Source organism: Moschus berezovskii, chromosome 16, assembly GCF_049115385.1.
Source record: "Moschus berezovskii isolate FMDL1 chromosome 16, NW_MosBer_1.0, whole genome shotgun sequence".
Lineage (NCBI taxonomy): Eukaryota > Metazoa > Chordata > Mammalia > Artiodactyla > Moschidae > Moschus > Moschus berezovskii.
Window position 1 is genome coordinate 21,556,173 of NC_142475.1, and position 576,716 is coordinate 22,132,888.

At 39.7% G+C, this 576,716-nt stretch overlaps 2 protein-coding genes, 1 long non-coding RNA gene and 1 other non-coding gene across 6 annotated transcripts; 3 read left to right on the plus strand and 1 right to left on the minus strand.

Moving 5' to 3' along the window:
- Positions 1–449: 449 nt before the first annotated feature.
- LRP12 (LDL receptor related protein 12) lies at positions 450–92,087 on the minus strand. Of its 3 annotated transcripts, XM_055431696.2 has the most exons (7): positions 91,870–92,087; positions 53,088–53,144; positions 25,125–25,260; positions 15,115–15,317; positions 12,723–13,827; positions 11,050–11,182; positions 450–5,557 (listed from the first exon to the last, which is right to left on the minus strand). In XM_055431696.2, the coding sequence occupies exons 1-7, from the start codon at positions 91,946–91,948 to the stop codon at positions 4,691–4,693; spliced, it is 2,580 nt and encodes an 859-aa protein (XP_055287671.2). In that variant the 5' UTR covers positions 91,949–92,087; the 3' UTR covers positions 450–4,690. The 3 variants fall into 3 exon arrangements, with proteins under 3 accessions (XP_055287671.2, XP_055287672.2, XP_055287673.2); XM_055431697.2 differs by lacking the exon at positions 53,088–53,144; XM_055431698.2 differs by lacking the exons at positions 53,088–53,144; positions 91,870–92,087 and adding an exon at positions 29,581–30,929.
- On the plus strand, positions 91,930–250,754 carry LOC148775230 (uncharacterized). The gene is made up of 4 exons (XM_088844751.1): positions 91,930–92,470; positions 249,161–249,286; positions 249,827–250,012; positions 250,131–250,754. Exons 1-3 carry the CDS (start codon positions 91,960–91,962, stop codon positions 249,841–249,843), a joined length of 654 nt encoding a protein of 217 aa, XP_088700877.1. The 5' UTR covers positions 91,930–91,959; the 3' UTR covers positions 249,844–250,012; positions 250,131–250,754.
- Positions 93,269–229,672, plus strand: LOC148775231 (uncharacterized). Its single transcript, XR_016039341.1, has 3 exons — positions 93,269–93,463; positions 227,763–228,122; positions 229,265–229,672. It is a non-coding gene; the product is annotated as an uncharacterized LOC148775231 (long non-coding RNA).
- On the plus strand, positions 183,406–183,531 carry LOC129560586 (U6atac minor spliceosomal RNA). Its single transcript, XR_008686815.1, has one exon. It is a non-coding gene; the product is annotated as a U6atac minor spliceosomal RNA (small nuclear RNA).
- Positions 250,755–576,716: the final 325,962 nt, after the last annotated feature.

The following is a 576,716-nucleotide window of genomic DNA, read 5'->3' on the forward strand; positions in this document are numbered from 1 at the left end:
GGCCAAGCAACTTGAGTGGCGAGCAGCAGGCAGGTCACCGCAGTATCGCTGGGTCTGTGTAGAGACTCAATGAACACCTAGTGAATTCAGTCTGCTCTTTTCCCTTTACTCTAAACATCGTATGCATTTATTTCCAGCCTCACTGTGGATGATAGCGGTAAGCAGTAGGAGTGGCTGAAACCCCAACGCCGGAAGACTCCCCTCATCACGGGCTTATGTTCAGTCCTAGCAAGTGACAGGAGCTGAGGCAGGGCTGCAACCTCTGAGTCCGTATGACACAGCCCCGTGGCTGCCCCTCTTCATTCATACCAACACTGGAGCTCTGACGGACAGACTGATAAGACAGAGTACAGGGGAGAAGATCTAATGGTACATGATAAACTGAGTAATATCTAATAAAATCTACATCCTGTAAACAAGGAATATACTTCAAAAAAATGACCCTGGATATTAAAAATTAAGGAAAGATAATAAACTCTCCACAGTAAATATAATACACATTATTGATGCTTTTGAACTGTGGTGTTGGAGAAGACTCTTGAGAGTCCCTTGGACTGCAAGGAGATCCAACCAGTCCATTCTAAAGATCAGTCCTGGGTGTTCATTGGAAGGACTGATGCTGAAGCTGGAACTCCAATATTTTGGCTACCTGATGTGAAGAGCTGACTCATTTGAAAAGACCCTGATGTTGGGAAAGATTGAAGGCAGGAGAAGGGGACGACAGATGAGATGGTTGGATGGCATCACTGACTCAACGGACATAAGTTTGGGTAAACTCTGGGAGTTGGTGATGGACAGGGAGGCCTGGCATGCTGTGATTCATGGGGTCGCGGGGAGTCGGACATGACTGAGTGGCTGAACAGAATTAAATCTCATACTAATAATTAAGAAAAAATAAAAATGATTTAATTGAATGCTAACAAGGAGTTCAAAATAAACTAAGGAAAACAAAAAAGTAGGACATTTATTTAAGGAAATCAATTAATTGGAAAACAGAAAAATAATAAAAGAGACACTCAAAGCATACCACTTGGGGGAAACAAGCACACAAAAACAGCAAATTAGGTCAACTACCAGCTATCTTAATTAAGAAACTGGAAGGAGCAAGCGTAATACATACTAAGGGGAAAGAGCCATACATACAAAAGAGGAAGGGGTAACTTTGCTCACCACTGGGAAATTAACTTGAAAACCTGGACAATATGGATGGCTGATGGTCTTAGCTAAGACACAGAAACTACACACACCAGTTACCATAAATACCAAAAGAACTGTTAAAGAGCTATTTGCCAAACACTGACCATCACCAGATAATTTCACTGAAATCTTAAGGAAAATTCCAATGTTATGCAAACTGTTCCAGAACTCAGGAGAAAGAAAAATATTTCCAATTTACCAGCATAAAATCAATAACAAAGCTTCTTAAAGGTAGTGCACAAGGGTGCATACACACACACACATATGACTAATTGCACTGATGAATACAGATGCAAATCTAAATAAAATATAACCTGGAAATACATTGAAAGAATAATACATATGGTCAAGTAGAGTTTATTTCAGGAATTTAAGGATGGTACAAAATATATTAATAAAATTCATATTAAAAGGTCAAAGGAGAAAAATCATATGATCATCTCCATAGAAAATAAAAAGGCATGTGATAAAATTGAACATGCAATCCTAATTTTTTTTAAAAATAGGGGTCAACAGATACTCCTTAATATGATTAATTAAATGTATATATCTCAACCCAGTTCATTATAACCAATATATTTTAACATTATTCTAGAAATACTAGACAATGCAAGCAAGACATAAAAAGAGGTATGCAGATTGGAAGACATGACTGTATAACTGGAAAACACAAAAATATTACCACGAGAAAATCAAAGTCTGGTAGCTGACTAGAAAACATTTTACCTTTTGTATATACTAAAATAAGTCTAAATTATAAATCGAAAGGGCTTCCTTAATAATGGTAACAAAAATAATAAAATTTCTTAGAACTCTTGAAGAACATTACAAAATCTCAGTGAAGTAAAGTGTGAAGCATCTTCAAAGGAAACAACAAAAAGACTTGAACAAATGGGAGCCATTTTTGGATGGTTTAGAGAGAATTTTTAACATGATAATGATGTCAAATTTCCCCAAGTTGATCAATAAAACTGTCAAAAAAAAAGAAAAGCTCTATGGGTTTGTTTGGTGGAACACAAGGATTGGTTCTAAAGTTCAACTGGAAAAATAAGCAAGAATATTTGAACACTTAAAAATTAGTTATTAAAACAGTAGAAGACTGGTACAAAAAAAGAAAGGCAGGTCAACTGAAGAGAATGGAATGGGAGTCTAGAAACATATCTACACAATATGAAAATCTGCAATATGATAAAAGGGTCACTTGCAAAAGTGAGGAAAGGATAGATTTAATAAACAGTCTTACAGTAACTAGGTAGTTACCTAGAAAAAAAAAAAGTGGAGCCTTAAATTCAGGACAGATCAAATGTCTAAATGTGAAAAGTCAAAAAACAGAAATACCCAACTTTACTTTTAACATTCAAACAGTAATAGATACACCCTGCCTTTGAAAAGAAGTGCAGAAAAGAATGCATAGTATGTTACAATTTGTATTGTATCATATAGCATTTATACACATGGATACATCTATGTATGTATATGGTATTTCTGGGGGGTATGCAAGAATGTAGTGTTTGTACCTTTTTCTTTGAAAGGGAACTAAAAGATGAGTGTCAGGAGTAGGAGACAGACTTGGTTTTTTTAATGTTTAAACCAAGAAGATGTATTAGTTAATTTAAACAAAGAAATAAAAAACACATGCCAGAAAACAAAAGCAAAAAACCTATTCATAATAGTATATAATTAGTAGGACCCAAACAAGGTTAATTTGGTAACCCAAATTCTGACAGTAAAATATTGCATAGGAGTTTAAAATGTCTGAAAATAATATAAAAAGAGAACTGCTAGAGTTACTGACTCTTCTGCTGCTGCTGCTAAGTCGCTTCAGTCGTGTCCGACTCTGTGCGACCCCATAGACGGCAATTTTTTCAAAGGCAAAAGAATATTCAGATCCTTAGGGATTTTTACCCTTGAGAATTGGTATAAGCTACTACTTTATGATAAGGGAGTTAAGAAAGACTATCTCCCTTTAATTTTTCTTCTAGACACACTGAATATTTCATGGCCTGAATTTGTATATACACCAAATGAACAAAAATAAAGAGCAACTTCGAGTTAAAAAGTACCTCAAGGCAATACAAAAAAAGTAATTTTAATTTTTGATACATATTAAAACATTTCAGTCAGTTCTTCCTGACAGCATAACACGACAAATACACAAGACCTCAAACATGCTTTAAAATGACATTCAGCAAAGTATTTAAAATTCAATAAATAGCAATAATCACACACAAATACATTTTTCATACTCAATCATTAAGCTACTAAAACAGACAGCTAAAGAATAAATAAATGGAAACTGACAATAAAAAAATATGCGGAGTTTTGCAATTCACTTTACTTTAAAAAGGGAGGTGATCTGAATGACTTCTTAATTTGCTTTTCATGTAGCATGATCCTCCCCTCGTGAATAAAATATATTGAAAAAAATCACTTTCTTACAAGAATGCAGTCTTTAAATACAACAAATAAATATGAAACCAGCAAAGCAACCTCAAGTTGTAATAAAAATGCCCCCTCACCCCACCCCCAAAAAGCTATGGAAATATAGTCATCATGATAGCAAATAATAGTATTTAAAGTGATAGTGCTTCTGCACTAAACTCATCTGAGACCTTAATATGATTTTAGTGCAAATCCCTAGGGTCCAATACAAGCATAACCCTGTATCAGGGAAAGACATTATCAGCTGGAACTTATCTTGTACAGTTTTTGTACACATAAAGTTCAAGATTTAATGCATAGTAGAATATCTTCATCTGTTTAATTTTGTCCTTAAATGGAGATGAAAAAGAAATGACTTGGGATTTTTACCATTTGGTTTGTACCATATTAGAGTATTAAAGTCAACATTAGAAAACCTATAAAAGAGTTTTGTTTTTTGCCATTAATTTATCTATCTAAATTTCACATCATTGCATGTCAAACATAAGAGAAAAAATTTTAGACACAGGTTTTTTTTTCCCTTTGACAAGCTCATGTTATGATGAAATCCAATAATGCTTAGACAAATGTTATATAAATAAAAATAGATGAGTATAAGGAATTTTTACTTTTATATTAACAACCTTAACATCTAGTATATTAACTTACAAGATGTGTTGGCAAAAGCATAAAGGGTTTAATTAAAAGAAGGTATTATTCTGAACAAAGAAATATTTTAACATAGGATAGATAAACTGACAGTCAAATGAGTTTCAGCAGCCATCTCTCTACTGCTAACCACAGTACCGGAATGAGAACATAGAAACAAACGGAAAAACTTTACTGAACAATCTGAATACATAATGCGTTTTTAGCTGCTAAAATAGTAAACTCTAAAGTTCATAGAGTTACAGTTGTTTAATTTAACCATGCAGGCTAACATATGATAATAAGAAATCGCCCTGCATCTTTTTTTTTCTTTTTAAATGAAAACTAGTTTAATTGTAAAGTTACAAAACAATGAATAGATATTGCTCCAACTTGGATCCAAGCTCCCTGATGGGATCCGTACCTAACAAAGTAACAAAGCTTCATCATCACTCGTTTCAGTTTTCAGCGTTGCTTCTAAGCAAGAGTCCGGGATCTGGGCAGTGTGGACGATACCACAGCGCTCACAAGGGCCGTCACGACTACTTGGCCTCACTCCAGGGTTTGTTCCACTATATGGTTGTCTGAACCCTTGCCCTTGATCAGAGGCAAGATCAAGAAGTGGTCTGGAGCAGTCATTCACATCAAAGTCTGAAGCTCCTTCAGAAACTGGAATTAGCATTTCGACATCATCATCTTCTTCTCTTCCATTTACCCCATTATCAAGTTGTCTCAAAGGGCTCTGGTTCTGATTCACGGAGCTTGATCGCCCTAATGTAAAACGTACCCAACGTAGCCCCTGAGTCATTCGACTTAGCGCACTTGTGAGCTGGTGCCGTGCTGGACTCACACTGGGGGGTTCCACGCTGGTCACATCCCGTCCGGTCTCTGTGTGACCCCCCCGGGTGCTCTGAGTGGAGGAACTTCCACCTGCTCCCACCGTTGCTTCTACAGCTGTTGTGGGAGGGACTTTTTGGGGCAAAGGAGCTGCAACCCCACCCGATGCTCCTGCCGTATCTCTTCTCTCATTTTCCGTGTCTGTGTCATCAGACTCCACGGAAAACAGATTTCTGTGAGCATGATTTCTTTCAGGTTCTCTGCTGGTACTCTGGCTAGGGACAACTTCATCTCCATCTGCTGAGACCAGAGCCAATGACCCTGAATGGCGTGACCTTGCAAAATTAAAAATACGGTTCCAGATGTTGCTGGATCTGCCTGCCATAGGAAGCCTAATGGAAGTAAATCCAAGCTGAGACCGTACAGCCAGCCTCAGGTTTTCCAAAACAGATGCCTGCAAAAGAAAAAAATCTTAAGACAGCTGAAAACAAGGTATTTAAACTGTGCTGTGGATAAAAATTCTATTACTCATTGTTAGGGTCTATGAAATTTAAATTAAATTCTCTCATTGATACAGGTTCATCCCACTCCAGAAACTAACCTATAATTCACTGTGTTTAAGATTTTCTTGATACTTTATATATGAACTTTAAAATGACTTAATATCAATCACAACAGTAATTTTGTTTTAAAACTTCACACAGTAATCCAATCGTAGAAATGTACCAAAGATGAAAATGAAATTATTTGATATTTCTTTAGCTAGGAGCATAGAATAATCTCTACCATAATTCTCTAAATGACTTACAGGAGTGTGAAAACCAGGCTGTTTATCTGTTTGTTTAGAACAGAACAAATCAGACTTGATTTACAACGTCAAAACCAATAATTTGTTGAATGAGTAGATACTGATAATTTATTTATATTAACATAAACAGAAGGATTATTATATTTGTAAAGCAGCACAGAAAACAGAGTCAAAGAAAATAATTTGTTTATAGCACTATTCAATGGTATCTGAGACAGTTAGGTTTCTTCTCAATCTTAAAGATTTAAGCCTTATTGTCATGTTAAACATAAATTATAACCTTATTCTTTGAAAACTGATGATTTTTGACCAGTGCATTTGGGAGGTGACCATATTGCTCAACTGAAAGAAAAACCTACTCTTTTATTTGTAGATGAATGACTATCAGAATTATTAAAAAAAAAAAAAAAAAACAACCCAACAAGCTACTGTTACAAAAATAGTCTTTAAGCTCCATCTAGTGGTTATAAAAAGGAGTAATCAAACTTGGAACAAACACAGCTTTCATCAATCTGGCATTGAGTATTTCAGTGAGTTCAGTTCAGTTCAGTTCAGTCGCTCAGTCGTGTCCGACTCTTTGCGACCCCATGAATCACAGCACGCCAAGCCTCCCTGTCCATCACCAACTCCCGGAGTTCACTCAAACTCAGGTCCACAGAGTCGGTGATGCCATCCAGCCATCTCATTCTCGGTCGTCCCCTTCTCCTCCCGCCGCCAACCTTTCCTAGCATCAGAGTCTTTTACAGTGAGTCAACTCGTCACATGAGGTGGCCAAAAAGTATTGCAGTTTCAGCTTTAGCGTGAGTCCTTCCAGTGAACACCCAGGACTGATCTCCTTTTAAAACACAGTATTTCCAAGAAACAACGGTAAGTTGATATACTCCCTTTCAAATGAAGACACAGCTTCTATCTGCCAAAATGAATGACTCTTGCTCCTCCTCCTCACAGAAGAAAAGAAGGGAAGAGAATAAGAAAATGTGACAGTATGTTCTCCATCTCTCTGTGTGACTGGTACTGCATTTACTTGTGATTTCCATATAGACTTTTTGAACATAATCCCTGAAATATAATTCACAGAAAGCTAAGAAGCTACTATCACAGGAATATCTCATGCTGCTGCTGCTAAGTCACTTCAGTCGTGTCCGACTCTGTGTGACCCCATAGACGGAAGCCCACCAGGCTCCCCCGTCCCTGGGATTCTCCCGGCAAGAACACTGGAGTGGGTTGCCATTTCCTTCTCCAATGTGTGAAAGTGAAAAGTGAAAGTGAAGTCGCTCAGTCGTGTCCGATCCTTAGCGACCCCACGGACTGCAGCCTACCAGGCTCCTCCATCCATGGGATTTTCTAGGCAAGAGTACTGGAGTGGCTTGCCATTGCCTTCTCCAGGAATATCTCATAGTCTGGCCTTAATAAAGAACAGATTGTCAATAAGAAATCTGAATATCAGCATATATAAATTTACTATGCCAGTAAGATTTTTCACCAATTAAGAATATAAACTAAAAGTGGTTCACATCCCTATGAACTCCACAGATATAGTTCTCCTCATCTGGCATTCAAGTTCTAAGGCTTTGCATGAGCACTGTCATTAAATCCAGCAAGGAATACAGGCTCCTCAGCTATCCTCCCCTCTTAGGCAGCTGCGATCCACAATGCCTTCAGCACACTTCAAAGCTGACTTTAACAGTACAGTCTGCCACAGTGAGATGGAGTTCTCTACTTGTTTCAAAGTCTGTTTAATTAAATGACTACCAATTCAATTCTACAAGGGGATCTCATGATTGTTTTAGGAATAATTTCATATACTTCTTCAGTTTATGAAGAAGAAGAAAGAAAACATGCCTAACAAAAAGGATCGCAATTTTGAATGAGATGGTAATTCAGAAAATAATTCTTTTTAGAAACTAATATAGATATTTGATAATTTATTAACAAAAGTTTCAAACTTGAGAGTTTAATCTCATTAACTGAATAAAATCTAGTTTACAAACATGTTTTATTTTAAAACTTTTTTGAATCAAAATTCTCTCAGGGTAAATTATAACCCAAGAGGAAAGCTGTTATGGGGAGTTAATGAATCTTTACCCAAAGTGAAGTCTGACCTTTGTCCCTTACTTCTGGGAAGAGATCTCAATCCCTGGAATGTCATCTCTGATGGAAGTGTCATTGCGTGGAGCCTTGGGCCAGCCAGAGTAACAGTGTGTTTTAGGTGGAGGCTCTGAGCCACACAAACATGATGCAGGGTGAAGGCTTTCAATCAGCAGAATCAGTCAGTCTCTGAAGGGCTAGAGACCGGGATCAGTCACATATGCGATGAATTGTGCCTATGTGATGGAGCTCCTATAAAAACCTTGGACACCAAGTTTGGGTGAGCTTCCCTAGATGGCAATGTTTCACGCATACTGTCATTCACTGGTGTTGAGAGAGTTACACTGTCCTGACATTATGGGGAAAAGACAATTGGAAGGGTTGTGTTTGGTACTCTCCTGAACTCTGTTCTATATGTCTCTTACTTTGGCTGATTTAATCTGGGTCCTTTCCCAGCAATAAAAGTTACACCATGGTATATAACAGCTTTCAATGAGCTCTGAGGCTTTCTAGTGAATTATCGAACTGGAGGATGGTTTTGGGAGCCCCTGAACTTACAATTATAACTGGTGTTAGAAGTGAGGGCTGTCATATGTGGACTATGCTCCACGTAACTCAGTTGACTAAATTCTTGAAGGTACCCTCAAGGTATACTGGTGGTGGGTGACAGATGGTGGCGGGGGGGAGTGCATGGAATTAACCATCCTCTGATTTCTACCCAAAAAGAACCTTTCCCCATGGCAGGACCAACAATATATTATGAAAAAGCCACAGTGTAGGTTCTTCCTATGTTGCACACAAAATTTTAACCAGTGGAAATTCCGAATTATTTACTTAGCAAATTATATCCAGAGAAATGTTTTAAAACTATAAATTCTCACAAAGATTTCCTAAAAAGATTCAAATAAGGTGACAGATTGCAATCAGAAATCTCATTTACCAAAAAGGAAATGGACTTTCATTTTGAACGGAATTAATCACTGGGCTTCCCTGGTGGCTCAGCTGGGAAAGAAGTGGCCTGCAAAGCAGGAGACCTGGGTTCGATCCCTGGGTTGGGAAGATCCCCTGGAGAAGGAAATAGCTACCCAATCCAGTATTCTGGCCTGAAGAATTCCACGGACTATCCATGGAGTCGCAAAGAGTCAGACATGACTGTGTGACTTTCACTTTCAATCACTGGGAAAACAATGTCTAACAATTTTTAATTCTGATACTAGGAACAATTTTTAGAATTATTTCATGATGAATTTACATTTTAAACGTATAAACCTTTATGGCCTTATGAACCCTGGCACAACTTTAAGAATTGAAAAAAAATTTAAAAAGAAATTGCCAGGAACTATATTCAACATCTTGTAATTACAGAAAAAAATATGAAAAAGAACGTATATAAGTATGTATATAACTGAATCACTTTGCTGTATACCGGAAACTAAGACAACACTGTAAATAAACTACACTTCAATTTTAAAAACTGCTAACAAAGATTTAAAGAATTCAGCAACATTAATAAAGAATGACTATATAGGAGGGGAGTTTGGGGGAGAATGGATGCATAAATATATATGGTTGAATCCCTTTGCCGTCCACCTGAAACTTCCATAACATTGTTAACTGGCTATATGCCAAGTAAACTAAAACAATAAAAAAACAGAATGAGTCACTATTTGAAGAAAATGACATGGATTTTTAAGCACTGTAAAATCCAGCTGTGAAGAGGTTTTCTCTCAAGGCAGGTGGAAATATTAACTTCATTTCAATGACTTATTTTAATCTTGCATGTTACTAATGTATTTCTAAGTATATCAACTTTAGTATTTATTCTTAGATCTTCGAAATAGTTCAAGTAAAAATAAGTTGTCAGACTTTACTTTTGAATTTCAATGTACTGCTGCTGCTAAGTCACTTCAGTCGTGTCCGACTCTGTGTGACCCCATAGAAGGCAGCCCACCAGGCTCCCCCGTCCCTGGGATTCTCCAGGCAAGAACACTGGAGTGGGTTGCCATTTCCTTCTCCAATGTATGAAAGTGAAAAGTGAAAAGTGAAAGTGAAGTCGCTCAGTCGTGTCCGACTCTTCGCGGCCCCATGGACTGCAGCCTATCAGGCTCCTCCGTCCATGGGATTTTCTAGGCAAGAGTACTGGAGTGGCTTCAATGTACTAAATTATTCTAAAACATTAGGGCTTCCCAGGTGGCGCTAGTAGTAAAGAACCCACTTGCCAATGCAGGAAACAGGGTTTGATCCCTGGGTGGGGAAGATCTCCTGGAGGAGGGTATGGCAACCCACTCCAATATTCTTGCCTGGAGAACCCCATGGACAGAGAAGCCTGGTGGGTTACAGTCTACGGGGTCACAAAGAGTTGGACAAGACTGAGTGACTAAGCACGTCCTAAACATTAAAATGCTTAAGAATCACGTAACCAAGTAAGAAGGAAAGAATGAAATGTATACTTTTGAATTTGTAAAAATATAAGGAAACAACTAGAGTAGACCCTTGAGCAACATGGGCTTGCCCAGGTGCACTTATTTACAGATTTTTTTTTTCAATGGCAAATACTACAGCACCACATCATCTATGGTTGGTTGGATTTGTGGATGCTGAACCCCAGACAGAAGCCTGACTATAAGGTTGTTGTTTAGTTGCTCAGTCATGTCCGAATCTTGTGACACCATGGATTGTAGAGCCACCAGGCTCCTCTGTCCATGGGATTTCCCAGGCAAGAATACTGGAGTGGGTTGCCATTTCCTTCTCCAGGGGATCTTCCCAACCCAGGGATCGAACTGCATCTCCTACATTGGCAGGTGGATTCTTTACCACTGGGCCACCCAGGAAGCTCAACTATAAAGTTACATGTGAATTTTTACCTGCATGGCACATTGACGCCCCTAACCCCCATATTGTTCAGGAGCAACTGTATAATTTCAAATCTTCCATTTATTTAATTCTTGACAGTAAAATTCTGATAACAATCAAGGGTCCTTCACCACTACATGTAAGTACAGACTTCATTTTAAGAGGTACTGAAACAGAAATCATAAATTGTAACATACCTGATTAGGTGAACAAACAGGAAAATCTTCAACTGGTGGAATTAAACCCTGAGCAATTAATTGTCCATAAGAGGGAGGAGCTTCTCTTCTTAACAATTCTGCTTCCACTCTGGACAACTGTGTTTCAAATGATCTTTGAGAGAAACGGGGATGAAAGGAGTTTAAAAAAAAAAAAAAAAAAGGGCAAGCCAAAACAGTAATTTTTAAATTATCAACAATAAAAACAATCTGAATTTTAATATATTTGTTCATTTGTAAAGCAAAGAGTCGGACTCGACTGAGCGACTGAACTGAACTGAAAGCAGAATCAGCCAACATTTGGTATCTATACTACGCTACACTGAGAACACAGAGATGAAGCGGACAGTCCAGCCTCATGTGGTTTTACACTAGAGGCCTGGATCACTAAGTTTTAATAAATTAAATATCCCTCTAAAAGATAAAAGTACTAGATCTTTAACCTTCTGAGATCATAGGGGCTTGAGACTTGAGTTAAATATTCTTAGAAGATACTTTTTCATCAAGTCTAACACATTTACTTTTCAGGTAAGGAAAACAGTGAAATGAGTTCCCAAAACCCATTCTGGAGTAACTTGTTCTTAAACTCAAGACCTCTGGTCTTCATTGTGCTCTTATGTCATGTGCGTGTATGTGCTAAGTCCCTTCAGTCATGTCCAACTCTTTGCGACTCTATGGACTGTAATCCTCCAGGCTCCTCGGTCCATGGGGCTTCTCCAGGCAAGAATACTGGAGTGGGCTGCCATGCCCTCCTCCAGGGCATCTTCCCTACCCAGGGTTCAAACCCATGTCTCTCACATGTCCTGCATTGCAGGTGGGTTCTTTATCACTCTTTATATTGCTTACGTGCTTTTATGTTGCAATGTAGTAAAACATTTCCGGCCACTTATGCTCACTTATGCCAAGTAAGAAGCATATGGTTGTTTTGATACTGTGCATCTGTTCTCGGCTGTCTGGTATGTGACTTCTTTGTTGTATGTATTACTTGCAACTCTCCTAGGGCTGATGGTCATGGTCTCCACAGGAGCTTTCTAGAAGACCTCTCTGCCATCAACTTCTCCAGGTCTCTCCTCTGCCATGTGGAAGACGGCTCTCCCTGAGGGCCACCCTTTTACGCTGAACCATTTCTTACTTAACTGAGATCCTGACTTTTATACCACTTTATTTTATAGCTCTTACAGCATTTATATGTTTTGTCATTTAATCCTGCCCACCAGTTCCTTCCTTCTAACTGTAAACTGCCTGTGAGATTACTCCTACCCATTGCTCTATTCATCCGTATACTGCTCTGAACATAGAAGGCTCTCAAATGTCTGGAACTGTTGAATTAATATTTATAAAAACTCAGATTAAAGCACTACGACCAAGAATTACAGCTTGCAAAACTCCTATAAAACACGTTAATCTTAAAACAGTACAGACTGCTTTTTCTCACCTCATTAACTCTTAAGTGTTTGTTTTTTAATGCACTTATTAACCTTTCAAGTCATATGCTTTTCATGGTAATTTTATAAATCACAGACAATATGTAGCTCTGTCTCCAATAGTGTAACAAAAATATATTGCTCATCTCCTTAAAAAATGTGTTGTAAATATCTGGGCCATGTTTTTTACTGTACAGAGCACCAACACCATAGATCTGTCTTGATACTGACCTTCGTTCAAACATTCTCAGAGAATAAAGCTTACAGGTGCACCCCAAGGCAATGACCAGCAGCAGGCCACAGATGAGGCTCCCTATGACGGCTGCGGTGATGACCCGGGTTGGCACGATCACTGGGCAGTTCTCCTCGTCGCTGCCGTCGCCACAGTCGTCCTGAGAGTCACACACCCAGCTTTCAAACACACACCGGTTGTTTTTACAATGAAAGTTTCCTGGCTGGCAAAAAAAGCAGTTTTTTTCATCGGAGCCATTTGGGCAGTGGTTCTGGTAGTTGCAGCGGTCGGAGCGAGGGTAGCAGACGCCGTTCCGGGAACATGGGAACTCCTCCTTCTGGCATACAGTACAGTTGATCTCGTCCCTCCCGTTTGGGCAATGCCAGTAGCCATCACAGCGCTGCTGCTCGGTGTAGCAGCCCCAGTTCCCTCCGCAAGGGATCTCCCACGGCAGACAGAAGCCATCTACCTGGTAAGTAGCATTAAAGCCCCGGGCCGCGTTGACTTTATCGGCACAGAAATGGACCCTTATCTGTCCAGAAGAAGACACGACAGTGAGAGGAGCGTGAGAATCAAAAGCGGTCAGCACACGCAGAAGCTTGTGCGGATTCTCCTCTAATCCATCATATATTTTGACATAATCACCATAACCAGTACCATCAAGTTTAAAGTCTGTGAAGCGTAAGATGACTTTGCGGTGATCACCAGTGTCTATTAACCAGGTGCAATTGCTTCCGGGAGGATAAAAGTCTGGATAATTGGGAGAATTAAAAGTACCATAAAAATATTTTAACCACTGCCCACAAGTGGGCACATCACAGTCGATCTCATCTCCGAGATCAAGGCAGTCAATGTTGCCGTCGCATTTTAAAGACTCGGGAAGGCAGGTGTAGACTTTGGTAAAACGAGACAGACACTGGAACTGGTTGTAAGCACAGGGCTGGAAGGAGGCAGATGTTGGAGGATTCGCTTCTCTGGCACAGATCTCTTCATCAGAACTGTCTCCACATTCATCCATGTTGTTGCATTTCCAGGCTGCTGGTATACACTTTCCATTTCCACAGCGAAACTGGTCACAAGCACAGTTTGGTTCTTCAGATTTCCCTGGGAGGTCAGTGGGAGGAGGGAGATGGAGAGGTAAGGAGGGAAAAAAAACATATTCTTTAAAGAATATGTAACAGCAAGTGGTATTTTTATCATAAATGTTAATTAGCTCAGGTGACAGTTGGGTTTAAGCAAAAAATTTAATTAATATTGGCTTACTGATTACTCAAAACTTTAATTAAATAATACTTATGATTTGTTCCATGAAGATCTCTACAGCTGATCTAAAGATAAAGGGCCCATTCTGTTTTTGCAGAAGCTGCTTTGCTACAGAACATTTAGTAAAGTGATGTAAGATATATGAGCCAGTAGGATATACTGCCTAAGAATTTTAAATACTCTGAATAAACATTTTGAAATGAAAAACTCCTCCATAATAATCACCTTTTCAAATCCATTTTAACATTCTTTTCTAGTTATTTATATATATTTATGTATATATATGCAATATCTTGCAAGTCCATTACCTAGACTCAAGAGTAGGGGGAAGGAGAGAGAAAAGAACTGAAATGTTCATAGAATTCTAACTGTTTAGTAGACTATCCTAAATATATATGAAGAATGAGATAGGGAAAGAAAACTAAACATTAGCATCCTAAAAGTCCACACTGATGATGTCAGCCAAAGGCTCTCCTCTTCATCAACAACTTATTTACTGGCAAATAGGTGACAGAAAATGCTTCAGAATCTAATAATTATTACAAAGATGTGCTTTTAATAAAAAAGAGAAAAAGTAGCATATGTTGCTAAAGGTGACCATGTTAATTTCAGAAAAATATAAAATTATTTTCAGCAACAATTTACGGGACTCTAATGCTCTGAGTTCTTCATATTTTCATGATCTGGTCACACTATTCGGATAAAGTTTAAGAACTAGCAAAAGAAGACTTCTGATCTACAAACTATGAAAGTAAAATTGATTGTGTCTTTTCTTTGAAGGTGTAAAGATAATGGTAACATACACAAAAATACCTTCTGTAGTGACATGCAGGATACGGGTGAACACTTGAGGGGAAAAAAGTTCCTTTTAAAATAAATATATTCAAAATATTTAAAAAGACTGACTTTAGTGTATAAAATTAACCATTTTATTAGGATTATACAAAATGCCTTTTGAGACCTAACTCTAGGGCACCTGAACCTTTCACCTCAAATTCCTCAATCTCAGCTGCCTTGGTATTTAGTCACAATAAAATGGACATTGTTTAGAAGGCAAGTCCTGAAGTGACTGAGGAGTTAATATGATAGAATTCTGTTCCATACCTTTCTTCTTATATAAAAACACACCTGAAAAGTATGCCAGCCTGAAACCCTTCCTAGAGATACTGTCATCAGAATGGAACCTGATCCAGACGTGGTCTTGGGAAGAAATGTATGGCGGTGGGATTGTGGAACCACAGGCTCTGTAGCTTTCAATATTCTTGTATGTTTCTATCGTCAACCAGTCCAAACTGCATCTTCTGGACCCTTGAATATCAAAATCCTGAAAACTACAAATAAAAAGTCAGAAAAGGCTGTTAAAGAAATTTTGGAAAAAAAATTTCATTAAAAAAAAATAACTGAGAACTTTATTATAAGCCTCTCAATATTCACTGATTCTCCTGGCTCTTCTTAGTACACAACTGTATCATCAAAAAATAATAACAATAATACTTCAGTTCAGTTCAGTCGCTCAGTCGTGTCCGACTCTCCGCGACCCCATGAATCACAGCACGCCAGGCCTCCCTGTCCATCACCAACTCCCGGAGTACACTCAAACTCACGTCCACAGAGTCGGTGATGCCATCCAGCCATCTCATTCTCGGTCGTCCCTTTCTCCTCCCGCCCCCAACCTTTCCCAGCATCAGAGTCTTTTCCTGTGAGTCAACTCGTCGCATGAGGTGGCCAAAGTATTGGAGTTTCAGCTTTAGCATCAGTTCTTGCAATGAACACCCAGGATCGATCTCCCTTAGAATGGACTGGTTGGATCTCCTTGCGGTACAAGGGACTCTCAAGAGTCTTCTCCAACACCACAGTTCAAAAGCATCAATTCTTTGGCGATCAGCTTTCTTCACAGTCCAACTCTCACATCCATACATGACCACGGGAAAAACCATAGCCTTGACTAGACGGACCTTTGTTGGCAAAGTAATGTCTCTGCTTTTTAATATATTATCAAGGTTGGTCATAACTTTCCTTCCAAGGAGTAAGCGTCTTTTAATTTCATGGCTGTAATCAGCATTTGTGTTACTTATGAAGAAGTTATTATTCTGGAATCTGGGAAAGAGATATAAATATTAGGAAACAATAATACTTATGTGTCCTAATATTTATATCTCTTTCCCAGATTCCAGAATAATAACTTCTTCATAAGTAACACAAAGTTCAAAAATAATGCTAAAAAAACAGGAGATAGCTGGCATGGCACCTTTTTATTCTCCCTGTATATCTTTAGGAAAGACCACTTCTAATTTCTAATACTCTAAATTGTTCTCTGTTTGGACCAGAAACACCACTCCATAATTCAATGAACTGAAGGACACAGAGGAAGTCAGCCTTCCCCTAGATTAGACTGGTTCATCTGCTTGACTAGTGAAAAGTTTATAGCTTACATCTTCAGGAGAGCAAACAGCACAAACCTGAGCCAAGTAAAGAAGTTAAAAATGAACAAACAAAAAACTTCAGTGAAAAGTCCCTGAGTTTGGGAATACTTTGCTACATAAATGATTTATAGCCAAATGTTATCTTATAGTTTGTAAAACACAGGCACAGATAAAGGACAGAAAGGGCTTCCCAAGTGGCTCTGTGGTAAAGAATCCACCTGCCAATGCTGGAGATGCTAGAGACGTGGGTTAGATTCCTGGGTTGGGAAGATCCTCTGAAGGAGGAAATGGCAACCCAGTCCACTATTCTTGCCTGGGAAGAATGGACAGAGAAGCCTGATGGGCTATAGTCCATGGGGTCACAAAAAGTCAGACATGGCTGAGGAACCGAGCATGTACACAAAGGACAAAACAGTCAAATAAGAAGCACATACAAAATTAGCCAAAAAGTGAGATTCCTTGCCTTTGACTTAAGCCAAGTGATGATAAAGTTAATTATCCAAGGATTATTACACCAAGCTATTTCCTCTTTAAATATTCTGAGTAACTAGAACAAAGGCTGACACTTTGACTGCTTCCAGTTTTTCACTATTATGAACAATGCTTTAAGGAATTCTCATACATGTTCTCTCCATACACAAATGAGCAAGTATTTCTGTAGGACTGATTTTTCTAGAAGTAGAATTGTTAGATCCAAGCATACAATTCCACTTTAAAGTTGATGGTGGCATTCCACCGAATGTGTGTGAAAAAGTACCTTATACCCTACAACTCTGGCAAAAGGAAACATTTTATTTCTGAAGATTTGCTGCCAATTAGATGCATAACATAAATTTATCATTGTTCTAGTCTCCATTTCCTTATTTACTGAGATTGAAACACTTTTCCTATGTTTATTAGCTATTTCTATTTCTTTTCCTGTGAATCGCATTGTTATATCCTTCGTACATTGAAATGTATTGTTATTCAGGAGCTCTTTATAAACATCTGGGGCTTCCCTGGTGGCTTGGCAGAATCTGCCTGCAATGCAGGAGACTCAGTTTCAATCCCTGGAAGATTCCCTAGAGAAGGTAATGACTACTCACTCCAGTATTCTTACCTGGAGAATTCCATGGATGCAGGAGCCTGGCGGGCTACAATCCATGGCGTCACGAAGAGTTGGACAGAACTGATCAACCATCACTTTCACTTTTAAACATGTACCTTTTTGAGGCATGTATGTTACACGAGATATATATGTACAACCACTCACACCCACACTCTCCAGTAGTCAGTGCTACCTGTGGTGCTAAATTTGATGCTAAATTTAGTTGGTGCTAAAAGTATTTTGAATTTCAGCCACTACTGGGCATGAAATAGCATCTCTCATAGTTGTTTTATGTGCATTTCCTGAAAGACTAATGATATTGAACATCTTTTCATATGCTTATTGGCCATTCTTATATCTTCTTTGAAGTGTCTGTTCAAGTCTCCTGTCCTTTTAAAAAAATTTGAGCTATAAAAATTCTTTGTGTATTCTGGATCCAAGTACTTTATTAGATATGTGTACTGCTAATAGTTTCTCTATCCATGGGTTGTTTTTTCACTTTCTTAATGGTATCTGTTAATGAGACAGGTTTTTTTTGAAGTATGGTTGACTTACAAATTATATTAGTTTCAGGGATACAACACAGTAACTTGATATTTTTATAGCTTATACTCCATATAAAATTATTATTACATATTGGCTATATTCTTCTGTGCTGTACATTACATCCTTGGGGCAATGGCACCCCACTCCAGTACTCTTGCCTGGAAAATCCCATGGACGGAGGAGCCTGGTAGGCTGCAGTCCATGGGGTCACTATGAGTCGGACACAACTGAGCGACTTCACTTTCACTTTTCACTTTCATGCATTGGAGAAGGAAATGGCAGCCCACTCCAGTGTTCTTGCCTGGAGAATCCCAGGGATGGGGGAGCCTGGTGGGCTGCCCTCTATGGGGTCACAGAGTTGGACACGACTGAAGTGACTTAGCAGCAGCAGCAGCAACTTTATTTTACACATAGTAGCTTGTACCTCCATAGCCCTCCACTTATCTCATCCCTCTCCACTGGTAACCACTAGTTTGTTCTCTGTATTTGTGAGTCTGTTTCTGTTTTGTTATATTCACTAATGTGTTTTATTTTCAGATTCCACATAAACTAAAAATATACAGTATTTGTCTTTCTCTGTCTGACTTATTTCACTAAGCATAATATCCTGTAGGTCTATCCACACTGTTGGAAATGGCAAAATTTCATTCTTCTTTATGGCTGAGAAATATTCCACCACCTTACACACACCCCCACTCATTTTTATCCATTTATCTGTATTTCATGTCTTAGCTACTATAAATAATGTTGCTATGAACACTGGGATGCATTTATCTTTTCAAAATATTTTTTTTCATTTTCTTTGGGTATGAAGAGTGGAACTGCAGGGTCATGTGGTAGTTCTATTTTTCATTTTTTGAGGAACTTATGTGCTATTTTCCACAGTGGCTGTGCTGAATGGGAGAAGATATTTGCAAACGACATGTCCAATAAGGGGTTAATTAGCCAAAATACACAAAGAACTCCTACAACTCAGTATCAAAAAAACAACCCAATTAAAGTATGAGCAGAGGATCTGAACAGACATTTTTCCAAAGGAGACATACAGATGGCCAACAGGCACATGAAAAGATGCTCAACATTTCTAATCATCAAGGAAATGCAACACAAAACCACAATGAGATACCGCCTCATGTCTGTCAGAGTGGTTATTGTCAAAGCTGTATTGGTCAGGATGTGGAAAAAAGGGAACCACCTTTGTGCACTGTTGGTGGAACCACATGGAAAACAGTATGGAGGTTCCTCAAAAAATTAAAAATAGAACTACCATATGATCCAGCAATTCCACTCCTAGGTATTTATGGAGGAAAACAAAACATTAATTAGAAAAGATATATGTACCCCTAATGTTTATGCTGGCTTGTGGAATCTCAGTTCCCTGACCAGGGATTGAACCTGGGTCATGGCAGGGAAAGCCTGGAATGCTAACCACTAAGCCACCAGGGAACTCCCAACTTTTAACCAACTAAAATGTTTAAGATTCATGAAATAAGGAACCTGATCCAGAACAAAAGAAATAATCAGCAGTTGTCTCTTCATGTACACACTACTGAGGATTTGGTTTTCCAATATTCATTTAGGGTGCTTAAAACACATTTATAAGTAGAAACAGTTTTCAGTTTTTCTTTTTTTATGCTTTGTAATAGTTTATGTAACAGATTGTTTACAAATCTGTGCCTTGTGCTCCTTCATAGTACAGACGACTTAGGGTAGGGCTTTTCAATTTCTTCATGCTTTTTGGTTTAATCAGCTTTTCCTAAACTTTCAATAAGTCAATTTTGATAATTTAGATTTTCTTAGAAGTCATTTGCCCTTGAAAGTAAAATTTATCACAGCAAAGCTTTACCTAGTACTTTCACACAACTGTTTAAATTTTCATATCTATGGTCTTTAATTTGTTTGGGTTTTCTTTGTAGGTAAGTATAATACTGGCAAATAAGAGTTTTATCTCTTCCTTTTCATTTTTTAATATCACTAATCTCTATTTGTTGGAGTGCTGTATTGATTGAGGGTTCATGTACAAGCAGTGAAAGTATGTATCCTTGTTTTGGTCCTTTGTGTTAAATAACTTCAATATTAAGTTTGATTTTTAAAATTTTTGAACAGATACCTTTTATCAAGTTAAGAAAATTTCTTTCTCTATTCATTTGGTATTGCCTGTAAAATTATCTGGTGGTAGAATCTTTGACTGTTGATTTAATTTCTTTAATGGTTATTGCATTAGTTAGTTTTCTAATTCTTCTTGAATCAATTTGGTAACACACATTCAGAAAATGATTCACTTCATATAATTTATAAAAGTATCAATATAAACCGTTCACGATATTCCTTTGTGACTTTTAAAATCTCTATTATTGTATTTATAACTATAGACATTTTTGTTCTTGCTTTTGTATCTTTTTTTTTCCTTCACTCTTGCCTTGAGATCTGTCTTTATTTTCCTCAGGTTTTCAAAAACCAGTTTTTGGTTTTTTTCTGTTTAATTATCTTCTGATAAACAAAGATTTTTTTTGTTTAATTTTAATTCATTTTTTCTGTTTAATTATCTTCTGGTAAATAAAGATTTACCCTGTAATTTTTATTCTAAACTCCTGAGAAAATGCTGAGCTAATATATTTTCCACTTTACTTTCCATGCATTACTTTTAATTCAATGCATTAAAGTTGTAAATTTTTCAGTAACTGCTGTTTCAAAGTAGTTCAACAGTTTTAATATCTAATATTTTCATTACAGCTATTTTAAAATATTTTGAATTCCACTGTGCCTTCCATCTTTGGTGCAGTTGTTATTTAGGAATATGTTTCTGAACATATGGGCTTTTTAATTGTTGCTTTCCAATTTAATTGTGTTATGGTCAGAGGACACAATCTGAATGATGTAGTCTGGGAATACATTGAGAATTCCTTTGTTATTTAATGTATAATCAATTTTTAAATAAATGTTCCACATGTCATTAAAAGGAAATGTGCATTCTCTATCCACTGAGATAGGTATAAAAATCACACACATACATCATATATGTGTCTACTGGATCAGTATCAAAATTTCTCTATTTTTACTTACTGTTTTCCTATTTAAATTCAGATAACAAATATGTTCACAAACTTCCACTGTAATTGTGGACCAGTAAAACTTGGTCAGATTTGCTTGGTTTCAGGCTGCGTGATTAGGTACAGAACATCTAACCATGATTATATCTTCTATTTGTTATTAATGTTTTGCTTTGAAGTCAATTACAACTGATGTTAACCCTTCTACACTAGCTATCTTCTGATCAGTATTTCATAGCTTATCTTTTCCTATCTTCATTATTTAGATTTTCTGTATTGGTACTCTTTTAGGTATGTTCCTGTAAGCCCATTAGAGAAGGATCATACCAGTTAACTGATCAATAAACCTGACTGGATAGTCTATCTTCTAAATGTTAAGTGAGATTTGTTGTTTTTTTTTTTTAATTCTCTTTGGGGTGGGGATAGGGTTTTCTCATTTTCCTCTTTTCCTGTATTCTCCTATATTAATAGGTTTTTAAAAAAAGTTTCTTTCCCTCTGCTTAGGTCTTTGTTGTTGTTCTTTAGTTGCGAAGTCATGTCCCATTCTTTTACAACTCCATGGACTGTAGCCTGCCAGGCTTCTCTGTCTGTGGGATTTCCCAGGCAAGAATACTGTAACAGGTTGCTAGTCCCTTCTCCAGAGGATCTTTCTGACCCAGGGATCAAACCCACGTCTCCTGCATTGGTAGGTCTTGGATTCTTTACCACAGAGCCACCAGGGATGCTCTGGTCTAATAAAGTCCAACTACAAGTATTCAGTGTTTCTAATCCCCTCTCAAATTCTCAAATTCAGTAGAAAAATCGACAATTTTATTTCCACCCATCTGTAACTGAAATTTAACATTTCATTAACATTACTTCACTTGTGAAAATAAACATACTATGAATAGTTTTTATAATGCTTCTCACACTGTCACCAGTAGAAATCATAGAAAATTTCATATTACATTTCAGTTTTAGTAGATATTTAGAGTAACTATTTACACTCAAAACCACTTTGAAATTATAGTAACTGTTAAAAGCATGGCTTGCTAATTGTTAATAAACATATATGTATTTGTAAAAATATCTAATAGCCATGTTTCAGGAATAACTGGTTTCTTTTGTAATGCTATGTGTTTTATAAATGTTAGTATAAATGTTTATAACATTTAAAAATGTTCTGGGAATGGATTTATAGGTTTCACCAAACTACCAAAGTGCTCATGGCATAACGAAGGTTAAGAAAAAAAAAACTCCAGTATATTAAATTGTATAACGTCTGGAGTAAATCTGTGTTCCAACTTGCTTCCCTGGTGGCTGAGATGGCAAAGAATCTGCCAGCAATGCAGGAGATGCAGGTTCGATCCCTGTGAGAAAGGAACGGCTACCCACCCCAGTATTCTGGCCTGGAGAATTCCATGGACAGAGGAGCCTGGCGGGCTACAGTCCAGAGGGGCACAAAGAGTCAGACATGATTGAGTGACTAACAGTTTGATTTTGTTGGCTGTTTTGGTTTATATTAAATTTTTTCATACATTCTAGAAATTTTGGGGTTGCAAGCTTCCGAGGAGGATTTTTGGTGCTGTTTTTAATTTTTTTTCTCCCTATATTCCCCCATAGCATCTGCTCTGTAACTTCCTCCATTTAGTCTCCTTTCTAAAACCAGCCCTAACGTGGCAGTTCAGAGCAGTATTACAATCGTGTCACAGAATCAGTAAGGAACTTAGTAAAATTCCCATTTATTATGGTATGTCATCCTATCTTTCTAAGCTCTCAGCTCCATGAGAGTTCAAGCAGTGGTTAGTAGAAGTCTTCTTCAGCATCCTTTCTTAAGCAAAATATACTGACTCTAGTCCTTGGCTTCAAGCAGGGAACCAGAATCCAATCCTCTGTGGATAAAGTGGACAGAGGATAAGGTGGCCTTTGTGAATTTTAGCAGATTTCCAGGGAAAGGATAAAAATGCTTATAAACTAGTTAAACAGTTTAACCAGTTTTACAAGAAGAGTTCTAAGTATTATTTGTTCAAAGCATGTAATTTTAGTTTATTTTATCTATATTTTAATTATTTTAAACTCAGGAATGCATGTTGATTTTCATTTTACTGAAAAGTTTTAAAACCTGTATCTAGATAATCATACACCTTTTCTCTGACTGAATATGGTAAATTAATTTAAATGTTTCCTAATATTGACTAATTTGTGTGTTTAAATGAACTGCATTTGATTATGGTATAAATTTCCTTTGAACAATTTTTTTAAGATATTGCACCAATATTCACAAGTGAAACTTGACTTTCTTTGCATATTATGTCAGTATGTCATCTTTTAAAAGTTTGTTATTACCATGATAATGGTTTCAGTAAGAACTAGGACAATTACTAAAATTACTTTCTGATTTTATGAGACTGGCTGTGTAAATGCAAATTTGTTAACTCAGTTCAGAATTTAGGAAATCTTCCCTTAGGTGTGTCGGGCTCATCTCCAATACTCTGCATTTCAATACTGTGCTTGATTTTCAGTGTAGCTTTGTGACATCTCAAGGATCCTACACATGATCAGAACCAGATGGCAGTATTCCATGTCATCTCCTTTGTGCTGGCAAGAATTGCCAAGTTTTACATAACTGAGCTGGTAGGCTGCAAATTTAATTTGGGGTTGAAATTTTAGGTTAAAAGAAAAAAAATCTAAAAATGCTAGTTTTATGTTTAAAAAATATTTGGAACCCCTATAGTAAAATGTTACCTTGTAAACACATTTGTACTTAAGTCATACTGTAAGTAGCAGAAAACAGGCATATTGTTCAGATTCCAATGTTGGTACAGTTGCAGAAGGCTAACTTTCATGGCACATCCCACCCATGCCATCAGGCAAGGGAATCGTACTTCTCACAGAGGAGTGTTACTGCTTCCACAGATGCTCAGCTTCAGTGTTCCAGAAGATATGGCTCAGGGCAGAGAGGAATCAAAGGAAAACATACCATATGCTGGCTTCCATAGAAAAAGGGGATACACAACAACTGTGTTCCTCAAGTGACTGGTCCTCTCATTAGTTAAATATAAAAATGGAAGATGGAAACATTCAAACATAGGCTGAATTTAGAATCCCACTTTTTTGAAAATGTAAAAATGAAGGGATATGTGTCTATGATCTATGAGGTCTCTTTTAAATGTAACGTTCCGTGATTCTTATCCATAAAAATGTAAATAATGAAAGAATGTCAAAGATGCCTTTGTAATATCTCTGTGATAGAAACAGCATTCTTAACTGTGTTATAGTTCTCTGTTTAGGTATACTTTTTTCTCCCCTTCAGGTAAATTTTTTCCCCTAATAACCCCAATATAATTTCCTTAAGCAAGCAATAATTGGTTCTACTGGGTATTTCCTCCTTAGAATCTTATTCCCACAGTTTTTCTCTGCAATTTTAAATGTCTTTAAAATACTCTTAATCTTCTTTATTTATATCTTATTTAATCTTAGGATTTTAAATTTACGATTATTGTCCCTAGGATTATTTCATTTTGTAATGATCTATTGTCTCACTGTTATGAAAAATGAGCTTTTTCTAGACACAGTATTTATCCATCATCAGTTTACTTCAAGTTTTATACACACATAAAATATACACAGGTATAGTCTACAATTATGTTTTAATTCATTAAGGTAGAGGACTCTACTTTCAAGACTAAGTACAGGCTATTTCTCCAAGTGGATTAGTAAGTCTATTTATTTGTCTCATTGCCAAAGATTACACTCTTGATTCTAATAAACTATTCTGCAGATGTTTAGCTTTTGTTAAAAAATTGCCTAGAAGAATATGGATGGCTCAGCACAAATTCATTATCACCATTAGAAAATATTCAAAACACATGCCCTAATAGAAGGAGAAGAATGGGCCGTAATTCCTCCCCTCAAGATGGTAATGATAAATACAATTTATTTTCTAAAAATCATCTTTTTATACTATTGCATGTTGAGCGATGATACTTGGAAAGTGGATTTATATTTTGTAATAAAATATCATACAATAATACACGGAGGTATCAGAATTACCTTATAGTAATAATTTCCCCTGGGTTTGCCCTTATGAACCAGCTACAGTTGATTCTGGCAGGATATTCGGAAGGCCAGCCTGGGCTCGTGATTATCCCACTCGGTGCTCGAATCTGTTCCGGAGTTTCTCCACAGGCTGGAAGATAATCAAAGCAATCTTAGAAAATTGTTGTATTTTAAATAAAGCATTAAGTAAATCAGTATTTAATAAAAAGAAACACGTCAGATGTCAAAGCATATACAATAAATACGGTATGGCCAACCTTAAAAACTTTCATTATTCTAATTAGATTGTCTTCTTTCCTTTTAGTCAAATTATCTTATCCTAATTAAGTATAAAGTTTTGGGGAGGTGTGGAAGTTTTCAATTTGGATATCTGAATACAATTTAAGAGTCAAGACTAGCTAGCTTTAGCCATGGAGATCAACTGGTACATTCATCCATCCATCTTTTTTTCCAAGATTCACCTTTTAAATTTATTTATTGTAACTACCTAAAAATCAACTTTACTGAACTACTTTTTGGATACTTAAAAAAAAATCATATAATCTTCTGAACAAAATAATGAAAGGAAAGCACATATAAACACAACAGTAAGATGCTGAGTTGTTAAGAAGTGGGTAGATGATTAGATAAAAGCAGAAAAACTTTACTTCAAAGTAGTTCTTTAATTCACTCCAGGAACACTTCCAAACTTTACTACAAAGTCATAAATGATTCCTAAATTATTTTAAAAATAAAGGCTTGAAATAGTCAGTGATTAAATAGTCAGTTATCATTATGTGGTTAGATATCTAAGTATCTTAGAAGAAACGGAGAATAACTTCAAACTACTACCAGCACTTTGCCTGTATTACACTGTCAACCTGCTTATTTAACTTCTATGCAGAGTACATCATACAAAATGCCGGGCTGGATGAAGCACAAGCTGGAATCAAGACTGCTGGGAGAAATATCAATAACCACAGATAGGCAGATGACACCACACTTATGGCAAAAAGCAAAGAAGAACTAAAGAGCCTCTTGATGAAAGTGAAAAAGGAGAGTGAAAAAGTTGGCTTAAAACCCAACATTCAGAAAACTAAGATCATGGCATCAAGTCCCATCACTTCATGGCAAACAGATGGGGAAACAATGGAAACAGTGACACACTTTATTTTCTTGGGCTCCAAAATCACCGTAGATGGTGACTGCATCCATGAAATTGAAAGATGCTTACTCCTCAGAAGAAAAGTTTTGACCAACCTAGACAGCATATTAAAAAGCAGAAACATTACTTTGCCAACAAAGGTCTGTCTAGTCAAAGCTATGGTTTTTCCAGTAGCCATGTATGGATTGTGAGATTTGGACTATAAAGAAAGCTGAGTGAATAAGAATTGATGCTTTTGAACTGTAGTGTTGGAGAAGACTCTTGAGAGATCCTTGGACTGCAAGGAGATCCAACCACTCCATCCTAAAGGAAATGAGTCCAGAATATTTTTTGGAAGGACTGATGCTGAAGTTGAAACTCCAATACTTTGGCCACCTGATGAGAAGAGCTGACTCATCTGAAAAGACCCTGATGCTGGGAAAGATTGAAGGCAGGAGAGAAGGGGACGGCAGAGGATGAGATGGTTGGATGACATCACCGACATGATGGATATGACTTTGAGCAAGCTCCAGGAGTTGATGATGGACAAGGAAGCCTGGTGTGCTGCAGTCCACAGGGTCGCAAAGTACTGGACACGACTAAGCGACTGAACTGAAGTGATTCTCCCTTCATTATCTTGAACTCTCACAGTTCACATTTTAACAATCCAGAATTCAGCTAATAATCCCAGAATTTAGTCTCCCTCAAGAGTCACAGGCTTAAAAAAAAAAAATGTAATGAATGTTTAAACCTTCAATAAAATTTAAAATCTTGGAATCTCTTATTTGATACAACTCTGACAGACTGGACTATCTAATTTTTAAAGTAAGAGCAGATAAAAAGGAGCAAGTTACAAGTGGGGAAAGTAGCTGCCAAAATGACCATTTTCTTGGTGTGTCTATGTAATAGAGGTCATGGTCTGTTCAATTTAGGTTAAGAATGCTTGCTAGGGAGTAATTTTACCAAGTTTTTATCCATAATGGTCAACATATGGCAAACTATATTGCTCAGAGTCAATCCTTATTTCTATAGAATTAGCCATTCCCTGCAGAAAACATGTAATCAAGGTTTTAAACCTCTGCAGGTTCATGCCTAAAATGCATCTAGTTAGAAATTAGGGTATACTGCCAAAGGGATTTTATTTTTAATCACTTTTCAAACACCGAGATTCATGGCATGAAAATACAGGTATATAATACACTGAGTCTGCTGCTGCTGCTGCTAAGTCACTTCAGTCGTATCCGACTCTGTGTGACCCCATAGACGGAAGCCCACCAGGCTCCCCCATCCCTGGGATTCTCCAGGCAAGAACACTGGAGTGGGTTGCCACTTCTTTCTCCAATGTGTGAAAGTGAAAAGTGAAAGTAAACTCGCTCAGTCGTGTCCGACCCTTAGCGACCCCACGGACTGCAGCCTACCAGGCTCCTCCATCCATGGGATTTTCCAGGCAAGAGTACTCAAGTGGCTTGCCATTGCCTTCTCCAACATTGAGTCTAGCATACATCTTATTGCCCACACACAAGGTTTCCACTTGTTTTTGCTTTCCCCTTACCAAAAAAATACTTTGATATTTTACAAAAAGACTATATTTATCCAAATGTGATTCTGTTTGGGGCTTATTAACACTGAAGTATTAATAAAGCAAGGCAAACCATTCAATATCATAGTAATCCAAGTCTTATGCCCCAACCAGTAATGCTGAAGAAGCTGAAGTTGAATGGTTCTATGAAGACCTACAAGACCTTCTAGAGCTAACACCCAAAAAAGATGTCCTTTTCATTATAGGGGGACTAGAATGCAAAAGCAGGAAGTCAAGAGATACCTGGAGTAACAGGCAAATTTGGCCTTGGAGTACAAAATGAAGCAGGGCAAAGGATATAACAGAGTTTTGCCAAGAGAACACACTGGTCATAGCAAACACCTTCCAACAATACAAGAAAAGACTCTACACATGGACATCACCAGATGGTCAATACCAAAATCAGACTGATTATATTCTTTGCAGCCAAAGATGGAGAAGCTCTCTATAGTCGGCAAAAACAAAACTGGGAGCTGATTGTGGCTCAGATCATGAACTCTTTATCGCCAAATTCAGACTAAATTGAAGAAAGTAGGGAAAACCACTAGACCATTCAGGTATGACCTAAATCAAATCCCTTATGATTATACAGTGGAAGTGAGAAACAGATTTGAAGGATTAGATTTGATAGACAGAGTGCCTGAAGAACTATGCATGGAGGTTCGTGACATTGTACAGGAGGCAATGATCAAGATCACCCCCAAGAAAAAGAAACACAAAAAGGCAAAATGGTTGTCTGAGGAGGCCTTACAAACAGCTGAGAAAAGAAGAGAAGTAAAAAGCAAAGGCAAAAAGGAAAGGTATATCCATTTAAATGCAGAGTTCCAAAGAATAGCAAGGAGAGATCAGAAAACCTTCCTCCGTGATCAATGCAAAGAAATAGAGGAAAACGACTTAATGGAAAAGACTACTGGTCTCTTCAAGAAAATTAAAGATACCAAGGGAACATTTTATGCAAAGACGGGAACAATAAAGGACAGAAATGGTATGGACCTAACAGAAGCAGAAGATATTAAGAAGAGGTGGTAAGAATACACAGAACTATACAGAAAAGATCTTCACGACCCAGATAATCATGATGCTGTGATCACTTACCTAGGGCCAGACATCCTGGAATGTGAAGTCAAGTGGGCTTTAGGAAGCATCACTGTGAACAAAGCTAGTGGAGGTGATGGAATTCCAGTTGAGCTATTTCAAATCCTGAAAGATGATGCTGTGAAAGTGCTTCACTCAATATGCCAGCAAATTTGGAAAACTCAGCAGTGGCCACAGGACTGGAAAAGGTCAGTTTTCATTCCAATCCCAAAGAAAGGCAATGCCAAAGAACGTTCAAACTACTGCACAACTGCACTCATCTCACACGCTAGCAAAGTCATGCTCAAAATTCTCCAAGCCAGGCTTCAACAGTATGTGAACCGTGAACTTCCAGATGTTTAAGCTGGTTTTAGAAAAGGCTGAGGAACCAGAGATCAAATTGCCAACATCCACTGGATCATTGAAAAAGCAAGAGAGTTTCAGAAAAACATCTGCTTTATTGACTATGCCAAAGCCTTTGACTGTGTGGACCACAACAAACTGGAAAATTCTGAAAGAGATGGGAATACCAGGCCACCTGACCTGCCTCCTGAGAAATCTGTGTGCAGGTCAAGAAGCAACAGTTAGAACTGGACATGGAACAACAGACTGGCTCCAAATAGGGAAAGGAGTACGTCAAGGCTGTATATTGTCACACTGCTTACTTAACTTACATGCAGAGTACGTCATGAGAAATGCTGGGCTGGAGGAAGCACAAGCTGGAATCAAGATTGCCTGGAGAAATATAAATAACCTCAGATATGCAGAGATGACACTACCCTTATGGCAGAAAGTGAAGCAGAACAAAAGAGTCTCTTGATGAAACTGAAAGAAGAAAGTGAAAAAGCAGGCTTTAAACTAACATTCAAAAAACTAAGATCATGGCATCTGGTCCCATCACTTCATGGCAAACAGACGGGGAAACAATGGAAACAGTGACAGACTTTATTTGGGGGGGCTCCCAAATCACCACAGATGGTGACTGCAGCCATGAAATTAAAAGATGCTTACTCCTTGGAAGGAAAGTTATTACCAACCTAGACAGCATATTAAAAAAGCAGAGACATTACTTTGCCAACAAAGGTCCATCTAGTCAAAGCTATGGTTTTTCCAGTGGTCATGTATGGATTGTGAGAGTTGGACTATAAAGAAAGCTGAGCGCCCAAGAATTGATGCTTTTTAACTGTGGTGTTGGACAGGACTCTTGAGAGTCCCTTGCACTGCAGGGAGATCCAACCAGTCCATCCTAAGGGAAATCAGTGCAGAATATTCATTGGAATGACTGATGCTGAAACTCCAATACTTTGGCCACTTGATGTGAAGAACTGACTCCTTGGAAAAGACCGTGATGCTGGCAAAGACTGAAGGTGGGAGAAGGGGACGACAGAGAATGAGATATGGTTGGATGGCATGAGCGACTCAATGGACGTTGAGTTTGAGCAAGGTCTGGGAGTCGATGATGGACAGCAAAGCCTGGTGTGCTGCAGTCCATGGGGTCACAAAGAGTTGGACATGACTGAGCAACTGAACTGAGTGAATACTGAAGTGCCAGAATTTTGTTTCCATCCTTGTTCTACTGAGTTATCATCTCAGTAATTAATGAAAAGATGCCCTAAGTCATTTATAAGCCCTTTTTCCTTTCTTCACTCTCTTGCCAAAGCATTTTGTAGCAGTACTGGGACACATCCAAAAACCAGGCGGGAATAACCTATTTTAAAGCAAATAACTCTTAACCTTTAAATAAACTGAGCTGGAGAGACTAGTTGTAGAGCAAAACAGGGAAGAATTTTATTACATTTTTGTTTTATTAGATTACGGTTAAAAAGTTTTCCCTCAAATACCTGAGAAACCCATAGGTGGTGCTCTTATACCAAAAACTAAAGAAATTATGATCTGGCATGGATGCTCAAAAATTTGTGAATATTTTATTTTCATACAACTGACAAAGGATAGACACACCATTCATAAATAAGAGCAGTTATTTTAATATTCAGTATTTAACATTCTAATTCACTTAATACTTCTATAACATTATTTAATGATTCTCAGTTCAGTTCAGTCGCTCAGTTGTGTCCGACTCTCTGCGACCCCACGAATCACAGCACGCCAGGCCTCCCTGTCCATCACCAACTCCCGGAGTTCACTCAAACTCATGTCCACAGAGTCGGTGATGCCATCCAGCCATCTCATTCTCGGTCGTCCCCTTCTCCTCCCGCCCCCAACCTTTCCCAGCATAATCAAAATATATATTCATAGCCAATTAAGAGAGAAAATTTAATTTGTGATCAGGTAGAATTTCTCTCTTAATTGGCTATGAATATATATTTTGATTAAATTTTGCAACACGACTTGAGTCCGGCATTTTGTTTTAAATTCAGCCAGTGGCTTTTTACCAACATCTTTATACATATAATACACTGGACATGTAGATTAATAATATATGATTTATCCCTTTCTATATGTGAGGAAGAACACATTCAAATGCTCAAATAATACAACAAACATTAGAAATCAAAAGAAAATTCCCCTCCCTTTTGAGCTTAGACTTTGCCTATAAATACTGGTAGGTTTGGAATCAGAAGACTTAGGTGCCATCTGTTCTATCTGCCACTATGGGCTTTGCCATAGTATAAACTACTAAACCTTTTAAAGACTTGGTTTCCTCATATGTTAAAATAGCAGTTGCTGTTTGAATAATCTCTAAGGCCTATTTTAGCCCTAAATCATGCCCTTCTTTCATCATAATATATTTCTACTATATTTCTAATACTTATCAGGATGCATTGGTAAATTTTTTGTTTCATCACTTTGTAATTGTCTCTTTGACCCACTGAGATCACATTTTCATATTCTTACCTTAACCCCATCAAAAATGTGTTAGCAAGCAAAGGCCACCACCAAATCAAATGTCCCCTCACTCTCCACGGTACTTGATCTCTTTAGGCCACCTGACAGTGATCTTTTTCCTCTTGGTCCCGTACTACCTTGACTTTGCTGACATCACTCTTTTAGTTCTCCTAATTCAGACTCTTCTGGGGCTGTTCTCAGACTGGATCCTGCTTCCTCAGCCAGCTCCTGATATACCGATGTCATGGTTCATTCCCAAGTTTTATGCTCTTCTCTCTATGGGACATCTCATTCATACCTGCATCTCCACTTACGATCTATAGTTGATGAGTTAAAAAATCTCTAACCCAGAGACTCTGCATAATCAAAGGTCCACTGGACATTACAAATTCAATATGATCAGAACCGTGCACTTCTCAAATCCTTCTCTTTATTTTAAATTCTGAATTGTTAGTATCGTAGACATTGTATTTGGGAAAAACAATAGTCACTTCACCTAATTCAAGTAAAAAGTAGACTTATTTTAAGAATATCACAGGCAATCTCAGTGACTTCAGTGTAGGAAATAAAACTCACAGCAACTAAAACTAGAAACTGGACATGGAACAACAGACTGGTTCCAAATAGGAAAAGGAGAACGTCGAGGTTGTATATTGTCACCCTGCTTATTTAACTTATATGCAGAGTACATCATGAGGAACGCTGGGCTGAAAGAAGCACACATTGGAATCAAGATTGCCGGGAGAAATATCAATAACCTCAGATATGCAGATGACACTACCCTTATGGCAGAAAGTTAAGAGGAACTAAAAAGCCTCTTGATGAAAGTGAAAGAGGAGAGTGAAAAGGCTGGCTTGAAGCTCAACATTCAGAAAACAAAGATCATGGCATCTGGTCCCATCACTTCATGGGAAATGGGGAAACAGTGGAAACAGTGTCAGACTTTATTTTTGGGGGCTCCAAAATCACTGCGGATGCTGATTGCAGCCATGAAATTAAAAGACGCTTACTCCTTGGAAGGAAAGTTATGACCAACCTCGATAGTATATTAAAAAGCAGAGACATTACTTTGCGAACAAAGGTCCGTCTAGTCAAGGCTATGGTTTTTCCAGTGGTCATGTATGAATGTGAGAGTTGGTCTGTGAAGAAAGCTGATCACCAAAGAATTGATGCTTTTGAACTGTGGTGCTGGAGAAGACTCTTGAGAGTCCCTTGGACTGCAAGGAGATCCAACCAGCCCATTTTGCTGCTGCTGCTGCTAAGTCACTTCAGTCTTGTCCGACTCTGTGTGACCCCATAGACGGCAGCCCACCAGGCTCCCCCGTCCCTGGGATTCTCCAGGCAAGAACACTGGAGTGGGTTGCTATTTCCTTCTCCAATGCATGATCGTGAAAAGTGAAAGTAAAGTCGCTCAGTCGTGTCCGACTCTTCACGACTCCCTGGACTGCAGCCTACCAGGCTCCTCCATCCATGGGATTTTCCAGCCAAGAAGACTGGAGTGGGTTGCCATTGCCTTCTCCGCCAGTCCATCCTAAAGGAGATCAATCCTGGGTGTTCATTGGAAGGACTGATGCTAAAGCTGAAACTCCAGTACTTTGGCCACCTCATGAGACGAGTTGACTCACTGGAAAAGACTCTGATGCTGGGAGTGATTGGGGGCGGGAGGAGAAGGGGACGACAGAGAATGAGATGGCTGGATGGCATCACCGACTTGATGGACATGAGTTTGAGTGAACTCCGGGAGTTGGTGATGGACAGGGAGGCCTGGCGTGCTGTGATTCATGGGGTCGCAAAGAGTCGGACACGATGGAGCGACTGAACTGAACTGAAAACTAGAAATCTCAAAGTCACAACCTCAGGCTGACTTCATCACCTCTTAAAAGGCCTGTTTTGTCTCCTATATGTCTGTCCCAATCTTCTAACTGGCTTTCAGAGTCTTCTACTTTTCTATTATTTTTCAGTATCTTATAATGACTTCTCATTCCCAACTTATCATAACACGTCAGTTTAAGTATCTACCATCAACTGTAATCTCACTGTTTTCTTATTTTGCTACATTTATACTATTGTTCATTTTATATTTTACCCTTTTATATAAAGGATTTGCGGTGATTTACTATCTCAATCAATTTGAGCATCTACTTTTTAGCATCTACTTCCTGACTTGTAAATGGGGATTAAAACACTACCTACCACATAACAGTGCTGCAAGAATTAAACACAACTATCTTGGTAAAGAGATTAGCCCACTGTTTGGATTACAGCAACCTGTTGATACATAACATCACATGACAGACCAGAGCAGACTGGTTGGCAGTAAAATGCCATACTGAGATGATTATTAAGGCAGTGGCCAGACTAAATGTGAAAGAGGGCAGTGATTGTTCATTTAATACATGCTGGGCACTATCGTGTTCTGGAAAGAATGTAAAATTATGCCATAATTAACTGGTTATCTGAGATTATATACACTCACAAAATGTTGCTTTAGGGAATGAATTTTTGTTTTAAACTAAATCTGTACATGGTTCTGCTAGTTTAAACATCTTTCTAGATTTTTTACTATACTCCAATCTACAGTGTACCAAACCTAATCTTTTACTTCCATTTTTTCTACCCATATCATCCCTATTGTTTACACAGTTATTTTAGCTATTCTCTGATTATTTCTTCAATAGAGTTAGTTTATATATAACTGGCAAACAGAGGAATCTCATCAATATAATGCAAAGTTGTGAAAGATCTTATTCCCAGCATGTGAATGATGTGAAGTAACCAGGAGCAGGAGAAAACCCCTAAGAAGTAACTTCTTTCATTGCAAGAAGGGCTTACTTTTACTGGTTTAAAGAACTGCTAGACTTTCCTCTGTATTAAGCCATCTTGGGAGGCTGCAAGTATAGATGGAGATGTGAACACCTTTCCCCACTATCAAAATGAAACAGAACACCTTAATTGATGAAGGGTATCTCTGAATTATGTTTTTAGTTTTGATTAAACTGGTCTCCATTAGAAGAAGCATGTATCTTCAAAGAGGAATTCTGAACTTCAGAGTATGTGGCTGCAAAGAATGGACTGAGTCTAGGTGTAACCGTCAGGAGATATTTTCCTGGCCTTTGGATCACCATTTTATTTGTTAGGGCTGTACTTACAGAGTTACATAGTTGTAAGCAATCTGTACTAAAACTACCTTTCTCATAAGCCCTGTTAGTTTAGTGTTCAGTTTCGGAGAATATGAGATTTTCCAGGAACACACACATGGCTTTATGGCAAGAATGACTATATTTTAGCCTTTGTTCATTTTGCTTTCTTAATATATCTCTTAATAATCAGTATCAACTTTTTGTTCTCAGAACACAAATACCTACAAAAAATATCTATTTAATTTACTTCAGTCAGTATCTTTAGATATAAACAAATATTCAAGTATTCTGGGTGATGATAATACATATCTCTACTTTCAATAGATTTCCCATAACTCAGAAATAGAGGCTCCCAAATTAAGAGTTCCAAATGTTCATTCAAAAAAGTTAGCAACTTTCAACTCTTCTTCATAGAATGCAGTGATTAGAGTAAGTGTTAGGCGCTCAGTTGTGTCCAGCTCTTTGTGACCCCCATGGACTGTAGTCCGCCAAGGTCCCCTGTTCATGGAATTTTCCAGGCAAGAATACTGGAGTGAATTGCCATTTCCTTCTCCAGGAATTGAACCCAGGTCTCCTGCATCACAGGCAGACTCTTTACCGTCTGAGCCGCCAGGGAAGCCTCTGGCTATCTGATTAGCTCCCCTAAAGCCTATTCCATTTGGACATTTGGAATGAAAAAATAAAATAGCATTATTACAATGCTAGTGGTTAAAATGCACTAAAGGCTAAACTAAATAATACACTTTTTAATTGATCACATATGTTCTCAATTAAGAAATGGAGAATTAACTGAAAAGTAAATAGGTAGAGATTCTTTGACGGCATTCTTAACAAAATTTTGATTATTTCCAGGTTTAAAATACAAAGATCTCACTGTAGAGTTGAGAAAACAGGGCAAAACTAGCTGAGAAACACTCAAGACTTCTTCATGCTTATTCTGATACTAGTTCAATAATCCCACAGAAAAAGCAGGTAACTATGATTTCAAAATTAGATTTGTACACCATACCTATTATCTTTATTTTTATTTATTTTTTAAAATTTATTTAATTGGAGGCTAATTACTTTACATTATTGTATTGGTTTTGCTTAGTAACGATTTAAAGAATAGAAACTGTGCAAACAACCTCTATTTTAGAGGCTACATGGGAGAGAAGAGGACGATTTCAAAATATTTCACAGTTTTTAAGACCTGAAAGAGAGACACGGAAAGAAACTTACAGTTCCACTTGTAAAGGAAAAAGTACAATTTCCTGTTCCACAGATGAAGAATGGGGTTTCTTTTCAAAACTAACAAGAGTTTTTGGCACTTTGTGACTAAAGGTGATATGAAATCTTTGTGCCTTTGGTTTTAACAAATCACAAAGCTGAAATGCAAGTAAAAATCAGCTGTGCTTACTGGCCACCTTAAGTACATGAGATACATACGAAAAGCACAAAAGAACATGAAGAAAATTACTGTTCTCATGGACATTGAAGCTTTGTAAAAATGAATTATGCTTATTAACTGAATCCAAGAAACACATCAATAGTTATGAGAACCTACAAGACATATTTCTGTTGAGTTGCTCTGTCCTGTTCAACTCTTTGAGACCCCATGAACTGTTGCCTGCCAGGCCCCTTTGTCCATGGGATTTCCCAGGCAAGAACACTGGAGTGCATTGCCATTTCCTTCTCCAGGGGATCTTCTTGACCCAGGGATCGAACCCACTTTTCCTGCATCGGCAGGTGGATTCTTTACCACTGAGCCACCTGGGAAGATCTCACATACAAGACAGTATAGTCCCACATGACATACTGTGTATTTATAAACAATGTGTCATAAGGCATAGGGTATTATTAAACAGAAACAAAGGGCCACTTTGGGCCTTATGTAAGTCAAGTTTGACTGTTAACAAAGGGTTTCTTTCACTGTACAGAAGTGAGAAGAATCAGAGTAAAGAGCGCATTCCAAATTAGAAGAATTTAGTGACTCAATTCTATAGATACTAGCTAAGGCAAGGTACGCTACTGCTAAAAGAAGTGATATGATACAAATACTGTATAAACATTACCTTGCTGTACACAACCTGTGGGAAGGCAAACTGGTGCAGCAAAGAGATCAGCTAAAAAGCAAGTACAGAAACTCTTCTACTTGTAAAATTTTACTTGATCAAGTTTCAGAATGAAACAAAAGCATGCTCACTCTGTTTCAAAGCATTTATAGTCAACGGTTGTCACTATCATTTGGCCATCTCATTTTTTCAGTGTATAGAGTGCTCCATAAATATTAACTCCACTGTGGCTGTTGAATACAAAAGCAATTCCACATGTTTAAAATACAAATAAAAAGGGTTTGATTCCAATGAAACAAATGAACTTAAAAAAATACCATCTCCAAAGTAAAAAAATTTGCAAGCAAATGGTGACTGTTGAATGGTCATGTGTGATGAAACTATGAATGATCCTGCGGGTAATAAGTGAATCATGCAAAACATGGAAAACATTATGCCTATACAAGCAATGGAAGACATGGAAAATTAAAGTGTATAGTTAGATGATTAGCCTGGAAACCAAATGCCAACTGGTCCACTGTTAATTTAAAAGGGCACCAGTTTGAAAAGTTACAGTATGGTGAAAATTGCTAAAGATGAGATTTTTGTCACTAATCAGAAACTTATGGTTCATAAATTCAAGATCTGTGAATATACTCAAAATGAGGAGTGTGTGGTCAGGTCTGTAGGTCCCCTGGCTAATGATAATGTTACTGCCCATCAGGTACTTCTTTTTCTCATGTCTTTTCACATTTAATTATTATTATTATTATTAGCCCTATTTAACCAATGACTATAAAATGGAGGTACAGAGAAATTAAGTAATTTTCCTAAAGTCACAAAAAATTAAATGTCACAGACAGTAGGCTTTAGAGTGGCACTCTTTTCTAATATTTATTTATTTTGCTGCACCAGGTATTAGTAGCAGCATGTGGGATTTTTGGAGGTACAGAGAAATTAAGTAATTTTTCTAAAGTCACAAAAAATTAACTGTCCAGGCAGTAGGCTTTAGAGCGGCACTCTTTTTTTAAAAAAAAATATTTACTTTGCTGCACCAGGTATTAGTAGCAGCATATGAAATTTTTGGTTGCCAGGACATGCTACTGCCTGTACTCAATTCTACCAAGGCCTCATCCCCCCCATCCCCTGATAATATTTCCAGGTGTCATAGGGAAACCTGGAAATATTATCCTATGACACCTGGAAATATTATCAGGGGATGGGGGGGGAAGAGGCCTCAATAGAATTTCAATAAAGATAAAAGTGGTCTCATTTGGTAAAAAATATGTCTTGGTCCTATATTTACATGGAAAGAAAAGGTACAGAATCTATGATGGCATAGATAAAGAGGGTATACTTAAAGTTTCTAAAGACGGATTCCTATTGGCTACAAATCTATACAGGGACTACAGGCACGACAAAACTGCTTCCTAGTCTCTCTGGAATTAAACAGGATTCTAGAAGTTCTTTTAATAGTAGTATGTACATATATACGTTAACTCCAGGTAAGCTGATTAGGATATGGGGCAGAACAGAAGCAGTAAGGGTGGGCAGTGAATGCTGAGGGAGGTATTTCAAAGGAAAGAGAAGTAGAGAAGAGGAAACCAGAGAAGGCTGGATGACTAACGGAAAGTGGTTGTGTTCTTACAGATTCTTCATATTGGACAAATAGGCAGAGTTTAGAAAGCAAGCATGTCGACCGTGAAGACCATGAATTGCTGAGAACACAGGGCAAGTACCACGTTGAGTGTCAGAATTTGCAAGATGAATGACATGTAAGTACAAGATGGCCCTTTGGCAGGATGCCCCCTGGTAGGACACAGCTCAGCTTTGCAATTAAACAGGGAACACAGAAGCCCTGGTCAGGAAGAAACTCAGTTTGGAAGTCCACTTCTGCAACTTGACTGGGTTTGTTGCTCACACTTAGCATTTTGATTTTTTCCACCTTTGTTGTCCAGACTCCTTTAATACCTGATCTCTGTCATAATGAAACTGTCAGAAGAGTCAACATTCTGAGGATGGACTGAGCTGGAAGGAGACAGGTTGGATATAAGTAGTACCCTTTAGAATTACTTCTATTTCATTCTAATTTTTTCGAGAGGTAAAAGGAAATAATTACTAGCACTCTAAGAGCAATGTTTACTAGTCTAACGTGGGAAAGCTTTTAATTAGCATTTAAAATGTAAGAATCAGTATAAGCAGAAAACTTTATATTAATCTATCACTCACACTTAGGATACTCTCTCATTACTCTTAGACTTGGGAATCACACATATCTATGAAAGCAGGAACTCCTATACCCAGGATATCCTATATCAAGAATGAATAATAACTGGATATTCATTCCTCTACATTAGAGCAGATACTTAAGAATGGATACAGCAATAAACTTATTCCTGTAATTCTTAATGATTTTTTCAAGGACCAAAATATTCACTTGGTCATTAGCTCTATTCAAGGCAATAACTTCTTGGCTTCTTAAAGGTCACTACTGTCCAGGGCTTCCCAGGTGACTCAGTGATAAAGAATCTGCCTGCAATACGGGAGACCCAGGTTTGATCCCTGAGTCAGGAAAATCCCCTGAAGGGAATGTCAACCCACTCCAGTCTTCTTGCCTGGGAAATCTCATGGACAGAGGAGCCTGGCAGGCTATAGTCCACGGGATCGCAAAAGACTTAGCGACTAAACAATACTGACAACGATGTCCAGAACAAACAAATAATCATCAGGGGCTACATGGCAGTAAAATACAATACATTTTAAAGAGTCAAAATAGGTACAAACTGTGGAAAAACACAGTAGGAAAAATTTTTAAAAAGATACAGTCTTCTTAGTTCTAATAGGGTTATAGCACTAGGGTTATAGCACAATATGAATATAAGATCAGCAGAGTACTCTTAATGGAACTACCTAACTAGTTTTATCCTAAAATTTCTGAGGGCAAGAATAATTTTAAATTTTGCTGGCAAAGCCAAGATAAAATGAATACAGAAGATTCAACCTTTTATACCTTTTTTAAAAGGCCGTAAAAGGGCAATTTTTTCCTGGAAGGGTATAAAAACTATTGATACGTTACTCGCATTTTCTAAATTTAAGCACTCTAGATGAATAAAATGCTAAGCAAGCTACTACTTCTATTTCCAGAATGGGAAAAACTACTAATTTTTGAAGTTTACTGTGATTCTTGCTGGAAATATAGAAGAAATGCAGGAATTAGCACCAGAGCAAAGATAAACTGGCCTTGCAGTTCACAATTTCATAAGTCATTTCTATCAGCCTTCATACAGTTATTAGTATAACACATCTCCTGAGAGTATTCCAGTCCTGGTGTCCTGTGTCAAGGGTGACATCCAGAAATAAACCTAACATTCAGATTATGTTTAAGGGAGGAGTAAAGAGTTTGAAGGACTATGTTCTGGGTATTATATTTCTATCACTGCAGCTTACGATTAAATCACCCCTGAATTTGTAGCAATCTGTTTGTTGTTGTTTAGTTGCTAAGTCATATCCGACTCTTGCGACCCCACAAACTGCAGCCAGCCAGGATCCTTTGTCCATGGGATTTCCCAGGGAAGAATACTGGAGTAGGTTGCCATTTTTTTCTCTTTCTGACCCAGGGATCAAAACTGTGTCTCTTTTACTGGCAGTGGATTCTTTACCACTGTGCCATCAGGGAAGTACCATATGGGTCTGTTAATTAACGCTGTTCATCTGCTAAGTGACTGACTGGCTTTTGCACAACAGATGCACAGTATCTTCAAATCCATGCCTTAGCAAAAGTACAAATAATTAACGTGATCTCAGGTCTCTAAAATCCCTGAGGATGGTGACTGCACCCATAAAATTAAAAGATGCTTGCTCCTTGGAAGGAAAGCTATGACAAACCTAGAGAGCTTATTAAAAAGTAGAGACATCGCTTTGCTGACAAAGGTTTGTAGAGTCAAAGCTATGGCTTTTCCAGTATTCATGTAAGGATGTGAGAGTTGGACAATAAAGAAGGTTGAAAGCCAAAGAATTGATGCTTTCAAATTGTGGTGCTGAAGGAGACTCTTGAGAGTTCCTTGGACCGCATGAGATCAAATCAGTCAATCTTACAGGAAATCAACCCTGACTATATTCAGTGGAAGGACTGATGCTGAAGCTCCAATACTTTGGCCACCTGATACAAAGAGCTGACTCACTGGAAAAGACCCTGATACTGGGAAAGATTGAAGGCAAAAGGAGAAGGAGGCAAATGATGTGATGGTCAGCAGCAACACTAACTCAATGGACATGAATCTGAGCAAACTCTGGGAGAGACTGGTGGACAGCGAAGCCTGGAGTGCAGCAGTCCAAGAGGTCACCAAGAATCAGACATGACTTAATGAACAACAACAACACACTGAATAATTAATGCCAAAGTTTAAAAAAAATTATTCTCAAAGTTAACAGAGTAGAAAAGAAAATGCCAAATGTTTGAATGCAACTTGTTTTTTACCTTCAGCCGAGAGCAGATGATCACTTCTGCCATCTACACACTGCACACTTCTGTCACATTACACCCTGTTCTGTTTATGGTACTGCTACATTTAGTGTTCTGCTGACTTTATTTATTAAAAACATACAATTATAAGATATAATAATCTTGCTATAAACATAATTGTTCAGTAAACATTTGATATTTATAACACATGAAATGTTATGATTAGGTAAATGCTTCACATAAAATATATTATTGTATAAAATGTTATAGTAGATTTAATTTTGTAGCATATAATATATATATAAGAGTATAATATATAAACATTATAATACTACCATTATTTCTTTGCTAAAATTAACAGAGAATGCTCTATTCCAAAAGCTTAAGTGTTTCAAAAATAAACTCTCGGAAGGCAGGCAATGTTTGTATAGTCACTGTTTATAAACTAATGTGGTATTTTTTTGTTTTTGAAATGTACTCTGTCTTGTATTCTCCACTTACTCTCTTCATCTGAAGCACAATTCCTTGTGTTCATACTAAGTTCTGTTTTTATATTTTGAAATCCTGAAAACTAATGTGGTGTTGTTTCCTGAACTAATTTTTTTTTACTGTACTGTCTTGTATTCTCCACTCACTTTCTTCATTTGAAGGACAGTTCCTTGGGTTCACACAAAGTTCTATTTTTATATTTTAAAATCCTAAAAATGATAAAATTCATAAACTTTCCTTCCCCCCTGCCATTTGCAACATGAATAAAAGATACTGTATTGGTCAAAAGATCTGGTGAAATTCTTTTTCATAAGTTTAGCAAGAGGTCCAGGTATTTAACTGAATAATTGAAAATAACATTAAAATAACAGGAAAGGTACAAAGAACCACTTGTACCTGCTGCTTTATTCATGCAACTTTTCTATATTTAAAAAACAACTATGAACTGCTATCAAATAATTATAGTTTAAGCTTTACTTCCTTTCAGACTTTTTTTTGTAAGATCTGAAAATTCTAGGACAATAAAAGTATTACTAGACCAAGATGTTCTTCCAGGGAAACTTCAATATACCATATTATAGTATTCAAGCTTAAACTGGATAAAACTAAAGCTATTTTACTACAGTGCTTCATGCTATTGTAAAATGTTGCTCAATAATCTGTAAGCAAATAATTGCAACTTAGAAATATCTCCTAGGGACTTTCCTGGCAGTTCAGTGATTAAGATTTCACCTTCCAAGACAGGGGCCATGGGTTCAATCCCTGGTCAGAGAGCTAAGATCCCAAATGCCTTGCAACCAAAAAATCAAAACATAAGCAATATGTAACAAATTCAATACAGACTTTAAAAATGGTCCACATTTTAATTTTTTTAAAAAAATTAAAAAAAGAAAATATCTCCTACTTTAAAAGGCTCACAACTAAATTATTAGTTTTAAAAGACTTATAGGATCAGTAGCATGCTAGGCCATTGAGGACAAGAATAGGAACTATAAAATGAAAAAACACGAAAACAAGAAAGGGTGATGATTTTAATAAAATAAAAATTCTGACAGAATATGGGAAGAATAACAGGTAACAACTACTATTTTCTATACTCTGGTAATTCAATTAATATGAACACGTATTAAGAAAGAAACTTCCTAAGCAGATAACTCTCTTTCTCTGCTCTCTGAAACGTCAACCTTGCCTGACAAAGATTTGAAGTCAAATATGAAGAAGATTCAAGATTGGGATAACCTGAGAGCTTTTAGCTACAGATGTTATAAGGCAGGAACATTCAGCAGCTGTATCATTGGTGAACTGGGAATAACTTATTAAAGTTCACAAATAAAAACTTTCTAGCTCAGAAAGCACTTGTTCCAACATCTGCACCTATTAGCAACCAGAAAGTCTTAAATTTCAGGGTAGTTTCTGCTTAACCATTAAAGAAAGCCAATCTCATTCTTTTATTGTTTGCAGTGTCACAACTCTGAGCCATGAATCTGAAAAGAAGTAAACAGTTACATTTCTGAATAGTCTGGGGAAAATAAAAGGTTGGGACTTTAATAGAAACAAAGTAAGAAACAAGTTAAACAGGAAAAACATGATTACATGCAGTCTTAAGTGCTGGGGTAGCTCTGTAAATTAGTACAATCCTTCCTGAAAGCAATCTGTCAAAAGGTTTTCAGAGTCATTAAATTCTTTATGACCTTTGATACAGTAATTCCAATTCTAGAAATCCACGCCAAAGAAATAATCTCAGAAATTTTAAAAAGGGCTAAATATATTGTTTCAACATAATCCAGACTAGGGAGAGCCCACTGGGAAAAAACCCAATGATATGTTTAAGAACATTACAATATAGCCACAGGATGGTATTAAAATAACAACTATGAAAAAAATGTATTCTACACAACGTTAAATAGAAAAGGCAGGAGACAAAATTAGTTATAATCCAAATGCATATACAATTATTTTTAAAGGTATACACAGAGTACAAATGAAATAAATTATATTATTAGTTACTAATAATGCAAGGTTAGTGGGTGATTTTTGTAATCTTTTTGCTCTTTTTCCAATTTTTATAAATATTTAATGTAACATATAATGTACAAACAGAATTTGTGAAAACAAAAAAATGATTTGGAAGTAATTAAGAGCAATGAGGACATAATCAAATTACATCTAGAAATATTCTTTAAAAACTTGAAGTACAGTTGATTTATGATGTTAAGTTTCAGGTGTCCCGCAAAGTGATTCAGTTATATATGTATATGTGTGTGTGTGTATAGATATATATACACATATATATATTCTTTTTTAGATTCTTTTCCATTATAGGTGAGTGCAGCTAGAATTATTCTGATTCAAACATAGACTATATAGTAAAATTCAAAGTATATACATAATAAAAATAAAATATATTTGTTTAATGTGTATAAGTCAATCTGATCTAAAAAATGTTTCATTCTATGTAGCAGATGAACAATAAGCTATTTTACAAACTTAGACATTCAAAAGAGAACAGGAGGTATTTAACTTAGGCATTTTTAAAAAAGAATATTAAAATAGCCTTCCTACTTTCTTATATGCAATTAAATTACTTACAATTTCTATGATATAATTTCATGATTTATGTATGAAATCCTGTAAAAAATCTGAAAATCATTAACAGTTCTAAAGAAAGCAAGCATACAAAAAATAACACTTTATCCAATCATCCTTTTCCATTATACAACCACTAGATATATACTTTTTACTAACTCCCATTTTCTTGTGACAATTCCTATAGCATAAGAACCAGCAAAAGGATAAAAACATATCTCTTAGCAAAGATTTGAGGAAGAGGAAGATGAAAATGACCAGAATGCTAGAAATAGAAATAAATTACCTGGGGCCTAAGAACCCAAGCTATATTATTAATCATAAATTACTAATTCCCATGAAAATTCATATGAATAAACAAAACTCAGTACTTAGTACTACTCACAACTAAGTAAAGAAAAATATTAAATCATTTACTACACACCAGACATTGTAACTAGGCCTTTTATAAATTCATGATCAACCTTAACATGGTCATTATTTACCACAGGACTTATTACATTAAGAACATACTACAGGTGTACTTTTCACATGTCTATCTTCTCAATTCTATGATAAGTTCTTTGAGACAGGAATATTTTTAAAATTAATTTTTATTAGAGTATAGTTGTTGTACAATGTTGTGTTAGTTTCTGCTGTATAGCAAAATGAATCATATATATATACATATAATGAATCAGCTATATATATATATGTGACACCACAGAGCATTGAGTTCTATGTGCTATACAGTAGGATCTCATTAGTTATGATTTATACATATTAGTGTATATGTCAGTCCCATTTTCCTAATTCACCCTACCCCTCCTTTCCTGTCCATATGTCCGTATGTATCCATATATCCATTCTCTACTTCTGCATCTCTATTTCTGCTTTACACATAAGTTCACCTGTATCGTTTTTCTATATTCCACATATAAACGGTATTATACGATAATTGTTGTTCATGTTCCGATTTACTTCACTCTATAAGACAGTCTCTAGGTCTCTCCACATCTCTGCAAACTGCATAATTTCATCCCTTTTTATGACTGAGTAATATTCAGTAGTATATATGTACCACACCTTTATACATTCTTCTGTGGCTGGACATTTAGGTTGCTTCCATGTCCTGGCTATTGTAAACAGGCTGCAGTGAACACTAAGGTGCATGTATCTTTTGGAATTATGGTTTTCTCCAGGTATATGCCTAGGAGTGGGATTGCTGGGTCACATGGTAGTTCTACTTTTTAGTTTAAGGACCCTCCATACTGCTCTCCATAGTGGCTGTATCAATTTACATTCCCACCAACAGTGTTAAGAGGGTTCCCTTTCCTCTACACCATCTCCAGCATTTACTGTTTGTGAATTTTTTGATGGCGGTCATTCTAAATGGTGTGAGGTGATACATCACTATACTTTTGATTTACATTTCTCTAATAATTGGTGATGCTGAACGCCTTTTCATGTGTTTATTGGCCATCTGCATGTCTTCTTTGAAGAAGTATCTATTTAGGTCTTCTCATTTTTGATTGGGTTTTTCTTTTATATCAAGCTGCAAGAGCTGTTAGATTAATCCTTTGTCTGTTGCTTCATCTGCAAATATTTTCTCCCATTCTGAGGGTTGTCTTTTCATTTTGTTTACGGTTTCTCCTGCTGTGCAAAAGCTTCTAAGTTTCATTAAATCCAAACTGTTTCTCTTTTAGGAGGTGGGTCAAAAAAGATCTTGCTGTGATTTATCTCATAGCGTGTTCTATGTTTTTTTCTAAGAATTTTTTAATATCTAGCCTTACATATAGATCTTTAATCCATTTTGAACTTATTTTTGTGTATGGTGTTGGAGAATGTTCTAATTTCATTCTTTTACATGTACCTGTCCAGTTTCCCAGTACCACTTATTGAAGAGACTATCTTTTCTCCATTGCATATTCTTGCCTCCTTTGTCACAGATTCAGTTCAGTTCAGTTGCTCAGTCGTGTCCGACTCTTTGTGACCCCATGAATCACAACACGCCAGGCCTCCCTGTCCATCACCAACTCCCAGAGTTCACTCATACTCATGTTCATTGAGTCGGTGATGCCATCCAGCCATCTCATTCTCTGTCGTCCCCTTCTCCTCCTGCCCCCAATCCCTCCCAGCATCAGTCTTTTCCAGTGAGTCAACTCTTCGCATGAGGTGGCCAAAGTATTGGAGCTTCAGCTTTAGCATCAGTCCCTCCAATGAACACCCAGGACTGATCTCCTTTAGAATAGACTGGTTGGCTCTCCCTGCAGTCCAAGGGATTCTCAAGAGTCTTCTCCAACACCACAGTTCAAAAGTATCAATTCTTTAGCAATCAGCTTTCTTCACAGTCCAACTCTCACATCCATACATGACCACTGGAAAAACCATAGCCTTGATAGATTAGGTGACCATAGATATGTGGGTTATTTCTGAGCTTTTGATCTTGTTCCACTGATCTATATTTCTGCTTTTGTGCTAGTAGCATGCTGCTTAATTACTGTAGCTTTGTAGTATAGTATAACGTCAGGGGGCCTGATTGCTCCAGCTCTGTTTTACTTTCTCAAGACTGCTTCAGCCAGGCTTCCCTGATGGTCTAGTGGTTAAGAATCCACCTTACAATGAAAGGAATACCACCAGTTTGGTCCCTGATCCAGGAAGATCCAATATGCTGCTGAGCAACTAAGCCCATCTGCCACAGCTACTGAGCCTGTGTACTGCAACTACTGAAGCTTGTGTGCCTAGAGCCTGTGCTCCACAGCAAGCAAAGCCACAACAGTGAGAAGCCCAAACACTGCCACAAATAGTTCCTGTTGGCAGCAACTAGACAAAGTCCAAGTGCAGCAACAAGGACCCACCACAGCCAAAATATAAAATAAATCTTAAAAAAAAAGGACAGTTTGGCTATTTGAGGTCTTTCGTGTTTCTATGCAAACTGTAAAATTTTTTGTCCTAATTCTGTGAAAAACGTCCTTGGTAATTTGACAGGGGTTCATTGGAAGGACTGATGCTAAAGCTGAAACTGCAATACTTTGGCCACCTCATGCGACAAGTTGACTCACTGGAAAAGACTCTGATGCTGGGAAAGGTTGGGGGCGGGAGGAGAAGGGGACGACAGAGAATGAGATGGCTGGATGGCATCACTGACTCTGTGGACATGAGTTTGAGTGAACTCCGGGAGTTGGTGATGGACAGGGAGGCCTGGCGTGCTGTGATTCATGGGGTCGCGGAGAGTCGGACAAGACGGAGCGACTGAACTGAACTGAACACTGAATCTGTACACTGCTTTGGGTAGTATAGTCAATGTCACAATCCAATTCTTCCGATCCAAAAACATGGTATATTTCTCCATCTGCTTGTGTCATCTTTGATTTCTTTCATGAGTAGCTTAGTCTTTTGAAAGTGAAAGTTGTTCAGTCGTGTCCAACTCTTTGAAGATAGCTCTTTTGCCTCCTTAGGTAGGTTTCCTCCTAGGTATTTTACTCTTTTTCTGTTGCATGGTAAATGGTATAGTTTCCTTAATTTCTCTTTCTGATCTTTCATTGTTAGTGTATAAGAATGTAAGAGATTTATGAGTATTAATTTTGTATCCTGCAACTTTACCAAATTTAATGATGAGCTCTAGTATTCTTCTATTGGCATCTTTAGGACTTTTTATGTATAGTATCAGGTCATCTGCAAAAAGTGAGAGTTTTACTTCTTTTCCAACCTGGATTCCTTTTTTCTTCTCCAATTGCTGTTGCTACAAATTCCACAACTATGTTGAATAAAAGTAGTGAGACTGGATATACTTTTCTTGCTCCTGATCTTAGAGGAAATGCTTTCAGTTTTTAACCACTGAGAATGATGTCTGCTGTGGTTTTGTCATATATGCCCTTTATTATACTGAAGTAGGTTCCCTATACGCTCACTTTCTGGAGAGTTTTTATCATAAATGGTGATGAATTCTGTCAAAAGCTTTTTCTGCATCTATTGAGAAGAACATATGTTTTTATTCAATTTGTTAATATGGTGTATCACATTGATTCGTTTGCATACACTGAATAATCCTTGCACTCCTGGGATAAATCCCACTTGATCATTGTTATGATCCTTTTAACATATTGTTAGGTTTGGTTTTCTAGTGTTTTGTTGAGGGTTTTTGCATCTATGTTTATCAGTGATATTGCCTCGTAATTTTCTTTTTTTGTGATATCTTCGTCTGGTTTTGGTACCAGGGTGATGGTGGTCTCATACAATGAGGTTGGGAGTGTTTATCCCTCTGCAATTTTTTGGAATTGTTTGAGAAGGATAGGTGTCAGCTCGTTTCTAAATGTTTGACAGAATTCACCTATAAAGCCATCTGGTTCTGAACTTTTGTTTCCTGGAAGATTTTTAATCACAGGTTCAATTCCATTACTTGTGACTGCCTGTGCCTGTGTGTGTGCTCTGTTGTGTAGAGTCTTTGTGGCCCCATGGACTGCAGCCCACAAGGCTCTTTTGTCCATGGGATTTTTCAGGCAAGTACAATGGAGCAGGTTGACATTTCCTCCTCCAGGGGATCTTCCTGACCCAGGGATTGAATTCGGGTCTCTTATGTCTCTTGAATTGGCAGGCAGATTCTTTACCACTAACATCACCTGGGAAGCCCCTATTTGTTTTTCGTCTGTTCAGATTTTTCCATCCCTTCATGTTGTCTCTGCACAGCCAACAGCAGTCCTCTTCCTAGATTTTTTTCTGACCCCATGTTTTAGCATTCGGCCCCCACCAGCATTGGCAGCTTCTGCTCTCATGCTGGGGTGCCCAGGGCAGATTCTGGAAGAGGCTTTGGCATGGACGGGCCACATGGGCCCCACGTGTGGTCAAAGGAGGCTTTGGTGGTGGTGGCACTCAGGACCCTGGAACCTGCAAGGGTGGGCAAAGGAGGCCTTGGCTTGAGCAGCAGATGAGCCTGCTCAGTTGGGAAGGAATATTTTTACTTAATGCTTACTCCCATCCTTCTCGGCACAAGGTACACATCAGGTGTTTAACACAAACATTACAGTTAGGGTGACTGTACATTCCAAATTGTCTAGGACAGTTCTGGTTTGCTTGTGGCATCAGCATATTGAAAACAGTATACCCTTTTGCCTTCAAAGTGTCCTGATCTGGGTAATAAATTACCTGAAAATATTACAGCACATAAGTTAAAATTCTTCAAAAATGTCATTAAAATTTCCAGAACGTAAAGAATGAACAAGCTAAGGCACTAAAAACTGTCAAATAAAGCAGCAGAGGTGAAAAAAGCAGGTGAAGAGCAGAAGCAGGCAGCTCCACAGAACACTGAGCCACCTCATCACTTTTGCTGCTTGCTGGTCCCAAGAAAGAGCAAGTCCTACATTTTGAGGTTCTTCCAAAAGCTAATTTCCCATTTATAAGAGCACTGAAAGGGCTCTCATTTCAACTAGGGATACAAGGAATTCAGAAGGCTTATACTATACCAAGCATTACACCTTTTATAGCTCCATACTGCCTAAAGAAAAACTGCAATGAATCAGTACATCCAAAATCACGTTTTAAGAGAGCATCCATTTATATTTTTAATGATATGATTGGGATAGACTTCATCTTAATCTTCTCTTTCCACAAAAGAAAGACTTTATAAGGCAAACTTTCAGGAAAAACAATAAGCCATTAATAAGGTTTCACTGGGCTCTGAAATTAATTTATTGATATATAAATACATTTAATTAAAACACTCATTTTGTTACAGACTGAACTGTGTCACCCCTAAGATTCCTATGTTAAAGTCTGAACTGCCAGTACCTCAGAATGTGGCTGAATTTTGAGACAAGATCTTTAAAGAGGCAACTAAATTAAAATGAAGTCACATGGGTGGGCCCTATCTAATGTGATGGGTGTCTCAATAAGGAGAGATCAGGACACAGATACACAGAGTCAGGATCGTGAGAAGATACAGATGAAAGATAGCCATCTACAAACCAAAGAAAGGGGCCTCAGAAGAAACCAACTCTACTAACACCTTGTTTTTGGATTTTTAGCCTTCCGAACTATGAGAAAATAAACCTATGTTATAAATGCACATAACTCAGTCAACCAATATTTTCAAATATCTAATTCATATTACAAAATCATGTATGGTGGAAAAAAAACCCCTTCAAAGGGCAAGAATGGTCACTGGATAAAACAGGGAACAAAAGTTCACTGATGTGTTCTCAGATCCCATTTGCAACTAACCTTTAAGAAACCACCACTTATTGAGTTCTGGCATTATATCAAAGAAGAATCTTTACAATTATCTGAAAAAAGTTGTGGAAATACTCTTCTCCTTTCAAATTACACACTGGTTTACTGCTAGATTGTCTTCATATTGTCAAGCAAAGCAACATGTTAAAAAATGTTGAGTGCATAGATGTCAGAATCCAGGTACCCCTTTAAAAGCCAATGTTTAAAAATTTGCAAAACTGTAAAGCAATACCATTCTTCTTACTGATGTTCTTGTTTTGGAAAATGCATTTTTAATAAAATTATGTTATTGACGTAAAGATGCCATGGATTTAATACTTTCATATGCAAGTAAATGAAGAAGTTTAAACAATTTCTCAGTTTTAATTTCTAATACAGTAAATATCAGTAGCTATAGCCTATATAAACATAAGCTCTTTGAAGTCCTTGTTATGGGCTGAATTGCATCCTTTCCAAACTCATTTGCTGAAGTCCTAACCCTCAAATGTGACTATATTTGGAAGCCAGGCTGTAACTCATAAGGATGGGACCCTAATCCTATAGGACTGGGGTCCTTATAAAGAAGAGGAAGAGACACCAGAGTATCTCACTTTCTCCCAGAGCACACATAGGAAATGTCATGTGAGGACACAGTAAGAAGGCACCATCGGCAAGTCAGAAAGGTTTCATCAGAAAACAACCCCACCAGCCCCCTGACCTTGGACTTCTAGCCTCTAGACTGTGAGAAACTAAGTATCTATTTTTTAAACCACTCAGCCTATGGTATTTTGTTATGATAACTGCCTGAGTAGACTAATACAGTCCCTGATATTGTTAAAAGTTTACAAGGGGTCCTGAGACCAAAAAATTTGAAAATCACTGAATTAGATAATAATCACTTGGCTGTGTAAATTAAATGTTTGTAAACAATTTCTTACTTCATAGTGACAACTTGGAAAAGTCATCCCAATTCTCAGTAGATATCCAAAGTAGAAAAAGGGAGAAAATTAAGGTCAACCTAAATAAACCTTTTTTAACTTGATATACACAACTGTATAATATTTGAAAGCATATGAAAATGGGGAAACACACTGTAGAAGAATTAACATAGGCGGCAAAGGCACCTATTTTTCACTTTCAGGAAACCAGACCTGTCGATCTGTTTGGCCTGGCACAGGCTAACTCCTAGACTACTTGTTAAGTCTATTAACTTTCTAAATATAAAATCATATATAAAACAAAAGCGGAAACCTTCAGTTTTGCTTAATGAGAAAAAAACCCCACAAAATTGTAAGAAAATATGAAGAAATCAAACAGTAAACTGACAAACACACCAAGTGCAATTTTTTTAACTACACAAAACTCATTAAGAATATAGGGAATAACAGTAAGAAGCTCTATTTCTGTATATGTGAAAATCAAAGATTTTGCTCTCCAAGTAATGGTACTTGATAAGGTAAAAATGGTATAAAAGTTGTAGAAATCACCTAAGAATTAAAAAAAATTAATTGAATTATAGTTGATTTACAATGCTGTGTTAATTTTAGGTGATAGATTCTTTTCTATTAGTTTATTAGAAGACACTGAATATAGTTCTTTGCCCTTATTATTTATTTTGTATATTTAAGAATGAACATTTTAATAGTTCAGTTCAGTCGCTCAGTCGTGTCCGACTCTCCGCGACCCCATGAATCACAGCACGCACGCCAGGCCTCCCTGTCAATCACCAACTCACGGAGTACACTCAAACTCATGTCCACAGAGTCGGTGATGCCATCCAGCCATCTCATTCTCCGTCGTCCCCTTCTCCTCCCGCCCCCAACCTTTCCCAGCATCAGAGTCTTTTCCAGTGAGTCAACTCGTCTCATGAGGTGGCCAAAGTATTGCAGCTTCAGTACTTATTAATTAATAAAAGCATTTAAATGGGTGGAAAAATGCATTTACCTTAGCAAGTTTCTGAATCTCATAGATGCAAATATGTTGCTGGGGTGCTTTTTAGTAACATATAAATTGTGAATGCAAGTACTACATTTTTATGTACAGTAGCATTTCATCTAAAATGTCAGGCAAAAATGCTAATTTCTAAGGCTCCAATGCTATGAACAGCATTCAAAATTACATTTTAATAAATTTCATTACATGTAACTTTGTATGGAAAGAAAACACAAATTCAACTTGAGCTAACTTTTCTCTTGGTTCAATGTTTGTACAGAAAAATAATTATGCAGTCCGTCTGGAAAAGTATAATCAATCCACTGGCATGCAAGTATCAATTTTATCTTGTGAGAATTTCTCCATGTTCCAGTTCTTTCCTTATTACATGCTGCAAAAAGCAGTAATAATTTTTATAGCCAAATATCACTTCATAAGATACCAGGTGGTTTTCAATATTTACCATATAAGTCATGCATGAAATTTAAACATTACAAAAAATGACTTACCAGTTGACACTCCTGAAATATGCACATTTTCAGAATGTTCTGCAAGAGCACCATTTCCTAAAATTAAACATAATGAATAAACTAATTTCCAAGATAAAAATTTTTAAAAATTTCAGATTCTCCCTCTAACAGAAAAACAGGTACTTAGAGCTACTTACAATATTCAGAAACTAAAGTCTCATAATAATCTTCAAAACGATACTATAAAGCCCCAAATCATAATCTTAGTAAGAACAACAAAATGTTTTGGAAATCACAATAAGGTAGTGTAATATAAAGGCCAAATATATAGATGTGATTAATACCAGAAAGAATTTTCTATCAAGTGAACAGTCAAGAGAGAACTTAGTACTATTACTAGAAAAGGGACAATCATAAACTTTTTAAAACAGCATTTCTCTAAAAGCAAGCTTAATCAATCCACAATGTGCTCATTGCTACAGTCATACATGCTGGTACTTAAAAAAAGGTCTTGAATTGCACTGTCTTCTAAATCTGTCAACATTTTCTTATCAACAACTCAAATAATCTTTAGGGGCTTCCCCTGTGGCTCAAATGGTAAAGAATCTGCCTGCAATGCAGGAGACCTGGGTTTGATCCCTGGGTTGGGAAGATCCCCTGGACAAGTGAAAGGCTACCCACTCCAGTATTCTGCCCTGGAGAATTCCATGGACTGTATAATCCATGGGTCACAAAGAGTCGGACACGACTGAGCGACTTTCAATCACTCAATCAATTGTCTTTAGAGTAGAGATATAATTATATCCTATTTTGGTCAGTTCAGTTCAGTTCAGTTGCTCAGTCGTGTCCGACTCTCCGCGACCCCATGAATCACAGCACGCCAGGCCTCCCTGTCCATCACCAACTCCCGGAGTACACTCAAACTCATGTCCACAGAGTCGGTGATGCCATCCAGCCATCTCATTCTCCGTCGTCCCCTTCTCCTCCCGCCCCCAACCTTTCCCAGCATCAGAGTCTTTTCCAGTGAGATTTTCTATACCTCCTACCACAAAGTGGGCACATGGAAGCATTCAAGTAACTGAAACTACTTACCAAGTGTCAGCTAGAAAAATAGTGTTTAAAAAAGACTCCTTTTAAAGTAGAAACTGCTGCTGCTGCTGCTGCTAAGTCGCATCAGTCGTGTCCGACTCTGTGCGACCCCATAGACGGCAGCCCACCAGGCTCCGCCGTCCCTGGGATTCTCCAGGCAAGAACACTGGAGTGGGTTGCCAAAAACTATTTACTCCTTTAAATGAGTAAACAGTGTCCCTCAGGCATTATTCTTAAAAATTTAATTTAGCTGTATTATGAATGATTTCCATCTACCTCTACAAGCTGCTTATGTTTATTTCTAAAGTTTTGTCTCTGTCTACGCATTAGATCAATTTCCAGCTGATAAAGCATTCTCCCTAGTGCAGGGCAGGTTCAGAGGAAGCTAGGTGGGAGAAACATCAATGGCAAAAGCAGAATTCTCTTTGACGGTTCAAAGGATGAAGATAATAGCAAATATTATAATTAACAGTTTATCTTTTAAACCACTACATTTCTATGATTGCTTGATTACTGTTTAGCATCCCCCAAGGCACTAAGGGGCATCTTCACAATTCAGATAATCACGATGGTGTGATCACTCACCTAGAGCCAGATATCCTGGAATGTGAAGTCAAGTAGGTCTTGGGAAGCATCACTACAAACAAAGCTAGTGCAGGTGGTGGAATTCCAGTTGAGCTATTTCAAATCCTGGAAGATGATGCTGTGAAAGTGCTGCACTCAATATGCCAGCAAATTTGGAAAACTCAGCAGTGGCCACAGAACTGGAAAAGGTCAGTTTTTATTCCAATCCCATAGAAAGGCAATGGCAAAGAATGCTCAAACTACCACACAATTGCACTCATCTCACATGCTAGTAAAGTCATGCTCAAAATTCTCCAAGCCAGGCTTCAACAGTACGTGAACTGTGAACTTCCAGATGTTCAAGCTCGTTTTAGAAAAGGCAGAGGAGCCAGAGATCAAACTGCCAACATCTGCTGGATGATGGAAAAAGCAAGAGAGTTCCAGAAAAACATCTATTTCTGCTTTATTGACTATGCCAAAGCCTTTGACTATGTGGATCAAAACAAACTGTGGAAAATTCTGAAAGAGATGGGAATACCAGACCACCTGACCTGCCTCTTGAGAAACCTGTATGCAGGTCAGGAAGCAACAGTTAGAACTGGACATGGAACAACAGACTGGTTCCAAACAGGAAAAGGAGTATGTCAAGGCTGTATACTGTCACCCTGCTTATTTAACTTATATGCAGAGTACATCATGAGAAATTCTGGGCTGGAGGAAGCACAAGCTGGAATCAAGATTGCCAGGAGAAATACCAATAACCTCAGATATGCAGATGACACCACCCTTATGGCAGAAAGTGAAGACGACCTAAAGAGTCTCTTGATGAAAGTGAAAGAGGAGAGTGAAAAAGTTGGCTTAAGGCTCAACATTCAGAAAACTAAGATCATGGCATCTGGTCCCATCACTTCATGGGAAATAGATGGGGAAACAGTGGAAACGGTGTCAGACTTTATTTTTCTGGGCTCCAAAATCACTGCTGATGGTGACTGCAGTCATGAGACTAAAAGATGCTTACTCCTTGGAAGGAAAGTTATGACCAACCTAGATAGTAAATTAAAAAGCAGAAACATTACTTTGCCAACCAAGGTCCGTCTAGTCAAGGCTATGGTTTTTCCAGTGGTCATGTATGGATGTGAAACTTGGGCTATAAAGAAAGCTCATCACCGAAGAATTGATGCTTTTGAATTGTGATGTTGGAGAAGACTCTTGAGAGTCCCTTGGACTGCAAGGAGATCCAACCAGTCCATTCTAAAGGAGATCAGTTCTGGGTGTCCACTGGAAGGACTGATGTTGAAGATGAAACTCCAATACTTTGGCCACCTGATAAGAAGAGCTGCCTCATTTGAAAAGACCCTGATGCTGGGAAAGATTGAAGGCAGGAGGAGAAGGGGACGACAGAGGATGAGATGGTTGGATGGCATCATCGACTCAATGGACAATGGTTTGGGTGGACTCTGGGAGTTGGTGATGGACAGGGAGGCTTGGTGTGCTGTGGTTCATGGGGTCGCAAAGAGTCGGACACGACTGAGCGACTGAACTGAACTGAACTGAAGGCACTAAGGAAGCAGAACCCGTGTTCGCCTGCCTCACCACTGTATGCACAGTTCCCAGAAAAGAGCAGGGGCTCAAAGAGCTAATGAATGAAGGGAGGCCATGGGAGGGACAAGACAATGAAATGAAATCATGCCAATTAAGCACCTGATACACAGGACTGGAAAAGGTCAGTTTTCATTCCAAGCCCAAAGAAGTGCAATGCCAAAGAATGTTCACACTACTGTACCACTACACTCATTTCACATGCTAGTAAGGTTATTGGGGGCAGGAGGAGAAGGGGATGACAGAGAATGAGATGGCTGGATGGCATCACTGACTCGATGGACATGAGTTTGAGTGAACTCCAGGAGTTGATGATAGACAGGGAGGCCTGGCGTGCTGTGATTCATGCGGTCGCAAAGAGTCGGTCACGACTGACTGAACTGAAAAATCCTTCAAGCTAGGCCTCAGCAGTACATGAACTGAGAATTTTCAGATATACAAGCTGGGTTTCAAAGAGGCAGAAGAACCAGAGATCAAATTGCCAACATTCATTGGATCATGGAGAAAGCAACAGAGTTTTCAGAAAAACATCACTTCTGCCTCATTGACTACACTAACACCTTTGACTGCGTGGATCACAACCAACTGTGGAGAATTCTTAAAGAGTTGGGAGTAACAGACCACCTTACCTGCCTCCTGAGAAATCTGTAAGCAGGTCAAGAAGCAAGTTAGAACCAGACAAGGAACAACGGACTGCTAACAAATTGGGAAAGGAGTACATCGAGGCTGTAGATTGTCACCCTGTTTATTTAATTTATATACAGAGTACATCGAATTGCTAGGCTAGACAATCACAAGCTGGAATCAAGACTGTTGGGAGAAATATCAACAATCTCAGATATGCAGATGACACCACTCTAATGGGAGAAAGTGCAGACAAACTCAATAGCCTCTTAATGAAGGTGAAAGAGAGTGAAAAAGCTGGCTTAAAACTCAACACTCAAAAAACTAAGATCATGACATCCAATTCCATCATTTCATGGCAAATATAAAGGGGAAAAAGTGGCAGCAGTGACAGATTTTTCTTGGGCTCCCTCACTGCAGATGGTGAATACAGTCAAGAAATTAAAAGATGTTTGTTCCTTGGAAGGAAAGCTATGACAAACCTAGACAGCATATTAAAAAGCACAGACATCATTTTGCTAACAAAGGTCCAAATAGTCAAAGCTATGGTTTTTCCAGTAGTCATGTATGGATGTGAGAATTGGATCATATATATGGCTGAGTGCCGAAGAACTGATGCCTTCGAATTGTGGTGCTGGAGAAGACTCTTGAGAGTCCCGTGGACTGCAAAGAGATCAAACCAGTCAATTCTAAAGGAAATCAACCCTGAATATTCATTGGAAGGACTGATGCTAAAGGCCCAGTACTTTGGCCATTTGATGCAAAGAGCTGACTCATTGGAAAAGACCCTGATGCTGGGAAAGACTGAAGGCAAAAAGAGAAGGGGGAGCAGATAATTAGATGGTTAGACAGCATCACCAACTCAACGGATATGAGCTTGAGCAAACTCCAGGAGACAGTGAGGACAGAGCCTGGTGTGCTATACTCCATGGGGTTGCAAAGAGTGAGACGTGATTTAGCAAATGAACAACAGTGCCAGGCACATAGCACTGAACAGAAATTCATTTTATAGCTATGTAAAATATATTTTAATTATTATTGAAGAATAATAGTGATAAAACAACTTTCTTAGTTCAACTACAACTACAGCCTTCAAAATGAAAAGAGATGTTACATTTCCCTCCATTAAAAATGATCCAGTGGAAATGGTGGCATAGGTATGTAAGTTGTATTTAGTACACAAATAAATCGGATCAGTTATTTATATAAGTACTGAACATTAGTACCACAGAAGCCACATTTTCCCCAGCAATATTAAATGATACAGACACAGAAATGAAACTACTAGAAAGCTCCTACATTATTTAATGTGTACAACTTATGAAAATTGGTAGCATAAACAAAACAGTAAATAAGAAATAGATTCAATAAACAACTAACAAGATTTGCTAAAAGTCAGTATAAACTGCCTAAATCTTTGCTATTTACAAGAAGATCAGCAGTACTGGCATTACAGGGAACTTATTATTAGAAAGGCAGAGTCTCAGGCCCTACCCGAGATTACTGAATTAGAATTTACATTTTAACAAGATCATTCCCCTGCTCCCAGTGATTTGAAGGCACATTAACATTTGAGAGATAAGGGTTTAAACCTTCTACTTCTAAAGTAGTTACAACTCCAAATTAAAGCTGTGTAATCTGTGACCCTAAGATTCAAATATCCTTAAGGCAGCATACTAAATTATCCTCCGGAGAGTTTTAATATTAGATATATTTTATACATTAAATTTTTATTCTAATTCAGTAAACAGAATAAAGACAAGCAGAAGGAAAACAGTAACAATGTAGTATTCAAGACTGTGGGTTCTGGACTAGATTGCCAGGATTCTAACACCAGGTCCAGTATTTACTTGCTGTGTAATTTAGGGCAAGTTATGTAACCTCTTTGTGTCTTAATTTAATCTTTAAAACAGAGCAGATAATACCTATCTTGGGCTTCCCTGGTGGCTCAGAGGTTAAAGCGTCTGCCTCCAATGCGGGAGACCTGGGTTCGATCCCTGGGTCGGGAAGATCCCCTGGAGAAGGAAATGGTAACCCACTCCAGTATTCTTGCCTGGAGAATCCCATGGACAGAGAAGCCTGGTAAGCTACAGTCCACGGGGTCGCAAAGAGTCGGACACGACTGAGCAACTGAACGGAACGGAATGGAACGGATGGGGTTTAGGAGAATTCTTTTAGTAGAAAAAAAAACAGAATTTAATCTATATCCCCATTAGCATGTAAATGAACAAATTAAAAATAGCCTTACAATAAAATATTCAATAAACCAAATTAATTCTATACGTGGTGGTGGTTCAGCCTCTAAGTCATGTCCAACTCTTGCGACTCCATGGACAGTAGCCTGCCAGGCTCTTCTGTCCATGGGATTCTCCAGGCAAGAATATTGGAGTGGGTTGCCATCTCCTACTCCAGGGAATCTTCCAAAGCAGGAATCGAACCTGGGTCTCCTGCATTGCAAGCAAATTCTTTACCAACTGAGCTACAAGGGAAGCATAATTCTATATGTACTCACATGAAAAGATATACATACTAAGTTAAATATGCTTCAGAATAACATTAGAATATGATCTAATTTTAATTTTTAAATGATGCATATATAGCTAATGCATGTTTATATAAGCATAAGATATATGAATGCAAGTGTGTGTATATATATATATACATATACATATATATGTGTGTATGTCTAAGGGTATACACAAACTGAAATTAAAGAGGAAGACCTGCTTTGTGTACTTCAGCATTGACCAAATTCACTACAACAGGCACAGATTCCTTTTAAAAGAATTTACTCATATTATAAAAAAAATAGAAGAGAATACATATAGTTCATTTCCCATCATTCTAAATAAACAAGTCTTATAAATGTTGTATGAAATATTATAATTTCAGAAGTATTATTGATTTTCAAAACCAACATAACAATACTTTAAGTCATAAAACATGATACTACTAACTTCCCATAAATTTAATTTAAAAACAATCCTATTTAAAAGCTAAAAAAAAATGATAATCTCTGATAACATCAAATAACTAAAATAACTATCCCTTTTTTGAGGATTACATTATACTAGATATTTCCTACTCTAAGTATCACATGAAATAAGTGGTCTGCTTAATTGAGGTATACTTGCCATTTTTACAAAAATGCCACTTACAAAACACACGTTATAAGCTGAGAGCACTGCCCCAAATTGCTTTGTTAATACAAAGTTCATTATATTTCCCCCAATGCCCAGCCCCCAACACCCAAGGGAAGAAAAGCCCATACATATGGGAGGTTGTACACACACCACCTCCTCATTGCAACTACAGTGCGACTATGCAAGATATCCTCACATAAGTCACCCTTTAAAGTCGCTATATACTGGAATAATACAGTCTGATAAAACATTACTCCTATAACCAAACACTGTAGGTGTATGTGTGCACATGCTCAGTCATGTCCAACTCTTTGTGACCCCATGGACTATAGCCTGCCAGTCTCCTCTGTCCATGGAATTTCCCAGGGAAGAATAGTGGAGTGGGTTGCCATTTCCTCCTCCAGGGGCTCTTCCTGACCCACCGATCGAACTGGTGTCTCTTGCACCTTCTGCATTGGCAGGTGGATTCTTTATTACTGGGCCACCTAGCAACTGACTAATTAGTTAGTGGGCCAGCCAATTCACTTCGAGAAAACAAGAAAAAGTTTTATTATCACTAAAATGAAATAATTTTTAAGACTTAATTTTTTTTCATTCCTATTGACCAAATTCCAAAGATAATTGGTCCCATTTATAATTCTTCTTGCCAAGCTAAAATATGGTTCTGTAATTTCTGCACTACAAGAGAGTATCTTCTAAAAGAGATATGCACTGTTTTAGGAAAAGAGACCACAGTGTGATGAATTTGAGCTCTGGAACCAGACTCTGTGGAATCAAACCTTAGCTTTACTATTTATTTTATTCATGAACCTTAATTAAACAATTTCTCCTAAGATTTACTCACCTGCATAAACAGAATATCATCATTTAGAGAATGTCTTAATTTATGATCCATGTTGCTTTATATCTTTCTTCCTGTCTATTCTTATTCTTTTAAGAACTGAAGTTCTTAAAAAAATAGCTAATAAATACTGCTAAGATATGATAGATACATGCCAGACACACCTTAAGTGCCTCACAAGGCTTCCCTCAACTTATCCTTAAAAAAGCAGTTCATTTTAAGGCAAGAAAACCAGCTTATAGCAATTTTTAATTTTTTTCAAAAAGCAAGTAATTGGATGGATTAAAAATTCAAATTCACAGTCATTAAAAAGTTTGTGCTCCTTACTTAAAAAAAAAGAATGCAGACATGAATATACCTACTTGCAAAAGAAACAGTACTTAACTTCTTAACTTTCAGAGTTAAAACCCACCTGCCACAGCTACTCCAATTTGTATAGGGGAAGATCACTGGTTTAAAAGTTAATGAGCAGCAGTCACAAGTCACTTATATGATCAGCATCCTACAATCCTGTTTTCACTGTGCAGTGAGAAGTATCAAACATCAAAATATGTACATACATATACATATACCTCCAAAGCAAACATTGTTTCTATTCTACTTTACTTAAAGAAAAATTTCAAAATTGTAAATAGGGCTTACCAAACTCTCCAAAGTATGAGCCTTCCCAATTACTCCAAAGTTTCCTTTATTATGATTCACTTTTCCAGTCCATTTCTTCTTTCCAGAAATATTAGATTTCACTTAGAAAAGAGTCAGTTGTGTCTTTTGCCTTTGGACTTTAACATATTATTTTTTTAGGAAAGTATCTCCTGATTCCCTCATACAAGGTTAGGTCATTCTGTTAACAAGCTCCTATAGTACTGTCACTTTCTGAAAACTTACCAAACTTGTATTATCTGTTAATGTCTAATGTGTGACCTTAATCTAGGCAGGGGAAGGTGGGTGGGTGCTGGGACATAGCTGGGTTTGCTGTTTTGTAACCCAGTGACTAGCACAGAACCCAACACACAATTTTGTTTCGTTTCGTCGCTCAGTCGTGTCCAACTCTATGCGACCCCGTGGACTGTAGCCTCCCAGGCTTCTCCGTCCATGGGATTCTCCAGGCAAGAATACTGGAGTGGGTTACCGTTTCCTTCTCCAGGGGATCTTCCCTACCCAGGGATCGAACCCGGGTCTCCCGCATTGGAGGCAGACCCTTTAACCTCTGAGCCACCAGGGAAGCCCAAGGAAATACTTAGTTCAAATCCGATCAAATAAACGAATGAACAGTAGGTTGATGATATGTAAGTAAAAGGCATAGTCTTTGCCACCAAAGAGTTGATTATCTACTGAACAGAAGCAAACAATATAAAACCAAAATAAAATCAGCAAGCTTCTTACTCAGGTAGGAAGCTCTGGAGGCTTTTCTACTAAAGATGGGAATGGAAGATAGGAGTACCAACCATATTAGCCATGATATTAACCCAGTGTAATTACACAAAAGAAGACAATTATAGGCATAAGGACTGGGAAAGAAGAGGTAAAATGACATTTATCTGTATCTGATATGATTGTATATGTACTTGAAAAACCCAAGACAGTCAAGAGCAAAGTTATAAAAAATATGATAAATTAGTAAAGTAGTAAGATATACAAAAATAAACATCTTTATAGAAACAAGCAACACCCAGTCAGAAGATAGAGAAGATACAATTTTTAATACAACAAAGAAAGATTTTTAAAACCTCAAACACAAAACTCCTGCTGCTGGTCCTGATGAAGCAATGGATAACGGACCAGCTTTCTCCAAGTAGAAAGCTAATGCAATAAAATAACTCTTTTTAATTTGTTTCCCAGAGATCTTTATTTCTCAGAGATCACAGTTTTATACTGCCTGCTGTCCCATGTCTGAAAAAGTTGGAAAAAAAATAACAAAAGTTCAGAAATGAGACAATAGGCAGTGCTAACCAGCAAAAAAAGAAAGAAATCCAAAGTGGACTTACTAATACCATTTTGTTGACTGTTTTCTAGTTTTTTCAATAATTCCTTTGTTCCTTTTTTCTTCTCTTACTTTCTTCTTTGTGATCTGATGATCTTCTGTGGTGATCTGATAAGCTTTCTTTTGTGTATCTACCATAGGTTTTTGCATTGTGGTTCTTATGAGGCTTAAATATCTTATGTTTGTAACAGTTTATTTTAAGCTTTTAACTTTGAATGCACACCCAGGCTCTACATTTTTACTTCCCCCATTTTATATTTTTGATGTCACAATTTATATCTATTCACCCTGAGTATTCATGATAAATTATTTCAGTCACAGTTACTTTTAATACTTTTGCTTTTAAACCTTCATACTAGAGTTATAAGTGATTTACTAACCACCAATACAACATTTGAGTATTCTGAACTTAACTATATATTTACCTTTACCAGTGAGATTTATACTTTTATCTTTTCTTGTTCCTAATTAGCATCCTTTCATTTCAACTTGGAGAAGTTCCTTTTAACATTCTTGTGAGGTGGAACAGTGGTGAAGTCCTTCAGCTTTTGTTTCTCTGGAAAACTCTTTATCCCTCCTTTAATTCTGAAGAACAACTTTGCCAGGTAAACTATTCGTGGTTGGCAGTTGCTTTTTTTTCTTTCAGCACTCTGAATATAGCATGCTACTCCCTTTTGGCCTGCAGTTTCTGCTGATAGTCTTATGAGAATTTGCTTGCATGTAACAAGTTTTGTCTTGCTGCTTTTAAGATTCTTTCTCTTTTCACAATTTAATAATGCATATATCAGTCTGCTTGATGCTGTCCATAAGTCTCTTAAACTATCTTCACTCCTTTTCATTAAAATTCCTTTTTTGTGTGTGTTATTCACTAAAGGATGCAAAAAGCCAACCGTAAAAATTTAAAAGTAGTTGTTCCTAGTTAGGATGATTATTTTATTAGATGTTGTTCTAGTACCCAGATGAACTTTTTCTAAATTGTGCAAAGGGTATAAGAGAATTTGTTATGCCTTTGTAGAAGTGAGTAACACTTGCCTCTGACATTTCTACTACCAATCTGTTAAGAAAATAAGGTTCTGATAACACTGTTCTAACCAAATTCATGTGGCTTGTAGATTTCTTTTCCCAGATGTTCTTTTATTTTCTATGATCTTCCAGAGAGCTATCATCAGTAACTGCTGGTTTGCAGAACTCTCATCCTTCTTACCCCATTTTGGAAAATCAAAACTGCATTTCTGTTTTCCAATCATCGGATCTTTCTTCCCTTCTCTCATTCCCTGGGAAGTATTTTACCACCTAAGTCAGAACTCGTTAAGTCATTTAGAGTCTCTGGATGAACTATAATCTTTGTACCTGTGTCCTTCAAGAAGACTCTCAGACACCATTACTCTTACCCTTTCAGTGTGAAGAGTAGTATATTTAACAGAGGGGACATAAACATCACCAGTATTACACCATCTGTCAAAGTAACAGACTTATATTATTTTCTGTTATTCTTTATTCTACAAAACAATGTTTAAAAGGCTGCTTTGTTATCCTTGGTATTTTTGCTGAATTCAATCTTGTGTTTTCTCTGTATTACTAATAGTAATGCTTTTATTTTTTGTTATTAAATATCCTTTTTATCTTGGGAACATGTTCTTAATTAGTCAAGTCATTGAGGAATCACTTAATTTCCTCAGCTTTTTCTGCCATTCATTCCTTTTTGGGAGTTTGTGATTTCAATAACCAGAAATTTTTGAGATCTTAATAATCTCCCCAGACTTTCTTTCCAGATAGATTTTCATGTTGTGGAGGCACTTTTTTTTGGGGGGGGTCTAAATTATTTTAGAATATTTAGGTCTTAAGCTCTGATTCTGCCCAATCTTAATTTTTTTTTAATTTGTTTATTTTAATTGGAAGCTAATTACATTATTGTATTGGTTTTGTATGGCTGCCCTGGGTCTTCACTGCTGCATGTGGGCTTTCTCTAGTTGTGGTGAGTGGGGGCTACTCTTTGTTTTGGGGTGTGGGCTTCTCACTGCGGTGGCTTCTCTTATTGCAGAGCATGCACTCTAGGATGTGTGGGCTCTAGGGCACAGGCTCAGCAGTGGTGGTGCATGGGCTTAGTTGTCCCATGGCATGCGAGATCTTCCCAGAGCAGGGGTTAAATCCATGTCCCCTGCATTGGCAGGTGGATTCATAACCATTGGACCACCAGGGAAGTCTTCCAATCTCATTCTTTTTAGTTATTTTAATACAGTTATTTCTACCTGGTCAAATAAGGCATAGAGAAGTACACTGTTACGGACTGAAATGTGCCACTCAAAATTAATATGTTGAAGCCCAAACACCCAATGTGACTATATTTTGAGATATGGCCTTCAAGGGGATAATTAAGGTTAAAGGAAGTCACAAGGGTAGAGACCTAATCTGATAAGACTTTCTTTAAAAAGAGATATCAGATATCTCTTTCTTTGTGCAAAGAGAACAGACCATGTGAGGACACAGTGAGATGGACACTGCAAGCCAGGAAGAGGAACCTCATCAGAAACCAACCCTGACAGCACCTTGACCTTGGAATTCTAGCGTCCAGAACTGTAAGAAAATAAATTTATGTTGTTTAAGCTACCCAGTCTCTGGTATTTTGATAAGGCAGTCCAAGCAGACTAATAAACACACTTTTCCCAGGTCATGGCTAAACAAAGATGTTTGTGAATGCCTTAAAAATGTATAAAAAATTCAGAACATTCTTTTGAAAGCAGGCTCCATAGTGTCTAACAAATATCTCTAATGAGACATTTTGTGCAAAAAAAGGTTAAGAAATCCCTTGGAGACAGAGATGATTTTCCTGCTTTATTTAATTACTGGTATTCTAAAACTATTATATCTATAGCTTTTTAATTGTAGGCATTCATTATGGATTTAATAGACTTTTATGAACTGGCCTGAACCTACCTGCTACTTAAAATAATAATAATGATCATTTACAACATTATTTTTTATGGAAATAAACATTCTAATTTTCAAGGCACATTAAAAGACATTTGGGAATTCATTGTTTTTATGTTTAGGCTTCCGATATTATGTTAGTATGATTTTATGCTGGAAATATCTTCAAGTAAGGGCATGATGACAATGAACTATTAGTCAAAGAACAAATACTAAACAAACACAAGTTACCTGTATTCAGAGGATGAATCATATCCCTGAAAGAACATGCAAGATAGTTATGAATCCCACTGCTGAGTACCTCAGTGACCATGTTCACGCAGATGGAAATAATCTTCATTGTAAAACAGCTTGAAGCATTGATGTAAGAACTCACAAAACAAACTAGAAAGGGACTCAGTTAAAGACTATATGGGTTCAAAGGTTCCTACCTGTGACTTCCGTGTTTCAGAAGAGTAAATATGAAGGTTTGAATGGATTCAGAAATCCAGGAAAAATGAGAATTATACACCTATATTTCCAATGAGATTTACTGACATATACTTCACACATTTAATTCATTGTTTAAAGTGTACCATCCGTGGTTTTTTAAATTATATTCAAAAAGTTGTGCAACCATCACTACTATCTCATACCTGAATGTTTCCATCAACCCCAAAGAAAAAGCATACCTATTAATAGTTATTCCTCTTTTTGTTTTCTTCCAGCCCCTACATTAACTAATCTAGTTTTTGTCTCTATGGGGTTTTCCTATTCCAAACATTTCATATAAATGGAACTGTACAATATGTGATCTTATGTGTCTGGTTTCTTTCATCATGCATAACGTTTTCATGGGTAATCCATGTTGTGCCACAAATCAGTAGCTCATTCTTTTTTATGGCCCAATAGTATTCCATTATATGGATAAATCACATTTGGCTAATCCATTCATCAGCTGATAGACATCTGGGTTGTTTCCACTTTTTGTGAATACTGCTATGGATATATATACAAGCTTGTGTGCAGACATGTTTTCAACTCTCTTGAGTATATTCACAGAGTGGAATTGCTGGGTCTTTTTGAAAACTCTATCCTTATCTTTCTGAGGAAATGCCGAACTTTTTTCCAAATGGCTGTGCAGTTTTACATTCCCAACAGCCATGTGTAAGGGCCCCAATTTCCCCATATCCTCAATAATACTTTTTTATTGTCTTTTTATTACAGTTATTCTGGTGAGTGTGAAGTGATATCTCACTGTGGTTTCACTTACATTTCCCTAATGAGTAATGATGTTGAGGTTCTTTTCATGTGTTTATTGGGGATGTAAATATATTCTTTGGAGAAACATCTATTCAAACATCTATTCAAATCCTTTGCCCATTTCTTAATTAGCTGAATTGTCTTTTTGTTTTTGTTGAGTTGTGAGAGTTTTTACATATTGTGCATATTAATCCCTTATCAGATATGTGATTCACAAATATTTTCTCCCATTCTGTAGTTTAATTTTCCACTTTCCTGATGTAAAGATGTTTTCTGATGTTGAAATAAGTGTTTGAAGTATAGGTATTTTCTGATTTTGAGACAATCCAATTAGTCTATTTTTGTTGTTGTTGCTAGTGTTTTGGAGTCCTATCCAAGAATCCATTTTGTAATTCAAGATCACAAAGATTTACTCCTGTTTATTTCTAAGCGTGTCACAGTTTTAGCACTTATATTTGGTCTCTGGTACATTTTGAGTTAACTGTTGTGTACAGTGTAAAAAAAGGGTCACATTCATTCTTTTGCATGTGGATAACCAGCTGTCTCACAACTGGATGAAAATATTATTTTCCCCCACTGAATTATCCTGGCACTTGTGTTGAACATCAACTGGCTATAAATATCATTATTTACTGCTGGATTTTCAATTCTATACCATTGATCTAAAATGATCTAAAATACATATCCTTATGCTAGTACCACACACTTTTCATTACTGTAGCTTGATACTGTATTGATACTGTAGCTTCTGAAATTGGGAAGTATGAGTATTCTAATTTTGTTCTTTTTTGAGATTTTTGGCTATCTGAATCACTTGAATATCTAAATCAATTTATCAATAATTTAATTAATTTATTTGGCCATGACATACAGTTTGTAGAATCTTAGTTCCCCAACCAGGAATTGAACCCAGCCCTCAGCAATGAAAGTGCAGAGTCCCAACCACTGGACCACCAGGTAATTTCCTCTAAATTAATTTTAAAATCGGCTTCTCAATTCTGCAAAGACAGTTGAAATTTTAGTATAGATTATGTTGAATCTGTAGATCAACTTGGGGAGTATAAAGAATACTAATTCCTAACAATATTAATTCTTCAGATACATAAATATGATGGATGTCTTTCCATGCACTTGTTGTTGTTCAATCACTCAGTCACCTTCAATTCGTTGTGACCCCATGGACTGCAGCACACCAGGCTTCCCAGTCCTTCACCATCTCCTGGAGCTTGCTCAAACTCAAGTCATTGAGTCGGGGATGCTAGGCAACCATCTCATCCTCTGTCATCCCCTTCTCCTCCTGACTTCAATCTTTCCCGGTAAAAGAGTCATTTCCAGTGAGTTGGCTCTTCATAGCAGGTGGTTTTGGAGCTTCAGCATCAGTCCTTCCAGTGAATATTCAGGACTGATTTCCTTTAGGATGGCATGGTTGGATACCCTTGCAGTCCAAGGAGCTCTCAAGAGTCTTCTTCAAGACCACGGTTCAAAGGCATCAATTCTTGAGTGCTCAGTCTTCTTTACGGTATGGTTAATACCTTTGACTATACAGACCTTTGTCAGCAAAGTGATGTCTCTGCTTTTTAATATGCTGTCTAGGTTTGTCATTTCATCCAAGGAGCAAGCGTCTTTTAATTTCACAGCTACAGTCACTGTCCATGTGATTTTGGAGTCCAAGAAAATAAAGTCTGTCAGTGTTCCCATTGTTTCCCCATCTATTTGCCATGAAGTGATGGGACCAGATGCCATGATCTTCGTCTTTTGAATGTTGAATTGGAAGCCAGCTTTTTCACTCTCCTCTTTCACCTTCATCTAAAGGCTCTTTAGTTCCTCTTTGCTTTCTGCCATAAGGGTGGTGTCATCTGCATATCTGAGGTTATTGATATTTTTCCTGGTAATCTTGGTTCCAGTTTGTGCTTTATCCAGCCCAGTATTTTGCATGATGAATTCTGCATATAAGTTAAATAAGCAGGGTGACAATATACAGCCTTGACATACTGTTTTCCCCATTCTGAACCAGTCCATTGTTCCATGTCCACTTCCAACTGTTGCTTCTTGATCTGCACACAGATTTCTCAGGAGGCAGGTACGCTGGTGTGGTATTCCCATCTCTTTAAGAATTTTCCAGTTTGCTGTGATCCACATAGTCAAAGGCTTTAGCATAGTCAGTGAAGCAGAAGTAGATATTTTTCTGGAATTCTCTTGCTTTTTCTATGCTCCAAAGGATGTTGGCAATTCGATCTCTGGTTCCTTTGCCTTTTCTAAATCCAGCTTGAACATCTGGCTGTTCTTGGTTCATGTACTGTTGAAGACTAGCTTAGAGAATTTTGAGCATTACTTTGCTAGCATGTGAAATGAGTCCAATTATGCAGTAGCTTGAACATTCTTTGGCATTCCCCTTCCTTGGGACTGGAGTGAAAAGTGACCTTTTCCACTTACTAGATATTCTTTAATTTTTCCCACAATATTTGGTAGTTTCTGAATGTTAGTTTTACATTTTGTTATTCTGAAGTATTTTATTCTTATCTATTGCTAATCAAATTTTCTTAACTTGATTTTCAGTTGTTCATTGCTAGTGTATAAGAAGCATTTTTCTTATATTGTGCAATCTTGCTGAATTTATTAGCTCTCATGGGCATTTATGAATTCCTTAGGATTTTTACACAAAGTATGTCACATCTATAAACAGAGATAGCTTTACTTCTTCCCTTCTAATTAAGATGCCTTTTTCCCTTGCCTGTTTCTCCTGCCTAGAACCTCCAATACAATGATGAATAGAAGTAGTGAGAGCAGATGGACATCCTTGTCTTGCTCCTGGTCTTAGAAAATTTCAGTCTTTTACTGTTAAGTACAATGTTAGCTGTGGGTTTTTCATAAACGCTGTTTTTTAGGCTGAGAAAGTTCCTTTTTATTCCTAATTTTTTTAGTATTTTTATTATAAAATGGTATTGGTTACTGTCAGTTGCTTGTGTCTACTGAGATGACTCTGTGATTTTTGGCCTTTATTCTATCAACATGATATATCGCATGGATCATCCTATGTTGAACCTCATATTCCTGGGAAGAATTCATTTGGTCACAGTTTACAATCCTATTTATATATTGCTGGATTTGGTTCACCAGCACTTTGTTAAGAGGATTTTTGCATCTATATAAGTAAGGAAAGTCGTTTCCTTTTTCTATAGTTTCCTTTTTTTCTTTTTCTGTAGTTTCCTTTTTTTCTTTTTCTGTAGTTTCCCTTTTATGGTATCATGGTAGTATTGGCCTCAAAGAATGACTTGGGATGAGTTTTTAAAGGATATATACATGTTCACATACACACTGTGTGCTGCTACTTATGTATTTTACTCTCATTTAAGGAAACAACAAGTATATTGCTTTTGCTTCTAATTTTTCTTCTTGGTTTATTAAACTTCATATTTTATTACGGAACTATGCAGTTTGTTGATTACATTATAATGCTTCTGCAAAGTGCCTAGTGGTTTGTTTTACTCAAATGATGTATCAGACACAGTACCCAGACAGATAAATCCAGTACATGGTCACCTTAGTACAGGAATAAAGTGCAACAAATAAAGGTGCTTTTTCTTTCTTTCTTCCTGATTTTCCAACAGGAAAAATCTTTTGCAATGTGGGGATGGCCTGCGACTGGGGTTGGGAAGGGACAGTAGGAGAAGCCAGGTAATAAAAATGTTGGATTTTTGATGTCAACTCTATTTTAATAGTTACTGAAGTTGAAGTATAGACAGAAGGAAAAGGCAGTTATATTTTTAAAAGCAACTTTGTTGAGCAAAATTTACACACAAAAGATTCACTAATTCCAAAGTATACAGTTTGATGAGTTCTAACAAGTATATATGGTATTGCAATGACTACCACAATCAAGACACACATCTTCATTACCCCAATAGGCTCTCTGGTGAATCCCTTTTCTACACTCTACACTCAGACAATGTATGGTCACAGGCATTTATAAGGTCATCATTTGTAAGTATTAGGCATTGCACTGAACCCAATACACTATTTAATCTTCCTCCTAAAACTTTAAGGATACTGTTATCCCCATATTACGGATGAGGAAACTGACTCAGATCAGGTAAACTGTGCAAGTTTCTTTAAACTAGTAGATGGTAGAGATAGACTCAAAGCCAGGACTACCTAATTCCAATGTTAAAAATAGAGTTTTAATTAAAATATATTGAATTTTTTGACTTCCCTTGAAAAAAAATTTGTTACTGTCTACAAGTATTCATGCAACAAATCTACTGAGCTTGTTTCCTTCAGTAGAAGTGTGCATTTTTTTTTTTATGATACCCAACAGCCCCGTTACTTTCTATTGCTATCTGCCACTGATCCCACACTGTCTAAGTTAACGTGTGTTATTTTCCTGGTCTTTGTCAACACTTGAAACTGTGACCTCTGGTGCATTTTGTGAGTCCAAGTTACATGCCTAGAAAAATATATGTTAAGATACAAAGAAAACCTACTAACAATGATTACTCTACTCCCTTAACCGCAGCCCCAGAGTAGAAAGAAGGGGGAACAGAGACGATTGGCTTTCATTCTTGACACATTTCTATAATGTTTGACTTATTAAAGCATATATTACTTTTGTATTTTAACTCGTGTACTGATGCTATGAACTAAAATGTTACCTTCTGAAAAAAATTAATACAATATAAAATTCTACAGCTATGGCTTCAAGTTTTTTCTTCATAAAAATAATGAAAAACAATTACAGATGATATATTTTTTCTTAATATTATTGACAAACAGTACAAGAACTACCACTTAATACACACACTGAAATATATTCATTGTTCTTTCATAGAACGGGTCACTTTGAAAAATGTTCTTATATATGAGATTCCATAATGAGAAGACAGATATGTGGCTGCAAGTTTCTTATTCTTGCTGACGTCACTAACAGCTGCTGCTGCTAAGTCGCTTCAGTCGTGTTCAACTCTGTGACCCCACAGACGGCAGCCGACCAGGCTCCGCCGTCCCTGGGATTCTCCACTATGGCATTTATGCACAGACCCTTGTACTGCAAGGAGATCCAACCAGTCCATTCTAAAGGAGATCAATCCTGGGTGTTCATTGGAAGGACTGATGCTAAAGCTGAAACTGCAATACTTTGGCCACCTCATGTGATGAGCTGACTCACTGGAAAAGACTCTGATGCTGGGAAAGGTTGGGGGAGGGAGGAGAAGGGGATGACAAAGAATGAGATGGCTGGATGGCATCACCGACTCTGTGGACATGAGTTTGAGTGAACTCCGGGAGTTGGTGATGGACAGGGAGGCCCGGCGTGCTGTGATTCATGGGGTCGCAGAGAGTCGGACACGACTGAGCGACTGAACTGAACTGAAAGCAGACTGAACTGAACTGAAAGCAAACAAATAGAAACAGTGTTGCTTCTGCAATAATAGCAAAGATAAATGATTCTTAATGTATTTGTATTAGACCGCAGGAAAAGAGCCTTTTAAAGGAGAATTATACAAGAAGCAGAATTTTAAAACCAGCAACCATCTAAATTTTTAAAGTATACTTTTAACAACATTTATAAGAAATCACTAAATTGTTAAAGTCATTGGGGATACTATTTGTAGACTTAGGTTTTTCTTGACATTCACCAGCTGTTTTTTTGACATAGTATCCTCTCTTTTTCTAGAAATTCTTCAGCATATATGTTTAAAGGTTTGAGTCCTCCACATTGCTATCTCTCAAAATTTTACCCATAATAAGAATCATTTTCTTGAGGTGAAAATTCTTACTTGACACCAACCTCCCGCAACATTCACTGGACACTTACTGCCAGTCACTGTGGTTGCTGCTTTTCATATACTATTACTGATCTTTACAGCATCAATGTAAAATAGACACTATGCCATTTTACATGCAGAGAAATTTAGATTCAAAAGAGGTTAAAAGCCACACAACTGGTTAGTGGCACTACCAGGATTTAGGCAGGTTTGTCTAGCTCAAAGCCCTTACTCTTAAAATAAAAACAGCAGCAACTAATGAGTTTGGAATATGTGCCAGATGATGGTCTAAGCAATTTCCATGCTTCAGCACATTTAATCTTCATAACCACCCTATGAAGGAGCTGCTATTATTATTTCCATCCTAAAAGTTGTCTTTTAACTTCCCACTAAACAGGAATTCAGTACTACCTTAATATTACCTAATTATCTCAAACTCACTATGTCTGAGATGGAACTCTTTTTTCATCTGCCTTCAATCTTCTTCTCCTTTGGTATTCCTTCACCAAATCCGTCTTTCCCTTTGCACTATATAGTCAGTTCTCATGATTCCTTCCTTTGTGTCACTGATATTTCTTTCTAGTTTCAGTGCATTAAATCTAAGCTCCACAAGGACAGAAGTGCAGAATAATGCCTGGCTCACAGCAGACATTTGATAAATATTTGCTGAATGTATGAATAAATGAATTAGCTTGCAAGCTTTGTACTTCTGGTCTTGCAGCCTCTGATCCATTCTTCATAGTGCTACTAGAGATCTTTGGAAAAGGCATATCTAACATGAATCTTCAGCTTATAAATCTGTAACTGGTTCAACTCCTTGTGTGTATTAAACAGCCTCTGAGGCCCACTATCATCTGGCTCTTCTGTTTCTCTTCACCCTTTTTAATACCCCTGGTCTGCTTTTACTTCATACATATAAATTCTGGTTTCGACACAGCTTAAATATATACAGCTTCAAAAACTGACGTTTTTTAACATGATGCGTTCTCTGCCTGCAACAGTCCAGAACACTGCCACCAGCACACATCAACAGTTTCACTGAAGATTCATATCAGATATGACTTTTCCAAAGGTATTATGGGCTCCTTCAACTCCATTCTGGAAACAGAACTCCATCCATCTCAGGTGAGTTAGAAGTCCTTCTTGATGTTTTCACAGGACATCATCTTGACATTGAGCTATGAGCACATCTTACACCCCAAATCACCCCAAATTTTGAGTGTCCTGAGGCGAAGAAAGTCTTATCCCTCCTTTCTTTCTTCTTTTTCTTTTGTTTTCCCTCTCTTTCTCCCTGCCTTCCTATTTCCCAAAACCTATCTCTTTGTTTCTGACAGAGTGAAATTTCAGTAGCTGTTCGTTTAAAGAATCAAAATTCCACATTTTGAAATTAAGCATGGAACACCCCTTGTACAAATAGCCCTTTGGTTTTCATGTTGTAGTTTGCTCAGAGAGTAAGAGTAAAGAAGGAAAAGGACAAAGAAATACAGTGGAAGACAGGCATTTTTTTTCATTAGTGAATGAAGTTAGAAAGAGATGAAGGGAAAGAGAGATTTTGGATGTAACTGTCCACTTGGACGACAGGCTTTAGAAAGCTATTTCTTATAACTGTACTTCAAAATGGAAAATATTAGCAAATGACTACTCAAACCTCTTGAGCAGCTTCTGTCTTTAGATTGTAAGGGACTCTATTAGCATTAGCAACTTGCAGGTCGGCAAGAGAGGACATCAAGTCAAAAGCATGATGCTTTTACCATTTTTGATCTTCAATGACTCCTGAGTTCTTAACAGCTTAGAGACCATCAATCTAATAGATATATTTAAAGAATTCTCTTTCTTCCTCTGAGCAAGTGGCTAGCTTCTCACCCACATCTACCAGAGCTTATCTCATAACTTACCTATTCTTTCACAGAATCTTAAAACAGTAACTTGCAGTTTATCCTGTCAACTAGGCATTTTCCCATAGAAGTATCATATATGAATTAGAAGATTATTCTTTTCACATATCTTTAAACAATTATGCAATGTAAATATATCTAGTCTTGTTCCTCGGTTACTGATGTCTATAGATATAATGGAACAGGAGAAAATCAAGTTGCACTTATATTGACAAGGATTCCAAGAGATGAGGGAATTTAGAAAAAGATAGGTCAGTAGTTGTTAAAAGCAACCCAGAAGACCATATATTAAAATCTATTATAGAAAGTATATTATAGCATGATGATACGGAAGAAAGTATATGAGTTTTGATATCATAGAGTCTTGAGTTTGAGTCTGCTTTTGGTACTTCCTTTCTTCTTTTTGGGAAGTATGTTAAAATATATTCCACATATCATTTCACCTCTATATACATCAATATGCATTTCTAAAAATATAAACATTCTCTTACCAACTACCATGCTCTTATTTTAACAAAATTAATAATAATTCTTGGTATCACTGAACACAGCCAGGTAATAATCAGGTTTTCCTGGCTGTCTCATAAATGTCTTCTTACTGCTGGCTTATTTCGAGCAGGATCCAAAGATCTCCACATTTCATTTGTGAGTGTGTTTCAGTCTTAACCCACAGTGATACTCCCTTACTTTCCATGCCACTGACTTGTCACAGAAACCGGATCAGGTGTCCTGCTACAGGTTCATATTCTATGGTGTCACTTAACTTTGTTCACCTACCTCAAGGGCCAGACAACTTCTTCTGTAAAAGGCGAGATAACAAATATTTCTAGGCTCTGTGGCCATACGGTCTCTGTCACAACTACTCAACTCTGTCACTACAGCATTAAAGAGCCAAAGACAGGACTTAAATGCATCAGAGTGGCAGTATTTCAATAAAACATGAAAAAAACAAAAAACACGCAGTGGGCTGGATTTGACTCAAAGGCCATAATTTGCTAACCCCTGCTACAGAAGCCTGATTTCACGCTGGTTCAACATTTTGGCTGGAATTCTCCTTCAGAGAGGGTGCTGTTTGCGTTATATGTACCCCTGCGGCACACTGTCTGCCAGCAGGCTTCCCATCAGTCTGAGATTAATCCACAGGTCCAGGTAGGGCAGCCTGATGCTTCCACTGTAACGTTCCCACATGACGTTTGTCTAATAGTTTCATTTACTGATGATCACAGCCTGAATAAATCATTTCATTAGGGTGGAAAAACGATTTTCTAATCCTGCCATTCTTTATACATTCATAAGCTAAATTTTTGTAAAGAACTTTCCCTCAACAAATGTTATTCGCTTACCCTGAAACACAGTTCATACAGAAAAAAAGGGAGGACGAATGAGGAAAAGAGGGAGGACGAACGCTTAATTCTTTCCTTATAATTGCTTATTTTCAGAGTATGGAGTTAATGCCCTATTTGTTACCTCTGGTATCTGGTAACTTGTATAGGTGTGTGTCTTATTACAAGTCTGTTGTTATGAACCAAGGTGTTTTCTATATTCAATCAGCTGTCTTTATTACTCTTCTTGATACTTAAGTTCTCTCATCGTTGGTCAACGGGAGTCTCTTTACATTGGGCCCTGTGTCCTTTTGGCATGAACCACTAACAAGTCTTTGAGAGTTTCCTTGCTTTTTTGATATACAGAATGTCCCAGGCTCATCTCTTGGCATTTTCTGCCCCAGGATGAAATCAGCCATTCTTCCATAATCCCTGGATCCTTTCAGCTAGGAATGATATTTACTATGATAGAGTTCTAGTTGTAGTCAATGCTACTGTGCTGTTATCACAACATTTCACTGATAATAAAAAAATATAATCTTGAATTCATGGGCAGAAGCTTAAAGTAGTATACTATTTCTGGGAAACAAACCCTACCTCTAATTGTGTGACTTTAAGAAATTATTTAATTCCTCTATGGTTGAGTTTTCTACAAAACGGAGTTAAAATAGGGTCCATCTTATAGTATTAGTATAAAGATTAAATAATTTTACATCTATGGCATTAAAAGCCATGGTTCAGTCAGTCAGTCAGTTCAGTCACTCAGCTGTGAACAATTCTTTGCGACCCCATGAATCACAGCACGCCAGGCCTCCCTGTCCATCACCAACTCCTGGAGTTTACTCAAACTCATGCCCATGGAGTCGGTAATGCCATCCAACCATCTCATCCTCTGTCGTCCCCTTCTCCTCCTGACTTCAATCTTTCCCAGCATCAGGGTCTTTTCAAATGAGTCAGCTCTTCTTATCAGGTGGCCAAAGTATGGAGCTTCAGCTTCAACATCTGTTCTTCCAATGAATATTCAGGACTGATTTCCTTTAGGATGGACTGGTTGGATCTCTTTGCAGTGCAAGGGACTCTCAAGAGTCTTCTCCAACACCACAGTTCAGAAGCATCAATTCTTCAGTGCTCAGCCATGGTTCAGCCATGGTTAGCATATGGTAAAAACTCAGTAACAATCAGGTACTATTTTTAATGAGAACTTTGAAAATACTACAACCTTTGACCCAATAATTCAACTTTTATGGCTTAACCATTAAGAAAATAATTTAAAAATTAAGATAAATTTAAACCATGTCAATTACAGTATTTATAAATGTGAACAAAACTGTAAACAACCTAACATTCAACATTAGGGAAATAGTTCATGAAGAAAAAGTGATGTGGAAAAGCCCATGATATATGTCAAGTGATACTAATAAACCCATCGGCCAAAGATACTACTTCTGCTAGTCAAGTATGAATGCTCATTTCCTTGCACCCTAACCACATTTTGATATTTATGTCTTGAACATTTGAACAGTTATGTTTTGAACATTTTGAACACTTAACAGAACACTCTGACTTTTACATATTTACTAAATTAGCATGTGGTATTTATTTGTACTTCTCTGTGAAGTTAATTTTTATTTCTAATTTTAATAGCCACCCAATTACTATTTCTATAAATTATCTCTTGTCCATCTACTGAGGAAGAAATAAAATTAATATTGTATATAGAAAGTATTTGCATAAGTTATTTAATATGCTCACAACAAACCTTGAGGGTATGCGGCATAAAATCCAATAATCCAACATCTTGCCATTTAGAGATCTCAATTAATAGCAAATCTAAATTAATTCAGAAAACACTAATGATCTGGCATCTGTGGCTCATCTATAAGCATCACAAACAGATGAGTTCTAGTAATAAATTTAAAAAAGCAAATATATCAGAAAATTAATCAGTTTGTATATAAACTGCATTAGATTTAGGGAAGTCTCAGAGTAAAACTACAAAGCAGCAGCATAGTGTAAAGGTTAACCATCAACTCTTGAGCCATACCACCTGGGTTCAAATCCAAGCTCTTCTACCTATTAATTATGTCATCGTGTTAAAATACTTCCCTGTGTCTCTGGTTCCTTATACGTGAAATGCAAATAATAATAGCATCTAGGCTGACAGGGTTGTTATGAGAAGTGAGTGAGTGTATGTGTATACATCACAAACATACAGTGATTAGAATACTGCCCGGTATGCAGAAACTGCTGTATGTTAGCTATCGTTACAAGCAAATAGAGAATTTATAAATCTTTCCCTCCTTGTCTCCTACTAGTTCATACAGCAGAGCTTGCTATTCAAACACTGGACTTTTTCAAAATGCTCCTACTTTAATTAAATATGTACAATTTAGTTAATCAAGGTACAATTCTTTTTAAAGTACTTCTGATGACATGCCAGACACTATATCTAAAAGAAAAAAGAAAACTCTAAAGCAATCTTCAGAAAGAAGAACAAAGCTGGAGGCATCACATTCCCTGATTTCAAACCATATTACAAAGCTATCATAACTAAAAGAGACACATGGATCAATGGAATGAAATAGAGCCTAGAAATAAACCCATGCATGTACAATCAATTAATTTACAACATAAGAGCCAAGAATATACAATGGGAAAAGGATAGTCTCTTCAAAAAAGGTGTTGCGAAAAGTGAACAGCCACATGCAAAAAAAAAAAAATGAAAATGGACCTCTATCCTTACACTATATGCAAAAATTAATTCAAAATTAATTAAAGATCTGAACCTAAGACCTGAAACTATGAAACTCCTAGAAGAAAATACAGGCACTAAGCTCCTTGACACATCTTGGTGACAGTTTTTTTAATCTGGCACCAAAAGGAAAAGTAACAAAAGCAAAAATAAAGAAGTAGGACCATATCAAACTAAAAGCTTCTGCACAGGAAAGGAAATCATCAATAAAATGAAAAAGGAACCTACTGAATGGGAGAAAATATTTGCAAATCACATATTTGATAAGGCACTAATATCCGAAATACATAAAAAGCTCAAACACTCAACAGCAACAACAAAAACTCCAAACACTCAGATTACAAAATGGGCAGAGAATTTGAGTAGATATTTTATACAAATGGCCAACAGGTACCTGACAAGATACTTAACCTCATTAATAATCAGAGAAATGCAAATAAAAAACCACAGTGAGATATACCTCATACCCATCAGCATTATTATTATCAAAAAGACTAGAAATAACACATGTTGGTGAGAAAGTGGAGAAAGGAATCTCTAGTGTGCTGTTGGTAGAAATGAAATTTAGTGCAGCCACTATGGAAAACAGTATGGAGGTTCCTCAAAAAATTAAAATTAAAACTACCATATGATCTATTCAATTCCATTTCTGGGCATTTACCTGAAAAAAGTGAAAACACTAACTCTAAAATATATATGAATTACTATGTTCACTGCAGCATCTACAATATTCAAGCTATGGAAACATCTAAATATCTATCAATAAATAAATGGATAAAGAAATTGTGATATATATGATAGAATATTATTCAGCAACAAAAAATGAAATCTTGCTTTTAATGAAACATGGGCGGCATTATGTTAAGTGAAAGAGGTCAGACAAAGACAAACACCATATGATATCTCTCATAAGTGGAATCTAGATACATGTGTGTGTGTGTGTGTGCGCATGTATTTCCAAGCTCACAGATATCAAGAATAAAACCATCAATACAGATCACATCACAACACTACAGAAGTCTCTAATCTCCTGCAACAGTGCTTCTCAAACCTGAATATGAAAGAAATCACCTGGGGATCTGGTTAAAATGGAGAGTCTAATTCAGTATCTAGGGCAGGGCCTGAGGTTCTGCATTTATAACAAGATTCTTAGATGGTACCAATGCAGCTGGTTCAAGAACAATGCTATTGGGGGTCATGAACAAGCTTTAAAGAGTTCTGGAATCACATAATATCACATACAACATTTTCTATGAATGTGTATATGTGGATTAGTTTCTAAGAAAAGGACCTATGTACAGTTCTTACCATCTTCTCAGGAGCAGGGGTGCAAGTAGGAAAAGGGGAAAAAGGTAGACAGTAAAAAGTCTCTACCTTTTGTGGGAGAGGTGAAAAGGCAAAAATCAGTTTCACAGCTAACTGAAAAAAAATCATCATGTTATAAACAGGAAAGATGATTTGTAAAGGCAACTATTTTACATCTTTATGACAGACAATTATAACTTTTATAATTGAGGAATTAGACAATTCTAAACAACTATACTGTAGAAAGTTACAACTGAGAAGACTAAATTGAAGAATCTTTCAATTCTAGAATAAAAAGACAAAGATAAAAAACTAAGGGACAAAAAAGAAAGCCAGAACACATGTAGAAAATATTTTTGAGAGCACATTACTTATAATTTTAAAGCAAATATGGAAGTAGAGTTGAAATTATAATATTCTGGGAAAATATGACCTAGTATTTTTAACAAAATTGACTCAAAGAGGTAGAAATTGAAAAGATATTCTCCAGAAGTACCATGTCCTTATAGTTGCAGGGTACAGTTCTAAAAAGAACTTATTTAAAAAAACATAACTTCTATTATTTTAAATTCTGTTGTAGTTAGCCCCCTACTTAGGTCAGGGAAACAAAAGAATAATTTTTTAAAAAATAAAATAAATCAAAAGTGGGAATAAATTATGTATCTTAATTTGAATTCTCTGTAACGCACCCACATACTTCAATCAAATCAAGCACTCAGTTCCTTGTTGTAATGCAGTGGGAAAAGTGATATGGAGCTGAATCCTCTTCAGACTGAATTTATGCAATTTTACCTACACTCACTCACATTTTTCATATGGCCTCTAAATGCAACCATTTCATCCTGTGCTCAAAAAACTTCTGTACCAGTGCCAGAGAGAAAACTGGATGTTTTGCACTTAAGGATAGTATGCTATTCAGCACTGAATATTGTAAAACATGTATACTATACCTGAAGATGATTTCACGGAGTTTTAAAAGACCTACACTTTAGCCTTACTCGCTGACATTAGAACCTAAAGTCTGTGAAGTGATTCTACTAGAGCAGCACAAACAGTAGGTTCTCATTCCATCTGCCACCCTCGGTACCAGCGTGGATACTCTCACGTACAAGTAATCATGTGAGGGACACCACAAGGTCATGGCTCACACAGTTCTGGGGCCACATTTTGGTTAATTCTATGGCTGTTACCTTCTGAGCAAATAAGTCTGGTCTTAAAGTATAATCATCCCCAACAGACTATAAGTGCCCCTCTGGCAGAACACAGTGGTCCTACCCTTGGATTTGAGCTCAGTCTTCATTCAGCATCTCCATTTTACTCCACAGACCCCACCTTCGGGTGGAATTCTTCTTGTGGAACCAGTCCATCTCCACCGAAGTATCTTACTTGCTTCTTTGGTCATAAGGCTCACTCATAAGAAGATGCTGACCTCTCACAGGCTCATCTCTATTATCTTGCTCAGTGAAACAGAAGTCTACCTGCACTAGGAATGAAAACATTTCTCCTGTCAGCAGAACACGGTTGTTCATTTTTGCTTTCTTATTATAACTGTAGCCATACAGGTCCTAAACTCTTATTCTTCCACCCTAATTGCAACTGAAACACTACACTGTTTCTGACAGCTGAAATCAATTTTAAAACGTATAATCTGTTATAAGTGAATCTAAAAGAATAGATTAACAGATGTGAAAAAATGAAAAAAAGGCCAGAGGAGAGAGAAAGTCAGCTTACAGGAGAAAGAAAAGGGGTGGAGGGAGTTAGAAAGTTGGCAAGTAACTATAAACTTACTTCATAGATACAAACACAAAGCCTTAAAAAATTAGTAAGTGTATTCCAGCAGATTAAAAGATGGTATCATTACCAACTTGTCCTAGTCTATTTCATAAGTGCAAAAGGAGTTCAGCATTGAACTACTTGAACCTCAGTAGTTCACATCAATGTAATTTACTTCATTCATGGATAAACAAATTCATTTATTCAACAGGTACTGTCCTGTATTATGTTAGGTATAATTTCTGGCCCTCATAAATAACTTATGATCATTTCAGAAATAGCAACTCAAGTGTCAAAATTAAATGTCTATTTCCAGAAACTTATTTTATATAGGAACTCATGTAGTAGCTCCAATCTGATTTAAGAGTTTATCAGAAACCTTTAGCAAACATCACACTTAACATTTTGGGGAAAAAAAAGGTGGGGGATGGGAACCATTAACACTAAAGACTGAACAGACCTCAACCACAGAGTAAGGACCTTATTTGGATCCTGATTCAAACGGTTTCTGAAACGTTATGTTTATATTACAACTAGAGCAATATATATATATGGCTACACGTGTGTGTGTATGCTCAATTGCTTCAGTCGTGTCCGACTCTTTGTGACACTATGGACTATATCCTGCTAGGCTCCTCTGTCCATGAGGATTCTCCAGGCAGAATACTGGAGTGGGCTGCTATCACCTCCTCCAGGGGGTCTTCCCAACCCAGGGATCGAACCAAGTCTCTTATGTCTCCGGAACTGGCAGGCAGGTTCTTTACCACTAGCACCACCTGGGAAGCCCGTATGGCTAGATATGTACTGACAGGAATTGTGAACTTTTTAGTTAGTGGTATTGGGCTTAAGATTTTTACTGTTTTTTGTTTTTGGAAGCCTCCACATCTTAAGAGATACATACTGAAATATTATTAAGACTAGATATTTGGGATCTGCTTCAAAATCATTTGGGTATAGGGAGTAGGTGGAGGAGGGCATAAAACAAGACTGGCCATATAATGATCATTTGTTGAAGCTGGATGTTGGGTATATCAGGTTAATTATACTAGTGTTCTACTTTTGAATATAGATGAAATTTTTCAGAGTTTCAAAATTGTTTTTAATTATCAAACACAATGGGGGGAAAATCAAACAAAAAAGAACAAAAACTAAATGCAAACACTAAAGAGAATCTACCCTACCAGAAAATCTTCTATGGATATTATTATATAGCATTACTCTATTTTTTAATATATTACTTAATAATTTTTATTTGAAATATACATACAAAAATGTACTAATTTCAAGTTTATAGTTCCATGAGTTATGACCTAAAAAAACCTGCATCTGTGTAAACCACCACTTAGGTCAAGAAATAAATTTAGGCAGCACCCCAGAGGCTTCCTTGGTACCCATCTCAATCACTACCCACCTCTGACCCACTCCAAGAGGCAACTACTCTCATACATTAGTCTAACTTCTAACATAGCAATCATACAGGAGCCATAATCATGTGCTTAACTTCTTTTAATCAACATGCGAAATTAACCCATCCTTCCTGCAGCAGTGGTTTGGTTCATTTCCTTCTTTTTAAAACTTTGTTCTTTTCTATTTGTTCTTGTAATGAGAGCAAGCTGTTCTCAAAGTGCGGTCAGTGGACTCCTGGAAATTTTTAAGACCCTTTCAGAGTTTAACAGAATACAGAGAGTTCACTAATTTGATTTCAGATTCCACATTGCAACTAAACTTTAAAAAGTTACTACTTCTCAAGTCTTGGTGCAGCATCAAAGAATATTCACATTTATCTGAAAAAGCTACTAAAATTCTTCTCACACAGTTATCTATGTGAAGCCAGCTATTCTTCCTATACCTCAAGCAAAACATGTCACAACAGACTGACTGCAGAGGCAGACATGAGAAATCGGCTGTCTTCTATTAAGCCAGACATTATAGTGATTTGCAAAAATGTATAGCAACGCCATTCTTCTTATTTAACTTTTTTTGGGGAAATTTTAGTTGTCATTTTACATATTTTTAAATCGTATGCCACTTAAGGTCACACGTAACGGGGTTTCTTTTTCAACTTTATCATATTATTTAAAAACATCTATTTCTGTCATATAAAAAACATTCTTTGAGTCCCTCAGCAATTGTGGAACCCTCAGGTGGGAGTGGGAGTCAAGAGCAGCAGCAGCAGCAGCATCACTCCTGCCTACCTATGTAAAAAAAATAAAATAATTGTGGAGCCCCAAGTCCCAAAAGTTTAAACTGCTGGTGTACAGTTTTCCCTTATGTGAATATACTGCATACCATAATTTATTCATCCATTCTATTGCTGATGGACATATGGGCTGTTTCTAGTCTGGAATTAAAACAAGTAAGGATGCTATGAATATCCTCGTACATGTCTTCTGATGCACGTGACATCCTTGCATCTATTGAGTCTATATCAGGAGCAGAACTGCTGGATCACAGGGCTTGTATATAACAGATACTGTTTTCAAAGTGGCTACTAAGCATTTGAATGTGGTTGTGGACATGAGTTTGGGTGAAATCCGGGAGTTGGTGATGGACAGGGAGGCCTGGCGTGCTGTGATTCATGGGGTCGCGGAGAGTCGGACACGACTGAGCGACTGAACTGAACTGAATCTAATTGAGATGAACTATAAGAATAAAATTTACACTAGATTGTAAAGATTTAGTATGAAAAACATAACGCAGAATATCTCATTAATAATTTTATATCAATTACACATCAAAATATTTTAGATCTATTAAATACATTATTAACATTAATCTCACCTTTTTTGTTGTTGTTGATACTAGAAAGTTTAAAACCATGTGTATGACTTACACTTGAAGCTCACATGATATATGTTAGGCAGTGCTGCTCCAGGGGGACATACAGAGAAGTAAAACAGGAAAATACCAAATTTGCATATATTAAGAACAATCTGAGAAGTTTAGGTAACGGGCACCTAGTTTGGGGCAACCAGGAAAGATCTCCCAAAGGAGATAACATCAAAAAGCAAGCCGAAGGATGGCAGTAGTCCACATAGAGAAGAAAGTGGTGGAGGAAGGCGGATAAAACCAGGCAAAGAGCAGTGTGTGCAAAGGCCAGGAGACAGAGAACCGTGTTCAGTGTGTGCTCAGTATAGTGTAGCAGGAACACCATGGTGGGGAGAGGCATGGTGGAGGAAGTGACAGAGACAAGAAAGGTAGAATCCGCTAGATCCTGAAGGGCCTAGTGATGCTTCTATTTTAAGAAAAGGGAACTACTAGTAGGTTTTAAGCAAGAAAGTTACGTAATCATATCCTCACTTTAGAAGAGTCCCTCTGTGGCTGCTCTGTGTGATATGAGTGAATCAGGATAAGACTCAAGACTAGCTGGGACTGTTACAGTAATGGAGATTAAAAGATAATGTGAAGAAAACAGCAGTAAAGAGATGTGAACCTTAGGCAAAATCACTGTTCTCAAAGCTTCAGTTTCTTCTAATAATACCCACCTCAGAGTTATTTTGAGGATTTAAAGGAGGCATCTTTTTGCAAAGGACTTCTGTATTCTAATTCTCTGTGAAAGGTTTTGGTGTCATTGGAACAGACAATAATAAATCCAAGAATCTGAATTCTATTTTAGAATATGCCAGACAAAAAGATTCATGTCTTCTCCAACTTACTAAAACCTAAAAGACAGCTTAACAATCAATGAAATTAAGTCAGATAATTACATCTGAATGGTACTTTCCAACTATGACACATTCTACTGTGCTCCATTTAACATGAAAAGATTGGCACCATGTCCCAGCTCTAAAAACTGAAATGGAAGTGTGTTCAAGGTAAATATCAAGTTACTTTTACGCAGTGGTAAAAACATGAATGCACAAAATTTCATGTCTTCACCAAAGTAATACTAGCAGGGAAATGAGTTATCAAATATTCAAGAAGAAGAAAACTATTTGGTCTCAGTTATCAAATATTCAAGAACTAAAAAACTATTCAGTAGGTTTCATTTATTTTGAAGTTGTGGGATCTTCTAAAGTTATATCTTCTGTAAATAAACTATTCAGTCTAGGGCGGGGAAGGTAAAAGGTAATTTTATTTTTCCAAAAACTCTGAAGTTATCTGATCCACCAATGTATTCTGACTCTCCTAAGACAAACAACAATCTTTAACTGATCACTTGGTAGAAAGTGTTTAACTTGGGCAAAAAGACCCTTAAATCTAACATTTGTTCTACACTTTATTTTCTGCCTGAAACACTTTTAAAACACTGTAGGAAGTTTTGTTCTGCACTTACTTCATCAACAAAAATGACACTCCTTAGAACTGAGTTCTCCATAGAAGACTTCTTAAGCCTCTCCCCTTTTTAACTTTAAGCCCACTCCCAGGGTCTGTGTTGCACAACTATTCACAATATACCTTCCTGAACTGGATGTTTTTAGCCTTCTCTTTTCTAGATTAAAAAACAGAAACTTAACTTCCTAGGGTCTACACTGATTTACTGAATTATGGAAACAGAAATGACCCTCAACCTCTCAGCTCTTTTCTTTACTCTCACAGGATGATCTCATGTTCTGTTATTTCTCCATCATCCTACCTCCAAACCTATGGACCCCTTCCCTCTTTTGGCAAGAGAGAAAGTATCCCTTTCTTCCATATCAAAAGGCAATCCATACTCTTCCTTCTATCCACCACTCCTACCTCAGTCCAAGCTCCTGTGTCTCTCAGCCAAAACCTATCATCCCACCTCTGCCCTTGCCTACTTCTCAACAATTCGCACAGTGGCAAAAGCAACTGTTTCAAAACAGAAATCACATTATGTCACTTAAACTGTGTCAATTAAGTTACACTTAAAACAAGCCCAAACTATGTTGGTTTCCAACACCCTGAGCTCCTGCCTGAGAGTCTAGACTGACCTCATCACTCTTATGACCATTGTGATCCAGCTGCTGATTTTATTTCTTTACTTGCAACACACCAGCTCTTCCACATCAGCTCTTTTCCAAGTCTGGATCTTCCATGGGTTGTTTCCATGTGCAAAGCTCTCCTATCCCAACCATAACATGGCTAGCTATCCTTCAGGTCTCCTGTTTTCCTCTACAATGAAGCCTTCCTCTAACTACTCTGTCTGTTACTGTCTCTGACCCTTGTTTGTTTTTGTTAGAGCACAGAAGTTACTCGCTAGACTATAAACTCTATGAGGGCAGAAACCATATTCACTAGGTTGTTGTGTCTTACATACTGCAAGTAAGTACTCCACGAATATTTGCTCGATGAATGAGTGAGTGAAGAGAGAGACAGGATTGAGCTTCAGTCTTGGTTCTATTGTATCCTAGTGGTATGAGCTTAGACTCTCTGAGATTCTATTTTAAAAAAAAAAAAAGAAATAATACCTTGTAGGATTTCTAAATGAGACCTAATGAAGATTAACGGGCACTGAATGAAGACCACGCACAGTATCTGAACTTAATTTAGTAAATGTTAGTTCCTTCCCTTCCTTCTATAGTTTAGAGAATAAGAATTCCCTAAGCTAATTCTGTATTGAAACTAAAGAGACAGACAGACAAACCTGTCTATCTACATATACATCTACTGTTGCACCTGCTTAAAAAGACTAATGACATGCATTTGAACAGATAGACTGGTAACTTGTATTTGTAGGATCTAGTCTTGCACCTTAGAAAATGAGGAGTAAGTAGGATACATCTTACTCACCCCTGTCACAAAGGACAGGGTGGGGTGAGGAGAAAATGAAGAGAAATTAAGGAACTGGAAGGAAAAGTAATCTGAGAAATTAGAAATCATTAATTCAACCTCAACTTCTAAGCTTAGAAAAACTTTCAATTACCTACAAAGACTTGCAGCTGGAACAGGATTAGAACTCATTCTAAAATAAAACATTTTCTATTTAAATCTATATAATTCTCATCTATATTAAATCTTTACCTTTCATTTCGTTTTTACCTTCCATTCTTTTAACATGACAAAAGAATAAACAACAAAGAAACGCCAAATACAAAAACACTTCAGATCAGAGAAACAAAAACAGTATTAAGCAATTAATTTAGTTTTATTCAACATTTTATGTAATCAAGCTTGACTTTCTTAGAAGTAACTGGAATCCAGTTTAGATTTTTTTTCTTATGTTCTAGTTATTTCTACAATCTTTCTAAAATTGGAACTTCTCATCTATCCTTCAACTGGAAATTTATAAAATGCTGCAGAAAGTTTCATAAAATTCATTGGGAAAGACTCACCCATTAGACATAAACTGCAAGATATGTTCCCACAACATCTAGAACAGCAGTGCATACAGAAAGAACTTTTGACTAAAATGAGCTGAAAACCAGTTTAAAGATAACATTTTGTCACAAGTCAGTCAGTATACATCAGGAAGAGTTCTCACTGCTCTCAAACGTTCTAGGAGCAAGTAACTGAAGACTGAACCACCTACAACTCTTCAAGGCTACTGTAAAATGATATACAAATACAACAAACACTTTAAGTTACATTTTAAGGCTTCACCTATGGCAGAATTTTACAAACTAAGAATTGTATTCTGTAAGTGGGTCCAAGCCAGTAAATGAAGAAAGGAAGCCAGGACAGAAGGAATGAATGAAGAAGCAGGACAGAAGTGAGCATCTCAGGTGGTACCAACAAGTATTATTTCATGAACTTTGTTTTGTTCTGGGAGTAATAAAAAAATGCAATATTTTAGGTATTTTATGGTTTTATTTTTATTTTAGGTTTTGGGTGGGGGGGAAGATTAGAAAACATTGACCTGGGAGACAAACAGAAGTGGAAAAGGGAAAGTAAAGGAACTGTCACAGTTACCAAATTATGGTTAGCTTGTTACTGACCAGGAGACAGTCAGGGAAACCTCCATGCATTCTAACAGTCAGATGTCCCCATGTGAGATATGGAAAAAACACCTTCTCCCCTTACAGCCAGCCTAACACAGTAAAAAGCCGACTCACTGGAAAAGACTCTGAAGCTGGGAAAGATAGAAAGTAGAAGAAGAGGGCGACAGAGGATTAGACGGTTGGATGGCATCACCAATTCAATGCACATGAGTTTGAGCAAATCTGGGAGATAGTAAAGGACAGGGAAGCCTGGCATGCTGCAGTCCATGGGGTTGCAAAGAGTCGGACATGACTGATCGACTGAACAACACCACAGTGCCCAGTAAAGCTCACAGCTGCCCTCACTGTTCTTATTCCTACAAACTTCCAACGGCAGAGGTCAACCTTTACCTTCTCCTGCTAGGAACATTCAGTGCAGTTAAGATACAGCACCTCGTGAAGATAATTATCGGTCTTTGAACAACTACTCCTATAAAACATTAACTGTATTCCACATCATAATCAAGACTTTCAAATGAGGCGCGGGCATTCAGAAAAGTAACTTGGAAGGAAAACAGTCACACTATTCCACTAAAACAGTCACATTTAATAGTCACAGGGTCCATGAAATTGGTCATGTGAAGAGAATAAACATCAAAATACAGATTATTTTTTAAGGCATTTGAAATGTTTCAAGATTCATGGCACAACCTGGAGCCATTTACAACTACATTTTAACAGACAAGAAAGAGTCACTCTGTGAAGCTAGTATTGGAACTGCCCCAATAGCCAATCTACCTGTATTTCCTCCCCCGCACTGGGTCTAAGTTAAGCATTGCTCCAAATATTCAGTTGCATTAACAGAGGTTAAACACATGTTTTGATGTAAACAAGGGACAGCTCCATAAACTACAGGGTGTATTTGTTCCATAGGCTCAGAACAGGTACTTCTCAGGATACATCCACTACTCATCACAACTATTGGACACACAAGTAAAATCTCACTACCAAATGAATGCACACCCCTTCCCACACTTCTGTTCCAGCTTTTTTCCTCTAATACAAATCCACAGAGGACTGAAGAGACAGAAGAGGACAAAAAGTGCAGCAATAAAGAGATTTTCCCCAATTGCAATGAAGGAGTGAAGGGCTCCTTTAATCTCTGCTCACAGTTTAATGTTCCGCTTGGCTCACTACCTCCTTTTTCTTCATACTTTGAAACTTGCTGTGTAGCTTGAGATATCAACCCTTCGCATAATCACTCGCTAGTTTTATAACCTGATGCCACATTGTTGGAAAAAGGAGCTTCAGTCTTTGCCTACTAACAATTTCTCACTAAACACAAATTCCCCAAACATAAATATCTGATAAGCACCTACTAGAAAGTCAATACTTGTGCACCAAGACAAAATTATGGGGTTCACAGCCTTTTATCCCTAGAGGCCAAAAGACTTTAGTTCAAACACTAATGGCATAGCTTTTAATGAAAGCAGAGCTAAGAGAACCTGTTTGTTTATCCATTCTGATCAGACAACACTGACTCAATTCTGACTACAGTAGAGAACAAAGCTGGACACTCTTAATCACACTAAAGATGCCTCTCTCTTTCTTCTCTCTCCTGGACCATTACACCAAACCTAGTGCAGAACTACACCCACCTTCAGGCTAGAAGAAACACATAATAGCTTATTGATCTCTGGTGTAGACCCAAACCCACAAGTCACCAGGCAAGTAGGGATCACAGCCACTCGATGCAACTAACAATCAAAAGTTTTGCACTGGGTTTTCTGGTCACAAATAAGCACACCATTGGCAATGACCACATCAAATGTGGACCAACTCCCCCCAAACAAAAATAATAATATATTAATCAGCTCAGGGAGCAGCGATGCATTGTGAATCGTACAGAAGAACTACAATTTCTTGGTTGTCAGTAAAGGTCCGTTTCAGTTCACTAAATTCTTCATTTCCTGTAATTTCTCAGGTTTTTTAAAGTTACGGTCACATTCAATCCCATAGACAAGTGCTTTCAAACGAGATAATGCTCCCTTGTAAATTACGTGGGTGGAATTAAGCGTTTGTGGCAATTTTTAGAAGTAAAATTTACCTAAGAAGGGCAACTTCCAATTATTTCCCTCTTAAGACATCAAACCACAACTCCCAAAAGTAAAGGATAACGGTGTTCTCTGAAACAACGATTCAGTGTTTTTCAACTGAAGGAACTAAGAACAGTCAAGTGAGAAGTGGAACTCAAAGTCTCTCAAGCAATGAATGTTCTTTCCAGTGAATTCCATGTAGCTCTTGTTCTGATCCCTGTGTAATACATAAAGCTTGGTCCTCGCTCATAGCCTCAGCCTTCTCTTAACCTCAAAGGCATATATACGTAATAACAACCCACCGACTGCAATAAAGCAACAGTGACAACGCTGGATGAGACGACAAACGAACCGGGAGTCAGCACAGACACGTACGCCCCAGGAAGGAGAGACGGAGATAGGGCTGGAAACTATTTTCTGGCCTTCTCCCGCGCGCTGCTCCAGAGGAAAGGGCAGGATCTTGCATGCCCGAGGATCAGCAGAGCCTCGGCCCCGGAGGTGCAGGGATGGGATGAAAATAGCGGGCTGCTTCACCAGCGAGTTGGGGAAGGCGGGGAGTCGGTGCGGTGGGAATTCCACTGCGGACAGAACTTCCTGGCCCCGCGAGGGCCGAGGCGGGCTGGACCGTCCCGGCCGGCGGCGGGGGGCGACCTCCCTTTCTCTCTCCCCCACACCGCACATCTTTGTCGTGTGCGGAGTGTGCAAGGGGCGACGAGTTCCCGAGGAGCCGGCCGCCGGGGCCCTCCAGCCCGGATCGGGAAGTCCGCCCGCCACCCTCGGGCTTCTCGGGGGGTTTGGGGGGCTCCCCCCAGCCCCGGGGACGCCCAAGCCGCTCTCCAACACCCCCGAGGGTCTGGAGGCGGACGAGCCGACCCGCAGCATCTCCGCGTCGGGGGGGACGCCTCTCCCGCTGCATCCACCCCTCGCCCGGTCTTTTGTCCCGCCGGCAGCCGGGGTCTCCCGCCGGCTCCTCGGAGAGCCCCTGTCCTGGAGGCCTCGGGGCTCCGGGTCGCCTCAGCTTTTTTTTTTTTCTGTCAGCGGCGGGGCCGGGGGTGGTGGTGGGGGGCGCGGAAACGCGGACACTTACCGTACACCCCGGCGAGGAAAAGCAAGAGCAGCGCAGACCGCCACCGCGGAGACTCTTTTGTGTTCCAGCGACGGGCCATAACCGCGGCAGATGGAAGGAGCGAGGCGGCGAAGGAGGAGGAGGAGGAGCCGGGGCCAGACGCCGCCGCCGCCGCCGCCGAGCCCCCGCGGCTCCCTGCGCTCTCCGCGGCGGCGGGAGGGGGAGGGCCGGGCCGCCGCCGCCCGCGCGCGCTCCCGCCCGCTGCCGCCTCCCTCCGGCCGCCTCCTCAGCAGCTCGCCGGCTGCCCCCGCCCCGCCCTCCCGGGGTCCGCGCTACAGCCCTCCCGGGGGCAGGGGTAGCCGGCGGCGGAGCGAGGCGAGGCGAGGCGAGCGGGCGGCACACGCGCGACTCCGGCCTCACCTCACGCCGCACAGGCTGGCCCGCGCCCGCCGCCACCCGCCAGACAGCGCGAGCCGGCACCCGCGCCCATCCGTGCGATCGGCGATCCCCTGGCCCGCCTGCCTTGGTCCCCGCCCCGCCTCCCCCCGCCGGACCTTCTCCGTCTCCGGGGCCGCGTTCCTCGCGACGGGAGCAGGAGGAGCAAGGCAGCGCCAATCGATGGGTGAGCGCGAGAACGCCGGCCGCCGGGTTGCCCCGGCTGGGGTCGGGGGAAGCGTGGGGGGACCCGGCTTCGGAGCTGCGCCGCCGCCTGAGGCCTCGGGGCAGCTTCCCGCGGGGTGGTGTGAGGGCGAGCCGGGAGGCGGAGGGTGGCCGCCTGAGCGAGGAGAGTGGGTGTCCCAGAAGCTGGGAACTTGAGAGTTGCGCCTCCCTACCCCTCCCTGCCGCCACTTAACACCGGCGCGGAGCTCGCGGTAGGCGGGTGCAGGGTCGCTGTGGATGCCGCCGGGGACCTGCGGCCGGACGCCCGCGCGCGAGGTGCCCGAGGATGAGCTGGGCAGGGCTGGAGTACCGAGCCCTTCCAGACTGGCGTGGAGGCGGTGTGACCGTCCCGCGGGGGAGTTGGAGCCGGGCCGGGGATGCTTAGCCTGAGACGACCTTAGGGGCCGGGAAGTGGGAGACGGATTCACTCGGCCATCCGTCACGTCCCTGGGCATCTTTCCCCGTCCCAACAAGTGTGACTGCATCGCCGTAGCACTTTCCAAATACATTCGTTGTGACTCTGGCACGTCAGACCTTCCGCCTTGTATTTTTCAAGTGTTTGTCTGCACGTCTTATCTCCCTTAGTAGATTATCATTGGCCTTTACATGCACTCTCCGGGCTGTTGAAGGAAGACCTACCATGCTCCTGCTGTCCAATTGACATTGGTTATCTCTTTTTAATCCCTAACGACCTTGTGAGATAAGTTTTATTATACATATTTTACAGATAAGAAAACGCGACTCAGGTTCAAGTATCCAAAAAAGTGTAACAAACGAATGGTTTGAAACAGTATTTCTCATCCCAAATTCAAGGCTGTTTCCTGTCTACTGCAACATACTCTATGCTGCTGCTGCTGCTAAGTCGCTTCAGTCGTGTCCGACTCTGTGCGACCCCATAGACGGCAGCCCACCAGGCTCCTCCGTCCCTGGGAGCACGATGCTTAGTGCATAGCAGGTAAATATTAAGATTTAAGATGAATTTTTTTGAGGGGATATTTAGTCTTTCTGTCCCCTACCGATTTTACCCCTTTTAGATTTTTTTTCCTGGAAGTGGTATTCCAAACGGTGAAAAAATTTATTAACAAACAATGCAAAACCCAGTAATAACAAATCTTGTATTATCTGGCAAAGCAAACACAATCTAGATCTCCAAAAATGTTTTGCACTCTTGTTGGAGAGAAAGGGAGCAGCTTCAGTGTTCTTCATTTAACAACCAGCGATTGTCTTTCCTAGTTTTAGGAGTGGAGCCACTACTGGCTTGATTCTTGAGATCTCTTTCCAGAAATTGTGATGCAGACCGCTGTGTTTAGAACAGGTCACAAACAAAAGGAAGAGACTGCATGTAAATGCCTCTCTGCCCTTTTCCTCCCAGTCAAGGAACCCTATCTCCCAGACAAGACTCACAGTGCTCTCCTCCTTAACTCTTCCCTTTACCCCCTCTCACCTTTGCACTTTCTCAGGCCCCCACCTCCACCCCCCAGACCTGTTTTCTGACAGGTACCAAGTTCTCAAACCTTTTGCTCTGGGGCGGGGGGCGGGGGGTGGGGGGGTGGTGTTGCTGAGTCATGTCCCATTCTTTGCAACCCCATGGACTGTGTGTGTGTGTGTGTTGCTCAGTCATGTCCCATTCTTTGCAACCCCATGAACTGTATTCTGCCAGGCTACTCTGCCTATAGAATTCTCCAGGCAAGAATACTGAAGTGGGTTGCCATTTCTTTCTCCAGGGGATCATCCTGATCCAGGGATTGAACCTGTGTCTCCTGCATTGCAGGTGGATTCTTTACCATCTGATCCACCAGGGAAGCCCCAGGGCCACTTTAAAAACACTTAGAGTTTGCTGAAAACTCCAAAGAGCTTTTATTTAGGTGGGTCACATCTACTGATACTTCAGTTGCTCAGTTGTGTCTGACTCTTTGGCAACTCCATGGACTGCAGCACACCAGGCCTCCCTGTCCATCGCCAACTCCCGGAGCTTACTCAAACTGATGTCCATTGAGTTGGTGATGCCATCTCATCCTCTGTCATCCCCTTCTTCTCTTGCCTTCAATCTTTCCCAGCATCAGGGTCTTTTCCAGTGAGTCAGTTCTTCGCATCAGGTGGCCAAAGTGTTGGAGTTTCAGCTTCAGTATCAGTCCTTCTAATGAATATTCAGGACTGATTTCCTTTAGGGTGAACTGGTTGGATCTCCTTGCAGTCCAAGGGACTCTCAAGAGTCTTCTCCAACACCACAGTTCGAAAGCGTCAATTCTTCGGCACTCAGCTTTCTTTATATAAATCCAGCTCTCACATTCATACATGACTACTGGAAAAACCATAGCTTTGACTAGACAAACCTTTGTTGGCAAAGTAATGTCTCTGCTTTTCAATATGCTCTGTAGGTTGGTCATAACTTTCCTTCCAAGGAGTAAGTGTCTTTTAATTTTATGGCTGCAGACACCATCTGCAGTGATTTTGGAGCCCAAAAAATAAAGTCAGCCACTGTTGCCACTGTTTCCTCATCTGTTTGCCATGAAGTGATGGGACCAGATGCCATGATCTTAGTTTTCTGAATGTTGAGTTTTAAGCCAACTTTTTCACTCTCCTCTTTCACTTTCATCAAGAGGCTCTTTAGTTCTTCTTCACTTTCTGCCATAAGGGTGGGGTCATCTGCATATCTGAGGTTATTGGTATTTCTCCTGGCAATCTTGATTCCAGCTTGTGCTTCATCCAGCACAGCATTTCTCCTGATGTCCTCTGCATATAAGTTAAATATGATAGTTATCATTTTGAAATTAAAACAATTAAAAAATATGTGTAAATTCACTTAAAAAGTGTGTTACAGGTTAACTCTTTTCCAGAACAAAAATCTTTAGTAAAAAGTGTGTCATTATTTCCATCTTTATAAATCTCATTCTCATATTTGCTTCTGCATCCAGTCTGTTGCAAGATGTTCCTTTGGTTAAAGTATATGAGGAAAATTCAGATACACACAGATATGTGATTGGCGAAGAGAGGACCTTGTGTACCTCCCCAGGGTCCTTAGATAAAATTTTGAAAACTGTTGATCTAGGTGTCTATCTTACTACGTTCAAAAAACTATTTTGGTTCTCATTGGAAAAAATACAGTAAATATTCATTCTAAGGGTATTAGCAGCTGAGCACTTAAATGTTCATCAACTAAGTGTATGTTTCAAGAGGGAACATTTTTTTCCTACAAAATCTAATTTTAATTGATCATCAGACCTGTGTTTCTCAGCCGGCCCACGCCTCAGGCTCATGTGCTCATATCTGAGTTTTTGTGACCCCGTGGACTGTAGCCCTCCAGGCTCCTCTGTCCCTGGGATTCTCCAGTCAAGAATACCTGAGTGGGTTGGCATTGCCTCCTCCAGGGGATCTTCCTAACCCAGGGATTGAACCTGTGTCTCCTGCTTGGCTGATGGATTCTTTACCACCGAGCCACCTGGGAAGCCTGGGCCCAGGCCTAGTATTCAGTATTACCTTTTTCTCACTATGTCTATTGAGCTGAGAAACTAGATGTTTCTACTACTAACCTGATATGGAAAAACCTAAAAAACTTTTGGACCACACCAATACATCAGGTAACCCATGTATGAGAAAGCACGTGCTGCTGCTGCTGCTGCTAAGTCACTTCAGTCGTGTCCGACTCTGTGTGACCCCATAGACGGAAGCCCACCAGGCTCCCCTGTCCCTGGGATTCTCCAGGCAAGAACACTGGAGTGGGTTGCCATTTCCTTCTCCAATGTGTGAAAGTGAAAGTGAAGTCGCTCAGTCGTGTCCGACCCTTAGCGACCCCACGGACTGCAGCCTACCAGGCTCCTCCATCCATGGGATTTTCTAGGCAATAGTACTGGAGTGGCTTGCCATTGCCTTCTCCGGAGAAAGCACGTAGAAATCTATAAAAGCTATATAAATTGGTCAGTACTGGTAACAGTTCTTTTGCAGTTGGAGTACTGATTTAACTTGGCCAGCATTCTCATCTACACCCCATAAAGCATAAAGCATGCTCCTGAGACTCTTAGTGGTTCTTAGTCTTGGTCCCTTAGTCCATAGATGTGTTTCAGGGATCCTGAAATTGTATGAAATTTTGTGCTTATATATTTTTGTAGGCAGAAGATTTGTTATTTTCAGCAGTTTCTTGAAGGACTGTGTCAATCATTTTTAAAAATGTTTAAGAAAAATTGAATGAAGCAGCTACTTGAGTTGCTTCTTAATCCTTTTCCAAATGGTTCTCAAGCTCCTCGAAGACATGCATTTGGGAGTGGAGAAGTACATCGACTATGTACTTTTCCCCTTGACTATTCTGAAAAGAGCCATGCTTTTCCAGTTTGTGGAGATGTGCCCGTAAATAATCCTTTTGTTTTGATTTTGCACTTCTCTTTCCTCCTTTTCTAGCTATCACCATATATGATGGTTTAATTTTTACTCACTAAAAAAACTGTTTCCTTCTTGGTATAGACTTTGCTTCATTTAATAGCCTTTAAGAACCTCGTCAACACCCAGTGAGGTTAGACTGGGAAATTAAGTCTACCACTGTGCACATCATCTTTTAGTGGAAAGAAAATTGATGGTAGCAGTTTTTCTGCTTGGCATGCTGCCAGGCAATGCTGAATCTCTTAACTCCCCCTCAAAGGAATATTATGTTTACAAAAGAAAAACAAACTTGATAAACACATACAAATAAAGGGAAAGAAAGGAATTTTAAAGATTGAAGTTAAATGAGAGATCTTTACAAGCAAATTGTAATTTCCATTGGAATTGAATAATAGAGGGTAGCAAATGAGATCCATCAATCTAGGCAACTTCTATACCAGTTCCCTAGCACATTTATTGTGTTTATTATTTATTACGTTCTATGTTCTGACAGCAGACCCAGCATTGTACCAAGTAGTCAAAGACATAATCCTGGCTCTAAATTGAATATCTCCAGTCCACACAGATTTAGTTTTACCTTCATAAGCCCAACTTCCTAATTGTAAAACCTGATTGCAGAGCATGCATGAATTTACAGCGCTAATAACATATATCTCCTGTAGCCATATGAAAGAGTTACCCCTACCAAGAAGAAAAGGAGGGAAAGGAAAATTGACTGCAGACATTGGTATTTATAGACAGATACTCTTGAGTGTTTTTGCTGTTTAACTCTGAGGTTTCAAATGTGCATAACTGTGTTTTTTAAGTTCTTCCCATTATTGATTGAGAACGTGAACCAGAAATGCTGGTAGGATGGAATCTTATTTATATAAGTCCATCAGAAGTGAATTTAGCAATAGTGATGACAACCCTAGGAATTTTATATTGCTAATTTCAGGCATATATAACTTAACTGTACTCTGCCCAAGTGGAAAAAGGATTTGGGGTTCCCAATGTATTTGGCAATATAGAATTAATATATTGTAGTTATTAAAAGTATAGGCCTTTAGATTTTAACAGAGATGTTTGACCTATGCGATTAACTGTGGTCAAGTAACCTAACCTTTTGTACTTCGTATTACCACCAAAAAATGGGAACATATGGGGACCTCATTAGATTATCTGCATGCCTAAAATAAGGTAAGAATAGTTGCTAACGTATTAATTTCTTTCGCTGGAGGAGGGCATGGCAACCCACTCTAGGATTCTAGCCTGGAGAATCCCATGGATAGAGGAGCCTGGCAGGCTACAATCCATAGGGTCACATGAAGTCAGACATGGCTGAAGCAACTTGGCACACACACATGTTGAGTACCTACGGCATGCTACACATTCAGTCCTCAAACAATCCTATGATGTCCATACTATTATTATCTCCACTTGTCAGCTGAACAAACAGGCAGAGAGAGGTTCAGTAGTTTTCTCAAGAACACACAGGTAATAACTGTTCAGTGTTCAAACTCAGGGAGTCTGACTTCAAACATGTACTTTAATCATTCTGCCACGTTTTATGTAAAGTACTTAAGACAATGCCAGGAACTTAGTAGGTGCTCAATAAATGGCACCACAACACATAAATGATATAAGCAAAACAGTTTTTATTCTTTAATCTCTTACCGTTTAAAATGCAGTATACATAGTAGTTTTCTGTCTTCCTTTTATTTCCTAGAAGTAGCTCACACTACTCTGGTTTAAATTAGACGTAAGCCTTTAAGGTTTTATTTTCTTGAGTTTTTGGAAAACATGAAGCAAGCATCAGTTAGATGAAACATAAGTCTGGCTTTTTGCTGCTTGTACTAAGAAATTTTTTCAGTGACCTTGTAGTCATTATTTATAGTTTCCTTTGAAGATCAGAGAACCTTAGGTTGCTTATTGCCCTAATCTTCAGAGATGATCTATGCCAGATTTTTCTGATCCCAAAGAATACATCAAATCACATGAAACTGCTCAGTTATCGAGCCATGAAAACAGAGGTCATTTCTACTAAGGAACGGATTACTCCAGCTTCATCATGAAAAGAATATTCTCCTTGGAAATACCCAGACGGGTTTGCATTTTGAATATGTACCAGCTGTGATGGAAAAGAACAGTCTAATCCTTTCAATTTCTGTAGTCTAGTGCTTCACTTGCACAGCAGGGGATGTGAAAGAAATGGTGTCAAAAAGCAGTTCAATATAAAAGTTTTATTCTCATACTCAATAAAATGAATTAAGTAACACAAACAAAAAAAAGTTAAACTTCAGACTATTATGTCAGTTGGTTCTAGTCACCAGGCACTTAACTGTAGTCACAACCTTTTTCCATGTTGTGGCTAGCTCTGCTTAAATGTAGATACTCCTGAGATGGAAACTCCAATTTACAAATACTCATATATACAAAACTGCATAAAATACTTTAGCTCTTTCAATGTATGATTTAAGGGAAATTACCGGCAGTTGGCAGGTAGAGACCTGGTTACATGGCAGCCGCTTCAGCTGACCCGTGAATGTGAAAAAGGACACAGTCCCAGAGCAGCTGTGCTGACGGTGCTTGCTCTGGATCAGACTCCCAGCAGCGCTAACCTTCAGGACTCCAGGGACCAGGGTATATGGGAGGATGCTGTTGTCCAACAAGTCTGTTCTCTGTGTTGTTCATCCTCATCAGGACAATTGACAGAGCCCCTCAGGAGACTCCTGGTACAGGTTTCAGACCTCTTCTGGCAAACCACTTAATGCGTACCCCTCATTCACTCAGAATGGAGACCTGGGTCAGTCTATGAAGGTGGGAGAATTCACTAATCCCATCAGTGACCCCTGGACTGGTGCATTTGCTAATCTGAAGAGTAGAACCAGCATCTTCAGATTCTCCCATCTTCACCGAGGGTGATGGACAAAGGAAAGAAGAGAAAGCTGCAGTGAGAGGGGGTCTTTTATAAGTTTCGTTCACTGCATCTTCAGCACCTCAAAGAGGGCCTATCTCCCAGTCAATGCTCAGGAAACATTCGTCGAGTGAGTGAATAGGGAGTTCAGAAATGAAACAGATCCCTGGCGGGTAAGGAGAGGCAAAGCTTTTGGGCAGTGTAACATTGAGGAGAAGGGACCCGTGCTTGTCCTGTCATTGCTGCCTAGGTGGTCTGCGGAGAAGGCAGCCTGATTTGGAGCTCAGGCAAAAATGGAGTAAAACATCAAGTCTTGGTCTTTTAGGAAAAGCCGATAAACCTCATTTGGAGGATGAGGCCCATTTCACCTTGTGTGCTAAGACTTAAGATATTACTTTATGAGGTTTAAAAAAATCTCATAAAGTGAGAGGGACTTCGGTGGTGGTCCAGTGGTTAAGGGGACATGGATTTGATCCCTGGTCTGGGGAGATTCCACATGCCGCATGACAACTAAGCCCACGTATCACAACTACTGAAGCCCATGCTTCCTAGAGCCCATGTTCTGCAATAAGAGAAGCCACCGCAATGAGAAGCCTGCCCTCCACAACTGGAGAGTAGCCCCCACTCCCCACAACTAGAGAAAGCCTGCCCCTGCCTGCAGCAATGAACACCCAGCTCAGCCAAAAGATAGTAATAAAAGTAATTAATTGATTAAAATTTATTATTAATTTAAAAACCTTAATGAAGAGGTCAAAAACCATATTCTGGTGTTGAAGCCAGTTTCCTATAATTTTATTTCCAGTGTTTAATATTTACATTATACTATAGGTTATGGCCACCTCATGCGACGAGTTGACTCACTGGAAAAGACTCTGATGCTGGGAAAGGTTGGGGGCGGGAGGAGAAGGGGACGACAGAGAATGAGATGGCTGGATGGCATCACCAACTCTGTGGACATGAGTTCGAGTGAACTCTGGGAGTTGGTGATGGACAGGGAGGCCTGGCGTGCTATGATTCATGGGGTCGTGGAGAGTCGGACAAGACTGAGCGACTGAACTGAACTGAACTGAACTGAGTAGGTTAAATGGACTTTTATGGCCTCAGCTGGCCTTGTATGATCTATAAGTTGGGCAGTATTTATTTTATTGATTATTAAAATAAACAGGACCTTTGTTCTCTAAACCAACAGAAACCCTTAGAAAAGAAGACTTTTTAAAGCATTCTCCTTCAGAGGACTGTGAATCAATGCCTCGTTTCGGTTATATAGAGAAATTCCAATTCCATTGTCTATGAGGTTAAACTATTCCTTAACATCAGTTTAAGAGGTAATGAAACCACTGTCCAGTGTGAAGTCAGGATCAGAGGGCACAGAAGGAAACCCAGGTGGCTAGTATGAATTCAAGATTTGTTTAATGTATTTTGAATTTCAGGGTCATCAGTCACTCCCATATTAAAATGTAAGTACAAAGAGTACTTTCCAACTTCCAAATTCTGTAATATTGTTTATCATTTGTTATCATCAATATGGCCTTCCCTCCATTTATATATACTTGTTTAAGTTGATTGTTTAGGAAAATAAAATCAATTCTATCAAAATTAACAAGAATATTGTTGAAATTGTAGTAAGAATTCACTATATTTTTGAATACTTGAGATGTGTAAAGACTGTAAAATGTAGCTCATATAACCTAATTCAGTCACTTACAGATAGAGATCTTACTCTGACAGACCAGTTATTACAGATACATGGGAACTTGTAATCTAGTGAAGAAACAGATACATCAATAAATATAAGCAACACTCATTCATTCAACAAATATTTATTGAGCACCTACTATGTGTCAGTAGTTTTTTTCAGATGTTGGAGCTGCTCAGTGAATGAACATGGTGACTGCCATGGCAGGGGTACATGTACAAAAGATGCACCAGAACCACAGGGAAAATCAGACTGGGCCTCACAATGGAAAAAATATTTGATCTGAGAAGCAAAACATAAGTAGGAGACCAACAATAAAAAAGGAGGTAGGCATCAGAAATGATTCTCAAGAAAGAACCTTCGAAGTAAATCTGTTTTAAAGCCAGACATGGTTTCTCTCCCAGGAGGATGGGAAAGAAAATGTTAAACATCCTTGGTGGATGTTTGAGGGTGAAATGTCAGTGGATGGTGGAGAGATTTGGGGCCAAGGAGGTTTTTCAGATGCCCCTCTAAGGTGACCTCTTATCTCAAAGCAACCCCTGCCTAAGGTAGAAGATACAGCAGTTCTAGCTTGACTGATTTTTCCTCCTAGAACCATACTAAACCTTTAGAAAACTGAAAGGTCACAAACATTTATTGTATCAGTGATGTTCTTTTTGGAAATTATATTTTTGGCTGATAGTGTTTCAATGTACTTAGTTGCTAACATAATAGCCAAGGCACACGTATCCTTTATCTTGTTTAATGCCAATTACTCTGTCACTATTTTGCTCAGAGCTATTGGAATAACGTCAAATGTGGTTTGGGACAGACAAGTTCAAGTCCAGAGGGGCCATATTTCCATGTCCACTGAATCAGCTGTTTCCTACTGAATTTTTTTACGACAATATTAATGACTTCTGTAGAGCCAAGTAGCTTGATCATGCTTTTAATTTAATTCAGTTGTTTAGGAAGGGAAACCAACTGCATTAATCATTTTTAAGATTCAATTTATGCATATGATATGGATACCATGTTCCCTGAAAGTGTTTTTGCTAAAGTCATTTGATTAGGAAAAAATAAAGAAAGAGTAGCTGAGTGAGTGAAAAATTTCATTGTTATGAACTTCATTTCTAAAAGTAAAGATAAATGATGAGAGAATTTGCTTGCTCTGATATATAACTGAAAACTATGTTAACTTTTGCTCAGTATATCATTTAAAATGTGTTATGCTTTCATGAGTATGTTTGTATCTCATGTCAATTAATTAAGTGCCCTTAATCCCCTATTTATATTTAAGCCTCAGGTAACAAGGTTTCTAACAAATGCATTGTGTAAATGTATTCTCTTACCAAGAAAGAAGAGGAAGTGGACAAGTTCATACATCTCACCAGCAAAAGCCCAGTATCAGAGGCCAGAAAGCTTACACAAGCCTCTTGAGGGACAGGAAGCAGTAGATTAACAATGCTTTCCATTTAAGTTCAACATTTGTTCTTAAGAAAAGCAGATGGAAGATCTTCAACACATTCCTTAGTTATGATAATAACTAGAGTATTTAAGGAAGAAGACTCTCTAAGTAACAGAAGCGTTACCTCAAAGGAATGGTGAACTGATGATGAGGAAAAGAACTAGGTTAGGATACGGAGGAATAGAAATAACCCACTCAGGACCTGGTGTGGTTCTATTTTCTCTGAGGTGCTGTCAAGGACCATTAAATAGAAGAGGCATTTATAGGATCATAAGACTGTCAGAGCTGAAAGGGTCATCTCTAGTCCAGTCTCCTAATTTTACAGGTGAGAAACTCAGGCTCATTTATGCACGGGTGACAGTACACTGTGAATTCTGATTCTGCTAGAAGACAGGCAACCTGGGAGTGATGGGGACGCAGAGCTAGACTGAGAAACTTGGGTGGAGATGGGGGAGGAAAGAGGAATTGGTTTTCAGAAAGGAAGTCCAATCTCGTGGGTTTATGCGGAATATGAAGGGAATAGCAACAGAGACAATGTCGTATCTTGGAAAAGTAGCATCAGCTGGAAGGGCTGAGGCAGCAGGAATATTCTGACAGATGGAAAACACATAGCTGGTACTGGGAGGCCAGCAGTTGGGACTGGAAAAACCGAGGAGGTAGTGAATCCTGAGCAGGTAACTCGCTGCTTAGTCAGTCATCTTCAATCCAGAGGCAGGCATCCCATCCCTGGAAAGAAAAGAAGCTCAAACTTCCATGTGTGGAATAGATAGCTAGTGGTAACGGGCTGGAGAGTGCAGGGAGCTCAGCTCGGTGCTCTGTGATGACCTAGAGGGGTGGGATGAAGGTGGGGTAGGAGGGAGGTCCAGGAGGGATGGGATATATGTATGCATGCAGGCGTACCCAGTCACGTCCAGCTGTTTACAACCCCAAGGACTGTAGCCTGCCAGGATCCTCTCTCCATGGATTTTCCCCGCAAGAATACTGGAGTGGGTTGCCATTACCTCCTCCAGGGGATCTTCCTGACTCAGGGATCAAACCCTGGTCTCCTGCATCTCCTGCATTGATATCTTTACCACTGAGTCACCTGGGAGGCCCCAGATATATGTATACAGGTAGCTGATTCACTTCATTGTACAACAGAAACTAACACAACAACACACCATTCTAAAGCAATTCTATTCCAATTAACCAAAAAAAAAAAGAAGCTTCACAAGAGCAAGAACAGGGCTTCAATCAATCCCAGAAAGATACCTAACTGGGATGCCAATTAGGCTAAAAATATATAATCAGCATTGAATTAACAGAATATTCAAGATGTGTATTTGTAGCTTTAGAGCAAGAGAGGTTTTTAGTAGAGGGTGCAGGGAGAGAGCTGCTGCTGCTGCTGCTAAGTCGCTTCAGTCGACCCCACAGACGGCAGCCTGCCAAGCTCCTCCGTCCCTGGGATTCTCCAGGCAAGAACACTGGAGTGGGTTGCCATTTCCTTCTCCTAATAGAGGCTAAAGAGGCAAATGGTGTGTAACAGGATGCTAGGGAATGACTCCCTACTTTCCTTTTAAGGAAGGATTTTTCTAAAAAAAACCCCACTAATTTGTGGGAATCTAGTGGTTCCAGCTGTGAGGGAAAGAGAGCTTCAAGTCCCATGAAAATATAGTCACTTCTAACATTGAAGACCCAATGTCATGTAGAAAACTTTTCTGCTTTATCAGGTAACTTTTCACATTTAGTAACTGAATCTAATTTAGAGATTTCACTTGAGCAGTTTGTTTTCTTTTATAAATAAGTTGAATGTTTTTTATTTATTTATTTTAATTTTTGGCCACACCCCATGTCATACAGGACCTTAGCCCCCAGCCAGGGATTGAACCCTCATCCCCTGCAATGGAAGGTGAGACTTAATCACTGGACTAGTGGGAAAGTCCCAGCAATTCTCAGTAGAACTTGCATCTGTATTGTAAGAATGGAGAATTAGAGGAAAATTTGTCCTTTCCTTCCTCATTAATAATACTGATTATTCTCATGCATGCATCTAATAATAGAACTTTGAATTGTGGCTCTTGTTTAGTTTCTAGCAAAAAGATAAAAGTAAAGAGCAATGTAATTGGAACATCTTTCAAAATTTCAGAAGAGTGGGACAATCCATGGTGTTGAAAATTAATATTATTCAGGTCAGCTTTTACCTACCATGTGAAGGATCATTGAACTGGAGGTTAACATGGTACAAAGGTTTACGTGATATGTCAACTGGACTAGATTATGGTGCCAAATTTGGTGTCTGCTTAGTTAAATGCCAGACCAGATTCTTCTGTGAAGAAATGTTTGGTATGTAATTAATATTTACATCAGTAGACTTTGCATAAAGCAGATTATATTCCATAAAATGAATGGGCAGTGTCCAATCAGTTAAAGATCTTAGGAGAAGAAACTGAGGTTTCCTAAAGAAGGAATTCTCCTTAAGACTGCAACATAGAAATTCTGCCTGAGTTTTAATCCTGCTACCCTGTGGAATTTTGACTGTAACATCAACTCTTGCCTGAATTTCGAGCCCACAGGCCAACTCTACAAATTTTGAATGTATCAGGCCCCCACAATCACCTGAGACAATTCTTTAAAATATTTATGTATCTATCTATCAAAATTGATGCTTTCAAACTGTGGGACTGGAGAAGACTCTTTATAAAGTCCCTTGGATAGCAAGGAGATCAAACCAGTCAATCCTAAAGGAAATCAACCTTGAATATTCATTGGAAGAGCTGAAGCTGAAGCTCCAATAACTTGGCTACCTGATACAAAGAACCAATTCATTAGAAAAGACCCTGATGCTGGGAAGGATGGAAGGCAGGAGAAGGGGGTGACAGAGGATGAGATGGCTGGATTATCAACTTGATGGACATGAGTTTGAACAAACTCTGGGAGATAGTGAAGGACAAGGAGGCCTGGTGTGCTGCAGTCCATTGGGTTGCAGAGTCAGACATGACTGAGCAACTGAACAGTAACAGCAGTCTGTTTATCATCCTACTGGTTCTGTTTCTCTGGAGAACTGTGACATAGCCTGTTCTCACAGGTCTTGAGAATTTGACTAAGAGTCAAATTCAGAAAAATCTTCGTTATCTCAAAATTTGATAGCTTGGTCTGGTTAGGCTGATAGCATTTGGATTTTTTTAAAGTGTTATCAGGAAAACAATACATCTCAAAACATTGTGCTTCTAGTTTCTCATGCCAAGACTTGATTAATTTCATCCAAATTTGAATCACAATAAATTTTGCATCTGCTGAATCTCTGCCATTTTTCCTTTCAGGAGCTCTTCAAGCCAAGTTTCAGTGGGGACGTGTGAAAATATCTGTAAGGCCCTGGCAAATAGCAGAGTCTAAGGATGTGAAGGGCACTTTGATGAGCAGCCTAGATCATCATGAATTAATTGTTGCCAAGTATTTATTAAAAAAGTGTCAAGTTAAGCAATTGATTTATTGTTTGTTGTCAAGCACAAAATGTTTAATTCAACTAGGGATTTAACAAAATCCTTTTTTACTCATAATGTGTGTGATTTCTTAAAAGTTGATGCAACCTAAAATGATCTAACTTACTGGTTTTGCGAATGAGGTACAGAAAAATTAAATGAATTTGAACAGCGATTTATTTTCAACCAGCAGCCAGAGTGAAATTTTAAAAACATGTTGGACATGTTACACCTACATCCAAAATGTCCAAGGACTTCCTAAGAAAAAGCTAAAGTCCTTTCGAGTTATGCAACTTGCTACTTGATCTGCATCTTCCCCCTTGGTTACCACATTGGCATCATCTCCTTCCACTGTCTTCCCGGCTCAGTCTGCTCCGGCCCGCTCCACTGGCCTCCCTGATGTTCCTTGAATAAGCCAGTAACTCTCTGACCTCGGGACAGAGATGAGTACCATTAACAAAATGATCAGAAGAGCCCAGTCATGCATAAAAGGTATACATAATTGATGCACTCCAGATGGCAGGCCACTAAGTACTGGAGGTGGCAGGAGCGTCAGAATCAGAGAAGTCTATCAACAGATTTTGAAAACCCTCATTTGTAGGAAGACTGAGCAAGAAATCTCAGTTCCTTAGTTTTGGGGATGATGGGAAACAAAGCTAAACAAGATGGTTCGACAAACATACTGAGCATTTGCAATGTGTCAGATACTTTAAGTTCTGGATGTAAAACAATGGACAAAGAGGACCTCATCCCTGTTCTTATGGAATGTAGATTTTAGTGGAGGAGGACACACAACAAAACAGTTAAGTAAGCATGGTATGTGAGATCATGATAGATGTAATGAATGTAAAGTAGGAAAGAAGGCTGGGATAAGGATTGTCAGAGTCAGGGAAGGGTGGGGAGGGGAATGTTCGGTTTTATATAATGAAAGCCCTACAGAGAAGGTAGGAACATGAAAAGAGGTGAAAGAGTGAGCCATGTGGATACACGAGGCCAGAGTGAAAGGGATGGAGTTGTAAACTTGTGGGTCAGGGGACTGAGCAACATCACCAAGGAAGTGAGAATAGACAAGGAAGAGAGTGTCCTTAGCCTTGGATCCTTCTCATTTTAGAGGAGATGAGGAATCAGCAAAAGAAAATTGAGAAAAAGGAGGCTTCTCAAGAAAACCAGAAGAATGCTCATATCCTGGAAACCAAGAGGAAGTGTTTCAAGTTGGAGAGAACAATTAACTGAGACAAAAGTTGCTACTGCTGCTAAGTGGCTTCAGTCGTGTCCGACTCTGTGCGACCCCATAGACGGCAGCCCACCAGGCTCCGCCGTCCCTGGGATTCTCCAGGCAAGAACACAAGTGGGTTACCGTTTCCTTCTCCAATGACAAAAGCTGCTAGCTAAGTCAATTAAAATGAGGGCTGAGTCTTGAACATTAGATTTACAACATGGAGGACTTCAGTGACCTTGAAAGGATTAGATTCAGTGAAGTGGTGGGGTGAGTTTCTAATTTATCTTGTGACTAGGGAGTGGGAAAGAGGCTGTCTGTTGAAAGAAATGCATTATTGGGATACATGGAAATGGGTATCTGAAGTGGTTGGTCTTAAACAGAATTAAATGTGACCTGATCAGGTACCCCAAGCTGGGCACAAGTTCTCCATGGCAGCAGATAATATTTATGAGATTTTACCAATAGAAAGAGAGAGAGGGGGTGGCAGAGAGAGATTATATTTTAAGGAATTGGTTCATGCTTATGTGACTGTGGGCCGGGCATGTTTGAAAGTCTCAGATCTGCAGGGCAGGTTGGCAGGCTGGAAACCCAGGAAGAGTTAGGAAAACCCCTTGAGTTCCAAAAGTAGTCCAGAGGCAGAATTCCTTCTTCCTGGAGAAACTTTATCATTGCTCTTGAGACCTTCAACTGATTGGTTGAGACCCATCCACATTATGGAGGGTAATCTGCTTTACTCGAAATCTACTGCCTTAAATATTAATATTAGTCTCATCTCAAAAATGCCTTCACAGCAACATCTAGACTGGTTGAGCAAATATCTGGGTGCCAGGGCCTAGCCAAGTTGACACATCACACTAGTGTAGTCTAGATTAACCAAACTGACCATCATGGATTAACCATATTTACTAAGTTAACCATCACTGTGGTATAGCCTGAAGAAAATCAAAGTGTTAGTCACCCAGTCCTGTCCAACTCTTGTGACCCCATAGACTGTAGCCTAAGAGATTCCTCTGTCCTTAGAATTCTCAAGGGAAGAATACTAGAGTGGATAGCCATTTCCTTCTCCAGGGGATCTTCCCAACCCAGGGACTGAACACAGGTCTCCTTTATTGCAGTCAAACTCTTTACCGCCTGAGCCACCAAATGAGAATCAAAGTTAGAGGAAAATGAAATGGAGGAGAAAGGAAGAATGTGGAAGCCTGAGTGGGGAGCCAGGAAGAACACCCACCCCACGTTCAGTTTGACTTAACGCTAGAGAATTTTATTGTCCTGTTATATAGGAATGAAGATTGGGTTTAGAATCAGGAACAAAATTAGCCCAGCAGATAGCTATAACATGGTCTTTAATGGTTAGAGCACAGAGGGCATGATAGCGTGGTCACTGACGTTCTGCTGCTGCTGCTGCTAAGTCACTTCAGTTGTGTCCGACTCTGTGCGACCCCGTAAACGGCAGCCCACCAGGCTGCCCGGTCCCTGGGATTCTCCAGGCAAGAACACTGGAGTGGGTTGCCATTTCCAGCCATGTTTATTGAATATATTTGTCTAATAGTTATAACACTTTGCCTAGTTTTTCCTTATAGTACATATAATACGTTAAACAAGATGTATATCACATGTTATAGAACAAAAGCATCCTCTATGCTTCTTTTCACTGAAGATGTGTATTTTTTGTATTTTCCCTACTTCCTGTTTCTAAAATATAAAAATAGGAAGCTGTCTTGTGGCAATGAACACTGGGTGTTTGAATTTAATAACAGTAACAATGGAAATGATTATGAGCAATTTTCCTATGTCACGATAAATGTCATCATGGACAGAGAGATGTGTCATTTCTAAGGTGAGATCCTACTTCTATCACCTTTAGTATAGCAAATAGGATTAGATATCTCACTATATAACCTTCACTCTGGCCTAGCCGGAAAAGGCAATGGCAAGCCACTCCAGTACTCTTGCCTAGAAAATCCCATGGATGGAGGAGCCTGGTAGGCTGCAGTCCGTGGGGTCGCTATGCGTTGGACACAACTGAGCGACTTCACTTTTACTTTTCACTTTCACACATTGGAGAAGGAAATAGCAACCCACTCCAGTGTTCTTGCCTGGAGAATCCCAGGGACGGGGGAGCCTGGTGGACTTCCGTCTACGGGGTCACACAGAGTCGGACACGACTGAAGTGACTTAGCAGCAGCAGCAGCAGCTAGCCTAGTGTGTCAGACCAGGCCAAAGGAAGGTACCACCCTGAGTTTTTTTCAGTTGCATTATGCTACATATATATTTCCCTTTTTAGCTTTAGATAGTAAATATGTTAGGATTATGATGAGAGTCACTCATTCACTAAGTCTGATTTTCTTAGAAAGATATATATGCATAACTTACCAGTTGCTATTTGGCAAACCTCCCAAGCAGAATATTGTGCTTATGAGACCAACGAACATTGTCTTCATTTTGTAAATTTTGCTGGCATAGTCATTATTTTGTGATGATAAGAGTTCGGTTACATTTCATTTTTTTTTTTTTCTGTTTGTTTCTTTAAGATATGCTTTCTTACTTCTCTTCTTGCTAAGGCTTGAGATAGGCTCTTCACATATCTCTGAATACTACTCTCTTATAAGTACTATTTGAGTAACAATTTGTTTTTGCAAGTTAGTTTTTCATAATTAGTCATAATAACCATCTTTTTAAAAATACTCATGCTGCTCTTTATGCCAGCTATTGTTAATACTTATAATTTTGAATTTTGCAATTAGGGTAACTAAAGCTCAGAGAGGTGGGGTCACTTATGTCAGATGTCACAGCCAAGAGCTAGGAAGGCATGACGTTGAACTCTGAATCCCTTTCTCTTTCAACTCTGTCATACTACATGCACTAATTTATTTTATCTTTTCAATAATGGCAAGAACTGACATTTTAAAAAACAATTGCCATGTATCTATTTCATATATTTGGCATGTAGTATCTTATTTAACCCTTAAACAGCTTTTCGAGATAGGTAATATTATAATACTACCTTTAGTTTTTTGTAAAAGAGGAAATGGAAACACAGCAAGGTTAAATAATGCTCCAAAATCAAACAACCTGGTAGAAGTTGGATAAGTAAGGGAGATGTCTTTACAATTCCCATTTCATGGATGAAGAAACTGAGATTCAGAGAGCCAAGATGTGTTCATTTTTACAAAGCTGGTTAAGTGGCAAAATTGGGTCTTGTGGGTTCAAGTTTCATGGTTTTAACAGTAGTAGAAAAATTATTTCTTAAAAAGTAGAGTTCTTAATGGTTTTTGAAAGATTTGAGAGCCGTGTGATAAGAACTCTAAGCACTTACTGTCTATAAAAGTTAAAGGAAGTGAATGCAAGTGAAGGCTGCAGAAGAAGCCCATTAAGAACACTGAGAAACCATTTCATACCATGAAGGGTATGCAGCCTGTTGAGAAACAGTAATAAAAGGCAGTCCAACCAAGCGTGCCGAAATCATAAATTGGGTTGCTCTCTGGAAACAAATGTCACTAGCAATGGCAAAGGTATTTTTTAATCTGTGAAATAAGTATAATCTTTTAAGTCTGTATCATTCTTGTTCTCTTTTCCCCATGTTCAACAGATGAATCATTTTGGTCAGTTTTTTCAACATTTGAAGTGTAAGCCATCATGACTTCATTGACATAATGCTAGGAAGTTTAAGTTTGGAAGAACCTAAAAAAGTGTCCATTTATGGACTCCAAATTCTTCCTAGCTCTTTTCTTTTTAAGAATGAATATAACTATTTATTATCAACAGTATGTTTTAGCAATAAAAGAATTATTCTTTAGGCACTTGATCTGAGTCCTGGTTACTTGGATAATGTGTTATTTCCTGTAGCTGTGGTCCAGGCTGCTAGAAACTCTACCCTCACTCGTGCACATGTCACATGGAACGACAGCAAAAGTTGAGACAGACAAAACAAACAACAAAAAGTGAATACTCTTTCAGGAGTTCAGATTTCAGTCTTCAAAATTGCCAAATAGGATAATCAGTTTTTTTAAAAAAAGGACTATCAGTTTGGTAAAATATTAATACAGTTACTCCTCTGAAGGATTCTGTGAGGCTGAATTTATAATTGTGTATTATCGAGTGACAACGTACATGACACAGAGTGTATTTTAACATTGCTGATCTTTTTATTTCTTTGTAGAATCAATTATGCAAAATTAAAAATACAAAGATAAGAAAGCTGAACAAAGTTTGTCTTGATGTCTTCTAAGCTTTTTCAAAATGTGTATACGTGTCTTTGTGTTAGTATAACAAAAATTTAAAGGCTGGTTTGGTTCTTAATATTCTTATGATAGGACAATTTATTTTTAGTAAGATTATTCATCTTGTAAATTCAACTCTTCATTTTATCAAACATGCTAATAAGACACGTTTTATGTGTGATTTTTAGTGTATGTGTATACGAAACAAAGTATAATAATACACTGGCATATTTAGCCATTTAAAAGTATTTTAAAACTTTACTAAGCTTCTGACAAGATGTTATAGCTTACTTCTTCAGAGTGTAAGGAGGATCAGTGTTGAAATTTTAAGGGTTAAATGTCAAAGTGGAGGAAGAGAGGCCCATTGACACCAAGAAAGTGAATCCAGAAACAGTCCAGGAGCTTATCACTAAAACAAAACAAAATGAAGTCACCAAAGAATGAGGACCATATTTTAAAATCACAATGACATTATTTAAATATACTGAAGAATGACTGAGTATATCAGAAAATTCTCTGCACAGAGCAAAATTTACGGTGGAATTCCCAGGGAAAAACTAGGACAGTAATGTACTAATGTCTTTAAAAAATTTGTAAGAAACGTGAACATGAAGAAGTTTTAGGGTTTGAAACACATGAAACATTTCTTCAGGTGGTGAACTGTTGAACCAGTTAAGATAAATCCCTGAGGGAAAAAGTGTCTGATGACCTAGTGGGGTCAAGGGTAAAATAATAATAGGAGTATGAACAGTGCTGCTAAGTCACTTCAGTCCTGTCCGACTCTGTGTGACCCCACAGACGGAAGCCCACCAGGCTCCCCCGTCCCTGGGATTCTCCAGGCAAGAACACTGGAGTGGGTTGCCATTTCCTTCTCCAATGTGTGAAAAGTGAAAGTGAAGTCGCTCAGTCGTGTCCGACCCTTAGCGACCCCACGGACTGCAGCCTACCAGGCTCCTCCATCCATGGGATTTCCTAGGCAAGAGTACTGGAGTGGCTTGCCATTGCCTTCTCCGGTATGACCAGTCAGTCAATCAGTCAGTTCAGTCGCTCAGTCGTGTCCAACTCTCCGCGACCCCATGAATCACAGAACACCAGGCCTCCCTGTCCATCATCAACTCCCGGAGTTCACTCAAACCCATGTCCATCGAGTCGGTGATGCCATCCAGCCATCTCATTCTCGGTCGTCCCCTTCTCCTCCCGCCCCCAATCCCTCCCAGCATCAGAGTCTTTTCCAGTGAGTCAACTCGTCGCATGAGGTGGCCAAAGTATTGCAGTTTCAGCTTCAGCATCAGTCCCTCCAATGAACATCCAGGATTGATCTCCTTTAGAATGGACTGGTTGGATCTCCTTGCAGTATAAGGGACTCTCAAGAGTCTTCTCCAACACCACAGTTCAAAAGCATCGATTCTTTGGCAATCAGCCTTCTTCACAGTCCAACTCTCACATCCATACATGACCACGGGAAAAACCATTGCCTTGACTAGACGGGCCTTGGTTGATGTGCCAGACGCTGAGAAACCTTGGCTTTGATTTTCACCAACACCCTTGCAGCTTCCAGGTGCTTGCTCCATAACAAAGGCTTGGGAGTCTGACAATAGGGCTCTTGTGATGACTCTACACTTATCTGTTGTTGGGGTTTGACCAGTTCCTGAAATGTTCTGCCTAGTTATGATAGATCTACTCTCCCTTTTTCTACTTTTGAAACAAATTTCTCCTCGGATCATATAATATTTTATTTCTCAAGGAACTGTAGCTGACAGTGAGCTGCATCTGCAAGTAGCTCCGTTTTTTTCCTCCAGTTTTATTGAGATATGACTGACATACAGGACCATGTAAGTTTGAGGTATACAAACATAATGATTTGATTTACATGCATCATGAAATGATTGTCACAGTATGTTTGGTGAATATCCATCATCTCATGTAGATATGAAATAAAAGCAAAAGAATTTTTCCTTATGATGAGAACTCAGGGTTTACTCTCTTAACTTCTATGTATAACATACAGCAATGTTAATTATATTAATCATTTGTACTTTATATCCCTAGTACTTATTACTCAGAAACTAAATTTATATCTACTTTTGAGCAACTTCATCTAATTCCCATATCCCCTGCCTCTGATACCCATGATCCTGATCTCTTTTTCTATGAGTTTGTTTGCTTGTTTGTTGAAGTGTAATCGGCCTGCACTATGTTAGTTCCTGGTGCACAGAATTGTGATTTGATATTTCTGTTCTTTGAAAAATGTCCCCTACTGCTCCTTGTTAATCCTGATCTCTGACGTCTGTAATGGGGGACCCCCGTTTCTGGCTCTGGTTTGGTTATTCTTGGCAGATTTCAGTGAATTCTTCCTTCCTTAGCTGCTCTCCCGCTTTGTTTACAGGATGTGGTGCATGTACTCCTGGAATTACTCTGAGGATGAATTAAAAGTCAGGGTAAGAAATGGGTGAGATCCTCAGACTAGACTGAGGGAGGAACAAAAAGCTAAGTGAGGCAAGGTCATGAGTGCTGGGTAACATTTCTGTAGAATCCTAGCGTGAACTTGATTCCAGACCAGGGATGCCTTGAAAAGCAGAAGGTACCCATGTGAAATCATGTTGCCCCTGATCTTTGCTGTCTGCACCCTTATGCACCAGCAGTGCTTTGGTGACTCAGGGCCCATGGGTGTGTAACTGTAGCTGGAGGGAGCACTCAGAGGTCAGAGGGAGCACTCAGAGGTCAGAGGGAGCACTCAGAGGTCAGCATGCTATTCCTACATGGGGCAGCAGCAGAGGGCTGCAGTTAATAGAAGGGCCATCCTAAATTGTTCAGCAAATCTCCAGGCAATCATCAAAAACCCACGCTTTCCATCTGCCTTGGAAAATATTATTCAATGAAAATTTAATATTTCATTATGGTTATAGTTAGGATTATAGTTTAAAGGCAGAACTGAATTTTGAGTAGGGATGGGTGTTGATGTAGTGAATTTTTAATGTGATGTATTATTGCCATTTTTAGACAAGAAGGGCTGTCTTTGGAGAGAGTTTTATTCTCCTAACAATGTAAGGGCTATTCACTCATTCAGCAAGCTTATCCTGTTGTTGTCAGTGTGTTCGTGCTGGGAGCAGAAAGATGAATAAGTTCTGGTCCTGACATCAAAGAACTTAAAGTAAAGTTAGGGAAACTTCGAATCCTGTAGAATCATTTTACGGTTCAATGAAGTATTTGGAGTGGCACGGTAGATGTCTGCACAGAATATGATGGGGGCATAAGGATGAGTCATCGATTTTTATGGCTTTGCTAGAAATCCCCCTGGAAAAGGTTATCTTCAAAACATGCCTGAAAAATGAGTGAATGCTCTGTGAGTACAGGACTGAGACACTCCAGGCCAAGGCATGTGGGTGGGCAGACACACAAGTATAAAGACGCAGGGCTTAGAGGAGCTGCATTTTGAGAAAAAACTTTCTGACCATAACATGGTAGATGAATAAACAAGATGTTAGATTGGAGACAGAGAAAACCTTAAAGTACTGTTCCTACAGGACTGAAGAAGGCAATATCCACAAGGATGGAAAGAAGGAGACAGATTGGAAAAATGATTTTAAAAATATAGAGTCAACAGAACTTGGTTGTGGGCTGGAATAAAGGACAAGGAGGCATCTAAACTGCTTCCTGGTTTCCTGGTTTGAATGACCAGATACAGTATCAGCCATTCACTAACCTGGGCAACAGCTCAGAAGAGGACCAAACATAGACTATAGATTAGAGATGATTTTGAGATGTCTGTGAGTAATCGAGGCAGTAAAATAGGTATTTCTGGACCACAGGAGAGAAGTCTGATATAAAGGCATGGATTTGGTTGTTACTAGCATGTATGTGTCAAGCTGTTGTAGCTCCAGGAATTGATAAGATCACTGGGAAGGAAGTTAATATTGGAAAACCACAGAGAAGTCATCTCTGGCAATTAACTACCATTAGCAGACTGGAGAGGAAACAGATCTGTCATATAAACCAAGAGGGGTAGTAAGATTAGTAGCATGCAACTCAAGAGAGCTATTTCCAGTTGACCAAAGGAAGAGTTATTCCATGCAGGAGGATGTCAAGTGATAGGAAGATGTCAAGTGACGCACAGAGGTCAAGACTTCCAATAAAAAGAGATCAGTGTGTCAGGATGTCAAAGATGACCTCTGCCAGAACAGAGTCATGGGGCGTAGGAAGGGCACAGTCTTAACTACACTTCACTGAAGAATCAATAAGAGAAGCAAAACTATTATTTGGAAAAGCTTGCTGAGAATGGATGGAAATTATTGGTGGAGAATTAAAAGCCATGGAGTGTTTTTGAACAGGAACTTGAGCTGGTTTAGCCTTCTGAAAGGAGCATAGGAGGGAATGAAATGTTGAGATACCTTCACAGCTAGCCACCAGAGGGGATGGGAAGACATGGATTCAGGAACCCAGGTGGAGAGGTCAGCCTGGACCAAGGAAGAAGGATACTTGTTTCTTTGAGAATCTGGGAGAGAAGGTGAGATTTGGCACAACCACCATTCTTCCAAGTAACCTTTAAAGCATCCTGCAAAGCATTCTAGTCTGCCTTTTCCTAATATTTTTGAGGATAGACTGAATGATTAGAATGTTTCTTGAGGTTTTCATTATTCTTCAGATATTTAATCAAATATTGGTGCTTGTTTATTAGTCATGTTTTCATGTTTTTGATTTTTGTGAAGATGCAGTCTTTCTGGCACAAGCATTTGCAAATTAAGTGCTGTTAAATTCACAAGAGCTGAAACACCCTGATTGCCAGCCTTAATTATCAGCCTGAATTCTCTCTGTTGTGTGAGTGTTGGTGTCATAAGGCAAATCCCAAATGTCTGCTCAGAGAAGTTCTTCCGTTACAGTCTTAAGAGCTATTAATATAAAAACTAAGGCTACTCCCCTTATGTAATTTTCTGTGATGCTTTCCTGAAAACCAAACCCTTGGTTTCTGGTTACCTGTACTAGTCCGTCTCTCTGCTCCCTTGGCTCCTTTTCTCTCTCCTTACCTCCGCCTCCCTCCCTCCCTCCCTCCCTCCCTCCTCTCTCATCCCCTCCTCCCCTCCTTTCCTCCCCAACCCCCACCCCGTCCTTCCTTTCTCCTTCTTTTCTTTATTCCTTTACAAGTCACTGATTTCTCTCTGTAAACCATTGCCCATTCCTTCTTTCAGACCTTCAGCATTTCTTGCTTTCGTTGTGGCAAAAATCTCCCAACTGGTACTGCTGCCACAAGTCTTAATCCTCTCTGATCAACCTTCCGTAAGCCCACCATCTCTATTTTTTTTTTTTAACACTTTTAAAAACTATTATCTGCCACATGGAAACTGCTTGTGTCCTTGACAATCATAGTTAAGTAAAATGGGGGCAGTGAAAGCCAGAAGGCCTGGGTTGATGACTTGTCTTACTTTAGAGCCTGATTGACTTCTACTGACAACAGTGTGAAGACCAGATTTTCATTTGAGGATTTTTATAATCCCTAGCTCCAACTTCCTTTGTAAGACTCGACCCCCTTCGATTATCGTATCTTTTCCATGTGTGTGTATGACTGACATTCTACACGTTTGCTGTCCTGCTGTAGTTTCTTTTCCCAGAATATGCCATGTTCTTTCTCATTCTCATGCTCCATTCTTCTGAAATGCCGCCCATCCTTTTCCACATTTAAGAATCAAATGAAAAATCCCTGCTTATTCTTTGAGGCCCAGTTTAAATATCATCTTAACTGTAGTCCGTTGTCATAATTTGCATCCTATTATGTTGGAAATGGTTAACTACTGCACAGTTCTTGCCTGGAGAATCCTATGGACCGAGGAGCCTGGCAGGCTGTAGTCCATGGGTCGCAAACAGTCAGACAGGACTGAAGCGACCGAGCAAGCACACGTTGTCATCATGGGATGTGGCAGTAGTTATTTCAAAGAAAACTAAATATGGTTAGGAGAGGGATCCTTGTGGTTTCTACCTTGTCTTATTCTCGTGATAAAAACATCTGCTGACTCCATTTGAAGGAAGTGAGCTCTTATCTCAGGGTATCATCGTCTCTGTTTACTTGTCTACTTCTCTTGCTAATTAATTTTTGTATTCCAGCACTCAGCTCATAGGAAACAAAAACAAATGTAGAAGAACTAACATTTAACTGCACAAACAGGTGATCCCTAAGGATTAGCTTTGCTCTTGGATGGCAAGAGATGATAAGGAGGGGTCTAGATCAGCTATCTCTAATAAGCAATAGCACACCCTTAAAGTTCGAAAGTTATTGCAAGGTGTTGAGTAATATGGAGAAGTGAGTGGTTTCTCAAGCTAGTCAAACTTCACCATTGACCTAATTTTTAGTAAAGAGCACATGTGGTTTCAGGGCTCACAGGGCAAACACAGTTCAGCAGTTTTGGAAACAGTGAGAGTCCTGTAAAAGATTCTGAGTCTGTTCAGCCTACTGTGAGAAGAACTGCTCTCTTAACCATATGTTTCAAAGTCTTTTAAAACAGATACCACTTAGCAAATATGTATATGTGTGTGAGTGTGTGTGTGTGTGTGAGGGATGTTAGCAACAGTTTCATTCACTAAAAGAAAATTGGCTATAATTTTTAGACTTGGTTGTTTTTTAACTGACATGGTGAAAAACTACTCAACATAGCTCAGAAACCAAATAGGCAAAAGTGAGTGTTTATGACAGTTGTTGTTTGGCAGTAATAATAACAGCTAGTATTTTTTAAGCACTTATTATGGATTTGTGACTTTTTTGTTGTGGAGAAAGCTAGAGAGTAAATCTGTTTCAAAGGAATATAAAATTATTTTAGAATGCTCTTTGAAAAGTTAGTGCAAGATTAAACATGCAGAAAAATACTTTGAAAACAGAAGTATTAATAATATGGATAGGGATGAGACCTTCCATGTTTGAGAACAAATTTCAAAATGCAGTATTTGACAATGTATGATACCGATACAATAAGACAGTCAGATCAGAGAAGCATAGCTTGCAGACCAGAAACAGATGCCATTATATATGTAAGCATTTAATGCAGAACACAAGAGGCACTACAAAGAAGTAGGGAACAGAATGATTAGTCAATAAATGATGCGACAATCGGCATTGTTACACTGTGAAGAAACAATTAATTTAGTTACCCACTCTGCGCCATACGCAACAGTAAATTTCAGGCAGAAGTGTTAAATATAAAGTCAATACATGGATAATCTAAAAGAAAATAGAATTTACTTGTTACTGGGTTTCTAGAAGAGGGAGGACTTACATAAGCTTAGAAACAAAAGAAGAAAGCGCCAAGGAAAAGATCAACAGCTTTGTCTTATGCGTGTAGCTACAAGCGCACAGCCTCTTAAAAGCAAATTCCTAAGTAAGCTGGCAAACAATAGAGTAAAATAAAGTATTTTGTATCTAATTTAAGAGACAAAGTTTAATATCTTTACTAAAGGAACGATATATACAAATCTCTCTAAAACACTAACTTCATTCACACAGAACATAAAAATGATAAACAAATACGGCAAAATGTTTTTCTTCATTAGCAACCAAATAAGTATAAATTAAAAGATCGGCATGCTATTTCTGCGTATCAATATATGGCATACATGAGAATGAATGAAAATAGTGACAGAAGTGCTATGGCGCATAGACATTCTCTTTCAGCACTGGTGTTCATATAAGTTGTTTTTAAAAATCAATTTAGTGATCTTCATTGAGCCTAAAAAATGGTCATATATTTTGACCCAGAATTTCTTTTCTAGGGATCTGTCCAAAGGAATTCATTGCCAGAAGGAATATCAAAACAGTCCTTATGAAAAAGATGTGTATCAGTGTTTGTATTAGCATATGTGACTGACTGCTTTAACAAATGACAGCAAACCCAGTGGGTTAAACAACAGAAATGTTTTCTCTCACAGTTCTGGAGCCCGGAAGTTCCAAATCTTTATCACTTGGCTGGAATCAAGGTGCCAGCAAGGCTGTGCTGCCTCTAAAATCTCTAGGGGCAAACCCATTCCTGGCCTCTTCCAGCTTCTGGTGGCCCCTGGGATTCCGTGGCTTGTGGCTGCGTCACTGCAATCTCTACCTCTGTGGCCACATGGTTTCCTTCGCTTCTGTCTGCAGTCAAAACTCCCTCTGTCTCTCTCTTAGAAGGACATTTCCGATTGCAGTTAGGACTCACCTGGATTGTTGTTGTTGTTCAGCCATTCAGTCGTGTCTGACTCTTTGGGACCCCATGGACTGCAGCACACCAGGCTTCGCTGTCCTTCACCATTGCCCGCAGCAGACTCAAGTCTGTTGCGTCGGTGATGCCATCCAACCATCTCATCCTCTGTCACCTGGATAATCCAGAATAATCCCTTCATCTCCAGATTGTTACTTATTCACATCTGCTAAGATTTTCCCTATAAGGTAACATGTGAAGCTTCCAGGGATGGACTAGGATCTCTTTGGGGGACACTTTCCTGTCTATCACAATGTGCATGCCTTAACTCCACATGCATTCACGCAAGACCCTGTGCGAGGTATGGGAGCAGCTGCAATGAGCCAGGATATGGTACCTGCCCTCAAATAACTTATGGTTGGGTGGGAAAACCAGGTAATAAACCAGCAAATGAAGTCTACAATGAAGAGAAGCCCCTGGCACTTAGGGGACCAGAGTTTGAGGGTGTCAGGGAAGGGAGGCAGTAACATGGTATTTGCAACTTGAAGGATAAATGAGAATTGGCTGAGGGGCAGTGCAGGGAGAAAGGAAGCCAATCAGACTTCCATACTTCATATGTCCTTTAGCGTACAGCAGACTTCCCTGGTGGGCCAGCGGTTAAGACTTCAAATTCCAATGCAAGGGGTTCAAATTTAATCCCTAGTTCCTGGTGGGGGACTAAGATCCCACATGCCTTGTGCCCAGAAAACCAAAACATAAGACAGACAGAAGCAATATGGTAACAAATTCAATAAAGACTTTAAAATGATCTACATTTTTTAAAATTAAAAAAAAATAAAGTACAAGTTCTCCTTAAGCGCACTGTGCTCTCTTATGTTCAAATATTTGTTCATCTTCGGGCCTTGACACATGCTGTTACCTCTTCCAGGGGCACCGTGCCTACTCCTCAACTTTCTGGTTTTAGCCTGAGTGCTTTGTTCTCTCATAGCACACTCTACCTACCCTGCCATTCTAACTGCCCGTTTGTTACTTGTGTAAGCCCTCTATGAGTTTGTTACTTCTGAGAGGTGCCAGTTTGTGCCTGTCCTGGTCACTATGACAGTGCTAGCTTCCTGTCTCCTAGTAGAGTATCCGGCACCTAGCTGATGCCACGGAGTATTCGATGAAAAAGTGAGTGAGTGAATGAATGAACACAGCTGGTGGGGAATGGCCAGCTGATGAGCATTCATTTACCAATCCTCCTTTTTGTTTTTCATTCTGTTTATTTGGCTGCCCCAGGTCTTTGTGGTGGCATGCAGGTGTTTTAGTTAAGGCATTCAGGCTCTTAGTTGCTGGGTGAGGGACCTAGTTCCCTGACCAGGGATCAAACCTGGGCCACCAAAATGACAGCTTGGATTTGCTAACCACTGGACCACCTGGGAAGTCCCCATCAATTCTTCTTTTTGAATTGAACTTTTATTAAATATGCAGCTTATTAAGGTAGACTAAGCATTAAAATTGACATAGGTCAGGCAGATGCAGGTTCAAGATTAGGTTTTCTGCTATTTAATTGTGTAACAATGTATCACCTAGCATGCTGCAGTTCATGGGATCTAGAAGAGTCTGATGCAACTTAGCAACTGAAAAGCAACAACTGTGTATCGCCTAACATCCCTTGACCTTTTTGTCTTTCCATCTATAAAATTCAGAGCTTGGATTAAAGGATATCTAAGGCAGCAATGGCAAGCCACTCCAGTACTCTTGCCTGGAAAATCCCATGGATGGAGGAGCCTGGTAGGCTGCAGTCCGTGGGGTCGCTAAGGGTCGGACACGACTGAGCGACTTCACTTTCACTTTTCACTTTCACACATTGGAGAAGGAAATCGCAACCCACTCCAGTGTTCTTGCCTGGAGAATCCCAGGGACGGGGGAGCCTGGTGGGCTTCCGCCTATGGGGTCACAAAGAGTCGGATACGACTGAAGTGACTTAGCAGCAGCAAGGCAGCATTGAGAAGACTCTTGAGAGTCCCTTATACTGCAAGGAGATCCAACCAGTCCATTCTAAAGGAGATCAATCCTGGGTGTTCATTGGAAGGACTGATGCTGAAGCTGAAACTCCAATACTTTGGCCACCTCATGCGACTAGTTGACTCACTGGAAAAGACTCTGATGCTGGGAAAGGTTGGGGGCGGGAGGAGAAGGGGACGACCGAGAATGAGATGGCTGGATGGCATCACCAACTCTGTGGACATGAGTTTGAGTGAACTCCGGGAGTTGGTGATGGACAGGGAGGCCTGGCGTGCTGTGATTCATGGGGTCGCGGAGAGTCGGACACGACTGAGCGACTGAACTGAACTGAACTGAAGGCAGCATTTCCATGATTCTTGCCATTTCCTAGTCAAGCTATTTCTTTGTTCACCTCTCTCTGTTTGAAAAGTTTTTTCTCCCCTGGACTCCCTTGGAGACCTCCTGATAACCCCTAAGGCAGAGCTCATGTACCTCCAGCTCCTATTTCTCCCCTAAAGCTGGCAAGACTCCTCACTCTGCTTCTCCAAACACTTTGCAAGTGTCACTCATAGGATATGCCACACTGTACATAAATGCTTATGTGTTTCCTATTCGACTCTTGTCCCAGTTCTTCACCCTCAAATAGGATTTTGTTGTTATTGTTCAGTCACTCAGTCACATGCCTGTCTTTGTAACCCCATGGACTGCAGCACGTCAGGCTTTCCTGTCCATCATCAACTCCCAGAGATTACTCAAACTCATGTCCACTGAGTTGGTAATGCCATCCAACCATCCCATCCTTTGTTGCCTCATTGTAGCTCCACAAAGCAGGTATGATGTTTTCAGTCTCTTTGTATCCTTACTCCTGAGTGCAATTCCAGCATCAGTTAACAGTGAATGCAATTGATTTAATTCTTTTTCCTTTTCTCCCATGTTACATATGAACTTTTTAGAAAATGAGGTAAGAAAGGAAGAGTGATGTTCAAATCATAGCAAGTCAGCAGGGACTGGGTAGCAGCAGTGTGCTGCCATCAGGCAGTATTACACAACTGCTCTGTTCAACTATGTACATTCAGTCCAAACGGTTACTTTGTGTAGATATTATTCTCTGTATCTTATCAGCAGTAGATGGATTTAGCTGAGGTTCCTCTTAGGAGGAAGTTACAGGTAACCTTTTTGAGCTACCTGGGTCCATTTAGTAATTTACTTTTAGTAAATTGCTTAAATAGAACCTCAGTGGCCTAGAAAGTTAGCACATGTGCCTAAAAGTAAGCAATTTACTCTCTTCTCAGTTATGGGATTAGTCCTTAATGGCCTCTTTAAATCTTAATGACTTCCTCAGAGTGTGAAAGAGCAGTAGTCTTTTATGGTATTCTAACTTAAGCATTTCAAATCAAATCACACATATTTACTGAGCTCTGTGCAAAGCATGGTGCTTAGCTGTGGGGCATACAAAGATGATTAAGATATAGTTGCTGTCATTAAGGAGGGTACTATCTTTTTGGGTACACAGACAGATGTGTGATAAATTAATTAATAATACATGATTTAAATAACAATTTGAGAGACTTGTTGAAAAGATTCCACAAGGCAGTAAGTGATTAATTGGCAGATTAATTATTCAGACTACATATAGTAAGCATTCCAGAGAGTGGGAGAACTTTGGGTTATGTAAGACTTTCTGAAGAAGGAAGTAGTTCAGTTAAACCTTCAAAAATGCCTGGGAAGGGAGAAGGAATTTGTATTATCTGGGAACGTGAGTAGGAATGTCCTGCTACCTCCTACCTGGTAAGAGAGGTAACACTCTCAGGAAGTAGTAGGTGGTGAATTGTCTTAGATTTTGCTGTTATAGCAAAATGCCATCTACTGCATAGCTTATAACAACGGAAATTTATTTCTTACAGTTCGAGAGGTTGGAAATTCTGAGATTGGGGTGCCAGCATGGTTGGGTGAGGGTCCTCTTCTGGTTGCAGACTTCTCATTATATCCTCACCTGATGGAGGAGGTGAGGAAGCTCTCTCGAGCCTGTTTTATAAGGTTCTCATCTCATTCATGAGAGCTACCCCTCATGACCTAATCACCTCCCAAAGACCCCACCTCCAATACCATCACATTAGGCTTTAGGATTTTACCATATGAATCTGGGGGCGACATATTCAGATCATAGGTCAAGCACCAGGAAATTTCTGGGAGAGAGTTCATGATGTAATATAGCATCTGGAGGAAAAGAGCCAACAACATGTGACCTAGTCTTGGCAAGAAGTCAGTATCAAGAGATCTAGTGGAAAGGAGAAAAATGTCAAGATAATTGACCACACATAGCTAAGAGTTAATTATAGCAAAGACAATTAAACAACAGCAATAGTAGCAGCAGTAAACAACAATTTTGAGGTGTTTGCCAAGGCATAGGCACAGATGCATGATCCAATTTCATGTATTAATTCCTTCAATCCTCACTAATTTATAGATCAGATGCTAACATAATTCCCATTTTACAAATGAAGATATCAAGACATCAAATGATACTTATCAGTCAAATGGCAAAGAAATTCTGCTCACAGTTAGTACCGCTACCTGAGCAAAGACTGTCTTGGCAAACTTAATGCCCTAAGGACCTGAGAATTTTAAGCAAGTTGTTAGGAGATGGTTTAATATATTAATTCAAGGCTCTTTACTCTGGCCTGAATCATCCATTCACCATGTGTTCATCAGCCCATGAATTTAAGTTGCAACCACCAGTGCTGTCTTTGCCATTTGGCTAGATTTCTCAGTACTTTTTCACTCAGACTCTTTTTCTGCCTGTTCTACCTTCTACCCTGAGACCCTGCTTTGATTTCTGCTTCTGTGTTGGTTTTGGACTTAATCTCTCCAGTCTTAAAACTCAGTATTTACCAATGGACATTGACTTGATTACTGTCTTGGTTGTTGGTCTGTTGGACTGTCTCTAGCAGGAAGTTCTGGTTTCCATTCCAACCTATAATCAGTCTTATGGGATCTAACACTCTCCTTATCCTATATTTCATACAGGTCAATCTTATAGCTCCTTCCTCACTGTTCTCTAAGTGGGGATAGGGTAGGTGGGAATATGAGTGGGTTCAGATGTGAAAAAAATTGATCTGTATTGAGAATCAATGACTTTGCCTAAAGCAGAGTTCTTTCAGGGGACAGAGGGAGACAAGTCTGATTTGCCCATGGAAACTGAGATAGGAATGGTCCTATTTTGAAATACTTGAAATGTAGCCATTTTTAGCAATAAGATTTAATGTGAAAATAATTACAAAATTTTAACACAGCAGTATATTTTAAATGCTCCAACTCAGTGTTATGTTTGCAAAATTCGAATCATACGTGGGATCTATTTCAGGCAGATTTTTCTTTCTAGTTTTGAGGAATATACACCACTTCAGAATATCTTAGATTAATGTTTCTTAAGAGAGGATTCACTGGAATATCAGACTCAGACACATAAAATGACAATTCCTAGGTCATACCCCTGAAGTACTAGATCAGAAACTTTTAGGGGTTGGAGGTAGTAGATTTCACCTTTTTAAATTGATTTTTATTGCTTTACAATATTGTGCTAGTTTCTGCTGTGCAGCACAGTGAATCAGGTCTACATATACATATGTCCCCCTTTTTAGGACTTCTCATTTAGGTCACTACAGAGCACTGAGTAGAGTTTGCTGTGTTGTTGTTCTCATTGTTGTTGACCAGTCACTCAGTCGTGTCTGACTCTGCAACCCCATGGACTGCAGCACGCCAGGCTTCTCTGTCCTTCACCACCTCCTGGAACTTGCTCAAACCCACGTCCATTGAGTCAGTGATGCCATCCAACCATCTCATCCTCCGTCATCCTCTTCTCCTGCCCTCAATCTTTCCTAGCATCAGGGTCTTTTTCGATGAGTCGTTTTTGCACATCTGGTGGCCAAGGTATTGGAGTTTCAGCTTCAGCATCAGTCCTTCCAATGAACATTAAGGGTTGGTTTCCTTTAGGATTGACTGGCTTGATCTCCTTGCAGTCCAAGGGACTCTCGCAAGTCTTCTCCAACACCGCAGTTCAAAAGCATCAATTCTTTGATGCTCAGCCTTCTTTATCGTCCAACTCTCACATTCATACATGACTACTGGAAAAACCACAGCTTTGACTCTATGGACCTTTGTCAGGAAAGTAATGTCCCTGCTTTTTAATATGCTGTCTAGGTTGGTCATAGCTTTTCTGCCAAGAAGCAAGCTTCTTTCAATTTCATGGCTGCAGTCACTATCTGCATTGATTTTGGAGTCCAAGAAAAAAAAGTCTGTCACTGTTTTTATTGTCTCCCCACCTATTTGCCATGAAGTGATGGGACCGGATGCCTGTTTTTTGAATGTTGAGATTTAAGCCAGCTTTTTCACTCTCCTCTTTCACCTTCATCAAGAGGATTTTTAGTTCCTCTTTGCTTTCTGCCATTAGGGTGGTGTCATCTGCATATCTGAGGTTATTGATAATTCTTCTGGAAATCTTGATTCCAGCTTGTGCTTCATCCAGCCCAGCATTTTTCATGATGTACTCTGCATATAAGTTAAATAAGCAGGGTGACAATGTACAGCCTTGATATACTCCTTTCCCAGTTTGGAACCAGTCCATTGTTCCATGTCCGGTTCTAACTGTTGCTTCTTGACCTGCATACATATTTCTCAGGAGGCAGGTGAGATGGTCTGGTATTCCCATCTCTTTAAGAATTTTCCACATTTTATTGTGATCCACACAGTCAAAGGCTCTCGGGTTCTCATTAGTCATCAATTTTTTACACGGTATCAATAGTGTATATGTGTCAATTCCAATCTCCTAATTCTTCCCATCCCACTCTCCTTCCTTCCTTGGAATCTGTAAATTTATTCTCTACATCTGTGTCTCTATTTCTGCTTTGCAAATCAGTTCAGTTCAGTCATTCAGCCGTGTCTGACTCTTCGCAACCCCATGGACCGCAGCAGGCCAGGCCTCCCTGTCCATCAGTAACTCCCGGCGTTTGCCCAGACTCATGTCCTTTGAGTCAGTGATGCCATCCAACCATCTCATCCTCTGTCGTCCCCTTCTCCTCCTGCCCTTTCCGAGCATCAGGGTCTTTTCAAATGTCACCTCTTCACATCAGGTGGCAAAGTATCGGCGTTTCAGCTTCAACATCAGTCCTTCCAATGAACACTCAGGAGTGATCTCCTTTAGGATGCACTGGTTGGATCTCCATGCAGTCCGAGGGACTTTCAAGAGTCTTCTCCAGCACCACAGTTCAAAAGCATCAATTCTTTGTTGCTCAGCTTTCTTTGTAGTCCAACTCTCACATCCATTTTGCAAATAAGATCATCTATACCATTTTTCTAGATTCTATATGTATGTATTAATATGTGTTTTTCTTTCTGGTGGTGTAGACTTTGACTTCTCACCCTAAATGACTGTTGAGTGCACCAAATTTTTAATTAAAGGAAGACCAATAAATGCTGCAACCACGTTATCAAACTTTACAGAAAACAGTAACAGTTTTTGTGAGTCAGTGTGATTCTAGTGATAGATTTTGTTTGATTAGAAGTATTGTTACTTGGTATCTCACCACTGTGACTCTGATTTTTTTTAAAATCTCTTTAGCCTTTACTACTGGTATTCTCTATTCTCTTACTTTTACCTACTGATTTTTGCTCACTTAAAATTTTGCTTACTTTACTACCTTAAAGCTGGCACTGCCTCATGTTTCTGCTTCCTGCCTTTTCTCTGAATTTCGGCCTGCTCTGCTTTTCTTCTCAACTGATGATTTTGTCATTTCCAGGAGAAAGTTGCACAAAGTCTTAAGTCAGAGATTAAGAGATCTCTGCACTAGATAATGCTCACAGTTTTTATTTGCTTTTATTTTCTATCCTCATGAATAATTTTAATATTTGCAGGATTATAGAGGAGATACAACTGTGATTTATATTTCCCAAGTTATGTAATTAAAATCACATAGTCTATTATGATTTCCCCACCTCTCTCTAAGGCTGCAGATGCCCTGCATTTAAATTCTACGACAGAGATAACCTGATTTGTTTTGTTGGTGACTTTCCTACATAGAACAGCTCTGTTACAAGAGATCTCACATCATTTCATATATCCCTTGCCAGCCTCGCATTTGATTACCCATCCTTGTTCCAATTCACTGCAGCCAGAGTAGTTAGGTCACAGGGTCAGCTTTCCTTAAAAATAGAAACTATGGACAGTCAAGATCTGAGAACATAAACATCCCTCTCTGATCCATAGCTGCATTAGATGAGTATTGGGTGATTTGGGGATAGCCTATTTAGTGTGATAAAATATACCCAAAATACATCATTTTGCTGATACATCATTGCTTGCCTCAAGCATTTGGGTCTACCTGAGGATGGCTCTGGACACAAAAGAAGCTCATGGTTGGCTACCTCACTGGGTACTATTTGTCACTGTGGCTTTATAGTAGAAATGCAAAGATAAGGCTGCACATATTCCAAGAGTCACACACTACTACTTCTCTATTCCATAGAGGCTGAATGCACAATAAAGATTCATGAACCTTTATTTCAAGAGCTATCTAAAAACAAGACAATAAAGTTGGTTGAAGGATTCCATAGATGTTAGAAAAATCCACAGGCCTATAGCTTCTTCAGACCAGGGAATCAATTACATGCTAGGTTCCTTGAGAAACCATGCATTATTATTTATAGCAGGCTTGTCAATTGATTATTATGGACTGTGCTTCAAAAAAAAAATAAGAAGCCTTGATTTATAGGCATCTATTTTCTCACAGTGGATATGAAATGCTGGTGTCCACTGTATTCAAAAGAAAAGAAAAATTATTCAACATGTCATGATGGCCATATTATAGGAAAATCTGAATGAATAATTATTTTCCTGAACACTGGCTATTAAACATATTACATGAAGCATGAAACTTTTATTCTAAAATAATCACAAACTTTATATTCTATAAAATCTTTTCTTTTGGCATTATTGAGAATATTTACTAAATACAGAAAGTCCTCAACTATTCACTCAACAAATATTTATCAAGAATCAATTATGTTCCAGACATTATGTGACAGACACTAGCAAGATAAAGTCCCTCTTTCATGGAGCTTACCTCCCAGTGGAGGAGAGTGGGAAAAAATAAGATGATTTCAGATAGCAGAAAGAGGCAAGAGGAAAATAAATTAGAGTAATGGACAAAAGAGTAGGGGGAATGGGTGGGGGTGGGGTGCTTTAACAGACAGCTACTCTAACTAGAAAGGCCAGGAAAGGATGCTCAAAGGAGATAACATCTGAGCTGAGACCTGGATGAAGAGCAACAGGAACATTTATTTAATGCTGGTGAAAGTGTATTATTAATACAACACCTCGGTATAAACTATGGGAAGTTGTAGGCACACATATGCCCTATGACTTAGAAAATCCTTGCTCGGGTATATACTCAACAGAAATGCCAGCAAGTTTGTGTCTTGTACAATTATGTACAAGGGACTACCTATCTACTTATATACTTAGTAACAATGCTCACATTTATGCTAGCCTCATTAGAGCTCAACAATGAGGGTTTGCCATTGAGATGTTCAACACTTCTGACTGCTATTGATTTACTGAAAAATGTATTGCTCCAGACACCTACAGTGTTTCACAATCTCCAACTGTGAACAGTTCTAAAGTCCACCTGCACTAGAATGCACACGTGAATTGTGTTACTTCATATGATGGAATACTTTAAATCAATGAAAATGAATGAATTGCATCTACATATGCATCATGGATGCATCGCACAAGCACAGTGATAAATGGAGGATGCCAGACACAAAAGAACACATGGTGTGTAATCCCATTTATATAAAGTTCAAAAAGGAGGTGAAGCTAAACACTAGGGTTTAGGGGATGCAAGCTCAGGTGGTTGTCTGAAAACAGGCAGAAAGGTGATCACTGTGTAAGTCAGGATAGCAGTTGTCTCTGAAGGAGGGAGATTAGTACTCAGCAGTGGACAGGTGGGAGGTTTTGGGCTGCTAGCAGTGTCTGTTGGCTTGCAGAATAATCCCCCTATCCTGACTCTCCATTGACTTGGTTTATAGTTATATAAGTTTCATTGAACTCCACATTATTATTTTGTGCATATAGCTGTTTATTATATTTCACAGAAGAAAAAAATTCAAAAAGCACAACCTAGGCATAATTGAGTACTACTTGTACAATAGCATGAAAACAAAATCAAAGCATAAATTATTCAAAATATTTTTAAAGGTATATGAAATTTAAAATATTGATGAGATTTTAAGGTTGCAGTAAAGATGCTTAAACTATGAAATACAAATATGATTTTATCTATAATAGAAAAAATCTTGTTGTCAGTCACTAAGTCATGTCTGACTCTTTGTGACCCTGTGTACTGCAGCATGCTAGTGTCCCCTGTCCTTCACTAGCTCCCAGAGTTTGCTCAAATTCATGTTCGTTGAGTCAGTGATGGTATCAAAAAATCTTATATTTTATTAATTTTTAATTTGCTACCTCGTTGCTGTTTACCTGTGAAAGATGCTGATCAGTGATTTATTCTTACCTTAAACCACACCAGAAGGTATTCTAACTATTAGGTTAGTGACAGGAACAGAAAGTAATATTTTATATAATACCCTTTATGCTGAGAGTGCCTTAAGGCACTTTACAGGGTAAACGTTGGTAGTGAATAACCTTGAACAAATTTTGCCATTATGAAGCTTTTAAAACTCTATACATATCAAATAAGTAAATGTTGGCCAGAATGCAAGGTTTTTGTTGCTATTAATATTCATATCCAAGCCTACTAGGGGTATGTATATAATAAAACGCCATGCTGAAATAACAAAGGTCAACAATCAAGAAAAAAGATTTACCGTCTACTTATCTGTTTGGTAATGATGCCCATATTTGTGCTGACATCATGATGGTTATTACTAAGTGCTAGGGGTTGTAATGTGTTATATAATGTTGCTGAAAATTATTGACTCCTGAATAACTTAACGCTCAACCCACTGTGACACATGGGACTGCCAGGGTGTACAGTGATCTCATAACAAAGGAAAACCTTGAATGATTTTTCTTTGTTCTGTGATTTCTTTTTTCCGGTGTATGTGTATGCATACATGTCTCCACAAAAAATGTACTGTGTTAATTAGAGATCATCACCTAAAGTGATGAAATCTACCAGCAGCCCTTAGCCACACTTAGTCTCTTTCCTACATCTCAAACATCAAGCTCAAAGTTTGCTTAGACAGGGGTGAACTAAATTGTATTAGAAACCCAGGTTCCCTCCAGGACAGAAAGGACTGAGATGTCACAAAAATTAGTGTTATATTGTAAAAACCTATGGAGGCAGATTTATTGGTCCTGAGTAAGGTCCAATGATGGTGTCGGTGTAGAAACTTCACTGCTAAAATTACGTGATAAAATTACTACAGAAGGTAAAAAGACTTAAAACCACAGAACTGGCTTGGGTAACAAGATAGGTGGTTAAAGAACAATGATTTTTTTCTGGGGTCAATGAGGCAGTAGACACTAGAACCTATGTATGTGTGTCTGTTTTAGTTGCTCAGTCATGTCTGATTCTTTGCAACCCCGTGGACTGTAGCCCACCAGGCTGCTCTGTCCATGGAATTTTCCAGGCAAGAATATTGTAGTGGGTTGCCATTTCCTACCCCAGGGGATCCTTCCCAACCAGGATTGAACTCGCGTCTCCTGCATTGGCTGGTGGATTCTTTACCACTTAGCCACCTATATCCAGATGGCAGACTTGAGTGGCAGCTGCCAAAAACCGCAAGGCAAAGACCCCAGGCCAGAGAAGGCTTGATGTGGCCTTGATGTAGCCAGGAGTCTCCGCCAGAGTGGAGGTGGACCAGCCAAATTTATGCCCTTAGAAAAGCAACAGCAGAAACAAAGGGAGAATTGCTTCATAACGTCTTGCGAAAGGGCTTCAAGGAGGCTGCTATTCTGGAGAAGTGTGCTCCCTGGAGTGGCAGTATTAGCACTGCCGTTAGCGTTTGTTAGAAATGTATGTTTTAAGGTCCCTCTCCAGACCTGCTGCATCAACATCTCTAATGGTGGGGATCAGCATTTTGTGTTCTAGCAAGTCCTCTAGGTCACTCTGCGGGCTTCCCAGGTGGCACTAGTGGTAAAGCACCCATCTGCCAATGCAGGATACATAAGGTACGTAGGTTCGATCCCTGATTGAGGAAGATCCCCTGGAGGAGGGCATGGCCACCCACTCCAGTATTCTTGCCTGGAGAATCCCATGGATGGACAAGCCTGGTGGGCTATAGTCCACAGAGTCAGATGTGACTGAAGTGACTTAGCACGCACCTTAGGGCACTCTGATCAGTGGGAAAGGTTGAGAACCACTCGGCTAGAGCAAACAGCTTCCAGTAGAGGTGGTAGAATCCTCTAGTTTGAAGGATCTAACATCAGGGTCAGAACCAGCAGGAATGGCCTTTTCAGTCTCTGTAGGGGGTGACTATGAGCTCTCAGTAGTGTGACAGCACCAGCAATTAGTGATAATGTCAGGGGCCGATGTGCCGCGTGCCTGATAATGACAAAACAGCACTGAGTTACCTTCTGGAGAAAAAAACCAACCTTCATGAATGCTGAGCTTCCACCAGCCTGAAGGGAGTTTGGCTTCAATGTGACTTGAGATTAGATCAGATAGAACTTTGGATTCCAGAAGGCAGTCTGGGGGTCTTTTTGTACATTCTGGAGAGGGGGAATCCGGGAGGAGAAGAGACTGAACTCTTTCTGATCTGTGATGAGGTGGTCTCAGTGTAGCAGCACTGGGGGCTGTCTTTTGTACCTAAACCTGCAAGGGGGGATATCTAATGTGTGCAAGGGGAGATATCTAATGTGTGCAAGGGAGTATTTTCATTTCTCAATTTACATTTGCAGTCTGTTTTGTTTGAAATGTTAAAACTTGAAACATTTTTATTGATTGACTTGAGATCCTGATTTACGGTACTTCTGACTGCATGTTGGCATCTCTAAGACGACCTCTGTTGCGTAGGTGTTAGCAAGGAAGGAACTGGTGCTCCTCTGGAAGCAACCACCTGGGCAAAGCGCTCAGGGGAAATATGCTGCCTTTAGTCTCTCGGGAAAATAGAACTGAATTCAACTTCGTCTTCAGGAAGAAAACTTAATACCCACTACAAGAAAGATGACAGGGCCTGTGTCATGCTTATCTATGGCTTATGTTATATGAGTTAACATTTTAAAAAATGCAAAACAGAATGAGGACATTATTAAGATCTACTATAAAACACTGCCAAGCTGGGACTAGAGAAGTTTGAGGAGACGGAAGGTATTTATGGATGGTCTCCTCTGACTTGATTTCTAAAGACTTCAGGCAATTTCTTTCTCCTCTAAGGAAGACTAAAGGAAAAAATGAATTCTCATACCTTAACTATAAAGCTACCTCCAATGTTAAAAAAAATGCTGTTATGGCTTAGCCTGGCACCATTATTTTGTATTTTACATTATTATTAATTTCTCTCATTTTCCCGCAACTGAAGAATACATTACATCATCTCCATATTCAAAGACTGCAGAAAGCTATAGACTTCTCTGAAAAGTTTTTGAAATGGTGGAAACAGTCATGCTCATAAATTGATGGTGCTTAAAATGATCATGAGCTGTAAAATCTTACTTTAATGGTTCTTAGCATATAAATGAGAGCAGAATTTGTTCTGAGCAACTTATTGCTATACTGCACCATACTCAGTGGGGCTGTTGGATTCCCTTATTTTGTGTGGTTGGCTATATCTTATGGAGTAGAATAAGTTAATAGCATACTTCTTTATGTAGTAAAAATCTAGATAGTCTCACAACTAGTAATACTGCGTTTTTTTAGAATCATCAACAAACAGCGGGTCACAATGGATAGTTCTGATTTGAAATGTGGTAGGATTTCAAATCCAGCTAATTGCAGAGTAATGTGAGGTGGTTTCATATATGTCTTCACATATATCCCTAACCCTAGAGATTTTGATTTAATAGGTCTAGGAAGGAACCTGAGTATTTGAATTAAAAACAGCTCTCAGATGTTTCTTTTATCAACCAGACTTGACAACCACTGAAGTACTCTATCTATTTATATCCCTCTCTCGTTCTGTATCATCTGTTGATCTATATAGGTGTAGAGATTATATCTAAAACTTTTTCATAACTTTATAGTATATAAAATATATTCTGAGATAATTACATGAACCAAAAAATAAAAGTTGAGGAAAGTAGGGAAATTTAAGGGCAAAAATCTGAAGCTCAAAGAGGTTCTCTTGGTTTGAGATTGCAGAAATGGGCTTCAAACTCATATCTTCTTGTTCCAGAATTTGAGCCTTTTTCTTGTGCTCTGTAGGGCTACAGTAAAGATTTGCCAGTAGTTCAATGCCATCTTTCTCCTTCAGGAGAGTGTGGACAATCCAAGATCTTGCACCTAGGAGAGGTGGGAAGAGATAGGGAAAAAAAAACCCCGACACTTTCTTTTTTCCAGAATGCATTCAACAAAGTGATAACCAAGAATATTCAATAGTTATGTTTATACTAGGGATTCTTGATCTGGTCAGTACCAGAATCCCAGAAGATACCTGTGCGGGTTTCAGAAGATCTGTGAACTTGCCAAAGTTATATGTAAAATTTTTTATTTCTGTGTAATTGAAACAGATCTTCTGGGTATTCCAGTCTTCTGCATTCCACGTTCTTTTAGTAATGGCATCACTCTCATTGATGAGTTATATTCTTTTGGTGTATAACTTCTTCCTTGTTGGAAGCACTCTGGTAGACTATTAATGAAGGTGCCCCACACTACCAGCCAGGTCTAGGCATATGAAACTTATTAAACAATCACATTTTCTAATTTGAATAGTGAACCAGGTAACACAAAACTGAAGTCTCTTGGAGTGATTTAGCAGTGATGCCTGAGTAATTCCTAATTTTTAGTCAATTTGTCAGCCTCCCCTCTGTATCTCTGAATTCCCCACATGCTTCTATAAATTACTTTTGTTTGTGTAATCAAAAGTGGTTCTGGGACTTGCAACTTAAGAGTTCTAGTTCTAACTTTAAAAAATAACAAACTGGGGAGAAGTTTCAAAACTTTCATTACAACTTCATTTCAGTCAGTGACCTCAAGAAAGCTAGGTATTGCTTGTCTGGAGCAACTGGGAAGGGATTTGGCCCCATTCTAGAAGGTGGTGGTGGGCAGAGGGCTGGAGTGGACTCCATATAGAATTTGAGTGGTGGGAGCAAAATCTCATGGTGCCACTTCTTCTGAGGGGCATCTCCATTTTAGGGTTGACGCTGACAGCCCTGGTGGCACTTAAGTGAAACAGCCCTTTGCAGAGTCACTTTGCTTTTCACATCTCCGGCCCCATCCTTATTTTCCAGTGGCACATGGTTCTAATTTTCTTCCTTATATAAGAAGTGTTTCTCTACATCAGTATTTCTCAAAGTGTGGCTAGGGGCCCACCCACATCAGAATCACCTAGGGTCATGAAGTCTATATTTTTATGCCTTTCCTGCTCTTACAATGGATGAGCTGTCCCTGTTTCTCTGTAAGGTAACTCTTCCACTTGTGTTTCGGTTTTATCACTTTTAACCTTCCCAAGAACTGTTCATCACAGTTATCCCCCTGAATCTTCTCTCTCATCAAATTCTGTCAATGGATGATCCCCTTTGATATAGAAAAATGTCCTATTAACTCCAGTCCTAAACTATTCTTTAGACTGCTGTTTCCACGTAGCTACTTCCCCACACCTCTGCTTCCCTTTTAGCAACCCCCCCTTGAAAATCTCTCAGTATTTCTCTTGTCATTCTTCCCCAGATTTGGTCAGGCTTCTGTTCCCACTGTGTGTGCGAGTGTGCTAAGTCGCTTCAGTCATGTCTGACTCTTTGCGACCCCATGGACTGTGGCCTGAAGGCCATGAGTTTCTAGACTCGTGGAAGAACTCAGCGAGAAATCAACCTGATGGGTGAAAAAAGACATGGACTAAGACACACGGTCCAGGTTGCAGGCTGGAGACAAGAATGGAGGGTCTGCGGGAGCTGACGTTGGAGATTTCAAGGGATGTGGGGAGATGAGATGGGTGTGGTTCAGGCAGAGGTGGCAGGAGCTTGGGCCAAGCTTTTCAGGTTGGAGGTGCTTCCCAGAGCTTTTCTGCTCTTGAGTGATCTCTTGATTTCTAACTTGTTGACTCTTGATCAGCTTTTCCACCACAGTCTTTTTGAAGCTGACCTTCACCCCAGGCTCCTCAGGTCTCTCCCCAGTTTCCGTCAGCTCTCTGGGACAAGACCTTCTCCTGGAGTGAGAAAGCCAAGGTTGACTGACATGCATGCACTTGGTTCCCTCTCTTCACTTTACGATGCCTCTAATCTTACTCTTTCTTTGCTGTTTCTATCCTATTTTTGGTATAAAATTTCTTGCTTTTATTTGCCAAGAAATCTTTTCATTTTTGGTTCCATTTATTCCCTACCACTTCTTCAATACCATCCGGACTTCATTTTCTTCTTATAACACTTATCACAATCTCCCACTAGAAAAACTGCCAGTCCAAGAGTCTCTGCCTCCTCACTGCCCTGTCCCCAGCTCTTAGAACTGCGGCTGGCACATAGTAGGTGTCCAATAAATAATTGTTAAATGAACAAATGGGTCTTAGGATCGCAGCACAATTATGTTCAAATGTTTCACGTGAAACAGGATAGAGAAATGAGCATACTTTAATAATTATAATTTCTTAAGGACTTTCTGTTTTATACATGCAGAGTTTTACTTTCTTTAGGTGTGTTAATGTTTATAATGAACAATAAAGACACTTCCATTTAAAATGAATAAGATAGTATGACTCATTACTCTTCATCTACTTAGAATGCTCATTTTTCCATGATAGCACATCATTTTTGAAAATTATGTGATACATTTATTTGTTTACTTATCTCCCTGTCTTGAATGTCAGCTCCAGGAGAACAGAGACTTTCTCTAGTTCATGGCTATATCCCGTCTGCCTAGAACATTGACTGACGCATAGAAGGTACTTAAATAAATTTTAATTCTCATCTCAAACCCACTGCTGAATCAGAATCTTTGTGATAATACAAGTCTACATTTTAAGTCAATTCAATAGATGATTTTTTTTGTTTTTTAAATTAATTTATTTTTTAATTAAAGGATAATTACTTTACAGAATTTTGTTCTTTTCTGCCAATTATCGACATGAATCAGCCACAGGTATATATATGTCGCCCCCCTCTTGAACTTCCCTCCCACCTCCCTCCCCATCTCACCCCTCTAGGTTGTCACAGAGCCCCTGTTTGAGTTCCCTGAGTCATACAGCCAATTCCCATTGCTTTTCTATTTTATATATGGTAATGTAAGTTTCCATGTTACTCCCTCCATGCATCTCACCCTCTCCTCCCCCGCCACCCCCGTGTCCATAGGTCTCTTCTCTATGTCTGTTTCTCCATTGCTGCCCTGCAAATAAATCTGTCAGGACCATCTTTCAGATTCCATATATATGCATTAGTATACGATATTTATATTTCTCTTTCTGACTTACTTCATGCTATACAATAGGCTCTAGGTTCATCCATCTCATAAGAACTGACTCAAATGTGTGACTTTTATAGCTGAGTAATATTCCACCAAGTGGAAGGAACAGTTACCTTCAGCCTTTCTTTTTACACTTATAATTAGTGTACTCACTTTTCTCCTCTTCTATTCAGCTTTTTTTTTTAAACCACAACTGTTGGGTATATAGGTATTGTAAATTACATGAGTCTAACCTACTTGTACGGAGAAGGCAATGTCATCCCACTCCAGTACTCTTGCCTGGGAAATCCCATGGATGGAGGAGCCTGGTAGGCTACACTCCATGGGGTCGCGAAGAGCTGGACACAACTGAGCAACTTCACTTTCACTTTTCAATTTCATGCATTGGAGAAGGAAATGGCAACCCACTCCAGTGTTCTTGCCTGGAGAATCCCAGGGACAGAGGAGCCTGTTGGGCTGCCCTCTATGGGGTCACACAGAGTCAGACACGACTGAAGTGACTTAGCAGCAGCAACCTACTTGTAAGCTGTGTGAATTTCAAATATTCTTCATTTCATAAGTTAGATGTGTAAAGTATATCACACCTGGGCATAAATAAATCTTGTTAAGAGGAAATTCTGTTAGGAAAGCGTCTTACCTCATTTTGTTCACTTTGGGATCCAAGTATCTATATATGTAACAAGTAGAGATGTTATTTATCTCCTTTGTGAAGGTGATAAGGGGAATTTTTGGAGGATTATTCAACTCATAGTCTATAATAACAAGTATTTACACCTTGCTATATATAGGTATGGGCTTCCCCAGTGGTTTGGAGGGAAAGAATCTGCCTCCAATGCAGAAGACGGGGGGTTTGATCCCTGGGTCGGGACAATCCTCTTGAGAGGTAAATGGCAACCCACTCCAGTATTCTTGTCTGGAAAATCCCATCAACAGAGGAGCCTGGCAGGCTACAGTCCATGGGGTTGCAGAAGAGTCAGACATGACTTAATGAGTAAACAACAACAAATACATAGGTATATATCTGAAAGTAAAAAGATGCTGATGTCAGTCTTTAGCACCTTCTCACTTTGACAATTGACATAGCCCCTCTGCCATGCTGAGGGGTCAGTCTTGGATTATCTTCCTTCTGCCCCTTATATGTTTGCTTTTTGAGAGGGACACTTAAGACCTGGTCTCAGCTTTTGCTTGTGTCTTTATCTTTCAGTCAAGACTCTTAAGACTTGAACCTCTATCAGAGGGTTTCAATCAGGGAAGTTTCAATCCTTTTCAATGTATTCTAGAAATTGTTGGTTATGTTTATACTTTTCTACTTCCTACTTGGTGCACCAAAATGAAAACGGACATCCCTTTCATTGGTCAAACACATGAAAATGGCTGTGATGGTTTTAAAACACGTCTTTAATTCTTTGACACTTTTCCTATCAAGCAGTGAACCCTTATATTCTTGCCCTAAGAAGTGGCCATAGTGACTCACCTCTAAAGAATAGAATGTGGCAGAAGTGACTCTATGTGAAATCTAAGCCAGGTTTCTAGGAAAATGACTGATTTTCTCTCTTGAGACACTTGCTGAGGAATCCAGCTCCATGTTCTGAGGAAGCCTGGATCATGTAGTTGAGCCTAGTTGACAGCGTCTATCAAGATCCCAACCAGTAAGTCAGCAACAACCACCAGACATGTGAATGAAGAGACTCTGGAGATGCCTCTGCCTCCAGCCACTATTTGAAGACTGGAACTCAGCTGGTAAAGAATTCACCTGCAATGCAGGAGACCCTGGTTTGATCCCTGGGTTGGGAAGACCCCCTGGAAAGGGAAAGGCTACACACTCCAGTATTCTGGCCTGGAGAATTCCATGGACTATATAGTCCATGGGGTCACAAAGAGTCCTACATGACTGAGCGACTTTCACTTTCCAGTCCTTCCTCAGAACTGTGAGAGATGATGATGATTGTTGTAGTCTGATACCACTGCTGCTGCTACTGCTGCTGCTGCTGCTAAGTCGCTTCAGTCGTGTCCGACTCTGTGCGACCCCATGGACGGCAGCCAACCAGGCTCTGCTGTCCCTGGGATTCTCCAGGCAAGAACACTGGAGTGGGTTCTGGTACCACTAAATTTGGCTTATTATCTGATCTAGCAATAAGTGACTGGAGCAGCCATGATTTTCCCTTGGCAAAACTTAAATTTGTGCTGGGCATTTTTTACTTTGTGCAGCCTGTGCCTTTTTCCTTTCTGACATTTATGATGCAAAATGCTAACTCATGTTGAGTGATGTTTTCAGGGGAAGTCAGCCTGAAAGAGAATTAGGGACCAAAGGAGACAACAGAGTGGCACCATTTTTCTTCAACATATAAAGAAGTGACTTGGAAGCTGCAGAGCATTCAGGTGAACAGAGAACACAGGGGAAAACAATGATGGAAGGAGAGTTGATTGCTGGGCAAGGGCGTGACTCTAGCGGGCGGTCTCCACCTCCTCACTTCCCTTCAATCCAGTGTCCTCACTATTGTCCAGATATTCTTTCTAAAGCACCAGTCCCATCAGTCAGCTATTAAAATTCTTAAGTTCCCCCTGATGCATTGGCTTCAGGACAAAAGCCAAGCTCCTGTGCGTGGCACACGAGGACCCTCATGAACCCCAGCCTGTACCTGTGCTTGTCTCTGGCCTCAGGAGCCTTCCCTCCCTCCTCCTATGCTCTGTGCTTCACGTATGCTCATCGTGACTGCGCCTTCCCTGCACATAGTTTAGTCCTTGCTCTTCCTTTTTCTTAGAATGCCTTTCCCCTCCTGTTTTCCATAGTCAATTCCTAGTCATCCTTTAAGTTCCGCTTCAGTGTTGTCTTTTTCAATCTGGGTGGTATTACATACACATTCTGTGTATTCTCTGGGCCCCTGTCGTTACCTCTGTCCTAGGGCTTCCTGCATGGAAGTGTCCTTGCCCATCTCCTTATCTGGCTGAGAGCTCCTTGAACCTCGGGGGTTTGTCTGTCAGAACCTCCAGAGTCCATCAGTCCACCAAATGGCTCATGACAAACACATTTATGCCACGATGAATGAACTAGAGTGAACAGTGAGTGGGGACACAATAGAGAAGGATCAGCTGTTGTTTCTAGTAACTAGGAGGAGAGTGTTCTGATGATATTTAATGTTTGAAATTTGACTACTTAAGAAGTTCAGAATAAAGTGAAACACATGAGGTCTCAGCTGTGAAATTGCTTTGAGGTGGACTCTAGATGGGAATAGGATGGCGAAATCAAATGATTACAAATAAACTTTATCACAGTAAACTGACAGAACACATTCTTTGTACCTACAGGTTATTTTTCTTTTTTCATCTTCCAAGTTATATCACACAGAACATATCTTTCGCAAGTGAATTAAATTTATTTTGTGTCCTATGCAATTGTGTGTGTATGTGAAAATAAAGAAGGGTAACTTTGCAGAGAGAGAGAGCTGGTGCTCTGCTAGAGATGCTTGTATGGGCTTGTAAGAGCCAATTGTTAAATTTTCAGGAGTCTTACAAGTCGGTTATTAAACACAGCTTGAAATTAGCCAGGGTAGAAGTATTTACATCCCAGAAGCTAGCAAGTGCTTCGGGTCATAGCTTTTCTCCCTCTGTACCCAGTTGGCTGTTAAACATTGACTAGTTTATCACTGGATGCAGTTCTGTTTAACTCAGTATTTCTATGCTCAAAGACTGCACAAACTATTATATCTTTTGCAACCTTATGAGAGATGAAAGATGACCTAATGGAACCTATTGTGTGTGGGGGCAGATGACAGAGAGAATGAGACTGTGCTCTTAGCATATGATCAAAACTTGAAACCTTCAAGCATAATGGAAATATCACCTTAGTTTTGTGTCACAAATGTATTCTCTATATAGCGTCAGATTGTGGGGTTGCATACAGCCTCCTGAGATGACTGAAGGAGAAAGAGATGTTTTTCTGAAGTGAAACTTTTGGTACTACAACAATCCAAACAATGTCTTCTCTATCTTTAAAAATAAATTACAATAAAATGCTAAATGATTCAGATGTAAACTTATTCTTGAAAAATGTATACATTCCATAAATATTCAGGCTTTCCCGATAGCTCAATTTGTAAAGAATCTGCCTGCAATGTGGGAGACCTGGGTTCAGTCCCTGGGTTGGGAAGATACCCAGGAAGAGAGAAAGGCTACTCACTCCAGTATTCTGGCCTGGAGAACACCATGGACTGTATAATCCACGGGGTCGCAAAGAGCCAGACACAACTGAGTGACTTTCACGTTCACATACTCATAAATATTCACACAAATTCATAAATATTTATGTGACATAAATATTCATTGAGTGCCTACTATGCGTGCTGCTGCTGTTGCTGTTGAGTCACTAAGTCCAGTCTGACTCTTTGTGACCTGGTGGACTGGAGCCTGCCAAGCTCCTCTGTTCATGGAATTTCTCAAGCAAGAATACTGGAGTGGGTTGCCATTTCCTTCTTCAAGGGATCTTCCCCACCCTGGGATGAAACTTACTCTCCTGCTCGGCAGGCAGAATCTTTACCACTGAGCCACCTGGGAAGACCCACCTACGATGTATACAAGAGGCAATAGTCATAAATAGGATGAATGCAGGTCTGTGCTTGTGGAGTTCACAGTAAAACTGGGGATACAGTCAACAAATAATTAACTAAATTGTGTCACATGTTATGAAGAAATCTAGAGGGAAAAAGAGGAAATAAATGTAAAGCTAATAAAGCTCAAGCTTCAGGATATGGTTGGCATTCCCCATGTATGTGTAAAGACCCTCTGGAGAGGTAGACTTTAGCATGTTTTAATAAAATAAAAGGAAGCCAAGGTGCCTAGACTATTAGATGAGAAAGAAACTGGTATAAGATGAGGTCAAAGAGTTAGGTGGGAGCAAAGTCATGGAGGGCCCCTGAGAAGGGGTTAAAGACTTTGGACTTTTTCCTAAGTATAATGGGAGGCTCATAAAGAATTTTAAGCTGAGGAGTGACATGTTTTAAAAGATTGCTGGGAAGTGGCATGTGGAGAATGGATGGGGGGCAAGGCACATAAAACATAATGAAAGATGGTGCTGTTGTGAATTGAGAGATCAAGAGGTTGCCTAGGGGAATGCTAGTGGGATTATTATTATGAAGCCACTTACATTGGATGTCCTTTTTAATGACCTGGAAGAAGTGATAAAAATAATTTGATTACTCTTGCAGGCAGTAATAAGGAATTACCCATAAAAGTGGAAAAAGACATAATTTTTAAAGCTCTAGAAAAACTGTAACTAGTTAAGAGATAAAACCCAATTAATCCTGAAAATCAGGGTGCACATACATAAAGCATCTATGAATTCTTTGGATCTTGTGGGAAATGCCTTGTGAACAACAGCACAGCTTGTCCAGTGTGGTTGATTCTGATGGCTCTTTCTTTGGTTGAGCAAAGCAGCTGTTTTTAGCAAGTTTCTACTGCTTTTAAGTTCTACCTCTGCCAGAATGATCTGACGATCTATAGCAAGAGCCTGCAGGAGGATAGTCATTCATATTAAAAACAGAACAGCCTCACTCCTGCCATGAAAGAATCAAAAGAATCCCCTATGGTATCCATAGTCAACAAGAAGCTCTATAAACAAGATGCCATCAAGAGTCTGCACAGGGCAGCATGGATGGATCAGATATTGTTGTACTGAGTGAAGTAAGTCAGACAGAGGAGAAACATTGTATGACACTCCTTATATGTGGAATCGAAAAGGAAATAATGCAGATGAATTTATTTACAAAACAAAGAGATTCATGGACTTAGATCACCAATTGATGGTTGTGGGGAGGGGGGAGCAGAGGAAGGGATAGTTAGGGAGTTCGGGATGGACATGTACACACTGCTCTTTTTAAAATGCATCACCAACAAAGACCTACTGTATAGCACAGGGAACTCCGCTCAATGTTATGTGGCAGCCTAGTTGGGAGAAGGGTTTGGGGGAGAATGGATTGATGTATATGTCTGGCTAAGACCCTTTGCTGCTTGCTTGAAACTATCACAGTATTGTTGTTAATTGGCTATACCCTAATACAAAATAAGTTGTTTTTTTTTTTAAAGAATCTGCACAGAACAGAGACTGAAAGTAATTATTGAATAACCTAATTGGACTAGAAAGCTTTATATAATATTTACTGCTTCTTATCACAGATGAAGCATGGAAGAGTGATGAAATGCAACGATCCAATGTTCAAGTCCCCAAAGTGTGAGTGTTCAGCTTTCATTATGTCCACTGGAGACACATGAAAAATCTAGCTTGAACTGCTTTGAAGAAGCATTAAGTTATATCCTTGGAGTATATTCTGTTCTGTCCCTCCAAATGAAAGACCATTTACCTTTTGTTATGTGAGTTTAAGTCACACTGACTATAAACTGGCTGCTTCTTGTCTTAATTCCACTTATCAAATCAAACAGAGCAGATGGTCGCCTTAATGCAACCCATTTCATTCAGAGTCACCGACAAATAAACAATACGGTTAGCTTAGCATATAGGGAAATTAATGTTCTGATGACTAGTTATTAGGTTTGAAACCACAGTTTATTAATTTTGATTTTTATGATGATTGCTTTTATTACCAGGAGAGTAGAGTAATTGCCAGAGTAAGCAGTGTCCATTTCCACCCTCACCCAAACTAAACATGTTATTAGTGCTGCTATATTTTCTTTCCCCCCAAGTAGAGCGATACATTTTAAAAATTAGGTTATGTCTGAAGATAAATAATATAAAGAATTTGTGATGCTGATGGTGTGTGTGGGATATGATGAAATTAGATGCTTGATTACAAACATGGCTAATACTGCGTAATCCCATGGTTTACACACGAACTGTGTTGGGTGAAAGATTTTTCAAATGCTGTAGTGAATTTGCCTCTTTGAAAAATAGTTTTATTCGCCATGTAGATAGAGGGAAGGCCATGAAACTACTGAATTGTGTCTCTCGGTGGGTTGGGTTGGCCAGGACCCTCTTGGGGGTCTGGTACCTAATAATGTAACCCAGCAAGAGAGGTGGGGCCCTTGGATTGGTACTGTGGGGGTTACTTTTCAGGTAGTTGTTGCTCAGTTGCCAAGTCGTGTCTGACTCTTTGCGACCCTATGGATTGCGGCATGCAAGGCTTCCTGGTCTTTCACTGTCTCCCAGAGTTTGCTCAAACTCATGTCCATTGAATCGGCAGTGCCATCCAATTATCTCATCCTCTGTTGTACTTTTCAGGTAGCAGGCAGTCTAAGTTCTTTATAATCCTCGAGTAATGTGTGGGAACGAACAAAGGAGGGACATATGGAGGGAGAGGGAAGACAGAGGCGGCAGGGGAAGAGAGTTTCTAGACAAAAGACAGCAGAAGCAGACAGCTTTGGAGAGTAAATATTGGACGAACGCGAAGTCATTTTAAACCCCCTGATGTCTAGGTCTCAGTAGGAGCAAATGGAAAGATATATAGGTAAAGCTCTGAAAATAATATCAGAGATAGTAAACCGAAATGTGTGCAGGAGCCAAGCAGATAATATAAATGTAGACAGAGACCAAGAGGATCCTATAAAGTGTGAAGCAGGCTGCAAGTAAGATATTGGCGTCTTTATTGCCACCAAGCACAACACCCATCAAGTTATGATGCCTTTTAAGATAAAATTTGAGCTAAAAGAAAAAAATGATCCTATATAACACATGGAGGTCGATTTGTGACCTCTAAGATTCTGTTTTTAGAATTTGAACTCGAGCAATTGTATGCAGTGAGAATTCTCAACAATGACTAGAAAGCCCTGAAATTAGAAATTGTTCTTTCTTAAGGAGGCAAGCAAAATAAAAGAAGGGTATTTCTGAATCATATTATATTTTAATATGTGTGGCTAAGGGTTTCTTTGTTTTGTTGTTTTTCCGTTAGCTCCCAAATGTGAGGGGATTAGAGTTAATACCAAAAGTTCATTTTATGTTATTTATTCTCTGTGTGTATGTAGTATATATTTGCCTAAGTTAGCGCTTCAGTACACTTTTCACAATTCATTTCTCAGCAAGGAATTAGTCATTGTCAACTCAGCCCTTTTCTGTGTAGTGTTACATTTCCAAGTCTAGCTTATTCCCCCATTGTCTCTGACTTGAATGCTTGTAGTTTTGCTCTCGTTAGCATTTTGTTTGTTTTGCCTCCAGTATCTACTTCCTTTATCTCATCATTTCTAGCCACTTCTTTGTAAAGGGCCTGGTACTGGCCCAGATGGGATTTCCATCAAGGGGACAATGGTGGGAATTGAGTATGAGAAAATAAGACCAGCACAAACTCTTCTGCCAAAGGTGGTCTAGAAATGCGGGAAGTAAATAGGCTCATTGAAATATGAGTCCATTGGGGAATATGGAGAATTAAATGTTAGAGGGTCCAAATACCAAAGCCAAAGTACCAAAGATAGGGTTCAAAGTAGGGGAGGAGTGAAGAATTTAGAGTTGGGAAGTGGTAGGTCAGGGAGTGATCATTTGAGGGACAGATGAGGATGATCTATGATTTATGTCTATTGGCCAACGGCTGTGTGCATGGGGGTTAGAGTGTCAGGCTGGGACTGGGACAGGATATACATTATCCTCTTCAGGACTGTCAAAGAGGACTTTCTAAAACATGAATTGCATCATGTAATTACCTTTCTAACAAACACACTTACAGCTCTGCTGGGAACCCTACTACTTGCTGTAAGGCTGTTCAGTGTGGAGTCGCAACACCCTGGCATGTTGCCATCAGCTCGGTCTGTGCAGTCACATTTAGGTGTGTCTCATATAATTGGTTGCTTTTAATGAAGTGCAGGAGTTTGTGAACCATTGTTTTCAACATGAATCATCAGCAGATTGATTCTCCATAGTTTGTCAATCTCTCTTGCATCTGAGGTGGTTTCTTGAATGTTACCAGTAAGTCTTGCAGAATTACCTGTAATCTGAGGCCAATCTTAGGTAGGCTGTAGCCTTTTGCAAGCAACTGCCTTTACTAATCTTCAGGTTGTTGTTGCTTGTTTTGTTGTTTAGTTGTTAAGTTGTGTCCAACTCTTTTGTGACCCCATGGACTGTAGCCCACCAGGCTCCTTTGTCCATAGAATTTTCCAGGCAAGAATACTGAATTGGGTTGCCATTTCCTTCTCCAGGAGATCTTCCTGACCCAAAGATCAAACCCAAGTCTCCTGCACTGGCAGGTGGATTCTTTACCACTGAGCCACCTGGGAAGCTGATAGTTATTACCAAAAGGTGATTGTGATTTATTATAGTGTTGGACTTCATCAAACTATGGTATGCCCATAGGAGTGTGTCGTGAATCTGTCATGTCTCTTTTGGAGAAAAACACACTGAGATCTGCTAGCAAAATCTAAGCTTGTTCATTTTTGCTGTCTAGTACAGCTTCATTTTTCTCTCCCCTCTACATCACCTCTCCCTGCTTTCACTTTCTTTTCCTTTTGCCTGGAGTGCATAAGCCTGGGCTTCTGTATTGTCTGACTCTAGAGAGCACCATTTCCATTGTATTCTTGAGTTATCCTTTAGGAAGTGGTGGGGCAATGGCAGTCACACAAATAAACACTGTTTCTGAAGTTGTATTCAAGAGTATTTTTTATTATACTTACTTTCTCTCATAGGTCTGTCTATATACATATATATACATATGCTGCTGCCACTGCTAAGTCACTTCAGTCATGTCCGACTCTGTGCGACCCCATAGACAGCCCAACAGGCTCCTCCGTCCCTGGGATTCTCCAGGCAAGAACACTGGAGTGGGTTGTCATTTCCTTCTCCAATGCATGAAAGTGAAAAGTGAAAGTGAAGTCGCTCAGTTGTGTCTGACTCTTAGCGACCCCATGGAGTGTAGCCTACCAGGCTCCTCTGTCCATGGGATTCTCCAGGCAAGAGTACTGAAGTGGGGTGCCATTGCCTTCTCTGATGTATACATATGTATTTACTTCAGAAATGTGTTATTAAAATCCTCTTCCAAAATTATCATATTAATTATATGTGATCACTTAGCTTTTGAAATAAATAAATTTGTACATTTTAGAAAAGGAATCTGTATGGATTACAACAAACTGTGGAAAATTCTTAAAGAGATGGGAATACCAGACCACCTTGTCTGCCTCCTGAGAAACCTTTATGCAAGTCAATCAACAACAGAACTGGACATGGAACAACAGAATGATTTCAGACTGGGAAAGAAGTATATCAAGGCTGTATATTGTCACCCTGCTTATTTAATTTATATGCAGAGTTCATCATGTGAAATGTAAGGCTGGATGAAGCACAAGCTGGAATCAAGATTGCTGGGAGAAATATCAATAACCTCAGATATACAGATGACACCACCCTTATGGCACAAAGCAAAGAGGAACTAAAGAACTTCTTGATGAAAGTGAAAGAAGAGAGTAAAAAAGCTGGCTTAAAGCTCAACATTCAAAAAACGAAGATCATCACATTCAGTCCCATCACTTCATAGCAAATAGATGGGGAAACAATGGAAACAGTGACAGACTATTTTGGAGGGCTCCAAAATCACTGCAGAGGGCGACTGCAGCAATGAAATTAAAATTAAAAGAAGCTTGCTGCTTGGAAGAAAAGCTACGACCAACCTAGACAGCATATTAAAAAGCAGAGATATTACTTTGCCAACAAAGGTCCATCTAGTCAAAGCTATGATTTTTCCAGTAGTCATGTATGGATGTGAGAGTTGGACCATAAAGAAGGCTGGGCACTGAAGAATTGATGCTATTGAACTGTACTGTTGGAAAAGATTCTTGAGAGTCCCTTGGACTGCAAGGATATCAAACCAGTCAATCCTAAAGGAAATCAGTCCTGAATATTCATTGGACGGACTGATGCTGAAGCTGAAACTCCAATACTTTGGCCACCTGATACAAAGAGCTGACTCATTGGAAAAGACCCTGATGCTGGGAAAGATTGAAGGCAGGAGGAGAAGGGGATGACAGAGGATGAGATGGTTGAATGGCACTACCTACTCGATGGACATGAGTTTGAGCAAGCTCTGGAAGATGATGAAGGACAGGGAGGCCTGGTGTGCTGCAGTCCATGGGGTCACAAAGAGTCAGACACGAGTGAGTGACTAAACAACAGCAACTTAGCTTTTGAAATAAACAGGTTTCTACATTTTAGAAAAAGAATCTATGTAATTGAAAATGTAGGTAGTGTTACTCTCACCTTTGAGCATTGAAGGTAAATGCTGTAAATTCATCTGAGATCAAATGCCTAATCAGATTATTTCTAGAGAATATCCCAATTCTTTGTGTGTATGTACTCAGTCTTGGGGTGGTGGCTGACTCTTTGTGACCCCATGGACTGTAGCCTGCTAGGCTCCTCTGTCCATGGGATTTCCCCAGGGAAGAATACTGGAGTGGGTTGCTATTTCCTTTTCCAGAGGATCTTTCAACCCAGGGATCGAACCTGCATCTCTTGCGTCTCCCTAGTTCTGGAGAAATTGTATAGACAGTAGGGTATGGTTTAGTTTATTCCATAGTGTCACTGAGTGGGGGAGATTGAAAGGGAGCCATGATAATATGAGTAGGAGAAGGAAATGGCAACCCACTTCAGTATTCTTGTCTGGAAAATCCCATTGACAGAGGAACCTGGCAGGTTACAATCCATGGGTCGCAAAGAGTCAGACACAACTTAGCGACTAAACCACATGAAATTGTATAGTATAGACAGATTTTTTGAGCCAGGCAGACATGGATTTGAATTCTGGATAAATGACCTGGGAAATTTTCGAAAGCACTAAGCTTGTCAGTTTTGTCAGTTTGTAAAGTGGGAATCACAGTACCTACTCCACTGTTAAAGACTAAGTAAAATACCATATGCTTAAATCTACTGTTGTGCTTGATGAATAGAATTTTATTTTTTGAAGGTTTTAAAGTTCTATGAATGTGACTTATGAATAAACCTGTTATGTTTGCATATATGACTCCCTCATTAAAACCTAGAATGAAGCTTCCTGTTAACATGTTGGGCATGTAAGGGTCTCTCTGCTCCAGCTCAAAAGGTGTATTTTTAAATAATTAGCTGAGTTTAGACTTATTTGAACCAAACAAGTGGCAATGATGGGAAACTGAGATTTACCAAAGACTAATTTGAAAAAAAAAATGCATAAGGCTAGCTCAGGTTGAAAACACAACCATTTAAAATGCAGATTCTAAGACCGTTGAAAAGAAAGCAGAGGTATTTGTAATGCATCATGTTGAAATGGTATATGCTATATCGATTTCACTACTGAGTGGATGTTTTGCTTTTTGATATGTTCTGTGTTTTGAAAGGTTTCATAATGTGAATTATAGATGATACCAAAGTATTGCTAAGCTCCAAATAGCATTTCTTTCTTTCCATTTTTATTTTTTGCTGGAAATGCATGTTTTGACGATGCTAAAACTATAAATCTTTCTTGATAGTGCTCTGTTAGTTTTACTAGGTAGTAGCCAGGGCTGGCTTCCTTTTACAGTTGTTGAATGTTAAGCAGCATTGAAAAATGTTGAGTCATTAGATAACTGACTAGTTTTGTTGAAGCTCCTTTGGGACACTGAGAATTAACCAGGCTTCTCACTTTCCTCTTCACACTCCAAAGAGAATACGCTAATTCACTATTAACAGCAAGGGCTTAGTACTCCATTTCTCTTAATTCATGATTCACTTGGGAACTTGTGCACAAGCCCCTGTGTAAACTGATTTTATTCCATCAGGAACTCACACTCAGAGGCATTGCCCTGACATGGTGAGAGTGATTGAAGATAAGCTTCCAAACCTCCCATCCTCAGAGCCCTTCATCAAACCTAACACAGAATAAGAATAGTAATGGTAATGATAACTGATTATGACACCTGTCTCAACGGGTTCGTGGAATCAATGAAAACTATCCCCCATAATGCTTTGCTGTGATGCTTCTGCTCACAAAACATACACATTAATTTGATTGAAAGGAGATGGAGAGTAATGTTGTGTATTTGCAAAACGTGAATCCAGGACTATTCATTTTTCTAGGAAGGTTCCTGGATACCTCTTTCAGGAACAAGCCCTGTGAGATTCTACGACTCAGGAACATGGCGCTCTCCCTGGATGGCAAGGAAACCTCAAGATGCTTCTGGGGCCTACATCCCTTTTTTTCTGGATCCTTGATGTCACTATTTTTTAGTCTCCCAATTCTTTTCTGACCCACTCATGCTCCTGTTTTTCTTTCTTATTTGGCCTTGTGGTTCTTATATTTCTGTTATTATAAAGATCTCAGAGATTTAAAATTTCATGAAGAAAGTCCCACATAGATACATTAAAGAAGCATCACAAGGCTCTGAGTTTCTTCAGTGTTATCCAAAGCCACACAAATGTGTCATTTTTCTCAGGCAGATGGGAACCATATGCTCTATAGGTGGCCACCACTGTTGATCAACTTTGGCCTAGGTATTTCGTGCACATTTTCTCTTTTAGTCCTAACCACAAGTCCATGGAAAAACTCTAAGGCATTATTATTTCCATTTATGGATGAGAATACAGAGGCCTATTACTGTAAATGTCTTTTTCACTTAAGGACAGTATTTTGATTTTTAACAAAGATGGAAGGAAATAAAAGCAGTCAGAATGCCACGTCCAGACAAAACACATTAGGACTGGACACATCGTTATAGTTAACTTTCCAACTGTGATAGAAGATGCTTCATTATGAACGTATTTAAGTACATTAATTTTGCAATCCTATAAATACTTCTGAGACACTCCAGGGGCTTTTGTAGTGGTTTTCATGTAATTCAATCTTCTAATGTTCACTTCCCTTTCTTCCTATATCACCATTTACTTTCTAAAGTATTAAGGTCTCATTTCAGATGTTATTCCTTAGATCTGCCTTCTAAGATGACTCTAGACCTATCCCCAACCATTCTCTATTCCAGTGTCCTGTCTCATTTCCATCATAACTTTGATTGATATTCAAAATCATATTTTTTAGTCATTTATGTCTCTAACTGAAACAGGAGCTGCTTAGGAGAATATTTGTCTTACTCATCTTTGTCCCTAGGACAGTGCCTGGATGAATGACTCCATGTTTTTTAAGATGCAGACTTTTAGGTAAACAGCATGTCATGGTTGCATGCACGCTCAGTCGCTTCAGTCATGTCTGACTCTGTGAACCCACCTGGCTTCTCTGTTCATGGGATTTTCTTGGCAAGAATGGGAGTGGGTTGCATGCCTTCCTCCAAGGGATCTTCCCTACCAAAGGACTGAATCTGGGTCTCCTATGTCTCCTGCACTGAAGGTGAACTCTTTACCACTGAACTACCTGGGAAGCCCAAATAGCATGACTCCGATCCTTAAACACTGGGGGATTAACAAGAGAAAGGCCCCAGCGGCCCCAGTCACAGATTGTGGAAGATTCGTAGCAGCATTCTCTTTTGCCAGCTGCTGTGTTGTTCTTACAGCTAAGCCTGCTAAGGTGGGTGTAATTAGCTTTTAGTGTCTGTCTAAACAAGTGCCCAAGTCCCAACATGAAATGATCTTTATCTAAGTCTCTCCAGGCATTGCTAGTTTGTTTGTATGACGCGAGAGCAGCCTCGGTCGTTACTCATAACTCCTGGGACATTAAATCAACCTGAACTAATCCTGGGGATTTCTGTTTCAGTGTAGGATATTTGTAGCTTGCTTTAAAAAAGGATCTAATGCCTAGATCCCCATAGATGACTACATATATTGGTCCAGGCACCAGGCACTAGAATAATTGTTTAATACCATTTAATTTCATCTTTAGACACATCTAGAAATAGATACTGTTATTATCCTCATTTTTAGCTTGGAGAGAATAAATGACTTGCTCCGGCTTCACAACTATTAGAAAAGGGATGCAAACCCAGGTTGACTCTTCCCACTGTTGGTACTAATTATCAAAAAACTGAGGCTCCATTCTGATGTGACCTCTAACCTCTAGCAAAGCTGTGTGTTTATGTGCTAGGAATGAATGCTCAGTCTGAGGATGGGTCTAAGCATCAGTGATTTAGAAGTTAAGAAAGAAGTCAAGTTTTAAATCACCATATTTAAGTCCTAAAAAAATGAAAGTCTTATGCAATTCAATTTTTGAAAAGAGTTCATCTTTACTAATGTGAGTTATGTATGTACTTTGGAGACAGATGGACTTGGGATCAAAGCTTACCAGCCATTTTGTAGCTTTGTAATCTTCAGTAGTTTTTTCCTTTATTCTTTTACGATTTAGTGTGGATTCCAATACCTATCTCACATTTTTTTTTTTTTTTTTTTGCAAAGAGACCAGCTAATTCAGAGGCTGGTACATAGGATGAGGTGCAAATCATGATTTTCTTTTTTATCAGTTCAGTTCAGTCACTCAATCATGTCCGACTCTTTGCGACCCCCTGAACCTCAGCACGCCAGGCCTCCCTGTCCATCACCAACTCCTGGAGTCCACCCAAACCCATATCCATCGAGTCGGTGATGCCATCCAACCATCTCATCCTCTGTTGTCCCCTTCTTCTCCTCCTGCCCTCAATCTTTCCCATCATCAGGGTCTTTTCAAATGGGTCAGCTCTTCGCATCAGGTGGCCAAAGCATTGGAGTTTCAGCTTCAACATCCGTCCCTCCAATGAACACCCAGGACTAATCTCCTTTAGGATGGAATGGTTGGATCTCTTTGCAGTGCAAGGGACTCTCAAGAGTCTTCTCCAACACCACACTTCAAAAGCATCAATTCTTCGTCGCTTAGCCTTTTTTATAGTCTAACTCTCACATCCATACGTTACCACTGGAAAAACCATAGCCTTGACAAATTGCATACCAGTTTTACCTCAATAAAAGCAGCTTCTTTTTTTATAAAGCTGCTTTTATTGAGGTAAAACTGGTATGCAACATTATACTTGTTTAATGTATATAAAACAGTGATTCAGTATTTGTATACACTACAAAATGATCATCACAATAAGTTTAGTAACCATCGATCATAGTATGATTGATCTCCTTCACCCATTTCTGCCAGTTCCCCTCCGATGACTACCAATTTGTTTTCTGTAGCTACAAGTTTTATTTTGTTTGTTCATTCATTTCATTGATTATACTCCACATATGAATGAAATCATATTATAGTTATCTTTGAGTTCCTTTTCTATAAATATTATATCATAATTGGGATTTTTTTGGTGACATTTTGTTTCTCCCTAAATTTGATGTTCTCCCAGTATTTATGTTAAAATTTTATTCCTGTTCATTTCTTGCCTCAGGTACAGTTTAAAATCTTCATTAATGTCCTAAGATTTATGTATCACTTCTCTGGAAAATCTGTTAGTCATCATAGTAGCTGATAAGACTCAATTTTTCTCTTCGTTGTATCTTTCCACACCTCATCCCCAAGCAAAGGTTTTGTTCAATGGCTTACATTTCGCTCTGCTAACCTTGAGAGAATGTTCTTATTACCTTAGGAAGTTTGGATTGTTTTTGAATCATTTTTATAGTCATAGTGTAGGAACATTTGTGGTAAGAAGTAAAAATACAAACATGCAGTGGCTTAGCCATTACCTGTATCAGTAATGGAAACAGGGCCATTAACTTTTTTGGAACATATGAATCTCAGAGTGAATTCAGATTTTTTAAAAAAGGCTGGCTCTATGAGACCAAGCAAAGCAAGAAGCTACCTTCAGTATGAGAGAGACATAGTAAAGGAAATAAAATATGAATTGTGTGTAAAATCTCACTTGGAGTAAGATCATATTCTTTACACCTGACAGGCCATATCTAATAGAATTATCCTCAATTTTTGTTCTGTTTATAAGGAAAAACAAACTATATAGCTTGCATATTTGTCACAGATATTTCAGGACACAGGTACAAAATTATAATAAACTTGCTTTTCTTTTTCAAACTTCTATCCCTTGAACTGCAAGGAGATCTAACAAGTCCATCCTAAAGGAAATCATTCCTGAATATTCATTGGAAGGATTGATGCTGAAGCTGAAACTCCAATACTTTGGCTTCCTGATGCGAAGAGCTGACTTATTTGAAAAGACCCTGATGCTGGGAAAGATTGAAGGCAGGAGGTGCAGGGGACGACAGAGGATGAAATGGTTGGATGGCATCACCGACTCAATGGACATGAGTTTGGGTAAACTCCGGGAGTTGGTGATGGACAGGGAGGTCTGGCGTGCTGCAGCCCACGGGGTCACAAAGAGTTGGACACGACTGAGCGACTGAACTGAACTTATCTTTCCCTTGTTCGGGAAACCTTGGGTTCCAGGACATTTGCATACTGCCCAGATTAATTCTAACCTCTCAGGAGTGTGAGAGGCTGCCATGGGTGTTGAAAACCAAGTACTATAAGTCTAACCCCACATCGCCTGAAGACACTTAATCAGAAGTATGCATTCTTATCTTGACTACTAGTATAAGAGATAAGCCCCTGCATATATGCAGGAACAGGACTACTAAAAAAATACTTTGACTCTCCTTTTATTGGTGATGGGTAAGCACTACCATCCCCTTTACAGTTGAGGAAACTGAAACCCAGAGATGTTGAGTAAATTACCCAGAGAGGCTGAGTAAATAGGTCACACCTCTCATTAGCTGCAAACTGTTGCTGCTACTGCTGCTAAGTCACTTCAGTTGTGTCCAGGCTCCCCCGTCCCTGGGATTCTCCAGGCATGAACACTGGAGTGGGTTGCCATTTCCTTCTCCAATGCATTTAAGTGAAAGTGAAGTAGCTCAGTCATGTCCGACCCTCAGCGACCCCATGGACTGCAGCCTTCCAGGCTCCTCTGTCCATGAGATTTTCCAGGCAAGAGTACTGGATTGGGGTGCCATTGCCTTCTCCAGCTGCAAACTAAATGTACCCAAACTCAGGGTGACCAACTGCCCCAGTTTTCTCAGGCCTAAAGAGCTTCTGGAATGTAGGACTTTCAGTGCTAAAGCCAAGGCAGTCCAAGCAAACCTGGTCATTCTAGATGCCTGACTGTAGCAATCCTATACTCTTTATCTTTCTGCTTTCAATTCTAAAATATTTAGCTCTCCCTAAAATATTTAACTCTCAATATACTCCTGTATCCTCACCCATCACTACCCTACCTTTGTCTACTCGTTGAAACAGTGAACCGTGCTCACCACTGCATTCACTGTGAAGCTCTTACTACAAATTGCATCCCGTTGACCCTCCTTCCTGGGCCACAGGATATCGAAAGGCAGACAACTTTTGTCTCTGTGGTTTTCTGGGCATCTAACCCTATTGAATTTCCAGGCAGAAAATTGTTATTCTTCCCGCTTGGTGACAACTGTGTTGAGAAACTCAGCAATTGCCCTGTCTTCAAAGATGACAAGGTCTATGAAGGGAAAGGAATCTAAAGATCTCTGGGAATGTGAATTCCTCCATTCAGACACCCTGTCTCATGTTTTAAGGATGATTTCCGTTAACCTCAAATCATGTCAGGGTTGCCTCAGCTGCTCTTGGCAAATGAGAATCCTTCCCAGTGAAGGCTCCTGGCACCTACTCTCATTGAACAAGCTCTTCTTAGCAAGGACTCCTCCCCTAAGTCTCCTCTCTTTAATAGATCCTATTATCTGTAACAGCTTTGTTCAGTCACTCAGTCGTGTTCAACTCTTTGTGACCCTCTGGACTGTAGCCCACCAGGCTCTTCCATCCATAGGATTCTCCAGGCAGGAATACTGGAGTGGGTTGCCATTTCCTCCTCCGGGGGATCTTCCTGACCCAGGGATCGAACCTATATCTTTTGTGTCTCCTGCTTTGGCAGGAAGGTTCTTTACCACTAGTGCCACCTGGGAAACCCCATAACAGCTTTGGGAGATGGCATTTGCTTCTGGTTCCTGGCTTCTTTGTCTGATTATAACAATCCCCCTAACAGCAACTTTTCTTAGATTTTGCTGGATTCTTATTCTTTTTTAGAAAACATTGTGCTTGCTCTATAGCCAATAAGTGCGTTTGATGCTTAGTAAGTACTAGAGTTCATATTAGATCCTCCTCTAGTGAAAACCACGGTGCTCTACCATGCTCTAAGGCAGTGGTTTTCATTGTGAATCTTTACTCATTAGTGGGTAATAACTCAATGTGGCAGATCAAAATTAGTCATTTGGAGAAAGAAATTAAAAAATACTAGACAATAATAGAAAAATAAAAATATGTTGTATATAGTTAGGATTGTGAAAGAAAGTGAAAGTATTAGTCACTCAATCATGTCTGACTCTTTATAGCCCCATGGACTGTAGCCAACAAGGCTCCCCTGTCCATGGAATTCTCCAAGCCAGAATACTGGAGTAGGTAGCCTTTCCCTTCTCCAGGGGATCTTCCCAACCCAGGGATCAAACCTGGGTCTCCTGCATTGCATGCATATTCTTTACCATCTGAGTCACCAGGGAAGCAGTATTATTTTAAAAGATTTGTATTTCATTACTTTGCATATATATACTTGTGTATGCCACTCATATGATGGTATATATTTGTGATAAAGCTATATTTCTTACTGACTTATTTAACACTTATTTATAAATCTTCTAGGAAGATTTTTGTAGAAAGATGTCCATCACATTGTTTCTTAAAATAGTAAGACATTGCAAATGGCCCAAATGTTCAACAAGAAGAGATTATAAGCTCCATGCCTACCATATCTATAACACCCTCTGCTCTATCCCTCCAGAGTTTAGCACTGGTGCCCTGTACATAGTATGTGTTCAATAAATATTGTTGACTATTATTGTTGCTAAGAGATTAAATGCATTCTGAAGCATTCACATGATAGAGTTTAATTCAATTATTAAAATAATATTTCCAATAATTTTGTAAATGTATGGGAAATGTTCATAATATAATTTTGAGACCATATGTTATATAAGCAAATATACAGTTGTATGTACAGCAGTTTAGTCACTAAGTTGTGTCTAAGTTCCATGGACTGTAGCCTGCCAGGCTCCTCTGTCCATGGGATTATCCAGCAAGAATACTGGAGTGGGTAGCCATTCTCTTTCTCCAGGGGATATTGCTGACTCAGGGATGGAACCTGCATCTCCTGTATCATAAGCAGATTCTTTACTGCTTAGCCACCAAGGTGTATGTATGCATGTATGTAAAGGATAAGGAAAAACACCGAAATATTAATGAGGGCTATTTCTGGTTTAGTAACATAAACCAGTATTAGTTACAAATTCTTCATTCTTCTTCTTTTTACAGAGTAGTTCAGCTTCAGGCACACGTTGATCACATAGACCAAAAGATGATACCAGGAAGCCATCCCTCTGCCTCTGTGTCTTTTTCTTCTGTGTTAACATCATCTTAAGGCTAGCTCTCCCCAGGAGGTGGAGAAGATAAGACTGAATAACAGCTTCAGGCTCACGGTCTTCTAGCTTAGTAACTGGAAGTGGATCATCTCTGCTGATAAGTCTTTGGATTGATTTTTCTTGGCACCAGTTGTAGGTGTGCTCACCCAGAAAAGTGAGGTATTATCTCACCTAACCCTAAATGAGGTTGGATGCTGACCAGGCAAAAACAGAAACAAACAACCCCCCACCAAACAAAACCAAAAAAAGAATGCTCACTACATCAGTAACTCGGTTTGTTTCTATGAAATAAACAAAATGTAGAATAGTGACACTCACAAAGGCACTGTTTTCCTCCATTTGTGATTTTACTCTCTGACAATCTTCAATTGTTAATGCTATCCTTCCTTCTATCCCCTACTGTATCTCCCTCCTTAACTGCACAGCCAACATCCCACCACCTGTCTGACATCTTTATCAGAATATCGCTCCTTCATTTCAGTCAAAAATAAATATTTTTTAAAAACACATGCATAAACAGATACTCAGAACATTTAAGTGTGTGTTGTATGCGTTTGTGAAAGAGAGAAATGATTTGTATGAATATTTTGTATTTTTAAAAGTACTTTATTGACATATAGATGCTCAAATGAAGCAATATCTCCATATCAACTGATTCATTGGTAAAACAAAAAAACTAATAAGCCAACATGTGAGTCCATGAATGTGACCCTTTTCTCCCAAATAATTAAAGGCATCATTATGGTTTGATGCTAACAAGCAAATGGAAACAATATGCTTTCCTGCTGGGTGTTCACAAGAAAATCTGTTAACCTATTTCTGGACATCTATTCAAATGAATGGGTTGCTGATTCCATGGAGAGAAAGGTTACATGGTGTCACCTTGGCTCAAGCCCTGGCATGTAAACCTGCTGCAGACCACAGTGTGTCAGGTCCCAGAAATGAGTCAGCTGAGATGGAAATGCCAATTAGAACAGATGTACAGTCCTGTTTTTATTCACCCACTTAAGGAGCTGTTGTAATTTTCATGGTGTGTATATTTTGGTTGGTGAGTTTGAGGTTTTAAACATGAAAATGTCTTTTTTCCTGTGAATCTTCAAGAGTGTGGTTCTGATGAGGGAAATATCAAGCTATAGAGACCTTAAGAACAAGTGATGAAATGGAAACTTTTGTCAGGAGAGTCCTCTATAAAAATCTCAATTTTGTATGAAATTATTTTATAGTACTCTCGTTTATTTAATTTCTTAAAATGCAGACTGAAAACAGAAAGGCATTTTAATTTTTATTCTGTATTTGGTTAGACTCTTACCTAAAATGAAATAGAGGATGAGGAAAGACAGTTTACCAAGATGTGGGTATTTTCCTTCCTTCAAACAGCATTGCCCGAGGCCAAACTCATCCTATCCCTCTAAGACCAGCTCTTGGTTTCTTCTTTCTGTTCAAAGTTTGATCGTTTTTCAAATGTCATTTGCCTCTGTCTCAGCATAGCAGTCTAATATTGATCGTGCTTTTGTTTATGAGTATGTGATGTGAGAATTAATCATGTTTGTGCCTAAAATGGAAAGACATTCACTTCTTAGCGTTTGATTTCTTCCACTCATAATTTTCACTTGTCACTGGCAAGCTAGCTGGTGCTGGTATGACTGAGAGGCCCTTCGTGCTTCTAAAGATGGTGGGGGACACAGGGAATGAGGAAAAGGAGTGGTCGTACTCCTGGCTTGAGTTTAGAAAGGAAAAGAACAATTTGAATCCATAAGAAGAACTTTAGAGAGTAAAAGTAGCATAGCTTAAAAATATGTTTCTACTGCTTTTGTTTCAAAAGGTGTCTCCAAGAATCAGGTGAAGAACAATTTCTATCCTTCTGTATAAATAGATAGTGCTAATAGTATTGTAGTAAAAGGGTAGTTTCCCTTCTGTAATGGTTTTTAATATTGGTCTATTACATTCTCAAAGCACTTTCTTTGCAATAGTTTTGTTTATCCCTGAGCTCTTTAGGCCATCAAGGTTCCTGCTGTGGCTGTAAAGCATGGTACTTAAATGTGTGCCAAGCCCTCACTATATTTTCTTTCCACATTCTCCATGCATTGTCAAATCTCAGTCCTTCTCTTATTTATAAGTCTTTCGGCTTAGTATTACTGTTTCAACTCATGCTGCGGAATCTTGCTGATGTTGGAAGTCGCTGTTGTTAGACCAGGAGAAGACATAGTTTGAATTTTTGACTGCTCAGATAGACTTCATATTAAAGCAATGTGATTATAACCTAAAGTGTTTGCTGAAAATGTGGGTTACCAGGGAAATAGTTTTAAGTTCATGGAAGACCTGTTAGCATCACTTACTTATGAAGAGTTTGCCAGCACTGGCCCCAAACAAGATTATGGGACATTAAGGAGGTGATGGCAGAACAAGGGAGTGCCTCCCCTCAGTAAGCTTGGTGATTGGCACGATATTTTTCCAGGCCTGAAGTATGCCTTCACGCCTGTTCATAGGATATCACAAGGTCATTCATTAGAGTGGCTGGTGGCCCATTTCACTACAGTGGTGGCTTGGCATGTTGTTTCTTATCATCATGGCTTTGTTCAGTCTCTTTTTATGTCACAGCTGCAGAAACATGAGTTTTCTGAATAATCTCCTTGCCTTCTCTCTGACCCTAATCAAAGCTATGTCTTGCATGGCTGACCAAGTTATCTTTTAAAAAAATCCCCATCAATTTATTAATCCAACCATTCAGGATTCACTTGACTATATGGAGCACCTCTGATGGGAAGGCTCTTGTGACCAGTCTAGTGAGGGAGACAGACTTGTACCCAGAAAATTATGAGGCCATGTGCTATGTATTTTATCTCATTAAAACTTTTTTTGTGTTTCTTCATTGTTTCTAAGAAGAAGAGTTTTCCTTCTCCTAAGATAAAAGATCCTTCACAGTATAAATCCTCTCTACCACACAGTCTCCTCTCCAGCCCTTCCCCTGGTCTGCACTCTTGTGTGTCAACCACAGAAAATATACTGATGTTTCCGGGAGCTGCAACAGAAACAACTGGCAAATTCCTGCGTGTTATTCAAGACTTAGCTCAAGTGTCATCCTTTTTGACTCTGAGTTTATAATTCCAAAGCAGAGTCCGTCATTCACTCCTTTGGGCTCTTGTGGAAATTTGCACATTTCCCTGTTTTCTCATGTGTCGTATAATACTTTATTTCATTGTACTGTCCATTAAATTGTGAGATTCTTGAAGGCAGGGAAGGGAGTGAATATTATGCCTTTTGTTTTCCTGATCTTTGGTTCAATGGCCGGCACAATAATGCGTTTTTCTAAAGTGGGTGAATAAATAAATGAGTGAATGAATTGGGAAGTCAGCTTTTGGAATTACCCTTGGATTTGTGTTCCATTCAGCGCTGTTGAAAGACTCTGTACTGTTCAGCAGTTATCTTCCGGTAGAACACCTGGTAGAAATCTATAACTATGTTGGCCAACAACTCAAAGTGATTAGTGCGACCAATTTACTGCAATTAGAAGGAGGACCACATTCCATAGAATTTAAAAGGTGCATTGATTACACACCTGTACAGCATAAAAGAGACTGCCTACCACAATAATCATGAAAGCATGTCACTCTTTCACTAATTAAATAGGCTACCTGCACAGGTATTTCATAAAAATAATGTCAGATAAAAGCAAAAGATGAAAAGCAAGCAACAAGAAAAATCACAAACAAAGACTTTTTAAAAGATTATATAATTCCTACACATTCCCCAGTCATGCCAGTATAATCATTTTCTTTTTTTCTTTTTTTTTTATTGGAGGCTAATTATTTTACAATATTATATTGGTTGGTTTTGCCATACATTGACATGAATCCACCCGGGTGTATATGAGGTCCCCTTCCTGAACCCCCCTCCCACCTCTCTCCTCCGCTTATCCTCCCTCTGGGTCATCCCCGCATACCAGCCCCGAGTATCCTGTAACATGCATCGACCCTGAACTGGTGATTCGTTTCACATATGATAATATACATGTTTCAATGCCATTCTCCCAATCATCCCACCCTCACCCTCTCCCACAGAGTCCCAAAGACTGTTCTATACATCTGTGTCTCTTTTGCTGTCTCGTATACAGGGTTATCATTTGCATCTTTCTATATTCCATATATATGCGTTAGTATACTGTATTGGTGTTTTTCTTTCTGGCTTACTTCACTCTGTATAATAGGCTCCAGTTTCATCCACCTCATTAGAACTGATTCAAATGCATTCTTTTTAATGGCTGAGTAATACTCCATTGTGTATATGTACCAGAGCTTTCTTATCCATTCGTCTGCAGATGGACATCTAGGTTGTTTCCATGTCCTGGCTATTATAAACAGTACTGCAATGAACATTGGAGTACATGTGTCTCTTTCAATTCTGGTTTCCTCGGTGTGTATGCCCAGGAGTGCGATTGCTGGATCATATAGCAGTTCTATTTCCAGTTTTTTGAGGAATCTCCACACTGTTCTCCATAGTGGCTGTACTAGTTTGCATTCCCACCAACAGTGTAAGAGGGTTCCCTTTTCTCCACACACTCTCCAGCATTTATTGCATGTAGACTTTTGGATAGCAGCCATTCTGACTGGTGTGAAATTGCAACGAAAAGAATTAAATACTTAGGAATATATCTACCTAAGGAAACAAAGACTTGTATATAGAAAACTATAAAACACTAGTGAAAATAATCAAAGAGGACACTAATAGATGGAGAAATATACCGTGTTCGTGGATTGGAAGAATAAATATTATAAAAATGCGTATACTACCCAAAGTAATTTATACATTCAATGCAATCCCTATCAAGCTACCAACGATATTTTTCACAGAACTAGAACAAATAATCTCACAATTTGTATGGAAATAAAAAAACCTCGAATAGCCAAAGCAATCTTGAGGAAGAAGAATAGAACTGGGGGAATCAACCTGCCGGACTTCAGGCTGTACTACAAAGCCACAGTCATCAAGACAGTATGGTACTGGCATAAAGACAGAAATATAGATCAATGGAACAAAATAGAAAGCCCAGAGATAAATCCACACACCTATGGACACCTTATCTTTGACAAAGGAGGCAAGAATATAAAATGGAGAAAAGACAGTCTCTTTAACAAGTGGTGCTGGGAAAACTGGTCAGCCACTTGTAAAAGAATGAAACTAGAATACTTCCTAACACCGTACACCAAAATAAACTCAAAATGGATTAGAGAGCTAAATGTAAGACCAGATTCTATAAAACTCCTAGAGGAGAACGTAGGCAAAACACTCTCTGACATAAATCACAGCAGGATCCTCCAAGACCCACCTCCCAGAATATTGGAAATAAAAGCAAAAATAAACAAATAGGACCTAATTAAAATCAAAAGCTTCTGCACAGCAAAGGAAACTATAAAGCAAGGTGAAAAGACAGCCTTCAGAATGGGGGAAAATAATAGCAAATGAAGCAACTAATAAAGGATTAATCTCCAAAATATACAAGTAGCTCCTGCAGCTCAATTCCAGAAAAATAAATGACCCAATCAAAAAATGGGCCAAAGAACTAAACAGACATTTCTCCAAAGAAGACATAAAGATGACTAACAAACACATGAAAAAATGCTCAACATCCCTCATAATCAGTATAATCATTTTCAAGTCTTGTAGGGAATTTTTGGGGTCACCTGAGGCAGCTGGATTAGAGAACATCAAATTCCGTGGAAAGCAACATGCATACAGCTTCATTTTGGGGTAGACTCTTCATCTGTGTAATGCAATGGTTAAGAGCCTGGCTTCTGGAGGCAGGCTGCGGGTATAAGTCCCAGCTTCATCCACTAATGTGTAGGTATGTGTGGATGTGTGCTCAGTAGTGTCCGACTCTGCGACCCTATGGACTATAGCCCACAAGCCTCCCCAGTCCATGGAATTTTCCAGGCAAGAATACTGGAGTGGGTTGTCATTTCCCTCTCCAAGAGCTCTCTTCCTGACCCAGGGATCGAAACTAACATCTCTTGCATCTCCTGCATTGACAGGCAGATTCTTAACCACTGCCACCTGGGAAGCCCTGCATCTTCTTCTAGCTATAAAATATTAAGAAAGTTACACAAACTCTATTTTTCAGTTACCTTGTATATAAAATAAGGATAATAAGATTTAAAGGATTGTTGAGAAGATAGAAAATGGTAAGCTGTCAAAAAATACTAGATTTATTACTATTCATGGATTTCAGTTTTTATCATATCCCATATTTACCATATTTTAGCATATGTTCTCACTGGGACTTGGCTCTTCCATAAGTTTTCCATGTTGCATGTCTTTCATATGTTCCTGTGAAGTTGCTGCATCCAAGTTATTGGCATTTTGTTCTGTCCAGGAAATGGTCATGATCACTGGTGAATGCTAGAGAAACACTGAATCCATGAGTAAGCAAAGTCACAAGTTGATTACATTCTTTTATTGTTTGCTGTATATGGATCAGAAATCTTTTATGTTGCCTACAAAGGCTATGAATCAATTGTTTTTGTTGAGTTTAGGGCTAAATTAAGCACACTTCATTGTAGCCAAATTAACAAAAAGTAAGTACTGAGAAAAATTATTACAAGTTTCTGTGAGAGATGATTGTATTCCTGGGTCTCATAATTAGGATGGGATACAATCATTATTGTATTGGTTAGAGATATATCCTGTTTAGGGGGGCCTCCCTGGTGGCTCAGTACTAAAGAATCTACCTGCAATGCAGGAAACACAGGAGATTTGTGTTCCATCTCTGGGTCTGGAATATCCCCTGGAGAAGGAAATGGCAAGTCACTTCAGTATTCTTGTCTGGGAAATCCCATGGACAGAGAGCCTGGCAGGCTGCCATCCATAGGGTCACAAAGAGTTGGACATGACTAAAGCAACTTAACACATAACCTGCTTTGATTTGATAACCAGAGTCAAACACATAACAATCTTCTCTCAAGTATGTGAAAGGCCTGTTCTGTTACATGACTCACTGCCATATTTCAAATAATTTCTTTTATGATCAAACTTGAAAAGTAAATAACTATTCAGATGATGAGTTGATAAAAATAAAACCCAGGCAAGCAAATGCCAACAAAGCCAGGCATTGTACAAAGTAAGAAGCATAAATTAAGATTTTGGATCTTAATACTATTTTGATTGGAAACACTGAACTGTGAACTATATACAGCCATCATGTTACAAAGTTTTACTTCATTTTATCAATGGGCTATTTTACATCTAATTTTAAATGGCTATTAGCACATGATTAGCAAAAAAAGTTCACCAGTAGAACTGATTTTAATGTAATTAGCCACATTTCAAAATTATTTTCTATACTAACCTGTGACCAGAGATGCTAAAGCCTTCCTATTTAAGAATATCATATCAATGTATGGCAAAACCAACCAATATAATATTGTAAAATAATTTGCCTCCAATAAAAAATAAATTACCTAAAAAAAAATTAAAAAAAAGAATATCATAGATAGAGGATATGTTTGGAGGAACAATAAGGAAAGACACATAGTGACTTCTATTTGCAGGAAACAGGAATAAAAATGCACTTTTAGTATCATCATGGTGACCACGTCTTTGACTTGGTCAAAGTGAGAAGTGGTCAGACTTACCATTCTGTTGACTGTTCCCTAGGTCCCACATCCATCAGGGTGATGAAAGGCCTGTGATAGGTCTATTGAATATTCTATCTTTCCTCTTAATGTCATAGCTGTGTCATACTCATTTATTTCCAGGATGACTAAGAAGCAAAAATTCAATCTTATGTCATTTCTGGAGCTGGATGGCCTGGGATATTTAAGCTTCTTGTTTGAATTGCCTTTGTTACTTTTTCCCTGAAATGTTTTCAATGTTGGGAGCCTCCTGTCTGGAGAGAAGGGAAAGCACTCCCTCTTTGGCAATGCATAGACATTGAGCTAAAAAAACAAAACAAAACTGGCTTTGGCCAAATGAAAAAAGAACGTTTCAACTCCCAAAAAGAGAATGACATAGGGAAAACAAAACAGAACTAGACTGTGCTGTTAACTGTCCAAATGTGCAATTAAGTGCGTCAGAGTTTTAAGTAGTCTGCAAAATGATTCCTGAATAATCTAGTTAATACAACTTGGTGGCTCCACAATAATTGCGACTCTTCATATGGAGTAACTCTCCATGCCCTTCTCTGGAGACTACTCGGGAGGGAAAAAAAAAAAAAAACAACTTGGCCCTTCTGACTCACCAGCTTGTTCTTAAAACAGCAACAACAGCAGCAGCAAAGTGCTGGGTTTAGCCTGTTGGGTTTCCTGATGTAAGTCACTGAAGGGGGCTGGAATCTGTAGCCAGCTTGGGGTTGTCAGCTTCATCCCCCACATCCTGACAGCAAATAGTGGTTGCATTTTAGCCTGCCTGCTCCTTATTTCTGTAGCAGTATAACATTTCTTTATGAGTATCCGTCCTTTTGGAGCAGTAAGCGATAATTTCACTGAACCTATGCTGTGGGTGTCTAGCACAATGATTTGTATAGAGTTTAAGTCCCTCAATAAACATTGGCTGAAGTGAATTGAATAAGATTTAAAAACAGAAAGGCTGAACGAGAAAAATCTTCTATAGAGAATGTGCTATAAGTCTCCTTTAATTGTAGACATTGTTACCACGTCAAAGCATTATATGATTATATGTTGATTCACTTGAACAAATATTTACAGAGCCTTCCTGGCCACACTTCACCAAGAACCTGGAAGGTAGAAGACAGAGTAGTACAGATGATATCAAACAAATCCCTGGCTCTCTTGGAGTTTATAATTCAGCAGGACAGATGGATTACAGTGATCGCCTGTTGTTGTTTTTTTTAAAGTTGGATAATAGAGACCATTGGAATGTCCTTGAAGCAAACTCTTACTTTTTTCACTCAAAGAACCAGATAAATGAAGGGGGAAACAAAAGCCTAGTCTGAGATGGAGAAAAAAGGAAGAAGAAACAAAAACCAAAACCAGGGCACGTGGCATTTTCTGAGGATAAATGAAATACTCCTGGAGTCATGCCACCAAAAGCCAGGGCTTCTTGTTTCCCAGTGAAGACCTGACTCACAGGCTGGTTCCCTTCCTCTCCCATGTTACCCTGACTCGCTACCCATTCTCCCATCTCTTCATGACTCAGTCTCTGGGGCTTTGGCTTAAGTTCAACATAAGGGAGTTAGCAAGCAACCATGTGCCCTCCCCCAACCCTCCATGCCTCACTGATGCCCTCTACTACTCTGGCTCACTCATGAACTATAATAATAGGGGATCAGTTTCATAAGTTTTGAGCGCTGTGCAAGGCTCTTGAACAAGAAAACACATATGGTAGCTCAAATTTTTAGTTTTTTAAGGAAACGCCATACTGTTCTCCATAGTGACTATCAATTTACATTCCCACCAACAGTGTTAAGAGGATTCTCATTTCCCCATATCCTCTCCAGCATTTGTCATTTGTAGACTTTTTCGTGATGGCCATTCTGCCTGGTGTTTGATTTTTATTTTTTAATAATTGAGCATCTTTCCATGTGCCTCTTGGCTATCTGTATGTCTTCTTTGGTGCAATGTCTATTTCGATCTTCTTGTCCATTTGTTGAGGGGAAATGTGGAGTGGGATGAATTGGGAGCTTGGGACTGACATATATACAGTACTGTGAATACAGCAGTAATTAATGAGAACCTACTGTATAGCACAGGGAACTCTGCGCCAAGTTATGTGGCAGCCTGGATAGGAGGACAGTTTAGGGGAGGATGGATACATGTGTATGTGTGGCTGTGTCCCCTTGCTGTCCACCCGAAACTATCACAGTGTTGTTAATTAGCTACAAAAGAAGAAAACCCTTACACTGGCTTTGGAGGAACCCATCTTTATGGGTGCTCAATATTTCTTGAAACTATGCCAGCATTGTGGAGGCTACTGTCAGGCCTTGAATGGAACCCCCAAATCAGACACTGGTGGGATGAACCATGGAGGAGCCTGCTTGATTTACACTTTCTTGGGAAACAAGAAGCTACTGTGATCTGCTCTTATCTCTCAAACTGCTTCCAAATGGTTTGAAATCTTGATGCTCAGAGAACAGTAGCATTTCTAACTTGTCCATAGCCTTCTGGAAATAACCCCACTCTCGGAAATTGGCTTCCCTGATGACTCATGTGGCGCTAGTGGTAGAAAACCCACCTGTCAATACAAAAGACCTAAGAGATGTGGGTTTGATACCTGGGTCCAGAAGACCCCCTGAAAGAGGGCCATGGAAACCTACTCTAGTATTCTTGCCTAGAGAATCTCATGGACAGAAAAGTCTGGCAAGCTGCAGTCCATAGAGTCACACAGAGTCAGACACGACTGAAGCAACTTAGCACAAAAGCATGGCTCAGCAGATAAAAATTCTGCCTGCCGTGCAGGAGACATACAAAGTGCGAGCCCAATCCCTGGACCGGGAAGATCCCCTGGAGAAGAAAATGGCAACCCACTCCAGTGTTCCTGCCTGACAAATGCAATGGACAGAGGAGCCTGGTGGCTACAGCCCAGTGGGTCTAAGAGTTGGACACTATTGAGTGACTTAGCATGCACGCTCTTGGGATTTGCCTTCCCTACCACTCTAGCTACATGGTTCTAGAGGGAGTCACTACGTTCTTAGCTAATATCATCCATCTTACCACAGCTGATTGGTTCAGATGTGCACCAATTATCCAAAATGGGCAACTCAAAATAATTCCTGGGATTTTCCTAACTGGAATTGAGGAAAAAAGAGTGAGTTTCTCTCAGGTTGTGGGAGACTTGGGGTAGGAAGTCTGTCAATTTGGGGCGGCTGTGTTTTCTATTACATGGTATCAGAGAGTCTGAAGTGGGATAGGATACACTGAGAAAAAGGAAGGATAAGAGATGCGCTAAAAGAATCCTAGTGGCTTTGAGTCCCTGGTTCCCACTGCTTGGGAGGCACAGCTTAACTCTGCATGGATTTGTTTGTTTAATCTTTTCATTAGTTGCTAGAAACACACGGTATGTGTCTAAATAATCTTTCACTTTTTGTGTATCCTACTTCACATGAGTTTTTATCACTTGCAACCTTTAAAAGACCCCTGATTATAAAAGGATTTGCTCTGATGTTGGTTCCTTGCCTCTTCTTCTTCTGTATTGTTTCCTCTGCTTTTATAAATCACCAGCAATTTTCATTCTTTTGTGGATAATTTTTTCCATTTATTTCCTCTCCATTTCTCCCTGATCTTACCTTATTTCCTTTCCCTCTCTCTTCTCTCTTCCTTCCTTCCTCCCTCCCCCGCCCCTTTCTCTAACACCGTCCAGATGTCCACCGTTGTTGCATCCTAGTGGTTATCATTCATTTTGTATAAACAACCAGTTTAAATGTGTTTTCAATCGCATCCTGAAGGCCTTTGGAAGTGATTCTTTGGCAGCTATTATTCAGGATTATGTTGAAGATGAAGACTCAGAGTTGGACCATAAAGAAGGCTGAGCACTGAAGAACTGATGCTATTGAACTGTACTGTTGGAAAAGACTCTTGAGAGTCCCTTGGACTGCAAGGAGATCAAACCAGTCAATCTTAAAGGAAATCAACCCTGAATATTCATTGGAAAGACTGATGCTGAGGCTAAGCTCCAATACTTTGGCCACCTGATGCAAAGAACTGACTCATTGGAATAGACCCTGATGCTGGGAAAGACTGGATGCTGGGAAAGATTGAAGGCAGGAGGAGAAGGGAACAACAGAGGATGAGATGGTTGGATGGTATCACCAACTCAATGGACATGAGCTTGAGAAAGCTCTGGGAGATACTGAAAGATAGGGATGTCTGATGTGCTGCAGTCCATGGGGTCACAAAGAATCAGATACGACTTAGTGACTAAACAACAACAGCAACAACAGCAAACATTCAGAAACTATAAATAAACGTGACTCTCCTGTTGATTACCTTTGTTATCTTTTTTTTGTTTTTTTTACTAGTCAACCTTGTTTTATTTTTATTTTTTGACTTTGTAAGTCTTTTTTTTATATAATTTTTTTTCTCTTTTATAATTATTATTTTTTAATTTTTATTGGAGGCTAATTATTTTACAATATTATATTGGTTGGTTTTGCCATACATTGACATTGAATTATATAATTACAGATGAGTTTGGGCTTTTTTTCTTTCTTGGATTTGTTTTATTTTTATTAAAAATAATTAAAATATTTTGTCATTGATCACATGAATTTGTTGCATACTTACCTGTTTCTCATTTGTCCTTGTTGGTAAAGTATGTAATATTAAAAGATTTATCTAAAGATGACTCAATCAAAAAGTCTTCCCTAAGAAAGTCTGGAGACTTATAACTTAATTCTCCTTGGGAAATATGAATGGATAAATGAATGGGTAGGTGAATGAATATGTTTCCCCTAGACAAAAAGCAGATATCATCATGGCAAAGCCTGGTTCAGTACAAGACCCTCAGATAATTTACCAGGCTGTCAGTTTCTTTTAGCAGATATGCCTGTGCTATTTGACCAAAGATAAATATTCAGTAAATTCTCTGGGCTAAACCTGGTAATGGTATATTTGACAGCTTTAAATAGAGAAAGAAAACTATACTCTGGATTTAAATACAGAAAGCAAGCCAGTAAAGGAAAGGCAGATGCTCAATACAAATATTTTAGCAAATCACAAGACAGTGAGAAAGAGGAAGATCAAGCTAAAAATAATGCTCTCTCAAATGAAACATCCGGCCAAGGAGAATCAGATGTGGTACCTTTGGTCTACAGGGACCTTAACCTAAATGACTATAGAAGGAGTTGCCACATGGATGGCAAATTAGGGAAAAAATAAGTCAGTTAAGGAGAAATGGAGGTAAAGAGAATGATAATACTCAGGATATGGAGAAACTGGTGTTAAGTTGTGAGTCATGCATGAGTGCTAAGTTGCTTCAGTTGTGTCCAACTCTGTGCGACCCCATGGACTGAAGCCCGCCAGGCTCCTCTGTCCATGCGGATTCTCCAGGCAAGATTACTGGAGCAGGTTGCCATTTCCTACTCCAGGGGATCCTCCAGATGCAGGGATTTAACCTGAGTCTCCTGCATTGGTAGGTGGATTCTTTACCACTGAGCCATCAGGGAAGCCCATTTGGGATTGGAAGTATTTAAAGATATGTTTGCCTATCTTGGTTGTCTATTTTTCTATAAGGAATACAAGTTAACAGCATAATAATATAAACTGAGTTTTAAAGGGGAGATGGGGACACTCTTGACACCCATGAGTCAATTCCTGCCGTCTCACATTTCATTCCTAGACACCCCACTTTCCCCCCTACCTTCTTCTTACCCTCAGTCCCTGGAAGAGGTGGGTGGAGTCCATCCATCCCAGACATTCACCCTGGGGCCCTGGAGCTGAGCCACTGAAAGGCAGAGCCACATAGTGAGTGCCAGACTGAAAAGCCACGCGGGATAGAATCCAGAGTTAGCACTGGGACCAGCCAAAGCCACTCATAAACTGAACTGTGGCAGAGTGGAGGGGCCCAGAATAAGCTTGAAAGGCAGTTTGCAGAGAGGGAACGGGTGGAAGGCAGATGCCAGAGGGAAACGGAGGTGAGAGCTGAGGGACCTGCTGTGGAATGGAAGGCCAAGCTTTGCTTTCGGCCCCTCCAGTTTTCCCATTCCTGCCTGGTCTGATTCTTCCATTTATGATTTTTAGAACTTCTATGAATTTTCTGTTTTACTTGTTAACTAAGATTGCTTCTTAACCCAGGATTGGAGATACTATATATTCATTGCTATAACCTTGATAAAGACAGAAAAGCATCCTTGGAAACAAGCAAAAGGATAGGGCAGCCCTGGTGGACTCTGCATGGGCTGCCATCACTTCACCATCGTCCACAGCCCCGTGAGAGACTCACCAGCGTGTCGAATGCCCAGCAGAGCTTTTACTTTTTCATCCTTGGCCACAATGACTGGAAAACTGGGGCGACTGTTCTCTCTCAAGAGCAAGCTGGAAAACACCAGAAGTAAAATCTTGATAAACATTCTCCTGAGGCAGCTGCAATTCCTAAGTCATATCTACCCCGAAATGTGTGTTTTGTGTGTGTTTCCTGAAAGACTTTTGAAGGTGAGGAACTTTACAGGGCAGTTCTCTTTTCAATATTCTGAATTCTGTTGTGCAGAACTTAGCCTGATGTGCTTGACAGCCTTGGCGACAAAAAACACTATATAAATGCATCATCAATATAAAAATATAAATTGAATTAGAATGTTCATTCTGTTCTGCCGAGTTTCTTTCCTGAGCTGATTATATCTGAAACAGCTTTTATTAGAGACTTTCTCATTATGAGGAACTCACTGTCCTGTTCCAGCCCTCCATCAAGTACCACCTGGTTGACACTTTCTATTCTTATTTTTTTTTTCCTAAGTTAAGTAGCCCACATGAGGATTTGAAGTGCAGAGTCATGGCATTAGAATGACAACCTGCTGTTTCTCCTGATTAAGTTTTTCTGTTAGTAAGTTAAGGTTTCACTTTGAAGAATAAAGGATGACAGTTTGGATACTGATGGTTGATGAGGTCAAATGGTGGCCCAACAAATGATGATCTTAATGTTTTCTCTAACAATCCTCTTATCATTGCATAATTCATCTTTTATCCTCATATAGGAGTATTTGCAGTATCTTAAATCACTCACCGTTCAAGTGAACTGGATAAGTGTTTAGATAAGTGTCTAAATAATGCTAGAAATGGATCTTTAAATATATATATACTTTATTTTTATATTATTTTATATATTATATATATATATAATATTTATATTATTTATATATATACTTTATCTTGAGAGTCCCTTATACTGCAAGGAGATCCAACCAGTCCATTCTAAAGGAGATCAATCCTGGATGTTCATTGGAGGGACTGATGCTAAAGCTGAAACTGCAATACTTTGGCCACCTCTTGCGACGAGTTGACTCACTGGAAAAGACTCTGATGCTGGGAAAGGTTGGGGGCGGGAGGAGAAGGGGACGACGGAGAATGAGATGGCTGGATGGCATCACCGACTCTGTGGACATGAGTTTGAGTGTACTCTGGGAGTTGGTGATGGACAGGGAGGCCTGGCGTGCTGTGATTCATGGGGTCGCGGAGAGTCGGACACGACTGAGCGACTGAACTGAACTGAACTGAACTTTATTTTTTAGAACAGTCTTGGAATTATAGAAAAATTGAACAACTAGTTTAAGCAGGAAGTTCTCATATTTCTGCTTCATTGACTATGCCAAAGCCTTTGACTGTGTGGATCACAATAAACTGTGGAAAATTCTGAAAGAGATGGGAATACCAGAGCACCTGACCTGCCTCTTGAGAAACCTGTATGCAGGACAGGAAGCAACAGTCAGAACTGTACATGGAACAACAGACTGGTTCCAAATAGGTAAAGGAGTACGTCAAGGCTGTATTTTGTCACCTTGCTTATTTAACTTATATGCAGAGTACATCATGAGGAACGCTGGGCTGGAAGAAGCACGAGCTGGAATCAAGATTGATGGGAGAAATATCAATAACCTCAGATATGCAGATGACACCATCCTTATGGCAGAAAGTGAAGAGGAACTCAAAAGCCTCTTGATGAAAGTGAAAGAGGAGAGTGAAAAGTTTGGCTTGAAGCTCAACATTCAGAAAACAAAGATCATGGCATCTGGTCCCATCACTTCATGGGAAATAGATGGAAAAACAGTGGAAACAGTGTCAGACTTTATTTTTTTGGGCTCCAAAATCACTGCAGATGCTGATTGCTGCCATGAAATTAAAAGACGCTTACTCCTTGGAAGGAAAGTTATGACCAATCTTGATAGTATATTAAAAAGCAGAGACATTACTTTGCCAACAAAAGTCCTTCTAGTCAAGGCTATGGTTTTTCCCGTGGTTATGTATGGATGTGAGAGTTGGACTGTGAAGAAAGCTGATCACCGAAGAATTGATGCTTTTGAACTGTGGTGCTGGAGAAGACTCTTGAGAGTCCCTTGGACTGCAAGGAGAGCCAACCAGTCCATTCTAAAGGAGATCAATCCTGGGTGTTCATAGGAAGGACTGATGCTAAAGCTGAAACTGCAATACTTTGGCCACCTCATGCGACGAGTTGACTCACTGGAAAAGACTCTGATGCTGGGAAAGGTTGGGGGCGGGAGGAGAAGGGGACGACGGAGAATGAGATGGCTGGATGGCATCACCGACTCTTGGACATGAGTTTGAGTGAACTCCGGGAGTTGGTGATGGACAGGGAGGCCTGGCGTGCTGTGATTCATGGGGTCGCGGAGAGTCGGACACAACTGAGCCACTGAACTGAACTGAACTGACCCCACACCATGTTTCCCCTTATAGTAACATCTGACATTAATATGGTACATTTGTTACAATTAATAAACCAACGTGTGTGTGTTAGTCACTAAGTCATGTCCGACTCTTTTCAACCCCATGAACTGTAGCCCACCAGGCTCCTCTGTCCATGGGATTCTCCAGTCAAGAATACTGGAGATGGTACCCTTTTCCTTTTCCAGGGGATCTTCCCAACCCAGGGATCAAACTCAGGTCTCCTGCATTGCAGGCAGATTCTTTACCATCTGAGCCACCAGGGAAGCCAATGAACTGATCCTGATACATTATTAATTAAATTCCATAGCTTGTTTGGATTTTACTTTGTTTTTACCTAGTGCCTTTTTTCTGTTCCAGGATCCCATCCAAGATACATAGTACACTTAGCTGTCATGTCTCCATTAGGTCACACTTGGCTGTATAAAACAAAACCCCAAACAAGTAAGATCCCCAAAGAACAAATTCAAGGACAAGAGACACAAGTGCTGAGCTTTGCCTTCTCCCTGTGACTCCCATACTGGGCGTGTATCTCTCTTCTCTTACCTTGATCTGTCCCTCAGCATTGGTAAGACAGACTGTAACTTTCACACATGAAAATTAAAAAGTGAGGAATAAGAGAATTTAAGATATATGAAATAATATTCCATTGTATATATATACCATGGTTCCCTTATCCATTCGTTTCGAAAAGTGGTACAGATGAACCCATTTCCAGGGTGGGAATAGAGACCCAGACATAGAGAACAGACCTGTGGACACAGGTGGGGAAGCGGAGGGGGAGACAAACTGAGAGCGGCTCTGACATGTATACATGACCATGTGTTAAACAGCTTGTAGGAAATTGCTATATAGCGTAGGGAGCTCAACTCGGTGCTCTGTGATGACCTAGATGAGTGGGATGGGTGTGGGGTGGGAGGGAGGTCCAGGAGGGAAGGGATATATGTATACATATAGCTGATTCACTTCATTGTACAGCAGAAGCTCATGCAACATTTTAAAGCAATTACACTCCAATAAAAATATATATGGAAAAATGACTCAATAATAATAAATTCTCTGAATAACCTCAGATATGCAGATGATACCATCCTTATGGCAGAAAGAGAAGAGGAACTAAAGAACCTCTTGATGAAGGTGAGAGAGGACAGTGGAAAAGCTGGCTTAAAATGCAACATTTAAAAAACCAAGATCATGGCATCCAGTTCCATCGCGTCATGGCAAATAGATGGGGAAACAATGGAAACAGTGACAGACTTTATTTACTTGGCCTCCAAAATCACTGTGGATGGTGACTGTAGCCATGAAATTAAAAGATGCTTGCTCCTTGGAAGGAAAGTTTTGACAAACCTAGACAGTTTTAAAAAAGCAGGGCATTACTTGCCAACAAAGGTCTGTCTAGTCAAAGCTATGGTTTTTCCAGTAATCATGTATGGATGTGAGAGTTGGACCATAAAGAAGGCAGAGCAGTGAAGAACTGATGTCTTTGAACTGTGGTGTTAGAGAAGACTCTTGAGAGTTCCTTGGACTGCAGTGAGATCCAACCAGTTCATCCTAAAGGAAATCAATCCATAATATTCATTGGAAGGACTGATGCTAAAGCTGAAGCTCCAATAACTTTGGCCACCTGATGCAAAGAACTGACTCATTTGAAAAGACCCTGATGCTGGGAAAGACTGAAGGCAGGAGGAGAAGGGGACAACACAGAATGAGATGGTTGGATGGCATCACCAACTCAATGGACATGAGTTTGAGCAAGTTCCAGGAGATGGTGAAGGACAGGGAGGCCTGGTATGCTGCAGTCCATGGGGTCACAAAGAGTCAGACATGACTGAGCAACTGAACAACAACAAAAATAGCTTTGTTATCGCCTATCCCAATAGAAGTGTCAGCTTGCTTCACTAAACTCCCAAAGGTCTTTATTCTAATGTCAAGTTGGTACCAAATTACAGTTTTCCTCTCTTCTAGTGCCTAGGTGGCTTGATTTGTTATTGTCTGGTTTTGTCTGTGTAACTAGCTCTCTGAAGGTACTTTTATGCTCAGTCAAGTGCTAAAGTCCTTTTTGCACAAAAACTCAAGCCTTTTCTGAGTTTAAAAGATCTTAGATGATTTCCTCCTACTTAGTTCTAGTTTCTAGTTTGAGAAACTTGCTGCAGAGTTTAGTCCAAGCTTCAGGGTGCCTCCAAAGTCTAGGGTCCTTTTTCAGAGGCCATCTTCCTTCCTCATTGGAGAAACATTCTAGGCAGTTCTTTAGGCAAATATGTTCCTGTCACAATGTGACCTTGGCCAAGACGTTGGCTTGTCTTCTTGGCCTTGGCTGACTAGACCAGATGTGGCCATCAGGCCAAGCACAATCTATAAGCTATGAGGTGTGGAGCAAGAACGTTGTTCAACCAGAATGATGAGGACTAAATTGGATTAATCAGAATTTCTGAAATGAAATTGAGAATCAAGCCAGTAAGGTTGTAGTGCAGAAGGGCCATGAAGGATCGTGAACAAGAGAAATGATGATTAAGCAGACATCAGAGTGATAAGTAAGTGGAAACCAGATGCCACAGGTAGTTATCACACTGGGAGAGGTAAAAAGAAAGACAGTAAATTGCTGAATCATTATATTAGTAGAATTCTATGAACTTCAGAGGCTGAGGGCATGACAAGGTAACCAGGACTTAGAATTGCCTTGGATCCCATGACAATCTCCCAGCTCATGAGCTTCGTTCCTTTTCAGGGTTGCCTCATCTTTCCAATATCTTCAGGTTCCACAGGTATCCTTGTTGTCCTCATTTCCACGTGCATCCTTACATTACACAGGTCTTGTTTCTCAAGAAAACATAAGGGAGGTTAAAGAGCACACATGCCTTCTCTCCATTCAGGTTGGCAGGAATTGCAATCAACTCTGCAACTGATTCAACCTTTTCCAGCTCAGCTTCTTTGCCCTGCACATTCTCAGAAATGTTCCAAATTGTTCCATAGATGTTTGACCTTCATCTCCAACACAGGGAAGTAAGTAGCCTTACAAAAGCCCAATTAATGGAATAAAATTAATATATATCATGGGCAAAGAAGGTTGTACCCCCCCAAGATTTCCCATCTGCTTGCATTGTGTCCTTAGGTTAACTGACTCACCTTAATCAAGTCAGTTATTCATTATTTGATTTCAGACCAGTTATAGGTCTTCTCATCTGCCCTGTAAATAATAATGAGTCATTAATATTTACATATGCAAGGTACTATTCTATGAAATATATATATAATTATTTTAATCCTCTCATCAACACTCTAAGGAAGGTATGTATAAGCATTATTTCTTTTTGTATATAAGGGTATTAAGGCTTAGAGAGGTTAAGTACTTGGTCAGAGTCACACATATGTCATTAATAAGTGAGACTTGATGTAAAACCTGATAGTGGAGCCTTAGTTCTTAACCAGAGCCAGGTTCGCTGGTTAAGAACGAGTCCTTCCTACATAGTGGTAGTGGGTGCTCAGGTTCACATTCAGTTGACTGCTTGCCTGGGTCTCCCTGAGGTCCAGACTCTCCAGTAATGCACTCAGCCTGACTGTAGACTAATCACTGATAAACGCCCCTTCAGGGCGAGTATTGTGGAAATCAACTTGAGTAGTACTTCACTATGGAGCCATAGGAATCCAGCCCCCAATGTCTGCTTCCTCAAATCACCTGTCTGAACCAGATTGCCTCAATATTCAATCATTTGCACGGTGGAATGACTTGGCAGAACAACATTTTCATCTAGAGATTGATGTATTTCTTCCATTTCATCAGCGGCTGGCACTGTTTTTTTCTCTGAACATCGGGGCTTATAAGGCTAAGAGACATTGAAAGGTGTGGTCATAAGCATTCCCACAGCTGCTGGACATTCATCATTCCCTGTCATCCAGTAACAGTGAATTCTGCCAGGTTCCTCTTCTCAGGGGTCCTGCTGCCCTGCATGGCTGTCTGTGTGATGAGCTCAGGTGGGTGCTGTGATGGAAATGGCCTGCTCTGTTTGCAGGAGCTTCCATTAGAAAAGTTGCCATTTCCCAAGGAGTTCTCTTCCTGTTATAATGATCCCTTGCTAGGGGAGTGAGTGACACCCTCCATTCAGGCTCCTAATGCCTTTTCCTAATAAGGGCATAGAGGAAAAGACGGACTCCAAATTATAAAGCTCCTAATGCCAACTTCAGGTTGTCCAATAGTAGATTTTTTCCTCTCCTAGGAATTAGCTACCTCTGAATAAAGGCCCAGTTTTACCGGACTGATAGCTCCCCAACACTTTCTGAGCAGTTTCTAGTGGGAGAGCTACCTGAATATAATGGGTGGCCTTTCCAGGAGTTTTCCTCTTCCTTTCCATATTGGACAAGCCCTTTTCTTACTACTGGAAACACCAATTACTCTTTTCCCTGTCTTCCTTACAATTAGTATATAGGCAAGTAACTCAATATTGACCCATGGAACCTGAAGAAATGTCTGATGAGGGTTTGGAAAAAAGGTTTTTCTTCCTAGAAATAGGAAGCATCCCTTTTCTCTTTTCTGAATGTGATTTGTCAACATGTGACCTCTGGAACCATTCCAGCCTTTTTGAGGTCATGAGGGGAGACATCAATGTCACATTTTAGGTGTCAAAGCACAAAGAAGAACTCCAGGTTCATGAGTTGTTGCACCCAACTTGGAACTTCCCTGCCTTGACTTACTTGTTATAGTGAAAGAAAGTGAAAGTTAAGTCTCTCAGTCGTGTCCAACTCTTTGTGACCCCATGGACTGTAGCCCACCAGGCTCCTCTGTCCATGGGATTCTCCAGGCAAGAATACTGGAGTGGGTTGCCGTTTCCTTCTCCAGAGGATCTTCCCGACCCAGGGATGGAACCCAGGTCTCCTTCATTGCAGGCAGATGCTTTAATAGTAATAATAGTAACTGTGGGCTTCCCAAGTGGTTCAGTGGTAAGAATCCACCTGCCACCACAGGAGATGCAAGTTTGACCCCTGGGTCGGGAAGATCTCCTGGAGGAGGAAATGGCAACCCATTCCAATATTCTTGTTTGGAAAATTCCATGGACAGAAGAGCCTGGCAGACTGCAGTCTGTGGGGTCACAACGATTCGGACGTGACTGAGTGACAAGCGTGTGCAATAGTAACTGTTATTGTTATTCCTGGCAATAATGACAATTAATACTTCTACAGAGCCTATTATGTACCAGACATATTTAATTATTATGTAACATTATAAATATCTATATTGTTTAAACTATACCTTTCAGTTGAGTGCTCTATTATTTGCAGATGAAAACACCCTAACCAACATGCTTGCCACTTTGTTCCTTGCTCTCTCAAAGCCTTAGAGGTCTTCAAGAGGCTTCTTTAGAAAGCAGACTTGAGCCGATGCCATCTAAAATATATAATCCTCCCATCATGGAGTGAATCTTCTTTTCCCAGGATCCTTCAAAGAAATCTCTTCTCCTGTGAAGAAGCATCCTGAAGCCCACAGCTAAGGGGTCCTGGGAAACCAGGTGTGGACTTTCCATTTCTTTATTTTCAGTCTGGCGAGTTACACAGACAATAGAAAATAGTAGACATAGTCCCTAGAGGACCACTCTCTCATAAAAACATCTGAAAATGAAGACTTGGAGTAAGAATGGGTGAAATATTTCTGAGATTCCTCTATTAGTCTCATTCCCTTCCCGTCACATTTCAAAAAGTCAATCAGGTTATTCTAAGGGCTCAGGAGGCCCTGAGGAGCTGTAATTAGTCCACTGCAGTGAATATTTATCTGGACATGTCTGCCCATAGCAATCATTTTCCTGGTTCACACATTCCACTTGACAATATTTTATATAATAAAATAAACACCATCACCAAAGAGCTCTATAAGCTATAAAATACTATACAGAATTAACTTATGATGATGACAAAGATTTATTCATTACCTGCCTTCAACATTACTGACTCAGGGTCCTAGGAATATATTTATATTTTAACCTGTTTTATTACCTTATTCAACTATCAACAACCTGATTTTGCACCAAATATATTGACTGTGTCAGAACTGGTTGTGTTTTCTTTCATTGCTATTGAATTATGTCTCACATTTTTATTAATAGTTGTGACCAATGTTGGTCAACGTTTTACAATTTACAGTTGGTTTTTCCTGTATGTTGGGGCTTCCCCGATGGTTCAACAGGTAAAGAATCTGCCTGCAATGCAGGAGACCTGGGTTTGGTCTCTAGGTCGGGAAGATCCCCTGGAGAAGAAAATGGCAAACCCACTCCAGTATTCTTGTCTAAAAAATCCCATGGACAGAAGAGCCTGGTGGGCTAAAGTATTGCAAAGAGTCGAACACGACTGAGCATGCTGTCACTGAACTTTCACATATCTTAACTCATTGGAGCTTCATAACAATCTTCTTTGAAAATAAGAGTATGGAGGCTCAGATTTGTTCAAGATGACTCAGGAAAAAGCCAGAAAAGGAGCAGGTTCTCCTGAAGGCAAGGAAAGTCCTTTCTTCTGGGAGGCGTTGACACTCCTCTGGATCATCTATGGTTTTAAGATGGAAAAGGGACCACAGGGCAAAGAGACTGGAGTTCAGTAAGGAAGGATGACATGTCGACAACAAGCTAGGTGGATCTTTCAGAGATGGATGGGCCATGGGGGATATTTGATGAATTTGTGATATCCTGAATTACCTCAGAGCTTCCTTCATGGCTCAGTCAGTAAAGAATCCATCTGCAATGCAGGAGTCTGCCTGCAATGCAATAGACCCAGGTTTGATTCCTGGATTGGGAAGATCCCCTGAAGAAAGAAATGGTAACCCACTCTAGGATTCTTGCCTGGGAAATCCCATGGACAGAGGAGCCTGGCAGGTTACAATCCATGGGGTCTCAAGAGTCGGACATGACTTAGCAACTAAACCGTCATGAATGACCACATGGTTAATTTTTAGTGGCTCCTAGGCAAGTTATCAGGGCAAGTTACTCACAGTTTCCTCATCAGTAAAACAGAGTTCCCAATAGCACCCATCTCATAATATTGTTGGTTTATATGAGTCAGAACATTACTTACCTAATAAACGCTTCATAAACATTTGCTAGTTTGGTTTCTATCCTGTGGGAACACTTAGTGTGGTTGAGGAGAGAGATAGGGCCACTTAGCTACTTTTGTCTCCCTACAGACACTTTCCATTTCTCTATCCTTGTAAAAGTCCGGGATAACATGTAGATTACAGAGCCTGTGTGTCAATGTCCTCAGGGATCACCAAACCTTGATCGTAAGCACCCTGGTAGTAAAGTGAAGCTTGAACTTAAATGAAAACTGTAATATTCAGCTCTGCTCACTGTTTAAGGAGTTCCTTTAAAGGGCTTAATAAAGAGGATCAGCAAGATCCCTGGGTATTAAACACGTCTTCCAATGCAATATTTTAATGAGGTTAAGTATAATACAGCAAGTCCTTGGATTAATCTTCCCTTAAACTACCCACGAGCTCAAGATGCAGAGAAAAATATCCTCAGAAAATTGCTGGGACTTTTATTGAACCCAAGTGTCAAATGCAAGAAAATTACAGGTGCTTGACTCCTAACCCCCATCAGGGCTAGTGTGGTCTCTCCTTAAAATCCTGAGATAAAAAACGAAGATCACAGAGGGAACTTGACAATATTGCTTTTCTGTTGCTCCTTTGAAGTCTCTGAAGCAGTGATCTCAGGCTGGGTTTCTCCTGGGGGCTGGTGAGCCAGTTGTGCCCACTGAGATATTTCCCAGTCCTGGGGATGGAGAGTTTCTTTGCTCAAGCCCTCACGGTGTGTCTCCCTGCAAAGACTGTCTTTCCTCTGAGAGCTCCCAGTTTATTTTTAACAACTGGTGCCAAGACCTAGCATTGTTTGCCTGCATCAGAGTGTAGGCAGAGAGGACACATGCATGCAATTTCAGAGCATGGGGGCCACTTGTCTGGGGTTAGTCATGAGGAAGTGGCTGCCGCCTCCTCTGGCAGTCTTTTATAACTGAGCTGTTTTAGGTTCTCTGTCCTTATGTATACAGTTTAATTTTGAGTGCTTTAGTTTAATTTTGTCCTTCAAATGCCTTTATAAATTACAGCATCTTGTGATGATTGTTTTTCTTTTTTGGAAAGGAAAGGACTAGTACACAAATCTCTGAAATGAAAGACAGGAAGAGAGAATAAAGGATGAGGATAAAGAGGAAGAGGGAGCTGCCAGGGAGGGAAGAGAGGCAGCTATTCTCTTCCGTTTCTCCTTTATTTTGGACCTTGAGACAGACACAAATGACCTCAGTGGACCTCAAAGGGCAGATGGAGTAAGATGATTTCTGTGGGGTTTGATTTGATAAGTTGGACATGGATTGTTCGATATCTCCACTTTCTCTCCACTTTTTGCTCTGATTTATTTCCTTCAGTTAAGCACTGCCTTTCTCTAAGATGCTCCTTAAAGGCAAATCCTCTGAGAAGGCTAATCATGAAGTTTTAAACTCTTGAAAAAAATGAAATTCACAGATTAGTGGCTCCCAAATCTAGTTGATCATCCAAAGCCCTTAGGGTACTTGTTAAGCATACAGATACCAGGGCCTTACCCCAGACCTGTGGAGGAGTCAGAAGCTCTAATGACATGAATCTGCGTCTGTATTTATAAAAAACAAAACAAAACTTTTTAGGTGTTTCAATGATTTTGGAATTTCTTACAGACATGCCTCCACGTCTAATTTGTCTTCCTAGGAAGCAAGGAAGGGCAAAATAGCAGAACTGTAGTGGGTCCTTCTAGAATGAAGACTCTAGAAAGAGGGTTCAAGTTCTCAAGTGTTTGTTGCTCAGTCATATCTGACTCTTTGCGACCTCAAGGACTATAGCCTGCCATGCTCCTCTGTCCATGAAATTCTCCAGGGTTGCCATTCCCTTCTCCAGAGGATCTCCCCAACCTGGGGATTAAACGCAGGTCTCCTGCATTGCAGGTGGATTCTTTACTATCTGAGCTACCAAGGAAACCCAGAAAAAGGGTAAAGAGGCTAATTTTTTTAAAGACAGTGGAGAATTCCAAAAACAGTTTTGCTCTAAATTGGCTGTGCCAGTGGAAATGTACCTTCATCCAAAGTCACCTTTATCAGTATAGTTTCATAAGACCGTTAAAGAAAGCTTTGTTTTCCTTCTGGCACTTCAAATATTGAAGCCAGTCAACAAGTTGATACTGATCTTCTGGCCTTGATATTTTGCTGGTTTAAATAAAGAACCAGTCAATGTCAAGGGAAAGAGAGCTTAATTAATCAATTAAAGAGAACATGTGCTTATTGTATGAAAGGAGAAAAGGTGAGAACTTCCTTTGACAAAGTTGGAAGAGGCTCTCGGGCTTGGCAACACGCATATGGTTAAGGCATTGCCACCTACTTCGTGGTATCTAACCACTGTTTTTTGATTTGAGAGACTAGCATTGAAACATATACATTACCATATGTAAAATAGATAGTCAGTGGGAGTTTGATGTATGACGCAGGGCACCCAAAGGCGGTGCTCTGTGACAACCTAGAGGGATGGGGTGGGGAGAGACGTGAGGGGGGTTTCAGGACGGAGGGAACACAAGTATGCCTATGGCCAATTCATATTGATGTATGGCAAAAACCATCACAATATTGTAATGCTTTTAAATTAAATTAAACTAAGCTAATTAATTAAAAAAAGAACACATGCACATTCATTTATATTGGCAGGTTATTTCAGTTTACCTGTAGGTGTGATAATCACAGATGGAGGTCCTGGTGATGAAGCATCATCATTTGGCTTCTGTTTCTTCCTTGCTTAGCTTCCTTATTTCTTAAAATTAAACGGAAGAGTTTAGAGTCTATTCTTGGGACACATGGAGGTAATAATGGGACTCTGCATTCTATTTTTAATAACTGAATAAAAAGTCAGGATTAAACAGTGTATATTTACTTCGTAATAAAAGTTCATGAGCTAACAAAAAAATCATGTTTCTTTACTTTTTTGGTGATAAGTATTTCAGCTCACTCTTTTTTAGCACTGGTTCACTCATGCTGAATTGAAATTATCATTTGGATTTATACTGTTGATAAATAGATAAATAGAAAAGAAAATGAAAACACAAGGTCCATTTGTTCATTCATTTGGTTGTTTTATGTCATAGGGAGTTCAGATATCACTCCTAGAAGCATTTAGATAGAATTCAAAATACCCCAAAGCCTTCAGTAACACAAAGATACCAGAGAAATATTTTATTTTTTACTTTATTTTTTAAAAATTGTTTATTTATTTGGCTGTGTTTGGTCTTAGCTGAGGCACACTGGATTTTCATTGCATCATCATGTGGGATCTCCTTGTGGTGCATTGACTCTGCAGTTGTGAAGCGTAGGCTCAGTAGATGTGGCTTACAGGCTTAGTGAAGCCGCCCAGGTATGTCCCACTCTTGGCAACCCCATGGACTGTAGCTTACCAGGCTCCTCCATCCATGGGATTTTTCCAGGCAAGAGTACTGAAGTGGGTAGTCTTTCCCTTCTCCAGGGGATCTTCCTAACCCAGGGATTGAACCCAGGTCTCCTGCACTGCAGGCAGACGCTTTACCGTCTGAGCTACAGGCTTAGTTGCTTTGTGACATGTGGCATCTTAGTTTCCTGACCGAGGATCACACCCTGATTGCAAAGCAGAATCTTAACCACTGGACCACCAGAGAAGTCCTGAGAAATATTTTAAATAGGACACTTTCCATAAACTCACAAAAGAAAGTTCTGCCACATAGTAAGTCCTCTGTTTTATTGTGGGGCTCTATAGGAAGTAGATACTGAGATGGAGATTTTTAAGCCAGAAGTTTATTGAAGGCAGTTCTTTGGGGCAATGAGGAAATCCTCAGCCAGTCCCACAGAGAGCTTGGGAACTGGGATGACCCATCAGAATGATGACAAATTCCAGAGAGGAACTCAGTTGAGCCATCAGCCCCTCATACTCCAGGAGGTATCTAGAGGCACACCCAAGACAGACTCTGCTTTTGTGCCACCACCAACTCTCTACGTCCTGTGATATATGTGGGCACACGTTCCCCCGTTCCCTATACTCCTAGGACCTGTGCTGTCACATATAATGTATCAAGCCTTTTCTTTTGACTTGGTAGTGGCTGAAGAGCATTAACAGAACACATTAAGCTACTTTGCATTGCCAATTCTTCATGTATTTTCACAGGAGTTAGGTCTCTGAGTTGACTGCTCATGAGTACTCTCACCAGTAATAATATATTGGCCATAAAGAGAGGGATGGGGCAGGGGAGAAACTAATAGTTAAACACACCTACCATATGCCAGGTCTTGAACTAGACTCCAGAGCCACTTAATGAATTGGACATAGTAGGAATGCGCAGGTTTGCAAATTAGTAATTGCAACAAAATATTATGGGTGCTTAAACGGAAAATGATTAAGTTCAATGGAGATGTAAGAATGAGTATGGTGAATTTTCCATGAGAAGTATTCAGGGAAAGCTTTCTGTGAAATGTGAAATTTGAAATAAATCTTGAAAGATGACTAAATAGTGGCCAGGAAGTGGCACAGATAAAGATGTTCCACATAGAAGCAGGGTATGCAAAAGCTTGGGGTCCTGCACACACATGTATATACACACATATAATGAATACACATACAAATATATACCTACTTGTATGTATATATGCACAAATAAACATGCGTGATGCATATACACACATACATACAAATGCGTATATACCTCTATATAAGCAGGTTTCCCTGGTGGCTCAGCGACAAAGAATCTGCCTGCTGATGCAAGAGACATGGCTTCAGTCCCTGATTGGGAAGATCCCTTGGAGAAAGAGATGACAAACTGCTCCAGTATTCTTATCTGAGAAATTCCATGGACAGAGGAGCCTGACAGGCTACAATCCACAGGGTCTCAATGAGTTGGACATGACTTAGTGATTAAACAACAGCAACAAATATACATAAATACATGTGTATATATCTATACACAAACATTTACAATAAAAGAATTATCACAGTGAATAGAGAAGGGGCACACAGTACGGTTTTACATACACGCACACAAACACACATATTAATAATAAGGTGTGAGCTTCAAAAAGCAGAAGTCAGGGTTGCATTTAATGAAATGATAGTCCCCCAACAGACTAATAATTCAAAAGAAATCCCTTAGAGCATACTAGGTAATCCTGCCTACTAGGAAATATTTTATGCAAAATTCCCATCAAATAAGCTCTTCTTTCCTGCTTCTCCTGGCTGCCAAAATCAAACACAGGTTCTGATGCAAAGGTTAATCACATCCCTTTAAGGCGAAAACCCTCTAAAATCTGATTGCCAAGTGTTAGGGGAAAGTTGTAAATAGGTAGTAAGTTCTGAATTAAATTTATGGCTATTTTAATTATAAAAGCATTAATGACAGCAGGAAATTTAATGAAATAGTGGACCATGAAATCAGTGTTATCATTTTAATACATAGCAGAATATGACAAACTCTGTAAGATTCCTGTTCTCTTTCATGTCTATTACAATTTCCTTCTATTAGTTTCTACAAATAGAAAATTACATATAAAATTGAGTTTAACCAAATCTGTGTTAAAATCAGGCAATCTGATTTGGTATTATATAACCACACTGAAATTTCATTTAATTTAGAAAGGGCTTCTCCTGGTGTCTTGAATACTAACTACTTTCCTAACAACACGTATGTAGCTCTGAGTTTGACAGGGGAATAATCCTTGTGCTCAAAAATAGATCAAGATTTTAACAAAAAGAATGAAGATGGATAGAAATGGAGAGCTTGACCCATCCTTCTATCGGAGAGATTTCAAAAGCATTTCTTGAAATGGTCTGAAAATATTTACTCTTGCTTATCATCTTACAAAAGAATTTTTTTCTTTGAAAAAGTTGAAGATTCAGATGTCAGGCCTGACTGTCTCCAAACATGGCATGTCTGTTTCTCTCCCCTGTGGTCTCTATAAAGAATAAAAAACCTTAGAAAATAGGTCTTCTGTGCTTCTACTATACTGACTGGTTGTTAGCATAGAGGTGTATTTGAGGTTTTCTAATCTTTCACACAGATAAGAAATGTTTCAAAATGAGATATTTTAATAGGAGCTTAGTTTATTATAGAGGAAAAGGCCCAACCCAGCAGTTAGGAGAGAGGTGACCCTTGGGGAATGAGTGCTGATTTGAAGGAAAGATGACTCGGGAATCTGGGTGCTGATAGTGTTCTTAACCTGGGTGCTGGTTAGAGAGTGAGAATTGTAAAAGCCCACCCTATAATTATGATAGGTGCAATTCTCTGTATGCATATTAAACTTTGCAAAGATTTTTTAAAAAATATTCTTTTATAGGGCTTTTGTTGTTGTTTAGTTGCTAAGTCGTGTCTGACTCTGCGCCCTGTTCACTGTAGCCTACCAGGCTCCTCTTGTTCAAGTGATTGCCGAGGCAAGCTACTGGAGTGGGTTGCCATTCCCTTCTTCATAACAGGGTTTTGCTTTTAAACAAATATAATACATCAGAAAAAGATCCATTGAGTAGACTATACTCCCCTCTTATGACTTGAAAATTATGCCCGATTCTTTGAGGAACCAGTAGGTGAAGAGTAGCCCCTACCCTGGAGTATCTGCTTGCTTTTGGAGAACCTGCACGCTAGGCTTAACGAGCAGACCCTGAGCTGCCCAGCCCTCAGGTCTTCTGAGAGGAGCATGGAGTTTTCTTGGTTACCAGTGTTCCTTCCTACTGCTTATACCTTACAAAGTTGTTTTAAATTAAAAATTAATTGCCTTCACCTTTTCTGTTAAAAATAAAGTTGCCTGAAATAATATAAAAACCTTTATACTTACCCACTTTATATAAATCTTTATTCTTTACTGCTTTCCTTGTGGCTCAGCAGTAAAGAATCCACCTGAAATGCAGGAGACGCAGTTTTGATCCCTGGGTAAGGAAGATCCCTTGGAGGAACATATGGCAACCCACTCCAGTATTCTTGTTTGGAGAATCCCCATGGACAGAGAAACCTAGCAGGCTACAGTCCATGGGGTCACAAAGAGTCAGATACAACTAAGTGACCAAGCACACTTTCTGTTAAAAATACAGTTGCCTGAAATAATATTAAAAATCTCAGTCAGTAAAAAATTTCTAGGTTAGAACTGGTAGAAATTCCTAGGCTTGGTTTTATGTTGTACACCTTAAGATAAGATTAGAAGCAAAAATCGGATCCCTATCTCCTCTGAATCTGACCAGTCCATTGTGACTTGTCCAATCGTATCTCCTAAGAACCATCCAATGAAAGTATCCTTAACCATGCAACAGAATCCTAAAATGTTTGCCTAAGCCATTACTTTTATTTTGATTGGTTTCCAAGTTGGCAACTTTCTGTCAGCACCTAATCTGTATTGAATCCCATAATCTAACAGTGAATCATGCACTCATTTAAGCAAATTGTCCTTCTGAGCATCTAGAAATATATCTCACTTCAGCCCTTAAGGGTTTTTCACATCTGACCATCTCCCTTCTCCCTTTCAGTTAACCCTATCTTCAGGTATGGCAGACAGTCCTATTCCCTGACATTGGATTTCTCGCTCTCTCTTTTTAAGCAATTAATTAATTTGGTTGCACTGGGTCTTAGCTGCAGCATGCTGGATTTTCCATCTTCATTGTGTCACTTGTGACCTTTTAATTGCAGCATATGGGATCTAGTTACCTGACCAGGGATCAAACCCAGGCCCCTTGCATCGGGAGTGTGAAGTCTTAGCCACTGGACCACTGAGGGAAGTCCCATGACTCTGGATTTCTTACGGAGATTACTGCAAAGTCAGGGTGGGAAGCAATGCAGAGTTTAAAAAAAAAAAAAAGTAGTGCAAAAACAAGAATCAGAATGAGAATCCACTGGTTCCAACTGGCACTTTACTTTTTAAAAGATGTACGACCTTGTGCAGCAACTTTGCAAGATAAGGGTCAAATATCTGCCCTCATGGGTTTATTGTGAGGATTGAATAAGATAATGTATGAGAATACACCTTGTTCTCATAACAGCATAAACAGCTATGCAGGAGTTTTGACAGTGAGGTAGCTTATGTGTTGTAGGCAACGGCTTTGTGCTTGGGGGCAACGAGCTACTATCACTTTGAAAATATTTTTAGCTCTTCTCCTGTAGAGAGGTACTCACAAACACAGCCAAGACAGAGAAGGGCAGAACCGTTTTTGTTTCACTTCTGGCCACTTCACTGGGTATCTTTCAAAAGCAGCTAGGCTTGCTTTGCAAGATGCCAAATTACAGCTTCAACCCTGGGAGACAGGATGGTCCTTCTCTCTCCTTCCAGATGACTGTCTGAAAGAATTTTGTGTTTGTCCTCAATTTGCTGTGTTGGGAGCTTCCCAGATAACTGACAACAGTGGATTGTGATCACAGTATTTAGGTCATTGGCGGCATCTTGGAGCAAGTCTGTACAGAAAACATTAAATGAGCTGAAAATTTTGAGCTCCAATGATAACGGGCAATGGGTGCTCTATAAAGAAACTGGGTTGGGGAAAAAATGACTTTGGAATTCTTCAGTAGACTGAGACCATTTATTTTCTTTTTAAATTAAAAAAAAAAAAAAAGCTGTTCATTTGTATTGGTTGTTGTTTAGTCGCTCAGCCAGGTTCAACTCTTTGCTACCCAATGGACTGTAGCCCACCAGGCTCCTCTGTCCATGGGATTTCTCAGACAAGAGTACTGGAGTGAGTTGCCATTTCCTCCCCCAAGGGATCTTCCCAACTGAAGGATAGAACCCGTGTCTCTTGTGTCTTCTGCACTGGCAGACAGATTCTTTACCACTGAGTTACCGGGGAAGCCCTTTAACAATAGCTGATTAACAATGTTGTGATAGTTTCAGGTGAACAGTGAAGGGGTTCAGCCACACATATACATCTGTTCTCCCCCAAATTCCCTTCCATGCGGGCTGCTATATAACATTGAGCAGAGTTTCATTGTTGGTCATTCATTTTAAATATAGTAGTGTGTACAGGCAACCATAAGTTCACTCTCTAAGTCTGTGAGAGACCATTCATTTAGAAGTGGATTATTTCTTGAATCCAGAAGACTTTTCCTTGCAGGAAAAGGACTGTATAACCTTGGACTGTCTCCTGTGGAATCCTAGGGACCCCATCCCCACTTAATTCAAGCAATGTTTTAAAAATTATTTCAGTTCAACCCTGCTGGAATTCTAAAACCTGCCTCAAAGGGTTTGTAAGGTTACATAGCCCAGAGGGAGTTGGAAACTAAATTGAATTCTTTAGCTTTACAATTTCTTTACCCAGTTGGAGCTTACATATGACATTATTTACTGCGCTTCGAAGTAGTAGCCTCTTTCTTGTTCGTAAGTCCCAGATAAACCATAACTAATACTTAAAGAATTGCGAATGCAGAGAATAGACAGTTTAAAATAAACATAAAGATGTTTGCAATTCTCATGGAAAATAACAACTCTCTATTCCAAGGAATACAGGCCATAAATATGCCCATAGACCAGAGTTCTAAATTTTTTTTCAGGGGAAGCCGGGTAGTGAAGCAAGTTAATTATATTGTTGTCCTAGGGGCTGGATGGAAGGTCATGTAATGCCTTCAAATGCTTTCTACAGTTCTCTATATTAGAAGAATGGCACTCTCATCAAAGTAGCAATCAAAACATCCCATTTGTTGTCTAATTTCATTACATGCTTTCAGAAGCTGCAGCTTTCTAGCCATAACCTGGCATGATTCAGAGAGACAGAAAAGAGGGGACAGATGGGAGGCTGTGGAAGGGTCCTTGCAGTCCCTTCCCACTCCACGCCCCCAGAAGGATAGGGCAGTTTCTGAGAAAGGAGGCCTGGGTTGGGGATAGGTAACGGAAGATACAGAGTCGGCAGCGGAGGAGCTGGTGTCAGGGATGTGTTTCGCAGGGCCTGGGTAGAGAAGACAAAATTCTCTGGGTTGTGATCGTCAGCAGCCCATCACTGCCCTTGCTGGTGCAAGACTGGCATCTAAGCTTCCTGTCGCACCCTTGTGGCAGATGTCTGCTTAGCTGAGCCTTCTCTCTAAAAGTATAAATCTACTCAAGAGAGGTAACTCATTGCCTCTGACACCTTAGCATGAGTGAACCTGGACAGGTGAGGCTCTGGAGGGAGAGAAGTAGTAAGGGAAGGTGAGGGAGGCCAAAAGTCAAACTATGAATTTATGCAGACAGGGGACGGGGAGGAGTGGGGGAGGGGAAAGGTGTGCATCTGGCGGGAGAGGCGGTTTACTTCTTTGCCTGCTCATTCCCGGGGCAGTGTCCCATCGGGGGTGGGGGCTGGTCATCAGGAGAGGATGGCCAGCTGGCAGATGTGCAGCAGAAATCTTGGCTTGAAATTGTTAAAATCAGGGGCAAATAAGGCAACATCTGTCTTGTCAAATTCCAGGCATTGTCCATTCAAAAGGAGTTGCAGGTCCCACTTCTCTCACTCGCTCTGGGTAGACTCTCGAGGTCAGCCTCCTGTGAAATGAGAGTGTATAATCACAGTTTGGTTTTGAGCTTGGTCCACTCCTGCAGCTTCCATCTTATCTTATGCTGTGTCCTGTTCTGCTGTGTTATGCTAAGCTATGTTCAGTTCTGTTCTGTTCTGCTGTTCTTCCTTCCTTCCTCCCTTCCTCATTTCCATGCAAAATTTGCTCTGAGGTTTTTGGCTGTGGCGCTGCCTCTCTCTGCTCTCCCCACCCTCTCCCTGACTCTCTCGTCTGATTTGCCTTCCCTCCCTGCTTTTACTCCACCAGCATCTTTCTCTCCCTGAAGTGCTTCTTTCTCTCTTTGTCTCCGTCTCTCTTCCCTAAGATGAGAAAGAGCCAAGAAAGTCAGTAAAGAAATCCCACAGCCTGAAAACCTTGTTTCCCGTGCTCTCCAGAAGCCACTCTCAGGGGAAGTTGCTGCTCTGTAATTAAAACTCTGTGCTGTATTTTTCCCCCTACAGGAGCCCTGGGGAAGGAAATGGCAACTCACTCCAGTATTCTTGCCTGGAGAATTTCATGGATAGAGGAGCCTGGCAGGCTACAGTCCATGGGATCACAAACAGTCGGACACGACTGAGCGACTAACACTTACTTATTGTATTTTTCACGTGTGCTGATATGTTTTAAAATATTCAAAAAAGAAAATACTGGTTTCACTGCATGACAAAATGTGATCTATGTGGAAGAGCAAGTCTGGTAGAAAGCGCCTTTCTTGGGAGCAAAGGCAGGCTCCATCCCAGGCTCCAACCTACTTTCTGCCGCCACAGACACCCTCTGACCAGGGTCATCCATCTTCCATGAGCGGCATGGACCACAACAGGGGGACACCACTGTCTTGAGATCCAGGAGCAATGATTCCACCTGCTCAGCTGGGTCTTACGGGCTCTGGATTCCCACTGTACTTTGCCTGGGACATTTCTAGAGGCACTTGAGATTGTAACCAATTTCTGGGGCTGTGACCTCTGACCCACCTACACCCTCCCGGTTTTGCCTTTTTTTCTGCTTACCTATTCATCTGGTTTCTTGCATTCAAGACCTGGTAGCAAGATGTGTTTGCAGTATGGAAACATTGCACGGTAATAAGCATTTGTCAAGAGAAGGAAATAGTGTTAATATGCAGAAAGCCATGATCATCAACCTTGACCTCCCTCCCAAGTGTTTATTAGCTTGTTAGCAGTTTCACTGTTCTGCAGTGTTGTTGCATATTTTAATCTCTTCTTTTCTCTGCCATATACATGATAATCTTACTTCAGCTTTTTTATATAGTCCCTGCAAAATGTCCCTTGACTCTGTTCCCTGAGGGTCACTGCCTCAGCACGGGCTCCTGTTATCCCTTATCTTAAAAGATGCCGTTTAGAAGTCTTTCCCCTTTCTTAATCATCTTCCAGATCGTTTCCTAAAATCTGAAATATGATCCTATCACCACCACCCCTACCCTCCCACACCACCCCTGCCTAAATAGTGCTGCTGGCTCCACACTGCTGGCATCACATGTGTGCTCTGAGTGGCCTTCACCCAGCACACTTCCTGACATCACCCCTATCTTATGCCCCCTCACCCATCTTACATCCCAACCCTTGTTTTGATCACCAGGCAGCCCCATGAGCCCCCTCCCCTTGAGCATGCTATATAATGGACAGCCTTCACACTTGAGGTCAAACTATTTACTTTTCTTGAAAAATGTTTTCCTGCCTCCACTTGTCTAAACCCAGTGGAACGTTCAAGACAAAGCTCAAAAGCTGCCTCTTCAGGAGAGTTCCCCTCTATCAGCCAGGCGGAACGAGGCACCGGCCGCCACTTCTGTTCCCATTGCACTTGATTCATCCATCTCGACAAAGCCATCATTTTCGCTGCTATTGTAGTTATTATTTACAGATCTTTTTTTCCTACTAGACCCTGGTGTCTTAAAGATTAGAGGTTTTTTTTCTTTTTTTGGTGTGTGTGTGCTCAGTCACTCAGTCATGTCCAACTCTGTGACCCTATGGACTGTAGCCTGCCAGGTTCTTCTGTCCATGGGATTTTCCTGGCAAGAAATACTGGAGTGGGTTGCCACTTCCTCCTCCAGGGGATCTTTCTGACCCAGAATCGAGACCCAGAATCGAGCCCGAGTTGCCTGTGTCTCTTGCATTGCAGGCGATTCTTTATCACTGAGCCCCTGGTGGGAGATGTGTTTAAATATCCTTAGCAGAGGGCCTCGGAGAAGGCAATGCCAAGCCACTCCAGTACTCTTGCCTAGAAAATCCCATGGATGGAGGAGCCTGGTAGGCTGTAGTCCATGGGGTTGCTAAGAGTCGGACACGACTGAGTGGCCTCACTTTCACTTTTCGCTTTCACACACTGGAGAAGGAAATGGCAACCCACTCCAGTGTTCTTGCCTGGAGAATCCCAGGGATGGGGGAGCCTGGTGGGCTGCCATCTATGGGGTCGCACAGAGTCGGACACGACTGAAGCAACTTAGCAGCAGTAGCAGCAGCAGCAGCAGAGGGCCTGGTATCCCAGTGGCAATAAGTGAGATGCAGTTAGGACCTATGTCCAGCAATATTTGCTGATCCTGAAATCCCCAGCTTGTTCCTGCAGCCGGCACACATAAGGGGCAATACTCCTTGGGAGAGCCAGGCTGGAGGAGATCCTCTTTCCAGTATCATATGGTGAGTGGCCCATGGTGTTAAAACTAGACTCTTTCTGTCTTGGGATTTTGTCTGAAGTCTTTTGTTGTTGTTGTTCAATTAATTAATTAATTAATTAATTTTAATTCGAGGCTAATTACTTTACAATATTGTGATGGTTTTTGCCATACACTGACATGAATCAGACATGGGTGTACATGTTTCCCCCATCCTGAACTCCCCTCCATCCTCCCTCCCCATCCCATCCCTCTGGGTTGTCCCAGTGCAATGGCTTTGAGTGCCCTGTTTCATGCATCAAACTTGGACTGGTGATCTGTTTCACATATGGTAATATACACGTTTCAATGCTGTTCTCTCAAATCATCCCACCCTTGCCTTCTCCCACAGAGTCCAAAAGTCTGTTCTTTACATCTGTGTCTCTTTTGCTGTCTTGCATATAAGGTCATCATTACCATCTTTCTAAATTCCATATATATGCATTAGTATACTGTATTGGTGTTTTTCTTTCTGACTTATTTCACTCTGTATAATAGGCTCCAGTTTTATCCACCTCATTAGAACTGACTCAAATGTATCTGAAGTCTTAAAGTGGAGAACAGTAGATTCCAAGTATCTCCACTTTCTGAGGCAGATGTTAGACCATTTTCTAAGAATTTATTGAAAGGAGTAATAAAAACTTGTTCCATTAGCTATATCTAGACTACAGAAGAAAAAATGAAGAATTTACTAACTGAAGTGGTCTCCCAAGCAGTCTCCCTGATTTCATCTTGTCTCCTCTTTCTCCCTGGTGGTCTCAGCACAGCTGCCAGCATGATCCAGGGCAAGTGGGCCTCTTGTCTCCTCAGAAACATGGAGGATTGGCTCTGGCTGAGTGGCGGCCCAAGTCTTTGCAGTGGCTTCTGAGGCTGGCAAAGGCATGTTTTATTTCCTCTTGAATCTCATCTCCTGCTCTGCCTCTCCTTGCTCTCTCTACCTCAGCCACACTGGCCTCCTAGAAAATGAAAGTGTTGGTCGCTCAATCATATCCAACTCTTTTGAGACCCCATGGACACTAGCCCATGAGGCTCCTCTGTCCATGGAATTCTCCCAGGCAAGAATACTGGAGTGGGTTGCCATTTCCTTCTCCAGGGGTTCTTCCTAATCCAGGGATTGAACCCGGGTCTCCAGCATTGCAGACAGGTTCTTTACTGTCTCAGCCACAGGGAAGCCCTACACTGGCCTCCTTGCTCTTCTTCAAACCTGCAAGCATACTCCTGCCTCAGGACCTTTGCACTGGCTTCTCTTGGCTAATCTTCACACCTTCAAGTCTTTGCGTTAAGTATCACTCTCTCACTGAGACCTACCTTATCCCCTTATGAATACTAGCACTCCTGATTCCTCCTATCGTGCTCTATCTATTCTTTTTCCACAGTAGTAAAACACTACAAAATTAAATTATTCGTTACTTTATGGTTCATTGTCTGTCTCTGAGGGTGGGGATGTTCATCTTTCCTGTTCACGAAGCACCCATTCTACTGATGAATCATGGAATATGCTTGTTTTCTGTACTAGCCATTAGCTAAGTCAAGATTTCCAGGAAAGAAAGGATAGCTCATTCAACATACTTCCCGGAACAACTATATTTTTTCCTTAGATTCGACTCCTTCTTGCATGTCCACTCTTGAATTAGTCAAAATGGCCCTTTCACTAAAATAATTGCTCACTGTTATTTACTAGGACTTTAAAGAAGTTGTCCAGAGTCACCTTATCATAAAAGCAGTCTCCTTTGAGTTGTAGGCAGTAAAAAAAGATTTTCTGTCTTGTTTTCCTCTTTCTCTGTCTTATATTACTGCTTTCCCAGGTGGAGGAGATAATTCATCTGAGAGTTTTATCTTAACAGAAGAAACGGTTTATCAAGGGAGCTGATTGAGGTAAAACCAATGGCTCTAGGAAAGAGAAATTCATATGTCTTAACATTAGTTGAATAGACTTGTCCACAGACCAGCCTCTAATACCAGGTTCATAAAAACAGAAGATGAGGTAAGTGTTGTCACAGATTTCAGGGTGTGCTCAAATTTCAGAATTGCCGCTAGTGGCACAAAGAGCAAGTCCTTGTGTTACCCTACCCATCAGAGAGATTTGGCAGGGCCATAAACTAGTAGCCAGAAGACTGGGCTCCATCCTGACTTATCCACTAACTCTTATGTAAGTGTTGGCCTGACAATTAATCATCAAGTGGGGATAATGATAAACAGGTCATTCTGTTTCACAGAATAATAGATAAATCGGAAAATATTTGAGAAGTCTCTTTGCTAAGTGTTCTATAAATATTGGAATCACTTATTCCAGGATTAAGGGGATTTGCCTATTAGCTTACAAAACACAGGCACTCAGATTCATTCGAATCTCCATGAGAAAAATTCAACACCGTTCCATTTCTTCACACCAGGAAACAAATCTTTTACTCTTCTGTGTCTACATTTATCAGCTAGGGAATCCAACCCTCAACTGTCTTCATTTCCACCGAGATTAAAAAACGCAACAGTGGCAACTGGCAAAACATAGAACTATGAATAAGAGATAAGGATTTCAGACTTCTTAAATATCTTCATCTCCATTACTTGTTAGATCAGCAGAGTTTTTCTTGTGATTGGTGCTGCCCATGCAGAATCATCAACACGAACCCTGAAGGCCCCTCTGCTCTCCAAAGGTTCTGACGTTAATTTCTGCTCAAATCTCTTTGAATTGTCACACAAAGAAGGGAAAATGAGGTCAGGAGTACCAGGTGACCCTGGAGAGGTAGAGGCACTGGCTGCATAAAGAAAAGAATTACTTAAAAGAGGCAGTGAGGAGGTGCTGGAGGTCAGCTTTATCCCCTTTGATTATTACCTTGAACTGTCCGGCAGAGCAGCAATCTCTTTTGCCCCAGCCCTGTCTCTTTCTGAGTGTGGTGAAAGACCCTGGACAGCAGGCACTGAAGCACTGATGTGAGTTGCTACGTTTCTCTAGACGAAAGTGAAAGTCGCTCAGTCCTGTCCGACTCTTTGCGACCCCATGGACTATACAGTCCATGGAATTCTCCAGGCCAGAACCCTGGAGTGAGGAGCTGTTCCCTTCTCCAGGGGATCTTCCCAACCCAGGGATCAAACCCAGGTCTCCCACCTTGCAGGCAGATTCTCTACCAGCTGAGCCATCAGTGAAGCCTAAACAGAATTTTCAAGATGAAGATCAGTTTTGTCTTTACAGTGTCTTTACTTTAATAAAACTCTGCCCCTCACCAACTGCCAGTGTTCATTCTTGCCAACATTTAACACCATTTTTCCCCCTCTGATATGTGCTATTAAGGAACCATTGTGGGCTTTAGATTGCTTATCTCTTGGTTCAGTTATGAAGGATGAAGTTAGTTATGAGGGCCTGGATCTTTACCAAGTGTAACCAGAAGATTTACCTTGGGATTTAGTACAATCCCTGGATAGCCCTGATAATCTTGAGCTAGCATTGCTAATTGCAGGAGAAGCCTGGGGGTACCCCAGAAATGATCTGGGGATTCAGATACAAGTCTCTTTGGTCTCTGGTTTGTATTTTAGGCTACAGATTTATAAGTTGACTTGGTTTATATGAGGCTTGTGACTTTAAAATGCTGATTTCTTTTTTGAGATAAAGTTATGGAGGGCGGGGAGGGATAAAAAAGAAGAAATATGAATCAGCAATGATTGGGGCCAAAAAATGAGATGAATATTTTAATATGAGACTAAGCAGTTTTGCAAAGACCCAACTTTTGTGCTTCTTTTGAGGGCAAGTCGATCAAATAGACACAAAGGTGAGTCTCCGCTTTCTTCTGTCTGTGCCTATGAAGTGCTATTTAAAGCTGCTGGAGAAATGTAGGAAGAAAATGGTTTTGAATGTCAAAGGGAATTCATGAAAACCAAAATTACAAAGAACCAAAGTAATCATTGCCACAATAAGAAAATCAGCTATGTGAGTTGCAAAGATCTTCCATGATCCCAAGATAAAGCCTTAACTGTTCCTTCCACATGGAAAACATTGGAGGGTAACTCCTAAGTGTCCAGGAGGGTAAACCCAAGGTGATGATCAGTGCTTAAAAATAATGGTACGTGGTGAAGTATTAATTACTTTTTATTAATCTCCTTTGGCACCAAAGATGAGATGAGAATCTGTCTGGAAATCTAAAGAAACCAGGATTGAGAATGAAACAAACTGTGACTTTGGAAAAATAATCAGCATTATAAAATTGAATATAATCTTTCTGTCTTGCTTATTTGGCCCGTGTTCAGTTCCCAAGGGGCTTCTCCTCTCCATCATGGAAATAATGCACTTGATTACCTACCTGTCTGAGTTTACTTACAAGTGCTGTGCTGTGCTCACTTGCTCACTCAATCGTGTCTGACTCTTCGCGACCCCGTGGACTGCAGCCCACCAGGCTCCTCTGTCTTTAGGGATCTCCAGGCAAGGATACTGGACTGGATTTCCATGCCCTCCTCCAGGGGATCTTCCCAACCCAGGGACTGAACCAAGGTGTCCCACATTGCAGGCAGATTCTTTAACAACTGAGCCACCAGGGAAACCCAAGAATATTGGAGTGGGTAGCTTAACCTTTTTCCAGGAGATCTTCCCAACCCAGGAATTGAACTAGGGTCTCCTGAATTGCAGATGTATTCTTTACCAGCTGAGCTAACAGGGAAGTCCTATTTAGAAGTAGCACACTTATAGAAATTAAGAATGAGGGCCCTGGAATCAGACTGCCTGTTTTTAACTCGGTCATTGACAAGCTGTGTGACCCTGGCACTTTACCATGTGCCTTTTACTGTAAGCATCATCACCCCTGGCCTCTCCAAACTTGTTTCTTATTTGTTAAAAGGAGAGAGTACCTGTTATGGATATAGTAACTGCTCAATTAATTTTAAGTATTATGGCTACATTGAGCTGTTGGTGTTGAAAGATCACAATTAATCTTTAAGGACTTGCTCTTATCAAGAGGGAGGAAACTCTCTGGGGAGATTGCAGCTCACCCTGCTCTGTGATGCTGGCAGCCAGTGATTGACTGACACGGGTTACAAAAGGATTCAGACCACCCCACCCTCCTTGCCCTCTTTCATTCCCCAGCATGGAGCCAGCAAAAGCTAAATGTCTCTGGAGATCACATTCTTGCCTAGCTCCTCCCTTTTCCCAGTCTCCCATTCTCCTCCTCCTTCTCTCCCTTTCTTATGGGGCACTTCTTTTTTTTCTCCCTACAAAGCACTTCCTTCATAGATCACATACACTTAAATATCTGTTTCAGGTTTCTAGTAGCCTGACCCAAGACAAAAACCGTATTTCTTTGATTTTAAGCCACCCATATTTTCATATTTGAACAATTCTGAAATTCGGACATATCTTAAAATCACTGTGGCTTTGGCTGAAGTTGTTTAATGTCATCTTTTGCACATTGAAATAAAAGCATGAAGAAAATCCTGGGGCAACAATGGAGCATTCTGCTGCATGGCCAGCATTCTTGGTGGCACAGAGGACCCCATTTTGTGGAAAAACAGTCATCAGTGGCTGAGTTGAACGGTTAAAGAGTCAGACTTTGAAGGAATGCAAGTTTCAGGAATATTTAATTAATTTTGCTTTTGTTTTCCTTTTGCATCTATTAAATGCAAAACAATGATGTGTAATAAGTTTTATCAAAGTAATTCCAGAAGTGCTCTCTAATCACAAAACAAATTCTAAGTGATGAATTTGCAGAACAATGGGAAAGTGATGGTCTTTCAAAAAGGCTCTGAATCCACTGAAAGTGCGCATTGGTCATGGAGGTGTGGTGGGGGGCTTCCCTGGTGGCTCAGGGGTAAAAGAATCCAACTGCAGTGCAGGAGGTGCAGGAGACATGGGTTCAGTCCTTGACTTGGGAAGGTCCTCTGGAAAAGGAAATGGCAACCCACTCCAGGATTCTTGCCAGGGAGAATCCCATGGACAGAGGAGTCTAGCGGGCTACAGTTCATAGGGTCACAAAGAATTGGACATGACTGAAGCGACTTAGCATGCTCTACATATCTACTCTGACCCTTTGATTCTTCTTCTAGCCAGGAACTCGAAAGCAATGCATCTAAATTTCCACCAAATAAAAACATAGGAATACTTATAGTAGCATTATTTGTAGCATACTCAAATTGTAAATAGCCCAAATATTCATTAATAATACAATGGATAATTATGGTATATTCATGCATAGAATACTATACAGCAATGATAGTAAATATAGTATAACTATATATAACAATATGAGTGAATGTCATTAACATAATGCAGAGCAAACTCAGACTCAGAAGAGCACATAATGTACATTTTCATGTATATAAAATTCAAAGTTAGTTAAAATTATCAGTGTTGTTAAAAACCAGGATAATTGTTACCTTTGGAGGTAGTCACTGAGAACAGGCATAAGCGTCTTTCAGGGCAATGTTCTAGCTCTTAGGGTATTGTTTACTTGGATGTATTCACATTATGAAAATTCCCTGAGCTATATTTATGGGTTTCATATTTTTTGATAAATATGTGAAGTGAAAGCATTATATCCTTATTTAATTGGCTGCATTTCCCCTTTTTCTTAGCAGTATTAAAATCATGATATGTCTTATAATTAATGGCGTCTTGGTTGAGGTAAAATATAGTATTGCTATTATTGTCATTGGTCAAAGTGAAAGTCGCTCAGTCGTGTCCGACTCTTGGCGACCCCATGGACGATACAGTCCATGGAATTCTCCAGGCCATAATACTGCAGTGGGTAACGTTTCCCTTCTCCAGGAGATCTTCCCAACCTAGGGATCGAACCCAGGTCTCCTGCATTGCAGGCAGATTCTTTACCAGCTGAATCACAAGCGAAGCCCTGTCACTGAGTAGGCAGTGGTATTTCCCTAACTGTCTTTTGCTCTCACTTTCCCATCTCACATCAAGTGGTCAGGTGGCACCTTAAAATCTTTTCCCAATTTTTTGAGAGTAACAATCCTGTTTCTTATCTTGGTGTGTATTCACCTGGAGTAAAAATGACTCTTCCCAGATGCCCCTGCACTAAGTGTGGCCAATGTGATTACATTTTGGTCTTTCTCAGAGGAAGCTTTATGAGATGGTGTGCAGGAAAGTGTTAACTGAACAGAGGGCCCAATTGCTCAAACCTTGCACGTGCCTGGCCTTGGTTGCTTCCTGGGAATTGAACTCTTGAAATGTTCTGACTGATAAGAGTGTTTTGCATGCTCTGGGCTTTCAATCACACTGTACCAGCTCATCTAGATATTTTGTCCAAACAATTTCATTCTTGGGGTCTGGGCCTTCAGTGTCTGCAGTTAATCCCACAGGCACCATATGCCTATGTGACTGATGCTATACCTATCAACTCAGTCAAGCTTCCTTGACCGACATCACTTTGTGTGGATGAATTGTGGGTCCCAGGGGACTCCACTGGGAGATACTCTGGGAAGTGACCATCAGTGTCATCTGGATTTCACCCCCTGTTGAATTTGTTTTGTATCTTTTCCCCATAATAGACTGTAACCTAGGATAATGGCCTGTCAGTCCTAGTGAATCACCAAATCAGTGGGTGGTCTTGGGGACCCATGGCACAGATAGTGTAATATATTGTTATTATTCAGAAAAGATTTACTCCTCTCCCTCAACTTTCATGGGAAGAGTATACTTTCCCATCCGATTGATTTTGAACTTGGCCTTAGGACTTGCTTTTGCCAATGACATATGGATAGGAGTGACTTTGTGCCAGTTCAAAGTTGAGGCTCTAAGAGGCATTGCATGTTTCTGCCTGACCTTCTGGGAGCATTTGACCTCCACCACGGGAAAAACATGTTTCATGTGGCTGACTCTACCAACCCTGGGCCACAGAATGAACATATAAAACAGACTGGTGTCCAAACCACAGTCTGGGGCCAAGCCTGGTCGGGTCTGCCGTCTGAAGCAGAGTCACCCTGCTGCCCAAACCTGGGTCAGATGGCCAGGAGCATGGGAGGAACGCAGCACAGCGTCGTGTGGAGTAGACGGCTGACACAGGCAGGCCCGGAAACACCCTGAAAGAACTGTCTTCTTTTCCTTTGTCTGATTTGCTGTCTGGGAAACCAGATTTGGTCTCTGAACTCTAGTTACTTTTGTGGGGAGTAAGGATGCAGGCCAGACCCTGGGGATGGTGGGGTCGTGGCCAGAAGACATATGGGTCCCTAATGACACTGTGGAGCCTTCACACTTCTATGCTGTTCAGACCACTGTTAGTGGATTATCTGTCACATGCAGTTTCATTTAATCCTGATACAATCAGGAAAATCCTTATCCATCCATAGACTCCGAGGCTAGAAGAGTTGAGGGAGACAAGGCAAATACAGAAAGCCCAGCAGGACTGCTTTTATGTCTCCTGGAAGGTTCCTAAACTATTGTTAGAATATGAGCTTGTTTCTGGTTTTGATATTTTTTCCCCTTTCCTCTGTCTATTTTTGATGGATATTCCACTAGACAATTTCTCTTTAAAAAATGTTTTCCTTTTCTTTTTTCTATTTTAACCTCCAATCTCTTTCAAATGAAACCTGAGTGAAGGCCAGTAAGTAAAATCAACATGAGGGAAGATGCTCTGAAAGAAGGATGATATCAAGCCCCTCATTGTAAATCTGCCCTCTCCTGACCCCTGAAAGGGGGGCCTCTGCTGAGTAACTCTGGCCTCCGGAAACCCAGGACTGTGCCCAGAAGTGGTGCTTTATTTCCATCCCCTCTGGATTCTGCCCTACTCCTCAGCCTGACCCGGGGCTCTGCTGAGAACACTTTATTGAATGTCACATTATTATTCTCTTCACTGTTCTTGCTCCCTTCCATCTGGGGTGGAAGGGAAACAGTGAGGCAGACAATTACATTGCTGATGTGGGATTTTAGAGGAAAATTGAGGAAATTACAGGGACTACCCAGCTGTGGTAAAAACTCCTCACTCTCTTCCCACAGGAACCATTATTTTACAAACTGCAACTATTAAAAATGATTTATCTTCACTTGCCAACTTTACCATGCTGTTAGATTCACTTGAATCTTACCCAGCTCTTAAAAAGAGTACAATGGTCAAAGTGAGTCCACTCTCAAAATGGCATGGATGGAATTTGATGACTGTTGTTTAGAAAGTTGGAATCTACTAACCATCAAGGTCAATCTTATCTCCCCAGTACCCCCTATTCTGTTTGATTTTATGTCCTACCGGATCCTGTCTCCTATATCAGCTTATTTTTACCTCCGGATTTTCTCTCACTAAAAAAGTCTCTGGACTTTCACCTATTTAAGTCTTCTGTTTCCAAATATAGAGGAAAACCCTTGAAGTTTTTATCCTTACCTTTAATGTAAAGGCATTCAGTATGTAATTATACTCACTTTCTTCCTTTCCTGTTTCAAGACAGTGACCTGCGGTGGGTGATAATCCTGTAAGATGGACCCAAATCCTACTGGCTTGGTGAGCTGACAGGTCCCAGTCTAGCTTAATCTCCCAGCTGCCTTATTATCTTAGCATTTTGAAGAGCTATGGTACAGATGAGGATGAACAGTGAGGTGTCTATACAGTAGCAGCCCTGAGCAGAAGTGAAGCTAATTACTGACGGGCAGCATCTCCAAGGCTTGGTGTAAGCTTTGGGAACCTGACTTTAGAAAGGAATTACTGTCTGGTTCTCTTTGTATTTTCGCTTCAGTGGCTACTGTACTGCGCTGCGCTCTGCTTAGTCACTCAGTCATGTCCGTCTCTATACAATTAACATGTAGGAATTTTTTTTTTTTCCTGGAGAGAATGGTCAGGAGAACTCCCAATAGTTTAGATTATAGCAAAGGAGATATCTTTGAGTGTGACAAAAGTACAAATGAAGCAGGGATAAAATGAGTCACTTCCAAGATGTGTGTTTAAGAACTGGAGAGTAATGAGGTACTTTGAAGTGAGGATAATGTTACCATCTGGCCATCTTATTAGGTGGTTATTTATTTATTTTTAAGGGAAAAGTACAGAGATTCTAGCCGGGTAGCTTTTTTTTTTTTTAAACATGGTATAGAAGAAGGCTTTAATGTTTGGTTTTTGTTGACGTATTATAGAGGTCAAGTGAAAAAGTGAAAGTGTTAGTTGTTCAGTTGTGTCCAACTCTTTGTGACCCCATGGCCTGTAGCTCACCAGGCTTCTCTGTCCGTGGAATTCTCCAGGCAAGAATACTCAAGTAGGTAGCCATTCCTTTCTCCAGGGGATCTTCCCGACCCAGGGATCTTCCCGACCCAGGGAGCCTGGGTCTTCCATACTGCAGGCAGGTTCTTTACTGTCTGAACCACCAGGGAAGCCTTTATGAAGGTAACTCATTATAAAGGTAACTCATGCTTAAAAATGTCATGCAAGTGGAAGAGAATATTGTATTGTTCAGGGCAGACTGGGCAATGCTGTGTGTGGTCATCAGCCTCTGAGATGGCCCCAGTGAACTACTTCCTGGTATTCTCAGTCTTGAAATTCTTATCTCCCTGAATCTGGAATGGATTTAGTGACTCACTTCAAACAAACAGAATAGGGCATTTTTAGCTTAAGGGATTAGGTTATAAAAAGACTATGGCTGATATTATAATATTAAATTATATTATCTTTTAATCTCTTCTTTCTTTTATATCTCACTCTCTCTAAGCAAGTTGCCTGGCCTTGAGCAACCCTCCAGAGAGGCCATTTATGTCTTTGGCCAACTGCCACAAGGAGCTAGGACTAGCCAATGGTCACATGAGTGGGCTAGAAAGAAGACTGTCCTGCACCAGCACAGCCTTGAGATGTCTACACCCTTGGCCAACACTTTGATTGCAGTCTCATAGTGATCCTCAATGGGATCTACTCCTGAGTTCCTGACCAGTGAGGTTACAAATGTTTGTTGTTTCTACCTACTAAGCTTGGAAGGAAATTCTTGGGGGAAATTCTTTATGTCCGACAGATAGCTAATATATTAATGAACTCCTAAATCTCAGTGGCTTTCCATAATAAGCCTCCTCCCCCAACACACACATTCACACACTCAGACTACATCTTCATCAATTCAAGTTAAGCACCCATGGGAACTGTCCTCCATGGGAACTTAATGATCCAGGCTGCTTCCATGTTGTGATAAGGAAATTGCCTGGAGGACTCACAACTTATGTATCCCAGACAGAAAGTCATGTATGTCACTTTTGCTCACATTTCATGGGCAGAAACCAGTCACACAATTCCACCTACCTGCATGGGAAAATGGAAAATTGGAGAAGCCTATGAATAGCCAGTGAAAACTGATGAGAGTTAAATATTTCTGCCGCATGCACAGCATTTCAAGTGAATGTCCACTTTTCTCCTTCCATCAAAAATTTTATATTTAACTGCTTGAATTATGGCCTTGCAGATAAACACACTCATCCCACAAGGACATATGCATACATATACTGTGTATGTATATTATATATAGGCAGAAGTGCAACCACATATGTGTATCACACACCTGTGTGTAAATGCATAAGTATATCATGCATATATATATCACACATATATGTATCATATATATATCACATATGTTGTATATATATGTGAAATAGGACTAAATTTCTACATTGAGCTCTATGTCATTCTTGGTATTCTAAGGAAGAGATGTATCACAATTCATTTAATTGCTCCTGTATCAATAAGGAATAATCATTTCGATAGTAACAAAAATGTCTTAATAGCCCTATTTTCACCAGCTAATTCTCTAACTTGTCCCTGTGGCGTCATGTGCATACATTGAAAACAGTCCACAGAGGAAAAAACCCTGTCTCCACAGCCTTTGCTTCACCCTGCTCTTGCTTGCTTTTTAAATAAAGAGCATCATCATGTTTTCCCCCATTTTTTAGGGACAGTGAAAAGTGTTAGGGAGCTGGTGAAGTATTCAACTTCGCTAGGCGTCATTCTGACGTGAACGTAAGAGAAAGGGGCGGAGGGAACTAGCATCTACGAAGCGCGAAGTTCTTCGGTACTTGGCCATGAATTCATATCTTGATTTCACTCAGACCTTAGAGAACTCCTGGGAGATATGTGATTATTACTTAGCTCCTGTGGTAAAAACCTCTTCAGGAACTTTAAGCACCTCCTTGCCTCCACCCTTCCCACATGTGCTCACCATGTAATTTCTTTTTCTTTTCTTTTTTTTTTCCCCTGAAATGCAGAGTTAATAGGCTGTGGTGATTGTTGCTTTTCTTATAAAGATTTGTGTGTCTTTTCCCAGAAGATAGAACCATGTGTAGTTAAAAATGCAGTGTTTGCAAATTTCCTGGGAAAAATTGTGTTTAAAAGTATACTAGTTTGATTTCCCCATCTCTATTAAATAGCAAAACACCAAAAAATAAATATATCCCAAATGATGGGAGAGAGATGACTGGCTGCCTCCATAGGGCCACCATCTCCTTTAGGGGACCTATTAAAGGGCCAGAACACCCTCTGCCTTTGAAGCAGTTGCCAGATAGGGTCAAAATTGTGTGGGGGTTACAGAGAAACTCCTCTGGGTCTTTCTCTCTGATCAAATAAGCTGTTCCAGTTCCGAGGCTTGGGACTGACTGCCAGACAGCAAAGTAGTCCAACCTCAGCAGAGACGTGAGAGCAGGGAGGGTAAAATGTGAATTTCCATAGCACTTTCTCAGATGGGAAATAAAGGGAGAGAAAACTTCCTTGACTGTCTTTGACTTCTCAAGTCCTACAATTTCCTGCTCTCTGCACTAAAAGAAATAAAGTGAAAAAGGCTCAGTTTAGGCAGAGAGCCGTCTCTAATCCTGGCAGATACTAAGACAGTATTACCATTTCAGTTTTGTAGATCAGCAAACAGAGGCTTTGAGAGATTAAGAAACTTGACACCAAACTTGGAATAATTACACCAACCCACATGGACCTTAGGACATGTAGTTTGCTTGTTTTGACTGAAGCAGTGGACCTCTTGAGATTTCTTGACTTTTCAAAATACATGATATAAACAGAGGTGTGGCCAAATTACAGGCATCCAGAAGATCTCTTCTTCCATCCCAGCACCTGGAATGCTTTCTCTGGACAACTTAAAATTCCTACACTACAGCCCTTCAGCAGCCAAAGAGTTTGGGAAACATCGGAGAAAACATTCTGCTAACGAATTTGATGTGGGCCTTCCCAGGTGACACTAGTGGTAAAAGAATCCATCTGTTAACGCAGGAGCCACAAAGAGAAGTGATTCCATCCCTAGTTCAGGAAGGAGAAGGAAATGGTCATCCACTCCAGTATTCTTGCCTGGGAAATTCCAGAGTGGGACACGACCGAGAGACTGAGCATACACACACACAAATACACACACTGAATAAAGGAGAAGTTTAACTGCAGATTTTTGCGAGGTTTTTCTGCAAAAGAAGGCAGTAGAGGATAAAGTTTTGGTTGGATGGATATTATAATGGTTCTTGTTTTCTACGTATCTGCAAATTCCAGGACACTGACTGAAACCAGTTAAGGGGAGTTGAAGCTTCTCTCTAAACCAGTGTTTTTGTTGTTGTATTGGAGTATAATTGCTCTATAAAATTTGGTGTTAGTTTCTGCTGTACAATGAAGTGAATCAACTATGTGTATATGTGTACCCCTCACTCTTGGATAGCCTTCCCCCACCCCACACATCTAGGTCATCACAGAGCACTAAGCTGAGCTCCCTGCTCTATACGGCAGGTTTCCACTAGCCATCTATTTTTCACGTGGTAGTGTATATATGGGCCTTCCCTGGTAGCTCGGACGGTAAAGAATCCACTTGCAATGCAGGAGTCCTGGGTTTGATCCCTGGGTTGGGAAGATCCCCTGAAGAAGGGAATGACAACCCAATCTAATATTTTTACCTGGGAGAATTCCATGGACAGAGGAGCCTGGATGGCTATAGTCCATGGGATCGAAAAGAGTCAGACACGACTGAGTGACTAGGCATACACAGACACACACAGTGTATATATGTCAATCCTAATCTCCCAATTCACCTCACCCTCCCCATTGTTAAATGGCATATCTATTCTCAGATGGGCATGTTATACAGATTAGGTAACATTAGTGAACAATTTTCTTCTTTAACATAAAACTAGACTGTCCCTCCAAGAATTACTATTAATTATTGAAATGTGTGTGTCTCTGTGTTCTAATATTCCGTGAATTTATTTACTAATAAATATTTAACTTATTTATGCATCAAACACTGATGTGATTGCTGGGAATAAAGTAATGAACAAAAAAGACAAAACTTCTTACCATCTTGGGGTTTTTTTCATTCTAGTAGAGGAAGAGAATCAAAGCAATTATTAAGTAAGGGAAGTATTGAATACCTCGTCAGAGGCAAAGGATTATTATGAAGAAAAACAAAGCAGAGAAGAAGAAATGCAACTGTAGGGTGTTGGGGGGAGGTGAGGATGTTTGCAATTTTAAATAGAATAGTGAGGAGGTGACCTATGAACCCTGATGTGAGTCAGGGCAGAATGTTCCAGAGAGAGGAGCTGCAAATGCAAAGGCCACCAGGAAAGGCTTGAGAGCCTGGGGAAGAGTGGAATCAGGAAGAAAGTGAGAGATATGGCCAAGTTGGCAAGGAAAGGGTGGAGGTGGTGGGATGTTGGAGGATGCTATGGGGATTGGAGCTTTCATTCAGAGTGGGACAGGGAGCAGTGCATGGATTCTAGCAGAAGGCTGATAAGATCTCACTAATTTTAATAGGATCATTTTGGCTAATCTGTTGAAATTCAGCTGTAGGGAGGCTATTTAGAAACTATTGCAATAATCCAGAAGAAAGGTGATGGTAGCTTCGATCAAGATCAATGTGGTGGGGACTTGCCTGGTGGTCCAGTGGCTAAGACTCTGCGCTCCCAATGCAGGGGGCCCAGGTTTGATACACGGTCGGGAAACTAGATCCCACATGCCATAACTAGGAGTTTGCATGCAACAACTAAAGATTCCACATGCCACAATGAAGACCCAGTGCAGCTAAATAAATAAAAATAAATATTGAAAAAAGATCGATATTGTGGAGGAGGCAAGAAGTCTTTTGATTCTGGAGATGTTTACAGACCTATTGAATGTGGGATGTGAAAAATGGGGGCACAGATGGCTCCTACATTTATGGACAGATGATGGAATGACTATTTAGGGGCAACTGAGTTCAGTTTTAAACATGCTAAGTTTGAGATGCCAACTGTATATTTTAGGACAATCTATGAGTCTGTATTTCAAATGAGAGCTTTGGACTGGAGAAAATAGTTGTCTCCAGAAAATAGGCAACTATTTTCTATTTGCTGGTACTTAAATCTTGAGATTGGTGTTTGTCTAGGAAATAGATATAGACAGAGAAAAGAAGTCCCAAGACTGAGCCCCACTTAAACTCACAACTGAAAAAGTCGTTACTCTCTTACATGGGCAGCAGAGTGGGGAATATATTTTAAAATAGCTTAGTTATCCTACTCTAACGAATAGAAAACTATCAGTAAGAAAATGGGCACACCAATTTTTCCCTCTCAAAATATTTGCCTTGAGTTGTGTATGAAGCCCATGCAAGCAGCTTTCTAATCCTTTAACCCTTTACTTGTGTAGTCTTTTAACATTTTGTAATAAATTCACGTGCATTATTTCATCTTGTCCTTGAAAAATTCTGGGAGGAAATAATATTCGTGAAAGTCCATAATGAAGCTCATAAAATAATATATGAATTATTTACAACAGCCCTATCAGGTAGGTATTCTTATCATCCTCAACGTATAAGTGAGGAAGTAGAGACAGCGTGAGATAAAGGGATTTGATTGAATTCAAGCCTTTCAAAGCTTGTATGTTAGCAACACAGCTGGGTTTAGAATGAATGCATTACAATCCCTGTAACTTTCTGAGTCCTGTGCAGCTCTCCTCTGTGCCAGCCTCAGCTTTCCTCTCTCGGGTTTAGGGCAGGGCTTCTCAACCGGGGCACTATTGGCGTGAGGGGCTGGATAATTTTTGGCAGGGTAAAGGGTGGTCCTGTGTGTTGCAGGATGTTTACAGCATCCATAACTTCTACCCACTAGATGCTAGCAGCACTCCTCCCATTGTGGTGACCAAAAATGTCTCCAGACCTTGCCAAATACGCCCTGTGTGCTTAATCATTCAGCCCTGTCCGACTCTTTGAAACCCCATGGACTATAGCTTGCCAGGCTCCTTTGTCCGTGGGATTCTCCAGGCAAGAATACTGTAGTGGGTTGCCATTTCCTCCTCCAGGGGGTTTTCCTGACCCAGGGATCAAACCAGTGTCTCCTCTGTCTCTTGCATTGCAGGCTGATTCTTTACCTGCTGAGCCATTGCCAGGGAACAAAATGTCCCTGATTGAGAATCAAGGGTCTCCGGGCTCCACTCATCTTGCACCGGGCTGGCAGAAGCTCCTCTGTCACTAGTTTCCCAGGGCAGCTGCGTGTGGGTATCTGAAGCTCTGGGCGGCAAGCACTCTGTCTGGAGACTCCTGGGGTCCCAACGCTGGCTGGCTGTGGCATCCCCCACCTGATGGGATTGATGCACTGCCTCTTCCAAAAGGCCCTGTCCTTTACTAATTCCTGCCTCTAAGGACATTGCCTCCTATACACTCATCTTATCACCTCTAGTTGCTAAGTTGCTATGCTCCTTCCAGTGTCCAGGAGAGAAAGCCAAGGATAGGCCCCTAGTGGTTCTCCTGTGATTCTGTGTCTGTCAGCTAAATAAACAGCAAGTGTATGTAGCTGTTAAACTGCAGGGAGAAATGTTAGACCCTGGATTGGATTGGATTATCTCTGATCAGGATGAGTAAATTGAGAAGGGATGGCTAAGTGTTGGTAGAAAAAAATCCTATCATGTCCTCAAAAAGCATTTAAAGAATACATAACTTAAATTTACTTAGCACAGATGTGCCATGTTCGGCTGCCACCCCAGATGCGATATTTCCACATACCAATAAAGGCACATGAATTTGGAATTTTTCTCTATGTATAAGACACTTAGAATAAAATTGCATTACATACATATATGTGTGTAACTTTTATATATATATATATATATATATATATATAATCTTTCTGGCCTTCCCACCCACTGGATATGCTTGGATTGCTTCAGAAAGCCTGGCTCAGTGCTCTGATTTTGTGTGTTTCAGTACATTCTATTGGAATGTTTTCTTTCAAGACACTTGTGTCTGCCAAGTTGGTGACATTTCTCTCATGAGGCATGTCTCAACAAGTCAGCAAATGCTTACTGTTAAGCTGGAGCTTAAATTCTGCCTCGACTAATTCAGCTTTTGGTACCTGAACCTGCAGGGTCTGTGCTCAGGTCGTGGATCCGGAAGTGACTAAGGAGAGGGCAGGCAGCAAAGGGAGAACTTTCCCAGTTTGTTTTCCAATTTAAATTTATCAGGCCAGTCTATTCCCGATGCAGAGGATGTTGTCATTTTGTGGAAGCATTGTTGCTCACTCCTCCACTTTTGATTTATTAGTAAGTGGTCGCCTGGATGATGAAGGGCCTAGGATAGCATTTGGTTGGCAACTTGAAGCACTTGTGAATCTTCTCCCATATTCCATTTTCTGGTTTTCTTTTTGAATTATTTCCTTTTAGGAAGGTTTCCTTATAGTCATCATGTGAATTATGTGGGCTACTGCTTGATTTGATATATACTTCTGTAATATTACAGTCATGAGGCTCTGGGAACGATTTAAATATAGAAGGTCTAGAGCATTTTCCCAGGAGGGGGCTCATTGGGTACTGTGAAGTTTTCAGGAATGGCTACTGTTCCAGTTATGCTGACAAACATTCTCTCCTGTCTGCCTGCCACTATAAAGTTTGATAAAATTACCCAGTGTCCCAGCCTCACCTGGTTCAGGTCAATGAGATGGGTGAGGGAATTTCTGGGAAGGATTTTTCCTCATTGATTAAAAAGAGGGATAGTACTTTCCTATTGCCCTGGCTACCCACCTGCTTCCTACCTTGAACTACAGCCAAGTGCAATGGCTGCAATGGTAACAGCCCCCTTGTGACCATGATGGGTAAGTCTCTCTTCAAGGGAATTCCAGAGATGCCAGATAACAGGAAACCCAACTAAAAGGGGTTTAAGCCATAAAGACTTTTATTGTTTCCTTAGGTAGGTGTTTCCAGTAGTGCTTCTATAATCTATAGCTAACAACAGCCTGAAAAGTGTGAAAGTTGCTCAGTCATGTCCGACTCTTTGCGACCTCATGGACTATATAGTCCATGGAATTCTCCAGGCCAGAATACTGCAGTGGGTAGCCTTTCCCTTCTCCAGGGAATCTTCCCAACTCAGGAATCAAACCAGGGTCTCCTGCATTGCAGGCAGATTCTTTACCAACTGAGCTATCAAGGAAGCCCTAAAAACAGCCTAACAACTACTAAAGCTCAGTCTCCAAAGTTCAGAGAGCTAACGCTAAAGCCAAGCAGCCATCTCTACAGGATTCCCCTTCCTTTATCCCTCTCTGACTCTGTATATAAAGTTTATAAAGTTAAAGAAACACAGACTCCTTCTATAACTGAACAATAAGATGTGGATAGTAGTAATGAAAAAGGCATAACTTCAAATTATGTTTAATTTTTAAGAATCTTTAAAATTGACCAAATCCAGGAAATAAGTCAGCAAATGTAAGGCTGAGAGTAGGTCCTAAAAATGCAGGTATCTATATAACACTGAATTCTGAATTAAGGCAAAACAATGTGAGAGATTTGCAGTGTCATACTCTGTGAGTTAAGTGACTTAATGATAATTTAATTTGCCCCCAGTCGCCTTTAGATTTTCCTCTACCCAAAAGTCAAGCCGTGAGTGAGCACATTCTATAATTACCCACAAAAGAATCAGAATAAACTGGGAGCAATTCCCCAGTGCCATGAGCTGGATCCAGCCTCTTCCCTTTGCCTTTCCCTATCAAGTCTAGAGGTATAGAAAATGAAACTAACATTCTGTGCTTCTTTGAAAGGATCTGGCCTTTTGTTCACAATTGCTCCTGTATTACAGGCAAAGGTAAAGTTTGTAAAGGGCTTGGGCATGCAGACGGCATTTTGAAAATAACCCTTGAAGAAACGGAAACTTATGGGATTTGGAAATCAAAATTACGATTGAACTGGCAGCTTGTATGCAGTCAGGTTCATCTCAGTGTAATTTGAAAGAGCTGAGAGCCTAAGCTGCCTGAATCAGCCTTTTAAAAGAAAGAGACAAACTCAGTATGCCGTGGCTGTATTACTCCAACTAAGACATGCTCACATATGCTGACTGTGGGTGATGTCTCCCACTGTGATGTGTTCAGAGGAAGAATTGCATTCCATGAGACAAGAAAGCCATTGATAGAAACTTTTATGCAAATTGATTAATAACCTTCTCAAAGAATTACAGCGAAATGCACAGCTTTCTCTAGAAAACTCCATTGATAGCTGGCAGCAGAATTCATCACAAGAAGGGAACTGATTCAGGTAGACTGACTTGTGGGGAAGAAGGTGAGATCTGGAGGACTTGAGTGTTGATGGGTTCTGTAGAAGCCTGGAAGGAAATGGCTAACAGAAATTACATTTTTTCGTGCTATTGAAGGAGTACATGGGAGGAGGGGTGGACAGTGTGGAAAAGGCATGGTGTGAGGCTGAGCAACTTGGATTATGTAGCCCATCAAGTCTTCTGGTGGTTGGGCTGAATGGCTTCCAAATACAAGGTTGTCTTGTTCAACTTGAAGTTCTTTGAGATATAAACTTTTATTTGATCTCCCTCCAAATCTCCAATACAATCTGATAAACACAAACACTGCCTTTGTGAGTGGATGTTTTTTTGTGGAATTTGAGGCAAGGGCTGCAATTTACATCTGAATCTGTGCCATGGAGATAACTTCCATGGGATGGCAAGGGGATGAGTAGATTGAAGAAAGGGTGGGGGCCAGAGGGGAGCATAAGAATTTAAAGGCATCCTTCTCCCCACAACCCTCAGTTGTTGGAATTGTTTGGAAATCATGGACAGCCTGAGATTTGTGGTGCTGGAGAAGATTCTTGAGAGTCTCTTGGACAACAAGGAGATCAAATCAGTCAATCTGAAAGGAAATCAATCCTGAATATTCATTGGAAGAACTAATGATGAAGCTGAAGTTCCAATACTTTGGCCACCTGAGATGAAGAGCCAACTCAATGGAAAAGCTCCTGATTCTGGGAAAGATTGAAGGCAGGAGAAGAAGGGGATGACAGAGGATGAGATGGTTAGATAACATCATCAACTCAATGGGCATGAATTTGAGCAAACTCTGGGAGTTGGTGAAGGACAGAGAAGTCTGGCGTACTGCAGTCCATGGGGTCACAAGGAGTCGGACACGACTCAGCAACTGAAGAAAAACAGCATCTGAGGGCTTGAGTAATATCAACACCATCCCATTACTTGCAGTGAGACTTTTGAGGTCCCTGCTAGACTGAGTTGGACGTCTTCCTCAGGCTCTTCCACGCGCCTGCAGGCTGAGCTGAGTGCTCTGCGGCTCTGTGTGCATCTTCTGCCCTCTGCCTTGCATTGGATGCTGACCAGTGCAGGCCTGGCTTCTGGTTGGCTTTGGTTCATGGGGAACTCAATGCGGAGCCTCTGCAGGAGGTGAGAAGGAGTGACAAAAGTGAGGTTTCTGTTCCCTGAACTCCTCCCTCTGTGGTCACTTTGAGTCGAACGCGGCCTTGTCTGAAGATCACTCGCTTCCTTTTGAAAGAGACCATCTTTCTTCCTAGGTTTTGATAGCCATTCCTTTGTTTTCTACTTCCGCTCTAGGTGGGGTGATCAACCATCCTCATTTGTTGGAACTGAGGGTGTTCCCAGGACATGGGATTTTGAGTTTTAAAACTGGGACAGTTCTGGGCAAACAGGAATGAGCTGGTTCCCCTATCCTAGGAATGGTTAATAGCGCCTCTGCTGTTTCTAGCTTCAGGTTACTAAACCACCACTTATGCTGCCCTTACACCCATCTCTCTCTCTTTTTTTTGTAAATAGTCCTTTTGTCAAACAAACAACAAACTCCCCTGGAATTGTTTTGCTAAAGGGCATCATTGTCTCTTTTCTGTCAGGACTTGAATAACGTCCTGGGTGTCCATGAACATTCCTGTCGTCTCTCGTCCTGTATCTTCTATTACCAGAAAGGGCTACACTAGAACATTCCCTTACATCTGTCCAGCTGCAACATTAGGAAGTGATTGAAAAGAACATCGTGATCTTTATCTCTTAAAAATTTGTAACTCTGTACTTAATTCTCATGGTCATCCCCTGGTAATTCTGCCCAAGGAATCCTTGAGGGCCTCCTCTTGCCAGGCCTTGGCTGTGCCCTGGGGAAACTGAGATGCACGTAGTCCTGTCCCTGGAGAGGGTCATGTGTGCTCTGAGGGAGGGGAAGAGGGAGATGTCAGGCTGTCCGCAGATTATTTCAGCACCATGTGCTATGTATGTGCTAAACGAGATTTATACAAGGTGTCCTAGAAGACCAAAGTGGGTATGCAGTCAAGTTCAGGGGGTCGTGGAAGGCTTCCTGGAGGAAGGGCCACCTGATCTGAGTTTTCAATGATGTATAGAGCCTAGGTGTTGGGGCAGAAGACATGAAAAGGGCAGGGGGAGTATTCCTTCCAGAACCTGCTGCTGCTGCTAAGTTGCTTCAATCGTGACTGATCTGTGCGACCCCATCGACGGCAGCCCACCAGGCTCCCCCGGTCCTGGGATTCTCCAGGCAAGAACACTGGAGTGGGTTGCCATTTCCTTCTCCAATGCATGAAAGTGAAAAGTGAGAGTGAAGTTGCTCAGTCGGGTCTGACTCTTAGCGACCCCATGGACTGCAGCCTAACAGACTCCTCTGTCCAAAGGAGGCCAAATACGTAAGTCCTAAGAGGAATACAGGAGGATTTAGGGGTGGGATAAATCAGCTGTTCAGTTTGGGTAGAACCTAAGATGTGAGGCAGGAAATGAGGCTGGAGAAATAGGCAAGGTCAGATTATAGAGGGTCTGTCAGGAGGCTAAAGGAGGTGACCCTTTATCTTGTAAAGGTGACAGAAAGTCACTACAGGATGGGTTGGTTTGTCACCGAGCAGGCTAACCGAATATTTAAATATCCAGTTTCTTTCTGACAATTAAACATAAATATCAGTTCTGAACCACCACCAACAAAAAAGAATGTGTGTTCAGCAAAGTTTCTGGGGTTTTGCTCATACAGTGGAGAGTGAAATCCACATTTTTAGCTATATGAAACGATAAAGTGATGCTGCTATTAGGAAAAGTCATCACACTCTGCCTGAAAAGCCTTCTCTGAAGGAAAAATAGCAAATACTAGGCTTGGTAGATTCATCTTGATTGTCTTCATTTGCTTACTTCAAATATTCATTTTCGTTCACCCAAATTTTGAGGTTTTGAGGAAAAATAATATATCTTATTTATATTTGCATCACCAGCAATTAAGGCATTGTTTGGCACATGGAAGGGGTCAATAAATCTTTGTTCCATGAAAAATGTGTGTTCCACTGAATGCTTATTAAACAGTCCTAAGCTGCACTGAGGTCAAGAAGTAGGGTACAAAAGCCCAGTACTTAATAGGCTGTGAGCAGATCCTGAATTAAATAAAGCAATAATGTAAAAGGACATTTTCATTCTTTTAAATTATTTTGAACTTGGAGTGGATACTAGATGAAATGAGAAATCATTGTTAGGTATGTATGAAATGTATGTATGTATGAAAACTCTTGAGAGTCCCTTACACAGCAAGAAGATCAAATCAGTCAATCCAAAAGGAAATCAACCCTCGATATTCATTGGAAGGACTGATGTTGAAGCTGAAGCTCCAATAATTTGGCCACCTGATGCCAAGAGCTGACTCACTGGAAAAGAGCCTGATGCTGGGAAAGATTGAAGGCAGGAGGAGAAGGAGGTGACAGAGGATGAGATGGTTGGATGGCATCACCAACCCAGTGGACATGAGCTTGAGCAAGTTCTGGGAGATGGTGAAGGACAGGGAAGCCTGGCGTGCTGCAGTCCATCAGGTCACAAAGAGTCAGACCCAACTGAGTGACTGAACAGCAACAGCATTGTTGTTGTGGTTGCATGACAAAATGCTGTGGTTATATGACAAAATAACTTTAAAAGAATGGTAAAATCTGAAGTATTTAGGATGAAATAATACAATGTCAAGGATTTACATGAAAACATTGTCACTCACATCTCAACAACTTTATTTGAAAACAAACAGTTAAGTTCTTGCTGAAGCAATAAAGAAAGGAAGGAAAGAATGAAAGGAGCAAGGAAAGAAAGAGGAAGTTACGTGGCTCCGAGCCGGTATGTCTGTGAGCTTCTAGAGTTAAAAACACAGCATTTACAACATTATACACACTGGTGAATAAACTCTCTTTGTGATGGGTCATGAAGTAAAACATAATCACGGAGTGGGTAGAGACCAAGAAGCATGAATACTTCAAGAGGTACAATTTGAGTCAGTTCTCTTAGGTTCATAAAAAGAGCTCATCTCAAATCGAAGACACCTTTTCGTTCCTGTTTTCTTCTTTAGTAAAAGCGTGTTTCTCATTTCCTCTCCAAGTTTAGCGTCATTAGAAGACATACAATGGGGTAAGACACTCTCTTATGGTAACTTGGTTACCATGAATAAAAATGATCTGCATCGTTACCTAGAGATGATGCTCCTTGGCAGCTAATTGTGTGACCCTGATTACTGAGAAAAATAACGTGATTCTTCATTTCACAAATTCATGAAAATCTTACCGAGTGTCTACTATATCTCGAGTGACGCATTGGGCATGGCAGCAGAAATCAGGACCGAGTTCCTGCCTTCTTGATGCTTTCATGCTATGGACATCTGGAGACTATGGTCACAGTCTACAGACAGCGCTTGTGTAGCTGTTTTCTTCTCTTGAAGAAGCTGTTTTCTTCTCTTCGATCTTGACCACCATCTGGTGAGGTTAGTCACATTTCATGTGACCTTCCTCTTAAATGTAAGGCTGGGTTGGTCCATGCCTTGCTCATGGTCATGCTAGTAAATGGCAGTGAGTACGATTCAAACCTGGATCTTCTCACCTGGAGTCCAGCCCTGTCTTCAGCGCACCACAGGCTGCTCTTTCTTATGCTACATCTGTGAACCCAAAGGCAGCGCAGGTGCTGTGTGCATACCCTGCATATGGCTAGATGTCTGCAACAGGGGACCAGCGCCAGCTCTTCTGGCCGCGAGCACAAGTTCCACTTGGAGCTGCTCTGTGGTGCAGCTCTGAGGCCGGCTCTGTTAACTACCAGCACATTGTGACACTTCAGGGGAGATTTTCTGTTACCAGCTAATTATCGCTTAGATTTGTCAGGAAGGGAAAAAGCGCCTCTCACATTTTATTTTAAAATAGAAAAAAACCTTGGAGAAGTTTGAGGGTGATTTGCTGCTCTTTCAGCTCCTCAGGAGACCCCAGCCAGACTCGAAACAAGTATTGGCAGAAGGGCTGTCAGTGCAGTGTCTCGGAGGTGCTCCACGGGGGTGGTGATCTCAGACCCTTGGCTGCACCCTGAATAAGATGCAAACGACATGGGTGCATGCCTGGGGAGGGAGCTGAGAAGAGGGAAATGGAAGATGGATCTCAAAACAATTAACTAGAGGTGAGTTGTACCCAGAAGGGCTGCTGATGCCAAAAGAATAAAGCCAGACACAAAAGACCACATATCGTAGGATTTCATTTATATACGATATCCAGAACAGAAAAATCCGCAGAGAGAGATAGAAAACAGATTAGTGGTTGCTAAAGGAAATGGCAACCCACTCCAGTGTTCTTGCCTGGAGAATCCCAGGGACAGGGGAGCCTGGTGGGCTTCCGTCTATGGGGTCACACAGAGTCGGACACGACTGAAGTGACTTAGCAGCAGCAGCAGCAGCAGGGTCTGGGAAGGGAGGAGGGAGGATGGGGATGCAGTCATAGGTCCTTAATGGGTACAGATTTCCTTTTTGGGTGATAAAGATCCTCTGGAACTGATGGTGGTGATGGCTGCGCACCACTGTAAGTACTAAATGTCACTGATAGTAATGTTTATGTTAGGTGTATTTTGCATATACATATATGTATACGGTAAAGACATGCACGATAAATACACGGAGAAGGAAATGAAAACCCACTCCAGGATTCTTGCTTGGAAAATCCCACAGACAGAGGAGCCTGGAGGGCTGCCGTCCGTGGGGTCGCAGAGAGTTGGACTCAACTGAGCAAGTAAACAACAACAGCAGTACATATACATATATAATATAAAAACGTAAGTTTACTTTTGAGATGGTAGTGTTCTTCTCAGGGAAGATTTTCTGGTAAAATTTGGATGAGCACTCATCAGGTATGTTGCAGAAGTACCTTAGAGACTGACTAACCAATAAGATGATTTTTTAAAATGTGCATGTATATGCACGTGTACATGTGCAAGAGAGAAGAGAGGGACTTCTGCCCCGTGATTAGGATGAAAGGCATCAGGTGCCTCAGAAATTTCTCCCCATTTAGAGCTCATATTTATATTTATAGTTCACCCCAAAACTGCCGTTGCAGTTCTGGACAAAAGGCAACAATGCTGCAAAGATAGTTGAGTCAAATTACACTTCAGTCCAGAGCGAAGATGCTATGTTTTGGGATGCAGAAGTTCTATCTGAGATTATTCCAGACCTTTGACCATAGGTTATTCAAAATCTAGCCTTGAGGAGCACTGATAGATAGGAATCTAGGAAAATTTTCACAATTTTCTATTTGAAGAAATGTACTTTTATGCTCATTTTAAGATGAGAAAACACATCCCACCTGGAGAAAAATACATGAGAAGAACAACACGCCCAGAAGTGTTATGGGTTTTGAAAGCAGATATATAGTGAAATGGGCTTCCCTGATGGCTCATATGGTAAAGAACCCGCCTGCAATGCAGGACACCCCGGCTTGATCCCTTGGTCCGGAAGATCCCCTGGAGGAGGGCATGGCAACCCACTCCAGTATTCTTGCCTGGACAACCCCATGGACAGAGGAGCCTGGCAGGCTACAGTCCGTGGAGTCCCAAAGAGTTAGACACAACTGAGCTATTAACACTTTTTACTTTGATACAGTAAAATGTCTTTAAATGGCGAAACTCCCAAGAACTTTGATTTATCAAATACAACACAACACAACACACAAAAAAAGCCTATGGTGTAAATTCAATTGCCTATGCACATTTCCCTTTACTTAGATGCTATAACTTAAATAACACATATACATAGATAGTTTAATATTAGGAGAGATGAATAGTCCAGAAATTACTCTATAATCTAGTTTAATTACTAGTGAGAAAGATCAGTAGAAAAAAGCAAGTGGTTCCCTCCAAGCGGAGCTCAGGGAGTGCTGGAGGGAAAGGATGCTGGCAGTTCATTTTGATTTTGGATGCATCCAGGGCATGGCTCCCAGTCCCACTTCCTTCTCTGCTCCTCAGTTCCTCAGAAGTGCCCTGGGTAATGAGGGCTCCCTTCTACCGGGGTGCCTGAGAGCTTTGTAGCAGAACAAAGGAAGATGTGAATTCTGTCCCTGGGAGCCAGCACCGGTTTGTATTTTGAAAGCCCTGCCTTAGACGGTTCCCAGCATAGGCACATTTGAACAATGTCTTATCTTTTATCAGCATTGTAGCGGAAAAATACTAGCCTGAGGCTGTGGGCTGCTAAAAGCTGTCAGAGCCTGCCCACCTTTCCTATTTTGTGATGACGTTAGAAGCTTTTTGCCACCCATACTCGGATCTGACTCAACGCGGGGAGAAGCCAGAAATACTAGAGCAATTCAGGAAAAAACAGAGGAGCAGCCAGGAGGCAAGGGAGCTTTGTTTTAAACCCGGAGAGAGGGAGACAGAACCAGGTTAAGAGACAAAGGATGTGAACAACATTTATCTTTCCCAGAAAGTGGTGAAAGCTGGGGAACACAGGACCCACGCAAAGCTCTTGTTCACTGAAGCTTCCAGGCCTATGATTTTCTTCTCACCGTGGGAGGGGCAGGGGGTTTGCGATGCAGGAGAGACCGAGAATGCAATGTGATTCTGGAAACTTTGCTTCTCTCGCCCTTCCTGGGGATTGATGAGGCAGGCGGGCTAATCGGTGTGCAAAGAATAGGTCTGCCGGGTAACAGCTGCACGAATGGCACATTATGCAATTTTGCAGGCACGCACTGATCTCAGTCACAGAGAAATGAAATTATACGAGGCCAAGGGCTCCACAGTGCCAGCTTTGGGGCTCAGCGTTGGCCTGGCCGCTCTTGGCTCCGGAAAGGGTTTTATTTGCAGTCTGTCTCACAGCCTGCAGTCCTGTGCTGCGCTGTCCCTAGCACAGAGCTAGTGTTTACTCACTCAGGTGAAGAGGACGTTTTCACTCTCCGTCTTCCCCTCCAGTGTGCACTATTGATTTTCTGCTGGAAGGAGGCAGAAAGGCCTTTTTTCAAAGTACCTTGAGGCAGAGTCCACCGGTGGACTGGGCTTTGTGAGAAAGAACCCCTATTCAGGTAATGAGGAAGGTCTTTCTCAGTTGCAAATTGTGTTTGTGCAATTTACTAGTCATAACAAGTTCATGTTTCACTGTTAAGTTGTTCAAGAAAAATCCAACAGATTGAAGCTGCTTCATCACTTGATTAGTCTAAACAAGTTTGGATAATTAGCCTGGCTAATTAATACCTATGTCTAGTGTGCAGTTTGAGCTGACATATTTTGAAGGTGGTGCCAGTTCAAAAATGTAGAAGTGATTACTCTGTAAAACTGGGCATGAGGCAGAGTTCCATGGGCTTTCACCCTGAATATGCAGATTCTCTCCCTTTTGAAATGTGATTTGCAAAAATGAGGAGTATTTGAAAATTCTCCAATTTGGAGTTGCTTTTTTTTTTTTTTCAGGAGTTTATTGAAACCCTGATACTGCCTTGCAGGCATAAATTGCTTTCCAGTAGCAATGGAAAAAAAAAATTAACAGAGCTATCCATTGGTTGAAAAAACTCAGGTATATATTAGGCTGAATATATAGTCTTGATAAAGCAGAGAATTAGTTTTTTTATTACTTTGAAATTAAGTGCGCAAGTGCAGTGCCTCCCCATCACTTCCTAAGTTAAGTACAAATTCCCCAGCCTGAGTTTCAAAAAGCCTGAAGCACATACCCAACATCAACAGGCCAAATGTGAGACTGCCACATACTTTTATTAAATATAAATACCATGAAATACAGTACTTACGTGCAGGGGAAATTTCTGAGGCCATGAGTGAGAGGGCCACAGAAACCAAAGGAGAAAAGATTTATCAATTCATGAAAGAGATGCATAGTGTATGGTACTCAAAAGAATCATAAGAGGAGAAAATTGTCATTAAGAAGTTATTGGTAGCCAGAGGTAGAAATACTACTCTACAACATCCCTTCTATTTTTGGAAAGGACAAACGTTGGTAGAGCCACGTGGTTATTAAGATGTTGGGCAGGGGATTCCCTGGCTGTCCAGCAGTGAAGACTCCTCCATTTCACTGCTGAGGACGGGGTCTGATCCCTGGTCAGGGAACTAAGATTCCACACATCACGAAGCGCGGCACCCTCAAAAAACAACCACAAAAAAAGATGGAGAGCTGATGTGGATAGGGACCAAGGAGGATTCTTGAAGGAAGGGAATGAATCACTTTGCACTGAAATCCAGTGTTCTATGTCTGATGGATTGAAGTGACCATGACTGAGGACAGCTGTGTATAAATGAATATCTCAAGAGGAAACACACTTTAAGGAGAAAGGCAGTTTAGAGCAATGTCCAAGACAGCGTTCTTATCAGAAATAGACATGGAACATCAGTGCATGGCTGATGCTAGCACACCACTTGGCCAAGGAGTGTGTGTGTGTGTGTGTGTGTGTGAGTGTGTGTGTGTGTTTGTGTAAACATAAAGAGCTGAGTCAACAAGAGATTATGGCTTTGGAAGGCCAGACCAGTTAGAGTGCTGGGAGCGCTGCTGTATGGGAGCTTGGAGGACAGCTACTGCTCTAGTCCTTCTGTCACCCGAGAAAATACTGTCACGACAGCAAGTTCCTTGCACCTGAGCATGACCAGAAGTGGACAGGGGCTGCTCAGGATTGCCAGAGTGCCTGGTTAAGGGCACTTTTTGGCACAGTCTCAACTTCCAATGAGGTAATGGAATAGTAACTAAATCATAACATGAAAATGCAAATGTGTCTTAAAAGGGATGAAAAACTAAGCAAGATTGATAGAGTGCCTGATGAACTCTGGACAGAGGTTTGTGACATTGTACAGGAGATAGGGACCAAGACCATCCCCATGGAAAAGAAATGCAAAAGAGCGAAATGGCTGTCTGAGGAGGCCTTACAAATAGCTGTGAAAAGAAGAGAGGTGAAAAGCAAAGGAGAAAAGGAAAGATATAAGCATCTGAATGCAGAGTTCCAAAGAATAGCAAGGAGAGATAAGAAAGACTTCCTTAGTGATCAATGCAAAGAAATAGAGGAAAACAACAGAACAGGAAAAACAAGAGACCTCTTCAAGAAAATTAGAGACTCCAAGGGAACATTTCATGCAAAGATGGGCTCGATAAAGGACAGAAATGGTATGGACCTAACAGAAGCAGAAGATATTAAGAAGAAGTGGCAAGAATACACAGAAGAACTGTACAAAAAAGATCTTCACGACCAAGATAGTCACGATAACGTGATCACTGACCTAGAGCCAGACATCTTGAAATGTAAAGTCAAGTGGGCCTTAGAAAGCATCACTACGAACAAAGCTAGTGGAAGTGATGGAATTCCAGTTGAGCTATTTCAAGTCTTGAAAGATGATGCTGTGAAAGTGCTGCACTCAATATGCCAGCAGATTTGGAAAACTCAGCAGTGGCCACAGGACTGGAAAAGGTCAGTCTTCATTCCAATCCCAAAGAAAGGCAATGCCAAAGAATGCTCAAACCACCGCACAGTTGCACTCATCTCACATGCTAGTAAAGTCATGCTCAAAATTCTCCAAGCCAGACTTCAGCAGTATGTGAACCGTGAACTCCCAGATGTTCAAGCAGGTTTTAGAAAAGGCAGAGGCACCAGAGATCAAATTGCCAACATCCGCTGGATCATGGAGAAAGCAAGAGAGTTTCAGAAAAACATCTATTTCTGCTTCATTGACTATGCCAAAGCCTTTGACTGTGTGGATCACAATAAACTGTGGAATATTCTGAAAGAGATGGGAATCCCAAACCACCTGACCTGCCTGTTGAGAAACCTGTATGCAGGTCAGGAAGCAACAGTCAGAACTGGACATGGAACAACAGACTGGTTCCAAATAGGAAAAGGTGTACGTCAAGGTTGTATATTGTCACCTTGCTTATTTAACTTATATGCAGAGTACATCATGAGGAACGCTGGGCTGGAAGAAGCACAAGCTGGAATCAAGATTGCCGGGAGAAATATCAATAATCTCAGATATGCAGATGACACTACCCTTATGGCAGAAAGTGAAGAAGAACTCAAAGACCTCTTGATGAAAGTGAAAGAGGAGAGTGAAAAGGTTGGTTTGAAGCTCAACATTCAGAAAACGAAGATCATGGCATCTGGTCCCATCACTTCATGGGAAATAGATGGAAAAACAGTGGAAACAGTGTCAGACTTTATTTTTTGGGGCTCCAAAATCACTGCAGATTCTGATTGCAGCCATGAAATTAAAAGACGTTTGCTCCTTGGAAGGGAAGTTATGACCAACCTTGATAGTATATTAAAAAGCAGAGACATTACTTTGCCAACCAAGGTCCGTCTAGTCAAGGCAATGGTTTTTCCCGTGGTCATGTATGGATGTGAGAGTTGGACTGTGAAGAAAGCTGATCTCCGAAGTATCGATGCTTTTGAACTGTGGTGCTGGAGAAGACTCTTGAGAGTCGGAGTGGCGTGCTGTGATTCATGGGGTCGCGGAGAGTCGGACATGACTGAGAGACTGAACTGAACTGACAGTGAAAAGGAATGGGAGGAGTGAAAGCAGATATTAATGTTCAAACAATATGAATGAAAAAGTAGGGTTAACGCTAACAGAACTAGAGAATTCAGGAAGAGAAACTGGTATGGAAGACAAGGTAATGATTTCAGCTTTAGACATACTGTGTTTGACATTCTGGAGAGACAATCTGGTGAAATTCTTTAGAATCGAGATATAAACATAGTCTGGAATTTAGGAAGGAGGTCAGGATTAGAAATACGTATTTGTCTTGGTTGAGGTATGTCTGTGATAATCCCACGCCTGGAGGCTTTGCAACTATCACTTTGTATTTACAAGGACAATACGCTAAGAGTGGTTAAAAGTTTTCCCTTTGGCTTCAGTTGGGTCCTACACTCAAGATTGCTGGGAGAAATATCAATAACCTCAGAAATGCAGATGACACCACTCTTATGGCAGAAAGTGAAGAGGAACTAAAAAGCCTCTTGATGAAAGTGAAAGAGGAGAGTGAAAAAGTTGGCTTGAAGCTCAACATTCAGAAAACTAAGATCATGGCATCTGGTCCCATCACTTCATGGGAAATAGATGGGGAAACAGTGGAAACAGTGGCTGACTTTATTTTTATGCTCCAAAATCACTGCAGATGGTGATTGTAGCCATGAAATTAAAAGACGCTTACTCCTTGGAAGGAAAGTTATGACCAACCTAGATAGCATATTAAAAAGCAGAGACATTACTTTGCCAACCAAGGTCCATCTAGTCAAGGGTATGGTTTATCCACTGGTCATGTATGGATGTGAGAGTTGGACTTTGAAGAAAGCTAAGTACCGAAGAATTGATGCTTTTGAATTGTGGTGTTGGAGAAGACTCTTGAGAGTTCCTTCGACTGCAAGGAGATCCAACCAGTCCATCCTAAAGGAAATCAGTCCTGGGTGTTCATTGGAAGGACTGATGCTGAAACTCCAATACTTTGGCCACCTGATGCAAAGAGTTGACTCATTGGAAAAGACCCTGATGATGGGAGGGATTGGGGGCAGGAGGAGAAGGGGACAACAGAGAATGAGATGGCTGGATGGCATCACCGACTAGATGGACATGAGTTTGAGTGAACGCTGGGAGTTGGTAATGGACAAGGAGGCATGGCGTGCTGTGATTCATGGGGTTGCAAAGAGTCGGACACAACTGAGCACATGAACTGAACTGAACCCAGTTATTTACAGACTCCATAAACATTGGGGGTATTACTGAGCTTCCTTCTGCCTCAAATATTTATCTGTAAAGTTGGGAACAGTAACACCAGGATGATTGTATTTACTAAGTTAATATGCATGAAATACCTGGCTGGGCTATTGCTATACTCTTAATGGAAGTTCCTTTTCTTCTGTGGCCCAGATCCTCAGCCATGGGCTCCAGGACACCCTCCCTCTCCTGTCCATTCCAAATCTCACACGGAACTCCTTTTCTTCTGCCACTAGGGGTGGTGAGAAACTGCAGTCCTTACTTGTCTATTTATGGATCTTCTTTTTTCTTCTTCTCTGTGTCTTGAGTGATTAGTTGATGATGTGAAAGTTGGGTTGTACCCTTACCCTGAGGATGAATGTCTCTGGTTTAGGTCCACTCAAATGGACAGAAAAGAATTTACTGAAGAAAAAATCAATCCTTAATCAGACAGATGTACTTGTGTAGAGATGATGCTGAAACTGCAGGAGTGGATGGCATTGCCACTGGAGTAAGAAAAAAGCATCTAGAACAGAACCTTGGTGGACTTTATCATTTTTGAGATGTGGAAAAGAAAAACCTCACTACAGTTATCACTCATAAGACAACCAAACTTAGTAGCAAGAGTCTTATTTCTTTTGTTCACCAATGATTCCCCAGCATTTATTCATTCGTTGAATATTTATCAACATCTGAAAAATATAAATCCTTATAATAGGCATTGTGCACGTAGCGGTGAACAAATTAGGCAAACAATTTTGGCTTTGATGGAGCTTGAACTGCAATAGGCACTTGAAAAAAATATTGTTAAATGAATGAATAAATATTTGAACAACAAGCATGTCTGAGGGAAGAGAGCCTCTATGCAAGCACTAAATGCAAGCACTGCATTTAATAGGCACTGAAGTCTGTAAAGGAATAAAGAGAGGAGGTGATACCTGAAGGATGGACAGGACTTAGAGGAACGGAAAGAAAGGAGGCTATTCTGAGGTGGATGCAGGGAAAAGGCAGAAGTATGGATATTTGCAAAATGTCTTTAAGGAATAAGAAGACAGCAGCTGGCATAGTTTGTGGGAACCTTCAGCTGTCCATAAGAGTGGAGAGGCAGAGAGTAGAGATAATGAGGTCAAAGAACTTGCCTCATGCTGAGAAATAAAGAACATAAGGTTCCTATTTTGGACAGCAGCCTCATCCATCATCTCTAAGATCAACAGATTTGACCATTACAGAATTTGCTGGTCAGTAGGAAGAGGAAAGTAGCATCTCTTAAGCTGCTCCCAAGCGCCAGAGGTTAGATCAGAGGCTGTGCATATACAGGACTTAAATGCCTTATCCCCACAACATTCATGTGTCCAACCATTCTATTTCTTTTCTTATTAAATTAGATTAGATCTGGATTGGCCCATACCAGCCATAGACTGGTCTAGCAGCAACTGTGGTGCTGGAGAGTCCCTGGGACTGCAAGGAGATCCAACCAGTCCATCCTAAAGAAAATCAACCCTGAATATTCATTGGAAGGAGTGATGCTGAAGCTGAAGCTCCAATACTTTGGCCACCTGATGCAAAAAGCTGACTCACTGGAAAAGACTCTGATGCTGTGAAAGATTGAAGGCAGGAAGAGAAGGGGACGACAGAGGATGAGATAGTTGGATGGCATCACTGACTCAATGGATATGAGTTTGAGCAAACTCCAGGAGATAGTGAAGGACAGGGAAGCCTGGTATGTTGCAGTCCTGCTGCTGCTGGTAAGTCGCTTCAGTCGTGTCCGACTCTGCGATCCCATAGACGGCAGCCCACCAGGCTCCCCCGTCCTTGGGATTCTCCAGGCAAGAACACTGGAGTGGGTTGCCATTTCCTTCTCCAGTCCAGGTGCTCACAAAGAGCTGGACACGACTTAGCTACTGAACAACAACAAGACCAGTTAGGATTGGTGAGAAATTCAATTTGAGTTTTTACTGGGGAAGAAAAAGCTTCTTCCCCTCCCTTGCGCATGTGCCATAGCTTCAGGATTTGCACAAGACAGGAGGCTTAGAAAGGACCTCTGGTCTTTGGCCCGTTGTTACTAAGACATTTATTTTGCGTCTCCTCTCTTCATCCAGCTTAGTTCCTGGGACGCTGCTCCTCCTTCCAACCTTGAGGTGAAAAAGTGAAAGTGTTGGTCACTGTACTCAGTCATGTCCAATTCTTTGCAGCCCCATGGACTGTAGCCTGCCTGGCTCCTCTGTCCATGGCATTCTCCAGGCAAGAATACTGGAGTGGGTAGCCATTTCCTTTTCCAGGGGATCTTCCTGACCCAGGGATTGAAGCCAGGTCTTCCACATTGCAGGTAGTTTCTTTACTGTCTAAGCCACCAGAGAATTAGGGGCTGATGTCAAATCCCCACTCACCCACTGGGCACTTCCATTAGGGTTTCTGCCATGTTTCGGAGCAGGTTTCTGGTCTCCTCCAGGCCCCAGTCTTTTCAGTATCTGGGCCTGGGCTATTCCTTCCTCATCAAAGCACCTGCCTCCTTCTTATCTTTGTCCACAACTGCCCTCCAAGGAGTCAATTCTCCCAGACTGTCCTATGTGTGGGTTGTCTTCAGGGAAGCTCATGCAACTAAAGAAAAAGTTCTTTCCTTCCGTGGCCAGGAAGTCTAAGACCAAGGCCTCTTCTGCTAAAGACATGGGAGAGAGGAGGAAGAGGGGGCAGAAAAAATCAGCTCTTCATTTTCTGGAATTTTCTAGAGAATCAAGAATAAGACAGAAATTAATATGCCAGTGTATTATGATGTCATATGCCTTAGCTTCTCTAATCCTCCAAATCACAGTGTGAGAAAGGTATTGTTATTATGATTTTATGGAAGAATTAGTTCATTCAATAAATATTTATTCTTTCTGCCTTACAGTGATCCAGACTCTGGAGGAAAAAAAAAAACAAAACAGTGAATAAGACAGAAAAAAACCAGATGAAGATACTAAGTCTCAGAAAGTAAATACCGTGCTTGAGATCACATAATCCATAAGTGGAAAAGCTACAATGAGCCCAGAACTGTTTCTCCAAAGTTCACATCATTTTATGCTGCTTTTACAATTTGAGCTATTCTGTAGAAAGCTGCTTGAGCTTTTGACAGTCTTCTTGGCAGATTGAAACGTGACATCACAAACAGTGATACTAAAAACACCTATCATGAAGTGATTGCCTACTGTGTGGCAGGCAATGGAAGAGGTTGCCTGCAGCATCAAGAAACCCAAATTCTCATTTTTCTTGGTTAAAATAAACTGAAAATTAACAATGGTACATTCCTTGTGCAAGATTACTGGGCCAGCATGTAAGTGAGCAGAATTTCAATCTAAATATACCTTATTCCTTCATGGGGCACTGAAGAACACACTGATGGTCACGGGGTCTTGTTAAGTCGAAACTCTGGCCGTCTCCCATCTTGGTCTTGCCTCTTGCTGGGAAAGCTGGGGTGGGTCGGGTGGGGATAGTCAGCTTCTCATTCTGCACCTTCTCATTCCAGTTACCTGCACCTGCTTTGTGGGTTTCTGCAGGTTTGGTTACAGAGATCAGAGAGGACAGGCGAGGCACTTATAACTTGGTCTCTCTTGTGGACAGAAGAAATGTCCAGCATTTTTTTACTCTTCTCCCTATAGAAGTTCCTTGGGGATCCCCCCAACTCTGGAATAGGCTGTCAGAGGCTCTTTTGAGTAGTACAGACTTTCCTATTTAGACTTCTCAGACATAATTGAGGGGCTGGTCCCTTCATCCTTTAAACTCCAAAGACTACATGTTTCACTCCCTAAATAGTTCCTTTGGAGCCCCCTTATTTGGCTTAAACTGGCAAAGGGCAAGATCGCCTGCTTACCTTCTGTCCTGGATGGGCAACCCAGAGGGAAGGGTCACCTGGGTCACCTGACCCAAAGTCATCCTTACTACCTGGCTCCATGAATTTGCCTCCTGCAAGGCTCAATGGATTTCTGAGTGTCTCTTACACAGACTGGAGCTGGAGGGTGGGCTCAGGGGGCAGAATACAGTGTCTCAGCAGGACCTGCACAGATTGTGAGAATATTTATAACCTCTGCTGAAAACAAAAGTGTCATGGAATATCCAGTTTGCATTTGCCCCAGAAACTTCTTAAGGAGGTGAAAGATCATAGGCCCTGGCATCAAATTGCCTAGGTTTGCATCTTTGTTCTTTTCCTTACTAGCTATATGATGTGAGGCAAGTTATTAACCCTTCTGTATATCCATTTTCTCTGCATATCTATCTATAAAACAGGAATTCTCAACTATCAACTTCTTAAGGTTGTTGGGAAAATAAATGAGGTAATACATGTTAACTGAAGCACAACACTGGTCACGTGGCCAATGTCTCCAAACTGAGCTGTTATCGTCCTGACCACTTTCTCCTGTACATCAGTTACTGAGACAGATGGAAGATAAACAATTCTGAGTTTAGAGCACAGGATTTTGTAAAACCCAGACTTAAGAGGCAGATATGAGAGGCAAAATATATATGACTTCTTTAGCACTATGGCTTACTTGGCTTTAGGACTACCATGATTTCTTTTATCTTTCAAGAAAGGGGGCTTGCTGCCTAGTAAGGGTTGTTGTATTTCTTCCAGTGTGGTTGTTACTATTTTCAGAGTGATCAGAAGCCATATGCCATGGTAATTAAGACAACAGACACGGGGCATTCAACTTGGCCTCTGGCATTCTGATAGCTGTGACTTATTGCAAGTGACTACCTTTTTCTGTGCCTTAATCTCCTCATCTGAAAGACAAAAGCAATCCTCGTGTTTAATTCATAGAGTTGTCTTGAGGATTAAATAAGATACTGTAGATGAAGAGCCTGGCCTCTTTTGAGCCCACAAAGGCGGGCTCTAAAAGCGGTAGTGAGGTGCTAGAGGTAGATGGTGCTAGAGCTTGGATTAGAAGCAAAGTCTCTTTTGACTTTTGCTGTCAATGGATCTAAATAGTAGGGCTAATCTCCCCAAGTAGGCTGGATCTGTTACAGAAAGTTTTGAACATATTAGACTATGAACACACAATATCAAAAGCTCATGTGATTATTGGTGCTGGTGGGGAGGGGTCTGGACAACATAACAAGAAAAGCTCAGGTTTCATCTAACTTCCTAAAAATAGTGCTGAAAACAGGGAGGGATCATGGGGGTTCAAGACCTTTCACTGGGAGGTGGAGAGCTCTCTGCTTTCCTCTCAGACTTCACCAAATGCTTTTTCTACTTTTTCTTCGAAGTTTGAACCTGTTGGTCTCAGAGTCATCCCAAAATGCCCTTTTCCCAGTCCAAATCCTTGGAATTTATCAGACAATGGGTTAATCCAGTTCTGATTAGGATATGCATTTTGTGTCTATTCTGAGTTTTGCTGAGTTTTACCGTATCTCCTGCTTTAGGACATGATGGAACTGCTTTGGGGACACTTGATAAGACGCAATGGGCCAGGCTCCTCTGACTCTCTCTGCTCCATTCTGTTAGGACAGGCTCTGCCCAGGCTGCTTTCCTCAGAGGACACCATCTAGGCTGGGTGTCATCAATGTTTGTTAAATCCCAATATTCACTATGGAGATCCAACCAGTCCATTCTAAAGGAGATCAATCCTGGGTGTTCATTGGAAGGACTGATGCTAAAGCTGAAACTGCAATACTTTGGCCACCTCATGCGATGAGTTGACTCACTGGAAAAGACTGATGCTGGGAAAGGTTGGGGGTGGGAGGAGAAGGGGACGACAGAGAATGGGATGGCTGGATGGCATCACCGACTCTGTGGACATGAGTTTGAGTGAACTCCGGGATCTGGTGATGGACAGGGAGGCCTGGTATGCTGTGATTCATGGGGTCACAGAGAGTCGGACAAGACTGAGCGACTGAACTGACTGAACTGAATATTCACTAATCTCACCTATTTTCTAGCAATATTTTCTTCTGTTCTCACCTGGCAGTTTCTAACTTGGGTTGGTCATGGTTGAGTGGTTTACCCAGAGGACATAATGATCAAATTGTTACTGAGTATAAGTTCGTGTGCCCTGTGCACAGCAAGGCCAAACAAACCAAATCATTGAAGTTTGGAGCAGAGAAATGTTTACTGCAGGGGAAGCAAGGAGATGCTGTGATTCTTCCCTGTCTCCACACCCACCACCCCCCTCCTCCCCACCCCTTGAACTCCCTGAAAGGTTTCAGGAGACTTTTTAAAGGCAAAATGGGGGAGGGCCATCCCAGGGGACTTGATCGTGATTAGTTCATGCTCAAATCTCTGACCGGTTGATGTTGAGGTAACAGGGCAGCTGACCATTATTAATCCTTAGGCACCAGTAGGTCTGGGGGCTATGTTTGTGATCATCAAGTAGTTAATTTCTTCCATTTGGTGTTTTTTAGCATCTGAAAAACTCAGGAAATAAGCATGAGATACTATTATCTGAGTGCTTCAGAGAGGATCTAGAGCACAGGATGTGTGGGAGGGGTCTCACCAGGGAAGGCCCCATGGGGTCCTACTTGGTTGCAGTATGGCCCTGTTGATTGGGTCCATTGGGTGTCTGGAGCCCTTCCTTCTAGAGGAGCACGTTGAGGTGATATTAATCCTTGCCGGTGCTCCCTCCTGCAGCCCCCAGGGTGCTGGCTGTCCAGGAACACCCCAGGGCTTTTGGACGCTGCTGCTCCTTTTGGGACTTTCTCTTTTTCATACTGTTGTCTTCCTCACATGCTTACCTTCAGATAAAGATTATTGAAGCAACTAGGAGTTTAGATTTTTGTAATTATTTGAGAGAGAGAGGTAGAGGAAAAAAAGGGATAGGAGAGAGCAACTTCTCTGAGAGGTCTTCTTGTCGCATCAGAGTCATCTGCAGAGCTTTCAAGCACATATGCCTAGACTCATCTCCGATTTTATCAGATTTTTTTTTGGGGGGGGGCACCCATTTGTTTGTTGGCTATGAATTTTTGTTGATACCAGTCTTTCTACTTGTGCAGTGTTCGTCTCTGGGTCCTCTGAGAGGTATGAAGAAGTCAGTGAGGTGGGCTCAGCTGTTAGGGGAAGCCCAATGACTGAGGCCACCCACCCTGGCCAGGAACCATAGTAACCTTTTGCGTGAGTTATTTTAAGACAGGAGGTCCTAGTAAGGAACATGCCAACTGTAAGAGTTCTGGAAAGGTCAAGAGGAGATGCCACGTGTCCAACTGCCTCCCAGAATCCTTCTCGCTGGAATCCTTGGCTGAGCAATGCACGCACCATCAGGAAGGACTCTGAGTCAGAATGATTGGCCAAAGACAACCTGAAAACTAAGCCCATCACCATAAAACCCAAGACTGCAAGCCACGTGGCAGAGCAGTTCTCCTGGGTTCTCTTATCCTTCTGCTCTCCACCCAGGTGCCCCTTCCCAATAAAGTCTCCTGCTTCATCAGCATGTGTGTTTCCTCAGTTTATACTCTTGGGCCCTGGAAGGGATCCTCCTTCCTGCAGCACAGCCACGGGTGAAAGTTAGACAGAAGAGTGGATGAATAAAGGCAAATGAGCCAGGATATCGAGTGTGTGGACAAGGGGGTGTTTGAAAAGATACAGAGTTAATAAAGATGTGAAAGCTATTGAAGATTCTGGTGATGTCAAAGAACAGGTATAGTGAAGCTGGCTGTGCAGGTCGACTGGAAGGAGAAGAGGGTTTTATCACAGTGATATTTTTCTGAATCAGGATTTCGGATTTTATTGCCCTGATATTGTAAAGTCAGGGCAATAACTCAGGTATCCGATAATCAATATAAATGAGTCTCAGGTGATCTGAAAATGGAATCATTTCTCATTCACATTATAGTCTCTACTTACCCTCTGACTCGCTTATTTTGGTGGCTCCAGTTTGTAGCTTCTCTCATGTCCCTTGAACTACAGTAAGTCCTGTACATACGAATGAGTTCCGTTCCGACAGCACATTTGTAAGTCCAACAAAGTTAGCCTAGGTATTCAACTCACATAATTGGCTACCTATAAGTGTACTGTGATAGGTTTGCAATACTTTTCACACAGTTAATACGTGAAGAAACAAACATGAAACGGAAACATTTTTAATCTTACAGTGCAGTACCTTGAAAAGTACCGTGTGCAGTACAACAGCTGGCATACAGGGGCTGGCAGTGAGTGAACAGGTAAGAGGCGCTACCGGCTGGAGGAGGGAGAGGGGCAGGGAGACGGCAGAGCTGGAAGATCATCCGGAGATGCAGGGTAAGCTGCAATTTCACTCACGTCTGACGTTGGTGGAATGCAAGTTTGCATCTTTGAAAGTTTGCAGCTTGAAGGTTCTTACATAGGGGACTTACTGTACTGTTAGAACTTGGACTCTCTGGTTTGAACCTTGATGATAAGATGATTTCTGTCCTTCTTTTGGTATTTCCCTACTGCTCCAGGGAACTATCTAAATGAATCTCTGGCCCTTATACACATCAACATTGCTTCCTTACCTAGGTCTACCTTGGTCTTTGCAAAGAGGTATGGTGGCTTTTGAACTGTGGTGCTGGAGAAGACTCTTGAGAGTCCCTTGGACTGCAAGGAGATCCAACCAGTCCATTCTAAAGGAGATCAGTCCTGGGTGTTCATTGGAAGGACTTATGTTAAAGCTGAAACTCCGATACTTTGGCCACCTCATGCAACGAGTTGACTCACTGGAAAAGAGTCTGATGCTGGGAGGGATTGGGGGTAGGAGGAGACGGGGCCGACAGAGAATGAGATGGCTGGATGGCATCACCGACTTGATGGACATGAGTTTGAGTGAACTCCGGGAGTTGGTGATGGACAGGGAGGCCTGGTGTGCTGTGTTTCATGGGGTCGCGAAGAGTCGGACACGACTGAGCGACTGAACTGAACTGAATGGTGGCTCAGTTGGTAAAGAGTCTGCCCGCAGTGCAGGAGACCCAGGTTCAATCCCTGGGTCAGGAAGAATACCCTGGAAAAGGAAATGGCAGCCCACTCCAGCATTCTTGCCTGGGAAGTCCTGGGGACAGAGGAGCCTGGTGGGCTATAGTGCCTGGGGTCACAAGAATTGGACGTGTCTTAGCGACGATAACACCGCCATCGGGTACTGGGTCTCTCGCCTCCACTTCAGTATTTTTCTTCACACACACTGCCATGTTCCCCTACATGCTTGAGAGCCTGGCTTTCTGTTTGTGACAGGGACCTGGTTTGCCCTCTGGGCATGTACTCTTTAGAGCTCTCTCTTTGGGTTCCATTGACTTTCCTAGACTTTCATTCAGTTGCCTGGAGTGATAGCACTCTGATAGCACTCTGGAGGTGACTTGTGTATTGTTGCTCTTTCTCAGCCCTTCTCTAGCTATGTAGCCTGACTTACTCAGCCCTTGATATATTTCTGAGAATTTTCTCTTGCTTATATTGTTTAAGATCTATCAAGTCAACTGACCTTCCTGATTCTGAGAGTGACTGTTAAATGACTCAGGAAGCCACAGAAAAGATAGCATAGAGGCAGAAGATCCATTCTTTGGTGATACTAATACTGATTTGGGTAATTTTGCACGGACTTGAGTCAGAATGACAATGTGCTTTGCTTTACATCATGAACAGAGCAACAGGAAATAAGGTTAGCTGCTTTCAGGAGTCAATGGCACTCAATTTACTTTTGGAATTCAGGAACTTTTAGTGAAAAATAGATTTACCAGACTCCATGCAATCTTACACTGACCCAACACTGTTGTTAGACCTTAGTAAAAAGACAAAGATTTCTTCCACAAACACATATTTCCCAAGATCTAGGGTAATGGCAACGTGAAGACAACAAGAAGGGACAGAGTTTGTTAACTTTTTATTGTTTAATTTACTGCAGACCTACGTGAGGCATTACTAACTGAGGCACTTGTCATTAATTGGTGTGGTAGAAAGAACACAGTCTCAGGATGAGGCAGATTTGATTTTGAATTAGAGCCCACTCCTACATGCTGGATCATCCAGAACAAGATTTTACTCTGAGCCGCTGTCTCCTCGTTGGAAAAGTAGGGGTATAGTACCTACCTTCCCCAGGTGGCACAGTACCTGTCACAGAGGAGATACTTGTGGATGTTGCAGATTGGCTGTTCAACATTCACTCCAAACCCTGCTATGGGGTAACCCCTTCATTGCAGAGGGTGGAAAGCTGAAAAAGACATTTCTCACTCTCTTGCAGCTTATGTTCTGGGTTTGATTTCAGTTTCAACAACTACACCCGCCCAAATAACACTTGAATATGGAATAGAGTTAAAGAGAGAGAGAGATTGCAGGAAGTAAAGTGCCTGTTTTGCTGACACACACTGTGATGGAGAGAAGGTGACAGCTGTCAGCAGCTCCCCAAAAGAGTGCCTCCCTACAGGAGCAGCACGCACTTTCCTTATGATGGGCGTTCTGGGGGCTGGTAGCTGTTCCTGAAGTTTAGTCTAGAGTTTGCTCCTCTAGCCCTTCAAGTAAATGTGGAAGCCCCACATACCTGGCATATATCTCTTTATATTGAAATTGGTAATAACGATTTCTGCTACTTAAAACTGTAATTGAAACAAAACTGAGTGCAGCTAGTTTTTCTGCTCATTATGACAATATAATGCTGATCTAGATGCAGGTTCTATATAGGTTGTAGGGAATGCAACAAGGAACGGGGCACAGTCCTGCTCCTGGGGAGCTTATCGTCTTGTGGAAGAGACACACTTGCAAGTGGATACACTTTAAGATGATCTAAGCACCATGCTATCCCCAAAGTGCTTTGAGAACCAAAGTGAAAGTGAAAATGTTAGTCGCTCAGTCATGACTCTTTGTGACCCCATGGACTGTAGCCTTTTGTGCTTTTCTGTCCATGAGGTTCTCCAGACCAGAATATTGGAGTGGGTAGTCATTCCCTTCTCCAGGGGATCTTCTTGACCCAGGGATCGAACTTGAGTCTCCCACATTGCAGGTAGATTCTTTACCATCTGAGCCACAAGGGAAGCCTGTGAGAATCAAGGGATGAGGTAAATAGCAATGGCTTGATGGACTGAATGGGATGGGATTTTATAGTGCTGGGAGTGAAGAGCTGGAAATCAATAGACGGAAAGAAGGGTAGGGGCAAAAGGAGAGAAGAGGTGCATTTTCAAATGACGGGACCCGGTATTTGTGAAGGGGCCAAGATGTGTGCATGCTGTTTAGAGAAGCATGAGAGGCTCAGTGGCTCTTGGGTGGGACTGGGAGGGAACAGAGTGGGTGTCGGATGGGGAGCAGTGATGAATATGAAGAGTTAGATCCTGACCAGATTGTGCAGCACTGTATGTACCTAATTAGGGAATTTGAACTTTATCATCCAGTGCTAGTGAGCCCGCAGGGATTTTGAAGCAAAGGAGTGAAAATAAACAATTTTTCTGTTTATGAAAAACTTTGGCATCAGTGTGGAAAATAAATTGCAAGATCAAGGTCCTCAAAGGCAAACAGGAGGCTACTGAAAAGTGAGAGAATGAAATAGCAGTAGTGACAGGAGGAAGGGCAGAATTTAGAATAGGTTCTGAAATTAAAATGTATAGAAAGGAGACCAATTGGATTGGAAAGAGAGAAAGAAGAAGGAAATGAAGTCTGTAGCCAGAAAACAGGGTTCACTGGAGTAAGAACCTTGTTCAAGGAAATAACCTCAGTACCAAGAAGAGTGATTAGCTCTTAGTAGACAGTCAATAAACATTTATTAAGTGAACGAGATGAACTGCAGTGTCATGAACTGGTTGATGAGGTTATTGTTGGCTGTCTTTGCAATATGCAGGTAGAAATGTTCACTGTGGAGATCTGGTGCTTAGAGGCCAGAACAAAGCTGAGATTATATACAGAAATTTAGAGAAGCTGAAGCTGAGATGAGATGTTCGAGGGAGAATACATTAAGTGAGGAGAGAACTAATGGTAGACTTCCAAGAGGCACCAGACCTTAAAAAGTTGGCAGAGTGGGACTTGTGAAAAATCTTGAGAAGTAGTGACAGCCAGCATTGGGATCTAGACAAGCTGGAAAGGAAGATTAGGAGAAACTTGTTGATACATAGTGTCAACTCGGTTTAGTCACTCAGCTGTGTCCAGCTCTTTGCAGTCCGATGGACTGCAGCCCGCCAGGCTTCCCTGTCCTTCACTATCTCCCGGAGTTTGCTCAAACTCAGGTGCGTTGAGTCAATGATGCTATCTAACCATCTCATCCTCTGCCACCCGCTTCCCCTCTTGTCCTCAATCTTTCCCACAGTCAACTCTGTGCTGAGATCAAATTGGATCAAATCCTCAAACAGGCCGTTGGATTTCTAAATTAGCAGGTCTTTAATCATTTTGGCTAGTCCCACTTGACTAGAGATATAGGGATGGGAGTCATACTGTAATCAGTTTGGCCCTGAATGGAAGGTGAAAGATTAGAGGTAGCAAGTGTTGGTTTCTATGTCAAGAAGTAAAGGGACAAAGAGAAGGAGAAGGGAGAGCAGTAACCAGAGGAGAAGCTGGAATCTGCTCTTCAGAAGTGGCAGAAACCCACCCAAACTAGCTTTAGGTGTGGACGCAGAATGCCATCTGCCACATCAGTAAATGAAAGATGTTGCAGCCATCAAGCCATCAGCCAAGGCAGCTTACTGACTGTATCCTGAGGGGATTCAGGGAGCAGAAAAGCAGGATACTGGCTCTAGATAATTAAGGTACATATCAAAGGATAATTTCAATCAGCCCAGATTCTTGCATCTTACCACACATAGAAAAGGATAAAAATTTATTAATTTGAGATGTCTTGTTTTTTTAACAGCACTCTTTTGATGTTATGACTATCTAGTTTTTGTTTTTATTTTGGGTTTGTGTGTGTGTGCAAACCCCACTATATATCCTGGCCCCTTCCTTACCTCTTTGAGGCAGTCCCTCAGAGCTATCTGAGAGGCTGTATCCTGGGCTTAAGTCCTCAACAAACCCATAGAATAAAGCATAATTTTCAACTTTTACATTGTGCTTTTTTTTTTTTTCAGTGAGAAAGCTGGCTTGAAACTCAGTATTCAAAACACTAAAATCATCGCATCCAATCTCATCACTTGATGGCAAATAGAAAAGGAAAAAGTGGAAGCAGTGACAGATTGTCTTTTCTTGGGCTCCAAAATCACTGGGATGGTGACTGCAGCCATGAAGTTAAAAGATGCCTGCTTCTTGGAAGAAAAGCTATGAAAAACCTAGAGAGCAGATTAAAAAGCAGAGACACCAGTTTGCTGACAATAGTCCATCTAATCAAAGCTATAGTTTTTCCTGTAGTCAGTTATGGATGTGAGAGTTGGACCATAAAGAAGACTGAGCAGTCAAGAATTGATGCTTTTGAACTGTGGTGCTGGAGAAGATGCTTGAGAGTTCCTTGGACTGCAAGGAGATCAGGTCAGTCAGTCCTACAGGAAATCAACCCTGAATATTCATTAGAAGGACTGATGCTGAAGCTCCAATAGTTTGGCTACCTGGTGTGAAGAGCCAACTCAGTGGAAAAGGCCCTGATGCTGGGAAAGATTGAAGGCAAAGAGGAGAAGGGGATGACAGAGAATGAAATGCTTGGATGGCATCACCACCGATTCAGTGGACATAAATTTGAGCCAATTCTGGAAGGTAGTGGAGGAAGCCTGACCTGCTGCAGTCCATGGGGTTGCAAAAAGTCAGACTCTACTTAATGACTGAAAAACAACAGTTTTTTTTTTTAGTTCACAAAGGATATAAAAAATTAGTTTAGGGTTACTGGCTCATGTAAAACATGGGTAGGGCAGGAATGCAGCAGCCTAAGAAACAGTGCACGAGAACTCAGATGGATCCGTCTTTGGTCTCTCGGCTCAGTTTTTCTGTGTGTGCCAGTTTTATTCTCTCAGCAAACTTCTCTTTGAGGACTAGGCTGCTGGCAACTTCAGCTTCCTACTTATGTGCGTGCGTGCTCAGTCATGTTCAACTCTTCAAGGAAAAAAAACACCTTTGCTCTTGCAGCTTCAGTTTGAAAATTTTAAGGAAGGATTTTGATTGGTCTTATTTGGGTCATGTGACTGACTGTCAGTGGAACCAGTCACTGCAATCAGGGCCTTGTTCATTGGCCATAGGATCAGTTGGCCTTGTTCATTGGCCATAGGCCATCAGTCAGTCAGTCAGTCAGTCAATTCAGTCGCTCAGTCGTGTCCGACTCTTAGCAACCCCATGAAACACAGCACACCAGGCCTCCCTGTCCATCACCAACTCCCGGAGTTCACTCAGACTCATGTCCATCGAGTTGGTGATGCCATCCAGCCATCTCATCCTCTGTCATCCCCGTCTCCTCCCGCCCCCAATCCCTCCCAGCATCAGAGTCTTTTCCAGTGAGTCAACTCGTCGCATGAGGTGGCCAAAGTATTGCAGTTTCAGCTTTAGCATCAGTCCTTCCAATGAACACCCAGGATCGATCTCTTTTAGAATGGACTGGTTGGATCTCCTTGCAGTCCAAGGGACTCTCAAGAGTCTTCTCCAGCACCACAGTTCACAAGCATCAATTCTTTGGCGCTCAGCTTTCTTCACAGTCCAACTCTCACATCCATACATGACCACGGGAAAAGCCATAGCCTTGACTAGACGGACCTTGGTTGGCAAAGTAATGTCTCTGCTTTTGAATATGCTATCTAGGTTGGTCATAACTTTCCTTCCAAGGAGTAAGCGTCTTTTAATTTCCTGGCTGCAATCAGCATCTGCAGTGATTTTGGAGCCCAAAAAAATAAAATCTGACACTGTTTCCACTGTTTCCCCTTCTATTTCCCATGAAGTGATGGGACCAGATGCCATGATCTTCGTTTTCATAGGACGGTTTAATAAACCCTGGGACTAAGGAGATGTGCTCCTGTAAGAAGATGGTGGCTCCCACGCTGGAGAGAAGAAGGGTTGAGATAGGGAGAAATTTCTCTCCAAAAACGCAGGGCAGGTCACAGGATCACTGCGGGGATAATTGTGACTGGGGCACTTACCCTAAATGTTTTCTACTGTATTGAGTGGTGAATGGGAGAGAGAAAGGAGCTAAGACAGTAAATGCACATTTCTCTATCAAGAAGATTGAAGTTTATTTATATGGAGAGTGAGCTCAGGGCATGATTTATCTCTTCCTCAGTCTGAATATCCTCACAAAACATCCCAAATAAACATACAGTAAAGGTAAAAAATTACAACTGCTCTGCAAATTTAGCCTGAAGGCTAGTCTCTTAGCGCCTGCATTTGCTGGTGAAGGGGAGGAACCCAGCAGAGAGGATGAGAGGAAAGATTTGGGGGACGAGGAAGGGGCCTAATGATAGGAAGAGTTCTAGAAGGTGGCATAAGAGAGAGGGCTTGGTTTCGGAGAAGAGAGGCATTTTGCCTCTAAGAATTAAAGGCAGTAATGTGGAAATATACAAATATTGATATCTGTTGCTAAGGGGCTGCAAATGTGTTTCAAGTGGATGGGGCGGAGGAGAAAATACTTCACATGGCCTTTATCTGCATTGTGAAGCAAATGGCATGGTCTGGCTTAAATAAAAGGGATAGTAAGTGAGGAGTTAGAGATTTGAAGAGATCTGTGGAAATATTGTAGGAAAGGGGACCCCTTCTGGGGCCTGAGAGTGGGCTCTTGTCTAACAGTGAAGGTGAATTGTTTGAGGACACACAGACACACACACACGTACTGACAAAGTAAAAGACTATATTGGGAAGGGTGGAGAGCAGCAAGGCCAGGAACCCAGGAGAACTGCTCTGTCATGTGACTTGCAGTCTCAGATTTTATGGTGATGGGATTACTTTCCAGGTTGTGTCTGGCCAACCATTCTGATTCAGGATCTTTTCTGTTGGCGCACACATAGCTCAGCCAAGATGGATTCCACTGAGGAGAATTCTGGGAAGTTTTTAGGATGTATGGACTTGCGCCTCCTTTAGACCTTTCCTGAATTCTTCTGGTTGTTGGTGGTTTGTTAATTCTGCATTCCTTACCAGGATCTCTTGTAAAATAACTCACGTTACTGTGGTGCCTGGTCAGGGTGGGTGGTTTCAGTGAGTGGTTCCCCTAACAGAAATATTGAACTTCTGCGATAGAGAGTGTGAACAGGAGCAGCCTGTGGATACAGTACAGGATTTTTAAGCAGCATTATGGCACACTGATGATAAAGCTGACTCAGGAGAAATGGAATATTAATTAAATTTAATTATAAGAGCTAACAGCTTTTCAACTCTTCCTATATACCAGACATCACGTGAGGTGCTTTATTTGAATTGCCTGATTTAATCAACTCAATCACCTATGGAAAGTACGAGGGGACTAAGGCAAAGAGAGGGAGAGAACTTGCTCAAGTTCACGTACTTGGAAAGTGGAAGAGATGGGGCTTAGTCTCAGGCCTGTCTGACTGCAGAGTCAGAACCTCTACCAAACACTCTTGTTTTCGGCTGCTTTTCTCATCACGTGCCCAGGTGGGGTGTCCAAAGGTAAGGGATGTGGGAAACTCAGAGCTTGAGGTTTATAAGCTTCTCTTGAGTTGGGTTGTACAAAGAGCATTTGCACCCCAGCACCAACCTCCTTGGGCTTCCCCCATGGCTCAGTGGTAAAGAGCCATGGCAATGCAGTGGTGATGCAGGAGACACAGGAAATGGGGGTTCAATCCCTGCATTGGAGGATTCGTGGAGAAGGAAATGGCAACCCACTGTGATATTCTTGCTGGGAAAATCCCATGGACAGAGGAGCCTGGCAGGCTACAGTCCATGGGGTCGCAAAGAGTCAGACTTGACTGAGCAAGGGGGCACACACACTGACCTTCTCAGCATTGGGGCTTTGGGTAAGATGCTCAACTTGGGGCTTTGGGTAAGATGATAGGCAGCAGAGATGAACCAACTGATTAAAGTCAGAGGGTATATTTGAAGGTGTATGGGATTTAGAGGGAGAGAACCCAAATTTGAAATGAATCTGCTGTTTTTCAGCTAGCCTTCCTTTTTCTTTCACTTTTGAATAGGGGACTGGAAATATGCTCTTGGCAGGAATGTGGTAAAATAAAGCTTTAGAAGAGTACCTGGTGTACAGGTACTTAAATCTTAGTTCTTGCATTGTAGCCTTGTCACAACTAAGTAGATGGGGGAGCGCCACTTTGCCCTTGTTATTGAAAGCTGTGGCTGCAGGGGGGTGCGGGATCTGGCTAATGAAAGCCAATAAACAAGCCAAGTTGGTGGAAAGGAAGGTGTGCTTTATTTTAGATGCTGGCAACTGCAGGGGTAGGATGGCAGACATCTGTCCAAAGGTCGACTCCCCCAGCCCTGACAAGCAGTCGGTGAGAGCTTTTACAGACAGAGTTGAGAGGGCAGGGTTACACGCAGAAACACCACAGTCATCTCTAACAGTCATCTTCAAACTGGTCATCAATGGTCTGACCAGAATCAGCTTGATTGTTTCAGGTACAGTTGATCTTCAGTGCCAGGGTCCACTTGTTCCCCTTTCTTTGCAGTTAATTCTCGGAATTGTGACAGCTCATGTCCTGGGTAGAGTCCAGTCATCATGTAGTTAACTTTTCCACCTGGTGTTTTGAAATCTATAAGACAGCTCACAGGATATGGCTCAGAATATTATCTACAGCCCTTGAGAAAGACCTAAATGTCCCTGACTATGCTTAATGACTGCATTATTATTACTTAGTCTCCTTTGTTTTCCTTTGTTTCGTAATTTCTCCCTTCTCTGATTAAACTTATCCTTTGACTGCAGCTTTCTACAGACAAAAGGCAGGCAGGGGACTTGGGAGGTGGGGGTGGGCAAGGACCGCAGGGCCCCGCTCTGTCTCACCCTTGGTTTTCACTAAGATAAACCAGTCTAGCTGTGCTTTCCTATCTTCTCTCCTAGTTGTAGGTAGACCAGTATTTCAAACTGGGAGTTATTTTGCTCCCCAGGAGAATTGGGTTCTGTCTACAGCATTTTTGGATATCACAGCTGGAAGGGAACTGCTGGAATCTAGTAGGTGAAGGTCAGGGATGCTAGGAGACATTCTCCCTTGCACAGGACAGTACCCAGGAACAAAGAATGATCTGGCCACTGTGCTGATGTTGAAAAAGCCTGCCAAAGAGGAAAACACGGCTCAAATGAGGCCAGCAGGAAAAACTGGTGAGACTGAGAGGAACAAGAGGATATTTTCTGCCTTTGGACCCGTGACCCTGGTTCATCAAGTAGAGCTTTAAAAGCTCTGTCAGTGGAATATAAACAGACTAAATCAACCAGCAGAGCAAATGGCCTCCAGAATATTGCTGCCTTTTCCTTTTTTCTCTTCCAGTTCTGACGAGAGTGGCTTGATTTGGAAAGCTTGCTGCCACTTCTCTTTGTCATGAGGGAGCATTGCCTGAGGACTCAATGGTCAGCATTGCTGGGTGCGCAATCAAGCCTGTGACCACTTTATCTGAACTGAAAATTGGGTTACCTGATGAGTCAAGTGTGAGCCGATCAGTGGGGACAAGAGGACAGGATTTGTAAAACTGGGGCAGCCCGGAGCTCCCAGGTTGTGTCCTTGGAAGAGAGAGGACAGAAGGAGCTCTGGACAAGGAGCTGGGAGATCCAGGTGCAATCTCCACTCTCCTGATTACCGGCTGTCTGATCCTAAGACATCCCTAAGAGTCTCTGAGCCTCAGTTTCTTCATTTGTAAAATTGGATTCATGGTACTTGGGCTTTCCTGATGGCTCAATGGTAAAGAATCCATCTGACAGTGTAGGAGATGACGGTTCAATCCCTGGGTCGGCAAGTTTCCCCTGGAGGAGGAAAATGCAACCCACTCCAGTATTCCTGCCTGGGAAATCCCATGGACAGAGGGGCCTGGCTGGCTACAGTCCATGGGGTCCCAAAGAATCAGACATGACTGAATAACTGAATAACAAAATGATACTTACCTCGATGGTCAATGTGTAGATGAATGTCTGGATGCATTTGTCAGTGCTTTGGGAATCAACTAGTCCAATCAATTAACACTATGACTTAGGATGTTTTAATAAACAGTAGTAGTGACATATATGCGGTGTGAATGTAGAATAATAACACTGTAATTTTTACATAAAAATGTATGCAATGTAACCAGACTGTGGGTACTCAACCAAATATAGGCTTCTTAGGGGCAGAATCCTTGGCTGCTCTGTTCAATTCCTGGCATGTACTTCAAAGGAAAACCACTTGGATTGTTGCAGTCTATCTTTTTTCTTTGCAGATGTAAAGTATATACAAAATAGCTGAGCTTTCCAATTAATTGGCTCTCAGAATAAAGATAGAACGTGATACGTGTAGGTGAAAATTATTATATGATTGTCAGCAATTTTGATTAAATACATTTTGGGTCAGTTTTTGAAAACAGAAAGTTCTGTCTTGACTAAAATAAATTTGAAAAACAACACCTCCTCCCTAACAGAATGTTCTTGGCTTTATTCCCCTTCTTTTGTGGTTTATCTAAGGATAGAAAACTTTTGAGAAGGACCTGTCGTTCATTTATGATTTAGCTCTTAGGAGTGAACATTTTTAGAAACGTAAAATTTCTGGGTCACAATTGGCTGTGTTTCTTGGCACTTAGTCTAAGTTTTATTGTTTTTACATAGTAGGCATTTACTAAATAATTGTTGGAGGAAAAGATGAGGAAGATATGAGGTCATACATGCCAAGTGTTTATCAGAATTCCTGGATCACAGTAGTTGCTCAATAAAAGACAGCTGCTTGGATTTGTAAATGAAGAGATGTCCTGAGTGAAAGTTTTAAAAGGAATGTGCTATGCATTCTGAAGAGGACACTGAAGAGAAGTATTCTAGGGGCTCCTGCAAAAGCCTTTGGCCTCTTGGTAAAAGAAAGAGACCAGAAATCGCCTCGTTTATTTTTACTGAAACCAGACATGATGCCAAAATCGTGGGATAAAATGACAGAAGTGAGGACAAAGGTCATATGTCAAGGGTGGCTGAGTAAAAATCCTTCCTAATAGCATAATGGAGCCAACATACTAGCCCTACTCTGTTGACCTCCTGACTTGTGCTTTTGTGATTTGGATAAACCCCTGGATGTTGGATTTGCCATTTTGAGCAGCCAGTCAGAGTCCTAACAATCCAGCCCACACTAGACTCAGCAGGTCCATCTGCACACAGATCCCACCACCCACAACGTGGCATCTCAAGATGAAAAAGCAAAGACATCCCTCTGTGTCTCCTTCCCACTTGACTTCAAATTTATTTTTTGGTAATTTTCAAGCTACACTTTTATTGATGTTACACACAGAGCTGTCATTCTTAAGTTTCTTCTAGCTCTCATCTCATATTCCCCATGCTGTTCTCCAAGATGACACAATGAAGAGGAAGGTAATGTCTGCACCCAAGTCCCATTCATCTCAGATGCTTGCACCCTTTCAGTTCAGTTCAGTCGCTCAGTTGTGTCCGATTCTCCGCGACCCCATGAATCACAGCACGCCAGGCCTCCCTGTCCATCACCAACTCCCGAAGTTCACTCAAACTCATGTCCACAGAGTCGGTGATCCCATCCAGCCATCTCATTCTCTGTCGTCCCCTTCTCCTCCTGCCCCCAACCTTTCCCAGCATCAGAGTCTTTTCCAGTGAGTTAACTTGTTGCATGAGGTGGCCAAAGTATTGCAGTTTCAGCTTTAGCATCAGTCCGTCCAATGAACACCCAGGATTGATCTCCTTTAGGATGCACTGGTTGGATCTCCTTGCAGTCCAAGGGACTCTCAAGAGTCTTCTCCAACACCACAGTTCAAAAGCACCCTTTAGGGCCACATAAATTCCTTGGTGGAACTGCCCTCTGAGCACCAAGGAAGCAGGCAGGAACGTCAGCTCTGCCTCCAAGTGCAGACATGATCTAGTCTAGGGGTCCCTTGCAGGTGCATCAAAGGCTTGTTGAGGGAGGTGGGCTTGTGGGAGCCTCAGAAGGTCCATCCTCTTCTTCCACTAGGATTTCTCCATTTTGACCTGTGTAGTATCATGTCTGTTAGAAAAAGGATCCTGTGACAAAACTCCTGATATACAGATCAGTAATATGAGGAAGAGAGAGGTTAATCTAACACATGTTACACTTAATGGTTACCAAAAAGCTTAGCAGTGGGTGGGATGAGGGATAAATTAAGAGAGTGGGATTAACATATACACCCTGTTATATGAAGAATATTAATAGATAACTCAGACCTTCTGTACAGCCCAAGGAACTATAGTTTGTATCTTGTAATAATCAATAATGGAAAAGTATCTGACAAAAGAATATATATGTGTGTGTGTGCCTGTGTGCTAAGTTGCTTCAGTCGTGTCCAATTCTTTGTGACTCCGTGGACTCTAGCCCACCAGGCTCCTCTGTCCATGAGATTCTCTAGGCAAGCATACTGGAGTGGGTTGCCATGCCCTTCTCCAATACACATGTTTATATACACACACATATGTGTGTGTGTGTGTATTACCAAATCACTTTGCTGTATGCCTGAAACCAACAGAACACTATAAATTAACTATACTTCAATAAAATGTTTTTAAAATGAAAGACAGAAATAAGGATGGGAATGTGTGTGTGTGTGTGTTGAGTGGTAGGTTATGTGACAGAAATGGTGGACGGTGACTCTAGCATCTAATGCCAAGGTGAGGAGCTGAATTAGAAGCTGAAAACCTCAGAGATTTCCTTCCATTTGTTTCCTGTCAACAGCAGACTCTCTGAAGCCCTGGTCTTCCCTTTGGAAAGCGGACCCTGAGGCAATGGCTTGCGTTTCTGCACTTATTCACGGGGAGGACACCAGTGAGCAGAGTAGGGGGCTGCAGAGAGTTAAGCGGGGGAGGCGCTGTTAGAGCTGCGGTCTTGAGCGGGCCACGGCTGTGGGAATCTGGCGCTCCACTTGAGCTCACGGAGGCCTCTGGAGGAGCCGTCAGAATGCACCTCAGGATTGTTTGGAGAAGCACACGGGCAGGTGGCATTGCCCACCAGTCCTGGCACTTTGGGGGTGCCTGTGCTGGGCAGGATCCCGCAGGGCCGCTCGGTGGAGTGGACAAGCTCCCGGTGCCGCTGAGGCGGGATGTTGACCACTGACCACACTGCCAGGGCAGGAGTCAGAGGTGGGCAGAAGGGTGTGAGATGGCGTGAGGTAGGGAGGAGAGGGACGTGGGACTCAGGTTAGGCGCTTCCTCCAAAAGGAAGCAAGTTTACCAAACACAGACCCGATGTCGTTTCTCACGGGATCCATTTATGATCTCAAAATAGATTTACATGAAGCAAGTATTAGCTGCTCAGTCTTGTCTGACTCTTTGCATCCCCATGGACTGTAAACTGCCAGGCTCCTCTGTCCATGGGATTCTCCAGGCAAGAATACTAGGGTGGGTTGTCACACCCAACTCCAGGGGATCTCCCCGACCCAGGGATCGAACTCGGGTCTCCTGCACTGCTGGCAGATTCTTTACTATCTGAGCCACCAGGGAAGCCCCTGTATGAAGCAGGACAGGTATAAACTCCAGCGAACAAGCAACAGTGGAAAATAATTTTTAAATTCTCACGAAGTGTACACTAAACAAAATTGACCATCTTAATTTTAAATTTTGCAATTCAGTGGAATTAAATATAGTCACCATGTGGAGCAACCATCACCTCACCACCTCAAAAGGAAACCCTGAAGCTACTAATAAGCAGTCATTGGCTTTCTCACCCCAACACCTCCAGTCCCCAAAACCCGAATCTGCTTTCTGTCTCTACCGATTTGCTTTCTCTAGATCTTTCACAGAAACGGAATCATACGACTTGTGACCTTTTTGTCTGTCTTCTTTCACTTAGCATAGTGTTTTCGAGGTTGAAAAACGTATTTTGAAAGGAGTATTTTTGTTGCATCCACCAGCAATTTCGTCCTGTTTGGCGGTGGAAGGCCAGGTCGCAGCTGTCACTGCTTGCAGAACAGCGGCCCCTGGTGGACTCAAGGAGAAGTTCGCTTGTCCACCGGCAGACAAGCAGTCAGACAACGAAGGTAAGAGGGCTCTTTTAAAAATCCAGGGGTGGGTAAAGAAAAACAAATTTAGCTTGTCCTTACTACTGAAGTCTTACTAAAACAAGACTGCAGGGGGAAAGTACCTGTCAAACTGGTATTAGTAATGGGTGGTCATCAAGCTCTGTATTACTGGGAATCTGTAGGGTCGAGATAAGTGTGTGGGATCATTTTGCATTGTTTGTGATTATTCCGAAAGGATTGGATGTCCTTGTAAGTTAGCTTCAATAAAACAGCAGCTGCCTTTGGAGAAATCCATACTTGAGGTTATGTTAAATGCCCATAAATTAAACCTAAACACTATTGTGCTATTAGTTTGGTTATTAGTAGCAATCAAGTGTTTAAGTGCTGAAAATTGCCCCATCAAAATTCAAGTCCATAGCAGCCAAGATAATAAAGACGAAACATATTCTCATGTTGATGAGGCTGTATTTGAACCTTGTCCTCCCCCACTGAGACAGGCTAAGTTGTTAAATAGATCTTTGACCGAATATTTGTTCCCATTATTTGGCTCCTCTTCAGCTCTGGCATTTTCCTAGGCACATTTTCTTCTCCAGATGTATTAATAATATGGACCCACGGCAATAGCAGAGAGCCATCTAAAAGGAACTTTTGTCGAGAGCAGGTGGGAAGCTGGATTTCCCTGATCCTAATAAGAGCCTGCTAATGCATTGCTTCTGTGGCTCCCTGGACTTCTTCCAGCGATTAGTAAGTTGATGATTACTTAATTATATTCAATGTCTGTTCTTCCTCTGTGGGGAGACTCATTTATATCTCTGTATCCCTATCTATCTATCTATCAATCTATCGGTCATATTTTCCAAAGCCCAGAAAAGGACTGCTCTTGTGCGTGCCTGCTCAGTCGCTTCAGTCCTGTCCGACTCTTTGCGACCCCATGGACTGTACCCTGCCAAACTCCTCTGTCCCTGGGATTCTCCAGCCAAGAATACTGCAGTGGGATGCCAAGCCCTCCTCCAGAGGATCTTCCCGACTCAGTGATCGAACCCACATCTCCTGTATCTCCTTCCCTACAGGCAGATTCTTTACGGCTGCTCCACCAAGGAAACCCAGCACATTGTGGGTCCTCAGTAAATGTTTTTGGATTGATCGCCTAATTGAAAAGAGTTCTGGAGACACGATTTCTAGTTTTAACTTGGTATCTTGTGTTTTGACTTTTATTAAAAATTTCTTGTGAGAATAAAGATGAGATAATTTCCTTTAAAATGGTACTTTTAAATACGAAGTTTTCTTTTTTAACCCTTTTTAAATTGAAGTATAATTAACTTACAATGTAGTGTTAGTTTCAGGTATACAGCAAAGTGATTCAGTTATACAGACACAGATTCTTTTTCCATTATATGTTATTACAAGATATGGAATATCGTCCCCTGTGCTGTACAATAGATCCTTATTGTTTATCTGTTATATATATAATAGTGTGTATCCATTTTTCCCAAGCTCCTAATTTATCTCTCCAAAGCCACTGTCTCCTGCTTACTAATAAGTAGTAAGTTTTCATAAAGTTACTTATTAAAATGAATGGTAATAATTAGCCTTCTGCCATCTTTGGTTTGGTTCAGTGTAATTGATTACTTGCAAGGAAGATACTAGTGTGATCATTGTCCAAGTACTCCAGAAAAGTGAGGCACAGTCCCTGTTTCAAAAGAGATTTATAAGATTTGATAAAGGAGAAGTGTGTGCATGCTTAGTTGCTCAGTTGTGTCCAACTGTTTGCAACACTATGCGCTATAGCCCACTAGGCTCCTCTATTGGATTCTCCAGGCAAGAATACTGGAGTGGGTTGCCATGCCCTCCTCCAGGGGATCTTCCCAACCCAGGTATGGAACCCATGTCTCCTGCTTTGCACGTGAATTCTTTATCACTGCACCACCCGGGAAGCCAAAGGAGAAGGGAACAAGACAAATATGCAAACAAGCATGTCAGGTAAGATCTTCAAGCTACTTAACTATTGGTGTGACATAGGCCACTAACGGTGAGAACAGAAGGCAGCTGGTAAAGCTGAACATTAGTCCTAAGGAGAGGTAAAGTGGGCTCTGCAATTACGCCTTCAGTGAAAAGGAGAATAAGGAACAAAGTAATAGTGCTGTTCAGACTTTCCCACTGAATTACACATAACAGCAAACAAGAGTTTAACAAAAGGTCCACTGATCTGGGCCTGAGTGGCCTCAAAGGGCCTACTATGAGTTTGAAATTATTTTGAAGTCCTGGGCTTTGTCCCAAACATCATGTACGTCTTGCCCTCTATTATCACAGTGTACCTTGCACCTTTTTTTTTTTTTTAAATAAAAATACCCTGTACTGATGCTCAAAACCTGAACATAACTGATGTTCCAGGCAGCCTCGATGAAAGCGAATTTATTTAGGCACCCTAGGGCATGCTTCCTTGGAAGATGTACCCAGTTGAGATGCTGGAGACCTCAATGGAAAAATCATGGAGTAAATAATTCAACCAGAGGTGGATTTTGTCCTAAAGGATCTAATTCTCTTTCGGGTCCGCACGCTCTCTGTATGAAAGGCAGCATGTCTTCATCTTGTTTGCTTTTTCCTTCCAGTCTTCTTGAGATACAATTGCTGTGTAAGTTTCAGGTGTGCAGCACAAAGATTTGACTTATGTGCCTCATGAAATGATTATCACAGTAAGTTTAGTGAATATCTGTGATCTCATATAGATGTAAAATTAAAGAAATAGAAAAAAATCATTTTTTCTTGAGATGGGTGCTCAAGATTTAACAACTTTTATAAATAACACGCATGCATTCTCAGTCACTAAGTCATGTCCGACCTTGCGAACCCATGAACTGCAGCCCTCCAGGCTCCCCTGTCCATGGGATTCTCCGGGCAAGAATACTGGAGTGGGTTACCATTTCCTCCTCCAGGGGATCTTCCCGACCCGCGGATCAAACCTGCGTCTCCTGTGTTGGCAGGCGGATTCTTTACCAACAGAGCAGTGTTAATTATATTTATCGTGTTGTACGTGACATCTCTAGTACTAATTATTTTATAACTGGGAGTTTATACCTTTTGACTGCCTTCATCCAATTCCGCCCCATCTTCCACCTCTGATAACCGCAAATCTGATTTCTTTTTCTATGAGTTTGTTTGTTGAAGTATAATTGACCTGCAACACTATGTTAGTCCCTGGTGAACACCATAGAACATTTCAAAATGATCACCGTGATGAATCTAGTTACCATCTATTATTGTACAGAGATCTTCCGTTTTTATTTTCTGTATTCCCTGTACTGTGCCTTATCATCCCCGTGGCTCATTTTTGTAACTGTAAGTTTTTACCTTTTAATGAGAGATATTTACTTTAATTTATTCCAAGCTTAGAAGACTGGGAATTTTGTCATTTCACTGTGGAATCTTGCAATAAAGTTTTTCTGTTTCTAGACTCGTTTTTCTCAATTTTCTATGACAGCTGCATATGAAATACCTTACACAGAGGTACTGTGCTGGAATAAGAACCAAACCAAAACAAAGCAACCTTATTGAGTAGCAATCCTTCAATAACCCCCCTTTCTTCCCTCAGATGAAGAAATAAAGGACCAAAAGAGACTGCCTTGGCCCAGTTCTCACAATTGGTAGATGCAGAACCAAAGCATCAACTGACCTAAGGACTTGGAATTCAAATCCAGCGTGTTTTCTCATCATTACCTCATCACTGAGTTATCTTCAAACTCAAATTGGGAATATAAACCTTTATTTAGAAAGTTATTCTGAGGTAAAAAAGAAGGTTGTTTAAAGGTGACTCTTGTAAATAGTGATGCCCTTAGAAGCTTCCCAAACTCCCCAGGCTCGTGACGGTGAGCAGGGTCAGAGGTCTGATGAACACTCTCCCCACCACCCATGACAACATTTCTCCGAGGTCCCTGGTGATATTCTGATGACCGAGTTCAATTTGCTTTTCCTCAAACTCACCTCTCTCAACCTCTCTGCAGCATTTGGACATTAGGGACTATTTCCTCCAACATGAAAACAAATTTTTTTTTCTTGGATTTTTATGAAAACACACTTCTTTAATTTTCTTCTAGCTTCTGCTGTCACCATTGCTGAGTTTTCTTCTTAATGTTTGCCTCCTAAATGTGGGTGATTTTTGATTTTTAACAGTTCTGACTCCTTCTTTGTTATTTATCTCTGTAGCCCGCCAGGTTCCTCTGTCCATGGGATTCTCCAGGCAAGAATACTGGAGTGGGTTGCCATTACCTTCTCCAGGGGATCTTCCTGACCGAGGGATCGGACCTGCATCTCCTGTGTCTCCTGCATTGCAGGTGGGTTCTTTACCCACTGAACCATGGGGAAAGCCCCCATTTATCTCTGGGTGACTACTACTGGTGCATGTGCTGAACAAAAGCCTGCATAGATAATGTTGCAGCCCTAGCCGCTGCCTGAGCTCTAACTCTGCATCCCTCAGCTCAGATCTCTGCCTGGAAGTCTTCCTGTAACCTCAAGCTGACAAGTCCTGTCATCTTTCCCAGACCCACCTCGCCTCCCGATTTGCCCTTTTCTGCCTCAAAACTCTGGCATCATCATTCCCTCTTCCTTCTTGTTTGTACCTTGTATCCACCCAGTTACCAATGCTTATCGGGTAAATGCTGAGTATTAGGTCATTGAGATGGGTGCATGCTTGCAAGTTGCTTCAGTTGTGTCCTACTCTTTGCGAGCCCATGGACTGTAGCCCACCAGACTCCTCTGTCCATGGGACTTCTCCAAGAAAGGAAACTGGAGTGGGTTGCCATGCCCTCTTCTACAGGATCTTCCCAACCCAGGGATCGAACCCATGTCTCTTATCTCTCCTGCACTGGCAGGCAGGTTCTTTAGCACTAGTGCTACCTGGGAAATCCCAGGTCATCGAATTTGGAAAGGATCAGCATCTTGGTTTCACTTAGTATTAATCTTGGTGGTCTTCTCTTTTTCCTGTCCACACTTTCTGACCTAAGACAGACTAGGGGGAATTGGATTTCTGGGGCTGGGGGATGGTGGGAATTAGGATTTCAACGTAAGAAAGAAAAAAGAGTTAGCTTTCAGTTCTTTTGACATCCAAGTTATATTCTTGAGACTCAAAAGGGAAAGCCTCAGGGCAGGTAGGACTTTCTGTTTATGCAATGATAAAGATTTGAAAGAGATACCATTTCACACCAGTCAGAATGGCTGCTCTCCAAAAGTCTACTCGCAATAAATGCTGGAGAGGGTGTGGAGAAAAGGGAACCCTCTTACACTATTGGTGGGAATACAAACTAGTACTAGCCACTAGTAGCCACTAGTGGAGAGCAGTGTGGAGATTCCTCAAAAAACGGGGAATAGAACTGCCATATGATCCAGCAATCGCACTCCTGGGCGTACACACTGAGGAAACCAGAATTGAAAGAGACACATGTACTCCAATGTTCATTGCAGCACTGTTTATAATAGTGAGGACATGGAAGTAACCTAGATGTCCATCTGCAGATGAATGGATAAGAAAGCTCTGGTACATATACACAATGGAGTATTTTTCAGCCATCAAAAAGCATGCATTTGAATCAGTTCTAATGAGATGGGTGAAATTGGAGCCTATTATACAGAGTGAAGTAAGCCAGAAAGAAAAACATCAATACAGTATACTAACGCATATATATAGAATTTAGAAGGATAGTAACCTTAACCCTGTATACGAGACAGCCAAAGAGACATAGGTGTATAGAACAGTCTTTGGGACTCTGTGGGAGAGGGTGAAGGTGGGATGATTTGGGAGAATGGCATTGTAGCATGTATATCATCATATGTGAAATGAATCACCAGTCCAGGTTTGAAGCATGATACAGGATGCTCGGGGCTGATGCACGGGGATGACCTGGAGGGAGATATGGGGAAGAGGGAGGTGGGAGGGGGATTCAAGAAGGGGAACACATGTACACCCGGGGCGGATTCGTGTCAATGTATGGTAAAATCAACCAATATATTAATGTAAAGTAATTTGCCTCCAATTAAAAAAAAAAGATTAGAAAGAGACTTGAAAGAGAGTTAGAGGGTGAAGTCCACAGGGATTAGGCGGGGAGAGAACGGGGAGGCTCTTTTAGGGGCATGCATAACACGGTGGGAAGATGGCAAGTGCCAAGGAGCTGGCCCCTCCCCTGCCACCCACCCAGCCTGCTGTATCCCTCACAGTCCTTGGAGGAAGCTGGTCCTCCCATGCATTTCATCTCATCCACGAATTATCCCCAGGTAGCTTAGCTGGTAAATCATCCTCCAGCAATGCAGGAGACCCCGGTTTGATCCTTGGGTCAGGAAGTTCCCCTGGAAAATGGATAGGCTATCCACTCCAGTATTTTGGGGCTTCTCTGGAGGCTCAGACGGTAAAGAATTGGCCTGCAATGCTGGAGACCTGGGTTTGATCCCTGGGTTGGGAAGATCCTCTGGAGGAGGGCATGGCAACCCACTCCAGTATTCTTGCCTGGAGAATTCCCATGGGCACAGGAGCCTGGCGGACTGTGGTTCATGGGATGGCAAAGAGTTGGATATGACTGAGCGACTAAGCACAGCACGGCAATGGACTATCCCATGAAGTTCCTATCGTGCATGTTACTTTCTACCCCCAGTTCAGCAGGGCAGTGGCAGTGGTGTGGGAGTGTCCAGCAGTAACCAGCATTGAGGCTGCAAAGAACAGAGAGCTTTCTTTATTTGGGGCCTTAGGAATTATAATTCAGGAGACACATATCCGGGTAAAATCTAGTGTTCTGGGGAAGAGAAAGAATCAGGGGCTTATAAAGGCAAATGTCACAAGGTTGCTAAAGCTGTCTGGCAGGAATAATGATTGGCTCTGACACAAGAAAGGAAATGGTTGTCCCAAAGGGACAGGCAGTCACTAATTTTTTAAGGGTCCGATAAGTACCTTGAGTTTCCAGAACATTGGGCAGATGTTCTGGATGACCGTGTTAAGACAATAAGTGGTCACAATTCAGATTCTATCCAGGCTGAGATATGCATGGGGCACACTTCCTTAATGTCCATCTGGTTCCTTTTGTGAGAGCTCTTAGCAATACTGACTCCATTTTGATTTTCCTTTCACAGAAGAGAGAGCCCAGCATCTGGACTGGGACAAGACTCTCATGACAAATGGCTTAGTGACTGGTATCTGCCAGAGCAACGTTTTGTAGCATCATCCTGAAAGGCTGATGTGGAAGTGGAATCCAGCTCACTCTTTCTCTCAGCGGGGTTTGCATAGGCTGGAGAAGGTTTGGAGATATCGTCTTCCTCTGAGCAGCCCTGAAGTTCAGCCACTTTTTAGTGAGGAATAGGGAACCAGGCAGGAGGGTGTGAAAGACCACCAGGAAGACGATTTTATTTAAGATATCACAATGGAAAAATGTTCATTAGTGAGGACCATCAGAAAGAAAAGGCAGAAAACCTGGAGTTTTAGAGAAAAGCAAGTAAACAATGTCGACGAAAAAAAATACACAATGTGAGAGTTGCGAGTTAAGTTTTATTTGGGGTGAAATGAGGACTGCCGCCCAGGAGACAACACCTCAGATAGCTCTGAGAAACTGCTCCAAACAGGCAGTGGGGAATGGTCAGTATATGCGTGATTTTTGGTGAAGGGGGCATATATGCAATCAAGCACACATTTTCCCAAAAGGTTTCGACTAGTCTCATGAAACCTTAACTAGTCATGACAGTCGTTACCATGAAGGATTTTAGTGCTTTTCTAGAGGCAATCCAAGAATTGGGCTCATAAAATCAGCTCCTGAGATATCAATCTGAAGACCTGTCCCGCCGGTTTTCCTGGAGCAGAAAGAAAGTGCCTCATTTTCTGCTCTCCACCCTGAACTCCTTCAGAGGGTGTTGAAGGTCAGCAGCTGCCGCAGCACGCAACTTAATCCTTGTAGAGGTATAGATGGCAAGTGCCCATGGAAAGTGACAATTTGTAGTTGACAACAAAGTATCCTGAGGAAAGGTGGGAGCAAGCGAGTCTTATCCGGGTCATGAGAAGTCTCTGCCAGGGCAGGGTGGTCCTTTGTACTCCACCCTTTCTTGGGACGTGGTAGCAGTGGACCCCTGTGCTGTTTCTTAACTGTAGCTGCTTCCTGGGAACTCAGGGCTCAGGTAAAGTTCAACACTGTCAAAAGAAAACTATAAAGCAAATATGTGTATGCTGCTATTTCCCCCCTCTGCAGTGAATAGCTTCCTTTTAAAAAAGCTTCTTTTTAAAATTGAAGTATAGTTCACTCACAATATTATATTAATTTCAGGTATACAACATAGTGCTTCCCTGGTGGCTCAGGTGGTAAAGAATCTGCCTGCAATGAGGGAGACCTGGGTTCGATCCTTGTATTGGGAAGATCCCCTGGAAGCGGGTATGGCAACCCACTCCAGTATTCTTGGAGAATCCCCATGGACAGAGGAATCTGGTGGGCTACAGTCCTTGGGGTCTTAAAGAATCGGACACGACTGAGCAACTAAATGCACACTCATACAACTTAGTAATTAGATATTTTTAAGAATATGCTCCATAGAAACTTATAATAAAATGTTGACTATATTCCCTGTGTTGTACATTACGTTCTTGTAACTTATTTATTTCATACCTAGCAGTTTGAGCCCTTTAACCCCCTTCACATATTTCTCCTTTCCCCACCCTTCCCAAGGGTGACCCCTAATTTGATCTCTGTATCTGTCTTTCTGTTTTATTGTATTTATTCATTCGCTTTGTTAGATTCCACATTAAGTGAAAACCTACAGGATTTGTCTTTCTCCGACTTGTTTCACTAAGCACAACATCCTCCTGCAGTCAAAGGCTTCTTTTCACACAGCTGGCACCCTATCTTGTTCCCCACTAGTCATCAACTAATTCTTAATAAAGTGTGAAACACCTAAGGTTCTGATCTGCATAAAAATGGTATTTGTGCAGTTACGTTTAGGCTATGTTATGACTTTTAAAGGAAGGAGAAGCCCATTTTAATGGTAATCTTTCAAAGTGAAGTTTCTGACAGATGAAAATTCACTTAGACTGTTACGTGGAAATCTCTGCTGCAGAGGGAAGACGCGTGCATTCCCTTGGCACACCCAGGGCTGATGGGATGCCTGTGTTCATAAGGCCTCTGGTAGCCTCTGCAGAGTCAGAGTGTCTCAACTTCTGAGAATGGGGGCTGGTGAGTTCTTTGTGGTGGGAACTGCCCTGTGCATTTTAGGATGTTCTGTAGCATTTCTAGCCTTTCCCCTCTCCATGACATTAGCACTCCCCTCCCTCCCTCCCCTCTGCACTTGGGGCCATCAGAAATGTCTGCAGAGGTTGCCAATGTGCTCTGGGGGGCAAAACTGATTAAAGAGTTTTTATGAAGTAAACTCCCTGGTGGCTCAGACGGTAAAGAATCTGCCAGCAATGCAGGAGACCTGGGATTGATCCCTGGGTTTGGATGGTCCCCTGGAGAAGGGAAACCACTTCCCTTCGCAAACCACTCCAGGTATTCTTGCCTGGAGAATCCCATGGTGGACTGTACAGTCCATGGGTTGGAAAGAGTCAGATATGACTGAGCGACAAACACTTTCACCTGAAGTTCTAAAGAGAAAAACAAATTTGTATATTAACGCATATGTAAAGGTCTGTCTAGTCAAGGCTATGGTTTTTCCCGTGGTCATGTATGGATGTGAGAGTTGGACTGTGAAGAAAGCTGATCGCCGAAGAATTGATGCTTTTGAACTGTGGTGCTGGAGAAGACTCTTGAGAGTCCCTTGGACTGCAAGGAGATCCAATCAGTCCGTTCTAAGGGAGATCAATCCTGGGTGTTCATTGGAAGGACTCATGCTAAAGCTGAAACTCCAATACTTTGGCCATCTCATGCGACGAGTTGACTCACTGGAAAAGACTCTGATGCTGTGAGGGATTGGGGGTGGGAGGAGAAGGGGACGACAGAGAATGAGATGGCTGGATGGCATCACCGACTCGATGGACATGAGTTTGAGTGAACTCCGGGAGTTGGTGATGGACAGGGAGGCCTGGCGTGCAAAGAGTTGGACACGACTGAGCGACTGAACTGAACTGAACTGATGGAATCTAGAAGAATGGTATTGATGAGCCTCTCTGTAGGGAAGGAATGGAGACACAGACGTGGAGAACAGACTTGTGGACACAGCAGGGAAAGGAGAGAGTGGGATGAATGGAGAAGGTGTCACTGACGTATGTCCACTACCATGTGTAACACAGGTAGCTGGCGAGACGTTTCTGTATAACACAGGGAGGCCAGCCTGGCACTTTATAGAGGGGTGGGATCAGGGGAGGAGAAGGGGGTTCAAGAGGGAGGTGATATGTGTATAACTATGCTTTGCATTGTTGTTTGGCAGAAACCAACACAACAGTGTAAAGCAAATTTCCTCTAATTATAAACTGAATTTAAAACAGAGTTCATATGCTTTAGAGTCAGAAAATGTCAAAAATAGGCATGGAGAATATAAGCCCTGCTTTGAAACAGAGTTTAATAAATGAGTTAGGTTTATAGGATAGTAACCTGAAAAAAAAAAAGATGGTTGGATGGCCTCAGTGAGCGACTTGATGAACATGAGTTTGAGCAAGCTCCAGGAGTTGGTGATGGACAGGGAAGCCTGGCGTACTACAGTCCATGGGGTCGCAAAGAGTCAGACACGACTGAGCGACTGAACTGAACTGAACTGAACCTGAAACAGCATTGCAGGCCAGGGACATAGGCATAAAAACGCAGCATAACCAGCAGCAAGTGCTAAAGAGCCAAGGAAGGGATGAGGGAAAGACTGGCACCTAATTAACAAAGACCTGGGAGTTTCCAAATGAATCAAATTAAAGAATAGTGTGATCAGGAGATTAAAAGTCCTCTCGAAGGGCCTTTAGTACAGTTGTTGAATTCTTATTCTGATATTTTAATACTTACTTATCTCATATGAAGATATATATATTTTTTTGTTCAACTTATGTGGATAAATGATATTTAAAAGGACATATGTTCAGCCATGCTGTTTTCCTTTTCATGTTTCAGAAGTTAATGACTTAGTTTGAGACTCAATTATGCCATCTGGTGTTACAAACCTCAAACTGCAGGCAAACAGGATCCAGAGAAAATTATTTTAGTGTCAAACAGGCAGGTTGTTATTGTTGTTGTTTTCAGAGACATAAAAACCAAAAAACCCAACCTACAACAAGATGGTATTGATGGCAGTTTAATGTGCCATTGTTTTCAGTGATATTTCTGTTTTAACAGTACCTTACCTAGTTTTAAATCTCTCATGGGTAGGAATCAGGTCTCATTTGCCTTTGTATCCTTAGCACAATCCTTAGAATACAGTAGATGCTTAAAAAATACTTGGTGAAGAAATGAATAAATACATGTGGTTTGGGACGCAGAGAAGTGTATCTCCTGGGCAAAATTTTATGCACAGACAGGTATATCGTGCTGGGCAATGGTGGGACAAGGGAAAAGCAGCTTGGCATTTGCATGGTTTCTAGGCCATCATTCGGAGAAGGCAATGGCAAGCCACTTCAGTACTCTTGCCTAGAAAATCCCACGGATGGAGGAGCCTGGTGGGCTGCAGTCCATGGGGTCGCTCAGAGTTGGACACGACTGAGCGACTTCACTTTCACTTTTTAGTTTCACACATTGGAGAAGGAAATGGCAACCCACTCCAGTGTTCTTGCCTGGAGAATCCCAGGGACGGGGGAGCCTGGTTGGCTGCCGTCTATGGGGTCGCACAGAGTTGGACATGACTGAAGCGACTTAGCAGCAGCAGCAGCAGGCCATCATTGGGAATTGATCCTTAGAGAATAGACCCATATAGTAATGTGGGCCCTGTCTTTCAGTGCAGTATACAACATGTATCATTATCTCTACAAAGAAACTTACTCGGACCTGGCATGTTTTCTAGAGCTCTCACCTCCAAGTCACAGTCATCCTGACTTTCAGCTCTGTCAAGAAGATCTGTTCTGCAACCAATACATCTGAGGTTTACAAACTGTATTTGTGCAACTACATAGCCAAATTCACTGGTGGGAACTAGAGAGTTTTCTTAGATCCTGTTCACATGTAAATTTGTGTGTCAAAATGAAGATGTAGAAATATCCATTATAGACATTCTCCTGTATTGTGTAATGTGGTTGAGTGCCAGGAGATTTATAGCTTGAGAACAAAATGCACAGATTTTGTAAAATTTCATGGAGTTTTGCCAGAAAAGACAGGAAGGAGTTAGTGACATTCCTCTGATTTTAAGTATTTATTTTATCGATTGGTGAAATGATAAAAATTTTCATTCTTTTGTTCCCCCCACTCATTCCTTCTTTGTGCTATGCTAAGTGGTTCAGCTGTGCCCAACTGTGCAGCCCTATGGACTGTAGCCCGCCAGGCTCCTCTGTCCATGGGATTCTCCAGGCAAGAATACTGGAGTGGGTTGCCATGCCCTCCTCCAGGGGATCTTCCCCACCCAGGGATCGAACCCATGTCTCTTTATCTATCCCGCGTTGGCAGGTGGGTTCTTTACCACTCGTGCCATCTGGGAAGCCATTTCTTCTATAAACATGCGCTAACTGAGTGCTTGTTCTGAATAGAGAACTGTGCTGGGAGCCTTTAAAGGTTTAAAAGTGAGGAAGGTGGGGGAATCTTTCCTCTAAGAATTTAATCCAGTTGGGGTGACTTGACTGGAGAAGAAGCACACTCCCTTTTTATGCATTTGAAAACAAAAACAAAGGAGAAAGCTCAAGAGTTAAGTAAACATGCAACTGGTGCAACTTTACAAGCCCCTGACTACATTCTGTGATTATAGTTCTAAGTTCAACACGCTTATTTGGTGTAATGAAGGGAGAATTGAGCAGAATAAGCTCCTTGTTCATCCTGCTGTTCATCATTTGGTTGTTAATTCAGTGAATGCCACTTGAATGGCTGAATATTCAGCGACAGTGGACCGGATGCAGAAAGACAGTGAGGAGCGGAAAGCAAGAACCCAGACTCTGATGGAGAAAAAGTCCCACTTTCAGCTGGTTTGCTTTGAGGGCAAGGAGAGAGAAAGAGAAATGTAGTTCTCAATCCTACAATTGATCCATCTTAGGCCTTGTCGTGATTCACATCATCAGTTGAAGGATCTGGGAAGAAATCTTTGTAAGCCGACCAGAATGCTTTCAGTTGAGAAGTTTCTATCTTACCCAGGAGCCTTAAAGTTTACAACATGCAACTTACTTAAAATCTGAGGAAGGCGCGCCACCTGATTGTTTTCTTTTCCATCCTTTGGTTTCCTTTAATTAGCTCTAGGGAGTAGACCTTAAGGTATCCAGCAGATGGGACATTCACATGTTGAATCATTTGCTTTCACAGTCCTTACCTCCTTCAGACATCACCGTAGATTTAGACAATCATGCACAATTTTGGCGGGTGCTCGGTTCAGATTTCAACTTGAACATATGTCTATTATAGTTTCTGAACTTGAGTTAATGTCTTGAAGGGACAACGGTGAGAAAAATCTCTTAATTGAGGTTCTGTTTGAGTCTGACTATTAAGGATAATGAGCGTAACTGTTTATTAGTCTAAGTAAGTCCCTCTGCCTTGGAAACACCTGTCATGGGAAAGTACTAAGGCTGTGTACTACACGGCAAGTATGGTGTACAATTCCGCTTCAGTGATGAAAGGTGATCTTACCATCCATAAAAGAGCCTGCAATTCCATAAAAATACATCCAGCTGAAAAGAAATGTAAACTTGTTGGCCATTTACAAACATTAATCTTAATTAGAACTGGTCTATCAAATTGTTCTGACTCTGCTCTTTTGGTATGTTCTTCTACCCTACTCCCTGATTTTAAATTAATTAATATTTTAATTTAAAGTGATTAAATTCCATCCTGTAGGTGGAGGGACTCCTGGAATCAGACCCAGTGGGTGGTATCATGAATCTTCGCCAACCGTGGATGGGCTTCAGTCATTGCTGGGCACACGGATGACCATGGATGTGCAGGTCTCTTTGTGGGCCAGGGCGTGGTGTCATGCTGGGCTCCTCAAAGTTCAGTTATTGACTCGCTTCACAAGTTGTGCCCCTTCAGAGTATTGCCTGTTGTTTTTCAATCACCCAGTCACGTCCGACTCTTTTTGACCCCATGGTCTGCGGCACACCGGGCCTCTCTGTCCTTCACCATCTCCCAAAGTGTGCCCAAGTCCATTGCATCAGTGATGCCACCCAGCCATCTCATCCTCTGACGCCCTCTTCTCCTTCCGTTGCCAATCTTTCCCGGCCTATACAATTTCTAATTTAAAGTTTCCCTTACATTAACTATTTTAAAAATTTACATACTACTCTGGCCTCATCTTAAGTAGTACTGTCTATGTATGGGAGGTGTGATATGCCCTTTGTATACAATATTTTGAGCTTCCCTGGTAGCTCAACTGGTAAAGAATCTACCTGCAGTGCAGGAGACCACGGTTCAATTCCTGGGTGGGGAAGATACTCTGGAGAAGGGATAGGCTACCCACTCCAATATTCTTGGGCTTCCCTGGTGGCTCAGACAGTAAAGAATTTGCCTGCAATGTGGGAGGCCTGGGTTCAATCCCTGGGTTGGGAAGATCCCCTGGAGAAGGCAATGGCTATCCACTCCAGTATTCTTGCCTGGAGAATCCCCATGGACAGAGGAGCCTGGCGGGCTACAGTCCATGGTATTGCAAAAACTCAAACATGACCGAGTGACTACACACAGCACAGCACATACGTCATTTTGTCAGATCTATGACCCCATTTTTTCACATTGTTAACATGTCTGAGGTTGTGATGTCGCTGACAATGAATACCAGGGATCATCCATGTGCTTTCTGCTGACCAGTCAGCCCTCAGGATGTAATTATTATTGCCTGACACCTTCTGGCAAGAAGGCACTGGATAAAATTTGAAGAATGGATGTGGCTTAGATGGTAAAGAATCTGCTTGCAGTGCAGGAGACTGGGGTTCGATCCCTGGGTGGGGAACATCCCCTGGAGAAGGAAGTGTCAACCCACTCCATTATTGTTGCTTGGAGAATTCCATTGATAGAGCAGCCTGGTGGGCTACAGTCCATGTGCTGGCAAAGAGTTGGACATGACTGAGTGACGAACACTTTCACTTTGTCAGTGATGTGGATGAAAATCTTGCAGACAGTGGGGAGGAATCCTTGAAAAACAGATTTATTAGGACATGCTCTCTAAGGCATGGATGATGACATCATGGGGGAACCCATGGACATTGTTGGATGATAATATCTTGGGGGAAACTGTGGACGTTGTTGATCTTGAGTTTATAAGCAATTCAGAAGAATTTGACACTTGATTGTAAAGAAATTTAAGAAATCTTTTAGCCAATTAAATTTGCTTATATGTTTCTTTATTTGTATGTAATTTATTTTAAAATACTCTGCCCAAAGAAGCTTAGAGTTCTTTTAGCAAGAGTAAAATAGAAATACTAAATGATAACTTTGGGTCATGATGTGTTGTTTGTTTGTTTGTTTTCTTAGCAGTACATAAAATCCTGGTTGAAATTGAAAGTGTTAAACAATCGGAAGTGTCTTAAATGTGATGAAATATTGTATTGCTTTTCTAATACATGCTAAATTAAAACAATCTACTCAGGAAATCTTCAAGCTTCTCAAGGACTCCCAGTGGTGTGTATGCTATGTTTGGGGTCACATTTGTACACTGATTAAGTGAGGTCAATTGTGGGTTGGAATCAGTTCTTATTCACTTACTAGTGGTGTGGTTTGAGCTAGTGACTTACTTGTTAAGCCCCAGTTGCTCTACCTGTTACATAGAAGTCTTGAGTGGACACCCTCAGAAGCAGACCCTGAGACAAAAATGTGAGTGTAAACAGTGTTGAGGTCCTAGGAAGCAGAGGCAGAGGGAAAGTGAGACAGGATGGAAAGGAAGCCTGCACAGGTGTGCCCACGGGTAGGTGACCACTGTGGGCAGTTGAGCCTGGATCCCACTGGGATCCTCTGACCCTGGTATATGTAGAACATGCCTCAGAGCTAACCCAGGGGCAGGGAAGATATTGATTTATCAAGTACTTATTTTCTAAGTATTTGATAAGTACTTATTTACCGAGCACCATTCTACGTGATTGAGAGCTACTTCTGGTGACGTTAACTCTGCATCAGTTCAGACTGTCTTGTGCAACGGCAGACTTCTGAGGCAGAGAAGGGCTGGCACTTGCAGGAGGATGCGGTTGACACGTGTGATATCAGTGAGAACTCAGGGGACACAGGTAGGACATCAACAATATTGCCTCCAATGGGAATGATCACATACCTCAAAGTACTGTTGTGAGTGTTAAATGCAATCAGACCACACACACTTGGGTTTCCCAGGTGGCACTAGTTGTAAAGAACCCACCTGCCAATGCAGGAGAGGTAAGAGCCTCGGGTTTGATCCCTGGATTGGGAAGATTTCCTCGAGGAGGGCATGGCAACCCACCCCAGTTTTCTTGCCTGGATAATCCCATGGACAGAGGAGCCTGGTGGGCTACAGTTCTTGGGGTTGTAAGGAGTCAAACACGACTGAGTGATTGAGTGCACACACTATTTTCTGATTTAATGACCGAGGTGAGAGACTATCTCCCTTCCTCTGGGCCAGAATGAGAGAGTCTATGGCCTTGATCGTTGCTGACAGCTTTCCATGCTCTAAATTTGAGAGTTCCTGAGCCTCAGCTGTCATTGTAGAGGAGAGAAACATAAAGAAGAAATGGGTTGGGTCTGTTTTAAAACACAGCCAACTCTGGAGACGTGGGATGGGGATAAATCACACCTCTCCTGATGTTTCCTGACATTTCTCGTGAAAGATCAGGGTTCATTGATGTGGATAATACAAATCATGTTTTCATGGACGGGCAGACAGTGTGTATTGCCCTGTTGGGAAGCCACGAGGCCCTCACAAATGTCCTTGCAAGTTATGTTCCATCTTGTCTCTGCTGTGGTGAAGATGAATCAGGATGTTTGCATTGCTCAGGGGATGAGGAATCCCCTCAAATCGCCTGAAAGTATTGCTCATTCTTTTCTTATGAGAGATTCTCAACATTTTCTCCAAGGTAGCACTGTGCTCCAAGCCAAGCCACGCAGCTGTGGGGAGGTTGATGTTCCTTGGTCACCTGTTCAAAGGTGGAAAACAAAGAGAGAGGGTGAGAGATTTCTGGAATTAAGGAGTCCCAGCTTTTCCACGGCTCTTTGAACACACCCATACATTCTTGAGGAGAGGATCCTTGAGGCACCTTCGACACTGGCTCCCTTCTTCTGGTGAGTGGGGTTGGGCTACACGAAGACTCTAGAGGTCAGACCGCCTGTACCTGAATCCAAGCTCCATAATCTCCTACCTTTGTAATCTCAGGCAGGTTACATGTGCTCACTGAACCTCAGTTTTCTCATCTGTAGGGAAGATAAAAGAGCAGCACTTACCTCATAAGGCTGTGGTAAGGATTAAAGAAAGTGATAAGCACTTAGCACAATACCTGGCATGGACTTATTGCTTGACACATATTAACTACAGCTGCAGCCTCTTTGGTTATTATTATTAACTATTCTCATGGTTATGATTTGGACAGAGGTTCGTGACATTGTACAGGAGACAGGGACCAAGACCATCCCCATGGAAAAGAAATGCAAAAAAGCAAAATGGCTATCTGAGGAGGCCTTACAAATAGCTGTGAAAAGAAGAGAATCGAAAAGCAAAGGAGAAAAGGAAAGTTATAAGCATCTGAATGCAGAGTTCCAAAGAATAGCAAGGAGAGATAAGAAAGCCTTCTTCAGCGATCAATGCAAAGAAATAGAGGAAAACAACAGAATAGGAAAAACAAGAGATCTTTTCAAGAAAATTAGAGATATCAAGGGAACATTTCATGCAAAGATGGGCTTGATAAAGGACAGAAATGGTATGGACCTAGCAGAAGCAGAAGATATTAAGAAGAGGTGGCAAAAATACACAGAAGAACTGTACAAAAAAGATCTTCACGACGAAGATAACCATGATGGCATGATCACTCACCTGGAGCCAGACATCTTGGAATGTGAAGTCAAGTGGGCCTTAGAGAGCATCACTATGAACAAAGCTAGTGGAGGTGATGGAATTCCAGTTGAGCTATTTCAAATCCTGAAAAATGATGCTGTGAAAGTGCTGCACTCAATATGCCAGCAAATTTGGAAAACTCAGCAGTGGCCACAGGACTGGAAAAGGTCAGTCTTCATTCCAATCCCAAAGAAAGGCAATGCCAAAGAATGCTCAAACTACCGCACAATTGCACTCATCTCACACGCTAGTAAAGTCATGCTCAAAATTCTCCAAGACAGGCTTCAGCAGTATGTGAACCGTGAACTTCCAGATGTTCAAGCAGGTTTTAGAAAAGGCAGAGGCACCAGAAATCAAATTGCCAACATCCGCTGGATCATGGAGAAAGCAAGAGAGTTCCAGAAAAACCTCTATTTCTGCTTCATTGACTATGCCAAAGCCTTTGACTGTGTGGATCACAATAAACTGTGGAACATTCTGAAAGAGATGGGAATACCAGACCACCTGACCTGCCTCTTGAGAAACCTGTATGCAGGTCAGGAAGCAACAGTTAGAACTGGACATGGAACAACAGACTGGCTCCAAATAGGAAAAGGAGTACGTCAAGGTTGTATATTGTCACCCTGCTTATTTAACTTATATGCAGAGTTTATCATGAGGAACGTTGGGCTGGAAAAAGCACAAGATGGAATCAAGATTGCTGGGAGAACTATCAATAACCTCAGATATGCAGATGACACCACCCTGATGGCAGAAAGTGAAGAGGAACTCAAAAGCCTCTTGATGAAAGTGAAAGAGGAGAGTGAAAAGGTTGGCTTGAAGCTCAACATTCAGAAAACAAAGATCATGGCATCTGGTTCCATCACTTCATGGGAAATAGATGGGGAAACAGTGGAAACAGTGTCAGACTTTATTTTTGGGGGCTCCAAAATCACTGCAGATGCTGATTGCAGCCATGAAATTCAAAGACGCTTACTCCTTGGAAGGAAAGTTATGACCAACCTAGATAGTATATTAAAAAGCAGAGACATTACTTTGCCAACCAAGGTCCGTCTAGTCAAGGCTATGGTTTTTCCCGTGGTCATGTATGGATGTGAGAGTTGGACTGTGAAGAAAGCTGATCGCCGAAGAATCGATGCTTTTGAACTGTGGTGCTGGAGAAGACTCTTGAGAGTCCGTTGGACTGCAAGAAGATCCAACCAGTCCATTCTAAAGGAGATCAATCCTGGGTGTTCATTGGAAGGACTGATGCTGAAGCTGAAACTCCAATACTTTGGCCACCTCATGCGTCGAGTTGACTCACTGGAAAAGAGTCTGATGCTAGGAAGAATTGGGGGTGGGAGGAGATGGGGATGACAGAGAATGAGATGGCTGGATGACATCACCCACTCGATGGACATGAGTTTGAGTGAACTCCGGGAGTTGGTGATAGACAGGGAGGCCTGGCGTGCTGTGATTCATGGGGTCACAAAGAGTCGGACACGACTGAGCGACTGAACTGAACTGAACTGAACTGATGATTTGCCTAATCAGACTGAAGTGGATGGTGATAGAGACAGAATTCCCTAGATCCAGATCCTAAACTTGTGTTTGCACTCTTATCTCTCCTGTGGTGAAGAGAGAGACTTAAGGAAAAGAAAACTATGAGTCTCCACCTTTAGAGTTTTGGCTCTGGAGCAGAGCTGATCACCCACCTGTGGTCTTCCCAGGTAGGGGCGTCTCCTGGGAGAGAAGATTCTTTGTCTTTGGTCTTTACCACCTCAGCAGCTCCATGGAAGATATCTTCTCCAAATGGCCAAGTCAGGGAGATCTCTTTGCATCAAAGCCAGGGCTTCAGCCTTCTAAACAGGCCTGTCTAAAGCCCTGCTCCCCAGCATGGATGGCTGCCTGAGGGCCCCCTTGGCTGTGGTCCTCCTGGGTTTTCTTCCCAGGTGGTGGACAGCAAGGAGGGAGAAATAATTGTGAAGAGAGGAGGCTGGAGCTCAAAGGACAGAGCCTGTGGAAGCTTTGTAAGGCCAACTAGTTTATGTTTTCATCAATATTTCTTTAAAATCTCGCTGTTCAAAAGCATAGCAGAGTTTCTTGTGGAAGAAACACATGATCCACCTGCATCTAGACCAATGTGTACACTTCATACATATTCATGAATGCATTTCTAGTAATCCAAGGAATATCAGCAGTAGTTTCATTTCAGCCAGAATAGGGCATATTAGGGAGAAGGCAATGGCACCCCACTCCAGAACTCTTGCCTGGAAAATCCCATGGACTGGGGGTGCCTGGTAGGCTGCAGTCCATGGGGTCTCGAAGAGTCGGACACGACTGAGCGACTTCGCTTTCACTTTTCACTTTCATTCATTGGAGTGGCAACCCACTCCAGTATTCTTGCCTGGAGAATCCCAGGGACGGGGGAGCCTGGAGGACTGCCATCTATGGGGTCGCACAGAGTTGGACATGACTGAAGCGACTTAGCAGCAGTGGCAGCAGGGCATATTAATGAAGGACAGGGAAGCCTGGTGTGCTGCAGTCCATGGGGTCACAAAGAGTAGGACGTGACTTAGCAACTAAACAGCAACAACAAAAGCATGTTATGAATTAGTCTGAAGATTGGGACTTAAAATAGGAAAGGGAATAGGGAAACTATGGGGAGAAGGGAACATTTTTTAGGTCCATTTGCTTCCTATCTCTTCCCTTATATGCATGCTACTGATGGAAAAGGTCTTATTATTCTCATTGGGCTGCTGCCTAACCTGAAAAACGGTAAGCAGCTGAGTCTAGCTTTAGCCCCAGGACTGGCTGGTTTTGAAGCCTATGTCTTGTTCACGCTCTCATTTTCCTTCAGTAGTTAAAAAACAAAAAACTGCCTTGTGATCAAGTTAAATGGAACTTTACGTGGCACTGAGATAAGCTGGCATGCCCACCATCACTCTGTTTACTTGAAAGCATCGTGCAAGGTCTGGGCCCACCCCACACATGCTCACGCGTCCCTTCAGTCATGTCTGACTCTGTGACTCGATGGACTATAACCCACCAGCCTCCTCCGTCCGTGGGATTCTCCAGGCAAGAACACTGGAGTGGGTTGCCATTTCCACACATCTGCATACAGATCACGTAGGTTTCTGTCATCCTCTAGATCACAGAGGAGGTCTCTGCTCCAGCAGAGCCAGACCCAGACTCCAGCACATTCCCATCTCTCATCAGTACTATTTTTCACATCTGGGTGCCCTCTTTCCACCAATGAAACAAGCAAATGCTCCCTTCCTCATTTCTCATTAAGCCTTTCTAGCCCTGCCCCCAGTTCTGGCAATTAGGCCTGCGATTTTCACCCCCAGGTCCAATGGCAGAAGTCACTACTTGGGATTTGTTTCAAAAGCCTGACCTGGGAAAGAAATAACCTAGTTGACAACTGTATGCCAGGTAGGTTGTGAAAAAAAAAATGCTAATAGATCATGTTTCCCAGGGTGGGTGAGGAGGACAGAAGGGGAATCAGAAGGGTGGAGGTTTTAGGTGGATGGGTCCCTAAAAAGTTGGCTCTCCAGAGCCTGTGTGCTGTGGGGTGAGGTATGCTCCTGCAATCCAGATTCATCTGGGGAGTCTGAGAGCAGGGATGGCCTGGGCGCCAGACAAGAGTTCCCTGTGCTTCTGCTTGCCACGGGGGCAGGCTGATGATGCTCTGAGCTGATAAGGGTCCCAAAGCAGCGCCTGCAGCTTGGAAGGTGTGGGGTAAGGAGGTATCTCTTTCAGAGCAGCTTGGACAGGACGACCAGAGTGCTGTCAGACTCCAGTGGCCCTGCGGCTGGGAATGTGGACGACAAAACTTTGTGCTGTGTGGACTGACAACTATATCCCCATGAGAAGGGAGACATATAGGCAGATGCCAGTGCCCAAGGGGGAGCACAGCTGACTGGAGACCCATCCCCAGACCAGAACACTATGTACAGCAGACCCCGTTCACCCAACTCAATTTAAATCCCACGCGCCGGGGGCAGTTTTTGCCTCTCAAATGGGGTTCAAAGCAAAAGTTCAGTTCAGTTCAGTCACTCAGTCATGTCTGACTCTTTGTGACCCCATGAACCGCAGCACACCAGGCCTCCCTGTCCATCACCAACTCCCGGAGCCTACCCAAACTCATGTCCCTTGAGTTGGTGATGCCATCCAACCATCTCAACCCCTGTCGTCCCCTTCTCCTCCTGCCTTCAATCTTTCCCAGCATCAGGGTCTTTTCAAATGAGTCAGCTCTTTGCATCAGGTGGCTGGAGTTTCAGCTTCAACATCAGTCCTTCCAATGAACTCCCAGGACTGATTTCCTTTAGGATGGACTGGTTGGATCTCCTTGCAGTTCAAGGGACTCTCAAGAGAATACTCCAATACCATGGTTCAAAAGCATCAATTCTTCGCCCCTCAGCTTTCTTTATAGTCCAATTCTCACATCCATACATGACCACTGGAAAAACCATAGCCTTGACTAGATGGACCTTTGTTGGCAAAGTAATGTCTCTGCTTTTTAACATGCTGTCTAGGTTGTTCATAACTTTTCTTCCAAGGAGTAACCATCTTTTAATTTCATGGCTGCAATCAGCATCTGCAGTGATTTTGGAGCCCAAGAAAATAACGTCTGCCACTGTTTCCACTATTTGCTGTGAAGTGATGGGACCAGATGCCATGATCTTATTCTTGGGCAGGAGAAGGAGCAGGGTCTGTATCACCGTGAGCCTGATTCATGGGTAAAATCTGGAAACCAGTGGTTTGAATTTCATACTTGCTCTCTGACTGTTTTTTTTTTTTTTCTTTTAAAAATATTTACCTTGTTGGCTGTGTTGGGTCTTATCTGTGGCACTCGGGATCTTGCGTCGCAGTGCACGAACTCTCCAGTTGCCGTGCAAAGCCTCAGTAGTTGTGGCACGAGGGCTTAGCCGATTCTCAGCATGTAGGACCATAGTTCCTTGACCAGGGATCAAACCCACATTTCCTGCATTGCAAGGCAGATTCTTAACCACTAGATGACCAGGGAAGTCCCTCCCTGACTTCTGATAAGCAAACTGGGATGAAAACTTTGGTTGCAAGTAAGTGCAGTCATGGGCATTCCAGGTGGTGCCAGTGATAAAGAACCAGCCTTCTAATGCAGGAGACATAAAAGATTCAAGTTTGATCCCTGAGTCAGGAAGATCCCCTTGAGGAGGACAATCCACTCCAGTATTCTTGCCTGGAGATTTCCATGGACAGAGGGGCCTGGAGGGCTTCAGTCCAGAGCTTTGCAAAGAGTTGGATAGGACTGATGCGACTAAGCATACGACTCATACACATGCAAGTACAGTCATCCCTCAGTATCCTTGGGGGATTCATTTCAGGAACACACAGATCCCCAAATCTGAGGATGCTCAACTACCTTATATAAAATCATGCAGTATTTGCACATTAAAAAGCAGAGACATCACTTTGCCAGCAAAGGTCTGCATAGGCAAAGCTATGGTTTTTCCAGTAGTCATGTATGTTTGTGAGAGTTGAACCATAAAGAAGGCTGAGCATTAAAGAACATCAAAGACATGGAAAAATAGACTGGTTCCAAATAGGAAAAGGAGTACGTCAAGGTTGTATATTGTCACCCTGCTTATTTAACTTATATGCAGAGTACATCATGAGGAATGATAGGCTGGAAGAAGCACAATCTGGAATCAAGATTGCTGGGAGAAATATCAATAACCTCAGATATGTAGATGACACCACCCTTATGGCAGAAAGTGAAGAGGAACTAAAAGGCCTCTTGATGAAAGTGAGAGTGAAAAAGTTGGCTTGAAGCTCACCATTCAGAAAACTAAGATCACGGCATCTGGTCCCATCACTTCAGGGGAAATAGATGGAGAAACAGTGGAAACATTATCAGACTTTATTTTGTTTGGGCTCCAGAATCACTGCGGATGCTGATTGTAGCCACAAAATTAAAAGATGCTTACTCCTTGGAAGAAAAGTTATGACCAACCTAGATAGCATATTAAAAAGCAGAGACATTACTTTGCCAACCAAGGTCCATCTAGTCAAGGCTATGGTTTTTCCAGTGGTCATGTATGGATGTGAGAGTTGGACTGTGAAGAAAGCCGATTGCCAAAGAATTGATGCTTTTGAACTGTGGCACTGGAGAAGACTCTTGAGGGTCCCTTGGACTGCAAGGATATCCAACCAGTCCATTCTAAAGGAGATCAGTCCTGGGTGTTCATTGGAAGGACTGATGCTAAAGCTGAAACTCCAATTCTTTGGCCACCTCATGTGACGAGTTGACTCACTGGAAAAGACTCTGATGCTGTGAGGGATTGGGGGAGAGAGGAGAAGGGGATGACAGAGAATGAGATGGCTGGATGGCATCACCGACTCGATGGACATGAGTTTGAGTGGACTCCGGGAGTTGGTGATGGACAGGGAGGCCTGGCGTGCTGTGATTCATGGGGTTGCAAAGAGTCGGACATGACTGAGTGACTGAACTGAACTGATCTCTGAAAGTAGTTGCAGAGATTTTGAAGGCCTTGCACTGTGTTTTCTCTGCAGAGCTTTAGGGAGTGTTTGGGGCCCTAGGAACGTCCAAGACTAGTGGTCAGAGAGATGGGGTGGAGCAGGGCTCGCTGTCGTGAACCAAACTTGTGGCTTTGCTTGAATGTAGACTCATTTTAAAAGACTCTGATGCTGGGAGGGGTTGGGGGCAGGAGGAGACGGGGACGACAGAGAATGAGTTGGCTGGATGGCATCACCCACTCGATGGACATGAGTTTGAGTGAACTCCAGGAGTTGGTGATGTACAGTGAGGCCTGGTGTGCTGCGATTCATGGGGTCACAAAGAGTCGGACACAACTGAGTGACTGAAATGAACTGAACTGAAGCTCTCTGGACTTCCTCTTGATCATGGGTATCATCAAGGAGATGGCAAAGTTTCCTTCTAGCTCTAACATTCCATATCTTATAAATGATAGAAGCACACACCCTGAAGCATCTCAGCAGGCTTTGTTTGTGGTGGTTGTGTTACAAACTAACCCACCTGTTCAATTTTCCACTTGCCTTTGTTTCTGCCCTTCCATCCAACTAGTGAGTATCAGAAGACGTCCTGTTAGCTCCTTGCAGAAATTACTTGTCTTCATGTGTGATGACAATCTATGTGCCCAAAATCTGTGTGCTTACAATCTTGCTTTCTTGTGCTTATAATCTGGCCTAAGGGGTAGCCCTAAAATTTTCAGTTAAATTACAGAAGAGGCAAGACTCCAAGTTCTTTACTTAATGATGTCTAGGCTTGATAGACAGTGTTCTTGCCTGGAGAATCCCAGGTACGGCAGAGCCTGGTGGGCTTCCATTTATGGGGTCACACAGAGTCAGACACGACTGAAGTGACTTAGCAGTAGCAGCAGCAGCAGGCTTGATAGATGGGTGTCCCAGGTGGCGCTAGTGGTAAAAATCCGCCTGCCAACGCAAGAGATGCAAGAGACACGGGTTTGTTTCCTGGGTCAGGAAGATTCCTTGGAGAAGGAAAGACAATCCCACTCCAGTATTCTTGCCTGAAAATTCCCATGGACAGAGGAGACTGGTGGGCTACAGTCCGTGGGGCTGCTAAGAGTCGGGACACGACTGAGCACACACAGGTTTGATAGATATTCGACTTCTTACCTAATTTCCTGAGTATCCATAAGAAATCTGTGTGGGACTCGGCTCTTGCTAGGCTACAAAAGTATTATCCTTTGGCTATTATCTCTCAGGATTAGGGGTAAGACAACAATGATGGTGCCTTATTAAAAAAAAAAAACCTATTACTCTGATAAACCATGCATACCAGAAATGCATAACATGAATTAAGCATGTTGATCACAAATATACAGTTCAGTGTTGTGTGTGTGTTCATGCCTGTGTAATCACCACCCAGAATGGGATATAGAACATTCTGGCACCTCAGAATATCTTCTCGTGCCCCTTTCTAATAAATTTTCCCTTCACTCTCACCTGCAGAGGGCAGCTATTTTGACTTCTATCACCATTGGTGGGTTTTGTCTGTTTTTAAACCTCATATAATGGATTCCAGTAGCATGCACATTTTGGCTCTGGTGGGAGAGGTCCTTCGGTTCACTTCACTGTAATGACTTATTTTACTGTCTGGTCTATACCTCTATTCTTACTTGCTATAGTTAGTGCCATCAGCACAATTCCTGACATGAAGTACATACTGTGTGTCTCCAAGATGCGCTGTCACACGCAACTGTACAGTTTACTCATGTGATTTAAACTCACATCAAGAGTCTCCAATCTCTTAGATCAAGTTCCACAAGAGTTAGAAAATAAATGATGAAATCACTGAAATAGGCCTTGATGAATACAGATGAACCAGACCCAGCGGTGAATCACAATAATTTCGTAAAAGGAATAAATTGGTCCCCCAGGAGAGGATACTTTTTCAAAGGCGTAATAAGAGGAGGCAGCTCACTTCCCAACAGGGAATCAAGTAAATGCCTAATTTATTTGACTTAACTGGACTACAGACTTTATTTTCTTGGGTTTCAAAATCACTGCGAATGGTGACTGCAGTCATGAAATCAAAAGACGCTTGCTCCTTGGAAGAAAAGTTATGAAAAACCTAGACAGCATATTAGAAAGCAGAGACATTACTTTGCCAATAAAGGTCCATCTAGTCAAAGTTATGGTTTTTCCAGTGGTCATGTATGAAAGTGAGGGTTGGTCCATAAAGAAGGCTGAGAGCTGAAGAATTGATGCTTTTGAACTGTGGTGTTGGAGAAGACTCTTGAGAGTCCCTTGGACTTCAAGGAGATCCAACCAGTCCATCCTAAAGGAAATCAGTCCTGAATATTCATTGGAAGGACTGATGCTGAAGCTGAAGTTCCAAAACTTTGGCTACCTGATGCGAAGATCTTGATGCTGGGAAAGTTTGAAGGCAGGAGAAGGGAACGACAGAGGATGAAGTGGTTGGATGGCATCACCGACTCAACAGATATGAATTTGAGCAAGTTCTGGGAGATGGTGAAGGACAGGGAAGCCTGGTGTGCTGCAGTCCATGAGGTCTCAAAGAGTCGGGCACGACTGAGCGACCGAACAGCAACAGCCACCCAAATTACCCCAAAATGTGGAAAACAACCTGCTATTCAGCATAATGTCACTAGGTGGAGATCTTGAGTCGATCATGGCTTTTGGGCTTTCTTTATCTCAGGCTTTCTTTATTTGAATCTGCTTTACCAAGGGTCTGAATACACGTAGAATGCACTTTACAATTTTGGCATTTCACGTTTTTTTGCTGAACTTTTTGGGGATGGTAATTTGGAGTAAAATGGATTTAGTTTTAAATGTATTAGCTTAATTAATTTCTCATCTGGGGGTCCCAGGGAGGTGGAAGCACCCCTGATGTGCAGGCTGTATGCTATTAATCTGGTGTTTATTTCTGGCAGAAGCTACCAGTGTTTATTCACATTGCCCCACTGGGTGTGGCTGGTTGTGGAGACTGTCATTATACCTTAGAACTGATCAAAAGAGGAAATCCTCATCAGAAATGGTTCCACTGCAGCCAACAAGTGAACCCAACTGCTTTATTTCTGTAGAACAAGGGGTTTTGATCTCTTTGATTGACAAAACTATAGCAAAAACAAAGCTAAAGCTTCTTGTCTTTTTTAGTTATGAATGAAATTCCAAAGTGATTTTTATGTTTAATCACAATTTGACCTTATAGAGAAATCTAGAAGTATGTGGTAAAAGCTTTTGTTTTCTTTGTCAAGGCAGTCACTGCCATTCAGGCAATGCTGACGACAGTGACTGAAGCAGCTCGTGTTCGTGAATAAGTTTTTGAGAAAACTCGGGCACTGGACAGTTTTGCCTGTGATGTGTTGACCTTCTGCCCAGGGACAATGTGGCCATTTAGCTCTGGCTGCTATCTGAAATGAGTTTGAGTGTCTCAGCTCATTTCATAAGAAACACAAATAAAGCCCACATAATAAAACATGCAATTTGGGATTATAGCCAGTCTCTGTTCAGAAGGTACCCAGAACTACATTTCTGAGAACTGAAATCCTGTTCCAAGTAGATAGGGACTCTTGTGCTTCCAGAGGGGGCCAGTTGAAGGGGAAGGAAGGAAGGGACAGAAGACAAGAAAATTGTAAACTGTGAGCCTTCATGCCAGTGGAAGTGACACTCTAGTGAGCCAGCCTGGAGGCCCTGCAGTCCCCAAGACCCCACCTCAAACCTTCTGAACCTGCATGATTTAAAGGTTCAGGCAGAGGCTGGTCTTTGCTTTCCCCTTTCCTGTTCTGCTTTTCAGCTTCAGAGTTGCATAATATAGAGCGGTATGGACTTCACTTCTTCCTGCCCTTACCTGTCCCCACAGTTTCAACCCACAGGGCAGCCAGATAGGCAAAAGCCCACAGACCCCAGGCAGCGAGCGCAGGGTGGACACTTGTCTGCTGTCTCTCTATCTGGCCTGAGAAATAGGCTCCCAGGCCTGGTGTGGCTAAGAACGGATTTTGTCCTGTGGATGTAACTCTGAACCAATTTTTGTAAGTATGGAGACTTAACCAAGAAATGTCTCCAATTGTAGACTATGAATGATCATTTCATCAAAGGAGATTATTTGGTTTCCTGGTGTGCTTTTCCTTATAATTCTTTTTCTTAAACAAAAGCAAACTTATCTTCATTAGAGAGAAGGATTCTCGTAAATGCGGGTGTGATTGTCCCTCAATTGTGCACGACTCTTTGCAACCCCATTTACTGTAGACCACGAGACTCCTCTGTCCATGGGATTTTCCCGGCAAGGATACTGGAACTGGTTGCCGTTTCCTTCTCCAGGGGATCTGCTATACCCAGGGATCGAACCCAGGTCTCCTACACTGCAGGCCAATTCTTAATTGACTGAGCTACCAGGGAAGAGCAGTAAATGTGGGTTCTGTTCTGTTCAGTCGCTCAGTCGTGTCCGACTCTTTGCTACCCCGTGGACTGTAGCCTACCAGGCTTCTCCATCCATGGGATTCTCCAGGCAAGAATACTGGAGTGGGTTACCATTTCCTTCTCCAGGGGATCTTCCCGACCCAGGGATCGAACCAGGGTCGCCCGCATTGGAGGAAGACGCGTTAACCTCTGAGCCACCAGGGAAGTGGGTCGTTCAAGAGAAAAAAAATTTATTTGGCTTCCCTGGTGGCTGAGAGGTTAACGCGTCTGCCTCCAATGCGGGCGACCCTGGTTCGATCCCTGGGTCGGAAAGGTCCCCTGGAGAAGGAAATGGTAACCCACTCCAGTATTCTTGCCTGGAGAATCCCATGGATGGAGAAGCCTGGTAGGCTACAGTCCATGGGGTCGCAAAGAGTCGGACACGACTGAGCGACTAAACAGAACAGAATCTTGTCACCTTAGACAAAATCTCTGTTAATGCCTTTCTGTTTATCTTGCAATCAAAGATACATTTTAAAATATGACATTTTTACAAAAATAGGAGTCATACTGTCTTATGGCTTCTATTTTCACAAAATGCTATATTACACTTTTTATATTAGTAAACATTTATATATAGCTTCACATTTAATAGCTGCTTTGTATTCTATTGTAAACAATCTCGTAATGTTGAACAGAAGCCTCCCCACCATCAATTTTATTGGTGATACAAACAAAATTATAGTCGACATTTGAAAATGATTTTAACTGTGTATTCTAATTTTCACATATATTCAGTTTGAAGAACTTGACTGCTGAGAGATTCTTTCCAATATGAGAAAGCTACGTCTTTCATAGGAATCAAGAACAAAAATCAACATTTATGAAGAATACAAAAGATCCCCCCATGTTAAAACACTCCCTGCATATATTTACCTGAATTATACATGTATACCTGCACACTCACAGGTGATACACTATTTTAATGTGATGGAAAGTAGTTACTTTAATTCTTAGAGTTGATTCTTATGCGCGTAAATGGGAAAAAAAATATGCCGGGATACAAGATGCATGAAAAATGTTTTAAAGTCTTTATTGGGCTTGAAATGATGAGAGTTTACATAATTAATCATAAGGGGATGTTTTTAGTCACAGAAATGATCATTAGTACTGCAGTAGAGTTAAGTAATCTTTATAGCAATATAAAAATGCCATTTCACCCTTAGATCTTACCGAGATTTTGTCTCTCTTTTATGCTCTTTGGCGTTACAACACTCAGTAATTGAATGCTACTTAATAATGAGGGTGGGTAATGAAACCATCTAAGCTAATGTGTCCATGGAAATTTCTGAAGCACAGACTCCAAATATTACCACAGTACATTGTGCTAGCCCAAAGCTAGGAAAAAGAGAAATGAAGTGCTATCATTGTGGTGCTTAAAAATTAGCCCCACTTAAAAAATTAATAGCCTTTGTTCTTTTTCATCTTTTTTTTTTAAATGGTATTTTAAGATGCAATTCCGTATTTCAGCCTTGGCATTCACCACTTGCTTTGGTGGGAGCAGTCATAAAGTTTAACTCTCCTTCCTAAATTATAAAAAAAGTCTGTGGTGAGTTGTTTTTTTTTTTTAATAAACAGATGGCTCCTATTTGATCTATTTTGACAAAGAGGCAGTAATAAAGACAATTAGTGATTTTCATTGGCTCACACGAGAAGGTAGTCCATGTCAGTGGTTAATAGTGCACCCCTGGAGTCAGGAATATGGTTTGTATCTGGGCCCTGCTGTGAATTGGTGATGTGACCTTGGGTAATCTGCTACCCCTAGGGGGCATTTCCCTTAAAAAATGAGAATAAAAATGTTGTACTCTTTCCTGAAAAATTCCATGGGCAGAGGACCCTGGTGGGCTACAATCCAGGGGTTGCACAGAGTCGGACATGCCTGAGCCACTGAACATGCATACACTTGAGATTAAATGAGGAAATTCTAAGTGTGTATCACAGGGCCTCACACAAAAAAGTAGTTCAATACATTGTTACTATTGCTAGAAGTATTGGCTAACTGCAGCTGAAAGTTGAATGGAGTAAGATTCCACTTTATTTTGCTCCCCAAACAAGATGCCTATGGATGAGGGCAGTTGTGGATATTTCAGCCTATTTGATCAGAATTAATCGTGTCATCATCTAACTAAAATCCCCCAGCAATTTAATTCAGAGATATTAACATTTTATAGAAACAAAAGCACAAAACTGTGGTCTAGATGTTTTGACTTTTCTCTGATCTGTTCAATGAAATGACCCTTCAATTGCGGTACATGTCTTCTTATCACAAATGTCTCCTCATAACAGCTTTTAGCAAACGTAACATTGAAAATAGGAGAAGCTGCCTAACATAACATTTAATGAATCACCTTTAAGTTAAAAAAAAGCAAGAATATCTCTTGTGCCTTTGAAATGAAACTTAATTGTTTCCCAACATGAACTGTTGGATTTTGATCTCCTTTAAAAAAAAAAAAATCTCTGATTTTTGACTATAGACTTGGTTTAAAATTTAACTGAAGTAATTGATTTGTAAAGTTTAAAAAGCAATTCTTTAATCTTTTACTAAACTATTAATAAGTTAATAACCTCATTTCATTGAATTTCCTCTTTTATATTAAGTTCAGCTTCTTTTGTAGGTCCCTGTTCATTCAAAAATATGCTCTTTTTTTTTTTGAAATGTCAACCTTGCTGTGTCAGAAAAATTACTTTGTAGCATTTTTTCCTGTTGCAGTTTTCCACCAAAATTTACCTTGAAGCGAAAATGAGGTGGGCGAGGGCAAGATATGTTAAGCATGAAAATATTTCTGAACCTTAAACTCCAAATTTTAGCAAATCTGTTTTTCAGGAAGTGGATTCCAATTTTCTTTAATCCTTCCTGACAGTAGCTACAGTTGGATAGAAGATCATCAGATTCCTCTGTCTAACATTTCGAAAACAATGTTCTTTTTATGACTATCACATAAGAAAGAATATAAATCATGTCCGCTCCATAATAAATAGACTTTTCTCCTCAGTTTTGTATGGGAAACAGTTTAGACAAACTTTTTGTGTGTCTACACTTTACTTATCAAAATTTCCCCAGAGTTGGTCATATATCACTTAGCACAATATTGACACCATCTGTTTTAAGCTTGAAATGATTGTCTCTTAACTTTAAGAAGTGAATTTCTTGGAAGTTATGTCCGTTTCAGTTCAGTTCAGTCGCTCAGTCGTGTCCGACTCTTTGCGACCCCATGAATCACAGCACGCCAGGCCTCCCTGTCCATCACCAACTCCCAGAGTTCACTCAAACTCATGTCCATCGAGTGGGTGATGCCATCCAGCCATCTCATTCTCTGTCGTCCCCTTCTCCTCCGGCCCCCAATCCCTCCCAGCATCAGTTTAGTACCTCTCAATTGTTAGAAGACTGGTATATTTAAATGCTCTAATAATGGGGAAAATGTAGATCAGTTGTCATTACATTTGAGATCAATAAGCTGATTTAAAATGAAAAACAAAACCCGATGAAGCCTAATAATTTGATTGATTCTCTCAACGGTGGTGACTATACAGGTCTGTGTGCATGAATAGTAATAGCCAGGTTTAATAATCCATGAGAAGTGGCCTTCTGTTGGCTTTTAAAAACAAATAGATCCATGGAGTATCTAAAAGTAGTTCTAGGCTCCCAGCCCTGTTATAGGATGATCAACAAAGATTCCTGAGCATATATTTTATAATTTGACTTTAGATTTTTAAAGTACTATAAGCATGCATGCGTGCTAAGTCACTTCATTCGTGTCCGACTCTGCGACTCTATGGACTATAGCCCACCAGGCTCCTCTGTCCATTGGATTCTCCAGGCAAGAATACTGGAGTGGGTTGCCATGCTCTTCTCCAGGGATCTTCCTGTATATTCTTTATTAAAACTTAAGAAATCTGGATATCTAAGTTTATAAGAATTCATGACTTTTTTTTCTTTTTTGGCCACACCACATGATTGAGGGATCTTAGTTCCTTGACCAGGGATTGAACCCAGCCCCCAGGAGAGAAAGCACTGAGTCTTAACCACTGGGTTGCCAGGAAATTCCCTCATGACATCTTCAGACACTCTTATGACCCAGAGGCAGATGAGATGATGAGTTACATACTCTTGTTTGTTTGTGTATGATCTAATGCCACGACAATGTAAGATGTGTGACAGCAAACCACAGTTTGTTTTATTCACTGTTATTCCTCGAGAACTTGGCACATAGTAGGTCTTAATAAATATTTGTGGGATGATGACCTCAAATGAAAAAAATGAAAGGAGGGAAAGAATGTGATCAGAGAGGAAGGAGGTATAGCAGTGGAGAAGCAATGCCGATCTTCAACCATAGCAGGCAAGGAAGTCCCAGTTTTTCTGGCCCTGAAAGCTTGGAGGTGGGCATGAGTGATGGTGCCAAAGAGGAACCATGCCCCGCGTATCATTGCATTATCTCGCTTCCTTTGTAAATAACCCCATCTTGAAGTGTCTGGCTATTTCTTGCTTCTCTGTTTCTCAATTCCTTGGGGGTTTCTTTGTCTCCCAATTGCCCTCTGCTTGTGTTGACATGAAGCCTGGGTTTTCTGGGTAATAAGCAGAACAGTGAGATGGTTGAGAATTCAGATGTGGGCTTCAGACACACCTGGGCACCACTGGCCCTGGGTCTGCCATCTCTATGTATCTGATTCCAAGCAAGCTGCTTGGTCTAGTTCAGTCTCATTTTCCTCATCTATGTATTTGGATTGATAATAATTACACTTCCCTAGTTGGGTTGCTGAAAGATTAGTGAGAAGATGCCTGGTGTGAATACTTAATGCTAAGGACCTTTTGTGTGGGTGGCTCATTGCTTTCAAAAAGTGGAACTTCATATAGAAGGATGGTGCATGTGAAGAGCTTATCACAGGGCTCATGAGATGCTTTGGACAACAGGTGAGATTCCATTTCCATGTATGTCTTTTCATTGATCCCAGTGTTGAGAAACAGGACATAAGTAGGGACCAAAAGTGGGAAGACTCTGACCCTAACAAAGGATTTGGAGTAAGCCGTATCCTGTGTCTAGGTCTCATTCTCCAGGTACTGTGGTGAGTCAGGTAGGTGTTAATTATCAACACTGAAGTGATCCACATGAAATAAACCTTTTCCGATCTGGGCATTGACATTCTTTTGTTACATGATTATAGTCATTTTAGCTTTACTATTGTGAAAGACATTTCTTCTCAGAATGTGCTTCTCCTTTTAAATTGATGTTAAAAAAAACTCTAATTATATTTGCCAAGTTGGAAAAGGCTTGGGTTTTGTTGGAGCAGTACTTAGTAGGCTGTTTATGTCTCCATGTTATGAAAATACGCTGCTGTGAAGAGGACGGTGGGTTCTCACGTGTGGTCTCATGATTCAAGGGGCCAGCTTCATCATGAGTGTGGTTAGAAGGTTAATCTTCCAAGAGAAAGAAAGAAGCAATTGGACAGGCTTTTCCCACGTAACTATTACTAATGCATTTGAAGAAATATAGAATTCCTTCTTAAAATAACTAAGCATAAACATAGACCAAGGCTACTAATTTTTCTGTGTAGAATATGTAATTAGAACAAGATAATAAATAAAATAAGCACCTAATTACAGTTTGATGCTTTTATCATTAACCTTCAACTGTTACAGATGTTAATTCTTTCCCTCGCTTCCCTTTATAACTTTAAACAAAGATGGTAACATTCAGGCAATTCCTTCTCCCGTAGCTTCCCTGAAACCTCTTGCCTCTTCCCAGGTACTGACTCCTTGAGGTTCACAGCTAAAGTATACACATCTTTCTTGAAACCTGATGATCTCTGCTGCTGCTTTGCCTTCCAACCTTTTCATACACTGTTCCCTCAGCCTGAAAAGCTCTTCCTTCTCATCCCTGATTTTGAGATGTGGTTCAAACAGTATCTCTCCTGTAAGGGATTCTCTTAGGCAGGGAACTCTTTCAATACAACATTCAAAGAGTTGTATTTTTTTGTGGATTCAGGTTTATCAGATTGCCATTTTAATTGTGTGTTTACACATCTGAAGGCCCACCCAGCAGACAGTTCTTTTCGGAATCAGGCCATGGAGTTGGATTTAGATTTCATTGGTTTGTTTTTGTAATATAAAAGCTTTACTGAGTTTTAAATTCATATCAAATTATACACTCTTGTGTGTGTACAATTCAGTGGCCTTGAGCTTATTCATAGAGTTGTACAACCTGCACTATGATCAATATTAGGACTTTTCATCACTTCGTGAAGAAATCCTCTACAGTTAGGAGTCACCCTCTTTCAGTCAATTGTCCCATGTTAGCACCCGGGAAACACTAATCTGTCTCTGGAGATTTGCCAGTTTTGGATATTTTATGTAAACATTGTTTACTTTTAAACTATACTGCACATAATTAGAAGCAAAAAAGTTCATTAAATGCCAGACTCAAAGATGCATCCTCAAATATTTTTCCTTAACACAAGAGGAAAGTCCATTCAAATAAGTGTTCTATTAAGTATGGAATAATGCAAATACTAGAATGTCACAGATTAAACTTAACAAAGAGGGATTTACCTGCTGCTTTATTGAATCACCATCCCTAACAACATTCCAGGAGGCAAAGTTACTTGCCTCCCTTCATATATTTTAGGGACATAGTTCTGGTCAATTTGGATAAAATTCTGAAAGGAAAAAAGCTGCTTCTTAGCATTATGTGCAAGTCACTTGCCTTCTCTTGTCATAACTGAATGCTGACATAAATCTTTTTTTAATAAAATGAACTATTCAAATTATTTCTTTCCTGAATGATGGCTGAAACAGATGTATTTTAATCTACAGGGCATAGAAAATGAAATTTACATGTCACTGAGGTCTCTCTGGTTACTGAATGCTTTAAAGAGAAAGAAAGCACTAAGCTAAATAAATATGAGACTATGTAGCTTTGCATAGGATTATAAAAGGAAAACTAGAGATTTTTTTTTTTCTTCTCTACCAAAGAACTGATTTAGAAGGTGAAGGTGTTTTATACTATCAAATACAAGTCTTTGAGAATATCACAAAAATGCTGCTTTGCTGGCCTTCTTTTTAAAAAAAAAAAACAAAAAAACAAACCTTGCGAGATAAAGTTCAAAATATTGCCTCTGTATTTCTAACTTGATTGGTGTACCTGGTGGGTAAGTACCAACCCGATTGTCTTCACAACTGTTATATCAGTTACATCTCTGTTTTTGCATGCTAGTAAATGAAAATAAATGAGTTCCACTCAAAGCCTTGTTTTAAAAATTTTACAGATTTTTTTTTCATTATAAAATATATAAGATACCCCTAAATTTTGTTTGTAGTTGTCAGAAAATGTCCATGATAAAAGGCTTGACAATTTTTTTTCCTTTAAAAAAAAAAACAAACTTTTTCTGTGTGCTTTGAACTGTTGCCAAACTAGATAGAGGTAAAAATGGCTGACTTTTCCTAAATTGCTTGCATGGAAAACCTTCAAATAACTTTCATGGACAGGCAGTCTAACATGCAGTACCATGAATCCATTTCCCCCCGCTAGTCGCCCTCCCACGAGATGTAACCCTGGTGCAATCAGCCTTGGAAAAATAAAATGGCAGCTCAGATGACCTGAAATGTACCCCAAACACCACAATACCTTGAAAGTTATTCTTTTCATTGTAATCAATAGGCTGAAAATACAGGGATTCTATTCCAAATTCACCTATCGTTAAAAATTCTGGTAAAAGTCATTTTTCAAAAAGTGATTATAGGAAGAGCTCAGGTGTTATCCTAGTCTGATTAAAATGGGTGGTGTGTCTCCTCCCCTCCCTTTAAATTGCAACAAGACAAACTCTGATATGATGCACAGATGTATTTTTTAACAACAAACTGAGTTTGAGAATTATAATTTAGAGTGTATTGGATGTATCACCAAAAGACAGGGTGGTTGGGCAATTGTGAGGGAGTATTGTATTGTTGCTAGTCTGAGTAAATCTGAATCTTTTCAAGCTTTGGTTGAGTGGGTTAATTCCAGGACCTGAATTACAAGTACAATTTGAATTACATTGCAAATGCTGAACTTCCTTCACTTTTGCAAAGTGCTTTCTTTTCCTCTTCTCAGACATGAATTCTAGCTATTTTGATGTTTTTCAAATGTTGCAATATTTCGGTTAGCTGTGAAAAATAGCAGTTCCAACTAGAAATGGAGGAAAAGATTTTTACCCGTTGCCTCTTTGTCTATTAACTCCTCTTTTTCTTTCTTTGTTTTTTTGGTTTGCTTCTATTTTGTGAAATCTCCACTTTTAACATCAATTTAAGTCTTTAAAATTGTAGCAGCCCCTGAACAATTCCAGGCAGTATACCATTAACCCTTCAAAACTAGGATAAATATTTTGCAAAAAAAAAAGGAAAAAGATGCCATGAACAGTCAAACAGTCCAGGCTTCAAATGGAGGGGGCAGGAAACAAATGAACAAGTAAGAAATTAATAAATGATACAAATTGGGATTTCCCTTGCATGAACAAACATTGATAAATACAGTCTCTTAGAAAATCCATACTATGACACTGATTTTATGGGCAAAGAGCAGAGAGGTTAAGTGGATAGTTTAGAGCTTGAATTCCCATCTCCCAGCCAGATTTTAACCATTCTGTGCAAAAGTCCTGCAAAGAGCAAACAGGCTTGGGGTGGGACCAGGAGACTCTGCTGTCAGGCTAGAGAAAATGTTAGGCTTTTCAGCAGTCAGGAGAGGCGGTAGACAAACTACCTGGTAATTATTTAAGAACATACCAATTTATTTGTAGCATAAAGTCTAAGATCAATCTGTTCAGGCATGACACTATAGTTTTCCAACTGTGCGGGTATTTATCTTCTAGTCTTCACAAAAGAAATCTGATTGAATAATTATTAGCAGAAGACAAGAAAATACAGGTTAATATGCGGAATTCAAAATTTGACAAATTTTTAAAAGAGTAAGTGGGTTGCTAACACTGTAGAAAACTGTAGTAATGAAGGGCTTTTGGCAAAGAACTAACTGGAAATGAGTAATCAGTTTACAACACTGTGTACTTTGGTTGTAGTGTGTTTGGGGGGCTTTGATCATCATGCCTGCACTTCCTTTCCAGTTTTAAAGACTTGTCCACTAGAGCATCTCCCTGCTATGGGAGCTGTGTCGTGTGGTGTCTCATGCATTGAGTTCCAAAAGTGACACTTGGAGACCTTAGGAAATACAGGACCCATCAGTTTTCACTAAAGACTGTCATTCCAACCAACACTACTGCAGATTTTTCTGGCTTGCACATTTATTGTCTTTCATTTCTGTTATTTTTGCAACACCTCAATTTAACTAAGACAGAGTTATTCAATCAAACCTTATGCAACTAATAAGATATTTTATTTATAATCACTGATTATTTATAGGAGATGCTAGCTCAATTAGAACATAGTGAAATAGATTCATCTTTTAGTATCTGTGGGGGAATTGTACCGTCATCCCAGCATCTCCAGTGCTCAAATTCCTTATTAAAAATGGTGTATTATTGGCATCTAACCTACACACATCCTATACTTTTTCATCTCTAGATTACTTACAACTCCTAGTGCTTCACTGGTGGCTCAGACGGTAAAAATTCTGCAATGAGGGGAGACCTGGGTTCAGTCCCTCGTTTGGGAAGATCCTTTGGAGAAGAGAATGGCAACCCACTTCAGTATTCTTGCCTGGAGACTTCCATGGATAGAGGAACCTGGTCGGCTACAGTCCATGGGGTTGCAAAGAGTCGGACACAACTAGGCAACTAACACTTTCACTTTCAACACAATGTAAATATTATATAAATAATTGCCAGTGTATGGCAAATTCAAGTTCTGTTTTATGGAATTTCTAGAATTTTTTTCTGAATATTTTTGATTGCTGAATCCTTGCTGCAGATGCTGTGGATACAGAAGACCAGCTGTACATTATTTTCAGCTTTCAAAAATATTTCAACAAAACATTCTGCTTTCCTCCAAAATTAGGAAGTCCTGAAGGAAATTATACTAAAAATGGTCACAGTTCTAGATGAGGGGAAAATATAATTGAATTTTATTAAAAAAATTATTTGAAAATTTCCCTACCAAATCTATATTTTATAAAAGTTCTCTTTTTTCAGCTGAAAAATGTTTTCTTTGACTAGTTTACATATTACACATAAATAAGAGCAAATATAACTTCACACATACTTCTTATACATTTCTACAAATCTATAGTCTGGAATAATTTCTCAATATGTCATTTAGTTAATCCAAGCAAAGTGGAAATTTTTCAGTTGGAAAAACTTCAGAAAGTTCCAAAAAAGTGTTTTTCTCATCTATTAACTGAGTGTTGCCTAAATTTAGAAACTTCTATTGATAGAAAATACAATAACACTTGTTCCTCTTCTGTTTTCTTTCCATTTTAGTAAGATGGTGTTATGAGAATTGGAATGATGCAATATTCAGGCAGTAACTTTTGAAACAAAGTCAGGGGTTGTAAAATTTAACGTTCTCATAATGGCATTAACTTACCTGGGTTGCACATACAGTACATTAAGGGATCGCATTTTGCTGTCTTCTGTATAATTGGAAATATTCTATATGTACAATTTGAGTGAGTTAATGTTTCTAGGAGAACCTTAAGTTTTGCATTTCTTGACTTTTTTATGTCTGAATTTGTAGCTTTAGCGTTTGTATTAACATAGTTATCTGCATTTCATTACAGCCTAAGTTATCCTATTCAAGGACTAAAGTCATAAGTGAGTGTTTACTTAAAAATCTGTTTAAATGAAAATACTCAGCCTTTTTTGGATTACATATTTATGGATAGGAGATATACTCATTTAAGACTATGATGTTTTGTGTGTACTAACTTAAGCCTTAAGAATTTCTGTGCATGGTATGTGCCCAAGAATTGGGCAACAATGGAACAGATGAGTAAATGAACAATTGCTAACAAAGTTTATCAGCAAATGGAAATAGGAAAAGTTTGCAATAAGATCAGTGGATTGTTTGAAAAACAACTCCAGAGAAACTTGTGCCAGAAAACAAAGACTGTCTCAGCATTACAACATCTAACTGTCATTTTACTGTTCTATATGGTCTTAGGGTGTTATTATATTTTAAGTATTTTTGAATTGACAGGAAGACTAATAATTCTCCAATTTTGTGTATAAAGAAACCAAATTCCTAAGAGATCATGTGATTGTCTCGAATAGAAAAAAGAGAGGCGATCAAGCTGCACTGAAAAAAAAGGTCTAAATTCAGTTGTATCTTGATTTGTGGAAACTTGTATGAAGATATGGATATAAACAAATGCAAATGGAAGAGATAAAGAAGAAAAATTGCTATTTTATTTATGAAGAAAAATTTAGCATAGAAATCCTTTCCTCAGACTATAGACCCCACGTGGGCAGGAATTGCTTTGCTTTTGTATCTTCACGCCTAATACATGCTAGGGCCACATTAACTTTTTCCAAATAACATTTGTTCAGTCACTTAGTCATGTCTGACTCTCTGTGACCCCAGGGACTGCAGCATGCCAGACTCCCTTGTCCTTCACTATCTCCCGGAGTTTGCTCAGATTCAAGTCCACTGAGTTGGTGGTGCTATTGAGCCATCTCATCCTTGGCTGCCCCCTTCTCTTTTTGCTTTCAATCTTCCCAGCATCAGGGTCTTTTCGAATGAGTTGACTCTTCCCACCAGATGGCCAAAGTATTGGAGCTTCAGCTTTAGCATCAGTCCTTCCTGTGAATATTCAGGGCTGATTTCCTTTAGGATTGACTGCTTTGATCTTCTTGCAGCCCAAGGGATTCTCAAGAGTCTTCTCCAGCACCACAGTTTGAAAACATCAATTCTTTGACACTCAGCCTTCTTTATGGTCCAACTCTCATATCTGTGTATGACTACTGGAAAAACCATAGCTTTAACTATACAGAGCTTTGTCAACAAAGTAATGTCTCTGCTTTTTAATATGTTGTTTAGGTTTGTCATAATTTTCCTTCCAAGGAGAAAGCATCTTTTAATTTCATGGCTAAAATTAAAATTACATAAGTAAGAAAAAATAGCCAATTATTCAGATTATTTTAACAAGAAATTATATTTGGGGCACAACTATTACATACAGCTGAGTGAAACCAAGTACTCCCGTCCTGTCTTAGATTAAACTTCTTTATAAATAAAATGTTTTTAGGCATTTGCAAAACTTATACAGAAAAAATATCTTAAACATGTTTTTAAACATCTGTTACAAGGATTATTTTTTCTTAATAAAAAACTGGTTTGTTTTAAAAAAAAATTCTTAGAAGATGCAAAGCCTCCAATAAAAGATTGAGTTTAGTAAACCAATATTAGAGATAAATGGGACATTATGAAGATTTAAGTTTTGTAAAGAAAGGGGGAAAGAATAGAAGAAATAAAGGAAACAGTTAAAGAGAATAAAAAGCAGCAAAGTGCATTTATTTATTCATTAAACAAATGTTTATTGAGTACCTGCTGCTGCTGCTGCTGCTAAGTCACTTCAGTCGTGTCCGACCCTATGTGACCCCATAGACGGAAGCCCACCAGGCTCCCCCGTCCCTGGGATTCTCCAGGCAAGAACACTGGAGTGGGTTGCCATTTCCTTCTCCAATGTGTGAAAGTGAAAAGTGAAAGTGAAGTCGCTCAGTCATGTCCTACCCATAGCGACCCCACGGACTGCAGCCTACCAGTCTCCTCCATCCATGGGATTTTCTAGGCAAGAGTACTGGAGTGGCTTGCCATTGCCTTCTCCGGAGTACCTGCTACCTGCCTGGATACTGGTATACCACAGTGAAGGAGACAAAGAAAGACCCTGCTTTTCTGGAATTTAGTATCTAGTAGGTAAGATAGTAAGAAAAGAAATACATAATTAAAATTTCACAGATTTTTCAGAGTTCAGTGCTATAAATAAAATAAAGCAGGGTGGAAGGGAGCTGTTTTAAATTAGGTAATCGGGGGACTGGTGGATATTTAGGATTTGATGGTCAGGGAAGACTTCTTGAAGCTCAACACCTGTATCAAATGACAAAACTAAAAATAATTTAGTAGTGAATTTGACATACTTTGTTCAAAGGAGAACAGTCAATGGATTGGGGGGTGGCTACAGTTCTTCATGAGCAGTGGACACTTTCTGGAGGGGTTTTGGGCAAGAGTGAGTTTTATAGAGCATTAGAAGAGGCAATGTGAAAATAGGGCATGATTGGCCAGGAGGTGGGGGATGTCTTTATAAGTTGAGCAAGCCCTATTTTCTAGGATGAGGTAAGCTAGCTAAAGCTAATTTAAAGGGTAGTGATTGGTGTTCAGTTTCCTTGACAGTGAGACATTTCCTGTAAGTGTGGGTTGGCTTATGTTGTGATTTGTGATTTGTCTGGGCCACTGAGATGGCCTCCATTTTGTAGGTTGAGATCGTCAAATTAATTTTATTACCTGAAAAGTGGAAGATGGCAGCCATATGACATCTAGAGGAAGACTCTTCTTAGAGCAAGTAAAGCCAGAATTGGTGTGATGAAAACCATAATTGTGGTCGGGGTCCCAGGAGTTTAGTGAGCAGGAGGAAAATGATGGCAGACTTCTGATCACATGAAGTCCTCTTAATGGTGGAAAAAGAGTTTAGATTTTACCTTAAGTGCCATGGGAAACACTGGAGAGAGAGACCTGGCTGAGATCTTTTCATTTATTCACGCATTCATCCATTCATGCACTCGTATGTTCGTCTTTTTAAATTTTTTTTCTTTTTCTTTCTTGCATCTTTTGGCTGTGCCATGCAGCATGTGGGATCTTATTTTCACGACCAGGGATTGAACCTATGGCCCCTTCACTGGAAGTGCAAAATTTGAACCGCTGGACTACAAGGGAATTCCCCATTTATCTTTTTAATAGACTCACTTTTTAGAATCATTGAGGTTGACAGCAAAATAGAGTAGAAAGTACAGAAATTCCCCACATATTCCTGTCCCCCTACCCCACACATACAGAGCCTCCCTCATTATCAGCACCTCCCCAGAGTGGTCCGTTTGTTGCAACTGATGCACCTATGTTGACAGGTCGTTATCAACCAAAGTCCATAGTTTACTTTGCATAGTATGTTCTAAGGGTTTTGACAAATATATAATGGCATACATCTAGCATTATAGTATGATACAAAATAGTGTAACTGCCTGAAAATCCTCCACATTTTACCTATTCATTCCTTCCTACCCTGAAAACAATTGATCTTTTAATTGCCTCCATATTGCCTTTTCCAAAATGTCATATAGTTGGAATCATATAGTATGTAGCCTTTTCAGATCAGCTTCTTAGTAATGTGCATTTAAGCTGCTTCCATGTCTTTTCATGGCTTGTTAACTCATTTCTTTTTAGTGCTGAATAATATTCCACTGTTTGACTGTAACACAGTTTATGATAATTTGTTTTTCTCATTCAACCAAATATATGCCATCTGGTGTGTTTGTCACTGAAGATATGGTGATTAAATAAATTTAGTCTGTGGAATTCATGGCCTAGGGGGAGGGAGAAATGAATGTTCAGTAAATAATAAAAGGAATGGATGTAAAATTATAAGCAGATATATGATCTGAGGCATTGGGACATCTTTTGATAGGCAGGTGCAAAGAAGCAGCCTTGGACACCAAGGGATTACTAGATGAAATGATGCTGACTTGAGTGAGGTCTCAGGAATAAAGTGAAAAGGGAGGCAGTTTGGGAAAGAAGAGCGTTGCAGATAAAGAAAACTTGGCCCATTTGAGGACCAGAAAGAAGGCCACTGTGGTTGGAGACCAGCTCTCAGTGGAAGGCTGAGGAGTGGGCAGAGCTCTGCCTGAGTGGGGGCCCGTGGACCAGGGGAAGGTCATACTTTCATCCCAGAAGCAGCAGGAAGACCCTGCTAGGTTTCACGCCGAAGAGTGACTTGGACAGATGGGCAGTCTGGAAGAACAAAGGGGAGAGGAGGAGACTTTTAGTAGTCCTTGGAGCAGCCACCATGGCCCAGATGAGAAGTGGGGAATAGAGATGAAGAAGGCAAACAAAATGGAGAGATATTTTGGAGGCAAAGTTGACTGGGACGAGAGGGGAGGGAGCAGGAGGAATCAGAGTCTCCTAGGTTTCTGGCTAGAACAAGATGGATTGAGACAGAGAACACTAGAGGACGACCAGGGTTCCCTGTGAAATAATTGTCACTTTTTTCCATATTAGAAAAAAAATACCATTGAGCTGCTACCAGGATTATTCAGATTCTAGAATCAAAGAGGAAAACTCCCTGCTCAAATTGTACAGAGAAAAACATGTCTATTGGGGATAGTGCTTAATAGAAGACCTGTAAATACAGAATTAGATGTGCAACTCTTTTCTTGTTTGGGAACTCAGTAACTGAGCAAAAATCAGGCTCATGTGAATTTTAATATAGCCTTAGATTTGTTTTTAGCATCAGCAAGATATATGAGAATAGTGTCACATTTTCCTATAACCTTAAAAATAGACTATCAGTTCAGTTCAGTTCAGTCGCTCAGTCGTGTCCGACTCTCCACGACCCCATGAATCACAGCACGCCAGGCCTCCCTGTCCATCACCAACTCCAGGAGTTCACTCAAACAAATAAATACTGATGGAGAGTATGTGCGGATACTGAGTGGTGGTGTGTTTATTTAGTATTTGCATGAGTTATTTGGTGTAAACCTGAATAAAACATTATTAAGTAAATACTCATCATATCCAGTGCTTTGCTGCTAAGTGTCCAAAAACTGGCCCTCCAGAAGGACAGGAACCTCTGTCTGTGGCTTTTTCCAATTGCCTTTCTGTGGTGTAAATTTTCCCATCATGGCTGATTTCAGCTGCCAGGATGAGGCCACTGAAGACGAGGTTGTGAAGGGCTATCCTGTCCCAAGTCAGCTCCAGTAAGCCACTGACTCTCCCTTTTATTCACGAAGAACTTAGACCTTAGGAAGTAAGTAATTCATCCATATTCAGAGAGTAAGAGGCAGAGTGAGAATTTACACTCTGGCAGAGACCCTGAAGCTCTGGGGTTTAATTACTATGCTGTAGATATCAAGAGTTGAATCATAATGCTAAAACAATAATAAAATTTAATTAATCATAATGTGAACTCAGAACTCATTTAAGTCTAGCCTCTGTTAACAGGGGAGAAAACCGAGCCCCCAAACATTTTATTGATTTGTTCAAGGTTAAAAGGGTGTTTATTGACAAAGTTGGAGCTGTGACCCAACTTTTTGGTCACTGCCTTACATGACACTGTGACTACTTGTGTTTTGCAAACTTCCTCCACAAAATGTTTAAGTAGTAGTATCTTTCATAGAAAGAATAAATTGTGGGGGCTCTTTTCCCTTTCATGGTTTTGGAGTGAGAATCTCATCATCCTGTAATATAATTCAACAGCATCGCCCTGCTTGGAAGCAGTTGATTAACTGTGCACAAAATTCGCGAAGAATCAGTTCAGTTCAGTTCAGTCTCTCAGTCGTGTCCGACTCTTTGTGACCCCATGAATAGCAACATGCCAGGCCTCCCTGTCCATCACCAACTCCTGGAGTTCACCCAAACTCATGTGCATCAAGTCGGTGAAGCCATCCAGCCATCTCATCCTCTGTCGTTCCCTTCTCCTCCTGCCCCCAATCCCTCCCAGCATCAGGGTATTTTCCAGTGAGTCAACTCTTCGCATGAGGTGGCCAAAGTATTGGAGCTTCAGCTTCAACATCAGTTCTTCCAATGAACACCCAGGACTGATCTCCTTTAGGATGGACTGGTTGGATCTCCTTGCAGTCCAAGGGACTCTCAAGAGTCTTCTCCAACACCACAGTTCAGAAGCATCAATTCTTCGGCTCTCAGCTTTCTTCACAGTCCAACTCTCACATCCATACATGACCCCTGGAAAAGCCATAGCCTTGACTAGACGGACCTTTGTTGGCAAAGTAATGTCTCTGCTTTTGAATATGCTATCTAGGTTGGTCATTACTTTCCTTCCAAGGAGTAAATGTCTTTCAATTTCATGGCTGCAATCACCATCTGCAGTGATTTTTGGAGCCCCCAAAAATAAAGTCTGACACTGTTTCCACTGTTTTTCCATCTATTTCCCATGAAGTGATGGGACCAGATGCCATGATCTTAGTTTTCTGAATGTTGAGCTTTAAGCCAACTTTTTCACTCTCCTCTTTAACTTTTATCAAGAGGTTTTTTTAGTTCCTCTTCACTTTCTGCCATAAGGGTGGTGTCATCTGCATATGTGTATTGATATTTCTCCCGGCAATCTTGATTCCAGCTTGTGCTTCTTCCAACCCAGCATTTCTCATGATGTACTCTGCATATAAGTTAAATAAGCAGGGTGACAATATACAGCCTTGACAAACTCCTTTTCCTATTTGGAACCAGTCTGTTGTTCCATGTCCAGTTCTATCTGTTGCTCCCTGACCTGCATATAGATTTCTCAGGAGGCAGGTCAGGTGGTCTGGTATTCCCATCTCTTTCAGAATTTTCCACAGTTTATTGTGATCCACACAGTCAAGCTATAATAATAACAGTCGTAGCTGCCAATACCTCTTTAGTACATGTTAGTATATTTTACACAAAGGCAACACATTTTGTAGTTCTAAATGTGATTCTAGTCATATGTATCCAATGGGATGTGTGTGTTGCATGTGTTTTTGTGTGTGAGACTGTAAAGCAACAAGTAATTAACTGTATAACTTGTTGCAAAATTAGCTGCACAAATAGGAATTGAGCCATGTGTGGTGACTCCTAAAGCCCACACTTGAAGAAGCTGGTCCTATGCAGTTCCAGGTCATTTTAGGACCAAAGAAATAACACAATTTGCCTTAATCTCAAGTCCAGCAGTTTAAAAGAGAAGGAGAGGATGAAAATGAATTATGAATTGAACATGAGCATAGCAATACAAACTGTGGAGCTTCCAGTGAAACCTCAAAACACAATTTGACCAAGTTCCGTTCCGTTCCGTCACTCAGTCGTGTCCGACTCTTTGCGACCCCATGGACTGTAGCCTACCAGGCTTCTCTGTCCATGGGATTCTCCAGGCAAGAATACTGGAGTGGGTTACCGTTTCCTGCTCCAGGGGATCTTCCCGACTCAGGGATCGAACCCGGGTCTCCTGCATTGGAAGCAGATGCTTTAACCTCTGAGCCACCGGGGAACCAACCTCTAAATCAGGAAAAATAGTTACTCATCTCACAGAAGTGTCATCAGGGAAAATTGATTGGTGTTGTTAATGCTATCTACGAGTATCACTTCTAGGGAAATTCTGAATTTCAAGGAGACTCCAGTTAAAGCAATTGAATATTGAAATTTTATTACTTTTAAGATGTAGTATGAAATACGTTATTTACATGATTTTTTGACCCAAAGTTTATAAAACTATTCAATCTGTGGAGAACCATTTTATTTGCTTGATAATTAATGAGAAAAGACTTGTGATTTATTGTTATAAGATTTTATTTCTTCATCTTGCTTTTTACAACAAATCATAAACTATTAAGGATGTAACTTCTAAGAATTACATGTGAAAATTACTGAAAAAATCTGCCTTTTATTAAGGCGAATGGTTCATTCCATTTTTTGGATTTAAATTTGGTCCATCAGTGTCTCCATAGTAGGTGGATGTGTGGTTTTAGAAAGGAAATAAGAACTGTGTTTTCAGAATGTGCTCAGCACAAATTGGGCCTCTGGAAATCTGATATCCAAATAAACTTGAGATTGAAGGAAAGTGTCAGACAAAATGAAGATCTTCAGTAATGTATATGCTTGCATGTTGTAGATGCTCCTGAGAAGAATTCCTGACCTTTCTTGGAGCTGGCACTTTAAGCCTGGGGACACATAGCTGCATTTTTGACAGTCATGGGAAGATTACATTGGGGACAGCATGTGTGAGACCCTTTCTTTCTGTCAGAAATGAGAATTAAACCCACATCAAAAGCATTGCGAGAAGTGGAAGATCGGTGGGACATAGTGAAAAACTCTTAATGAGCAGATAGACTGCTGTATAGCCTCTGTGATGTGTGTCAACTTAGTCTTGACATAGCCAATTCCCAATTTTCTGTGCTAGATAGAATGAGGGTAGCAACAATAATTGAAACCCACAGATAATCCGTGGGTTCCATTTTAACCCTCAATTGTAACCAACTGCCTTGAAGTCCTTTTAGGAGACTCAGGAAGGTGCTGCATCTCCTTTTTCTGATGTTGATTCATCAGCATGGCCTGTGTTTCCTGCACTGGGGAACCATGAAATACATACACAGAAGAGGCTGTATCATTCAGGGACCTGCAGGAAACAGATGGTACACTCAGAAGGTGATTATCAAGACGTTAATGAAGGGACAGTTTTCAAAGGTGTGAGCAAGGTCAAGGGAAATCAAACAGGAAACACTCTAGGGTTAGCAATGACCAGGAGTTCTCCCACCCCTTAGGGATGGGGCAGAAGGAAGAGCTGGGAGTAGAACCAAGAAGAACTGAATAGAAGACAAGGCATTTTGGCAGAAACTCTGCAGGAAGGCAGCCACTGGCAACCAGATCTACATACCCTAGGAGCCAAGGCAAAAAACCCCAAACCTTCCTCTCCTTGGCCCTCTGACCTCAGAGAATATCTGTCCCAGAGAGGATGAGGAAAATGACCATGGGAAGCTCAACTAGTCATTGTTACCAGGTGCTGTATTCCAATGCAAGACGACATCTTTTAGAAGAGATACTTTTAGAAAACCAATCAAGACAGAAGGTAAAAGAAAACAACATTCTCTAGGACATGGCCATCTACATGACTTGTAAGTACTGGGAATCTAGTCTTTCATTTCTGAGTCAGAGAGAGATGATTAGATGAAAGTTAAGGCTTTATTGGCTGTTTAAATTTGGGAAGAGGGTAGAAAAACTTAACTGTGATTATATTACTTTTATCAACAAAGAGTTCTGAGGTGTTCCTTGAAATCTAAAAGCATGAGCATTCCAAAGGTCAATTTGAAGAGCAAAAGTTTCTACTGTCCTTTCTGAAATTCAGACCCGGAGTAAGTGGCCACAAACCTATATTTCTGTGGCTCATGAGACAGTGTTACCTGTATCATTAGTTATCATTACTTACAAGGAAGACACTAAATGAGCTTTTCTTAAAGGTCCAGTCACTGAAAGAAACTGAATTGTAATGTCTCAAAGTATTACAGAAGTATTACAAAGTACTATGACTTAACTATTTTAATATGGTTAAGCAATCAGCAATATGGAAGATGCTGTGTTAATCCATCTCTCTCATCTTAGTGGCAAAGATGCTCTTTAAGGGGATTTCTGGGGCTCACATAAAAATACAGGGGACATGAGTACCTGTTCTCCCTAGTTCCTGTCTATTTACCACGGCAGGCTTTGCCCTGTTCCATTGCCAAGCTGAATCCTACCAACACTGGGAGAATTTTTTAATATTTTGGCTTAGCATTTGTTGGAGTCAAGGATAAGTTTCACTGATACTATCTCTATGCTTGCTCCTTGGAAGAAAAGCTATGACCAACCTAGACAGCATATTAAAAAGCAGAGACATTACTTTGCCAAGAAAAATCTGTCTAGACAAAGTTATGGTTTTTCCAGTAGTAATGTATGGATGTGAGTGTTGGACTATAAAGAAAGTCAAGCACCAAAGAATTGATGCTTTTGAACTGTGGTGTTGGAGAAGAAGACTCTTGAGAGTCCCTTGGACTGCAAGGAGTTCAAACCAGTCAATTCTGAAGGAGATCAGTCCTGAATATTCATTGGAAGGACTGATGCTGAAGCTGAAACTCCAATACTTTGGTCGCTTTATATGAAGAACCAACTCATTGTAAAAGACCCTGATGCTGGGAAAGATTGAAGGCAGGAGGAGAAGGGGACACAGAAGATGAGATGGTTGAATGGCATTACTGACTTGATGAACGTGAGTTTGAGCAAGCTCTGGGAGTTGGTGATGGACAGGGAAGCCTGGCGTGCTGCAGTCCATGGGGTCGCAAAGAGTTGGACATGACTGAGTGACTGAACTGAACTGAATTTCTACATCTAAAGTTTTGGGGTGACTCCTAATTACCCAGAGCTTCTGCTGACCCCAGCAGGGGAGTTTTCACTCAGGTAGGTAACAGATTGGGTTTAAAATTGGTAAAATTTCAAGGCCCTACCCTGAACCTCAACTTGCTTAACCAAGAAATTGGCACTTTCCCTAACCTTTGCTGGATCGTCTCTCTTGACCGAGGTCTGGACCATGACCCCATCATTTTTCATGCTGACCTGCTAGAATTCTGCTGCTCTGCTCTGCTCACCATACTGAGCCTTGTGGAGGCAGCTTGCCCTTTTTTCTCTACTCCTACCCCGATCCAGCCTGCAAGGAACTGGGCTTCTGTCTCCAAGGGGAGAAGTTGGCTCCCAACTGCGATGGATGTTCATGGCAGACTGAGCAGAAACACAGTCTCTTCTCATTGTGGGTCTTTCTGCCATGTGGCCTCTTACATTTGTCTTAGTGGGTTAAATGTCTTATGCTGGCACTTGCCTCTACAAACTCTGAGTGCACTAATGTCCTGTGGAAGTCAATCCCACACCAGGGTCCGTGATAACAGCTTCCCTCCTGTCTGGTCCAATGGCCTCCTTTCAGTGTCCCTTGTTGCTGAAGTCCCCGCTCACCTGGAGGCAGGCCCACCTAAGACATGACAGTTCACCTCACATAAATGAGTTCCCTATTTTCCAATCATTGGCTGTATTCCAGCAAGATACAATATTGAAATGTTAATCTATCAAATAAGAGACCCACTGGAAGGCTAGGACTTTATTATTTGCTCTGAAAATGTCACGTAAATTTAGGAAACTTTAAACTCCTCTTTGGTTATTTCATTAGGAAAAGGTAATCTCATTTAACTGGCACTTTTACATCTACATTTATGTGTTTAAAACAGTGAAGTGAGTGCTCTACAGCTATGTAAAGAAACACATTATCAAAGCATTAGGAAATGATTAAACTGACATTTTCTTAAGAAAACGAAAGGAGCAGGAAAAAGCCATTCTAAAAGGACTGAGTGCTACATACTCCAGATATTATCTTCAGTGCTTACTCAGGGATCTTTAAAGAAGCTTATTACCAAGTACCCTAAGAAGACAAGTGTGGATGTGTACAGATCAGAGGAATGCAAGCTAATGCACCTGCCAGATTTTACTATCGTACAAAGTGTGTCAATCAGCACTCAGACCTTGCATTTAAAACCGTGTTCTTTCAGGTTTCCTCTGGGCTATATCATGCGTAACTCAATCCTACGAGTCAGTAACCGTTCTGCGTTGCCAACTGTCATACATGGCATAAATGTGTCTCACCCTCGTGTGTGAGCACAAGTGCGCATGGCCCTTGAGGTTATTCATAACCTCCTCTGGACACACAAAAATATTTTGAAATGAGAAAATGTTAGAATCTTGACTATTCAAGCTGTTAAAGACACTTATTCAGCTAGCACTTATTAATCACTTGCTGTATACTGGCATCACTTTTCATGATTTCACCCAGGCCATCTTACATGATCAGCAGGCAAATTTCTAGGATTCAGTTTCAGATTGGTGGGGAATCTTACTCTTCTATGGAAGAAGAAAAGATACATGCTGACTTCATTAGGACAACATTTCCACCAGTAAGGTTAACCCCAAAAGGAAGGAACAAGATTAGGAGCTCAGGGATGTCAGAAGTTTATTGTGAATTTTCTTCCTCTTTTCTAAGGCCCTTGCCAAGGATTCTGGGAAAACATGTCAGATATTTGCTTTTGCAATAGATTTGAGGGGGGGTGTGAAGTGAATAAGATTGGTAGGTGTTTGTTATAGGTTGATATGAACATTATTCAAATTTTGTCTACTGACTTCTTAACAAAAGTTGATATAGTTGATCACAGGCTGCTTCCCCAGATGCTGTATTTCCTTGGTTTCTCAACACCGTGAAAGGGTTAGTCACTCAGTTGTGTCTGACTCTTTGTGACCCCATTGACTGTGGCTGGTCAGGCTCCTCTATCCCTGCAATTCTCCAGGCAAGAATACTGGAGTGGGTAGCCATTTCCTTCTCTGGGGAATCTTTCCAGCCCAGGGATCGAACCTGGGTCTCCCACATTGCAGGCAGATTCTTTGCCATCTGAGCCACCAGGGAACACTATACCTGACAGATTTCCCCTGAAGGGATAGACTTTTGGGGCAGGAGAACAGGGGGGATTATGGGAGGGCACTAAGTAACATACCCAAGGTCACACAGGGAGGTTCGTCTGACTATTGCCCTGAGTACAGAGACTTGGGCCAGTGTATGTGGCCTCAATCAGTAGAATACTGAGGGAAAAAGAATGTGAAATAGAAAAAAGAGTGAACTAAGAGTCTGGAGACTTGGGCCTCTTCTGGTTCTTCTCATTGTTAGCAGTGTGATCTTGGCTTGTATGCAGCCCCAAATTCTTCCTCTTTAATGTGGGGATAATAATGCCTACTGGTCTAACCTCACAGGGCTGATGTTAGGAAAAAAGAGATTATCTATATCAAAGTCCCTTGAATTCAAGTGCTAATTAAATTTAGTGTGAAGAAGAGTAACATGATTCTTTTCCCGGTCCCAGCACATACTATCTGTGTCATCCCTGCCAAATTAATCAAACCCTCTCTGCTTTGGTTTCCTTAGCTTTATAAAAAACATGAAAAGTAGATACCTTACAAGGTTGCTTTAAGTTTAAATTTAGACAGGGTATTTTAGACAAGATTGTCTCATCAAAGATTGCTTTCTTTTGCTTATAATACTCATTGCATGATGTCCCTTTAGTAAGGAAGAGTCCAATTAAACTAGGTCAAGGATCAGAAGACACAGGGCTGGTCCCTAATGCTCTCGTTGCCTCCCTTGTGTCTTTGGGTGAATTATTTGACCTCGAAACCCTGTTTCCTCCTCTGTAACAGGCTGGTATAACAGGCTCTCTATAGGGCTGGTGTGAGAATATGATGAGAGTATGTATATCAAGAACTTGGCATATAGATTCCATACAGTAGATTCACCTACAGTAGTAGAGAAGCAGAACAGGGCTGCAAAAACTGTAGTTTCTTTCCTTTTTCTCATCTTTCATGCTCCTTTGACCCCATCTTCCTAATGTGTGGGATGTAGATTTTTATTCTTATCTTGCATCTCTTTGGGATTCTTTTGAGACAGTGTAGAGATACAGCTTATGTAGGCACTCAAGTCATTGCGTTGGTGTAAAATATGATTCATAACAATGGTGGCTAGTGATTTACTAATTGACTCAGAAACATTATTGAGTGTCTGTTATATCCGCACCATGCTGAGTGCTGGGGATATGGTGTTGACTATCACAGACTTAGTCTTTACCCTCAAGGAACTTTTAGAAGGAAAACACATGAGTAAGTAATATATCCTGGTGCCTGTTTTAAGAAAACAGAGTACTAAAATCTCTATTGATAATTAAACCTGTTACTTTTGCTTAACCTAGCATTTCTCATTGTTATTTTATCATAGGACAACCTCCCTTGCCATCGTTTTTTGCATTTCATGCAAACCCACTAAGATGTCATGGAACACAACCCGGGAAACATCACTGAAGGAGGCAGGATTTCCTCTCCCATGAAGCCTGGTACCTAGTCCCTCAATGTGCTGTATTTGCATAAATCATATTATGTAGGTGGCTGCCTGCTTTGCCCATGGTCAAGGCCAGCCATAGATAGGGTACAACCGTGGAGTGAACAAAACAGGAGTCAATCCTGGGCAGAGAACACAAACTTTGTCAGAAAATAAATTACTGGAAACATTTTTATTAAAGAAGAGGAGTCGTTTCGAGGGTGTGATAGCTTCCGTTAAAGCGTATGCAGTTAATCATTCCTTGTTTGAGGTTTGGACTTTCTTCCCTTTGATGTAATTAGCCATTAGGCTTTCTGAAGTACATTTTTCATGTCAAGGAGACAATGGTTTCAAAGGAGAGATAGGGTGGGGCTGAAAGGAAGGCCACGTTAATGCACAGAGCAGCAAAAGACACAGGAAAATACCAACACTCCTTACACCAGCCAGTTGCTAACAGTGCATTGGAACATGATGCTATTTCACTGTAAATACACCAATGTTTTACACACTGCTTTGTTGCATCAAAAAGGTTTTCTGGAACTTTTTCCAGAACTGTGGGATGCATGTGTTTGGGAATGGGATGAAAGTGCTTTCCTGGTTCAATAAGAGATCTCCTATTATGTTTCATTTGTTTATACTTCAAAGCAAGATGCCATTTGAAAAAATGACAGATAAAAACATTTTAAAACCCCTGAATCAATGACCAACCTAGACAGCATATTAAAAAGCAGAGACATTACTTTGCCAGCAAAGGTCCATCTAGTCAAGGCTATGGTTTTCCCAGTAGTCATGTATGGATGTAAGAATTGGACTATAAAGAAAGCTGAGTGCCAAAGAATTGATGCTTTTGAACTGTGGTGTTGGAGAAGACTCTTGAGAGTCCCTTGGACTGCAAGGAGATCCAACCAGTCCATCCTAAAGGAGATCAGTCCTCGGTGTTCATTGGAAGGACTGATGTTGAAGCTGAAACTCCAATATTCTGGCCACCTCATGCGCAGAGCTGACTCATTTGTAAAGCCCCTGATGCTGGGAAAGATTGAGGGGAGGAGGAGAAGGGGACAACAGAGGATGAGATGGTTGGATGGCATCACCAACTCGATGGTCATGGGTTTGGGTGGGCTCCGGGATTTGGTGATGGACAGGGAGGCCTGGCATGCTGTGGTTCATGGGGTCGCAAAGAGTTGGACACAACTGAGCGACTGAACTGAACTGAATCAATGATTTAAGAGTAAGATAGGATCTGATTAGTTACCAGTTGCTCCATCTCTACCAAAATTGGCTTTGAGGTAGCAGAATAAATTTCTAAATCGAGTCATCCAAAGAAAGAATAGTATAACCAAACTCATTATTCATCTCATATGAAAGTACACTACTCACAATAAACTGAGAGACTGTTCGATTTTGTGTACATGTATGAGCACACAGGGGCTTTCCTGGTGGCTCAGTGGTAAAGAATTTGCCTGCAATGCAGGAGACCCCGGTTTGATTCCTGGGTTAGGAAGAGCCCCTGGAGAAGGATATGGCAACACATTCCAGTATTCTTCCTGGGAAATCCCATGGACAGAGGAACCTGGCAGGCTACATACAGTCCATGGGGTCACTAAAGAGTTGGATGTGGCTTAGTGACTAAAAAAGCAACAGCAACAACGAGCTCATGGGCAGGTGTGGGAATGGGAGGGGGTGTGCATGTGTGTGTGTGAATTAGGGGACTTTAAAGCTGACACTAATCTGAATTCCACCTTTAAAGAGCTTGGACAAATACAAGAAGTAAGGCACACATACAGATCATCATAATCAAAAGCAGAAAGCAGTATGTGCCAGGTAGTAGATGAAAATTAGTTCACATTCAAATTTAAATAAAAACATTATCACCCAAGAGGATGTCCTTATTTTCATTATTTATCTTACAACAGCATAAAACATACAAAGTATACAGGTTAATCACCGGATTTTTGCCACTCCAGACTGATTACTTTTTAAAAATTTCTTTGTATCAGTGTTTTTATGGAAAATCTAAAACAAAGCAGAAGCTTCCTTTAATCTTTCAGTTCCGTTTACCTGAGCCTGTATCCAGTCTCCATGATTGTCATGAATTTGATATGTGTCCTTCCAGCTCTGGCTTAATATTTTTCCAAAAATGTGTTTGTATCCATGTGTACTGTTTTTTCTTGCTTTTCCAAATGTGCGTGCACAGTGTTAAACTTTTTGCATTTTTTCCATTCAGTATTGTAGTCGAGCTATATAGATGCTGAGAGCACCAAATCCTAACCTTAGACCATCAGGGAGCATCTAGATGTCGAAATAAATGGTTGAGTTGATAACTTTATTACTGTGTTAGTATCCCAAGATGAGAAAATATCTCCTTTTATTTATTCCTTTCCCTCATGTTGGGTGTTAAAGTTCTTTCCAATTTGTCATAATTAAAAACGATGTCGCAATGAATATTGTAGCATATTCAAGAGATTCTTTCAGGTGAGATTTCCTCTCAAGGTTAATAGAAATGAGAAGCTAACAGGGTGTATACTTTTAGTAGATCCTGCCAAATTGCTCTCCAGAGCATGCTATCCATTTCTACTTTGAACATCGTTGAATGAGAGTTCTTGTTTCTCCACATCCAGGTCAATGTATGGTGGGGTTGAAATTTTAGATTTTTGCCTATTTGTTTTGTTTTGTTTTCCCACTTCCCATTCCTTGATAACTATTAGTTTGAATATCATTTTAAAGATTTAATGATCATTTGAATTTCTTCTGTCAATTCTTTGTACCATTTTCGTACTTTCCTAATAGGCAACTATTTCACTGTGACATATTTTGCAAATTTCTTCTTTCAGCATGTTGTTACTTTTCTTCAAAATCTATTTATAATATCTTTTGACATTCATAATCTTTGAAGTTTTCCAATGAATGAAACTTATTTATTTGTTTATTTTGGGCTGTGCTGAGTCTTCATTGCAGCATGCACTTTCTCTAGTTGAGGTGAGCAGGGGCTACGTTGCGGTGCGGGGGACTCTCACTGCGATGGCTTCTCTTTTCCTTGTAGGAACACGGGCCTCAACAGTTGTGAATCACGGGCTCTTGGAGCATGGGCTCAGTAGTTGTGGTGCATGGACTTTAGTTGCTCCATATGGAATCTTCCCAGACCAGGGATTGAACCCGTGTCTCCTGCATCGGCAGGTGGATTCCTATCCATTGTACCACCAGGGAAGTCCAAAATTTATTTTTTTAGGGTTGCAGATATGGACTTAATATTTTTCTGCAAGAATCATTCATACTCTTTAAATCTCACTCCATTTGGCATTTTGATTGAAGAGGGCAAAAGAGTACGATAAGTAAGAATGCAGCTTCTGGAGCCAGGCTGCCTAGATTCAATCCCACATCTGCCACTTAACAAACTTTGTTGCTTTAGCTGTTATTTTCTGAGCCTCAGTTTTCTCATCTGTAAAATGTGGGCGATAAAATAGTCCCTTTTGTAGATATTTTTGTCAAACTGAATTAGTATATGCAAAGCATTTATAGCAGTCCTAGAATGTGGTAGTATTATATATGTTTGCTATCATTAATTTTTCATCAGAAGAAATACTATAACCTGAGTTTTAAAATATCTATGTCTAAGCAAACTTTAGTTTCTGATAGGATAAATGTGTTTGTATATTGAAAGATGAATCTGGAGCACAATAACACATGCATTCAGAGGACTAAAATAGCATATGGCTAGCTCTTATTTATATTTATTTATGTTCCTCCTATAAATACCTCATTTCTCTTTTTAATCTTAGTACCTAATACAGTGCCTGGCATAACTAAACTCTAATCCAGAGTCTGATAAATGAATGAATAAATAAATGAACAGTTTTCTTATGTTTATATTTAGCCATACAGCCCAGTATTTCCCGTAGGTATTTTCTCAGAATGAAAACTGCCTTAATATCAGCACAAACAAACCCAAGAGGATCAATCAGCTGCAAAATTATTATGCAAAACATTCCTATGCCAAATATAAATGACTTTTGGATTATCTGATGTTATGTGTTTTCTGCATCGCTACCCCCTCCATCAGTGTGAATATTCAACAGATAGGTGTGCTAAGCAGTCAAGCGCCTGCTTCACCAACAGGGAGTTGAAGAAAGTGAAAGCATTCCAAATTGTTTCAGGATGGACTCCTCCTTGTTAATGCTGCTCACTCCATTTGTGCTGTTGAGTCAATCACAGTATAAGGCACTCAGAGGTTTCTAAACTGAATTTGTTGTGATAAAATTTCCTGGCATCTGAATTTGGGAGGGTGACTGTCACGCCATCATTCATATATCAAGTTACAGCCCATCCACTCACCCACCTGTGTATCCATCTATTCGCAGAGATTCTGCTCTATGCTTGCATGCCTTGGGCGGTGCTGTGGAAGATGCAGAAGATAACAAGCTGTTTCTGTCTATTCCAGGAATCTGGAGAAAATCACGATGTCCAACCCCTGAAAAATGCACAGATTTTAGTCCGAGAGTTTCTACTTTCCAGTTCAGCTCTCATGTTTACTCTGACGCCTGTAGCATATACTTAAACTTCCCTACAATACCAATAAGGACATGTATATAAATTATGTGGAGAACAGCAAGTGCTCTCCCTAGTTTAGTTTTTATTCCTATAACTGTGGATGTCAAATGGATAAAGAGGAATGCTTACTTTAAATGCAGCCATAAATCTGAAAACATGGCAAATCTGACAAAGATATTTGTGAATATTGGAAACTGAGGATGGGGCAACGCTGACCATAGATCAACTCCAGACTCTGCAAAGGCATGTCCATGCCATCACTTATAGCATATATCTATTAAATCCTTACTGTTGGATAGGGTCTCTTGTAAATGCTTTTACATCTATTAATTCATTATTTTAGTACTTCTGGAAATAATATGCAGAGGGTTCTAGTATTCCAAATTTACAGTTGGAGAAATTGAACCAGAGTGAAGCTAACAATATTGAGTCAGCTCACATGATAGACATTGATAAAGTCCAATGTGGATTCTGAAGTCTAGCTCCAGAACCCATGCTCCAGCTACCTGTTCTTGTTTAAGGTGATGCATTGAAGACTACTGGACTCAGCTCAGGAGACTAGCCTTTGTTTCTCAGAAATGGAGATGCCTGTAACATACAGAAAACATGGAAGCCACGTTTATGCTTCCCTCAAGTCAAAGAAGTAGCTCTTGGTTTCCCAGAAAATTTTTTTTCTTGACCTCAAAGTAATGAGAGTACGCCTCTCTTATTTCAGGTCTAAAGTGGAGGTTTCTTATATTTATACAAGAACTATTTCTTGAACACACACATTTATCAGATGAAGTGTTGTTAGGATATAGTAGATAACAAGATGGGCATGTTAGGATATAGTGGATAACAAGCTTTTGGCTCTGAATGAGTACATAGCACTCTGTACATTGTCATTGTACTTCAATTTATTCTAATTTTGGAGAATCAAAGGATTAGATTAAAAATCTAAAAATCTGATATCTATCATCAGGTTTGTTACTGTTATTTGTCAGTAATTTGCGTGTACTAGAGATCAAGTTTCTCCTAAATATACAAAGACTCTGTTTCAAATTAATTGTGTGTCTAAAGGACTGTGTACTGGGTTCAACAGCCTCTCTAAACACACACCAAACTATACTTTGCAGCCTGATTTGCACTTTAGGTGTGGTTGGCCACTGGGATGTGGGCTGTCATCTGAAGCAGTTTTTAGCAGAAATAAATACGTCTAGATTTCTGTGTTCCTTGAGTAAAAATACACAGTCTCATATAGAATTAAAGAGCCATGGAATCTAGAACCTGCTTCCTGAAAATGAAGAAAGTATCTTCCCATCAGAGCAAATACCTAGGAGACATGTGTTCACCCTTCCCACGGGTGTAGTACTTCTGTTATCTTAAAATGCCACAATTTTTCAGTTTGCTGGGGTCCTGTGATCCAGCCATTTTCATTGTATTCCTTTTTTAGTACCAGTTTCTGTTCTACAATGATAAAATATTTGAAATTCTGGTATTGAATTTCATCTCCTCCTGAGACTTTCTCATTTAGAGACACGGCTCTTGAGCAGTGCCAAAGTTTCAGCTCCTAAAATTCAGAGGCAGAGATTTAAAACCAGTGGCAATCTGGGCAGATGTCAGCGGGTGAGAGGTTTCCACAGCCAGTCCTCATAAAGCACATGTCCATACCTCACTGTGGCTTCTAATCCTCCAATAAAGCACAGATCCTACCGCGATCATCGGCAGAGTCTCATGTCCAAAGGCAGATATTTTATTCAAATAATCTCACACTGCTCTGTGGGAAATACTATTTTCATTATGTTTGCAAACATGTTAGCATTCATTAAAATGTGCACTGCCTGCAAGAAAGATTCATGGTGAGTTTTTTCCTGTTAGAGGACATATTTGTGAACAGCTCTCACGAGGCAGAAGTTTTTAACGTTGGTGATTTGAAATGTGTGGTACTTTACATTGCTCTGCTCATCAGAAAGTTTCAGAGTATAGGCATCTGGGGTACATTCCATCCCTCCAGCCATCTGACAGGGCCAGGCCTTTGAAATTCTGGAACTAAGTCCTTAAGCTCCCTTTTCCCTTGTGGAAGACTTCATTCTGGACTAAATTTTGGTTTTATTCTGTTTTCTTTTTTTTTTTTCTTTTCCTATTCTATCATGCTATCCTTACCTGATCAATACTTTTGAAGGCCTCTTTTTGTCTCTTTATTATTTCCCTTATGTCTTTTCTTTTGTTTTGTCTTCTGTTTAGGTCTTAACAGCTTCATAGCCTACTTTGTTGAGAACACACTTTGCCCGTTTCATCCATTGAATGCTTTTTATTACCTGTCTAGGTATTATTCTGTTTTACAATGGATGGGATACTAAACACTCAAAAGCAGAAAGTGTTTATAAATTGAATGTAACTTTTATATAGATTTATATTGTGTTTTTAAAGATGTTTTGTGTTAGTCAAATGAAATGCTATCTAGCTCCAGAGGTACACTTACTAGGTTCTTTCCTTTCTAAATGAATGGACATTTATTTGTACAGAAGAAGAGACTTATAGAGTATAAATATAAATTTAAGTAAACTTTAATTTCTAAAATGAATATGATCCCACAGTCATGATCGTATTTCTTACACATAACACACTCATATGTATATAGGTACACACATACACATGCAAATACCTATCTTTCATGGTAATGGCCAGGCAGCAACAGCCTGAAGTCTAATCAGGTCAAAAAATTACCGGTGTCTAGGGGTGGGTTGGGCCATGGAAGTCCTTAAAAATTTGAGTCCATATAGACAAAAATTAACCATCATCCCATTTTCAGGAAAAATAATCTATTTATCCCTGAAAATTATGCTAAGTGACAATTACATCTTTCATTTTAAATAAAGCCTTTAGGGGACTTTCCTGGTGGTCCAGTGGCCAAGACTCCACAATCCCAATGCAGCGGGCCTGGGTTCAATCCCTTGTCAGGGAACTAGATCCCACATGCTACAACTAAGACTTGGTACAGCCAAATTAATGAAATAAATAAACATTTAAAAATAGTTATCAAAATTAAATAATACCTTTAAAGCTAAAATCAAATTTCTATGTTGTCAAATCTCTTAGGAGACAATATAGTGTTCAACAGAAGAAAATTCCATCCCAGGGAGGCTCTGCAGGAAGAGAGCTAGTACTCTGGGAGAAAGAGTTGTCTAGGGATTTTCTACCAAGACTTGTTATTTTTTATCTTCATTCCAGTGAATTTTAAATCAGTTGAAAAATTATTTTCTTCTTTGTCAGTGATTGGTAAAAATGGTTGTCGCTGTACTGAATGAGTTATTTATTTCCTCATTTATAGAAAGAATCACAGTTTCAACTTAATTGAAATGTTGGAAAGATTATGGGATATGATCCCTGTAAGGTCAGAATAAAACCTGATACCTAATAGGGTCTTCATGGTGGTGACTCTTCCTGGCACTATCTTTTGATAACACTTCCTGGCTAGTATCTTGTTGTCCCCAAACTTTTTGTCACCTATTTGCATATAATTTCAGAAAATCTGTGGCTAGAGGCCTTGCTGGAGGACTTCACAAGGATCTGCTTTCCTTTTTATGGTTTTAAGATGTTTCCTGGTCGCCTAGGCTCTGCCTGTTGCACCCATGGTCCCTACACCTTCATAGTCTTATGTGTGCAGTCAAACTCTGTCTATTCAAACTTGGGATGGGATATGTGGGGATCTATGTAGATTCAATTCATTCTACTTTGAAAAATAATATTTCAAGCTTACTATATATATTTACTTCCAAATTGGTAGGTAGAGAATCTGATATTCTAATCAAAGCACTCATTCTAACCCAAGTAAAGATTAATGACTTCTGGTAATCAGGGCCTGAGTGTTTTGGTCTAATTTGAAAGAGAATTCTAGGGACTTCCCCAGTAGTTAAAAATCTGCCTTGCTATGCAAGGGATGAAGGTTTGATTCCTGGTTGGGGAACTAGGATCCCACATGCCAGAGAGCAAATAAGCCCATGCAGCATGACCAGAGAGTCCATGAGCCTCAACGAAAGGTCCCTCATGACACAACTGAGATCTGACACAGCCAAATAAATAAATATTAAAAAAAAGAAGAAGAAAAGAAAGAGAATTCTAGTAGCAAAAAATTTCAGAATAGGAAAGTAAAAAAAAAAAAAAGACCTTCGTATATATAATAGAATTAAAATTGGAAAAGATCTAAGAGATTATATGTATCAATTTCTTATTATCTAGATGGAACCGAAGACCAGAAAGAAAGAAAGTGTTAGTCTCTCAGTCACGTTCAACTCTTTGCAACCCCATGGACTGAAGCCCGCCAGGCTCCTCTATCTATGGGATTCTCCAGGCAAGATTACTGGAGTGAGTAGCCATTTCTTTCTCCAGGGGATCTTCCTGACCCAGGGTTTGAACTCAGATCTCCCATATTGCAGGTAGATTCTTTACCAAAAGGGGCTAAAAATTTTTAAGGTCATTTAGTGAGCTAAACTGGGAGCTGAGACTAGAACTTGAGTATTCTAATTCTTAGTGCTTTTGGTTATTTTTATAAACCTGTATTCCATTGTCTTTTAAAAATAGATGTTTTCTTGAAGGTTGGATCCACGGGCTTCTCAACTTATAAAGCATGAAGCCTGGGCAGCTGGATGGTTCTCTCCTTAGATTTCTACCCTGGTCTTTATCACCCAATTTTTCTGTCTTATTCTGGTAATCAAAGAACTAAAAGCCCTATGTCAGTAGTGTTTTATTCACTGAGAAATACTTTAATAATAAAATTGTAGAAATGCAGGGTTCATCAGATATATACTGAACACATATCAGACATTGTGCTAATTATACGCATGAACCATCTATAGTTTCTTTCAAGGAGAAGCTCACAATCTTTTGTGGAGAAAGAGATTCATAAACAAATAATTATAATTCAAATAAGTATTGCAATTTATAATGTAAACAGGATCCATTTCTAATTCATTTCTAGAGTATAATTGGGAAGGATGTATAGATAGTTTTTGACTATTATTTCCTTATATTGAGATGAATACCTCAGGATATATGTTAATTAATTCTTCATCTTCTCTCATTCTCCTGTCATTTAACATAAATCATGTTAATAATCTCAGTATTAAGTTATAGGATATTCAAGTGGGACATTCAGTTAGAGGTAGAAAGGGCATCACCCCCAAATGGATGAGGAGACATTTTTCTATCATTTTTGTTGAGAGAATTTGCATGTTTCACTTGTATGAGGGACAGTTGAGTCAGGTCAGGTGTAAGCACAATTTTGCTATTTATTTAGATGCTAAAGAAGGTTAAAAGGGTTGTTTTTTTTTTTAACATCTAGATAAAAAAGAACTTCTGAATGAAAAAGGGTTAGACTGTGATGAGTTTGTGTAGTTCAAATGAGCTAAGCTGGAACTACTGTTTCCAAAATTCCCTTAACTGCCCCCTTAGGGAAAGTGTGTGACACTTGGAAGGCACAGTGAAGCAGCAGCCTTTATGCTTTGAGGCTCCTGAGGGCGTTGGAGCCACTGCACCTCATGCATGTTGGTGTGGATTTGTGAACTCACTTTGTGGGCTTGACACCCTCTGGCTCTGTCTACTCCTCCAGCCCTCACTGAGCAATCTTCTCTTTCCATTTTACCTAGTTCTGCCCTAGGTGAACGTACAGCTTCAGGGAGAAGGGAACCAACTTCTTCTGGCAGATCACCCATGACATTGAAATGCAGGTGGTAAGAAACAGGTGCAAGTTCCAATTTGTCCTCACTCTTCTCTCTTCACTTAGAGTTTTTCTTTCTGATTAGCTACTCTGATGACCTTCGGTGAGCTCAGAATCAGACTTCTTCCCTAGTGTTCATGATTGTATAAAGTCTAATCCCTATTTGAAATACATTATTTTTTTTATCACTGCTTCTCTGAAGGAAACTTTTCATATTCAAAATGAAAACCTTGATATTCAGAATGTTTAAATATTATGCATGTGTTGCTGCTGTTGTTGCTTTTTAGTTTCAGTCCTTCATTTTAACCTACATGATTCTTTTTAGATGTTGATTATGGCACTAATATAATTCAGGTTCTGAGCTTCATGTCCTCTGCAATTTTGGTAAACAGGTCATCTGTATTTTCACCCACATCATATATAAAAAGATCTATTTGTTTTAGACTTATTAGCATATTTTTGGAAGCTATATAATCATGCTTATTACTTCATTCCATGAATTTTTTTTTCATATTTTCATCAAGATTAAGAAAAGAATTTGTCAAAAACTTTGGTTTTACTCAGATGTGCTATACTTACTATATTTTTATGATACCACAAGTTATCAGTTCTATCTGTGAGATTTTAAAAAGTTACTTTTAACTAAATTAGAAAATGGTAAGGACATGAATAGATATTTCTCCAAAGAAGGTGCACAGATGGCCAACAGGTATGAAAAGTGCTCAAGATCACTAACATCACGAAAATACAAATTAAAACCACAATGAGATATCACTTCACACATGTAAGAAGGGTTATTATCTTAAAAAAGCAATATTTAACAAGTATTACTGAGGTTGTGGGGAAATTGGAAGCCTTATAACATTGTTGGTGGGAATATAAAATGGTGCAGCCACTTTGGAAAGCAGTACAGAGGTCTCTCAAAAAATTAAAAATAAAACTACCATATGATCTAGCAATCCCACTTTCAGGTATATATATAAAAGAATTGAAGTCAGTATCTGAAAGAGATATCTTCATTCCCGCTTAGTGTAGCATTATTCACAGTAACCAAGATAAGGGAACAACTTAAATGCCTATAGATAAGTGAATGGATAAAGAAAATGTGGTGTATGATACAATGGACTATAATTCAGCCTTAAAGTAGAAGAAAACCTTGCATTATGCAACAACATGGATGAACATGTAGGATATTAAGCTGAATAAAATAAGCTGGTCACATAAGGACAAATACTGCGTGATTTCAGTTATATAAACTATCTAAAGCAGTTGAACACATCAAAGCAGAAAGTTAAATGGTAGTGGTCAGGAACTTGAGGAAGTGGAAACCGGAGAAATTAATAGTTTAAAGAAAGTTGGCAAAGTTAATTATTTTGTATATAGAAATGCCTAGTATTACCCAAAAGTTGTTGGAAGGGGAAAGCTATAATAGAACTAGAAATAAATATAAGTACTTCTTATTAATTACCTCTAAAAATTAATACAGAAAGAATGAGATAAAATTTAGAAGTTTTGTGTCTTTTCTATTTCATTTCTGTACTTATTTGTCCTAGGCATCACTTGTTTCTATGCTGGTATTTTTTCAACTGTTCCTTCAATTCCCATAACTTCTGAATGACTCTGAAAATTAGACATGAACTTAAAAATTCGTTGGCAGCAGCCCTCTCTGAACTTCATTACTCCAGCCCTGCCAATGATTTTGTAAACAAAAGTTTCCATGCATACATTTTTTCCTGCTGAAATATTAGAGTGGTTTTTATTTTTCTGAAAGAACAACAATTGCTTTCATTACAATGCTTAACTCGCTTCCCAGCTCATTCAGGTAAAATTTCTCTGATGCCTTCAAGACCCTACTCAGTCTGGTCTCTATTTCTCTGATCTTGCTCCCTCAGTCCTCTTGTGCATGACCTCTGCCCTGCTAGACTAGTCTTCCTACTGCTCCTCAAACCAGGAAGTTCCTCCCTGCCTCAGGGCCTTTGCACTTTCTGTTCCTTCTGCCCAGGATGCCTCTCCTCCAGAAAGCTGTCCAGCTTAGCCTTTCACCTCCTTCAGTTCTTGGTACAAATGCCATCTTTTTATAGAGGGCTTTCCCCTGACCACCCAATTCAAAAGAATTTCTACCCTTCAGCCCAGGTTGTAGAAGTAGATGGTGGAATCCTCTCTATTTAAAACATAAGAAGATATATGACGAAGAAAAAAACTCTCATCATGGCTTTTAAATGTTAAACCTAACATTTATCTTATCCAAAGTGTAAGAACCTTAAAAGAGTGGTGCTGACCCTAGATGTCCATCAACAGATGAATGGATTAAAGAAGCTGTGGTAAATATATACGATGGAATATTCAGTTCAATTCAGTCACTCAGCCATGTCCAACTCTTTGCTACCCCATGGACTGCAGCATGCCAGGCTTCCCTGTCCATCACCAACTCCCGGAGTTTACTCAAGCTCATGTTCATCATGTCGGTGATGCCATCCAACCGTCTCATCCTCTGTCGTCCCCTTCTCCTCCCACCTTCAATCTTTCCCAGCATCAGGGTCTTTTACAATGAGTAGGTTCTTCGCATCAGGTGGCTAAAGTATTGGAGTTTCAGCTTCAGCATCAGTCCTTCCAATGAACATTCAGGACTGATTTCCTTTAGGATGGACTGGCTGGATCTCCTTGCAGTCCAAGGGACTCTCAAGAGTCTTCTCCAACACCACAGTTCAGAAGTATCAATTTTTCAGTGCTTGGCTTTCTTTATAGTTCAACTCTCACATCCATACTGGAAAAACCACATCTTAGACTAGGCAGAGCTTTGTTGGTAAAGTAATGTCTATGCTTTTAATATGCTGTCTAGGTTGGTCATTACTTTTCTTCCAAGGAGCAAGCATCTTTTAATTTCACGGCTGCAGTCACCATCTGCAGTGATTTTGGAGCCCAAAAATAAAGTCTCTCATTGTTTCCCCATCTATTTGCCTTGAACTGATGGGACCAGATGCCATGATCTTAGTTTTCTGAACGTTGAGCTTTAAGCCAACTTTTTCACTCTCTTCTTTCACTTTCACCAAGAGGCTTTTTAGTTCTTCTTCACTTTCTGCCATAAGGGTGGTGTCTTCTATATATCTGAGGTTATTGATATTTCTCCCAGCAATCTTGAGTCCAATTTGTGCTTCATCCAACCTGGCATTTCTCATGATGTACTCTGCATGTAAGTTAAATAAGCAGGGTGACAATATACAGTCTTGACACATTGCTTTCTCAATTTAGAACCAGTCTATTGTTCCATGTCCAGTTCTAATTGTTGCTTCTTGACCTGCATACAGATTTCTCATGAGGCAGGTCAGGTGGTCTGGTATTCCCATCTCTTTAAGAATTTTGCTACAGTTTGTTGTGATCTACACAGTCAGAGGTTTTGGCATAGTCAATAAAGCAGATGTTTTTCTGGAACTCTCTTGCTTTTTCTATGATCCAACAGATGTTGGCAATTTAATCTCTGGTTCCTCTGCCTTTTTTAAATCCAGCTTGAACATCTGGAAGTTCACAGTTCATGTACTTTTGAAGCCTTGCCTGGAGAATTTTGAGCATTACTTTGCTGATGTGTGAGATGAGTGCAACTGTGCAGTAGTTTGAGTATTCTTTGGCATTGCCTTTCTTTGGGATTGGAATGAAAACTGACCTTTTCCAATCCTGTGGCCACTGCTAATGAAACATTCAGTTCAGTTCAGTTCAGTTGCTCAGTCGTGTCCGACTCTCTGCGACCCCATGAATCATAGCATGCCAGTCCTCCCTGTCCATCACCAACTCCCGGAGTTCACTCAAACTCATGTCCATCGAGTCGGTGATGCCATCCAGCCATCTCATTCTCTGTCATCCCCTTCTCCTCCTGCCCCCAACCTTTCCCAGCATCATTACTCAATCATAAAAAGGACTGTATTTGAGTCAGTCCTAATGAGGTGGATGAACCTAGAGCCTATTATACAGAGTGCAGTAAGTCAGAAAGAGAAAAACAAATATTGCATGCTGACACATACACATAGAATCTAGAAAGATGGTACTGATGACCCTATTTGCAGAAGAGCAATGTAGATGCAGACATAGAGAACAGACTTCTGGACATGGCTGGGTGATAGGGGAGGAAGGAGAGGGTGGGAGGTTTGGAGAGAGTAACCTGGAAACATACATGACCATCTGTAAAACAGACAGCCATGGGAATTTGCTGTATGACTTGGGGAACTCAAACGAGGGCTTGGTAACAATTTAGAGGGGTGAGATGGGGAGGGAGATGAGATGGATGTTCAAGTTGGAGTGAACATGGTTAAACATGTGGCTGATTCATGTTGATGTTTATTAGAAACCAACACAATACTGTAAAGCAATTGTCCTTCAATTAAAAAAAATAAATAAAAAAGAGTCACTAGTGGTTTAGTCACTAAGTCATGTCTGACTCTGTGACCCCATGGACTGGAGCCCTCCAGGTTTCTCTGTCCGTGGAATTCTCTAGGTACAAATACTGGAGTGGGTTGCCATTTCTTTCTCCAGGGAATCTTTCTGACTCAGGGATAGAACCTGTGTCTCCTGAATCGCAAGTGGATTCTTTACTGTTGAGCTGCCAGGGAAGCCTTGGAAAGGGTGGGTTGTTAATAAACATTCGTGTTGATGTTTCAGTGATGGCAAGGTTGGGCAGAGCAGGGGATGATTACAACTCTTTCAAGGAAGAGTAGTTAGGCCTGAGTCATAACAAGGAAGACCCCTGGAGATTGAGTAACTAATTACTAGTCACAGATTTCACAGCTTACATATTCTTTAGGTTTTAGACTAGATCCTATTACTTTTTTTCTGCAAAGTCAGGTCAGAATAAAACAAATTCTAATTTTTTAAAAAATAGATCTTCTAGTCTAAACACTGTCCTAAATTCTGGTAAGGACATTTGGGACTACCTGAAAATTCCCTAATATAAGCATGTTATAATGACAGGCTTGCTGCTGCTGCTGCTGCTAAATCGCTTTAGTCGTGTCCGACTCTGTGCGACCCCATAGACGGCAGCCTACCCGGCTCCGCCGTCCCTGGGATTCTCCAGGCAAGAACACTGGAGTGGGTTGCCATTTCCTTCTCCAATGCATGAAAGTGAAAAGTGAAAGTGAAGTCACTCAGTCGTGCCTGACTCTTCACAACCCCATGGACCGCAGCCCACCAGGCTCCTCCATCCATGGGATTCTCCAGGCAAGAGTACTGGAGTGGGGTGCCATTGCCTTCTCCGAATGATAGGCTTACTTAGGTAAAATTACTTAATCCGTTTACATTTTGTTCATAGGATGCATATTTAGGATTTATTTACTATTATAAAGTTACGGGTAAATGAAACTGGAGTCTAAAAAAAGTAATGGAATGGAATCAATATGACAGGAATAATTAATCGTTCTTCTTAATCCTTTTTTTGGGATGTACACATTGATTATTTTCCTAAATGCCTGGCTGGAGGGGAGTGGTACAAAGAACATTTTTATGTAGAGAAACTTTCAGATTTTTAGTATCAAGAGCAAAAATAAATCAACTGGAGCCAGAGTAATATTGAAAAGATTTGGCAGAATTGACTAAAAAAATAAAATAGATCTAGCCATCTCTGTGACCTGGGCTATTTAGCTACAGATGGTGCTCTACCTTTAAAGAAAACAGTGAACTCTTCAAGAACAAAAATAAGATAATTCTGTTAAAGAAAAATGGATAGAATGATTCAGGAAAATATGTAGTTGTCGATGGCAAAAGAACACACAGAGGGCAAAATTGCCCTTTATCTGGTTTAAGGAGTGAGAAACGACTAGAAGTGTGCTGGGATTCTTTCCTGGAAGAAATGTGAAGCGACAAAATTGAAGGTTGGAGTTCTGGTCACAGTTCTCCTGGAAATGGGTTTTAAATGCTATCTGGGCACAGACAGAGAAGAAGCATCTGTAGCTGACTTTCCTTGCTCTCTGTGGGCCCCAAATGATGGGTTTTCCCTCTTCTTTAAAGCTCCCCAGCGACACTAAAGGACATCCCCAGACTCCTCCGTCTCCGTCGTTAGGGCTCTGCTTTGGATTATGAAAACAACTGCTAGTTCGGTCTTCCTGTCTCTAGTTTCACCCTTACAATCCTATTCTCACAAAAATCAGTGTCATCTTTACAAATGCAGATCTGATTATATCTGTCTGCTGATAAAAGCTATTCAGTGACTCCCCATCGAACATAACAGCAATTCCCAAAGTTTATTCCAATAACTGCCATGAACTGTTAGTAAATATTTTTTAAAAAGATGTGGAAAATTCTAAGTAAGATTAAGCATTTTTCTTTACAGTAGTTTTTTTTTTTTAAGTATAGTTGATTTACAATATTGTGTTAGCTTCTGGTGTACAGCAAAGAGCTTCAATTATATATATATATATATATATAAACATTTTTTCCAATTCTTTTGCATTATAGGTTATTACAAGAAATCGAATATAGTTCCCTCTGCTATACAGTAAATCCTTGTTGTTTGTCTATCTTGGATATAGTTTTGTATGCCTGTTGCTGCTGCTGCTGCTAAGTCACTTCAGTCGTGTCCGACTCTGTGTGACCCCATAGATGGAAGCCCACCAGGCTCCCCCGTCTCTGGGATTCTCCAGGCAAGAATACTGGAGTGGGTTGCCATTTCCTCCCATACAATGGGTTTAATGCTGATGTTCACTGTGAATCTCTTAGAAAGGGAAAGATGTGAAAAGTAAGATTTCCCAAACTTTTTGATTATGGAAGCTATTTTTTTTTCATAGAGTGTCTCACATGACTAATTTGGTGTGGAATGCATCTTTAGAAATACTGGCTTATAGTGCAGTTCAAGTTTGTGTGCAAAGCAAGGAATAATTAGAATAATCTAGAACCTACTGTCCTTAGTCTGCATTTCCCTGACACATTATGCTTTTTTTCTTCTCTGTGCTGTACAAGAAGTTCCTTAGAAGATAGAAGAAATTCAGATGACTAGCAATAATTAAAGAGAATATTATATCTATAGTGCAAAGAGAATAGAAGTTTAGGCAAAAAATGATTTATGCTTCTAATGATGAGTCCAGAATAAATGGAACAGAAGCAAAACCATAAGTGGAATAAAATTCCCTTTAAACTTAACTTGGACCCTTTCCAGTCCATTTGACTAATGCCTACTCAACATTTTGGATCACTGGAATTTTCATAGCTTTGACTTTGTGTTTATTTTCTTCAGGTTGCAGAATGCTTAACTGGTGTAACTAATTTATATCAATCATTCCTTGATTTAAGTTCTCAGAAAAAGAAAGTGAAGGGAGCTGAGAATAGTCTGTCAACTCAGTTTAGAGAAAAATAGCTTATCTCATTGCTTTCTTCTCATTTTTGGAGGCATTAAGAGAAGGAAAGGGGATCCAGGGAAAAATTCTATAAAATAAAGGTGGATGATAATTCTCAAGGTGGACAGGAAAGAACATACTTTTGAAAACAACTTGCTAAATTAACAGGTAAATTTTATGTGATACATATTTTATTTCTGAATAAGATAAAAATATAACCTTGAAAAGATGATGCTATATACAATAAAGCAAGTTTTAAAGGAAAATAAAATGCAATAACAAAGCTGGCATATTAACTGGAAATTGGAAATAACACAATCTATAGTGCATGAAGTCAAATTGTTTTGGAGAAAAATATGAAGTTCCATAGAAGATAGAGGAAACCAAAATATATAGCAATAATCAATGAGAAGATTATAGCTATGGAGCACAGAGAACAGAAATTTAGGCAAAAGATAATTTACATTTCTAAAATGAGTCTAAAATAAATGAAAAGAAGCAAAACTCATAAATGGAATAAAATAAGCTAAAGAAATATCTCAGAGTGTCTGTAGAATGAAACCTCCCTCTGTGCGCCTGACGAAAGCAGGCAGAGGAGATTATTATCTAACCACATGCTATAGAAGACTGAAGATCACAAAGTAAAAGCATCATACAAGATTCCCAGGAAAATAAGTTACCTACAGAAGTAGAAAATTCAGGCCTGCCATGGTCTTCTCCTTGACATTAAATGCTTAGACATAATGACAGAAAGTTTGTATAATTTTGAGGGAAAAATTTATGCCTCAAGAAATTTTTATGTAGCTATACTGCTATTGTGAGAGCCGACTCATTAGAAAAGACCCTGATGCTGGGAAATACTGAAGGCAGGAGGAGAAGGGGATGATAGAGGACAAGATGGTTAGATGGCATCACTGACTCAATGGACATGAGTTTGAGTCAACTCGGGGAGATGGTAAAGGACAGGGAAGCCTGGCGTGGTGCAGTCCATGGGGTCACAAAGAGTTGTATACGACTGAGCGACTGAACAACACTGTTGTTAGGGCTTCCCTAGTGGCTCAGGTGGTAAAGAATCTGCCTGCAATGCAGGAGACTTGGGTTTGATCCCTGGGTGGGGAAGATTCCCTGGAGAAGGAAATGACAACCCGCTCCAGTATTCTTGCCTGGAGGATTCTGTGGACAGAGAAGCCTGGCAGGCTACCGTCCATGGAGTTGCAAAGAGCTGGACACAGCTGAGTGATTTACACTACAGTGTTGCTAAGATGTGAAGGTAATAGAAAGACATAATCAGATTACTACACATGTCCTTTTCTGAAAGAATTATTCAAAAATATGTTCTACTAAGTGAGAAAGGAATCAAAATAAATGACTTATGGTAAGAATTAAAACCACATCAATATAGACTTATGCATAGTATTTATAAATGTGGTTAGATATATAACTCAAACAGAAAAGCTGTCAAAATATAAAGAATAGCAGTCAGAAATAGAGTACTAGAAGGCTTAAATGCATCCTTGTTTCATAGGTAAAATTAGGCAAATAATTATTAAAAGATTTAATTAGTATGTATAAAATTGATATAATAAATACAAGTTTAATTTTTTGTACTAAATATGGAGACTGCTGCTGCTGCTGCTGCTGCTGCTGCTGCTAAGTCACTTCATTCGTGTCCAACTCTGTGCGACCCCATAGACGGCAGCCCACCAGGCTCCCCTTCCCTGGGATTCTCCAGGAAAGAACACTGGAGTGGGTTGCCATTTCCTTCTCCAATGCGTGAAAGTGAAGTCGCTCAGTTGTGCTGGACTCTTCATGATCCCATGGACTGTAACCTACCACGCTCCTCTGTCCATGAGATTTTCCAGGCAGGAGTACTGGAGTGGGTTGCCATTTCCTTCTCCAATGCAGGAAAGTGAAAAGTGAAAGTGAAGTCGCTCAGCCGTGTCTGACCCTTCGCGACCCCATGGACTGCAGCCCACCAGGCTCCTCTGCCCATGGGATTTTATGGAGACTAGTTCACCTTGTTTTCAACGTGGCTCATGGAGCATTTATAAAACTGATCACATACTAGATGACAAAAAAATGCCTCATTATATTCTCCAAAGCAATTAAAAAAAAAGACATTGAAATAAAATTCAAGCTTTTCCAAATATGCAATCATTTATAATTTAAATATTGTTCTAAATAGTTCTTGACTACTTTAGAATTTAAAAGTGTAGTTAATGGACAATTTAGAAAATAATAGCAATGAGAACACTATGTTAAATCTGAGATTTTTTTCCAGGGTCCCCTCTGAGAAAAAGATCAGATAAACAAAAATGTTTTCAATAAAAAGAAAAGAATATGTAATTGAAGGTTATGGAGATTATAGCTTTTGTTTTATACTTTCAAATTTCAGCCTCTTTCTTTCCACTGCAAAGTGTGTATTTATCACCAGCAAGCATGAAAATATCTGTTTTATTACAACTGCTCATTTTTTTTATTATTTAAAATCATCAACAGTTTGCCTTTTTTGTGTGTGACCATTTAGAGTCTCTGTTTAAAATCTTCCAAAGTCTTTGGTTGCAACCAGAATGAAATCTAAGCTCCCAAAAGGCTCTCTTTGGTCTGGCCCTTCCCTAACTTTTCAACTTTATCTTTCTCCATTATTTCTCTAATTCACATTTCAGAAACACTGGTCTTATTTCTCCTCTTCCAATATGAGTACTCCTTTTGCTTGGAATGTTTTTCTGAGAGCTAAGTCTACACTGAAGTGTCCTCTTTCCCCAGAGGCCTTCAAATAGCGTTCACGATAGCTTCCAAAGGACTTTCTCCCTCTCTATGCCACAAAAGGCTTCCTTGGTGGCTCAGTGGTAAAGAATCTACCTGCCAATGAGGGAGATGCAGGTTTGACCCTTGATCTGGGAAGATCCCCCACAGCATGAAACAGCACCCCCCTCGAATATTTTTGTCTGGAAAATCCCATGGACAGAGGAGCCTGGCAGGTTACAGTCTATGGGGTCACAAAAAGTTGGACACGGCTTAGTGACAGAAGAACAGATGCAACTTTTTCTTCTTCATAACATGTATCTTCTTTTGTCTATTTACTTTTTTCTAGACAGTACAACATAGGCTTTTTTGGGAGAGTACCTCTATTTCTGTTGAACAGAAATCGAGCATCTAGAACAGCTACTGGTGTAAGGGGTCCACTCAAGAGAGGTTTGTTGACTGACTCTTGTCCTTGACTGTATGGTTATGTTTTGGAAAGGGCCTTCAGCACTTGGGTTATACAATGGCATTATTGCAATTTCTATATGCGTGCATGCTAAGCTGCTGTGTCTGACCCTTTGCAACACTATGGACTGTAGTCTGCTGGCTCCTCTGTTCATGAGATTCTCCAGGCAAGAATACTGGAGTGGGTTGCCATTCCCTTCTCTAGGGGATCTTCCTGACTCAGGGATAGAACCTGTGTCTCATGTCTCCTGCATTGGCAGGTGAGTTCTTTACCATTAGTGCCACCTTGGATGTAAAATGATAATGATGGCTCTTTGTGGATATGGAATAAAGGGTACTTTAAGTCTTTTTATCCACAATCTCCACATTTTATGTATTTTCGCCCATAAACCTTTCTTTTTAGAATCACAACAATATTTTTAAAAATTCTATAAGACTTTGGTCAGACAAAAAATAATTGATTATATATCTTCATATATACTTGGATGACAGTTATTAATGATAATGAACAATAATTTATACTTAGCCATGGTGAAGTAATGGATGATGAATAATATTTATGGTGTCAATAATAATAATAAGCATAGTAATTAGCAAATAGAAATGGCTGTGCCAGATTATGACAAGACTTGTAAGAAAAATTCTTCATTTTCTCTATTTCATTTTTTTGTTGTTCTTTGCCTGTCTCTCACTAAAATAAATATAATATTTTCTGTCTACAGGTGATAGTATCTTTCCTGTGAAATCTCTAGTGTGGCCCTTAAGTATATTTGGAAACAGAGATAATTCTCTGAGGGGTGAAAATAAGTCTGTAACCTGGAGATGAAAGAAGAGGACGCTGAATTCATAAGAATCATCTAAAAGACTGAAACCAAAAAAGAGATAGTTATTTCAGAAAAGGAGCCTGGGACCTGATTTTCCTTGTGAGAGTTTCTGTGGGATCGCAATGAGCCCCTAATGCTTTATTTAATAGAGTATTTAAAAATTCCACTTCTAGTTTTCCTATTTATCTACCCTTTCATTCACAAAATATATGTTTTTTTTGGTCTTTACTGTGCCAAGCATTGTTTTAGGATCAGAGAAAGGAATGATGATCCCAAAATAGACACAATTACATTTCAGAGCAAAGGTTCAAGTTGGAGTTTATGAAATCAGATTCCAGAACATCACGAGAAAGCAGAGTAGCCTCATGGAGCAGAAGGTGAAGTTAGATTATATTTGACTCTGGTAAAATTTCTATTTCTGTGGAGTCAGCATATGTAACAGCATCTATTGTTGGTGATTCGCCTGTTTTCTTTCTCTTTTAGTTTTGGGTCAGTTTTTAAGGTTTTACTCCATCATTTCTTATTCACAGAGGATTTAGTTTGTGTGGGTTTAGAGTGTAAGATGATATTTTTCTAGAAGGAATTGCCCTGGGCTGGTAAAGAGTGTCAAAATTCATAACATGACTGCCTATATCTTTCTCCCCATTTTAAAATTTAGCTTTGCTGTTATTTCTCTGACCTGCCTCCACTCTGTTTCAGATTTGTATACTCATGTTTCATGTATCAGTGATGATTCCAATTACACGCTAGGTAACAAGAGTTTAATAAAATGTGGCAATAAATTGTGGAAAGACATCATGCATGTGAAAAAAAAAGTGTATTAAGAAATGTGTTCCAGGTAGAGCTTCCAGTATTAAATGACTAATCACATCCACACACATATACAAAGTGAAGGTTTTATTTAGTGAAATTTGGCCTTTCAAAACTAGAAGGCCAAACAGTGCCTTCTAAGTAGTTTTCTAGCCTGTCTGGAGCATGTGGCTATTGTTCCTTTTTACTGAGAACTTTTTAGATAGTCTTCCATAGCCCTTCAGCTGAAAGAAGGTAGGAAATCTAGTTCAAAGCTCGCATTATTTTGATTTAAATAGCAAATGGGAATAAAAAGCAATAATTTATACCCAGTAGAGCCTAGTGGTCCTATGAATAGAATTGCATCCAGGGGCTTCCTCTTGGTAGATATGTGATGAATTGGGCCAGTATCTTACAAGCTATTGGCAAAACCAAAATTGTAATATCTCCTTTACTGAGATATGGTGGAAGATCAATATTTTTTTTTTTGAAATGTAAAATTTAAGTCCCATGTGGGCCATAGCATAAACACTCAATAAACGTATTATGAAAAGAAAGTTTAATGCAAAGGTTTGAATAAGTATAGCAACTCTAGAACAAAACGAAAAAGGTTATGTGGGGGCAGAGATGCTATCCTGATTTTTTTCATGCTTTATAAGATCTTCTCCATCAGCTGTAGTATCATTTGAGTTCACTTCCACTCGATACATCTTCACTAAGAACTGCTATGAAGAGTCCTAAGTTTCAGCAACAGCTTGCTGAGATAGGAATCATGCATGTAACCTTTCCCTGTCCATTTCATTTGAAAGCAAACATTCAGAAAACACAGGCATTAAGGGAACTGTTTGCTGATGACCGGGTTTATTTCACTACACGTGCATCAGGAATATTCCAAGGACCCACAAAAGAGCCAGTGTGCGTGTGCTCTGTCTGTGGAGGAGTGTGTTAGAGGGAAGGGCGTCTGGGTTATGGACTCAGAGAGCCCATCACTTTCTCACTGTGGGATGCTGAGAAGTTTTCTAATTCCTCTGTACCTCTCTGTTCTCCTATGTAGAATGGCAATAATGATACATGACAGGGCACCATAAGATCTAGAGAATATGTGCTTTAAAACGTCCAGGACAAAGCTTGGCAAATGATAATCATTCAAAAAAGGCTAGTTTGTTGGTATATTGTTGATGAATTGTGGGAATAAAATGTCATTAGATGGAAAGACTAGAACTGAAGAATCATTTATTTATAGACAGCCTAACCTTTATCCTGGGGCTTCTCTGGTGGCTCAAACAGTGAAGAATCTGCCTGCAATGCAGGAGACCTAGGTTCAATCCCTGGGTCAGGAAGGTCCCCTGGAGAGGGGAATGGCTACCCACTCCAGTATTCTTGCCTGGAGAACTCCATGGAAGAGGAGCCTGGCAGGCTACAGTCCATGGGGTTGCAAGGAGTCGGACATGACTGAGTGACTAACATTGTTTCACTTTTCACTAACCTTTATCTTCAGGGAGGCAATACATAAAAAAAGGTTACTCCCTTTGAATTTAGAAAAATTATGGTGAAGAAGAGAGACATCAGAGTCTAGGCTTTCCTCATGAACATATAAGTAAGAATAGATGAGGCAGTCCACAAAAAATGAAATTGTAATATCAGTTGGTATGCCTAATATTTGATCCTGCTCCATTGGTAATTTGATCTTGAAAGCAATGTTTTTTTTTTTATTGTTGTTGTTGTTGTTATTTTTTGAAGACAATGTTACATTAAAGAGTTTTATTCAGGGATTTGAGGCTCTGTTCTTTATATCTGCTCATGAGTGATAATTATAAGAATATAAGTATGTGTTTTGGCTTCCCAGGTGGCTCAGTAGTAAAATATCCACATGCCAATGCAGCAACCAAAGGAGACACAGGTTCCATTCCTGGGTCAGGAAGATACCCTGGAGGAAGAAGTAGCAGCCCACTCCAGTATTTCTGCCAGGATAGATAACCCCATGGACAGAGGAGCCTGGCTGGCTACAGTCCACGGGATCACAAACAGCTGGAGACGACCTAGCAACTGAGCACGCATTCGCACAAGTATCTCTTTAGTGTTTACAATGCACTTAGCGTGCTTCATGAGCATGGCTTACTTCTCATATCAACCCTATGAAGTGGATACTATTGCTCTTACAATATTACGTGGGAAAGTAACACTTTTAGTGTTTCTTCCCAAAGAAAGGTGATACCCTTTTTCCCATGGTACAAGAGATTTGGGAAATCATAGCTTGCTTGGTGTGGAAGAAAAAAGAAAGTATTCAAGACCCTTCAGTTCAGTTCGGTTCAATTGCTCAGTCGTGTCCGACCCTTTGCGACCGCATGAATCACAGCACGGCAGGTCTCCCTGTCCATCACCAACTCCCGGAGTTCACTCAAACTCACGTCCATCGAGTCGGTGATGCCATCCGCCCATCTCATTCTCTGTCGTCCGCTTCTCCTCCCACCCCCAATCCCTCCCATCATCACAGTCTTTTCCAGTGAGTCAACTCTTCACATGAGGTGGCCAAAGTATTGGAGCCTCAGCTTCAGCATCGGTCCTTCCAATGAACACCCAGGACTGATTTCCTTTAGAACGGACTGTTTAGAAGGGAGAAAAGCCAGAGCTTGGAGAAACTCTTATGATACCAGTATTACTTACAATGATGATGTGATAAAAATAATAACCACATCACTATTATTATTATGAGACATTTTATGCAAGTGCTATATTTCATGCATTTCTACCTTATTAATGATACTTCTGGAATGAATGATATCAGAACATATATTTTTAGATTAATACAGGTATTATAGTGTAGTGAAGTATTCACTGAAGACAATAATACATATCTATCAATTTGTATATATATATATATCACAATTTTTTGGTTCATAATATCTACTACATTATAAAAAATATAAAAATATACATAGGAAAAAGAATAATCAGGGAGAATGATTCCTGACTGTTTTGACTCAGAGGGTTAGCTAAACTTTGGGGTGCTAACATGCTCTTGTCTGGGGTTGAATTAATTTAGTGACGTCAATACTGAAGTTTTAAGTTTCTTATTTTTAGGAAAGCATGTCATCTGAGTGTTTTGAGTTAATGTCAATGGGATTTGGACTTAACCTAGAGTATGTTTGTTAGTAAGATATTCTATAGTAAATATTTTAATAAAAATATTAAAAAAAATCACACATTTGTCAATGATCTATAATTGTACTTTACTGATTTTTACAGTAAAATATTATATTGTAAATAATTAAATTCAAGTTTATCTTGCTTTACCTAGTTGAATGTTTGAAAATCTTTAAAATATAAATTATGGGCACTTGCTTTGCCAAAAAGTATTTTTGCTTATAAAAAGACTTAGGAATCTTTCGAACAGGAGATCCTTTAGAACACTCAAAATATGTGTACATTTAATGAAACTTGACTTAAATGTGTTGCTTACCATAAAAGACCAATTTTTCACTTATAAATCAAACATATCTGCCCCTGGGTTTTCACCTGACATCTGTATTATTAGTTCCTTGTGTGATTTGGATGTTGGACTAGATTTTTTTTAGGTTTGTTTTGATCTAAAATTCTAAGGTTCCATAAATGTTTTTAAAAGCCCCTCTTGTCGAACAAGTCCTTATCTTATTTGAAAGTTAGTATAGTTGACAGAGTATAGCCTGAAAACAACTGGGTTCCATTCCTTGCTCCAGCCTTTATTAGCTGTTTGCCCTTGGCCAGTTACTTAACCTCTGAGTCTCAGGTCTTCACTCATGAGTGTACCTATCATGAAAGTTTGCAACACATTTAAAAGAGTGGCTGGCATATTAAGCATTATACATGCTGTTATTTAATTAAGAATTGCAAGATTGCATTGTCCAGACATGAAAATTACTGAAACAACTGTGATTAGAGGATCTTCAATTAAGGAATTTAGAAGCTGGTGAAGAACACAGGACTGGGGAACCTATGAAAACTGGTATAAAAAAAGAAGACATTTATATTGTCACCCTGATTATTTAACTTATATGCAGAGTACATCATGAGAAACGCTGGGCTGGAGGAAACAAGCTGGAATCAAGATTGCCAGAAGAAATAGCAATAACCTCAGATATGCAGATGACACCACCCTTATGGCAGAAAGTGAAGAAGAACTAAAGAGCCTCTTGATGAAAGAGGAGAGTAAAAATGTTGGCTTAAAGCTCAACATTCAGAAAACTAAAATCATGGCATCTGGTCCCATTACTTCATGGCAAATAGATGGGGAAACAGTGGAAACAGTGGCTGACTATATTTTGGGGGGCTCCAAAATCACTGCAGATGGTGATTGCAATCATGAAACTAAAAGACGCTTACTCCTTGGAAGGAAAGTTATGACCAAACTAGATAGCATATTAAAAAGCAGAGACATTACTTTGTCAACAAAGGTCCATCTAGTCAAGGCTATATTTTTTCCAATAGTCATGTATGGATGTGAGAGTTGGACTGTGAAGAAAGCTGATTGCTGAAGAATTGATGCTTTTGAACTGTGGTGTTGGAGAAGACTCTTGAGAGTCCCTTGGACTGCAAGGAGATCCAACCAGTCCATCCTAAAGGAGATCAGTCCTGGATGTTCATTGGAAGGAGTGATGTTGAAGCTGAAACTCCAATACTTTGGCCACCTGATGCAAAGAGTTGATTCATTGGAAAAGACCCTGATGCTGGGAAAGATTGAGGGCAGGAGAAGGGGATGACAGGGGATGAGATAGTTGGATGGCATCACCGACTCAATGGACATGGGTTTGGGTGAACTCTGGGAGTTGGTGATGGACAGGGAGTCCTGGTTTGCTGGAGTTCATGGGGCCACAAAGAGTCGGGCATGATTGAGAGACTGAACTGACTGACTGACTGATAGTCAGTGATGTAAGATAGTAATAATAGGAGATAAAAAGAATGAAACGGAATGCTAAATTGACTTCTAGGCATATTTTCCACATTTTAAAGTTAGCAATAGTGGTTTCTTTACCCACCATCTTTCAACTAAAAATATTTCAAACTCTCCTCTGAACTTTATGACAAAAATTTATGATTTTGGTTTTTTGTTTTGTTGCTAAGAAGCAATTCCCCCACTCCTCCATGGCGAATCCTCTATCCAGATGTTGTGATTCTTAACATTTAGTATGTTCGGTCTGTAGGTTTCTGTTCATGATGTGAAGTTACTTGCCACTCAATATCTCTATGTTTAAAGCAGCTCTTATTCCCACTGCATCAGACAGGGTTAATATCACTACTGTCCAAGGCCAGAAATGCTCCTCTCAACTGCCAGACAGAATATTCCTTTCTGAGGATACCGTGAAAGTTATGGAACTAGTGCCTCTGGCCATTTGTTGGAAAACACAAGGATATTTGTTTAAATGGGAGTAAATGGAGCTACTATTATGTTCCTTTACAGATGAGTCAACTAAAACTGCTTAAATAACTCTTTTAAGATTATAAAATTAATAAACCCTTGGCAGGCTGCCACCAAAGTCCATGTTCTTTCCATACAAAGAGGGAAGGAAAACTATCAGGACCTATATAATACTGAGAGCATGTACTTGGAAACTTTGAAGGGAAAGGGAGTGTTGGGAGGAGGTGAGTTGTTACCTGGTATAGTCTATGTGCTAGACTGTATCTATATGTTTAAGTAACTAATTTCTTTGATTATAGACATGACACATGATCATCAGGAAAAACTTGGGAAATACAAAAAACAAATAAAAAGCTAACAACAATTCACAGCTTAGAGATAACCACAGCTGACATTTTTGTGTATTTCTCCTCATTTTTTTTCTTTTTATTAAGAGAGTGATATCTGGAATGACACAACAGGGTTTATACAGTACAAGAAGTTTCCAATATTGTTTTTTCCATTTAACATCATGTCTCATACATTGTTCAAGCTGGCATGTGAATAACTCCTAGAAATTTTGGGAAATTACAGTTTGACCTGTTATCCTTTTACTGAGAAGAAAGGCTTGATTTAACTAAAGGGATACAAAAACACCAAGTTACAGATCTTCATAGAAAAAAATTATGGAAAGGAAGCAGATATTATACAAGATAGCTTAGAAATTGCCAAAAATACAATTCATGGATAGCAGGCTTACCATCTGTAGGTGTTCTCTCATGAAAAACTTCTACGAGACATGGTGAAAGTGAAAGTTGCTCAGTCGTTTCTGATTCTTTGTGACCCCATGAACCATGCAGTCCATGGAATTCTCCAGGTCACAATACTGGAGTGGGTAGCCTTTCCCTTCTCCAGAGGAACTTCTCAACCCACAAATCGAACCCAGGTTTCTGGCATTCCAGACAAATTCTTTACCAGCTGAGCCACAAGGGAAGCCCAAGAGCCATGGTAAGGAGCCTGATATAGGGAGGATGTTTAAACTGAGTAGACCCTTGACTTTTCATCTGTTTTCTAGAGGGGGTCCAAAGTGGGCCCTGCTGCTGCTAAGTCACTTCAGTCATGTCAGACTCTGTGTGACCCCATAGATGGCAGCCTACCAGGCTCCTCCGTCCCTGGGATTCTCCAGGCAAGAACACTGGAGTGGGCTGCCATTTCCTTCTCCAAAAGGTGGGCCCTAGGAGCTTCCAATTCAGAGGTCAGTCTTGGATTTGCTCTGGAATTGATCTTGAGCTTCTCCCCTGTTCTGTAGTGTCATTTGTTTAACACAGTGCTTTACTGAACTCACTCTGTGGGCCAGGCACTGCTAGACTCGCGTAGCCCCTGCTTTCATAGAATTCATAATCTGGTAGAGGAGAAAGGCTCTAAACCACAATTTGCTGCCTGACTTCTTAGCTAAGTACAAAGGTGGAAGTGCTATGGTAGAAAAGCAGAAGGTGACATGTCTTGGAGCAGGAGCTGGTGGAGAGTGAGTGGTTAGGGAGAGCTTTTCTGAAGAAGACATATTTCACCTGAGGCTTGAAGGATGATTAAAATCTGTCCAGGAGAATTTCAGGTAAGGAGATAGACAAAGAAGTACATATAATTTCCCCAAGCAGAATTTCAGCTTGGGGTTGGGGGAAAACAGAGAGGCCAAGGTGGTTAAAGCATAGTGGTAAACATTTCAATATTACAGTAATCCAAGCCTGTGCCCCAACCAGTAACACTGAAGAAGCCGAAGTTGAACGGTTCTATGAAGACCTACAAGACCTTTTAGAACTAACACCCAAAAAAGATATCCTTTTCATTATAGGGGACTGGAATGCAAAAGTAGGAAGTCAAGAAACATCTGGAGTAACAGGCAAATTTGGCCTTGGAATATGGAATGAAGCAGGGCAAAGGCTAATAGAGTTTTGCCAAGAGAATGCACTGGTCATAGCAAACACAATCTTCCAACAACACAAGAGAAGACTCTACACATGGACATCACCAGATGGTCAACACCGAAATCAGACTGATTATATTCTTTGCAGCCAAAGATGGAGAAGCTGTATACAGTTAGCAAAAACAAGACCAGGAGCTGACTATGGCTCAGATCAGTTCAGTTCAGTTCAGTTCAGTCGCTCAGTCATGTCGGACTCTTTGTGACCCCATGAATCACAGCACGCCAGGCCTCCCTGTCCATCACCAAATCCCGGAGTTCACTCAAACTCATGTCCATCAAGTCGGTGATGCCATCCAGCCATCTCATTCTCTGTCGTCCCCTTCTCCTCCTACTCCCAATCCTTCCCAGCATCAGACTCTTTTCCAGTGAGTCAGCTCATCGCATGAGGTAGCCAAAGTATTGGAGTTTCAGCTTTAGCATCAGTCCTTCCAATGAACACCCAGGATTGATTTCCTTTAGAATGGACTGGTTGGATCTCCTTGCAGTCCAAGGGACTCTCAAGAGTCTTCTCCAGCACCACAGTTCAAAAGCATCAATTCTCTGGCGCTCAGCTTTCTTCACAGTCCAACTCTCACATCCATACATGACCACTGGAAAAACCATAGCCTTGACTAGATGGACCTTTGTTGACAAAGTAATGTCTCTGCTTTTTAATATACTATCTAGGTTGGTCATAACTTTCCTTCCAAGGAGTAAGCGTCTTTTAATTTCATGGCTGCAATCAGCATCCACAGTGATTATGGAGCCCCAAAAAATAAAGTCTGACACTAACTAGTCGATCTGATCACATGGACCACAGCTGAATGTGGTCCACTGGAGAAGGGAATGGCAAACCACTTCAGTATACTTGCCTTGAGAACCCCATGAACAGTATCAAAAGGCAAAATAATAGGATACTGAATGAGGAATTCCCCAGGTCGGTAGGTGCCCAGTATGCTACTGGAGATCAGTGGAGAAATAACTCCAGAAGGAATAAAGAGATGGAGCCAAAGCAAAACCAATACCCAGTTGTGGATGTGACTGGTGATAGAAGCAAGGTCCGATGCTGTAAAGAGCAATATTGTATAGGAACCTGGAACGTTAGGTCCATGAATCAAGGCAAATTGTAAGTGGTCAAACAGGAGAAGGTAAGAGTGAACATAGACATTCTAGGAATCAGTGAACTAAAATGGACTGGAATGGGTGAATTTAACTCAGAGGACCATTATATCTACTACTGTGGGCAGGAATCCCTTAGAAGAAATGGAGTAGCCATCATGGTCAAAAAAAGAGTCCGAAATGGAGTACTTGGATGCAGTCTCAAAAGTGACAGAATGATCTCTGTTGGGTTCCAAGGCAAACCATTTAAAATCACAGTAATCAAGTCTACACCCCAACCAGTAATGCAGAAGAAGCTGAAGTTGAATGGTTCTGTGAAGACCTACAAGACCTTTTAGAACTAACACGCAAAAAAGATGTCCTTTTCATTATAGGGGACTGGAATGCAAAAGTAGGAAGTCAAGAAACCCCTGGAGTAACAGGCAAATTTGGCCTTGGAGCATGGAATGAAGCAGGGCAAAGGCTAATAGAGTTTTGCCAAGAGAACGCACTGGTCGTAGCAAACGCCCTCTTCCAACAACACAAGACAAGACTCTACAAATGGACATCACCAGATGGTTAACACCGAAATCAGATTGATTATATTCTTTGCAGCCAAAGATGGAGAAGCTCTATACAGTTAGCAAAAACAAGACCAGGAGCTGACTGTGGCTCAGATCATGAACTCCTCATTGCCAAATTCAGACTTAAATTGAAGAAAGTAGGGAAAATCACTAGACCATTCAGATATGATCTAAATCAAATCCCTTGTGATTATACAGTGGAAGTGAGAAATAGATTTAAGGGACTAGATCTGATAGATAGAGTGCCTGATGAACTCTGGACGGAGGTTTGTGACATTTTACAGGAGACAGGGACCAAGACCATCCCCATGGAAAAGAAATGCAAAAAAGCAAAATGGCTGTCTGAGGAGGCCTTACAAATAGCTGTGAAAAGAAGAGAAGCAAAAAGCAAAGGAGAAAAGGAAAGATATAAGCATCTAAATGCAGAGTTCCAAAGAATAGCAAGGAGAGATAAGAAAGCCTTCCTCAGTGATCAGTGCAAAGAAATAGAGGAAAACAACAGAATAGGAAAGACAAGAGACCTCTTCAAGAAAATTAGAGATTCCAAGGGAACTTTTCATGCAAAGATGGGCTCGATAAAGGACAGAAATGGTATGGACCTAACAGAAGCAAAAGATATTAAGAAGAGGTGGCAAGAATACACAGAAGAACTGTACAAAAAAGATCTTCATGACCAAGATAATCACAATAACGTGATCACTGACCTAGAGCCAGACATCTCGGAATGTGAAGTCAAGTGGGCCTTAGAAAGCATCACTACGAACAAAGCTAGTGGAGGTGATGGAATTCCAGTTGAGCTATTTCAAATCTTGAAAGATGATGCTGTGAAAGTGCTGCACTCAATATGTCAGCAAATTTGGAAAACTCAGCAGTGGCCACAGGACTGGAAAAAGTCAGTCTTCATTCCAATCTCAAAGAAAGGCAATGCCAAAGAATGCTCAAACTACCACACAGTTGCACTCATTTCACATGCTAGTAAAGTCCTGCTCAAAATTCTCCAAGTCAGGCTTCAGCAATATGTGAACCGTGAACTCCCAGATGTTCAAGCAGGTTTTAGAAAAGGAAGAGACACTAGATATCAAGTAGCCAACATCCGCTGGATCATGGAGAAAGCAAGAGAGTTCCAGAAAAACCTCTATTTCTGCTTCATTGACTATGCCAAAGCCTTTGACTGTGTGGATCACAATAAACTGTGGAACATTCTGAAAGAGATGGGAATCCCAGACCACCTGACCTGCCTCTTGAGAAACCTGTATGCAGGTCAGGAAGCAACAGTCAGAACCGTACATGGAACAACAGACTGGTTCCAAATAGGAAAAGGAGTATGTCAAGGTTGTATATTGTCACCCTGCTTATTTAACTTCTATGCAGAGTACATCATGAGGAACGCTGGGCTGGAAGAAGCACAAGCTGGAATCAAGATTGCTGGGAGAAATATCAATAACCTCAGATATGCAGATGACACCACCCTTACAGGGCAGAAAGTGAAGAGGAACTAAAACGCCTCTTGATGAAAGTGAAAGAGGAGAGTGAAAAGGTTGGCTTGAAGCTCAACATTCAGAAAACAAAGATGATGGCATCTGGTCCCATCACTTCATGGGAAATAGATGGAAAAACAGTGGAAACAGTGTCAGACTTCACTTTTTGGGCTCCAAAATCACTGTGGATGTTGACTGCAGCCATGAAAGTAAAAGACGCTTACTCCTTGGAAGGAAAGTTATGACCATCCTAGAGAGTATATTAAAAAGCAGAGACATTACTTTGCCAACCAAGGTCCGTTTTGTCAAGGCTATGGTTTTTCCCGTGGTCATGTATGGATGTGAGAGTTGGACTGTGAAGAAAGCTGAGAGCCGAAGAATTGATGCTTTTGAACTGTGGTGCTGGAGAAGACTCTTGAGATTCCCCTGGACTGCAAAAAGATCCAACCAGTCCATTCTAAAGGAGATCAATCCTGGGTGTTCATTGGAAGGACTGGTGCTAAAGCTGAAACTCCAATACTTTGGCTACCTCATGCGATGAGCTGACTCACTGGAAAAGAGTCTGATGCTGGGAAGGATTGGGGGTAGGAGGAGAAGGTGATGACCGAGAATGAGATGGCTGGATGGCATCACCGACTTGATGGACATGAGTTTGAGTGAACTCTGGGAATTGGTGATGGACAGGGAGGCCTGGCGTGCTGTGATTCATGGGGTCGCAAAGAGTTGGACACAACTGAGCTACTGAACTGAACTGAAGGTGATTTGAGGTGACTCTGGACAACTACTATGGTCTATTCTATTCTATATCATTTGAATACACCTCAATAGAAGCCAAAAATGCCCAGGAAGAGTTGAAACACCCTAGTTATCCTGGCAATTGAAATTTAAATGGGCTTAGAGAAGGAACAGTTTTAATTGTTAAGGAAGGAAATACAAATAAAGGAAATTGGGAAGGCAAATGCAAAAGAGAGATTGAGATACTGATAGAAATGACTGTAAACTCAATACAAATTCAAAGGGCAGCTTTCCTTTATTTTAATTTCCAATATTTATTCAGAGGATCATATGAACATATTCATAAGTTTAATGCTTCCTCTTTAAAAAAACATTTTTAAACAGTAAATTTTATTTCAGGAACAGAAGAAGCTAATGCTCACGTTTTTATTCTGAATGAATTGCCAACATTTTATTCACTAGTTTCACAAAAGAGCTGGAACCTCACTGAGGTTTCTGAATTAAATTAGCTTTCAGAACCATTTAAAGTTCTTCCGTTCTATTAATTCAGCAGACAATCAAGTTGTTCACTTGTTGACTTTTATCCACATGCAATCAATCAAATCAACTATCAAAGAGAGATACCTATTAGTTGTTAATTTCATACGTTAGATAGGTATCCTAGAACTCCTGTTTATATCTGTTTGATAACCTTCTAATCTTTGCCACAGTCTCTCACTAACAGCAGCATTAACTAGTCTGCCATCTATCTTGATTAACAGCACAGGGACTCCGAAAGATGCTCAAGATCTGATAAGCTGAACAGTCCAAATTTCTTACAATGTCCATAGCCCTAGGGAAAATGAACCTCTACCACCATTCTTGCAAACCTTTTAAGTTGTCTTTGAATTACAGTGTTGCAACTTATTACTGTAAGAAAATGAGAAGAGCTGGCCTTAGTGTAGGAATTCTTATGAATAATTGGTAGCACTGAATGTTTTGTGACATTTTACCCTCTATTTTGCATCCTCTGGGTTTGGGTTTTAGAAAGTATTTTTGCCTTGCATTGAATTATAAGTGTACCATTATCTCTGGATCAGATGAAATCAAAATATATTTATTAATTTCTGTGTTCTAGCAGTTACTAGGTACATAAAAGATTAGAAAATAGACCTCCACATATCATAAAGTTTCATTTTTTGAAATCACAGCAACTAGATTTGTCTCATAAAGTGGAATTATATTGGCTTTTCTGAGAGGGGAAAGGAGGGAGGACGAGAGAGAGAGAAAGGGAGAGAATATAATATTTGCTCTACATGGTAACTTCCAGGTTATTCCTCATGTATTTCTTTCAAAGTCTATTCACTTCACTCTTTATCCAGTTTCACTGGTGAGATATTAAGGACACTTTACACACCATCCTTGTTGATTTTAGCAACTGGCAACTTTTGTCCTTATATTAGTCTCAGGAAGTCCTTGGTGACTTCTATATCCACCTTGATGAGGATTCTACCATAAAGATTTCACGTTTCATGTTTTTGAAACTTCCACTGACCCTGTTTTATTTCACTTCAAATGTTCTTAGGCAATGCTACACTGGCAAATTGGGTTGGAATTATGCCATCTCCATTACCAAACTCTGAGAAATCCTTTTGACCTCTGAATATTGGTCCGTCTGTTCCCTCAGGCAGCTTGTAGGAAGTAGACATCAACAAGAAGTTGGACAGAAGAATGCACAATGTATGATTCTGTATGCAAAACATTCCTAGATACACCCAGAATAAAGGGCATAGAGATGATAGAGAAATGTTGAATTCTTGTGTTATCTCATGAGCAATAACACTAGCACATTTGCACTAGCACATTTTAGCTATTAATGTGATAAAATGTAATTTTGATACAATTTATACCCTCAGGATGATGAGCCATAGAGACATCCACATTTCTCTCTCAGTTCCCATATCTGTACAAATTATTTCCTAATTTATTTCTGAAGGCAAGGTCACTCTTTTTGAGTTCTAGGACTGAATTTTTCCAATGATTTGTTAGGTATCTCCCAAATACATCTCTCAGAGAACCTTCAAGTTCAATGTATCTCAATATATATTCATCATTAACCTTCTTACGCTAGTACTTTCTGGGAATTTCATAGTCTATTAATGATATCACCAATCTTTAACTCATCCAATTTTCCTACTTTTCCCCTCCACTTCAAATTCATTGCCTATTCTCTGGCAATTCTTTTCCCTGAAATTTCTCTTAAGTCTATACTTTTGTTCCATTCCAAATCCATTTCCACAATTCAACTTGTCATTATATCTCATTCTGAGTATTGCAATACACTTCTATCCATTTTCCCCAAACTCACTCCTCTAATATATACTACTCATAAACATAAATTGCTTTCATAAAGCTACTTTAATATACTCATTCCTGCTCAAAAATTTTCAGTGATCTATCTTCTCAATGTAATTCAGACTCTTGAATCTGGTATTCTGGTTCTTTCCAACCTGCCCAAACTTTTCTTTCAGTTTTATTTTCCTGCCATATATATTCTTCCAGAGTTTTCTCCACCCATTACCTTGAGTTTCACATCTCATGCTTTTGCTCATTTATTTTTTCTGACTCTAATTGTTTCTATATATCTATGCTGCTGCTGCTGCTGCTAAGTCGCTTCAGTCGTGTCCGACTCTGTGCGACCTCATAGACGGAAGCCCACCAGGCTCCTCTGTCCCTGGGATTCTCCAGGCAAGAACATTGGAGTGGGTTGCCATTTCCTTCTCCGATGTAGGAAACTGAAAAGTGAAAGTGAAGTCACTCAGTCGTGCCGACACTTAGCGACCCCATAGACTGCAACCCACCAGGCTCCTCCGTCCAAAGGATTTTCCAGGCAAGAGCATTGGAGTGGGGTGCCATTGCCTTCTCACCAAAATAATTTTCACTAAAAAAGATAATCCTTCCTTCTTTTCTTCCCTCCTTCCTTCCATAAGTAGATACATTAACAGGTATATGTTCCAAAAGGTCATGCAATTTTGCTGCCGTGAAGGCTTTCACAGTCCTGAGATGACCGATATGTCAATAGTTGCTCAGTCACTCAGTTGTGTCAGACTCTTTGTGACCCCATACGCTGCAGCACGCCAGGCTTCCCTCTCCTTCATCGTCTCCCGAAGATTGCTCAAGCTCATGTCCATCTCTCTTTCTCTCCCTCCCTCCGTTCCCCTCTCAGGGAGGCCATCTCATCCTCTGTCGTCCCCTCCTCCTCCTACCTTCAATCTTTCCCAGCATCAGTGTCTTTTGCAATGAGTCGGCTCTTCTTATCAGGTGGCCAAAATATTGGAGCTTCAGCTTCAGCATCAGTCCTTCCAGTGAATATCCAGGACAGATTTCCTTTAGGATGGATTGGTTTGATCTTGCAGTCCAAGGGACTCTCAAGAGTCTTCTCCAGCACCACAGTTCAAAAGCATCAATTCTTCAGCACTCAGCCTTCTATATGGTCCAACTCTTACATCTATACATGACTACTGGAAAAACCATAGTTTTGACTAGATGGACCTGTGTTGCAAAGTAATGTCTCTGCTTTCTAATCTACTGACTCGTTTGTCATAGCTCTTCTTCTGAATGACATGGCCAGATTTGCATTTTAGATAGACCAAGCAGGAAGCTATGATCTGAGGAAGAAAGACCACAGCCAATGACAGTAGGTGAAAAATATTAACATCATCTATGGAGGAGAGAGAATGAAAAGGAGGGAAAAATGCTTAGTAGCTAATATTGGTAGTACTTTTTACATTGATATTGGGGATTAGAAGAGAGTGAGACAATGATGACACCCACATTTCAGTTTGCATAATTGGCTGGATAGTGGTATTAAAAAGTGAGATTTTTAAAAATTATGCATGGGGAGCCAGAGAAGTGAGAAGGAAAGTTTAAAAGATAATTTATACAGTTTCATCATTTCATCATTACTTAATGAGTTAAGTAAGATGCAAGACACGTGGCATACTACCAGAAGCTCAGGAGGCAGGTCTGAACTGAGCCTTAGAGCTGAGATTAATCTGAACACAGGTGGTGTATTATACCTGCATTGTGTCTATAGCAATGCAGTGTACCCTGGAAGAAAGCTTAAAGCAATAGATTGAGGAATATGAGGTGAGGCGGTAAATAGGGAAGAAGTAATTGTCAGAAACATACTTTCCACTTTATTTCAATGTCCCTCATTTCTTTGAGTTCCTAAAGCATTTGACACTTTTGGGGAAGAAGTGCTTCTGTCTCACTTATTCTTTACAATACCCCAATTCTGGTCAGATTAAAGAAATTTATGCTGCTGCTGCTAAGTCGCTTCAGTCGTGTCCAACTCTGTGCAGCCCCATAGACGGCAGCCCACCAGGCTCCCCCGTCCCTGGGATTCTCCAGGCAAGAACACTGGAGTGGGTTGCCATTTCCTCCTCCAATGCATGAAAGTGAAAAGTGAAAGTGAAGTCGCTCAGTCCTGTCCGACCCTTCGCGACCCCATGGACCGCAGCCTACCAGGCTCTTCCGTCCATGGGATTTTCCAGGCAAGAGTACTGCAGTGGGTTGCCATTGCCTTCTCCGAAAGAAATTTATAGGACCATGTTTACTAGTGGATTGATTTACTCTTGCAAATTGATATGCTTTTGTGCCAAAACCTCTTTTTTCTTTCGATTTTCTTTAAGAGATGTAATTGGTAAGCTGTAGCAAGGCTCTCTTGAAAGTCTTTCTTGTTCCTCTTTTCTTACAGACTTCTAAATCCACATCACTTCTGGTGACTAGTTGTGGAATTAAGACTGGGCATGGTTTGCCCTGTATGGGTTTTGGGCATCAAACACATAGTCCAAACCAGCTTTATCAGAGAACCCTGCACTAAGGTATTGGGCCCTAACTCAGCTAATTCTAAAGTGATAGTGTACCCATTTATCTTTGTCTCTTGTACGTATTGCTTCCTCAGTGCTTCCAAGACAGAAGAAATTGTTGGGCAAAGATAGAATTCAGGCATTCCTATCTTTCCCCTTCTATTTCACTATTTTTTTTTGGCACAGATTACTTTATATCTTACATATATATATATATATATATATAAATATATATTTTGATTATTTCTGCCTGTCTCTTATTCTCTCTGTTATACCCTGAAAGTGAAGTGGAAGTGAAAGTTGCTTAGTCAACTCCAACTCTCTGTGACCCCACCGACTGTACAGTCCATGGAATTCTCCAAGCCAGAATACTGGAGTGGGTAGCCATTCTCCAGGGGATCTTTTCAACCCAGGGATCAAATGCAGATCTCCCACACTGCAGGCTGATTCTTTACCAACTGAGCCACCAGGGAAGCCCACAGGGGGTAGCCTGTCTTTTCTCCAAAGGATATTTCTGATCCAGGAATCCAACAAAGGACTCCTACATTGCAGGTGGGTTCTTTACCAGCTAAGCTACCAGGAAAGCCCTAGGCTCTCTGAAATTTCATTAGTATCATGATTAAAGACATTTTTATTTTTAACTAAATACTAGAGCCTTAGATAGTTTGAAGGATTATACCAATGTGTATAATTCCAAGCTATGAATTCTGTATGCGGAATACAATTTTGACTTGAAGTAAGAATCACGGACAAAACCAAGACTTGTAGTAGTATATATTTTATCCTAGTAATTCAGGGCCTCTTTCAATTCTCTATAACTATGTATTTATTTTTGGTTGTGCTGGGTCTTCCTTGCTGTTTGGGCTTTTCTCTAGTTGTGGTGAGTGGGGGCTACTCTCTAGTTGAAGTACCTTCTCTTGTAGAGTGCAGATTCTAGGGCACATGGGTTTAGAAGTTGCGACGTGTGGGCTTAGTTTCCCCTTCAGCATGTGGAATCTTCCTGGAGCAGGGTTTGAACCTGTGTCTTGTGCACTGACAGGCCAATTCTTTACCACTCTGCCATCAGGGATGCCCTCAATGCTATACATCATATAAGTGTGATATCTTTCCCTCCACTAGCAAAGGAGTATTATGGCGTTAAGGTATTTGAGGATTGCAATGTAAAGAGGGAGAGGGATCATGATTTTGATGTTGATTGGGTGGACAATAATGAAAAAGCTGAAGTGCGTATGGGGAATATGCAACTTTTCAATTTTAAGACATACTGAGGACCTGCAGTGCAGAAATGCCTTTCTACTTTGGCTCCTTATAGATGTCACATTTTATGCTTAAGCTTCCAGTTAGTTTATTCTGTGTACCATGCTTTCTTGGTTTATTGGTGCATGAATGAAACTTTGTTTTCTTTATTATTTTCTTGGAATGCCTTCCCCAATGGTAAGGGAGTTACTTAGAGATGTTGTGTGTGTGTTTGTGTGTATGTGTGTGTGCATGTGTGATGAAATTGTGCTCAGACACTCAGTTGTGTCTGATTCTTTGTGACCCCATGGAGTGTAGCCCACCAGGCTCCTCTATCCATGAGATTCTCCCAGTAAGAATACTGGAGTGGAGTGCCATTTCCTCCTCCAGGAGATCTTACAGACCCAGGGATTGAACCCTGTGTTGGTAGGCAGATATGCCTCCTGGAAAGCCCATGATGAAATTAGCTAACATTTTTGAATGTGTACTTTGATTTTAGTTCTTTTGGATATATACCTAGAAGTAGAATTACTGAATCATATGATAATTACTTTATTGAGGAATCTCCATACTATTTTCCATGAAAGCTGCCCATTTTGCACTTCCACCAATAGTGTAATAGGGTTTCAATTTCTCTATAGTCCTATGAATACTTGCCTTTTCTTTTTAGCCATCTCATAGCACTGTTCGCAATAGCCAAAATGTGGAAACAGCTTAAATGTCCATTGAAAGATGAATGGATAAAGAAATATGCTTTATATATATACAATGAAATACTATTCAGTCTTAAAAAAGAAAAAAATAGTGCAACATGCATGAATCTTGAGGCTATTTTTGTTAAATGATATAAATCAGTCTTAGGAAAAAACAAATACTGCATGATTCCACTTATAGAAGTCATCTGAAATAGTCAAATTCATAGAATCAAAGAGTGAATAATAAAAAAAAGTGAATAGAATTAAGATGAGTAAGCTCCAGAGGTCTGCTTTACAATGCTATATCTATAGTCAACAATCATGTATTGTATACTTAAAACTTATGAAGACAGATCTTCTGTTGTGTTCCTATCACACAAGAAGAGGGCAGTGATTCAAACTTCAGAATGAAGTTTAAATTTATCTTAATAAAATATGCCCTTGACCTCTTATAATTCTGCAAGTGTCCCTGGTTCCTGTTTAATGCCTGGGAAATGGAACCATTGCAAGTGCTCAGTCCGTTTTGTAAGGTGTGGATAATAACTTTTGAAAATTTAAGAGAGAAGGAGAGCTTTATCAATGAAGTTGAATGAAACGCATTATATTGTATCATGACCATCAGAGTTCTATTTTTCCGGAGTCACTCAGGTATGGCCACAGAGCCAAGTCTTGGATATTGCTGCCTTGTTTCCAGCTCAAATGCAGGCAATCATGGAAGGCAAAAAAATTATTATATTTTTTATGTTGATGATTCTGGTCTGGGTCGCCAATCTGAAAACTAAATCTAGAAATGACCTGGCGGTTTCCATCTTTTTGATAACTGCCTTTAATCAAATTCCATTTTTCCAGATTTCTTGGCAAACGCATATTTTCCCTTGTTGAAACCTAACATTTCACTTTCCCCATATCCCCTGTTCTGAACCACTGTTTGCTTTCCTTCTTTCTCAGTGTAAATGAAATCATCGCAGACTTCAGTTTTGGGGAGGGCAGATGGGCTGCTTTTTTCTTTTCTACCAGGTCCCCCTCAGAGAACTGGAAAACAATATAGACTGGATGTTTCTTTTTTCCCTTTGCTTTAGTTTTTTGATTTGGCAAGTACTTTCAAATCTCTTCACTTGCTTTGTTCTGAAGACAGGAAAACTGTAGGCAATTACAGAAATTTTGTTTTATATCTTTAGTAACTTTCCCTCTATCCATATAAATCTTCTAATTTATAGTAAGTATTCAACTTAGTCACACAAACCTGGACATTCAAATTCCATGAGAAAGGCTGGGAGTATGGGATGTTTCTCTGGAACTAGATTATCGAGATATGTGTTATCTCCCCTAGGACGCTTGCCACTCATTCTGCTTTGATTTTAAAATTTATTTGCTCTTTGTTGTGTAGCATTTTGTAGCATTCAAAACACAAATTAAAACGAGACCTCAATTTGCCCCTCCACATGGCATTTCAATGAATTAAAATTGTAGCAAACTTGCTATTAAGTCTCATTTTTTTCACATTCATCCCATTCAGTAATAATAAGCACATCTTAGTTACAACAATTGTATTAAATGTTTAACATTACAAAGCACTGAGTGAGCATTTCAAAGCTGACTCTCTTGATCTGACAGCCACAGAAGGATCCTCTTGAGCACAGTTTACTGTAAAGAGAATATTTTCCTTGCTAAGAGGAGATGTGATAGAAAGAAAATTAACATTTGTTGATCATATATTACTAATATGCAGTAAGCATGAGGCTAGATATTTTTTCCAAGGTCATTTTATAATAACTTCATGAGGTAGGGCTTAGTATGCTCATCTTCTAAATAAGAACTTCCCTGGTGGCTCAGAGGGAAAGAATCCACCGTGTGGTCTCCCAACAAGGTGTGGGAGACCTGGGTTTGATCCCTGGGTTGAAAGGATCCCCTGGAGGAGGACATGGCAACCCACTCCAGTATTCTAGCCTGAAGAATCCCCATGGACAGAGGAGCCCCATGGGCTACAGTCCATGGAGTTGCAAAGAACTGGACATGACTGAGCGACTAAGTACACACACAGATGTCTTATAAATATAGCTTAAAAGTGAAGCACTTTGGCCAAAGACACACCACTAGAAGGTGAGTAACCTGAGGTTGAACCAAAATCTACCTGGCTATGGAACCCATGAACTTGTCTCAGTGTATTCAGCTGCCTTTTAACATCATGGCTGTGTGAAAAGCATTGGACTAAGGAGCTGAAAGTGTTTCCCAGGTGGCTCAGAAGGTAAAGAATCTGCCTGCAATGCAGGGTCTGATCCCTGGGTTAGGAAGATCCCCTGGAGAAGGGATCGGTAATCCACTCCAGGATTCTTGCCTAGGAAATCCCATGGAGAGGAGCCTGGCGGGCTATAGTCTATGGTGTCACAAGGAGGAAAAAACCTGGGTCTAAATCCATTTTCCAGATGTGGATCCATGAGAAAGTTTGGCTTCTGGACCACTGTCTCTCAATTTGTCAACCAAGAATAAAATACCTTCAAAGTTGGTTATGGAATTAAATAAGATTATGTGTAAATCCTTAGTAGAAAATAATTATGACCAAAGTGTATTCATTTGTATGGTAAGTCATCCTACTAAAGACTTTTAAAGTAGCTATTAGTTTGATTACTTAAAAAATACACACAGTTGTTTATATTTCCATTTTACATAAGGAAACTGAGACACAGAAAGGCTAAGTTACTTGCCCAAGGCCAGACAGTTAGCTAAGATGCAGAACTCAGGAAATCAAGATTCAGAAGGCAAGTTAGTAAGCACTGTATCCTGTGCTACAAAATGTATGAATTAGTATGATGATTTCAGACATCAAAATAAGTTATCTAAAGAATACAAGAATTTAGGCAAGACCAGTGTCATCTAACAGCTTCAGAGAAGTGGAGCTGGAACTGTTCAATATCCTAATAACCAAAATGTGCCACAGGAATTATTTTAAAGTTCAGTCTAGCCCACTACCATGTGAGGATGGAATCAGGCAGTCCTTGTGGTTCTTCTTGGACCCAGTAGCAATATTTAGACTATCTAAAGTAATTCACTCTTCCCAGGGAGACTCAGATGTCTTGGTGACATGCCACTAAAGAGGGCTTTGAAGGATCCTAGCAGGACAGCATGTTCCTAGAGACATAAGCAGAATATTTATGCTCACAATATAAGCATGAAAGAGGGAACTCGTCTTGGAGATTTATGTTAACAAGTCCCTGAATTCAGAATATACTTTTATGGCTTCACTCTACCCCCAGACCTGACCTCAAACTCTGACCACATAATTCCACAAGAACTTTTTTCTTCTTGGCCTCGATGTGGTCTTAGAATATTTCTCAACCCTAATCTCAGACATTGCTACTATTTCCCACTCTAGTCTTTCTTATTTTCTTCCTTCTGTTTGCTCTAGGGATTGTTTATACTTCTTTTTTCCCCCCAAGTCTTAAGGTGAAAGATCAAGTTGTTGATAATGGCAACCCACTCCAGTATTCTTGAAAAATCCCACAGAGGAACCTGGCAAGCTACAGTCCATGGGGTTGCAAACAGTTGGACATGACTGAGTAACTTCACAACCAACAACTTCCTTTTAATATAAGCATTTATAGTGGCCATCCCTGGTGGCTCAGATGGTAAAGCGTCTGCCTACAATGCGGGAGACCTGGGTCCAATCCCTGGGTCAGGAAGATCTCCTGGAGAAGGAAATGGCAACCCACTCCTGTATTCTTGCCTGGAAAATCCCATGGATGGAGGAGCCTGGTAGGCTACAGTCCATGGGGTCGCAAAGAGTCAGACAGGACTGAACAACTTCACTCACTCAGATATAAATTTCCCTCAAAGCACTGTTTAAACTGCATCCCAAGAGTTTTGGTATGTTGTGTCTTTATTTTCTTTTATCTCAAATTGTCTAATACCCATTTTGATTTCTTCTTTAATCCATTATTTTTTAGGCGTGTGTTGTTTGATTTCCACATATCTCTGTGTTTGGCAAATTTCTTTCTGATATTGACTTCTAATTTCCTTCCTCTGCGGTCAGAAAAGATATTTTGTGTTACTTCTATCTTTTCAAATTTATTGAGATTTGCTTTAGCTCTAGTGTATGGTCTATTCTACAGAATGTTCTGTGGACGTTTCAGAAGAATGTGTGTTTAGCTCTTGTTGGGTGGAGTGTTTTGTATATGTCTCTTAGGTCTATAGATGTAAATCCTCATAGATTTACATTGTTGACCAAGTCAGATGGGAGGGGAAGCAGGGTTAGGTAAAAAGGTAGGGAACTGGGGTTCAAAGCTAGGGGAGCTGAGTATGCAAAGGCCATAAGGCAGAAAATCATTTGTCACATTCAAGTAGGAAAGCCAGCTGTGAACCAGGGGAGAATGTCAGATAAAACTGGTAAGGCTCAGACATAAAAGGCTTACAAACTGGGATAAGTGTGTGCATCAGACCTCATTTAACTCTAATTATCACCCAAAAGCCCCCATCTCCAAATGCTATCATATTGAGGGTTAAGGCTTCAGCATATGGATTTTGAAGGAACACAGTACAGTCCATCCAGTCCATGGCATTCTTCCTGGTCTTAGCAAACTCCAAGCATCTCAGAGAGCTTTCCTGGACCAGTAGTCTGTTTTAGAGACCTCCCTTTGTTCCCACAGTACACTGCACATGCTTCTGTCACCAAACTGGTCATGCTGAACTGTAATTGCCCAATAGACTGCTTTTCCTGAAGGTGGTACCTGGCCTTATTCATCTCTATATCCCAAAGGCCTAACACAGAACAGTTGTTCAATAAAAATAATTATTAAGTTGGTAAATCATTTTTGAGAAAGCCACTTTATTAGAAATACTTCTTTTATTTTACAATAGCGACCAGATATTTGGGAAAGAATTAGTTAAAATGTTAAAAACATACCTCTGTGGTACATAAACATACTCAGAGGGAAGAATATATTTTAACTTGATTTAAGCTTCCTGATGACAGGGTTGATTTGGGGAAAATGTGATTCTACAGTGCATATTCCCCCTTACATGGGGAGCATAGAGTTGCTTGTGGCTATGGAGAGGCCTTCGTGTATGCAAATTCCGACATGTATGACTAATGTAGTTGCCCTCTGTTTTCAGTTAAAAAAAAAAGATTCTCACTTGAATTTTTTTCAATGCAAATAGAAACATAAATAAAGATTTATGTAGAAATTGAAGATGGCTGAAACAGTGTATGTGCAAAAGAGGTCAGGTACGAACACAATTTCCATGCTGAAAGTCTGTCTCCATAAAAACATTAGTATTTCCATGGCTGTGATTTGTTTTGTGTTTTTATATAATATTTATTGTTTACTATACTCCAGGCACTTAAGCATCTTACATAGCTTATCTCATTTATCCACATAGCAGCCCTGGGAGGTAAGCTAGATTTTAGTTGATGCTCTGAGTTTGATATTAGCACTCTCGGACTCTAATCAGGATGTAGGGATAGATCCTTAGATAAATTTGCTAACATGCTGAACCATAGTAGGCCTAGCTTGTAAATTATAAATATGACTATTATCTTACTTCTATGTTTCCTATAAGCATTTATGCATCTACTATTCTGGACTGGTAGAATCTTTTTTTAAGGTTAAGCATTGTTTATTAAAAATCTTTCTGTGGACTTACCATTTGATAGTAGCCTTTCTTTTTCCTTCCTCTTGTGTTTGTGGTTAATTGAGGAATTGCAACGAATCTGAAGGGTAAGTAATTATGACTGACTAAGGTTTCAGGTTCTTTGAGGAAACGCCAGGTGCCATGGATCATAACCAAGACAACTGACTTGAGCCCAGTCCAATATCAGAGAACCTTGGAAGGACTCCTTTGTGTTGTGATTATAGGAGGCTAGGAAACCTTTTGGCCTTAGCTTATGAAATGCAGAGGAAGCCAACTGTACCATCACTGGAGTAAACCATGACCTCAGGAGTCCCTTCTTTATTCCCCTGGGGCCTTGAAATGATAATAGGAAAGACCTTGAAGTCTCCTGTCCCCTTCTCCTGAATCTTTCTCTGGATTTTATCAAGAACTGTTCTTGTTCTTTGGTGAAAACCTCTCTCACAAACAGTCTTGCAGAAACACTCCATAAATCTTATTGTAATAGACTATTCTAAAACACAAACTTTTAACTCCTGAAGTCACTCAACTTTGTAAAATATCATTAAATTTAGAGGAATAAAAGTAGTCTTATGTGTTGGCAATCAGTGGTTTCTACCATATGACTGATGAGTTATCAGATTACATAGTGTAGGTTAGGCAGGTTCAAATTTAGATACATGTGCTTTACATGGCAAAAGATAGATTTACACCTGGGGATTTTTTTTAATACCATGTAACTATTTATGAAACAGTTAATTTAAAGATTGTACTTGGAGATATTATAATAAATTGGGATATTGTATTTTACTCAGTTTACATTTAGTTTCAGAATGCTTGCATTCTATAAAATGTTTCAAGTCTCCCTAAAAAGACAAAATAGACACTCTTTAAGCAGTTTACAAGATACAGATCTTTATCTCCTACAAAGGAAGGGAAACAAGAAAGCTGTAAATAATAAGTTCTGAATAGGAATGACATAAACTGCCTAATCAATGTCTTCCAGAACTGGCAAGTGACACCTCTTTGTTTTTTGCAAATAAAAACCTTCTTACCATCACAATATAAACCATTATCTCTGCAGGCAAGGTATATTTAGAAATGTACAAAATGTACATTTCCTGCCAGCCTCTAGATCAGTAGGTGGAGATCTAAAGTCATGCAAATATTACAGTAAATGCAGGCAACCAATTTCTAATTATTCCATATCAGCAGATTTGTGAGGAATATAATTTATTAAAAAAGAACAGTTTATGATCAGCAGACCTTGGTTATGACTGTTTAGGAATTCAGTGCATTTTGATCTAATCACAAAATCAAAATATTCATGAAACACAATGATATCTCTCTAAAGCAGCCGGGCAGCCATTAATTTTGAAATTCGGGTAATTTATTAACACTTATCTGAAGCTGTAAAAGCTTACCTCTGTGTTTGTAATACGGGGAAAAGTGAAAGCAGTTTTAAAACTGATTCCTAATGATTTATAATGGTTTGCTGTAATTTGAGCCAGAAATTCAATTAAAATGTATGTCTAGTTTTGTTTCAAGATCTTTAGTTAAAAATTCTATTAAAATTCTATTTCCTTCTTGCATTAAATGTATCTGTTATCTGCATATACAAGAAATATAAGAAAATTCTATCATTTATTCCCCAGTCTCCATAAATGCTTTAAAAAAGCATTCATTTTTATTTCATAATCCTGCTAGGATAGCATTTGGAATTTATGTATAGTAGAGGAAGAATAACTGTATATTCCTATTTCTCAGTAAGAAAAGAAATCTAACACTGAATACTTCAGGGACAAATCAAATGATATTTGCCACTTTATCAAACTAGAGGAAAACAAATGAAACAGACTTTTTAGGCTCCAAATTATTCACCTAATATAGGTTGTCTCTGAGGTGTTTTTTAAAAATATAACTTTCTAGAGAAAAGGGTGGAGCTGGGTAAAATGGGGACGGGGAGGGAGACTGTTCAATTTTCCTGAAACAAATACAAACAGATAAAAAGCTTTGAAAGAGTTGTCCTAAGATATGAGATTATTTAGGTAATTATTTTTTCTAAAAACAAATTTGGTGAGTCACTTAAAGGAGAACCCTATTGGCTCTTGCTTCTTGTTTTCTATTATTTTCTTGAACTGCATGAAATCTAGCAATGCTCACTTGATGCTAACATTTACTGGTTCGTGTCAATGATTTTGTAAGCAGAAATAACAATGATGCTATAATTTATTGAGCATTGGGCATGTGTAGATGAGTGAATTACATGGATTTCTAAACGGTTCACTCTCCTCAATAGTATTTGTATTATATAAAGATATTATTATTCTTATTTTACTGAAGTGGTGGCAGAGACACAAAGTTTCATAAAACTGATAAGTGGAAGGGCTGAGATTAGAATTTAGGAGGGTTTCGACTGATCTCTTTCTTCATTTGATGGGGTGGATAGTGGCCCTTCATGTCACAAAGCCCGGAGCTGGGACGAAGAGAGCTAACTCCAAGTTTGTGGACTGTTTCTGAGAAAGGGGAAGGTTTGGTTAACAAAACTGATAGTCACTGGGAAGAAGCAGAATGGCCCTTTCCTTTCTTACTTTGATAATTCCAAGATTGGGGACCTACCTGTATTCCCTCTCATGGGGAATTGGGGATCTGAGCACAGCACAGAGCTTGAGGGATGTAGACCTGACTGTCAAAATGCCAGAACATGAACAAGTTAAATCATAGAAAACTTGGTCATCAAGTCAAATGAGTTGAGAGAAATAGAGAAAGAAAGAAAACAAAAAGCGAGAACGACAAGTAAACCAGATGATGATGACATTTGAGCTTGTGACAGCGGGAAGGTTAGGAATGAGATTGTAGAAAAACCAAAGGAAGAAAGATAGACCTGGAGCAATTCTCAAGTGGAGGAGGCTTTTAAAAAATGCTCTTCTGATGGTCCCTTGTGGAGATGAACTGAAATCATATAAAGGGATCAGCACCAGTTAACTGTGTACCTTTTTTTTTTTTTTTTTGACTGCTCCCTTAGAATCACACTAAGATTTCCCTGCTGAAGTTGCTGCTGCTGTTGCTAAGTCACTTCAGTCGTGTCCAACTCTGTGCGACCCCACAGATGGCAGCCCATCAGGCTCCCCCGTCCCTGGGATTCTCCAGGCAAGAACACTAAAGTGGGTTGCCATTTCCTTCTCCAATGCATAAAAGTGAAAAGCTGAAGTTGCTAAAGGCCAGTAAGTTTCTATTTTGTATTCCAAGGGGGACGAGGGTCTGACAGCTTTTCCCTACCTATACTAGGATTCCTGCTAAGGAGTCCTCAGAGTCAGGACTGGGTTTTATTGGACTAGACTTGCTGATAAATGATAGAAGTCAAGGTGGATGTCACAACTGCGTTGTTGATAGAAGCAGATTTAGGGATGAGGTAGGTGGGACAATTGTATCACAGATGGGTACCATATTGATGGAGGAATTTTTCTAGGCACCAATGTGTGCATGCTAAGTCACATCAGGTCAGACTCTGTGACTCTATGGATTAGAGCCTGCCAGGCTCCTCTGTTCATGGGATTCTCCAGGCAAGAATACTGGAGTAGGTTGCTATGCCCTCCTCTAGGGGATCTTCCCAACTCTGGGATCCAACCTGTGTCTCTTATGTTTCCTGCTTTGGCAGGGTTCTATTCCGCTAGTGCCACCTGGAAACCCCTAGGCACCAATATGCTTCACGGATTCATCTGAAAACAATGGCTAAGTAGCCATGAATCTGAAAGGGCTTAAACAATGCTACTAAAGCAGAGTTGCAAACTGGGATCTGCAGATAGAGGAAGCAGGTGGATCAGAGGTAAGGAAAAGGGGAGATGAGGATTCAAAATGTACCAAAGCTATCAGGATGCTCTCATGGTTGAGGAAGAAGCCGTCAGAGAGGCAGTGTGTAATGTGATAATGTTTGGGAATGTTCTGGGGTCAGTATTCTTTGGGACTGTCTAGGTCTGTGCTTGACACCTGAACCATTTCCTCTTATGGATGTGCTCACCGACAGTCTCTACACCTTGTTAACAGGTTTGCACAGGCCAGGTTGGCCACCAAGATGGCACCATAGCATAACCACAGTGTCTAGATTCAAGTCTTCCTGGCATATTGATATTAGTTGAGTACTTTCCTATTAACAGAATAGGCCCTTTGACATTCCACATTTTCCACGACCAGTCTTGGGAAGCCCTGAATTTTGAGGACTATGAGTCCAAGTGCTGGATTAATTGTCCAGGTATATTCTTAGTGAAGGGAAGTTTGGGACTCTGTTAGAAAAAAAGCTTCTGTCAGGCAACATCTTTGCCCTATGTTGGAGAAGGAAATGGCAACCCACTCCAGTGTTCTTGCTGGGAGAATCCCAGGGATGGGGGAGCCTGGTGGTCTTCTGTCTATGGGGTCGCACAGAGTCGGACATGACTGAAGTGACTTAGCAGCAGGACAAGAACAACTGATAGGGATGTTCCACAAGAGGCAGTCATTTCTCTTAACAAAATTCTGATATCACATGGATGGAATGTGTTTCTTGGGAGGTGATCAAGTCCTGAACCTTTAGCCGTGTTCAAAATGGACGCAGTTACTCTGAGTTGACGTGGGGCTACAGCTCCCTCTACAGGCTCTCTGACGTGGCTGAGCACTAAATGGTGATGGGGAGCAAGAGGAGAGTTGCGGAAGAATTATAAACAAAAGCAAGATGTAAGACCGCCTGCACGCTATGTAGAGGAGCCCAAGACCAGGGTTCCACGCCCTTCTCTCCTCTACTACCTGGAAATTGAATGAAAATCTTTACACAAGAAGGATATGACTTTTCAGAGCACTTAGCCTTTTTGTTTGCAATGAATTATCTCTGTTAACTAAATTTTTTCCTGTAACCTTATAATAAGGGTGCTTTTCCTGCAAGGCAGATGGCATATGAAAGGAATATCTCTAAAGGCTATTTGTAGAAGAGTGTGGCTGGCAAAAGAGTTACATGGCAAGGGTTATGTTCCCAAGGATTACATGGACAAGACAAAATCAAAAAGCCTTGAAATATAGTTACTGATGCTTCAGTTCAGTTCAGTTCAGTTGCTCAGTCGTGTCTGACTCTTTGCGATCCCATGAATCACAGCATGCCAGGCCTCCCTGTCCATCACCAACTCCCAGAGTTCACTCAAACTCATGTCCATCGAGTCGGTGATGCCATCCAGCCACCTCATTCTCTGTCGTCCCCTTCTCCTCCCGCTCCCAATCCTTCCCAGCATCAGAGTCTCTTCCAGTGAGTCAACTTGTCGCATGAGGTGGCCAAAGTATTGGAGTTTCAGCTTTAGCATCAGTCCTTCCAATGAACACCCAGGATTGATCTCCTTTAGAATGGACTGGTTGGATCTCCTTGCAGTCCAAGTTCAGTTCAGTTCAGTTCAGTTCAGGCGCTCAGTCCAAGTAGGGAATGTTAAATAATGTTGCCTTGAAGAACTGGGATGGGACGTGAGATCTTTTGAGGCCATTTACAAAAATCTAATAGACATTAGCATCCTGGGGTTATTAAAAATGACATTAAAACACTACTCTCAGGACTAATTGTCATAGCATGAAAATGTATTATCTTGGCAGATAGTCACTTATCTGTTTATGTTTTAACTTCATCAATTAACCTCAAAGCAACCCCATTATTCCTTCATCACCAAATTTTTTAAAAGATGTTTTATGTTTGATGATTTTACTTTGTCCTCATTGGCTCTGCAGCCAGCTATAGTATGGTTTATGCTCCTCCTATTCTAATGACACCACTTTTTCTAAGGTCTCCAATAAGCTCATAATTGCCAATCTTTATGGCTATTACTTTTAACCATCGTCTTTCTCGATTTCTTTAATGCTTGTCTTCCTATCAATTAATCACATTGCTTATCAGTCTCCTTTCTTTCCAGTTTGTTTTTTGAGCTCTCCTGCTTTCCTTGAGCCTTATTCTTCCTTCCTTCCCAGTCTATTCTGTGGTTTTCTAGGATTCTGTTCTTAATTCATCTGTAGAACCAAAACCCAGACCTCCAGTCCATTGGGTCAGGCTGTTTTCTAGACCATCTTATCCCAGACAAATGTAAGGGTGGGTGGTACCCATTTTATATCATACTAACTTTTGTTATTTTCTTAGCTCTCTTTCTGGGTTACCTATTCTTTTCCATTCAGTTCAGTTCAGTTCAGTTCAGTTGCTCAGTCGTGTCCGACTCTTTGCGACGCCATGAATCACAGCATGCCAGGCCTCCCTGTCCATCACCAACTCCCGGAGTTCACTCAAACTCATGTCCATCGAGTCAGTGATGCCATCCAGCCATCTCATTCTCTGTCGTCCCCGTCTCCTCCCACCCCCAATCCCTCTTAGCATCAGACTCTTTTCCAGTGAGTCAACTCGCTGCATGAGGTGGCCAAAGTATTGAAGTTTCAGCTTTAGCATCAGTCCTTCCAATGAACACCCAGGATTGATCTCCTCTAGAATGGACTGGTTGGATCTCCTTGCAGTCCAAGGGACTCTCAAGAGTCTTCTCCAGCGCCACAGTTCAAAAGCATCGATTCTTCGGCGATCAGCTTTCTTCACAGTCCAACTCTCACATCCATACATGACCACGGGAAAAACCATAGCCTTGACTAGACGGACCTTGGTTGGCAAAGTAATGTCTCTGCTTTTTAATATGCTATCTAGGTTGGTCAGAACTTTCCTTCCAAGAAGTAAGCGTCTTTTAATTTCATGGCTGCAATCAGCATCTGCAGTGATTTTGGAGCCCAAAAAAATAAAGTCTGACACTGTTTCCACTGTTTCCCCATCTATTTCCCATGAAGTGATGGGACCAGATGCCATGATCTTTGTTTTCTGAATGTTGAGTTTAAAGCCAAACTTTTCATTCTCCTCTTTCACTTTCATTAAGAGGCTTTTGAGTTCCTCTTCACTTTCTGCCATAAGGGTGGTGTCATCTGCATATCTGAGATTATTGATATTTCTCCCGGCAATCTTGATTTCAGCTGGTGCTTCTTCCAGGCCAGCGTTCCTCATGATATACTCTGCATATAAGTTAAATAAGCAGGGTGACAACATACAACCTTGATGTACTCCTTTTCCTATTTGGAACCAGTCTGTTGTTCCATGTACAATTCTGATTGCTGCTTCCTGACGTGCATACAGGTTTCTCAAGAGGCAGGTCAGGTGGTCTGGTATTCCCATCTCTTTCAGAATGTTCCACAGTTTATTGTGATCCACACAGTCAAAGGCTTTGGCATAGTCAATGAAGCAGAAATAGAGGTTTTTCTGGAACTCTCTTGCTTTCTCCATGATCCAGCGGATTTTGGCTATTTGATCTCTGGTTCCTCTGCCTTTTCTAAAACCTGCTTGAACATCTGGAAGTTCACGGTTCACATATTGCTTAAGCCTGTCTTGGAGAATTCTGAGCATGACTTTACTAGCGTTTGAGATGAGTGCAACTGTGCGGTAGTTTGAGCATTCTTTGGCATTGCCTTTCTTTGGGATTGGAATGAAGACTGACCTTTTCCAGTCCTGTGGCCACTGCTGAGTTTTCCAAATTTGCTGGCATATTGAGTGCAGCACTTTCACAGCATCATCATTCAGGATTTGAAATAGCTCAATTGGAATTCCATCACCTCCACTAGCTTTGTTCGTAGTGATGCTCTCTAAGGCCCACTGGACTTCACATTCCAAGATGTCTGGCTCTAGGTCAGTGATCACGCCATCGTGATTATCTTCATCGTGAAGATCTTTTTTTTGTACAGTTCTTCTGTGTATTCTTGCCGCCTCTTCTTAATATCTTCTGCTTCTGTTAGGTCCATACCATTTCTGTCCTTTATCGAGCTCATCTTTGCATGAAATGTCCCCTTGCTATCTCTAATTTTCTTGAAAAGATCTCTTGTTTTTCCTATTCTGTTGTTTTCCTCTATTTCTTTGCATTGATCACTGAGGAAGGCTTTCTTATCTCTCCTTGCTATTCTTTGGAACTCTGCATTCAGATGCTTATATCTTTCCTTTTCTCCTTTGCTTTTCGCTTTTCTTCTTTTCACAGCTATTTGTAAGGCCTCCTCAGACAGCCATTTTGCTTTTTTGCTTTTCTTTTCCATGGGGATGGTCTTGGTCCCTGTCTCCTGTACGATGTCATGAACCTCCGTCCACAGTTCATCAGGCACTCTATCTACCAGATCTAGTCCCTTAAATCTATTTCTCACTTCCACTGTATAATCATAAGGGATTTGACTTAGGTCATATCTGAAAGGTCTAGTGTGGCTTTATAATACATTGAGCTCTGGGAAAGTTAGCATTTCCCGTCCTTCATTAAACTTCTTTTTCAAAATGTCTTTAGCTATATATCACTGTTTATTACTTTGGCAAATATTGGTGTAGCTTATAGTGTTTTATGTATTTCTCAATGTGTAATGTTGCCCCAAAGAGAAACTTTCACTGAAGCTATAAGCAAAGCTTTTGACAACATGTAAGTGAAAGTGAAAGTTGCTCAGTCATGTCTGACTCTTTGCAACCCCTGGACCATAGCCTGCCAGGATCCTCTGTCCATGGAATTCTCCAAGCCAGAATACTGGAGTGGGTAGCCATTCCCTTCTCCAGAGGCTCTCCCCAACCCAGGGATCGAACCCAGGTCTCTTGCTGTGCAGGAAGATACTTTACCGTCTGAGCCACCAGGGAAACCTGACAACATATAAGGGTTTTGTGGGGAAAAAGAAAACAACCCTGGATGAAACAGAATGTGCAGATTCTAGCTATGACTTTAAACAAGTTATAATTTCTTTATTTAAAAAATTTTTTAAATTAATTTTTATTGGAATATAGTTGATTGACAATATTGTGTTAGTTTCTGTGATACCGTGAAGTGAATTGGCTATATTTAGACATATATCCACTCTTTCTTAGATTCTTTGCCTATTTAGGTCATTACAGAGTATTGGGTAGAGTTCTCTGTGCTATATGCAAGGTTCTTATTAGTTATTTATTTTGTATATAGCAGTGTGTATGTGTCAATCCCAGTCTTCCAATTTATTTCTCCTCCCCTTTCCCCCTTGGTAACCATGGATTTGCTTTCTACGTTTGTGACTCTATTTCTTTTTTGTAAATAAGTTCATTTGTACCATTTTTTAAAGATTCAATTTCTTTTAATACCACATTCTCACTTACAAAGTGAGAGGTTTGTTCTACACAGTTTTTGGCTTTCTTTCACCTCAGGCTTTTTACATACAGAATTCTGATGTTAGAAGCTTAAATAATTCATTTATATATACATTTATGATTTCATTAATTTTCTGAACACTTGGAAATGATGGTGGGAATGGCAGTAGGAATGGGATGGAAGGGGATAAGGATATGTATAAAGTATAATTCTAATTTTCAGGTCATTTACTAGGTATATTTCTTTATCTCTGCCACTAGATTGTAAATTCAGGAATGGTAGAACTTGCACTGTGTTTCTTGGGCCTTACAAGTAATAAATGCATATACAGATGATTTGTTGGATGGATAAGCACTGACTTCTACAAATTAGAAGAACATTCTGCATAAGGGGCCCTCCAAAGTGACTAAGACATCAACTCCATAGTCTTCTTTCTCCAACTGTCCTCGTCCATGAAAATCGACCTCTTCCTGTTCTAATCAGAAAACTCAGTTCTGTCTTCCAGCCTACATTCTTGGGCCTAAGCTCAAGCTACTTACGATGAGAAGCTGCGTACACAGTAGGATAAACTCCAGACTCCTACCAGTCCCTTAGTAAATTCTAATGCATAAGGCAATGGAAATAGGGAAAGGGACTTAATCCCATCTCCATTCAGGATTTTCAGAAATTCCCCCAAATATCTTCCCTTTCTTACTTCTAGTCATCCTTCACTTTCATCCTATCTCTTATTACTCCTGATTTTATCTCTTCCTGTGGTTCTTTGGAGTTGATTTTCGTATTTGATATATTTTATTTAATTCACCCCTTTTTAAAACTGACTCTGAAATTCTGCCAATATGGCTGTGGGTATCCCAAGTTCATATCCCATAATTGAATACTATGTCTTGTGTAGACACCTCTGTCCAGCAAAAAAAAACCCTGAATTTTAATCTTGTCCACTCCACTGGTACTTACCTGGACCACCTCTATCACCTTGTAAAAAACTGAATATTTAGAATCACTGGTTAGCCCCAGAATAAACTTCCAAACTGAAGAGAAAGTGCTAGCTACTGAGACAGTATGGGGAATCTATGGCCTTTCTCTTTTAAAAATTTAAAATTGTGTTTAAATACACATAATATGGGCTTCCCTGATAGCACAGATGGTAAAGAATCTGCCTGTAATGCAGGAGAACCAGGTTCGATCCCCGGGTTGGGAAGATCCCCTGGAGAAGGGACTGGTAATCCACTCCAGCATTCTTGCCTATAGAACTCCATGGACAGACCATAGGAGTAGCAAAGAGTCGGACACAACTGAGCAACTAACACATACAGACAGTATGGGCTTCTCCAGTGGCTCAGTGGTAAAGAATCTACCTGCCAATGCAGGAAATATGGGCTCAATCCCTGGAGAAGAAAATGGCAACCCACTCCAGTATTCTTGCCTGGGAAATCCCATGGACAGAGGGGCCTGAAGGCCTACAGTCTATGAGGTTTCAAAGGTTTGGACACGACTTGGTGACTAAACGACAACCACCACACATAATATAAAATTGACCATGTTAACCATTTTAAGTGTACAGTCCAGTAGTATTAAGTACATTCATATTTTTGTGCAACCATCATCACCATAAATCTTACAAAACTCTTTCCATCTTGTAAGACTGGCACTCTACACCCATTAAATGACAACTCTCAATTCCCCTATCTTCCCAGTCCCTGGAAACCACCTTTTTATTTTCTGTCTCTATGAATTTGACTATATTATATGTACCTAACACAAATGATATCATATAATCATTGTTTTTTTTTTTTTTTTTGTGTGTGTGTGTGTGTGTGTGACTGGCTTTTTTTACTTAGAATAATGTCCTCAAATTTCATCCATACTATAGTATCTGTCAGAATTCCTTTCCTTTCTAAGGTTGAATATTATTCCATTGTATGTGCAAATCACATTTTGCTTATTTATTCATTTATCAGTGGACTCTTGGGTTGCTTCCATGTTTTAACCATTGAGAATAATGCTGCTTCATACTTGAGTATACAGATATCTCTTTTGAGACCTTACTTTCAATTCTTTGGGACACATGCCAAATTGCTAGATCATATGGTAATTTTATTTTTAATTTTTTGAGGAGCTGTCCTACTGCTTTCCACAGAAGCTGTGCCATTTTATATTCCCACCAACAGTACACCAGTGTTCCAGTTGCCGCATATCCTTGCCAACACTTGTTATTTTCTGAGTGTTTTTTAGTAGTATTCATTCTAACAGATGTGAAGTAGTAGCTCCTTGTGAATTTGATTTTCATTTTTCTAATGATTCATGATGTGAAGGATTCGTTTTTATGTGCTTATTGGTCATTTGTATATCTTCTTTGGAAAAATGTCTATTCAAGTCTTTTATCCATAGGAGCCTATATTTTAAAAACTTGATCTTTATTTCACTTTTTTCAAGTTTTCCAGGATTTAACTTTCATTGAATGAACATCCAATTTTTGCCTCTTCTATGAAACTCTCTCTGGCAATGGCACCCCAGTTCAGTACTCTTGCCTGGAAAATCCCATGGACAGAGGAGCCTGGTAGGCTGCAGTCCGTGGGGTCACGAAGAGTAGGACACAACTGAGCAACTTCACTTTCACTTTTCACTTCCATGCATTGGAGAAGGAAATGGCAACCCACTCCAGTGTTCTTGCCTGGAGAATCCCAGGGATGGGGGAGCCTGGTGGGCTGCCGTCTATGTGGTCGCACAGAGTCAGACACGATTGAAGCGACTTAGCAGCAGCAGCAGCATGAAACTCTCTCTCATTCCCCTGGGTAAAATTAGCTGCTTTTCTGTTTTTCATCTGTATCTTACACAGCATCTTAAGACATTTATTCCAGCACTTTATGATTGTCCTATCAGCAAATGTGTTCCATCTACACAGAAGGCCAGCAACCATGTTTTACTAATCCTTATGTATGTATTATTTTTACTATATCTGGCACACAGTAGGTGCTTAGTGAATTTCTATTGAATAATTCAATATACTACTTATCTACTTTTAAGATTAAATGTTTATATTTATAGACAATTAAATATTTCAATTATGACTTCTTAGGAAATTAATTTAAAAATGGTGTCTTTTAAGGCCCCCTGCATGATTGTTCTTTACTACAAAAATGGTTGGTAATTCTCAGCTCTGGTTGAACATTAAAGTTGTCTCAATTCCCGAGTTTAACCTCAGAGATGTCAGTCACTCTTGCCTACTATTCTTTGTCATAGTTCTTCAGGTAATTCTAATGTGTGGCCAGGGTTGAGAACATGAAGAATCGCCAAAACATGTGACCACAAAGTCTCCCTCCATCTTTCTGGGCCTGAGTCCACTAGTGTCACATTATGGAAAACAGGTAACATATTCATGAAAATTAATTTGTAGATTTGCTCACTTCTTAAATGTTCTTGTCTATATTGAAATAATCTAACACCACCCCCTCTATAACTTGCACCTCTTATAATCCATCATATGACCATCTAGTTGGTACTCTGTCACAAGGATGTTACGATTTTATTTTAGTTCATTAATTGAGGCATTCAGAATCCATGGAATCAGGTAAGAAGCATGACGTCCTCTAAGTCTGAGCTATTTCCAAGTGAAACGTTATCAAAGTTGGCAGGGCAGTATTGGTAACCTCTTTGCATGGGGAGAGGTGGATTTTATAATTACTTATGAATTTGCTTCTTTTATTGTCTCTGGCTCTAGCCTTGGCATTCTTTTAATGTGCATTTCTGTACAAATTAGAAAAGCAAGAGTTAAGATGTAGAACTTATGTGTCTGGCCACAGATGTTCAGACCAATTCAGTGTGTCAAGCTGAGGTCAAATGAATAGGGAATGTCATTACTAAATGGTAACATTTTTCTGAGAGCTTTAAAGAAATTCAAGTCCTTTTTGAATCTACATTTATTTTATCTTTTTTTCAGGGTGATAGGTTGGACTTCTAGTTCTTGTCAGAGATTTGTACATTAAAAAGACTTTAAATTTAACTATTCTGGAAATCAACTTTCCAAATAGTACTTCAGGCAGCTCCAGTAGAAGACATACCATTTTATTTGACATACAGGCTTCTTTTTTAAATTCAATGAGCTATACGTGTTTATTTGTAAAGCTGATGTGACATATGCCTATATATCTTTTTGATATATTAACGAAAGCACTGAGGATTAGGTCATGTTTCCAAATTCCATGCTCTGAATTCTATCTTCTTATAGCCCATTAAATTTAAAATGCTATAATTTTCAGAAGTTTAGGACATATTTATACCAGTTTGAAAGCTAACAAAATAAATTGCACACCTGTGTGTTCATGCTGTGCGTTATGATAATACAATCTGATAAACACGGGGATTTGGATATAAAATATGTTATGCATATTTCAAGCCAGTGATGTAGCATTTAGGGTGCAGAATTTGCAAAAACGGATGAAGGGCAAGTTATAGGGTAGCATTTTCATGTATGCCATCCCTATCATGTCTGTAAGGAATCACATCACACAGTGAAGAAGAGAAAAATGGGATCTATACTACTTAATCTCTAGAATAGAGGTGAGCAGAAATGCTGCTAAGTATATGGTAGGTTGGTATAACACACACTATACATGTTCTTCAGACTTTTGTGTCTTCTGCATTCATGTCGATATCCAGTCATCAGAATCTCCAACTTTTTGTCTAAGGACTTATTCTGCAGCAATGGAAGTCCGCTCAGCCCACGTGCAGAGCAGGATGGAAGGGCCAGAGAATTATCTCTTTTTAAACACATGCTTCATCCAGTGATGGATGGGAGTTGATGAAAAAATACTCTGACTTCTGTTTCCACAAGTGAGAGAACTCTGATGCACTCACTCTATTCCACTCCCAGACATGACCAGTTGGATTATCTCTAAGGGCCAAGGGGAGCAATTCGCTGGATTTAACACATCAATAAATAAATGTTTTTTGCTTTATTGACACTCTTTCCATCTATGTTACAATCCAACTCCCACATCAGCATTTCCTGCAGCTCCCAAACATACTAACATCCTTGTCTTAAGGTCCACTTTTGGGAGAACTCAAACTATGAGTATTGACAGTGGCACGTGTTTTTTATTTTTGTTTTAAAGCAGAGATTTATGGGAATTGACCTAAAACATATTTGCAAAGTGATATTCTAAGAACTCTGTGGCTTTGAACAACTCACATCTTCATGATACTCATTTTCCTTGTTTAAGAGATTAACAGATAGAATAAACGATCTCCCTTTGAGATACTATTATTTTCAGGCCTGAATTATGGTTTCTTTCTCCCTCATCCTAGCATTATTTCTGCAATTTACTGCTGAGTGTTTCTTCGCTATGTTGCTAAAGACCAGTCTCTTTTAAGGTCCTCTTAGCCGACGAGAGTGAAGCTTCCAAAATGTCTTTCTGCTGGATGCATTCTGTGAGGCCTTTGTTCTCACTTGTCCTCAGTACGGTTCTGGGTACCATTCCTCCTACTGCTTTCCCCTCCTATGAGGTCAACAGTTGCAGCCTCAGCTATAGAGCGTTAAGACTGCATTCTCTAGGAAATCCTTCACTTTTTTCTCCTTCCCTCCCAGCTTTGTGCTGTCTTGATGTGATCAGACTCTGCCTCTCCGTGAGGCTCCTACTGTTGCTCCTTACAGGAGGTATGAGCACTTGCTCCTCAATCTGATTTTATTTGTACAATACAATAAAAAGGGATTGGATACCGTACTCAATAGAGGTGTCCAGCATGACAGGCTGATTCCAGAGATGAAGTTGGTGCCTTTTCAGGGGTTGAAATAATTGTGAGCACCACCAGCACGGCTTGCCTTTTGGAGATGGAAGTAAAGACAAAAAGAAATGTGAAGTACATGGGGGAAAGCACACACTTCAAATATTTATTTTTGAAAAATGCAAGCATGATTGTTATTTTCCAAACCCTGGCTAGTCTGGAGAGGGCTGACTTGGGTTTCCTAAGCACCCACAGCTCGGCAGTCTGTCCTCTTGGCAGACAGAAAACATTTAGATTCTGGGTATGTGTTTTCTTTCACTTGCAGCTATTTTTGGATTTGGAATAGACATGAGAATAGTACTATGGAGAGGGCCTTGTTTCCCAAGTGGCTCAGGGGTGAAGAATCTGCCTGCCAATGCAGATAAGACAGGAGATCTGGGTTTGATCCCTGGGTTGGGGAGATCCCCTGGAGAAGGAAATGACAAGCCACTCCAGTATTCAGGCCTGAAAAATCACATGGACAGAGGAGCCTTGTGGACTACAAAGAGTCAGACATGACTGAGCATAAGCACAAAGACGGAGAGGGTCTCTGGAGGGAACGTGGCGTCACTATTGCTCATAAGGGGCTTTCTGAAAAAGGGCTGTCACTCATCGTGTTTTTCAGGTGGTTTATCTCAGTTTATTGGTGCTTTGCCAGCCAGAGTCTCAGGACCACATAATTCCAATAGGTCTTTCACCATCCCAAAGAATGAGAACAGGTGTATGACTATATATGGGTTCTAGATATTTTCACCTTAGGTTTGGTTTCAATTGGTTGACAGTTGGTTTCATTTCTCCGTTGATACAATACTCCCATTTTTATGTTATATAAATCTAAGGCCTTAAAATGGACTCTACAGTGATATGTAAGTGTGGTGGTCTTAAAATAGTGGATGATAACAATTACATATATGGACTTGATAGAAAATATGATCAGCAAACTTACTGAAAGTGTGAAATAAGAGGGTGTAAATCAAATTCCACACTAATCTAGAAAATAACATGTGGTGCTTTAGTCGCCAAGTTGTGTCTGACTTTTGCAACCCTCTGGACTGTAGCCTACCAGATTCCTCTGTCCAGGGGAGTATGGGAGTGGGTTGCCATTTCCTTCTCCAGGGGATCTTCCTGACCCAGGGATTGAACCTGTGTCTCCTGCACAGGTAAAGTGGATTCTTTACCACTGGGCCACCAGGGAAGCTCTAGAAAATAACATAGTTTACAAATCCTTCCGTGAACACAGGCATCCCTCCCAACTATCAAAACCAAAAATTTACTAAGATATGACAAATGTAAAAGAGGTGGCTAGTAATATACAACAGTTTTTGAGAGCATTAATGACCTATTCTTGGGACTTTCTTGGCGGTCCAGTTGTTAATACTTTACCTTTCAATGCAGGGATGTGGGTTTGATCCCTAGTGGGGGAGGTTGGATGGCATCACCGACTCGATGGATATGAGTTTGAGTGAACTCTGGGAGTTGGTGATGGACAGGGAGGCCTGGCATACTGTGATTCATGGGGTCGCAAAGAGTCGGACACGACTGAACGACTGAACTGAACTGAACTGGGGGAGCTAAGACCCTATATGACTTGTAGCCAAAAAACCAAAGCATAAAACAGAAGCAATATTGTAACAAATTCAACAAATACTTAAAAAACATGACTCACATTAAAAAAAAAAAAACAAACTTTGAAAACATGGCCTATTGCTTAGCCTATTTAGATAGAATGGCTTACTCTTTAATGCTGTCTTTACCAAATTTGGGCTTCCCTGGTGGATCAGCTGGTAAAGAATCTGCCTGCAATGTGGGAGACCTGGGCTCAATCCCTGAATTGGGAAGATTCCCTGGAGAAGGGAAAGGCTACCCACTCCAGTATTCTGGCCTGGAGAATTCCATGGACTGTATAGTCCATGGAGATCGCAAAGAGTTGGACATGACTGAGCAACTTTCACTTTCACTTCATCAAATTTATGACACAGTATTAGAAGTTGAAGGCAAAATAAGAGTCAAGCTCCTCCTATTTCCTCCAAAAGGAACAGTTACCTGATTCCTGATACATTTCTTGAAAAGGGTGAAATATTTTTGGCTATTTGATAGTGGAGAACAGGTTGCAGTCAGAATTTTGGTATTTGGCACAGAGTCTGGCTTAAGTGACTTAGGGAAATATAAAGGCTGGGCATGTGACAGATGGAATATTGAAATGTGGTCCAGGTGTGTGCTACCAGTTCTATATGTTATTCATTTTGACAAGAAATAGAAGCATCCCTCCTGTTTGTTTTACCTCCAGGGAAATATGAAGAGACTTTCAAGCAGATTTTTCAATATTGTAAAGAATATAATGTCCAATGTTCAATCCTGGATCCTTAATGATTGAGAGAGGGAGAATCATTGTTTCTCCTAAAATAGACTTGAATACAAATATAATCCTGAATAACACATTTGAAATGAATTCAGATATTATTTGTGTTTTCTTCATCATGAAGAAAGAAGAAAAGTGTTAGTTTCTCAGTTGTATATGACTCTTTGCGACCATAGCCTGCCAGGCTCCTCTGTCCATGGAATTCTCCAGGCAAGAATACTGGAGTGGGTTGCCATGCCCTCCTCCAGGGGACCTCTCCGACCCAGGGATTGAACCTGGGTCTCCTGCATTGCAGGTGGATTATTTACTGTTTGAGCCACCAGGGAAGCCCTATGAATAACAATTTTCTTTTTCATAATAAAATCTTAAAAAATATTTGTTATTAGTTTTTCATAATTTATTATGTCCTTTTAATGTCCCTATTTATTTTATTTTTAGTAAAATACTAGCATTTTATTTTCAAAACAAATATATAAATTTGAATTAAATATTTTTATTGCTTCATAAGCGTGAACTTGAATATATAGAATTCTGGTTAAAATTTTGTTCCCATAGAACATTTTAAGGATTTGTTTTATTTATTTATTGTTACAGTGGAGTGTAGTCGATTAACAATGTTATGTTAGTTTTAGGTGTATAGAAAAGTGATTATTTTAGTTATTTTTATCTTCACGGTACAACTGTCTTATGGCCAATTAGTTGTGTGGCAAAACTGTTTGCAGCGAAATTGCTTGAAGCAAAATGTTTATGGTGAAACTACTGGACTCAATTTATGTGAATTTGATTAGAGTCATGACTAGGCACTAAAGCACTGAAACAGGATTCTGGAATATAGAACCTCATGGACAAACCAGATTTCCAGCATTTGAATAGAGAGAGGGACCCAGCGCCCACCCCAGGAGTTAACTGAGATGACAGTGATGTTCAAATCCAACAGAACTTCCAATGTGGGATGGTGAGCATACTCATATCTGCCCACATCTGTGATGATTTTAGTCTCTTCCAAGTTGCTTTTTTCATATTTGTTCTGAGCGGGCTCAGTTGTATTATTATCTTGAACTGTAGACGTTTCACAGGTTTGTGGGTCATTGTTTTTCATTAAAAAAAAAAATTGTTTTGTCTTGGGGTAAAGCCTGTTATCAAACAATGTGATAGTTTCAGGTGAACAGCGAAGGACCTCAGCCATACATAATACATTTATCCATTCTCCCCCAAATTCCCCTCCCATCCAGGCTGCCACATAACACTGAGCAGAGTTCCATGTGCTATACAGTACGTCCTTGTTGGTTATCCATTTTAAATATAGCAGTGGATACATGTTGATCCCAAAGTGAAAGTAAAAGTCACTCAGTTGTGTCCACCTCTTTGAGACCGCATGGACTTACACAGTCCATGGAATTCTCCAGGCCAGAATACTGGAGTGGGTAGCCTTTCCCTTCTCCAAGGGATCTTCCCAACCCAGGGATCAAACCCAGGTCTCCTGCATTGCAGGCAGATTCTTTACCAGCTGAGCCACAAGGGAAGTCCAAGAATACTGGAATGGGTAGCCTATCCCTTCTCCAGGGGATCTTCTGACCCAGGAAGTGAACCAGGGTCTCCTGCACTGCAGGCAGATTCTTCACCAACTGAGCTACCAGGGAACTCCCTAACTATCCCCTCCCGGATCCCTCTCTCCACCCTCATCCTGTGGCAACTGGAAACTCATTCCTGAAGTCTGTGAGTCTCTTTCTGTTTTTTAAGTAAGTTCATTTATATTGTTTCTTTTTAGATTCCATATGTAAGGATATCATACAATATTTCTCCTCCTCTGTCAAACTCTCCAATCTTTCAAGTTCAAATTAGAGTGGGTAAAGAAGCGGTGATTCAGAGCACTCACAAAAGATCCAGACCCTTCTTTCTTTTCTTTTTGCTGCTTTGCCTAGATTGGAGCAAAGCAAAGGGCAGGGTGTGGCAAGGGGTGTTTAAATCCAGCCAATTTGCTGATAATTCTCTGCAAATAATTGTGGCTGGATTTTGAGGCAACTCCTGAAGGAAGTAACTTCGAAATAGTATTTATCCTGTGTCTTGTGTTTTGATAGTGGTTTCCCCCACCAGATTTGAAGCCCCTTGTTGTCAGTCTCTTCCTTTTTCTTATTGGTGATATCTCTACACAGCCTTAATATGTTAGGGACAATTACTTCCATCGAATATGCTTCCCATGTTCCCAGGCCCCAGGACGTTAAATGGGCCATCTGGATAGTTCTTGCCAATGAGATGGTGCTTGTCAGTGCTAGGCTGAGGCAACAACAAACCCGTGAAAGATTCTGCAGTGTCTCTGTCTTCTGTTTTGGAGGATAACAACGTTCCAGATGGCGGTGCCTCTGTCAGGCTGCGTTCATGAGTAGCTAGGTGAAGGAAAACCCACACTGAGCATGACGTGTATGTGAGAAATATAATGTTGTTGTCTTCAGTCACTGAGGCTTCAGGGTTGTGTGACCACAGTATCATCGGTTCATCTTGACTAATATAGAAATTGGTACCTGAAACGGGGTAGTGAAGAACAAAAATACATCACTTTGGTTTAGTGACCAGGTCACAGGTAGTGACCAAACTGATAGGGAAAACTAGAAAGGTGGTAACTCTTGAATGCTGGCTTCCCCCAAATTACCTCTCAATAAGACAAACCTGAGTTTACTGTTTACCAGAGTAATGAAGAACACCACACTGATGGAGCCCTTTGCTGCTACTGCTGCTTAGTCGCTTCAGTCGTGTCTGACTCTGTGCGACCCCAAAGACGGCAGCCCACCAGGCTCCCCCATCCCTGGGATTCTCCAGGCAAGAATACTGGAGTGGGTTGCCATTAGCCCTTTGGGAGGGTCATAAGCCCACAGTGTGGGGTTGGTGGACATGGATGTCAGTTAAAGTGATGGGATGGTAGATGATTCCGTTGCTAGAGCAAGTGTTTCAATAGACAGCCTTCACTAATTTGATTTCTAATTAAAATTTGTTTTTGACACAGTAGAATTTGAATTTGAAGGTGTTATTTAAGAGCCCTACTCATTGAAAGACATTTTTAAAGTATAGTTTTTAGAATCTAGTGGCTCCAGATTCTTAACAGATACATTAACAGCTATCCATCCATCAGCTTCCTACATGAAGTGTCGTGTTTCTCAAGTCTACATCTGGTGAGATCATAGCAACTAGAAAATGATGTCTTTATTTTTTTAGTTGCCAAAACCACAGGACACAACTGTAGGCTTTTATTTAATTACTATTTTAGCCCTGTAACCCAACAGAAGTGCAGGGTGAACCTTTTTTCATAGTGTTTCCTTTTCCTTGGTTCTCATCCCCACCCAGGAAATCTCTTCAAGGCAAAGATTTACTGATTTAATGATATATTCTTCTTGAGTCCTCCACAGAGTCTCTTAATCAGAATTAATCCAACCCAATTCTAAGCTCTCAGAGCAGTTCATTTATTAATCTATTATAGCATTTGCTATGGGCTGACTTTGTGTTAATGTTTGTCTGTGTCCATACCTCCCTTATGTCTTCTTTAGTCCCCATGCCTGGGCTAAAGCTTCCTAAATTTCAGATGATGGGGGCCATCAGTTGGAAAAATCAACTGTCGATTCTTTTGCACAATATTGAAAGGATATATTTTTCTTGTACACTTGTTCTACGTGTATCAGTCAGGATGAGATAGGTGACAGTGCTGTAACAACAATCTCCCCAAATTTCCATTACTTGATGGACACAAGTTTATGTCTCACTTTTACTACATGTGAAAAATGAGGCAGTATGAATTTCTGCATGATCAGTGACTCAGGGACACATGATGACAGAGAATTTGACATCTGAAATATTCTCGGTAGCTAAAACAGAGAAAGAAAGATTCTGGAGAATCATAGATGAGTTTTGTACTGCTCCAATCCAAGCAGCTCACGGATGGATAGCTGTTAAGGTGTCGAAGAGCCACTGAATTCTAAAATCTATGTTTTGAATTTCTTATTCAATGAGCAGGGTTTTTTTTTTTTTAAACTAACACTTTCATATTCAAATTCTGTTGTGCCAAACCCAACACTAAGCAAGAAACCAAATTAGCAAATGCCAATTATTCAAATGCTTGCAAAAGAAGCCTCTCCTGTCACTTTTGCTTCTGCAGGGGTTCAAAGGGGGTTTGAAAGGACAGTGAACTAAATAAAGTAAAAAGGGTATTGTTTATTACGTTAAGACTTTCAGAAGGAGTGTGGAGAAGTTTGTGATTGGCCTTTAGGTATATTTGGTTGTCCTTGTTTGATTGCAACTGAACAGAATAACAGTTTTGGAAGTTTTCCAGAGAGGAAGAGGCTGTTCAATCTGTGGCTGGCCATTTCCTAGAATTAGTGGGGGTCGATAGAGTGTTCTTTATGGTTAAACTGATAAAATATTTGAGTCATGGTCCTTAGGTTGGGTGGTAGTGACAGATAGTTTCTCAACTGAATTATTAATCTTAGTGAGTTCTGGAAGCAGCACTGAATTGTTGCATTCTCATCTGGTGGGATGAATTATGAGGGCTTGGACCAGTCACCAAATTTCTCTTGACTGCATTTTCTTCCTCCAATGAAGACAGTGAATTAGGTGATGTCTAAATTCTCTTCAGCTGCCTACAAATCTAGGATTCCATGATGACGTTGGCCACAAACTAATTTAATTACTTCATGTTTATCAGTTGCTGATTGAGATGAATAGCAATTTGTCTCTTAGGATGTGTGCAGGGAGAAATCATGTTACATCAAGAGCTTTACCAATGAATACACTCACTGAGTTATGGAACTCTTCATAATAACCAACCGTTCTCTGTTATTTAAAGGTGACAGCATTTTGGGGGAGGGTGTCCTCCTTCCAAGCATATGTGTTTATGACTCAAGAGACTGGTGAGGGTATGCCCTCCTCTTTGTACATCTCTAAAGTAAGGGCTCATCTTCGATTGTGGGTACAGCCTTGTCTCCCAGAACCTAAGACCATTCACGACCTTGCCACTTAGCTGTGCAGCCAGCTGGAAACTTTTATTCAAAGGAGCTGCTTCTGGCGTTGTGGCTGCCACGTTGATGCAACTTGCCCAGCTGCCCACTTCTATGCCACAAAGTTGGAATCTATGCCCTGAAACAACCCGATCCTTCTCTGCATATGGTTTCTCCACTTCAGCTCACTGAAGTCTGCAGCAGAGTTCACTTTGGGGCAGAAATTATTGTCATGATATTAGAAATTGTTCAGTGGTCCTTTTTCTAGTAAAATATAAGTAAAGGATACTTGATAGTAATTTGAGGATGTATTTGTCAATGGCAAGTATTTTGTTAAAATGCCTGTCTCTAATTCACAAGGGTAGGCTCTCTTTACACTTCCCTTGGGAAAGGTAGTCATTTTCCAGTTCAAGTAAGACATTTGAACTTGGCAAGTGTGAGTGTGCCTAACATTTACTCAACTCTTACTCTGCATAAGGCACTCTGCCAAGTTCTCTAGGTGCACAGTAACTCACTGAATAATCAAAATCACTTGAGAGTTTGATACAATTTATAGCCCCATTTTGCAGATGATAAAATGAGGAAGTTTAGAGTAACTTGCCTGAAGTCACATATGAAATAATGACATACTCTGGGAATGTCATCAGAGACTATTGCTGTAGAGGAGGCTTTCTAGTTTTAATTTATTAATTTTTTTTGTATGGCTATAAATTTCCATTTTGCAAAATATAGGTTTTACATATCTTGCTTTTATTTCACTTTTAAAATATGACAAAGATGCCATATTACTATAGGACCTTAGTTCTGCTCAGGGGCTTACCCACAGTTGTTGGTTGGTCTAGTGGCCTATGAGTACCTGCCACTGGAAGTTTCAAGTTGCGTTACTCCAGAAAGGAGAAAGAACTATGTTCTTCATTTAAAACTCTGTGGCAGCCATGGTAGATGCCATGTTTCCTGGTGAAAAATGATCACACTCTGAAATTTGCCCTTGCTATCTGGCAAATTTGCTGATTTGTTTTTTAATGATTTAAATATGTAAAAAGAGTTTACTTATTTCTGTGGATCCTGAAGTGGAGAAAGGCAGCACATCACCTCTCTTTCTCACTCCGATTGTCCATCTGTAAAATGGGGATTATGAATGACCTTAAAGAGAATGCTTGCTGAGGGTTCTGGAATGTACTGGGCAGATGGTAAAGATGACTCACGTTCGCGGATGGCCCTTCTCTAGAGAACGAGCTGGGCTGCGATTCCCCTGAATCTTTGCAGGCATGGGCTTAGATGAACACTTATGAAACTCTCATAATTATGCAGTATATCACTTGGTAGGCACATACATTTGGTTTGAAACTTGATGAAGAAGTTGGGTTTTTTTTCCCCCTCCTTGTTTTCCTGGCATAATACTCTGAACAGCAGCAATGCAATCTGTTGTTTGTTTAGAAAAGATGGCAGAAGGGTCTATGTTGTGTATGTGTGTGCATGTGCTTATGTGGTGTGGAGGGGGCTACTCATAAGACACAGTCCAGGAAAAAAGGAATTTCGTAACATAAAGTCACCTGAGTTATCATCATTTGAGAAGAGGGTACAGTTCTAAATGAAGTAGTTAAAGCTACGCTCCTGTAGTGGGCACACAGCAGAGAAAATCCACCCTTCATCCCTCCTCCCTCCCCAGTGTGGGTTCATGCACACGTGCAGACAGATGTACACGCATATGTGCATACACATACAGCAGAAGGGCATTTTCATCTCGTGGTCTTCCCACAGTAGAACTCTTCTGTCCTTGGCTTCCGCAGCCCTATCTTTTTCTCCCCACCACTCTCAGCCCCTCCCACCTTGGAGTCTGGGCTCTGCTAGAGAGCAGAGGAAGCCTCTGAGCTGGTGGAAGAATCACCATAGCAACATGGCACCGAGTCCTGCCCCCAAAGGTCTAGCCATGCTTGGCTTTTGGTTTCAGCCCAAGTAAAGCAACATGAGGATTTTCCTCACTGCCCAATCAGCTCTGACTTTGAGCTACCTTTCCTTCCCAGGTAGGCCCATACCCCTGGCCTCTGCACACTTTGTGAGCTGGATTTTCTATTTTCTGTCCACCAGTCCAGAGATGCTCAAATGCCGATTTATTTACGTGTTTCAGACAAGAAGCCAGCCCTACCCAAAGATATCCAAAGGCGGTAGTTAGCAACACCTACTATTGTGATTCAGGGCTCCTGCAAAGAGCTCCCTCTGAGTAAATATGTAACTCGGAAGAGGGAGAGTTGCTTGAAGGGAAAAAGTGGCCATTCTGTAGTAGTGGATTAAGTGCTGGTCTTTCAGTTAGGAGACTGGGCTTATAAATAACATAGAGCTGGATATTGTCAGGTTTTAAAATTATTTTAGCCAATGTGTGCTCAGGAATATGGATGGATCCTGGTAATGTGATGCTGAGAATGAAACATAAGTTCCGTTGTCTGTGTTGTGCTGGGCTTAGTTGCTCACTCGTGTTTGACTTTTTGTGACCCAATGGACTGTAGCCCGCCAGGCTCCTCTGTCCATGGGGATTCTCCAGGCAAGAATACTGCAGTGGGTTGCCATGCCCTCCTGCAGGGGATCTTCCTGACCCAGGGATAGAACGAGGGTCTCCGGCATTGCTGGTGCATTCTTTAAAAACTGAACCACCAGGGAAGACCATTGTATAATAAAATTCAAAAGCTATTAAAACTAAACAATATTCTTTAAGCAGGCCTATATTGTGATTAAAAAGTGTGTGTGTGTGTGTGTGTGTGTGTGTGTGTGTGTGTGTGTATGTAAAAGAACAGTAAACATTTTGGCTACATCAAGTCGTAACAAAGGTTAGGATAAGGGTGGTAGATGTAAGTTATTGTCAATGACAAGTCTTTGGGTTGGGTGGTGAGTTTATGAATATTCACTATTTTATTTAAATTACTTCATTAATTAAAGTAAGGAGGACTACTTGTAAGCTAGTAATGATGGTTATGTCTTGAAGCAACAATTATGGTTTATGAAATTCCGTATATTTGAAGGCCACTAAACAAAACCAAGCACTCCTTAATTGTAGCTGGTGATGTAAGTTTTCTTTGCACTCTGAACCTTCAGTTCAGTTGAGTTCAGTCACTCAGTCGTGACCGACTCTTTGCGACCCCATGAATCACAGCATGCCAGGCCTCCCTGTCCATCACCAACTCCCGGAGTTCACTCAAACTCATGTCCATCGAGTCGGTGATGCCATCCAGCCATCTCATTCTCTGTTGTCCCCGTCTCCTCTTGCCCCCAATCCTTCCCAGCATCAGAGTCTTTTCCAGTGAGTCAACTCTTCGCATGAGGTGGCCAAAGTATTGCAGTTTCAGCTTTAGCATCAGTCCTTCCAATGAACACCCAGGACTGATCTCCTTTAGAATGGACTGGTTGGATCTCCTTGCAGTCCAAGGGACTCTCAAGAGTTCTCCAGCACCACAGTTCAAAAGCATCAATTCTTCAGTGATCAGCTTTTTCAACAGTCCAACTCTCACATCCATACATGACCACTGGAAAAACCATAGCCTTGACTAGAAGGACCTTTGTTGGCAAAATAATGTCTCTGCTTTTTAATATACTATCTAGGTTGGTCATGACTTTCCTTCTAAGGAGTAATCACCTTTTAATTTCATGGCTGCAATCAGCATCCACAGTGACTTTGGAGCCCCAAAAAATAAAGTCTGACACTGTTTCCACTGTTTTCCCATCTATTTCCCATGAAGTGATGGGACCAAATGCCATGATCTTTGTTTTCTGAATGCTGAGCTTCAAGCCAACCTTTTCACTCTCCCAAACTCTGAACCTTAGTTGCCTTATTTACAAAATCATTGTTTGAGCTAAATTATCTTGCAGGTATGTTTTAGGCTGAATGGCAACATGATTGAGAGAGCAGACTCTAGAATCAGACTGTCTGAAATGTGAATCTCAGCTGTGTCACGTAGTCTTGGTAACAGACCATTGTAGATCAGAATGGCAGTATGGGCAGCTTCTGGGGAGGGTGTCTTCTGGCTTGCAGAAGTCTGACATTTCATTGTATCCACATATGGTGGAGAGCAGAGAGAGGAAGTAAACATCGTTGTGATTCTTCTAAAGGCACTAATCCCATTCATGAAGACCCTTCCCTCATGAGTCCACCTAATCTTAACTATCTTCCAAAGACCCCGTCTCCTAATACCATCACATTGGGGATAGGGTTTCAACATATGAAATTGGGGAGATGGAAGTGTTCAGTCCCTAACAGTCTGATTATTGAATACATTAATAAAGAAGTACATACATTACTATTTCACATATTTTGACCACTGTGTTTTAATATACTTCATTTCTCTACTATTCTTATATTTCTGAGTAGGATTTCATAGGTTTCACTAGAGAATCAAAGTAGTTCATAGCTCAAAAAGGTTATGCAGTTTTTATGGAAAACTCAAAATTATCTAAACACATGAACATACACACTGAGAAACATAAAATTCTTTTCCATTGATAACCTGGGTGGCCTGAGAAAATTTGGGGGAAAAATCTGTTTTCCTCCCTCAATTCTCAATAAGCTGCATTTTTGGTGTTTGTCTCTTTTTTTGATTTGTATTTATTTCTTTCAAGATGAACAGCAAAATGATACTTTTTGACGCATTAAATACATGAAAAAGAAGTGTTTCATTACCTTTTCTGTTAAACCCCACAAAGGAAAGGAATTCTTAAGAAAAGGATTTAAATGTGTTAAAACAGTTCATTCAAGTTCTAAATCATTTTTGAAAACTCTTGAGAAAATTTCATGATCTGAAGGTCATTGGGTTATTTCCTTCAATCTAAAAAATGAGGGTCAGACAAAGTGCAGTATGACATTACAGCATTTCCCACATCATAGGCTAAAAAATATGGACACATGGTGCTGTGTGCTAAAATCCATCCAGGGCCAAATCCATGATTTTTTTTTACACTTTCTTACTCATTCATTGACTTTTATCCAGAGACTTGGAATTTCAATTTGTTCTTATAAAATTATTTACTTCCATAAAAGGTTTTAGTATAAATGAACATCAGCGTTCTTAGACACCAATTTAATCCACACACCCCACGGTATGGGAGAGATTAACCAAAGGCCTATTTGTATAAGGGACTATGAAAATTAATAAACAGAAAACACAATTAAAATAGAGATGGGAGTCCAGAAGGGGGAGCTCTCATGCTCTATGACATCAGAGACCAACCGGAAGAAGAAAGATTTCCTTTCCTTGCCTGGCCAGAGTTCAGCCAATAAGAGGCTGTCGAAACTCAGCCAATGAAAAGCCATTGACTCTTTGTTTACCACAGCGCTCTGACTTTCCTTCCCCCTTTTATAAAAGAGTTTTCCTATCCCTAACCTGCGGTACTTGCTCATGGTTCACTGTGGCTGCAGACCTTGAATTGCAATTCTCTGCTGATCTCAAATAAATCAACTTTTGCTGGAGTAAAAGCTGGCAGTCTATTTGTTGAAGGTAAAAAAGACCAAGGCATTTTATGAAAATAATCCATCCTAAGAAAAAAGGAAATAGAAACAATGCACAAACTTCGTCCCAGGACAACGTTGTCCGAGAAGTGCCACTTATTAGCAGAGAAAGAAATGTATTTTTCAGATTGTTCTTTGGCAATCTGGGACTTGAGTAGACTTCAGGAGTGGGAAATATAACCGAGCTGGATAACAATAGAATCTGGGTAAGTTCTTTGAAGCTACTGGGTTGGCCAATAAGTTGGATTGGGTTTTTCTATAAAGTGTAATGAAAACCCAAATGAAATTTTTGGCCAATCCAATAATTTCTGGTCCCTCTGATAGAATCTAACAAGTGGTGCAACTTTTGGTTGTCTCAAAATCCATCACTTCCTCACTATATCATAGGCTCTGTGTGTGTGTTAGTTGCTTAGTCGTGTCTGACTCTTTGTGTCTCCGAGGACTGTAGCCTGCCAGTCTCCTCTGTCCATGGAATTCTCCAAGCAAGAATACTGGAATGGGTTGCCATTTCCTTCTCCAGGGGATCTTCATGACCCAAAGATTGAACCTGGGTATTGCAGGCAAATTCTTTACCATCTGAGCCACCGGGGAAGCCCTCTGAGGATAGCAGTAATTTTGCCTCCACCTGCTGAGTCACTCAGCATTGCTTCATCTCTCTGCCATAAGGATTGATTTGCAAGAACGCACAGAAGAAAAGTGACTCAGTTGAAGTAAAGCTTAGGACTTGTATTCAATGAGTAGGGGAAGAAAAATCCTGTTTTCTGGAAGTTATGTGTGGATGTAACACCTGGGTTTAATAATGCTCTTTGGCCCCATTTGGGAAGCTAGCCTGAAGGTAAGGATGTGAAGGTCTGAGAGACAATTCATTTGTGCAAAACCAGAGGTAGAGCCCTGATCAGAACAGGCCTGAAGTGGATCTACTTCTGGATTTTTGTATCACACAAACTACACAGTGACTTTACCATGCAAACCACTTTGATTTACTTTAAAATTGTGGGATAAAGTTGTTCCTTATTTTGGCCAAACTCAACTGTGAAGACTATTTTGACATATTGAGTTATAGAAAAGAAGTAAAAGACAAAAGACAAAGGAAGAGAGCAATGGTTGTCTGAATTTCTAGCCCTCTGTGAAAGTTTTTTTAACAAGGTAATATATGATTAATGTCCCTATTTTACAGATTGAAACACATCTGCTGGTGAGTCTCATGGTCCCGTATGAGTTACTCTATAAATTAAGAATTAAACCTTGTCTTTGATTCAGCTCACACAGGCAGCACAGATTATTGTGGACTTTTAAGTAGTTTTTGAAGTTTTAGAACCTGGAGGCATTTTATGAAATTCTTCCAGATTTGGGACATTTGTATGGCTTACCCGTTCCTGCCCCGAAATTCACTCACAAAGAATAATAAGCTGGTCTGGAGGTGATTCTCTTTTATTGTCATTAGATGAAGATGACAGAGTATAAACTATTGAGAGCACCTTAATCCCCAATTGAAAAATTGTCATTCTGTCTAATGGGATTTCTCTGGATGACAGGAAGTTTAAAATAATGATGGTAATTGTTTATTAAGTATTCCCTTTATATTAGGTATCCTGTTACAGCCTTACATGCATTATCTCGTTTAATCTTTGCAAAGCTTGAGGGCTTGTTTTCATTTTGCTATTTTCATATAATACAGCCTTAGAAATGCAGCAGAAATGTGACTTGGGAGAGTTGTTAAGAGGTCCATGAGGGTTGATGATCTCAGACTACCTTAGGGCATTACTGCGTTATCATTCCATATGCGATAAACTCCCATCCCACTCAGGATGCGGACACCCTCTCAAATGGTTTTGTGTCATTCATCAACTTGAAAATTGTTATTTTAGATGCTTCCAGTAATATTTTTTCTCAAATCTTCACTATTGAGTTTGAATAATACATCACAATTTTTGAAAATTTGCTTTCAGTAGAGAAAATAAAATTAATTTTTCCAAACACATTGTTATTTTATATTTATAAATAAATATATTTATATTTATTATATATATATTGAAAATAATTTTATTCAATGCTTCATGCTTCATTGGTTGACAACTATATATTAAGTAAGGAGTCATAATGACGAGAGAGGCATTGCATGTCTGAATAACAGTGATGAAGAATCAATTTTTGTAACTGTATATCATCACATTTTTATTTTAAAATCAAAATGCTTTTACAGTTCTGAGATATTTTAGGGAAGATTGATTATTCTAGAACTTTTCATAAGAATAAACACATATCTCCTATAACACGCCTATAAAATATTTATAAAACTCTAATATATCTTATAATAAAGTTTTTTATTAAACATATTCCTTGAAGGCGGATGTCATTTCTGATTGGAGTTTGTTATAAACTTAAACATACATTCCTTCAGAGGAAAATTCACAAATAGAGTTGAATTGTTTGAGGGTAAAAGTGGTTACATGAGTGCATGCTAAGTTGCTTCAGTCGTGTCTGACTCTTTGCGACCCTATGGACTATAGCCCACCAGACTCCTCTGTCCATGGGATTCTCCAGGCAAGAATACTGGAGTAGGTTGCCATGTCCTCCTTCAGGGGGTCTTCCCGACCCAGGGATCAACCTGTGTGTCTCTTAGGTCTCCTCCACTGGCAAACAGGTTCTTTACTACTAGCACCACCTGGGAAGCCCCAAAAGTGGTTAAGCTGTTGCTAGTTCTAGAGCTACATGGCATCATAGTTTATCTCTGGATTATAAAATAGTTATTGGCTGAGGAGAGTTTTAAAAATTTGCTTTGCCCTTAAGACATTTTCTTAACTTGAGGATGTCGTTTCTTCCGAATGTTTGTGTCCCTCTCCCTTTTATTTTCCTCTTAAATCATGCATATTTTATTCTTTCTGGTCAATTCCTTGATTTCACACACAAACCCAGCAAAACTTTGTTGCATATTTTCTTTTTTTAAAAAAAATATTTATTTACTTTTGGCTACACTAGGTCTTCATTGCTGAGTGGGCTTTCTCTAGTTGCGGTGAGTGGAGACTACTCTCTAGTTTCAGTGCATGAACTTCTCATTACTGTCCGTGCCTTTTCTTGTTGCAGAGCACAGGTCTAGAGCACGGGCTCGGTAGTTGTGGCACATGGGCTTTGTTACCCTACAGCATGTGGAATCTTCCCTGACTAGGGATCAAACCCCTGGCCCCAGCATTGGATGGTGGATTCCTAATGACTGGATCTCCAGGGAAGTCCTGTTGCATCCTTTCTTGGTTTAAAAGTTAAAACCAAGCCTAGGTCATTATTCTCTGTATGTATACAAGGCTGCAGTGCTTCCCAGGTGGTGATAGTGGTAAAAAATCTGCCTGCCAATGCAGGAGACAAAGGATGTGGGTTTGATCCCTGGGTGGGGAAGAGCCCCTGGAGGAGGGCATGGCAACCCACTTCATTATTCTTGCCTGGAGAGTCTCTTGGACAGAGGAGCTTGGCAGGCTACAGTCCATAGGTCACAAAGAGTCGGACACGACTGAAGTGACTTAGCTCACTGTACACACACATACTAGGCTGCAACCGTGAAATTTGCCAGGAGATCTCTCCATCTCACTCTTGATTCACAAAATCCCCAAGTTAAATTCCCACTAATCGGATAAGATTTTATAAAACTTAAAAGTCTACCTTCAAATTTACTTAGAAAAAGGCACACTTGTTTCTCCAGGGTTTCTCATTTATAATAGCTACATTGCTGAACGGTAAAAAGTTGGCATTTTTTTTTCTAACAAATGGTATCAAATACAAACACATAATTAACTTATCTCAGCACTCCTCTTGAAGTGAAGCAGCTCCTGCCAATCCATGGAGCTTCCAAGACAGATAAAGGAGATGATGAGGAGCGCTGGCTTGGCTGTCTGCGCTATCTCTGTCTCCATCCATATAGAGATAGGGTTTCTTCTCATCACCTTCAAATCCCCTTTAAGCTCCACTCTTACCCATCTCTAAACTCGATCTGATGACTGATCCAGACACAGCTTTAGAAAGGAGGGATCTGTCTTCACCAAATGCTGATCTTCACTTGTCCTAGTTCTTGTCTGGCTTGCTGCTCGTGCTACAACCCCCGTGCCATAAAGAGAGTGCAAACATTTTTGCACTCTATGTCCTAAGTCTGTGCTGTTCCAGTGACATTTTCATGCAAAGACATGAAAATTACACGGACTGCCAATAATTCTTGAAACAAGCATGCACGCGTCCTTCCCCTAATCAAGGACAGAAGTGTTGAGTAAAGACAGTAATGGCAGAATTAGGGACTGGGGATGTCAAATTGACCTGAAGGCCCTTGTGATCCTGATGATCTCTGAATCTAAAGATAGCGGGAGTATTGTACCCACGATGAAACCCTTGTGCATTCCTACTCTCCCTCTCTCCTCTTCTCATATTCAATTCATAACAAAGTCTTATCTTACATCTTGATCTTTTATATTGTTCTTGCTTTACAAGTCTTCTAACCTGTATTTCTGCTTCTCCAGGCTACCGTCTTAGGCTTCCCACGTGGCACTAGTGGTAAAGAACCTGCCTGTCAGCGCAGGAGACGTAAGAGGGGTTCGATCCCGGAGGGAAGATCTCCTAGAGAAGGAAATGGCCACCCACTCCAGTATTTTCGCCTGGAGAATCCCATGGACAGAGGAACCTGTAGGGCTACAGTCCATAGGTTTGCTTCAGTGGACAGGACTGAAGCAACTGAGCGCGCACACACACACACACAGCTACCTTCTCATCTGTACTATACTGTACAGCCAGCGTAAAATGCAAGACGTGAATTTACACTTTTCCCAACAATGGATTCCCACTGATTTTAGGACTGAATCTCAAATTCTAAGCTGTATAACAAGCTCGAAATGATCTGTGCCTCTTTCCTGTTCCCATCACCACTCCTCTATCTAAGACTGGTTGCCATGACTTCCGGACTCTTCCTTCCCTTCCAGGTCCCAAGTTAGAAATTCCTGACCACAGGATCTGATATGATATTTGAAAGGCAAGCAGAATTGAAGAAATTATTCTCAAGCAGATGTGGGGTTCAGAGGGGGGGTTTTGTTATACCCAGGGGTTTCCCAGGCCTTTCTGGATACTCTCACTCTGTGTTGAGATGGGTTTATAAGCTTTGCTGAGAGCATGTTCCCTCATTTTCACTCCAGTCTCCCAAACTGAAGCTGTTGGTGAACTTTTCTCAGATTTCCTGGTTGTATCCTTCCAGATTTTCACTTGTCCACCAGTTCTCACTTTTCTGTCAGCTCTAGTTCCTGCATTGACCCACACTTGCCTACATCACTTGCTAATTCTCTGCATTCACTTTAAAATTTAAAAAAAATGACCAGTTTCTGTTAATCCTGTACTCCTAATTTGTCCCTTTTTCCTTTTCTATATATTTATTTTAAATCAACTATACTTCAATTTTTAAAAAATAGCCACTTTCCATCATCAAAGGCTCTTTCTTTGTACCTTTTTGCAAGTACTTCCCTTATTCCCATGACACTTCCCTTTCACCAAGTTAGCTGTAATACATCCATCCAGATCTGAAGGTACATCTCAGTTTCTCGGAAAAGTCTTCCCTGAACCCTAGCTTAGATAATAGTTATCCTTCTACATCTATTTGGGTTTCCCTGGTGGATCAGATGGTAAAGGACCTGCCTGCAATGTGGGAGACCTGGGTTCTATCCCTGGGTAGGGAAGATCCCCTGGAGGAGGGCATGACAACCCACTCCAGTGTTCTTGCCTGGAGAATCCCCATGGACAGAGGAGCCTGGTGGGCTACAGTCCGTGGGGTCACAAGGAGAAGGACATGACTGAGCGACTAAGTACAGCACAGCACTACATCTATTTACGTGATGATTCTCCTGTCTTCTGCACAGGATAGTAAGCTCCATGTGAGTAAGAACCAACATGGACCTTGTCTGCTTTCATCTGACTTCTTTCTCCAGTGTCTCCTGTTCTCAGAAATAATCTTTCTTTACCTCACTTCAGTTTGGGAGATTTATGTGATAACTTTAGCCACCCATTTTAAAATATATTCATGGTAAGAACAACTTTTAGTGCTTGATAGTTTAAAGTTAATTTTAAAAATATATGCCCTTAAAAAGACTGGGAGGGATTAGTTCAATAAAATGTACAAATAATGAAAAGATCTGAAGTTCTCACAGTGGATATTAATAAAATATCAAGTGGCACCCAGACTGTGGCCTCATCTTGCCCTGCCTGGAATACATGCTTGCCCCTTGCTCAGAGATTCCCCCTCCCTGAGCAGTGTTTTGGTATATTCAGTTCAGTTCAGTTCAGTTCAGTTCAGTCGCTCAGTCGTGTCCGACTCTCCGCGACCCCATGAATCACAGCACGCCTGGCCTCCCTGTCCATCACCAACTCCCGGAGTACACTCAAACTCATGTCCACAGAGTCGGTGATGCCATCCAGCCATCTCATTCTCCGTTGTCCCCTTCTCCTCCCGCCCCCAACCTTTCCCAGCATCAGAGTCTTTTCCAGTGAGTCAACTCGTCTCATGAGGTGGCCAAAGTATTGGAGTTTCAGCTTTAGCATCAGTCCCTCCAATGAACATCCAGGATTGATCTCCTTTAGAATGGACTGGTTGGATCTCCTTGCAGTATAAGGGACTCTCAAGAGTCTTCTCCAACACCACAGTTCAAAAGCATCGATTCTTCGGCGATCAGCTTTCTTCACAGTCCAACTCTCACATCCATACATGACCACGGGAAAAACCATTGCCTTGACTAGACGGACCTTGGTCGGCAAAGTAATGTCTCTGCTTTTTAATATACTATCAAGGTTGGTCATAACTTTCCCCATTTTAATGATTGAGATGGATAACACTTCACACTTGAACATTACACATCATGCATTAGAACACCCAGTTTTTTCATACCAAACATTTTTCTCTCCACTGTCTCCAAATATAATTTTAGTGATTAATATATTCCACAAGATGGTTCTCAGGATAATTTAGGTCAGATATTTTTGCCTAATTACCTGAACTATTGCTGATTTCCATGTCCCTTTGGCTTGAAAGCCAGACTCTCAGAGAGCACAGAGTTATGGAATGAACATGGATATAGTTCCCAGGGTGCCAATAAAAGAATGAAGCCAATTGCAGAGCACAGATTGAAGTCAGAGAATGACATCCCCTCTTCAAAGCAGGGAGCCCTACCTAAGTAGATGGACTAGATGACTGTTAATGACTGTCTTGAATAGCTGTACAGCTTCTTTTTCCTTTTCCCATAGGCTTTCCTTTCTCCATTTTTCCAGTCTCCTTTAATTTAAGGTGGATAAAACACAACACTAAATATGCATAGGTTTTCTCTCTCTCTGTTAAGCCTCTTAGAACATATAGGTCATCGCTCCAGTAATCACACATTTCCAACTGATTGACTCTTCTGGCTGTTTTCTGGTGTTACACCCATCTGAATGGCAGAAACCTAATAATCAATCCACTTTGCTCACAATCACTTTTGATATTTTGTTCACCTTGAATTCTTTTGCCCTCGTTTTGGTTTTATAACTATTGCATTAAAATATTTATCTTGACTACTGAGTTTCTGGCACCCCCTTAAGTTTTATGCCGAGGCAGTCACCACGCTCTAGGTCCAGCCCTGCAAGCACAGCAGGAAAGAATGTCCTTAGATGTGGACAGCCTTGAAGCTCATTAATACTCTGCCATCACAATGAAATGTAATGACTTTCTTTCCAATTAGAAACCTATTTTATGATAAAACACCTTAATGAAAATTTTGATGCTGTTTTTTTTCCAGCTTGATGTGTTTATTTAAACAGTAATTTTTAGAATAGTTTACAGAGCACTGTTCCTACTTCTCAAGTGGATTGCAGTCTTTGGAAAAACATGGCAGCAAAGGGAATTGAGTTCATCCTTCTGCTCATTTGCAATTCAGGCAATCCAGACGCTTGCTCCTTGGAAGGAAAGTTATGACCAACCTTGATAGTATATTAAAAAGCAGAGACATTACTTTGCCAACCAAGGTCCGTCTAGTCAAGGCAATGGTTTTTCCCGTGGTATATATGGATGTGAGAGTTGGACTGTGAAGAAAGCTGATCGCCGAAGAATTGATGCTTTTGAACTGTGGTGTTGGAGAAGACTCTTGAGAGTCCCTTATACTGCAAGGAGATCCAACCAGTACATTCTAGAGGAAATCAATCCTGGATGTTCATTGGAGGGACTGATGCTAAAGCTGAAGCTGCAATACTTTGGCCACCTCATGCGATGAGTTGACTCACTGGAAATGACTCTGATGCTGGGAAAGGTTGGGGGCGGGAGGAGAAGGGGACGACGGAGAATGAGATGGCTGGATGGCATTACCGACTCTGTGGACATGAGTTTGAGTGAACTCCGGGAGTTGGTGATGGACAGGGAGGCCTGGCGTGCTGTGATTCATGGGGTCGCAGAGAGTCAGACACGACTGAGCGACTGAACTGAACTGAACTGAATCTATGGATCTCACCATACATGCTAAGCATGGGCTGCTTAGATTGCACCAAGGGAAGCCTTTTAGTTTTTGGGGGTTCATGTCTGTCTTTTCAAAAAACGGTCTTTTGGTGGCTCTGACACCACTGCATCTGGCCTGTGGTGTTGCCATACGGAAGTCAACAACTCTGCATTTCAAAGAGAATTAGTTGCAGTCATGCCCAGACATGAAATGTACCAAAGATTTAAACTTTGAGTGTAGACAATGTTCCGTTCTGTCGCTCAGTCGTGTCCGACTCTTTGCGACCCCCTGGACTGTAGCCTACCAGGCTTCACTGTCCATGGGATTCTCCAGGCAAGAATACTGGAGTGGATTACCGTTTCCTTCTCCAGGGGATCTTCCCGACCCAGGGATTGAACCCGGGTCTCCCGCATTGGAGGCAGACGCTTTAACCTCTGAGCCACCAGGGAAGCCCGTAGACAATGTTAGGGCATATTTAAAGGGCAGAGACTTTCACCAGAGAGACAAAGGACCAGAGAAAATATCATTTTATTCTCCCACAAAACATTCAAATCAGCTGATCAAGAATGGCTTATGGTGTTTGGGGAGATTGGAAAAAGGTGGTCAAAAGGTACAAACTTCCAGTTCTAAGGTAAATAAGTACTAGGGATGTAATGTACAACATGATTAATACAGTTACCACTGCTGTATGTTACATGTGAAAGTTGAGAGAGTAAATCCTATGAATTCTCATAACAAGGAAGACCATAAACCAGATTTTTCTATTTTTAAAATTTTGTATCTATATGACATGGTGTTGGGATTGATTTAATTTTATATCTATATGGTTTGAGTAAGCTCCGGAAGTTGGTGATGGACTGGGAAGTTGGTGTGTTGCAGTCCATGGGGTCGCAAAGAGTCGGACACGACTGAATGACTGAACTGACTGAACTGAATTGATGACATGGTGGGTGTCCATCAAATTGTGGTAATCATTTCATGGTGTATGTAAGTCGAATCATTATGCAGCACACCTTAAACTGACACAGCGCTATATGTAAACTACATCTGAATAAAATTGGAAGAAAAAAAAGCAATGGCTAATGAGACAATAACTTTTAGTGTGGAGGGGAGAGAATCCTGCTAAATTCCACATTGCCATGACATGAAAGCCTAGGACAGTTCTGAGACCAAGAGACCACTTTTATTGAAATGGAAAACTGTAACTTTAATGAAAGAAAAGGGAAATGCTGACAGAAATAAAAGACCCAGAATTCAGAGGACAGCACACAGGACTCTATATACTAAGCCACACAAATCGAAACAACCAAAATAAATGCCAAACGCACAAGAAAAATAAATGTAACTCATCAGAGGTTAATGCTTTCTATGTTTTCTTCATATGGCCACTTGTTCTGTGGTTAGATAAAGGATTGGGAGCCAGACAGGGCATGAGGCTTTGCTAATCCATATTGAGCCACTGACTCTGTGTGACCTCTCTGGAGTTTGTTGGCCTCACTTAATCAACCCCCCAGCCCCACCCAACACAAACACAGACATGCACAACACATGCAACTTTTAGTTGGCCAGTAAAAAGGGGAGGAATTAGTAAGGCTTCTGTGAAATCTGGCATCCTTTTGGGAGATCAATTCTCGCCTCTGGTAATTGCAGAGAAAGAGGACTAAGAGGGGCGCTTAGATCTGCAGGGGAGTCAGCTCTCTTGGTTTCTGACAGGACAGCTCTCACAGAGCAGAGTGTTTGCTGTGTGCATATCCCTGGCATGGGTTTGGAGGATTAACTAGCCTGCTGACAGGAGAACAAACAGTTTAATCCCCCTGGAGCACCTGCCATGGGCTGGGCTGGGCTCAGTACAGCATGGAACCAGACTCCCTGACCTCTCCTCTGTTCTTGGGCAGCACACTCTGGACTCTCTTGGCTCTCTAAATCTGGGGTAAGGGACATTTCCTAGGATCCACCAATCATGACAGAAGAGCTTGGCTACTTTGCTCAGGTAGAAACCTTAAGTTTTACAAGCTCTGAAATATGTTTTAAAGCATCACACAGACACTGTGCCTTGGATCAGGGAGCCCCAGCTTAGTCGAAGGGATTGTAGTCCTACAGTTTTGGCTCATTCCACTCTCTCTGCCTGGTAGGTCTCCCTCCAACCCCGCTAAGAGTAGGTTAGGAGCCCATCTACTCCTTAACTGTTCCCAGAATGCCCTGTGCTCGTTGACATTTAGCGCTTTAGTACCTTCCATGATTTACAATAAGCTCTTCACGGAGCCCATGCCCACCTTTCTTCATCTCAATTTCTGTTTCCCTTTCTCACCTCCAGTGTCTACTAAAGTGAAACTAAACTGGTTTCTTGTGTATCGTCTCATATTCTCTACATTCATGATGGCTCTCTCCTGAGGTTCACGCAGAGGCCCCTGGGGTAGATGGAACTATTGAGCCCCTTCTTCATCGCTTCTCATCCTGGCCCCTGGATCTGTGCCCTTTGCTATATCACTTTTTGCATTACCTGACACGAAAGGCAGAGTGTAGCTCCCTCTTTCTTGGTCCCTTGATTTAGGTGTTGGGCATATGACTTGCTTTGGCTGATGGCACATGGACAGAAGTGATACTGTGCCAATTCCAAGCCTTGTATGTTACCACCAGCCCTTTGGTGCTTCTGTCTTGACCGTGAGGTGGAGTTGTCTGTTCACGCCAGGCTCTGGAACAAGCACAAGTGGAGGAAAGCAGCTGAAGGGCAGAGCTGCAACAAGAAGACTATAGCCACCAGACAGCTGAAGCTCAGCTGCCCCGGTGACTGCAGACACATGAGAAATACGTGCTTCCGCTGCTTTCTCCTGTCCACTTGGTGGACTCTTCCTTGTCTGTTAGGACTCAGCTAAGGGACCTTCATTCAGGAAGTGTGCTAACTGACACGCGAAGACTTCGTCCTTTCTTCCCATGTGCTAAGTCGTTTCAGTCATATCTGAAATGAATTCAAATATTTTTTGTATTTTCTTCATCATAAAGAAAGAAGATAAGTGTTAGTTTCTCAGTCGTATCTGACTCTTTGGGACGCTATGGACTGTAGCCCACCAGGCTCTTCTGTCCATGGGATTTTCCAGGCAAGAATACCGGAGTGGGTTGCATGCCCTCCTCCAGGGGAATTTTCCTGACTCAGGGATTGAACTCAAGTCTCTTACATCTCCTGCATTGACAGGCGGGTTCTTTACCACTAGTGCGACCTGGGAAGGCTTTCTTCCCATATGCTCTTGTAGCTGGGGAGTAAGATTTAGAATCTCTGGCTTAGGACTTCCTTTTTCCTTAAATCTGGGATGCCAGTGTTTCCTTAACCCTTTCTTCAGACTCTCCTCACACCCCATACCTGATCAACAGTCAAGTCCTTCTCTGGCTCTTCAAGGCCATGGACTCACTGCAGTCATATGCTGTCTGGCTTCTCTGCTCACCCCCTTTCTACAGCATTCTTCATGTAGTAACCAGAGTCACTCTTCTAAAACTGAGCCCCATTAGTCATACTTCCAGCTCCTTCTCATCACATCTCCAATCCATCTCATCTTGTACTCTGCGCTCAGATACACTTTCCCTTTCATTCACTCAACGAAAAACTTGCTGGGTCCTGACTTTGTAGGAAGGCACAAATTATAATCTCTTTGCTGAAGACATTCCATCTTTTTACCTCCATACCCACTTCACCCCCAACACAATTCTAATTCTTTCTTATTTATCCTCAGATTAGTCTCAGATTCATTACTGTTTGCTCTGCGAACCCTCCTGAGTTAGGTATCCCTGCTATGTGCTTCTTGGGTATTCTATTCATTCCTGTTTGTGTATGTATGTGTGTCAGACATTTACTAACACTCTTTAAAGGGCTGGTTTGTTGTGTTTCTGTTGACTGCCTTCTTGTTCTTTTCCTTCTACTCTCCCTCCCTCCCCTCCCCTTCTTCTTCTTCTACTCCTTTCTCTTCCTTCTTCTCATCCCTCTTCTTCTTCCTCCATACTCTTTAGTTGTATTGTGTTTTATTTTTTATACGACACTATTCCAAATACCACATACATTATAGCTTTAGATCTTCACCAAGTAGGCAAGTGGCCATCATACTGCCATGTAACAGAAAAGGAAGCCAGGGTTCATGCTGGTTAATTGCCTTTTCTAAAGCTACCCTCCTAGTGAGTGTCAGAAGTAGGTTTCCAATTCCCAGCCCAATTCTTTCTATTTCACCACATCTCTTAATTTGAAAAAGAATCTTGATCATAAAAGACCTAGCATCCTGGCAACCCCCAACATCTATACAGACACTTACAAAGTTAAGGAAAATGATATCTTCTCTGCTCTGTCCCTCTTTTTTCTATAGATGAAATCCATAGGATGAGGTTGTAAGAAAAGTTGTTCATGACAGAGGCTGATATTGCCTTCAAAAGGTTTAAGCAAAGGGTTAAAAAAGTGATAAGACTTTTTAGAGCATAGGGAAGAAACCTTTCCCCAGTAAATCTGATGATATGCCTGTAATTAAGTCAAATAGGTTAAAGGCTTGTTATGCTAGCATTAACACGTAATTCATCCATTGAATTACAATGAGATTCATGTAAGGATTACACGTAAAATTCCATGTAATGAGATGTATTCATCATCAAAAGCTTTTTGCCCTTTAAGAAAATGTTACAATAATTATCCCATGAACGTGAAAAGTCAATAGAGGTGAAAATGCATGTCTTTTTATACCATCATTGTGATTGTATTTATATTGGCAAGGCCTAACCCTGCTGACATTTCACTTTCCAGGGAGAGACCCTGAGCTGCTGCCCTCTCCTCTCATCTCACCCTTTCCTCTTGGGCCGTCCAAGAGATGCTCTTTGCCCTCATTCTCATCTCCTCTACCAGAGATACCGAAACCAGAATCTTGTTTCTCAACTTGCAAAACAGATAAGTTAGAATGTGATTACTCACTTTGCCAAAGGATTCCCTAGAGATTTCCTTTAAAAACTCTCTTTTTCTTTCATAAATGGAAGTTTTTCTTAAAGTGAGAATTCAGCAGTGTTCAGAATAAGGGTTTAAAGGTTATTAAAACATTTAATGTAAATTAATCCAAAATTTGTGTCAACATGTATAAAGACTTTTATAGTCTATATTTATCAGTGAAAAATATTAAAATCCTTGACGATACTAACATAGACTTCAGTGATCCAGAGTTTGGAGAAATCTACAACACAGATAACCATAGAAAGAGCTAGCTAAATATATAAGCTCTAATAATCTAGACATGGAAAGTCAGTTTTTGCGCATGCACCCAGGGCTATAAAAAATAGCTTCTCTAAATGATACCAGATAATGAGTTTTGAATAAAGAGTTTGGCTCTCCGTAGAATCTATATCCAATTAAATTCGATGCATAGTTGAATTTTTAAAAATTTTCTACTATTGTTTTTCATTTGAGGGAAAATGTAAGTAGTCAGAGGTGAGTACGGACATGTTAAATCCAACGTTTTAAAGGCCGAACTGAATCACACATAAATTATTCACATTTTAATGCTTGAATCTTCTAAAACTTTAGCCACCACGTAAAGTTCATTTATCTATATTAATTGTCCTATGAACACATGTGTCCTAAGAACAAAGTAGCAGAAATAACTGAAGATTTCTTTATTTTTCTTGTGTTTATGGATCATTTTAGGCAACAACTGCCATGTAAGTGAAAATTTTTAAGTAATTTTGTGTAAATATGCAAAATATTTCACAGCAGGAAAAAAGCAGTTAGAAAGACTTGTATTCTTTTTAAGAAAAAAATTGCAGGCATGCTTTGTTTAGAACTTTCAATGTAATGTTTAAAAGATGTTTCAGCCAGAAAATATCCTTTACATATGGCTGTGTAGGAAAATACCTGTCACTCACAGGCTCTTGCTTTCCATCGTGCTTAATAAAGAAGAGTGTCATTTGGAGTATTAGAATTTAATTTGATGTGTATCTTTAATGTATGTGTCATGTTATGTCTTAATTTTGTATGGGTCAGCAGGTGCTTTTTACTGAGACTGCTATTATCTGAGTAAATTCTCTAGTGTTCTTTCTCTATGGCCTAGTTTCTTTCATGTAAAAGAGATAAATCAAATGTCTTTATAACACTTTTTATTTCAGTACATGAAAACTGATGGAAGATTTTCTGTTCCTAAGAATCAAGAAAGCCATTGCCTGAGTTCACAGTCAGCTCTAGGGCCTGAAGGAGACCGTCTTTTTTGTTGTCACGGAAGTTCTAGAAAAAGTCATTAAGTCACCAGTGTGCCTGTGGCTAAAATAGGAGGTTCAGTAGCCAGGAGACATTGTGAATAGCCTATGGTGTTTGCCGTTAAGCTGGTTTTCTTCCCCAATAGTCGTCATCATAGGAGAAAAGAAACAAATTCCATTTTCTAGTCCAAATTTCACTTCCTCCTTCATCACAATTTAGTTAACATTCACTTAATCATTCATTGATATTTTATTTACTTATTTATTCTGTGGTTATCATCTTATGGGCACATATCAGCACTTTTTCTAGTTTAGCACAAAAAAGAAAAATAAGGATGAATCACAGCCCCTGTTTTCATATTAAAAGAGGATCGAAATAAGATGGTTAAATGATCATAATACAAGGTAAAAATGTGATAAAATTCATGAGAGGTTTATACAAAATGGCATGGAGTTTTGGAGGGCGTGGGAGTTTGCATTCACTTTTTGGGAAATCAGGCAAAGCTTTATGAAGAATATGAAATGTGAACTAAGATGGCTGGATTTCTATGTACAGACAGGAAAAACACACTCCAGTGGAAGAAATAGAAGCAAGAATGGCATGAACACTGTGAACAATGATAGTGTCCTTGGGAAACAATGAAGAGTTCAGTTTTCCCATGTTAGTAAATACTGCAGCTGCTGCTGCTAAGTCACTTCAGTCATGTCCGACTCTGTGTGACCCCATAGATGGCAGCCCACCAGGCTCCCCCGTCCCAGGGATTCTCCAGGCAAGAACACTGGAGTGGGTTGCCATTTCTTTCTCCAATGTGTGAAAGTGAAAAGTGAAAGTAAAGTCACTCAGTCGTGTCTGACCCTTAGCGACCTCACGGACTGCAGCCAACCAGGCTCCTCCATCCATGGGATTTTCTAGGCAAGAGTACTGGAGTGACTTGCCAGTGCCTTCTCCGTAGTAAATACTAGAAGCCACTAAATGCCCTAAAGAGGGTATAATTTATTTAGTATGAAATGATTAATCATTGAAAGTTTTGCAGCACTATCATTCCGTAGTCAGAGTAAGGAAGGGAGATCTATGTGGCAACCACTTTACATAAGGGAGCCATTCAAAGTCATATTGTAGTTGCTGCTGCTGCTGCTGCTGCTAAGTCACTTCAGTCGTCTCCAACTCTGTGTGACCCCATAGACGGAAGCCCACCAGGCTCCCTGTCCCTGGGATTCTCCAGGCAAGAACACTGGAGTGGGCTGCCATTTCCTTCTCCAATGTGTGAAAGTGAAAAGCGAAAGTGAAGTCGCTCAGTCATGTCCAACCCCTAGCAACCCCATGGACTGCAGCCCACCAGGCTCCTCCATCCATGGGATTTTCTAGGCAAGAGTACTGGAGTTACTCGTACGAAAATATATGGGAGCTTTAATACTGTGATAAAGAGTAGCAAATGAAAAGCAAGGGTAGAAATGACATGGCTGATGACTTCCTTGATGTATGTAGGGTGGGGAGAAATGTTGAGATGAAAGCCTAGAGTTTAAAAAGATGCCAAGTTCTCAAGTCTGGGGCACTGAGATGATAAAATCATCATTAACTAAAATTGTGAAATTAGAAGATGGTGCTGAGGCTAAGGGGAAGATGATGAGTTGAAGCACTTCCTAGATGAATGCCCTTTAAATGATCGTTTGAAATGTGCCAGGAAACAACATGGAAAAAATGATGTTTTTGGAGCTCTAAATGACTACCAAACTTTTTTGTTTTAAACTTCATAGTTAGGAATTGTATGAACTTCACTTTGTTATGAGCTTATATATTTCTTTATTTTTTGGTGTTGAGGTGGTATTGTATTAAGTGAATGTGATGCTATGAGGTAGTTTGCTTTTCTTTAACTTCTAATTTTTAAATAACTTTAAAGTTGCCAAATATTACACCGAGTTCCCAAAGAGTCTTCACCAAGGTTCCTTTAATGTTAACATTTTACATGGTATGGTTTTACGATCTGCATCCCATCTTGGGGTCTCCTGAAAATGTGGTTGATTTTTTAAAAATTTGCCGATGGTAAAATTCATTCTTTGTGGTGTTTATTTCTATGGTATGTTTTGACAAATACATTGCTGTTGTTTGGTCGCTAAGTCTTGTCTGACTCGTTGTGACCCCATGGACTGCAGCATGTCAGGCTTCCCTGTCCTTCACTGTCTCCCAGAATCTGCTCAAACTCATGTCCATTGAGTCAGTGATGCCATCTAACCATCTCTTCCTCTGTGGGCCCCTTCTCCTTCTGCCTTTAATCTTTCTAAGCATCAGGGTCATTTCCAAAGAGTCAGCTGTTCGCATCAAGTGGCCAAAGTATTAAAGCTTCAACTTTAGCATCAGTCCTTCCAATGAATATTCAGGGTTGATTTCCATTAGTATTGACTAGTTTGATCTCCTTGCTGTCCAAGGGACTCTCAAGAGTCTTCTCCCGCACCACAATTCAAAAGCATCCATTCTTTGACACTCAGCCTTCTTTATTGTCCAACTCTCACATTCTTACATGACTACTGGAAAAACCATAGATAAATACATAGTTGTATATTTACCACCATAGCACCATACAGGATGGTTCCATGGCATAAAAAATTTCCTTATGCTGTCACTTTGTATCAACGCTTCCTCTATTCTCAGTCCCTGACTACCACTGATCTGATTCCTATTCCTTTACATTGCCTTTTCAAGAATGTAAGAATTGCAGGGAAACATACAATATATAACCTTTAGGTTTTGGCTTCTTTCAGTTTGGACGTGTACAAGATTCATCCTTGTTATCATGAGAATTAGTAGTTCATTTCTTTTTATTTACGAGTAATATTCCTTGTATGGATATACCACAGTTTGTTTATCCATTCTTCTGTTGAATGACATTTCAGTTCAGTTCAGTTCAGTCGCTCAGTCGTGTCCGACTCTCCGCGACCCCATGAATCACAGCACGCCAGGCCTCCCTGTCCATCACCAACTCCCGGAGTACACTCAAACTCATGTCCACAGAGTCGGTGATGCCATCCAGCCATCTCATTCTCCGTCGTCCCCTTCTCCTCCCGCCCCCAACCTTTCCCAGCATCAGAGTCATTTCCAGTGAGTCAACTCGTCGTATGAGGTGGCCAAAGTATTGCAGTTTCAGCTTTAGCATCAGTTCCTCCAATGAACATCCAGGATTGATCTCCTTTAGAATGGACTGGTTGGATCTCCTGGCAGTATAAGGGACTCTCAAGAGTCTTCTCCAACACCACAGTTCAAAAGCATCGATTCTTCGGCGATCAGCTTTCTTCACAGTCCAACACTCACATCCATACATGACCACGGGAAAAACCATTGCCTTGACTAGACGGAACTTGGTTGGCAGAGTAATGTCTCTGCTCTTTAATATACTATCAAGGTTGGTCATAACTTTCCTTCCAAGGAGCAAGCGTCTTTTAATTTCATGGCTGCAATAAGCATCTGCAGTGATTTTGGAGCCCCAAAAAATAAAGTCTGACACTGTTTCCACTGTTTTTCCATCTATTTCCCATGAAGTGATGGGACCAGATGCCATCATCTTTGTTTTCTGAATGTTGAGCTTCAAGCCAACCTTTTCACTCTCCTCTTTCACTTTCATCAAGAGGCTTTTGAGTTCCTCTTCACTTTCTGCCATAAGGGTGGTGTCATCTGCATATCTGAGGTTATTGATATTTCTCCAGCAATCTTGATTCCAGCTTGTGCTTCTTCCAGCCCAGCGTTCCTCATGATGTACTCTGCATATAAGTTAAATAAGCAATGACATTTAGAGTTTACAATTTTGGTATATTATGAATAAAGTTGCTATAAACATTCACACACAGGGTTTTGAGTGAATATATGTTTGCAATTCACTTTAGTAAATACCTAGATTGCTGGTTGAATAGTATTATACATTTGAATACTATCTATACTGTCATTCTCATAGATGAGCAGTGGAAAATCATTGTGGTTTTATTTTGCATTTATCTAATGAGTAATGAAACTGAGTATCTTTTCATAAGCTTATTTGCCTTCTGCATCTCTTTTGTGGTGACATGTTTGCTCATATCTTTTACTCCTTTGTAAACAATCAGATTATTGGCTTTCTTATTGCTGAATTTTGAGCACTTTTTTGTTTATCTCAATGCAGATCCTGTATCAGATATGTGTGTTTTCAAATATTTTGTCCCACTCTGTGCATTGGAAAACATTTTCCTAGAGTATCTTTTGAAGAGAAAAAGTTTTATAATTTTATAAAGTTTTGTATATTGATTTTTTATTTTATGACTGGTGGTTTTGGTTTCATGTCTCAAATATTTGCCAACTTCAAGAAACTTGAGAAAGCATTCTCCAAGAGTATAAATGTATATTTACATAACAAAGATTTTCAACCTATGTGAAAGAAAAACTGATATATCTGAAAGGTGAAATAAATAAATCCACAATTATACCTGGAGTCACTAACATGTTTCTCAGCAACTGAAAAATAAGTAGGCAGAATATAAGGAAGGATATAAATGATCTGAACAGCACTATCAACAAATGTGACCCGATATTTATTTCAAGAACATTCTGTCCAGTAGCAGCAGAATACACATGCTTCTCAAACACACATGGAAAAATTCAGCAATATAGACCAGATTTTGTTCTATAAAACAAACTATACAGAACTTAAAACAAAGGAAATTATGCAAAGTATGTTCTTGGACCTATTGGAATTAAACTACAACTCAATAACAGAAAGTTATTTGAAAATATTCAAATATTTGAAAATTAAACCTTTCATTTTGAATAATGCATAAGTGAGAGAAAATCTTTAAGAAAATTAAAAATATTTTAAATGGAAACAAAGAAGAAATGAAAGGAATAGAAAATAGCTCTCATATACTCCCTTATGGCTCCCCTCCCCCATGTTTTTTGTGTGTGTGTCTTTCAGGGTGGTTAATTTCTATAGCTCTAACTAAATCTAATTATTCTTTGGCTGTGTTAAGTTTATCTATCAGCTTATGAAAGACATTCCTCAATTCTGTTACTGTATTACACATGCCTGACCCTTATGCTTGATTTTTTTTTGTTATACTTTTAATCATTCTACTGCTACTGCCCATATGCTCTTGCATTTCATGCACATTGGCCATTAGATTCTTTAATATATTAATTTTAGTTATTTAGCAATTTCTTTTCAGTTAGTTCTAACATCTGTGTCATATCTAGGTCTGATTTAGAAGATTACTTCATGTCTTGAAAGCTTTTTTTTTTTTTTAAATTTCGTATACTTTGTCATTTTCTGTTGAAGGTCAAACATTTATATAGTAGTAGAGACTGAGATAAACGGCTTTTATACTTGGAGAACTTCCATGCTTTGATGAACACTTGACCATCTTCTAGACCATTAGTGTGAAATTAATGTTAACCCAATCAGGAGTTGGTTTCTTTCCAACTCTCTGTGCCCCTGAGCTGATGATACTCACGCCTCCAAACCAGAGATTCTAACCTGAGTTCCACTGGTTTTCAAGAAATCTTCAAACTTTAAAATGTAGTGTAAAATTTTGTTTAGTGTAAGCAAATGCTCCTTTGTAGCTTTCATGAATTCCTCACAGTGGTCTATGATTTTTAAAAATTATTAACAATAACCCCTGGTTTATGATATTCAAAAATATGCATCTTACTCTTCATCAATACTTAATGCTATCAAAATTCCCAACTTTAAACTTAAATTGCTACCATAAGTTCTCTGCCAAATTCTAGTCAAAGTGAGAAATGAGGCTGAATTAGCAAATAATTAAGTCTGTAGAGTCCTAATCACAAACTTCAGGAAGGGACTCTACACTAAGTGTTAATTGCAAAACTAAACAAATCTGTAATTACTATGCAATGTAGGGGCCACACGGGTCACTGCTACATATCACTTGCTTATTTGACAGGTTGAAATAGATGGAACTGATCCAAATTCAACAGTTAAGTGATGACTGGTCCTGATGTTCTCCCAGAAAATAAATGGAGTCCCCGGTGCCAATGAGACACATCTCACTTTTATATTAAAATTCAATAGGAGACTTGTGGAAACAGTCATTTTATGTCATATGCTTATGTAATTTATTAATATTTTCATTACTGAATTTGAGAAAATATATAGGATAATAATGTTTTCTCATAATTTCTACAAATATTTTACCTTAAAGTTTTCCTCTTATGAAGTGAAAATCATTTGGTTGTGGCCAACTCTTTGCAACCCCATGGATTGTGGAATTTTTTAGGCCAGAATACTGGAGTGGGTAGCGTTTCCCTTCTCCAGGGGATCTTCCCAACCCAGGTCTCCTGCATTGCAGGCAGATTCTTTACCAGCTGAGTCACAAGGGAAGTCCAAGAATGCTGGAGTGGGTAGCCTATCCCTTCTCCAGTGGATCTTCCTGACCCAGGAAGTGAACCAGGGTCTCCTGAATTGTGGGCAGATTCTTTACCAACTGAACTATGAAGGAAGCAGTTTTGGTCATGTCATTCACGTTAAAACAATATCGTATTTGCATATAAAAAATTCAATAGGAGAAACTGTGATTTCTTTTGTCAAAACTTGTCTTGAACAATTGGTCAAAATCACTTACTAGATAGTGTGAGTTGGATGAGGTGGATTCTAGAGTCAGTTCAGTTTAGTCGCTCAGTCGTGTCTGACTCTTTGCAACGCCATGGGCTGCAGCACGCCAGGCTTCCCTGTCCATCACCAACTCCTGGGGCTTGCTCAAGCTCATGTCCATCAAGATGGTGATGGAATCCAACCTTCTCACCCTCCGTGTCCCCTTCTCCTCCTGCCTTCAATCTCCCCAGCATCGGGGCCTTTTCCACTCAGTCGTCTCTTCACATTGGGCGGCCACAGTGCTGGAGCTTCAGCTTCATCCACTGTTAGTCCTTCCAACGATTATTAAGGGCTGATCTCCTTTAAGATCGACTCCTTTGAATTCCTTGCAGTCCAAGGGACTCTCAAGAGTCTTCTCCAACACCGCTGTTCAAAAACATCAATTCTTTGGCACTCAGCTTTCTTTGTGGTCCAACTCTCACATCCCTACCTGACTACAGGAAAAACCATAGCTTTGGTTTTTAGATGGATCTTTGTCGGCAAAGTAATGTCTCTGCTTTTTAATATGATGATTAGGTTCAGTTGGTCATAGCTTTTCTTTCAAGGAGCAAGCGTTTTTTAATTTCATGGCTGCAGTCACCATCTGCAGTGATTTGGGAGCCCAAAAAAGGAAAACGGTCTGTCACTGTTTCCATTGCTTCCCATCTATTTGCCATGAAGTGATGGGACCAGATGCCATGATGTTAGTTTTCTGAATGTTGAGTTTTAAGCCAACTTTTTCACTCTCCTCTTTCACTTTCATCAAGAGGCTCTTTAGTTCCTTTTTGTTTTCTGTCATAAGGATGGTGTCATCTACATATCTGAGATTATTGATATTTCTTCCTGCAATCTTGATTCCAGCCTGTGCTTCATCTAATCTGGCATTTCACACGATGTACTCTGCATTTAAGTTAAATAAGCAGGGTGACAATATACAAACTTGACATACTCCTTTCCCAATTTGGAACATGTCTGTAGTTCCATATCTGGTTCTAACTGTTGCTTCAGACCTGCATACAGGTTTCAAAGCAGGCAGGTAAGGTGATCTGGTATTCCCATCTCTTGAAGAATTTTCCAAAATTTGTTGTGATCCAACAGCAACAGTCAAAAGCTTTAGCATAGTCAATGAAGCAGAAGTAGATGTTTTTCTGGAATTCTCTTGCTGTTTCTATGATCCAGTGGATGTTGGTAGTTTGATCTCTGGTTCCTCTGCCTTTTTAAAATCCAGCTTGAACATCTGGAAGTTCTTGGTTCACATACTGTTGAAACCTAGCTTTGAGGTTCTAGAATACTTAATAAATTTAGGAGAATTTGTTTTGACTTTTGTGAATTGTTAACTGCTTTGTGATTTGTTTTCTTTTGGGGGTGGAAATTGCTATTTTTTATGAGCATTTGCACGTTTTTATTTCCTGAAATAACATATTGACAATTATTGTTAAGGAATCACACCAAGAAAAGGGAAGGATTACTAGGCAACAATCCAGTGAAATATTTTTATTACTTTCGAGACAGATATTAGAGTATGACTCTGCAGTGGGCTGAATTACGTCCCCACTCCTAATTCATATGCTGAAGTCCTAACCCTCAGTAAAGTCATGCTCAAAATTCTCCAAGCCAGGCTTCAGCAATATGTGAACCGTGAACTCCCAGACGTTCAAGCAGGTTTTAGAAAAGGCAGAGGCACCAGAGATCAAATTGCCAACATCCGCCGGATCATGGAGAAAGCAAGAGAGTTCCAGAAAAACATCTATTTCTGCTTCATTGACTATGCCAAAGCCTTTGACTGTGTGGATCACAATAAACTGTGGAACATTCTGAAAGAGATGGGAATACCAGACCACCTGACCTGCCTCTTGAGAAACCTGTATGCCCGTCAGGAAGCAACAATCAGAACTGTACATGGAGCAACAGACTGGTTCCAAATAGGAAAAGGAGTACGTCAAGGTTGTATATTGTCACCTTGCTTATTTAACTTATATATAGAGTACATCATGAGGAACGCTGGGCTGGAAGAAGCACAAGCTGGAATCAAGATTGCTGGGAGAAATATCAATAACCTCAAATATGCAGATGACACTACCCTTATGGCAGAAAGTGAAGAGGAACTCAAAAGCCTCTTGATGAAAGTGAAAGAGGAGAGTGAAAAGGTTGGCTTGAAGCTCAACATTCAGAAAACAAAGATGATGGCATCTGGTCCCATCACTTCATGGGAAATAGATGGAAAAACAGTGGAAACCGTGTCAGACTTTATTTTTTTGGGCTCCAAAATCACTGCAGATGCTGATTGCAGCCAGGAAATTAAAAGACGCTTACTCCTTGGAAGGAAAGTTATGACCAACCTTGATAGTATATTAAAAAGCAGAGACATTACTTTGCCAACCAAGGTCCGTCTAGTCAAGGCTATGGTTTTTCCCGTGGTCATGTATGGATGTGAGAATTGGACTGTGAAGAAAGCTGATCGCCGAAGAATTGATGCTTTTGAACTGTGGTGCTGGAGAAGACTCTTGAGAGTCCCTTGGACTGCAAGGAGATCCAACCAGTCCATTCTAGAGGAGATCAATCCTGGGTGTTCATTGGAAGGACTGATGCTAAAGCTGAGATTGCAATACTTTGGCCACCTCATGCGACAAGTTGACTCACTAGAAAAGACTGATGCTGGGAAAGGTTGGGGCCGGGAGGAGAAGGGGACGACAGAGAATGAGATGGCTGGATGGCATCACCGACTCGATGGACATGAGTCTGAGTGAACTCCGGGAGTTGGTGATGGACAGGGAGGCCTGGCGTACTGTGATTCATGGGGTCGCGGAGAGTCGGACACGACTGAGCGACTGAACTGAACTGAACATATCACCAATTCATAAAATTCAGTCACTAGAAATATATGGTGTTAGATTGGGGAAAGATGCCAATATACTTTGATAATAGAATGAAGTGAATCTGAGTTCTGGATCTGCCACCCGTTTGACTATTGAGTGTATTATTAATTTCTAAACTTCAGTTTTATTATCTGTATAATGGATATCATTATAGGATATTGCAAAATAATTCATGTCAAGAACGGTGCTCAATACATATTAACTATCATTATCATCATCATGATTATCAGTAAATTAATAAACAATGAAAATTTTAACCCAAAGGAAAACAGATAAAAGTGTCAGAGATGGCTTTAGTTGTATAATTATCCAAAATTATCAATTAGGGTTTTATACCCACAGCAGTAAACTAAGTGTGTTTAAACTTTCAAGGCCATAGAGGAAAGTTAAGCTCTAAGAATATACTACTTAACTGAGGTTCTTAAAACAAAATTTTATGAAAATTTTTAGTTTCTTCCAAAAAGAAGCACATTGTTCAATATCTATATAGATCTCTATTATGAAAAGGACCAGAGGTGAGAACCCTTAAAATATGATAGGTAAATTAAGGTTATAATATTAATTTGCATTATATATTACAGGGCAAAGTACTTGATCAGGACAATATATGCCACATCTACAATTAAGTTTCAGAGTAGTCAGATAGGAAAAGATATGACTGTACAATGTTTTCCTAATAGTCAACCTAAATCACTGCAGATGCTGATTGCAGCCATGAAATTAAAAGACTCTTGCTCCTTGGAAGGAAAGTTATGACCAACCTTGATAGTATATTAAAAAGCAGAGACATTACTTTGCCAACCAAGGTCCGTCTAGTCAAGGCAATGGTTTTTCCCGTGGTCATGTATGGATGTGAGAGTTGGACTGTGAAGAAAGCTGATCGCCGAAGAATTGATGCTTTTGAACTGTGGTGTTGGAGAAGACTCTTGAGAGTCCCTTATACTGCCAGGAGATCCAACCAGTCCGTTCTAAAGGAGATCAATCCTGGGTGTTCATTGGAAGGACTGATGCTAAAGCTGAAGCTGCAATACTTTGGCCACCTCATGCGACGAGTTGACTCACTGGAAAAGACTCTGATGCTGGGAAAGGTTGGGGGCGTGAGGAGAAGGGGACGACGGAGAATGAGATGGCTGGATGGCATCACCGACTCTGTGGACATGAGTTGGAGTGAGCTCCGGGAGTTGGTGATGGACAGGGAGGCCTGGTGTGCTGTGATTCATGGGGTCGCGGAGAGTCGGACACGACTGAGCGACTGAACTGAACTGAAGGCTGTATAATCAGAATACCATACTTTCTATTTAACAGAATTCTACAAACAAGATACTATGAATAGGTTCTCAGGAAGGATATTTAATTACATAGGAAAATTTTACAAAAAAAAAAAAAGACACCTATTATCTTCCTATCCCTGAAAAAAAGGAAAAGGGGCATTCTCTAGGGGAGGAAGGCACACCAGGCATTTAAATTTAACTCTTCATTTACCTCTTTGCCTATGAATTCATTGAATAGCAGAACTTAGTATAGTATCTCCACTGACAGAAATGTTTTAATAGTCTTCAACCTATGCCAACAGGATTTCCTAATGTCTCCTTGAGTGCAGTGCAGTTCTCAATTTTATATAATTTATTTATTTATTTTATTTTTGATTGTGGTGGTCTTCACTGCTGCCTGTGGGCTGTCTCTAGTTGCAGAGAGCAGAGGATGTTCTCTGGTTGTGGTGTGTGGGCTTCTCATAGTTGCAGCTCCTTTTGTTGTGGAGCACAGTCTTTAGGCACATGGGCTTCAGTAGTTGCAGCATGAGGGCTCAGCAGCTGTGGCTCACGGACCCTAGAGTACACGGGCTTCCGTAGTTGGGGTGCCTGGGCTTTGTTGCCCCAAGGCACGTGGGATCCTCCCGGACCAGGGATCGAACACATATCCTCTGCACTGGCAAGCAGATTCCCAGCCACTGTCCCACCAGGAAGGTCCCAGTGTGGTTCTTGATGCTGTAAAACACAGTCCTCTTAAGGCTTATTTTCCCTTCTGTAAGGAAATAGTCCAAGAACAGGGTAACAAACTTTCTATTTTTGAAGTAGTAATTCTGACTGGGTCAGTATATTAGGGATTCTAATATATTTTGCCTGTATTTATTGTCATAGGACGAATACATAAATATTTGTCATAGGGCAATAAATACGTAGTATAAGAGCTTGTACATAGTAAAAGTTCTGAATTTGGTAGACACTATTAGTTAGATGAGGGCTTCCAGATAACTCCTCAGAACAGAGCATCCAGAGGTCAAGGAGACCTGAGAGAAACAATTTAATTAAAAATTGGCAGTAAAAATACTGTCAGCCAAAAGAATTCGATCAATTAAATATGAGATGGCATTCATCATTCTCAGCCACAGTAAACCAGTTGAACTAATAATATATATTCCTTTTTATACAATGCAATAGTTTTATCTTCAAAATCACAATGTGAAAGTTACTTTGCTTGCTACAGTATTCTTAATTTTCAAAGTAAATTCACAGTTTTATTTTTTAAAATTTTGCACAAAGGCCCACTGTGGCAGAAATACCTTAAGCTGACCCTTCAAAAATTGTGGGGGATGCATGCATAGTCAAGTTTGATTATTTGCCACATTATGGACTGTAGCCCACCAAGTTCCTCTGTCCATGGGATTCTCCAGGCAAGAATACTGAAGCTGGTTGCTGTTTCCTACTCTAGGGGATTTCCCCAATGGAACACGCATCTCTGGAGCCTTCTGTATTGGCAGGCAGATTCTTCACCACTAGTGCCACCGGAAGCCCCATATTCTTCTTCCTGTAAGTATAGGTAGAAACTGTCACTTGCTTCTAATCGACTGAATGTGACAAAGGAGATGGGATGTTACTTCTCCATTTGGGTTAATTTTAGTAGAATGGAGTGAGAGAGATCCACCAGATGGCATTAAAGAAGTAAATGGCCATGTTGTAAGTTACTGACTTGCTAGGGCCCCGTGGCAGGAAATGGCAGGCAGCCTTGTCGGGCCTGAGAGTATCCTCCAGCAGACAGCCAGGAAGAAGATGGGGCCCTCAGTCAACCAGCCACAGGGAATAAATTTTGTCAATACCTGAATTGAGTTTCTCCAGTCAATTCTTCAGATAAGAACACATAGTCAACACCTTTGATTCAGTCTTATGAGATCCTGAGCAGAGGAACCTGCCCAGACTCCTGACCCACAGGACCTGTGAGATAGTATGTGTGAGTTACTTTAAACCACTAAATCCATGATAATTTGTTTCATAGAGATTCACATACCAAATAGTGAGTGAGATACACTAACTTTAGTTCAAAATCTTTCTTATACAAAAATTGCTGTTCAAATAATGCAACGTTGCAATTTCATCATTTTCTCCTTCCTGCAGAGTTCCATTTCTTTCTCCTCATTCATAATATACAAGTAAGACAAAAAAAAAAAAGAGCAACTGTTCCTATTTTAAGGACTTCTATCATATAAAATGACATACAGAGCAATCATGAAACCAAGTAAACAGGTCATCATACACACACAAAAATGAAATGGTCCAAATGTGTCTATCAAGAATTATTTGCTTTAAGAACAAAAACAAACACAGAAACAAAATTTCTCAAAGTGATTGGCACTTTGATTCCCTCTCTGGTGGGAAAGAAAAACAGCACACAATTTTAAATATTCTTAAGAAAATCAAGTTTGTGTGAGTTCTCCATGGAAAGGGAATTTAGGACCAGATTGTGAAGAGTCTGGATAAGACATCTGAAGTTTATCTGAGAAGGAATTGAGAATATCAGAGTTGTAACTGACTTGACTTGTTAGCATCATGTTGGAATGGATGACAGAAAGAGAACAGGTAGAAAGGACCTTGCCATTCTGTCCCATAAACACTGTATGTGCAGCACATTTGGCTAAATGCCGGGATTCAAAAAGGCATAATACTAGTCCTTGCCTTCAAAGAACCTAGAATCTAATGGGTGGATGGCTCTGAACATTAAAAAATAAGAAATAATGTAAGATATAATCCAAGAACTGAAAGATTTAAATTCAATAAAATGTTAGATAACAGGAAAATAATTTAAAGAAAGCAATTGGGGAAGGTGTTTGTAAAAGAAGAGGCTTATCAAGGCCAATCGGAAAAGGCAGTGACAAGCCACTCCAGTACTCTTGCCTAGAAAATCCCATGGATGGAGGAGCCTGGTAGGCTGCAGTCCGTGGGGTCGCTAAGGGTTGGACACGACTGAGCGACTTCACTTTCACACATTGGAGAAGGAAATGGCAACCCACTCCAGTGTTCTTGCCTGGAGAATCCCAGGGACGTGGGAGCCTGGTGGGCTTCCGTCTATGGGGTCACACAGAGTCGGATACGACTGAAGTGACTTAGCAGCAGCAGCAGCATCAAGGCCAATAAAGTAGAGGAAGCATTGGTAGGAGGGCCAGGGACGTTACTCTAGGCTGATGTCATCCATTCTAAAGGTTGGACATGCACGTATGCTAAGTCACTTCAGTCCTGTCGACGTGAAGGGTGAATATGCTTGGATGAAATTGGGAACTGTTAGAAGGAAGAGTAAGAATCTAATTTCCACGAAGACAGGGATTTAGTCTATTTTGCTAATTCTTCTCTTCTTGGTACCGTGAACAGAGATTGACACTCAGTAAATAGTTAGGCAAAGAAGGATAAAAAGAAGGAAGGAAGGAAAGAGGGAGGGAGGAAGAAGGAAAGGTGCTTCTCTTTATATATGTGCGTGTGCGTGCATGATCAGTCATGTCTGACTCTTTGTGACCCCATGGACTCTAGCCCAGGCTCCTCTGTCCATGGAATTTTCCAGGCAACAATCCTGGAGTGGGTTGCCATTTTCTTCTTCAGGGGATCTTCCCGACTCAGAGATCAAATCCACGTGTCCTTCATTGGCAGGGGGATTCTTTACCACTGAGCCACCAGGGAAGCCCACTGTCACTGCAGATATATAAAATCAGGGGGAAAAATATGATGGTAAAACACACACACATACCCAGAGCATGGTAGACCAAGACTTGCATTTAATGAGCTTTAAAATGTTTTTTTTGCATCCAAATTCCCCATTCGTTCGCCTTAGAAACCCTTCAAGACTTGAATTAAATATTCTATCACTCCCATTTCCACAATCACTTCAACAAGATGACCCTGAACCTTTGAGAAAATATTGTTTTTTAACTCCCATAGAATTTGTGACAAAATATGAGAATTTTTGAAATACCTGTTTGGTAAGAGATCACCCCTGGTTCAGGTGGCTAGATGAGAGACCACCTAAGTTTGTCAACAGAAGAGCCAGAGAATGAAGAGTCCAAATTCTTTATTTGATTCAGATGTGAGAGAAGAAAAATTTGAAACCAAGAAGTCAGAATTGGCTTTCTGTGCCTCCCCCTGCCCACCCCTTTAAAATCTGCAGATCAGCTAAAGAATCACTAGCTAGGGAGTAAAAGGAAAAAGGAAAGGAAGGAAGAATTGATGTTTTGCCTATTTCTGTGATTCCAGGTGGGCTTCCCAGGTGGTGCTGGTGGTAAAGAACCTGGCTGTCCATGGAGGAGACTTAAGAGATGCAGGCTTGATCCCTGGGTGGGGAAGATCCCTGGGAGGAGGGCACAGCAACCCACTCCAGTATTCTTATCTGGAGAATCCCACAGACAGAGGAACCTGGCAGGCTACAGTCCATAGAGCCGCAAAGAGCTGGACACAACTGAAGCAACTTAGCATGCCTGCAAACATGTGATCCCAGATGGATTTGAGAAAAATCACTGAGGACAGAGAGGAGAGGCCTCGTGGCTCCTTTCCCTGGAGCTCCGGCGGCTCCACAGAAATGTACTGAGATGTGACACAAGAACAACTGAGCAGGGATGTCTGTGGAGTCTTTTAGAGCTGATGAGCACCCCCTGGACAGCCCAGAGGTCCTGTGGCCTCAGGAGGATGAGGGACAGAGCATCAGCCTTCCCTGTGCTTGGGAGAAAGTGTTTGGAGATTAGCCAAGACGGAGAAATAGTATGCTTGAGCAAATCTGAGTGCAGCAGTGGGTGTGGGGAGGATCTCAGTATCCAGCCAGGGTGGCTGAGAGCAGAGGAAGTCAAGCTGGGGGTTGCTTTGGTGGTGGTTGGTGGTTTAGTCTCTAAGTCATGTCTGACTCTTGTGTCCGACTCCTGGACTGTAGCCCACCAGGCTCCTCTGTCCATAGGATTCTCCAGGAGAGGACGCTGACATGGGTTGCATTTTCCTTCTCCAGGGGGTTGCTTTAGAATGTGGCTATTTGTCAGATGATTGCTCCTGTGGGAGAGGACGCACATAGGATTGGACTGGAGATGGAGGTCCGCATAGAGCTGAGGTAGACCAAGTTTGGAGAAATAGAGAAGTCTCCCAAGGTCTGTGTTCACACAAATCCCCAGAGCAGAGCACCAGTTTCATGTTCAAGGTGGTGAGTTTGGGGAATAATGAATGTAGATGAATTTTAAAGCCAAAATGAATGAAAAGACACTGAATTTGATGAACCTATTTAGAAATGACTAGGTTAAGTTTTCAGTATCAGACAAAAGAGGGGCTCAAGTTCTCGAAAAAGAAGGATTAAGAATTTTTTTGCAGATGTCAGTTTGTTGATTGTATGACTAGGAAATTCATACTCAACAGGCACTGATCAGTCCCATCTATATAAAGTCTCCTAAACCACCCTTCGGAGAAGGCGATGGCACCCCACTCCAGTACTCTTGCCTGGAAAATCCCGTGGGCGGAGGAGCCTGGTAGGCTGCAGTCCATGGGGCTGCTAAGAGTCAGATATGACTGAACGACTTCACTTTCCCTTTTCCCTTTCATGCATTGGAGAAGGAAATGGCAACCCACTCCAGTGTTCTTGCCTGGAGAATCCCAGTGACGGGGGAGCCTGGTGGGCTTCTGTCTATGGGGTCGCACAGAGTCGGACACGACTGAAGCGGCTTAGCAGCAGCAGCAAACCACCCTTCAAGTCTGGTGTTGACCCTCGGTGATGTCTCCAGTTCCTGCCTCAACCATTTGTGTGTTCACAGAGGGCATATCACTTATGTAGATAGAATGCAAGTTGATAAGCTTCAGAGTGGCCCAGATGGTAGAGGTTAGGGCCCATAGACAAATAAAAGACAAAGCCATCAGGATTAGGTGAGGCATTTGGGAAGACCATCAAGTGACTCGGGGTCTTGGGAACCAGTTACAACAAAAATAAGCAGTGCCAGGTACCTAACAAGGACTCTGAGCAAGACAGGTAGGAATTTTAAAAGAAGTTTCTAAGAGGTACTAGTTAGAGGTCCTTTAGACAAGTGGCTTTTTCCACGTTGGGCATCTCCACCAGAGATCTTGTGTTGAGATCTAATTTCATGAGAGGAAATTTGGAACTTGGGTAAACTTCCAGGGAAAGCAGTTTTAAGGATATAGTTGGGGAGTGCAATAGACAAAGGTGCTGAGGGATGTGTCAGATAGCTGCCATCCAAAGACTAAGTAGCAAATTAACTTAATGTTATTATGGCTCCCTGCTTCCTTTATTTCCCCATAATAATAATAATAAGATCTTAATAGCTTGGGATAGGGACCCCCGTTCTGTGATGGTTGGCTAAGTCCTCTCATCAGCCACTGTTACCCTGTTTCAGCCCTTTGATGCCATGAAATTTTGGTGATGCTCTTTCAATACTGAGCCACCCTCTCTGTCTTCTCCCATTTCTTCATCTGCCACTCCCTCTCACAGCTCCCAGCCTGCCACTTCATCCTCCTGTGGTCTGAGTTCTGCTTCCTTTCATGGTAAATTCCTAGAGAGATTCAAAGTGCTCTAGGGTCGCTGGTAGTGTCAGATAACTGCCATCCAAAGACTAAGTCGCAAATTAACTTCACGTTGAGTTATGGTTCCCTGCTTCATTTCCGCCAGATAAGAATAAGATCTTAATATTGTTTGGGATATAGGCAGGTGTGTTCCTGGTGAATAAGGGACCCTACTTCTGTGATGGTGATCATAGTGCTAAAGAAAACTTTTAGACTGATCCATATATCTTGGATCATATAATTCAGAAGATGACGAAAACTGTAACATTGGGGTTGGCCAAAAAGTTCACTCAAGGGTGTTCATAACCCAAATGAACTTTTTGGCTAAGCCAGCATTTGGCCTAATTTAGCCTCAAAAAGAACCCTAAGGAAAAATGGATACTCTTAGACAATTTCTAGTCATGACCTCTGTTCTTTCAAGTCTGCACCTATCTTCAGTGTGCCCCTAGAAAGTCAAGCCTGCTCTTTATCAACCCCGAAGTCCCTAAAGGAATGTGAAGGAAGGCCCTGATGGCTCATTTATGCAATGTTTTGCTTTTTTTTTTTTTTAAGAAGTCTTCCAACTCTAGGTTCATTTTCTTAGTGTCATTGAGTGGCAATAGCTTAAAAAATTGTATTAATATCTTGACTGTCAATTACAAATGAAGCTTAGCAAGAGCTTTTGTTTAAAAGTTGTGCATTCCAGTGTTAATATGGTCCTTCCTGGAAAAGCAGTTGCCTTTTATGGATTCTAAAAAGCAAAACTGAGCTTTATCAAAGATTCCTCTTTCATGTTCTTCGATTGCTAAGCTATTTGAGTTAACCAAAAGATAACTAAGCATTAACCCATGTTGCCTTTTGTTTTTTATCTTCTTTTGAAATCCCATGAGTTTAGCTAAGTACATTAAATGAAGCATAAATCTTTAGGTTGTTTTTATTAAGCCACATATTTGGAATATATATCCAAGACTATTTGATCAATTGTAAAATATTAGCTGCTACACTGAAGATTTGTGACATGGTTTTAACAAGTGAACAAACATTTCAGGAGCACAGTGAAAATCATTGGCTGGGGCATCATGAAAAAGTTATGACACTTTGAGTTTAAGAACATTCAGAGAGGTTTTACGCCACAATATTTTCAGATAGACTTTGCAATTTACGATACTAAATATGAACAAATTTGGGAAAGTTTAAAGATTTAGAAATAGTTTCCATTTTTTCTATTTTAATATTCTTGTGATGATTTCCCCTCAAATTAAATAAAAAGTCCTTGGATGATTATTAAAATCCCTGGGTTATACTGTCACAAAAACATCCATGTGTAGATTTATATACTCTACTCCTTTTATAGATCATAAATATAATCTCAACTATTCTCTGTGTCCCAGTTTTACTTTGTCATTTCTTGCTTCTGAGCTCTAATACTATTCCTTTTGCCTAGAAACTTCCATCCTCGAAATCTCATTCATTCATTTATAATTATTAACCTCCTACTATGTGTTAGACACTCTGCTGCATGTCTTTCAAGGTATAGTTTAAAAGTCATTTAGTCTATAAAACTTTTCACAATTTGTCTCTTTTTTAAAAAGCCCCACATCTCTTTCTTCATTTTTTTCAGTAGTAACACTTCACTTGTATCTCTATTCAATACATTAAATATGACCTTATATGGTTGCTTGTTTTTCCCTTCTTTCAACTCTGCAATGTTGAATTACTGAGGACAAAGGCTATTTTTTTAAAATTGATCATCATAACTGATGTAGCATCTAGCTCTATGCCTGCATATAATAACTGCTCAATAAACATTTGTTCCATTAACACATGAACTCCTCTAGCTATCAAGTCAGATATTGAGAGTATCAATCTAATCTGTTTCAAACATTTAGTATTTAAATTGGTTCAACTTTGCATGGCGCAACTAAAAGGTCAGCTTTCATAATCAATTTTCTTAACAAGTGATCAGGACACTTAATTTATGTAATGACACTTTGAAAAAGAGAAATATTATTAATGGATATTTTAATTTACATTTTGGAAAAAGGAGTTAGGGCCTTTTGTTAAGTTGTCTAGTGTATATGAGTCATACAACTACAAGGTTAAAATTCTTTAACACAACTAAGAAATTCTATTATAACATTTTTAGATTCAGATTTATTCCAAGGAAGACACTTTACAGAAAGTTTACCTTCAGAAGACAATGTTAACACTTTTCATGATTTGAATTCCATGTATTTGGTGTTTAACTCTTACCTCCCTTCCTATTCAGACGACAAGATACTAGTTTATTTTGCAGAGACAATGTCTTAAACCATAGTAGTTTAGCCTCTGACTGCCTGAAACTCCAATAACTTGAAATAAACCCCTTGATCCTAAAACGAGAAGAATTTTAAAAGAGAGAGTTAAAATACCAAAGGAGGAAAATCAACAACATGGCGGAGAATGTTACCAAACCAAACTTGGGTTCACTTGCCCATCCTCAGTAAATCCAATCTACTGACACTGGATTGTGGTGAAGAAGAGTACAACATTTATTGCAGGGACGGCTAGTGCTGAAAATGCCCGGACTCCCTGATGGGGTTCAGGAAAGCGGTTTTTAAAGGCCAGATTAGGTCTGAAATTGTGCTCATGCACAATTCTCTGATTGGTCAATGGTGAGGTAACAGGGTGATGTCATAGGGATTTAACATTATCAATCCTTAGGCTCCAGGAGGCCTAGGGACTTTGTGCTGATGGTCATCAGGTGGTTAACATCTTCCATTTGGTGTGGGTTTTCAGATCTGTAAAGGGTTTCCCTGGTGGCTTAAATGGTAAAGAATCTGTCTGCAATATAGGAGACCTGGGTTCGACCCTGGGTCAGGAAGGTCCCCTGGAGAAGCAAATGGCAACCCACTCCAGTATTCTTGTCTGGAGAATTCCATGGATAGAGGAGACTGGTGGGCTACAGTCTATGAGGTTGCAGAGATTTCATACGTGAATGAGCGGCTAGCATTTTCACATCTGTAAAACAACTCAGGAGATGTGCCTTGGATAATACTGTCTAGGTACCTCAGAGAGGAGCCAGTGGAGACGACGTGGGGGAGGGGTCTGCCCCTGGAAGGCCCCAGAGGGCTCTGCTTGGTTACAAAAAGGTGTGAGGGATTTTGGAGCAAGTTAACAAATAATTCCTGAGCATTTATTCCATATACTTGGGAATATAGGTTTAAAAAAAAAAGAATGTTCAAAATTGATGTATCTAAAAGACACAATCTGTTTAGAAAAAAGTTCACATTTAGAAAGATTTTAAGTAAGGAGGCTTTATAGGCTTTTTTTTTTTTTTTTTTTACATTTTCATGAATGGAAATGTTCGAAAATTGCTAGTGTATAAGAACATTAGTACAAGTTATTAGCATTTTGTGCATGGATTTAGCTTTGCCAATGACATATTTTGAGAAATTCTCCTCCAGCATGGCATCAACATGCCTGTATAGTAGAAAGTGGCCTAAGGCTTTCTTAATGGAAGTAGTGGTCAGTATCTCTAGCTATCCTCTGAGAACAGTCAAGCTTTCTCTGTCACTAGTGATAGACACCGTATCTCCAGGCATGAAGGCAGTTCATCGGTTGCCTGTGATCCACACATCGATCTCTGTTATGGCCATTGGATTGTGCTACTTAATCCTGTCTGAGTGGCTTCCCAGGAAGAGAAAACAATCTCTTTGTTCTAACAACCCTGAAAAGACAATATCTCCTTATTGATAGGAGAAAGGGCTAAGAACCTTTCCAAAGTGAGCGGTGTCTGGCAGAGACTTACAGGCAAAATCTGTCCTAGGTGGAGTCCATTTTCTCCCACATAAAGATGTAAATTCAAGAAATTACTTAGAGAGATTACTTATAAAATACCTCTTCAGGTATCTCAGAACAATTTACTAAGCAAGCATTTGAGTCTAAAGCCTGAGCTGATGTTTCCTAGAGGGGTAATTAGCATGTACTTCCAGTGTTCATTACAGTAAAGAAAGTGAGGGACACAGATTTCAACTTGAATTTACTTCCTGGGGGAAGTAACTCTGTTCCATATAGTTTATAGATTTTTCATCCTGTCTTATATTTTGGGGCAGAATTTTGGTTTGTTAATAACATTCTATAACCAGAGGTCCTGTTTAGGAATGAAGTTAAATAAATACTGGGAAATATAAAGGCCTTTCAACTTCCTCTCAACAGAGCTTGAATTAATTCATACTATGAATCTATGAAGAGAGATAGAAAACGTCAGATAAATACATACATACATATATATAATAATATAATAAATATATAAATATGTATATATATATAATTGCACTGTGCAACTAAAAGTCAGCCCGTATATGCATATGGGTTTCCTTGGTGGCTCAAATAGTAAACAACCTGCCTGCAATGCAGAAGACCTGGGTTCAATCCCTGGGTCAGAAAGATTCCCTGGAGAAATTAATGGCTACCTACCCCAATATTCTTGCCTGGAAAATTCTATGGACAAAGGAGCCTGGAGGGCTATAGCCCATAGGGTCACAAAGAGCTGGACATGACTGAGCAACTAAAACTTATATACATATATATCTTTGGCAAGCTCTAAGGTTTGAGATCAATACAATTTAAGGGAGAGAAAACCACATTTCATATTTGCTGATGTGACAGAGTAATCATTTGAAACATAGAGTCTAGAATATTGCTTGGTATGTGGTAGATAACTGCTGAAGATTTGCTCAATGTCTATTAACTAGACCATTTTTCCCCTTACCTCTCCAACCATGGCCATCATTTCTTTCTTTTCTAAGAGACATAGGTCTATCATTAGCCCTGGAGGATAATTGTTAGAACTAAAACCTGAAACAGTAGAAAAAGGCCATTTTCTCCTTGTAGGTTCAAATGTATGATGGTTCATGATAAGTATCGATTTGTCTGAGCCACAACACTCAGACATTTGATCAAACATTATTCTGGATGTTTTTGTGAGGGTGTTTTTTCATGAGATATACATTAAATTAGTGGATTTAAGTACAGCAGATTGTCCTCCATAATGTGGGTGGGCCTCACCCAAAGTTGAAGGCCTGAAGAGAATAAAAGGTTGACCTCCTCCAAGCAAAAGAAAATTATTCAGCAGATGGCCTTCAGACTTATCTGCAACATCAGTATTTCCTGGTTTCACAGTATACTGCCTTTGGCTTGAGCTTATACTCTCCTGGGTGACCAGCCTGCTGGCCTTTGTCATTAAATTATGAACTAGCCAAGCTTTCACAATCACGTGTGCCAACCCCTTACAATAAGTCTCAGTGTATATACACATCGCATTTCTTGTGTTTCTCTGGATAATCTTTAAAAAAAAAATTTATGTATTTATTTTTGGCTGTTTCTGGTCTTAGTTGTGGCATGCAAAATCTTTCCTTGCAGTGCTGGGCTCCAGAGCACGGGGGCTCTGTAAATGTAGTGCCTGGGCTTAGCTGCCTTGCAGCATGTGGGATCTTAGTTCCCTGACCAGTGACTGAACCTGTGTCTCCTGCACTGGAAGGCAGATTCTTAACCACTGAACCACCAGAGAAGTCCCAAAGAATCTTAACTAATACAAAAGGTAACAGATTCAAGGGTGCAGGAAGTGGGAAGAATGATCAAAATCAGATGTAATCCGTGTCCACACACCTTCCATCCAAACTCACTATAGGCTAGCCCACTGCATTTGGGAGGAGAGGAGAGAGAAAAGATAGTCTGAATGCAACAGAGTTAATATGGGAGGTTCTCCATCCTGCCCCTGTCTCTCTATGTAGAATTCCCCCCTTGTACCATGTGGGAAGCGTCATAGACATTCCAATCCTCAGTCCAAGAGGAGGGAGGATCTATTTCACCTGCTTTATAAGGCCCAGAGAGAAGGCAACCACAGTATAATTGTGAGTATCATATAATAAAACTGGTAGAATTAAGAGTCTGAAAAGAAGAAAGCAAGACACAGCCTTGAATTTCCCAGAGGTATGGAAGGCATTCCAAAATTTCTTGGGTACCCAAGCATGAAAATTGAATTAAAGAGAAAGCTAAAGTCTACAAGAGGTTCTAATGCCAGTTCTGGCCTCTTTAGAAAAGTGTAGTGAGAATAATTATCAAATGGAGTCAGTTAAAGATTTGGTGATATCTCTCCAGCTGACAGGGTCTTCCCAGTGGCTCAGTGGTAAAGAATCCACCTGCCAGTGCAGGAGACACAGCAGACGTGGGTTCAATCCCTAGGTTGGGAAGATCCTCCTTTGGAGGAAATGGCAACCCACTGCAATATTCTTGTTGGGAATATCCCATGGAAAGAGGAGCCTGGCGGGCTAGAGTCCATGGGGTCACAAAGAGTGGGCCCCGACTGAGTGACTGAGCATGCACGCATTCACCCTCCAACTGGCAGAGACTCTGAGGTGCACGTCCACTGAATTGGCCACTGCCTGAGCCACAGCCAGCAAAAGAATGAGAACAGTCTATCAACACCATCTTGTCAGCATCCTTGACTATCTTTAAGGAATGGCATTTGCTTGCATCCTGCTGTTGTGCTCAGTTCCCTCCATGGTCTATTCTGAATGGACAACACCTTCAGTAGTCTCAGACCAGTGTTCAAGGTTCTGGACAATAAGGGAGGTGGTGGGAACAAGAGAGGAATATCCCCCCACACCTGGGCAAACTGGGGTGAGAAGGAGCCAGATGAAGATATTCCAGTGAACAAAGAAATGATTAAACACATCCCTCACTCAAGAAATAATTTTGATAAAAACTAATACTTCATGTGATCAAAGTGTGGGCACGCCTAGATGCCAATATTAATAGCTAAAACAGTTGAAGGAACATCTGCTTTTTCTCAGAGAATTTCCCCTTTAGCATAGCTTCGATACTGTTTGATATCATGTAATTCAGTTTCTAATAATGGTATGTTATTATTATTATTATAAGCTAGGAAAATCATTCAACTATTTTATACTTGAGCATCACCCATCTCATAATCAAACAAGTCCTTCTTGACTGCTTCAAATTTTTTTTTTTATTTCTAAAAAAGAATTTTATTAAAAAAGCACAAATGCAAAGAAATGAACAGAGGAAAATTTATGCGTCGAACCTGGACTGGTCACTTATGATAATATACATGCTACAATTCCGTTCTCTCCAATCATTCCACCTTCACCCTCTCCCACAGAGTCCCAAAGACTGTTCTAAATGCCTATGTCTCTTTTGCAGTCTCTTATACAGGGTTTAGGTTACCATTTTTCTAAATTCCATATATATGCGTTAATATACGGTATTGATGTTCTTCTTTCTGGCTTACTTCACTCTGTATAATTGGCTCCAATTTCATCCACCTCATTAAAACTGATTCAAATGCATTCTTTTTGATGGCTGAGAAATACTCCATTGTGTATATGTACCAAAGCTTTCTTATCCATTCATCTGCAGATGGACATCTAGGTTGCTTCCATGTCCTGGCTATTATAAACAGTGCTGCAATGAACATTGGAGTACATGTGTCTCTTTCAATTCTGGTTTCCTCAGTGTGTATAAAATATATATTTCCTCTCCCATTAGTTTTTTTTTTCCAATGGGGGAGAAAGACTTGAAGTGTTTAAGCTACTTCCCCATTTTCTGATTATCTGCTCCATAATCATTTTTGAAGTACATAGGGATATAAAACACAAAATATTAAATATAATATTTTTTCATGCTATTTTTCACATGCAGAAAGGTGGTTCTCATTTTCAAGTTATTTTAAAAGACATGTATTAAAATAAAGTCTTAAAGTGAAGTGCTATAACCTTGTGGAGGACTGAAATTTTAGACACATGTTGATGCATAATTGGTGCAGTAGTTGGGTGAAAGTGAAAGTCGCTTAGCCACGTCCGACTCTGTGCCCCATGTACTGTAGCCTGCTAGACTCCTCTGTCCATGGGATTCTTCAGGCAAAAATACTGGTGTGGGTTGCCATGCACTCCTCCAGGGATCTTCCCAACCCAGGGATCAAACCCAGGTCTCCTGAATTGCAGGTGGATTCTTTACTGTCTGAGTCACCCTGGAAACCCTAGAGTACTGGAGTGGGTAGCCTATCCCATCTTCAGCAGATCTTCCCAAGTCAGGAATTGAACTGGGGTCTCCTGCATTGCAGGAGGATTCATCATCAGCTCAGCTACCAGGGAAGCAGTAGCTGGATAGGCAAGTGTTAATGGGGCTTCCTTTCCTGGTCACATCTTTAGAGGCCCCAGGTAAAGAGGTATATATTGGGTCTGATATTTTGGGTCAATCAACTATTTTGCTTAGAGCAACAGGCTTCCAACTTACTTGGCAGAAGAATCATTCTTGGAAAACAGATCATAAATTCTTGGAAAATAAAAGTTGAGATTTTTTACTTGAAGGGCAACTGAGAAACCTAGCATCTGCCCTGATCCACTTTCTCTGATGGTCCTTGAGGCATCTCAGGGAATCCAGGGTTCTAGCAGGACCAATGACAGAGGAGGTTCCTGGAGATTAGGATTCAATGGGAAACTCCATAGGAGAAAAATGGCTCCACTGATTTTGTTTGGTGCTGGACAGAGATTTATGGTCACATAATTGCCAACTCAATGGACATGAGTTTTAGCAAACTCTGAGAGATGGTGAAGGGCAGGAAAGCTTGATGTGTGTCAGTCCATGGTATCCCAAATATAATCTCCCAAGTCTCTAGAAAACAATGGTTAAGTTTTACAGAACCATTTTTATTTGAAGGTGATTTACCCTTTCTTTGCCTTAAGAGATCTCTCTTATGCAGTATAAACCAGTGGGGTTGTGTACTTTCAGAGTAAATAGGATGAGAGATTTTTCACTCAACACTATGCCTTACCCTGCCTTCTGATGTATTCTCCAGAAAGCAAACGTGAGTGTCACATGGTGGCACTTAAGTTTTCCCTGCACATCAAAGTTCCATATGGAGAATCTTTACCCAGTGTGATATTTACTTTGCATCAGACTGGGGAATTTTCAGTGTTTACATTTGTACTGTTTAACTCTACTAGAAAAAAAAGGAATTCCTCTTCTGTTAATGTGCATTGCTTTAAGCACTGCAACAGAATGATCACAGTCAAATTGTTTTATAATCAGTAACACGCCATTTGTGAATCAGAAACCTACTGTTAATAAATTGTGTACAACCATCTTTCTCTGGAGATGTAGTAAGCCTTTGGAGTTAATGTACACTCTATAGTCCTTCTTGTTTTAACTAAGTTGTACATTAAGAAGATAGGCTAGGTTAGTACTTAGTGATGAATTATGTGTGTTGATTGGTAATCTGAAATTTGTATGAGCTTTCTATATGTTTTTTGTTAATGCTGTGGCTAAAATGTATTCCACAGATAAAAGTCGTAAGACTTGAAAGAAAAGTGAAGACCGATAACCTTCGTAGGAGAGGACTAGGCCATTAGTAAGTAAGTTGCTTAGCAGTCTAGTAAACCCTTGATTTGCTTTTTGATTATTATTGATTTATAGGGTGATATTTGAAAAACGGACAAGGAGTATGGGGTATCTATTAGTAATTTTACTGTATAAGTACCATATAGTTACATTTTTACAAAGATTTAGACTCATCCAACACTGTTAGAAGTTGAGATTCTTTGAGAACTTCTTCAATAAGCGTTGACTCAGTGAGGTCTTCATACTTTGCATTAACCAGTCACAGAACAGAGTTATAAAACGGTCACCTTAACATTAACTATCACCTTAACCATCCCTGTACTAAATATAGACAATTACCTGACATAAGTAAAACCCCAGGCTTTTCATTACTTGAATAAAACATGCTACAAAATTTATGAAAATGATGATGATAAGTCCGATGTACACTAAAGCAAATAATAAAGAAGAAGGAAGAAGGGAATAAATAGTAACGAAATTTTGAGGTGTAAGGGGCTGAACTGCTCTCAGAGAATCTTGTCACTCAGTGTTGGGGTGACTTTGGATTTTAAGGTAGGACAGGGCCTGGAAAACAGGAAAGGGTTATCTGCTTGATTATTGACAAGGAGAGCTTAGCCAGCTTACCTGAAACTAAATGAAACTGATTTTGGCAACTTTTGCCTGTGGTCTACCTTGATGATCTTTGTGTCCCTGACCTCTGAGGAGTCCCTCATACTTATAGTAAAGAAGCTTTATGATCTGGAGTCAACTTGGAAATATGCTACTAATATGCCTTTATCAGTAAGAACAGATTTTGGAGACAAAAATCAAACGGGGAACAGTCTCATCCTAGAGATGATAAATATGATAAAAAAAGGGAGAAAACCAAAATATAATGAATGTAAAGAAAACCCATTCATTTGATATGTATAGTTTATAAAGTTCTTTCATATATTTGATTTCACTGGAACCTCTCCTGAGTCTGATATTACTGTTATCATCATTTGTCTCATTAAATAGAAGAGAAAAGTCTCAGACTAAGAGATTTGTTCCAGGATGATTATGAGTTTGTCTTTGTGTACCCAGCTTAGCACCGGATACATAGAAGACACTCAAAAATGTTTATTGAAGGATGAATGTGGTTGAAGCTTGTAAGATCTGGAACTATACCCAATTATTTTCTTATTATTTAAGGCTCTTTTGGTTGCAGGCAACAGAAATAAACAAAATGTAAAGGTATTACTATAAATATGTAGAACCTAAAGTCATGAAAGTTGTTCAGGTCTTGAAAAATGAAAATGAAAACAGGAAAGCATTGGTCATCTAAGACAATATTTCTCTCCCTCTCTCTTTTTCTGTGTGTTTGCTTCATTTTTTATAACCTGTTTCTTCAGGCCAGCTTTCTCTGAGTTGCAGACCTGTGTTCTGAAAATACAGCTGTTCTACAACTCCTTGAGTTCATGAGTTACAGATTAAGTCTCACTTCATCTCAATTGCAGATTCTTAGGGAAGAGATCTCAATTGGCTCCACTCTTGTAAGATTCCCACTTTTGAAGTAATCAACCAAGAGACGAGGTAATGCCCTACACACATGGCTACTAGAATCTCATCCCTTTGGTGATGTAGGTGGGGGTAATTAAAGAGAACAGAAGAAGGCATTGATTTATATGCCAGGAAAACATACCAAAGCTGTTCAATACAATTTCTTTTACTCAAATCCATGTCCTCTTTTCCGTTTTTGCATTAATGCCACTATGAAGGAAAATTCTTTGAAATACAATATTCTTTATAATTTTCTCTCCTTCATGAGAGGAAAGCCCTTAATAATTCACTGCCTTGGTATTTTTGTAGAGCAGAAAATAGAAGCTACTGGGAATGTACAGTTATTGCTGTCTTTGTAAAAATCTGACTTCCTTGTTGAGATTATGCTATCTCTCTTGGAGATGGAGGGGACTGGACAACTTTTTAAAAATTATTTATTGATTGATTTTAATTTTATTATCAGAGTATAATTGCTTTACAATGTTGTCTCAGTTTCTGCTGTACGACATGGTGAATCAGCTATATGCATACATATATCCCCTCCCCCTGGAGCCTCCCTCCCGCCCTTCCCCCAAGCACCTTTAAAAGAAACTAAAGGTTGGGGGCGGGAGGATAAGGGGATGACAGAGAATGAGATGGCTGGATGGCATCACCGACTCTGTGGACATGAGTTTGAGTGAACTCCGGGAGTTGGTGATAGACAGGGAGGCCTGGCGTGCTATGATTCATGGGGTCGCAAAGAGTCGGACACGACTGAGCAACTGAACTGAACTGAAATTTGAAATAGTGATTGTACTATATTATTGGTCTACAAACTGCATTACAAGTCTTCTTTGCCAGTTGGCACTTAAGCTGAGTCAGTCTTAAAGGATAAACCCAAACTATGCAGGTAAAAGAAGAGAATGAAGTATACTCCATTAAAAGAAACAAATATTTGAAGCAAGATATTTCCAGGAACACATACACTCCAGAATAGTTGCATTGTAGAATATAAGGTGGAGAGGTAGCAAATATCCCTGGAAAATAAGGGCCACTGGGTGATGTCTTGAGGAGGTGAACTTTATTTTGTGAGCAGTAAAAGCCACTGAAGGAGGCTAAGGAGTACGCAAAGTTTAAAATATATTCGAAGCTTAAAACCTCAGTCTGGAAAGAAAAACACTGGACTAGAAATAAGGAAGGAAAAGCATGAGGAGACTGTTGCAGTTATAATACAGATGTGGAAGGTAGCAGTGAGAACAAAGAGAATAGGATTCAATAAAACAAAATAATAAGGATGTCAGATCCTTAATTGTTGCTGAGAATGTGGGAAATAGGGAACATTTTTGACTTTCGGGTATAGTGGGACCATTAATAGAAATAGCACAGGAAGATGGTTGAGTTCAGACATGGAGACCACATGATCATTATCCTGGACTTCAGTGAGTTCTGATGTTTATGAAATATCTAAGTGTAAATGTTCAATAGCTAACTGAAGATACAAGTCTAGAGTTTAGGGAAGAAGTTGTAACTAGAGATGATTAATTTAGCAGAAAGTATTAAAAATCATACAGTTTGGGGAATTTCATATTTAACTTTTCATATATTCAGGCTCCAATTGTAATATAAATAGAATAAAAATTCAGTTGACATATGAATTTATAGAGCCTTCACCAGATTCTTTTGCCTTCCATAGTCTGTCTTTGTTATAACAAATTTGTTTCTTTTATCAGTGCTGTTGAAACTGAGCTTTATAAAACCTTCATTTCTAAAAATGCATTTTCCAAGGAGCAGTTCCAAAGATAGAAAAGTGTATTGGATGGATTCTATTCTGACCTAATATGGTGTTTAAAAAAATATGTTTGCATTGCTACATGTATTTTTTCAATGGTTGTAGTTTATAAATTCGTCGAATAGGATAAAATACTAGTTACTTAGTGCTCACAAGTAAACTTACTCTTAATTGGTTTTCTGACTTTTATAATGTAGGAACCATATTCAATTGCAGAGATAATCTTTCGTGTTGATTTTTTTTTTTTTGGTGTGAACATTTTGATGGTCTATAGAATTTAAAACTTCCTTCTTCTAGTCTATCAGGATTCCCCTGATACTTTATGTCAACTTCCCTCCTTCTGTGTGTGCACTCAGTCATGTCCAACTCTTTGCGGCCCCATAGACTTTAGTTCTCTAGGTTCCTCTGTTGAGCTTTGGTTGGGAAGATCCCCTGGAGTAGGAAATGGCAACCTACTTCAGTATTCTTGCCTGGAAAATTCCAGACTCCTCTGTCCATGGAATTTGTTAACCACTTGTTTAATTGATAGTTTAAAATGTTGCTCTAGATTTTGCTGTTTCTAAGTTATCTGGACACAGCTGTATCTTACAGTCTAGGCTTCCTCCCAAGGTTTGTCTACAGGGCCTGCTGCCTCTTGGTGGGCTAGTATCGTTGGAGACTGAACCCTTCATGATTGACCCACCCTGAAACATGTATCTGGATATCATCCATGTTCTTAACCAGCAAGAGAATCAGAAGGGTGGCAGGTCTGGAAAGCAGTTGATATGTAGAAAGGCAAAACAGAATCATCATCTTCAGTCAGATGCAATCTAGGAAAGACCTGAAGGATAGCTTCAAATAATTGAAACTCTGTGATACAGAAGAAAGAGGTTTTAAATTCTATAGACCTTCTGAAGGTAATACAAAGACCAGTGGTTTAAAGCTAGGGACAGATTCAGGTTTCCTGTAAAAAGAAATTGCTAACATTTAGTGAAATGGAATGAAAGGTTACAAAAGGTGAAACTTATCAATCGTTGTGTATGCTATACAGAGGATATATGTTTATCTGTGCAGTGATTGAAAATAAGATTTGGGTGTCCGTCAGAGCTGAATTGAAACCTTACTCCACAGCTTTCTTAACCTGTGGCCTCCTAAATTTTATCATCCCCATCTTTTTAAAAGTCATAATGACAGGACCAACTTGACGCCAATCCTGCTGCCTTCACTGTTGAGAGCGCTCCCCATAAACTTCCTGTACTCCAGTATATGTCCCAGGGTCTGTTTCCTTGGGGGCCCTACTTAAATCATTAGTGTTTGCATCTTCATCATCTGATTCTAGCAAATCGTCAGCACCTTCAGGGCACAGAATCAGCTTTATTCTTCTTTGTATTCCAAGAGCTGTGATTGTTCAATAAGTGTTTCTGTATCTTACTTTGTAAGAGCTTTAAACAGACTCTTACCAGGTTACCCATCTTCCCTCCAGCTGAGCAGTGCATAACACACGTCCATAAAATGCCTCTGTGTATATGAGTGTTTGTGTACTAAGTCACTTCAGTCGTGCCCGACTCTGTGTGACCCTATGGACTGTAGGGAGCTCCCCAGGCTCCTCTGTCTATCTCCTCTTATTTTCACTGAATGCTCTTCAGCATACCCTCCATGCTCAAGAACATGGATTTCTAAAAACAAACATACCTCTTGAAACAAAATGCCACTTCCTCTTGTATATTTTCAGTTAATTACTAGGTTAAAATTAAGCAACTACTATAGCTCACATTAATCTGGTGTTGGCAGCATAATTTAGTGATTGAAACAAGATTTGGCTGTCAGACAGACCTCAGTTGAAGCCTTACCCCACCATTTCCTAAGTTTCATTGTCCACATCTTTAGAGGAAGGGTGAGAATATTAATACCTACCTCCTTTGGTTGTGGGGAGAATCAAAGAAAATGTATGCAGAATGCCAGATGTACAGCAAATACTCAAAGCAAGTCAGCTATTGTCTGTGATATTGTTTTATTAATATTTCAAGTTCACTTTATTATTCATTCTCTGTAAATTTGTTTTCATACAGATCAAAATACTTGCTAATTTCCCTTGTAATTTCTTCTTTGACCTATGGGTTATTTAAAAATCTGTTGTTTAATTTGCAAATATTTGCAGATATCCAAATTTCCTTCTGTTGTTGATTTCTAATTTCAACCCACTATAGTCAGAACACTTACTTTGTATGATTTCAATCCTTTAAAATTTATTGACAGATTCTGTGGCCTAGCTCATTTTTATAAATTTGATAAAAGTTATATGAAATCTAAATATTGCTCCACATCTCATTTTCTGCATTATTCTCTTGAAAATGGACTTGTAGCCTTTCTAATATTATTGCATTTTCTCTGCAAAGTTTTGACCTACATGATAGTAGTTTTAGGGCTTCCCAGGTAGCACTAGTGGTAAAGAACTTGCTTGCCAGTGCAGGAGATGTAAGAAACACTGGTTCAATCCCTGGGTCGGGAAGATTCACTGAGTAGGAAATGGCAACCCAATCCAGTATCCCATTCCAGGGATCCTGGAAAATCCCATGGACAGAGGAGCCTGGTGGGCTACAGTCCACAGGGTCACAAAGAGTCAGACATGACTGTGGTGACTTAGCATGCTTGCATGATAGTAGTTTTAGAATGTTATCAGTGAATTTTTCTCCTTTGCCCCTTCTAATCAGAATTATCTTGGTCAGTTCAGCTAGGCAGCTGCCAGAGTCATCCTTTGCTATCTTCAGAAGACAGGGCACTGAATCCATTGCCTGGAGCTCATCGTTCTCATACTAGAAGCCAGGTGCTGAGAGCAGATTCTGAAATTCAGCACCATCCGCATGTCCAGCTGGTCCGCTTTCTTTCTTTCCAAAGCCATGACCTTATACAGGGATTGGAGATGAACACACCACCTGTGCCCTAAGTCACTCAGCTTTTCTATTTAGGGCTGCAAATGTTCACAAGAAAGAGAGAAAGCAGAGACTTTTCCTGGCAGTGTGTATACTCCCACATGATGCAGCAGAAGCTAATCATGGTTCTTTTAAAACTATGTTAAGAAATAGGGACTAGTGTGGCATGAATGTTTTTGCTCGGTTTGTTTTATTTTATATTTTGTAAGATCCAAATCTCTACATTAATTCAATAAGATAATGTCACTTCCATTTAGAAATGTAAACTCAATGAAAGTAAGTATTGAGTACATGATTATTTAATGATAGTAAATACTGGTTTCAATAGATTTACAGGGGAAGATGGTCTGTTATGTATATATTTTATATTTGGAGCTTTTGTATTAACATTTTGCTTTTCAATGTGGAACCGATAAGAATGAGTCTAAGTGATAAAGAATCAAAGAATCAAACACAATAAATAAGTAAATAAGGGGGCCATCATAGAAAACTGGCTAAGATCATTGGCTTTGAATCTGAAAATATCTGCGTATCAATTTATTAATACTTCTCTGAGCTTTAATTTTCCTCATCTGTAAAATATAGGTAATAGTTGTAACTGCTTACTGCTGCTGCTGCTATGTCACTTCAGTCGTGTCCGACTCTGTGTGACCCCATAGACGGAAGCCCACCAGGCTCCCCCGTCCCTGGGATTCTCCAGGCAAGAACACTGGAGTGGGTTGCCATTTCCTTCTCTAATGTGTGAAAGTGGAAAGTGAAAAGTGAAGTCGCTCAGTCGTGTCCGACCCTTAGCGACCCCACGGACTGCAGCCCACCAGGCTCCTCCATCCATGGGATTTTCTAGGCAAGAGTACTGGAGTGGCTTGCCATTGCCTTCTCAACTGCTTACTAGTTAGGGTTTTTTTTATTGCAAAGTTACGCAAAAGGGAGTATATTTATAGGAGAGTTCATAGAATTCCTCAGAAGTCTGGAGAACTGAGCTCAGAAATTGGGCCAGAGCCACGTTATGCTGGAGGAGGGACACAACTAAGTCCTCTGTGGGAGTAGTCTGGTCTGAGTGCCCCTTCTACTCTTTGCATGATCTCTACGTTGAATGGCTTCTTTGATCACACACTCCAAACCTGGAGTTCCAGGCAGGAGAAGCCAGGTGACTAAGCCTTGGTTGCATGGCCATGCTGAGATATATCTGGGAAAGTAAGGATCTGGTCTTTTCAATTCATACAGCTCCCTTATGCATAGATAATGGGCAGAAACAAACAAGCAACCAAATAATGGGCAAAAGACCACACAGAATTTTTGTGCATTAATTACTGAAATATATGCAAAAAGTGCTTAATATTGCACCTCATTCATATTGGATATTAGTTATCATTGTTCTTTTTTCTTGGAGAGGCAAAACCACTATGAGTCATATATAATAAGGTTCTATACATTCAATAAATGAAGAAGAAAGAAGACTACAAAGCCCCAAACCAACTATATTTGTATTTTTTTTTTAAACAAAACCAACTATCTGAGCTCATTTACCCTAGATATAGTTGTTGCATGCAGTGAGAATGTATTTCCTTAAATAAGCTTTCAGTATTATAAAAATTAAATTAATCAAGGGAAATAAAGGTGTTTGACTTTCTTAAGCATGGAAAGAAAACACATTTGTTCCATGAGATTTCCCAGAAAAGAATACTGCAGCGGGTTGCCATATTTTTCTCCAGGGAATCTTCCAGACTCAGGGATCGAACGAGCATCTCCTGCTTGGCAGGCAGATTTTATACCACTCAAACACCTGGGAAGCCCGTAATTCTCCTATGGGTGAAATCAATTCTCAGGGAGGGGTCAGCTGAAATTTTTTTGCTGCCCAACCTCCCAGAAGCTGGAGGAATGAGAGGCTCAGTCCTGGAAGCAGTACGTAGTGACACATCAAGTCATCTACTACCGCTTTGCTTCCTACCGTCATTTGATATGATTGCCCACTCCTCCTTTTGAAATACTCTTCTCTTGGCTTCTATGTTGCCACACTCTTGCTTTTTCTTTTTTTCCTTCCTAGCTGAAGGTCTTCCTTTTAGACCTAAATTTCATGGAGATTTCCCTGGACCTTTATTTCTCTTTACTCAACATGAGTGCATGCTTTCTCATGCCTTCAAATATTATCTGATGACTTCTAAATTTATAACTGTAACTCATATGGCTTAACTACCTCCAGAACTGTGTATCTTATGATTTCTCATTTCATCTAGGATGTCTCACAGACATCTCAACGTTTTTAGAAAAAAACCGAACCCATATCTTTAGTATTGATCCTCATCCTGTATTCTCTAACTTAGTTGTTTATGCTAGAATCCAGGAAGCCAAACTTAACACCTTCATCCACATTATATCCTCATTTAAAAATGACCTATTTTTAGTGAATTTGACCAACAACACACATCTCATGTGTATTCCTTTATTTTTTCTGTTTCTGTTGCTCCACCATCTTTGATCTAAACTGCTATAATAGCTCCTTCACTGACCTCCCAGTGTACATCTTTGCTTCTGTCAGATCATTCTTTAAACAGCAGCTAGAATGGTCACTCAAGAATGCAAATACTATCATGTTACTCACCTATCTAACATCCCGGACTTGTGCACTAAAATTATTACTGTGACCTAAAGTGTCTTTTGAGGATACCCTAGACTTTTGTATGTCTCTCAAATGTGTTTTTCATATGTTGTTCCCACTGCCTGGAATACACTATCTCCAGCCTTTCTTGTGTTGTGTTTAGTCACTCAGTCATGTCCAATTCTTTGTGACCCCATGGACTGTAGCCTGCCAGACTCCTTTGTCCATGGGGATTCTCCAAGCAAGAATGATGGAATGGATTGCCATGCCCGCCTCCAGGGGATCTTCTCAACCCAGGGATTGAACCCAGGTCTCCTGCATTACAGGAATGCCTTTACCATCTGAGCCACCAGAGTAGCCCCTTCTGACAATTATTCTTTAAATTTCAAGACAGAATCAATATATTACTTTTTCAGGGAAGCCTATTCTAACTTAGTTAAATTAGCTTTCCCTGCTAAAGACATTTTTTTAGCATTTACTCCTCCTCTCTCAGATGCCTTATCAGAATTTTAAATATAATATAAATTTTATTTCCTTTCTCCCACTTTAGACTATTGATTTCATGAGAACTAAGACTGAATTTTGCTCTTCCACTAGGCTGTCAGTGTCTAAAAAGTATCTCAAACAAAGCAGTCCTTCAGTAAATTTCAGTTGAAAATTTTATCAAATTCACACACATATGTATATACATATCCATATTGTCTTAGTCTGTTTGGATTGCTAAAAGAAGAATATCATAGTTTGGGTGTCTTAAATAATAAACATTAATTGTTCTGGAGGCTAAGAAGTTCAAGATCAAAGTGCCAGGAGGTTTGTGTTTGGTAAGAACTAGTTTTTTACGTTTATGCTAATTTCTTTTAGGTTTCAGGAAAGACCAAATTTAGGTATGACTCCAAGTCTTTTCCTGATGTTCTTGAAAATCAATGTGCTAAGGTGCTTTCAGTTATGTTGGAATCTTTGTGACCCTATGAACTGTAGCCCACCAAGCTCCTGTTTATGGGATTTTCCAGGCAAGAATACTGAATTAGTTTGCCATGCCCTCTTCCAGAGGATCTTCCTGACACTGGGATAGAACCCTCATCTCCTGTGTCTCCTGCATTGGCAGGCAGGTTCTTCACCTCTAGTGCCACCCAGAAAGCCCAAAAATCAATACATTTGAACAATAATTCAGAATCATGGATTTTGCAATGTGCCCAGGAATCCTGGGTACTGCCAAGTATGTAGTAAATGTTCAGTAGGTCTTTATTGATCAAGTAAGTGATGGAGCAAAAACATGTGTGATGGTTAATTTTATAAGTCTACTTGGCTAGGCCAGGGTACCAAAATATTTAGTCAGAAACCAGTCTAGATGTAGCTGTGAAATTATTGTTTGTTTTTAGAAGGGATTAACACTTGGATCAGTAGACTTTGAGTAAAGCAGATTGCTCTCCAAAACATGGGAAGTCCATATCGTTAGCAAAAAGACTGAAGTCCCCCGAGTAAGGGAGAAGATTCTGCCTCTAGACCACCATTGGGTCTGAACAGGAATATCATCTGGTCTCCAGCCTACTAGTCTACTTTACAGATTCCAGGCTTCCAAGCTCTCACAATTGCATGATTCAGTTCCTCAAAATGAATCTCTCTATATCTATTTACCATATATTTACATATCCTATTGATTCTGTTTCTCTGGAGAATCCTGACTAATATGCCATGTGGTCCTTATGCTGTGATTTGGAACTTAAATATGTAAATGACTGATATAAGTTAGAATTTGGGATGCCCTCTCATTTCATTTAATCTCTCTATGAATTATACTAAATTATATTGCAAAGTGTGATTTTTCTGTACATTAATATTAACACATCATCTCTCTATTTTAGTAGACTTTGGTTAAACAGGTAAAGAAAATGTAAAAAAGTCTGACCCTAAATCTTACTTTCTAGAATGCAAAAGAAATTACCCTCCTAATTAGAAAACTTAAATGAAAATCTTGAAAGTTTCAGGCTCTAGGGAAAATGTTTATAGTCACCATATGAGCTAGGCCAGCTAGAGGGTGTCCAATGATCTATTTTAGATCTTTTGAGGCTGAATCTGCCATGGAAAGCACGAGGCAGCTAACAGGAGACCTTCCTTGTAAACCAGGCAGGAATTCTGAAGTAATGAACTCTGCTCCCTGTGTGGGTACCATAAACTTCATAATGAATAACACTCTTTGAACGTCTGGACAAGAAAGATGTCTCACTCCAGGAGGGATGTTTTCCTTTCTGTAACCAAACTGAGCTTAGCTGATATTTGAAGCCTGACTTCACACTCTTTGGAGCTCCTCTTTGATCCAATACAGTTTAGTCAAATTGACTCTGATATGTTTGCAGATTGGAGTGGGGGTTAGGAAAATGTGGGAGTGGGGGTATGAACCGTGGGTTTCTCTTCAGCTGGAAATTTGCCAATATCTTTTTCTAAGGAAATAAGATTCCCTTTCCAGTTTTGATTGATTGATAGTAAAAAGAGATTTGGATATAGCTTTTGGCTCAAAATGGATTGGGGAGAGTCCCAAAGAAGAGCCACAAAAGTGGGATATGGTTTGGGAAGTGGAATATAGAGGGGGAGTTGAAAGAAATGTCAGCCTGCAGGAGAGAACATAGCAGATGATTGAATAATAGTCCTCAGGTATGGAAGAAGAGGTTTGATGACTTCTCCAGGCATACAAAAGATAAAATGAGAAAAGCACCAAGCTGTAGCTTATAACGTTAATGATGAATCTGCAAAGAAAATTCATGTCACTATTGAATTAAAAAATAATTACCAATGGAAATCATGAAATAGTTTCCAGGGTCTTGATAATGAGGCAATTATCCATCTTCTTCATCTCTTTTAGATGTTTAGATTCCTTAAAATTAAATAAAAGAAATCCTTTTACTATATGAATATTTGATGCTTGTGGTTTGTATATTATTCAGCAAACATTTATTCCTCTTCCACCATATACCTTCCACACCTCCATGGGAAGAGTATATTTTGCCCCCACACTGGTTTAGAGCTTGGCTCTTCACTTGCTTTGGAGAATGAAATGTGGATAAAAATGAAAGGTACCAGTTCTGAGTCCTAACCGCAAAAGACATCACATATTTCCATTTACCCAGCTGGCATCTTCTGACACTTACGTGAGGAAAACTTGCCCTGGGTGGCTGTGCTCCTGTGCATGCGTGCTCAGTCACTTCACTCGTGTCTGACTCTTTGACCCCATGGACTGTAGGCTGCCCGGCTTCTCAGTCTGGGATTTTCCAGGCCAGAATACTGGAGTGAGTTGCTATGCCCTCCTCCAGGGGATCTTCCCAACCCGGGGATCAAACCCACGTCTTCTGTGTCTCCTGCATTGTCAGCAGATTCTTTACTGCTGAACAAGCTAACCTGGACTCAAATTGAGACAAGGATGCAGACCCAACTAAGCCCCAGTCTGAAGCAGAGGTAAACTCACTACTCTGTAGGTCCACGGGAGAGATATCAAGACTGTGCCACTGAATTTTTTATTTGTTTGAATGGGTTCATTGCTTATTCATAGTTTTCTTCTTCTTTTTTTTTTTTTCTTTTTTGACTACACCACGTGGCTTGCAGGATCTTATTAATAATTCCTTGACCAGGGATCAAACCCAGGCCTGGCAGTGAGATCATCAAGTTGAAACCACTGGACCACCAGAGAATTTCCTCATTTAGTAAGTCTTTTTGGGTATTTACTATGTAACAAACATTGTGCTAGATGCAGGAGATAAAAGTGACTCAACTTTTAAAGAGCCTATAGGTTACTGAAGGAGACAGATAGTTATATAGTGAACCAGGTTCATATAAGAATCGGTGCTATAAAGGGCTAAAATTATAGTGTCATGTGGTTGGAAATTTGAAGAAATAATGCGCAGCTTGGAGGAGGCAAATGTATATCAGGAATGACTTCATAAACAGGGACTGTTGAATGTGTTAATTGGAGGCATCACTTGTATAAATTGTATTGATCTATGCTTTCACATGTGTGTATCCAAGTGAGTTATGTGCACCCCACACTGGGGATACATACCTGGGGTCATGTGTGAAACAGCTGTTACAGAATAAGAACCATACTTAAGTATGCACAGCATGAGATAATGTTCAGAACAATTTCAAATTGCCATAAAATGCCTATTTATCAATTTCATCTGTATTCATGTAAATATAAGAACCGCATAATACAAACTGGGATTTAGAGTTCCTAAATAATGATAAATATACAAACTAAGTCGAATCTTTTTTGGAGCAAAAGTAGTCAATGCCTAGGAGACTATTTCTGGTGTAAAACTTCAAACTTCTCATCAAGTATTAGTACTTACGGAGTCATTTTCAAGGAATCATATTTATAATAAGAATAAAATGTCAGGACAAAAAGCTTTGAGATGAGAATTCGATTTCTGATGTCCGACACTAGGTGCTTCAGCTTTCAGTTTAGTTTTAGATTAAAGGAGGGGGTCATGGCTTTCAAATACTATTTATTTACGTTCAAATACAAAGTCACATCCTCTCAAATTAAGAGCAGGCCATGGATGGAAGCTGCCTGGGGACTGGATTCCACGTTCGATTTTTACCAGAAGTGTGACCTTGGCAAGTTCTAACATCTCTAAGTCTCAGAATCTCTTCCTGTAAACTGGAAGTGGTAATAATAATGTCCCCATAAGTTGTTGAGAAAATGTACCTACAGGATTTGGCATGGTGCCTGGAATGTGCAAAGATCTCAGGAAATGTTGGTTGTTATTATTATTGCTGTTATTTCTCCAGTAGAGGAAGGTAAACATTTAAAATATAGAATTTATTATTTACGTAACATTTGTGAGTGGGAATATATGAGTATAAAACCCTGAAACCTTCCAGTGTGCAGTCATGTTTTGGACTATTTTGACTTCAATTGGCAGGGGACAGACTATGAGCTCACATGAATTTTCTAGACTTTGCTGCTGCTGCTAAGTCACTTCAGTCGTGTCCGACTCTGTGTGACCCCATAGACGGAAGCCCACCAGGCTCCCCTGTCCCTGGGATTCTCCAGGCAAGAACACTGGAGTGGGTTGCCATTTCCTTCTCCAATGTGTGAAAGTGAAAAGTGAAAGTGAAGTCACTCAGTCATATCTGACTTGTAGTGACCCCATGGACTGCAGCCTACCAGGCTCCTCCATCCATGGGATTTTCTAGGCAAGAGTATTGGAGTGGCTTGCCATTGCCTTCTCCGTTTCTAGGCTTTAGGAGGTAGTATTATGACAATGGGCTTCCCAGGTGGTGCTAGTGGTAAAGAACTGCCTAGCAAAGCAGGAAATGACTGAGACAAGTGTTCAGTCCCTCGGTCAGGAAGATCCCCTGGAGGAGGGCATGGCAGTATTCCTGCTTGGAGAACCCCATGGACAGAGAGGAGTCTAGTGGGCCACAGTTCATAGGGTCGCAAAGAGTTGGACATTGGTGACCAACATATATAGCCAGCATATATGCATGCATTAGGACAATGCAGCAGAGAGAACCACATTCTTGGCTTTTAATCTCTGTCTTTAGGGGATGTTGATATAAAACATCAATCGTCTGAACCATCGTAGATGTGCCCTACAGCTCAAGTCTCTCCTCATCAGTGATTTTCATTGAAACTAAACTTATAAGAAGTATTTGGGTAAATAACCTTTCTCCTTTTCTTTTTTCTTTTACTTTCCACGTGTCAAGAACCTCGTGCGGCCAAATTATTCTTTTCCACATTACTCATTTTAACCAGGAGCACTCAGAAAAGTTTGGGAATGACTTTCAGAGAAACATTTTTAATTGTTTTTAATTTATCTAAAAACAGGCTAAAAAGTTTAATTAACAGGCTCCAAGTAATAGTTATACCATTTCGCCTCTGCTATCAGCTTTCACTTTTATTTACGACGGTTGTCCCCTGTGTTTCTTTCACACCAAAGTCCACTATCACTAATATTTCTGTGATATGTGAATAAACCTACATGTAAAGTTAGCACTTGCAATCAATGCAAATTAATGACTTTTTAAAAAAATTTCAATCAGGAAAAGCAGCTTTGTAGTTGAAAATCCCATGCTGGCCCTAGAGTGGGAGTTTTTCCAGCCTCTGCTTAAATCCAAAAAAATACTGCAATCTTCTGGCACAGGCCCACTGTAATGCTTTAAAAACAATTTAGCAACTGTCATTGCTGTAATTACAGTAACTAATTACCATCCTTAGCAAACAAATAGCTTAACATAATACGCAAGCCGAATCAATTTTGAAGAAATGCAAATTCCAAAAGCGAAAAAGGGCATTTTGGCAAACCTGAAAGGGAAGCAGGAAAATAATACACTTTGTTTTATCTGCACATAATTCCCAGGGAATATCATATCATAAATATTTGCATTCAGTTCTTATCAGGACATTTGCATTTGCTTCTTATCAGTGTGCAGACCGGACTCTGCCAGATAGAGAGAAGGGCGCCCCACCATGCACATATTTCTAATGAATCACGTCTCGGGCCCAGAGAATATTTTGGCTGGAACTTTATCACCCAGATGAAGAGGTCATTTACTCTCCGAGTTGGTTCATCTTGGAATTGTCTTGAGATTTTGATGTGATTCACCCGACGCGGCATTTATTTATTTATTTATTTCAGACAAATGCTGGAGGCAGTTTTCTACTGGAACATTTCTTCCAAAGGCAGCTAGCTGTTCAAAGGACACTTCTCCCCTTGCTGGCCACCCCTTCTCCACCCACTCCCCAACTTCTGCAAAAATGAAATCATATGTAAATAACATTGGTTCCAATTATTTCAGATTCAGTAACAGGCCTGGCCATCTTTATTTTGTAGGAATCAATAAAGAGAATAAAAGCACCACATAGGATATATTGAGCCCTACTTGACCATCATTATCTTGAAATTTAGTGCCAAATCCTGTTGTAGTTCTCCAGAAGCGCTTTTGATTAGCAGTGGCTTCCTTAGTAAAGGGAGGCAGTGTTGATGGCCAGGAAGCCACCTTACTGATGAGACCATCAGATTCCTCTAAGGGTCTATCCAGATAAATCCATTGCTCATCTTATTATAAGAAATGTGCATCTTACCCAAGAGTACACATAGAGTCAGTAAGCAAGCGGATAGCAGCTTTCCTCTTAAGTGAATAATAATTTTGTCCTTTTTAACCCTTGACTTATCATCTGACTCAGAACCCAGCACTCACTGGCTTACTGTGCTTGGATATAAAACATTCAAGCAGTCTATTTTGTTTTGGAGAGAGAAGCAGGAATATTATTCATATTGATTGGATCCTTTCTGTTGGACTTGGCCGTTTAATTAAACCAGATTTGTATTTTAGTGCCTTGGTAACATGAGGTTCAAATAGATAGGGGTATTATATCCTTATGGAAAGCAAAGCCAGGTTGGTATACAAGACTCAGAGCTGTGCGAGTAAGGAGTTCTACAGGACTGCTATTATTACACAATTTCCCCTGAAATTTTATCATCTACTTGATATTATTGCACAAATTCTGAGGTCAGACTTCAAAGTAAAACTCGGGATGGGATCAATTGGAGTACTAGGATTTCAATTTCCAATTATAAATTAAAATATAGGTATAATGGGAAAATTTGTCATTTATAATAGCAGCAAAAATGCATTTAATTGTACCTCATAGTGATTTTATTCATGAATATGGCCACTTCAACTTAATTTCACCCTTTACCCAAGTAGAATTTCACTTTGGTTTATTTGTTTAACACAAAAGAGAACTTCTGGTTTATTATGATTCAAATGATTGACACATCTCTATTTGGATCCAGAAAATGCTATTTAAAAATCTCATAAGTGTGTAAACATCTCGTGAAACTTGATTCCCATAACAACAAAAGAGCTTTCCTTCAAATTATTTGTTTTAATTATCATTTTAAAAAATCCATAGTTTAAATTTTTTCTTAAATAGCCCTGTTAACATAGGGTTTTTCTGGTATCTTGATTTCAACATAAATTATTTTGTTAAAAAACATGTAGACATAGTTACATTTATTGATGTTAAGCATTTAATAATATTTAAGCCTTAAATGAACATTTTATATCAATATCTTATGAAATTATTTCTTTAAGATTTTTTCAAATATTAAATGTGAGGTGAAAATTTATATACAAATGAAATGTTACAATTATGTGTCATCTTAAAAGCAATTCACATAAAATTTTAAAAAACTTACCTTTTCCCTAAGTTCAGGTCTTATGTACGTGTTTACCTTGGGTTATGCTCTAAATCCAGGATGCATCCTCTATTATATGTAAAAGAAATGTAAAATCTACTCTTTAAAAAAAGCAAAAGCTAGAGAAATAATAACATCAAAAACTATTTGTGAGCTACAATAATTCTTCTGAAAAAGACATTATATCTATCTTTCATGTTTTATCATTGTTTTTAGCTTTTTCTTTGAGGTGGGAAGAGCTTACAGTTAAGAGTCCATTATCAGGGTGAAGGATGCAGGAAATCCAAAATATTTATGTTTGTTCATGGCACACGGACAAAAGACAGTTCTCAGGAAAAGGACTTTCTGATTAAGTGATTGAAAACACTCTGGTGTATTTTAATAGCTTCTTCTATCCAAGAGATAACATCATCTTCATCCTTATCGCTATTCTGAAACTTATTTTAAACATTCTCCTGTGCTCTTCCAATTAGATCCTCTGCTCTCTTGGCTTCCTGTGTCCTCACTGCAACTCATCTCATTTGTTTGCTTTCTCATTTTTGTCAGCAGGTTGGGTGTAAAACGAGGCATTTAACAGATAATTGAAGGGACCTGCTTTCCAGAGTCAAATTCATCTACATGGCATTCGGCCCCCATCTCTTGGTGATAAAACATGGGTGTGTAAAACATCAACTTGCACTTTGTAAAAGCTTAAAATATTGGTGATTTATTGAATGGCATGCAGAGGATGATCAAGAGGAATCTGCTCATTTTGAAATGAAAATTGGTAATGCTCAAACAGATAAATAAAATCACGTCAAACACTTGGCCAAAATCTACTTAAAGGAAACACATGTACTGAGAAGTAGTTTACTATTATATACACTTGCTCATGCCTCTGTCTAGAATACTTTTCTCCCAGATTTCTCTAATGCTGATGCTTACTCACCATTTTGGCTCAATCAAAATATCACCTCTTTTAGAGAAGACTAAAAACCTTTCCTGATCATTCTAGCTAAAGTAGCTGCTCCCACCCACCCCATACAAGTGCAGTTTCTTTCTGAATCTTTTTTTAATGTATTTTTGTGTACTTCATTGCATTTACTGTTAGGCATAATTTATATATTTTTTACGTATGGATGACTTTGTAGTTTGCCTCTGACTCCCTCCTGGTGAGATCAAGAATTTCACAATACCCGTTAATGCTGTTGTAATAACAATATAGAGAGTATTTCTTGGCACATATTAAGCAGTTGTTAATTGTTTTTTAATTAAATAAATACATTTATTGAAATCCAGATACTGTGGTCAGCCTTTTAAAAATAATTTTAGCAGTCATCCTGTGAGATAGGTGCTAATAATAAATCCATTATATAGAGAACGTCTAAGACTTAGAGAAATTATTAAGGACACACATTGTAGGCACTACAGCTGGGAATCAACGTCAATTCTGCTTAGGACCTCAAAGCTCCTGTTTTTAAACAACTCTTTGTTTTCCCCTACGTAATACTTCAATTAATCCTACTTTCATTCAATAAGTGTATGTTTTACTACAACGTGGGACAGAGATTGCCATTGGTATGGGGAACTTTCAAGAGAAAATGACAAATGATCTTTTTGCTGCTTTGTCAAAAAATATATGTTTTATTGGGCTTTGAGTTCCCTCTCTTTTGAGCGTTCAAACTTTCAACAGCACATAGAAACCCAGGTGACAGCTATGACTCAAAAAGTTCTTTTCCCTTCTGCACAAAGAATGGACATTGCAAATTTTCCTCTCAGGGAGGATAAGATAAAAGAGAATTAGAAGTGATATTATTCTTGAAGTATTCTGCAGACCAACAGACCAGACAGAGGATATGGATAAAGGTTTCCGCACGCAGATTATAAAACTGGCCTTGAAAAGAAGGGAAAATACAACCGTCGGAATGTCTGCTGAAGTCTTATTCTACCAAAGGCAGGGCATCTGATAAATTCTAGACTTGCTGACAGCTCAGAAAGATGAAGAAACAAGGAAAGAAAACAATATTCTGGACAAAATTATGAAAGAACTGTTTGTGATAGAGACATGATAGGGACTTTTGTAGGAAGTAGTCAAATCATTTGAGATACTAAATAAAAAAATCACAGGAGACACTCTATACTGTATCTGAGGTTTAGGAAATACCTTGCCTAGAGTTTATAACAAGGGCAAGCCTCATTCCATGGTCAGGAAAGTCAAAAGTTCACGTGGCTCAAGAGGAATCTTGGAAAAGTAGAATTTGTAACAACAAAAGTGAGCCTAAGTAAGAAACAGAAATGTGATACCTAAAGTTAACAAATGCAGCCAAAAAGAAGCTCTCTGATAAAGTCATCTAGTAGAAGGGTATCTTCAGAAATGGAGGGAGGCCTTGGCCCAGATGCCCACAGGAGCAGAGAGTGGATCTGGAGAAGAATATCAGGAAGGCTAACGTTCAAGGTGAAAAATATGCTTCAATAACAGTTTCATATAACCCAAAGGCCTTGTTTCTCTCTGGGGAGTAAGGAGAATAAGAAAAAGATAAGTGTATCTGTGAATGCTCCGATAGATATATGCCCAAGGTAATAGAAAAATTATTTAGACCCTGCTTTGATATTATATTTACCAGCAAGGAAGACCATCTTCAAACTTGACAAGTCAGAACAAAGATCATTAAAAGGATACAGAGGCCCAGGTTAGATGAGCAAATGAATTGTGAAGAAACATTTATTAGCATTATGTGAGTAAAGTCTCAGATGAATTAAATTATAAAGTACTGGGAGATCCCACAGAGAACACCATAGTGCCCTTTTAGAAGTCATGGTGACTGAGAGACTTACCAAAGCACTGCAGATGGGTATATGTCATGCTTTTAAAAAGGGGTAAACGGTGGAATTTCTAAAATTTTTTTTTCTGTAAAATACCATCAAACCCTGACAATACTTTTGAAAGAAATGATCATATCTGTGGTTCATTAATACTTATTTTTTTAAACAGTACTGATACTTGGAGCAAATGTTGACTCATTTGCTATTAACTAATACTATCAGCAATGCTATCCAATTAATATCCTTCTCAAATGAAGCAATTGGAGAGATAGTAAAATGACATAGTAAAGGCATATTTAATTTCAGAAGGCATTTATTGGGCAAAATAATGCATGGAGTTTGGGGTAAAATGGAAAATATGACTTGGACCAATTTATGCCACTGGTGCTTTATCCAACACAAAGGGTTTTGAAATTTTGATTAAATCAGTGGTCCTGACTGATACACTGCCTTTCCATTTAACTACAGTGAAAATGTGTGTTTACTGCTAATAGATTTGTAGGTGATACCAAGTTGAGTATGATGACTTGTGCTTTAGAGAGGAATAGTTGAACCGCTCAACTGCTGAACTCTAGGTTTCAATGATTCGGTGTGTAGTCTTATCTCCTCTTGTAACTTCGTGCCCTCAAATCTCATGAACACAGATTACTCTAGAAACAGCTATCTAAACTTTAACCTTGAATCTGCAGGTGCTCAAGAATGCTAAAACAGTGAGCAATCAGGAAGTCACTTGTTGGTTTGTTGGTGCCATGAGGGTTTTTGCCTGAACAGTAGAACTTCTGTTTGTTTGGACCATTCTTGGCTGAGAGGTGTTTGCCACTCTTTCTCCCTTTCTCCTACTTCTGTTATTCCCTGTATCTGATGCTGTTGGTGCTCCACCAAAATGTCCTTTATTGGGCTGGTGAATCCTTCCCCCACCTACTGGAAGTATTGGCTGAGTAATTCACCGCTGCTTCTTTCTTCAGAATATTATTCCCTGCTGGAAGGAACCACCCCAAACAGAGGTGCCTGGGAACTTAAGCCCCACATCTTTGGCCTATAGCCAAAGACAAAAATTGATATGAAGTTACGAAAAACTGATGCCTGACCTCAAACTGTGTGTGTGATTCATGCTCTAGAGCTCCCTGTGGGGTCCGGCTGAAGCTGGACTCCAGCAGACATTCATTCTCTGATTAGCTCCTTCTCCTCCTAGTCTGTATCCTTTGCCCCTTTCACCTGCACAAGAATTCTGTATCAGCCTCGGCCTCCAGGGAACCCAACGTAAAACACCCCTGATTTCTCTCTTTGTCATTTTCCTACTTTTTCTCTTTCTCACTCTCATCATGGCAAATAAGATTCCATGATGACAGTTTCCATGTTGTCCTCTCTATAACCTCAAAGGAGAGTTCAAACTTTCAAATTGGCACTTGGCTCAATTAACTCCATGTCTAGAAAGACAACTGCATCAGACTCTCCTGGGGAACTTATTAAGATGCAGATTCTTACTCCCCATTTCAGACTTGCTGAATCAGAGCCTCTGCAGGGAGACCGTGGAATCTGTAGTTTATCAAGTTCTCCAGGTCCTTCTATGTAGAAAAAAATTGAAAGTCTTTTAGGCAGGATATAGTTATACTGCTGCCAAAGTTATGGGTTTGATCCCCTTGGAGGTCACTCAGCTGAACATTAAAGCATCTAACATAAACAGAACTTTTCCAAGTCTGTGAACTGTGCTCCAACATTGCCAGGTGTCTTGGAACATATATTACTAAAATCTACTCACATCTATACAGTACACTGTTTAAGCTCAAGGTCACTTCACTTTTGGGGAAAAAAGCACATTACGGCTCTGTTGTGGAGCTTCTTCAAGTACCAAAGTTCTGAAATTTAACACACAGGCGCTCATCACATTGACACAAGCTTCCAGATGCTCCCCTGGGAATGTCAGTCCCTTGTTTTTCTGCTGACGTTCCTTTGGTGACAAAGGAACAGGCTACAACCATTGGACACAGCAAAACTATGGTAGTCAGCATCTCACTAACATGAAAGCAACAGATAAACAGAATTCCTGCTTTCTGGCAATAAACATTTTCAATCTAACAACTTGCTAACGTTAGCCTAATTGACCCTATAGCGATAAGGGGGTTGGCATTTGCTACTTTTTCCTGTTATTTGAAGGTAAAGTTTAGATGTGGAGCTTCGACCTCTGCCTTGTCAGGCTTTCTCATCCAGAGATGGTATCTGAGAGTAAAGCTGCCTGCTTGGCATTCCTCATGGCCCCGGGGAGGAAGGAAGAACCACAACAATGTATCCTATAGGGGAAATGTTTGTTATCTCTAGCTACACTGCCATTTCTGAGCACTCCACACTGGCCACTTCTCCATCAGGTCAGTTGCAGAGCCTCAATTTCCACAGGCTACACACCAGGCATGTTATCCCATAAGCCCTGTTAGCTTTTGGCTGCACTGAGGCGCCCCTTTAATAAGCTGATTGAGGTTATTCTGAGCTTACCATTAGTAAGTCAGCATCACACCCAGGAGGGAAAATTAGGCTGAAATAGCCATCAGTGAATACTACTAAATAGTGTGGTGGTTTAGTCACTACGTCGTGTCTGACTCTTGCAGTCCCATGGACTGGAACCCACCCGGCTTCTTTGTCCTCGAGACTTCCCAGGCAAGAATACTGGAGTGGGTTGCCATTTCCTTCTCCAAGGGATCTTCCCGACCCAGGGATCAAACCCTCCTACATTGCAGGTAGATTCTTTACTGACTGAGCCACCAGGGAAGCCGAGTACAATTCAGTAAAGACAATATCCCCAGTGACATGGTGGCTTTGGAAAACTCAAATTTGCTTTTTCAAAGGAAAAAAAAAAAAAGCATGCCTCTGGGCTCTACAGCTTCCAAAATTCACAGCTTAGAAGGGTGTGGAATTGTTAATATGAGGAGCTGAAGCAGGCCAGGAATAATTTCCAGAGCTGTGCTTCCAGCTCCCTGATGTCTCTCCACCTGGGTGAACCATCCGAGCTCGGCACGGCGATCCTGCCATCTGTCACATCCCTCTGGGAAGCAGCCGGCCTTTTGCACAAGTTTCTTACTGGAGGAGAAGTGTTGGCAGCTCTCGGGACCTTCTGAACCCACCTGAGGAGTTTGTGGAGACCCAGAGAAGAAAGTGTTTAAAGAATAAGAAGACAAGGAGACAGAGAAATGAAAAAGATATGCTTTCTCTCTTTTCTTGAGTTACACCCATTCCATTTCGACTTACTCCCACGAGGCAAAGAAGAGGAAAGGGAGACCACAGAGGCAATAAGAATACAAGTGTTCAGCCATGCATCCTGGTTTTATAGACTGACATTTTTCTTCCTCACAAAAATATGTAAGCCAGGCGTCCAAACAGATGCAGTTCTAGAAATGAATAGAGAACTATGTGAACTTACATTTAGGAGATTATTTAGAAAACATCTGACACTGCTTGAGGAGAAAAATGGTGAATGTGTGAATTCACACGTGTGAATATGTGTGTGCACATGTGTGTGAATATGTGTATGTGTGTTTATGCATTCACTGGCCTGTGTGTGCACGTCTGTGCTTTGCAGGTGTGCATGTGTGTATGTGTGTGTATGTTCATGTGTGCAATTGTGCATATATGTGACTTTTTGAGTGTGTATATTTCACCTAAAACCAAACATAGTCTTATTTATTTAACAGAGGAGAGCAATTAGCCTTCCATGATCCAAACTTCTTTCTGCTTATATTTCTAATGGGAACTATAAGCATTTCATTAACTTTAAATGAGATAGGATTCACTTGTCACCTACCTCATTTCAGGGGATCTCCACTGCTGAGAGTTGGAACTTCGTGCCTGGTATTCATGGTCCTAAAAGACCTTTCCAGCCATTCTCCTTCTCTTGATATACATCCTCCAAGGAACTGAATTACTCACTCTTCCTGCACACACCATGCCTCTATGATATTGCTTATTTTCTACTCCTTGCTCAGAATACATTCTATATTATTTAGTGTAATGTCAATGGCTTCAACAAGTAAGTCCCTTAAATGTCAGTGGCTTAACAAAATAAAGTTTTACAATTTGCTATGCGGCATTTGTATAGGTGGGCTTCCCCTGGTGGCTCAGCGGTAAACAATCCACCTGCCAGTGCAGGAGACATAGGTTCGATCCCTGGGTTGAGAAGATCCCCTGGAGTAGGGCACAGCAGCCCACTCTAGTATTCTTGCCTGGAGAATCCCCACGGACAGAGGAGCCTGGCAGGCTACAGTCAATGGGGTCGCAAAAGAGTCAGACACAACCTAGAGACTAAATGACAGCAACAATAACATTTGTATAGGTATCCCGGTCAGCACGAAGAAAGAGAATGTGGGGAAAACACAACTGCCTTGGTAATGGAGGGACCCACATCACTTTTACTCAGATTCCACCAAGGAGAACTAGTCATGGCAGAGGGCTAAGGAATGTGGGTTAGTTTGGGAGCTCCTTGGAAATGACTGTTCTGTCACAAAAGTGGGGATACCTTTACTGGTTGACAATTGTCTTTCTAAAATGACCTTCTGTCAAAGATTTCTAGTGATCTACAATGGAAATTAATTTCTCCATTTTCTCTAATCCCCAAATACTTTTGTTTATACCATTCTTACAATAAGCATTGTTATTATTCTCATTAAAACCATTGTTACTATCATTGTTACTTTCATTTGTGAATGCCATGGTTTTTACTATCATTCTCACCATCATGTTTGTTTTGGGATGTAGCACAAAGTGGGGAGTAATAATCAAGAGCATACGGGCTTTGGATCAGATCGACCTGGTTTGAATCCTGGCTCCATGACTTGCTCTGAGCCCTTGGTGAATTGGTTAACATCTCAAAAGTTCTGGAATGTACCTGCAGATGATAATAGATACCTCTTAAGAATTGTTATAAAAATTAAATAAAATCAGTCATTTAAAATACTTAACAAAATGCCTAGTGCATAGTAAGGGATTATTTGAAAGTGACTAGCTATGGGCTCTATCTCCCCAGTAAATTAAACATTTACTAAAAATAGAAGAATCTTTGCGGATTTCCATCACCTACTGCAGTGCCTGATACATAAAAAGGGTCTCCTAACGTTGAAGTGATTTATAGGAGCTGGTATGGCTTTTGAAATAGAACCCAAACAAATTCATTTTCTCTATGCAAAATTCAGTTAAGTTCAGTTCAGTCGCTCAGTCATGTCCGAATCTGTGATCCCATGAATCACAGCACGCCAGGCCTCCCTGTCCATCACCAGCTCCTGGAGTCCACTCAAACTCATGTCCATTGAGTCGGCGATGCCAACCAGACATCTCATTCTCTGTTGTCCCCTTCTCCTCCTGCCCCCAATCCTTCCCAGCATCAGAGTCTTTTCAGTGAGTCAACTCTTCTATACAGAATTAGTAGCCATCTATTTTAATTTGCCTCTCACTTATCTACAAAGCTGAAAATCACCAGGAGAGATGGTTTTACTTATGCTTCTGCAATGAAGCAACTTGATGTTTAATCTGTGGATCTCCTAGAAGTGAGAGTCTCTAGGTTCCTCAGCTTCCCAGTCCAGTCCTTTATCATCCAAAGTAAGGAAGGTCTTTCTTAGGTTAGGACTACGATTCTCCTACATTATTCAAGATTATTTCCTACATGAAACCTTTTACTGAATGTAGAAATGAAAGCAAACTTTGATTTCTGCTGTTTAGGTCTTAAAAGTGATTTAGTTTTTCTCTGAAGTGAATGTGAAAGTGAAAATGAAGTCGCTCAGTCATGTCCAACTCTTTGTGACCTCATGGACTATAGCCTACCAGGATCCTCTGTCCATGGGATTTTCCAGGCAAGAGTACTGGAGTAGGGTGCCATTTCCTTCTCAAGGGGATCTTCCCAACCCAGAGAAGATCCAAACCCGGGTCTCCCACATTGTAGGCAGATGCATTCCTGTCTGAGCCCAGGGAAGTCCCAATTTTTCTTTATATCTTTCAAAATTTAACTACTTATATCCTTCCTTCCAGAACTCATTCTTTTTCAGAAATGGTATTCCAAACTGAATATATGTTCTAATAGATGTCTGTCTAATATTTCTGTATAGAAAGGACACCATCTCCTATTGGTGATTTCTTTAATGAAGAAAGACTGTCTCCAGTTCAGCTATTAGGGTTGGTCCAAACTGGAAGTAGAGACATAAGGGTAGCCCAGTGTGTGTCCCCCAGGCTGTGAGTTATGACATGTAACATTTTGCTCCCTTTTGCTTGCCAGTATAGCCACAAGGCCCTGAACATATTAAGTGGTGTATATCTATGATTATTGGTTGAACAAATAAATTGTTTAATTAATTGTAAATCAACCAACCAAATTGATTGGTGGGAGGAGGCGGTAGTTGGCCTCTAAATAAGATGAAATTATTTGTATTTCTTTTTTCCCTATTAAGCAATTTGAGGTTTCTCTTCTCCTAGCACCATTGCCAAAATGAATAGAATCATTACTTATGCTTTATAGTTTCTGTAGCTGACTTTATGTACTTTTGGCAGTTCTAAAGCTTTTCTGAGAATTTCAATTTTATTTGTCCTCTAGGAATTTGGGGGCAAAGTGAAGCACAAATGGCCTCTACTTCCTGTCCCCACCGCCCAACCCCCCCCAATTCTCCCCACTCACACAATGTATTCGTCATCAACAAGGAATCTAACAGGCACTTAAGATGGTGGGAATGGCAACAGTTCATGAAACACCCCCTGGAGAATGACAGGCTTATTAAACTAATATCCAAACTGTATTTCCGGATTGTTATGGTCTGGGGAGAAATCTTTTATAGTAACTCTTTACAGGGATATCCAGTTTACAGAATGCTTGCATGTACATTATCCCATTTGATTTTTGCACCAACATATTTGGTGAATGAAGCTCAGAGAATTTAATTGACTTGCCCAGGATCACATGATCAGGAAATCAAGAACATGGTCCTTAGAGCTTACCCTTCTGATTCCAAGTTAGAACTGTTAGATCTGCCTTTGTCCCTTGTAATGACTGTGTTTCTGCCAGAAGCTAATTGAGTATTCTACCCTCGCTTATTTTCTGCACATGTAGAACTCACCCAAAGGAGTTGGCTTCCTACAAGACTTCATTCATTGATTCTCATTGTTAACAACTACTTATTAAATACATTTCACCTTCTAGGCTCTATACTAAGAGGTAAAATACAACACTAAAGAGTATAGACACGATCATTGCTCTCTCAGGGCTCATTATCCCCTGGGAGGTGAGAAATGGGATACAGAAAATTAGAAACTCAGATTCCATAGCAGAAGACAGTTTCACTTAAGCCCATCACAGAGGGGTGAGGGACATACAGACCGTTACCTGAATGCTTTTGGCTCCATGTTGTGCCTAGGACCTGAAACATTCATTTCAGTTACTAAGTAATGACCTGTGAAACTCTCAACTCAACTGCTAAAAAATTTGCTTCTACAATCTTGAGGAAGAAGAATGGAACTGGGGGAATCAACCTGCCAGACTTCAGGCTCTACTACAAAGCCACAGTCATCAAGACAGTATGGTACTGGCATAAACACAGAAATATAGACCAATGGAACAAAATAGAAAGCCCAGAGATAAGTCCATGCACCCATGGACACCTTATCTTTGACAAAGGAGGCAAGAATATAAAAGGGAGAAAAGACAGTCTCTTTAACAAGTGGTGCTGGGAAAACTGGTCAGCCACTTGTAAAAGAATGAAACTAGAATACTTCCTAACACCGTACACAAAAATAAACTCAAAATGGATTAAAGATCTAAATTTAAGACCAGAAACTATAAAACTCCTAGAGGAGAACATAGGCAAAACACTCTCCGATATAAATCACAGCAGGATCCTCCATGACCCACCTCCCAGAATATTGGAAATAAAAGCAAAAATAAACAAACGGTACCTAATTAAAATTAAAAGCTTCTGCACAGCAAAGGAAGCTATAAGCAAGGTGAAAAGACAGCCTGCAGAATGGGAGAAAATAATAGCAAATGAAACAACTGACAAAGAATTAATCTCCAAAATATACAAGCAGCTCCTGCAGCTCAATTCCAGAAAAATAAATGACCCAATCAAAAAATGGGCCAAAGAACGAAACAGACATTTCTCCAAAGAAGACATACAGATGGCTAACAAACACATGAAAAAATGCTCAACATCCCTCATAATCAGAGAAATGCAAATCAAAATGACAATGAGATACCATTACACACCAGTCATAATGGCTGCTATCCAAAAGTCTACATGCAATAAATGCTGGAGAGGGTGTGGAGAAAAGGGAACCCTCTTACACTGTTGGTGGGAATGCAAACTAGTACAGCCACTATGGAGAACAGTGTGGAGATGCCTTAAAAAACTGGAAATAGAACTGCCATACGACTCAGCAATTGCACTCCTGGGCATACACGCTGAAGAAACCAGAACTGAAAGAAACACATGTACTCCAATGTTCATCGCAGCACTGTTTATAATAGCCAGGACATGGAAGCAACCTAGATGTCCATCTGCAGACGAATGGATAAGAAAGCTTTGGTACATATACACAATGGAGTATTATTCAGCCATTAAAAAGAATACATTTGAATCAGTTCTAATGAGGTTGATGAAACTGGAGCCTATTATACAGAGTGAAGTAAGCCAGAAGGAAAAACACCAATACAGTACACTAACGCATATATATGGAATTTAGAAAGATGATAACGATAATCCTGTATACGAGACAGCAAAAGAGACACAGATGTATAGAACAGTCTTTTGGACTCTGTGGGAGAGGGCGAGGGTGGGATGATTTGGGAGAATGGCATTGAAACATGTATATTATCAAATGTGAAATGAATCGCCAGTCCAGGTTCAATGCATGAGACAGGATGCTCGGAGCTGGTGAACTGGGATGACCCAGAGGGATGGGATGGGGAGGGAGGTGGGAGAGGGGTTCAAGATGGGGAACACATGTACACCCGGGGCGGATTCATGTCAATGTGTGGCAAAACCAACTAATATAATATTGCAAAGTAATTAGCCTCCAATAAATAAATAAAAATAATGAACAGTAAAAAAAATAATTGCTCCTAAATTGTTTGTATAATGGGAATAGTTTAAGTTTGTGTGTGTATTTACCATATTAAACTGACATATTTGAAATCAAACCAATCCATCCTAAAGGAAATCAACCCTGAATCTTCATTGGGAGGACTGATGCTGAAGCTGAAGCTCCAATATTTTGGCTACCTGATGCCAAGAGTCTACTCATTATAAAAGACTCCAATGCTGGGAAAGATTGAAGGCAAAAGGAGAAGCAGGTGGCAGAGGATGAGATGGTTAGATATCATCATGGACTCCATGGACATTAATCTGAGCAAAGTCTGGAAGATAGTGAAGGACAGGGAAGCCTGGCATGCTGCAGTCCATAGGGTTGCAAAGAGTTGGACATGACTTAGTGGCTGAACGACAACAACAGTTTTTTTCCTTGGCTACATGAATGCTATTATCTTTGCCACTAGATAGTTTGATGCCTGATGACAAAAGTCATAAAAACGTTTTAGCTTGGAATGACCATAGAGCTGATACAAATTTAATTTCTACCCATGAGGGTGATGAGGAGGAGGGAACAGAGTTCACCGTTTATGTAACATTTCTGCAAACATTTCCTCAATCACGTCTTCATCAGCATCTCTAAAGGTCATTGTTATTAATATCAATATCAATTAGAGCTACAGAAATTAACTTGACCACATCTGGACTTCTCTCACACACAAGGCTGCATCCCTTTTGACTCTGAGCCCTCATATCTCTTTGCAGCCATTACATTGTTAGAAGGCAAAATTGCTTGAAAGCTACCACAAATTTCCAGGTTAACACAGCACAAGGACCACGTGTGTAGTCACACTTCCTCTACAAACCACGTTAAATGGCAGGAAAGCCATAAAAACACAAGGGAAAGAGATTGTGAGAGGAGGTGAGCGTAGATGGTTCATGTCAAAAAAGTTAGAAAGTGGAAGGCAGTTAAGTAAATGGCAAGAGATGGTGTTGAACAGAACGAGTTGACAGCTAAGTGCTTGGAGGGGTAGCATGGAATGCCCCAAAGGGACAGCACGCTGCTCACTTTATAAATCCCTGAGACTCAGGAGTTATAGATAATATGTCCCCGTCAGGAAAAGAGAGGCATGAGGTAAATACTGGTGTCCTTGCCTGCCTTTATTTAAATGAGATGTTGAAATCCCTTATTCTCCCTCCTCCACCCAAGCTGAAGACTAGAGCTTCAGTTTCAGGAGATGCACAATAGAGGGTCTAGTGTCTGACCAACTGTAGATTTATAAGAAGGGATATTTAAGACTTCCCCAGAAGAAAATGGCAACCTACTCCAGTGTTCTTGCCTGGAGAATCCCAGGGACATGGGAGCCCGGTGGGCTGCCGTCTGTGGGGTCGCACAGAGTCGGACATGACTGAAGCGACTTAGCAGCAGGAGCAGCAGCAGCAGAACACTTGCAGTCTGGTGAATGCCCTCTACTCAATTTCCTTTATCAAAACCCACTATCTGACAAATCACACCCATGAACACTAATTCCAAACAGCATTTTACTACTTTGCTTAAGTTTAAGAGGACCCAAAAGAGTACCTGATTTTTGAAATAAGATTCTAATGTAAAAGACAGAACCAAAACAAACAGGAAAAAGGAAGTCGGGGGATAAAGAGACCATACAGGGAGCTAAAGAAATCTCAGAGAAACTTACTATCCCAAGAGAGATAAGAGAAGATAGTATATTCATGAAAATGAAACCAGGATGCTATAAGCAGGAAAAATTCAGTAAGAAGCATAAACAATGATTTAGTATTAGAGAATAAAAAAGTTTTGGGAAATTAAAACAAATATGAAATAAATATTAAAATTCAACATAAGGGTTGAATAATGTACTTGAGCAAATCTTCCAGAAGAAGTAACAAAAAGTGAAATGTATAAATATATAGGAAAAAGGAACAAGAAATTTAGATCAGTTTAGTAGTTCCAATATTCAAAAAACCAGAAGTTACTGAAGAAGATAACAAAGGAAATAGTGGGAAATAAATCATTAAATAAATGAACAAGGAACTTTTCCAGAATCAAAAGATACCCATTTCTGGCCTTAAAAGTTTTACCAAGTGAAATGCCTACCATGGCAGGGACCCATAAAAATATAAAATGTCCAGGACCATTTATGGCATTCAGAGCAGCAGAGATAAAGAGCAAATCCTAACAGATCCACAGAGAAATATACAAATGAATAGGTCACACGGTCACATATAAGGAAAGGAGCAGGGATAAAAATGACTTTAGGCTTTTCAGCAGCAGCCGTGGAAGTTACTGACAAAATTCTGACTGTGACTGCCACTGTTAGTCAAAACCCACGTCAAGAGGTGTGTTCACATAATGAACTCAAATGCAATTCCACGCCTTACGTCCTGGTCATAGTTGGTGTTATTGCCACTGAAGGAGGATTTTTGTGCTTTTATTCCATAGATAACTGGTTGAATGGCATCACCGACTCGATGGACATGAGTTTGAGCAAACTCCAGGAGATGGTCAAGGACAGGGAAACCTGGCATGCTGTAGTCCATGGGGTCACAAAGAGTCAGACATGACTTAGCAACTAAACAACAATTTATTGAGGGCTTTTAATGAGCATATGCTTTTTGGACATGAGTGAATGAGCTTGTAGTGTGGATGTAACCAGTACACTGTATTACATAAAGACTTCATAAAATAATGTCAAAGAAACAGATAAACACCAGACTTTGCTTTTTTGCTTGCATCTTTCACACATTGAAGGGGTTCAATTCATGATGCAGCCACACATCTTCAACGTATTCTTCTCTCTCCCTTAACTCTGCAGGTAGGGAGCTTTTCAAACACCAGACTTTAAAAATTCTCCCCAAAACCCAGTCCAGGAAACTTCTGTTAAAACCCTCGTTACCTTTCTTCCTCAAGTCAGTAGATCCATTTAGGTCTCTTGGCTCAATTCACTTGTTTTGATTTTCAATAACAAAAGAGAACTCAGAATCTGGCTCAGTAAGGAATTTGATTTCCATTTTTCTCTTCTTTAGAAGAGAAGGTTTTTTATTTAGCCTCCTAACAAGTTGGTAATAACAGAGCAGAGATGGGCTTCCCTGGTAGCTCAGATAGTAAAGAATATAACTGCAATGCCAGAGACCTGGGTTTGATCCCTGGGTCAGGAAGATCCCTTGAAGAAAAGAATGGCAACCCACTCCAGTATTCTTGCCTGGAGAATCCCATGGACAGAGGAGCCTGGCGGGCTACAGTCCATGGGGTCACTAAGAGTCGGACACGACTGAGTGACTAACACATACACAAGAGCAAACCAGACCTTAGAAAACAAGGACAAATTTCGCTGATCTTTGAAAGACAAAGTTCTTTTAGGTAAAGAGGGAAGTACACATGTAAGCTGAGAACACCCACACACGAACAAGTTGTTGATCGGTAGGGAAAAGTTTTCATTTGAGGTTCTAGAAGTGCTGTAATTTTTATATCAGCTCAGGCATTTAGATACACAGGAAACCCCAGCTCTACCATTGTCAACAGTGCTACCCATCATCCTATTTTGCGCCATCGGAAACAATGAACGAAAGGTCTTTACATTCAGAAAATACACTGATTGAAATATCATCTTTGGGAAGTCTGTTCTAAAGACACTAATTGATATTGTGTGAGGAGGTGTAAGTATCTGTCATGAAAACCATTTTAACGGCCAACTTATTTTCTTCTTTAGTTTGCTTAACTTGGCACAGTGTTAACTTCCCTCTTAGAAAACCTCCTATTTTGATTTATGAATGTTTTCAAATTTTTAAGATTCTCCAAACCGTTGTTTCACCTGTAAGTAGAGAGATAGCTTGTTTGGCTAAATGCCTTGTATGACTCTGTGCCAGGCAATGAATAATGCCATGTTCAATATTCTAAATTTGTGTTCCAAATTCTGAATTTCCAATGAGCTGCATGGAACTCTACTGATAACTGACTGATTTTCCCTGGAAGGATTGTCTTATTTTAAACTTCAAATTTAGTTGCCTTACTTTATGCAAGGCAATTTTGAATGGGTTTTAAAGTGAGGATGAAGACTATTCATACCTTTCTAAACCTACATGGGAGAAGAAGAGAGCTAGTGAAGGCAGGCATCTTATCTAAGGGGACTGAAGGTCTTAACAGAAGCACACAGGGAGGCTCTTTCGTTTGCAATGGTACTTACCCAACTTTAATAGAAACCTCAGATACAAAGTATTACCCAAGTTGCTAGAATTCACCCCAAAGGATTTCTCCATGTTTAAAAATACAAGCATATTTATGTGAATGGAACCAGAGATGAGAAAACAATAATCAATCATATGAGTGACCAGATATTTCTTTAGCTCAAAAGTAGACTGATTGGGAATTTCAAAGTTTGGATGAACTTAAAAATATTATTTACCCATTTTGTCTTCCTTTGCACATTTTTCCAGGCCATAAGGACCAGGACCATGTGAGAAAGCTTTTCTTAGAGCTTTTTCCAGCATCAGGGGAAGAAAATATTGCCAATCGTCACCTCTCAAAGAATGTCTGTGAGTGGTCCAAACCAATTTTGTGAACTTGAGCATCATTATGTTTCCTTTCTTTTTTGTTTCCAGGATGCAAGTCAGCCAAGGCTGTCACTAACTGGACCTGAGCTTGCATTGATTATCCAGCTCATTTAGGTAGTGTAGGTGGTTTGAGTACAAGTGCTTAGATGATTCACACAGCTGTCTAGACTGACCTGGGTTGACCAGATTGGCATACACTCCCCCAGGTCTCATTAGCTTTGTAAACCTGTCAAGACAATAAAAACAACAAAGACTCTTTATTTCCCTAATTCATTCTTAAAAAAGATTCACTATCACTAGTCCTTGGTTTTGTATACTACCTATTTTGACTTAGAGGTATAAGATTTGTTTTGGATTTAGGGAATGCTGCTATGGGAGAAATGATCATGCTAATGTCTTTCTTGAAAAAGAAAGGTCCAATCTCTTTGTGGCTAGAACTGTAACTGAACAGACAGGATTCTTCTGTGGTCTGTAGTGATATCATACTGGCAGTTGATATCGGTACATTATTGGAGGAACAATACAAAATCGACGGTAAAAAATTTTAATAACTACTAGACTAGGAGAAAAGCACAACACGGGGCAACCAGGATATCAGTCAAATTCTGCCCATTGGGATTAGAAGTGTCTTAGTGTTGGCATACATTTTGAGTGAAGAGCCCTCTTGAGAAGCTTTTGTATCCTCAGCTAACTAAGTAGATGTGTTTGGTATTGCTTCCTGTAGGGAAGACAGGAAAAAGGTGTAAAAGCCAGAAAATAAGGTCAGGTGACCACTTCACATTTTGTTCTGAACTTGAATGTGGAGAATGTGTTCAAGACTGATGGAGACTCTGACGTGAACCTGCAGGATAGGGGTTAAAGTTGCCAACTCTCCTGCTTGTTATTTTTTATTTTGAGAACCATCTTATATAAAGCTCATGCTCATGAAATGTAAGAATAAGTTATCAAAAATAAAGGAATAGCTGTATTAACATCGCCTTGGCCCACTGCCACCCAAGAATCCTCATTGAGGGGAATTATATGGTTTGTCCCAGAAGTGTAGGAAAGTGCTTTGAGTGCTGGCAGTAGAGTGGTGACCCCAGTGGCAGGGGGCAGGGGTAAGGGGTCTATTTCTCCAGTCTGGGGATGGAAGGTGGTGTCACAAAGGCCAGAGGTACAAAGAGCATCAGAGGATCAGCTGAGAAATGGAGTCAACAGTCGGGCAGGCAGATCTCTGAGAGTCCATCTAGAATGTTGGTGATTAAGTCAGAGAGCATCGGCAAATATTCACCTGTGTGACACATGACATGGACCAAAAAAATATGAGGACTGCAGTAATTATGGGTAAAAGCAGTTGCTTCTCATCCAGTTTTCTGGTCCTGCATGTGTTCAGTAGATTTGCCTGGTACACAATAAAACAGTGGCAGTGCCCTGATGACTAAGATGGAAATCCTCAACCCAGAGGTTGGAGGCTTGGAGCAGATACAGTTTATTTCAGAGAAAGAAAAAAGTGGCACCCTTAAACTCTGATGTCTTAGCTTCATACATGTTTTGGAGGTGAAAGTACAAAGCACCCAGGTAAATGAATGGCTAATGACAGGCAGTCACTACTCCTTCAGCATGTGTCTGTTGAGTATCTGCCCTGTGCCAGACCCCATGGTAGACGTCAGGCATAGTGAGGTGTAATAACAATATGCAGCCCCTGTGCTTGTGGAGGTTACCTAAAGGGAGAGAGACATATTAGATACTAAGTATCCAACTGATTTTTAGTTTCATGAAGGAAGCCAGCTTTAGGACACACCTGATTCATCAATGATGAGGTCAAAGCCAAGGAAATTGCAGGAAGGGGGAGCCAGAGGCCTGATGACACTGTGACACTGTGAAAGTTTGGATTAAATTCCCTGGATTTCCAGCTACAGGAGGAAACGGATCTTCCCAGACACACCACATCACACACACACACACACACAGAGGCACAATTACTTACTTCTCTTTTCTTTACTTAAACCAGCTAAAGAGTTCTGACACTTATAACCAGATGGATTCAATACCAAGAAAAAAAAAATGAAGAGGATGCCAGATATATATCAGATTTTAGGATGGTTGCTCTTGCTGCTTAGTCACTTCAGTTGTGTCCGACTCTGTGTGACCCTATGGACTGTAACCTGCCAGGCTCCTCTGTCCATGGAATTCTTCAGGCAATAGTACTGGAGTGGGTTGCCATGCCTTCCTCCAGGGGATCTTTTCAACCCAGGGTTTGAACCTGGGTCTCCTGCATTGCAGGCAGATTCTTTACCATCTGAGCCACTAGGGATGGTAAATTAGAAAAAATAAATAAATGAGTAACAGGAAATGAAAGCATGTTACCATAGCCTAACCTGAAAGTGAAGTGGCAAAAAAAAAAAAAGCGTCTCAGTGCCTTTCACATAGTGAAACAGTGGTTTCATTGAATAGAGTTAAACTTACCAATATTGGAAATGTGTTGCTATAGTAAACAGGATACCTTTTCCACTCAGTTTTATTGAGAATTGACATATACTTTGCTGTATAAGCTTAATGTGTACAGTGTGATGATTTAATTTACATATATTGTGAAATGATCATCACAATAGGGTCAGCTAATATCCATCTGGCTCAGATGTTAAAGAATCTGCCTGCTATGCAGGAAACCAGAGTTCATTCCCTGGGTCAGGAAGATGCCCTGGAGAAGGGAATGGCAATCTACTCCAGTATTCTTGCCTAGAGAATTCCATGAACAGAGGTACTTGGCAGGCTAAAGCGCGTGTGGTCTCAAAGAGTTGGATAGGACTGTGCAACTATCACTTTCATATAGATACAGTATCAAAAAAAGAAAGAAAAGAAATGAAAAATATTTTTCTCCTTGTGATGAGAACTCTTAAGAATTTGCTCTCTTAACAACTTTCCTATATGTTATACAGCAGCGTTAAATATCATCATGTTGTATATTAATTCTTAGTATTTATTTATCTTATAACTGGAAGTTGCACTTTTGGACCACTTTCCTCTAGTGCCCCCTCCCCTCACCCCTTCTGGTAACCACATGGCTGATCTCTTTTTCTATAAGTTTTTTTTTTTTTTTTAAAGATTCCATGTATAAGATCATGTAGTATTTGTCTTTCCCTGTCTGATTTATCTCACTAAGCATACTGCCTTCAAGGTTCATCCATGTTGTGACAAATGGGAAGGTTTAAGAGGACATTTTTAAGGAAGATGAGATGATTCCTATAGGAAATTCTCAGTCTTTAAGCATTCATAGGCAAGAAAAAGGAGCAACCACAGCCCAGAAGGAAAACAACAGTGTGGAAGAATTCTAATATAGAACAAAGCTCTAAGAGGCCAAGGTTTGTCAAAACTGCTACAAGTCATCAAAAGGAGTTTCTAAAAGTTGTAGAATAAACTCTCCTAACTGACCCCTGCCTAATGGCATGTCAGATTAACAGACACTCTCCATCCTGTTTTTAAAACATCCCTGATAAAAACTGCAAGCCACTGAAGGCTCATGGTTTCGAGGCTCTTTCTAGGATGACTGTGAGTACCAGGCGAAACCTGCCATTGGAGCTGTGTCTATCCCAAGGCTCGATTGTGTTTCTCTTCACTTTATGCCAGTTTTATATGCTGTGGTAGTTGAGCATTGTGCGAACTCATGAAATGACTGGGAAAGGTTTTTTTTTTTTTAATTAATACAAAATTAAATATTTTATAGATACTACAAAAATGAGTAGCTAAAAATAATAATTAAAAATTGCATTATAACAGATTGAGGAAAATGTGAAATTTAGAAGATTACTGCATTCAGATGCTTTTACCAGTTCTCTAAATTATTATTGCACTTTAAGGAAACAAAAGTGAAGATTGTAGCCTATGGTTTAGAGGTACGTATGTGCACAAAAGTAGTGCAGAAATTCAAACCGGGGAGTCACACTCAAAGAATAAGCCTTTACCTCGCAATGAAGAAATGGGGAAACAATGTACACTAAAGAGTTTTAAGTGTAAACACACACACATTTAATCCATCAACTACTACAGCTAAGTCACATTAATTAAAGGGGTTTCTGCACTATATTCAGAGGAAAAGCATTGAGAAAGAGCAAATCTCTATAGGACAGTTTGTGTTGGGATAACGGATGAGGTGGACAGAGCAGCACTGTTTTTATTCTTTCTCTCTGTCAAGAACAGTGAGTACTCTTTGCACCAAAAATAATAGAGCAATCCCAGTGAAGAGGAGTTAAACAAACAATGCAATGCAAAATATATGCCAAGATGTTTTAACAGTTCAACTCTTTTGGCTTTAATGAATTCATCCTAAGCATTGCAAGAAGAGTTCTTGTTGAATGCTTAAGGATAGGGAAAAATAGAAGAATTGGTATAGCACTTTTTCCAAGTTTCCAAAAGGGAAGAATTCAGATTCCACATATTAAAGGTCAGTATGTTTGATTCGGTGCCTAGGGAAACAGTGGACTAGGTTATTAAATGTAGTATTTATGATAATTAAGAAACAGAATCAGTGATCATTTAGAAATCACACCAAAGCAACCTCACATCCTTCCTTTTATTGTGATTTTCTAATATGATTATGAAGCATAGGAAATGATCGGGGGAACTCTAGCATATCTCTTATGATATTCTGGTGGACAAAGTAAGGAAATATGATAATATGGCTTGAGGAGCTGACATTCACGGAAGGGCTGTATTCAGAGCAGAGGATCCAGAGGAAGAATTTCAGCCTGAGGAGAGGTCTGCAATGGCTCAATTGGGTTTTCCTCTTTGGCTTGTCCTAAGTCGACTTGATTATCAAAGTGAAGTGAAGTGAAGTGAAAGTCGCTCAGTCCTGTCTGACTCCTTGCAATCCCGTAGACTATACAGTCCATGGAATTTTCCAGGCCAGAATACTGGAGTGGGTAGCCTTTCCCTTCTCCAGGGGATCTTCCCAACCCAGGGATTGAACCCAGGTCTCCTGCACTGCAGGCAGATTATTTACCAGCTGAGCCACAAGGGAATCCCAAGAATACTGGAGTGGGTAGCCTATCTCTTCTCCAACGTATCTTCCCAACCCAAGAATTAAACCAGGGTCTCCTGCATGCAGGTGGATTCTTTACCAACTGAGCTATCAGGGAAACCCATATTATCAAAGAGTGCTGATCAAATTTTCAGGTGACAAGAGACTAGAAGAGAGCTTTAGTACAAAGGATCATAGAATCAGTATCAAAGGGAAAACCACCAAATAGAATAATAGGCTGAAGTTATTAGACTGAAATCTAACAAGACTGGATTTAATTGGATATAACTCATGCTGTTATGGAGAGCTGGATCTGAAACTAATTTATTCAGATTGGTTCAACAGGAAGCTTATAGCAGGCATGGAAGCACCATTAAGGGATTTTATTGTTGATGGCATGCAATTGGCCTTGGAGAAGGAAATGGCAACCCACTCCAGTGTCCTTGCCTGGAGAATCCCAGGGACGGGGGAGCCTGGTGGGCTTCCGTCTATGGGGTCGCACAGAGTCGAACACGACTGAAGTGACTTAGCAGCAGCAACCTTATAAAACATTGAGATTAAAAATTATTAACCATTAGATATCATCTCTAGAGGAGGTGCAGGTATGTGTGAAATACTGTAGTCTCAATCTTCATTCCCGTCAGCTCCTGGGCATCCTGCTCAAACTAGAGAAGAGCTGTTGAAGAAATCTGGCCACTGTGTGCATATTCAGAGAGCATCAGTTCATGATTCTGAGAAATCATTGCCGCAGAGAGGATTGTTGAGGGAAGTGTAACAAGAGGAAACACACTGAAAACTAGCCAGCATACAGGTGCTCACGGGTGGGATTAAAGTACTAGACCTGGGAGTGCTCAGTCACTCAGTCATGTCTGACTCTCATGACCCCATGGCCTGTAGCCCACCGGACTCCTCTGTCCATGCGCTTTTCCAGGCAAGAATACTGGAGTGGTTGCACTTTCTACGCCAGGTGGATCTTCCCAACCCAGGGACTGAACCCATGTCACTTGTGTCTCCTGCATTGGCAGGCAGATTCTTTACTACTAGCGCCACCTGGGAAGCCCCCTAGAAACTGTGATCATGGCTGAAATAACAGAGTGAGTCTTAGATACCTCCTTCATTGATCAACTCAGTAGAGGTGAGAAAAAAAAAAAAGAGTGAGAGGTTGACCAGATACTACATGATGAGGGTAAATATAGGGAAACACTATGGATCTTTTCCTGGAGAACAGCTGTTCTTTTATTTGGCTGAGCCTAAACTTGGAATTTCCAGTGATGAACAGCAGTATTCACATATCTCTTCTGGCAGCATTAATCTAATTCCATTTGGGAATTTTCTCTCATACACTAGAATTCAGGCTACCTTCCCACCTCTAAACCAGTATGAACACATGACCCAAGCCAAACCACTGGACTCTGTCTAAACTGAGTTTTAAGCAAGGTGAGATGAAAAAATAAATAATGGTACAGTTAAATCACTTTCTTTTTTTCATTTTTGGTCCCTAAAGAGGTCTAACTGAAGTCTTTACTTTTCTGAACCTAATTTTCCTGACTTCCTGTTGATTGGGTAACCTTTCAAAAGGAAGTTATTTTCTGCTGGGAGAAAGGAAATTTGGTGCAAAATTGTGGCATAACATTGTCAGAAATGTACTTGGGTAGTTGTTCGTATACTGAAGCAGACCTCAAGCTGCTTTCTGAAGAATATTTGACTTTTCCTATGGGTTTCCTGAGAGCTCACCTCAGGGCTGCCGATCTCCAGCAAATCTTGTTAACACGTTTGTCTAACACTATGCATCGTGTTGGGTGCCCCATGAATGATTTTTTTCTAGAAAGCAGTGATGTTTATGAATGATTTATGTTTTCTTATAAATTAAATCAGATCCAAGGGTCTCTCTTATAAGGTCATTCACACTCACATAGTTGGAAAAGGCTTCCTTAAGTGGGGGAGAAAATTCTGCAGTGACTGGTATTATTATTCAAACTCTGGTACAGGCAGATGAGAGTGCGTCATGCAAGGGAATTTCCCATGTATGGACTGACTGCTTTCTAGAGCATAGTGAGGCCATCAGTTCTTATTACAAGGCCAGCTGAGAGGTAACATTACCTTTAGGAATCTAAGTTCCATTTGGGATAAAGTTTCTCAGCCTATGCTTGAGGTTTATGTATCTGGGACCATAGTACTTCAACTGGTTGTGTAGTCACCTCTACTGACATGCACTTTAACATTTTGCCCTTTATGTTTTTAATTCTAAGGAAATATGAGAAAAAAATCCACCAAGTTCTTACTGCATATGCTGTACGAATATTGCTGAGTATTCTTTGAGCATTTTTTGTGTTTTAGATCTCCTGATAATCTCTGAGAACACAATGAGAATAAGGACAGAAGCACTCACTGAGCTCATGGAACCCATCCTAGAAGACAGACAATCATTAATCAAATAACCACAAAAAATAAATATTTGATAACAAATTAGTCATAACAAAGACATGCTCAGTATTTCACAAGGGGCTCTTCCTTAGTCCACAGAGGGGTAGAGGCCAGGAAGGGCTTTTCTGGAACTTGTAGGATGATTTGAGAGTTAGAGGATGAATGGGAGTTAAGTGGGTATAGGGACCTATAGTTACCGATTTGCTGGAACTTGGGTATCATTATTATTTCTTTACGTTTCCTTAACTCCCATATGCAATCTCGACTGGATAGGTTGTGTTCTTTACCTGGGAAAATCGGTCAGAGGCAGGAAAAGGCTATCACTGTAACTTTTTGAAAAATGGAAGAGTTTACCTCTTTTTTACTAGGAACAATCACTTCCTAGTTTGAATTTAAATCTTTTTTTAAATTGATCTGTCTTGTAAATTTTGGTTGCTATGACAATAAATTGATTCACTTTAAAGGCTATTAACAACAGCTTGGCCATTCTGTTTTCTTTGTTGAGAATATTAGCATAGGTAAAATGTCAGCAATAATGAAAATTTCAGGGACAGGAGAAAAATGGTACAGGAATTTGGCAAGATGTGGTATACCTTCTGATTCATTAAACATTATAGAATTTAATTCTGGTGAATGAGAAATATTAATTCACTTCATACGAAAAACCAGAAGAGTAGGTTTAAGAATGATAACCTTTCTTAGGTTTCCATGTAATTTCTTTCATTATTCCAAATCAATATTTATTGAGCTTCTATTATGAGCCAAGAACTGTGCTAGGTACTAGAAACAAAAGATGAATAAGGCAATCCCCATCTAATGATGAAGCTATAAACCTGAATTTTCACAAGCATAGTGGAGAAACACCAAAGCCAGAAAAAAATGTGTTGAAGCTATGAAGTCAGGCATGTTTCTCCACTCTTAGGCAGCATATCCTAAAAAATGGCACAAGCACATTTGAGAAAATAGCATTATTTTTGGTGTGTTTTTCCACTTTTGACAACAGTGGATGTGAGGTAAACATATTACTCAAACATATCACGACTTGATGGATAAAATACCATTTCCATGGACCCTCAGTCCAAAGTCAAGAGGGTCCATGAACTACCTATCCTGAGAAGAAGTGATGTCAATGAATTAGCAACCGACAGTTTTCTGCCTGAGTTAAAAACTAGTCTGACTCTGGAGCCAGAATGCCTGAGTGTGAATTCCATCTCCACCAAATAATGGATGTGTAACATGGGGCAAGCCACCTATTCTTTTCTAACTTTTTTTCCTCAAGTGTAAAATGAAAGCAATAATAGTTACCCACCATCTGGGGTTGTTAGGATTAAATAAGTTAATGTTTATAAAGTTTTTACAATAATGTCTAACACATAGTAAATTACATGTGTGCGTTTGGGCTAAATCAACAACTACATTTGGCAGAAATTCATACTTAATATGAGGAGGAACTAAGGGCAGAAATACACAGGCCACACTCAGAGCTCACTTTAGACCTTACCTTCATCCTTCTTCTACATTAGAATTCCTTTAGAATTTTGAATAAGAATATTCCCTGTTTTCCAACTTCTGCATTTCACCACCCAGGAAACTTACTAATAAGCTATTGGACATATGAAAAGCAAATAGTATGAAAGAGAAAGATCAATAAGAAGCATGGGTAAACTTCCGTTCCATCGCTCAGTCGTGTCCGACTCTTTGCGACCCCGTGGACTGTAGCCTACCAGGCTTCTCCATCCATGGGATTCTCCAGGCAAGAATACTGGAGTGGCTTACCGTTTCCTTCTCCAGGGGATCTTCCCGACCCAGGGATCGAACCCGGGAGACCCGAGGCAGACGCTTTAACCTCTGAGCCACCAGGGAAGCCCATGGGTAAACTTCGAAGTTGGAAAATAGATCCTAGATAATTGAAAGGCAATGGCAGACAAAGAGTCCTGAAGTCGATCCTTTCCCCTTTAGGAAGAGCAGGGAGAGTGAAGTGAATGGAGATAGTGACTGAATCTGTCACACTGGGAAGCACGTGGCCTCTGCAGTGTTGCAGATCAGAGCTCTCACATTGGACTTGCCAATGACCACTTATTTGAATGTGAACATCCTCGTCTATGAAACAGGCATACATATATGCCTGTACATATGTGCCTGCATATATTTAATGTTACATATTATATACATTTAAATCACATATGATTGTTTTCTATTCAATACCCAAACTAACTGCTATCGTGTGTGTATTAGTCGCTCAGTTGTATCTGACTCTGCAACCTCATGGGCTATAGCCCGCCAGGCTCCTCTGTCGACACATGGAATTCTCCAGGCAATGTCAGGTTCTTACAATGGCATTCAGTTCAGTTCAGTCGCTCAGTTGTGTCTGACTCTTTGCGACCCCATGGATTGCAGCACGCCAGGCCTCCCTGTCCATCACCAACTCCTAGAGTCTACCGAAACCCATGTCCATTGAGTCAGTGATGCCATCCATCCATCTCATCCTCTGTCGTCCCCTTCTCCTCCTGCCCTCAATCTTTCCCAGTATCGGGGTCTTTTCAAATGAGTCAGGTCTTCGCATCAGGTGGCCAAAGTATTGGAGTTTCAGCTTCAACATCACTCCTTCCAATGAACACCCAGGGCTGATCTCCTCTAGAATGGACTGGTTGGATCTCCTTGCAGTCCAAGGGATTCTCAAGAGTCTTCTCCAACACCACAGTTCAAAAGCATCAATTCTTCGGCAATCAGCTTTCTTCACAGTCCAACTCTCACATCCATACATGACCACTGGAAAAACCATAGCCTTGACTAGACGGACCTTGGTTGGCAAAGTAATGTCTCTGCTTTTTAATATGCTGTCTAGGTTGCTCATAACTTTCCTTCCAAGGAGTAAGTGTCTTTTAATTTCATGGCTGCAGTCACCATCTGCAGTGATTTTGGAGCCCCCCAATATAAAGTCAGCCACTGTTTTCAATTTCCCCATCTATTTCCCACGAAGTGATGGGACAAGATGCCATGATCTTAGTTTTCTGAATGTTGAGCTTTAAGCTAACATTTTCACTCTCCTCTTTCACTTTCATAATGGCATTGACACAAGGTAAATGTTTAAGAAATTGTAGCTGTCACTTTTCTTATGAGTTTCTTACTATGAGCTTGTAACCCAGCTAGATATATTGACTGACTGAGAGTTTTTAAAATGGTAACATGTTAGACATTTGTTTCATTTTTAAGGTTAGAGGACTAAATAATGCAATGTAATAAATAGTTTATCTAAGGAAAAATATAAAAAAAAAACCTTGAAATAACATAAGTAATCATAGTAGTGTTTTAACTTGTTAAATGAGACAGCCTAAAATGTTAGATCTAAAAATGAAAAGGAACCTGATGTGTGCAACTGTAAAAATAAGCAAGTAGATCCTTTCCTTACTAAAACACATTTGTCTTCAAATTTACATGTAAACAATTAATAGCAATGTAGGAGAGATTGGAGGGAAACTATGAACCTGTACTGTCACACTTATTTTACTGACTACAGCATGCCACTCCTTGGTCAATATAGAGGTTGGACTACACCAGTGGCCAGGCAAGCAATTTCATAAAGTGACTTATTTTCAATAGAGTTTACTTATTTTCAATAGAGTTTTTTGTTCTTAGCGGACTGAGAGCTGATCAAATGCAGCATCTCCTGAAAGTGATCATGGTTTATTTGTACTCTGCGGGAAGCCAAAGCTGCAAAGAAGCACCTAATAATTTCTACAGCTGCTAGACAGCTTTGAGAGCTTTCACTTTATGCCTCTGTGTGAATGTGTGTATATAGGCATATATGTGCATATATTTAATGTTCCGTTCCTTTCCATCGCTCAGTCGTGTCCGACTCTATGCGACCCCTTGGACTGCAGCCTACCAGGCTTCTCCATCCATGGGATTCTCCAGGCAAGAATACTGGAGTGGGTTACCGTTTCCTTCTCCAGGGCATCTTCCCGACCCAGGGATCAAACCCGGGTCTCCCACATTGGAGGCAGATGCTTTAACCTCTGAGCCACCAGGGAAGCCCATATTTAATGTTACATATTATATATGTTTAAATCCCATGTTATTGTTTTCTATTTAATACCCAAACTAACTGGTATCATGTATTTGTTAGTTGCTCAGTCATGTCCAACTCTTTGTAATCTCATGGGCTATCTAAGCTGCTAGGCACCTTGGTCCATGGAATTCTCCAGGCAAGAATACTGGAGAGGGTTGCCATTTCCTCCTCTAGGGCATCTTCCCAATCCAGAGATTGAACTCCAGTTTCCCGCATTGTAGGGAGATTCTTTACCACGGAGCCACCAGGTAGGCTGGTTTTGCCTGTATCCATGCTGTTAAAGTCACCAGCATGTTATCTTGTTTCAGTAGATTCTAAGTATGTGCCCCTGCGAAACATGTAACATATGTTTTGAAGAATGCTGTTTATAGAGGCTTTATGTTTTCACAAGTTTCACAGGTAGGCCTAGTATGCTTTGTATGCCAATAATCCCTCTTCCCCAGTCCAGTCTTGATTTCTTTTATGATTTGTATAGCAAGATTTTTTTTTTTTCTTTTTAAAAAATATTTACTTATTTGGGAGCACTGGGTCTTAGTTGTGGCATGCGGGATTTTTTTTCAGCTGTGGAATGCAAACTCCTAGTAGTAGCATGTGGAATTTAGTTGCCTAACTAGGGATCGAACTTGGGCTCCCTGCAGTGGGAGGTCACAATCTTAACCATTGGACCACCAGGGAAGTCCCATGCATGGAAAGATTTTTCTTAATCTATACTCTGGCCCAGAACACAATATCACGAATTATGCATTAGTGGAAGCCCAATTAATAAAGTTTTACCAGACTAAATCCCTGTATTATTTTTTCTACTATTCTCAGGTTTATTCATCTTATTTTTGGTAAGGGTTAACCCCTTCATTGGAGAAGGAAATGGCAACCCACTCCAGTATTCTTGCCTAGAGAATCCCATGGACAGAGGAACCTGGTGGGCTGCTGTCCATAGGGTCCCACAGAGTTGGACATGACTGAAGCAACTTAGCAGCAGCAGCAACCCCTTCATTACAACAGAAAATTACTTAACAAATGAACTTCTCAAATGACAGAAATACCAGCATATGCAAAAAAAAAAAAAAGACTGTGAACAGTGATGGCTTACATTGTTCTTAACTTTATTGAAAGCATCATTGCATTCCTTGGCATGAGGAAAAGTAATACTTTAAATCTTTCAAATGTTATAATAAGAGGCTGCAGTGCTTTAGGAAATTGGAATCTGGAAGCCATAGGATGGGTCAAGAGACCAGTTCCTCCTCTAAAGATCCTGGGTAGAACAAAAAATTGCTGCATTGTGCTGGAGGTCTAAGGAGACACCACCAGCAGGGGTCTCCTGCTGAACTTCCGTGTCACTTTCTGAATACTTTCAAAAAAAAAAAAATTACACTCTTAGGTAATTCTACAGCAGTGAATTGGCAAGTTGGTAAGAGTCCTGAATAGCCTTGAATTTAAGGCTGAAAGGAGGAAAAAAGGATATTTTATCAGGGCTTGTAAACTTACTTGGTTTTTCCTCAGAGACCAGATCATCACAAAATACCCATTTTGACTTTGAATATGTGTTTCACACAACCTCCAAGAGCCCATTGAATTCTTATCTATTTATATGTAGACAGAAGTGTGTGTGTGTGTGTGTGTGTATGTTGTCTTTTGCAAGTGCAGAAGTTGAATGTTTTACCTTTTTTGGGGTCATTGCAAAATAACTTAAAAACAGTTATACAGTGGTGACATAAATTTATTAGCTTGCTTTCCCAAAATGATTTTTTTTTTCCAGAATAAGAAAGCTTGGGAAAAAATTAGCTTTGGGTTTATATACACCCTTCCCCCAACTTTGGTATTGCTTTTTTGTTTGTGTTTTTGAGGTTGAGGGTTATCTATGACTCATTGGCAAGCTTCAGTTCAATCAATTTAGAGGGAACTTTTAGGGCTGAGTTATTTTTAAATGCCTGAAAATGAGGGAGCTGTAAATGGAAATCTAATCACAGCTTAACCTGTAGTCATGCAAACAGTCAACTATGAAATCAAATGAGTTTCCAACCCTCTTAACCCATTAATGGTTACTGACTAGCTGTGCTGCCCAAACTTGGTTTTTCAAAAAGCAGGAAAAGGAAAAGGCACATATCTGGCTGGGATGCAGAGGATAGGAAGGGAGGGGTGCTGTGGATGCAAAGAAGGAAATCTCTAGGATACAACAATTTCCTCATAGACACAAGCATGTGCGCTTACATAAGCACAGATCTTTCTCTGTCACACATTGTTCCTCGTTGTTTATGAAGCTTCTCCCTGGCAAATAAATATCAAGCAAAGGACAGTATTGTCCTTGTTAAACTGTATCTGATTTTGAATACTTGATATTACAGAGGCTCAGCCCCTCCCATCCTCATGATTGAAAATTGCTGAAATACACAAGCTCAGGATTTCTTTGGAGCTTTGTGTCTGTTTGAAAATCATGTAACCTTGACTGGTTTGCTTCCAGTCACCTCCCATCACCTTTCCTTCCTTTGCAGGTTTCCATCTACTCTCCTCTTCTATTTTCTTTCCTTGGCCTTTGACTCTACTTTTCCTGCCATATTTAAGGATTCCCTGCTTTTTTTTTTTTTTTCACGTGTTCAGCTCAACTTTTATTTTATTATTATCTATCCTAAGAACCACATCCCAAAATAACAAAAAAAGTATCCTGAAAGGCTAAGTTGGGGGGAAATCCAATTGTCTAAACACTGAGGTATTCAAATGAGTGTACAGTATGCAAGTTGCCATGCCCTCCTCCAGGGAATCTTCCCAATTCAAACCACCATGGCTCAGACAGTAAAGAAACTGCCCGCAATATGGGAGACCTGGGTTCGATCCCTGGGTTGGGAAGGTCCCCTGGAGGAGGGCATGGCAACCCACTCCAGTATTCTGGAGAATCCCATGGACAGCAGAGCCTGGTGGGCTACAGACCATGGGGTCACAAAAAGTCAGACACAACTGAGCAGCTAAGCACAGCACAGCATACCACACATGCATGTAAGAAAGGACATGTATGTGTGTATAAATGTATCTGTATGTGACATCCTTAAATGCCAATACATGTAGTTAATTGATATGTGTTAACTTTCTTAGTTTCAATGTTGTATTTAGTCTGCTTCAGAGAGAGTAGGCATTCCTATATAATGGCAAGCACAGCAAGTATGCAAAATAGCAGTTTGGGATTGTTGAATTAATATTCTCAACTCTGCTAAATTACCAAGTCTCTTTTCTTATCTCCTGAATTGCCACCTCAACTAATCTGAACCAAGACCAATGTAAAAAACCTTCTCAATCAGGAAAGTCCAGTTTGGCATTCAATGAAAGCCATGCTTGACTATTTCATCTCTCAGTAGAAAAAGGCAAGCTTGTTAAATGCCGCTTTAGTGCCAAGTGGTAATTACCCCCAAATGATTTCCTGGGGTTGGACCAAGGCTTTTTCATGAACATTTACCTCCAATGTCAGTTTATGACTGAGAGGAAAAACAGTCTTTCTTTTTCTTACACACACATTCATAAAAGCCAGAGTAAACAGTTTTTTGTTTTGTTTTTTTTTCTTTTCTTTTGTTAGATGGGGAACCTTGAGTAATGCATCCTTCCCAGTGTGTTCTGAAAAAGGTGACTGGGAACACGGCCCTCGGTGGAACTTACACAAGTGGCACATGTTTAGTCCATGAAGTAGCCTGTTTTTAAGCTATTACGTTTGTATCCAAAGACCTACTCCCAATGGCAGGAAAGGAAGAATAGTGTCCTGGTTTTAGAAAAGTTGAAATTGAATGGAGAAAATAAAAACTCTCTTTCTTTTTCACAGTGATCATTGTTCATTTACCCAAGACCTGTGTGCTGCTGTGCATTCATCCATTATGAATACGCCGCCACCTCCACACCACCAAAGGAGCGAACACTGGAAAAGAAGGAAGGCCGCCTGCCATAGCATATATGGCTCTCATTTCATACACCCATGAGTAATGCTTATGGGCTTACGCGGTCCTATTTTGAGACATGTTACCACAATATTTAAAGGGTTGGTGATTGATTCATCCTCCAAGCTGTATTCCAAAGGACCTCAAACTCCTTTCAAATATTGTGAACATACAACATACAACTTTGTCCTAAGTTTTAAAGTTATAAGGTGCTTTGTCATTAATATCCATCAAATGGAGGACACTTGGCTGAAAATGAAGAAAAGATTTATTAAATTTCGTTTCAGTTCCATTCATGGGGCTGAAATATATGCAGGAATATGAAAAAGACTAATGTCCCCATGTTAAAGAAATCGATTTCCAGGGTGCCAAGCAGAAAAGTGTAATTGAAATTGACCCATTAAATGATTACATTATTTGTGTACCAAATCTAATATATTTCACAAAACTATAGAGCTGTTTCAGTAACTACCTGCCAAACTGTATATATTGTTCCTAATTAAGTTTTATAAATGTACTTATAGAAATGTGAGGTAGCAGAATTATCCAAGTAATATGTCTCTACATTTATGAAACCTGTTCCAGAGAATTAAGACAAGGTAGTGCATTTCTAATCTCATGACTACTTCAGGACTAGTGAAAGCTATAATAAACAAGGTGACGAAATGAATATTTAAGGGAAGTGTCTCAGTTAAATTTCTAAAACATACTTGGAAATACACCTGTTTCTTTTTTAACTTCTAGCATTGCCCCTGGTAAATCACACTGTAGTAAACTCTTGACCTCTTATGTATTTAAAGCTTATTTTCTGAGTACCTACTATGTGCCGGGCACATGCATTTTCATATCTGTAATTTTCCTTAATCCTAGCAACAACTCAGTGAAGCAGCCATTATTCTTGTTTGACTGGTGAGAGATGATGAGCAACTCAATTAAGGTACAAAATATTTTATTTTATGGCTGATTTTAATCCCCCCCTTTATTATTAGACTGTGTGTTTCTGAAGGGCAGGGATAATGCCCTATTCATCTTTTTGTACTGAAAGAATAAAAGAAAAATCTGTTATTTTCCATATGACTTAAAGATCCTTTTCCCCTTCAGTTTTGTTTACGTCCCATTTTCATTGAAAGCAAATAAAAGACTCTAAGATATTGTGCATCTTTCCAATTTACCAAATTGAAGTATATTTTTTAAAAGAGGATTTGAGACTGAAGTTTTAATAAGCTTATTTGGATTTAATATAGGTATACTTATTCAATGACAAAGATGACATTTTTTCATTTAAATACTACATTGAATAAAATCAAGAAGAAATCATTTAGGCCAGTGAAGAACAGATAAAGTACACAGACTAGTAGGAAAGATGGTGCTTGCTGTTGAGAAGCTGACGTCAGAGGAAGAAGCTGTGGATTTGGGAGTGAGTATTCTTTGAAGTCAGAAGAGTGACCCGAGGTGCAGGATGACTCCTGGCCATGATAAGTTTTCCCTGTTGCTTATTGCAGGCTCTTTAGAACTGTGCCATAACGAAACATCAGTTATGCTTCAGAATGCTGAACATCATCCTTTGTAACAGGGAATGTCAGTAGCTTCTAATCAATGGTATCCATCCACTGAGGAGTGAATCTGGGACATATACTTTTCAGCATATGTGTTGTAGACCCAACTGAGAGGTTTAACATCACCTACAGATATTTCTGGAAGTCCTGCATACAAACTGATGTCCTTTTTGGTAAATCTACAATATATTCCTAAATATTACTCTGGCTTGAAATTTGGTTTTCCTGAGTGTGTCATCTTCCTAAAGCCAACCCATGTATAGCAATGCACTGTGATTCTATTATATGGTACTCTCTCCCAAGAACAGTCTTTTAGTTTGGTTTAAAAGCCTCATCCACATCTTCCTCCTTTGGTTGGTAGATTCCATCCCACCCTTCTAGTGAATCTCCTTAGGGTCCTGTATTTTCTCTTATAGGTGGTATTCTTGAGTTCATCCTATTCCTAAATAGGGCTTGACAGTGGTTCCAAGCAAAATGTTTGCTTTAAGCCCCAGGAGATTATTTTTTTCCTCCAAAGATGCTTAGCACTACACGTGTGCTTAGTCACGTCTGACTCTTTGCTACCCTATGGATTGTAGCCTATCCAGCTCCAAGAGATTTTCCAGGCAAGACTACTGAGTGGATTGCTGTTTCCCCCTCCAGGGAATCTTCCTGACCCAGAGATTCAACCTGCATCTCCTGTGTCTCCTGCGTTTGCAGGTGGATTATTTACTGCTTCAGTCATGCTGAGCTTCTCTCAAAATATGCCTCTGCATCTGATGCCGATGCATCAGTCCCTGTCTCTGCAAGAACTCGGCACCGTCAGATGTCAGGCTTTGCCCGCATGGTTCAGAGTGCTGTTTCATGGTCAAGTTTGAACTCAGTTTCTAGGGGCGACTAATCCAATGAATGCAAATTGTAGTGAGGGCCTGACTTCAGAGGGCATGTCTTCTTGGATTAAACATATCCCAGGAAAGAGGCATCTTTGGTTTGCTGAAGAAAAGATCAATGCTTTCTTCTGACTTGGAAGCCAAGGTCAAAGTGACCCTCTAAAATCTCACACAAAGACTTCTCTCTAGGACTCCCCTATTTGCCACAACTTTGGCTCAGCTTTTTCTCCAGAAAACAGACTTTGAAGGCAGCAGTATCCGGTGCTGAAAGAACACTGATCTATGTTTCTAGACTGAGAAGAGTTTGTTGTAGACAAAGGCCTTCACTTCTCTAAGCCTCAATTTGTTTCTCTATTGAGTAGTGGGATAGTGGTGGGGGTTCGCACTAGATCATTACAAGTATTTTTCAGCACTAAGATTCTAATCATCTATGTTAGGTGACAGGGAGCCATGGTAGATTCTTGAATATAAATTATTGTGATGATATATTGACAAGGTGGGTTTCCCGGGTGGTGATAGTGGTAAAGAACCTACCTGCCAATGCAGGAGATATAAAAGACACGAGTTGGATCCCTGGGTCAGGAAGATCCCCTGGAGGAGGGAATAGCAATCCACTCCAGTATTCTTGCCTGGAGAATCCCATGAACAGAAGAGCCTAGCAGGCTACAGTCTGTAGGGTCACACAGAGTTGGACACGACTGAAGCAACTTCGCATGCACACACACGCGAACAAGGTTGGGCTACTGCCACAAAACACAACGTTCAGTAGATCGAACTGTCATTTCCCTCCCACATTTTCCCATTGTAGGTCTTGCTTTCACACAGTTCCTTACCCTCATACAGCAAGCAGATCAATAAGGACCAAGAAGAAAATAGAAGAAATAAAATGGTCACACAAATGGGAAAACTTGATTTCGTATATCAGGATAGTTTATCTTTCAAGACAGACCTATGTGTATCAAAAGGTAACTTGGTGAGGGTAGAAAAATAAGATGAAGATATGGCGTTAAACTGAGAGCTGAAGAACTGATGCCTTCGAACTGTGGTGCTCGAGAAGACTGTTGAGAGTCCCTTGGACTGCAAGGGGATCAATCCAGTCCTTTCTAAAGGAGATCGCACCTGAATATTCATTGGAAGGACTGATGCTGAAGCTGCAGCTTCAATACTTTGGCCACCTGATATGAAGAACCGACTCATCGGAAAAGACCCTGAAGCTGGGAAGGATTAAAGGCAGGAGGAGAAGGGGACAACAGAGGATGAGATGGTTGGATGGCATCACCAACTCAATGGACATGAATTTGAGAAAACTCTGGGACATAGTGAAGGACAGGGAAGTCTGGAGTGCTGCAGTCCATGGGGTCACAAATAGTCAGACATGACAGAGTGACTGAACAATCAACTAAATTTTAAAAAATCAAGAAAAGGCATTCTTACAATTGGAGGAGGAATAGGTGTTGGTGATGACAGAAATGATAAAACAGTTATAAAATCTGTTGCAGTCGGGTGGTCATCCACATATCAATACTACTTTCTCCCTTTTATGTAAGTTTGAAAGTTTTCATTAAAAAAAGTTAAAATAGAAAAAAGGAAAAAAAAAAGAAAGAAAAGGCTTTCTGATGCATCCATTTCAGAGTAAGCAGTTTACTGCTAATGGGATCTGAAGTCTGTTGAATCTTTTGATTTTTAACTCCATGCATTCATCCTCATGCTCGAGATGGCCTTCCATACCATCTGGAGAGGACACACTGACATCCAAAACTCCCTTTCTTTTGGACGGTGCTTAAGTAGGCACAGCCAATGTTTGCTCTGTGATTCTCCTTTTGTATGTGTTCTTTGCTGACTGAATCCTTATTAGTTGATATTTTATTTTTCAGATATTCTTGTTTACTCAAGCAGGACTCAGTCCAGTCTTGCTGACTTGTGAATCACTTTTCTCCTTGGAGTGACTTTCCTCATCTCTGCTTTTCTCTGGGGTTGATATTACTCTTGATTTTCGGGTGGGAAATCCTATTTCCCTCTTTTCCTAGTGCATGAGAAGTAAAAACCTCACTGACTTTCTAACTACTAGCAAGAAACTGACGAGAGTTTCATTTTCATTCTTAGCATGACTTGTACACAATCTCACAGGAAGAAATTAGGATGTATTTCAACGTTATGTTCTAGTTCCATAAAGCTTTGTGGGATTTTATTAGAATCATATTCTATGAGACTCTCCTTTCCCAGTTATGGCACCAATTTTTTAAATTAATAATTACCCCCCTCCCCTCTGTTCCCCACCCAGTATTACTTACTCAAGTTTGCTGCCTGACTGCATCATGGGGACATGTGTTTATTTTATCCACAGATCTGTAGGGCATCAGTCAATATACCATGCTACACATCAGAAGCAATAGTTGTATATGAATGAACCTCCACTCTTCTCCATTACCTTTCCCCTGTCTTCCCTTCCTACTTCTTGAGAAAATGGCATGTAACTTTGCCCAGAAGTATGTGTCTAGCTATGTGACTTTATTTGAAAATATTATTATACTTGCAAAGATTACTTTTTAGAGTTGTCTACTTTAACAAGAATTATTTGAATGTTTGCTGGAAGAAATGTCATAGCTGGCCAAAGGAACTGTTTCCAATTGTGAACACCCAACACTCTCCATATCTTCTTTAAATCTAAATTGACCTTTATCTAGATCTCTATCCCAACACAGTATTGACTTGCCATCAGCACCGCACAATTTCACTTTGGCAGAAGTCATAAGCTTTCCTGAATTCACCCAAATGATGGTTTGCCATTTTTGCAAGAGAACACTGCCATTTTGCCAAAACTTTTCTATCTTGCAGCAACTGCCAGTGCTATTTTCTTGGGCTGCAAATAGGGCAACAGCTGTCCTTTCTGTACCAGACTGTGGACACAAGCTGCCAGAGGCACTGTTCTAGAAACCCAGACACTATGATAATCAGCTCAGCCATCTAGGTGAACTTAAGTGTTTTTAATCTCTTGGAATAACAGGGAAATTAGGACTAAAAAGAGGTATTATTTAATTTTTCAAAACTTTTGCTAAGCCTCTGAAGTTCACTAGTTTGAACTGCACTTTCTACAATGCATGATGACAATGTTGCGTAGGGGGAAAAAAATTCTCTGGATTGAAAATGAGAATTTTGGTCCTTAGAGTTGTTCTGCATTACTGGGATATATATTCTAATTTCCTTTTGGGGAATTTGGTTTCACCATGTTTAAAGCGAGGTTATTGTACAAGATGATTTTTAAACCATCTAAATTAACATTTTTTAAAATCTTCTGAATTAAAATTAAAATTTTTAAATCATCTGAATTCTAAAATTATCTGTAAACATGTACCTCTGATTTTAGAAAAGGGCAGCCTTTTGAATGTGAAGTCTGTTTGTGTTCTGTGTGCTATGAAATTTGCAGGGAAGTATTTGCTAAGCTAGTAAATCTACCTTATAAATCTCCACGTCTAATTTACAAGATGAAAAGATAAAATATTGTTAGAGGAGTTTACAATCATATTTTCCCTTGCCACTCATTCAGATTATTTCGTTTAATTGGACAACAATTGCAAGCTCAGCATGGGGAAACTTCTAACTGAGGCATCTTCCTCTTGCATAGTGGCCTCCATATTTTCTCTCTCTGCTGCTTTATAGCTTTGGGTTTCTCTCTGTCTCTCTCACCTCCCTTCATTCTCTCTTCTGTAGTTCAACAATTTGGAAAGAGGAAACTTCAAGAGTCTTAATCAACGCTCTTTATTATACAATTTAATTATATAGAGGGTCATTTAGTACTTTACAATTTGTGAGTTCCATGTAGAAACTCAAAATATATGTCTTTCACAAAGAAATGGAGCCCTCATACTCCTTTGAGTCAGCAAAGATCACAGCTGGGCTTCCTTGTTTTTCTCACAGTGTTTCTGCCTAAAAAATGTGTCTTTCCAGAGCCACTCTCATGCCCCCACATTTAAGAGTCAATGTCATGGTCTCTGTCCAGCACCAAGGATTGTTCTTTCCAGTCATATGAATTTTGTGTTAGCAGGCAATAGCATAAATCATTTATTTGCTCTGCCTGAGAGACGAAAGGAGGGAGTGTAGAGTTCAAAAATGCTTTTCAAAGGCTCACAAGATGTAGTTTTTCATTAGATTGCATAAGATTTTTGCTTACTCAAGCCAAAGGACTATGGAAAATAATAATTAGCCCATAGGAAAGCTACTAGAGGGCTTTTTGAAGAGTTAAAACGTGGTATTATTTATAGACAAAAAAGGTAATATTTTCTGTGTTTTCTCGCCTCAATTTGTCTTGTTGCTTTAACACATTACACGTTATAATGTAATCTATGAGATAGAAACAATACCAGGAGTCCTAATTAAATTAAAAGTAATTACCAGTTGTACAGATAGGGCTTTCAATTGAGCAGCAGGAAGTTGATATTTTGTCATCCCTAGTTTATCTCCATGCACCGAGCACGATTCTTTGTACCAGTTATTAATGGCGTTTTCTCAACGGTCATGAAGAGTGTGGGAAATAGGGAATGAGGAGGAGAACAAAAGGAAGAGAGGGATTGGAGGAGGCCCGGAGGGCGACAGAGACGGAGGAAGCTTTCTGCTGCTGTTCTTCCATCAGGATCCAGGGGGATTTTTCATACATCGAGGGACCTGATTCTGTCCTTTACTCACCTATGAGAGAAATATTTGCCCAGCCCATATTCTTAACATATCCTAATTTTTCTTGACCACAAACAGAATTTTAAAAAGAGAACCTCACACATTCTATGTTCAGGATTTGGTTTATGATGTGACAGATTTTCCATTTTCAGGAAGAAAAAAAATTGTTCCAGCTCCCAACGGGAATTTAATTTGAGAGGGGGAAGGAAATGGCAATATATAAAGATTTCCTACTGTCCAATTTCTTATTCTGCTTTTCAGCTGGGCATCTTTTAACAATTGGAAGCATTGCCATTCTCCCACCAGGAAACACAGCACAGGCTTTTAAAGAGCATTTACAGGGTGATGTCCGTTTGATTGACCGTTATCTTGCTGGCATGCTGCTGCTACAAATATGAGCAATTATTGGGAACGCAGTCAAATTAAATTTTCATAACTATAAAACTGCATTTTACCTTAGGGGCACAGCTTCTGTCCTATTTCTACAATCTATTTTCTATGCTTTATATTAAATCTAAACAAATGAATGTTTATCAACATGAATATTTTAACAGAGTATGCCAGTCTGTGCCCTCTCTCCACAAATTTTTCATCTTTTTTCAAGAATGTTCTACAAGAACAACTTTTCTAATATGACAGGGGTCATTTTGTATAGGCTCTTGTTAAGGGGTTCTTTACCCTCCACCAAAAGTCATCTTTGACTAATTCTTGCCTTTAATAATCAAATAAAATTAACAAATGCCTTACAAGGAATTATGTTTAATTTTCTTAAGATTATTTTAACCAAGATATTAAAGCCTGGTTACCTTAATAGCCTCCTGATGAGAGTGAAAGAGGAGAGTTAAAAAAAAAATAAAAACTTGCTTGAAATTCACCATGAAAAAAAATTAAGATCATGACGTCAAGTTCCATCACTTCATGGCAAATAGAAGTGGGGAAAGTGACAGATTTTCTTTCCTTGGGCTCCAAAATCACTGCGAACAGTGACTGCAGTCATGAAATAAAAAGATATTTTCTCCTTGCAAGGAAAGCTATGGCAAATCTAGACAGCATATTAAAAAACAGAGACATCAATTTGCTAACAAAGGTCCATATAGTCAAAGTTGTGGTTTTTCCAGTAGTCATGCACAGATGTGAGAGTTGGACTGTAAAGAAGGCTGAGTGCCAAATAATTGATGCTTTCGAACAGTGGTGATGAGAAGACTTGTGAGTCTCTTGAACTGCATGCGGATCAAACCAGTTGATCCTAAAGGAAATCAACCTTGAATATTCAATGGAAGGACTAATGCTGAAACTGAAGTTCCTATCCTTTAGCCACCTGATGTGAAGAATCAACTCATTGGAGAAGACCCTGATGCTGGGAAAGACTGAAGGCAAAAAGAGAAGGGGCAGCAGAGGAATGGATGGTTGGATGGCATCACCAACTCAATGGACATGAGTTTGAGCAAACTCCAGGAGATGGTGAAGGACAGGGAAGCCCAGTGTGCTGCAGTCCATGGGGTTGCAGAGTCAGACATGACTTAGTGACTGAACAACAACATCAACAACCTCAATAGACCCATCCAATATGAATGACAAATGTCAGTGGTGGGTGGCATGCTGTGTTCTCTTCCCATACGCACAACTGACATTAAACGATCACAGCCCAGTTCTTTACTGAGACCAGATACTGGTTCTTGGCAGCTATTTGAACTGACTTAAGTTGACAGTAGGGTGAAATCTATTTTGCCATCCCAGATGTAAATGGTTTTATCTTTATGCTCTTACTGTCCTCCCCAGGATCTTCCCATATCTCTTCATCTTAAACCACAATGGGAAACCCAGCTTCACCATGTATTACTCTTACATGAACCACCAGATTCTGTTACTCCCAATTTTATTCTTCAGATCTTGCTCAAATCCTATCGCTGTTGTGAAACACAAAGTTTCCCTAAATTTCTCTGAATCACATTGATCTTTCTTCTCTGGTGATTATACCTTCGTTGCTAGAGTGATCATCTATCTCAGTAATATGACAGCAAAAAAGAAAAATCCCTGGAAATGTAATCTAAGGTAACATCTCATTTAGAGAGGCAACGAATCTCAAAATTCTATTATTGAGTATATGTCATCTCGATATAAAATTGGGCAGTTCAAAATTAAAATACTTCTCAGGTCTTCCATTGCTTGATTTCTAAAAGATGAAATTTTCATTTGAGAAAAGGAAAACAATTCCGGGCAACAACCATGGGAAAGGATAAAGAGAGAAGGAAGTGTCTTAGGAAGAAATGATAGGTTTTTTGAGAATCTGTAGAGCTGCTGAATCTGAGGGAGCATTTATAGCTAAGCTCATTGACTTTGTTCATCATCAATAAATATTAATAGTGAGTATGGTAAGGTGAAGATTTATATATGACTGTGGCCCTGATTTTGTGCAGTATTACTATTTGGCTGGACTATTATCATCCTCTTACTTTAGTTGTAGCTCTGTCTTTAAAAGGCAAGAAAAAGGAGGAAATAGTAGAAAACAAACTTTTATTGTCAGGAGGAAATCAATGGTGAGGCATTAGAGAAAACTCCTTTAGCTGCACACTCTAAGGCATGGTGCACCAGCGCATGCATACACTACTTTCAAGTAGTTGAAAAATGAAGGAGGATAAAATATTAATTTTGGGAACTACATGCTTTATTATACAACAGACTATGTGTGCAAAAGACTGACACAAAAATATTTGCTTTTCCCGTGTTTGTTGTTCACCATCTATTTTTTTTTTCATTCATCTCATACTGACATGTCTTTGTGATGATTCTCTTAATTTTTTTCTACCTCAAAACTTTCGTGCCAAAGTTGGTGAATGTCACCAAGGGAATGACTTTTTGAAGAATCTGCCAATCTTACAAATCTTAAACATTTGAGTGGACTGAAATGGTTTTAGTAAATAGAAAGAAACAAAAGAAAGAAATGTGAGAAGTGATTCATCCCTTCCCCATCATAAAATGTGGGCAGTTGTGGACTGAGCATCTGTGTTTCTCAGGGGAATCAGTTCTACAGTTTCAGGCAGTGAATGACATTTTTGAATCCTTTCCAATGGCTGCCCACCTTTCTTGGCCACATAGAACCGGGCTAGGCAAATAATCAACAGCGTTTTTTATCTCTCTCTATGCCAAACATTACACTGGGTGCTTTGGGGAAGGCTGCCAGGAGTTGTATATATGGTGCATTGATATGGCTGCATACTCTATTCTTGCTCTCAACTTATTCTCAAAGGTCTTCTTTCTCAGGAGAACAGCTGGATGAGCTGCTTCTTCTTGCAACAAAGTGATGCCAAATATTGGTTTCTGAAACTGTCCCTCAATACATGCTTTTGTTTCCTGAGAGACCCAGGTTTCAACCACCTAGGAAAGACTACAATATCCTTCATTGCTTCAATTGTTAAGTTGCCAATTGATGTTCAGGATTTTCCAGTGTGATTACCAGCACAAACAAACCACTCTGAGTCTTCCTTTTAGCATCATTTTCTTAATTAGACTTTTTTGGGAGAATTATTGAATCCTGATTCAGGAGGTACATTCAACTATGCAATTGAGATGATTCTTGTTGATTTAAAATTATTCAATGATTCATTTTAGTTTCCCACCTTAATTATTCATCTGTTCATTCATTCCATCAGTCATTTATTCAACAACTGTTTGGCTGTTATTTGGCAGGTGTTGTGCTCACTTCTGGGAATTCAAGCAATGGGTACACAACAAACAGGTTCCCTGACCAGCATTACACTGTCATTTTTGGCTTTCAAGTTCAAAATAATAAGGTTATTTCAATTAAGTGTTTAGGAGTTATCTCTGTGATGGCATAGGCAGTGCTAGATACAATGTTGAGTGCTATGAATGGAATGCACTGTGTTCTTCCCTTCTAGGCAATCATCATGTGATCTCAGATTCAAGCATATTAACATTATTCTTAAGCTGACATTGCAGTAATAAATAAAGTGTTCTGGGAGCTAAGGACTGGGGAGAACAAGAAAGAGAATGAGGGAGAGAGAAAATGAGGGAGAAAAAAAAATTGGAAAGACTTCTGGAAAGAGGAAGGGTTGGAGCTGAAACTGAACTAACACACATTGAAATGGTGGAGGGGAATTGGGGAGAGAAGGCAAGTCTTTCCTAATAGATTGAAACCAACCAAACACCAAGATGTTAGGATAATCAAGTAAATTCACATTCTAAGAACAGTAAGAAAAATTGTAGATAGAGTTCAATCTAGAAATGCAAGTGAAGGCTGTTCTGTGAAGGAATTTAAATAACAGATTGAACAAATAGGACATAATGGAGAATGTGGAAGAGACCTAACGGAAGCTTTTCATGCAAAGGAGTTACACTGGCTTGCTCTGTTTCAGAAAATAATTTTGATGATAATACTCAAGATGTATAGAAAGGAAAAGAGACTGGGCATAGGTTAGGCAAAAACCTTAATTGTTTGGGTGAGAGATAAAGAAGAATCTAACTAGGACTGAGAAAGTGATCTTTAAAAGGAGGAGATAGATTGGAGAAAATGAACTGAGGCAAAACCAGAAGAGATTTCACACCAATCAGATAGTAGTGGTGTGTCAGTGGTGGGTTTTTACTATTTGTGAGTGTTTTTATTATTTGTGAGTGTTTTTATTATTTGTGAGTGTTTTTAATATTTGTGAGTGAAATGAGAAGGAAGCATGAATGGTGCATTTTCTAATGCCTATATTCTATGACTAAGTACTACATTCTATAGCGTATTAGATTTTGCAGGTAGTAAGTTTTTGATACCTTTTAAGAGAGCTGTTTTAGTAACTGTTAGAGACAAAGCCACAATCATAATAAATTGATGACAAAGTACAAAAGATGAATTTGAATTGGAAGTGAATTCCAAGTTAAAAAAAAAAATAAAAAGGAAGTGAATATGGTCAAACCAATTTGTCAGTTACAGAAATAGAAACTGGCTCCCCAAGTTAGATTTCTTCAAAATCAGATTTCTTCACGTCTTCAGCCAAATATATGTTTCTCTCATGCAAGAAAAGATAATAAAATTATTTCTTTATTTTAATAATAAAAATGACAACCAACATTTATGGAGTCTTTGTGCCAGAGACTGCTCCAGATTGGCTTATATGCACAATGAGAACACCATATAGATCATAGATAACAATGCCATATAGATCATATAGATCATACAGGAATTGATTAGTACACATCAGCAGCAGCTTCATTATCTGTTAAAAATTATAAATATGTAAAAAGGTTGAATCCTGATATCTAATTTGTAAAATGTTTTTTTTTGTTGTTGTTGTTCAGTATTTGTTTGGATACTCATCATGTAGAAATCCTGATGCTGAAACAGAAAATGAAATGAAATATTCTGCAATTTCTAGCTGGCTACTTGGCTCTTCTGAGCCCTTAGCTTCAAGGATTTTTCAAAATATGTTTTTCTGCACCACAGCTCAGAGTTGCTAAATCCAGAAATTGAAACATTCTGAGAACCAAATCATTTCAGGGTGAATCAAAGCTCTTGGAACATTGCCCTAGGATTTTGAAGATAGTGTTTAATGGTGAAAAAAATGTTCAATATTTTTAAGGAAATCCCAATTATGGAAGGCTGCCCCATTCACAGCCCCGACAGTGCAGGGAGTCTGACACAGAATGCCTTGTTTCACCTTCACTCCTGGGAAGAGTCAGGGCCCCATGGGTGGAGGTAAAGGTCGTCTACCCCTGGCAGTTCTGCCAGCATTTCCCTCTTGTAATTAACCATTGTGAGGAACTCCGAGGCTTATGTTTGTTTGTTACTCCACCTTAAAACCTGGAAATAAGTTCCTTCCTTTATTCCTTCTTACCAGCTTCTATTCTGGCTGCCATTTTAATACCAGCACCTGTGACGGTTTTGAGCAAGAGTTCTGTTTCCCTGCTCAAACTCGCTCCTCTCTAGGCTGTATTTTTGCCTGTTGGTGCTCTGAAGGATGGGGTGATGGAAACAGAAGATAGGAAGAGAGAAAGGGAGCATAGTTAAGTGAACCTTAAGACCGGGAGGTGTTTTAACATAGTGGAAGGGGCATGAGTTACAATATCAGACAATAATGTGATATTACTGATTTTGTAATTTGGGGCAAGATATTTAATGATTTTGCATCTCAGTTTTCTCATTTGTGAAATGAGGATCGTAAAATTCACAAGGTTATTTGGGGGGAATTAAATGAAGCAAACATATAGAGCATACTGTAGGTGATTAATACATAGCGATGGATGCTATTATCAGTAGTAGTATTAATAATATTAATAGCAATAAAAGAGTAGAAAAAAAAATTGAACCAGGAATGATGGAGAACAACGGGGTAAAGGATCATCAGCTACAATGCTTGACAATCAGAAAATGCTCTAATGTTTCTGTATAAAGTGATGGAGGAACTTGACTCTCTTGATTCCACAGAGACTTTACCTCTCATAGACAGGAATGTGAGGTGATGTGAAGCTATGTTAACCTGAAATAACCTCTTTATCCTTTTCCCCTCTAAGTTCAACTCATTTTTCAGAGGCTACCTGAGTTGTCTTTTTCTAGGATGTTGTTGTTGTTGCTGCTGCTGCTGTCACTTCAGTCGTGTCCGACTCTGTGCGACCCCATAGACGGCAGCTCACCAGGCTCCCCCGTCCCTGGGATTCTCCAGGCAAGAACACTGGAGTGGGTTGCCATTTCCTTCTCCAGTGCGTGAAAGTGAAGTCACTCAGTCGTGTCCGACTCTTAGCGACCCCGTGGACCACAGCCTACTAGGCTTCTCCGTCAATGGGATTTTCCAGGCAACAATGACCTCCTTTTCTTTTGAATTAAGGCAATAAATTACATACCATCTGATGTGTTCTTTGACTACTTCCTGCTTCCAAATGAGATCAAGGTTTCCTTGAGTAAAGGAAACTTGCCTTATACTTCTTATATATTCACCGTAGGACATTGGATGGCTGAGCACACAGAGAAACCCTACACCTACTGTGCAATGAAGAGATAAAAAGAGAACTAGCCTTAAATTTCTTTTTTTAATTAGTTAATTTATTTTAAATGGAAGCTAATTACTTTACAATATTGTAGTGGTTTTTGCCATACATTGACTTGAATCCTTCACGGGTGTACATGTGTTCCCCATCCTGAGCCCCCCTCCCACCACCCTTCCCATCCCATCCCTCAGGGTCATGCCAGTGCAGCAGCCCTGAGCACCCTGCCTCATGCATCAAACCTGGATTGGCGATCTGTTTCATATATGATTCAATGCTATTCTCGCAAATCATCCCACCCTTGCCTTCTCCCACAGAGTCCAAAAGACTGTTCTTTACATCTGTGTCTCTTTTTGCTGTCTCGCATATAGGGTCATCGTTACCATCTTTCTAAATTCCGTTTATATGTGTTAGTATACTGTATTGTTGTTTTTCTTCTTAAATTTCTTATAACACAAAAAGTCCATTAAAGGGATGGGGCAATTTCTTTCTTCAAAAGAGAATAAATTTCTTCCAGAGGAGTAAGGGATATGTACATTTTCCTTGCTAATTTTCTACACTGTAATCTCACTTTCCTCTCCTTCATAAAAATTCATAGACCCTTGGACTCTTAACAATTATTTTATTTAATGTTCATATTTGAACCATGAGTACACTGCTAGCCCAAAGGCTATAATGATGATAATTGAGGATTGATGCCCAAGACATAGGACTTCTAGATCAGGGTTCTCATGGCTTTTCATCCTTAATGAAAGATGACTCTCTAGCTGACCATCTATATACACTGCCTTGTTATCATCTCTTATTTTTCCCCATTCAATTCATTTAAGAAATTTACATTTCACAGAGATGAAATATATGTTTAAACAGGGATTTCTAATTGGACTCAAAGTTTGCTGAGTTCTGTGGAGTAATTTACAATAAAGTTTCATGTTGTGAAATTACTTTTATTTTACATTTCTAAACTTGAGTAGAACACATACACATACGCCTGCATATATACATATGTCTGTGTTTAAATGTGTACATGCACATACATGTAAATGTGCATGAACACTTCTCTTCAATAAGTAGCATTCTTATTGTTATTTATAGTTGCTTGTCCCAGTGTAGTGAAAGGCTGTGATAGAAAGCATTTGGTACAAATATTGTCATTTAGATCAGAATATATAATGTGGGAACAGGGAGGGTGGTAAATCCAAAGTAAAAAAAGCATATAAACGGAATGGGAAACAAATAATCCTCATGTTCTCCAGTCTAAACTTGATTATCCTAATACCATGTCTCCACTTATTGTTCATCTTGCTTTCCTCTCTTGTATTAGTTAATTGTTGTGTGCATGCTCAGTCGCTTCAGTCATGTCCAATTCCTTGTGATGCTATGGACTGTAGCCCATCAGGCTCCTCTGTCCATGGGATTTTCCAGGCAAGAATACTGGAGTGGATTGCCATGCTCTCCTCCAAGGACTCTTCCCCACCCAGGAACTGAAACCACATCTCTTTAGTCTCTGGCATTGCAGGCAGGTTTTTAATCCCTAGAGCCACCTGGGAAGACCAATGAACAAAGGAAATTCATTGTTGTTATGTAACAAGTTATCCCCAATCTTAACACTTTGGAGGATCTCCTTAAGAGCTTATCAATTCACATAATTTCTGAGAGAGTCTTAACCTCCTACTTCTGGCTCAGGCTGTTTCAGGAGGTTGCAGTTAAGTGGTCCTTGGGGACTGCAGTCATCTGGAGGCTTGTCTGGGGTTAGCGGATCTCCTTCCAAGCTCATTCATGAGGCTGTTTGCACAAGACTGCAGTTCTTCATCGCGTAGGACCCTCCATAGAACTGCCCACATATGACTTTTCTCTGAGCAAGTATTGAGAGCGTGGGGAGGACGAGTGCATGTGTGTCAGTGTGTCAGAGAGAGAGAGGGAATGATTGAGGGAGGTCACAAAGAAAATGGAAGCCAGTGTCATTTATAAATGATATGAAAAATCATCACTTCTTCTGTGTTCTGTGGATCACACAGACCTGCCTGGTGCAATGTGTGAGGAAATGGCACAAGAATGTGCCTACCAGGAGACAGGGATCATCGAGGGTAATCAGCTCCCCTCCCCCTCACCTTCCTTCTCTTCAGTTTGAAACATCTCTCTTTGGAATGGTTTGTTAGTTACCAACTGGTAACAATTTTGCTTCCTTGCTCTTTGTCGGCTGTGCCCAGTCGTGTCCCTCTCTTTTGCAACCCAGTGGACTGTAGCCCAGGGTTCCTATGCCCATGGAATTTTCCAGGCAAGAATACTGGAGTGGGGTACCATTTCCTCCTCCAGGGAGTCCTCCCAACCCAGGGATGGAATCTGCAACTCTTGCTTCTCCTGCATTGGCAGGTGGGTTCTTTACCACTAGTGCCACCTGGGAAGCCACAATATCATTGAATTTCATTGCTTGACCAAAGGTTTTCATTTGAAAACTGTAAATGACTTGTGATTTTAGAAAATGTGACCAATGCTCTTTTTGCCATGTTGCTGGACAGTAGAGGGTGCTGTTGGTGTGTGGGGACCTACACTGAACACTGACAGTGGAGCTTTGATGTGGACGGTCCAATTCTCATCTTGAAAAATGATGATTTCTAACGTGATTGTTTTCTAAATGTCTGTATTTCAATTCTAAAATTTTCTTTTCCTTTACCCAATCCATAGGCAACGTTAGATAATTCATCAATGTGTCTGTTAATTCCCAGTGATCTCTTTGTAGTTTTCCTTGCTGCATGCTTTTTGGCCCTAATAATGGCTGAGATGAACAGAAGCAGGAGACACATGATGGTTACTTGACATGGATTATACATGGATCCTGAGTGACAATACTATCTTTACTGGATTTGGTTTCTTTATCCCCTTTAGCTAGTCGGAATACTACAGGAGTATTGACTATTATCAGCCATTTCCAGGACTGATACTGAGTTGGTAAAGGATGAGATATTTTCTCCTCCACTAGAATGGGATGAATGCTTTGTGGGGGCCCTCAAGGGGGCTGTTATTTCTGTCCTTGACTCTTTCAGAGAGGCTATCCACCAGTGGTATGGGTCTTTCTTGGGAATACTCAAGCATCTTTAGAGACATGACTATATGAATAAATTCCTAGAATTTTAAACAATCTCCTGATGAAAATATTGTGCACTTGGCATGATAATTCCTAAAAAAAAAGATCCAATTTCATCTCCCTAGTCTGAAAAATATTGCTCTTCTCTATCATATTTCCCAAAAATCTCATTTGGTCACCACTTATCCTATTGTGGTATAGTGGAAAAAGCATTGACTTTTGGAGTAAAAAAAGACCCTGTTTCAAGCCACACGGTTCCTTACTTGACTTGCTGGGTGGAATCTTATGCTTCACTTTGTCCCTCTGAGAAGTGAAAAGTAGTAATATTAAAAAAAAAATATTAGACACTGTGTTAAGAGCTCTGCTTACATTCTATCATTTAATTTTTATCGTACGCTTGCTTTCACCACGTGTACTAGCATTTTCTCTATGTGTTTAAAAATAAGGTAGTGAATTTGATATAAAAAGTTTAATCAAGTTTATACAGCTGATAAGTCATAACGCTGGGATGCAAAGCCAAATGTGTGCAACATCAAAGTTATCCCCTTAACCATTCTGCTATGCAACAACCCATAGTACTGACATTAGAAGTCTGAGAATTACATATGAAAATGAACATCTATTAGCAAGCAGAGAGTCCTGTACTGTTAACACTTTAAATAAATGTTAATTTCCTTTACTTCTCTTATTTGGAGCAATTTAGCTAACAGATGAAAGGAAGAACATCTGTTTAAAATGATGACCTCTGCTAAGAGAGGCTCTGTCATAGTTTTGCATAATGACACCATGATTGTTTTTCTTGGAAAACAAATTATGAATGTCCATAAAATTGACAAAGGAACAAATTGGGCACCCCTGGATTCTTTCTGAAGCTTGAAAAATCTTTGTGCAAAAAATGCACATTAAAGGGAGTTTTTCCTCTCTTAAGTAGTGCCTATTTTAATCATAACCTTTGGAAGGAAATTTAAATGTAAAAAGGTGAAAATTAAAAGAACTATAAATAACAACAAATGACTACTTTGTAAATACAAAGCCACATTCACTCCCGGGGCTGTTATGTCTACAAACTATTTGAACAACAGTTAATAAGCACATTCCCAATGAAAGAAAAAAGCTAACTGATGTTTCATCTGAGTGCACCCTTTGTTGAGCATGTTCAGAAATGGAGAGCTGGGAGATAGGGATTTCTGTGCTGTTTGCATTAAGATGTGTGCATGTGCCCACTGAAGAAAATGAAGGGTTTTTCAGGTTCCCCAAATATTCCTTTGCTAATATTCATCTCTGTTAAAAAATAATGATGTGCTCTGCTTGGATTAGCTGAAAACTCATCTTCCTTTCTTGATGACTTTCCTTTTCTCTGTGTTCTTATGATGAGATAACCCACTTATGGTCCCAGGCTGAGGTTATCTTGATTCACATGCTGTTTTTGAGGCTGGCTTTTGAGGATCAATGGGCTGGACCAGGAATAGCAAAGAGTCTAAATCTTTGCCAGGGCAGACCAGTGAGTTAACTGCTGGCCTATCTGAATTACATCCCATCCTTTACCTCCTGAACTATAAACCTGGGATGCTGTAGAGCTTACTTAGGTTTGTTATTTAGAAATTGGATGTCATATTCTTTGGGGCACAGAGAAGGCAACTCCAAATACTAAATTCGGGACTTTTTTTGTATTCAAATTCCTATGATTTCTTTGAATCTCTCTCTATTATTATTTTAGGGAAAATATGATTATTTCAGGTGATATTATTGTATATGAGAATAAATATGTTTTTGAATGATCTGGGACATGAACAACCTATTAAAGTGATTAAAGCTAGCATGTAAAGGACAGAATCAATGTTTATAATCAGGCTTTTGACTTACCTAGTTTCATGTTCCCATTCATGAGTTTCTATGTTTGATTATGAGTAAGATATCATGTATGCAGGTCAGGAAGCAACAGTTAGAACTGGACATAGAACAACAGACTGGTTCCAAGTAGGAAAAGGAGTATGTCAAGGCTGTATATTGTCACCCTGCTTATTTAACTTATATGCAGAGTACATCATGAGGAACGCTGGGCTGGATGAAGCACAAGCTGGAATCAAGATTGGCAGGAGAAATATCAATAACCTCAGATATGCAGATGACACCATCCTTATGGCAGAAAGTGAAGAAGAACTAAAGAGCCTCTTGATGAAAGTGAAAGAGGAGAGTGAAAAAGTTGGCTTAAAGCTCAACATTCAGAAAACTAAGATCATGGCATCCAGTCCCATCACTTCATGGCAGATAGATGGGGAAACAGGGGAAATGGTGGCTAACTTTATTTTTCTGGGCTCCAAAATCACTGCAGATGATGACTGCAGCCATGAAATTAAAAGATGCTTACTCCTTGGAAGGAAAGTTATGACCAAACTAGACAACATATTAAAAAGCTACTTTGCCAACAAAGGTCCATCTAGTCAAGGCTATGGTTTTTCCAGTGGTCATGTATGGATGTGAGAGTTGGACTGTGAAGAAAGCTGAGCACCGAAGAATTGATGCTTTTGAGCTGTGGTGTTGGAGATATAGAACTCTTGAGAGTTCCTTGGACTGCAAGGAGATCCAACCAGTCCATTCTAAAAGAGATCAGTCCTGGGTGTTTATTGGAAGGAGTGATGTTGAAGCTGAAACTCCAATACTTTGGCCACCTCATGCAAAGAGCTGACTCATTTGAAAAGACCCTGACGCTGGGAAAGATTGAGGGCAGGAGGAGAAGGGGACAACAGACGATGAGATAGTTGGATGACATCATCAACTCAGTGGACATGGGTTTGGGTGGACTCTGGGAGTTGGTGATGGACAGGGAGGCCTGGTGTGCTGCGGTTCATGGGGTCGCGGAGAGTCGGACACGACTGAGTGACTGAACTGAACTGAAGATATCGAGTGTGTCTGAATCTTAGTCTTTAAAATGGGGAAAAAGAATAGTCATCTGGTGCAGTTGTTTTGAAAATTCAGTGAGATGATATGTAAGATGCTTAGCATGGAGCCCAGTCGAGTTAACATTTTACAAACTAGGCCCTCTGACTACTTGAATTCACAAGGACAAAAACTAATCCATATTTGGTACAAGAATATGTTACAATTCTAAATTAATTATATAAAACAATCTATTCCCTCTAGCCTACTAATATAGATATTCAGAAGGGTCATATGTGACCTGTAAGTATTATTTATTCAGTGTCTAATATATTTGTGGGAGCCAATGTAACTGGTTTTTAAAACATACTTATCTTTATTTTATAGATGAGGAAACTGAGGTTCATAGACAGCAAAGCCCTTACGCATCATCATATAGTTAAAGGCAGATCAAGAATTTAAAACCAGGGTCTGACTTAGCCACTATCTTGCATTGCCAACTTATTAGAGATGCTAAGGGGCTTTCCTGAGAGCTCAGTTGGTAAAGCATCCACCTGCAATGCAGGAGACCCTGGTTTGATTCCTGGGTCAGGAAGATTCGCTAGAAAATGGATAGGCTACCCACTCCAATATTCTTGGGCTTCCCTTGTGGCTCAGCTGGTAAAGAATCCACCTGCATTGTGGGAGACCTGGGTTTGATCCCTGGGTTGGGAAGATCCCCTGGAAAACGGAAAGGCTACCCACTCCGGTATTCTGGCCCAGAGAATATAGTCCATGGGATCACAAAGAGTCCAACATGACTGAGTTTCATTTTCACTAGAGACCATTGCTTAAAATGTAGAATCACAGCTTTTATTTCTAAAAAAATGTTACTTGTATATTTCAAAGCATACTACTATTTTTAAGAGCTTTAACCAATTTATGTCCCAAGAAAGAGATTTTGAAAGTCCTTGGCCCCATGAAGCTTTACATGATTTTATTTTGACCATTGCTTTAGACTACAGCTAAACTTATTCTTTAAGATTTTCTTATATTTTTATGTTCATGTTAATTACACGATGTTCAAAGGAGTTTCACATGTGTTTACAAAACAAACCCTTACTGTACTTTTGTAATTACAAAGTCTGACACTAAATTACTGTTTCGTGTGTTTGTGTTTCAATTATTAACTGTGGTGGCATATAACTAAAGCTGAAAACATGTCATTTCTATGATAATAAGTGAGCGCAATTAGAACCATATCTATTCCAAACACAAAATATATTCATTTGCATTCTGTCTCCTTGTATTATTTAACTGTATTAAGGCCAAGTCATGTCATTTCTCTGTTACCTTTTTTCCAATCTAGAAGAAATCTGTCTTATTTCATGTAAGGGCTTTTATGATGTCTACATAAACAGAGTTGGGTAAGGTGAAGATCTGCAGACATATGCCTCACTCCGTTGGGTATTTTCTCAATCTTCTAAAACTCCCAGTTTTCAGATTTGTGGTGATTATTTTTAAACTGATCAGATGTGTGCATGATATAGCTTTGCAAATAAATTACATAGTTTTACCAATCTGACTGCAAGGATATCAGTCCATCCTAAAGGAGATCAGTTGTGGGTGTTCATTGGAAGGACTGATGTTGAAGCTGAAACTCCAATACTTTGGCCACCTGATGCGAAGAGCTGACTCATTTGAAAAGATCCTGATACTGGGAAAGATTGAGGGCAGGAGAAGGGACGACAGAGGATGAGATGGTTGGATGGCATCACCGACTCAATGGACATGGGTTTGGGTGGACTCCAGGAGTTGATGATGGAAAAGGAGGCCTGGCGTGCTGTGGTTCATGGGGTTGCAAAGAGTCGGACACAACTGAACAACTGAACTGAACTGAACAATCAGACAACTGAATAAAATCTTTTCTACTTGCCAGTCATAGGTAAGTGGGAAAGTAGCTATATTTGTCTGTATTGTAGTCACACTGTATCCATAAGAACTTTTGGAGTGATAACTAACAGTTTTTGAGCAAGTTTTGGAAAACATGAATTAACGTAAGGAATTTTGGGTTTCACATAGAATTCAAACATAATATGGCAACAAAAACTAACATATACATTGAAGCCAGGAACCTAAAGTTAATCTAACTTGGATTCTTTCTCTGTTCTCTGAGTTTCTCTTTCATTCACCTCTTTTCCACACTCTGCCTTATTCTACGTTGATTGTCCAGTCAGCTGTTGCCATGGAGGGGTGGAGCCACCTTGCTCCAACAGAGCAGCTCCTTCTAGAATCTTATGGATTGATTGCACATGTGTGATTATGAAGAGATATTCCTAGGAATAGGAATTCTGGGCAGGCATTCCCAACCACTACTTACACACATGTACAAATGAGCATGTGCAAATTAACACTATATTTAAATGACCAAAAGGTTTTTCCAATACGATTGCCTGCTTAATGTCATGTCCTCAGATTACATGAAAATCAAACATGCTATAGTGAAAAAAGAAGGGACAAAGGTTTCACTACATGCAGTGAAATAATAACAATAACTGCTAATATTGAGCTATTACCTTTGAGCAAGACCTTGTGCTACACAATCATGACCAAATTTAATTTTCACAGCAATGCAATAGTGTGGAAAATAGTATTATACCCATATAATAAAGGAATGATGACAAGTTCCAGCACTAACATTATTATTACATGATGAAACAAAGGCTTAGGGAGGGCAAGAGCCATCTCAAAGTCGCTCAACCATGAAGGAGCGTGGCTTAGATTCAAGCTATGGGCTTTGGGCCTACGAAGCCTATGTTTTTAACCACAAAACAGTTTACAATTGAATTTTACTTTTTATAGTGTGCCCTCTGTTTAGAATCTCAAGGTCAATGCCTAAAAACTAAGGTCCAGAGCTCCCCATTCTGCCATGTTTTGTTGGATGGAGATAATGTGATAAGATTCTGCTAATTACAAGGGAGTTGTAGTGGAAATTGTCTCAAAATGGTTCTTGAACATTTATATCTTGCTTCCGGTCTCTGTTGGATTTTATCTGCCAGAACAGTTCTCCTCTGTAGTGTCCATCTTCTTTGCCTTGTGTATCTTTTTTTTATGCTCTTGTTCTTGAGAATAAGGTTCTGTATTCTGCTTTTTCCTTTACTTAATTTTGAAAGCAAAATCAAACAAACCAAAAAAATCCTCTAAGTCAAACCGAACCCAAGTCAAACAAATAGGTATAAAGGGCACTATATAAGACCTGTGTAAGTGCCACCCAAAATGAATAGCCATTGGCATTTAGTCATATTTGATTCAGAACATCTTTAGAAACTAAAACAAAACAGACAGTGTTGAAATCCTTCATAGTCTTCTCTTTAGGCCCCCTCCCTCCTCCTACAAGAGGACATTATATATACACTCCATAATGCTCATCTTTACCATGAATACATTCTATTGGGCTGACTGCGTATATGTTTTAAAATTTCATCATTTGTATGATACCATGCATAATGATGTTCTGTTTGCTATTCAGTTTATGGGTTTTAGATCTCTATTGAGTAATATCAATTATCTAATTGTTGAATAATAATCTAATGCATTAATATCAGATTTAATTATTTATTAACCCCTGTATGGACAACTAAGCTATTTCTAATTTTATACTGTTTAAAATAATGCATAATAATAACCTTATAACTTTTATACAAAAATTTAGAGTTTCTCACATATATAAGCTTTCAACCCAGTAGGGAAAGATACCTTATACTAGTGGGTATCCATAAATGCTATGGATAAAAATAATAGAACAAGGGGAAAGAACATGAACACAGTGAGGAAGGAAGTTGTTCAAATATCTTCAGTTCAGTTCAGTTGCTCAGTCGTGTCTGACTCTTTGAGACCCCATGAATCACAGCACGCCAGGCCTCCCTGTCCATCACCAACTCCCGGAGTTCACTCAAACTCAGGTCCATCGAGTCGGTGATGCCATCCAGCCATCTCATTCTCTGTCGTTCCCTTCTCCTCCCGCCCGCAATCCTTCCCAGCATCAGAGTCTTTTCCAGTGAGTCAACTCGTCGCATGAGGTGGCCAAAGTATTGCAGTTTCAGCTTTAGCATCAGTCCTTCCAGTGAACACCCAGGATTGATCTCCTTAGAGGAGGACTTTTCCTGGCTAAGGGAGTAGCAAATATGAAGGCCTTGAGACAGAAAAATCCTCAGCATACTGATGTTTTGTCCTGGAATACTCATGTTCTCCAGTATTTATTTTAAATATTTACCAAGAGTTTCTATTGCATTTGTGCACATGGATATGGCATAATTTATAAATGATGGAAGATTTTCACTTCTTTATCAAACTTTATATCAATTATATCTTTTTCTTATTTAATGATTGAATATAAACTCCAGTATAATGTTAAGGAAAGGGAAAGAGCTAACATAGTTTCTATAACTTTAATGAGAATATAGCAAAACGTTGAACATACCTTTAGTAAAAAACTTTCATGCAGTTACGGATGTTCTTTTTTCTTTCCTTTCACTGTTAAAGTAATTTTTAAATAGGCAATAATTTGTAAATTTTTCTGCAGAACTTTTCCTGATAGCTAAGTTTTGCTTTCAATGCAGGAGACCCTGGTTCAGTTCCTGGGTCAGGAAGATCCGCTGGAGAAGGGATAGGCTACTCACTCCAGTATTCTTGGGCTTCCCTTGTGGCTCAGCTGGTAAAGAATCTGCCTGCAATGTGGGAGACCTGGGTTCGATCCCTGGGTTGGGAAAATGCCCTGGAGAAGGGAAAGGCTACGCACTCCAGTACTCTTACCTGGAGAATTCCATGGACTGTATAGTCCATGGGGTCTCAAAGAGTCGGACATGACTGAGTGACTTTCACTCTAATAAAAAATAGTAGTAACACTCTTAACTCTGATTCTTCAGCCAAGATGTCACCAATTTTGGTTTTCTTCACCCTTCCTTTCAGAATTTACTATTTATGAATAATATGCTGACATGACTATTGATTTTTTTTTTTTAGTGTTAGTTTAGACTCCCTGCTAGAGAACCTTAGATTTAATTCTCTTTTTTCTGCTCCAGTCACCCTTTCCCCAACCCTTTGTTATGATAGTTACATAAAATTGTCAGTTAACACAATATTCAGTGTTATTACACATAGATTACATATTAAAATAACGTATATATAATAACAAAATAATTTATATATGATACCAAGTCATATAGTATGCTATGTGTGCATTTGTTTTTCTTGTATAACTCCATTCCTTTCCCCCCTTGTTTTTGTGGAGGACATCCTCCAATAGTTTCCCCAAAAATTATGTTTATGTTAAGTAGTTCATATTTTAGATTTTTATCATTTGCAATTTTTAAAAATTTTTACAAATTGGAAATATGATGGAATGAGAATTCTAGAATATAAAAAAACTCCTTCAGAAATGTTAAAGTATTTTTGTGTTGTCTTCTAATTGCCAGTACTGCTACTGAATGTCTGATAGCATTTTAATTAATACATTTTCTATGATTTTTTTCTCATTAGAAACTATTTTCAATTTTTTTTCTTACTAAAAGCTTGTAAGTTCTCTTTATCCCTGAAATTTCATGGATAAAATTTCAAGTGTCTTGAAATTTCATGAAAATATGGCCCAAAATCTTAGTTCTAGGAAATCCTTTCCTCTGTGCTTTGATAACTTTCTTCCACTTGTTTTTCTGAGCTTTCATTACTCAGATATTCTTTTAGAAGTCTTTTCTTTCTTATTTTTTAATCCTTTTGGATTTTTGTTCTACTTTCTAAGAGATTTTTCTAACTTTATCTTTCAACTCTTCTATTAACATTTTATTTCTGATATCACTTTTTCTTTTAATTTCAAAGACCTCTTTCAGAATTTCTGAAGGTTTCTTTTTTTTATGGCTTCCTATTTTTATTTCAGGAATGCAATGTCTTCTCTTATCTTTGAAACTACTGGGTTGTCCGCAATGTTCATTAGGGTTGCACAATATGGAAAAACCCAAATGAACATTTTGGCCAACTCAGTATTAAATTATTTCCTTTAAAGTTTTCTTCTACTTATTTTGTCTCTGAACCCTCCACCTTTCTTTTTCTTTTTTGCCTTATTTGTTTGTTTTTGTCTCTTTCTCGGAAGTCTGGTGATCCATGTTAAAGTATGCAGCACAAAGGCACTAACCAGATACAAGGATGTTAGGCAGTGAGTTTATTATAAAGTTATGGAGCAGTTATTATAAGTTGTTGCATTTTTTTCCTTTTATCCCTTTATCCTCTGCCTGAGGATTAGAAGTATCTCTCCCTGGACAAAGAAAGAAGAGGCTAGTGTTCTTACACATTAGGACATAAACATTGACTTAGCCATTGTTTTTCTGATGGCTCCCTTAGTTCTAATATTTGTGCCCAAGCTCCCTCTTGTTTAAGAGAGTAAATATTCAGTTGTCTACAACTAAGTGGACAGCAATGCTGCTCAGTGCAGTGAAGAGGGTATCAGTTCAGTTCAGTTTAGTTCAGTCACTCAGTCGTGTCCAACTCTCTGCGACCCCATGAATCACAGCACGCCAGGCCTCCCTGTCCATCACCAACTCCTGCAGTTCACTCAAACTCATGTATATTGAGCTGGTGATGCCATCCAGCCATCTCATTCTCTGTCATCCCCATCTCCTCCTGCCCCCAATCCCTCCCAGCATCAGACTCTTTTCCAGTGAGTCAACTCGTCACATGAGGTGGCCAAAGTATTGCAGTTTCAGCTTTAGCATCTAGGACTCTAAATGCTTAATATGCAAAATTTCAATCAAGCTGCCTGTTAGTCCAACAGACATCCTCTTGAAACATGATGTGTCTCTAAGTTCTGTTTTTCAGGGCTCTGAGGAATGAGATGGCTTGTTTTTTGGCTCCGCAGTACTCTACCCCTCTGTAAATGCAGACTTAGTTTCTAAGAGAGATTGAGTGTACCTGCTTCCCAGTTTCAACATTTTGTCAACATGTCTCATCATTTCTCATGTTCTTTTCTGTTATGGACTTTTCGCCTTTTTGATACCTTTATCGTCATTTAAGTGGGGTTTCACAAAGGAACTAAGTGGATGAGAGCAAGGATAGTTTTTAAGCATCAGGGCAGTACTGAAAATACAAAGTTGCTAACTTAAATGGATTCCTACCAGTCAGATTGTGGAAAAATTGAATATAAAATAGTAAATGTAATTATTAATGTTATTATTATGGTTAATTGGAACAAGCTGAATCTGTGAAAGATCATGGATCCTTAATGGTTCTCATGCAAGAGAGAATATATAGTATAAAAAGATAATAGTAATTCAAATAAGTATAATCGGATATGTTTTATTTTTATTGATTTTAACATTTAAAATAGGGTTTATGTGTGGATATGTTGTTTCTAAAGTATGAACACTTATAACTGTTCGTATTTGAAAGATTAAAAAATTAAAAATATATGGGACTTTTGAGTATACCAGGTAGTTCTAGAACAAGTAGGGAAAAGGTGGGTAAAAATGATGGACTACAAAGTGTAATTTAAAAGGGCTTCTCCAAAAATATAGAATTCAGATTATAAATTATAGTGGAAACTATACACAGAGGTGGATATTCTGAAATGGATGGAAGGTGGCGGCATCTAGACTCTGTCCTGTGTGCTCCTCCAACTTCAGCCTAGGTTAAAAGCTTATTGACTCAAGGTCCATACTTTCCTAAAATGATACAAACTTTATTATGTTTAGTAATTAGCCTCATAATAAGAATGTAGCTTCTTTAAGTAACTATAAGCTCCCAAATGATAAAAGTAGACGTTTTACAAAGTAATACAATCACAAAGAAAGCAAAGACTTTTTCCATGTTTGTGGTGTGTATTGTATGACTACATAAAAAATGCCTAAATTCATGTAATATGAACTTTAATCAGGTAAGAAATTAAGAAAATCAGATAGGAGGAACTGAGTGTGAGATTATTTCATTCCTTTTTCTTTTGTGTTTGTTTTGATATAAGCTTGTCTTAATTGAGGGCTTCCCTGGTGGCTCAGAGGGTAAAGAATCCACCTGCAATGCAGAAGACTAAAGTTCGATCCCTGGGCTGGGAAGATCCCTGGAGAAGGAAATGGCAAGCCACTCCAGTATTCTTGCCTGGAGAATTTCATGGACAGAGGAGCTTGATGGGCTCCAGTTCATGGGGTCGCAAAGAGTTGAACCCAATGGAGAGACTAACACTTACACTTTGTCTTAACTGAGGAATTCTTGATTTTTTTCTGTTGCTGGTATTTCTGTTCTTTTGCCTAAAGAAATAGATAATAAGGAGACCTTGGAAGTCATGTCCTTGAGGGTAAATTATGTGCTAATTTTTAGCATGATTATTTGGGAAATCTAATTTCTTGTGCTTCATTTTGGGTCTGTGTGTATTAGTCAGTCGTGTCTGACTCTTTGCAATCCCACGGACTGCAGACTGCCTGGCTCCTCTGTCCAAGGAATTCTCCAGGCAAGAATACTGGAGTGGCTTGCCATTTCCTTCTCCACATTATGAGTCTAAGAGTTATGAAATTGGGTGTCCCCTTTAAGTTTGTGATTTTGCCTGTTCCTTTATGTAGCATACGTGAATAAATGTCAGGTTTGCAAATATAATGAATTATCTGGTCGAAACACAGATCTAATGGTTGATTTTTCCCAGCAACATTCCTACCAAGTGGAAGCCACCAACCTCTGAATACAACAGTGTTGTTCATTCACTTCCTGTTCCCATATGCCTATCCCTGTTTCTAGTTCTGTGCCTTGCATCATTGAAACAAGCCTAATATATTCTGTCCTTTATTCCTAGAATGCTTTTTATGCTTTTCACCACCTTTGCAAGACACAATCATACCAATATTTTAGAAATAAAATCCAACTTTATTTCTTCTATGTGTGTTCCACAGGTGTTCCTTTGTTATTATATATAATTTTAGACATTCCTTCTCTGGGAAAAAATAATTGTTCTCTTTTTGGTAACATGAGAAATTGTCTTAAGCATCAGTATAAAAGTTCTCACATTAGGCATGCTTAGTTGCATAAAGATTTATTTATCTGCTATTAATGAAAATTTTAAGCTACGTAAAATGCCATATCATAGTCACCTTGCACTTCACAGTACAGTATCTTAAACAAAGACAAGACAAGATTCTATGTTCTTGCTATAAAATGGACTGCAGAATTTTAAAATTTTATATATAATTATTAATCAGCTTTTAAGGGGAAAAACTAAGTTGCTATCAGTTGCAGCAAACTCTTGTTCTTGAGCAGCTCTTAACCAACATCTCAACAAAATATTAGAATATACCCAAAGGAGTAATAGGAACAGAATTTTTTCCAGACTATATGATGAGTTTTTGGAAGAATTTTAGGATTTTTGCAACATTAGAACTGTAGTTACTATATCCAACGAAGTTAGTGGGCAGATCTATGTTGGGTCACCACTTGTTGAGAAAGAAATTTACTCATGTTGATTAGTGGTTGTCTCTTCTTAAACTTGTTTTGTTGTTAAGGAGATAATTAAAACAATATTGCCAGAGGTGACAGATTTTGTTGTGGTTAAAATCTTGGGACTCATGACTTTAGCTCTTTGATCTGCAGGGATAATAGAGGAAACTAGGACGAGTCTGATAGCTTGTCTTCATTTCCCTTTTCTCATCTGAAAAAAATGGAAAAATCTGTGACTGATGTTCTATAAATTATATATCATATTTAAAGCATTAGTTAAATACCCATCATCTAGTCAGTGCTCAAAACTGTCAGCTATCACATCAACAGCAGCATCAGCAACATTGCTGGTGGTGAGAAATTTGGAGTTTTTTGGTGCATATAAAACAATAGAATTACAAATCAATACGTGTCAGATGAAAACTGAATAAATATTTGGCATCAATGGGGACCAGGAGGAATTTTCCCTTTGCCATTTTTTTCTTCTTCCATTTATCAAGCAAAAAATAGTGGATTGTGTGAGAAAATAGCAGAACTTTAAAAATAACTTTATAAATTCCTCCTTGCGCATGTGTCTGTCTTTGTATGCTGCTTCCTTTAGATTGCAAGGACCTTTAGGCCAAGAACTGAATTTAACCTAGTGTTTAATATGGGCATTTATTTATTCAGTTCTTAAAACTTCACTCTTGAATAAGCTGCCTTGGAGCTAAGGAGATCAGGCATCCCATTTTTTTGAGGGATTATTTTATTTTTTAGTACATTTGATGGGTGGCCTGTGAAATCCTGAGTATGGCAGTTTCTCTCCCCCATTTTTTCATATTGTAAATATGCTTACTCTAGTGTAGTAGGATTGTCATTTCTGAGTTCAGGCAGTAGCTCCACTGTCAATACTTCTTCAGCATCATTTAGGCACAGCTTTGCCCAGACACTCTGAATTTACAGGTCCTGGAATTAGTGAATGAATGAGTATTGAGCATTAACTTTGGACCAGGCCCAGAGTTAGACATTTTCAAATATATTATTTCAGTTAACCTTCAGACAGATCCAAGGATACATAGTATAATCCCCATTTTACAGATGAGGAAACAGGCTTAGAGTGGCTAAATGATTTACCTAATGCTATTCTTGGTAGAGGGGACAACATATAGAGAGGCAAATTTGGAATTGTTGGAGCATAGGGTGTTGGGAAGAGAGCAAAGTAAAGATTCAACAAAGTAGGATCTGGAAGGCTGGGCAAGAACCATAATATGAAATGCCTATCCACCATTCTATAGGACTTGGTCTTTGTCCTGGAGATCTGCTGCTGCTGCTGCTAAGTCACTTCAGTCGTGTCCGACTCTGTGTGACCCTATAGACAGAAGCCCACCAGGGTCCCCCGTCCCCGGGATTCTCCAGGCAAGAACACTGGAGTGGGTTGCCATTTCCTTCTCCAGTGTGTGAAAGTGAAAAGTGAAGGTGAAGTCTCTCAGTAGTGTCCGACCCTTAGCAACCCCACGGACTGCAGCCTACCAGGCTCCTCCATCCATGGGATTTTCTAGGCAGGAGTACTGGAGTGGCTTGCCATTGCCTTCTCCGGTCCTGGAGATCAGTGGTTCTCAAATTCAAGATTCATGAACATCATTTGTTATGACTATTGAAGATGTATATTGTTCCCTAATCCTCTACTCTACAGTAAGGAGAGGGACTGCAGTATGGATTTTAACAAGCAACCTAAGTAATTCTTTTGTTCTGCAGTCTACACTTTGAGAATGCTGCAGTAGGCAATGGGAAGATTTTGAAAAAATATTTTGCAGGTGAGGTTCAGTATTCTTGGTTAATTATAAGATTGGGCCACAGGGATACTAAATTAGATTCAAAGAAATATTTAGAACACCAGTTCTCAAACTCGTCTGCACACAACAATCATCTGGAAAGCTTTAAAGAAAAATATTCATGCTTGGGTCCCATCCCAAGATTTTACTGCCATAGTCTACATGGGAAACATTGATTTCATGAACTAATGCAGGGTTGGTGCCACCACTGAGAGTCAATTAGCATTTCTGGATGGGTTCGAAAGAAGGAGTACTTCCTTCTCTGGAGCCTTGGTAAGCCTGTATCATGAGCCTAGGCCTGACTCTTGCACCTACTTTCACCTTTGCTGAGCAGTCACATGGTCCACTGACCAATCCCGCAACCCTGTAAGTGTTCTGGAGGTCACAGGAATGCAGATAAAACCAGGAAGAAGGAGCAATAGAATGGTTCACAGGCACGTGGTTTTGGTCTTTTCCCCATTGACTACTTTGAGTCCTCACTTCAGTCTCCTCTGTTCTGGTCATGGGCTGGTAAGGACGTTGCTTAGCTTGACAAACACAGTTGAATTGTCATGGCCACCTGGGATGTTCTGTCGAGAATTACTCACAAGAGCTATATGAATTAGGAATTGTTGTCCCTGTTTTATGGATGATGAAACCGAACATCAGAAAGGTAACAGCCTTATCTAGGGTCAAACAACCAGAAGCGGTGAACAAAGGATTCAAACTACTTCGACTCCAAAGACCTGTGGTTTTTCAGTATCTCTTAAAGTTTACCATAATAACTGAGGCAACAGCAGCCTTGTAACTTTCAGTGCAGTGCTTTTGCTTTGTGATGATTGCAAGTTTCTATTATTTTTCTGATATCAAAATAGACTTTGCCTGAACCTAGACAGATCACGTTTGATCCCGATGCCAAAAAATTTTTGTCTCTATTGTTTTAGAGTGCATTTTTACTACAGGTTTCAAGTTGAGAGCTCCAGAGGTTCTTGGGCTAGAGTAAAAAAGATTAACCTAAGATATACAACTAGAGTAAGTATGTATGAAGCGCTTACTATGTACCTGACACTCTTCTAAAGTGCTTTAAACATTTAATGTATTTAATTCTTCTACCCGAGTAGGTGTGATCATCAGTTTTCTCTTCCAAGAGGAAAAATGGGGCACAAAGAGGTAGAATAACCTGACAAAGTTCGATAGCCAGAGCCCAGGTTCATGTTCGAGTCTCTTTGCCACAGTGCCTCTCTGCAGAGCTTTCATCTCCTTTCCTCCCACCTTTATCCTCATCCTGACAAGTCCTGCCCAGCAAACTAGCCTTCAGTTTATAGCTACTCACTGTTGACTCTGTTTTGATTGTACTTATCTTACATGAATCTTTCTTGAGGATTTCTAAAATAATTCTTTTATTTCCCCTTAAAAGAATAGCCCAGTAGAACAGATCTTGGGTTATGCTGGCTGGAGTCTTCCACTTTCTCTCTTTACTTGAATTATATGTTACCTATGTCTGCTTTAGACTTATCTATCAGCCCTGTGTCTTGGGTTTGGTTTCTCTATGACCACAGAAGCTATAGTCTCTGAAAAATAATTTCCTTCACATTATTTTACCTGACTGAATATACATATTTTTCCTTTCTTTTTCTTTACAGTTTTATTTTATACTGGAGTTTAGAAAATTAACAATGTTATGATAATTTCAAGTGGACAGCCAAAGGACTCAGCCATACATACACATGTATCCATTCTCCCCACACTTCCCCTCCAGTCTAGGAGGCTACACTACATTGAACAGAGTTCCGTGTGCTATACAGTAGGTCCTTGTTGGTTATCCATTTTAAATATGACAATGTGCACATGGCCATCCCAAACACCCTAACTATTCCTTTCTCCCTTTCTTCCTCCCTGGCAACTGTAAGTTCATTCTCTAGGTCTATGGATCTGTTTCTGTTTTGTAGATAAGTCTATTCAAATAATTTCTTTTTAGATCCTGCATGTAAGATATGATATATGATATATCTCTTTCTCTGTCTGGCTTACTTCACAGTAAATATATTTTAATGGTAGATAATTTTAACATTCTATTGTAAAGGAATGACACATCCTTTAGCTAATCTCCTTGCACTTAGATTTATTTGCTCTCTGAGCCTCAAAAGTTCAAGATTGTTTAAAAATATCAACAATGGAACATATATTAATGTTTTTGTCAATATAGGTACTATATAAACTCAAAAGTTTATGAAGATTATTTTCTAAAATTGAAATTGACTCTTCCTCATGGAGGTTGATTATAACTATTAAGATTATGAAAATAAAAGGTCCACTCTCTTATTATTTAGTGAATAGAATTGCTTTCTTTTACATGGGTAAAATAGCAGTTCCGTGTTATAACTTTACAAATGTAGCTGAGGGTTTTTTTTCTCTAAATAGTCATTTTCAAATGATGATCTATAACTTGCTAACCTATGGTACAGCTGATGTAAAAAGTTTGTGATGGCAACCCTAAATGTTTTATCACCTGTCAGAAATTTCAATGATAATAAAAAGTAACATCCTTTAAATTAATTAGACATGATTAGGACTTCAAGCCCAGAGGCCACTTCATTATGCAAAAATTGTAACAGTTAGCTATTTAAATTACCATTAAATTGATTCTTATGTTAATTGATATCTCACTTATAACCCTAGATTTTAATTTATATAAGACCTCTGGAAATAATAATAAGATATAATAAAATGTTATTTTGGAGAAATTCTTTTATGAAAAAATACACTGAAAAATTGATTGTTGTATTTGACCCTTGGTAGAATGTCTGAATGATAATGAAGCTAATTTCTCAGGAAATGGCACAGCTTGGATTCATCTCCTGTGTTTGTACAGCCCCCACAAACACCAATAGAAGTTGACGTGCGGTTCAGGAGGGTAGCTTTCCCCCCTGCTCAGTGAGCATTGTCTTATCTTCTCCTTTCTGACACAGGAAACAGAGTTTAATTTAACCATTTGAGCTGCAGCATGTGCCATGACACATTTTGGAGAAGAAGGATAATATGACTGTGTGCATAGTCAACTTTTGAAGATAGGAAGTGATATAGACTTCAGAGAAGAACTGACACCATGGAGCAGAATAAACCTGAGTATCATCTCACAGGGTTTTATTAAGCAGGTGCTGTTGAAGTACATTTTTGAAGTTCAAATGCCAGTTGCAGGAAACTTGGAATTAATTGGCCTTTGGGGACAAATTGAGATGAACTGAGGCATTTCTTGGTTCAGGTACATAACCTCCTCATGCTTTTTTTGTTTCAAGTGATTAGTTTTGAATTGGCAAGATGAAAGACAATTTAAAATATTGTTCTGGCCTCCTTTAGAGTGTCAAGTCTCTACTAACTACAATCCCTTTCTGTTTTGATTTATAAATTTCCTGCTATATTGCAAGTTCCACAAGTGTAGGAAATAGTTTATCAGTACCACATGGGCCCAGTTTCTCTTCAATTACTTAAGAATTTTCAATTACTTAAAAGTTTTCCAAGGAACTTCTTGATTTGATTTGTGGATTTTAGCAATGACCATATTCAAGCTGGAAACTGCAATTACAGTATTACGAATTACAAGAAACTGTATTTATGGGTATGGAATCAAGAGTGGGTTATTTAGGAAGAAAAACAGAGATGAAAAAATAAGTTTAGTAATTATAAGCTAAACTCCTTCATACTATCATTGCTCTCCCCTTTCACATCTAAGATTTTCATTTGTGAGTTTTTCTTTTGTTTCTGTTTCATTTCATTTCTTTATCACACCTTGTCAGCCTGGGGACTGAGGAGAGATACGTCTAAAAACTGAAGAAGAGAAACTCTCCTGGCATTCCAGTCAATGGTTAAGACTCTACCTTCCCAGTTCAGAGGACAGGGATTTGATCCCTGTTGGGGAAATAATCCCACATGCTACATGGTGTGGCCTAAAACAAATAAGTTTTTAAAAGAAGAAGAATATTTTTAAAAATAAATAAAAGTTGAGCAAGGTTGGTGCCCCCTAAGATACAATGGAAAACAAGCATAGTCTAAGAAGAAGTGCAGACTTGGGGATGCGATGGTATCATGAAGAGGAAACACAGTTTTATCAAAGAAGTTCCAGAGGTTATAATCTGTGGAAGATGCTGAGCTGGTGTGATAGCATCATCTCACCCTTGCAGTCTCTGCTTCGAGATGCTTATTCACACTTCCTTGCTGCATATTTCATTTCCGCTTTCCCAGTGGTTGCCCTCTCAAACACTTCTCATTAGGGGGCGCTAAATGGAGGCTGGAAAACTCCAGGAAGGAGCCTGGACTTGCTCGTTTCTGTGACTCCCTATTCTTGTCAGCATCACTATAGCAAGGCTGCTTCCCTCAGCAGCTGCTGTTCACTCCAGTGCAACTGTTGATTCACTATTCAGTTTTCTCAACACTCATGAAACCATGCCCTTAGGATTACCAGTAGAAGTTGTCTATTTACAATAGTCAGGCTATGGAAGCGATCTACATGTCCATCAACAGAGGAATGGATAAAGAAGATGTGGCGTCTATACAAAATGGAATATTACCCAGCTATAAAAGGAACAGAAATGTACCATTTTCAGAGACATGGATAGACCTGGAGACTCTCAAACAGAGTGAAGTAAGTCAGAAAGAGAGAAACAAATATATAATATCACTTATATGTGGAATCTAGAAAAATGATAGAGATGAACCTATTTGTAAAGCAGATATGGAGCCATATATGTAGAAAACAAATGTACCAATGGGGGGAAGGGGTGAAATGTATTGGGAGAATGGATTTGACATATTTACACTGCTACGTATAAAATAGGTAACTAGTGAGAATCTACTGTATGGCACAGGGAACTCTCTCTACTCAATGTGGTGCCCTACACAATGTGGTGCCCTACATTGGAAGGAAATCCAAAAAGAGGGGATACAGAGCTGGCTCACTTTTCTCTACAGCAGAAACTAACATTGTAAAGCAACTATATTCCAATAACTATTTTTTAAAAAGGCAGAGGAAAAGTGCCATTACAATTATATATAAGAATTTTTTTCTTTCTTCTTTGGGCTCTCTCAACTTGTCATGCTGTTTTGTTTTGTTTTTCCTATTAAGTGTCATTCCAGGTAAAGTTACAATTCAAAATTTAAAATATTAATATGAATTTTTACCATGTATCTTTATAGTGTAAAATGTCAATTTCAACTATAAATATTAGACCATTTATTAAAATGTGGGATACCCAACATTGTCCAATTTGTGTTTTGTGGCTAATTCCTGGAGGGTGCCTTGAGCTGGCCAGAAGGAACCAATGCAAGTAATACTCAGGAACACTGGTGGAGCAAGAGATATTTCCAGGCAAAGAGCCAGCTTAGGGAGAACTTTTAGACAAGGGGATGCTCACAGGGTGAATGCAGAAACTTGGACCTTCCCTGCTACACAGAAGACTGGGCATGATGGCTCCTGGACATCCCTGCTTGCGAGCTCATGAACTGATATGTCACACCCCGGAATATGGGCAGCTTCAAGGAATTTTAAACCTCAGTATTGGGAACACACTCAGTACCCAGATGAGGGTTGGTTAGAGGCTCACTCCATCCAGACAGGGCTGGCCAGCCTAGGGAGGGGACCTGCCGCCATACCTGGCTCCATAAGTTTGTGGGATATGTGTGTCCAACCATGAAATTTCGGCTCCTATGCCAGGCCCGGGCTGGGGGTGAAGGGTGGGAGCAGTCACCAGGCAGTGGTAGGGAGAGGGGGGCCAGACATGGTCTGGGGCAGCAGAGTGAAGGAGGGGGAGTCAGGCTGGGGAGGTGGCAGGATGTGGGACCACGTGTGAGCTGATACTCTGAGCCCTTGGAACTTGCTCTGTTATCCACTGGATGTCACAAAACACAAATTCAATTATGTGCCGAAGAACTGACGCTTTTGAACTGTGGTGTTGGAGAAGACTCTTGAGAGTCCCTTGTACTGCAAGGAGATTCAACCAGTCCATTCTAAAGGAGATCAATCCTGGGTGTTCATTGGAAGGACTGATGCTAAAGATGAAACTGCAATACTTTGGCCACCTCATGCGACGAGTTGACTCACTGGAAAAGACTCTGATGCTGGGAAAGGTTGGGGGCGGGAGGAGAAGGGGATGACAGAGAATGAGATGGCTGGATGGCATCACCGACTCTGTGGACATGAGTTTGAGTGAACTCTGGGAGTTGGTGATGGACAGGGAGGCCTGGAGTGCTGTGATTCATGGGGTCGTGAAGAGTTGGACACGACTGAACGACTGAACTGAACTGAGCTGAACTGAAGCACTTCAATATAGTGACAACAGAGCACCGAACTCCAATGTGTGTGAACTTTTTGAGTGGGCTCTGTATGGGTGCATTGGTTGCTTGTCCATGGAACTGGCCCTAATTAAAGTAGCTTGAGTATTTCCCTCTCTGGATTGGATCCTGACTGACAATGGATGGAAAATCAGACTTGAGGTTAACTCTCGGGGAGATGGAGACAGGACAACAAATTCTGGCACATCTATGAGAACTTTCTCTGAGCCAGGTTTTGCCCTAAACAATTAGAGCTCTCTTTTGCTGCTGACATTTCTCTGTTGACTCCAACATTCATGGCTCAAATTCTTCATCTTCTACCTTTCCTTTATAAAATGTAGAGGGGTAGTAAGTTGCTTTTCTATTTTTTTTTTTCCTACTCTTCCTACCACAGCTTCTACCTTCTTCAGATGCCTCTACTTTCCAATATTATTTCAAGAATAGATAGTGCTTTTCAATATCATCCAGGCTTCTATTTATATCTTTGAGTTATCTATATATATAGGTACCTCAGAAGTAAATAAATAAATAAATATATATATATATATATTTGACTGGGGCTTCCCTGATGGCTCAGACAGTAAAGTATCTGCCTACAATTCAGGAGACCAGGTTCTATCCCTGGGTTGGGAAGATCCCCTGGAGAAGGAAATGGCAACCCACTCCAGTACTCTTGCCTGGAAAATCCCATGGATGGAGAATCCTGGTAGGCTACAGTCCATGGGGCCGCAAAGAGTGGGACACAACTGAGCAACTTCATTTCACTTTCACTTTCCCTGATGGCTCAGATGCTAAAGAATCTGCTTGCAATGCAGGAGACCCAGGTTCCATCCCCGGAGAAGGAAATGGCAACCCACTCCAATGTTCTTACCTGGAGAATCCCATGGACAGAGGAGCCTGGTGGGCTACAGTCCATGGGTTTGCAATGAGTCAGACAAGACTGAATCACTAATGTTACCTTATCTAAGGTCAAATAACCAGAAGTGGTGAACATGAGATTCATACTACTTTGACTCCAAAGACCTGTTTTTTTTTTTTTAAGTATTTCTTAAAATTTACCATAACACACACAAATTTGCCTGTGCCAGATCTTAGTTGCAGCAAGCAGGATCTTAATCTTTCGTTGGGGCTTGTGGGGTCAAGGCTAGGCTCCCTGCATTGGGAGCATGGAGTCTTAACCACTGGACCATCAGGGAAGTCCTGTTTTGAAGTATTTTTTCATTGAGAAGAATCATTTTTAACACTACACTTTTCTCTATGTAGAGGTTTCACATTCTGAGCTTTTACATAAAAATTCCTGAGTCTCACTCTCCATGAAACTTTCATAAGGGTTTACAAATTCCTTAGGTGGTAAATATGCATACCTGTGCTCTATTTCCTCCATTATATAAACTTTGGTGTCATCCGTGAGCAATTTTTAACTTAATGCTTCTGTGTAGCCTGTGTGTTTGATGTACTCACAATTTTGGGAGGTTAAGAAAAGAATTGGCTGCTTTTCCTCCTGAAGACCTAATCTGGAAATGGACTGAATTTCTTTCTACTCTTTGCACATAGGACAGGTCTCTGTAGGCCTGCTGGGCAACTCATACTAGTGCTTTCTAGTCTTTACCAGTCCTTTCACACTGAGTTCCTTGGGAACTGAACTATAGGCTCAGTAAAAGTTTTAGTTAGATTTAATTGATGAGCTTGTTGGTATACAAGAGAAAATAGACAGAATGGAAGTTTAAGCTTTCTGTTCATTCAAACCCTGGATCACTTCTTTGTTCCCAGACAACATTCAGAGTCAAGCACATGCAAATAGATTTTCACATTTGAGGAAGGAAATTCCTTAGTACAAATATCTCTTTGCTATTCTGCTTCAGTTAGTAAAATTTCTAAACAAATAAATACAAAAGAATTTCTATGAAAGTGTGTGGCTCTGTAATCTGAAGAAGGCTATCCTAGATATGGGGACCTTGTGGTAAGACCAAATAGCCAAGGGGAATGAGGAATCTTGTTCCCAGGAAATGCCCGAAAGGGGTAAGACATTTCAGGCAAGCAAGATTGACAGCTTTCATAATTTTGCACTGAGTCATTTTCATAGCCATCAACATGCTTATACATGCATAGGCACACCAGCCATCTTTACTCCTCTCTCTTCCATAGACATCTTCCAAGTCCACAGTAAACACTCAGCTAGAGAAAATGGGAAAACCCATGTCATTTGATCAAATAAATGAAAATTTTTGGATATACCAGGAGAACCCAATTTATAAGTTGGAAAGAAGTGAATAGTAGGTATAGATGGCTGGGGAAATGACAGGAGAGTTTTGCATTTGAAGAGCTGAATAACTATAAGAGACTAAAAGAAACTAAGCAATTTTCACCTGAACATATGCCCAGACCAGAAAGGGAATATGGGAAAAGGCAGACGTTCCTACCTGAGAAATGTTTCTTCCCAGAACAGAGCCAAGAAGAACCAACCATAATGGACAGGGCACTTCTGATTAAGATAAGTCAAGTAAATACTACACAGGTATCTGTAGTAAATGTTTCTTCTCAGTAGGGAAACAGTCTGCTTTACCAAGACAAAATTGATCAAATGCATATTCCTAGATAGACAGCAGGCTCTCAAACTTCACCACAGGCTGTTGAGGTGTGAATATAGAGAAATGGTGCCTCTAATTGTTTTGCTTCTTATGATCATAAGTAAATGCCAAGTTGTATTAAGCAGTTATTTCATGCCTGAATCTTACTTCTTAAATTCACTGAAAATGAATGATGATGAGTGACTTCTGAAATATAAAATTGCAGATTCAATTCCACGTGTTTGTATGTATGTATGCATTTACAACAATAAAATTATATAGGTAAGTCTCCTACATGTGAATGAGTTCTGTTCCAAGAGCATGTTCGTAAGTCCAATTTATTTGTAAGTCCAACAAAATTAGCCTACATACATAACTAACACAATCAGCTATGTAGAACTGTACTATAAAAAGTTTTATAATACTTTTCACACAAACAATGTCTAAAAAACAAAACCCAAACATCTTTAATCTTACAGCACAGAACCATGAAACGTGCAGTAGTGCTGAACAACATCTGGCATGCAGGGGCTGACACTGAGCAAATAGGTGAGAAGAATTGTTGACTGGAGGAGAAAGAGGAGGTGAGAGATGGTAGCATGGGATTGTCAGCAATAGGAAGCGGAGGACAAGCTGCAACTTCAGCCATGCCTGACATTGATGGCACATTTTCTGGTTCCTCGCTGGAGTCTGTTCTATCTACCTTCTTGAAAAATAAAAAAGATCCAGTGATGTCTGGATAGTAGATCTTTTTTTTTTTTCCTCACCCTAGATTACACAGTAGCACCAGACTGCATTCTGAAAGGCTGCTGCAAGTTTCGTGTACCGTTCTATGTTTGGGTCCCATGCCTCAAAATCTAACAGTGCCTCCTCAAATAAAGAAAATCCTCTTGCCATGACCTGCATCAAGAAATCTCTTGGGTTCTTCAGTTACTTCTTTTTCCTCTTGTCTTTCTTACTCCTTTCTCTGGGCCTCCAATTCCATCAGGTCTTCATTAGTAAGCTTCTCATGTGCTTGTCAAGGAGTTCAGTGAAGTTGTCCTCTTGTAGATTTAGCTCCAGCTTCTAGCTGAGAGCCACTAAGTTGCTGAAGACCTCTTTGGACTCCTCGTTCATTTTCTCAAATCCATGAAAATTGTGAACAAACTGTAGTCAAGATTCTTTCAAATCTCTTTCATGGTGATGGCTCTAACTTCACGCCAAGCAAAGCGATGTTTTAGGTGGCCTTGTAGATATTATCCGTTCCGTTCAGTTGCTCAGTTGTGTCCGACTCTACCCCGTGGACTGTAGCCTACCAGGCTTCTCCGTCCATGGGATTCTCCAGGCAAGAATACTGGAGTGGGTTACCGTTTCGTCCTTCCAAAATTGTCACAAGATTCTTTCTGATTCATCACTCACCTTTACTGTCTAACAAAAAGTATGATGTAAATAATATTTCTTAAAGATCACTTTAACTCTCTGGCCTGTAGGTTGGATGCACAAAGAAGTTTTCAGTGGCAGACACACTACTTTGTCTTTGGGATGGAAGTTGTCCATGAATGGGGGCTGCATGCATGCTGAGACGCTTCAGTCATGTCTGACTCTTTGTGACCCCATGGACTGTAGCCTGCCAGGCTGTTCTCTGCGTGGGATTCTCCAGGCAACAATACTGGAGTGGGTTGCCATGCCCTCCTCCAGGGGATCTTCCCAATCCAGGGATTGAATCCAGGTCTCCCACATTGCAGGCAAATTATTTATCAGTTGAACCACCAGGGAAGCCCAAGAATACCAGAGTGGGTAGCCTATCCCTTCTCCAGTGGATCTTCCTGACCCAGAAATTGAACCAGGGTCTTCTGCATTGCAGGAGGATTCTTTATCAGCTGAGCTACCAGGGAAGCCCTGAAATAAAGATACTGTACTATTATATCCTGTATAGGATTATACAGTAAAGTACACAAAAGCACAACCACTTTTGGAGGATGCATGCACATGCCAGTGTACCTCAGACATGTGAACTAACAAGTGACTGGACTTGTAAATGCATATTTGCATCTTCTTCAAGCTCATAACTTGAAGGTTCATATGTAGGGGCCTCACTGTAGGTGTATTATGACAATTTGTGTAACTCAAAGCTTTAATGGGGAGTATTTGTTTCTGTAACTAATACTTCATATTGTATTGTTTCTTATTTGAGTAAGGCACATTTTCTAATTATATTATCTCAAAGATTATTCAATGTAAAGTCTAGACAGATGGACTTAACGGTCTTTTTTTTTTTTTAACTTAAAAATCTTTTGATATGCTTTTCATTCCCATAAATGTGACTATTTCATATTATGGTTTAATTGGTTTTGGTAGAATATGCATTTTGTGAATATAATACAGATACATAATATGCATGTAAAATACACATAAAAATTCATGCATAAACTGCTTCTTATTCTAAAAGTAAACTGTTTCAACATTCTTACATCTTCCAGTCAGCAGACATCATAAATAAGCTGTATAATATGAAACATTATTAGAACTGAATTATCCTTTAAAATGTGTATTTCTTTATCATACTTAAATATCATCCACCTTTGTACTTACCTTTCAGTCTTGGGTGGCAAGAGGTTAAGCAATAGAGTGGATGGATTAGGACTTACCTTTAGATGCTATTTTAAATCAGTGCCTGTGCCTATGATATCACCCTTGCAAAATGCTTTTGGAAGAGCTGATGTTCAATTACATCATTAGAGAGAAAAGCTAAAAATATTTTCACTTGCTTTCTTGTTTGTATTTTTTCAGCTTGTTAAACTAGGGTCTGTTTTGTCTAGGTTATTTGCAATCTCATCATCATCCAGAGAAATGTGGTTTGCAAATTAAAATAGTAACATCGGCAATTTCCCCTGAGAGAGACTTGCTTCTACCCTGCCAGAGGCAGTATCACTAAGTAACAAATATTAAGAAGATTTCTCTCAGCTGCTACTGTGGTTATGAGTGTATGAGCACTGGCAGTCAGGGACCTGTCATCTACAGATGCTAATACAAACTAATGTGAACCATAATCATGAATTTCTTTTGGAGACATGGCATTACTATTATTACTACAAGAATGTTTGCCAAAGGCAAAAAAAAAAAAGCCAACCAAATAACAACACAAAATCTTCCTGATTCCTCCACTGTCTGCTTCATTAAGTGATTCTCCAGACCTCAGCTAAATATATTCTCTCTCTGGACCTAATCTTGCAATCCTCACTCCTATCAAAGTAGAAATATTGGCCAAATAATGATTGCAAAACCACAGCCTAAGACCAGAAGCCAACTGTGTTTTTGTTTTGTTTTATATTTTTTATTATGCCCCTTAGCTTAAGTGAAGTTGAAGACCTAAAAGCTAGAGTATCTTTCACAGTAACTGCGTTTTTTTGAGAACTCATAATTAAGACAGGGGAAAGAGGAGTGTAAGAACACTTATGTATGTGCGTGTTAATGAAATAACATAAAAACCTTCAACATCCTTGTGAAGTCACTATTTATTGTGATTATTTCTTGTATTTATGGAATTATTTTTGCTACTGTCTTTCCTTATTTATAAAATAAACATTGGTAGAGCTGTTTATCAGATTGTGTGATGATGCTGGCTTGGAAATATGAATTAACCTCTAACATAAAGTATAAACATAGAAGGATGGGAACATGGAGTAAGAAGTGATATTTTTGGTGAGGTTGGTTTAGAGGAGGTTAGATTTAAGCCAGATGTTCATGCTATTCATAGGATGGAAAAGTCTTCTTGGGAGAGGGAGCAATATGAAAATATTCTGGCCACATGAGGCTAGCTGCAAAATCTAAGCACATATTGAAATGCATGACATGGGCAGTATGTAGGAAAGAGTGAAATCTGATTTTTCAAATAATTTGATAACATATCAGTAGGGAAGGGCAGGCTGTGTGGCACCAACATTAACTCAAGTAATTGTTAGGTGCTCATCTTTGTTGGATCTAAGATGAATGAGAATTTATTTGAGGGTGGGGTATCAGAAAAAATACCTGTACATTTGGTTCAGATGAGTATTTAGCACGAAGTACCCAGTATTGAGGGCTTCCCAGGTGGTGCTAATGGTAAATAACTCACTTGTCAATGCTGGGAGACATAAGAGATGCGGGGTTCAGTCCCTGGGATGGGAAGATCCCTTGGACAGGGGCATGGCAACCCACTCCAATATTATTGCCTGGAGAATCATGGACAGAGGAGCCTGGTGGGCTACAGTCCGTATGGTCATAAAGAGTCAGACATGACTGAAGTGGCTTGGCACACATGCATGCCCAGGACAGATAAGCTGGAGCTACACTAGAGAGTGAATGCTAGTTCTGCACCTTTGAGGGAGCTACATAGCCAGGTAGGTATAAAATCCAAAGAGACTCCAGAGCCCACGTGCTCTCTGACCTCTTATTATCCACATATAATGAACCTTGTCTATTGTGAACACAGACAACTTGAGTGTTGAATGACCAAGACACAGAAACTCTGCCTGGAAGTCACCAGACCTCTTTGCTTGCTCTGCTTTGCATGCCATACTTTCTTCCTTTTCTGTTCTCTTTCTTAACACTGACTAAACAGAGCAGGTGAAATAAGTTCTATCTTGTGAGTTGGATGTCATTCTGAACTCAAGACTTCTGCAGTTAGTAGAACAGAGTTGGTATTGGAGACAATAAGATCTTCACATGTAGTTAATTTTTTATCATATATATTTCATTTTCACAGTATGAACATGAAAAATTAAAACTAAAGCCATCTGTATTCACAACCTAGAGATAATTATTAACATAGTCTTTATACTGATATATATTTAATAATAAACTCCATAAATGTATTCTTTTATGCATGACTTTTCTCACATGTGGGACTTCCCTGGTGGCTCAGACAGTAAAGAATCTGCCAGCAATGTGGGAGACTCAGACTCAATCCCTGGGTTGGGATGATCCTCTGGAGAAGGGGATGGCAACCCACTCCAGTAGTCTTGCCTGGAAAATTCCATGGACAGAGGATCCTGGTAGACGACAGTCTATGAGGTCTCAAAGAGTCAGACACAACTGAACGACTAATACTTCACTTTTTCACATGTGCCATGGATATTCTACCATGTTTCAGGGTAAATATGCAGCATGATTTTTAATGGCTCCATAGAATTCCACTGTATGACTGTTATTTAACCAACCTATCAATACAACTTTTTGCTACAAGTTTCAATACTGTTTTCAACACATCTGGAAATTGCTTTTCTGAAAATTATCAATTTATAATTCCACAAGTAGCATTTGCCACAGCATATCTATGCATTCTCCCACCAACACTGAATTCATGTTTTAAAAACCTTTTGTCAACACAGTTGGTGAAAAGTTTTTTTTTATATTTGTATTTTCTAATAATTTTTATATTAAATGAAAAATTATAAAGAAGAAAATCTCACTAAAAATGTTGCCACATAGAGATAACTATGTTAAAATCTTGGTGCTTAGCCTTCTGAAAATTTATAATGAGTATATACATATGATTTTTAAAAATAAATTGGACTATACAGTACATGCTATTTTTCACCAATGGTATATTTCAGTAAGCGTGTTTAATGAGAAAATTATATTCTATTGTGCGTTTTTCACAATTTCCCTATTGTTGAATATTTATATTCAATAATTTCCCAGATGTTGAATATTTCTTGTCTTCTTGCTATTATACAATGATGCTGTCATGAGCACACTTATATAGAGTCTTGGTCACTTGTCAACTATTTCCTTAATATTATTCTCTTAAAATGGAATTATTTGGCAAAAAATTCTGCATACAGTCAAATTGTCTCTTATAAATACAAATCCCTGTCTTTGTTAGTATATACAAATATCCATTTCTCTGTACTCCAGGCAACACTAGATATAATCATATTTTAAATCTCTACCAACAAAATAAATGAAAGGTATTATAAATCATGCATCTTAGATTCAGTGAGATTGATTATCCTTTAATATTTATTGACTATTATTTCTTCAGTTGTAAGTTGCCCTCTGACGTACTCTGTCCATTTTTCAATAGTCTCTTCATCTTTCCTTTAATGAAGAATTCTTTATACGTTAGAGGATATTAACATTTTTCTGCTACATGATGCTACTTGACTTTTAATTTTGACTATGGTGATTTTCCTGAGCTAAATTTTAAAATATATATGGAGAAAAATCTACAAATCTTTCTTGATGTCTTTTTTGTTATAGGATTTTTATTCACCCTAAAATTATTGAGTTGTTTTAAAATTTTTCTTATAGTGTTTTCTTTTAAACTGGAGGCCAGTCATTAACTCATTTAGAGTTTTTCTTTTTCCAGCATTTTCTCAAATCCATTATAACCTTTATAATTCCTCTATCAATTTGAAATATTTTTCTTGTACTGTATGTATATAATATATATTCTATATATGTATATACATGTTCTCTCAATACTGTTTAAAAATAAATATTAATAGCAGATACAGTGTATCTCTACAATATTTAGTCTACCATATACATTTTGGAATACTTTGCCTCATTCCAATAAATCCATTAAGATTTTTAGAAATTTATAAACTTAGTGAAAATCTTTAGCTCCATTATATTGAGCTTCCTGATGTAAAAAAGAATTCTTTTTTTAATTCAAAGTTTCTCTCATAATTCTCATGATATGTTTATATTATTTACAAGGATATTTTGCACATTTACTGTTGTTTATTCTTATGATTTTTGTGTATATTGTTATTATAAATGAGTTTTTTTTCTGTATATATACATACAGATACACGTACATATGCATGGATGCTCAGCTGCTCAGTTATGTCTGACTCTTTGGGACTTCATGGACTGTAGCCCATCGGGCTCCTCTGTCCATGGGATTTCCCAGGCAAGAATACTGGAGTGGGTTGCCGTTTCCTTTTCCAGGGGATCTTCCTGACCCAAGGATTGAACCCACGTCTCCTGCATCTCCTGCAATGGCAAGTGAATTCTTCACCACTGAGACACCAGGGAAGCCCATATATGTATATTTAATTTTGCATTGGGAAGTGAAACGTTCATTTTAAAAGTTACAGAAAGCATAGCCATTATTTATAAAGTGTTCTCTCTTTTAATCACCACTGAGGTCAAGACAAATTTCTAAGTGTTCCAGAAACCCTTTATATGCCCCTTTCCTATCATGGTACTTCCTCCTCAGTGATGATCAGTAACTTTACTTCTGTGATGATTATTGCCTTGGCCTTATTTATAGTTCTTATATTAGAACTATATGTGTCCTTATTTATGTTGGAACTGTGTATCTGTAAATATAATATATATAATTCACTTTTCTTTCTTGTTGAATTAAAAGAATTATATTTTCTTGTGCAATTCAATCATTACTTTCATACATTAGCTCATACTCTGTTCAATGTTATAGTTGATTATCCTTTTTAAAGAAGTAATTGTCTTATATCATCAGTAAATTGTGTTGTTTATCTTTTCCTTCCCAGTGTCTAAATTCTCATTTAAACCTATAGGGTCTTTCCCAACTCTTAGTTTAATAACATTGGTTAGAGCTAAGAGAACAACGATAAATAATGGCAATAGTCAGAATCCCAGTTTTTTTCCCTGATACTAATGGCCATACTTTTATTGCTTGTCATTACTACCGTATAGTGGTTGTTTTGAGATATATGTTTATCATGTAAAGCAATATTATTTTATTTCTATTTTCTGAGAGATTTTTTCAGAAAGAATATAAAACATTATCATGTGGCATTGTCGTGTCACCCAAGGCAATTGTTTGTCTTTGTTATTTTGAGTGCTAAATAAAATTTGTAGAGCTATTTGGAGAGAAAATTTATTTTATACTGTTGGTATTGTCAGCTGGAAACATGATATTTCCTAACTTAATATTCTTCAGAAAATTTTAATATTTTTCTTCATACATTTTGCTCCATATTTCTTAACTTTACACTTAGTGATTCTGTATTTTTGTAGGTACTTGGATGGAGTCTTTTAAAATTACAATTTAAAACTGAGTTTTATAAATTTATTTTATAAATTGGCCTCTATAATGACTTTACTTGTTAGCTTTAAAAGCGTTTTCTATTTGTTTTCTCCTAAAGTTTTTCCAGCAAATAATCATAGCATCTGTAATGATTATTTTTCTTTTTAATTATTTATAATTTGGGGGCTTGCACTTCTGGCCAAGAGGCATTAACAGGGACAAATTTATCCCTATCCTTATCAATTACAGATTTGGACAAAATACATGAAGTAATGACATTTTTAAGTACTTACTTTTTCTTCATTTATTCCTAGCTTTACTAAAGTATGCTTGACAAATAAAAATTGTATATATTTGTGATGATTTGATGTTCATATAAATTCTGAAATAGTTACTACTGTCAATCTAATTCACTATCCATTACCTCTTGTAGTTACCCTTTTGTTGTATGTATGTATGTGTGTGTGTGTGTGTGTGTGTGTGTGTGTGGTGAGAATACTTGAGATCTACCTTCTGAGCTAGTTTCAAGTGTACAATCCATTATTATTAACTATTATCACCATTAGACCTCCATCTTACAGCTGAAAGTTTGTACCCTTTGATCAACATCTCCCCGTTTCCATCCCACCCACCCCATCTCCTAGATCTTGGCAACTATCATTTTATTCTCTGTTTCTTTGTGTTCAATATTTTTAGATTCCTCATAAAAATGAGATAATGTGGTATTTGTCTTTTTGTGTTTTGATTTATTTCACTTAGTATCATGTCTCTAGTTTCACTTATATTGTCACAAATGCCAGAGAAAATATTTTTATTTTTTTGAGAAACCTCATACTTTTTTCATAATGGCTGTACCAATTTACATTCACACCAAAATGGGCAAGTGTTCCTTTTTCTCCAAATTCATCACTACCCAATATCTTTTACACTGTAATTTTTGGACACTGTGTGTGCTCAGTCATTTCAATCATGTCCAACTCTTTGTGACCCCATGGACTTTTGATTGAGAGACTCCTCTGTCCTTGAAATTCTCCAGGTAAGAATACTGGAGTGGATTGCCATTTCCTCCTCTAGTGGAATCTTCCTGACCCAGGGATCGAACCCAAGTCTCCAGTGTCTTCTGAGTTGCAAGTGTATTCTTTACTGTTTCAGCCATCAGGGAAGCCCCCCAAAGCCCTACATGCATTCAGAGGCTCAAAGTCCTCGGTGTCAGACACTGAAGGAGATCATGTCAGCTTAGACACTGGGGGAAATATAAACAGAAATGTGATCCTTAAAAGAAGAGAAAGAAAACAGTCTCTATGACTGGACCAGCTTGCTGTCTAAAGATAGTTTCCAGGCTGCAAAGATAGTTTCCAGGCTGCATTGCAGACAAGAAGCATCCAAACTGAGCTTGATCAATGAATGAGAAATATATTAGAGGTGAGGGAAGTCAGGGAGCTGCAGTCTTCAGAATATTGGAGAGGAAGAGTCTGCTCATAGAGAAAGAGAAAGCTCTAGTGATCTGCAGAGGTCTTCTCAAATTTTGGGCTCAATTCTGATTTAAGGATGTGAGAGAAGAAACTATTCAAGCTAGGGGAAAAAAAAAATCATTGAACAACAGCAGGCAAGAGAATTTCTGGAACTTTTAAAACTAGAGATGGTTTGCATTTCCAACAGTCAGAGCAGAAAGATGTTGAAATAAATGGGGCATTGTGTAGAGTTCCAGAAAAACATCACCTTAATAGTGGTGCTAAGTTAGGATTAGACTAAAGCTAACTCTGGATCCACTCTAAAATGTCTTAAAAGCAGTCATTGAAAATATTCAGCTAATTCCAAGAAATTTTGCTGCATGCTAAAATAAAACATAGCACTAAATAAAGGAGGACACAAAAAATCCAGCATTCTATAATATCATGCCAAGAATGCAAAGAAGCATAAAAATGTGAGTCACAACTGGGAGAAAAATGAATCAATTACAAAAACCAAAAATAACAGAGATGATGAAAATAACAGAAAAAGTCATTAAGACAGTTATATAAGTATGCATGTCCATGTGTTCAAATAGGTTGAGACAAACAGAATCATGAGAAGAAAAACAGACCATACATAAGAATACAAGTGGACTAGAAATGAAATATACAATATCTGAAATAAAAATTACATTGGACGAGAATGGCAACAGGTTAAATGCTGCAGAAAAAAATGTTCTCACTGAACATGAAAATAAAGCACAGAGAAAATAAAAGACTGGAAAAATGAAGAGAGCATATAGATAAGATATCAAACAGCCTAATATAATGTGTAACTGGAGTCCCAGAAAAAGAGAAGAACACAGACAGAACAATGATGGAGAAATTTTTTTCATTTGATAATAACTGTACATGTATAGATTCAGGACGCTCAAATAATTCCAAATAGAATAAACATTTTTTAAGAAAAAGTATAGCAAGGCATTTCATACAAAAAAAAAAAATTGATGAAAACCAGTGCTAAAGAAAAAGATCTTAAGTCAGAGAAAAAAGACACATTATGTATAAGCAACAAAAATAAAATGACAGTAGACTATTCATCAGAAACTATGCAAGCCAGAAAATAATGGGAAAATGTCTTTGATGTGGTGAAAGGTTTCTTCACTCAGCAAAATTTTCTTTCAAAAAGGGAGACATTTTTGACAAACTGAAGCTGAGAGAATTCATTGTCATCAGATTTCCATCTACACAAATGTTAAAAGAAGTATTTCAGGCAGAAGAAAATTATATCAGATCGAACTTAGGCTATAAACTTGGGAATAAGATCACCAAAAATGATAACTACGTGGGTAAATTTATAAAATAAATTGTTTCCACATTTTTAATCGCTTTAAGAATAATCACTTGTATGAGCCAAAAATAAAGCAATGTATTGTGGTATTTAAAGTATATGTAGAAAGAAAATATATGACAACAGTACAAATAAGAAGGGAAGTGGGAATATTATTTGAAGGCAAAATGTGTAGAATGAAACTAAAGCAGTGTTTGAAGAAAAACTTAGAGTGCTACTTACATTAAAAAGGAAGAAAGGTCTTAAGTCAATAATCTAAGTTTCTACTTTAGTAAACTAGAAACAGAAGAGATAATTCAACTCAAAGCAGAAGGAAATAACATAAATAAGAGCCGAAATCAATAAAATTGAAAACAAAAATGCAATAGAAAAAGATAAACTAGAACAAAAGCTAGTTCTTTAAGATCAATAAAAATTATAAATACTATAAAAAGTAAAAGAATAATAATATGTCCATTGGCATTAAGTTGTTATGAATAACAATATCAATAAATTTGACAACTCAGATGAAATGGACACACAACTCTGAAATACTCAAACAGCTCACTAAAGAAAATTCAATAACCTGAATAGCTCAAGATCTCTAAAGATATTGAATCTATTCTTAAAAACCTTTCCCAAAAGAAAACTCCAGGCCCAGATGGCTTCATTGGTAAAAACATACCTAATAGCAATTCTGTACAAATTCTTCCAGAAATAAGAGGAGGAAACACTTGCCAATTTACTTAATGACGTTAGTATTGTTTTGGAACCTTACAGAAGGACTTTATAAGAAAGAAAACTTCAACATCTCTTATAAATAAATGAATTCAGCAATATATAAGAGTAATTATACATAATATATAAAAAGAATAATGTATCACCAAGTAAGACTTATTCTAGAAATGCAAGGTTGTTTCTACATTAAAATAAATCAGTATAATTCCTCATATAAAGAGAATAAAGAAGAAAATCAAATGGGTCATCTCAACAGGTACAGGAATAGCATTCAAATTCAATATCCATTAGTGATAAAACTCACAGCAGATTATTCTCAGGAAAAGGACACTTCCTCATGTTATGAAATACATCTGTGAAAGAATCTACAACTAATATCATGTGTAATCGTGAACAAATGAGCACTTCTGTATAATATCACGAATAAGGCAAGAACATTCACCCTCACCATTCTGTTCAACATTGGAAAGGAAAAAAGTACATTAGATTAGGAAGTGAAAGTGTTAGTCACTCAGTCATCTCTGACTCTTTGTGACCCCCATGGACTGTATCCCTCCTGGCTCTTCTGTCCATGGAATTCTCCAGGCACAAATACTAGAGTGGGTTGCCGTGTCTTTCTCCAGGGGATCTTTCCCACCAGGGATTGAACCTGGGTCTCCCACATTGCAGGCAGATTCTTTACCAACTGAGCTACCAGGGAAGCCCCATAGATTAGAAAGGAAGAAGTAAAAATATCTTTATCCATAGTTATGTCAGTATAGAAAAATCCTAACTTTTCTAAAACAAGTCTAGTAGAAGTAATGAGTAAGTTCAGCAGTCTCAAGATATAAGGTTAATATAAAACTTTTAAATGTGTATCTTTAAATTGCTGTTATTAGTCACTAAGTTGTGTCTGACTCTTTGTGACCCCCATGGACTGCAGCACGCCAGGCTTCCCTGTCCTTCACCTTCTCCTTGAGTTTGCTCAAACTCGTGTCTATTGAGTCAGAGTACCATCCAACTATCGCATCCTGTTGCCCCCTTCTCCTGCCCTTAATCTTTCCTAAAATTAGAGTCTTTTCCAATGGGTTAGCTAGAAAAGGCAGACAAATCAGAAATCAAATTGCCAACATATGTTGGACCATAGAAAAGAGAATTCCAGGAGATACATTTACTTCTGCTTCATAGACTACACTAAAGCCTTTGACTGTGTGGATCAAAACAAACTGTGGTAAATTCTTAAAGAGATGGGAATACCGGACCATCTTACCTGCCTCCTGAGAAACCTGTATGTAGGTCAAGAAGCAATAGTTAAAACTGAACATGGAACAACGTACTGGTTCAAAATTGGGAAAGAAGTATGACAAGGTTGTATATTGTCACTCTTCTTATTTAACTTATATGCAGAGTACATCATGTGAAATGCTGGACTGGATGAATCATAAGCTGGAATCAAGATTGCTGGGACAACACCTCAGATATATAGATGAGACCATTCTAATAGTGGAACATGAAGAAAAAGCCTCTTGATGAGTGTGAAAGAGAAGACTGAAAAAGCTGGCTTGAAACACAACATTCAAAAAACGAAGAGTATGGCATTCAATCCCACCACTTCATGGCAAATAGATGAGGGAAAACTGGAAGCAGTGACAGATTTTCTTTTCTTGGGCTCCAAAATCACTGCAGATGGTGACTGCAGCCATGAATTAAAAGACACTTGCTCCTTGAAAGGAAAGTTATGACAAACCTAGACAGCATATTAAAAAGCAGAGACATCACTTTGCCTACCAAGGTCAGGTATAGTCAAAGCTATGGTTTTTTTCAGTAGTCATGTTTGGATGTGAGAATTGGACCATAAAGAAGGCAGAGCACTGAAGAACTGATGCTTTCATTTTGTGGTAGTGGAGAAAACTCTTGAGAGCCCTTTGGATAGCAAGGAGATCAAACCAGTCAATCCTAAAGGAAATCTTTCAATTAGCTATTAATAATTAGAAATACCTAGAAATAAATTGAACAAAATATGTATAAGATTTGTACAATGAAAACTGCTAACCATTGCTGAGAGAAATTAAGAAACATATGAATGGAGAAATATATTCATTTCATGGTTCGAATCTATAAGTGTCAATTTTCCCCACAATTTGATCTATAATTTTAACGAACTAGCATTCAAAACTCCCCTCCAATTTTTTAGTGGAAATGCAAAGCACCTAGAATAGCCAAAATAAATTTAAAATATGAACCAAGAGGAATTCAAACTACTTGATTTCAAAGCTTACTCTGAAACTACAGGGATTAAGGCATTGTGGTATTGGAATAAGGATAGATATACAAATTAGTAGAACAGAACAGGTAGTATAGAAAAAAAACCAACAAACATATGATTAATTGATTTTCAAGGTGCCAAGGTATTGAAGGGGATGACCAAGAATGAGATAGCTGGATGGCATCACTGACTCTGTGGACATGAGTTTGAGTGAACTCTGGGAGTTGGTGATGGACAGGGAGGCCTGGCGTGCTGTGATTCATGGGGTCGCAGAGAGTCGGTCACGACTGAGCGACTGGACTGAACTGAACTGAACTGAAGGTATTTCAATGGGGAAAAGAATCTTTTCAAGAACTCCTACTGGAGCAATTGAATATCCACAAGCAAAAAACAATGAACCTAGACTCTAATCTCACACTACACAAAAAAATGAACTCAGAATGGATCACAAACTTAAATGCAAGATGTCAAATTTTTAAAACTTCTAGATGAAAATTGGAAAAAAAATACTTTGTGATTTAGTTAGGCAAACATTTTTTACACATGACTCATAAGCATAAACCAAAGAGAAAAATAATTAATTGAATTTTAATATTAACCTCTTGCCCTTAAAAAAGTACTGTTAAAAAATGAAAAGGTAAATCACACAGTGGGAGAAATTCATTGCAAAACACTTAACTGATAAAGAGTTGTATCCAGAATGTATAGAGAATTCTTTCAATTTAACAAGATGAGCCAATTAAAAAATGACAGAAGATACAAAACAGCAACGTTAACATAGAAGATATAACAATGTCAACACACTCATCATTATTCATTAAGGAAATATGAATAAGAACTACAATGTGTTACTCGTATACCTTCTTAATATGCTGGAACAAAAAAGTGACATTATTCAAGGTTGCCAAGGATATGCAACAATTGGGAAAGCAACAATATTATAGCCACTGTGAGAAATGGTTTGGCAGTTTGTTATTAAATTAAGCACATTATTTTAGTGGGGAAAGTGGACACCCTTGTCTTGTTCCCAATCTTAGAGGGAATGATTTCACTTTTTCACCATTGAGAATAATGTTTGCTGTAGGCTTATATGGCCTTCACTAGGTTAAGGTAGGTTCCTTCTATGCCCATTTTTTGAAGAGTTTTCATCATAAATGGGTGCTGAATTTTGTCAAAGGCTTTTTCTGTATCTATTGAGATGATCATATGGTTTTTATCTTTCAATTTGTTAATATGGTATATCACATTGATAGACATGTATATTGAAGAATCCCTGCATTCCTGGAAGAAACCCAACTTGATCATGGTGTATGAGCTTCTTGATATGTTGCTGAGTTCTGTTTGCTAAAATTTTGTTGAGATTTTTGTGTCTATGTTCATCGGTGATACTGGCCTGCAGTTTTCTTTCTTTGTGTTTGTCTTTGGTTTTGGTGTCAGGGTGATGGTGGCCTCGTAGAATGAGTTTGGAAGTGTTCCTTCCTCTGCAATTTTTTTAGTGTTTTAGAAGGATAGACATTAGCTCTTCTCTAAATGTTGAATAGAATTCTCCTGTGAAGCCATCTGGTCCTGGCCTTTTGTTTTTTGGGAGATTTTCGATCACAGTTTCAATTTCAGTGCTTGTAATTGGGTTGTTCATAATTTCTAATTCTTTCTGGTTCAGTCTTGGAGGATGGAACTTTTCTAAGAATCTATCCATTTCTTTCAGGTTATCCATTTTATTGCCATGTAGTTGTTCATAATAGTCTCTTAAAAAGCTTTGTATTTCTGCATTGTCTATTGTAACCTCTCCTTTTTTATTTCTAATTTTGTTCATTTGATTCTTCTGTCTTTTTCTCTTGATGAGTCTGGCCAAAGGTTTGTCAATTTTATCTTCTCGAAGAACCAGTTCTGGAAGTCCTAGCTACAGCAATCAGAGAAGAAAAAGAAATAAAAGGATTCTAGATCAGAAAAGAAGAAGTAAAGCTCTCACTGTTTGCAGATGACATGATACTGTACACAGAAAACCATAAAGATATTATCAGAAAATTACTAGAGCTAATCAGTTAATTTAGCAAAGTTGCAGGAGACAAAATCAATACATAGAAATTACTTGCATTTCTATTTACTAACAATGAAAAATAAGAAAGAGAAATTAAGGAATCATTCCCATTCACCATTGCAACAAAAAGAACTAAATATCTAGGAATGAACTTACCTAAGGAGACAAAAGAGCTGTACACAGATAATTTATAAGACACTAATGAAAGAAATCAAAGATGACATAAATAGATGAAGAGATATTCCATGTTCCTGGGTAGGAAGAATCAATATTGTGGAAATGACTATACTACCAAATGCAATCTACAAATTCAATGTGATCCCTAAAAATTACCAATGACACTTTTCACAGAACTAGAACAAAAAATTTCACAGTTCATATGGAAACACAGAAGACCCTGAATAGTCAAAGCAGTCTTGAGAAAGAAGAATCCAGTTGGAGGAATAAACTTTCCTGACTTCAGGTTATATTATAAAGCTACAATCACCAAGACAGTATGATACTGGCGCAAAACAGAAATATAAACCAATGGAACAATATAGAAAGCCCAGAAATAAACCTGTACACCTATGGGTATCTTATTTTTGAACAAGGAGACAAGAATATACAATGGGCAAAGACAGCCTCTTCAATAAATGGTGCTGGGAAAACTGGATAGCTGCATGTAAAAGAATGAAATTAGAACACTTCCTAACATCATGCTGCTGCTGCTGCTGCTAAGTCACTTCAGTCGTGTCCGACTCTGTGTGACCCCATAGATGGTACCCCACCAGGCTCCCCCGTCCCTGGGATTCTCCAGGCAAGAACACTGGAGTGGGTTGCCATTTCCTTCTCCAATGTGTGAAAGTGAAAAGTGAAAGTGAAGTCACTCAGTCATGTCTGACTCATAGCAACCCCATGGACTGCAGCCTACCAGGCTCCTCCGTCCATGGGATTCTCTAGGCAAGAGTAATGGAGTGTCTTGCCATTGCCTTCTCCGTCCTAACACCATACACAAAGATAAACTCAAAATGGATTACAGGCCTAAATGTAAGACCAAAAACTATAAAACTCTTAGAGGAAAACATAGGCAGAACACCTGATGACATAAATCAAAACAAGATCCTCTATGACCCACCTCTTAGAGTAATAGAAATAAAAATAAAAGTAAACAAGTAGGACCTGGTTAAACTTAAAAGCATTTACACAGCAAAGGAAGCTATAAGCAAGGTGAAAAGACAACCCTCAGAATGGGAGAAAACAATAGCAAATTAAACAACTGACACAGGATTAATTTCCAAAATATACAAGCAGCTCCTAGAACTCAATATCCAAAAAACAAACAACCTAATCAAAAAGTGGGAAAAAGACCTAAACAGACATTTCTCCAAAGAAGGCATACAGATGGCTAACAAACACGTGAAAAGATGCTCAACATTGCTCATTATTAGAGAAATGCAAATCAAACTACAATGAGATATCACCTCACACCAGTCAGAATGGCCATCTTCAAAAAGTCTACAAACAATAAATGGAGAGGGTGTGGAGAAAAGGGAACACTCTTGCTCTATTGGTGGGAATGTAAACTGATACAGCCACTCTGGAAGACGGTATGGGGATTCCTTAAAAAACTAGGAATAACACCACCATATGACCCAGCAATCCCACTCCTAGGCATACACCCTGAGGAAACCAAAATTGAGACACATGTATCCCATTGTTCATGCAGCACTATTTACAATAGCTAGAACATGGAAACAAGCTAGATGTCCATCAACAGATGAACGGATAAAGAAGTAGTGGTATATATACACAATGGAATATTACTCAGCCATAAAAAGGAACACCTTTGAGTTAGTTCTAATGAAGTGGATGAACCTAGAACTTATTATACAGGATGAAGTAAGTCAGAAAGATAAATATCATATTCTAATGCATATATATGGAATCTAATTAACTTACAGGGCAACAATGGAGAAAGAGACATAGAGAATAGACTTGTGGACATGGGGAGAGAGAGGAGAGGGTGAGAAATCATGAAAAAAGTAAAACTATATTGACAGAATGTGGATCAGTGGTTGCCAGGTGCAAGGAAGGGGTAGGATGAAGTGATTGATTTCAGAGGGCTACAGGGAACATTTCGTCTTGATAGCCTATATCATGATTATGGTCACAGTAACACAATTACTTCCAAGGAGTAAGTGTCTTTTAATTTCATGGCTGAAATCAGCATCTGCAGTGATTTTGGAGCCCCAAAAAATAACGTCTGACACTGTTTCCACGATTTTTCCATCTATTTCCCATGAAGTGATGGGACCAGATGCCATGATCTTTGTTTTCTGAATGTTGAGCTTCAAGCCAACCTTTTCACTCTCCTCTTTCACTTTCATCAAGAGGCTTTTGAGTTCCTCTTCACTTTCTGCCACAAGGGTAGTGTCATCTGCGTATCTGAGGTTATTGATATTTCTCCCAGCAATCTTGATTCCAGCTTGTGCTTCATCCAGCCCAGCGTTCCTCATGATGTACTCTGCATATAAGTTAAATAAGCAAGGTGACAATATACAGCCTTGACGCACTCCTTTTCCTATTTGGAACCAGTCTGTTGTTCCATTTACAGTTCTGACTGTTGCTTCCTGACCTGCATACAGGTTTCTCAAGAGGCAGGTCAGGTGGTCTGGTATTCCCATCTCGCCAGGAGATCCAACCAGTCCATTCTAAGGGAGATCAATCCTGGGTGTTCATTGGAAGGACTGATGCTAAAGCTGAAGCTGCAATACTTTGGCCACCTCATGCGACGAGTTGACTCACTGGAAAAGACTGATGCTGGGAAAGGTTGGGGGCGGGAGGAGAAGAGGACGACCGAGAATGAGATGGCTGGATGGCATCACCGACTCTGTGGACATGAGTTTGAATGAACTCCGGGAGTTGGTGATGGACAGGGAGGCCTGGTGTGCGGTGATTCATGGGGTCGCGGAGAGTCGGACACGACTGAGCAACTGAACTGAACTGAACACAATTACTTAAGTTTGTTAAGTTTTGTTGAACTGTACTGTTAAAATCAGCATGTAGCTGGTAAATATAAATTTGCACCTTTTTAAAAATTTTCTTTTGTTCTCTGGCCTGATAATATTGACTAGCACTTTTAAAATTATAGTAAATAATAGTGGTAAGAGAATGACCTTTGACTTTTTACTGATTTCATGACTTGTGCACCCACTGTTTCACTATTAGGTATGATGATGGACTGTTTGTTTGGAATAGAATATCCTTGCCATGTTTAGTGAGTAAGCTATATTTTTGTTTTGCTAAGTGTTTTCACAAGCAGTGTCTGCTGGGTACCTAACTGTGATCATAGGGATTTTCAAATTTTGTTTTTGATTAGGATAAATTATATTAATAGATTTTCTATATTAAATTATCTATGATGCAATACTGCTTGTCTTTTGTGTATTTTTTTTGAAAAATGTGGGAAGTCAGCCTCTGTTTTGTGAAATTAATCATTTGTTTTCTTTTTTGTCCTATCTTTATTCAATTCTGTTATTAGAGTTATGGTTAGTTCATAAAATGAATTGGAATGTTTTTCTTCTTATCATATGCTCTGAAACATCGTAAATAAAATTGCAGAAATTCATTGGGTATTTTCACATAATTGGCTTTGGAAACTACCAGGTCATGTACCTTCTTGAGGGATTTGACAAGTTTCCCTAGTTCTTCTAGGATTATTGAATCGGTTTTGTTCATTTTTATTTCTTATGAAAATTTTTTATTAAGAATGGTTTGCTTTTGCCAAGATTGCCTTTTTGTAAAGACAAAGTTAAATTTATTTAATTGTTGTTCTGCTATAATTTCAAATATACTCTGCAAAGCTTGTTATATTGTTAATGTTTTCTCTTTATTATTAAATTAAGCTTACCAGAGTACATTCACTTTATTGGGATTCCCAACCCCCCCACCAAAGAAGCAGCTATTCCATTTACTTACTAGTTTCTGTAATTTCTTCATGTATTTTAGGGTTTTTGTTTCTCTTTTTCTCTTTTCTAATGCCCAGTATTTATATTAATTCTTTTAATTTCATAGTAAGACATCTAAATATGACAAAAAAATTTGACCATGTTCTATATATTTTAATACATATATAGTGCTTTTTCTGAAAGATGATCTCTTAAACAGCATGATTGTTAAAAGTTTTATTTAATCAAGAATTGACTGTTTCTTATTATTTAAACAGTGGGGAGCTAGAAAAGATTTTCACTAAGTAAGTGATATGATCAGATCTATAGAGAAATACTTGACAGCATTATGGAGAATGGATTGTAGTAAAGTGACACGTAAGATGAGGTTTAAAAGGCTATTGCAAAGTTTACATAAGAGGTGATGACTGTGATTTGAACAAAAGACACATTGCAGAGAGTTGATGAGTTAAAAGAAGGAAAGATGAGGAAGCAGTGATGAGAAAAAGGTGAGAGTCTGATCATAAAATTAACCAGACAAGCAGAGTCAGCTACATCCAAAGTGTAGCATCAGATAACATGATAATCAGGTCAACAGGAGCCGAGTGGGGGCTTAGGAAGCAATTGAGAAATAAAGCCTTGAGATTTTCCTGGCACCATGAGATCATAGCCACAGTTGCTGTTTTAAGACATTGGGCATGGCTGAAAGGTAATTCATGAGGATGTCAGTGCAGCCAAGATGGTGATTCTAGATTACACATAAAGAAGATAGGCTCTATTTGGAAGAAAGAAATTGCACTTAGTTGGAATTGCTCTATGAATGCCTTAACATGGGCATGTTTATATTCGGAGGCAAAAGTGTAAGTGATGAGGGAAGTTCTGTTTGGAATCCAATAATGGCAGGGTGCCTTAAATCCCTAAATTCCTGATCCATCATCTAAAGCAAACCTCTTCTTCATCCAGACTCTTCTGTATTCTCAGTCATACTCTGCATTTTCTTCACCGAAGCCCCTTTCCCCCATTCTCCTCCTCTTGCCTCCTTGACCAATGCATTCATTTCTCTCTACCATTTGTATATTTTCTTTAATAGCAGCAACCTATTTAAAATATTTTATTCTTTAAAAAATACATGTCTATAATAAAGAAAATTAAGCAAAATCCAGATATATAACAGCAAGAGTTCTCCCTACTCTCCCCGCTACAATGACACCCATCTCAGGTCTCACAGGAAGACACTGTTAATGACTTACTGTATAGCCTTCTAGCCCATTTACTATACATAAGCAACCCCCCAAAATTTAATTATATTACAATATATATATATAAACCTATAACTTTTTTACTTAACTATACTTTTAGATTTCATATTTGTACTGTTTATAAGAGCTACCTCTTTGTTAGATATTGTTCAATGTTCTAGTATATGGCTGTATTGCAATTTTTAATGAACATTTATATGGTTTCTTTTTCTGTTGTTGTTATAAAAAAAACAATCTTTCAGTCCTTTGAAACTTTAAAAATACTCCTTTAGGATAAATTCCTATAGTGGAAGTGATGGATCAAAGGCTAGACATATTTCACAATTTCAAAAGACGTTGTCAAAATTTTATATCAATTAAGACACTAGCAACAGTTTAGATGGATGCTAATTTCCTTAGATTTTTTTTAGTTTTGTTGATACTTTTAATGTTTAACCTAAAGCATGTTAATTCTAAGTCAGAAGCCTCTACAAAGGAATAGTTTCAGAAAGACAAACAGTCTTGCAAAGTGTTCTCTAATTAACAGTGTGGTTAGTGCTTTAACTTTGGCAAAGAGCTTTCACATATATTGGGCTTCTCTTGTGGCTCAGCCAGTAAAAAAACCACCCGCAATGCGTGAGACCTGGGTTCGATCCTGGGTTGGGAAGAACACCTGGAGATGGAAAAGGCTACCCAATCATTTTCTGGCCTAGATAATTCCATGTACTGGATAGTCCATGGAGTCGCAAAGAGTCGGACACAACTGAGCGACTTTCACTTTCACTTCATATATATTATGGCACTAAATCTTCAAAAGAATTTTTTGAAACACATTTTTCATCTTCATTTTTTATAGGAGCATATTTAAGTGTGAGAAGATCAATTACTTGTTCAGAACCACACAGGTACTAAGTAAGTGAGTTGGAATTCAAACTTTGATCATTCCAAACAGCTTGATAAAAATGGGTATTTAAGTTCTGCTATATTATATTAACTGGAGAAGGAAATGGCAGTATCCAGTATCCTTGTCTGGAAAATCTCATGGACAGTGAAGCCTGGTGGGCTGCAGTCCATGGGGTCGCAAAGAGTCGGCCATGACTGAGCGACTAACACTATGTTATATTAATTGATAATATTTTCACTTGACTTTTTTCGACTAACATCATACTACCTTAAAATAAGTATATTTTATTTTATTGAACATCCTTATATATTTAAAAATTATCATCTTAAATATTCTTTTAGAAGACTTAATAATAAAGCATAATATTAAGTTTTAGAGAAATTTAACTTTCAGAGTAGAGATGCCTAATTTTAAAATAAAGCCAATTAATAAATAAGATATAAAATAATAAAGTTTTCTCTGCTGAGAGGCTACTAACAATTTTAAAAGAATTTGGAGTCAAAAAGATTTGGACTAGAGAAGTATTTCTGTTACTTTTTGTCTGTCTGACTTTAGGAAACTTATTTTAACCTCTCCAAGCCTCAGTTTATGCATCTGTATGATAGAGATATTAATGTATTTACCTCATGCTGTTATTAGAAAGATTTAAAAATATATCCTATGTGAAATGGTTAGTAAAGTGCCTGGCATATAAATGAGACGCCATAATGTTGCCATCATTATTATCATAATTATTATTGCTGTGGTTCTATTATTACAGGTAATTTTTCAAGACAAATATATTTCAAAACATGAGATATTCTCATAAATAGTGACTTTCTTGTGTTACCTGTTCTGTTCTGTTTAGTCGCTCAGTCGTGTCCGACTCTTTGCAACCCCGTGGACTGTAGCCTACCAGGCTTCTCCATCCATGGGATTCTCCAGGCAAGAATACTGGAGTGGGTTACCATTTCCTTCTCCAATTCTTGTGTTATAGAAATCACCAATTATATATACGTTAATTGTTTTTCCCTTCTTTTAGAATATATGGAATGCTGTAACCCTGACATGTTAAAGCTTCAATGAACTTAGAAGATTGTTTAGTTATACAAATAAAGATATTTAAGACCAGATCTGTTAACAAATTTTCCTGAGTCACACAGACTCTTGGTGCTTAAATAAGAATTTGATTCCTGGTTTCTGTTCTTTCTCCTTAAGTTAAATTAATTTATTTTAAAAATTACTGAGCATTTTTGAAATATTTTAAAGTAATTTTTAAAATTGTAAGCTAAATGTTGAAGAATTTCCTTGTCTTCACTGGTGATTGAATACATACCTCACCTGATTTCACTGAAGTGAATTTCCCCCAGTTCAGAAATGGGTGTAATTTTGCCCTCTGTTATGCATGTTCAATTACTTTTAGGAAAAGATGCCCAGGCTGCAACTCTGGAAATTGTGTCAATTTCTCAATAATGCAAAATTTAATTTATTTTGCATTTGTCAGATATTTTGTCTCTGTGATATTCAGTTCAGTTCAGTCACTCAGTCATGTCCGACTCTTTGCGACCCAATGAATCAAGCACGCCAGGTCTCCCTGTCCGTCACCAACCCTCGAAGTTCACTCAAACTCATGTCCATCGAGTCAGTGATGCCATCCAGCCATCTCATTCTCTGCATCCCCTTCTCTTCCTGCCCCCAATCCCTCCCAGCATCAGAGTCTTTTCCAGTGAGTCAGCTCTTCACATGAGGGGGCCAAAGTATTGGACCTTCAGGTTTAGCATCAGTCCTTCCAATGAACACCCAGGACTGATCTTCTTTAGAATGTACTGGTTGGATCTCCTTGCAGTCCAAGGGGCTCTCAAGAGTCTCCTCCAGCACCACAGCTCAAAAGCATCAATTCTTCGGTGCTCAGTTTTCTTCACAGTCCCACTCTCACATCCATACATGACCACTGGAAAAACCATAGCCTTGACTAGATGGACCTTTGTTGGCAAAGTAATGTCTCTGCTTGTTAATATGCTATCCAGCTTGGTCATAACTTTCCTTCCAAGGAGTAAGCGTCTTTTAATTTCATGGCTGCAATCATCATCTGTAGTGATTTTGGAGCCCCAGAAAATAAAGTCAGCCACTGTTTCCACTGTTTCCCCATCTGTTTGCCATGAAGTGATGGGACCAGATGCCATGATCTTAGTTTTCTGAATGTTGAGTTTTAAGCCAGCTTTTTCACTCTTCTCTTATATTCAGTTCAGTTCAGTTCAGTTCAGTCGCTCAGTCGTGTCCGACTCTCCGCGACCCCATGAATCACAGCACGCCAGGCCTCCCTGTCCATCACCAACTCCCGGAGTACACTCAAACTCATGTACAGACGCCTAAAGCCTTCATCCAGTAGCTAGTTCAAATGAAAAACATTTCCTGCACACATATTGTGCTGCAATTTTGTAACTGACTAAAATTATCTTACTATCATAATAGTAACTTAAGAAACTTAGACAATAAAATAGGAAATGAATTGTTTTATGAGGGTAAGTAAAACTGTATAGTTGTTCTACCTTCATACAAGCATTGATTCTCTACCTGTGGACCATTAACTATGGAATAGAGTCACATACACAAAAGCAACTATTGATTTGTATGGGGGCTGCCTTTAAAAACAAGCTGGTCTCTAACATTAATTCAACAGAAAGAAATTTAAGCTCAAGCTGGTTAGACACTTCCCCATGAGCAAATCAGAAGAAAATAATTTTAAATTTTTATTTTCAAGTTGGTTATTTGTAACTTGGGTTATTTTTCCACAGAAGTAATGTGAATGATTCTTGGTCTGACAAACTTTAGCAAAAAGCCTAGCCCTCCATAAGTACCTCTAATACTGTCCTTATATGAAGTGGTCACTGTGAGTCATGTTTTTCTTATGGAAAATGCACTTACTTTATGAAGGATGTAAGTAATGGGAGTCAGAATTTCCCAATGTTTACCTGCTTGTTTTGGCCATCCACTCATCTCTTGCTGGCATGTTGAAACAATCAGTAGTTAAGACATTGCCTCAGATTTGAAGAGTTGAGCCTTTTGGCTTGTATCTTTTAATTATAAGGATGGATTATAAAGATTGTATTTTCTGAGTATATTATTGCTCTAAATTCTATTTCCACATATTTTATTCAGAAATAATAAAGTGAGTTATAATGGAAGCAATGAAGGACACAGAGTGAATATTATTTCTTAAATGCTTGTTGAATAGACAAAGAAAGGAATCAAAGGTAGGAAATTAAAGAAATGGAGGATTACTACCATTCTTTATTATATTCTCTATTATGTTGTGAAATGGTCATCTGAATTAAATTCACCCATTTCAGTCCATTTTAGTTCACTGATTCTTAAAATGTCAATATTCACTCTTGCCATATCCTATTTGACTGCTAATTTACCTTGATTCATGGACCTAACCTTCCAGGTTCCTGAGCAATGTTGTTCTTTACAGCATCAGATTTTACTTTTGTCACCAGTCACATTCAAAACTGGGTGTTGTTTTTAGATGACCATTATATCTACTACTGTAGGCAAGAATCCTTTAGAAGAAATGGAGTAGACCTCATAGACAACAAAAGAGTCTGAAATGCAGTACTTGGATGCAATCTCAAAAATGACAGAATAATCTTTATTCATTTCCAAGGCAATCTAGACAGCATATTAAAAAGCAGAGATATTACTTTGCCAACAAAGGTCCGTCTAGTCAAGGCTATAGTTTTTCCAGTAGTCATGCACGGATGTGAGAGTTGGACTATAAAGAAAGCTGAGCACTGAGGAATTGGTGCTTTTGAACTGTGGTGTTGGAGAAGACTCTTGAGAGTCCCTTGGGATGCAAGGAGATCCAACCAGTCCATCCTAAAGGAAATTGGTGCTGAATATCCATTGGAAGGACTGATGTTGAAGCTGAACTGCAATACTTTGGCCACCTGATCTGAAGAACTGACTCATCTGAAAAGACCCTGATGCTGGGAAAGATTGAAGGCGAGAGAGGAAGGGGATGACAGAGGATGAGATGACTGGATGGCATCACCAACTCAATGGACATGAGTTTGAGTAGACTCTGGGAGTTGGTGATGGACAGGGGGGCCTGGCATGCTGCAGTCCATGGTATCACAAAGAGTCGGATATGACAGCGACTGAACTGAACTGAAGGCACGCCATGCACAGTAATCCAAGTCTGTGCCCCGACCAGTAATGCTGGTGAAGCTAATGCTGAGGGGTTCTATGAAGACCTACAAGACATTCTAGAACTAACACCCCCAAAAGATATCCATTTCCTCATAGGGGACTGGAATACAAAAGTAGGAATTCAAGAGATACCTGGAGTAACAGTCAAATCTGGCCTTGGAGTACAAAATGAAGCAGGGCAAAGGCTAAAAGAGTTTTGCCAAGAGAATGCCCTGGCCATAGCAAACAACCTCTTCCAACAACATAAGAGAAGACTCTGGACCATCCGAACATCACCAGATGGTTAACACCGAAATCAGATTGATTATATTCTTGGCAGCCAAAGATGGAGAAGCTCTATATAGTCAGCAAAATCAAGACCATGAGCTGACTGTGACTCAGATCATGAACTCCTTATTGTCAAATTCAGAGTGAAATTGAAGAAAGTAGGGAAAACCACTAGACCATTCAGGTATGGCCTAAATCAAATCCCTTACGATTATACAGTGGAAGTGACAAATATATTCAAGGGATTAGACTGATAGGCAGAGTGCCTGAAGAACCATGGACGAAGGTTCGTGACATTGTACAGGAGGCAAGAATCAAGACTATCTACGAGGAAAAGAAATGCAAAAAGGTAAAACAGTTGTCTGAGGAGGTCTTACAAATAGCTGAGAAAAAAAGAGACGCTAAAGGCAAAGGAGATAAAGACAGATATACCCATTTGAATGCAGAGTTCCAAAGAATAGCAAGGAGCAATAAAAAGCCTTCCTCAGTGCAAAGAAAAAGGGGAAAACAATAGAATGGGGAAGACTAGAGATCTCTTCAAGAAAATTAGAGATACCAAGGGAACATTTCATGCAAAGATGGACTCAATAAAGGACAAAAATGATATGGACCTAACAGAGGCAGAAGGTATTAAGAAGAAGTGCCAAGAATACACAGGAGAACTATACAAAAAAGATCTTAATGACCCAGGTAACCACGATGGTATGATCAATCACCTAGAGCCAGACATCCTGGAATGTGAAGTCAAGTGGGCCTTAGGAAACATCACTATGAAAAAGGCTAGTGGAGGTGATGGAATTCCAGTTGAGCTATTTCAAATCCTGAAAGATGATGCTGTGAAAGTGCTGCACCTCAATATGCCAACAAGTTTGGAAAACTCAGCAGTGGCCACAGGACCGGAAAAGGTCAGTTTCCATTCCAATCCCAGAGAAAAGCAATACTAAAGAATGCTCAAACTACCGCACAATTGCACTTATCTCCCATGCTAGTAAAGTAATGCTCAAAATTCTCCAAGCCAAGTTTCAACAGTACGTGAAATGTGAACTTCCAGATGTTCAAGCTGGATTTAGAAAAGGCAGAGGAACCAGAGACCAAGTTGCCAACATCCTTTGGATCATTGAAAAAGCAAGAGAATTCCGGAAAAACATCTCCTTCGGCTTCATTGATTATGCCAAAGCCTTAAACTGTGTAGATCACAACAAACTGTGGAAAATTCTGAAAGAGATGGGAATAGCAGACCAGCTGACCTGCCTCTTGTATGCAGGTCAGGAAGTAACAGTTAGAACTGGACATGGAACAACAGACTGATTCCAAATCAGGAAAGGAGTACGTCAAGGCTGCATATTGTCACCCTGCTTATTTAACTTATATGCAGAGTACATCATGAGAAACGCTGGAGGAAGTACAAGCTGGAATCAAGATTGCCAGGAGAAATATCAATAACCTCAGGTACGCAGATGACACCACCCTTATGGCAGAAAGTGAAGAAGAACTAAAGAGCCTCTTTATGAAAGTGAAAGAGGAGAGTGAAACAGTTGGCTTAAAGCTCAACATTCAGAAAACTAAGATCATGGCATCTGGTACCATCACTTCATGGCAAATAGATGGGGAAACAGTGGTAACAGTGTCAGATTTTATTTTCTTGGGCTCCAAAATCATTGCAGATAGTGATTGCAGCCATGAAATTAAAAGACGCTTACTCTTGGAAGTAAAGCTATGACCAACCTAGACAGCATATTAAAAAAGCACAGACATTACTTTGTCAACCAAGGTCCGTCTAGTCAAAGCTGTGGTTTTTCAGTAGTCATGTATGGATTTGAGAGTTGGACTGTAAAGAAAGCTGAGCAACGAAGAACAGATGCTTTTGAACTGTGGTGCTGGAGAAGACTCTTGAGAGTTCCTTGGACTTCAAGGAGATCCAATGAGTCCATCCTAACAAAGTAAGTCCTGAATATTCATTGGAAGGATTGATGGTGAAGCTGAAACTCCAATACTTTGGTCACCTAATTAAGAGCTGACTTATTTGAAAAGTTCCTGATGCTGGAAAAGATTGAATGTTGGAGGAGAAGGGGACGGCAGAGGATGAGATAGCTGGATGGCATCACTGATTCAATGGACATGAGTTTGGGTAAACTCTGGGAACTGGTGATGGACACGGAGGCCTGGCGTGCTGCAGTCCATGGGTTCGCAAAGAGTCGGACACGACTGAGCAACTGAACTGACTGAACTGAAATGATGAGCAAATTGAAAAGACCTCACTCCTCATGCTCTGAAAGGAGATTGAAAATAGAAAGATTACAAACCCATGAGTCCTTGGTTGTAAACCAGAGTGAGTGTGCATGCTGAGATCCTCTAAAATGACAGAATAGTGGCTTGAAATAGAACTGCAGTTCAGACACAGAAAAGTAAGAAAATTTACATGATTTTAAAAATTACCCTATCATTTTAAAATTTTATTGAAATTTACTTAACTAAAATTTATTTGAGAGCATAATATTTATACTTAATTATGCAAGATATACTTGGCTAAGACAGAAATGTCTAGCTCTTGAATGGGAACATAATGCAGTAAGCATGTCAACTTGCTCCAAATTAATGTATTAATTTGGAAAAAATAAAATTATCTCTACCCTATAACTTATGACAAAATGCATTTGAAATACGTTAGAGAGTTAAAAAAATAACACTATACAATTATTAGGAAATGTGAGAAACATTTATCTGATTTTGAGTATGCTTTTCAAAGCATAAAAGAAGCAAACAGAAAAGTAAAAGATTGATAGGCAATTGACTATCTAAGAAATCTAAAGATTTCTAATATAAAAGTAAAATCTAAATCTAAAATATTATATTTTAAATCTAAATCTAAAATAATATTTGCCATATATAAAACCAAAAGAACCACCTAAAAATAAATATTTACTCTAATAAGAAAATGAGAAAACGCATTTTAACCAAAATGCAAATTTAGTGTCAGTCTTTTCAATGCCAAATTGGAAAAGGAAAGGAATAGATTAACATCATATATTAAGTAAAGTTTCAAAACATGCAATCTAACATAGTAGTGATAGTAGATGATGAAAATCATCTGGTGATTTGGAAATAGGTATCAAGTGCCTTTATAATATTTACTTCATTGATTAATTCTTTATTCTAGGAATATAATTTAAGAAATTAGAAGTACACATAAGACTGTAGTATTACAGGATAGTAAAAGCAGCAGCAGCCTAAGTACCCAACAATAGGGGATTAGTTGAATATTTCACAGTCTACAGCAACAGATTCTATGCTGCTATGTAAAATATCACATTTTATGTAATTAGTGATGTGAGAAAATTCTCCCCAAATATGTGAATGATTAAAAAGAATGTACTAATGCTGATATACGATAGAACATGTGATTCTAATTTGTAATATTAAATGTAGAGAAGCTCTTTTACTTGACTTCTACTTAACAGTAGCATCAGATTCCCGCTTCCCTTTGTAAATTATCTTTACTGATGCCCATATTAATGGAGAGCTAGCAATTCTGGAAGATAGCTACATTTTTGTTCTACCTATTGATTTGTATATGGATTTAGAGTCAGATACTTATTTTTATATCTTAATGTCATGCTCCTTGGTCCTATATTTATAAGGCCTAGTTATAGATTAAAATGTCAGTAAACTATGAGTACTACAAAAAGAGAGTCATTGTTCATGTTAAATTAATAGGATTCTTTGGGAAAAAGTTAAAATATTTGAGTAGTTAAAAGGATTTGCTCAAGTTTATGAGTGGACAAGGAAACTATGCAACACTGGGGGAAATGATTAAATTCTAGTATCCTACACTGAGATTTCTCTATGTCTTTATATTATTGTTCCATTTTAGGAAAATCAATCTAGAAATTACTTATGGTTCATTAGGAAAATGATTTATGTTAAAAAGAGGACATGGAGCTCCCATCAGAAGATGCATGACCAGAAAAAATTTGGTTCTACATTAAAGGCTTAGTCTTACCGTGTATGCATAATTTTTAAAGATTTACACTTTATAAAACCCTTTTCTAATTAACCAAAGACTGCTGTTTATCAGATAAGATGGTTGCTACTGCACATGTTTGTATAGAGAAAATATTTGGAGTCTTAACACCAAAATGTTTCAGGGGTTGTTTGTTGAAAGGTATCATGATTTGTTTTCCCTTCAAACACTTATTTTTCAGTTTCCCTGCAGCAAAAATAAATTATTTTTATCACAATTTTAAGTTATTTAAAGCAAAAAAGAACTTTCCGTTCCTTCCCCCACAAATATGCAGTCATTGCCACTGTGGTCCACACTTGGTGTGAGCTTGAAGTGCTTGTTTCCACACCACTGGAATTTGTGAAGGGTTAATGGACAAGGCCACCTATGCTGTGTTCTTATGAATACAACTAAAGATGGGACAATTCATCATGAGTAGTTTTCAGTGTAGCAATTATAAAAAGCTCATGATGAAAACAATTGTCCATTACAGTAGGCAAATGTACTCAGTGCCCAATCAATGTTCAGAACCAGGGTGTGAATGATCATCCTTGTGAAGGATAGACATCTTGCAAGGTGGGTCTTTCCAGACCCCAACCCTCCAGGTATTCTTAGTTGGCAGCTTATTACAAGCAGGTCATATATTAATACTAAATTATACATACTGTAGGTTTGTTACTCAGCATATGAACAGAATATCAGGCCTTCACTTTCACTTTTCACTTTCACACATTGGAGAAGGAAATGGCAACCCGCACCAGTGTTCTAGCCTGGAGAATCCCAGGGAGAGCCTGGTGGGCTTCCATCTATGGGGTCACACGGAGTCGGACACGACTGAAGTGACTTAGCAGCAGCAGCTTAGCATATAGCAATTCTGTAAACAGTAAGCTTTCCTTTAGAAGATTATGGGAGGGGTACATGTGAAAATAATACATTTTGTTTAGATGATAAACTATATGACAGTGATTTCTAGGTCTGTTTTCTGTATAACTTCTCTGGACTAAACACTGATTGAATCCTGTTGGTACTAAATGCTATTTAATATGCTAGTGAGGTGTCTTCCATTTTGCATGAGTGCTTTATGTCCATGGTATAACATTAAGTGATGGCATATTCTTCCACATTATATTTATATTCCCAAGCCCAATTGCCAAATTTGCTTTTCTTTTCTAATGTCTTCTTCCCTCTCAACTCCATAGTATTTAAAAGAAAATACATATTCCTCAAGAAGATATTGAGCTTTTGCTTTGGGTCATACATAAAGGAATTTGATTTAAATAATCACAGGAGTTAAATTGCATCTGTCAGGGAGTTCTATATCTTTGGCAGTTACAGGCTGCCTTTATTCAGTTTAATGATGAAGATTTGACTTTGTTGGATTTTTTTTCTCCTTAGTAAAATGAATGGTGCATCTTTCTTTAATTGTGATCCTCGTCAACCATTTGGCCCAGTAATGCTATGCAAATTAAACTCTTTAAAAATTAATGCTAACATTTATTAAATAATGCATCATACAAAAAGTTAATTTGAATTTTCAAGTTGGACTCCCTATCTGCTCATGAGAAAGTATTTTTTGTGCCATCTTCATAAAACATCTTTATAGTCTTTCTAAATACCTTGAATGTTTTTCCAGTGTTTTGCAAAATTATCACTATGGAGACTGTTCATGTAGACAGACTCTTTATGGTTTTCAATTTTGATTTGTATAAACTCTCAGATTTTGAATTTGTATCACTGTTCTGACTTTCTAAACTTAAAAGTACTTATAGATATTTCTTTACAAAAATTTAAAGACAAGTCAGGGGTGTGTAAACTTAAATTGTGCTAGCTTACCTTCACTTTTGATTCTCAAATCAGAATGTCTATCACATGCTAGTTGCACAGTTGTAAACTTTATGTAATATCCCCACCCTGACAGCAGTGAGCACTAGCATTTAACCTTGTACATTAGTGATTTCGTAAATTTGATTTGGGAATATTAAATGAGATTGTGACTATAATAAGCATGTGCGTGCCTCTGTGTGTACGTCCTGAGTTGCTTCAGTTGTGTCCAATTCTTTATGACTGCATGGACTGTAGCCTGCCAGACTCCTCTGTTCATGGGATTCTCCTGGAAAGAATACTGGAGCGGGTTGCCATGACCTCCTCCAGGGGATCTTCCCGACCCAGGGATGGAACCTGCTTCTCTTATGTCTCCTGCATTGGCAGGTGAGTTCTTTACCACTAAATTTGCTTGGGAAGCTCATAATCAGAATAATCTAAGAAGAATGAAACTTCTCAGAAGTATGTTTAGAAGAGTGTTAAAAAAAGTGGGAGAGAGTGACTCCTGGGTTTGAATGAATGCCAGTTCACTCAGGTATGAGCTTGCAGTCTCAGAAAAAGTTGTTAACTTTCCTGGGTCTCAGTTTCTTCATCTGTGAAAATGATAGCAATAGTAGTACCTATCTCATAAAATTGTTATGAGAACTATAAAAAACTAATAAAGTACTGATCCATAGTACGCATACAACTATTAATGCATTATTATTATCTGAATATTTCCCTTCACTGAGAAAACTAGTGATACTAGGACGTAAGTGAATCTTCAGAGGATTTGATTTATACATAATCTATATAATCTAATACTTTGCATTATCTAAAGAAACAGAACTTGGGAAAGAATGTGAAAATCCCTCATTAAAGACAGCTGTTTCTTCTACTTGAAGTGAATGACTAAAAAAGATAACTTTCCCATGCATGTTTCTATTTCAGCAAACATGCATTTAACACCTATTATATGCAAGGCTTTGAGGTGACACTAGGCAGGGAAACAGTAAGAAGAGATATGATCTTTATTTTCACAATTATCCCAATAGTTAACAATAGTGACCCTAATATATCAAAAATTAATTATAAAATAAAAAACAAAAAATTATATCTTAGAAATTGCAATAGTGAAAAAATTCATGATAACAGCATATAATTAAACATTTAAAAGGTGCTATAAATAAGTATATTTGCATATTTATATTTGTTTGTTTAATAATAGCCTTCTTGTTTCATAGAGAGTTTTTTAAATAGTTTAAGCATGTGAAGCTTCCATGTTAAGCATTTAGAGAGCTTGAGTTTGTCTACAAGAGCTTCATGAAGGAGGTGGACCTTGGGAACATTTTGAAGATTGAATTCCAGACAGGCTGTATCTCTTCGACTGTCCCATAATAAGTGATCTAGAAGTTAAATTGAAGATGGGTATAGGTTAAGGGCTCAACAGTTGACATCATGCTTAATTACCATTCTGATCCACCCTGCAGTAAGTTTGCTGAGATTTCATCAAGAAGTAGTAGTAGTAGAAGACTGATCACAAGCTTGATTGTTTCAATAGTTCTATGTTTATTGAGGACCCAGTCAATATCCTCCCATCCCCAAATTCAATATATATCTCAGACACCAGGGTAAAAGAAATGGATTCACTGTTGGTTTCTGGCTTCCAGTTGCTCACAGAACATGTAACAAGTATTTGTTCTGCTTTATAATACATGCAAAGATAAGAGTAAGCCAAGGTGTGATGAATGGGGGACTGGGTGGGAGTGTATGTGTCAGGGAAAGCTTCAGCAAGAAGCCAGGGTTTTTTCATTCTCTGCATTCCTGAATGTAAGCCAAGTAAAAGTTTTAATTTGGGGTCAATTCAGAGAGCTTCACAACTTTTTCTTTTCCATGGAATCTAAAGCTGTGATCAGGGAGTAAAAATTGCAAAGGTAAGTTTCAATCAGCCAGGAGTCTGTGGGACAATCAACCTTTTTGATTGACACTTCAGTGTTCTTAGAGTTTATTTCAAAAATGGATTTGGAAGATACTCTAAATCACAAATAATTAATAATGGATCGAAGCAAAAACTTCTTCTCCTGCACTTAGAATTTTTTAATAGCTCATTTATTATTTTATTTACTCAATCATTCATGCATGTACCAGACAGGCTCTGTACAAATTTTTTTGGCTGATTTTGGAACAAAAAAGAACAATTTATTCCTTCATGGATTCTTAAAGTTTTACACTTTTTACTTAGTTATCTTACAGAGTTGCCGAAGTCCATTAATTGGTAGGAATAATTATTCCATAGGTAGGAAGCTAGTCCATTGTATGTGGCTTAGATTCAGAGGCAGCCTAAAATAAGGGAAACTTTCAAGTACCATGTAATTCAGTAAATATGGAATCAATTCAATTTTAAAAAGCATAGCAAAATAAACAATAGTTCAGTTCAGTTGCTCAGCTGTGTCCGACTCTTTGCGACCCCATGAATCACAGCACACCAGGCCTCCCTGTCCATCACCAACTCCCGGAGTTCACTCAAACCCAGGTCCATTGAGTCAGTGATGCCATCCAGCCATCTCATTCTCTGTCGTCCCCTTCTCCTCCTGCCCCCAATCCCTCCAAGCATCAGAGTCTTTTCCAGTGAGTCAACTCTTTGCATGAGGCGGCCAAAGTATTGGAGTTTCAGCTTCAGCATCAGTCCTTCCAATGAACACCCAGGACTGATCTCCTTTAGAATGGACTGGTTGGATCTCCTTGCAGTCCAAGAGACTCTCAAGAGTCTTCTCCAACCCCACAGTTCAAAAGCATCAATTCTTCGGTGATCACATGAGTCCTTAAACTTAAGAACAGCACAGCCTAAACTCAAATGATGAATAGAACATTTATCAGACTATTTCATTGAGATAAAGTTTCTAGTGATGATTAAGAAATTGGGGTTCATTTCACATGCTAGTAAGGTTATGCCCCAAATCCTTCAAGCTAAACTTCAGCAGTACATGAACCAAGAACTTCCAAACATATAAGCTGGGTTTAGAAAAGGCAGAAGAATCAGACATCAAATTGTCAACATTCACTGGACCATAGAGAAGCAAGGAAGTTCTAGAGAAACATCTGTCTCACTGACTTCAGTAAAGTCTTTGGTTTTGTGGATCACAACAAACTGGAAAATTCTTAAAGAGATGGGAATACAAGACCACCTTACCTGACTCCTGGGAAACCTGTATTCTGGACAAGTAGCAACAGTTAGTACCAGACATGAACGATGGACTGATTCAAAATTGGGAAAGGAGTATGACAAGGCTGTCATACTTATTTAACTTATATGTGGAATACATCATGTGAAATACTGGGTTGGACTGATTCACAAGCTGGAATCAAGATTGCCAGGAGAAATATCAACAGCCTCAGATATGCAGATGCTGCTGCTAAGTCGCTTCAGTCGTGTCCAACTCTGTGCGACCCCATAGACGGCAGCCCACCAGGCTCCCCTCTCCCCGGGATTCTCCAGGCAAGAACACTGGAGTGGGTTGCCATTTCCTTCTCCAATGTGTGAAAGTGAAAAGTGAAAGTGAAGTCGCTCAGTCATGCCGACTCTTCGCGATCCTATGGACTACAGCCTTCTAGGCTTCTCTGTCCATGGGATTTTCCAGGTAAGAGTACTGGAGTCGGGTGCTATCACCTTCTCTGGATATGCAGATAATATCACTCTAATGGCAGAAAATGAAGAGGAACTAAAGAGCCTTTTGATGAAGGTGAAAGAGGATAGTGAAAAGACTGGTGAAACCCAATATTCAAAAAACTAAGATCATAGCATCTTGCCCCATCACTTCATGCAAATAGAAGGGGGAAAAGTGGAAGCAGTGACAGATTTTCTCTTCTTGGGCTCCAAAATCATTGCAGATGGTGACTGTAGCCATATTATTAAAAGATGCTTGCTTGCTGCTTGGAAGAAAAGCTGGCAAAGCTGGACAGCATATTAAAAAGCAGAGATAACACTTTGTCAACAAAGTTCTGTATAGTCAAAGCTATAGTTTTTCCAGTAGAAACATATGGATGTGAGAGTTGGATCATACAGAAGGCTGAGTGCTGAAGAATTGATGCTTTTGAACTGTGGTGCTGGAGAAGACTCTTGAGAGTCCCTTGGACTGCAAGGAGATCAAACCAGTCAATCCTAAAAGAGATCAACCCTGAATATTCATTGAAAGGACTGATGCTGAAACTCCAATATTTGGTTACCTGATGCAAATGTTCAACTCATTGAAAAAGACACTCATGTTCAGAAAGATTGAAGGCAAAAGTAGAAAGGGGCAGCAGTGGATGAGATGGTTAGATTGCATCACCAACTCAATGGACATGAATCTGAGCAATCTCAGGGAGATAGTGAAGGACAGGGAAGTCTGATCTACTGTAGTCCATGGGGTTGCAAAGAATTGGACACAACTTAGCAACTGAACAACAACCCCAAAGAAACTGGGGACTTTTGATAATGCTACTATTAATATTACCTCTAATAATGACTACCAAGTGATTTTCGTTTAATGTGTTATTTTCCTCACAGCAGGTGCATATATTTATAAAAGGTCATCCCTATTTGCAAAGGAGGAACTGAGGCTGAGAAATGTTGAGTGATGTGCCCTCTGTCAGGAAGGAGTTGATAAGTAGTAGGGCCTGCAGTCTATCTGATCCCTATTCAATCTGTCAGTCTGTCTAATAGAAAATAGGTAGTTTAAGATGGTCATCAATTGAAGAGTTGTGATTGTTTAGCTTTTCTGCACTGAATTTTAATCACAGTATCTGGAGTCTTTTGAGAAAACTGCTTTTCTCCTATATTATCATGGTCTTGGTAGCTCTGGTGCTGGTGATCATAGAAGGTGAGTATCTAAGTATAACTCTTATAGAAACCATAAGAATGTCCTGGATTTTACTGGAATCAAGACACAAAACACTGGAGTAGGGACATATGTGATATGTATACCTCACTGAACAATAGGAATAGTAATAGATTGAAGGCACATGGAGTTCTAGTGCAGCGCTTGGCATATCATATAAGTGAAAATAACTGTGCTGTACCTTTGCATCTCCTCAGATTCTTCTGAGGCTCAGCCACACAGTCACAACCAGCCAACTCTGCTTATGCCTTGGCGGTCCCTTGTCTAGAGTCAACCAATCTGACCAGACACAAACCCAGAATCCATGGCTTTCTCACCACTTCCAGATGTGACTATAACCCCACACTCAGCAGAGTTCTGAGCAGCTGTCTAAGGGGTAAGGGTGCTGATTGGAGGTGGGGATGTTAATGTAACAAATCTGACCAATAAGAGAGAAGAGAGGAAATCCAGACATCCAGTCAGAGGACGCCCATCTCCTTCTGCCCTCCCACCTATTGTTCCAAGGCACTTTCACCAGGTAGTCTGATCAGGGACACCGAGTGGCCTAGTGGATGTACCTCCCAGGCCGCTGTCTTGGTTTCTTTTAAGTTTATCGTAAAGCAGAGGCCAGCGAGGTAGCACTTCGCCTAGTACTGCTTTCCATCTGAGCTCCTTCACTTCCCCCCTTTTCTCACTTTTACTACCTTGAAATAGTACCCAAATAAAGCATCACCTCTCATTTCTTGACTCAGGCTCTGCTTTTTATGGACTCTAGAAAATGATTATTTTTATTAATAAAATAGTTCAACCAATGTACACTCCCATGCCCAGCTTTCAATAGCTGGTTATTATTATTTTTTTTTAACTGTACTTAAACCAGTTGAAATCCTATAAAATATCTGCTAAGTCATGAATATAGTGCTTCTTGGGACATTATACTAGAATCCCACCTACATATTAAAGAAAAACAAAACCTACATATCAAAGAAAAACAAAAGCTTCTTTCTGCTTCAAAATGTTTCATTTAGGTGACACAAAATTCACACTTTTCTTGTCTTTTCCAGATATTGTGATTAACTACCTATACTAAGCCCTTTTAAACATATTTTTCAAAGCCCTTTACTAACTCCCTTCTTCAAGTTGTAGCCTCTGCCAAAAATAACACCCCCGCCCATCTCTGCCAGCTATCTCTCTCCCATCATTCAGTCAGACTCTAAGATAAGAGCTATTCCAAAAGGCCTCTCCTGCCCAATGTAAGGAATGATAGGGATTATGTAATCACTAGTCAGGCTGCCCCAGCACTAATTTATACTTTTCCTTTATATAGTATACATATCACATATGTCCCTACTCCGGTGTTTTAACTGGTTTCCCAAATGCTCGTGTGGATTTGAAAGCCCTGACGATTTAAGGAAACATTGACTGTGCTGTGTATCTGCACGGTGCTGGGCTCTATGTGAACAGAGACTCTTGACTTATAAAACACGTTCAAAGCAGTGTGTTTAGTATACAAGTGGTAAAGCCTATGTTATACTCTGCTATATTTCATAGATAGTATAGAACAGGTCTAGGATAGCAAGCTATAAATTGCATTTAGATTAGGAATCAGTGAAGAAGGAAGAGCACGTTCCCTCTTGTTATAGGAGATGATGAGTCTAGGGTCTTTTTCATTAATTAATTAATTTTGGTTGCACTGGGTCTTCATTTCTGTGCTTGGGCTTTCTCCAGTTGCAGTAAGCGGGGGCCACTATTCATTGCAGTGCACAGACTTATTACAGGGACTTCTCTTGTTGCAGAGCACAGGCTCTAGGCACATGGGCTTCAGTAGTTGTGGCTCACAGGCTTAGTTGTCTGCAGTACATGGAATCTTCCTTGACCAGGGATTGAACCCATGTCCCCTGCATTGGAAAGTGGATTCATATCCATGTACCACCAGGGAGGTCTGAGTTTAGGATTCTTGTTAGAATGGTAAATTTTAAACATTTCCAGTGACAGGAGGAAAGATATTGATCAGCTGGAAGCTGGCACTTATTCCCAGCACTCAATCAGGAGGCATCGAGGAAGTAGCCTGAACTCACATATTAGAACCTATGCTACCTCATGACTTGACTCTACTCCTTCGTACAGAGAGCAGTCACCTATTTTTACCATTACTATGGAAAATCTGGGGGATGATGACTTTGAAAAATCTGGAAAAATATTGGGAAGATGGTAGAAATAGATTGCTAGAAAATTTTAAAAACAATTGTCAGTAATTAGAAATTAACCAGAAAAAAGAATAATTGAATAAAATGTGATTAGTTGAATATGTGGACAAACAGTCACACCATTCACTGATAAGTTTCCAAACACTAAATTATAGAAATATGCAAGGTGGTGCTATCCTTTTTTTTTTTTTTTTGGTGCTATCCTTATCTATGATTATTGAAAATATGAACTAAGGGGGAAATGTAGATCTGATTACTTCTCTATTTTTAAGTGTAGGCTGAACACATGTCAACTAAATACATCTGATCAAAATTCTTTCTGATTATAGGCATCAATATTGGATCTCTACCTGTTCCTGTTCATGATTTTTTAAAACAATCTCTAGGGCTAGGTCTTGAAATTTAATTTTTTCCACAGTAAGAGAGACTAATCAAAATCTTTGAGTTGTTCAAAGCAATTAAAATAGATGTGATTCAAGTTATTCTTCTGCATCTCATCATGCTTCTTAAAGTCCCTTAATTTTATTTTCCAATTTATAATTTTTCTAATGTATCCTATTTACCATTATTGGATTAATGTTTTTGAAAGTCTATATTAATTTTTCTGCTTAAATACCAGTAACTCTGTCTCTCCAGAGCATTCCATACACACTCTTCTCAGGTAATGCAAATAAGGCATCAGTGTTCAAATGCTTTCGGGAATTGTTCTACACTGCCTTTCATTCTCAAGGATTCCCAATGAACATTAGCATTAAGAAATCCTGGAGCAAAAAATGGCCATTTAATTTTGCTTAATCCAAATGGTTCAAAAATTATTTGAACTTGAACACTTCTTCCTCCATTGAGAACACATTTTGAAAACTGCAAATCTAAAGGTGTCTGATTACATTTAAGAAATCTGCAAAGATCTGTTAGAACTGTAAAGTAGATAAGAGATCAAATGGTCCAATAATTTCACGTTACAAACTGTATAACTGGACTAATATAGGGCTAGAGACCTATCAAAGTTCACGCTAGGAAGAACTTTTTCAATTCAGTAAAGAGACAGAATTTTAAGCTCCATCTCAAAATCTATAGTTCTTTTCATCATATTTTGTTTTCTTTCAAAGTATGTTCTAGAAGCTAAAGATTCCTTTCTCTGTATCTTTTATCTATTACTTATGCCTTGTGATAATGGCCTAGCATATGGTTGAGAATTATTTCTTCAGAATTTGTTATAACACTGAATGCAGTGCTGGGTGGACAGTGGCAAGCATAACAGCCATTGTTCTTGCTCTCATGGAGCTCATTACCTAGTGGGGTGGTCAGACACAAAAGAGTCAAATTAATAAGCAGATAATTACAAATCTGAACAGATAAAAGGAAAGTTATATGCTGGGTTCTGTGATTAGTAAAGACAGGGAAAACTACTTAGACAGAGCTTTTAGAAAGGTTCATCTGAGGAAAGGAAACATTTAAACCAGGAAAGAAGCCAGCTGTGCAAAGAATCAAAGACATTGCTTTCTAGAAGAGATACTCACAAAACGTGAGGGCTCTAAAGGAAGGAAACAGCTTTTCAGGAGTGAAACAATGGCCCAGGTGGCTTCAGCAGAGTGAGTTAAGGAACATGATTTAGGGTGAGTTTGGAGAGGCCAACTGAGGATACATAATTTAGCTCGTTGCAGACTATAGTAAATTGCTGGATTTTTAAGGAGGCTAGAAAGCTGCAGGCTCACAGTGAACTGGCGGTCCTCTTCTTCACAGGTGGTTTAGTAGATCTCAAGCAATTGCTTCGGTGGAATTCAGAAAGGGCAGTACCCACCAGCTCAGGATACCAAGGGATTACTAGCCTTGCGGAAGAACGTGGAAGTACTTGTTTCCAGAGCACATAATTGTTGTTGTTCAGTTGCTCAGTCGTATCTGACTCTTTGCAACCCCAGGGACTGCAGCATGACAGGCTTCCCTGTCCTTCACCATCTCCTGGAGCTTGCTCAAACTCATGTCCATTGAGTTGGTGATGCCATCCAACCATCTGGTCCTCTGTTGTCCCCTTCTTGTGTGTCACTGATAAGAAGTACAGTAGATGAGAGCATCACGTTTGGGATAGTGCTACAGTATGATGGTGTGGGAGTGATGGCAGGCCTGGGCAGTGATGGAGAAGAGATGGCAAAAAGATCCTCCTGTGGTTGCTGATGATGACGTCAGTGATGGGCCTTCAACCTTCATACAGTCCAGAGTGGTCAGAGATGGCAGTGGGCAGAGAAGAAGAGGGACAGGATATAGGCCATGTGGTTGGCAGGGCAGAACCAAGAAGCTTCTGTCCCTGGACATGGATGGCATATGAGATGGTCGTGAGGGACACGTGATGAGAAGGGTCTTTGCATTGGGGCTGGCAGTGCAGGTAAATGTGCTATGCCTTTAGTTAGCAACATAGGCAGGTTGGAGAAAAAAAGCTTAAGGTAGACCTGACCCTTTTGGCACACACTTTCATCCTTCAAATAAGGATTTTCCTGAGATGTTCTGGGTATGTCCTTTTCTGACATGAGAGTTGGATTTTCTTTTCATTATAGCAACTGAATAAATTCCTCTGTAATGTAAGTTCTATTTTATGAGTCACTATTTCAAATTCTTTTTCGCATTAAGATGTCTTTCCTTCCTTTTTTCCTTCCTTCCTTTCTTCCTCTTTCCCTTTCTTCCTTCCTTCCCTCCTTTAGGGTTTCTTGTGTGTGCATGCTCAGCAACTCTTTGCAATCCTATGGACTACAGCTCACCAGGCTCCTCTGTCCATAGAATTTTCCAGGCAAGAATACTGGAGTGGGTTGCCATCTCCTACTCCAGGGGATCTTCCAACCTAGGGATTGAACCTGTCTCCTGCATCTCCTGCATTAGCAGGTGGATTCTTTACCAACTGTGCCACCTGTGAAGTGCCTTTACTATTTATTAATTGTTAACTCCATGCATACATGATCCTAGACAACAGGACTCATGATGAACAAGATAGAGAAGATCCCTTCTCTCGTGGAGCTGACATCCTCTAGGCATATCTCATAATATTCTGAGTTAGAATTTTCACTGCAGTAAAAGGACTAGCAGAGGCTTGTAATGTTCAAGCCTCTGCTAGTAATGTTGTTTACTTGACTGTAAATCTGCAAAAGATTTCTGCTTACCAAAATATTATTTCGATTGCTACAACTGGATATTAGGCAGAACTAATCATTCACATAATAAATCACTTGAAGGAAAGGAACATTTATTTATTTCCAAACCAGAGATTTAAACAAAGATTCATGTATAAGGATGTTTAATCTTAAAGTTTCAGAATAACTGAATCTGAAAAAAAAAATAGGGTAAAAGTTAAATAAATAGTGATATATAGTAATACGATGCAATACTATAGATTTATTAAAATATCATACTTTTAAAAAAACAATATTATATAGCAGTTAAGACTTTGGGCACCGGAGAGAGCTATTCTGTGTTCTTAAGATGGTTGCTTAGCTTATCTTTTCACAAAACAGGTTATGGCTTTCTCTCCAGGCTTGTCCATATTAATCAACCTGATTGGTTTTCACAATTGTAGAGTGTGAGTTGTTTTTATATACAGCCATCCCTCATATCTGCAGTGGGGAATCTGCTCCAGATCCCCATCCCCACCCCCACCGTGGATGCCAACATCCGCTGACGCTCAAATTCTTTACCTGGTGATCTGCCATGTGTGCGCATGCGGAAGCCCTGCAAAGAGCCTGTGAACTACATAAACTGCTCCCCTCTCGGGGATATTTGAGAATTTACCATAACTTGCTTACAATCTGCCGTCTGTAGGGTCTCCCAGAGTCGGACACGACTGAAGCGACTTAGCAGCAGCAGCAGCAGCTTACAATCAGTGCTGAGACAGACGTCATAGCACGCATGCTTAGGTGCTGTACGTGGGCTGGACTGAGTATGAAAATCGGGCTTGCTGACTGTTTCCGAGCATTCTTGATGTTGAGAGAGAGTTCCAAACTCCAAAAAGTTTGAACTACTTGTTTCACTTCTCACAATGACAGAGTTCATTTCCCCAAACCCTACAACTTAGTATTGTACTTCACACATGGTAATGTTATGGAACACGGCTGTGTTTGATACGCATCCCTCTTTCTTTGAAACTCTTGTCACTTTTAGCTCTGTAATCTTCCCTGAGTTATTCTCTTTGCCTTGGGTTTCTGATGAGGCTCCTAATGGCGATACCAACAGAATGTTTTTTTTTTGTTGTTGTTGTTTTTGCTTTGTATTAAATAATGCAGTGTAAAATGTTAGCATTGCATCTGGCATAATAAAAACTAAGCAAATGCTCTGATGGTGCCGCAGTGTTAAGTGCCAACTGTGGAGTCACTCTGCTTATGTTCACATTTCTGCTCAGTAATTCACCAGCTGACTTGACCTCTCTGTCTCAGCATCCTCATTTGGAAAGTAGTGTTAATAGTTGTAGCCACCTCTGGGGTGTGTGTGTGTGTGTGTGTGTGTGTGTGTGTGTGTGTGAAACTAATCAGGATACACAGTTAAGAGTTTCTGGCCCTTACGGTGGTAAAGAATCCACCTGCCAATGCAGGAGTTACAGGAGACCAGGTTTTGATCCCTGGGTGGGGACAATCCCCTGGAGGAGGAAATGGCAATCCGCTCCAGTATTCTTGCCTGGAAAATTCCATGGACAGACGAGCTTGGCTAGTCCATGGAGTCACAAGGAGTCAGACACGACTGATCTACTGAGCATGCACATACCATCCATTGTATTATTGCTAGGAAGCATAGTTACTTAACATTCTCTCATTTCACAATTTTTCACTACAACAAAAGGTGATGCAGAAATATATATTTTTCCATATAAATATTGGCATATGTTTCTGCTTATTTCACTAGTAAAGAATCCTAAAATTGTCATTTGTAGATCTAGGAATATGCAATAATTTTCACTGCTTTAAGACTCTTAATAGATTACATCCACATGTCTTTCAGAAAATATATTTATTGGTTCATTTTTACCAATTTATACACCCACTAGCAATGAACAAGCCAAGATCTAGCTCAGCAGAACCCTGTCAAGTGTTCAGAGGTAAGATGTTGGCTTTTATCTTTTCTAGTCTGATAGTAAAATTCAGTCAGTTCAGTTCAGTCGCTCAGTCGTGTCCGACTCTCCACGACCCCATGAATCACAGCACTCCAGGCCTCCCTGTCCCTCACCAACTCCCAGAGTACACTCAAACTTGTAAAATTAGTAGCTCATTATTATTTTTAATCTTAATTTCTATGAGTATGAGAGAAGTCTAAACATTTTCCCTTAGATGGCTATTATTTTTATTTCTTCTGTGAAATATTGTAGTATTTTTTCTAGTGTTTAATAGACTCTGGGTTTTTGTTTATTAATTCATATTATTTTTAGATATTAACAAGGCCCCAACAATACTGCATGATGTAAATATTCAATTATACCTTTCTAGGAATGTCTCATACCCCTTCTGCTAGCTGCCAAAATTGTTCAGTTTCTCAGCTTTGTATTCCCGAGAGGGTGTTCAGATAGTCAAGTTCATATTTTTGAACCTAATGATGCAGTCCAGACTATAGAAGAATATATATCTTATAAATCGTATATCCTGATTTGAAAACTATGGCCTGGGGAAAGCAAGCACATGGTGGGGAGGATAACTGTAGTGATTCAGTTGTCTGTACAAAACGTAGCTTCCCTAAATTGGGGGGTGTACAGACACTGTAAAACACATCTAGATTTATATCAAACAGAATTTCTTTTTCTAAATAGTCAGTTTCCTCAACGTCTTAATAAAATAACTTCTTTCTTTCCTCCACTGTGTATGTATCTGTATCAAATATTAAATTCTTCCTTACACTAAGGTCTATTTTGATGTTATCTATTCTATTCCACTGGTCTGTCAACTCTTATGTAAGTCACATAATTTTTTTTAGAGTTAATAAAGTCTTTTTATGTATCTTGTTTTATTTTTTGCTATGCAGTATGTGGAACTTCCTCAACCAGGGATCCGACCCATGTCCCCTGCATTGGAAGGGCAGGGTGTTAATCACTGGACCCCCATAATGTTCCCATAATGTTTTAATTAATTTTATTACATAATTGTTGGAGGTAACTCTCCTTTTCTCTCATTTTTTCACAGTTTCATCGATTACTATTTTTAAGTTTTAATTCAAGATGAAATATAGAGAAATTTTCTAAAGGCTTCTCTCAATAAAAGTCTCATTGAAATGGTCAAATCTGTTAATTAATTTGGGAAAAACTGACATTTTTCCCAATGATATTAATTTCTTATAGTATTGTTTTATTGTCAGTGAATAATTCTAGTGAAATAGTTTCTCTTTTTGAATTAATTAAAATTTTCTTTGTACTTTGAAGATGATTAATTTTTGTAAATGTACCAAAAGTATTTGAAAGGGAAATATTTACATTGGTACAATCATGTCAATTATTATTATTCAGATTTTCTATATTTCTATTTTAAATCTGTAGTATTATCAAAAATGTCTAAACATTTTGAGAAGCACATAGAATAGTATCATAAATATCCTAGTTTTTCTTAACACTCAGCTTAAATAACTACCAACTCACATCTGGTTTTGTTTCATCCTTACCTCAATATGTACCCCACTTCTGGGTTCTTTTAAAGTAAATCTTAGACATTATATAACATTATTTATAATGTTTCAGTGTATATCTCTAAAATGTAAGAACTGAAAATATTAGTATTTCAACCAAATAAAACTAACAAATATGTATTCAATATCAAATAACCTCCAGGTAATGTTCAGATTTCCAATTGTCTCATAATTTTCTCTTTTTCTTTTTTAAGTTTGCTGGATCTAACCATTGTGACTGGATTTTGTGCTTTCTCTGCTTCTCCTAAGCTATAGATTCCTCCTTCATATCTTGGTATTTTTTTCCTTTCAATTTGTTTGTTGAAGAAATCAAGTTGTTTGTTTATAGTTTCCCACAGCCTGGACTTTGCTGATTGCATCCCTATGGTCTGGTTGAAAATGTTACCCTGTCCTCTATTTCCTGTAATTTGGTAATTAGATAGAAAAGCCTGGTCAGATTCAGGTTCAGCTTCTCTTATCAAGCAGAACGATTTCACTGGTGGTGGTAAGTTCTCCCACCAGGAGGCAGATGATGCCTCCTTGCTGCTCTTAGTGATGTTAGCAGTTGTCCCATTAAGAGTTGCAAAACAGTAATATTTTTATTTTACTTACTTATTTATCTTTCATCTTTTATGTATTATATGTTTCTTATCTATTTACTTAATAATTTACTTCTTATGTAAAGAAAATTTCTCTCATCATCCTTTTGGTTACTTTGAGGTAAAATTTACTTGGAAAAAGAAATGGTAAATACTTAAGTCTTTTCATTCATTTACTCTTTCATTATTTTTGGCCAGTTTGAAAGGTGAAAGGTTTAGCGAGACTTTAATGTCTTTAAAGATGGTATTTTTATCCCCCTTTACTCAGTAATATATAATGAATACTTTCTCACTACATGTCTATTGAATTTATTCTTTCAATGAGTGCATTGCATTTCATAGTATAGATTTACTATGATATGTTTCTGATATTGATATTCATCTGATATTGATGAACAAGTTATTATTCTTACAAATTGTTCACATGCACGGTCACTTAGTTAACTCTTCATCAAAACATAAGTGTATGCCCTTACAGAAAATATGTCTGACTCTTTGTGATCCTAAAGACTGTAGCCCGCCAGGCTCCTCTGTCCATGGGATTTTCCAGGCAAGAACACTGGAGTGGGTTGCCATTTCCTCCTCCAGGGGATCTTCCTGACCCAGGGATCAAACCAGTGTCTCCTTCATCTCCTGAGTTGGCAGGTGGATTCTTTACCACTGAACCACCTGGGCAACCCGTCATTCTTGTAAATTATTAATAAATGACAATAAATATACTTGCGTAGATGTACTTGTGTAAGGGCTTCCTAAAAATGGAAATGCTTTCTAAGAGTATACACACTTTAAATGTTTTTAAGTATTGCTTGTATTGCCAGTACCCGTATTGCTATATTCTAAGTGTGAGTGTGTTTGCCTTGCACGCTTGCTAATGCTATATTATCAATTATTTAAAAATGTTTGCTTATTTGATATGGAAAAATGGTGATTCATTACTGTTTAATGTTCATTTTCCTGGTTACTAGTGTGGTCAAAGATTTTTAAAATTTGCTTCATTGTGTTTATATTTCTTCTTTGAACTGTCAATTGAATATCCTTTGTATTTATGTATAGGTCTTTTTGCATAGGCATTTCATTATCAAGTTGGTTGAAATTTAGTTTGTGGCTACCCACCAAACGTAAGATTAACCTGAATGTGTGATCAAAGATTTGGTTAATGTAAGATAGCAGAGGGTTTGAAATTGGCATAATTTGGTAAGACTGTGAAGGATGAATATTTTCTATAAGGGCTTAGACTTATGTTTTGACGAACAACCAACAGAAAGAAAAGATTCTTTTTGTAAAACTCAGGAGCCTACTTTGGGTATATAGAATGTAAGTAGAGGTTATTTTCTCTTATTTCCCTTGAAAAAGACAGCCTAAAAGAAAGTCACACTAGTGCATGTGGTTAGCACCAATATTTTCCATGGGTGAAAGTTCTGAATTTGAGGCTTGTAGCCCCGTGATCATTTCCTAAAAAGCAGCAGTGGCAAAAGCATGGCATGCATACCAATACTTCTCCATTCTGCTCCCATAACAGACATCACTAGTCAATTCTGGCAGTCTTTCTTACATATATTATCAAGTTCTTACATATTATCATAGTTCTTTTTAACACAGTTCCCTAGGCTCACCTTTAATCAATGTGCATAGACAATCAAAGTGAAATTGATTTATGCCCTTGTCATATACCCAGGCTCATTAGAATTTAAGATCCAGTAGAGTAGGAATTGTTTGATTTGCTTCCCAGTGTTCACAAGAAGATTGGGACACACTAGACTTTCAATAAACATTTGCTGAATGAATGTACAAATAATCCATTTAGACAGAAATTTTTCAAGGAAGATTCAAATTGACAACAGGATCTTGATTTAATGGATTATCTATTACCTTAATTCATGGGTTACCTATTTCTGAGCATTTTATTTCCTCGTCATTAGCTTTGAGGTTGAAGGAAAACTTTGCTTTTGGTGTTGGATATTGGAGGTTTATTGTAACAAGATTTAAAAAAAAAAAACTTGGATATAGAATTCTGTTGAATTATTGTGAACAATAGCAATTACAACGGAAGCCTTAATGAAAAATCACTATATTTTCAAATCCTGCATCATCAGTATGATTAGCATCCTTCAGTTCCACTCCTTCTGAATTTACAACTTGACTTTAGATCAAACTTGACGGTAGGTATGACTGAGAATAAATTGAACTGGATGGTAAAACGTACAGCCCATTTTTCTAAGGTCAACATCTTTTTTGATCCATATGTGAATGTGACATGGGGAAATGTGCTTTCAAGCTGGCATAAGCGAGGGGCAAGCATGATTCTTTTTCTTTTTTGCTTGTCACTGAAGCTTTGCTGCTGATACAAGATGGGATAAATCAGGAATTAGGGCAACTCAATCTGAATTTGAATTACTTGAAAATTGTAGCTCAATTCAAAATTCAGGAAGTTGGGAATAGGAATAGGGAAGAAAAGAAAATCACTTCGTCTAGAAATCAGGAGGCAGTTCAGGTATGTGACAGTGTCAGAGTTTCCGCCTACAAAGCCCCATTACACCTGGCCACCTAGACTATATCCTCAGCTTGATTAATTTTCCAGACTCCTTGGTTACTTTCCTCATCAATCTTATTTGAAAACCAACGATGTCTCAAACATTTTCAAATCATCTCTCACAATGTGTATAAAATTTTCTAGTTTACAAAGTGGAAAGTGCACTCATCTAATTCTATTAGGTTAAGTATTTACATTGTCATTTGGATGCCAACAATAACAAAAAAAATCAGACCCAGGAAGTTGGTGTCCTTTGACATGTTCTCACATGGCTGTTAAGTGGCAAAGCTGTGTTCTTGCCTCTCCACATCGAATACACTTTCTGATAAACCTCTTCTGCCTGAAATCATGTAACTGTGACTATTTTTTAAAATGGGGGCACACTGTGAATATAGGAAAGAAAATATTTTATGGCCACTTAAAAATGAATGCAAAAACTACTTCAGGTGACAGGTATTTCCCATGTGGGGGCTTTATTTTAAAATATCCACTGAATAAATGAATGCTTCTTGGGTTGTTTTCTTTTTCGTTGCTGTCGTTACTAACTTGGCTGCTTCTCTCTTTGTGGAAGGTTTGGGGGCTGAGATCGAAATGTCTCTTCTTTATAGTTGAGCTGAATTTGCAGTTCAAATCATTTCCTTGTGAGAAGTGAGAAAAGCACTCCAATAACTTGGTGACAGGAACTATTTGACCAGGCATGCATAGTAATCATTAGATTACTTATGCCTTCCATAACGGAATTTAATCCAAAGATTTTTACAATCCTCTGTCTTCCTAGTAATTAATCTATAAAATCAGGCAAGTGTCAGTGCTTGGGATCTCTGAGAATGTGTAATGATTCTGCATTCCTTAGCCAGGGCATGATTATTTTAGCATGGATGAACTTTAGTGGTGTAGAGACTGAGGCTGTCAAATCCAGAAATTTGGATTTCCAAATGATGATCATTTCACTTTTCAGGAACCTCTCCTGGCTATGGAATGCCTGAAAGCCTTAAAGACTGGTTTTCATTACAAGAGGGAAAATACCTTTATAAATATATTAAAGAACTGTTACAACCTTCAATTTCAAATTGGTGTTCAAGAGGCAAAGCCTGGGGATTGGGAAAATGTTTACTTTGGGGGTGAATAACCTGCCTGTCTACGGCAAGCTGTAGTAGCATTTGTGGTTTTGAAAATCCAACTGATTCACATTCTGTCTGAGAATTGGGTGAAGACTTTGGGACACAGCACTCTGGCCTGGAGAGTTTTCAAACCGATGTGTGAAGACTCAGGCATCCCCCCTTATGCTGAAGAAATTCAGCTGATTTACAACGGGATAGCAGCCCTGATTATAGTATATGCTGGTGACAGTATCAAAACTAAGACTAGCTAATCCTAACAGAAACTAAAAGGACCGGGGTACTTTTATTAACTGAATATCAATCCTTTTGTGTGATTCAATTAAAAACATCAATAAAAATCTTATTTCAAAAGTCACAAGGAGCGTCTCTACCCATACAGCACATACCATAGATAGAAAACTGCCTAGCCCCCTCTGAATCGTTGCCTGTTTTAATAAGTATTCAGAAATTATACTCAGACTTCAAAAGAAATTGTAAGGAATTGTTAGCAGGTTTATTAATGTTTTATGTTTTATTAAAAGTTTGGGTGTACATTTCACAATGAGCAACATCAAAAATCAGACTTTCTGCCTGTAATTTTGCTTCCTCCTGTCTTTCTGCCTTTGGGATTCACTCTTTTCCTTTCATCAGCTGCCATTTTCAGCAGCATGCAGTAATTTCATGGCTCATTGCAAGCGCTGAAAACCTTTGAAACCACAAATGCTAACCTACCTGGCCTGCAGCCATTTAGGAAGAGATTAATTTAGCAAACAGAAGCAAAACACTTTCTACTTCTAGCCTGTGCATAATTTCACTTCTATCTATATTTATTTTACAGTGAGCAGCGTAATGACAATTTCAGTAATTGCAACTCTATAAAAATTTGCCTACCTAGCTTATCTCACTATCACAAGACTGTGAGTCAGTCAGATTAGAAAAAGTACAGCATGTGAAACAGCACTGGTTGCCTTCCAAAAATATGGGCCTTCTATAAAAACTCAAGTGATGCTTTGCACTTGTTTGTGTTCTTATCTATTGGGCAACGGTTTCTTCCTGATGTTTTGATTGGGACGGGTACGTTCCTCTTTAATTCATGGTGATTTATGGGGGCACTCTCCTTACAAACAGACCAATGTATTTGGAAGACTAGAAGCACCAGTCCATTTCTGCAGACTTTGTTATAAATGGCTGTTATGTTGCTGTCGAGCAATTTGAACAGAAGAGAAAGTCCATCTGGGGCAAATTTTAAGCTATCATGCTTGGAAGGATTTCAAGGACTAAATTAGCCCACAAACTGTTAGCTAAAAATAAAAGTTTTATTGTTTCTTGTCTAACTTAAAAACCCCACCGTCAAAATTAACACCAATTATACGTACTATATATGTGCTTCTGTAGTTTCCCCTAAGGGATCATTTGTTGCTTCTTTTTATTCATTTATATAGTTATTACACACACACACAATTGTTTAGCAAATAATAAACCCATGGAGAAAAAAATGACTCAAGCCAAGTAATGTTTAAGAATTAAGAGGAAACATAATGAAAGTTGGAGTCACTAATACACTAGAAAAGTCATTTACACTATTTAACCAGTAAGCGGCATCATGAAGGAATTAAATTCAAGGGGTGAAAAGAGAATTCAGTGTGAAGCTGTTGACATTAAGCCCTGTAGCTGGGGCTTATCATTGAGGGATTTTCATATGTATGTAAAGGATAGGACAAGAATGTCTCATTGCTAAGTGAGTCTTTTCTTAGATCAGCTACTGGTGTGTGTGTGTGCTGGGGGTGGGTGGGCAGGCTCTCTTGATAAGTGACCACAGTATTTGTTGTATGAAGAGTAATTCAGAGATGGGAATCTAAGCATTGAGGGTTACATATCATGGTTTGGTTTTTCCTCAATAAAGGGCTTTGATAGTCATTGAATGACCTTGAGGTGTGGAATAGTCTCTCTAGTCTTTTGATAAAAAATCATTGCTCATGATCCTAGGTTGCAAAAACAATGCTGCCAGTAGAACAGGACAATACAATTAAAGGGAGAAAGGAGAACAGACAACCAGTATTCATAACCCATTTCTGTTTGGGTGCTGTAGTTTTTCCATTTTATATTTGCCTTATTCCCAAGTCATAGCAATTGAACATTATTTTCTATTCCTTTACTCGGATTTGAATATTCTGTATCCTATAGAGGAAATTCTATGACATTAAACTTGTTTATGCACTGTTTTTATATTAGCTAATTCATTTAAGCATACAGATACACAGACGGCAGTGGGATGACTGGCCAACCCCCACAGCTGTACACCTCCAATCTGCCATCCCATAACATTCATAAAAAATGTCAACACAGCCTGGAATTTTTCCACGGTTTATGTTATACTATTGGTGTTCATAGCATATTGGCAAAATATTTCATGTTGAAATTTGTGGTAGTCAAAAAGGAAAAAGGAATTCTCTCTATGTTTTGAGGCCATTTGCAAAATTATTCTATCAATATCCTTCACCTTTAATAAGCACTTAAATCAACACAAATTGAACATGAAAACACATTCATGTGTCCGGGTGTTGTGTAATAAATAGCTGTTCATTTCTTTAAACAATTGATGGTAATTATGCTGTCTTAATGACCATTTTTAAAGTGAAGTGCATCTTTTCAGTACTGTCCAAAGAATCAAAACATTATGTGATAGAATCAAAGGAATAATAGAAACATATTCATAACCAATTTTAGTTCTTCTCTAGAAATATATTTCTAAAGCCAATAATAAGTTTTGGTGAGGATCGTTACTAGTATCATGTGATTACTAACAGTGGACATTTCACAATCAGCAGTGGAGAATAATAGCTTTTTACTGGGGGAGATAGATTGGTGAGTCAACCTTTTCTTTTCCGTGGGTGGCTTTTGTCTCTTTATATAGTTGGAGGTTGCATGCCGCTGAGCCCCAGACATATCCAGAGGCCATTCTTGGCCAGTCCTTCAGGATAGGCAGTGAAAGAACAGTTGTCAGGTCCTTCTTCCAGAACTTCTTGGGAAGCTCTACTTTATCTCATTTTTATTTCTTTTATTGCCAAACATTTGGAGATGACGAAGTTTCAAGGGTCATTTTTGTTCATTTTCAGGTGTCTGATGGTAGCAAAATAAAGAGGGAGTGTGGAGACATAGGCCGTCTCAGGAGGCAAAGCTTGTGCTAATAACCCCTCCAGCACCTTGCGTCTTACATGTGAGACTTCTCTTTGAAGATCGTTGTAAAGATTAACCACATCTTCTGCTCCTTTCTCTGCTTGGAGTTTTCAGTGCTTTACTTGTTTGTTTGTCATTGTTTTTTAACCTCATTTTTACTCCCAAATTTGAAATCACTTTGGGATGTCTCTGAGTCTCCTTCTTATACCCAGTAAGTTATTCCTGAGATTTCAGGTGTGCTTTTGCATGTCCTGGTGTTGGTATCATGAAGGCAGGCAAAGCACTCTTGCTGGTTTTCTTCTACTGCTGATTACGATGGATTTGAGTAGTTGCAAATGACAAGTAAATGACACTTTGTGATTTTAAAAACAGATTCTTTTACATATGTGTTATTTATTTTGGAATACTAATCGTAATTTACCTTCATATTTTAGTACCCTACAGTTTTGTGTAAAAAACTTATGATATATTTTGAGATTTCTGATTTCAAGTATTTCCCTTGCATGATTCCAATGCAGCTGCCTATTTTCTCTCCAGTGTCTTAGATTTTTCCAGAACACTCTTTGAACAGAATCCTTAGTAGATGTTGATTTTCTTTATTTAGATCTTTTGGTACGTTTCTATCTAAATTACAAGTATTACCTGTATTTATAGTTCTTATAATCTAGTTGACTGAAGTGGTGAATTTATATTCTAAGCAAAAGCTAAAAGAATTTTGTCATTATAATAGGTTTTTTTTTTTCATTTCTTTCGAGCTATTTCTCTTCCTTTTTAGAGACCTCTTGTGTTTGGAATTGAAATAAAAATATTTTTTTTCAACTTACCATATTTCAAAGAATTGCTCAAACTGAGAAATTTTCCCTTCTTTTCCTGTTTTACTTAGAAAACTGAGGTAGAGTTGTTAATGTTTGCAAATTAAGTCAGGAAATCTGCTATAAAAGTCAAGTTTCCATTTTTCATTCATCCCATAAGACTAAATTGTATTTCCTAGGCATGAGGAAAAAAAAGGAATGAATAAGACAGAAGTTTTGAGGTAGATACTACTCTAAAAAGAATCTCTCTGAACTATGTGAATTTAGGCATTTGCTTTCGTAGGTCCAAACAAGAGCTACAGAGTAAGAATTTTTCTTCCTAATTATTCTTTCACAGGCCTTTCTTCTTTTACCTGAGGTCTTTTCTTGTCTAAGTCAGCAAGATTAACACCAGTGCCAGATTATTATAAGTATCAGACTTTCTGGGACATAGGTTATGCACTATTAACAATTTTCTACATAGTTCCTAATTCCCCTCCTGCTACTACAAGTAATATTAATTTTTTACTGAAAAATTTGTCTTCCATTGAGTAAATTATATAGACAGTACAAATAAAGGCAAAATATCCTTAGAGTCTAAATCTTCTATCTTCGTGTTAAAGGTATAATATGAATACAATGAAAAAGTTGCCCATTTTTACTTGGCTTACCAAAATATTAATTTCCTCCTTATTTCTTGAATTAGATTGCCCACCTTTAGTAGAATTGTGTTTCCCTCTTCAAATGTGACTATGTACCTTAATCAAAGGGTCTCATTATTTACAGACTCGTATATAAAAACATTTTAATATATGCCATTTTAGGCATTTTGTAGTAAGTTATTCTACTGGTCATCCCCATTAAAGAACACTGAAGGCATTGAATATCCTTCATTTTTCTAAATACAAATGTTGAATGTATAGGCAAACCAATAGGGTGTGTGTGTATACATGTGTGTTATAGAAGATATTTTCAATATGTGTATGTGCAAAGTATAGCCAAAGATAGCCAGAAAACATAGTGAAAATGTTATTTAATTTCCAATTTAGTTATTCAATAATGGCATGACAATTAAGGTAAACCAGCCCTTGACTAAAAATTTTTTAAAAAAGGCTAGTTTCAGGTTAGAGTATATTGTCAAGACCAAGTTATAAACTTCTGAAAAACAGGAATTATAATGGAATCGCTGCTACAACCTTAAGTATAACAGTGTGAGCGTACTGCTATTATTTACTATGGTAACATAATAAAAGACAGCACTGTTTGGGCCATTATCCTCACTGCTGTCTTTTCAGTATAAATCATTATATTTATTATCTGTCTTCTTGTATAGGGGGTCATGAGAAAGGCCAATCGAAAGCTGAAGAAACCTACTTTTCTAAAAGAAATTGGGCCTATTTCTAATTTTTTTTCTTTATCAAATACAAGGGAACAGAGACTTTTTTTTTGAAAAATTGTTTCATGTAAGATTAAAGTGCAGATTATTGGTGAGAAAATGACATTCACTTCTAGGCATCTTGTAGATCCCTGGGAGATATTGCCAGTTTCCCTCTGATAGTTTTACCTTTCTTCCTTGGGGGATGTGTTTACCGGCAGGTTTTGAGCAGTGGGTTCTGGAGCTTTTATTCTGTTCTGGGGACTTGTGTTACTATTTATTGATTGATGACTAAAGCTATGATCTTAGTGAAACAAATCCTTTTGAGTGAATTTTACTTAAATATCAGAAATGTGTCTTACACAGCTTTTGGTCCTTTCTTTGCAGAATTATTACAAATATACATGTTTCTCTTTCTTAAATAATTAACTAGGCATATTAGCTAAAATACTTAGTCATATTTTGTTTATAAAAATTCAATAAAAAGATCTGATTTCATCAATAATTTGATTGTATATTGCTTTTGAATTTGTCCTCAGTCACATCAAGCCCCAGGGCTCCACTGTTAACAAATGACTTTACAGATTGACAAGGTCCTTATATTCAACTCTCTGAAGGGCAGTCAGGAGCTGGCAGCATCTGGATATAAGGTTTAGAGCACTGAGGTGTGTGGGGGATTGAAGGCTAAGAATGAATGGCAGAAATATCATACAAGACAGCTCAAGGGCCCCTTTCTCTACTTCCAAGTCAAAGAAATGTGAATATAAAATATAGCTGATATAATTTTGTTTGGATGGAAGCTGAATCTCACATACCAAACTGCTTCTAACTCAAACAGGACATAGAGATGGGAGTGTGGTGATAACTTGTATAAGAAAAGGATGTTACTATTCACATAAGCAATTATTCATCACTGAGAACTCCAGCATAGTGGGCCCCCAGGAGAAACAAATTTGGAGGTCCTTTTCCTTCCAAAGCCAAGCTCCCATCATATAAATGCAATGTGCTACCATCTATGGCCAATTCATGAGTGCTGGCTAAGAATATATTATGCCTATGACTTAATCATGACCATGTATCCTGGAGTATGGAAAAACAAGGAAAGAATAAACAGGCCACATTACAAAAAATAATAGAGCAAATTTCAAACCCTGCATATCTTTTCTGTAAGTTTTTCTGAATGACTATTAAGGCTAATGATAGGATTATCATTATCTCACAGAGTTCTTTTCCAATCTTCCTATTTTTCATCCTAGAGATGCACCTAGGGATATAAATGAAAATGGGTACCTGGGTCACACAATGTCTGGTTTTGAAAGCAGGGATGTAATCCTAGATGAGTTTGGGCTGTGTAGCCCTGATGATTCATCCACGACACTCTTTACTAGGAGGCTGGGAATGTCCCTGTGAGCAGTTGCTAATGTTCTAATCACAATGTCGTGAAAGTGCTACCTGACATCACAACCCAATTATCCTTCATTCATAATGAAGGTCCCTTACCAGATGCCCCTGTTCTTCCTTTTTGATCAGCTGACCGGATTTAAATTTACATACTGGTTGCCTAGAATGCCTTTCAACAATACCAGCACTTAAGCAATATCCACAACCAATGAAATCCAAGCCCTGACTCTCCCCTCCCCACAAAGGAATGTGGCTGCAGAGGCTGGCCAGGGCCACACTGCTATTTAGTCAGCCACCAACAAACATAAGATCCTAATTCTGCTATTGTGCTTAACCCCGTAACCCCCACCCACCACACATGTTTGCAAGAGTCTTTTCTCTCCAGGTCTTTGCATACATTATTCTTGCTGTCTCTAATGGTGGCTTCCTGTCATAAATACCCTCTTTCATCACCTTTATCCTTCATCCCCCGCCTTTCTCCCCAACACTGTGTGTGTGTCTAAATCCTATTCATTCTCAGGTCTCTTTTGCCTTCATGTCACTTCCTCAATAAGCCTTCCAGAACACTCCACATACTGACACCCAAGCCTAGGTTACAAGTGTTTATAGGGTAAAGAGCTTATCATCGTTACATTGGCTTGAAATTGACTTTTACTTCTGTTCCTCCCAACAGGACTAGAAGCTCTAATTGTGTTTGAATGTCTTGCTCACCACTATAATTGTAACCTCTGCTCAGTATGCTTGGTAATTCCCTCTTCTGTGATTTTCAATATCCTGTCTTGAATCTTACCACACAATGAGATAAAAATAGACACGTTATGAACATTCACCACAAATACCTTTGTGTTTAGATAGAATCTTTAAATTGAGGCATCATTATTATCATCACAGTCAACTTGAGTATTTCCTAAATTCTAACAAGTGATTTGCGTGCAGTGTCTCATTTAATATCACAATGACCCTATGAAGTAGGTTCTGTTTTTATCCTCACCTTACAGATGTGGTAAACTAAATCTCAGAGATCAGATATACTGCTCAAAGCCACTGAGCTAGTAGGTGGTGTGGTGGTAGTTTAGTTGCTAACTTGTGTCCAACTCTTGTAACCCCACGGACTGTAGCATGCCAGACTCCTCTGTCCATGGGATTTCCCAGGCAAGAATACTAGAGTGGGTTGCCATTTCCTTCTCCAGGGGATCTTCTTGGCCCAGAGATCCTACATTGCAGGCAGATTCTTTACTGATTGAGCCACCAGGGAAGCCCTGCTGCTGCTGCTGCTAAGTCGCTTCAGTCATGTCCGACTCTGTGCAACCCCACAGACAGCAGCCCACTAGGCTCTTCTGTCCCTGGGATTCTCCAGGCAAGAATACTGGAGTGGGTTGCCATTTCCTTCTCCAATGCACGAAAGTGAAAAGTGAAAGTGAAGTCGCTCAGTTGTGCCCGACTCTTAGCGACCCCATGGACTACAGCCTACCAGGCTCCTCCGTCCATGGGATTTTCCAGGCAAGAGTACTGGAGTGGGGTGCCATCACCTTCTCCAGGGAAGCCCTAGTAGGTGGCAAAGATAGTTCTTACATCCAGGTTGGTGTGATACCGAGATGATGCATACTCTTAACCCTCACTGCTGCTGCTAAGTCACTTCATTCGTGTCCGACTTTGTGTGACCCCATAGACGGAAGCCCACCAGGCTCCCCCGTCCCTGGGATTCTCCAGGCAAGAACACTGGAGTGGGTTGCCATTTCCTTCTCCAATGTGTGAAAGTGAAAAGTGAAAGTGAAGTCGCTCAGTCATGTCCGACCCATAGCGACCCCAAGGACTGCAGCCTACCAGGCTTCTCCATCCATGGGATTTTCTAGGCAAGAGTACTGTTATTATCTTGAGGAACAGGTAAGAGTAACTCTCTCCACTTTTGACTTGCCAGAAGGTGTGCAGAGCAAGAAATGTGGGCTTTAGTGTCACCATGCCTGACCAAAGAAGGTAAAGGATTCCAGCAAATCCACAGGTAAATGAATAGATGTATATCCTCTAGAAGGCACTTGGCCTCACAGCTATGACTGTTTCCTTAAGAGTCTTCATTCTCCTTGGGCCAATTTCCGATATCCTATGTAAGCCAGTCATGGGATTTCACACTAGGGACTTGAATTTGTGTCACCTGTGTTTGTGTAAGTTCAGTCAAAGCTCACAACGTGGGATGGCAATCCGCCTAGAAGTTAGGTGTCTCTCTTCGCCATTCAGTGCTGGACAGTAAACTCACAATCAGTTGACAGTAGCCTTCTATAGAAGAAGATAAAGCATACATGTCATTCTCCCTTTATGCTAGAGACTGGCTCCACCAATGCTTTTCCATAGTAAACATACCATGATTTTCTTCATTTTATGTTAAATTAAAACTTGTAGTATGTTCTGTTTTCCTCAAGGAAAAAGTAATTTATTAAAATATGTTTTGGAAGTAAAATGAGTCAATATTAATACTGATGATACAAGTTATTATCACTTTGACAACTTTGCTTAATTCAGTAAATATTCCTCAGCATAGTAAACATTGGCTACGAAGTCTGTGTTTAATACAAAGTAGGTAAATTGATTGACAAATAGAATCTGTAGATTCAGGGCTCTGTGAGTTTATAGATGGGTAGTTTGTTGACAACTAGTGGTAAGATGAAAGGTGAGAACACTGATGTGATTTTTAATAGTTAAGTCAATTTTTAAAAAATGTTACTTGATAAAAACTGCTTCTGAACAGACTTTCAGACAGACTTGGTAATTTGTTCAGCAGCTTTTCATTGCAGAAGAAAAAAATATGATGGTTAGTTTGAAAGCATTTGAAAAGACTGAATTTGCTCAACACACAGCTTTATTTATTAGAATCTTGTGGCTAAAATAAAATTTCAGTGATATGATTCTACATGAATTTTAAAAGTGTATTTTATCATGAAGGAAGACCTTGAAGAAGAGGGTTAAGAAAATGTTATTTTAGTCTACCTATTATTATCTGGAAGCATGTCAATAGTATGTTCTTCAAAAGAATTGATGGGAAATGTTTATCAGCAGATAATGAAACCAAATAGATCGTTTATGACAACATGGGGAATACACTCCTTGACAAGGTTTTGAAGTATAGACATGAGGGTCATTCTCATGGCTGCTTTTGATAACATTCATCATTGTTGAATATCTATATTTTAAAATACAGTGTGTTTTTGTATGGAGAGAATTGTTAGGTAGAGTATATCATATTTATATTAGGCTTGATGGCACCATCATGCACAAATAAAGAATTCATGTTATTAGCTTAATATATGGTCATTTTCCTGCAATTTACTCTTGCTTGTGCTTTATTTTACTTCTTTATAAGGATTTTTTTAGTGCCACAAGCAGATAGACTTATTTGGATATGTTAACTCCATTTCCATGTGTTTATTTACAAATCTATGATTTAAAAGATTAGTGTTCATTGACTAGTGATTTTCAAACATCAAAACTGCTGTTAATTAGTCACATTACATGACATGCAAGTATAAAGAAATTATATATTTGAGATATCATCTGTTTGAATATTTTTAGTCCATCACTAAGTTTTCACTATGATTTAATTTGGAAAAAAGCATAAACAAGATTTCAAAGAAGACAAACAGGATAACAAATCTGATTAGGAATTATGAGATTGGGAAGCATAATTATCATATATATGTATACATGCATATATGACAGTACTTTAAGAACAGTGTATTTCTTTAAGAACACTGTTCTCTTTAATGGAGCTTCCCCTGTGGCACTAGTGATAAAAAAAAAAATCTTACCTGCCAATGCAGGAGACATAAGAGATGAGGGTTCGATGCCTGAGTCAGGAAGATCCCCTGGAAGAGGGCATAGCAACCCACTCCAGTATTCTTATCTGGAGAATCCCATGGACAGAGGAGCTGGTGGTCTATAATCTATAGGTTGCAAAGAGTTAAACATGACTGAAGTGAGTGAGCATGCAAGCATACCCTTTAATACTTGTTTTCTATATTATTATCAAATGTACGAAATAGTCACTTTGTATAGTCTGAAGGAGATGGAAGGGTCACTGAAAAGTGGGTCACCTGTGGAAAGTAGCCTTGAATTCATTCATTTATGGATCAAAGCCTCTCTTAGAAGTACTTTTTAAAAACATGGACGGTGGCTGCTATCCAAAAGTCTACATGCAATAAATGCTGGAGAGGGTGTGGAGAGAAGGGAACCCTCTTACACTCTTGGTGGGAATGCAAACTAGTACAGCCACTATGGAGAACAGTGTGGAGATTCCTCAAAAAACTGGAAATAGAACTGCCATATGATCCAGCAATCGCACTCCTGGGCATACACACCGAGGAAACCAGAATTGAAAGAGACACATGTACTCCAATGTTCATTGCAGCACTGTTTATAATAGCCAGGACATGGAAGCAACCTAGATGTCCATCTGCAGACGAATGGATAAGAAAGCTCTGGTACATATACACAATGGAGTATTACTCAGCCATTAAAAAGAATGCATTTGAACCAGTTCTAATGAGGTGGATGAAACTAGAGCCTATTATACAGAGTGAAGTAAGCCAGAAAGAAAACACCAATACAGTATACTAACGCATATATATGGAATTTAGAAAGATACAAATGATAACCCTATATACGAGACAGCAAAAGAGACACAGATGTATAGAACAGTCTTTGGGACTCTGTGGGAGAGGGTGAGGGTGGGATGGTTTGGGAGAATGGCATTGAAACATGTATATTATCATATGTGAAATGAATCGCCAGTTCAGGGTCAATGCATGTTACAGAATGCTCGGGGCTGGTATGTGGGGATGACCCAGAGGGAGGATAAGGGGAGGAGGGAGGTGGGAGGGGGGTTCGGGAGGGGGAACTCATGTACACCCGGAGCGGATTCATGTCAATGTATGGCAAAACCAACCAATATAATATTGTAAAATAATTAGCCTCCAATAAAAATTAAAAAAAATAAAAAACATGGATGGTGATTGTTAATAATAAGCTATAAACCATTCAAGCAGGGGGGCAGCTGAGGTATTATTTTTAAAAACTACACAACTCAATAGACAGCAGATGATGTATTGATTGTTACAGGCTGAGACTGGCAACAGGGCTGTAGAATGAGTCCACTGTATGGCTATGAGCCATGAAAATTTCCCACTTCTTGTGCTCTATTCATTACAATGAAATTCTTTAAGAAATCTTGGCACCTGCCCAACAGAGCAGAACTATATGAGTTTGAAGTCCTTAGATTTACACATTTTAGAAACCTTTAGAAATGCTGAGCTTCATTCTCTCTCTCTCTTTTTTTTTTTTTCCTGCTCTGAACAGTAAAACTGACCAAGAATCTTCTATGCTTAAACAAGACAGAATGAAGGATCCAAAGATGAAAAAGGAGGCTCTGGTTGCATGGTCCTTATATCTTAGGGCTATCAGATGGGACCAACGTTAAGCTGAGCACGTTGTGGGCTGTATCAGTTCAGTTCAGTTCAGTTCACTCACTCCATCGTGACCGACTCTTTGCGACCCCATGAATCACAGCACGCCAGCCCTCCCTGTCCATCACCAACTCCTGGAGTTCACTCAAACTCATGTCCATCGAGTCAGTGATGCCATCCAGCCATCTCATTCTCTGTCGTCCCCTTCTCCTCTTGCTCCCAATCCCTCCCAGCATCAGAATCCTTTCCAGTGAGTCAACTCTTCACATGAGGTGGCGAAAGTATTGGAGTTTCAGCTTTAGCATCAGTGCTTCCAATGAACACCCAGGATTGATCTCCTTTAGAATGGACTGGTTGGATCTCCTTGCAGTCCAAGGGACTCTCAAGAGTCTTCTCCAGCACCACAGTTCAAAAGCATCAGTTCTTCGGCGATCAGTTATTTCAGCTAAAAGCATACATAGAATGTGGAGGGAAGATGCAGTGGATTAATCATATTCATCTCACACTTACTGCTTGGATATAAAGGTGCCATTTGTAAAGCTGTGCTTGTTTCTAAAGCTTAGAGTGAGTGGGTTCTTGTCTATGAAGCTGTCTCCTCAGAAGACTCCTAGAAAATGTAAAAGACACTGAGTCTATGCTGGAAAGGGGAAGAATTCAGGAAACATATCTAGGGTTTATGTTCATGAGGCAGAATAATTATTACTGGCACTGATAATCCTTTATAAAATATTCTTTAATTCTTAGGAATTGCCCAAATGGCTTTACACAAAAATAGTAGTTGGTTCTTAGAAAGTCTTTCTTTTTTAATGAATTTTTAAGTCTTTTTTTATGCCAAAGCATTGTAGTTAATTTCAGCACAAGTTATATTCCTTCTTTTAGTCTTACTTAAAATCATTACTTTTCTGTTGCTTATCTGAATACGATAGTTCTTTACTATTTCTAACATTTGTCAATTGTTCTCCCTCTGCTCCAAACTTAAGGTATTAGGAACTTTCATCTTTTGAGTATTCATTTTGGCTGAGTGCTAATTAGAACTTTGCATCTTCCTCCCGAGTCTTAGCAAACATGTAAATCGGGATATACGATAACAGTGGCAATTGAATCTGCCTTTTTGTCTACAGCTTGCCCAGCATGTTGGATGGTTTTTGGATGAAAACCCCTCACTATAAAAAATAAAAGATGTTGGTATCATATAATCATGGCTTTTTGTCTTTATGTACAACCTATTTTCAATACCATGTTTGGGTGTCTCTGTGTGTATATGTACTGTGTCCTGTTTATCTATAGCAATATTTTCAACCCTGATTTTGTTTCTATTCTCACCCAGAATACTCTCAGAACTGGCTTCTCTCAGCTTTGATTGGTGAGTGTGGAATACATTTATTATTTTTTGTTCTATACAAAGTTAGTAAGTATTATTTTGTGTGAGGCGTTGGCTAAAGCACCAAGGACACAAAGCTGATTTTCAGCCAGTGTGGGCATTATGTCCGTGCTAGTTGTTCAGAATCTTGTCCTTTGTACCCCACCTACCCCTGCCATTGTTTTAGTCATCTTGTACCTCCCTCTGGGATTCAGACTTCTCTATGGTCTACCAACTAAAAGATTAATACCAGGCACACGGTAGGAGTGCTCCAAGCCCCAGTTCTAGTGCCTGCGTCAGGTATCAGCTCTGTTGGGTTAGTTCCCATGACATATGTCTGTTAATAATTTTGTTTATGTTTTTGTTTTTTGGCTGCACCAAGAAGCATGTGAGATATTAGTTCCCTGACCAGGATTGAACTCCTGCCCCCTTCAGTGGGAGTGCAGGGTCTTATCCACTGGACCACCAGGGAAGTCCGGTTCACAATTTTGAATATCTCCCTAGACATGGAAGCAAACAGACTATGGTCTCTGACCTTAGACTTCTCGTATTCTTAGAAAGGAAACAGATATGCACAATTTTTGTATCAAAAATGTGCTCTAAATATTTGTATACAAATCTAGCTAGCTAGCTATCATATATCTAGATACAAGAAAAAATGTTTTCAAAAAAGAAAGCTCCATTTAAAATAAATAAACACCTTAGAAAGTTAATGATACAATAGACTGTCTTGTTCTAGTTATAGGCATAATTAAAAACACATGCTCTTGTCAACATACTGTGAATGTTTTAAAAATAAAAACAAAATGCCACTCAGCTCCTGCTAAGAGCTGAATATCACAAAGACTGTGGTCTCCTCGAACTCAGACAAAAGTCCATTCATTTTAGTTTTCTTAGTAGAACCCATTATTCGCCTTTGGAAAATGCTACTTGAATTGCTCAATCCAATTAGCCTATGAATTTGGTAAATTCTTGCACAGGAATGATATACAGAGGTTCATTCTTTAAATGTTTTTGAACTTAAACTAAATTAAAAATGGCCCCAGATGTTTTGATATTTTCTAAAACTTTGACAATAAGTCAAACATATTTACAAATTTCATTAGAAATAAAAAACTTGTGTTTACCAAAGATATGCAGATGACACCACCCTTATGGCAGAAAGTGAAGAGGAACTCAAAAGCCTCTTGATGAAAGTGAAAGAGGAGAGTGAAAAGGTTGGCTTGAAGCTCAACATTCAGAAAACAAAGATTATGGCATCTGGTCCCATCACTTCCTGGGAAATAGATGGGGAAACAGTGTCAGACTTTATTTTTTTGGGCTCCAAAATCACTGCGGATGCTGATTGCAGCCATGAAATTAAAAGACGCTTACTCCTTGGAAGGAAAGTTATGACCAGCCTAGATAGCATATTAAAAAGCAGAGACATTACTTTGCCAACAAAGGTCCGTCTAGTCAAAGCTATGGTTTTTCCCGTGGTCATGTATGGATGTGAGAGTTGGACTGTGAAGAAAGCTGATCGCCGAAGAATTGATGCTTTTGAACTGTGGTGTTGGAGAAGACTCTTGAGAGTTCCTTGGACTGCAGGGAGACCCAACCAGTCCATTCTAAAGGAGATCAATCCTGGGTGTTCTTTGGAAGCACTGATGCTAAAGCTGAAACTCCAATACTTTGGCCACCTCATGCGACAAGTTGACTCACTGGAAAAGAGTCTGATGCTAGGAAGGATTGGGGGCGGGAGGAGAAGGGGACGACAGAGCATGAGATGGCTAGATGGCATCACTGACTCAATGGACATGAGTTTGAGTGAACTCCGGGAGTTGGTGATGGACAGGGAGGCCTGGCCTGCTGTGATTCATTGGGTCGCACATGTGAGTTGGACACGACGGTGACTGAACTGAACCAAAGATATAGTAATGATTAACAGTTTTTTCATTACATTATACTTTTATTGAAAAAGAAATAAGTTCTAAAAAGCTGGATGATTTTAGGCATTAAGTACAAAACACAAGTAAAATTCCTAAGGATCCTTGGTCAGTGTAGTTTCAGATTCAGTTTCTATAGAATGAACTACAACAATATTACAGTTATAAAACTGTTCAACAGGTTGTTATATCACATTTAATCTTAAGATTTAATGTTTTGTAGTATAACAAGAAAGTAAATTGCTTTATTTCAGAAATATGTTCAAAAAATAATGTTTGAAAAATAATTTTCCCATCTTCTGTTAACTAGAAAATTAATGGAACCCCAAACTTCCATTCACTGATGTTCTGAATGTTCAAGTTTTAACACATTATCATCAAAGTGTTCCACTGCATTTATGTAAAAGTTTAGATATTTAACTATTCTTACATAGAATTTCTCATTCTATTTAAACCTCATGATTACCCTATGATATAGATTTTGTTAGGACTGTTTCACAGATGAAAATATACAAAAGTCCAGGGATGTAAATAGACTTGCCCAAGATCTCAAGATCCAAGGCTAGAATCCAAGTCTCTTGATTTTTGAGGCTTTTGATGGGTAGGAGGTAGAGGATGGGAGAGAAGAGTATTTGTTTCAGTTACTACACAAGGGCAAAACTCATTTTAAATACTGTGAGGTTTGACTAAATTTCTTCAAAGTTAACCATTTTATAGAGCAACCACTAGGAATTTATACCAAAAATGTGACAGTTAACCAAAAAGCACATGATGGCTAAAACAGTGATTACTATGCTATTACCTGATACAAAAGAAGCCAAGAATTGCCTCATCATTACATTTGAGAACATTTGGATCATTTTGTGGGTTCCCTCCAATTGCTACTTCTACAGTAAGCTTAAACCACACAAATCAGTCCCAAGTCAGCCTCAGTATAGAGATGCATTTACATCTTCTGCTAGCCATGCACTAGAAAAGCAGTACAATTTAGCATCATTAGAGGAGTGGAAAGCAGAACAATGAGGTCCCTGAAATATCTTTATGAGCCTCTGATGAATGCTGATAAGACTCAAAAATGCAGAAATATTACAATCCCAAATACAGTGGGCCGGACCAATGTTATGAGGAAGCTATTCCATCTCATCCAACCAACATTTACTGAGGAACTAAGGAGCAGCAGGCACTGGGTTTGAGAGATATGAAGACAAAGTAGAAAGCAAAGATAGTCCCTTCAGTAATCTAGATATTTGCTTGGAACCTGAAAGTCTTACACTTGAAAAGCTCAGATTATTATCTCTTTAATGACTCAAACTTTCCATTATAGTGTGCTTTCTCAATATTTGTGAGTGGAAAAATGACACACATAATTGTGATAATAATAAATCAATAATTTAGATTCTTGTTACAGTTTATATAAAAGAATTATTTTTCTTTCCAATGTTTTGATATTTTCAGAACTAGTGAAATGAACAAAAATGTTTGAGTCATTTTAAATGAAACTCAATACATTAGCTATTTCACAATTTCCAAAAATAGTTTAGACAGATCTTTTTAAAGTCTCATTCATTTTTCATTCAAATTCCCCATCCTTTGGAAGCAATAATGAATATCATTAGTGATATCCATGTGTGTATGCCTTTGTGTGTATGTGTGTGTATATATGTGTGTGTGTGGCATGGAATCCACTCCAGTACTCTTGCCTGGAGAATCTCATGGACAGAGGAGCCTAGTGGGTTACAGTCCTTAGGGTCACACAGAGTCAGACATGACTGAAGTGACTTAGCACACAGCACATGTGTGTGTGTGTATCTAGCATGTAATTCAGTGGTTTTATCTCTGAAGCTGGCGAGATCATGTCCTGTTTTCCTTCTGGCCTAAAGGTGCCTTTCATAGTCTTTCATTTTCATATTGACTTTACCCAGAACCTAGTTGAAGGCTCAATCAGTGAAATAAAATTACATTACAATTATTTCTACTTAGAGAAATATGACAGCTAGAATTTTTATGTTAATTAATCTTTGGTTTTTTATTATTGTGTGACTACCTATCATAAATTTCCTTGCAATTCAGCTTTAGTACATTCTATAAATTATTTTAGTTTATTCCAGCATTAACCTGACTTGCAAATGGTTAAATCTGCACTGAGTCTTTCATGCTCTAAAATCCAGTATGTTCTATATTAACATCAGAAGAAACTGTTTTGATATTCAGAAATAATTGTAATAGCAAGAATAAACCACAATTCACTGAACTCATGGTCAGATTATATTATTGTTATCATGTTAGATTCTATGTAAGTAAATTAGTACATCTTAAACATGATGAACCGTAATTCACAAACATACCCATATTTTCCTCGGACTCGGACTAAAGAACAAACAGGTCGCTGCTGTTCCTGTCGAGCATCCCACAGCCAAATGAGGAAACTCCTGCTTCCTCACCTGCATACCCAGTTAAGCACCATCTGTTTCCTGTTTTAATGTGATATCTCACATAGTTTTTCCAAACCTTTCACATCAGTAAGCACAATCCTAATAGACAGTTAGTATGAATTAAGAAGCATGTTTTCACTAAAACTGTGTTCATTTTTTTTTTTCTCTCTCTCTCATTTTCTGAAATGTGTAACACTACACTGGCTGAGCCAAACCCACTTCAGTCAGTAGCATGAAATTCCCTAGATTAATATAGGTTATTTACAGTGTATTGACTAGACTCTGGTATCCAGGAGCAGGGGGCTGGGCAGTGCAGAAGCACACGTGCCTAACAAGGAAGCTGGGATTTTAATTCTGCATGGAAGGAAGTAGCTCCTACTTCATCTTGCCTCCTTTTCTAATAGTTGAAGCCTTCCAGCTCCCCACCACCTCCATCCCTTACCATGTGAAATTATCAAAACCATAAGGATCTGAGCAACCCAGTCAATTGTGAATCTACTTCCTGCCCCATCTTTACTGGATGTTACTGTTTTCATCTCTGACACACTGACTGACTGGGGCCAGGTCTATCAGGTAATGACATATGCTTTAGTTTCCCATAAGTTCTGGATATTGGGAAACAATGACTAATTTGTTTCCTCTTGGGAAAGTGGTTTGAGTCTCACGAAATCAATGAATAAAATGATGTGCTACAGACACTGACCTTCAGCTGGATTCCCAAACAGCTTCTTGCTTTCCATTCCTATAAGGATGTGTGCTACGGATGCTGTTTATCGAGCTTCTTTAGTGAAGGAGTCCACCAGTTAAATTGTTATGGAGCCTTTTGTATATGAATGTTTATGAATGCCAAACATGTTGCTTTCATGGAGGACATGTAGCGTAATTGTTTCTCAAACTTTAGCATCAAAATAATCCAAAATGTTTGTGGAAACACAGATCATTGGGTCCTACCTAACCCCTCCCATCCAAATTTCTGATTCAATATTTCCATCATGGAGTCCAATAATCTGTAACAGGTTTCCAGAAGATGCTGCTGCTGCTGGTCTTAGGACCACACTTTGAGAACCACTGGTGTATTATGTAGAGCTCCAAGGATGGATTTGGATTTGCCTGTATTTTAGACTTGGTTCTGCCCCCTTAACAGCTGTGTGACCTTGAAAAAGTTATTAACCTCTTGAAACCTCAGTTTGCTCAGCTGTAAAATGATGGTAATACCCACTTTGTGAAGTTGTAGTGAGATTAAATAAGAAGTTGCATGTGGAATGCTTAGGCCAGTGGTTGGGGGGAAAAAAACCAAACAAACATTTATTTGGTAATGTCACTCTCATGCTCCTGATCTGTTTAGGGGAAAGAATGCTATGTGGGTCATTTTGGTATTTCTATATTTTACTATACTAAGATATGAAGGAGGGAGAGGAAACAGACAAGTAATGTGAGAATATATAAAAATAGGTGGAGATTTCCCAAGAGTTATATATAATTTGGTTTAAACACAAAGTAAATTATTTATTTGATAGTGTGTAGCTCAGAAACAAGCCGCTCTTTATCTTAGCCACTAGAATCCCATCCAAGAATTAATCCCATCCAAAAATAACTCAATGATAAGTGTTAGGTTGATTTCCTTCTCTGCTTAATTCTGTGAATGTCCAGCCATAAAATAATGTTTCTTAAATACAAACTCATCTTCAGATTCACCTAGTAAAGTGTATTAGTTGCAAACCTAAGATATAAAAAATAATGTATATGTACTCATGTATACACACTTGTGTAGTAGTTTTGATACTTATATTTGTATCAATAGTTGTATATTTTCTCAATAATATGAAACTATTCATAAGTATGGATAATCAAGATTTTATATCTACTTCTAAAATAGATTTATGAGGTTAGAAGGAATCTTAGTGAATAACTTTCTAATATAAACCTTGAATAGG

Coding starts and splice junctions, on each gene's coding strand:
- LRP12 (XM_055431696.2), bottom strand. CDS start 91,948: ATGGCCCGTCGCTGGAACACAAAAGAGTCTCCGCGGTGGCGGTCTGCG. Junction 15,318..25,124: donor GGGGAAATTATTACTATAAG/GTAATTCTGATA, acceptor TTTTATTTGTAG/TTTTCAGGATTTTGATATTC. Junction 13,828..15,114: donor CAGGCTGGCATACTTTTCAG/GTGTGTTTTTAT, acceptor CTGACCTCCCAG/GGAAATCTGAAGAACCAAAC.
- LOC148775230 (XM_088844751.1), top strand. CDS start 91,960: ATGGAAGGAGCGAGGCGGCGAAGGAGGAGGAGGAGGAGCCGGGGCCAG. Junction 92,471..249,160: donor AAGGCAGCGCCAATCGATGG/GTGAGCGCGAGA, acceptor TGCATCCACCAG/CAATTTCGTCCTGTTTGGCG.